General features: G+C 44.1%; 1 protein-coding gene across 1 annotated transcript; it reads right to left on the bottom strand.

Moving 5' to 3' along the window:
* Positions 1-152520: 152520 nt before the first annotated feature.
* On the bottom strand, positions 152521-537771 carry LOC126263511 (lachesin-like). Its single transcript, XM_049960604.1, has 10 exons — positions 537648-537771; positions 240633-240729; positions 206845-206960; positions 195381-195566; positions 185580-185766; positions 178041-178172; positions 172521-172640; positions 158145-158321; positions 152733-152966; positions 152521-152630 (listed from the first exon to the last, which is right to left on the bottom strand). The coding sequence occupies exons 2-10, from the start codon at positions 240679-240681 to the stop codon at positions 152521-152523; spliced, it is 1311 nt and encodes a 436-aa protein (XP_049816561.1). The 5' UTR covers positions 240682-240729; positions 537648-537771.
* Positions 537772-576716: the final 38945 nt, after the last annotated feature.

Here is a 576716-nt window from a genome sequence, read left to right as displayed (position 1 = left end):
TGATGTTATGTAAATATAAGTTCTTCTTTTTTTAAAGGGTGACTTCGTTCGATTGACTTGATCTAATGGACAGCTTGCACTACTTGGATAAATATATTTTGTTCCTTTTTCTTTTACGCTTCGTAATTCACATGTTGCAAAGATTCTGCTACTGGGAAGGAACAGTGACCAAGTAAGACTGACCTTGGGGTTTTACTAAAATCTAAGAGTGATGAAATAATGTTTATCTTATGCGGAGAAGTATTCCAAATTTGTGACGCACTATTTCTAATGGCGCTTTTATAAGCCTGTGTCCTTATTGATTGGACATAGTACTTTCCTTTTCGTGGAGGATGAAGGAAATGTGCGTTTTAATAGAGCCAACGTGGGAATTTTACGCGCGTCCGTTGAGTAAACAGTGTGATTTACGAACTAGAAACATCCCGCAACTGCCGCTGGAGTGCGTTGCGATCGCGTATACCACGTTGGGGCCCACGTACCGTATGCACAAGTCGCATCGTTCCTGAGCTTTCAGCAGCACGTTGAACTTGGCACGCTCAACGTTAACGTTCGACAGCACGGTCCGTGTGCGGAGGGCTTAAGGGTGGAAAGTGAAGCGTGCCCACTGAGCTTCGGGTCGATTTGGCACGAGCCAGGGGGTGGGGACTCCTCGGCGACGTGATTTTGACGTGTATATAAGGGACAGGAGTGACGGCGGCAGTTGAGTGTGGTACCGGCCGCTGTGGCCGAGCGGTTCTAGGCGCTTCAGTCCGGAACCGCGCTGATGCTACGGTCGTAGGTTCGAATCCTGCCTCGGGCATGGATGTTTGTGATATCCTTAGGTTAGTTAGGTTTAAGTAGTTCTAAGTCTAGGGGCCTGATGACCTCAGATGTTAAGTCCCATACTGCTTAGAGCCATTTTAAGTTGATTGTGGTAATCTGCAGGAAATCGGAGACCACGTGAAAGAGCGCGGAGCCGTCGACGTGGAGGCAGTGAGTAGCGGAGAGAACGGACAACAGGGTTGAAGTGAGCTGTGCGGGCAGCTGTTTGTTTGTGTGAGAGGGTTTGGCGGCTAGGTGGGCAACTTGAGACGGGATTCGCGTCTGTGGTTTAATTCCAAAGACTTTTAAAGAGAAAAATATGGTGAGATGTTCTGACTATTTATTCATCATTGTTTTAATGTTTGAATCTTGAGGTATCCTCGAGTTTGTAAAATTGTCACAATTCTGTGTGTCATTATGGAGAGCGTAAGGCACATAGTCGAGTAATTATTTCTAGGCCTGTTTTGGTTACTGAGCTTTATGATGAGAAATTGTGCAGCATGCTTAGTGACAAAATATACCTGTTAACAAATGTTTTGTTTTAACAAGGTAGCTAATCATATGTTCTAAGTATGTTGTACACAAGGACTAAAGTGCTTCCTGGCAATGTGGTGTGTGTGGGGCCAGTGCAATTCCTATCTGTCGACTGGGCAGGCAAACAGTTCGCTACTAGTACTGTAAGAACGACAGCGTTTGATAACAGTATTTTGTAAACGTGATTTAGCATTTTGCTTTATCATGAGTGTTGCCGATCACGCAAGACATCCTACAAACACAGTGTGATCAAAATTATCCGGACACCTGGCTGAAATTGACTTAAAAGTTTGTGGCACCCTCCATCGGTAACGCTGGAATTCAATATGGTGTTGACCCATCCTTAGCCTTGATGACAGCCTCCACTCTCGCAGGCATACTTTCAGTCAGGTGCTGCAAGGTTTCTTGGGGAATGGCACCCCATGCTTCACGGAGTGCTGCACTGAGGAAAGGTATCGATGTCTGTCGGTGAGGCCCGGCACGAAGTCGGCGTTGCAAAACATCCCAAAGGTGCTCTATAGGATTTAGGTCATGGCTCTGTGCGGGCCAGTCCATTGTAGGAATGTTATTGTCTTGTAACCACTCCGCCACAGGCCTTGCATTATGAACAGGTACTCGGTCGTTTGAAAGATGCAATCGCCATCCCCGGATTGCTCTTCATCAGTGGGAAGCAAGAAGGTGCTTAAGTCATCAATGTTGGCCTGTGCTGTGATAGTGCCACGCAAAATAACAAGGAGTGCAAGTACCCTCCATGAGAAACACTAACACACCATAACACCACCGCCTCCGAATTTTACTGTTGGCATTACACACGCTTGCAGATGAAGTTCACCGGGCATTCGCCATACCCACATCCTGCCATCGGATCGCCACATTGCGTTCCGTGATTCGTCACTCCACACAACGTTTTTCCACTGTTCAGTCGTCTAATGTTCACTCCCCTTACACCAAACAGGGCGACATTTGTCATTTACCGGCGTGACGTGTGGCTTTTGAGCAGTCACTCGACCATGAAATCCAAATTTTCTCACCTACAGCTAAACTGTCCTAGTACTTGCAGTGGATCCTGATGCAGTTTGGAATTCTTGAAAACTTAAGTTAGTAATAAGTCGTCAGAAACCACAGCTGTCACACATGATGAACGTAATGAACTTCATGATGTTTTGTCCAAGAACATGCAAGTATTTAGCAAACGACCATCTGCGATCAACACATATGTGTATAAAACAGAAGTTAAGCCTCACCAGATTTGCTTCCACAAGATGTATAATGTTTCACTATCCCAACGACCTGCTGTGTGGCACGAGCTGAAACGAATCTTAGAGTGGAAAATCATTGAATCTTCCACGTCACCTTACTGCAGCCCCTTATTCTTGTAAAGAAACCCAACGCGAATATCAGAGTTGTTTTGGATGCTCGTTCAGTTGATGAGATTATTTTACCTGTTCGCATGAATCCTGAGAATTTAGAGGAGCATGTCCATAAGTTTCTAGATTCTAAATATTTTTCTACGATAGATCTGACCAGTTCGTTCTGGCAAGTCGCAATCACGCCAGATTCTATAAAGTATACTGCATTTATATTTGGGGGGCGAACCTATCATTTTCGTGTCCTCCCCTTCGGTCTGAACGACAGTTCAGGCGAGTGTATCACCGCATTGGATACTGTACTTGGTGATGAATTGCTTGAATCAGTTACTCGCCACATTGATGGCCTCCTCATAGCTAGTAAGACTTGGTCTGAACACATTGATACTTTGAAAAAGATTCTGCATAAATTCGCACAAGCTGGAGTGACAGCTAATCTCAAAAATTTGAAATTTGCTTGCAGTGAAATTATCTTGGACGTATTATTAATGCTTAAAGTATACGATCTGACCCAGGTAAGATAGACGCATTCAGGAATTTTCCTAGCCCACAGACTAGAAAAAACTGAAATCTTTCCTTGGAATTTGTTCTTCCTTTAGACGATTTTTACCACACCAACTTTTGAACGGCAAACATCTATGGAACCTACTGAGAAAGAACCAGATATGGATATGGTCTGACCAGTGACAGAAAGTCTTTGATAGTATTAATCATGCTTTGATTAACGGAAACATTTTGGTTCACCGTGATTTTAATTTAGACTTTTGTATGACATGTGACGCCTCATCCTATGGCTTAGGCTGTTGTTTGTTTGAAGTTGTAAAGAATGGAGAACAAGAACATGTGAACATTTTTGGTTTTGCGAGCCACACACGAGTGAATGTGAACGCACTTACTCTACCACAGAACTTGAAACACTCTAAGTTGTAGGGCCTTTAAGAAATTCATTTATTATTTGTGTGGTAAGCACACTAAAATTTTTACTGACCACTAAGCTCTCACATTTCTGATAACTTGTAAGCTTGTACATCTCAGATTATCATGCTGGCTATCTTTGCAAAACTACTCCTTTGAAATTGTATATATTAAGGGTAAAGACAACATCATTGCAGACGCTTTGTTTCGTCTGCCTCAAGGCTTGAATGAGTGTAACTCTGACCTGGAGAATGTGAATGATTACCGAATACGTCTAATGCAGGATAAGCTATATCACCAGTATTATATCTACTAATGTAGAAATATGTCAACGTTGCAGAAATCTGACCCTCACTGGAATAAGGTTAGAGTTTTACTCGCAAATCAACCTGACCATCCTCTGTCTAACCGATATTTTATACATAGTGGTGTGTTATTCTATCGCCGTCATCCTGAAGCCACTACTTGGTGTGTTTGTATTCCCACGGATTCTGAACGCAACCTAATTTGGCACACACATTTTTTTGGGGTCATTATTGTACCAAGAAGTACCTAGCAAAACTTATCACCTACTGTTACTTTAGCAATATGAGGCGTAAGATCCACAGTGTATTCAAAATATGTGCGATTTATCAAAAATCTAAACCGCTGAGCTTGTCTACGAAGACTGATCTGCATTCTATTCTACCCAGTGAACCTCTAGAAGTAAGTTCTGACATAAGTTGTCCACATCCCACAAGCAGTGGCGGCGTGAAATATATTCTTGGATTTAACGATTTATTCTCCAGGCATGTTAAACTGCATGCTATAAGATCTGCTACTGCCACTACCATCATTTGTCGTTTCTCATGTGACTGTATCCCTCGTTTGCAAAAACCAAAAGCTAATTTATCCGACAATGCTGCATACTGTAATGGGTACAACTGGCGTAAATTTCTCAAAGACAATAGTATTAAGAGTATCTTTATCTCAAGGTTTAGTGCCCAATGTAATCCCACTGAACGTGCACTCCGTGAACAAACAGCTTTATGAGAACCTCCGTTTCTACCAAACATACCCATTGGGTAACATATTTGTCTTTGTTTGAAGAGGTACACAACAACCTCGATGTTTATGAAACTCCGTACACTCCTAATGAGGTCATGTTCGATCGCAAAGAAGACAACGAATGGACAACGCCGTTACAAAAACTTTCTTTTCAGCAAACAACACACTACAAAAAGATAAGGGAAGTCTGTGCGACGCTGTCCGTGGAAGCAAACATTAGGAACAAAACTTACGCGCGCACTGCCAAGAGGAAGCACGAATTTAAAGTTGGTATGCTAGTGCTTCTGCTTTCTCACCTGTAGTTGTCTGCTCTTCAGCAGTATTCCGCATCCTGGTGCATATCTGCTACAGCATCCTAAAACAAACAGAATTACTGGACTATATGCCCACCGTGACCTTAGAGTATACCATGCTCAACAATAAACACATCTATGGATCATGCTTAAATTATACACAACTATTAAATGCACGTACCTCACAGTACTTCTACAGAGAAGCTACAGAGTATAAGAGTTTTATTTCAGCTGTTCCTGGCAGCAGCCGAATACTTACAGTAGCAACTTAAAATTTCAGAAGAAATTTTATATTAACTTTTATACAGGTATGAAGAAGATATATTTTCAAAAAAATGGTTCAAATGGCTCTGAGCACTGCGGGACTTAACTTCTGAGGTCATCAGTCCCCTAGAACTTAGAACTACCTAAACCTAACTAACCTACGGACATCACACACATCTATGCCCGAGGCAGGATTCGAACCTGCGACCGTAACGGTCGCGCGGTTCCTGACTGTAGCGCCTAGGACCGCTCGGCCACTCCGGCCGGCCCTTCTATATATTTTCAGCCTACAAGATTGACTATCTGCACCGTTAGTCTTCGACTACTAACGACTGACTGACGTGATCACTTAATCATTTTATACCCTTACACTTTCATCTTGAAATTGACTGGATACGCATCTCACCAGTGAACACACACACTTACGAGTAAATAACACCATGCTTACGCTGCACACTTACACTCGTGTCGCGAGTATTTTTTGTGTTTAACGTTAGTTCATTGCTTTTGTTATTTGCTTATTTGTAGTTCTGCACTTGGTATTATTGCTGGTGTGGGATGTCGTGTCTAATCCTCCTCTATTTCAGGTGACATCATTTGCAAAAACAAAACATGTATCTAAACTTGTAATTATGGTAAATACTGTAAATATTGTAATCTTATGTAAAGCCATATGAAAAATATTTCTATGTGACCAATTATACTTGTGTGAAGACAAGAGGAATATGTTTTTATGTTTACGTAAAGCCAACATGTAATATATTTCTATGAATTTGTACCTATGTAAAAACCTGTATGTAACATGTATCTACGTATTTATCTGTATTTAGGTAAAGCTAAATGATATATACTCACTTGTGTATGTTATCAGTACTTGTTACATGTGCCCATATGGGGAAAGTTATGAGACTTGCATTACTTGAAACTATTTGTGGTCATTGTAACTGAAGTTGTAACTACGAGAAAACTGGTGTGCAAAACCGCATAATTGAGAAGGACTATTCATGATATATTGCATGTGTAAAGACGTGATGAACTGTTTATGTTTAAAATTTGTTTACAAATTGTTAATGTAAAGTCATGTTACGAATTGTTTGCGTAAAGACTTGTCAACGACATTTGTTCTACATCACAACTATTAGTGTACGAATGTTTGTATATCGCCTGACAAACTGAGTACGTGAAAAAACTATCGTAGTGAAGTGCACAGACACTTCTGAGTGCATTACAATCTGACATTTACTGCGCTTCATCTGTATATCTGCATCTCTGCAACTCCTAATACCGAGAACTGGTTCAATACTAAACCTATTGTCGCTTTGCTCCAAAACGATGAAGACCACTCGACGGGTGGAGGAAATTTGGATGGGGCCTCAGGGAGCAAATACTCTCGGAAATGACGGACACTCTCACCTGGTCTAAACGAGGATCGTGCCGTCCGAGGTCCTGCTTCCATGCCTTCACGAACGTATGCTGTAGAATGGGAATCCACCAGTCTTCTATCAGGCGATGTATGACCTAGGGGGAAAAAACCAGTGACAGTCTAAATAAACAGTGTAACGAATGAAAAAATATAAACTGTGCTACGAGTGATCACGCACACGCACCTGTGTCAAAACTGTGAACTGTGACAACATAATTCCAACAGCGTTTACGTAACATTTAACTGCCATAAAGAATGCTCATCGTTATAATGTTATCGTATGTTTTCGGTTCATGGAACTGTGGACGACGACACGTCGTGAAAAGACGTTATATCTGAAACAAAAAGACATTTCAAGCGCAATACTGTGCGAAAGAGATTATCAACAACAAGCATTTGTAATTTCATGTTAACGAATGTAGTAACTTTAGGATTTGGTACCTGTTTCAAATGTTAATCCACATTTGTGAAATCCATGATGATAAATCTTATCTCTGAGACGTCTAGTGCACGTGAACACACGGACTGGGTATAAACTATGTATCACTGTGTCGTGTGATGAACTCGCTTCGCAATGGCCGTGCTAGTACTGAACTTGACGAGACTGCGCATACGCGGTAGGCGCAATACCAACATAAAACGCGCCACATTCAAACATTAAAAATCAGTTTTGGGTAAATATCATGTTATGATATGTATGTTATATACGATATTTATGTGTATTTGCAGACTTATGGAAGCAATGTGTTTTAGAGTGAATTGCTCACTGCTGGTGTGTCCTTTCGCCTCGCAACTCATGGGGAAGTTTAAAGGCACTCTTGCCCGCATCTCGTGGTCGTGCGGTAGCGTTCTCGCTTCCCACGCCCGGTTTCCCGGGTTCGATTCCCGGCGGGGTCAGGGATTTTCTCTGCCTCGTGATGGCTGGGTGTTGTGTGCTGTCATTAGGTTAGTTAGGTTTAAGTAGTTCTAAGTTCTAGGGGACTTATGACCCCAGCAGTTGAGTCCCATAGTGCTCAGAGCCATTTGAACCATTTTCGAAAGGCACTCTTGCATGCGGAGCTTTTATTAGGATAAAGCGTAATTATAAGTAATGAAATAAAGAAATAATCTGATCCATAGATATAGTCCACGGCTGTATAAATATTGTATGCAGCCGCTGGAAACATTTGAAGATTGTTGATCGTCAAATTATTGGCGGGATAAGAGGCACCTTTCGTTTTCTACGTCTTGTCCAGATCGGATGTATTTTGGCACATCGCTATTAGTACTACACTATTTTATTAATACATTCACGAGTTGCAACCAAACGGCACTCGTAATGGCATAATGCAAGTCTCAATGTAAGTGTCGTAATTTAACTGTTTTATTTCAGAATACACTGTTATTACTGATCTATGTATGTTTTATTTTGTATTGTATTTTTAGTCATTGTAAGATTGTTAGGTGACTTGGCATTTCAAAAGGTTCCGTACTTCTAAGCAAAAAGTCGTCCAGGTCGATCCATCGTCGTCTTCGGCTGCTGTCTTATTACGAAGTCAGATTTTAATGAAAACACAGAGAGAAGAAACACGATTAAAAATACATGAACGGAACTTTAACAAGAAAAAGCCATGCTCAAGTGGCAAGCGTTTGTACGGAACGTATTTTACCAATCTGTTAACTTAACTGATTTCTACTTAATATTCATTACTATAATTGATTGTATTGTCTCGATCCAGAAGCGAACGAGCTAAAAATTAAACACTGTGCCCTAGTTTGCACCATATTTTAAATATTTACGAGGGTGCTAAGCTGATTTTTTTTTGTATTTTTTTGTGGCATTGCTGTCCAAAACCGGTAGTCTAAGGACCAAAAATTGACTGAAATAAAAGAAATTTATTTTATATTTCCCGGATCATTGTTATATTATGTGACCATGTCACAACTTGTGAGAATAACAGATTTTCTATAGTCGCACATGTTATGCCACTGTCAGTTGCAACAGATTTCAGTGCGGTTGAATGAAGCGTATGGAGACTGTACACATCACTGCAAATTCGTTGGTTACGTCAGGGGACATGTCTGGAACGATTTTTTTAAAATTGAAAACCCTCTAATCTTGAATTTATGAAGGAGAAAGAACAGCAGAATCGAAAATTAGAACATCCACCATGGATTGCAGACTTCGCGTTGAAAGTGTACTAGACTGCCCACTGTTTACAAAATGGTTCAAATGGCTCTGAGCACTATGGGACTTAAGATCTGAGGTCATCAGTTCCCTAGAGCTTAGAACTACTTAAACCTAACTAACCTAAGGACAAAAAACATTGTCAATTTCCAGAAACTCATTGGAGTTAAAAAAAAGGCGCGGTGTGAAGAATTCATTGTTGCTCTGAAAGAATTACAAGGATATTTTTCTGCACGTTTTGAGGACACCGCCAATATGATACTCGTTTTCGAGTTGCTTTATAGACCGTTGCCCCTTCAACTGAAAATGTCGCTGGGAATAAACATCTGTAACTGATTACTCTGCAGTGTAATTCCAGTTCAAAAGGCAAAGTGTTTTACGTCAAGACTTTTCCAGGACATCTACGTTATTCTGCTCTGGAAGAGTTTCTACTTATCCACAATGAGGTTACAAACATGACAAAATATTTCGATCAATATACACTCCTGGAAATTGAAATAAGGACACCGTGAATTCATTGTCCCAGGAAGGGGAAACTTTATTGACACATTCCTGGGGTCAGATACATCACATGATCACACTGACAGAACCACAGGCACATAGACACAGGCAACAGAGCATGCACAATGTCGGCACTAGTACAGTGTATATCCACCTTTCGCAGCAATGCAGGCTGCTATTCTCCCATGGAGACGATCGTAGAGATGCTGGATGTAGCCCTGTGGAACGGCTTGCCATGCCATTTCCACCTGGCGCCTCAGTTGGACCAGCGTTCGTGCTGGACGTGCAGACCGCGTGAGACGACGCTTCATCCAGTCCCAAACATGCTCAATGGGGGACAGATCCGGAGATCTTGCTGGCCAGGGTAGTTGACTTACACCTTCTAGAGCACGTTGGGTGGCACGGGATACATGCGGACGTGCATTGTCCTGTTGGAACAGCAAGTTCCCTTGCCGGTCTAGGAATGATAGAACGATGGGTTCGATGACGGTTTGGATGTACCGTGCACTATTCAGTGTCCCCTCGACGATCACCAGTGGTGTACGGCCACTGTAGGAGATCGCTCCCCACACCATGATGCCGGGTGTTGGCCCTGTGTGCCTCGGTCGTATGCAGTCCTGATTGTGGCGCTCACCTGCACGGCGCCAAACACGCATACGACCATCATTGGCACCAAGGCAGAAGCGACTCTCATCGCTGAAGACGACACGTCTCCATTCGTCCCTCCATTCACGCCTGTCGCGACACCACTGGAGGCGGGCTGCACGATGTTGGGCCGTGAGCGGAAGACGGCCTAACGGTGTGCGGGACCGTAGCCCAGCTTCATGGAGACGGTTGCGAATGGTCCTCGCCGATACCCCAGGAGCAACAGTGTCCCTAATTTGCTGGGAAGTGGCGGTGCGGTCCCCTATGGCACTGCGTAGGATCTTACGGTCTTGGCGTGCATCCGTGCGTCACTGCGGTCCGGTCCCAGGTCGACGGGCACGTGCACCTTCCGCCGCCCACTGGCGACAACATCACAACATCGATGTATTGTGGAGACCTCACGCCCCACGTGTTGAGCAATTCGGCGGTACGTCCACCCGGCCTCCCGCATGCCCACTATACGCCCTCGCTCAAAGTCCGTCAACTGCACATACGGTTCACGTCCACGGTGTCGCGGCATGCTACCAGTGTTAAAGACTGCGATGGAGCTCCGTATGCCACGGCAAACTGGCTGACACTGACAGCGGCGGTACACAAATGCTGCGCAGCTAGCGCCATTCGACGGCCAACACCGCGGTTCCTGGTGTGTCCGCTGTGCCGTGCGTGTGATCATTGCTTGTACAGCCCTCTCACAGTGTCCGGAGCAAGTATGGTGGGTCTGACACACCGGTGTCAATGTGTTCTTTTTTCCATTTCCAGGAGTGTATGTTTGTGAAAGGCTATGTCGATTTTGAAACAAAATAAGTCACGATTACGTGGCAACCTGAGCGCATAACTCTGTGAAACTATCTGCGTCTGTCCGTATGCCGACAGTTTGTAGCACATAACAATTATATTACGTCTTCATCACGACAGAAACAGTTAAACAATACTGAAAATTTGTTTTGCGATTTGTGTTGTTGGGATACATGAAATCAAGTCGAGCGCAGTGCCACTGCGGCTCTTTCTCCCTCTTCCTTCTCCTTACGATCAGGCAGCGTCGTGTGATGGTGGAGCTATGGTACGTGAGCCAGAGCACTGCTTGCGTAGCGAATTTTTGGCCGTCCCTGCTCCGGCCGCTGTGGCCGAGCGGTTCTGGGCGCTTAAGTCCGTAACCGCGCTGCTGCTACGGTCGCAGGTTCTAAGTCTAGGTGACTGATGACCTCAGATGTTAAGTTCCACAGTGCTTGCAGCCATTTGAACCATTTGGCCGTCCCTGCTCTCTTCTCTAAACTAGGTCAGGATACCACGGGCAACATAGCGTGTTGCGCCATATTGTTGACAAACATCATCAGGAAGACCTGACATATAGGGCAGAGCTACCTTCCTCATCATGTAAGCAGTGTAACGGCTGCACTTCAAATCACCGGCTGTGCGAACGGTAGTGATCATATGGCGTACCCCATGACTCACTCTACCATCACAACAGGTGCTTGTCCCACATGAATAGTACAAATGTTGTCTAGGTACAGTCTTTCGCCTAGGAGCTTCCACGCATCGATATAACCATCGTGATGCCCTACAAAGAACCGGAATTCGTGTGAAAAGACGATGTGATGTTATATGTGTGTGCTGTAGCATCGTTGGCCGCAATAAATTCGGCGTATCTCTACCTGCAGTCACGTCGAGACAGACCACCAAAACAGTCTCCGCGCTGACAGCAAGTAGTGCTCTGCCGCCTGTCTTGCTGCAGACAAGTCCATTTCCTGACTCGTACGGGGCGACGTGGCTATATGGTCTTGCACGTCCGAGCAAACGATGTGCCTGTCGTCTCGGGCGATAGCGGCGTGGGGCTGTGACATTATGGCACTCCTAAATACACCGATTCAGTATCCACGTGATAGAACTGCTCGCCCAGGTTGGTAACCTATGAACGTCATGGAATCGCTCTCGGAAATTGCCGATTTAGCAAGAAGCGGATTACAGTGCATATCCAGGAGAAAACGTTCGCTAGGACAGCTAGCTACATACACAGTATACTCGTATGTCCAATATTAAAAATGAAAATTGTGTTCAAATGTGTGAAATCTTATGGGACTTAACTGCTAAGGTCATTAGTCCCTAAGCTTACACACTGCTTAACCTAAATTATCCTAAGGACAACACACACACATCCATGCCCTAGGGAGGATTCGAACCTCCGCCGGGATGAGCCGCACAGTCCATGACTGCAGCGCCTCAGACCGCTCGGAGAATCCCGGGCGGCTCTCCAATATCCTCAGCGTGTCTAACATAGCAGGAGCATTGACATATTGTAACAAGTCCCAACTGCTCGAGTCAGCTCAAGCGAGGCAGTGAACAATGGTTCATGTATCTACAGAGAACACAGATATACAGGCCCGACACCCGGTTTGGAACCACGCTTCCGTGTTCGACCACCACCGTACCGTCTTTTCGCCTCAAGGTCGCTTTTCCCTCCTTGTTGTCCATGAGCGCCGCCAGATAAACACTAACTCAGACAGATCCTACACACAAGGAAACATAGAAACCGTAATTAACGAAAAGTGTGAGTTCATCCACATGAGTGCTAAAAGGAGTCCGCAAAATTTCGGTTACACGATAAATCAATCAAATCCAAAGAAAGCAAATATAACTTCTTACCCAGGAATTACAATTACGGAAAACTTAAACTGGAAAGAAGACACAGAAAATGGTATTATGTGTGTGTGTGTGTGTGTGTGTGTGTGTGCGTGTGCGGGGGGGGGGGGGAGAGAGAGAGCACCCTAAGACTGCGTTTTATTGTAAGAACACACTTAGAAGATGCAACAGATCTACTAAAATACTAATTACATTATGCTTGCCGGTTGTCTTTTGTCTTTTGGAGCACTACTGAATGGTTTAGGATTCTTACCAGACAGGATTAACAGAATGCATAGAGTAAGTTCAAAAACGGCATATCTTTTAGGCAGTGGTGAGGACGTGTTGGAGGACCGTTGTGTACACAACTTTGTTCAGTCTATCGGAAAGGCGCCCGGCGTGCCGACCAGTCTGTGGATAGTTTTTAGTGCGTTTTTCCATCTGCCTGGGCGAATGCGGAATAGTTTCCCTTATTCCGTTTCAGTTACACTATGTCGGCGATTGCTGCGCTTTCTCCACGTATGCGTACACCATCATTTCTCTACCACGCAAACATTGGGGCTACACTCGTCTGGTATGAGACGTTCCCCGGAGGGTCCACTGGGGGCCTAACCGCACAATAACCTTGGGTTCGGAGTGGGGCGGCGGTAGAGTGAGTTGTGGGGTTGTGTACCGCTGCGGGCTACGACGGGGACGAAGCCTCTCCGTCGTTTCTATGGCCCCAATTCCATACAATACAATACAAGTTCAAGAAAGGGCAGGAGTTTTACACTATCGAGAAATAGGGGAGGGAGTGCCGGCCGGGGTGGCCGAGCGGTTCTAGGCACTACAGTCTGGAACCGCGCGACCGCTACGGTCGCAGGTTCGAATCCTGCCTCGGGCATGGATGTGTGTGATGTCCTTAGGTTAGTTAGGTTTAAGTAGTTCTAAGTTCTAGGGGACTGATGACCTTAGAAGTTAAGTCGCATAGTGCTCAGAGCCATTTGAACCAAGGGGAGGGAGTGCCACAGACATGATACAGGCTTTGTTGTGGACATCATTAAAACAAAAGCGTTTCTCGTAGCATTGGGACTTCTCACGAAATTTCAATCACTAACTTTCTCCACCGAATGCGAAAATATTTTGTTGATGCCGATCTACTTAATAAAATAATGGAAATCGGATCTCGCATGGAAGATACAGGTGTTCGTTTTTTCCGCTCTCTGTTCGAGAGTGGAAAAACAGAGAATTATTGTGAAGGTGGTTCGACAACCATCTGCCACGTACTTAAGTGTGATTTTCAGAGTAGCCCTGTAGATGGAAAAACTGGTACCAGCCGACCTCGGGGAAGATCAGTTTCGATTCCGTAGAAATGTTGGAACACGTGAGGCAAGACTGACCCCACGACTTATCTTAGAAAATAGGTTAAGGAAAGGCAAACCTACATTTCTAGCATTTGTAGACTTAGAGAAAGCTTTTGACAATGTTGACTGGAATACTCTCTTCCAAATTCTGAAGGTGTCAGGGGTAAAATACAGGGAGCGAAAGCCTATTTACAATTTGTACAAAATCCAGAAGGCAGTTATAAGAGTCGAGGGACATGAAAGGGAAGCAGTGGTTGGGAAGGGAATGAGACAGGGTTGTAGCCTATCCCCGATGTTATTCAATCCGTATATTGGGCAAGCAGTAAAGGAAACAAAGGAAAGTTCAGGGAAGGAATTTAAATCCATGGAGAAGAAATGAAAACTTTGAGGTTCGTTGATGACATTGTAATTCTGTCAGAGACAGCAAAGGACCTAGAAGAGCAGCTGAACGGAATGGACAGGAGGATATAAGATGAACATCAACAAAAGTAAAACGAGGATAATGGAATGTAGTCAAATTAAGTCGAGTGATGCTGCGGGAATTAGATTAAGAAATGAGACGCTTAAAGTAGTAAATGAGTTTTGCTATTTGGGGAGAAAAATAACTGATGATGGTCGAAGTAGAGAGGGTAAAAAATGTAGACTGGCAATGGCAAGGAAAGCGTTTCAGAAGAAGAGGAATTTGTTAACATCGAGTATAGATTTAAGTGTCAGGAAGTCATTTCTGAAAGTAATTGTATAGAGTGCCTTGACTCGTGGACGGAAGATAAATTAAATTTAGGCTACTCAGGAGTCCGGTAATTTCTGAAAAGTATGTCCCTTGTAGGAAAGAGGGGTCTAGACTATAGCTTTTCTCTATCTTTTACTTTGGTTGATCTGGTGTATTAGCTTGCACAGCTCTTTTAACCTTTCGTGAATATCAATTTTTCCTGAAAACTTCCTCCAAATGTACCATTATATTCACTATGCAATCACCGTCAGGCACTAATGACCATTGTGGACTAAAATGTTCAGTTCTTTCATATTTTACAGTACCACACTGCCCTGGCACAGACCCAGGACACTGCTGTCACAATGCCTGGCTTGACCGACGCAAATGCATGTCGCTCCTGTCATAATTCCTCGCAATGTAGTCAGTGCCCCAAGTCGGTTGTGTAACTGTGTATTGCTCCTCTGTCGTTGACCTGGATAACTTGTATAACGTTCCTCTTGAGCGTACCTGAATCACAAACGCTCCCGTATCCACGAGGATTGACGTCTCTATCACCCCCTCACGTCGCCCCGGAAACAGTTCCTTACTCCACCGTCGCAACCACAGGTTTCCCCTATTATTATGCCTCACTCCACTGTCACTAACAAATGTAGCAGGTGTCACAATGCCTGTCACCAACGTCTACACCATAGGTGGCACAAGTCACGATTCCATGCCCTAATGACAATGGCCTTGGCGGCGTCTCTCACACATGTACACTGAGGCGACAACAGTCAAGCGATATGCACATATACGGATGGTGGTAGGATCGCGTACTCGAGGTTTAAAAGGCAGTAGATTGGTGGAGCTGTCACTACTACACATGTGATTCATGTGAAAACGTTTCCGACTAGATCAGGGCTTCACAACATACGTGCTCGCGGAGCAAGCTGTGAGCAGCAAGGCGCGAGCACGGAGCATCGCGAGCACACTACCCCCACTACCGGACCAGAGCGGAGAGTGGGGAGAGTCACGTGGGGTACACAACAACTGCCGCCAGTCGATGTAAATCCGCGGCCACCTGCAGGGATATCACTCACGAATTATTACTGCGACAAATGAAACAAATAAAGGAGAATGTACACATGCCACATAATTTTATTAGCTTAGTGTATGCCTCTACCATCTGTAGACACTGAAACTAAAGAATTCCACGACAATCCTATATTTTCAACACTTTCTTCAACACTACTTAAAATATCACCCCCGGTTGTAGTGTTCTTCATGGCTACTACATCGAGGAGCTCCTCCCTCACCTGAAGATCTCTGTTAACACCTCTAATAAATATGGCAAGCTGCGCTGTTCCAGTGATATCAACACTTTCGTCCAGAGCTAGAGAATATGCCATAAAATCTTAACAGATATTTGCAAGCTGGCTCTGGACGTCGTCTGCCACGTCCTGTATGCGACGCATAATGGTCATGTTAGATAATGGCACAATCCGAAACTGTTCAACTTGAGATGGACACAAATGTTCCGCTGCAACTACCAAACATTCTTTTATTAAATCGCCATCAGTTAAGGGGCGCAGGGATTTTGCTAAAAGCAAAGCAGTTTTGTAACCCACTCTGAGAGCTGCCTCAGTTGATTTTTCTTCGTCGTCCAGATCTTCTTCGGATAGCTTCCTTTTATGTTTAATAACTTCCTGTGCACGACCTGGTCAATCACATTTTCCACGTCCGTAGTCTTTCGCGTGGTACGACATATAATGTCGCTGCAAATTAAATTTCGTAAAAGAATTCAGCGTTTTGTGACATACTAAACATTTTGCAACACCATCTTTTTCAGTAAACAGATACAATTCCTCCCAATGGGGGTTGAACTGCGAAAGCATGGTTGGGGTTACACAACGGCGACTTCACATGATTCTTAACCAGCGAAGTGACTGTTAAGAGCTGATCGTAGTACTTTAAACGTTACACAGTCGGCGCGAATTCAATAGGCACGCTGCGGCCCTATGCAAACGTGCGCGCGCATTTCCCCTCCCTCCCCTCCCTCTGTACTCCACGACCTTGCAGCTGCTCGCGAGCACGTGCCTGAGCAGACGCGAGTACTCGCGCTCAAAACCGGCCAGTTGTTAAGCCCTGGACTAGATTATGGTGGCGCGAGGTGAGTTAACAGACTTTCAAATTCAAATGGCTCTGAGCACTAAGGGACTTAACGTCTGAGATCATCAGTCCTCTAGACTTAGAACTACTTAAACCTAACTAACCTAACGACATCACACACATCCATGCCCAAGGCAGGATTCGAACCTGCGACCGTAGCAGCAGCGCGGTACCGGACTGAAGCGCCTAGAACGACTCGGCCAAGGTGGCCAGCTAACAAGCTTTGAACACTGAATGGTAATTGGAGTAGACGCATGGGATATTCCATCTCGGATATCGTTAGGTAGTTAAGTATTCCGAGATTCACAGAATACAAAATTTCAGGCATTACCTCTCACCATGGACAACGCAGTAGCCAAGAGCAGTGGTGTTTGCGTAGAACTGTCAGTGTTAATAGACAACCGACACTGCGTGAAATAACCGCAGAAACCAATGTGAGACGTACGACGAACGCATCCGTTAAGGCAGGGCGGCGAAATTTTACATTAATGGGCTATGGTAGCAGACGACCGACGCGAGTGCCTTTGCTAAGAGCACCTCTCCTGGACTCGTGACCGTATCGGTCGGACCCTAGACGACTGCAAAACCGTGGACTGGTCAGATGAGTCATGATTTCAGTTTGTAAGAGCTGATAATAAGGTTCGATTTTAGCGCAGATCCCAGGAAACCAAGGACCCAAGGCACTGCGTAAGCTGGTGGTCGCTCCATTATAATGTGGGCTACGTTTACATGGAAAGTAATGGATCCTCTGGTCCAAATGAACCCATCATTGACTGGAAATGGTTATGTTCGGCTGCTAGGAGAGCATTTGCAGCCATTTATGGACTTCCATGTTCCCAATAACAATGGAATTTTAAAACTGACAACGCGCCATGTCACCGTGCCACAATTGTTCGCTACTGGCTTCAAGAACCATCTGAACAATTCAAGCGAATAATTTGGCGACCCAGATCACTCGACGTGAATCCCATCGAACATTTGCGACACGCAATGGATAGGTCAGTTCGTTCACAAACTTCCTCACCATCAACACTTCCGAAATCATAGATGCCTACAGTATTTCTGCATGGGACTTCCAACGACTTCGAGACTCCATGTCACGTAGAGTTGCTGCACTACCCCGGGCAAGAGGAGGTCCTGCACGTTGTTGGGAGGTATCCCATAACTTGTGTCATGGCGGCAGGAAGGGCATTCGGCCACCCTATGCAACTAACACCGCCAAATCTATAGTAACATAGCCGACCCCGCGTTGCAGTGGGACGAAAGCCCCAAGGAAATGATGATGATCCCATGACTTGTGTCACATCAGTGCATGCCTTATTAGCACTCTTTTCCTATATGGCACGCTATAAATACTGACACGTTACTTAAGTCCGTTCTCATCCAGTCTCATTCAGTGACCCGGCCCTGGACTGACAGGTAAACCTTACTAACAATCAATGCATTGCCTCCACTTGTTGTCCCTAACATCAAATATCGACAATCTCCACAAAGACGAAAGAGTAAAAAATTCGAAATCAATAGCTATCCAATTAGAACCACCACACTTGGCATGCCCTCTGAATAAACCCATAACATGTGTCAAGTAACATCTCCTACTTGGAAGATAATGTCTTCACGTTCTGATATATGGCCTTGTCCTACCGAGAACTTGTCTGGAAGTGGCTAGGCGGAATTCCACGCCTGTACAGGGGAACTCAGTGGAGTTCTTGTAACTTTTCGTTGTAGGAAAAATTCCTTAGCTGAGAGCTTTCTTTTCTTTATGGAGATAGATGGGAGCAGTTGTCTATCTTCTGACAACTTCGATGTGACCCATGACTAATTTCTCTCTTGCTCCATCCTCTTTATCTCAGGATAGCACTTGCAGGCTGTGTCCTCAATTATTTGCTGGATATACTCGAGTCCCTGGCGTCTCCTACAGTGTTTACTCTCTAAAACTGCCTCTACTATCATGGAAGTTATACCCAGTTGTCTTTGCACATGTCTTATGATCGCGGCCCTTCTTATCGTCAGTGTTTTCCATATGTTAGTTTCTTCACCGATTCTGGAGAGAAGCTTCTCATTCCTTATCAGTTCACCTTATTTTCAGCGTCCTTCTGCTGCACCTCATTGCAAACGCTTCGATTCTGTTCCTTTGTCCTTGCCTCACAGGCCATGCTCTACTACCATATAACGATGTGCTCCGAAATCTACGTTTTCTGAATTTCCTTTCTCAGATGAAGACCAATCTTTGATACCAGCAGCCTTCTCTTGGCCATAAATGCCTTCTCCACCTGTGCTATTGTGGTTTATATGTCTTCCTTGCTGCATCGTGTGTTATTTTGCTTCCAAGGTATCAGAATTCCTTAAAGTATTCCATTTCATTTTGATCTAAAGTTTATCACTACTCTCGTTTCTGCTCCTCCTCATTCTCTTTCTTCCGTTTACAATACTGTTCATTTCATTCAGCATTGTGACTTACCACTTTCACCGAGGATATCAATGTCTTCAGTGAACCTTTTCATTGACATCCTTTCACCCTGAATGTTAATCCTACTCTTGAATCATTGTTTTTTATCATCATTGCTGCTTCGGCGTATAAATTTAATAGTGTGGACGAAAGATCCATTCCTTACCCCCTTTATAAGGTGAGCACTTTATTCTTGGTCTTCCATTCTTAATGTTCACGCTTCTTTCTTGTACATATCGAACCTTTTCACTCTTTCCCTTTAGCTTACTCGCTGAAGATCCCCAATTCCTGGAATATTAATCACAAATTTCTCCGTCCGAAAGTGCACGTGACTACCCTTGTACATCTTCTGGCAGAGATGCTAGCTGGTTCCCTGGCATTGTGAGCCCTAAGCAGCTCCAGGAAACAGTTTTACCTGATTAGCCTTTCAGCTAATCAGGATGAAGAGCACAATGCAGACTGCCAATGGCCACTCTCTGCTCGCTCTAGTAACGTGCCTTTAGAATGGGCAACGTCTGTGAATTTTTCAGAATTTTATTTTCAATAGTTCATCGAAATCATCTGCCTTCATGAGAAAGTCACTATCCCTTGCATTAGTAGGCTACGTCCACAAAGTACTTTAGATGGATTATGGAAAGCCTACCCCATAAGATCCTGTCTAGACAGAGCCACTTATCACCATGTTGCAAAAAACTACTGAGGGGCCCGCGACAGCACAAAAGACTACTCAACGGAGCAGCCAGGAATGTTGCGTAACAGTGCTTCAGGATAATTTTTAATATAATCATTGCTGGTAAAAACCCTACCTATATTCCTTAAGCCAACTTCCTTAAGTATCCGTTCAGAGGTATTCTGCCACCTATCAGCGGAGAGTAATACGTGGTTCGCCCACCCTTCCCCTTTATGACGATTTGAACTATGCTGGTGACACCTTCAACTAGGTGTCTGATTGTCTGTGGAGAAATGGCAGGTAACTTTCTCCAGGTGTTCAACAGACACAAACCGATCCATCGAATTACCGGAGGGAATGATTTGATTCAGCACTCCAGATCAATTGTTTGCTGTGATCCTCAGATCAGCGACATTTCTCTTTATACCACCTGAAGCGTCGCTCAGCACTGACTACTGTAATACGTAATGGTAATTGAATCAAGGCCCTAAGCCTTATCCATCTGAGCCACCTAGGGCACAGAGGATAGAGCGACTGCAGATGTTCGAAAGAACAGATACCATCTTCATATAGTTAAGGCTAAACGGCCATTGACCTTCTTCTTCTGTGCTGGATGCACACGCATTGCCCGAACTCTTACGGGATTCGGTAAGATTGTCTCCGCGAGTAGTGAGTGTAATGGGCAGGAGAACTACGAATGTAGTGCGCGGACATTAGGTTGGGAATGTGGGTCTCATGGGGAGCGTGCAAGGCATAAATCCCTGCAGTCCCAATATCCTCTGTGCCCTCGGTGGGTCAGATGGATAGAGCGTCTGCCATATAAGCAGGAGATCCCGGGTTCGAGTCCCGGTCAGGTCACACATTTTCAACTGCCCCCGTTGATGTATATCAACGTCTGTCGACAGCTTAGGGTCTTGATTTCACTATTATTTGATGTCCGAAAGAACGGATACCAACTCCATGCTGTAATATGTGGTTTATGGGAAGATACTCGACCATTGCACCACTTCATTTTTAACTCACAGTCGTTGTGCTAACGCGCCTGTGGGCAGCACAATGTAACTAACGAATTTTTCCTTGCACTGATTTTATGCGATTTTTGACAACTACCCTCGACATTCTTCGATGTCCCCTGCTCGTCAGTACAGGAGTTCTGCTTGGTCTTCGATCAGCTATGGCTGTTACTCCGCGTTTCCACTTCATTGTCACGTCATTAACAGTTGACACGGACTCCTTTAGAAAGGATGAAATTTGCGTAATCTATTTATTACGCAGGTGCCATTGAATGACTAGTTCTCATTCGAAATAACTGAGCTCTCGTGGCCAACGTATTCCTTAGTTACTTAGCTACATGTTCGAAAGACCATCTGAACGATTCTTTTACTAAAAAGCTGTGGAACAAGTCTGTTAACAGAATACGTGGACAAGTGGACTTGATTAGTGTCAACATTACTGAGCGTACAACTTTTTAGTCCTATCATCAAACTACACTTAAAATAGATGATTTTCTTCCTCTTACCACTTTTTAAATAAAAATTCGTTCATAGAATAGAAGTGTCCCAGGAGAAATGATTTCGCATTGGGTTTGTACGCCCCCTGTAGCTGCGTGGTCAGCGCGACAGAATGTCAATCTAAGGGCCAGGGTTCGATTCCCGGCTGGGTCGGAGATTTTCTTCGCTCATTATCATCATTTCATCCCAACCTACGCGCAAGTCGCCGAAGTGGGGTCAAATCGAAAGACTTGCACCCGGTAAACTGTCTACCCTACGGGAGGCCATAGTCACACGACATTGCATTTTTACATTAGGTTTAAAACGTGCTTTATAATATGTCAGATATTTTATGTTGTTTGGAATATGATAAAAGCATTTTGTTGCTGTTTAAATCCTTTCTGTGCCACTGACAGATTTAATAATGGATAATCAATGTCATTTTTCCTGCATTGTTGTAGGTGTGGCTAACACTATTTTCTTCAAATTGTGATGGATTATTTATGACGAACTACATTAGTTAATATAGGCATTGTGCGGCGCGGTTAAAATGCCTAACTCCGTGAAGAGGTACCTACAAGACGATCGCGGTGCTGCTTCTCAACTTACTGTACGGTACTCACCGTCTCCTTTTACATGGGTGTGCTGTTCGTGACATCTAGTGGGAAACTCAGCATTACATAGGGGTCTCCATATAAGTTGTTGATCAGATAGTGTTTGTAGGTGACAACACTTCTATTTTCTTATTATTGTGACCGAGGAAAACAAAATCATCAATAAATGATGCGAGTTACCCAGCAAAATTTTCTGCTGTAGTCTCTGGATCCATGGAATCACTTAACCCCTTTCAGAAACATGCGTCACATTGTCTGCGACGCTTTCTGGAGCGCCTGGTATACCTTCTTCAGCGACCTCTGAGCAGGAGGAAGGACGAGCGCTCCTCTGACGTCCGTTCGTAAAGCAGCGGAGACACGGAGCACTAGAAGCAGGCCGTAAAGCACAATAAAGTGTGTGGCACTTCGCGGGGGATGTGAATCAAGATTTAAGTGAGGGACACCACAGCGCCGTAAGCACGTACCCTGTGCTAGCAGGGCCATAACGGCGCGAGGCGGGCTTTATGCCGTTCTGCTACCTGTGTTGCAGCCAGTATCATCTCAGTTACTTCCCTTACTATGCAGATAACCTTAGTAAGACGTGTAGAACAAAGCGTCGAAGAAAGGAAAACTTTTGCCAGTCTCTGTTCGTCTTCATAACTGCAGTTCCCATTTAACGGGCAGAAAGGAAACTGCGACATCTTTTCGACGTCAGTGTGTGAAGCGAGCATCCACAGTGAGAGTTTCATTTCTGTTCACTAGTTTTTGGATTAATTAGGTCTTCCGTTCCTTTTTACTTTGAGCCCTTCTTCTCTGTCCGCAGCTCGTGGTCGTGCGGTAGCGTTCTCGTTTCCCGCGCCCGGGTTCCCGGGCTCGATTCCCGGCGGGGTTAAAACACAGTCTCGTGACGACTGGGTGTTGTGTGATGTCCTTAGGTTAGTTAGGTTAAAGTAGTTCTAAGTTATAGGGGACTGATGACCTTAGATGTTGTCCCATAGTGCTCAGAGCCAGAGCCATCTTGTCTTTTCTGTTTCCCCACTACACCACTGGGCGGTACAATTATATTGCTCTCGCTGTCCTTTTCATAAATCAGACACCAGTTTTTACCAACTGACATATTCTACATCGAATTCTTCAGCTGGAATCTACTTTGTGAAGTACAATCCAAAATTCCGTTCAAAAAAAGTTAGTTTTGATGCATCATAACATACGTTTCGATCACTACAAAAATTGCTTGAAGTTATCTGTCCGTCTCCATATCGATTTTATACTTATAATTACTCTGTTTTATTCGTGTGGATAAAATTTTCATATTCGGATTGGCTTTTAAAAATTATTTACAGTATTACTAGGAAGAACTGATAATGAGAACCACCTCTTCATCACAGTGGATGACGAATAACGTCAACTGATCTTTCGAAGCCTGATATGAGAACTCTATTATACATTTTTTTACTTTTTTAAAGTCTTTTGAAGCATCCGATGTATGCCAGTCGAAACTAGAGATCAAAATATTTTGATTCTGCCGAATAGTTGTCGAAAAAAGACTGTGTTTTAACTGCTCTTAATTAATTAAAGTACCATCAAATATACATCTTTAACCATTTTGTGGTCGAAGTGCTTTCCTTGTCCGCGTTTACTGCCCAACAGGTAATAAAGAAACGCGGTTCTGCATTGAGCAAGCACTTTTTTTTGTTTTACTGCCCACACACATTTCGGAGAAGTTTCTCCGTCTTCAGTGGGTTTCATTTATTATATGTTGAAAAATGTACAAAAAAAATTTTCCATTATCATATTTTCCAGTTTTTGAGATCATACTGTTTGCATTACTATACGCATTAACAGAAGCATTAACACGAAGAATAAATATATACCTTATTATTACATATTGGTGTTTACAAGTCTGTTTGTATTAGCAGCACAGCTATAGTTACTGTCTTGCAGGAACTTTAATTTTGTGTTCTGCCTCATGGCAGGTCTTGTCATGCGGCAGGCTCGTCTGAGAGATACACCGCATGAGCGTCTTGGGAAGTGATTGCAGTGGTGGCTTCTCGCTGCCTTCCACTGATGATAATGAAATGATAATGAGGACAACACAACACCCAATTCCTGAGCGGAGAAAATCTCCGCCCCAGCCGGGAATCGAACCCAGGCCCCTTGGAGTTACAAGCAGCCGCGCTGACCACTCAGCTATGGAGGCGGACTTCTTGCAGTATGTCATCTACAATTACTAAGCAGTTACCGATTTTCAGTTACGTAATTCCTCTAATTTTCGGCCTAATATGATATTACTCATTTTTTTCTATAGCACCGCTGTGATTATCTACATCTACATCTACATCTATACTCCGCGAGCCACCTTACGGTGTGTGGCGGAGGGTACTTATTGTACCACTATCTGATCCCCCCTTCCCTGTTCCATTCACGAATTGCGCGTGGGAAGAACGACTGCTTGTAAGTCTCCGTATTTGCTCTAATTTCTCGGATCTTTTCGTTGTGATCATTACGCGAGATATATGTGGGCGGTAGTAATATGTTGCCCATCTCTTCCCGGAATGTGCTCTCTCGTAATTTCGATAATAAACCTCTCCGTATTGCGTAACGCCTTTCTTGAAGTGTCCGCCACTGGAGCTTGTTCAGCATCTCCGTAACGCTCTCGCGCTGACTAAATGTCCCCATGACGAATCGCGCTGCTTTTCACTGGATCATGTCTATCTCTTCTATTAATCCAACCTGGTAAGGGTCCCATACTGATGAGCAATACTCAAGAATCGGACGAACAAGCGTTTTGTAAGCTACTTCTTTCGTCGATGAGTCACATTTTCTTAGAATTCTTCCTATGAATCTCAACCTGGCGCCTGCTTTTCCCACTATTTGTTTTATGTGATCATTCCACTTCAGATCGCTCCGGATAGTAACTCCTAAGTATTTTACGGTCGTTACCGCTTCCAATGATTTACCACCTATGGCATAATCGTACTGGAATGGATTTCTGCCCCTATGTATGCGCATTATATTACATTTATCTACGTTTAGGGAAAGCTGCCAGCTGTCGCACCATTCATTAATCCTCTGCAGGTCTTCCTGGAGTACGTACGAGTCTTCTGATGTTGCTACTTTCTTGTAGACAACCGTGTCATCTGCAAATAGCCTCACGGAGCTACCGATGTTGTCAACTAAGTCATTTATGTATATTGTAAACAATAAAGGTCCTATCACGCTTCCTTGCGGTACTCCCGAAATTACCTCTACATCTGCAGATTTTGAACCGTTAAGAATGACATGTTGTGTTCTTTCTTCTAGGAAATCCTGAATCCAATCACAAACCTGGTCCGATATTCCGTAAGCTCGTATTTTTTTCACTAAACGTAAGTGCGGAACCGTATCAAATGCCTTCCTGAAGTCCAGGAATACGGCATCAATCTGCTCGCCAGTGTCTACGGCACTGTGAATTTCTTGGACAAATAGGGCGAGCTGAGTTTCACATGATCTCTGTTTGCGGAATCCATGTTGGTTATGATGAAGGAGATTTGTATTATCTAAGAACGTCATAATACGAGAACATAAAACATGTTCCATTATTCTACAACAGATTGACGTAAGCGAAATAGGCCTATAATTATTCGCATCTGATTTATGACCCTTCTTGAAAATGGGAACGACCTGCGCTTTCTTCCAGTCGCTAGGTACTTTACGTTCTTCCAGAGATCTACGATAAATTGCTGATAGAAAGGGGGCAAGTTCTTTAGCATAATCACTGTAGAATCTTACGGGTATCTCGTCTGGTCCGGATGCTTTTCCGCTACTAAGTGATAGCAGTTGTTTTTCAATTCCGATATCGTTTATTTCAATATTTTCCATTTTGGCGTCCGTGCGACGGCTGAAGTCAGGGACCGTGTTACGATTTTCCGCAGTGAAACAGTTTCGGAACACTGAATTCAGTATTTCTGCCTTTCTTCGGTCGTCCTCTGTTTCGGTGCCATCGTGGTCAACGAGTGACTGAATAGGGGATTTAGATCCGCTTACCGATTTTACATATGACCAAAACTTTTTAGGGTTCTTGTTTGGATTGTTTGCCAATGTTTTATGTTCGAATTCGTTGAATGCTTCTCTCATTGCTCTCTTTACGCTCTTTTTCGTTTCGTTCAGCTTTTCCTTATCAGCTATGATTCGACTACTCTTAAACCTATGATGAAGCTTTCTTTGTTTCCGTAGTACCTTTCGTACATGATTGTTATACCACGGTGGATCTTTCCCCTCGCTTTGGACCTTAGTCGGTACGAACTTATCTAAGGCGTACTGGACGATGTTTCTGAATTTTTTCCATTTTTGTTCCACATCCTCTTCCTCAGAAATGAACGTTTGATGGTGGTCACTCAGATATTCTGTGATTTGTGCCCTATCACTCTTGTTAAGCAAATATATTTTCCTTCCTTTCTTGGCATTTCTTATTACACTTGTAGTCATTGATGCAACCACTGACTTATGATCACTGATACCCTCTTCTACATTCACGGAGTCGAAAAGTTCCGGTCTATTTGTTGCTATGAGGTCTAAAACGTTAGCTTCACGAGTTGGTTCTCTAACTATCTGCTCGAAGTAATTCTCGGACAAGGCAGTCAGGATAATGTCACAAGAGTCTCTGTCCCTGGCTCCAGTTCTGATTGTGTGACTATCCCATTCTATACCTGGTAGATTGAAGTCTCCCCCTATTACAATAGTATGATCACGAAACTTCTTCACGACGTTCTGCAGGTTCTCTCTGAGGCGCTCAACTACTACGGTTGCTGATGCAGGTGGTCTATAGAAGCATCCGACTATCATATCTGACCCACCTTTGATACTTAACTTAACCCAGATTATTTCACATTCGCATTCGCTAATAACTTCACTGGATATTATTGAATTCTTTACTGCTATAAATACTCCTCCATACTCCTCCACCATTGGCGTTTATCCTATCCTTGCGGTATATATTCCATTCTGTGCCTAGGATTTCGTTACTGTTCACTTCCGGTTTTAACCAACTTTCCGTTCCTAATACTATATGCGCACTATTTCCTTCAATAAGCGATACTAATTCAGGAACCTTGCCCTGGATACTCCTGCAGTTTACCCTATTACGTTAACTTTTCCTGTTTTTGGTCTCTGAGGACGGACGTTCTTTATCAACGATTATGATGTTCTCTCTGGTAAGCCGTCAGGTATTTTATCGTTTCGCCCAAGGGGGGGGGGGGTCCCTCTAACCTAAAAAACCCCCGTGTGCACGCCACACGTACTCTGCTACCCTAGTAGCTGCTTCCGGTGTGTAGTGCACGCCTGACCTGTCTAGGGGGGCCCTACAGTTCTCCACCCAATAACGGAGGTCGATGAATTTGCAACCATTATAGTCGCAGAGTCGTCTGAGCCTCTGGTTTAGACCCTCCACACGGCTCCAAACCAGAGGACCGCGATCGACTCTGGGCACTATGCTGCAGATATTCAGCTCAGCTTGCACTCCGCGTGCGATGCTGGTTGTCTTCACCAAATCAGCCAGCCGCCGGAAGGAACCAAGGATGGCCTCAGAACCCAAGCGGCAGGCGTCATTCGTTCCGACATGTGCTACTATCTGCAGCCGGTCACACCCAGTGCGTTCAATAGCTGCCGGAAGGGCCTCCTCCACATTACGGACGAGACCCCCCGGCAAGCACACCGAGTGCACACTGGCATTCTTCCCCGACCTACCCGCTATTTTCCTGAGGGGCTCCATAACCAGCCTAACGTTGGAGCTCCCTATAACTAATAGGCCCGCCCTCTGTGACTGTCGGTACCTTGCCGGAGAATCGGCCACTGGCCCAACAGGCGAGGCATCCTGTGGTGGCTCGGAAACGATGTCATCACCACTAGGAAGCACCCCGTACCTGTTGGAAAGGGGTAAGGCAGCTGCCACGCGGCCAGATCCCACCTTCGCCTTTCGGCCAGGCACGCGCGAGCCCACCACTGTCCGCCATTCACCCTGGAGTGATGGCTGACCGGTAAGATGCTCACTGCCGGAAGACGCAGCGACATCAGGGGTTCCATGTGATTCCAAGGCCACCGAAGTAGGCATAGGTCTCACCACAGTTGCCCCAACGCCACTACGAGCCGACGCCTGCGCCTCGAGCTCGATGAGCCTAACAGACAAAGCCTCCACCTGCCCCCGAAGAGTGGCCAATTCTCCTTGCGTCCGCTCACAACAACCACAGTCCCTACACATGACTATGTTTACCCTACTCTATACGGTGACAAATTCCCAAGATAATCTTCTGATGAGCTACTCTGATAATCAAGAAACACTCACTGAAATACGAGACGCGAAAACTACGCTAGGTTTTCCCAGAAAAACTATTTAAAAGCTAAGCGCAGCAAATAAGTACAAAATAAATTTCTCTCCTAACGATCAAGAACTGTTAGTTTCTATGCAGAGCAGATAAACACAAATAGAATCCCTTCCTTAGTGGAAGGTCGTAAACAAAATGCAAAATAAACGCTTTATTAACAGTACTCGCTGCTGCTGGTGCTCTCGCTCTGGCTGTCACAAGACAACTGCTGATACAAGTGACTAGTGGCTAACGGCCGCGAAACAAACAAAAGACGGTTTTAGGGCGCTTTCTGTTCTAAACGATCAAGAAAACACTTTCTTTTCTTTTTGTAAACAAAGACACGCTATTTTTCTGTTTGACGAGTTTTTCTTAGATTACAGTACTATTTTTCGAAAAGATGTGTTGAAATGTATGCTGATTATGATTAGGTTTTGTGAAATATTGATTGCGAAGGGGGAACAAACTGTGTACGTAAATGTGTATACTTACGTTTTGTAGATCTCACGTTTTCATGCCTCTGCAGGGTGTTTCAGTGAAGATTCGTAACAAACACTGTTTGTATCATGATCACTTGTTCCGCAATCTTGTTGTGGATGTTTCTAACGGGAATTTTGAATTTTTCAGTGGCATTAAGCTGTGGGGGTGTGTCTCTTTGTTTATGTGCGTGTGTGTATGTGAGTGTGTGTGAGTGGGTGTTTATGATGTGTCCTGGTCCTTTGATAATTTCTTTAGAGTGCGAGCAGACTTCCACTGCATAGTGATGTGTATTCGTTCATCACTTCTTTTCCTCCCATTATGGCTTTTTGCGTATGGTAATTTTCTCCAACTATACGTTTCTGCGGAGGACTGTTGCTGTTGTTCTAAATATAATAAATAAAAAATCATTCGAGAAAGAAAAACTTCACTGAGACATGTGTGGGTAGTAAAACAGGAAAAGTTGTGTTTGCTCAAGGCAGAATCTCATATACACACCTCTTTTACTTTAATAATACTTTGTCTCAGCAAAATACAATTTCAGCTTCGTAATGCCGCAACGAAACGAAATCGTTTGATATACTTTACGATAGTATTGCGTTTGATTTATTATTTTGGCTAACTAAACTTGAAACCATTGGTTATTGGTGGTTTGCAGCGAACGTTGAATAATGAAATTTATAGAAGGACAGCTGTAGTTTATTGGAGATCTTCATTTAGACTGTAACATAGGCATGCATGATCCATTACACGCAGAGTCATATAGGTACAGCCATGTCAATGTATAAACATGTAACAACTGACACTACCATTTCCACGGAAGAAACAGAAAACAATATTGTAACCTAGCAACGAGTGGTAGCAAGTCGCGGTAGAGTCCACAGTAAGCTTTGCTTATCAGATTTAAGAGTGCTGTGTCCGCTGTATCAATTCAGTGCGCGTTCCTCTCTTTGGGGCTTTAAGTGTAGCTAGTCGCAAAACTGTTAGTAACCATGATTTAGGTGCTTCGATGGAGACACTTCAATGCTTCCCTTTGTGTGTTATGTGAAGCCTGATATCGCTGCCTGCGGTCTGCCAACGTGAGGCACTCGGGTTCAGTGCTTCCAGTTTCTGGCCAATTGGAGGAGACACTCTCGGCATACTGCTTCTTAGGAGAGCTCGGCCTGATCAAGCTGTAGTCTGAAGGGCCGGGATAGTGGCAGACCGATGGCAGCTGCACGTAAAACATTTGTCTGCTTAGATCACTGCACCATGACTAAACCCCCGAAGAAAATTTAATCTGGTGAGAAACATTTTAAAATAAAAGGATTTCCGCTTTCCTGTCTAAAACAGCGGAGTGATTTAAGCGTTTCCGTGGATGATCGTTGCCGAACTGATTTCATATATTTTTTTTATTTAACTTGTCAGGCATCATTTGCTCTTTCAATGTCGTTGCAGCTCTGTCGGGCTCTGCTTGAGCTGTCCATTTCAATGGTTATAGCTCCCCTGCCAGAATGTTGAAAAATTTTCTGACTGATTTAGCGGGGATTAGCTGTACAAGTTATTGTAACCCATAGTTCCATCATTGGTTACTGCATCGGCTTTAAAAATGTTATACTTTTAGCCATGTACATTCACGCTAGGTTATGCGCTCTTGTGACTGTGCTTTTGATGTCGGCATTAATAAATAAAAGTGCCTCTTCTATGGTCCATGATCTAAAGTTAATCCCTTCTGTGATCATGTTTTTGCAAGTTGGAGGTCTATAATATTAATTCGTACTTTTACTTAATATTATACGGCTTTATAAATTTTATTCGAGAGTCTGAAAGATTTTCTTGTTTTTACGGCTAAGATCTACTAAACAGGCTCTATGTGTTTACAGTTTAGAGGAAAAGAGAGTAGAAGCTTTCGAAATGTGGTGCTACAGAAGAATGCTGAAGATTAGATGGGTCGATCACGTAACTAATGAGGAAGTACTGTACAGAACTGGGCAGACTAGAAATTTGTGTCACGACTTAACCAAAAGAGGGGATTGGTTCATAGGACACATTCTGAGACATCAAGGGATTACCAGTTTCGTACTGGAGGGAAATGTGGGAGTTAAAAACGTAGAGGGAGACCAAGAGATGAGTATAGTAAGCAGATTCAGTAGGATGTAGGTTGCAATAGTTAATCGGACATGAAGCGGCCAGCACAAGATAGACTACCATGGAGAGCTGCTTCAAACCATTCTTCGGATTAAAGACCCCAACAACAACATAAGATCGCTCTCCATTTACGGGCAGCAGCATTTCCTCTCGGGTTCTAAACCGCCCCTATGTAGCGATGAAACGTTCCCTAGCGTCAATGAACGGTCTTGCCGAAAAACCGCGGGTTTGTAGAGGGGGTAAGATAATGTTCAAATGTGTGTGAAATCTTATGGGACTTAACTGCTAAGGTTATCAGTCCCTAAGCTTACACACTACATAACCTAAATCATCCTAAGGACAAACACACACACCCATGCCCGAGGGAGGACTCGAACCTCCGCCGGGACCAGCCTGGTAAGATAATGCAATATTAATTGTTTTGTTTGTGTCCAGTTTCACTTTTAAGGGATAAAACATACCCGAAAAAGCAATTTGGCGCATTAAGTGTAGAGGGAATAGCTTCGAAAAAATAAAATATAAAAATGTGCTCTTTGAGTATGTACAACATACCTGATTAAAATATCTAAACGTTCATTGTTAATATTATTATTATTGTTATTATTTGTTTTACCTGCTATGGTTTATGATTTAAACAGTTTAAATTAATGTTTTTTCGCTTTATAGTTTACTGCTTCACATAACACGGATTCTTCGTCGGACTGTGTGGTGTCACAGCCAGACACCACACGTGCTAGGTGGTAGCTTAAATCGGCCGCGGTCCTGTAGTACATGTCGGACCCGCGTGTCGCCACTGTGTGATCGCAAACCTAGCGCCACCACAAGGCAGGTCTCGAGAGACTGACTCGAACTCAGCCCAGTTGTACGGACGACAGAGCTAGCGACTAGACGTACGAAGCCTTTCTCTCTCATTAGCCGAGAGACAGAATAGCCTTCAGCTAAGTTAATGGCTACGAACTAGCAAGGCGCCATTAGCCTTGCAGTGATTGTAATTAGAGTCTCACTTGTGTTCACCATAGAGATGTACAAGAAGACATTAAAGATAAGTATATGAGAAGCTCCGTTCTTTTCTTCATAGCATTAATTACGTATCCTGTTCCAGTACTTCGCGCCCGTCTGCGTTAGTCTCGCGTGCCCTTTAAGCCACCTCTATTTACAAGGTGTTGGCCCAGCTGCCGACACATCAGACTGACTGTACTTATCAGTATTCACTGAACCTGTTTTTGTATCCCGCCTGGATGGGCGGCGCGTGGGTCTGCTCCTGTCAACTGCTTCTGTAATATAGGCCGAGAGTGAAGGAAGCGAGTAGGAGCAGGAGAGGTGAAGCACTTCGGTACTGCAGATAACTTTAGCACTTTTTTACTAGAGTAAAAAAACACAAGTAAGTAACAAGGCTAGGATGACCACTTAGGTGTGAAGCCGTAGTCCATGTCGAATCAAAGTCTCAATAGCAAGGTAGCCCACTCGGTAGTCGAAGCGATGTTTCCAGGCCGCCTGCTCTTGATGAAATGGGAAGAAATCAAGGCGGCACTCCCTGAGCTCCACAGCGTCGGTCAGAGGGCGCAGTTAGTCTTCTGTCGTAGCGCCAACTTACGAGAGCGTGCACCTACGCTGTGGCATCGTAACTGTCGACGCCACACCTGTGGTGTTGAACAAACTCGTTACCGAACTGACATAAGACTTCGTATTGTGTACAAAGTACGTTTCCAGAATGAGATTTTCACTCTGCAGCGGAGTGTGCGCTGATATGAAACTTCCTGGCAGATTAAAACTGTGTGCCCGACCGAGACTCGGGAGGTAGCAGACGAGGTACTGGCAGAAGTAAAGCTGTGAGTACCGGGCGTGAGTCGTGCTTCGGTAGCTCAGTTGGTAGAGCACTTGCCCGCGAAAGGCAAAGGTCCCGAGTTCGATTCTCGGTCGGGCACACAGTTTTAATCTGCCAGGAAGTTTCAAAGTACGTTTATTTACAAATAGGGAAGATGGTAACTGTTACCCCAGTTAATATTTGCCGAATTCTAAGTGATCATTTCAGCATTGTGGAATTCGCTGAGAGTTCTATCAATTCGCAGAAAGTGGAACTGAAACACGTCATTCTAGCCTTGGTTTGTGGCAGCATAGATGGGCATTCGACTATTATGGACCAAGATAATGGACTGTGGTTACGTGGATCGGAGCTCCAGGGTATAGTAATGATTGACGATGATTGTGTATCTTCAGAAAGCGAATTAAATTTCGAATATAAGAAATCTGTGGTTTAATTTTGTAGAAACGGAAAGAAATTAAAACGGTGGCTTCCATATTTGCAGCATAGATATCGCAAAGTTACGTCAGTGAAACAGCTGTATAACTGGGAAAAGTGTGTTCTTCATGACGGATCTAAACGTATAAGATGAAGGTGATATACTGCTGGACCTTAAAAAATGTACTGGAGGCTATGGATCATCGATTGCTTATCCATGATAGTGACCTTCAAAAGTGGGCCTTGCAGTTGACAATGGTAGTTACATATTTCCATGGCAAGTTCCAAATGGATACTGAATTTTAAAAAGGCACACGGAATTGTATCTCTTAAAATAACAAAGTTTGTAACTAGACACTGTATAAAAGGTAAAATTTATCTCAATGAGATCGTTTCAAGATTTGTAGTGCAAATTAAGAACCACAACAGCGTTTTGGCGTCTGAAAAAGTGTACAGCTCTGATCAGAGCAGATTCGACCTGCAGCTGCACTCTGGCCGTACTACGTTCCAAAAGGGGACAACAAAAGTTGAATCCATGGCGTAGTCATTGTCGTCAGAGACAGTTACAAGAGTCAGCTACAGTCTCTGCTGCTGGAAAACTTCTTATCCTCTCTTGGACCGAGAATTAGAGAATCTCTTTGTGAAGTTCCAAATGTTCTTGTGACAGCATCAAAGACTGTAAACTAACGTCTAACCACGTCACGTCGAAAGGTATTTGACAGAACTTTCCTCTCCCAGTGCGAGGGGAAGATCTGTATTTTACATAGATTCCCGGGGAGGTAATTGCGGAAGAACCGTTTTGAGAGCTGTACCTGAGGACAAAGAACTTGTTCATCTGGTTATCCCAAAAGGCTCGGTGGCACAAGTGCAGCCGTGGAACGTATACAGCTTTCGATGTTGGAGTAACTTCATAGAAAAATTTTCAGATGTTTTGCTGCATGATTTTGATGTCAGTCTCCACTTGAGAAACAATACAATCAAGCTGCAGTCACTAGAACATCGTCAGCTCTGCTCGCCGAAGTTTTCCAATGTTCTGAAGCAAGCCTGGTACAAATCAAGGTAGTTAGAGGTTCGCCCACCACAATTTGATACGCCAGCTGAGTTTTGTTCTTTATTGTCTTGTTATCGTGTGTATTAAGAGAAGAAATGTTGTACATTCTGCATGCATCGAGCTAAAAAAGGTTATGTTTTAAGTATCTCTTTACCCATTGTCATTACTGAAACGATTCTGTATCATAATAATCATTTCTTTCTTACTCTGAATTAACAGAATAAAAATACGTGAAAAAATTAACTTAAAAGAACGTCAAAACGTGAAATAACAATTTACATAATACAACAAAACTATGTACAACAAATAAGTGGAATAGTAATGAAAGTTTATATATTTTCATTAGGTATATTACAAATATTCTGACACCACGTTTTGTTCAAGTTATTTTCCAAAAATAGTCTCACAGAAGCCACCTTTATTACACGTGGGTTTATGTGGAATGAAAGCTTTTCTAATTTATGTTATAAATTCATTAATGATGACGGGGTAATCAATAAATTTTCTTTATTTTTCAAAAAGTTGATTATACAGTTTTCAAGAAAGATAGTTACATTTCAACTTTTAAATGAAAAACATTTTTTTATATTTCACGATTTCTGGACATCTCGCGGCAATATCGTCTACAGCGTAGTCACGGGCGCGTCTAAATACGCTAACCCCTTTCTTCCGTTCGGTCACGCGCCCACGTCACTGATTGCTGATTCCGTAAAACCGACTGGAGAATTCGTACTACCACACTGTTGCGATTTACGTGATTTTTGCACATCAGATGGATGATTTGACATCATTGCTACGTCATTCGCAACGCTCCAGATCGCTCTATTGAAGGGGTAACAGACAGTTTGTCCGGTGAGGTTATTACGTACTACGTTAACTAAATTTACTACATCATCAATCAATTATTGAACTATGTATGTTCTCTTTTCATGGTTTTGTTACTATAATCAACGTCTCTTAAACTGAATAACATTATATCCTTCTATCCCAACTGAGACGGACTCTGCCGTATCGTAAATTCCCATACATTCAAGAATTTTTGCTTCTATGTATTCCTTTTATAAGTGACTAGCTCAGGCTCAGATTGTACCAGAGAATGGGAGAAAATCGACAACAGCTAAAAAGTATGTTCAGATTATTATTATCTCTCTTGTTCTGAAAATAATTTATCGTCTGCGCAAGTCACACTAATTTCACACGGTAAGGCCAATTTCGTGCGGTAACACCATCTCGGACACGCACAAGGTAAATAAGCTTAAAAATTAGAATTTACGCAGAATACGTCAAAACTAAAATACAGTAATATAAAGTGATGCCATACAATAAAATACACGCCGTGGTTGAATTCCGCCATTGCGGAAACCACATTGTCAGTGAATTCACGTGAATCTAGTATATAAAAGCTAATCCCCGGCCAGCTACGCCTAACTATTCATTTCCTTTTGACATTTACAGTAACTTCTCTTTTAATTTTTAAACATGCTTGTGTAGGAGATTTTAAATTGGCAGACTTCGTTTCAAATTAGTCATTATTTGTCTCCAGCTGATTGAAACGTCGTTCTTTCTTTTTCTTTTCCAGTCTCTGATGTAAGAGATTGGGAGGTATGTGAGGAGTTACTTGTGCCAAGGTGTGTAAGTAGATATACCTGAGGCAAGGATAGCCACTGTTGAAGCTCATAAGCAAACGAATATTTTTGTCATGTTCCCGATGTCTCGCTGTATCGGCACTCTCCGTATAGATTCCTCTCTACTCCCATCATACTGATAAGAGGGTTCTTTGAATCACAACAGCTGTACTACTTAAGAAAACATAGCTAACACTAATTTGTCGACGATCCTTAGAGAGAAGAATAGCTGTCGCTTTCTTGAGTAACTCCATCTGATGTGCAAAAATTGTGTTTCATCTACGAAGCCGAAAATTCTACATCTACATCTACATCTATACTCCGCGAGCCACCTTACGGTGTGTGGCGGAGGGTACTTATTGTACCACTATCTGATCCCCCCTTCCCTGTTCCATTCACGAATTGTGCGTGGGAAGAACGACTGCTTGTAAGTCTCCGTATTTGCTCTAATTTCTCGGATCTTTTCGTTGTGATCATTACGCGAGATATATGTGGGCGGTAGTAATATGTTGCCCATCTCTTCCCGGAATGTGCTCTCTCGTAATTTCGATAATAAACCTCTCCGTATTGCGTAACGCCTTTCTTGAAGTGTCCGCCACTGGAGCTTGTTCAGCATCTCCGTAACGCTCTCGCGCTGACTAAATGTCCCCATGACGAATCGCGCTGCTTTTCGCTGGATCATGTCTATCTCTTCTATTAATCCAACCTGGTAAGGGTCCCATACTGATGAGCAATACTCAAGAATCGGACGAACAAGCGTTTTGTAAGCTACTTCTTTCGTCGATGAGTCACATTTTCTTAGAATTCTTCCTATGAATCTCAACCTGGCGCCTGCTTTTCCCACTATTTGTTTTATGTGATCATTCCACTTCAGATCGCTCCGGATAGTAACTCCTAAGTATTTTACGGTCGTTACCGCTTCCAATGATTTACCACCTATGGCATAATCGTACTGGAATGGATTTCTGCCCCTATGTATGCGCATTATATTACATTTATCTACGTTTAGGGAAAGCTGCCAGCTGTCGCACCATTCATTAATCCTCTGCAGGTCTTCCTGGAGTACGTACGAGTCTTCTGATGTTGCTACTTTCTTGTAGACAACCGTGTCATCTGCAAATAGCCTCACGGAGCTAGCGATGTTGTCAACTAAGTCATTTATGTATATTGTAAACAATAAAGGTCCTATCACGCTTCCTTGCGGTACTCCCGAGATTACCTCTACATCTGCAGATTTTGAACCGTTAAGAATGACATGTTGTGTTCTTTCTTCTAGGAAATCCTGAATCCAATCACAAACCTGGTCCGATATTCCGTAAGCTCGTATTTTTTTCACTAAACATAAGTGCGGAACCGTATCAAATGCCTTCCTGAAGTCCAGGAATACGGCATCAATCTGCTCGCCAGTGTCTACGGCACTGTGAATTTCTTGGGCAAATTGGGCGAGCTGAGTTTCACATGATCTCTGTTTGCGGAATCCATGTTGGTTATGATGAAGGAGATTTGTATTATCTAAGAACGTCATAATACGAGAACACAAAACATGTTCCATTATTCTACAACAGATTGACGTAAGCGAAATAGGCCTATAATTATTCGCATCTGATTTATGACCCTTCTTGAAAATGGGTACGAGCTGCGCTTTCTTCCAGTCCTTAGGTACTTTACGTTCTTCCAGAGATCTACGATAAATTGCTGATAGAAAGGGGGCAAGTTCTTTAGCATAATCACTGTAGAATCTTAAGGGTATCTCGTCTGGTCCGGATGCTTTTCCGCTACTAAGTGATAGCAGTTGTTTTTCAATTCCGATATTGTTTATTTCCATTTTGGCGTCCGTGCGACGGCTGAAGTCAGGGACCGTGTTACGATTTTCCGCAGTGAAACAGTTTCGGAACACTGAATTCAGTATTTCTGCCTTTCTTCGGTCGTCCTCTGTTTCGGTGCCATCGTGGTCAACGAGTGACTGAATAGGGGATTTAGATCCGCTTATCGATTTTACATGTGACCAAAACTTTTTAGGGTTCTTGTTTAGATTGTTTGCCAATGTTTTATGTTCGAATTCGTTGAATGCTTCTCTCATTGCTCTCTTTACGCTCTTTTTCGCTTCGTTCAGCTTTTCCTTATCAGCTATGATTCGACTACTCTTAAACCTATGATGAAGCTTTCTTTGTTTCCGTAGTACCTTTCGTACATGATTGTTATACCACGGTGGATCTTTCCCCTCGCTTTGGACTTTAGTCGGTACGAACTTATCTAAGGCGTACTGGACGATGTTTCTGAATTTTTTCCATTTTTGTTCCACATCCTCTTCCTCAGAAATGAACGTTTGATGGTGGTCACTCAGATATTCTGCGATTTGTGCCCTATCACTCTTGTTAAGCAAATATATTTTCCTTCCTTTCTTGGCATTTCTTATTACACTTGTAGTCATTGATGCAACCACTGACTTATGATCACTGATACCCTCTTCTACATTCACGGAGTCGAAAAGTTCCGGTCTATTTCTTGCTATGAGGTCTAAAACGTTAGCTTCACGAGTTGGTTCTCTAACTATCTGCTCGAAGTAATTCTCGGACAAGGCAGTCAGGATAATGTCACAAGAGTCTCTGTCCCTGGCTCCAGTTCTGATTGTGTGACTATCCCATTCTATACCTGGTAGATTGAAGTCTCCCCCTATTACAATAGTATGATCACGAAACTTCTTCACGACGTTCTGCAGGTTCTCTCTGAGGCGCTCAACTACTACGGTTGCTGATGCAGGTGGTCTATAGAAGCATCCGACTATCATATCTGACCCACCTTTGATACTTAACCCAGATTATTTCACATTCGCATTCGCTAATAACTTCACTGGATATTATTGAATTCTTTACTGCTATAAATACTCCTCCACCATTGGCGTTTATCCTATCCTTGCGGTATATATTCCATTCTGTGTCTAGGATTTCGTTACTGTTCACTTCCGGTTTTAACCAACTTTCCGTTCCTAATACTATATGCGCACTATTTCCTTCAATAAGAGATACTAATTCAGGAACCTTGCCCTGGATACTCCTGCAGTTTACCAATATTACGTTAACTTTTCCTGTTTTTGGTCTCTGAGGACGGACGTTCTTTATCAACGATGATAATGTTCTCTCTGGTAAGCCGTCAGGTATTTTATCGTTTCGCCCAAGGGGGGGGGGGGGGTCCCTCTAACCTAAAAAAACCCCGTGTGCACGCCACACGTACTCTGCTACCCTAGTAGCTGCTTCCGGTGTGTAGTGCACGCCTGACCTGTCTAGGGGGGCCCTACAGTTCTCCACCCAATAACGGAGGTCGATGAATTTGCAACCATTATAGTCGCAGAGTCGTCTGAGCCTCTGGTTTAGACCCTCCACACGGCTCCAAACCAGAGGACCGCGATCGACTCTGGGCACTATGCTGCAGATATTCAGCTCAGCTTGCACTCCGCGTGCGATGCTGGTTGTCTTCACCAAATCAGCCAGCCGCCGGAAGGAACCAAGGATGGCCTCAGAACCCAAGCGGCAGGCGTCATTCGTTCCGACATGTGCTACTATCTGCAGCCGGTCACACCCAGTGCGTTCAATAGCTGCCGGAAGGGCCTCCTCCACATTACGGACGAGACCCCCCGGCAAGCACACCGAGTGCACACTGGCATTCTTCCCCGACCTACCCGCTATTTTCCTGAGGGGCTCCATAACCAGCCTAACGTTGGAGCTCCCTATAACTAATAGGCCCGCCCTCTGTGACTGTCGGTACCTTGCCGGAGAATCGGCCACTGGCCCAACAGGCGAGGCATCCTGTGGTGGCTCGGAAACGATGTCATCACCACTAGGAAGCACCCCGTACCTGTTGGAAAGGGGTAAGGCAGCTGCCACGCGGCCAGATCCCACCTTCGCCTTTCGGCCAGGCACGCGCGAGCCCACCACTGTCCGCCATTCACCCTGGAGTGATGGCTGACCGGTAAGATGCTCACTGCCGGAAGACGCAGCGACATCAGGGGTTCCATGTGATTCCAAGGCCACCGAAGTAGGCATAGGTCTCACCACAGTTGCCCCAACGCCACTACGAGCCGACGCCTGCGCCTCGAGCTCGATGAGCCTAACAGACAAAGCCTCCACCTGCCCCCGAAGAGTGGCCAATTCTCCTTGCGTCCGCTCACAACAACCACAGTCCCTACACATGACTATGTTTACCCTACTCTATACGGTGACAAATTCCCAAGATAATCTTCTGATGAGCTACTCTGATAATCAAGAAACACTCACTGAAATACGAGACGCGAAAACTACGCTAGGTTTTCCCAGAAAAACTATTTAAAGGCTAAGCGCAGCAAATAAGTACAAAAACGCTTTATACAAACAGTACTCGCTGCTGCTGGTGCTCTCGCTCTGGCTGTCACAAGACAACTGCTGATTCAAGTGACTAGTGGCTAACGGCCGCGAAGCAAACAAAAGACTGTTTTAGGGCGCTTTCTGTTCTAAACGATCAAGAAAACACTAAGAAATCTAACACGAGAACTACGTAAAGTTTTATCAAGAACTGTTAGTTACTATGCAGAGCAGATAAACACAAATAGAATCCCTTCCTTAGTGGAAGGTCGTAAACAAAATGCAAAATAAACGCTTTATACAAACAGTACTCGCTGCTGCTGGTGCTCTCGCTCTGGCTGTCACAAGACAGCTGTCACACAACAAATTGTGTGCTGTTGTGTCGATATCAAAATAAAGTGCTTGAGAAACAATTGTTTTGGTATGTATGCTTAAAATACAGCGTTCTCACTGGCTACGTACATCAAAAATCGTTGCAAAATAAGGTTTCTTTTTGACGGAAGCTTCTTGAACAGTGTTTACATGTGACAGGAACAGCCAAATGTGTCCCACTCCAGAGAGACATGAACATCTGTATACAAGTTGCACCACATTTTATAAATGCGCTGCTCATATCCAGATCACTAGCGCTGAGCACTCATTTTTTATATAGCCATCGCACAGATATGCAGAGGAAAATGAAATGCGAGCAGTGATAAAGTACCCCCACCTCGAAGAATTTCAGCTACGTAAGATGATAAATCTCTATGCTAATGTTGTGTACTAGTGAGATGCTGCCACTTCACATTACAGCGCGAGGGAATGGATCTGTGAATTTACATGTAGGTAACTCAGAGACGATATCAGGTGTTCTTCTATATCTGTCAATGAGGAAAACATACGATGTCTGCAAAACCAGACTGACATTGACAGGTAGTATATATCAAGTTCACTACCAAAAACTAATAATATCACATTGTAGAATCCGTTACCTTGTAACAGGGAAGATGGCTCACAAGCAACTCAATATATAACTTGCACCAGGAACGATAATGGAGGCGTTAAAATAGTCTCCTGAAAGAACTCATCTTGGTGGTTTAACTATTCCGCATCAAGACCTTACAGTTTATCATACGCCTGTTATTATTACGAGTAGAACTCTCGTTTTATCTGATTAAATATCACTACAAGATATGGTAGCGTCCATCCTACTTCCATTAGAAAAAAAATGAGTACAACACAGGAAGATATAGAGTTCAACATTTTAGCAGTCAAAAGAGTGATGGCTTCCTTGGAATCACTGGGAGAGACATGAAGTGAGTCTGGTGAGTTGATGTTTCTGTCTACAGATTTCTTTAAATTTTGGATCGTGCTTATTGTTAACGTAACATATCTGTCGACGAAAACTGTTTTCCAAACCATGAAATATGTTCATTTTTATAATGCTTGTTGTTGTGGTCTTCAGTCCGAAGACTGGTTTGCTGCAGCTATCTGTGCTACTGTGTTCTGTGGAAGACTCATCATCTCTGAATAATTACTTCCTATATTAATTATAATAATTACTTCCTACATTAATCTCTTGCTCTCCTTCTACGACTTTTGTCTCCCATAGTTCGCTCCAGTACTAAATTGGTGATCCTTTGAAGTCTCAGAGTGTGTCCTATCAACCGATCCCTACTTTTGGTCAAGTTGTCGCCTCATTTCTCTTCGGTACATCCTCATTAGTTATGTGATCCATCCATCTAATCTTCAGCATTCTTCTGTAGCATTACATTTCGAAAAATTCTATTCTCTTTTGGTCTAAAGTGATTATATCTATGTTTCACTTCCATACATGGCTAAACTCCAGACAAATACTTTCAGAATAGACTTCCCAACACTTATATCTGTATTCGATGTTAACAAATTTCTCTTCTTCAGAAATGCTTTTCCAGCCATTGCCAGCCTACATTTTATAGTCTCTGTACTTCAGCCATCATCAGTTATTCTGCTGCCCAAATAGCCAAATTCACCTAGTACTTTAAGTATCTCGTTTCCTAATCTAATTCCCTTAGCGTCACCTGATTTAATTCTACTGCATCCCACTCTTGTTGTTTTGCTTTATCTCATGTTCATCTCATATCCTGCTTTCAAGACACTGTGCATTTCGTTTAACTGCATTTCCAAGTCTTTTACTGTCCCTTATAGATTTACAATGTCATCGTAAAAACCTCAAAGTTTTTATTTTTTCTCCTTGAACTTAAATTCCTACTTCAAATTTTTCTTTCATTTCCTTTACTGTTTGTTCAGTGTATACATTGAGAAAGGGATAGGCTACCACCCCGTCTCACTCCCTTCTCAACCACTGCTCCCCTTCCTTGCCTCTCAAATCTTATAATGCAGTCTGGTTTCTGTAGGAGTTGTAAATAGCCTTTCAAATGTTCAAATGTGTATGAATTCCTAAGGGACCAAACTGCTTAGGTCATCGGTCCCTAAACTTACGCACTACTTAAACTAACTTATACTAAGAACAGCCCACTCATCCATGCTCAAGGGAGGACTCGAACCTCCGGTGGGAATAGCCTTTCGATCGCTGTGTTTTACACCTACTATCTCAGAATTTCAAAGACTATTCCAGTCAGTACTGTCTAAAGCTTTCTGTAAGTCTACAAATATTACAACGTAGGTTTGTCTTTCCTTAATCTATCATCTAAGATAAGCCGTAGCATCAGCATTGCTTCGCGTGTACATACATTTGTCCGCAATCCAAATTGATCTTTCCCAAGGTCGGCTTCTACCAGTTCTTTCCATTCTTCTGTAAGGAATTTTTGTTAGTATTTTGCAACCATGGCTTATTAAACTGAAATTTCGGTAATTTTCACACCTGTCAGCAACTGCATTCTTTGGAACTGGGATTATTACATTCTCCTTGAAGTCTGAGGGTATCTCGCCTGTCGCATACATCTTGCGCACCAAATGGAAGAGTTCTCTCATGGCTGGATCTCCCGAAGCTATTAGTACTTTTGACGGAATATCATCAACTCCCGGGGCCTTGTTTCGACTTAGATATTTCAAATTCTTCTATTAGTATCATATCTCTCCTCTCATTTTCATCTACGTCTACTTCCCTTTCTGTAATATTGCCTTCAATCCTTTCTCCCTTGTATGGACGCTCTATATACTCCTCCTAGCTTTCAGCTTTCCCTTCTTTGCTTAGGACTAGTTTTCCATAAGGCTTCCTGATATTCATGCAGCTGCTTCTCTTTACCCCAAAGTCGTCTTTAATTTACCGGTAAGCGGTATCTATCTTTGCCTTGTTGAAATATGCTTCTAAATCCTTGCATTTGTGGGCTAGCCATTTCCGATTACCCGTTTTGCACTTCCTGTCAATCTGATATTTTATACGATTGTATTCCCTTTCCCCTGTTTCATTTGTTGCATTTTTATATTTTCTGATTACATCAATATAATTCAATACCTCTTGCGTTATCCAAGGATTTCTATTCGGCCTTGTTTTTTACCTGTTTGATCTCTTGAAGCCTTGACTATTTCATCTCTTAAAGATGCTCATTCCTCTTCTATATATTTCTTTCTCCTGCTCTGGTCAACCATTGCCTAGTGCTCTCTCCGAAACTCTCGGCAACCTCTGGTTCTTTTAGCTTATCCAGACCCCATCTTCTTAATTTCCTAACTTCTTCCATTTTCTTCAGTTTCGATCTGCAGGTTATAACCAACAATTGTGGCCAGAGTCCACATTTGCCCCTGAAAAGACTTACAATTTAAAATCTTGTTCCTAAATCTCTGTCTTACCATTATATAATCAATTGCAAACCTTCAGGTGTCTCCAGGTCTCTTCAACATATACATTCTCCTTTTATGATTCTTAAAAAAAACTGATGATTAAATTACGCTCTGTGCAAAATTCTACCAGGCGGCCTCCACTTTCATTTCTCTACCGCAGTCCATATTCACCTGCTATTTTTCCTTCTCTGTCTTTTCATATCATCGAATTCCAGTCCCTCACCTCTGCTAAATTTTCGTCTCCCTTAACTATCTGAATAATTTCTTTTATCTCGTCATACATATCTTCAATCTCTTCATTTTCGGAGGTAGTTGGCGTTTAATCTTGCACTTAACAAAGTAATTACCTATTCGTAACACGGACTACATTATTATTTATTTTATTTAGTGAGTTCTCCTTCTCCCACCGCTGCAACTTTTCCCTACGTTCGTCGCCGTTATCACCTCCTGCGGCATTACTCAAAACTGAAGGAATATTCTTCTGTAGAAGTAGTTCTCAATGGCCAATTACTAATAAAACCCCATTGTGCTAAGGATTTCTTTAGCGGCTAACATTTGAAAAACGATTTTTTTCTTGTGGAACAGAAATATTTCGGGAAAAATGTTTGGAGAATTACGATCATGTTGTAGTGCAATGATGAAAGAAACGCAAATACAAAATTCGTTAATAATGGTCAAAGTTGTATGATGTTTGTACCTTAAAACAGTACACATCAAATTCCACATACTAGTGCCCCAGTGAAAGATGCCCACCTCACTTTGTGAATACTGACCGAAAAAATTATGTGATCAGATTGCCTTTCTGCGATAATTTGATAGAGGCCTCAAACTAAGCGCAACGCATATATTCTAACATTTGAAACAATATACAACTGCTTAGTGACCAAATTTCTTAGTACTTAATCTAGCATTTAAATCTATGAACATTTCATAGTTTACGCATTATTGGGAGAACATGTACTGTTATTAGGGTGTCAACTGTAATACAGAATACTGTGTTACAAAGAACTGTTAATGCAGTGTTTCCATAGAAAATTGTATGAACACATGGCGTAACAACTGCTGGTCCTAAACCTTCGCCGCAAATTTGCCTTCTGGGATCTGAAAACTATCACTCTGATCAGCCAGAACATTATGACTACCGACCCACTATCGATATAAACCCCTACAGGTGACAGCAGCGCCACCTGGCGAGAAATGATTGTTAGTGAGACACCCGCAAGATGCATGTAGTATCAGTGAGCTCACTATACATTTGTCCAGATAGTTAAGAGAGACGAAAATTTAGCAGAGATGGGGTACTGAAATTCGATAATAGGAAAAGGAAGACAAGAAAGAAGAGTAGTTGAACATCGACTGGGGTAACGTAACGAAAAAGGAAGCCGCTAACAGTTGGTTTTAAGAATGGGGAAGGTGCGCAATGTATCTGAGTTTGACGAAGGCCAGATTGTGTTGGACCAGAGGTTCGGCACAAGCATTTCGGAAACTGCACGGCTTTTCGGGTGTTCGAGGAATGCTGTGGCGAGTGTATTCAACAAGTGGCGAAACCAAGGTGAAACCACGTCCAGACGTTGTGGCGTTGGGCGGCCGCTCCTCATTACAGATGTCTGATCTCGTAGGACGGGCAGACTGGGAAAACAGGACAGATGCTGAACTGTGGCGGGACTAACATCATACTTTAATGTAGGCCAGAGTACAAGTGCGTCTGAACACACAGTGCACCGAAGACTCCTAGCAATGGGTCTTCGCAGCGCACGATCCATGCATGTGCCAATGTTAACACCACGACATCGGGCACTACGACTGAAATGGGTGCGTCACCACCGGCATCGGACGTTGGTGGAGTGGGAGAGCACTGCATGGTCAGATGAATCGCGGTACTTTCTTCATCATGCCGGTGGAAGCGCTCCTTGACACCTACACTGCTGGACGGAGACAAGCTGTGGGCGGCTCCACTGTGTTCTGCAGAACATTCACGTGGGAATCCATGGGTACAGTGGAGATCGTGCAAGGCTCCATGACGGTCAAGGACTGGCTGCAGACCACGTACAACCCTTCATGATTATCACGTTTCCCAACGGCGGTGGCATTTTTCATCAACATAATGCGTATGGTCAAAAGGCCAGGGTTGTGATGAAGTGCTTCGAGGAACACAGTGGCGAGTTCCAGTTGATGTGCTGTTCCCTCAACTGATCTGAACCCGATCGAACATACACTCCTGGAAATTGAAATAAGAACACCGTGAATTCATTGTCCCAGGAAGGGGAAACTTTATTGACACTCTCCTGGGGTCAGATACATCACATGATCACACAGACAGAACCACAGGCACATAGACACAGGCAACAGAGCATGCACAATGTCGGCACTAGTACAGTGTATATCCACCTTTCGCAGCAATGCAGGCTGCTATTCTCCCATGGAGACGATCGTAGAGATGCTGGATGTAGTCCTGTGGAACGGCTTGCCATGCCATTTCCACCTGGCGCCTCAGTTGGACCAGCGTTCGTGCTGGACGTGCAGACCGCGTGAGACGACGCTTCATCCAGTCCCAAACATGCTCAATGGGGGACAGATCCGGAGATCTTGCTGGCCAGGGTAGTTGACTTACACCTTCTAGAGCACGTTGGGTGGCACGGGATACATGCGGACGTGCATTGTCCTGTTGGAACAGCAAGTTCCCTTGCCGGCCTAGGAATGGTAGAACGATGGGTTCGATGACGGTTTGGATGTACCGTGCACTATTCAGTGTCCCCTCGACGATCACCAGTGGTGTACGGCCAGTGTAGGAGATCGCTCCCCACACCACGATGCCGGGTGTTGGCCCTGTGTGCCTCGGTCGTATGCAGTCCTGATTGTGGCGCTCACCTGCACGGCGCCAAACACGCATACGACCATCATTGGCACCAAGGCAGAAGCGACTCTCATCGCTGAAGACGACACGTCTCCATTCGTCCCTCCATTCACGCCTGTCGCGACACCACTGGAGGCGGGCTGCACGATGTTGGGGCGTGAGCGGAAGACGGCCTAACGGTGTGCGGGACCGTAGCCCAGCTTCATGGAGACGGTTGCGAATGGTCCTCGCCGATACCCCAGGAGCAACAGTGTCCCTAATTTGCTGGGAAGTGGCGGTGCGGTCCCCTACGGCACTGCGTAGGATCCTACGGTCTTGGCGTGCATCCGTGCGTCGCTGCGGTCCGGTCCCAGGTCGACGGGCACGTGCACCTTCCGCCGACCACTGGCGACAACATCGATGTACTGTGGAGACCTCACGCCCCACGTGTTGAGCAATTCGGCGGTACGTCCACCCGGCCTCCCGCATGCCCACTATACGCCCTCGCTCAAAGTCCGTCAACTGCACATACGGTTCACGTCCACGCTGTCGCGGCATGCTACCAGTGTTAAAGACTGCGATGGAGCTCCGTATGCCACGGCAAACTGGCTGACACTGACGGCGGCGGTGCACAAATGCTGCGCAGCTAGCGCCATTCGACGGCCAACACCGCGGTTCCTGGTGTGTCCGCTGTGCCGTGCGTGTGATCATTGCTTGTACAGCCCTCTCGCAGTGTCCGGAGCAAGTATGGTGGGTCTGACACACCGGTGTCAATGTGTTCTTTTTTCCATTTCCAGGAGTGTATCTGGATGTGATTGAACTTGGTATCAGAGATAATTAGCCCCCTCCCCGGAATTTACGGGAATTAGGTGTATTGCGTGTGCAGACCTGGTGCAAAGTTCCTCCAGTAACTTACCAGCGCCTCATTGCTTCCATACCAAGACGCATCGCTTCTGTTATCCGTGCCAAAGGTGGACATACAGGCAGTTAGGTGGGTGCTCATAGTATTCTGAATGATCAGTGTATCTGAATACTGTGTAGCTCTTCGTACAACACGAGAAATGGCATTCATCTAAAAAGCTGTCTTTCTGGATGCATAAGCCTATGTTTCTTTATCATTGCTACACTAGTCATCAATGATGACAGTATTTCATTTAATTTGGTTAATGAAGTGTAAATAAAGGCTAAAGATTTGATCTTAATATCTGGTTCTGCAAGTCCAAAGTATACAGTTGGTTTACGTGCAACTTCAGAAACATATGAAACACGTGTTACTTATTACACTAATATCAGACAAAGACTTCCCTTACAAATTATTCTGTAAACCATCAAAAAGCAGAAAAATTATGGATGAGTGAGGACTTTTCCACTCATTTCAGTTACTGTTCAATACACCATATAGAAAACACGAAACTGGCCAACGTGAATCGAAAACTGCCAGTCCCACATTATAAGTCATCATGGCTCGATCCGAACAAGGGCAGTACATTTCAGATATGGCTCGCCAAGCTCGCAAAACCGCTACACTGTTACATAGTTTACTCCATTCGTATGTAGCGAATTCGTGATTCACAATTCTCTCAGTGTTGGCACTGATACATTGTAAGCTGCAGCTATATATCACTCTATTTCCTTCTCAATTTATGTCATGGGTACGCCATTTCCTTATCATAGCACAGAACAGAACCATCAAGAACGAACAAGAAGTATTGTGTATTTCTAACTTGCAGGCCACGCTGTCTCTACAGCTGCCCTGCAGTTTCATTGGCTGAGCCCCACTTGCTTCAAAGACCCTAGTTAAGGTAAACCAGTGTATTACAGTGGTAGTTACTTCACAATATTCGAATAATGGGCACAGGTATTACACTAGAAGATTGCACACAAATACACAGGCATGAAATTTGATACATGGAAGTTGACAATAATAAGAGACAACTTTCAATGTATCAGAATGAGTAACAAATATGCCCGCGAAAGGCAAAGGTCCCGAGTTCGAGTCTCGGTCCGGCGCACGGTTTTAATCTGCGAGGAAGTTTCAAATATGACAAAGTTTAGCACAACAACCCCTCTGGTTTATACATAGCCAAAATAGAATAAAAAGCAAATACTTATTGCTTTCCTTTGTTAATTACAGTACAATGCCCCCCTCCCCCCCACCAGTAATACCCACTGTAGATCCTTTCCAAATTAGGGCTAAGGGGCACCACTGATGACCCACCCTTACACAATCATCACTTCTGTTGGTACCTCCTTCCCACTTCCCAAACTTCACAGCAGCCTTCCTGCATATCTTGTTGGACCACTCCTGGATGAAAGGAAAGTAGGAGAGAGAAGCAGACAATAATGTACATGTGGAGGCGGATCTGGAGTCGTGCCTGTGTCGTCTCAGTCGGTAACGCGACGTACGGGGTTCCAGTTTCGAATCTGCTTCACAGTGAAAAATTTGTTCTGAAAGTAGCAAGTAGATTGAAACCATCGATGACTCACGTGAATGCTATACGGAGTCGAAATATGAGCATTCTAGGTACGTAATAAAGCGATCTGCTTAGTTTCGGCACTTTTCTGCACTCTAGTAAGGAAGTACACTAACTCAGGCATTCGATAGTTTTGACTATGTTTTGCTAGTAATGGATACTGCTAATCATGTCCTGGTTACGATACAGACTGCTGACGTTGTTTTGTTGTTGTGGTTTTCAGTCTAAACTCTGATATGATGCAAACCTCTACGCTAATCTATCCCATACAATCTCTTCACCTGTGCTCCACTAGTGCAATCTACATTCGTCGAACAGTCTTACTGTAGTCAGGTCTGGGTCTCTCTCTACAATTTTTGTCCACCACTCATCCTTCCATTAACAGACGATTCCCTCATGCGTCAGTATGTGGCCTATCAACAAAACTCTCTTTCAGTCAACTTTTGAACAACAAATTTCTTTCTGCTCCAGTACAATTCGGTATCTGTTCATTAGTTACTTGATCTACCAAATATTCAGCATTCTTCTCTAGCATTATGTTTCAAAAGCTTCCAATCCCTTCTTTTCTGAACTGTGTGTCATCTAAGTTTCGCTTCACAATTACAAGGCTACACTTCACAAATACCTTCAGAAAAAGCTTCCAAACATTTAAAATTGTTTTTAATGTCAGAAAATATCACTTTTCTGAAATGCATGCCTCCCTATTGTCAGTATATATGTTATATCCTGTGTTCTTTGCTCAACATTAGTTACTTTGTTGCCTAAACAGCAAACCTCTACGTTCCTAATCGAATTCGCTCAACATCCCCAGGTGTAATTCGACTACGTTGCATTGTCCTTGCTTCACTTTTGTCTCCCTGTAGTGGAATAGGCACTGTCATAGCCGTTGACAATGCGCTGGGAGCCACGAATTGACCACCACTGGTCGACGCAAGTCCTAATTGAGCAACTCAACAGCAGCTTCTGCATCATCAGATTTCTCCATGGCAGTGCGCTGAGATGCCAAGATGATTTTGCAGCTAGACCCACTGTTGGTTGACATCAGATTCATGTCTTCAAATGACCCTGTTCTAGATATTTCCGCGGTGGCACAGAAATGAAGTCCCTTCTGTCAACTCATCACCAAGAACCTTAATTTAAATCCCAGTACGTCCTGATCGGCACAGCAGTGCACTTGGCGTATGTCGATCTACTGACGCATCCCCGGAGTTTCTGCAGTAATTATGTCACCGGCAACACTGCCGTCCTCAGGATGGGATTGAAGGACAACTGCCTTACTGCCAAAGCATTGCCGCCGACACTCTGCCACCTGAGTCAACCTGCTACCCTCCATTGCTCTTTAGCCTTGACTCGGGAGTTTGACTCTGGGCAATACTACAACCTGTCGCAAGTGACAAGTCAGAAGACACTGCTGCCTGCCCCATGCCGTAGCGGAGATGGGTCCAGTGCTGGGCCATCACTGACGACTCAGCTCCTGGTGTGCCAACTATGCCAGTCCAGTACGTCCCCTCAGCATCGTGTGGGCACCACATACTGTGCTGCCTTGCTCACCATTCCGAGTGGAAATATTACAAGCAAACACCAAACCTCACTGGAGACGAGGATGCAAAAGAATGCCTGTCCAAGGCTAATGACCTAACAGATGTTTCTATTCATCGTCTGATTCTGTGTAGCTGCCCATAACGTTACACACATCTCCCAAGCCATCAAAAACAACTCAGACGCCCAACTGGGGAACGAGCCCTTCCTGATAAACAAGAATACAGCTACTGCCAGTCAGTAGTGGTCATTAGTATTGGGTCAATGTTCGTTCTGGGACAATCTTAATTTATTCATCCCTGTCCCTGGTGCACATGTGCCGAAATCACACTAATGGCATCCCTGGATCATGTCATGAGATTTTTCCCATCCCCCTCCCACAGATTCCCCTCTCGCACACTTTCCTCTAGCACTTCCCCACCTACCTCCCCCCACCCCTCCCAGAAAATAATTTGACGGCTTTGTAGACATTCTATACTGAATTGATGGTGGGGCATGGTTATTTTTTCTTAATTTTGGGTGTTAGTATGTTGGAAATTTGTAAGAAAAGCTAAGTCAGCGCTGTTGGACTGGAATTATGTAGGATAGTTTTTCTCTATTTTGAGATGTCATCCTGCTGGAAAATGCTTCTAGAAATTTTTACTTGTACATGTGCTCACCTTGACATGTGCAGACTGACTGGCTAGTTCACATTGTTGCCACCACTGGGCCCTGGGGGAGCAACTTCCCCTTCCCCACTCCGCTGCAGAGTGAAAATCTCATTATGGAAACATCCCCCAGGCTGTGGCTAAGCCATGTCTCCGCAGTATCCTTTCTTTCAGGAGTGCTAGTTCTGCATGGTTCGCAGGAGAGCTTATGTAAAGTTTGGAAGGTAGGAGACGAGATACTGGCAGAAGTAAAGCTGTGAGGACGGGGCGTGAGTCGTGCTTGGGTAGCTCAGATGGTCAGTCTGCGTTCGGCAGGGCAGCAGTGCGCACCGCGCTCGGCCGTCCACGCCGCTGCGCGCGCGGAGTGTTTTATTTACTTCCTCGTCCCAGCGCTTCTCAGACGAACAAGCTGTAATGGCCAACTCTTACAGGAAGAACACTCTTAAGTTCACCTTCTCAAACGAATACGCACGACCCAAAGCACTGGCCGTCGAACGCTTCCTACGCGAAGACGTGAAGATCCCGCATGACGAACTTATCGGCATACACCTATCGATCATTAGCAGCGTCGTTTATGTTAAGATGACTTCCGACGCTGCCTGCAACGAGATCATTCAAAGGACGCGACGTGGACTAAAATTTCGGCACTCCGACGGAAACGTTGGGCCTGTGGATGTCGACCATGCAAGACTTGGTCTTCGGACGATCCATGTATTCGAACTGCCTTTCGAGGTGAATGAAGATGAAGTCATCGCGGCGCTAGGCCCGTTCGGAAAAGTCCAGAGCCACGTAGCCGAGACATGGGCACAGTTTACGACGTATCCGGTGCTTAATGGTGTGAGACAAGTCCGAATCGATCTCAAACGGCACATTCCATCGTACATTTCTATCAGCGGCTGCCGTGCGGTGGTCATTTACGACGGACAACCTCGAACATGTTCCGGTTGTGGCAAAGAAGGCCACGTCCGTAATGAATGCCTGCAACGCCGCATCACACAACTAAGGCCCGACGATACGAACACCGACAGAACCACGACCACCCTTCCAGTCACCTATGCGGCGACACTGCACGTCCAGCCCTCACAAGGCGCCGTTCATGAGCGTCTCTCTGGTCCGATACACTCGGAGGCGTCCCAGCACCTTGACACCGGTGATGCCGCCCGTGAACATGTCCAACAGCCGGACACACCCACGCTAGAAGATCACAAGGATACCAATGAGAGTGTTCTGGAGAATGAAGATCGCATCATAGCACCCGCGGCTTTTGTACCGGAACGACGTGAATCTCTTCCTTCCTCAGACACCGAAACTCATTGCCGAAAGCAGAAGTCGCCCAAACGACGAAAAAAACGCCGCAAGACATCAGACTCGACCATTGAGCCCCCTCCGCAGGACGAAGAGATGCCACATCACTCCGACGGAGAACACGATAACACTTTCTCCTCTGCCACGGAGACGCGTCATCCACAAGACGGTTAACCGTCCAACAGAGATCGTGCGCAAGCCCCGCGCCCAGAAGCCATGGAACATAGCACGCCTGCTGTCACCGACGCCATTGAGCCGACTCGGCCAGCGCTGCCACCTCTCGCCGATGTCAAACCTGTCGGAGACCTTTCATGGGCGGATGACACGGATTTCCCACCTCCATCTGATGCGGAAATGAGATCTGTTTCTCCGTTAGACCAAAACTAAAATGGGGGAAGTTTCTACGGCGAATCCTGCGACTTCTATGGACTTCCAGCATCCACCACAACAATCTTCACCAGCTACGTACCTATCGGCAGCACGGATCTCCCATCAGGCGTACCGAATAGCTACTATCAATACCAATAATATCGGCTCCCACGCTAACCTTCAACTGCTCCGTGACACGCTAAGAGCAGCGGACATCGACATCACCCTGTTACAAGAACTGAGGACAGCGACTTGGACTGGGTGTTATGGATATGAGACGTACGCCGCCCCTGCAGCTATGGAACACACAGGCGCAGCCATCCTCCTCCGAGAAGGAATTGCAGTTTCCGATGTCGCATACCTCCCAACAGCGCGAGGGGTGGCCATAACAGTTGAAAGACTCAAAATCGTAAATCTCTACGCCCCATCGGGCACTGATAAACGGAGGGATCGCTCCCAGTTCTACGCAGAAGATATCACGCCTTTATTCCTCGGTCGATACGATCATCTCATCGTAGGTGGAGATTTCAACTGTGTTCTCGAGCGCACAGACCAATACCCCCATTTCACCACATGTCCAGAACTTCGCTTCCTCGTCCGCCGCCTTCGTCTCCTCGACACTTGGCGAGTGGTACACGGCGACCGCCCGGGGTATACACACATTACGAGCCACTCCGCCAGCCGACTTGATAGAATATACATCTCTAACGCTCTAAAATCAGTTCTCCTCGACGCGGAACGTTGGCCGTCTGCCTTTTCGGATCATGACATCTATATCTGTACCATGAACCTACGTCGACAATCTATATGGCGCAGTGCAGGACCTTGGAAACTCAAGGTCGCGCTACTGCGGGACCCTGAATGTCGCAAACAGGTCACCGACACGTGACACACCTGTGTTCAACGCATTATGCGTTACGAGACCACACTGCAGTGGTGGTTGCTGTGCGCCAAACCGGCCATCCGACGCACATTGACACACTATGGCAGAGCCAAAGGCAGGTGGAATCACCATACAACTGATTTCTACTATAGTGCTCTACGTGAACTCATGGATCATCCTCCATCCCCGGATCGCCTCAAAGAAGCTCAACGCATCAAGGCAAAGATTTTATCCTTGACCAGATGCCGTCTAGAGGGAGCCATTGTACGAGCCCGCAGCCAAGACAGGATTAATGGTGAAGAACCTTCTATGCATCATATTGTTCAAAATGTTCGTCGACGCCGACAGGCTTTAATGACAACTTTAGACTTACCTGATGGACGACGGCTGACTTCGCAAGCTACCATTGCGGATGCATTCACAACGCACTATAGACTTTTCTATCAAGAAGTACCTGCCAGTGCAGAGGCCATTGCTGAGGTTGCCCATGAGACACTTGGTACTCTAAACGCAGCAGCTGCAACCCTCCTGACTGCTGAAGTGACCACCGACGACGTCCAAGGCGCTGTGGCCAAGGGGTCTCTGAATCGATCTCCCGGCCCGGATGGTTTACCTCTCGAATTTTACAGAATCTTCCAAGATTTGATGATGCCACGATGGAGGGACATGTACTGGGAACTTTTGTCCGGCGCGGCGAACCCGCCACCAATGTTCATGGAAGGCTTACTTGTACCAGTCCCGAAACCCGCAGGAGGAACACGACTCGACAGTTATCGGCCGATCACGTTACTCAATTCGGACTTCAAGATTTTCACACGCCTTCTAGCAGTGCGACTCAAACTTGTCTTACGGGACATTGTTTCCCACGAACAAGCATCCTTAGGCGGCGATCGTAATATACAGACGGCCCTCAGTGAATATCGAGATGTGATCGCTGTGGCAACACACTCACGACTGCCAGGCGCTTTAATCTCCATCGACTTCAAACAAGCGTTTGACCGCGTCAATCATGCATTCCTCAACGCAGTGATGGACCGAATGGCAATCCCTCGACGTTCACGCAAGTGATTATGCGGCTCCTTCGTGGAGCAACGTCCAGACTTCTCGTCAACGACAGACTTACAGAACCTATACGGACTGAACGCTCAGTACGGCAGGGTTGCCCTTTGTCGACGGTGCTTTATGCCATTGCGATGGAACCACTCATTTGCGGCTTACGGCGACGTTTGACAGGTATTCCACTCCGGGATCATATGTTCCGCTGCCGAGCTTACGCGGACGACTTGGCCCTCGTCGTACGTTCAGCGGCTGACGTACAAGCTGCGATGCAGTGGATTACCCGTTACAGTGCAGGGGCAGGGAGCGCTATGAACGTGGCAAAATCATGCGCCATGAAGATCGGCCGCGGCCTTCCCGCAGACAGCGTAGTTCCATTTCAACTGGTGGACACCCTTCGTTGTCACGGATTGGTGTACACGCGAGACATTCGCCGCACCTCGGCGATCAATTTTCGGGCGCTGCTGCAACACATCCGGGCCAACATACAAAATCACATACTACGCCCGCTGAATATGTGCCAGAGAGTCACCTTCGTCAATACCCATCTGGCAGCTCGGATACCCCATATAGCGCACATTCTGCCCATCACTGCGACAATGGCGGCCAGGTTACAGGCGGCATTCGGCTATTTCATTTGTTCTGGACACATCTTCAAAGTCCAGTATGAAGCTCTCACCTTACCGAAGCGGGATGGTGGCCTCTATCAGGTTAATATTAGAGCCAGGACTACGGCACTTTACACCAATACTATGCTCCGGTTATGGAAAAGCCAAAATGCTAGTTTTACTGGAATGTTGACCACCGAGCTCGCACCTGTTTCGAGACGCCCACCGACGTCTTTGGCACACATCCCACCTCCGATGTCACATATCGGCCGTTTCTTTTTGGAGTAGCTACATATGCACCGAGCTCCCCAGGACCAGGAAGACGACCACCCGCGTCATCTACCGCCTCCTCCGAAAGTCTCCACCCCGCAACCCCGTCGAAACACGTCACCCCCAGGTTTCATGGCCTACAGTTTGGAAAACGATCCACCTACCATATCACACCACTGACACCACCTCTATGTGGTACGTTCTCGTCAACGGCAAGTATACTACAAGACAGAAACTGCATCGCATCGCACTGGTGGACTCACCCCTGTGCCTCAAGTGCAATGTCGAAGATACAGATTTACATCGTTTTGAGTGTGGGCCAGCAGCAGCTGTCTGGACCCTCGTACAGAAGATTGTGGCTTTCTACCTCCGGGTACCACCACATCACGTTTCTCCCACTATGATGATATATCCCGACACGACCTACTTTCCATCGGCTAAGTGGCACGCCATCACATGGATCAGTGGCATGGCTGTCAACTACCTCTTCCGGGACGACATCATCGATCCGGCGGACTTTTGGACACGCCTCCAAGTACATCACCACACCCTTCGCCGGCATCGACGCTATCGGGCCACTTTCGCGAACTATTTACAGAGCATTTTCACCAACCCGCCTCAAAGCTGGAATCTCAACGAACCGTGCCAGCCAAGACTGGACGATCCCACGTTCCCCTTCAATGGTCAATGATAGAATGCATTTTGTTCTGCTGGCGCGCCAAAGTGGAGCATGGCGCGGAAAGTATTCCTATTTTATTTCACTTCTCTTTTCTCCTCCTCTTCTAAGTTTTTTTCTCCTTACACATGTTTATCCTTTTCACACATAGCTCTCTATCTGCAGCCTATTTGTTTTCTTTCTCTTGTGCTCCCAAAGAAAAAAAAAAATATGCTGCTGATGGTGAGACTGTATACTCATTTATGTTAACAAAAAACATACAAATACAAAAGAAGGCCGTTGCGGAAATATAGCTACCTTTTATGTTTTACGTTTTCAAAGGATATTGTGTTATTTTATGAAGAACGTCGTCTTTTATTATCATACCTAAGAGGTTTCTATTTGTTTTTCAAAAAAAAGAAAAAAAAAGATGGTAGAGCACTTGCCCGTTAAAGCAAAGGCCCCGAGTTCGAGTCTCGGTCGGGCACACAGTTTTAATCTGCCAGGAAGTTTCATATCAGCGCACACTCCGCTGTAGAGTGAAAATCTCATTCTGGATATTTATGTCCACTGCGTGTTGACCAGATTTTCCTGGAAGGATGAGCAGTCTTTGTTCCATCCACTATAGGTTTCTACAAGATAAAGGCTGCCACTCATTTTGTTCTGGGAAATATACTTACTGGCTTTTGTGAGAGAGACCAAACATGCTTTATTCTTTGTTTGTGTTTCAAGTGGCCAGTGGCACTTACGTATGAAAGTGTCCCTTGACTTTTGGGTGTAGAGAGGATGTTTTGGCTAGTAGTGTAGCACTACGTGGGAAGAATAGGTAATAATAACAGAATGACAAACTCTCACTGAAGTGCAGAGGCTTAAATTCCTGCCGATCTACAAGTAAATAGCTGCTGGGAGGGGCCTGACGGAGTGGACGAGTGGTTCTAGGCACTTCAGTCTGGAACCGTGCGACCGCTACGGTTTCAGGTGCGTAGAGCCATTTGAACCATTTTTAACCTGTTCTACTAATGCCGAGAGTAAAGAAATTTAGACCCAAACGAAAGTTTCGCGGCAACTAGTTCCAAACACAACAAAATTATATACATGAGCTGCTTCACAAGTCGCCCGCAGGAAATCGTGTTTAAAGGCAGTGCTTCAAGACGTAAACTTTCACTTTCTGAATGTAATAAGAACAAGCCTAGTAGTATTGTGAGCAGCGATAATGACGGAAATGTTATTGTGAACCTAAATATGCTGACAAGAATTTTGAAGAGTGCTATGAAATGTGAGTACTTCAATTGTGAAGATAGTATTGACGTTTCTGAGGACATTTTAGCAAGGAAGGGTCTTTCAGGTCGGTCAGTGATTGCCTGTAACTCGTGTAAGATGCACAGTGATACTGTGACATCATCAGTATCTGGTAGTCGACATTACAGTGTAAATATTCAGCGTGCTTTTGCAATGCGATGTATTGGACGGGAGAGGAGAGCTGCCGAGATATTTTGTGCAGTTATGGATTTGCCTCCACCTCCACTGAGATTTGACAGATACAATAAATTAATACATAATGCCTTATGTAGTGAAAGTGAACATTCAATGAAAAGAGCAGCAAATGAAGCAAAAGCTTGTCTGAGAATACAGACATTGTAGCAGCATTTGATGGGTCTTGGCAGAAGAGGGGTCATACTTCTCTGAATGGGGGTTGTGAGTGCCACATTTATTGAAACTGGTAAGATACTAGTTTATGAATGTCTAACAAAGAACTTCCAGGGTTGTTCAAGTAAATTTATTGGCACCCATGTTTGTGCAAAAAACTTTGATGGCCCTAGTGGAAACAAGGAAACAAAGGAGTTCTAAACATGTTGGAAGATCAGAGGTCAGTCGTGGTGTGAGGTATGTACGCTACCTTTGGGATGGAGACTGTAAAGGACACACTACTGTTGTTAGACCATACGGGGACACTCTGATAGAAAAGCTTGAATGTGTTGGGCAAGTAGAAAAAAGAATGGGAGCTTGGCTGAGAAAATTATATAAGGATTTCAGTGGAAGTGGTCCAGGTCGTCTTAAAAAAAATGAAATTGATTCTTTGACTCAGTATTATGGACCAGCAATAATGAGAAATGTAGGAGATTTGGAGAACATGACACGAACTGTCTGGGCAACATGGTTTCACAGGATGTCAACAGATGAAAGCCCACAGCATGGTTTGTGTCCAAAAGGGGAAGATTCATGGTGCAAATACTGGTTCAGCAATGCTGCAGGCATACAGTATACCGACAAGCATTCCTTACCACTTTCTGTAATGGAGGCAATTAGGCCCACATATAGAGATCTGGCAAATAAAAATCTGCTTAGGATATGAATGCATGGTCTCTCCCAGAATGCAAATGAAAGCTTCAACAGCTGTATATGAGAGGGAATACCCAGAACTGTATTTGTTGGGCTGACAGTGCTGAAGATTAGTGTAATCGGTGCAATAGTAACATTCAATGATGGTGCAATTTCAAGGATCAATGTTATGAAGGAACTGAACATCCAGACGGGAAGGAATATGGCTTCAGCTCTAACTGCTCTTGATAAGCGGTGGGCAACCGAACCAGAGAGAGCAGCAGAAGGAGTCAAGGTTAAAGAAAATAATGAAGAGACAGAGTATGGAGGATAAGGAAACAGGAGGGCAACTAGATTATGGAGCTGGATTGTTCTAAACGAGCATAGTGGTAAATTATTAAATATGTAAATCTTCTTTTGTGATTTACCGAAAAGTTGAATTTTTGTCATTCAGGTACAGTTTTCTCCTAAATCACTGAAGTTAAACTCACAAAAATTGGTAAAAATATTTAGAATGACCCCCTCTACATCCCTTGCCTACTATTTCTTGAAAAAGTTAAAATATGATGATGATGTCGGTGATATATGAGCTACATTTTTAAATATTTTTGTTGTAGTGAAATGAATTACTTGTCTTTTTCACAGATCAGCATCAGGCAAGGAAATTGGAGCCATAAATCACTTATGTGAACGTTGTCTGTACTCTGACCCTTTTTCCAAGCTGTGCTGTCAGTGGTTCCAAAGAAAATGGCACCACAGTGAAATAGTGTTCAATTTTTTAAAACTATTGTAAATATTGTTGTCAGTACCAAAATACAATAAATATCTCAATGATTTTTTTGGGAAATGCTTTTACTAATGACCCTAATTGTGTGTAAGTATTTTGAGCTGTCTCTCATTTATAGATCAGTTGCACTATGAGGGTGAAGACAATGTTAAAAATGCAGCCCGTTCAGGGGTGTGTCCCCTTAATATGATAGCTGTTACTGCACTGTGATCATGACACCTCCGGGTCTGTGTTGAACAATCATGAGCCCATAGTACAAAGCATGGAACTAACATACAATATCACCATTCTGTCAACACATGCAGTCTTCCATGGGGTTAAAAATTATAACTCCATCCCCCAGCAGAATACTATTGTGCTCTGCAAGATCTAAACCTCACTAAGCTAGTAGCGACTTGATTCTGTATTGGGGTGTATTGCACAGAGAAAAAATCTGAGTGCTATGTACTGCCATGAAACATATTACTTTAGTTTAAAGCATTACACCTCAGATATGATGGGAACAGGAGGCGGAAGGTTCTTGGTTTCTTAATGTATGAACTATAAGCTGGATGGAAGGGTGATATCATGTATCAGTACTTTAATAGGAAGAAGTCTGTGCACTATAGACACATTGTACCATATTCCATAGTCAGGAGCATGGTGTACATTAGGAGTAATTGGTGTAGATTCAATGGACACATAAAATATCCATCTAAAGTGGAAATGCTTGACATTGAAATAGGTTATCAGCATGTACTATTGCCATGGCCTTCTCTAGATGACTACTAGCTTATGAATTCGGATAATCATAATAGATAATTGCGACTACATAACGTTTGGGAGAGATGGTTATATCTTCCGTCGCTAAAAAGAACGTGATTTTTAAACTCTGATTTATAACTGTGGAGAGGGGGTGATTGAGTTTCATCCTGTCTAAATGATAGCAATACGGTAGTACAATTCAAAAATCAGTACTTCAATATCCCTGATCGTCGTTTGGGACCTATGCTACACGCATCTGATTCCATTGAACCACCAGACTACTGTTTTCTCTTCTTCCTAAGCAAGCTACATTTCGAAACTAGGAGGGGTTCTATACAGATGTATATGGCATTGTAGACTATATAGTTTAAATGGAACATTTGTTAATGATTGGAGGGACTACCACACACAGCATGGCTGTACTTAAATAGCGTTGAATTAAGTTTGGAGACAAGCGATAGTATTTCGTAAATAGTTGTTTTTGTACGCTTTTAATTCTACACGTATCGCCCGCCTCCTAAACCTGCAGGGCTAGGTATACCACCTTGCATTGAACTTTTGTTGATCTTAGAATGGTTAAGTGACTGAAATCACATGCAGCACATCCTCATCTTCCATCTCAATGCTTCCGCTATCTGAAGGAAGACAGTGCCACAGATCTGTTCTCGCAACAGTTCAGTACATACTGCTTCCTGCAGACCACATATGTGTATTTCATTTGATTCATTAGGTATATGACCCTGCGATGAGACTCGAGCTTAATTTTAACATAGCGACACGAAGCAGAGTGAGTAACGATGCACTAACACTGCTTCTGTTGGAGACAGGAATGCTGTGACAGAATGTGTCATACTTAACTATCATCTGCCCCTCAGTGTATAAATCAGTTTGCTAAACAGCTCCTAGCACTCAAGTCTTAACTTTCAATATAACTTTCAGAACATTGGCTGCTGGTATCCTGGCATTACCCCATTTTTGGTTAAATGATATGTACTGGTGAACAGTAACATCGATTCGACAGCTGAACACTACATAGTCACTGTCCATCAATCGTGTGTGCCCACGTTATTTCGTGTTACATGGCTGATCTGCGAAGCAAAATCATCATGTGGATACTATTAGGATAAGTTGGCATACTCTACTTGAATATATAACGAAAAAGAATCACTGGGAAAGACGACCTATTTCTTCCATGGTGGATTACTGTATTATGGAATCATTATTTTACTTGATCAGTGCATGAGATTGGGATGGAAGGGTATGCGACAATACTGGTGCAGCTATCCTCAACCGTGCACTTGCAGCAGCTTGTGGTTTATTTGTTTTATACATAACGTGTTATAGGACGTAAGACTTTATGGTGAGGCTGGTAGTTGACCTGAATGTAACTAAATCTGTTGCATATTATTAGGACTAGAAATCTCGTAAACTGTCATAGGAAGCTTTACCTCAGTAAAATACATAGCAATATGCATCTGGAGCGAGATGAAGAAGAATACAAATGTCGGCAGCAGATTCAAAATGGTTCAAATGGCTCTGAGCACTATGGGACTTAACAGCTGAGGTCATCAGTCCCCCAGAACTTAGAACTACTTAAACGTAACTAACCTAAGGACATCACACACACCCAGGCCCGAGGCAGGATTCCAACCTGCTACCGTAACGGTCACGCGGTTCCAGACTGAAGCGCCTAGAACAGCTTGACGACTCCGGCCGGCGACAGCAGATTCATTTGGTGAAATCTTAAGGGAAGCAACCAAAACACTGATGTGCGACAGATCGGTGAGCTAAAGAAGAGGAATATGCCAGGCTGAAATTCAGTTCCATGAATTTTTGAGAAAGTGTAATCCACCCACTAAGAAGTGACAGTGTAAGAGGCGAGTGGCCGCAGTTTCCGTTGGCATGTCACCTGGACACTGTAGCACTACAATTTGGATTGAGGTGTAAGAGGCTCTACGATGACTGTTGTTGCTGGAGGAAACATCGATATTGCTTTGGTCTGTCTTGTACTTGTTGATTAATTGGCACTCCCACCGGAGGTTCGAGTCCTTCCTCGGGCCTGGGCATGTGTGTTGTTCTTAGAATAATTTAGTTTAAGTTACTTTAACTAGTGTGTAAGTCTAGGGACCGATGATCTAAGCAGTTTGGGACCTCAGGAATTCACACACATCTGAACATTTGCACTCAATGCACGATAGTTAGATATACGTGCAGGTACTCGTTTGTTTGTAAATAAATAACTACATACGCATACTACGATGGATATACTTTGTTCTAGATGGAATATGATATAATGGTCGGACCTCTCCCGGAGAACACTGCTTTGGTCAAATCCCAAGTCTTCCTCTACGCTTGCAGTACCTCTGACCTGTCTGTGGAGGTGTGAGACGGTTGCACTAATATAAATATTTCTCTGGATGGCGTGTATGTTGGAAGCTCTGTGACACTGTTGGAACTGTGTTATGGAAGTATATGCCAACTGAAAAACTGGTGATGTATTTCTCATGAAACACTATGCTGTCAACGAAGATTCTAATACCATTATGCCATCACTTACCTGGTGTAGTTATCACTGAAATACGGTAAAGGAGATCAGGACACCTACAGGGGTATGTTTATAGACAATCATTCGATATAGATAAACTGCAGATCACCAGATTTTCTTTGTGCAGTCCTTGTATAGTAAAGGTGCACCAGTAAGGTTTCCTTATCCATTGGAGAACATTTATCTGGCATAGCAATCATGGAGGAGATTAAGATATACACACAGGCATACAGACATTCATTTTTCATTTATCATTATGCATGTGGCTAGAAAACGAAATCGGTAATACTGCTACGAAACAGTACACATAGTACAGTGGTTTGCAGATTATATATATCTAGATTTAGGCTCCTGTCTATAGCAGGATTGCTATACCGGTAAGCTACATCGATTTGCAGAGGGATGAGGACTGGTGAGCGTTGGAGCTGCATGTATGTAAATGTAACTATTGAATTTGAAACAGCGAAAGAGACCTGGTACTGTTCTGTTACGTCTTTGGCTAGAAATCACTAGAAACAGTACCAGCAGTAAAAAACATCTGGAAGCAGAGCACCTGCATGGTGGTGAATTTCTCCCTGGATGTTAATATACTATTTTTTCTCGTTGTGATAGCTCTCTTCATAGCCAGTGACAGGTGGAGGGCTAGACAGTCCATTAACTGATGGGACAGTGCTGTCACAACGTGATGGCATTTCGGGAGAATAACCATGGGTCTGTGACATGGCTCTAACTATGTACATATCGCTATATATCAAACAATGGAATATTCATGCTAATATGGATGGTAAGCGATACACTGACAAAAGGGAGGCTTAGAGGCGATCTCTTTACCATTTTTTTCTAATTACTGCGAGCAAATGTATTACTGCCTCCCACATACGCTTCGTGACCGGACTGAAGTGAGAAAATCAGAGGCTAACACAAAGGATTTTTACTGAGAAACAATCAGCAGCAGAAGTTCTGTCTTTTGTTTTCTCAGTAAATGAGAGACAACATTCTTCCGTGAGATTCGTGTGTCTGTAAATAGATGGACTAAACTCTTAATAGGTAGACTAAATTTACATCTACATCTATAGACGTAGTTCGCAAGTTATCATATGGCGTGTGTTGTAGGGTACCCTGCATCTCTACTAGTCATTTCCGGTCCAACTCCACTCGCAAACAGAGTGAGGGAAAACTTGGCTGTCTAGATGCCACCATATGAGCGCTAATTTCTCGTTTCTTATCTTCGTGGTCCCTATGAAATGTATGCTGCAGCAGTAGAATCCTTCTGCAGTCAGCCTCAAATGGTGATTCTTTAAATTTTCTTAATGGTATTGCAGGGATTCCCATTTGAGTTACGTGCCGAGTGTAACCCGACTACAGGAAAATACTACTCACCCTCCTAACGGACACTTATGGTCACTTTAATTAATTAGTTTATTATCAATGACATGATACAGGACGGTTGGAAGCGAGGGTGAGAGTACCACAGATATGATTCGCGAGTTGGAGTGGTAATGATGCGTTTTTACGTTGCAGTGAGACCTTTTAACGAAGTTTCAATTTCCCACCGACAAAGGGAGAAATGGTCATCGTAATACCTACATTGTCGCAGTTATAAAGCAATATGTAGTGTTAACCTGATATTTACAACTCCTCTGTGCTGCTATCTTGAGAGATTTTGGAGGTGACAAGGCATTTGGTTAATTTAAGAGAGGTCTAAAGTGAGGAGGCACCTTGTGACAGAGTTGGACCATGCTTTCAGCACTCTGTCAACAGCCAAAAATTAGTTCACTATTCTAGCCCTATGATGCAGGACGTAACAGATATTAATCTGATAAGACATTTTTTAATCACATGCAAGAATACGCGAAGAGGAAGTACAGCCTATGTGATACTGCTGTACAGGATTTTTAAACGAAGAAACAACAAGTAACGATACTTTAGCGAGGTGAAAACTCTTGTACACTCCCATTTCATCTGTCTTCGAAAATAACACGCATAACTGAGAGGAATCGACATCTCGTGTGAGAGATACGATATATATGGACAACAACATCCACATTTTGGATTCGGTAAAGTCGATTTTTGAAACTGGAGAGTCTATGTTAGCGTTGAGACTACGTTGAAACTAAGTCCTAGGTAACCCTGTTTGTTCCACAGTGTGCTAGGAGTTAGCGGCGCCAGTCCACTGCTAGCGCTAGGCCTGGTCGCGGGGGCTTGCTTAACAGCGTCTTGCGACAGGGTAAGTACAAAGAAACGCTCTACTTGCTTAGCTCTAAAGGTACACAATACACTCAGTAAATGGCAGTGACTGGCAGCTTTATAGCAGCGCTGGGACAATTGGTCGTTTTCCTAATATTATTATCCATCCTTGTGTCTGTCCCAGCAACTATTTGCTTGTACATCGGCAAGTGATAGTTTGACATCCTATTATTACTATTACCCATCCCACCTAAATAAGGCTGGAACAACTCTCTAGTGTTAAACTAATAGTGAAAACATCCTGTGTTTATCCGAGAGTCCTGTTTTTTTTCCTTTATTGTAATTTTTATACCTGTACATAGGTAGGCTGGCAGCAGCACCCTACACTGCTCTTCAGCCTTCGAGTCCACAATGAGAAAAACATGAAGAAGATACATAATAGATAAATTGATGGGCAGAAAAACAGTAGAAACAGAAATACAAAACACGGAGCCATTCACACTCGACGAAAACTACACTGAAACACGTTGGCACGGCGCACAAACACTGATGATTCAACAGCACAGGTAAACGTTGGAGTGTGACGGTGAACACTAACCACAAACACGAAGGCACACACACGAGAAAACGGATGGCGATGATCTCCGACGCGCGAATGTCCACGTAACGTGTGCGAGTCCAGGGACCAGCAAAGAGGGGAAGGGGGAGCGGGAGAGGGGAGAGCAATGATGCCAATGGCAGAGGGATAGGAGGAGGAATGGGGGTACGGGGGTGGGGGAAGGCTGGGGGAGGAGTGGGGAGAAAGGGAGGAGGGGAGGATGGAGGGAAGTGGGAGAGAAGGGAGTGAGGGTGCCCAAAGGAAAAAACTGAGTAAGAGGGAGGGAGGATCAAAGTTGGTAAGAGGGGTAGATGGGAGGAGGGCATCATCAGGGAGGGGGAGCTGGCGGAAGCCACCTTGGGTGAGGGTATGGAGAGTGGAGAGATGGAGAGCAGGTGGGACATTGAAGTACAGGCGCAGCAGCAGACGGGGCGGGAGAGGATGGGAGAGACCAGCTGGTGAGGAGGATCGAGTTTACGGGAGGTGTAGAGGATCCGTATCCGTTCGAGGAAAAGGAAGTGGTGGGGGAAGGGAATTAGGTCGTACAGGATCCGTGTGGGGGAAGGGAGACGGATGCGATAAACGAGACGAAGAGCGTGGTGTTCTAGGATCTGAAGGGATTTGTAAAAGGTAGGGGGAGCGGAGTTCCAGGCATGGTGGGCGTAGCAAAAGATAGGGCGACTGAGGGATTTATAGGTATGGAGGATGGTCGAGGGGTCCAGACCCCAAGTACGGCCAGAAAGGAGCTTGAGGAGACAGAGTCGGGAGCGTGCCTTGGCTTGGATCGTCCGGAGGTGGGGGGTCCAGGAGAGGCTATGGTCGAAGGTGACACCAAGGATCTTAAGGGCGGGAGTGAGGGCGATAGGACGGCCATAGATGGTGATGTAGAAATCGAGCAGACGGAAGGAAGGGGTGGTTTTGCCTACAATGTTCGACAAGGTTTTGGAAGGATTTACTTTAAGCAACCACTGGTTGCACCAAGCGGTGAACCGGTCAAGATGCGATTGGAGAAGGTGTTGGGAGCGCTGCAGGGTGGGGGCAAGGGCAAGGAAGGCGGTGTCATCGGCGTACTGGAGATGGTGGATGGGGGGGTGAAGGCGGCGGCATGTCTGCCATATACAAGAGGTACAGAAGAGGACGGCACCGTGGGGCACACCGGCGGAGGGGAAAAAGGTGTAGGAATCCGTGTTGTGGATGGTGACGTAGGAAGGACGTTGGGAAAGAAAGGAGCCGATCAGATGAATGTAGTTAATAGGAAGGGCGAAGGTTTGGAGTTTGAAGAGAAGATCGGAATGCCACATGTGGTCATAGGCTCTTTCAGGGTCAAGGGAGAGGAAGATAGCGGAACGACGGGAATTAAGCTGTTTGGAGAGGAGATGAGTGACGTGAAGGAGAAGGTCAGCAGATGAGAAGGACGACTGAAAGCCACACTGGGTAACGGGAAGCAGGCGGTGCTGGCGGCGATGCTGGTGGATGTGTTGGGTGAGAATGGATTCCAGGACCTTGCTGAAGACCGAGGTAAGGCTGATGGGAGAGTAGGCGGAGACAGCGGATGGTGGTTTACCAGGTTTAAGGAACATCAGGATACGGGAGGTTTTCCACAGGTCGGGGTAGTACCTGGTGGACAGGACTACATTGTAGAGCCTGGCCAGGGTGGAGAGGAAAGTGGCAGGAGCTTCACGAAGGTGGCGATAGTTAACATGATCGTGACCAGGAGCGGTGTTGCATTTCGTGCGGCGTGTAGCGATGAGATCTTGTGTAGTGATTGGGGCATTTAGTTCTGTGGTGCAATGTTGTCCAAGTACTGGAAACCAGGTGCCAGGGGAGGGACAGAGGTATCAGTTCGATAGCAGACATCTGGGAAGAGGGAGTAATCGAACTGGGGATCGTCAGGGACGGTAAAGACATTGGAGAGGTAGGAGGCAAAGTGATTGGCCTTACTAGTGTTGTCAGGGAAGGATTGGTTGTCATGAAGGAGAGGATAGTAGGGGGAGGGTTTAGATCCAGTAAATCGGCGGAAGGCTAACCAGTACTTGGATGAGTTGATAGGAAGGGTAGCATTTAAACGGGTGCATGTCTGTCGCCGGTCCCAGCATTTCTTAGCTGCAAGCAAGTTACGGATGTGTCTCTGGAGTTGCCGGTGGCCTTGTAGTGTGTCCTGGTCACGCATGTCGACGAATGCACGGTATAGACGGCGGGATTCACGGAGGAGGAGGACGGCCTGTGGGGGTAAGGTAGGACAGTAGGGGTGGATGGCGACAGAAGGGACATAGGCCTCCACGGCCTCAGACAAGGTCTGCTGGAGAAAGGAGGCGGCATGGGTAATATCATCAGGGTGGCGCTAGGTGAAGGGCTGGCCATCGACCTGGGTGGAGAGGGTACCCCGGTAGGTGTTACAGGAGGGAGGGGACTGAAGGTTAGGGCACTGCCAGAGGAAGTGCGCTTGCCTACAGTGCCTCGCGGCACTCTGCTGTTGTGTGCACGTTGTAGTGCAAACACCTCTGACAGCGGAGGGATTGAGGAGAGGAACAGGAGGGGTCGACCTTGTATCTAAGGTTGAAGAGGAGGGCACCCTCCTTCAGGAGGCGGTCGATGGAAGGGGCGTCCTCTGAGAAAATCCGCATAAGACGGGTGGGGCCAGCGGAGTTAAAAATGCGGTGGATCGCCAGAACCTCCAGCGAGGGATGCACGTTGAGCTCCGCCAACACCTTCTCCTCCGTGATCGTCGGACTAAGCCAAGTGATCACGGCGGTGAGGGTTGCTGGGTGACGTGGGGGTTGTGTTGGTGGGTAGGAGACAGGGAAGGAGCAGGAGTAAGGGAGACGTTGGGGCCAAGCTGGGTGATGGGAATGCGGGAGAGGATGTCAGTATGGAGGGTGGAGCTGGGGCAGGAGATGAGATCTGAGTCTCATCTAGGAGTGAGGAAGGAGATGGGGGCTCTGGGAAAGTTTAAACGTCCCCATAGAAATATTAATGAGTTATTGTGCTGTTAAACGTCATACATCATTTGCTTTCCAAACAGCTGAGCAAAAGTGAACATACTCAGGTTCAAATGGTTCAAATGGCTCTGAGCACTATGGGACTCAACTGCTGAGGTCATTAGTCCCCTAGAACTTAGAACTAGTTAAACCTAACTAACCTAAGGACATCACACACATCCATGCCCGAGGCAGGATTCGAACCTGCCACCGTAGCGGTCTCACGGTTCCAGACTGCAGCGCCAGAACCGCGCGGCCACTCCGGCCGGCGAACATACTCAGACATTACTCTTTTTACTTTTTCTGATCAACACTAAACTAACACACAATATTTTTTAGCACAACGCAATCTGACTTTCACTAATTCCTACAAGAGAATGGCCCTGACTAAATTAACCTATACGTTTCACAAATCACTTACCTCACAAAAATCTTCGTTACTCGAATTACTGCAATACAGCGAGCGCCAATACTGCCAGCTAGATAAAAGATTCAAACTACTGAAGGCACTAACTGCTGACAGGCATAGTTAGCAAAAGAAAGATTTTGATAGAGAACAAACAATGTATTGACCTTAATAGTGTTCAAAAGTCATAATATATATATCAGTCATGATATCCAATCTTACAAATTTAATGTCTCTGATGGACACACGTCCAGATCATCTGCTCTCAAAACTCCGCCATCTCACTCCCCACATCCACCACTGCTGGCGGCTCACCTCCAAATGCGAAACGCTACGCACTGTTGACATCCAGCTGCGCAACACTACAATAGCCAACAACAATGCAAACCAGCCACAGACTGCACACAGCACAGCCAGTGATTTTCATACAGAGCGCTACGTGGAGTTACCAATATAAAAACCTAAACAGCCTACTTACATAGCCCACAGGCTCCCCAAAAAAATTTTACAAATTGTTTTGGGCCATGGCCAATACAGATTTGTAAGATTTTTCCTAATTACAATAACAAAGATATCAAATGCACACACTTATTGGTACAATGTTGGTCAAAAGCTAAAATTTTCTCACAGTCCACAAAGACAGTCCTAAATTAACAAAGCAAATGCAACATTACAACTAATATAAGGCAATGTGGAGCAAATAAGAAAAATAAATCAGTAGTAAAAGTGGCTTAACAGGGTAATACAAAGTGAAATTCAGTAGCGCTATGCCTGGCAAACAGCAGCAGCAAATGCAATAACTTATATCTAATCATGACAAAGCCACAAGCAGAAAAAATAGTACACTAAAGACAACAATGCAGATAAGGAAATGTCTATTCACATCTTAATTTCTATGTCATTAAAGTGGTGCACAACAACTTATTCTACCATAAAAATTACCAACTACTTGAAAAGAAAATTATGTATGCAGTTACTGTTACTAGTCTCTTGTTATTGTTCTTTCCTTTCCAAGGGCTCCTTTTTCTGAAGAATGTGGATCATAAAATTATTATGTAACAGACGTGTTGACAGAAAGTGTTCACATTAGCAAATGCATTTAATTTTATTTTATAAAACCAATGATGCAACACATCTGGAAAACAGATATTAAATAAAATAAGCAACTATGTACAAAGCAAAGCATAAAAATATCATTCAATAGTCATGTGGCATTTCATAAGTTAGTAGAAATTCTCTCAACTCTCGTAGAAAGATGCTTATCATAATCAGGTGTGCAGATGGAAGTATCTTTCCAAGTAATGAGCGTGTCGTATTTGCGATGATTTCTAGAAGGGAATGTCAATAGCGATGTTAATGGCCTCTCCTTTTTTTGTTGTGCCTCTGAAAGGCATGGCTTTTTTTTCCCAAGTGACTGTCGCATAGCTTGGCGCCTACAGCGCATTACGTCAAGGTCACTTAGCTTTCTTACCAAAATATTTACGACACCAGTTTGGACTACAGTGACAGTCTCATATAAAAATTTCACAGGTCGTGAATTTGCGTTGCAAATGTGTAGAAACACAATCCTATAAATATAACAGTGTCCAAAAAATATTCGTCTGCATTGTGATACATTCATGCATTACACACATTTCATAACTCTTAAAGTACGATTCTTGGTTTCCAACATCCTTTTTCACAAATCAGAGTCCCTAACCACTGCTCATTACTCCTTACCTTATTACACATATACATATTTCTCGACACTTCTTCAATATTTCATCATAATAAATACGTAGCATAATCAGATTCCTCATATAACATCAGCTTATGGATCATAAACATACCTCAACAGCATAATACACATCGTCGCCGTAATAATATCATAACACCTCAGTCAAATCTCAAAATTATCATAGCTTTCTGCAATAATTTCAAAACCTTAAAAAATTCTCTGCTCATTTCAGTTGTGTCATCTACCTCAAACGTACTTTAAAAATCATGATCCCATACCAAATACATCATTCAAAGCTCTTATAATATCACAATGGTTCAAAAAAAATATGAACAGTTCACAAAGTACAGATAAAATACAATTTCATAAGTGTGAAGTTATCCAACTGTGTACGTGTGTAAACATCTGTCACCGATGTAGTAAAAAATATTTGTCTCTCTCAGTTAAATATTCAGATAGCTGTGTAATTATGCGTTAGAGAAATATGGTACCGATGAGTAAAGTTGTATAAGCAAATACAATATTAGCTAGGGCTCCTTGTGCTTGCCAGACACATGGTACACAAAGTAAGCGTGTATCCCCCTGCGGATTAAAGCAATTATACCCTCAGGTGTTACAGATTACACCAATGGAATGAGATGTATCACGGAAAACCTTTGTACATTTGTAATTCAAAAATCTTTAAAAATAAACCTTGTAAGTACAAAATTAATCACTCAAATGCGTGTCCTGTAGCGCTAAATGTGCTTCTTGCTGTATGATAATTCTGTGGAAGTGTCCTAGTTATCGTCCACTATAAGCAAAGTTCTGCTGAAGTCAATGTACTCACCTCATCATAAACAAAAGTGAAATGCTTTGCGTATAGATATCTTAGTTATTATGCTTATTGCCATGATAAAGAAAGTACTGTGCCGTAACGTATTGTTGTGCTATGGAAAAGACTGTCTCATTGTAGCTATACCACAAGAGTTACTACTAAAACATATTTTACTTTCCAGAATAATACAGAAAAACTGTACAGATATAAAACAGATACAGTGCAAAAGCAATAATATACATTGTGTGACTCATTAGTAGCATCGTGATATGATCGTATAGCTGTCAAATAAACTAACCACTGTGTCATCTGGTATCTCTCAGAAAGTACTTTAAATCCAGAATGTATTTTCAAGTAAACCAAAATGTTGCATTAAAATCTCATTAGCAGTAGCAGTATATGTTCTAAGTATGTAAGCCTTATAGTCGTTACGTAATCGTGCAACTAACAAGCAAGGATGTACACACACAACAACACTGTGTCGTCTGTTCACTATAACAATGCACTAGTAAATACTGTCTAAATATGTTCCCTAGGTTCTAGACTGGATCGTTAACTTCAAAACATTGTTGCGTGTTAACAGTTTGTCAGTGTGACAAATTGCACTAGTAGCGTGAAGTGAAAAATTTTATGGCAAAGACTAAGTTAAAAAGCAGATTATCTTTCAATAAACGGTTTTACATATGAAATTTGGTGCAATCCTTTACTCTTCCTAGTACTCAGAGTTTCAACTTCAATGCAATTATCATGTGGTATAGGTCGGAATCTGTAAGGTCCATTGTAAATCAGAAAGAATTTGCGACTCAAGTGTTTCTTCCTATGTGACAATGAATAAGCTTTAATGAGAACTTTCTGACCAATATATAATTTCTTTGCATTTGCTTTACCGTGTACTTTTCCCTTTTTGTCTGCTGCAGATTTTATATTTTTAATAGCCAAATCAGTTATGTCTTTGTGTCGAAGTTTACATGTATTCGGGGAAGGTACAAGCTCTCTGATTCTGTTCGGTGGTAAAGCAGTGGAGTCATGAGGCATTTCATTCAGCACGGGTTGAAATAAGTGCAAATATCTGTCCCAATGCTGATGCTTTCTGTGACAATAAAGTCTGCAAAGCTTATTGATTTCTTTCATAATCCTTTCAGACGGGTTACAATGTGGTGAGTACAATGAAATAAAAACAGGTTTGATTTTATGATTCCGAAGAATGCGTGACCAAACAGCTGACCGGAATTGCGGTCCGTTATCTGAAATGATTTTATTAATGTGTCCAACTTCACATAAGAAATTTTTAACAAAGGCGTTGGATACAGACCGTCCAGTGGCTTTACGTAACGGTGTGAAAGAAACAAATTTTGAAGTAAGTTCAACAGCGAGTAGAATGTACGAAAATCCATTAGATGTTCTGACAAGGGGTACCAAGAGATCAACAGCAGCAAATTCTTTTAATTTGTAAGGAATGATAGGAAACAACGGAGCACGATGTGAGACAGTAGATGGTTCACCCTTTTGACAAAGTTTTCAAATAGACAAGACTCTTCGAATTCTCTTTTCCATATTGATAAAGTAACAAGTCGTCCGAAGAATATGGTAACATTTTCGTGGACCAAAATGTGCGTAGCTGAAACGAATGTACCAAATGAGCTCGTTAACAAAATCGTCTGGAATGCAAAGTGCCCATAGCTTGTCATCAACAGTGCAGCGTTTGAAGAGTATGTTGTTCCTAACCAGATAATAATGCCGAATCTGAGTGTATGTCTTTTCATGCTATTTACTTTTGATGTCTTTCCAAATCGGGTCTTTATCTTGTTCATGAGCAATATCCTTTAAAGATGTGGTGATGAAGTTTTCAAAGGCGACTTTCTGAATGTAAAGAATACTGAAATTTTTCTCGAGGTTGCCTTCTGTGTTACTTTTCTCAAGCCCAACCGGTGCGCGTGACAGTGCGTCCGCAACAATGTTCTCCTTGCCGGGAATGTAGACTATTGTGAAGTGGAATTGTTGCAGAAACAATGCCCAACTTTTTAACCTGTTATGATTTAATTTTGAAGACATAAGAAATTGTAATACACGATGCTCACTGTATACTTTTACGTGCTTACCGGAAAGAAAGAAACGGAATTTTTTAAATGCCCAAACGATAGCTAAAGCTTCTAATTCAGTAACGGAATAATTTTTTTCAGATTTTGTTAGCACTCGGCTAGCAAAAGCAATGGTTTTCTGAACAGTAGTGTCATTTTCTATGGCTTCTTGAAATAAATGGGCACCAAGACCGACTTTAGAAGAATCCATGCTAAGGCAGAAATCTTGTGACAGATCTGGATGAGTTAGTATTGGCGCGTTAAGTAGCGATTCTTTCAAAGAATTGAATTCCAACTGTGCTTGTTCGTCCCAGTTCCAAATACTATTTTTTCCAGTGAGAGAACAAAGTTTTGGTGTAACTAGAATTTGCATATTCAGAAAACGACGGTAAAAATTTACGAGACCTAGAAAACTGCAGACTTGAATTTTTGTCGATGGAACTGGAATGGCTCTAATTGCTCTAACTTTTCAGGATCCGGCTGAATGCCTTCAGAAGAAATAATATGTCCCAAAAACCTCACCTTTGACCTACAGAATTCAGACTTTTCCAAGTTAACTGTAATTCCAGATTCTGCAAAAATACGTACCAAACTGTTGAGGATGCGATTATGTTGTTCCCATGAGGCTTCTGCTATTAGAATATCGTCCACATATAAGGTGATGTGACGTTTTAAGAAATCAGGTAATATGGAATTTAGCCCGCAAATGAATGCTGCCGAACAAATGTTCAAACCAAAAGGAAGTTTCCGAAACTGATAACAAACGCAGAAACAAAGAGAAGCTGTGTATTTTCTACATTCTGGATGAAGTTCGATCTGATAAAAGCTGGATCTGAGATCAATAGAAGACAACACTTTTACACCATTAAAATTTTGAAGAAGTTCTTCCATCGTTTGCGGCCTGTCTGTTTCAGGAATGATGATAGTATTGATGTGTCTCGAATCTAAGACAAGCCTGATCGATCCATTTTTCTTCTCAACAACATGTAATGGATTGTTGTATGAGCTAACTGCAGACTCAATAATGCCCTTTACAACCATTGATTGTATTTCTGTTCTAACACGGTCCCTATAATGTGCCGGAATTACGTATGGTCTAACACAAAATTTATTATGCTCACGAACACGAAATTGGTATTGAAATCCCTTGATTGTTCCTGTTTTGTGAGTAAAAACTGTGGAATGTGCTTGTAAAATCTCAAAAAGGTCCTGCCTATCAATGTCATTACAGTTCTCAATTGTTTGAATTTTATTCTGATTTAACTCATTAGTATCAAATGCGCCGACGATATCATGCCTGTCAGTACTGGCAGAGTGATTGTTAGTGTCAAGTTCCGTCGAAAATTCCGAACTGTTGTCTAAGAGGAGGTAAAGCCGATTAATTTCGTCGTCATGGTTTGAGAGCCAATCTTCAAATTTCAAAGCTATTGACTTACCTTCTTTCTCTAAACTTATTTCAACATCGTGAAAGTTTAAGACTGCTTCGTATTCATTCAAAAAGTTTACTCCCAATATAATTTCCGTCGACAATAATCGAACAATAAGAAAGTTCATAGAGAAGTTGTGGCTTTGACAAAAGAATTCTAAGTTGTTTTGTTGGCATACATCTACACTTTTTCCAACGATTGCACCTTGTAATTTAATCTTACGTAACGGAAGTGTGGGGCAATCGTTCGATTTGTTGCATTTGCTAAAGGCTGTTTCACTAATTACTGAAATGGGACTGCCAGAGTCAAGTACTGCAGTAAATTTTACGTCATTTACTGTAATGTGAATCACAGGATATGCAATGTTGTTATGTTTTACGTTGTGTTCCTGGAGTAAGATGTCCCTAGTGTCTTCCATTTTTACGTAATTATTAGCCACGGCAGCTACGTCGTCAGCTTCACAAGTACATATTGTGGCTGCCAGCGGTGTGAGTCACTGCCTATTGTCTCTTTGTTGGCGCGCGTCGTTACTGGGATTTGGAGGTCTAACTTCTACAAATTCACCTTGTCGTGAGGGCCCTGCCCTGTTTGAATCCCGCCAGTTCTGATGAAATTGAGGTCTGTCGTTTTGTCGGTAGCTTACATAGTTTCTTTTTGGTCGGTAATGTGGTGGAGAATTTTTCCTGAATCATAACTGCGCGGTCGACCGTTGCGACTGACGTTATTATGTCTCTCTTGATAATAATTATTTTCGTTTCCATATAGTCTGTTTCTGTGATTGTCTCTGTGATAGTCATTACCGTGGAGAAATGATCTTTCCCTGTCATTATTACAACTCTGCCAACGGTTGTCATATGGGTGGTGTCTGTTTTGGTCACGATTTACGTTATAAGAATAGCCTTGTCGTGTCCAGTTATTATTTCTTTCATCGCGGAATTGTGACGGATGTGACCTGTAATTGTTGTGTTCCTGTTTTCGCGTCCCGCGACTGTCAGTGTCAATTTCCAATTCTTGTAACAGTCCCTGAAAAGCTTCAATGTCGTCTTTGCAACGTCCTGCCAAAATAATGTGTCGTAAATGGTCAGACAATTTGATTAAGCAAACGCGGATGAGTTCTGAGGGGCTGTATGGGTTTGACAGGTACTGATTTTTATGTAACATGTCTTCGAAATATTTGACAAGAATGGAAAATTCAGATTGTTTGAATGTTTCATCATTATGATGCTATGTTTTACTCGGTCTTGTGTAGCTTGAGACCAATATGCTGAGAGGAAGGCATGATAAAATTCTCCTTCTCTGTGACAATCGTGAATGACCGATCGCATTCTTACAGCTGGTTCATTCTCTAAATAGCCACACATAAATTCTAATCTGTCCTCTAATGACCAGTTGGGAGGGAAACAATGAGAGAATTGATGAAGCCACGCTTGTGGATGAATGTCGTTGCCGGAATTCTTAAATGTATTGAATTTGCGTGTAGTAATGAACAGCTTATAGTCAAAATCATCGTGTCAGCGAGTCGCATATCGGTCATTGTTGCGTCGTGTCGGCGGTTCCATCTCAAAATTCGGTGCACCTTGCCAATTTCTTTCATAATTTCCGAAGTGGCCCGTGTTATTATTTTGTGGCTGTTCTGTATTTCTATGTCCCTCTTCCCGCATTGGAGCGCGAGTGTCCTCTGAAATACGTAATTCTTGTATTACCTGTGTCAAATGCTCTTGTACTTCCCGGATTTCTCTTTGGTGTTGCGTATTAATTTGATTCCGAATTTGTTTGAATTTCCTAATTTGTTCGTACTCTTCTGTGTCATTAATGACTACCGGTCTTGTGTCATTCAGATTATCATCTACCTTCGTAGATTAATAATTTAGCTGATCCGAAAGTTCGACTACTTTCTCTGATAATGAACTAATTTCCTTCATGTGTCTTTCTGAACCAATTTTCAGAGTATCTACTGTGTCCTTTAAGTTTTCCTGAGTTTTTGCAAGTTGCGTAACCGAATCGGTAGATGCAACTGAGCCAGTTTTAGCGCGCAAGGTCTCATGATTTTCATGAACAATAGTTTGCAGTTCTTTTATGGCTGCTTCGTGATTCTGTAATGCATTTTCATGCCGCGAAGAAATACGTTGAACATGCTCCCAAATTTGTGTTTCTTACGTCATTACAGACTTTCTGACATTTCGATTCAATGTTATGTAACTCAGTAGTTAAATCTTCACGTGTTTGTTGAAGGATGATGTCTAACTTTTGAAGATTTTGTTCCATTGTGTCTAACTTCCGAAGATTTTGTTCTATTGTGTCTAACTTTTGAAGATTTTGTCCCATTTGTTTCTGATTTTGTTCAAGCGTGGTGTCTCACTTTTGTAGCCTTTGTCCCATTTGTTGCATTAACTGTAATAACAATGAACTGGTGTCTGAAACATGTTCCTCAGTGCTATTCGCCAGTGAATATGAACCGGCAATATTCGCATATTGATAAGCAGAAAATGTGTCTTGACTTATTTGAGAAAACGGTTAGGACACAAAACCTGAATCTACAGTATTTGCAAGATTGTGTCCTGTCATTTCGGATTCCTGAGGCGAGGTGTTGCCGACCGATAGATCGATAATTCTTCCCTGTTCACTAATTGTTTCACTGTCTACACAATTATTGGCAGCCCGCTCCAGTTCACTATGCACAATTACCAAATTACTACTTTGAACATTAGTTAATTCATTACACGGTGGCGCTAACACACTGCGTTCGTCTTCACTGTCATTTCTTAGTTTACTTTGGAGCCTAGTATTGCGTTTTTCACACGCCATTATTGTCACAATTTTCACACGATAACACAGAAAAGCACAATTTGAAGAGCGCCACTGGTGTTGTTGTGGTCTTCAGTCCTGAGACTGGTTTGATGCAACTCTCCATGCTACTCTATCCTGTGCAAGCTTCTTCGTCTCCCAGTACTTACTGCAACCTACATCCTTCTGAATCTGCTTAGTGTATTCATCTCTTGGTCTCCCTCTGCGATTTTTACCCTCCACGCTGCCCTCCAATACTAAATTTGTAATCCCTTGGTGCCTCAAAACATGTCCTACCAACCGATCCCTTCTTCTAGTCAAGTTGTGCCACAAACATCTCTTCTCCCCAATCCTATTCAACACCTCCTCATTAGTTATGTGATCTACCCATCTAATCTTCAGCATTCTTCTGTAGCACCACATTTAGAAAGCTTCTATTCTCTTCTTGTCCAAACTATTTATCGTCCATGTTTCACTTCCATACATGGCTACACTCCATACAAATACTTTCAGAAACGACTTCCTGACACTTAAGTCTATACTCGACGTTAACAAATTTCTCTTCTTCAGAAACGATTTCCTTGCCATTGCCAGTCTACATTTTATATCCTCTCTACTTCGACCATCATCAGTTATTTTACTCCCTAAATAGCAAAACTCCTTTACTACTTTAAGTGTCTCATTTCCTAATCTAATTCCCTCAGCATCACCCGATTTAATTTGACTACATTCCATTATCCATTGCTTTCGTTGATGTTCATCTTATATCCTCCTTTCAAGACACTGTCCATTCCGTTCAACTGCTCTTCCAAGTCCTTTTCTGTCTCTGACAGAATTACAATGTCATCGGCGAACCTCAAAGTTTTTACTTCTTCTCCATGAATTTTAATACCTACTCCGAATTTTTCTTTTGCTTCCTTTACTGCTTGCTCAATATACAGATTGAATAACATCGGGGAGAGGCTACAACCCTGTCTTACTCCCTTCCCAACCACTGCTTGCCTTTCATGCCCCTCGACACTTATAACTGCCATCTGGTTTCTGTACAAATTGTAAATAGCATTTCTCTCCCTGTATTTTACCCCTGCCACCATTAGAATTTGAAAGAGAGTATTCCAGTCAACATTGTCAAAAGCTTTCACTAAGTCTACAAATGCTAGAAATGTAGGTTTTCCTTTCCTTAATCTATTTTCTAAGATAAGTCGTAGGGTCAGAATTGCCTCACGTGTTCCAACATTTCTACGGAATCCAAACTGAACTTCGCCGAGGTCGGCTTCTACGAGTTTTTCCATTCGCCTGTAAAGAATTCGCGTTGGTATTTTGCTGCTGTGACTTATTATACTGATAGTTCGGTAATTGTCACATCTGTCAACACCTGCTTTCTTTTGGATTGGAATTATTATATTCTTCTTGAAGTCTGTGGGTATTTCGCCTGTCTCATACATCATGCTCACCAGATGGTAGAGTTTTGTGAAGACTGGCTCTCCCAAGGCCGTCAGTAGTTCCAATTGAATGTTGTCTACTCCCGGGTCCTTGTTTCGACTCAGGTCTTTCAGTGCTCTGTCAAACTCCTCACGCAGTATCATATCTCCCATTTCATCTTCATCTACATCCTCTTCCATTTCCATAATATTGTCCTCAAGTACATCACCCTTGTATAGACCCTCTATATACTCCTTCCACCTTTCTGCTTTCCCTTCTTTCCTAAGAACTGGGTTTCCATCTGAGCTCTTGATATTCATACAAGTGGCTCTCTTTTCTCCAAAGGTCTCTTTAATTTTCCTGTAGGCAGTGTCTATCTTACCCCTAGTGAGATAAGCCTCTACATCCTTACATTTGTCCTCTAGCCATCCCTGCTTAGCCATTTGCACTTCCTGTCGATCTCATTTTTGAGACGTTTTTATTCCTTTCTGCCTGCTTCATTTAGTGCATTTTTATATTTTCTCCTTTCATCAATTAAATTCAATATTTCAGGATTTCTACTAGCCCTTGTCTTTTTACCTACTTGATCCTCTGCTGCCTTCACTACTTCATCCCTCAGAGCTACCCATTCTTCTTCTACTGTATTCTTTCCCCCATTCCTGCTCTCCCTGAAACTCTGTACAACCTCTGGTTTAGTCAGGTTATCCAGGTCCCATCTCCTTAAATTCCCACCTTTTTGTGGTTTCTTCAGTTTTAATCTATAGTTCATAACCAATAGATTGTGGTCAGAGTCCACATCTGCCCCTGGAAATGTCTTACAATTTAAAACCTGGTTCCTAAATCTCTGTCTTACCATTATATAATCTATCTGATACCATCTAATATCTCCAGGATTCTTCCATGTATACAACCTTCTTTCATGATTCTTGAACCAAGTGTTAGCTATGATTAAGTTATGCTCTGTGCAAAATTCTACCAGGCGGATTCCTCTTTCATTTCTCTCCCCCAATAGATATTCACCCACTACGTTTCCTTCTCTCCCTTTTCCTACTCTCGAATTCCAGTCACCCATGACTATTAAATTTTCATCTCCCTTCACTACCTGAATAATTTCTTTTATCTCATCATACATTTCATCAATTTCTACATCATCTGCAGAGCTAGTTGGCATATAAACTTGTACTACTGTAGTAGGCATGGGCTTTGTGTCTGTCTTGGCCACAATAATGCGTTCACTATGCTGTTTGTAGTAGCTTACTCGCACTCCTATTTTTTTTTATTCATTATTAAACCTACTCCTGCATTACCCCTATTTGATTTTGTATTTATAACCCTGTATTCACCTGACCAAAAGTCTTGTTGCTCCTGCCACCGAACTTCACTAATTCCCACTATATCTAACTTCAACCTATCAATTTCCCTTTTTAAATTTTCTAACCTTCCTGCCCGATTAAGGGATCTGACATTCCACGCTCCGATCCGTAGAACGCCAGTTTTCTTTCTCCTGATAATGACGTCCTCTTGAGTAGTCCCCGCTCGGAGATACGAATGGGGGACTATTTTACCTCCGGAATATTTTACCCAAGAGGACGCCATCATCATTTAACCATACAGTAAAGCTGCATGCCCTCGGGAAAAATTACGACTGTAGTTTCCCCTTGCTTTCACCCATTCGCAGTACCAGCACAGCAAGGCCGTTTTGGTGATCCGTCAATCATCCAGATTGTTGCCCCTGCAACTACTGAAAAGGCTGCTGCCCCTCTTCAGGAACCACACGTTTGTCTGGCCTCTCAACAGATACCCCTCCGTTGTGGTTGCACCTACAGTACGGCCATCTGTATCGCTGAGACACGCAAGCCTCCCCACCAATGGCAAGGTCCATGGTTCATGGGGGTAGGTCACTACTGCCAGTTAAATAAAAGATTCAAACTGCTGAAGGCACTAACTACTGATAGCAAATGAAAGATTTTGATAGAGAACAATGTATTTACCTTAATAGTGTTGAAAAGTCATTATATATATATTCCGTTGGAAGGACAACACTACTTCTTCAAGACTGCATGGAAATCCACTACTTCCGTGTGCATTTTCTTCTACTGCTAAGACTTTGAGAAAAACACTGCAGTTTTATTGTGATGAACGATCGGGACTGTCTTTATGGACTGTGAGAAAATTTTAGCTTTTGACCAACATTGTATCAATAAGTGTGTGCATTTGATTTCTTTGTTATTGTAATTGTGAAAAACTTTTAACAAATATGTATTGGCCATGGCCCAAAACAATTTGTAAAATTTTTTGTGGGGAGCATTTTCTTCTATATGTAAGTAGGCTGTTTAGGTTTTTTTATTGGTAACGCCACGTAGCGCTCTGTATGAAAATCACTGGCTGTGCTGTGTGCAGTCTGTGGCTGGTTTGCATTGTTGTTGGCTATTGTAGTGTTGGGCAGCTGGATGTTAACAGTGCGTAGCGTTTCGCAGTTGGAGGTGAGCCGCCAGCAGTGGTGGATGTGGGGAGTGAGATGGCGGAGTTTTGAGAGCGGATGATCTGGACGTGTGTCCATCAGAGACATTAAATTTGTAAGATTGGATATCATGACTGATATATATATTATGACTTTTGAACACTATTAAGGTAAATACATTGTTTGTTCTCTATCAAAATCTTTCATTTGCTAACTATGCCTATCAGTAGTTAGTGTCTTCAGTAGTTTGAATCTTTTATTTAGCTGGCAGTAGTGGCGCTCGCTGTATTGCAGTAGCTTGAGTAACGAAGATTTTTGTGAGGTAAGTAATTCATGAAAGGTATAGGTTATTGTTAGTCAGGGCCATTCTTTTGTAGGGATTATTGAAAGTCAGATTGCGTTGTGCTAAGAAATATTGTGTTCAGTTTTGCTCAGCTGTTTGAAAAGCAAATAATGTATGAGGTTTATCAGCACAGCAATTCATTAATTTTTCTAATGGGACTTTTCAAAGTGTCGGCGGAGAAGGAGTGAGAGGTTCCGAGCCTCGAGGATGGAAGGATCGGGACGAGAGAGGAGGTATTTGTACGAAGAGGGAGGGGAGGAGGAGGAGGAGCCGGAGGGAGCAGGGCCACGCGGGGAGACATCCATGGCATCCTGGGGGGGGGGGGAGGAGGAGGACGTGGCGGGGTCTTTTTGGAAGGTGAAGAGGTGGTGGTGCCTCTAGAGCGTTTGGGGGCAACGGAACGGTGAGTGGAGACGTGTGGGACAGGAGCAACAGGGAGGTGACGGGAAGTGGCAGGTCGCGGCGTGGACGCAGTAGACGGCGCCGGAGAGGGCGATGGTGAAGGCGACGGCGAAGGCGATAACAGGGCTGGTGACGGTGATCGCGAAGGCGAGGGGTGGGGGGGGGGCTGGGCATGGGCAGTGGCGTGTCGGGCCACCACCCTAGCTAGTGCTGCAGTGACAGCCTGGGGGAGTGGGGGGAAAGAATCAGAGGTGGAGGTGCGGGAGGAAGAAGCTGGGTAGGGGACGACGAAGAGCATGGGCGAAGGGAGAGGTAGAAGAGGAGGAATGGAAAGAGGGGGGGGGGCCACTGGCCACACCATGTAATGGCGGTGGTGGCGGCAGCGGGCGAAGTATAAACTATGGCAGTGGTGGTGGTAGTGGCATTGGTGGTGGGGGCTGACATAACGACAGGTAGGAACTAAGACAGTACAGGACAAAAACGGGAGAGGAAAACCAGGGACTGACGAAGACGGACGCCGAGGTCCCACGCTGCTGGCGCTGGCGACTGCTGGCAGGAACGCCACAGCTGCTGCTGCCACGGACGGGGATGCCGCTGCTGCTGCTGCTGAAGCTGTGGGCTGGACCGCTGCTGGCTGGTCGGACAACTGCTGCTGCTGGCTGCCTGGACTGCTGCTGGCTGGCCGGATCGCTGCTGCTTCTGCTGGCTGGACTGCTGCTGGCTGACTGGACCGCTGCTGGCTGACTGGACCGCTGCTGGCTGGCTGGACCACTGCTGGCTGGCTGGCTGGTTGGCTGGCTGGCACCTGCAACCCTAACGCTTCGATTAGTGAACGAAATCACGAATCGAAGGGCGGTACTCGTAGCGAGGTATCCCCGGAGATGGACAGTCCTGTGGCACCTACTCACTTAAGTACCACAGACTTCTTGAAACACTAACGAAGTACAAAACACTTCTGGTCCCTCTCACAAATGCCACTAACTGTATTTCCCAGAACAAAACAGATGGCAGCGTCCAGTTGGTGGAAACCTGTAGCAGGTGGTACAAAGACATTCCATTCTTCCAGGATGGACTGGTGAACACTTTGGGGAACTTAAACGTCACCGAGTACCTGAAACATCGGCAAAAGGGTGGTGCTTTCCTGCCAATTTCTAGGTGGTAGAGGGGAGGTTGCTTTTCTCAATACCCTCTAGCGGCGGTAATTTGAACAAAGCCAATAAATCTCCAGCTGCCAAGTTGTAGCAGAAAAATTTTCAGGGAGCATTTTCCAACAGTATAAAACCCCAAAATAAAGAAAAAACACATCACGTCTTTCAAGTCAACAACTCAGCACTGACTGAACTTCTCCAGCCAGTTCTGAACAGGATAGCACCAGAAATAAAGACAAAAATAAAGAGATCCTTCCTCATCGACAGTTCAGCACAGACTAAGCGAGTTTTCCCATCAATTTTGTTCTGAAAGGGAGAGCGGAGATGCAAGGGTTCTGAAATAGGGGAGGGGTGGTGCAGTGAGGGTGGTGGGAAAACACTTGATGTCATCCACTGACGTAATCAGTGCAACACTGCTACATCTACACCATATGGCAGGGGTTGGGGAGTGGTCGGCCATCTTGAATAAATCATAACTGTGCTAGAATGAGAACTGTCCCAGTACTGCCACTCTCACCCCTGATTCGCTGCATTACAATATGTTTTCAAGACACTGTTATTTGTGCCTCACTGCTCTTCGAAGTCCTTTGTCATCGCTGGTAGAATTACAGTTTCTCCTTACTTCCTGCCCTTAATTTCTCCTCGTTTTTCTTTACTGCTTTCACAGTGTACAGATTTAATAATCTCTGGCTGGTGGTACAATACTGTCTCACATAATTCTCTACACTTGCTTCCCTTTCATGTCCTTTGACTTCTTCAATTGTAATATGATTTCTGCACATAGTCGTGTGTAAATTTTCGTTCTCTATATTTTATCCCTGTTACATCTAAAATTCCAAAGAGTGTATTCCAGTCAATTTAAAAAATATTTCTCTAAACCTAAAGAGGCAAGAAATGTGTTTTTGCCTTTCTTTAACCTATGTTCTAACGTCAGCTTTTCGGTTAGTATTGCCTCACATGTTCCTGCATTTCTCTGGATTTCAAACTGATCATCACTGAGGGCGTATTCTGCCACTATTCCCATTCTTCTGTAAATCATTTATGCCAATGTTTTGTAACAATGGCTTATAATACTAATGGTTCTGAAATGCACATTGTTATCGCTTCCTTCCTTTAGAAAACGGATTATACATTCTTGAAGGCTGAGAGTGTGTGTTGTGTATTGTGTAATGAACTGGAGGCCTAAAAACGACTCAGAAGCTTCGTCCCCACCGTTCACAACCCCACAACAGGCTACAGCAGTCCACTCACCCCACCGCCGCACCATACCGAACCCAGGGTTATTGTGCGGTTTGGCCCCCAATGGATCTCCCGAGAACGTCTCATACCAGACGGGTGTAACCCCAAATGTTTGCGAGATAGAGTAATGATAGTGTATGTGTATGTGGAGACAGTATTTGTGCAGCAATCACCAACATAGTGTAACTGAGACGGAATAAGGGGAACCAGCGCGCATTCTACGAGGCAGATGGAAAACCGCTTTAAAAACCATCCACAGGCTGGTCGCCATACCGGTCCTTGACAATAATCCGCCCGGCGGATTAGTGCCAGGGACTGGCACGCCTTCCCGCTCGGGAAGCAATGCGTTAGACCGCACGGCGAGCCTGGCGGGCAGGCTGCGGGTACTGTGCTGGTCTCATATACCTTGCATACCAAGTGGAATAACTTAGTCGTCGCTGGCTATCTCAAGAATCTTAATAATTCTAAAAAACTCATCAACTTCAGCGACCTTGTTTCAGTTCTGAGCTCTGTCATATCTCCCATATCTCTCGGATCTCATTTTCATCTAATTTATCTTCTCTTCCTATAACATTGCCTTGAAGTTAATTTACCATATACTCTTTCACTATATGTATCTTCCACCTTCCAACATTCAATTCTTTCCTTATTGTGGGTTTGCATTTAAGTTCTTAATATTTATACAGGAGCTTGTCTTTTCTCCAGTAGCATGGTTGTGTGTAAGTAATGTTTAAATTTATGAAGTGATAAAATTTTTGAGGTAGGTACAGCGGTTGTATTTTTGCAAAGATTGTTTGAAGACACAACTGGTCTCAAAATGCTATATTACTAAGCACCTGAGACCAGAGTGAGAAAAAATGTTTCCAACAGTAACAGTTTTCTATAAGACCTGTGTCATGCCTCTGTATGTGCTAGGAAGGCGTATCATGTTTAACCGTGTGGGTTGTTTTTAGTTTGCACCTGACACAACAATTAGGAAAATTGTTTTACGTATGAGACGCATGATTGTTAGATGCTAATGCGAATCAGAAATAGATTTCATTTACATGGGTGGGCGTCAACAAAATTTTTGCAACCACGGCAAAAGAGGTCTGTAGAGAAGTGAGCTTCAAGCCAGTGAACCAGTCTGGCAGATAAAAATGATTCTAACTTTGCCCCTCAGTCGTGCTTATGGCGTCAGCAAGAAAAACGAGAGCCACAGAGATAAATTTAGGTGGATTAAAGTTAAGTATTACATCAACTACGTACTTTATTTGCTACTATTAATTCCCTTAACTGTTCCAGACCTCACGCCAGTCTGCGTGAGCTAAACGCGTGCCTTTCGGCTACCTCCGAGTGGCTTGGCTGTCTTGCCCAGTCACTACGTACGACTTATCTAATTAATTTAAAACAACCAAAGAGGTTTTCTGTGATACTCTCTTGAAGACCACTTGAACTCTGCACTGCTTGCCAGGGTTCACCGCCACTCTCGCTGCAAGAGTCCAGCCTGCCGCCACCGCAGTCACACGGATACACCCACCTGCTGCTACTGTTACTTCGCATCTGACGGGTGCAGCCAGCAGCCTGCACCTCAGAGATGAGGTGTGTAGAGATTTAGTAGAGCGGAGAGAATGGGGAACAACCGAGCCTATCACCAGACGCACGTACATAAACAAGCAGCAGGAGAAAAGGACAGCCTTTTTACCAGTCCTCCAAACTGGCTACCAAAGGCACTAGCTCAAACCAATTGTCTTAGATTAAATCTGATATCCTGAAAACTATATACAATGCCAAGAGAAAAAGCAACATCCACGATGACAAGCCCATTGTCTTGACAAGTGAGATGACAGGTGGTTCAAAATTTTGTGAGTATATCATATCAAATTCAGAATAAGTGGATCTCACATATGACAGTAAAGGGTGCTCAAAGAGTCGCATCAATACACAGTGTCGTCGTCGTCGTCGTGGTACCCCTCCCCCCCCCCCCCTCCCGCCCACCGTTCGTACTGGTGATAACGCAGGCATGTATTCTCGCTGCACATGCCCATAAAGGTGGAAAAGGGCATCCTGCAATACTTGGTCCCAAGTGTTTTGCACCTTTTGTTGCTATTTGACTACAGGTCTTGCAGGCCCTGGAGGACGAGTGAGGTTTCTCTCCGTCATGTCAAATATGTGTTCAGTTGGCTGGATATGTCTTATTATTGCTGGCCTGAGCAGTTTCTGTACACGACGAAGGGCACATTATGTCACTTCTGTACTATGTGGGCGCTCACTGTCCTGCTGAAAAAGAACATCACTTTCCTGACGACGAAATGGCATTATCTTGGGGATATGTGAAATGTAGCGGACACAGCTTACTTTGCACTGCAGAAACACCAAATGTGACTGCAAGTCGTAACTGATGCTACCCCCCCCCCCATCCCCCCATCCACCCTCCACACACACAGAGCATGAAGCCTGGCATGGGTCCTGTGTGTTATGGGCAGATGCACTCTGGATCAGGTAGCTCACCAGGTCTATGCTGTTATACAGGCATCCTTCACATACAGACCGAATTTCTCCCAGCACTTAAGATGACAGAGCGCCATTCCATTCTCTACTCTTTTACAACACCTCTCTATCTGTGCTTGGCTGTGTCACGGATCTTCGTCCTGTTGCAAGCAGAGGATTCTAAATGGTTTCTGATGATACATCACGTGCAACATGTACCCTGGATGATGTTTGATTGACCAACGCAGCTAGCCCAGTCCATCGATATCGACATGCGTCTGTACTATACAGGCGTCCGAAACCCGGCCAGCATGTGTGGGGAAGTTCCAGAGATCACTGTTGAATGCAATGAGACGCAACCAGTATATGGTGCCCAACATGTACAGCAGTCTGTCAGTATGTCCAACCAGCTTCCTACAGGCCCACAATGTGACCCCATTCAAAAGGCTGAAGCTGTCAAACAGGAGTTTCTCAGTATCGAAGCTCTTAGCTCTTAAGATACACACTTTAGAGCCCAGTTTACTACATATTTTTTTGTATTTTATTTATTTATTTTTGTCCAGGCTACCACCTTCGAAAGTTGTCACTGGAGTCTTGACTCATCCTTCATATGTAATATAATTGGTATGTTTATATGTTTATGTATGCACATGAAAGTCTGTTCATATCTGTATGTATGTATATGTACGTAAATATATGTAATTTTGTGTACATGTGAATGGATGTATATATTTTATATTTATTTGTATATATATATATGTAAACAATATATATATATATATATATATATATATATATATATATATGTGTGTGTGTGTGTGTGTGTGTGTGTGTGTGTGTGTGTGTGTGTGTGTGTGTGTGTGTGTGTGCGTGTGTGTGTGTGTGTGTGTGTGTGTGTGTGTATATGTACATGTATGTTTGTACATATGCATCACAAAATTTCAAAGATAGCAGTAAATTTATTATTATTATTATTATTACACTGAACAATCTTCGTATGTTTTCCGTTTGAAGTATGGATTATAGCATTGAGCTATTTCCAGACTTCACTTTTCTTCTTCTGGAGGACATCTGCAGCGGTACATACAAACTGCATCACTTAATTTTCGCCTTAAATCTTCCTCAGTTCCGCAAAACAGCTTCACCAGAAGCTATCTCACCTCCACAGTCGTTCAATATTTACATCAGTACATCAGTACTGACTGAAGCTATTTGCTCGTCCGTCACGCTCGTTCGGCGACTTCTGAACTGTTCAGTACACTGGTAAACACTTGGCAGTGACAAAGTATTGTCTCCATATTGTGCTGAAAGTCTTCTAAGTATTGCCATACCGTGTACACCTTCAGACTACAAAAAACAGGTTAAAGATCTATATCTACATCTGAACATGCCATTAGGTAGAATACTTGATTGCAAATGAGGATATCAAAAGTGCAAAAATCATCTTGTGCCTGGGGCAGTGACTGATCTCTGCTGCTTCGTCCTATCGAATGTTGCTGTACAACAGCGAGATCGTGCACTCAGCTTCCACGCTACCTCATGGCTTTACACTACTGCACTGTTTAGTCAGCAGCAGCGAGTCGACGGTAGGAAACTACTGGAGCATCATCGTGCTCAGATTTGCCATACTTGAAGAGCTACGGCAGATTTGAAGGATGCCAGCAAACAATGCCACGATTTTTAAAGTGTGCTACCTTTAAGAAGGGGCTCGTCCTGACTCCGTTTCTGGACCCTTTTAGGCATTTAACAGGGAGCCACAAGAATAACTGCATGTCCCGTCGCCAATCCAGATCTTTCTCTCTCTGTCTGTGTCTCTATCTATCTGACAGTGCAGCATCACATCCGCTGGACAGTCACGAAGCACTTGTGTCGTTCACGACGTCTGTGATACGTCCCGTGAATCATCAGCTAGGTCTGTGTCCCGACAGACGTTTCGGAACGTCAGTTCTCTCAGCACGGTCCCCGCGGAACGACACCCACCAGCCGTGCTCGGGCGAGCGCGGCTCTCCTGTACTTCATAATCCCAAGTCCGCACTCCACCGCACGAGTCGTGTCTTATCTTGGCGGCCTGTTGCCTGTCCGCCACACGTCCACAAACACGAACCCGCCAGCGCAGGGGCTCATAGACAGCCAAGTTTCGACAGATTTGTCAGATTCGATCTATAACTTCCCTGTGCCGAGAGCCAAGCCGCTACAGTGCCAGAGCTAAGCCGTATCTCTTGTTTCCGAAGGTGCCCCTTGTAACATCTGCCTTTAATCAAAGTGGAATGTCAGTCATTATAAGAAAATTTTCTCACCATGTTATCTTTTCACACGATGAGACAGATTCGTATTGAACATTTCTGTTTTCCGTCTACTTAATTTCACCACTTATATCGATTTTTGCAGTAAAATGTGAGGCTAAACTTTGAGAAATATTATGTCTGTGTACCTGTACGACGATAAATATTCAGTTACGATTATAAATGCTAAGAAAACTTGCTTTTCCTCCTCTAACAACTGTAAAATATTACCTTTCATTACACTGATCATTGGCAAGGACGTACAATTTATTACGACAATAATACTCAGTTTGCAGCGATAACATTTTTCAGCATAAGTCACTCTGCTTTTCAGCACACTTGTTCGACTGTTGCACAAGATCTCCGAGACCCTCGCAAAAAAAGACTTTTGGTCTCGCAGCAAGTCTTGTATGCACCACTTGTTTGACCTGTTGAGCGGAGCTACTCTCTGGATCGAAGTGAAGAATCCGCGTTCTATCTCCAGTCATGGCACTTTTCAGAAACTTTTCGATTCAGTTAGCATGACGGTAGAATATGTAGTGAAAGATTTTCTCTCCGTTACACTTACGTCCTTCATCGTGCTGTTTTGGAAGCTATCTTGCACAGACTTTGTGTAAGATGAACCTGTTATGCATGATTTCATACGCAAAGCCATGATTAATGTGCATATGGTTTCTCAGAGCATCAACGCTCAGACGCATGTAATTTATAATCCAGGCACAGACTCGTTCAATATTTACATCAGTACTGACTGAAGCTATTTGCTCGTCCGTCACGCTCGTTCGACGACTTTTGAATTGTTCAGTCCACTGGTAAACACTTGGCAGTGACAAAATATTGTCCCCATATTGTGCTGAAAGTCTTCTAAGAATTGCCATACCGTGTACCTTCAGACTACAAAAAACAGGTTAAAGATCTACATCTACATCTATACTCTGCAAACCACCGTGAGATGCATGGCATAGGATACGCCCATTCTACCAGTATTAGGCTTTCTTCCTGTTCCATTGACGTATGGAGCGCGGGAAGAACGATTGTCTCAATGCCTCTGTGCATGCAGTAGTTATTCTAACCTTATCCTCATGACCCCTATATGAGGGATACGTAGGGAGTTGTAGTATATTCCTAGAGTAATCATTTAAAGTCAGTTCTTGAAACTCTGTTAATGGACTCTATTGACACAGTTTACGTCTACCAGTTCAGTTAGTTCAGAGTCTCTGTGACACTCTCCCACGGATTAAAGAAACCTGTGACCATTCGTGCTGCCGTTCTCTCTGTATCTTCAGTATCCCATTAGTGCTATTTGGTAAGGGTCCCACACACTAGAGCAATATTCTAAAACTAATAGAATTAGTGATTTGGAAGCAGCCTCCTTTGTATACTGAGACTGAACCTGTGTGATCTTTCCAATTCACTGCCCTGCAAAGTGTTATAGCCAGGTATTTGTATGTGTTGCCCGATTCCAACAGTGACTCACTGATATTATAGTAATAGGATACTCTGTTTTTTTTTCATTTTGAGAAGCGCAAAATTTTAAATTTCTGAACATTTAGAGCAAGTTGCCAATCTGTGCACTACTTTGAAATCTTATCAAGATCTGACTCAATATTTATGCAACTTCTGTCAAATAGTATGTAACGTACCCTCTGTTATATTATTGTTGTGTTATTGTAGTTACAGAGATACGAAATTATTGTAGCGGTTTGATTACTCAGCCGTACTTCGGAATTTTTGAGATTAAATGGAGCCTGAAACTTGCGCAATAAATACTTCGCGTGAAGTGCGATTTGCGGAACAAACAAAAATTAATTGCGGAGATGCAATCTACTGAATATTAACAGAAAAGCTTTAGAACAAATCGCACGACTGACTAGACACATTCAGAGGGTACGTACATTCGCGTGCGAGTGGTTGCGATCTGATGAGAAAGATCTATCTTAATTTTTTTTCGTAACACACTCGGAGATTGCGAACGTACAATCAGGGTAGAGGCAAGTACGTTCTATCATTCCCCGTGGTCTGGGTAAAAGAATTGCAATTTCTTAAATTTAAGAATATTTCGTTTTCTCTCGGACTCCTATTTTTATACGAAAAGGAAGATTGCAGGTTCTGAATGTCTCGGCAAAAACACATCGGAATTTATCTTAGCGGCCACCAAAGGAAAGTAGTGAGCACAATCACGTACCTCTATTGTTGAGCAGCGCCGTCGTAAAGATCGTCGCCTCCATCTAAAATTCGACTTCTCGAATTAACTGAATAATTTGTACTCCATCGGTATGGGATTTAGGCTTGTTGTAAGTAGCGTGAATAAAAGGACGCTATGTGCAAGAAGCATGAAGCGCCCTTTGAATGTATCCTGATTGCTAAAAGAGCCACGCGCACTTTGAATAAGAGAATGCTATTAGACACTGAAATCAATATAAAAGATAGGGTCGCCACCAACTCTAGCCACACGACAAAGAAGAGGTAGCACTGAGTCGGAAAGTTACTTAATTTATTAATAAGAAAAACTCACAAAAGAACATTCATTGTAAAGTCATTGATAAAGAATGGGATGTAGTTATTAATATGATCCAGGCATTCTTCCCGTGAATCAAATATTGAGTAAAGTAAATAGGGCGTGAGCACCATGCGTAAGTGCAGCCTGCAGCAAGATTCGTGAAAACACGATCTATTCCAGAGCATTTGTTTCAGATAAAAAAAAGGGACACTAATCACTACACCTGTGCACATGGAAACGCTATAGGTGGGCCAACAAGGAAAACTACAAGGTAAAACGGCGAAGGTAACGGCGACGTAACATCGGTACACAAGATAAGATTGAAGGCAAAATTATTTATTCCTTAAAACATTGATGTAGTGCATCTATAGACTGCTGTTGTATGCTATGTACAATTGCTTGTGAAATACTATACGTTTCATAACAGACTCGCGTGCCCACTCGGTCCGCGGAGACAATTTCTATGGACCGTGGCCAAATTTTAATCACATGGGACAAAGAAAATTCACAAATACACAAAAATTACCAAGATCCGGAAAAGATTAGAAGCATACACACACAGTTGTAGGCACATAAACATTCACACTGAACCGAGGGCACTTCAACATATGCAACTCCTTTGTGCTGCGTTCCTCTCACGGATCAAAGTCAAGACTGCATTGGGAATCAAACTGAAAGTCTACAAAAGCCTTGCATTCCCTGCTGCAACCCAGCAAGTAAATCTTTATAAGACGAAATTCGAGACCAAAAGCTAAAAGCTCCCCTCTCTATGTGACAACGCGCCACGCGGTCAGTCCAACTCACCCTTCTTCGACTGGATCACAGCTGTGTACGCTTCCCGTACCGGCGGCAGACTGCCTCCCGCTTCTCCAGCCTCTTCCACGCTCCGCGTGGACCGGAAAACCCCAGGATGCCATTTCCGCCACCAACCTAACGCAGGTGGATTTCTCACAAGTAGCGGAAACCTCTTTGCCGACTTGACCACTACGAGAGTTGGCAATGAAAGGTGGCTACAGGACCCTTTCATTGTTCTTGACAGAAATTATAAAACACATCCCACGGATTAAAGAAACCTGTGACCATTCGTGCTGCCCTTCTCTCTATATCTTCAATATCCCATTAGTACTATTTGGTAAGGGTCCCACACACTAGAGCAATATTCTAAAACTAATAGAATTAGTGATTTGGAAGCAGCCTCCTTTGTATACTGAGACTGAACCTGTGTGATCTTTCCATTTCACTACCCTGTAAAGTGTTATAGCCAGGTATTTGTATGTGTTGCCCGATTCCAACGGTGACTCACTGATATTACAGTCATAGGATACTCTGTTTTTTCGTTTTGTGAAGCGCAAAATTTTAAATTTCTAAACATTTAGAGCAAGTTGCCAATCAGTGCACTACTATGAAATCTTATCAAGATGTGACTCAATATTTATGCAACTCCTGTCAAATAGTAGTTCACTATAGGTAACTGCAACATCTGAAAATGTCTGATTTTACAATTAATATAGTCTGCAAGGTCATTAACATACAACATGAACAATAAGGGCCCAAAACACTTCTCTGGGGCACATCTGATGTTACTTCTACATCTGGCGGTTACTCTCCATCCAGATAACATGCTGTGTCCTCCCTAGGTATTTTTGTATTTCTGTTGACTCATTTTCGTTTCGTGCCCATTCAGCCGTTCAGTAAGGGGAATACGACACGACAGCGTAAGAGCGATGATTTGTTTCTCACAAGAGAAACTCTCCTCCCACCTCCCTCAGATTCAGTACTAAGATGTCCCAGTGAATAGCCCGTCAGAAACTGAACACAGGTCAAGCATGGAAACAGGAAGAATGTGAAAAAAAAAACCCAGGATGTGTAACATTGGTATTGTTTGAACAGCTGCGGTGTCGTGGATCGCTGTATTCAAATTTGTGTCTGTGTCGTGGTGTAACGTCCGTTCGCAACAGCGAGTTGCTAGCAAAGGACCTTCAGACGGACATACCCGCTATTTGTTCTACACAAGTATCACATGTTATCACTCTTGCGTACCATCTGGAAAGTTTTGACTCTTGAATTCCTTAGTTGCAACACAGTTCACACCCGTTTATTTGTTGTTTACATTTCTGTGAAACCTTTAAGCAGCATCTCGGCTCTTCTCATTATACATCACATTTACTTGCGACGGTAATATGTTCTTACTACGAAACTCATGTTCTATAACCAATGTATACTATGCAGATTCCCAAGACTACAGAAGGAGAACAGGCACGTCAACGACGGGATGGAAAGTTCATAATTTTGTGAAAAAAATCGGCAGAGGGGAGGTTTGAACACGGATCTCCGGCTTCGCAGACAACACCGTGGCCACAGAAACGCAACGCCACGCTTCTTGCAATGACCTCGATGTTCATATTGTTCAAATGTCTCTAATCACTATGGGACTTAACGTCTGAGCCATCAGTCCCCTAGACGTAGAACTACTTAAACCTAATTAACCTAAGGACATCACACACATCCATGCCCGAGGCAGGATTCGAACCTGCGAACGTAGCAGCAGCTTGGTTCCGCACTGAAGCGCCTAGAACCACTCGGCCACAGCAACCGGCACTTAGACAGGCAGGCACACTATCAGCAGATAGTTGGACTGAGAAAGAGACTTGGCAATAGGACTTTAACGATAATTGTCTCATAAAATACTTTATCCCCATCAAACATTTTTTTCCAGTGATTGTCTGTCCAGCCCAATGTGTCTTGTCAACAGGTCACGAGGATGGGCCACTTCATCCTCCTCGAACGCGTCGCCTCATGCGTTAACTACTGCGAGACAAAATGACGTAGACATTTAGATACGTCTGTAGTGGCATGGAGCTGCACTCAAGTGCCGCATTTTGAATAAATGGATTAGGAGCAAGAACGTAAAGAGATTGCCGGCCGGAGTGGCCGAGCGGTTCTAGGTGCTACAGTCTGGAACCGCGCGACCGCTACGGTCGAAGGTTCGAGTCCTGCCTCGGGCATGGATATGTGATGTCCTTAGGTTAATTAAGTTTAAGTAGTCTAACTTCTAGGGGAGTGATGACGTCAGAAGTTAAGTCTCATAGTGCTCAGAGCCATTTTTTAAAGATATTTTTAACAGGTATTTAGATTTAGAAACAAACGTATTTTGGATCACGACTATTCAAATGCAGTTAACAGATTACCGTCACTAGAGAAAAAATTAGTAATTTGCCCATTATCAATTGTATGATTCACAATTTCGTCACCAGAGTTTTAGTAAAATTGCAAGGAGGCAAAGGAAACTGATGGTGCGATGGCCTGGCTGCTGACGAAAAAGTTAAAGGCACACTGGTAACGAATGCCCTTTCCCGGCGGTGACGTGGTATTGGCGTGGTTATGCGCGACCGTTTTCATCAGAGCTGCCACATATCACAAACAAAGGTCGTCGTATTGATAAACCCACCAAATCTAAATTAATTCCCACGGAGAAGTGATAGTAGAAATATTAATAAAGTTAGCATCAGTGAGTGCCATAGCCAACCACTAAAGTGACACTTAATTTTTTCTTCTGAAAGATTACTTAAATTGAGTGTGGGAGGGAGACTGCTGGCTTTTTGGAAGGTATCTGATCGGTCGAAGCAAGCCTCATAAATACAAGGAAACAATAAGCATTCACTTCTTAGACGGAGCTATCGGTAGACTACACTTTCATCTGCAACTTGACAGTATACACTTTATCCAAGAGACGGACTTCAACTTCGGGCTCTGAGGGAAGGCTGCTTTTAGTGCAGGCCAGTTGACTTAATCTTTCAGCAGCCACTTCATGGCACAGGGAACGCTATGTATGGTGAGAAACAGCAACGTTCGCTAACCGAGCAGTAGGAGGCATGCGAAGAGGCATTAGGAATTTCAAATTTGTATTTGAAATATGCTTATTAAGAATCAAGGGCTCAACGTGCTTTCAGTGCATGATTCATGTCTGATTCTTTCTGTTGTTCTTCCCTTCGTCCTCGATTACTAACTGGAAATGAGATTCGGCTTCAATGAATTTCGTTGCTTCCTCAAATGCATGCTGATTCTAACTTGTTCATTCCAGATCCATTGTCTGAGCTTTGGTTGTTGTTGTTGTTTTTGGGGAAGGAGACCAGGCAGCGAGGTCATCGGTCTCAACGGATTAGGGAAGGATGGGGAAGGAAGTCGGCCGTGCCCTTTCAGACGAACCATCCCGGCATTTGCCTGGAGTGATTTAGGTTCAAATGGCTCTGAGCACTATGGGACTCAACTGCTGTGGTCATAAGTCCCCTAGAACTTAGAACTACTTAAACCTAACTAACCTAAGGACAGCACACAACACCCAGCCATCACGAGGCAGAGAAAATCCCTGACCCCGCCGGGAATCGAACCCGGGAACCCGGGCGCGGGAAGCGAGAACGCTACCGCACGACCACGAGATGCGGGCAGTGATTTAGGGAAATCACGGAAAACCTAAATCAGGATGGCCGGACGTGGGACTGAACCGTCGTCCTCCCGAATGCGAGTCCAGTGTCTAACGACTGCACCACCACGCTCGGTGAGCTTTGGTAAGATATCAGTTGTAACCTATGTTAATATTTCATGAATGTAACTGTCCTCTATCATCTGCGTACTTTGTGTTTAATATGAAGTCTGCAGGGACCTATAATGGTGAACATTGTTTCATTCAGTAGCTTGACGATTTCCTTATCTGTATCTACTTTGATAGTTGCAGCACCCTTGTTTCACATATGTTAGGGCCACCCCTATTTAATTAATTCAATTCATTACGTTATCTGTTGTTCAGCGAATATAATTAAATTCACGAGATCATATTGGGAGTCATATTTTTCTCGGTAAGGAGTCCCTATACAGGTCAGTCTGACGTCCACAGGGCCATGTCTATAGCTCAGCCGTAGCTTCACATACAGAACTGACGATGCCTGGCCAGTATTACGATCACCTACGATCTTCTGATTTTATAGCCAGAATTTTCTGTCAAAATGTGGCCTTCTTCAACACTTCGTGCAGCAAAGAAATAATTTTTGCTACAGTATAATATTTGAAATAACGGACATTAAATATCAGTGAGTAGCTGGCACATAATTAACTCACGTATTTTCTTTCAGTAAGAAGAGATGGTTAGTATCAGTCGTTGTCCAGCGTGAAAATCTTCTTTTCGTTGACCTTTTATTTGTGTGTGTGTGTGTGTGTGTGTAATTGTGTGTGTGTGTGTGTGTGTGTGTGTGTGTGTGTGTGTGTGTGTGTGTGTGTGTCCTGTACCCTTGAAGGCTTTTACTGTGTTTCTGTGTATGTGGGGTTAGAGAACTGAATAACGTCCACATTATATCTACTGGGGGTTATATTTTATTAGTGTGTGCCGAAATTAAAGTGGTCGCAAGCTAGAAGCCTGAAAAACACGAGGGAAGTCGAGAGAGAATTTTCCGGTAATTTGGAAACATAAGATACTTGGTTCAGATTCACCAGTAGCTACTCTGCAGGTTGGTTTTAGCAAACCACGTGATGAAACCTCGCATTGTGGAGTACATCTAGAAAATGACCAGATTAATATCCAGAACAAATATTTTAGAACCAGGAGAAGGATGGAATCATAATTTCACAGGTGATGAAGCAACCCGATGCCATCGACCATGAAACAGTGGCACAAGGTGTTACAAATCGTGAGTCGAGTCCTCAGTCTCCATTTGATTACCAAGCCTTTTCAGTACAGCCGTTGGACAAGAATGATAAACGATTCCGATGATTTGAAAGAAAGGGTGACAAGCTATTCCGAAAATCAGGCGAAAGAGTGACGAGCAACTCCAAAATTAGAAGAAATGAGTTTCAAGCAGTTCCAAATAGACAGGGAGATGGAAAAAGAATCAAAGAGGAAGTGAAAGAAGATCAGACAACAGGTTAAATAAGATAATGGAAGAGTTAACACAGAAAACAGAGGGACATCTATGAGGTTTTGGTACTATGTTAGAGATGCTGATGAAGAATGTTAAGGGAACTACCGATAAAATAACAAAAGATATTAATGTTAATGTGAAGAATACTGAAATAACCAGTTCCCGAAATAACAGATACCATCTTCATACAGTTAAAGGCTTCTAGGCCATTGACCTTCTTCTGTGCGAATGCGCACACTTTTCCCGAACTCTTACGGGACTCGTCAGCTTAGTTTGGCAAGAGTAAAGAGTGAATGGGCAAATATCTATTAGGAACACAACGAATGTAGATTGTGGACAGTTGGGAATGTGGGTCTCACGGGAAGCGGGCAAGGGATAAGTCTCTGCAGTCGCACTATCCTCTGTGCCTTCGGTGGCTCAGATGGTATATTATTCTAGTAAATGTGCACTTTTTGCGCTAAAACATTGGCTCTTTTTTCAGCCAGCGCAAGTTTCAAACAATTCAACAATGAAGCATAATATGATCCAGTTATGGTTCTGCCTTCTTCCGAGTAATATATGTGGATTATTTCTTGGGAATCCCAAAAAGCAGTGACCATCACATTTCTAGCTGAGAAAATGTTCTTCGCCTTCTTCAGTGAGCTTTCATCAGCCTTTGTCCAATGTTTTGACTGCCTTTTGTCTCCGGTGTGTAATGAGGGACCCAGGTTTCATCAACAGTCTCAAAGACTCTTCAAGATTGCGATTAAACATCGACAGACATTGTGTTGAGATGTTGTGCCGGACGCGCTTTTAGTAGAAAGTATGCAATCGCGGCGTCCTCTCGCGCACAGCTTCTTCATAACCGATTTTCCGTGCAGGTTAATATGCACCCATTCAGTTGACATGCTTCCAATCTCAGAAACTTCAAGAATTTTTATTCGGTGGTCTTGCATTACCATCTGATGGGTCTGTCAGTTGTTTCGTTTCTGGTGCTTCTCCGATCCCTTTTAAGTTCATTAATCCAAAAGTAAATGTTCTTCAGTGGTAGTACAGGGTCAGCATGAACTGCATACAATTCATTTTTGATCTGTGCGGCAGTGAAACCCTTCAAATTAAAAATGTTTGATAGCGGAACGAAACTAGGTTTTCTCCATTTTCAATCGCAGTCGACCACCGACCAGTTCAGACGATTGCCAACAATGCATTGTTACCAGATGCGACAGTCTCGAAATCAGGATAGAAACTCGAAAAAGAAGGAAATAGCAGTGGTACTAGCATTAGCTAAGAAATATAATATATATCTACAAACATCGCACTATTCAGGAAACAACTACTACTGTGGTTTCACAAAAAATGTAGCTCTGTACCTCTTCTATGCAGGTATTGTCATTATTTATACAATAAAACATAAGTTCACACAAAAGCAATACAATGTAATGTGTTGGCATTATATCTGCATAGGTGATAAGAATCACTAACCATTTACATGCATCATCATATTTTCCCACCTAAGATTGAAAACTGTGTTTATTGTTCCTCACTGTCGGCATACACAGCACTGTTACGTATCCTTATCACTGAGTCGGTAATTTCAAACGACAACACCCGGAATTTTTCACCAGTCACTGTGAATTGAATATCACACATCATGTTTTCGTAGATAACTTATTTCTGCTTTTGGTCTTCATTAGCGCAAATGCAGAAAATACTCTACTGAAGCAGCACTATAATCCGTTCAGCAAAAGAATAAACCTGATGTAAATATCGCATTATGTATTCTTGCGCTTTGGCTGAAACCTCATTGGCTTTTCGTTTCACGTGGGACTGCAGCCGAGCTGTCTCGAGTACTGTCAAGTACGGTAATAAGGTTACGTTTTGTGCTCTGATTTACTCGCACATCGATTTAGCGATGACACGGAACAACAGCTTTACTGGCGCATTTAACATAGACAGCACTGGCCTTTCAGTTGGTACAGCTAGCCTGCAGCGACGTGGCCAGCAGCAGTTAAAAAGTAAAAAGAGACGAGCAGAGGAGCAATACAGTTTCGAATGTCATTTAATTTTTAAGCAGAATGAAATAATACACTGCAAATCTCCCACAATACGTTCCTTAGACTAGACGAAAACCGCAACACGTTATCGTTTTTAGCTTGCATACTATCGTAATTGCAAACAAGAATGATGAAAATTCCTGACTTAACGACAGCGTAATTTTTCTGCATAAGCTGTGTGTAACGTAAGAGAGTATTGAAGGATTTCGCCGTATAGTTAATTATTGAAACCAATGAAGGTTACAGTCAGTCGTCTGGTAATCTCTTAGCTCCTTCCTTATCCGAATTCGAGACATACATTTCAGTTCTGGAAGTGTCACCTGCTACGTTGATAGCCGGCCGGTGTGGCCGAGCGATTCTAGGCGCTTCAGTCTGGAACCGCGTGACTGCTACGGTCGCAGGTTCGAATCCTGTTTCGGGCATGGATGTGTGTGATGTCCTTAGGTTAGTTAGGTTTAAGTAGCTCTAAGTTCTAGGGGACTGATGACCACAGATGTAGAGTCCCATAGTGCTCAGAGCAATTTGAACCATTTATTTGCTACGTTGATAGCGAGCCTATCAACAACAGAATCCTCGAAGCCAAGCAGGCACCGATTTTCTCTCCTTCCCTTATGACGAGCCGTTCTACATCCCGCCAGCGTTCGGCAGTGACGTGTGAAAAACCAGCATGCGTTAGTTCCAGTACGTCTGGCAGCTTAACAGTCTTGTTACTTCTCGGGCCAAATCCCGCAGCTTGGCTCCACATCAGTTCTGTTGGGTTCCTACTGTAATGCTACAGTAGCAAATGTAAAAATGCAGCCTTTGTACGTGCTTGATGCTGTGAAAATGATTGTTTTTTACGTTTCTACGATACGTATCTACCTCTGTAATATAAAACGATGGGCATAGTCCAAATAACGAGCTTTTGGTTTTTCATTTCTACTTCAAAAATTAAATTGTTACCTTTTCTTAATTTCAACAATATTTATCGATAGTCTTTCATAAAAAATCGATAATTAAGAGTTTGAATTTGAAATGGAAACAGCAATTTTGCGTCCAATGTATAATTAGAACAAGAATCGTGCGTTTTTCATAAAAATGTTTAAGAGTTTTATAAGTGCGAGGTGTACACTACTGGCCATTAAAATTGCTACACCAGGAAGAAATGCAGATGATAAATGGGTATTCATTGGACAAATATATTATACCAGGACTGACATGTGATTACATTTTCACGCAATTTGGGTGCATAGATCCTGAGAAATCAGTACCCAGACCAACCACCTCTAGCCGTTCAAAAATGGCTCCGAGCACTATGGGACTTAACATCTGAGGTCATCATTCCCTAGAACTTAGAACTACTTAAACCTAACTAACCTGAGGACATGACACACATACATGCCCGAGGCAGGATTCGAACCTACGACCGTAGCAGTCGCGTGGTTCCAGACTGAAGCGTCTAGAACCGCTCGGTCACTCCGGCAGGTCCACCACTGTCCATAATAACGGCCTTTATATGCCTGGGCATTGAGCCAAACGGAGCGTGGATGGCGGGTACAGGTACAGCTGCCCATGCAGCTTCAATAGGATACCACGGTTCATCAAGAGTAGGGACTGGTGTATTGTGACGAGCCAGTTGCTCGGCCAACATTGACCAGACGTTTTCAATTGGTGAGAGATCTGGAGAACGTGCTGGCCAGGGCAGAAGTCGAACATTTTCTGTATCCAGAAAGGCCCATATAGGACCTGCAACATGCGGTCACGCATTAGCCTGCTGAGATGTAGGGTTTCGCAGGGATCTAATGAGGGGTAGAGCCACGAGCCGTAACACATCTGAAATGTAACGTCCACTGTTCAAAGTGCCGTCAACGCGAACAAGAGGTGAATGGCGGTGACGAATACACGCTTCCAATGTGCGGCAACCGCCGGCCGGAGTGGCCGAGCGGTTCTAGGCTCTACAGTCTGGAACCGCGCCACCGCTACGGTCGCAGGTTCGAATCCTGCCTCGGGCATGGATGTGTGTGATGTCCTTAGGTTAGTTAGGTTTAAGTAGTTCTAGGGGACTGATGACCCATAGTGCTCAAAGCCATTTGAACCAGTGTGCGTTCACCGCGATGACGCCATAACGGATGCGACCATCATGATGCTGTAAACAGAACCTGGATTCATCCGAAAAAATGACGTTTTGCCATTCGTGCACCCAGGTTCGTCGTCGAGTACACCATCGCAGGCGCTCCTGTCTTTGATGCAGCGTCAAGGGTAACCGCAGCCATGGTCTCCGAGCTGATAGTCCATGCTGCTGCAAACGTCGTCGAATTGTTCGTGCGGATGGTTGTTGTCCTGCAAACGTCCACATCTGCTGCAAACGTCCCCATCTGGTGACTCGGGGATCGAGACGTGGCTGCTCGATCCGTTACAGCCATGCGGATAAGATGCCTGTTATCTCGACTGCTAGTGATACGAGGGCGTTGGGATCCAGTACTGTGTTCCTTATTAGCCTCCTGAACCCACCGATTCCATATTCTGCTAACAGTCATTGGATCACGACCAACGTGAGCAGCAATGTCGTGATACGATAAACCGCAATCGCGATAGGCTACAATCCGACATTTATCAATGTCGGAAACGTGATGGTACGCTTTTCTCCTCCTTACACGAGGCATCACAGCAACGTTTCACCAGGCAACGTCGGTCAACTGCTGTTTGTGGATGAGAAATCGGTTGGAATCTTTCCTCATGTCAGCACGTTGTAGGTGTAGCCACCGGCGCCAACCTTGTGTGAATGCTCTGAAAAGATAATCATTTGCATATCACAGCATCTTCTTCCCGTTGGTTAAATTTCGTGTCTGTAGCACGTCATCTTCGTGGTGTAGCAATGTTAATGGCCAGTAGTGTAGGTACTTCAAATTGAACGAGAAAAAATATTACACGGTGGAGTTTTGAACCACAGCACGATCAACCGCATTTGGTTCTCACTCCATTACGCTACCGACTACACTTCTGGTATGAGTTCGTATATCAGCTGCACTATATACAACACTGGGAAAACTTCAAAGCCGGTTGTCTTCGTAAATTGATAAAAAGCTTTAAGAACAGCCTATTTCTCGGCACTTTTTAACCGTGTCTACGCGCGTATTTCACTACGGAACAGAAATCAGCCTCAGCGATTTTCATACTGCGCATCGACAGCGCGACAATCAGAGCACAACGCTGCAGAGGCTGTGACTGTACACGATTTTTTAATTGAAAACTACGTAGCTAAAGCGTGATTAAGAAAAACGTTGATGGCCGTTAATTCATTTGAACATCTTAAAGTTTCCAGAACGAGATTTTCACTCTGCAGTGCAGTGTGCGCTGATTTCAAACTTCCTGGAAGATTAAAACTGTCTGCCGGATCGAGACTCTAACTCGGGACCTCTGCTTTTCGCGGGCAAGTGCTATACCAACTGAGCCACCCAAGCACGTCTGACTCCCGGTCCTCACACCTGTACTTCTGGCAGTATCTCGTCTCCTACCTTCCAAACTTGCAGAGCAGTGTTTGTTTACATCAGGTTTATTTTTATGCTGAATGGATTATAGTGTGGGAAGAGTTAACACGCACCAAACAAATTTGATAAGTAAAATAAACAGTTTCAAGCCTTCGTGTAGTATCTGTAAGGCTAGAAATACACCACGTGCAACTAACAGCGTACTTCAGCGCAGTCAGCTGGTAATTGTTAACGGTATGCACCACGATAACAGATTACATTATTTACGTCTTCAGTCCATTCACTCATACCATTCCAATAACTCAAGATACCTGACAGCAAGTAGTACGTCTTACTATGTTTTAAACAATACCCATGTGAGGAATAAATTTAGGGCAACTTGACTCCAAACTTGGAGCTGGTAAGTGAAAAGTCTCTGGGGTAAGGAATTCACAGAAGGAATGTCCAAAACTTAAATAGTATCTCTAAAAGTAAGTAGTTAATCAAGTCGCGTACCAGCATTGTCTAAAACCAAAATTACTTTGAACGAGCAGACATGAATGTGATAAAAAACAGCAGGAGATATGTCCTTTCATTTGCTTTTTAGCAGTAGAGCAGCAGATTTTTTTAAAAAGACAGTAACTCCCCAGCAAAAACAGTAGATCTGACAACACAGAAAAAAATGAAGTGTGTGCTGTATATTATTCAAATTATTTAACCATTGTTGATATAATCAATCTTACGAACCATGAAAAGAAAAATGTTCCATTCTGTCGCGGAAATTTATAAGACTTACCGAAGTATATTATTAAATTCCATCTCGGCATTGAGGTGCAGTAACCTTCTATTGCTATTATTAAAAAATAAAATAAAAAAAGGTCATAGGTTGCACAATGAGCTTAATTAACGTAAGAATAACGCGTTTCGCCCACATAGGACATCATCGAGTTATGTTAACAAATCAACAACTTTTAACATAACCTGGTGATGACCTATGTGGGCGAAACGCATTGTTTTTAAATTAATCAAGAATACTGACGTGCCCTTAGCGCTAGGATTTCACCCGGAACAAGTCCCGCCCATTCACCCCCCTCCACGTCTATCCATAGCCTAAGGCCTTCCCATAAACAGCCGCCAGTTCCGCAAACTGGAAGCTACATCAAAATTGTTATCGTCACAGTCCAACACATGTTACACTGTTATGAAATTCAGTAATGATGAGAAATTTAAGTTTTTCTGGATAGTAATATAACATGCCCCCCATGAACCATGGACCTTCCCGTTGGTGGGAGGCTTGCGTGCCTCAGCGATACAGATGGCCGTACCGTAGGTGCAACCACAACGGAGGGGTATCTGTTGAGAGGCCAGACAAACATGTGGTTCCTGAAGAGGGGCAGCAGCCTTTTCAGTAGTTGCAGGGGCAACAGTCTGGATGATGGACTGATCTGGCCTTGTAACATTAACCAAAACGGCCTTGCTGTGCTGGTACTGCGAACGGCTGAAAGCAAGGGGAAACTACAGCCGTAATTTTTCCCGAGGAAATGCAGCTTTACTGTATGATTAAATGATGATGGCGTCCTCTTGGGTAAAATATTCCGGAGGTAAAAGAGTCCCCCATTCGGATCGCCGGGCGGGGACTACTCAAGAGCACGTCGTTATCAGGAGAAAGAAAACTGGCGTTCTACGGATCGGAGCGAGGAATGTCAGATCCCTTAATCGGGCAGGTAGGTTAGAAAATTTAAAAAGGGAAATGGATAGGTTAAAGTTAGATATAGTGAGAATTAGTGAAGTTCGGTGGCAGGAGGAACAAGACTTTTGGTCAGGTGAATACAGGGTTATAAATACAAAATGAAATAGGGGTAATGCAGGAGTAGGTTTAATAATGAATAAAAAAAAAGGAGTGCGGGTAAGCTACTACAAACAGCATAGTGAACGCATTATTGTGGCCAAGATAGACACAAAGCCCATGCCTACTACAGTAGTACAAGTTTATATGCCAACTAGCTCTGCAGATGATGAAGAAATAGATGAAATGTATGACGAGATAAAACCAATTATTCAGGTAGTGAAGGGAGACGAAAATTTAATAGTCATGGGTGACTGGAATTCGAGAGTAGGAAAAGGGAGAGAAGGAAACATAGTAGGAGAATATGGATTGGGGGGGAAGAAATGAAAGAGGAAGCCGCGTTGTAGAATTTTACACAGAGCATGACTTAATCATAGCTAACACTTGGTTCAAGAATCATAAAAGAAGGTTGTATACCTGGAAGAATCCTGGAGATACTAAAAGGTATCAGATAGATTATATAATGGTAAGACAGAGATTTAGGAACCAGGTTTTAAATTGTAAGACATTTCCAGGGGCAGATGTGGATTCTGACCACAATGTATTGGTTATGAACTGCAGATTGAAACTGAAGAAACTGCGAAGAGGTGGGAATTTAAGGAGTTGGGACCTGGATAAACTGAAAGAACCAGAGGTTGTAGAGAGTTTCAGGGAGAGCATAAGGGAACAATTGACAGGAATGGGGGAAAGAAATACAATAGAAGAAGAATGGGTAGCTCTGAGGGATGAAGTAGTGAAGGAGCAGAGGATCAAGTAGGTAAAAAGACGAGGGCTAATAGAAATCCTTGCGTAAAAGAAGAAATATTGAATTTAATTGATGAAAGGAGAAAATATAAAAACGCAGTAAATGAAGCAAGCAAAAAGGAATACAAACGTCTCAAAAATGAGATCGACAGGAAGTGCAAAATGGTCAAGCAGGGATGGCTAGAGGACAAATGTAAGGATGTAGAGGCTTGTCTCACTAGGGGTATGATAGATACTGCCTACAGGAAAATTAAAAAGACCTTTGGAGAGAAGAGAACCACTTGTATGAATATCAAGAACTCACATGGAAACCCAGTTCTAAGCAAAGAAGGGAAGGCAGAAAGGTGGAAGGAGTATATAGAGGGTTTATACAAGGGCGATGTGCTTGAGGACAATATTATGGAAATGGAAGAGGATGTAGATGAAGACGAAATGGGAGATAAGATACTGCGTGAAGAGTTTGACAGAGCACTGAAAGACCTGAGTCGAAACACGGCCCCGGGAGTAGACAACGTTCCATTAGAACTACTGACGGCCTTGGGAGAGCCAGTCATCACAAAACTCAGCCATCTGGTGAGCAAGATGTATGAGACAGGCGAAATACCCTCAGACTTCAAGAAGAATATAGTAATTCCAATCCCAAAGAAAGCAGGTGTTGACAGATGTGAAAATTACCGAACTATCAGTTTAATAAGTCACAGCTGCAAAATACTAACGCGAATTCTTTACAGACGAATGGAAAAACTGGCAGAAGCGGACGTCGGGGAAGATCAGTTTGGATTCCGTGGAAATGTTGGAACACGTGAGGCAATACTAACCTTACGACTTATCTTAGAAGAAAGATTAAGAAAAGGCAAACCTACGTTTCTAGCATTTGTAGACTTAGAGAAAGCTTTTGACAATTTTAACTGTAGTACTCTCTTTCAAATTCTGAAGGTGGTGGGGGTAAAATACAGGGAGCGAAAGGCTATTTACAATTTGTACAGAAACCTGATGGCAGTTATAAGAGTCGAGGGGCATGAAAGGGAAGCAGTGGTTGGGAAAGGAGTGAGACAGGGTTGTAGCCTGTCCCCGATGTTATTCAATCTGTATATTGAGCAAGCAGTAAAGAAAGCAAAAGAAAAATTCGGAGTAGGTATTAAAATTCATGGAGAAGAAGTAAAAACTTTGAGGTTCGCCGATGACATTGTAATTCTGTCAGAGACAGCAAAGGACTTGGAAGAGCAGTTGAACGGAATGGATGGTGTCTTGAAAGGAGGACATAAGATGAACATCAACAAAAGCAAAACGTGGATAATGGAATGTCGTCAAATTAAATCGGGTGATGCTGAGGGAATTAGATTAGGAAATGAGACACTTAAAGTAGTAAAGGAGTTTTGCTATTTAGAGAGTAAAATAACTGATGATGGTCGAAGTAGAGAGGATATAAAATGTAGACTGGCAATGGCAAGGAAATCGTTTCTGAAGAAGAGAAATTTGTTAACGTCGAGTATAGACTTAAGTGTCAGGAAGTCGTTTCTGAAAGTATTTGTATGGAGTGTAGCCATGTATGGAAGTGAAACATGGACGATAAATAGTTTGGACAAGAAGAGAATAGAAGCTTTCTAAATGTGGTGCTACAGAAGAATGCTGAAGATTAGATGGGTAGATCACATAACTAATGAGGAGGTGTTGAATAGGATTGGGGAGAAGAGATGATTGTGGCACAACTTGACTAGAAGAAGGGATCGGTTGGTAGGACATGTTTTGAGGCATCAAGGGATCACAAATTTAGCATTGGAGGACAGCGTGGAGGGTAAAAATCGTAGAGGGAGACCAAGAGATCAATACACTAAGCAGATTCAGAAGGATGTAGGCTGCAGTAGGTACTGGGAGATGAAGAAGCTTGCACAGGATAGAGTAGCATGGAGAGCTGCATCAAACCAGTCTCAGGACTGAAGACCACAACAACAACAATAACAATGTAACATGAATTTGCATTATTAAAGAAATAAAAATATTAATAGAGAATTGAAAGCATCGCCAGCAATAGAAAACAAAAAATAACGTGATGTTATTTGAGGGCAATAAGGACAAATTTTCTTAACTAATTCACTTATTAAAATACGTTTATTTGAGGGAAACAGCACAGCAAACATACAATGCGAAAACAATGGTCTCGAATCTGTCATGTCGGTAGTAAAGCCACGGAAGCAGTCGACTAACTCCGTTGTCTAAAATCAACGTTATATAGAAATAAGTGAAAGTCGTTTTGTTTATGTAGGCCCTCTTAGTAAGTCACGAAAATTAAAGAATATAAGACTGGCATAAAGTGGAAATGCCTAATGAAAGCAGTAAGATATTTGCTTATATGACATATTTCGTTAGTATTTGCATGGGTAATGGGTGAATTTTGACTTGTAAATTCCTCCAATGCCATACCTGCGCATTATAAACGATGTTATAAAGAATTGTGGCTCTTTCCGTGTGATTAATGTCCTATATGCTGTTGCAAACGTATCAGGAAAATAATCTGTCGTTATTCTTTGTCATGTCTATTTTTAACCAAAAGGTTTATTAATTTCATAAATGTTATTCAAGCCATTTGTTAAAAATAATAATGATGACGTGTATGTTTGTCACAGAGCAGTTATGGAGGAAATAAATGCTGCAGTGTTTCACGGCTTTAAAACGTCCTTCATGCTGTGCTGGCTCTTCTTCCACCCCTAAAACTTTTCAGCAAAACTATTCAGTAAAGAACACGCAAAAACAGCCTGGATCGATCTAGCAAGAACAAAGTAATTTTGATGCCCTCTGGAATTATAGTGAACACTGGTGCTTGTTTCGCGTATACTGTCTGAGTTCTGAAACTCGAGTGTCAAGTATACCGTGGTTCCTCTTTCTCCGAGCAAATTATTCTTTGAGGGTAGGTTTTTCCTGTTTTATCTTTGGGTGCTTTTTCTCATACAGAAGTATGTTTCTTCATAGGCTATTCATCTGAATACTGAGTTCTCGTATTTAAAACATTCTGTGCTAAATTTTTTTCTCTTATGTTTGCTGTGGAAGTACCTGCCACAGCTGAGGCCAACTGTGCACGTTTGTTGTAACGTGTCTTTTAACTATCTGGCAAAATTTAAGACCTAGCAAGATATTAATTTAACATTCACTCCGAGCGAGTGCAGCCGAACGCGGTAAACCACGTAGATCAACTGAAACGGTGCCCAGGCGCCGAACAAAGACCGGGAAAACCGGGCGCGAGTGGGCGGGACTTGTTCCGGGTGAAATCCTGGCGCTAACGATTCCTAGAATACTGTGCAAACTGCGACTGTGGTTTTCAAAATAGATGACTTATCAAACTACACTCGTATAATAGGGATGTGGTCCGTGAGAGAAGGTGACGAGTTGCAGTGTTTAGCGCTGGCACGGGACGTGACCGGCCGGCCGCTGATCGGCTTTCAGTTAGCGGCCGCGCTCGGGTCACCCCCGCATGCACCCCTGCCAGAAATAGCGGCAGAGTGCAGCGGGGGCTGGGGGCGCTCGTTTGCTATTGACAGCCGGCGCGCCGCTGCTGACGTACGGCCGCCGGTGGCCACCCCCGGCGCAGCGCAGCACCGCAGCACACAGCAGCCGTCAGCAGGAACCGCGGCGCTGCCCCCGGCACGGGGGCGGAAGCGCCAGACGTGGGGGCGCGGACCCACTCAGGCTCACAGCCGGGCCGGGGGGCGGCAGACTGCAGAGCGATAGAAGAACGGCGCCCCTTGACACACTCGTACTTCTTGTATCGAGATGAAATAAAACCCTAAAGGCCTTTGTTTGGGGGGAAAATCCCTTTTAAGGACACTGCCATTGATTTAATGTTGAGTTTTTTTCTTTATGACATACTCATTTTTTATTTAAATACGGTTGAAGCAGAAGTTCGTAGGATTTTTGTTTTGCGTCTTGATATTCCCGGTTACCGTGGGTTTATTTATCGATTGTCATTTTCTATTTCTAGTTTTCTATTGCTACTTGAGTCTACATAGTGTCATTTTGTCATCTGGAGATAGTGAGGGGAGCTTTGGACTCTAGAAAATGCAGTGCCAAGTGCAGAGAACGAGAATTTTCTTCTGTTGAGTTCAATAGAAGGGCGACAGCAGCAGAGGCAAACAGAAACATTTGCACCGTGTATGGGGATAATGCTATTCAACAGAGCGCGGAAACAAAATGGTTTTCGGATGAATGGTGGCTCCATGTGGTCCCCAAGTTGTGGAGTGACCGTACACCATAAAACTACCAAGTAAGCAGCAACCAGTCGCAAAATCATGGCTTCTTTATTTACTTTTTCAAATCGATTTCAACTGATTAACAGCCATCATCGGTGCTTTCAACGAATATGTGCCCAGAGTAGTAACACTGTCTTAAGCAGAGGTCAAACATAAAGTGATCCACATATCTGGGCACATATTCGTTGAAAGCACCGATGATGGCTGTTAATCAGTTGAAATCTATTTGCAATAGTAAAGAAAGAAAACAAGATTTTGCGGCTGGTTGCAGCTTATTTGGTAATAAAATGGTTTTCTCGTTTTAGGGGGGACCGTGTTGACATTAGTGGCTCTCCGCGTTCAGGAAGAGCTTTGAAGCTTGATGAAGATCGTTTGAATGCATTAATCCTCAATTAACCAAATCAGCGTACTTGAGAACTAGAAAATGTGATAAACTGTGATCATTCCACCATCGTGCGACTTTTGAATGTAGTGGGGAAGGTTAAAAAATCGTGTGTATGGGTATCAAAGGCTATAAGCCAAAATTACAAATATCAGCCAATGGCCACAGGCGCATCTCCGCTTGTTCCTCATCAATTGGCTCATAGACACCACCACCATTTCCTTTCCTGTTACTCTTGACAATAAATGGTGCCTTTATGCTAACATAAGGAAAAGAAAGGAATGGTTGAGCCCAAAGAAAGCAGCAATTCCCCGTACAAAGACCTGCGTGCCTCCACAAAGGATAATGTCACGCATCTGGTGGACAAGCGACGGCGTGGTGCACTACGAACTGCTTCCGCGATGTGTAACCGTCACTGGTGACATTTATTGTCAACAACTGAGACGCATCGCAGCCGCAGTCCAAGAACAACGACCAGGAAAACTGCGTCAAGTGATGCTACTCCACGATAACGCCAGCCCGCATTCTGCTAGACTGTCAAGAAACACTATACAGAATTTGGTAAGTTATTCCACACCCATCTCATTCACTTGACCTCGCACCTTCAGATTTCCACCTTTTCCACTCTGTGTCAAATAACCTCCAAGGAAATTCCTTTCCGTATGGAAATGCGCTCCGAACATGGCTCCACGAGGTCTTCGTCTCAAAACAAGGTGGGTTCTACAGCCGGGGAATCGAAACGTTATCCCTACGTTGGCAGACTCTCGTAAATAGTGAAGGGAATATACTGTTGATGATTTAATTCTCTGTTATGTGTATCTGTTTTCTTTATTAAACCAATGGAAAAACGCTACGAACTTATACCCCAACCAAGTATATCACAATTATAACTGGTTCCGACCCTCAACAGCGATTTCCAGATGCAAATGGTGAACAAATGTATTGCTGGAGCTGTTGGTGACGGGATTCGAAGATTTTCGACAAGTCATGTGATCCTAGGTTACTGCAATAAGCAGTAACTATTTAATATTTTATAATTAATATGCAGATGTAACTGCAATGTTACATTCTCCACCAAAAATAACCTGAAAATTAATCTCCTTCATAATTTAAAATCAGTACGTTTCCCATTGTTACATTCAGGAGTCTATAAAATCATTTGTGACACATGTCCTTCATATTATATAGGACAAACAGTCTGAGCTTTTGCAGTCAGATATAAAGAGCATCTATTGGGGAAAAAGGCACTAACATTCATAATTCTTCTTTCGCTGATCATTTGCTGATCACAGGCCACAAACCTAAGGAAATTAATGAAATTAATATTCTGCACACAGAGAAAAAAGGTCGTACACTTGATGTTCTTGAAGAGAAGGAAATATGCAAACACTTCTCTCTCAATGATAAACTTATTCTTAATGAACAGTTACAGTTACGTAACAAGAATTTTTTCAGTGGCTTCAAACCTTTACTGAAGGATCCTTAAAAGATATTTTTCATCTGTGTCAACTTTTCCTCGTGTTTTTTCTGAAATGTTATTTTCCTCCCCATACTCTTATTGCAGTTTAATCACTGACTGTATTTTACTGTAACAAACTACTCAAAAAAATTTTCATAATTTCTTACTGCTTTTAAATCATGTCTTCATACTATAAAATGTTTAAAAGTTGTAGACACATATGCTATACAAACTGCTGTAACCTTTATATCATGTAGAGCAGATGTTACCAATTTTCATCACTAGACGTCGTGACACCTTATGTCCATATCGTAGTTTAGCCGGCGCACGCGCCACCCAGTCTGGTGCCACCTGTTTCAGTATACACAATCAGCCCTTAGCGGCAATCTTTAACTAGAAATAACAGTAAAATTTTTACGTAGGATGTTTTATTATGTGACGTGGCCTTTTTGGTGTTAAAATTGTATGACCAGAGCTGTAATGCTCAACTTTTTACGTATGTAAGTACATCTTTATATACGAATATTAATTATTACTGTCTTGTATTTTTCTTATTAATGACTAACTTCGTATCCCCCTTATTTAGGTAATATAAAGTCTGATGAAGGCTCCCTTAGTTTAGGAGTCGAAACCATAGTCAATTCGACAATAAAATCCTTTGCAGCCAATGGGCTGTCTCTACTACAAAAAAAAAAAAAAAAAAAATTGTTACAAAACTTTCTACATCCACAGTCCGTAGATTTATTTCTCCCTTTTGCCCCTATTTTTCGGCCTTTTCAACACATTTACTGGTTTGTTCATGTGACATAATAGTTTGTGCTACTATTCACTTGTACAGAGTTTTTGGCTTATACATTCCTTGTTTAATGTAAAGTAATATAGGATTTATTTGTACAGAGTTTCTTTATGAATTTAGTTGTCGATACAAAAACATAGTATAAGTGCAGATATTTCGACTGTTGACTGAGGATGTTTTACTGACAAATACTACATCAGCATTTATTCCATTTGCAGTTTAGTAATTAAAGCAGTTAGGAGCAGTATGTCTGTGGTTAGTATTACCAAGTACATGTGGTAAGAGCAAGCCATTAACGATTATTTTCCTCTGAGCAGCAGTCAGATACTGAAGTGTGGACACATGGGCGTAAATGGTTGGTCTATACTGATAGGTTTATTCCACTTAGTGGTGTAGTCACGACCACACAGAAAACACTATGTCGTGAAGTTTGTGATGCGTCTGTGTTACCACATACAAAAGTATCAGCACTTGCTCCCGTTACATCCTGTATAGTCGTGAAAGTCACATATCTTTGAGAAACAATCTTTGTACAGCTACTAACTCTCACTGATCTTGCGTGCACTACCTGTTACGTATTATCTTACGATGGTCCAGAAAGTCGAAAGCTGGTTCATAGCGAACTATTAAGTAGGTACCGTTGTGGAACGTCACCACTGTGTATTTAAGGTTTTAATTCATTTCTCAGTATATTCATTACTGTGCTCCAGCAAGGATTTTTTCTATTTTCCCATAGTATAAATTTGGTGCACAGACTGTATTACTCTCATTTAGACACTGTAAGTTCCCATAGGTTTTTCTTCAATTTTCAGCAGTCGATGTATGTTTCGAACAACTCATGACACTGAACTACATTACCTGGTGGTAAGTGATGGAAAGCTTCCGTTTCTGGATGTTCTGGTGTACAGAAAGGATGATGGGACACTGGGACACAGTGTTTATCGAAAGCCTACGCACACGGACCGTTACCTGCATGCTTCTAGCTGTCATCCATCGTTCCAGCGTACGGGGGTCCTGCGGACGTTGGCGAGAAGAGCTTATGCCATTTCAGATGGAGAAAGCTTGACACAAGAATTGGACCATCTTAAGGTTGTGTTCAAGCAGAATGGTTATACAGATAAACAGATCCGTCGTGCTTTCCAGTTTGGACCTTCGCCTGAACCACCAGAAGATACCTGCAAATCAGTGGCTTTTCTGCCTTTTGCTGGGAGCATTTCCTCGAAGATAGGAAGAATTCTGAAAAGATACCATATCAAAAGTATTTTTCGTCCGCCAGCCAAGATTAGAGCGCTCCTTGGCTCTGTAAAGGATGACTTGGGTTTGAGGAAGCCCGGTGTGTACAAGATCCCTTGCCACTGTGGGAAGGCTTATATTGGTCAGACGATCCGGACCATTCAGGACCGATGTGTTGAGCATCAGCGGCACACACGGCTGCTTCAACCTGAGAAATCTGCAGTGGCGGAGCACTGTCTCACCGAGGGACACAGAATGCTCTATGACGAGACATAAATGGTTGCCCCTGCACCTCGCTATTGGGACTGTGTTTTAAAAGAATCCATAGAGATTCGTTTATCTGACAATCTTATTAATAGAGACAAGGGTTATCTTTTAAGTAAGACTTGGGACCCGGTGTTATCTGACATTAAAAAACAACGGTCTGTGTTTCGATCGTCGAAATAAAATTTTTTTAATTTTTGACAGCGATATCTCGATTTCGCCTATTTCCACCACTGGCGGCGCGGTATGTTTACTGCGCTAGAGGGCAGTTACGGCACCTTCTCGCGCACGTGTTGTGGGTCTTCTGCGGCTTATATAGGGGCCGCCGCTTGCGCTAAGAAGTCAGTTCCGGCGAGATCTTGCACCAGCACTCTCACCTGAAGATGGCGGCCAGTTGGACCACGGAAATATTGTGTCATGAAGACGTTATGATCCGGCTGCATACCCGAGAAGAATATTATCGATACCATTTACTGTTGACTGATTCAAAGTCCTGCCGACATGTATTTTCGTTTAAACTACCTCATGAAACCTCACGTAAAGCCCTGCAAAAAAATTTGGAGTAGATTATTTTTCTTCAGCTACTGTATTTACTGATTTCAGTTTTTTTCCGAGAACTTCAATACACCAGACACAAAACAGCATGCTGAGCAGGAGCAAAGTTATTTTTCTCTCGAGGTTCAAATGGCTCTGAGCACTATGGGACTAAACATCTATGGTCATCAGTCCCCTAGAACTTAGAACTACTTAAACCTAACCTAAGGACATCACACAACACCCAGCCATCACGAGGCAGAGAAAATCTCTGACCCCGCCGGGAATCGAACCCGGGAACCCGAGCGTGGGAAGCGAGAACGCTACCGCACGACCACGACATGCGGGCTTCTCTCAAGGCAGATCTCACTTCGCATTCTTGTGAGCGAACATTACGTTTCCAGAAAATTCAGGCGTTGTCCTAAATATGCAGATTAACTGGCGATGAACAATGGAGATAGTATTAAGCAGTTATTTTCTGGCGTGTTCGTATTTCAAATCAGACATTGCACTTCATGTTATCAAACTTTTGTAATGCCACTTAAATACACTGAAGAGCCAAACAAACTGGTACATCTGCCTAATATCATGTAACACCCCCGCGAGCACGCAGAAGTGCAGCAACATGATGTGGCATGGACTCTACTAGTGTCTGAAGTAGTGCTGGAAGAAACTGAAACCGTGAATCGTGCACGACTGTTCACAAATCCATTAGAGTAGGAGAGGAGGAGATCTCTTCTGAAGATCACGTTGCAGGGCATCCCAGATATGCTCAATAATGTTCATGTCTGGGGAATTTGGTGGCCAGCGATAGTGTTTAAACTCGTAAGAGTGTTCCTGGAGCACTCTGTAGCAATTCTGGACGTGTGGGGTGTCAGACTGTCCTGCTGGAATTGCTCAAGTCCGTCGCAACGCACATTGGTCATGAATGGATGCAGCTGATCAGACAGGATGCTTATGTACATGTCACCTGTCAGTTTCGTATCTATTTTAAGAAAACTGACGAATAGTAAATGGGGAGCTAGTCCGATCGTATTACGAGCAACTGCTCCAGCACTTTGCTTCTCCACGGCAGAATATGCATGCCCTGTATGGTCTCGATCCACACATGCCAAAAAAGTCATTACAGTCCTTAATGAAACATGCAGGCTAACAACAGGATGCATGAAACCCACTCCACTTGGGAAAATATACAAAGCAGCTGGATTCTCATCTCCTGAATGCCGAAGAATTGCGCACGAACATACAGAAAAATTTAAACAGATTTTCGACGAGCGCCACCAGCTGCATGGTTCTTCATGTGGACGTAGCAGAGATTTCTCACTAGTGAATTGAACGAGCCTCCGAAGGACTACCCTGCCTCACGAGAAATACCCAGCGGCAGTACATCATGCTGGAAGATTTGGAGAACACTGAACCGCATCAGAACAGGCGTAGCACCAGTTAAAGCAAACCTAGTCAAATGGGGCTTTACGGACGAAGGAGACAACAAATGCGACTGTACTGAAGTTCAGGATATGGAACACCTTCTACAGTGTTCCATCTGCCCCACAAGCTATGGCTTGAGAAGAGAGAAACATTGGACTTGGCCCGACATTGGGCTGAAAGGCTTTGAAATAAATCTCCGTACACGAAAAAGTAAAGTAGAGTTCGTATCTAGACGTTTCAGGGGCCGTATATCACTTCAACTACACACGCCCCACGCCATTACAGAGCCTCCACCAGCTAGAACAGCCCGACCAGACATGTTTACAGTCATCAACAGTCAAATGATGGTGTTGACGGGCCCAGGCGAGGCGTAAAGCTTTGTGTCGTGCAGGCATCAAGGGTACACGTGTGGGCCTTCAGCTCCGAAAGCCCATATCGATGATGTTTCGTCGAATAGTTCGTACGGTGACACGTGTCCATGGCGTAGCATTGAAATTTGCATCAATTTACGGAAGGGTTACACATCTGTCACCTTAAACGATTCTGTTCAATCGTGTTGGTTCCGTTCTTGGAGTCTTTTTTTTCGGCCGCACTGATGTCGGAGATTTGATATTTTGCCAGATTCCTGCACTCGTGACATGGTCGTACGGGAAGATCCCCACTTCATCATCACTTTGGAGATGACGTGTCTCATCACTCGCTCGCTGACTATAACACCACGTTCAATCTAGCTTGAATCTTGATTACCTGTCATTGTAACAGCAGTAACCGACCTAACAACTACGCCCGACACTTGTCGTCTAATACAGACGTCGCCGACAGCAGCGCTGAATTCTGCCTGGTTTATATCCCTGTATTTGAATACGCGTGCCTATATTAGTTTCTTTGGGGCTTCAGGATACAATACAGCGTCGCTTAAATAGCTTTCACTGAGTACGCGATTAGTTTCATTTGGGACTTATTAGGATTCAAAAAAAAAATGGCTCTGAGCACTATGGGACTCAACATCTTAGGTCATAAGTCCCCTAGAACTTAGAACTACTTAAACCTAACTAACCTAAGGACATCACACACACCCATGCCCGAGGCAGGATTCGAACCTGCGACCGTAGCAGTCCCGCGGTTCCGGACTGCAGCGCCAGAACCGCTAGACCACCGCGGCCGGCTATTAGGATTCATTTTCATTATTCTAAAGCCAGAATTTCACAAAGATTTAAGTTTAGTTTCACGACAATGTTTACACGCGGAACACGAGGCCAACCATCAGTTAGTAATGCTCAGCAGCTGAATACGATATCCAAAGCACACGTTACACGATGAGAAAGTTTAAAGAAAATTCACTATTTCACATATAGATAAATCACATAGGAAGCCTGTTTATAGTTGGAGCAAGCTGGTTCAAAAATGGCTCTGAGTACTATGGGACTTAACATCTGAGGTCATCAGTCCCCTAGAACTTAGAACTACTTAAACCTAACTAACCTAAGGACATGACACACATCCATGCCCGAGGCAGATTCGTACCTGCGACCGCAGCGGTCGCGCGGTTCCAGACTGTAGCGCCTAGAACCGCTCGGCCACTCCGGCCGGCAGCAAGCTGGTCATCAGGCGGTTAGTAAGCTGCAGCAAGTGACCCCAGCACCATCTACTGGATACCTTTGCCGTTGCGCGGGAGCGGTGGAAGTCTCTCTCATGTCGCCTAAGACCATAGTGGCTTGGCAGCTGAGATGTCCTTCATGGTGGACTGCGCCTGAAGGTCTTGCATTAGCTAGTTGCTGCACGGATACGAACGAGCGAGATCCCATACGAGTTATGAGCGAGGGCCCCAAGAACCTGGTGTGGTACAGAACTGTCTGCCGGATATCACTACAGTGTGCGCGGGACGTGGCCGCGGAGTGCGCACAGTGGTCTGGTGGAGTGACTGGTGTTTCCCGCTCTGACGGGCAGCGATCACAGTCGAGGCGAAGAAAGGGGCTTCTGCATATCAAGAGGAGCCAGCCCCATTTGAGTGGTTCTGCAGCTGACGGTTGCTCGCTGGTGGCTTTATGGTAGGCGTAGTGTACTGTGACGCGTAAGAGCGTTACATTGGGTACATTTCCTAGCGACAACTGTGACTGACGTGTGACGTGTGACAAGTATGGTACTTTACTGATGTTACAGAGCAGTGCGCTGTTACCGAGAGCAATTCTGCTTGTTACCTACATGCAGCGATCGTGATTAATTGTATGAATATTAAAGTGTTTGTTTAAACTACGCCGTGTGCTTGCCTTGGAAGTTGACACATTTCTGCTGTGTATTATTCCTGTTATTCGTTCTACTATATGAATGAGAGGCTTAATATAGTAAATGAGTTTTGCTTTTTGGGGAGCAAAATAACTGATAATGGTCAAAGTAGAGAGGATATAAAATGTAGACTGGCAATGGCAAGGAAAGCGTTTCTGAAGAAGAGAAATTTGTTAACATCGAGTATCGATTTAAGTGTCAGGAAGTCGTTTCTGAAAGTATTTGTATGGAGTGTAACCATGTATGGAAGTGAAACGTGGATGATAAATAGTTTAGACAAGAATAGAAGCTTTCGAAATGTGGGGCTACAGAAGAATGCTGAAGGTTACATGTATAGACCACATAACTAATGAGGTGAGAAGAGAAATTTGTGGCACAACTTGACTAGAAGAAGGGATCGGTGGATACGGCATATTCTGAGGCATCAGGGGATCACCAATTTAGTATTGTAGGGCAGTGTGGAGGGTAAAACTCATAGAGGGAGATCAAGAGATGAATACACTAAACACATTCAGAAGGATGTCGATTGCAGTGGGTACTGGGAGATGAAGAAGCTTGCACAGGATAGAGTAGCATGGAGAGCTGCATCAAACCAGTCTCTGAACTGAAGGCCACAACAACAACATATGAATAACCATTTGCTTGAGTTATCATTTACGAATTTAATAAGATATTTGAGATTGGTAGAGTGTTGTGTGTATCTTGCTATGGCAGTGGTAACTCTATGGCGACGGTAGTTGTAGTAGACCTATGCAAAGCTGTGTGTTATGATCCTAATTAAATCTATAAATTGTCTTACCGCCGAAGTTTTCTCAGATATGACAATTGGTTACTGTCGAGGGGCAAGCATTGTAAATTTTTTATGTTCTTACACAGCTATGTATATGAAGGGAAAGGTTGCCTGTATTCTTATATCTAACAGAAAACATTTTTGTATTCATTATATAGAGACTTATTTAGGATCTTTCTGGGCTGCAGACATATTTCGCTTTAGTGAAACTGTATTTATATTCTGTTGACGTTGAAAAACGTTATTGTTGTATTGAGTCCCTCATCTGTACAACATCAGCCCGAAAACCACTGCACCTAAATCCTACGCAACAAACTTCCATGAGGACGTGGATCATAATCTTGTGAACGATTTTCAGAGATGCACTTACAACTTATAGGGAATTTGAAAATGGATGTGACGCCCAAACTCGTCACCCTTGACAGAACATTCTAGCAGTATTAGACGAGGTGGGATCATTATAGCAAACACACAGGTGTTCAAAATTTAAGGACGCAAGTAAGTTGTGCATATTGTGTCACTCCCAAGTAACAAAGATCGATGAAATTTGGACGATAAACCCACATAGGAAGAACTGCTTAAGCACAGTGCAGGGGTAATTGAAAGAAATACGCAACGATGTGGATAGAAGGGACACTTTCATTCAAAGACAATACTTTCACTGAAGTCAACGCTGTTGTGGATCCTCCCCGGGACATTACGAAAGACGGAGCATTGTTCTTGACAATGCATGCTGCGCCAAGTGCTCCCATTCTGACCACAAAGTCCATAACAAGGTTTTGTGCTAGGCCATTCCGTTCTTCCACCAGCACTGTAGACAATTGTTGGATGGTCACTGATGCATGTGGACGTGCTGAAATACATATCTTCCTAACGCATCCCGCCGGCCGAAGTGGCCGTGCGGTTAAAGGCGCTGCAGTCTGGAACCGCAAGACCGCTACGGTCGCAGGTTCGAATCCTGCCTCGGGCATGGATGTTTGTGATGTCCTTAGGTTAGTTAGGTTTAACTAGTTCTACGTTCTAGGGGACTAATGACCTCAGCAGTTGAGTCCCATAGTGCTCAGAGCCATTTGAACCATTTGAACCTAACGCATCCCACGCGCGAACGACAAGACTTAAGTCCGGAAAACGGCAGACCAGTCCTTTTCGCCGTGTATCCTCTAGTACGAAGAGCTTCTCCACCCTCACAATTCGATGCGGTCACGCACTGTCAACCGTAAAATGAAACTACGACTGCACCCCTTAAAAGACTCACACGGGGAAGGAGACTGTGTCACAATAAAGTTCACAACTGAGTGTACCGTATTCACAGATTTGGAAGTCAAACTTCCCGGCAGATTAAATCTGTGTGCCGGACCGAGACTCGAACTCGCGACCTTTGCTTTCGCGGGCATGTGCTCTACCATTTGAAAATAGTCGTGACGCCCGAAAAACGTGACCCTTGACAGAATATTCTCGCAGCATTAGTCGAAGTGGGATAATTACTGCAAACACACAGGCGTTGAAGATTTAAGTACGCAAGTACGTTGTGCATACTGTGTCACTCCCAAGTAACATAGATCGATGAAAATTGGACCAGTATGGTCCGCAGGAGAGCTTCTGTAAAGTTTGGAAGGTAGGAAACGAGGTACTGGCGGAAGTAAAGCTGTGAGGACGGGGCAGGAGTCGTGCTTGGGTAGCTCAGTTTGCAGTCTGCTTTCGGCCAATGAGCGGCGAGGACGTCTTGTTTACGTCCCGTCCGCAGAGTCGCGAGCGCGCGTAGTTTGTTTACTTCCTCGCCGCAGCTAATACTCGCGTCCGTTAACATTGAGTCGCCATGGCTCATTCGTACAGAAAAGCTACCATCAAGATCAGCTTCCAGCCCGACTACGCACGACCACGAGCCTTTGAAGTCGAACGATTCATCCGTGATGAAGTTCAAATACCAACACAGCACATCATCGGTATCCACTTATCCATCACAAGTAACGTCGTTTACGTCAAGATGGTCGATGACGAGTTATGTCACGCAGCTGTGAACAGATGCGCGAACACTCTCAAGTTCAAACACTCCGATGGTCACATCGGAGAGGTTACTGTTGACCATGCTGGACTAGGATTACGCACACTAAGAGTCTTCGAACTCCCTTTCGAAGTGCCACCGGACGTCGTTACCTCCGCTTACCGCCCTTATGGGACGGTAATTAGCCACGTGGCCGAAACATGGAACACCTTCGAGACGTACCAGGTCCTCAACGGCGTCCGACAAGTGAAAATTGAATTAAAAAAACATGTGCCATCCTACTTAGTCATAGGTGGCTGTCGAGCAATAGTAATGTACGACGGACAACCTCGTACTTGTTCTGGTTGCGGCCAGGAGGGTCATGTGCGCTCGGCGTGTATTCAACGTCGGGTTACACAACTTCCATTACGTGACACGACACCACCTCCTATGCTCACGGCCCTCCCCCTCAATTACGCAGAGGTGACACGATCGACCGTCACGACAGACGACAAACCCCTTGGAAGATAGGAAGCGTTAGAATGCACACCTGTCGCCAGTCCTGGATTGACCAACATCACTACGGTGTCTGCGGAGATTGAAGAACGCCGCCCATCAACTCCACATGAGGATTCGGACGAGAGAATGGAACTCGACGCTAGGGTTGTACCGACCTCTGCCTTTCTACCTGAGGGGGATGCGATACGGGAACCACAAACTCTTTCGGACACAGAAACCCACGTCCGCAAACAAAGGTCACCGAGAAAACATAAAAAGCGACGTCGCACACCCTCAGACGATCGCCTGCAGCGGACGTCTTCTCCAGTTGACGTCCGGACGGCCGACGAAACGACGAGGAAAATGGATGGCACAAGATCGCCCTCAGCTGTCACCTTGTCTGATTTTGACAAACCCGATTCCGCTCTCTCGGGCAAACAGATGGCCAGCACAGCGGCCGCCGTTGGTACACAACCGGAAACAACGGCGGATTCACCCTTAGTCACTCAGCCCACAAGTGAGAGGGGTCTCTCCTCCCGCACCTCGGCCCCTCCCGAGTAGCAACAGATGACGGCGCGGACGCGGCCAGCAGATCACAGGCCCCACCTTTTACGGCGACACTGACGGCGGCCCCCACCGCAGGAGACGATCTACAGACCTATCGCTTAACGACCATCAACATTAACATAATTCGGACACGTACGAAGTGGTCGCTGCTCCAAGACATGCTCAATGCAGCAGACGTTGACATTGTCTTTCTCCAAGAAGTGTTCGTCCCCAATTTCCCGGGTATGTATGGTTATACGGCTCATGTGTCCCACGCCTCGCCAACTAACAGTGGAGTCGCAGTTCTCCTCAGAGAGGGCCTCGAGGCGGACGAAGTCCGATATCACCCCGACGCTACAGGAATGGCCGTAACGGTGCAAGGCGTCCGGTTGATCAAAGTGTACGCCCCTTCCGGAACGAATCGCCGTCGTGACCGAGCGCTCTTCTTCGCAGAAGGAATAGCACCGCTTTTTCAGGGCAGGCACGATGACCTGATATTAGGGGACGATTTCAATTGCACCCAAGCACCTAAAGATCAACTGCCATGCCATTCACCGTGCCCCGAACTTGGGACACTTATCGGCGATCTCCAGCTGGTAGATACATGGGAACATGTCCGAGGAAATAGACCGGGATACACCCATTTCACGAGTCACTCGTCTAGTCGCATCGATAGGATTTACGTCTCCCGTTCTCTCGCGGCAACGGTGAGTGACGCGGAGGTGTGGCCAGTAGCCTTTTCATATCCGAGGCCTATATATGTGCCGTCACCCTTCGTCGCCAACGGGTGTGGCGCAGCCGACATCCCTGGAAATTAAACCTTGCTCATCTCGCTTCTCCGGATTGTCGACGCGTCATCGAAGACACGTGGAGTTTGTGCGTCCGCCGCCTCCCAACGTATCCTACGTAGATTAGTTGGTGGTTAACCTGCGCCAAGCCGGCCCTACGGAGAACCTTTATTACGTATGGTCGTGAGACTGCTGCTTGGAGGCGGCAGACGCTCGATTTTTATTTCACCGTCCTTCGCGAATGCTCCTCGTTGCCACCCACACCGGAACGAACAGTTGATAGTTCAGCGTGCTACAGATCGTAGCCCATATGCGCCGACACCTCGAAGGGACGATAGTCCGAGCGCGAACACAAGACAGACTCGCAACGGAACGACCCACCATGTACCACGTCATCCGAGAACGTACACTGCGAAGACGGGCGCTGATACATGCCATCACCACTGAGGACAGCCGTCATCACACCACACAACGCGATATTCCTGCGGCCTTCTTCGACCATTACGCACGACTTTATTCTGCTCAATGTTCCGACCCGACGACGGTGACAGCAGTCTCACAACTGGTTTACGGCATTGTCCCACAGGATTTACAAACTGAATTATTGAACGACATTACGGAAGACGAAGTTATCGACGCCATCGGTAAAGGAGCGGCGAATAAGTCTCCTGGCCCCGACGGGCTCCCTGTGGAGTTTTATAGAACTTTCCAGTATTTACTGGTTCCCAAGTTGACAGACATATGTCGGGAGCTTATGTCCCCCGCGGTGCCGCTCCCTGCGACCTTCGTAGAAGGAATAATTATACCGGTTCACAAATCTAAAGGTGGGGCTCGAATACAAGATTACCGCCTGTTAACACTCGTCAAGTGTGACATGAAGATATTCACCAGACTATTAGCAAACCGTCTACGACCGACCCTACCTTACATCATCTCACCCGATCAGACTTCCCTAGGGGGTATCAACAACATCCACACAGCACTGTGTCGATACCGTGACTTAATAGCCCTAGCTAGGGCACGCCGCATCCCGGGAGCGCTGGCATCACTAGATTTTAGCCAAGCTTTTGATCGAGTGGATCACGCGTACCTAACATCCGTTCTCCAGCACATGCAGTACCCAGAGCAATTCATAGACGTCGTGATGCGCCTCCACCGAGGGGCGACTTCCAAAGTGCTCGCTAACGGGCGTCTCTCGCATTCCGTCCCGATTTTCCGCTCCGTGCTTCAAGGCTGTCCCTTGTCGACGTTACTATATGCTCTGACACTGGAACCACTCCTCTGTGGCCTCCGTCAACGCCTCACCGGTCTTACCCTACGTGACATTTCGCTGTACAGCATATGCAGACGACCTGGTCCTCGTGTTCCGCAATCGCGACGATGTCATCAGAGCACTAGAATGGATTACCACGTACGGTGTGGCTGCCGGCAGCTGTCTCAACGTCGCCAAATCGGTCGCCATGGCCATAGGAGACGGGTTGACCCCAGCGTGGCACTATCAAATGTCTCGGAATAGAGTTTCACGACGACATACGGCGCACTGCGGCTCTTAACTACCGCCGCTTATTACAACAAATTCGGGTCCAGATCTTCAACCTTCGTCTGCGGACCCTCGACATTCTCCAAAGGACGCACTTTCTCAATGTTTACCTGGCATCGCGCCTTCCACACATAGCGCGTGTTCTTCCAATGCCATTACTGATGGCTCGACGTCTATTAGCGGCATTCGGAGCCTACGTCAGTACAGGCATGCTCTTCAAAGTCAGTTATGAATCGCTGACCCTTCCCCCCAGAAAAAGGAGGTCTTGGTCTCGTCCATGTCCACGACAGAGCTGTGGCCCTGTACGTCAGCTCACACATCAAGCTGTGGCGCCACCACCCGGAAAGTTTGACAGGTTTGCTGTTGGAGTCCTTAGCTCCGCCCTCCCTTATGCCCCCACTGAAGACGCAAGACATACCCCCACCCTTCTACTACTTCGGAAACTTTTACATTGAACACAGGTATGTCCGTATCGCAGTACCACCGACGAAACAGGCGTCGGCGAAGGATATATATCATATCCTACAGCAGAGGCGCCCACCAAACATCGTAGAGACCAAAAGCCCTCAGGCTAATTGGAAGGTGGTGTGGAAGACGATTCACACGGTTACATTGGACACAGCCGTCCGATCCACATGGTACATCACAGTCAATGGTAAACAGATCACCCTATCACGCCTCCACAAGATAAACATGGCGGAATCGCCTCTATGCGTAGACTGCGGGGTGCCAGACACGGACGAACACCGTCTCACATGTGGCGCAGCAGAAGACGTATGGCGCTTGGTGCGACAAATCGTGTCGTATTTTCTACGAGTGACTCCGGAACACATTACACCTCGGTTTCTACTATTTCCGGATCAACAGTATTTCCCGCGCGCCAAGACCAACGCTGTCACGTGGATCCGTGCACATGCGGTACACTACTTATTTCACGATGGACCTAAAGATGTATTAGACTTTTGGAACTACCTACCAGAACGTCATTGCAAGATCGTACGGAACCCAAAATACAGACAGTATTTTTCTAATTACTTAGGGAGTGCCCTACGCGACCTTCCACGCAGCTGGATCATCAACAGGTAGGAGAAGACACCCATTGAGTGAGCTGACAAGACTAAGTTCGATTCTCGGTGGAATAACATGACATACGTGAAGACGTACCTGGATGATGAAGCGTAAAGAGAGTAGCGACACACCCTTCTGCATCATGTATGCAGCACTTTTTTTTCATTTCCCCATATACATTCCCTCGGTGTAGGAACGTGCCGAGATATTGTTGTTTTTACTCAGAGCACGATGCGGTGCTAGATACATTTATTTTTGTTGTGGTATAAAGTAAAATCAAATTAAGAATGTATTAAAAACAGTAAATAAAAAAAGAGAAAAAAAGAGTTGGTAGGTCGCATGCCCGCGAAAGGCAAAGGTCCCGAGTTCGAGTCTCGGTCCGGCACATAGTTTTAATCTGCCAGGAAGTTTCAAATCAGCGCACACTCCCTGCAGAGTGAAAATCTCATTCTGGATTTGGAGGACAGTACGCCCATGCAATATTATGCCTCCTCAGATAATATCACTTGGACCATAAAAACAATCATGTTCGGCAATGATACTGTATGAATGACGTACCCTCATATGACGAAATGTACGAATACGTAACGCACCCAGGAACGTGCCGAACACTATTATTTTGGTATTCCAGGCCTTAAGGAGTGGGCAGGTATAATCTTTCATGAGCTTACTAACCCCAATTTCTTCAACACGGTACAATCACCGGTCAACATTATTGCGACAAGAAATTTGTCTTTTAATGGGATCCAAATTTATTTGCATGGAAACACTGACACGAGAGATAAACTTCCAGAGTTACTGTGACGCTGTACTCCCTCCCCGCGCGCGTCTTTTCAGGAGTACTCTCGGACCTAACTTCATTGTTATGGATGGCATTGCACGACTACATCGAAATGTGAAGGAGAATCAGCTCTTGGAACGAGAAAATATTCGATGCATGCTCAGACGACCCGGTTCCTCCGACTTAAATCGCATCTGACACGTGTGAGATGCGGTCGGAAGAGGTATTGCAACACTTCCGCATGCACCAACGGCCGTCCAGCAGATGTAAACAGCGCTGATGGAGTAACGGAACGGCCTACCACTAGAATCCCTCACCAACCTTTATGGCCAGCGTGGGAGCATGTTGCAGAGCGTGCTTTGCCGTCCAGGATGCTCACACACCGTTTTAAGAACCATGTCACGCCTTTTAACATGTCCAGTGACCATCATGTATTGCGGTGATTTCAGTGTTATAATTGCCTTTGAATAAAAGTGTCATTTCTATTCGTCACCCTGCGTATTTCTTATCCGGGCTGTTAAAAAAGACTCTCCGCAGCGCCGTATGATTGTCAGCCGCGCGTGCCGTATGCCGCAGTGAGTATACCGAAATGAAACTCAGTGAAATGCAAGTTATTAATTTATTGAATATTCACTTTCACTTACAAATTTTCACATTAAATTTCGAAAGTGTTCCCCTGTTGTTGAATACACAATTCAATTCGTCTAATCATGTTTCAAAACACAAGCTGACACATTCATTCTGTAACAGAAGTAGTGAAAGTGTATATTGCAGTTTTCAGTTCATCACTGGATTTTGGATGGTTTTCATACACAGTTGCTTTAGGTGCACCCCACAAGGAAACGTCAAGTGGTGTTAGGTGAGGCGATCGTGGGGGCCAAAGTCTCTGTGAAATTATGCGATCACCAAAAACATCAGCAAGCAGTGACATTGAAACGCGAGCTCTATGCGCAGTTGCACCATCTTGTTGAAAATAACCGTTCAGTATGTCACTTAACACAAGTTCTCCTATGAATGGGTTTAGAATATCACTGCAGTATCGTTGTGCGTTTATTGTTTCGTTCAAAAATATGGGACCCACAATCCGACGTCTAGAAATTCCAATGCAAACTCCTATTTTCACAGAATGAAGTGGTTTCTCATGAATACACAGTGGATTTGCAATAATCCACATACGAGAATTTTGTGAGTTCATGTACCCGGATATACGAAACCACGTCTTATCAGTGAAAAACGTTTCATTAAGAATATCCCTTGCATTTTGTTGAATGAAATTTTTGAACCATTGACAATAATAGAGTCTCTTGCCATGATCAGTATTTTTCAGTTCTTGTGTGACTGTCACTTTGTATGGGAAAAGTTCTAATTTCTTCCTTACAGCTGTGTGGGCCGTTCCGACAGTTAACATCGATTTGCTGGGCGAGTTTTCATACTGACGTGGTCGGACACGTGGACATTTTATCGGAAATATCGAGTAGTTTATCCTCAGACAAAACGCTCGGACGACCACTTCTCAGTGCATCTGTCACTGAACCCGTACTTCGAAATTTGTTAATCAAATCTCGCACAGTATCGCCATGTGGGAGTGTTGTCTCCGGGAAAACTGAATTAAATGTTTGACGAACTGAAACTGTGTATTTACCGCCAGCTCTGAATACATGTTCGACTAAAAACACACGTTCTTCAAGGGTTAGCAGTTTAACAGTGACAAAAACGAAACAAACGAACAAAGGAACTGAGCTTAAACGTTCACGTCAACACGTAACGACACACACCAAAGATACTACTGACGCTGGCTGAGATAAACGAAACAGTGGAAAGTTGGGAGAGTCCACTTGAGGGGTAGTAACCCAGGCAGGCTAACAATCATACGGCACGGTGGAGAGACTTTTTGAACACCCCATACTTACCCTTTGTACTATACTGTAGCAGTTCTTTCTAGGTATTATCCAAGTTTCATCGATCTATGTTACTTGGCAGAGAAACATCATGCGAAACCTACTTTCATCGTTAAGGTTTTGCTCATAGGTGTGTTATTCCCACAGCTGGGACAACACATGATGGAACCTTCAAAAAATTGGCTAGTGACACTAACTGACAAAACGAAAATATAGACTTGTACGATAATTACTGTAGTATCAGCGAATTATTGTTTCCGTAGGCAACAGTGGTGTTTAGAAACCAGGTCTTGAGTGCAATACACTTGCACAAGTAGATATAGGGGCGAAGCATTTATGCAAAGATATCTTGCACAGGACAGAGCAGCGCGAAGAGATGTATCAAACCAGTCTTAGAATTTAAAGCCATGACAAATACAACGTTTATCGATCCACAGGCACTGTAATTCTTTGTCGGAGTCAGTATTAATCAGTAGTAGTCACAATATTTTGGGCTGGTATAAATTTGCTTTGCGTGACTGGAACCGTCCGAGATCTAACAGAACCTATGTTGTGTGTAGTTTTGTAAATGCGTAAATGCCATTATATTTCACTCCTGGAAATTGAAATAAGAACACCGTGAATTCATTGTCCCAGGAAGGGGAAACTTTATTGACACATTCCTGGGGTCAGATACATCACATGATCACACTGACAGAACCACAGGCACATAGACACAGGCAACAGAGCATGCACAATGTCGGCACTAGTACAGTGTATATCCACCTTTCGCAGCAATGCAGGCTGCTATTCTGCCATGGAGACGATCGTAGAGATGCTGGATGTAGTCCTGTGGAACGGCTTGCCATGCCATTTCCACCTGGCGCCTCAGTTGGACCAGCGTTCGTGCTGGACGTGCAGACCGCGTGAGACGACGCTTCATCCAGTTCCAAACATGCTCAATGGGGACAGATCCGGAGATCTTGCTGGCCAGGGTAGTTGACTTACACCTTCTAGAGCACGTTGGGTGGCACGGGATACATGCGGACGTGCATTGTCCTGTTGGAACAGCAAGTTCCCTTGCCGGTCTAGGAATGGTAGAACGATGGGTTCGATGACGGTTTGGATGTACCGTGCACTATTCAGTGTCCCCTCGACGATCACCAGTGGTGTACGGCCAGTGTAGGAGATCGCTCCCCACACCATGATGCCGGGTGTTGGCCCTGTGTGCCTCGGTCGTATGCAGTCCTGATTGTGGCGCTCACCTGCAAGGCGCCAAACACGCATACGACCATCATTGGCACCAAGGCAGAAGCGACTCTCATCGCTGAAGACGACACGTCTCCATTCGTCCCTCCATTCACGCCTGTCGCGACACCACTGCAGGCGGGCTGCACGATGTTGGGGCGTGAGCGGAAGACGGCCTAACGGTGTGCGGGACCGTAGCCCAGCTTCATGGAGACGGTTGCGAATGGTCCTCGCCGATACCCCAGGAGCAACAGTGTCCCTAATTTGCTGGGAAGTGGCGGTGCGGTCCCCTACGGCACTGCCTAGGATCCTACGGTCTTGGCGTGCATCCGTGCGTCGCTGCGGTCCGGTCCCAGGTCGACGGGCACGTGCACCTTCCGCCGACCACTGGCGACAACATCGATGTACTGTGGAGACCTCACGCCCCACGTGTTGAGCAATTCGGCGGTACGTCCACCCGGCCTCCCGCATGCCCACTATACGCCCTCGCTCAAAGTCCGTCAACTGCACATACGGTTCACGTCCACGCTGTCGCGGCATGCTACCAGTGTTAAAGACTGCGATGGAGCTCTGTATGCCACGGCAAACTGGCTGACACTGACGGCGGCGGTGCACAAATGCTGCGCAGCTAGCGCCATTCGACGGCCAACACCGCGGTTCCTGGTGTGTCCGCTGTGCCGTGCGTGTGATCATTGCTTGTACAGCCCTCTCGCAGTGTCCGGAGCAAGTATGGTGGGTCTAACACACCGGTGTCAATGTGTTCTTTTTTCCATTTCCAGGAGTGTATATTGGAGCCTAAGTTTGTAGCCGTTTTGTTTTGCACGTTGTTATTCCGGTTGCGATGGGCTTATTCATTGATTGTTATTTTTTAATTCTTGTTTACTGTAGCTGTTTGACTTTACCTACTGTAATTTTGTCATTTGGAGATAGTGAGTAGAGTTATGGACACTAGAAAATGGAGTGTCAACAGGAGAAGTAGAAACATCTCCGATATATTCTTCTGTTTGATTTCAGTATAGGGATGACAGTAGCGGAGGCAGCCAGAAGCATATGTGCGGTGTATAGGGATAATGCCATTCAACAGAGCACAGCGAACTGATGGTTTTCTCGTTTTATGGAGTTTCGTTTTGACATTACTGACACTCCACGCTCAACTCTCCATGTTCAGGAAAAACTTCGAAGTTTGATGAAGATCGTAAACGTTTTAATCCAACGCTCCACGTCATTGTACTCGAGACGAGAAAAGGCAATTGTGATGAACTGTGATCATCCCACCATCGTGCGACACTTGATGCATTGGGGGAGGTTCGAAAATCAGGTGTATATGGACTGCATGCTATAAACCAAGATCACAGAAATCAGCTGGTGGTCACATGTCCATCTCTGCTTGCTCGTCATCAATTGTCTCGTGAACAACACGTACCATTTTTTCCTGTATTATTACTGCTGACGAGAAATGATGTCTTTATGCTAACAGAAAGTAAACATGTAACCTCCCCATATTTGTTTCTGTAATAAATGTAGCACAACTTTACAGCCCACTCTATAAAAATCTACGTATTACCAAATCTATATACCCAACTGATATCCAACTTATACTCGTATGCTAACAATTCAGAAAACAGAACCTAATGTAAATTGCACTGTAACTGGTCTGAATACATCTTATCTTCGTACTAAATGCGCAATTGAAGTAAAAAAAGTCTCTAGCCCTAATTAAAATTTCCACTTACCTCGCCTCTTGTATCAGCATCCCAGGGCGTGTAATAGCACGTAATCGACTTAGCTCACTGTTGCCGTAACAACAGTAACGTTAATTTCTTTGTCGTCCAAATGTCTGTGTAGCGCTGCTTGCTTGCAAGTCAGAGTGCCAGTATTCCACAAAGGCAGATTTATACAGGGTATTACAAAAAGGTAGGGCCAAACTTTCAGGAAACATTCCTCACACACAAAGAAAGAAAATATGTTATGTGGACATGTGTCCGGAAACGCTTACTTTCCATGTTAGAGCTCATTTTATTAATTCTCTTCAAATCCCATTAATCATGGAATGAAAACACACAGCAATAGAACGTACCAGCGTGACTTCAAACACTTTGTTACAGGAAATGTTCAAAATGTCCTCCGTTAGCGAGGATACATGCATCCACCCTCCGTCGCATGGAATCCGTGATGCGCTGATGCAGCCCTGGAAAATGGCGTATTGTATCACAACCGTTCACAATACGAGCACGAAGAGTCTCTACATTTGGTACCGGGGTTGCGTAGACAAGAGCTTTCAAATGCCCCCATAAATGAAAGTCAAGAGGGTTGAGGTCAGGAGAGCGTGGAGGCCATGGAATTGGTCCGCCTCTACCAATCCATCGGTCACCGAATCTGTTGTTGAGAAGCGTACGAATACTTCGACTGAAATGTGCAGGAGCTCCATCGTGCATGAACCACATGTTGTGTCGTACTTGTAAAGGCACGTGTTCTAGCAGCACAGGTAGAGTATCCCGTATGAAATCATGATAACGTGCTCCATTGAGCATTGGTGGAAGAACAAACTAAAATGAACTCTAACATGGAAATTAAGCGTTTCCGGACACATGTCCACATAACATATTTTCTTTATTTGTGGCTGAGGAATGCTTCCTGAAACTTTGGCCGTACCTTTTTGTAACACCCTATACATCGGAAATAAAATATGTGCCCATATTCGACACAGGCCTGTTACCATCGTATCTATCCTGTGTACATCTCTTTTGTAACTTGAGAGTGATATGGATTTGTCATGCCCTAGAATTCCTTTGCAGACCCACAACCTAGACTGTTGATTCCTTAGACATGATCAGTCACTCTCCACTTCTGCAGTTACGCCTGATCATCGATTTATAGCTGTAATCATAGGGTGGAACATTTGCTGCTTGCTAACATGCAGAGGCAAATTGCTACAGAATGTATTTAAATCTTTGCTTTTAACTTTTTTCTGTCGAAGGTGTTATTTATTGACCTACTTTTCTTGTGGAATGACATCTTACGCTAGGGGAGTAGCAGATGCAGTGTAATAAAGTTCCAACATACTTAGGTTTATTGAAATACTCCTCCATCTTGACAGTTCATAAATGTCATGTACATATAAATTTTCTGTGGTGGCAGAATATAAGTTTTCAGCTTGAGTCTCGGAATGCAGCAAACAGGTCCGATAGTCATTATCCCTTACGAATAGATTTCACTCTGCAACTACTAAATATGTTTATCAGAGAATCACAGCTGACTTCCAACGCGTCATTTCGTTCACTTGGAATTGTGCAAATAGTGACATATTGTTTGTATACTACTTGTACAACGCCAGGTGATTGTAATGGTTTGCATTCAAAATTGACCGATAATACTACGATACCGGGATGCAACATAAACATATCAATGATTTACACCATGACCGAACTGTAAATGAAGCTGTATTCGCACTCTAATGCAATGAAACACACAGAATCAACCAGTCTTCAACGAAATGCAATGACCATTTGTTTAATGTCTCAGCACGGCAGAAGACGTTTACTTGTTAAATATAACTATTAAAAATATTTTATGCGAACGCAATGAAGCATACGAAAAGTTCATACGGTTGTTAGAGCTTCCCCATAGGCCTCCCAAATCAATGTAACATATGAACATCTCTCCATGGATGAACTGTAGTTCCAGTAGGCATGTAATCGCAGCACAGACGTTGAGAACAAATACATACCTGACGGGTTCCCAAAAATCAAAGTTAGACGGTTTAATAATCTTCACCGAAAGGCACAGATCCGTCGCAGATTTGATCCAAATTTTTACATAGGACATCTTTGAAGGTATTGGCATGTATCAACGTACAGCGAAAACTTCAAGTAGTTTGCGTCCGTCCTAGACGACGAACAAGTAATCAATCGTCAAATCTCTCACAGGCTACAAAACTGAACAAGAATCTCCTGTGTTCCAAATTCTTATTGGTATGCACGCTCAGATGACATACTAACACTGCCAATCATCAGGCATGTCCCGTTCTAGTAAGATGTATATTTCTCTGTAAAAATTCTAAATTTTGGTTTCATAACCGTGGAGGTGCTTTTGGGAGCTACAGTCTTTGACTAGTAGAACAGGAAGTCTTTTCAGAATTCTCAACCATACCTTGGGATACTCATTAGCCCTGCTTTCTTGGAAGACTTCTTAACAGAACTCAAATACGCACCTATTTCTAGAGGCTCACTTATTCTACTAAATGGTGCTCAGAAGTTTTGAAGTACTCCGGTCAAAGTAATACAGTTCCCTGTTTCCAATTTTTCATGCGAATATTTTCACTTTAGAACAATCGCCTTTTTTCCGAAACTCTTTGCTCAAAATCCGTCTTTCTCTCCTCGTGGTCACTAAATTACTCGAATAGCTTGCCATGCCTTCAGTTTCATTCATCCAAACTACTTGTGCAAGCAGTCCGTGCTGCTTGCGTTTTACTGTTCTAATTCTCTCTGCACGCCTTTCAATTTCCATTAGCCCGTAACAAAGTAAAGTAAAGAACAAATTTGGATATTCATAGCTAATCCGTCATTTGTTACTTGGGACCACTACTAGACACACAGCACGTTGCGATTCTAAGAAGTGGCAAAACAGGGATGCTGTTACCCCTTGATTGTGAACATGAACAGCAAGTCCGCTTAGCTATAACGTTAGTTACCGAGAAAGGCCTGCTGGGGATTATCAACTACAAACTCTGTGTACTATTTACAAGCTTTAAAACAGTGTTACTGTTAATGTAAGTAAGATACTATTTATATGCTTTACTACAAACATTCACTGGTTATACTATTGGAGACCATGCAGCTCTCTTAGAATGAAATGATAATGAAGACCCTAAGCTGTCGACAGGGGTTGATATACATGAACGGGGACAGTTGAAAATGTGTGCCCCGACCGAGACTCGAACCGGGGATCTCCTGATTACGTGGCAGACGCTCTATCCATCTGATTTACCTTGAAAAAACATCGATCAAAAGAGTCGCTAGTGAAACAGATTCCGTTATTGAAACTGAAGAAGAATAACGTGGACTGTTGAACGAAGGGGACAGTATATTAAGCACAGAATATGGAAATAGAGTAAACTGATGAAAGAGAAAGGTAGAGAGGAAATGCAATACTTGGATTATCGACGAACTTAACATCAAAATTGTGCGCCACGGAGTAGCCGATGTGAAGCAATTCAAACCACCATAGAGGTATAATAATATGATGAACAAAAAATGGAAACACACTGATGTGCAAAACTTTAGGATGAAACCGACTTATACTTGCGCTTGATGTGTCACTGCCCAACAACACAGCTCGATAAAACTTGGATCGTACACTGAAACAACTGGTACAGTTTTGTACAGAAGGCAACGCAAAGAAATATGCAATGAAATGAACAGAAATTACATATTTATTCAAAGACAATAAATACACTGGAGTCACTGCGAATTATGATGGTCCCCTGGAAACTACAAAAGGTTGGACATGGTTCTTAATAGGATGCGTGATCACCACGGATGGCATTATACGCTCTACAACATGTTCCAGTGCTGGGCACAAGGTTGGTAAGGGGTTCTTGTGATAGGGCGTTCCATTCCCCACAAGCGCGATTAACAACTGCTGCTTATCCGCTGGTGCATGGACGTCCGGCAATACGTCTCCCAAAGCATTCCACACGTTCTTCATGGGATTTAAGTCGTGGAAACCGGCAGATCAAGTCAGTCGCTGAATATCCTTTCGTTCCAAGAGCTCTGTCAGCTGCTAAGTTCAATGGGGATAATACACTGTTGAGCAAAAGCTAAGGGAGAAAATAGTTTTCGCATTGTGTGTCACTGCAAATAACACAGTTCGATAAAACTTTGACCATATACAGGGTGGTCCGTTGATAGTGACTGGGACAAATATCTCACGAAATAAGCATCAAACGAAAAAACTACAAAGAACGAAACTTGTCTAGCTTGAAGGGAGAAACCAGTTGACGTTATGGTTGGCCCGCTAGCTGGCGCTGCCATAGGTCAAACGGATATCAACTGCGTTTTTTTTAAAATAGGAACCCCCATTTTTTATTACATATTCATGTAGTACGTAAAGAAACGTGACTGTTTTAGTTGGACCACTTTTTTCGCTCTGTGATAGATGGCGCTGTAATAGTACAAACTTATAAGTACGTGGTATCACGTAACATTCTGCCAGTGCGGACGGTATTTGCTTCGTGATACATTACCCGTCTTAAAATGGACCGTTTACGAATTGCGGAAAAGGTCGACATCGTGTTGATGTATGGCTATTGTGATCAAAATGCCCAACTGGCGTGTGCTATGTATGGTGCTCGGTATCCTGGACGACATCATCCAAGTGTCCGGATCGTTCGCTGGATAGTTACGTTATTTAAGGAAACAGGAAGTGTTCAGCCACATGTAAAACGTCTACCACGACCTACAACAAATGATGATGGCCAAGTAGGTGTTTTAGCTGCTGTCACGGCTAATCCGTACATCAGTAGCAGACAAATTGCGCGAGAATTGGGAATCTCAAAAACGTCGGTGTTGAGAATGCTACATCAACATCGCTTGCATCCGCATCATATGTGTATGCACCAGGAATTACGTGGCGACGAATTTGAACGTTGTGTACAGTTCCGCCACTTGGCACAAGAGAAATTACGGGACGATGACAGATTTCTTGCACGCGTTCTATTTAGCGACGTAGCGTCATTCACCAACAGCGGTAACGTAAACCGGCATAATATACACTACTGGACAACAGAAAATCCACGATGGCAAGTGGAATATCAGCGACCTTGGCGGGTTAATGTATGGTGCGGCATCATGGGAGGGAGGATAATTGGCCCCCATTTTATGGATGGCAATCTAAATGGTGCAATGTATGCTGATTTCCTACGTAATGTTCTACCGGTATTACTATAAGACGTTTCACTGCATGACAGAATGGCGATGTACTTCCAACATGGAGAGACGCGCTCCTGCCGTCGCAGCGGAAGGAGCTCTCGGCCGGTGATGGCCGGTGCAACGGTAGCTATTGGGGTTTAGGCCTCGCTGACCGCTCTGCTCTACAGAGAGTTCCGTTTCGAAGCGCTCGGTGGATCGGCGGAAGGTTGAGCTTGCTCCCTTTCGTCGAAAAGCCGCGTAGCTCGCGGAGAAGCTTAATAGTCGTAAGAGTCACTGACTCATAGTAACCCGTAACTTCGGTTACAAACTTAGCGAGACTATCTCGTTCTGTGTTAGGGTTGATCAGTGCCAGAGGCCCGTTCACGTCGGACCACCCCGCGTACTGTAGGCCACTTCTCTTCCTCCGCACCTCCTTTAGGTGCCGCGCCACTGCACCAACAGCGCACGCTAGGCCGTAGGGCATTCCCCCTCTTCTGTAGGACCTACTTGTTAGCCTTTTCTTTTCAGAAAAAGCATAATTGTCGTGCCCACCCACACCAAATAAAGCTCCTGTAAACACTAAGATGGCAGATTCCGCCGGTGTTTCCCCCGCCCTAACCCGCAGCAAGGATGCAGCTAAAGATGCGCGAGAGTCGGCTGTTCCCGTCGACGTCAGCGTCCCGCTTGCCGTCGTTGAGTAGGTGTTGGCCGGCAAGGACCGGCAGATCGCTGCGCAAGCGCAGGAACTGCTGAGCCAGCGTCGATTGATAACCGACCTCTGCGGCGCAAGTGAGTCCTAAACGCGGACAAGTACACTGCACATAACACTACATTCACCTGCATCAGGTGACTCCTGCACCACTGTCCCACTGCGGCAGCTGACTCCAACGGCGGAACCAGCAGCCGCAGATGCGGACACACAACAACACTACACTGGGCCCCGGCAGGTGGAGGGCCCACGACGCAAACAGAGAAACACCAAGCGAGCAACCACACTCGCAAGGTAGCCGAAAGGCGCTGCTACCTACACCAAAACACGCACTTCCGGTTAGGAACACCAACACAACAACAAACACGACCCGACCTGCGGTCAGCAGCACCACACAAGCACCAACCGCAGCTACGCCCGCACAACAGAAGACTGGTTTTCCCCCAGTCGTAATCCAGAACTACGGGGACCTCAGCGTCCTCAACACAACATTCGCGGAAAGCCACTCACCTTGCACGCTACACACGAAGTACTCTGGGGATAGGGCCTCACTGTACGTATCAACTAACAATGAATATAAAGATCTCCTTATCTTCCTCAAAGAAAAGGAGATCGAACACTATACGTACAGGACCGCCGAAGAACGGACACAGCAGTACGTGGTAAAGGGAGTGGACCCCAGTACCCCAAACAGCACAGTACAAGCGGCGCTCAACTTCCTTGGATTCGACTGTAAAAGTGCTTCCAGGATGACAGGCTTCCGCTCCCACCACCGTCTACCACACTACCTGGTCGAGATGGCCGACACGGCCGCCTCCCGCGGCCTTCTGCAGATAAAAAGCCTTCTGCGGATGGACGTAAGGGTAGAAATATACGAACCGCCACAGGTCCCACAACAATGTAACAACTGCCAGCGGTTCGGTCATTCGGCCCTCCGCTGCGGCCTGGCACCCCGTTGCCGCGGATGCGCTGGCAAACACGCATCCAACGCACGTACACTAATACACGAAAACATACGCCGTTGCGCCAACTGTGGCCAAGGCCGTGCGGCCAACTACAGGGGCTGCAACATATACAGAGAGGCGCAGAGGCGCAAAAATCAACAGTCGAAGCCACCCAACGTCATAACACGTCCAAGGCCCGCACCAAACCCTGTCAGTAACGGAGTGTCGTTCGCCATGGCTACACGCCCTGGAGGAGCGGAGCAGGCCGCGGAACCTCTGCGCCCAGCACACGCACCTAACACAACCGCTGCGACAACAACACAATCGTCTCAGCCAACGCACGACACTGCAACCACACCGGTACCAACACCAGCCCCCAAAAACAACACGACCCCGCCCCCTGAAGCCACTGCCTGCGAACCTACACACGACACACAGGAAAACATACTCACACAAGGAACCCCAGAACCAAAAACCCAGAGAAGGCGTAGGCGAACACGCGGAAACAGGAGCGGGAACACACGTGCACCACAACAAAGTACCCAGCGACAACAAAACACTGACACACAGACACACAGTCAGCAAGCCAGCGACACCAGCACACACACTACTCCACCCCCCACCACGTCTGACACACAGGCACCTCAAAATGTTCCACATAACAACATCACAAGCGCCAGCCCACACATAACGCCAACACCCGCACCAGCGGCCGCCAACACCACAACCGAGCCACAGGCCGACACACACAATACCAACACAACATCTGAGGGTTTATTGGAAACAATATTCCCCCGTCACACGACCGCTCAGATCTTTCACAAGATCATGGCGGTCGTCGCCACACTCTGCACACAGCTCATGACTGCTCACCCCGGGCAGTACTGGGCTGCCATACAAACAGCGCTCACCACACTGATTACACCCATACACGGATAACACGCCACACCCCGCCCCAATCGCAAACAACCAGACACTGACACAGATCCTGTTCTGGAATGCAGACGGGATCAACAACCAAAGGGCGGAATTTGCCGCGCTCATGGAGCGTAAGGGTATCCTTATCGCACTACTGAGCGAAACTAAGCTCAAACCACGCAACCAACTAAACTTCACCGGCTACTGCGTCTATCGTACCGGCCGACCGGACGGCTCCGGTCACGGCGGAACAGCCATCATCATACACAAAGACATAGAACACACAAACACAGTGCTCCCTGAACTTGAACAACTAGAGGCAACCGCCGTCAGGGTCATGTTCAACGGAGCCTACACTACACTGATCTCAGTATACAACAGCCCTGAAAACATTAAAACACGCGACATCAGCACAATACTCGACATATCACCGCGCGTAATAGCCGCTGGAGATCTTAACGCAAAACACCCGGACTGGAACTCACGAATACGAAACTCCAACGGCAAGAAACTATACGAACACGCACTAGGACGAAACTACATCACACTAGCGCCGACCGAACCGACGCACATTCCCTACCGGAGGGGACACAGGCCAGACGTGTTAGACATGGCCCTCATCAAGGGCATAACAACGACACTCAAAGTTGCCGTTGAAAACGATCTGCCCTCAAATCACCAACCCGTTATACTGTACATTGAAGAAACACTGCAGCACATGGAACAACGCAGGATGTTAGACTACAGGCGCGCGAATTGGACCCAGTTCAAGGAAACGCTTGACAGTCGCTTCCCACCCACCCACGCGATTAACGAGACAGCCCAAATTGACGAGGCAGTCGAAACCCTCACCGGCGCCGTCCAGGACGCAGTAGCCGACACCATACCAATCCGCACGCCACAACAACACAGTGCCGCCCTGCCCCAGGAAATCCTGGGCCTAATCTCAATGAGGAACCGCCTCACGAGACACTGGCAGCGTACCAGGCGCCAGCACTTCAAACGGCACATTAACAGGCTCCAGGGTATAATCCGGGAAAAAATACAAACATTCAAGACACAACAGTGGGACCAGAAACTCGAAGGGCTGGACACCACGCGTGCTGGCGTGTGGCAGCTAGCCCGACACTTCACCAGGGAGAAACTGTACACCCCCACGTTACAAGGGCCCGACGGACCAGCATATTCTACGGAAGAAAAAGCGGAACTGATGGCCCTCACACTCGCAGCGTCATTCACACCGAACCTGGATCCCTCAGACCCAGCGTTCACACTTGCTACGGACCAGGAGGTCACACGCATCTTGGCCCAACCAGCGCGCAACAACATCCGACAAGCTAGTACAGCAGAAGTCAAATGGGCCATCATGCATACCACCGGTAGGAAGGCCCCTGGTCACGATGGCATTCAAAACCGTGTCCTCCAGGAGTTCACGGACAAAGCTGTAGACTACCTAACACACATCACGAATGCCATACTCAAGCACCAACACTTCCCCGCCTTTTGGAAGACGGCCAAGGTCCTGATGTTCAGGAAGCCGGGGAAAGACCACTCCCTCCCACAAAATTACCGACCCATCAGTCTGCTGAGCGCGCTCAGCAAGATCGTTGAGAAGGTAATATTAAAACGACTCACCAGGCACTGCATCACAAACGACACCCTGAGACCGGAGCAATTCGGTTTCAGGAATCACCACTCAACAACACAACAACTCCTCCGCGTCGTTGAATACATAACACACGGATACAACACAAACAAGGCAACTGGGGCGGTGGTCCTGGACATCGAAAAGGCTTTAGATCGTCTATGGCACAACGGCCTAATACGCAAACTTAGCGACGCGGGGTTCCCCGACGGGCTCGTACGTCTCATACACTCATATCTCACGGACAGGAGTTTCAACTCCGACGTGCAGGGCAAACAATCGACACGACATGGTATACAGGCAGGAGTACCCCAAGGAAGTATCCTAGGGCCCTTACTGTTTAACCTCTACATTAACGACCTCCCAGCTACACATAACACGACGGTAGCAATCTACGCGGAAGACACTGCCATCCTTGCGCAAGATTGGAAGCCGTCTAACATTAACTCACGACTACAGCCTTCACTCAGAACGGCGGAGCCTTGGCTGGTGAAATAGCGTGTTAGAGTAAACGTCGACAAGTGCGAGGCCGTTCTGTTCACTAGAAGACCGAAGCAATTGCGCAAACATCAGCACTGCAACCCAATTACACTACACACATGCCCAATACGTTTCCGCGAGAAGGTCAAATACCTCGGTGTCTGGCTGGACAGGAAACTACTCTGGGGGGACCACATTCAACACGTGACCAACAAAGCTAACGCGAGGCTCAAACAACTCTACCCTATGCTTAACAGGCGTAGCACACTGAACAGGAGGGTGTCTAGGTCCATGTACATGACACTTATTAGACCCCTGATGACGTACGCAGCCCTTGTCTGGGGATACGCAGCGCCAACTCACCTGCGCCGTCTGCAGCTCATACAGAACAAAGTACTCAAAATCATAAGCAACGCTCCGCGCTACACACGCATCGCGAATCTTCACCGGGAATGCCGGCTAGATACTATCTTGCAGGTATTCCAAAAACTCTCCACACGACTGTACAATAACACGAGACACTCGCGCAACCCGTTTATCCTTTCTCTGGGTAACTACGACCACAACCATAGATGGAAGCATAACAGACCAAAGACATTACTGGCTAGGAACTGAACATCTATGGTCTATAGAACGCTAACACGACAGTGCTGGCGAGCCCCTGCAACACAGTTATTACTGGAAACCCAGATGTGCGACTAGCCAAAAAACAGGCAACCGCAGGGAAACCGTACTGTACGCAGCACGCAAACCAGCCACACACACCCCCTACACCGTCTGTGAGCCGATGTATGACCGATCGCCCACTAATCTACAACGACCTTGAACTGTTGCAGGGACGCAGCAACTGCAGCAAGCGCCGCAACAAGTTCCATCAACGACAAAGGTAACGATGCACGATACCTCGAACTAACACAACCACACCTTGCATGCACTGTCGCAGATAGCAAGCCGCTACTGCCCTTACTACCCGTCCTACTGTCGCAGAGGTTTTTTCCCCTTGGCTCTTGCCTTGGCACTTTTTTTCCTCTGCCCTTACAACCGCTACCCTTCAATCGTTTTCGACCACTTCTATCTCCTGATGGACCATGTTAATGAGTAATCTTACCCAGACGCATGGACAACATCACAGCCCGCATCCTGTGACGCCTGATTCAAAAACTAACATGTTTACGGAGGTGACAGTAGAACTTTTGGTTTGGTCACCACGTTGGTGTGGGCGTGGAGGGGCCCCATCCTTTGTTGTTCCAACATGATGGATGTCCGGCACATAGCTCACGTGCCGTTGAAGCGGTATTAAATAGAATATTTCATGACAGGTGGATTGGCCCGCACGTTCACCGGATCTCACGTCCGCGGATTTCTTTCTGTGGGGAAAGTTGAAGGATATTTGCTATCGTGATCCACCGACAACGCCAGGCAACATGCGTCAGCGCATTGTCAATGCATGTGTGAACATTACCGAAGGCCAACTACTCGCTGTTGAGAGGAATGTCGTTACACGTATTGCCATATGCATTGAGGTTGACGAACCTCATTTTCAGCATTTATTGCATAAATGTGGTATTTACATTTAATCACGCTGTAACAGCATGCATTTTCAGAAATGATAAGTTCACAAAGGTACATGTATCACATTGGAACAACCGAAATAAAATGTTCAAACGTACCTACGTTATGTACTGTAATTTAAAAAACCTACCTGTTACCAACTGTTCGTCTGAAATTGTGAGCCATATGTTTATGACTATTACAGCGCCATCTATCACAAAGCGAAAAAAGTGGTCCAACTAAAATATTCATATTTCTTTTCGTACTACTCGAATATATGGGGCTGCAATTTAAAAAAAAAAAAAAAACGCAGTCGATATTCGTTTGACCTATGGCATCGCAATCTAGCAGGCCAACCATAGCGCCATCTGGTTTCCCCCTTCAAGCCAGACGAGTTTCGTTCTTTGTAGGTTTTTCGTTTAACGCTTGTTTTGTGTGATATTCGGCCCGGTCACGATCAATGGACCACCCTGTATAGTAAAAGCTACAACTGCATAGCGTAGAACGTAACTGAAAGACATACGCTGTGTGATGAACAGAATTCAAACACAGTTGTAACAACGAAGTGTCCGCCGTTGATGATGGTCCCTGGACAATAAAAATGACGGGACACGGTTTTTAATATAGTGTGCCATCACCACGGACGACCTTGCATGCTCTGAAACGTGTTCCCATGCTGGGCATCAGGTTGATAAAGAGTTACTGTGGTAGGGCGTTCCATTCCTTCAGCGGTGCGGTTGACATCTGCTGGATGGTGGATGGTCGTTGGTGTATGTGAGCATGCTGCAGTGCGTCTTCCCAACGCATCCTACACCTATTCGATGGGATTTAAGTCGGGGAAAGTGGAAGGCCACTCCATTCGCCGAATATCCTCTCGTTGCAAGACCTCCCCCACTTGCGCAATTCGAAGTGGTCACGTAGTCGGCCATAAAAGCGAAATCAGAGTGGGAATAGAAGCACACGGATAAGGAGTGTAGCTTCGCAATAAAGTTGGTCGGTGTACATACCGTGTTCAAAGAACTGGAGGTCAGTACGCCAGTGCAAAATTATGCCTCCCCACAGCAAAATACTTGGCGAGAGGTGGAAACACGTTATGCATACATGAACATGGTCGAAAGTGATCGTTTTGGTGATCCATAATCTTAAATGGGCCTACTGACCTCCAGTTCTTTAAAAACAGTGCGATTACCAGTCAACGTTATTGGGAGATTGTAGTCCGCCCCCATGTGCACATCTTCAGCGGTGTATTTGGTCCTGACGTCGTTTTTATGGATGACGGCTACCGAATCGTATTGCGCATGAAGAGAAGATATTGGAACAAGAGGACATTCAGCGAATGGACTGGCCTGACCGTTCCACTGACTTAAATACCATCAAGAGCCTGTGTGTTGCGATGGGAAGACGTACCGTAGCACATTCACCTGCAACAATGACCGCTCAACAGTTGTCATCCGCGCTGTTGGAGGAATGGAACTCTTTACTAACCTTGTGTAAGCATGGATCAGGTTTCAGAGCAGTCACTACCGTCCTTGGTGTCAACGCACTCTACTAAATACCCTGTCACCCCTTTTGTAATGCCCAGGGAACCAGCACACATCACGGTGACAACAGAGAAATTTTTTTCCTTCAACAGAAACGTCATTTTCGTTGGTCTTATTACACATTTCTTTCAATTACCTTCTGTTCTACACTGCAGCAGTTGTTTCTATGTATGTTCCAAGGTTCATCGAGCTATGTTACTTGGCAGTGACGCATGATGCGATGGTTTCTTTCGTACTTAAGTGTATAACAGACAAATTTAAACGGGAAAAGATGATATTCTTCGATGAAAATGGTGCTAACATCAAACATGGTCCTCAGTTTGGAAAGAGACTGTTATAGTGTTACGTAAGGAAACTGAAAGTTAAGTCGACTGATTCGACAAAAGGTCCACAGCATATTCAGCAAGGAAAGCAGTATAAGGAAAACACTGAGAAGTAGATGTGGCAGTACGATACGATGTGGATTAAGGCATCAGTGGACAAGTGACGGAGTGCCAGAGTGAGTTGTTGAGGGTAAAAACTCCAAGAGAAAACAGAGATTGGAATACATCCAACAAATAATTGAGGTCTTTGCTTGTACTAATTTCAGATGTAGAGTTTGGCGCAGGAGACGATGTCGTTGCGGATCTTACTGCTGAATTCGAGTCACCAGTATACAAAAAAAAAAAAAAAAAAAAAAAAAAAAAATCTTCTTACAATGAGGAGTCATAGGATTATAGTCATCTGCTGAACAGCATGTTAGTCTCTCTCGGGAAAGCAACACAGCGTCGATTCCGCGTGGCAAGTATTCGACGAGCCTTTGGTTGGATTCAGGTGCCATCTACCTGGAGATGTCTTCACGTAGGTCATGCGATTCCAATAAATAACGAGCCGGTCGTTTGTAGGCGTGAATGTGAATCTGGCACCACGTAGCGTCAGATGAGTGTTTCACTGTGTTCATATCAATCTAATTTGTTGGTCAAAATATCAACGTGCGTTCACTAGCCTGATGCTCAAGTCACTGTAGTACTAGGGGCGCAGGTAACGGAATTCTTTAGAACAGTCATTGAGGATTTTTTGGCGGAAAATCAGAGCATCACACTTATTCATAGGCCCTTGCAGAATGTCTACGGAGACATCGCAGCGAACAAAAGCACGCTGAGTCGTTGAGTGAGGCATCCGTCATCATCGCAACAAGGTGGAGCAAACCTGTCCGATCTCCCGCATGTTAGCATGCCTCACACAGCTTTGACTCATTCAGTGATGGAAGATGCGGACGCTCTAATTCGAGGTGATCGAAAAATGGCCCATCTAGAATAGGAGAACTGGTCCAACTACATTTCAAATTCGGCACCTTTTCAGGGTCGTTAGGCGTTTTAAGGAATGACAATAAACTTTCTCTTCTTCCAGATGTTATAGGGCTGACCTCTCATTAGGCAACTGTTGAAAACTTATAAAGTTTAGTAAGAGCAGACTATGCCCGCAGGGGGCGCGACTATAAAAACAAAGATTTTGAAAACAGCCTCGAGTCGCACTTAGTGTTTCTTATTTACCGGTTTCGCTCTTCAGATGAAGAAGAGCACCCGAATATACAGTTTAAAGTTGACTGACAACACTAAAAACTGCGTTGTAAGTTGGCTGACAGAACTAAAGATTAAACTGGCTGTACTACAGCACTCGAAGTTACGTTTAAACTACGTTTAAAGTAACAAACGATGACATTGACAGCGGTGAAGTACAGGCAGTTTAATCCTTAATGCTGTGAGCTAACTTTAAAGTGTACATTCTGCTGTTGCTCTTATGCGTTTGAAGAGCGGAACCGGTAAATAGAAAATAGTAAGTGCGATGTGTGGCTGTTTTCAAAAACTTATTTCTAGAGTTGTTTCAGTTGTAACGTGCTTAATTTGTGCTACTAGGATATCGCCTAATGCTTCGGCCTTTATTACCTTGCTCTTCCGAGCTGAAGACTTCGTCTTCTTTCCAAGTTATATTATTGTTAAGTTTGGAGGCTTTCATCTCGGCTCTGCGTTTTCTACGAACTTCTGGCCGTTTGATTGGCTGTGGAAGGAATATTCCCTGAAGAGTTCAGTGGTTCGCAATTAAGTCATCTTAGAAGTCTCCAACTTACTTGGCAGTTTCTCCCCATAGCAACTTATGCGATTGTCTTCATCTGACTTTGTGTTTCGACAGCTCATATTGAATTTAATTATTGTTGGTCAGCTGTAATTCTATTCTCACTGAATGGTTTGGCTTCCAACAGTGATACATATCTTCTCAACTAGCGTTCCGTCTTGTGTTAGACTCTTGATACAATTGCGCTCGCAGCCTTTTGCATTATACTGTCTGTAACTTGTTGTCACTGCTTCGACAAGTTTATCGTGGAACTTTGGTGTTGGGATTACTTCACCTACTGCTTTATACAGAATTGGAAATTATTCTATTTTCACTTTTTGGATGTTATACCTACGCTGAAATTGGACTTATTATGGACGGACAGCATGCATTATATTGAAAACGATTGGTGCTCGTGTGGGGTGTTTGGTATGTGTAGGCTGGAATATTAAAGACGTATGTGTTTGCATCTTTGTTACCGTCTTCCACTATTGAATGACGCAGTAAGTTTTTTTGCATGGATCAGATGCATGTTTCTTGTTTCAGTCCAGCAGTTGCTAACGACCTTCCCATTGTTATCGCCAACAGAGCATTCCCATAAGATGCTGTTACTATTTATGTCTGCACTGATAAAGTCGTCGTTGTTTCTGTTAAAGTTGCTTTCGACGGTTTGTATCTTGAGGTATTCGAACAGCCAACACACCTGAGTCATATGCGTCTTGTATGTTTCTCGAGTGGGCCTATATGGTTGACTCGGCAATACTGTCGGTGTGGAATTTCTGTTTTTTCCGTGGGACTCTTGTAGGCAGATGACACCATAGCTGTATTTCTGCGATAAGTGTTGAATAGTTTTTTTGTACATCTATATATCATTGACATCCGAGTTGAGCATGTCCTTTTGTTAGTCGCCACACTGTTTTATGGCATGATTCGGCAATGAATTGACTAGTCGGTATAGACCGTTGCCCAGGTGAATGTCTTGCACTTTCAACTAAGACATATTCTCCTGAGAGGCATCTTTTCCTCTGCACAGACAAATTTTCTTAAGAATTACCAACTACACTCATTTTGTATTCTTATTGTTCATTCAGTTGTTAACAGTCTGCTCAACATCTCTTTTCCATTATTTCCATATCATTCATCTAAGTCTTTACTGCATTTATTTTCCTTGTAATTCTGTCCACATAATTTCATAAGTCTCTTCCTTGATTGGAAGCCCATATTCCATAGTGGTACGTTTATTTTTTCCAAAAGAAGCTGTTCTCATCCTAGTCAAATTGCTGCCATTGTCTTCTCTATTCTGAAAGTGTTATCACACTTTTCATATCATGTGAGTCAGTACGGCTTATTTTCATTAAAATGATTTCATTATCTGGGAACCAACTAAATAATGATTTCTAAGTAGAAACAGAAGTCTGTTCCGTGACTGCGGATTGTGACATGTAAGTGTATATCATGTGAACCAGTTCCTCAGGAGAATCTGTGGATTTCTAAATATTAACATGATATTGATAGGTATCGTTTATTTAAATAAAATATATTTAATATTAATACAACAAAGTGACACTTTCAAGTGTACATATATATCACTCTAGCAAATTATTTGGGAACGCACAATTTAACACCAGTTCCAAATCGTAAATACAAAACGCTACAAGCTTCAGTAAAAGTAAATACAACTTTATCCACTTAATAGTAATTAAAATTAATTTTATGGTATATATCAAAATAGGCAGTTGTGAAACATTTCCTCTATACTGTTTTGTAACACACATTTATAATTTCGTCTAATTTACTTGGAATTTTTTCAGAAAATGCTAACTATTATATATCAATAATATTGGAAGACATTTTTTATGAACTGTTTATGACGGTATACAACTTCCTAATGATGATAGCTTATGTTTTTGGAAACACCGAGTGGTATTACATTTACCTGTACACAGACACCACAAAATGTTTTCGTTACAAACATTTAATCGTTGGAAATCAGGTTGAATATTTGATGTAAACACTTAAGGGAAAAACAGTTTTAGTTTTCATTAAAAACAGCTATCGGAACACCAAATGCCTTGTTTTATCGTTTACTTCGCTGTTTGACCCAAGCTTAAAATAATAAGTCTTTGAGTCACCACCCTTCTATACTGTTCCATACAAATACACTGTCGCTGTTTTTTGGTTATTAGTCACCAACCACTAACGCAGGAAGACTCGTTCGTTTCACAACAATACCTTCTGTGCACAAAACACTGTTATTACATGTGTTGTAGTGACAATACGGCAGTAGAATAACTACTGGTCCTCTCAGTTATTTTGTAGGGCAGTAGGAAGATGAGTTACTGCTGTCGGTGTGATAATAATGGTAATTAATTAAATGACAGTTTTAAAGGTCATAATACATTATTAACATAACGTGTAATATCAAGAACATCATCTCACTTTCTTTTTAGTTTGGAGATTCAAATACGTGATAGGAGCTGGACAGTTAAAATTTCCACAAAAATGTTTACTATACTGCTGTTGGGTAAATGAAATGCAGTGAATGGGACTAATGAAAAGAAGTTATAGGACCTGTTTTTGCATTTTTCTGTATTCTTTAGAGTCTTCTCCCACAAGTAGCATAGAAAGTTCCATATCTGTATTTTACAGAACTTTCAAATTTGTTATTAAACACATGTTGTTACTGCAGTTATTAACAATCTCTATGATAGATAGTCAATTAATTCCAAACATGAAATTTAAATTAAAATTAGCGGTAAAAACTGCTGCAGTACTGGTTTTGTAGAATAATTCACAGAGCCCCAAAATATGTATCAAATGAATGTTGAAACTCCAGAAAGAATGTGGTTCACAATAAGCTATACAGTTTGGTCAACGCACAGTATAATGGTCATTAATAACATTACAAATGGGTATAATAACTCTATTTTATAGCATGAATGAATACATGAAGCAACGTTCTGACATAGTTTCAGAAGGTAATAATTATGATTCTGTTGTTGCTTTGATTTAGTCTTGAGCTTACTTGCAAGCGAAAGACGCATTTTTTTAACTCCGTTCACTAAAGATGCTTTCTGCAATAAAGACTGGTTGCCATGAGGGTTCATCTCACATAAGTTACCCACACTGACACAAGATCTTGGTTCTAGCCCCAACAACATTATCACACTTGTATATTTACTGTCGATGACTTAATTGTAGCGTGTGATATTAATTGCAACGTCTATGAGCGACATTAATGTAAGATAACAGATCAACTGTCCATAAAACAAAAGACTTCTACACATGAGGTATTCACTGACAAGCTGCTAAAAATATTGTGTAAGTCACTGATACTTCCGCTGGAAAATGTAGCATCCTGGCAGGATGTGGTATTTAAATGAAATAACACAATTAGCTTCTGTTATAAAGAGGGATCTGTGTAAAGCTAATGGAACGAAGAAATCTTCTGTTTGTAATTTTAAAATATCTGTTAGGCTTGAAGAGCACTTAGCATTCATCAGCACTCAGTTATTGAAATAGTGATTTTATTTTTTAACACAAAAACGGAAGCATACTAGTAGACTATTGCGGAGAATTGCTTAATGAGTTTCTTTCTCTCTTTGTTTCTTAACAGTTCTGTGTCTTCCCTCCCTATGTCTTTCTCCCCTCCCACACTACATTTCTTTCTCCTCACTGTCCTCCTTTTTCTCTTTTTTCCTTACCAGACTCTCTCTCTCTCTCTCTGCTCTCTTCTTTTAGTATGTTACCATTTTGTATCCACACCGTTCGGTCTTCTCCAACTCTTTACTCCTTCGTTCTATATTTTGTCTGTAAACCTCCAGTTGAGCTATAAACCCAAAGTTATTATTCAATAACTTTGAACAGCCCACCTTTTGATAATTTTCTCACTCACTGTTAACATGTACGTTTCACAGCTCATCTAGAACTGTAGACCTTAAACCGTCATTAACTAGGTTTTTGTGAATCTCAATAACTCCGAACTGCACCAATATTTTTGTTTTAACGTTGCGAGTTTGTTATAAAGATGTAGTCGCAGTGACACCATATTGGTACAATCCAGAAATTTGCGATTTGTACATAAATATTAATTACTTAAAAATTAGAAAAGTATATTTGGGTATTCCACGTCAGCCGTTATTGGTTATTTATATATTTATTTTCGCAGCCGTTTATGTAAGCTACACCATAGTATATTAGTATCAGGGTTGTGGGCGCTACCGTCAAAACGAAGTAGACACGAAGCTAGTTTCCAGGATAGAAATGACATTGATACAGTAGTTCACAAATAGGTCATAGGATTTTTTTAGGCTGTAACACCAATTGCATTAACGCAGGAAACATGGGACACAGTCATTGTTTTATCTTACTGTTCTGAAGGGGTTTCGATGAGGTATACTACTATAAAGTAGCATTAGCCACATGACACTGAATCATATACGTCGAAAATGTCATGTAAATGGCCTGATGACTAGGGTATGTCCTCGGAAGGAGTGAACCCGATCAGGAACGAAAATTAAAGACTCATCTACATTTGCACGACCGTATCATATGAACATTTCACACTGAGAAACTGATTTTTGCCAGCTAATAGTCAATGGTCGTCTTCCTGCTAAATGCACATGTTGTAAGCGGTTTTAGTTGGGTCGTCAACAATACTGAACTTTCAGTGTTGTTGACAGCACAACTGGAACCGCTTGTAGAAGGTGCCTTGAGTGGCAAGATTACCACTGTCCAGAGGAACTTTGCATGGTAATTCGAAACGACACAGGCATTGCACTATAGTATTTATCCGCCGACACCGGGAAAGCAAGTTTCAAGTAAAATGTCTTACCTGTGCGGGAATATACGTAACGGATGTACGAGTACAAGGCGTAGACGCGTGGTTGACGACAAATGGAAGTTTGGATCTGGCTGTCAGTCGTGCACGGATAGCCAAATGGTAAGGCGACCGCTCACCATAAGCGGGATATCAGGGTTCGAGTCCCGATCTGGCACAGATTTTCACTGTTGTCATTCTATTCTACAGCTGATGGTTGCCCATACTCGAAATTGAGAATATAGTTAATATCTAATGACAGTGTGAAATGCTCATCTGAGTGCGTCATAACCACAACAAGAAAATTTGTTTCACAGGACATCTGCAACTGGGCATCGTGGAAACTGATAATAAATTGCTTGAATTTTATTTGTTCATCGTATCTCGGCTTCACGTGCGGCTGTGACGTGCCTGCAGCCTGGTATCCAGTGGCGGCAGCCGCACGCCCATCGTCCTTGTTCGCCTGAAGATGTGCTTGTAATAGACCGAAACCGGTTTTGATCGAACAAGTAAACGGATTTACAACTGAAGCTGTTTATCATCTGTTTCCACAATAATAAAGAATAAAAGAGTTCAGTCCATTAATCGCCAAAGATAGTCCATCATTTTTCAAAACTAGTGACCGTCGGAGTGAAGTTGTCATAAAATACTTGTTGCATGCCTCCAGTGTCCATGGATACGATGGAACAGCTCAGACAGGGAAGAGTAGCTAGAATGCATCTATATTTCGAAACATACATAAGAGCTCCCTCAGCGCTGTATACGGGGATACATCTCAGCGCACATCTCTGTCTTGTCTTCAGAGTGATTTATTCGTCTTGCATCGAGTACGAGTCTATATGAAACGTATTCGTCACTCTTCAGCGCCCCAGAGCAGCCGAGACAGCAACATAACAAATGCTTCGAATGAAGCCGCACTCGGACCATCTCGGGTGTCCGATGGAGGAGCCTCGAGTGGCAGCCAGACCGTGGACGCGGTTCAGTGGCTGAAGAGTGCCGGTAAGGCGGCGACCAGGAGGGACGCCAGCAGTGTGGTGGAGCGGGGACAGCCGACGGCCGCGGCGCCGGCGTCCAGCGGGTTGGCCAGCCCTGGAGGCGCCGCCGTGGAGGCGCGCGCGGGCGCGGCGCGTTCCAGCAGCGGGTCGCGCATGCGGTCACGGTCGAGGTCGTGGTCGTGGCCCGCGGCGCCGCCCAGCGCGCCGTACAGGCCGAGCTCCTCGTCGTCCTCCGGGCCGAGGTCGTGGTGTCGGTACGGCAGCTGCTGCTGGCGGTTGCGCTTGCCCGCGTGGTGGTGCTTGTGGGTGCCGCGGCCGCCGCCTGCCGCCTCCGCCTTGGTGTGCGGCGGCGGAGCCTTGGGCCGCGACAGCCCTTTGCCGCCTGCCGCGTGCTGGTCCGGCCGCGACGTCGATCGCGGCAGGTACAGCTCTGGTGGTAAGAAAACCACAAACATTTCAACTATTACGTGAACACTAGTATGCTACCTACTTTAATGACTGAATCATGTAGGAATTGCCCACAAAAAAAGTTATAAGTGATCTTGGTAAGAATTTTAACGAGCCTGGGAACCCACATGGAAACATACTACGCTTCATGCTCTCGCCAGACCAATATGTGACCGAGAGCACTGAGAAACCACTGATTGGAAGTTGGGTGATTGCTAAATGCGGGCAAAAATTCGAAGCGGTCACGTACGACCTATAAGCAAACAGCCCAACCACCAAAGCTGGGAGAGGTATGTGTTGAGTCAATTGGCTATCGATCCCTAGGGCGTCACCTACAAGAATGTGAGGGGAAAAAACCCGGTCACCTATAGGGCTGCCCACCGTCAGGGACGGGAGCCGGATGATGGGATCCTGGCAGGATACTGCTGACGTCCTCCTCCGATACCTGCTCTGTGACGACAATGAGCATGATGACACAGAAGAGCAACGCCAAATTAGGCAGGTAGATCAGAGACAATATGCGAACGACGCCATGGTGTTCCCGTTCTTTTCAGAAGAGGTGGGTGCCCATATAAAATCTTTAAAGAGAGGCAAGGCCCCATGACCAGATGGCAGTGTAGCGGAGGTGGAACAATACGTCGCTCCCCAACTAGCAATACCTCTAACAAGTTGAATACATTATGGGAGAGGCAGTGATCAATGTCTTACAAATATTTACTATTAAAAACAGTCTTGATCACGATATATTTATCAAGGTGACCGGATTCGACCACTACTGTGGTCATCTTCAGACCATTGAGTAGGAAACTCTTTCTGTTGGAGAATCACTACTTATAACAGAAAGAGGTTCCTACTCAATGGTCTGAAGATGACCACAGTAGTGGTCGAAACCGGTCACCTTGATAAATAAATCGTGATCAAGACTGTTTTAATAGTAAATACCTCTAACAAGGATATGTAATGAGGCATTACGATTAAAGATGTTTCTCTCCATCTCAAAGCAGGCCAATGTAGTCATTATTAAGAAGAGACATAATCAAGATTACAGGCCGATTTGTCTCTTGGACCTGATGCGTAAATTGCTAGAGCTGTTGCTGGCTGACAGGCTGACAGCGCATCGAGTACTGTGTGGGATGAGCGACAGGCAGTTCGGTTTTCGATCGGGGCGATCGGCGTCTGACGCAAATGCCCTGGTGGCCGACGTCTGTGGGTCATCCCCACACAAGTACATAGTTGGCATTGTGGTAGACATCAGTGGCGCCTTTGACAACCTGTGGTGGCCTTCACTCTTCTCCTGCTTGCGGGAGAAAGAGTGTCTAGGGCCACTATGTGGCTTATATGCTACTGTATGAGACGGGGCATCTGGCTACCGTCCCCTAGCAGGAGTGTTGGTAAAGGGATCACGAAAGGGTGTCCACAGGGCTCGTTCCTGGTGCCACTCTGTTGGGACATAGACATGGAGCCTCTCCTGAACAGCTAGGAGAGCAGTGCAGGTGTGGTAGAGGTGACAGCCTACGCGGGCGACCTCCTCCTGCTGGTTGGTGGCTGCAGCCGCGAAGATCTAGAACCTAAGGTACAGAGGGCAATGACCATCTTGACACAATGGGACGAAAAAACCAAAATGAGGGTAGTACCTAACAAGTTAACCTAATTGTTATTAAAGAGTCAGCTAGCCAGGAATCCAACAGTTCGAATCGAGGGCTTAACAGTTATTCGGCGAAGAGAGGCCCGATAAGTGGGTGTTGTCATTGATGAAAAATTGAGTTTCGCTCAGCATATCGACACAGTGACCCAGAGGTCGTTAGAAGTATTAAATAATTGCTATTGGGTATAAAAGGTTTCACCTACCAGCGGAGTTAATAAAGTTGCATCACAACACCATTCTAACCTGCATAGAGGGTTACGGATCAGGAGTATGTGCACACCGGCTCACGAGGGTCATGCCCGCAACGGCCGTGAGGAGGGTGCAGCGAAATATGTTCTTGCGTTCAGTTGAGGCCCATAGGAAAAATCCTGGCGAGGCATTGCAGGTACTTAAGGGGCTTTACCCTTGGCCATAAAAATAAGGGAACAGTCAGCATGGTACTGGGTTAAGAAAGGTAGATTTGACAAGATTGAACAAATTTTGTGGGTTCACTTAGGGGACAAGTTTGCGATCAAAAGAAGGGGGGAAGAATTTTGGCGGGAATACTGGGATAACGAGGATACTGGACGAAGTTCTCACCAACTGCTACCTAATATCAGAGAACGATTACAACTTAAACATTTCAAGCCAAGTGAAGGGCTACTGCACTTCCTCAAGGGACATGTACCCTTCCCGACATATCTTCACCGGTTCGGGAAGCCAGCTAACCCCTCGTGTGACTGTGGCGCTGAAGAAGGCACTCCAGACCACGTGGTCTATGAGTGCCCCCTGTTCGTCTCTGTGGCGGCCAGATTAAGACAATAATTACCCAGTCATGACACATACCACCTGATCAGAGACAAGGAAACCTTTAGAATTATCCACGGTCTCGCCAGCGAGGTCTCATCAAAGGTCCTGCGAGAATATAGAAGGGAGTACCAGTAATTAGTAGAAGATAGCCTAAGATTCCCCGCACCTATCCCATTCCACCGGGGAGAGGAAGGTCGATCGCCGTGACGGTCGGGATCCGCCACGTCCAGGAATAGGGGGAAGGTGCGACACCAAACCGGACTTGACAATGCACACTTATTATGACTTGTAGTGTCTTTAGCTTTTTAAGTATGATGTAGTTTATTCTGCAATATCAGTAGTTGTACCTGCCGCGATTCTAGTTCATGGCTAGCCTGGTGCCAGGGACACGCCCACTGGGATTATCTCGGTGGGCATGGCCACACAAAAGCAGGTTTATATATCTTCTGGCACACCTGTAACGCTGCAGGAGTGCAGTTTGATATGGTAGTTTATAACAGTAAACCTACTTGTAAAAATACTGATGCCCATAGAGTAGCTTACATTTCCTGTAGCACTAGAGAAGCTAACACCTGTTGTAATAGTTAATACGCTGCTCACATTTGTATTATAAAAAGCACGACCCACTAATATATTAAGTGGTTGGTTTATGTAATATTGATACTGTTGCTGTTGAAGTAAAGATTGTAAAAAATCAGCCCAAACGCAGTATAAAGAGCCCACCAGTTGACGAACAGGGCGGAGGTCAACATTTCTAGAGTTCCTGGCAGCAGACATGCTTCGGGTGTCCGTCAGCCGACAGCAGAAAATTATGCGAGTGAAAGAATCCATTCAGTTAAACTTGTACACTAGGAGCGACTTGTAGTCTTGCCTGTACGTACCTGTGGACTATGGGTAGTTAGTCTGTCATGGTTTACTTGTAGCTATGACTAATCGTCACTTACAACGTGACGTAACGAATCTGAGGGTTCGATTCGAGCAATACGAAACGAACTGCTCTTCGTGATTCGACTCAAAGTGATAGGCCAGGCAGGCTATTTGTTCTAGTAATCTATGTAGTAAGCCTCAGCTATGTTCTATGTTCACTGAAACTATGACCCAATACCTGTGCTCTTCGACGTGTCCATGTAAACTCGGGAAGGAGCAACAAAATTAGACCAAGGTATCGACACTAATTTCGTCTCGTCATTTCTACGTTCCCAGCCTGATGCCCGAGTCTTTCTGTACTGTCTGCAACCTCAGAGGCCTGATAAACGTGATAAACATAGATCTGTCGCCGACTCATTTCCTTGCACGAAGCTGCTCGCCTGCTGAATAGTCGGTAGATCTGAAAAACCTCTCTTCGCTCCCTGTTGGACTGAGGGACTTACGTAAGTATGTTGTGACCCCCGTCGAGTTACGACACTATATTGCCGAAAACAAAATGCAACACCCTCAAGAACTGGGTTCAGTGGTACCAGCACATATACTGAGGTGATAAAAGTCATGGCATAGTGATATGCACATATACAGATGGCGGTGGTATAGCGCACACATTAACATATTTTGAACGCGGAATGGTAATTGGAGCTAGACACATAGGACATTCCATTTAGAATTACGGAATTCGATATTCCAAGATCCAAAGTGTCAAGAGTGCACCAAGAGTCCCGAATTTCAGGCATTACCTATCACTTAACGACCGAGAGCAGTGGTGTTTGTGTAGAGTTATAAGTCCTAAAAGACAAACACCGCGTGAAATACACTAGTGGAATTGTGCGCTTCATGGAGGGCGAAAACTTCGTCTACGTGTGTGAAAGAGTTTCACAACTATCGCAGCACGTCCAGCTTCTCCGAAAGGATCATCCCGCGACACGGAAAGCCACAATATGACCCCTTTCGAACTTGCTCAGTTGGTTGTAGGAAGCATGAGCGCATCTCCATGGTATGGTTGCCTGCTCGCTTCACACGTCTGCACTAGGCCAAGCCCTCTGGCTACAAGCATTCCCTATGAATGGGTAGACACACATGGCGCTCTGGTAGCTATGCTAGTACGCTATCTGCTGGCGGACGACGCTGAAACCGTTATCAGCAAATCATGGTGTTACTCTAGATTGCATCACTTTGCAGACAGAATAAAGCACTCATCCGCTTTTTCCGAGTAAAAGATTCTCGCTCCCAATCGCCCCCTACTCTCAGAGTGTCCCTACATATAGATACAAAAGGTTATTTATAAGTACATCCGCGATTTCCAAAGACGAATGTGTGAAAATTGCAAAACGTACAGAGAAATTCAACGTCTGTCATTCAGCTCGAAATCGCAAGGTTTTACAAATTTAAATGAAGATTTAAATATATTTCATTAATCTTGAAATTTGAATGAATAATAAATACCTCTCCCATTCCTTCAGCTGTGATTAAGCAATGCTTAATGTGCATATCAGGTGCTTGACAGGGTTTAGATTAGGAAGACTTGAGGTGAGGGTGGCAGGTGATGCAGTTGGTAACATGGAGAGGAGACGAAGGTGGATGATGTCACTGGGTACCAGACGAAGACAGAGAGGGGGCGCAGAGTTGAAAATTATTGAGAACCTGAGAGCCATTGGACCACTGCATTGTCTGAGACAGTTCACGGCATATGAGGAATTTCCATGAGACAGAAGTATAATTCGGATTATAGAAAACACTGATGCAGACTGCCGGTCACTGCTTGTGGCCTTCGCCTACAAGGAACCCGCCAGACAATACCTTGGAGACGCACACTGCCCTCGACGCGGCCGAGCGCGTTGACGGAGCTGCAGGTGTAGCTGCCGAAGTCCGCGGCGTGCACGTCGCGCACCGTCAGGTTCATCAGCACCGCGTACTCGTTCAGCTGCGTCTCGCGGATCACGTACTTGCCGCCCGTGTTCGCCATCAGCTTCTCACCTGCGGACACGCAGGACTAAAGGTGTCAGTGTCGAATGTGACGATCCTTCAGCAAAGCTGAAACGGAAGGAGGATATCTGTAAGGCGCGAATGAGGCTTGGAGATATTACCCACGTACGTGTGTTTGTACGTGTCGTGTATGTGTGTGTGTGTGTGTGTGTGTGTGTGTGTGTGTGTGTGTGTGTGTGTGTGTGTGTGTCTCTGTGTGTGTGTGTGTCTGTGTGTGTGTGTGTGTGTGTGTGTGCTTGTTTGGGAAATTCAACTGTAAGGTTGAGCTCTTGCTAAAATGGTAAGTGACAGCTAAGATTGTAACTTTCCTTTGTAAACTTTATTTCTTTACGATTACTTTGAATGAATGTCTGAACTTTTGAATGAGTACTGAATTCGAATTGTCGTGTTGCGTGTTGTAAGGGCAAGTGGTGTGCTTACTCTATGTTGTTGTTAGCAAAAATTTACACGAATTGTTTGGGCAATGCCACTCCCAATAACAATAAAGAAATGCAGTCACTGCAAAATACATTCAGCCCCTTAAGCACTGAATCATCTCGCCCTGTTCAAAACTGATAGATTTGGTCCCTGTGCACAAAACAAATAAATTAAATTGTGTTACCTCTAAAGCAGTAAAGGTGGAACGCGATATATTCTGGTCTCTCACAAAAAATATGAATGCTAGCTACAGGCTCATCAGTGTGCAATGCTGGCCATAATACTTGAAAAGCAACTGAAATTCGTTTGGATGATAAATTAGAACATTTAAGAAAATCCAACTTCTTTGAAAAATATATGACCTGGACAGGGAGGCGGTACAGATTGTGGTGACTTTTTAGCACTGAGCTTTTTGCAAAATTACATTGCAAGTTAAGTTTGTCTTTTCAAAAACAGCTGACAGTTAAAGTTGCATTACTCACAATTGATTCACAAACAATGAGATTTAAACAGCAAGTATTATCTAACTTCATTAATCCAACATAAATGCAAATCATCAAATTAAATACAGCTCTGTTAACAAATCTTAGAACTAGCCTTTTTATCAACGTGGTTTACGTACATTGCGGGGTTACTCAAAAATTAGTAATTATCAGCCAACTCATCTATACTAACACGCTGGCAAAAACAGAAATCTTTGCCTTGATTGCATGAAGACTTCTACTTCCATGTTCAACAACAATATTGCCATACCTACTTGGTGGTTGCACACAGCACACCACAAAGACTGCCTACTCCATTGTCTTTCCCTCACAGACAGCCTCCTACAACTGTGCGCCCAGCGCTATCTTACCCCAACAAAGCAATATCTTTGGCTCTGCGGCCGCGTACAGTCAGCGATCCGCATTATCGAGCCTATCAGAGACATTCATCGTTTATAGGATACTAGTTGAATTTCAATTTATCAATATTCTTATCTTATTCTGGTGCCACATACAAGTGTGCCCCAATATACTCCTTTCAAGATCTACGGAAAGCTTACTTGAAGTGACATTAATGCGAGCCCTCCACTGTAAGTCCGATTCAAGAACGATGGAGCTCGACGCAGGTTGAGCCACGGACGTAGACGGCATTGTCGCCGGTTCCAAATGACAATTGCAGTATGCGCATAGAGGAGCTTTGAGCTCGAAGGAAGAGGGTATCCTGCAAATTATCTCTAGCTTGCTTACGCAGAATTTGTCGCTTACCACCGTCATCCGCCATGATAACTCGCAAAAAATGGAATAAAAATTCATAGACAACTACCTACAGTTACACATAACACTCACAGTGGTTACGATGTTAATAACAAAGCGCACAGAACACTACAGGAAGCTCATTGGCTGTCGGAGACTGCTTGGCGTCAGGTGCGCAGAATGAGCCTAAACTCGACAGCTGTCGTTTGTGACTCCATGTGGAATCCTAAATCCACGAACCTTTGGAAGTACTTACCTTGTGTTGTTTTTAAATAAAGAAAATATTAAGCACCGAACAAAGTCTGAACTTAGAACCTTCCATTTAGCAGCCAAACACCTTTTTTTTCTTTTGTTCGCTTTTGTTCGTTGCATTTGCTTGGGGTGGATGTCGTAAGACATCCATTTATGTTCGTTGTTGATCGATTAACTCAGTTTTTTTATTACAGAGGGCAGCTAACCCTCTGACGGAACACGCTGAGCTAACGTGCCAGCAACACCTTAACCATTACGCTAACGCAGCTTCACAGTCAACAGAATTTCTGGAGGACTCTAAAATATCACACAAAATACCGACAAACACTGTTGGTATGACTATGAATTACTCACGTTTTGTCGAAGTACAATAGGAAATAAATAATTACCGCTGTTCTTTATTGCGAAAAAGCGGTTCGTGAGAATGATACGAACACCTTTCCTTGCTATCGCCGGAATTAGGAGGCTTATTGCTTGTTTGGTTTAATTAGTTAAAAGAATATGAAGCAATTGGTATGAATAATGGTTTTTCCAAACTTTCTATAAAAGAAACTCTGCTATCAAGACATTGGTTTTGTTCATTACTTTATTTATGACTGAACGTTTCTAAAACTGAAGACACTCGTCTGTGCTCTGCACTGCAGTCGAGCTCTGGCAACGTCGTTCTCTGTTCATTGGCTGACTGTGTTTTGTGACGTCAGATGCGCAGAACGAACCTAAACTCGGCCGCCGTCGTAAATGACGTGCACAATAGCAGTGATAGAGGGTACTCTCCTCCACACACCGTACGATGGGTTACAGTGTATGTATGTAGATGTAATATAGGTAAATAAGCCTTGCGCAAAAGAAGAAATACTTCATTTGATTGACGAAAAAAGTAGGTACAGAGATATTCAAGAAAAGACAGGAATACAGAATTGTTAGTCACTTAGAATGAAATAAATGGGAAGTGCAGGGAAGTTAAGGCGGAATGACTGCAGGAAAAATATGTAAAACCGTGGCCCAGCGGTTCTAGGTGCTTCAGTCTGGAACCGCGTGACCGCTACAGTCGCAGGTTCGAATCCTGCTCGGGCATGGATGTGTGTGATGTCCTTAGGTTAGTTAGGTTTAAGTAGTTCTGAGTTCTAGGGGACCGATGACCTCAGAAGTTAGGTCCCATAGTGCTCAGAGCCATTTTGAACCAAAAAAGAAATTTTTGTTGCAGGGCTGATTCAGCAACTTGGAAAATCAGGACAACCTCGGATGAAATTGAAGAAAAGATGTCAACATTAAGAACAGAAGAGGAATTCCATTGTCGAAAGCAGAGAACAGAGAAAATAGGCGGGAAGGGTACACTGAAGGCCTCTACCAGTGAGAAGAACTGTCTGATGACGTGATAAAATGAGAAATTGGCGTCGACATGGGAAACGTAGTGGATTCAGTATTACAGTTCTGAAAAACTTGACACAAAATAAGGCGGAGAGCATTGGTAAGCTATACCTGCGGAATTTCAAAAATCGTCCCTGGAAGAGACAGCTAAACAGCTTTGCAAGGTGGTTAGTACAATCTACAAGTACTGAGAAATACTATAAGATCTTAAAAATAATATCATCCAGACAATCACAAAGCTAGTAAGGCCAGATAAGAGCGAGAAATATCGCACAATAAGCTTAACAGGTCATGTATCCTACTTGGTGACAAGAATAATATACATAAGAATGGAAGAGATAGTTGAGGATTTTTTGCATGACGATCATGACCTTTTAGAAAAGGTAAAAGCACCAGTATGAAGTTCCGACATTGTGCTTCGTAAGGGAAGCTGAATTTAAGAAAAGTCGAGACCGGATCGTAGAAAAGCGTTGACAGTTTCGAATGGTGCAAGACGCTCGAAATTTTCAGGAATGTAGGTGTAAGATATGGAGAAAATGGGTAGTAGACAATATGTACAAGAAAGGATATTAGCCGCGCGGGGTAGGAACGCTGTGTGAGGCGCCTTGTCACGGTCCGTGCCTCTCCCCCCTCCTCCCTCCCCCCCCTACCCCAATCGGGTGGTTCAAGTCCTCCCTTTGGCATGGGTGTCCATAGCGTAAGTTAGTTTAAGTTAGATTAAGTAGTGTGTAGGCTTAGGGACCGATGACCTCAGCATTTTGGTCCCATAAGACCTTACCACAAATTTCCAAAAGGATATTAGACAGGGGATTAGAGAGGATATTAGGTAGGGAGTAAGGGATTTGCTTCTACTGTTCAATATAAACAGCGATGACGGAAGTAAACGAAATGTTCATGAATAGGATTAAGTTTTAGGGTGAAATGATATCAGATTAGCTGATGACACTGCTAGCCTCTGCAATAGCGAGGAAGAATGACAGGATCTGCTGAATGGAATGAACAGTCTACGACGGTTCAGACCCTTGTCCAACTATCTAGATTTAGATTTTCCGCAGTTTCTCTAAATACCTCCAGGCAAATGCAGGGATGATTCCTTTGAAACAGCACGGCCAATTTTCTTACGCGTCATTGACACAATCCGAGCTTGTGCTCCGTCTCTAATGACCTTGATGTCGACGGGACGTTAAACCCAATTTTCCTCCTTCGTTGAACAACCTAATGAGTACAGAACATGGACGGAGAGTAATCGAAGAAAGACGAAAGTAATGAGAAGTTACAGAAATGAGAAAAGCGATAAACTTAACATCAGGTCTGGTGATCACTAAGTACGTGAAATTAAGGAATTCCGCTACCTTAGAAGAAAAATAACACATCAAGGACGAAGCAAGGAGGACTAAAACACACCCTACTACCTTCCGAGGTGAACTTTCCCAGTCGCCGTACTATAAGAATGTGGCCTTGAGTCAGTGAATTTCATCAGTTGCAGCACATTTCATCGCATAGTGATTCCCAGTTCGTCTCTGCTGATGTAGATATGATGCGAGCCAAATTGCTTCACTAGGCATGAACATAGTATAGTCCTTATACTCCTAGGGCACGTGCATGATATGTGATTGGGCACCTGCAAATTTGTCACTTAGTGCACTAAGCTTATGGATTTACACTTCCAAAATTTCGAATTCGACCTCTGTATCCCGCTGTGAAAACAAATAATCAGTAACTCTGCTATAATAAATTGCACTTGACTTCTGCACGGGGAGGACAATAGTGTGACATGCAGAAGTCAAGTTTGATTTATATTCATTCATATGTAGGCGTATCGCATGGCAACTTACAGATTAATATAATTATGGGAAAAAAATCGGAACACCAAGGAGAAATTATGCAACATAAACGAACGTTGGTAAGCGTGTTTCTACATTGGAAGATGATCTCTATTCAAATTTCGCGCCAGACGCATAAGAGTGGCTATAGTAGCGCCGCTATAGGGTGCACGCATTAACTTTCATGGTCCTTAGTTACCTTTGAAATTGAGTTGATGTTGATGTTGGACAAGAATGTCATTATCAACACCTCACTGAGTTTGGACGAGATCGAGTAATAGGGCTACGAGAAGTTGGCTGTTCCTTCTGCGATAACGCAGAAAGACTTGGCAGGAATGTAGCCACTGTACATGACTGGTGGCAGCGCTGGACACGAGAATGCACGGTCTCAAGAAGACCAGGCCCACGATGGCCACGTGACACTACCGACAGGGGAGACCATCGTGTTCGGCGTAGGACAGATGTCTGTTGTGTTTTCTGATGGCAGCTTGTTCTGCCTCGTTGCCAGTGATGGCCCTAAGTTGGTTATTCCAGTTGAGTGCCTGCAACCACCCGTTCTGCGTGCTAGACACACTGCTACAACTGGAGTTACTGTTTGGGCTGCAGTAGCACTCTCGTGGTTATCCCACATAACCTGACTGAAAATTTGTACCCCCGTCTGGTTATTCGACTTGTTGTGGTGCCATTCATGAACAGGATTCCAGGCGGTGTGGCTAGTGCCCGCCCACTTACCGATGTTGCAACACAACATCCTCTGCAGAGTGTCGACATGTTGCCTTCCCCTGCTCGATCAACAGATCTGCCTCCAATCGAGACAACTCCAGCGTCATCTGTAACGCCGGAAATGCATAGCCTTCTATTTCCATCTATTGTACTATAATTTTTTTTCCTTATTTTGTTACCTGAATATATGACATTTCTGTGCCTGTATATATTGTAATTGTTTTACTATTTGTATATATATATATATATATATATATATATATATATATATATATATGCATTTATGTCGATGTATAATTGGTTTGTTTTGTAAATATTATTTATATTTTACGCTGGGTCTGCCCTAGGGAAAACTATACTATCGAACGAATACATCGATAGGCCGTGTGGAGAACCTAAGTGTTTATGATCTTTGGTAGTGAACTCTGCCTCGTGGAGCGCGGGCAGAGCAGAGCGGAGTCTGGCTGGGGTAGTGCGGTTGAGCAGGTGTGTATGTGTGACGCCCCCCTCGAGTTGCCGCACTTTCGGGGTTTGGCAGCATGTAATTGCGCTCGACTTGCGATGATAGTTTCTGACATGGTGTCACGGACGGGAAGCATTAGCTGGCGCACATCAAGAGCCCGTTTCGTCTGGTGACCGTGTCGAGAAGAAGGCGCGCCAGCATCCAGCTTCTGCAACAGCGACTGCCGACAATGAGTGACTGTCGCCACCTCCTCGATCGACGACTTCAAACCTTCAATCAACCAATAAGGAAGACTAAAAGCACGTAAAGTTTCAGAACTGTATGGCAGACCTCAGCTTTTCAAACTGTTCCATTTGCCTCGCCAAATTACAGCAACTTAGCATGAACCTTTGTTGCTCATTGTCCCAATTGCATTACCAAGCAGGGTCCCTTCCTTTTCCGAAATGAACCCGAGTGTCGTTGAAATTCAGACGCCAGCATTAAAGTACAATCATTCCATTTCACTGCTTTAATTTCAAAGTTCAGTTTAAGTATTCATAGCTGGCTACAATATTTAGATTACGCAAGCACAAATTAAGAGTGCGAGTTTTGTTACCGTATTTTAGCTTACCTGTGACTGCAGCTCAGCTTGGTATGTACTAAATTTTACTATTGTTAATTGTTCAGAATCATTTAATTCAAGTTCAAAGCTAAATCTCTTATTTCTAAATTGCGTAGATTCAAGTAGCTTTTGAAATGACTGTTGAGGTAGTCCAAGACTAACCGTATTTTACTGAATTTCGATGTGCTTGAGAAAGAAAGCTTCTTATTAATTTCAGTCACTAAATTAACTTTCAGTTTTCCGGTTTTATTAATTCTTTTGATAAATTAAGTCAGAGTGCAGCGAAATTTATTACTTCTGACAAACTTTCAGTTTTCACACTACACGTGTCAACCTTCAGTTGCCACGCTTCTACTGCTAATTATATGTGTAATTACCTTTCTTTTTCAGTTACTATAGTAATTGTCCTTAGGACTGGCGACCGTAATTTCCCCCAAATCTCAAATATCTAATTACCGCTAGTTAATTGTTAACGTAACGGCCGCACATTTACTTTCTTCATTAACTTTACCCCTTTTCAAAATTAATTTCCACCAGTTTCATTTGCATTTTTCCTTTCATTTAGATGTAACCCTTTCCTCCCTCTTTACCGACAGATTAACTTCGGTGACGATTGCTTTTCCCAAATTTCCATTAGGTACACGCGGTTTAATTTTTCGCTGTCATTAAGGTCGATAAATGAGGGGGAGGTTACACATCCACAGTGAGTATTAACCGACCCAGTACTGACCGGCTGGTTACACCGGTTACCAATGTAACAGCTTTTCATATTTGCAATGGCTTATCTAGCGCTTACATTAATCTGTGATCGTGCAATATTAATCACTTAAATATGTTACCTGGACACATGGATTCCTAAAATTTTGTTACTTATGTTAATTATTTCCTGGTGTTGCGATTTTTTGCCCGCCAGTGTAGTATCGTACAATTTAAGTTAAAACATACACTGCTGGCCACCGTAAATGCAACACCAAGAAAGACAAGAGGTAGCACAACAAAATTTATTTTGTAGATAACATGTTGACCAAGTATCAAATGATTACGTTTACAGACGTCTGTGACATGTGGTTCCTGCCAGAATCAGTAGTCAGTGTAGCCGCCATTGTTGGAGATCACCGCTGCCACACGTCTCGGCATTGAGTCAAAGAGACGTTGGATGTGTTCCTGGGGTACAGCAGCCCAAGCAGCTTCCACACGTTGCCAAAGATCATCTGGTGTGGCAGCTGGGGATGTAATCGGGGTCACTCGTTGAGCAACCATGGACCACATGTTTTCTATCGGCGAAAGATCCGGAGAGCGAGCCGGCCAGGGAAGCACTTCAATCTGGTTATCGACGAAGAACCTTTGGACAATACGTGCCACGTGTGGTCGCGCATTATCCTGTTGAAATATGGCTGTGGCCGAGCCCTGAAGGTAAGGAAGGACAACTGGCTCCAGCACCTCGGATATGTAGCGCCGGCTATTTAAAGTACCGGCAATGCGTACTAGAGGCGTGCGAGAGTAAATCCAATACAGCCCCATACCATAATACCCGGTGCAAGACCAGTGTGGCGGTGCATAATGCAGCTGTCCAGCATCCTCTCTCCACGGTGTCTCCACGCTCGAATCCGACCATCGTGGTGCTGCAGACAGAAGCGTGCCACGTCAGTAAAGACAACGTCATTCCATTCTGCCATCCACATCCGTCTGTCATCACACCATTGGCGACGGAGACGTCTGTGGTTCTGCGTCAATGGTAGACGAAGCAATGGACGTCTTGCGGACAGACCACTCTGCTGTAAACGGCGTCGAATGGTACGCGCAGACACTGGATGATGCGTTACAGACGCAATGTGCTGTGCTATGGTTCGGGATGTCACTGAGCGATCCGTCACTGCCATGCGCACAATTTGCCTATCAGCACGTGCAGTGGTGCACCGAGGTGAATGCGATCGACCACGTCGGTCCGTCGTACCCTCCTGCATCCAACGGTCACATATCCGCATTACAGTTGTTTGGTTTCGTCCAACACGACTAGCGATTTCTCTGTATGATAATCCACAATCTCGGTAAGCCACTATCCTTCCTCTGTCGAACTCGGATACTTGATCAAACGATGTTCGCTGTTGTCTACGAGACATAACTGATCGTCTTGTGAAACAACCACAAGGTAAACACACGTGCCGAACGTACACTCGTCGAAATCGCCAAGCCTTAAATGGCGCTATGAGGTGGCGCCACAGACGTGCGTGATGTGCGTCTGCGCTGAAATTCTAATCAGTTGCATATCTCATCGCTGCAAACCCATGGTGTAAATTTCACTTGATTCGGATGCTTCCTTCAGGGTGTTGCATTTACGGTGGCCAGCAGTGTATTATTCGGTCGTATACTATGGAAGTCAGTCGGATTACAATATAATAGCTAGTAAGTCGCAAATAATGGTAAATTGTATTAATTTCAGCGCGAAACTCACCGTTGGGGGTTCCGCACATTGCGTTTGTGTGATTCCTAAGAGAAAACAACGCTCCAACAGCAGCAGGAGGAATTCCGATCCGTAATATTGTGCGCAGAGTCTCCCCCTGTAGAAACGACAGCGGGGACAGCTGCCTTGGGGTGCTGGTCCAGGACGCTACAACGCAATTAGCTGCGTACCATATGTGTGGCGGATTCATATAGATACCAAGATAATAATGTCTGTCAGCGGAACGTGTACAGGTTCTCGTCGTGACAGCCATTTCTCATTACGTTTGGGCATGGACTTATTCGCAGTGAAGGGCAATAAGGAACTCTGTACGATCCTCATCGAGCAGTGTCAGTCTTGTTTACCACAAACCGAAATTTGTAATCTGTATATGAATTTGCATTAGTCCACGACCAGCGACATTTTTGAGTGTCATTTTTATGATATTGCGCTACGTATGAATAAGTCTCTCTACTGTATTTGTCCTTCGTAGTAATATCCGCATTTGATCTTATTTCGCTCGTCGCCACTTTTCCTTCTGGTGGACAATGTTATATTTAATGTCGCATTAACCAAGTTAGAGAAAGTTACGAGGGCTTCTTGATTCCTAATCGTGTAAGTTGCGTTTTGTGTGCGTCTGTCTCTAATTATTTTTGTGTTGTGTTTTTATGGCACAGAAGGACAACTAACTCGTGTATCTCATTTCAGGGGCGAAAACAAGCCTAAAAGTGAATCCTAGTCTGATTCAGGCCAACACTTATTAATTCCGTTTCTGGATTTAGTACCAACTCAGCTTTCCGTCTTCCCCCTACTGGTTAAAATATTCTGACGTTAAAGATCTATACAAGACAGCAGATAAGGAAATACCATGAAACAATCATTTTATCGCACTTTTGTAAAAATTCAAGAAAACGTTAGAAAATTAATGCACAAGCTTCTTCTTAGCCATCTGCCAACAAAACATATGTTGTCAAAGCCACAGTTTGGATTTGGTAAAAGTTTCCGATGATGAGGAGTCAGATATCACAAAAAGAATGTTCAAATGTGTGTGAAATCTTATGGGACTTAACTGCTACGGTCAACAGTCCCTAAGCTTACACACTACTTAACCTAAATTATCCTAAGGACAAACACACACAGCATGCCCGAGGGAGGACTCGAACCTCCGCCGGGACCAGCCGTACAGTCCATGACTGCAGCGCCTTGACCGCTCGGCTAATCCCGGGCGGCACAGATATCACAAAGCGAAGATACACTTCTTTATTAGAAAATAAATTACAGGCTATTAGTACCTTCTGTGCTCTGCCAAAGACGTTTGACCGCTATGACAATTGACTTTAAAGTAAATTGCAGTGTTGCGGTGTGAAAATGTTTCAGCTTCCATGTCTCTGACACGAAACAAAGGATGTAGTATGAAAAAGCCGTATATTACAATGACGTTACAGAAGTCACTGGATACCCACTAATATCCTGACGGACCTCCTTTTGCTCGGAATAGTGCAGCAACTCGAGGTGGCACGGGCTCAATAAATTATTGGAAGTCCTCTGCAGAAGTACTGAGCCATGGTGCCTCTACAGCCGTCCATAATTGCGGAAGTGTTGCCGGTGCAGGATTTTGTGCACGAACTGACCCCTCGACTATGTCCCAAGTCGGGCGATCTGGGTGATCAAGTCATTCACTCGAATTGCCCAGATTGTTCTTAAAACAAATTGCAACTAATTGCGGCCCGGTGACGGTGTGCATAACCTTTCATAAATATCGCATAGTTGTCTGTGAACATGAAGTCCATCAATGGCTGCAATGGTATCCAGGTGGCCGAAAATAAACATTTCCAGTCAATTATCGGTTTAGTCGGACAACAGGAAGCTGTCCATTTCATGCAAACACAGACAATACCATTATAGAGCCACCACGAGTTTGTATAGTGCCTTGTTGACAACATGACTCCATGGCTTCGTGGGTTCAAAAATGGCTCAGAGCACTATGGGACTTAGCATCTGCGGTCATCAGTCCCCTAGAACTTAGAACTACTTAAACCTAACGAACCTAGGGGCATCACACACATCCATGCCCGGGGCAGGATTCGAACCTGCGACCGTAGCGGTCGCGCTGTTCCAGACTGAAGCGACTAGAACCTCTCGGCCACTGCGGCCCATTGGCTTCGTAGGACTGCGCCACACTCGGACCCTACCATCAGTTCTCCCAACTGAAGTCGGAACACATCTGACCAGGTCAAGGTGGTTAAGTCATCTAGTGTCCAGCCAGTACGGTCTCAAGCTCAGGAGAGTTGCAGCAAGTGAAGTCGTATTGTTAGCAAGTGGCACTGGCGTCTGTCATACGCTGAGATAGCCCATTAACGCCAGATTTTACCGCACTGTCGTAAGGAATATGTTCGTCATACGTCTCTGCGTTGTCCGTGGTAAGAGGCAATGCCTGAAATTCGATATTCTCGGAACACTCTTAACAGTGTGGATATTGATTCCCTAACGATTTACGAAATAGAATGTACCATGCATCTAGCTCCAACTACCATTCCACGTTCAAAGTCCGTTAATTATCGTTGTGCGGCTATTATCACATGGGACGGTTCGCCCCAGGTAGCTGAGTCTTCAGTGCGACAAAATGTCAATCCTAAGTGCCCGGGTTCGATTCCCGGCTGGGTCGGAGATTTTCTCCGCTCAGGGACTGGGTGTTGTGGTGTCCTAGTCATCATCACTTCATCCCCATCGACGCGCAAGTTGCCGAAGTGGCGTCAAATCGAACGACTTGCACCAGGCGAACGGTCTGCCCGACGGGAGGCCGTAATCACACGACATTTTTTTTTTTTTAAATCACATGCGACATCTTTTCGCATGAATCGCCTGAGTACAAATGGGAGCTCCGGCAATGCACTGTTATCTTATACCTTGTGCACGTTATATACTGCCTTCTGTACACGTGTAAGTAAATCGCTAATCCTTGACTTTTAGCACCTCAGTGTAAAGTATCAGCAAACATTACCAGAAGGTACGGCTTTTTTTTTTTTTTTTTAAAGATGACAAAAATAGTACGATGCGTAGGCAACCACGTATATTCGTAGAAAGATTTGGACATTAACAAATAGTTTCTACCCATTTCCTTCGCACTGAACTCTGAATAGCTGTGACATACGCAATTCAGTGCTTGTAAGAAACTTCCGTTCATAATACACTCCTGGAAATGGATAAAAGAACACATTGACACCGGTGTGTCAGACCCACCATACTTGCTCCGGAGACTGCGAGAGGGCTGTACAAGCAATGAACACACGCACGGCACAGCGGACACACCAGGAACCGCGGTGTTGGCCGTCGAATGGCGCTAGCTGCGCAGCATTTGTGCACCGCCGCCGTCAGTGTCAGCCAGTTTGCCGTGGCATACGGAGCTCCATCGCAGTCTTTAACACGGGTAGCATGCCGCGACAGCGTGGACGTGAACCGTATGTGCAGTTGACGGACTTTGAGCGAGGGCGTATAGTGGGCATGCGGGAGGCCGGGTGGACGTACCGCCGAATTGCTCAACACGTGGGGCGTGAGGTCTCCACAGTACATCGATGTTGTCGCCAGTGGTCGGCGGAAGGTGCACGTGCCCGTCGACCTGGGACCGGACCGCAGCGACGCACGGATGCACGCCAAGACCGTAGGATCCTACGCAGTGCCGTAGGGGACCGCACCGCCACTTCCCAGCGAATTAGGGACACTGTTGCTCCTGGGGTATCGGCGAGGACCATTCGCAACCGTCTCCATGAAGCTGGGCTACGGTCCCGCACACCGTTAGGCCGTCTTCCGCTCACGCCCCAACATCGTGCAGCCCGCCTCCAGTGGTGTCGCGACAGGCGTGACTGGAGGGACGAATGGAGACGTGTCGTCTTCAGCGATGAGAGTCGCTTCTGCCTTGGTGCCAATGATGGTCGTATGCGTGTTTGGCGCCGTGCAGGTGAGCGCCACAATCAGGACTGCATACGACCGAGGCACACAGGGCCAACACCCGGCATCATAGTGTGGGGAGCGATCTCCTACACTGGCCGTACACCACTGGTGATCGTCGAGGGGACACTGAATAGTGCACGGTACATCCAAACCGTCATCGAACCCATCGTTCTACCATTCCTAGACCGGCAAGGGAACTTGCTGTTCCAACAGGACAATGCACGTCCGCATGTATCCCGTGCCACCCAACGTGCTCTAGAAGGTGTAAGTCAGCTACCCTGGCCAGCAAGATCTCCGGATCTGTCCCCCATTGAGCATGTTTGGGACTGGATGAAGCGTCGTCTCACGCGGTCTGCACGTCCAACACGAACGCTGGTCCAACTGAGGCGCCAGGTGGAAATGGCATGGCAAGCCGTTCCACAGGACTACATCCAGCATCTCTACGATCGTCTCCATGGGAGAATAGCAGCCTGCATTGCTGCGAAATGTGGATATACACTGTACTAGTGCCGACATTGTGCATGCTCTGTTGCCTGTGTCTATGTGCCTGTGGTTCTGTCAGTGTGATCATGTGATGTATCTGACCCCAGGAATGTGTCAATAAAGTTTCCCCTTCCTGGGACAATGAATTCACGGTGTTCTTATTTCAATTTCCAGGAGTGTATGTATAAAATAGAAGAGACTGACAGTGTTCACTTCTTAGTTACAACTCGGTATTTTACTAATGCCACTCCAACGTACCAATGATCAGACATTAAAAGTATGGCTAAAGGCGGCTACAAAAGGGGCTATAAAGTGAAACATGGGAGTATAAGCAAGCGCTCTGTAGATGGAGAGGGAGAGAAAGAGAGCGAGAGAGAGCGAGAGAGAGAGAGAGAGAGAGAGAGAGAGAGAGAGAGAGAGACAGCCCTGCACATTACCTGTTTCGCGGTGCCAGGAATTGAGCGCCCTGGGAGAGGCCTCCACGTAGCACTGGAGCACCACGTCGCTGCCCTGTGGCGCCAGCACCAGCTGGTTGGTCACTTTGATCAGTGGATGAACTGAAACACACACAAAAACCGCGTCACAGGCGTGGTTTCCAGATATTTGATAACGTAATCTAATAGCATTAGGACTTGAATTTTTCTCTGTTTTAAGCATTATATGTGTACTTTGTAAAAATGTGGCTAGTAGCTGGAATAAAGAGGAGGCAACACCGTCTACAGGAAGCATAGCAGAATTAATGAGCAACTATCCTGAAATCCATTTGTTTTAGTATGTTATAACATATTTTGAGCTGAAACTAGTGAGGTATTTCGAGCAAAATGTCCTCATCCGTGTCAGTTAGCAAGGATCCGAAAACACTGGTCGTGCGAAACGCAACTTTGGCTTTTTTCACATGTGATCCTGAGTGCTACGGATCAAAACAGTCAGGTAGTTTCTGTGTTTCTTGATTTCTCAAAAGCATTTGATTCAGCACCACTGCTACGGTGCTTTCGTGTGAGAAATTTGTGACTTAGCTGGGAATTTCTTGGTAACCAGGACGCAAGACGTTACCTCGGACTGAGAGTGATCGGCAGATGTAGAAGTAACTTGAGGTGTGTCGAGGAAAGTGCTTTGGGAACGTTGCTGTTCATATACTATGTCAGTCAGCTTGAGGAAAAAAGTGATAGTAACAGACTTTTAGCGAATGATGCAATTACCTGTAACAAACTGGTTACAAAATTGGACAAATATTCAGTTAAATCTTAATGAGATTTCAGGGCGATAAACAGTATGGCAAAGTTCTATAAATTTTCACAATAATAAAATCATAATCTTAACAAAAAGAAAAAACACTGGTAAATCCAAAATTTTCCTTTCTGAGAGGTCCGCAACGCGTATTAGGTCAAAGAACGACATTTTATAATTTCTTCCAAGTTTTTACTGACTTTTCGACGGCTATTCATTCGTTATATATCTATCACAACGAGCTCGTTTCGGCATTTTGCCATTTTCAAGTGATCCTGCAATGATGGCAATGACGGTACAATTTTTCGTAAGAAGTATATTGCTTACGGCTGTAGTACCATATAGAATTATATGGTTTACGTATATGTGAGTAGTTACTTGTTTTATGTCTCTGATGTTATGAGGTATACTGCATACTGGATCCTGGAGGTTATTTTTTATTGTCGCTCAGTCCTATTGGTCACCTTTATAATGGCATTTATATAGCACTTATGTGTTTAACAGCCTTATACAGTGATGCGTAGATGCTTACACTGAATCTTATTCCCAGAAAATCAGCGCTAATACGTACACCTGACTGGTAAAACAAGTAACTACTAAAGCATACATACGCCATGTAATTCTACATGTTTCTAAGACCTAATCAACATACTTTTGAAATTTCCTGGCAGATTAGAACTGTGTGCCGGACCGAGATTCTAACTCGGGACCTTTGCCTTTCACGGGCAAGCGCTCTACCAACTGAGCTACCCAAGCACGACTCACACCCCGTCCTCACAGCTTTACTTCTGCCAGTACCTCGTCTCCTACCTTCCAAACTTTACTGAAGCTCTCCTACGAACCACGCATATTACCTCTGACATATTACCATTACAGTAAAAGAAATACTTCAACAGAGTAGAAGATATTTTCAAGGAGAAACTTTCTCAGTTTGTTATCAAATTTTACTTTTCTATCTGTCAGACATTCTATATGTCAAAACGCTTTTGTGCAAAAGACAACCTTAATGTGGAGTAATGAATGCCATTTTTCCTTCCGTATTGTAATTATGTACCTTCTTGTTCCTTTTCAACTGTAGTGGATTATTTACAATAACATTCATGATAATAAATTCACTGTGAAGCTGTATTCAGAATGCATCAGTCCTTAAACAGATGTCTCCAAGATGATCGTTGGGGAGCATTACACATTATTCTTACAGCACCTTTTTACGCAATGCAGACTTTCTTTCTTAAATATGAACTACTTCAGAATATTATCCCACATGATATTATTGAATGAAAATATGCAAGGTACGTCAGCTTACTGATTTGTTTCTCTCTAAGATTTGCAATGATTCTAAGCGCAAATGTGGCCGAACCAAGTTCTTTTAGAAGTTACAAAACGTGTTTTTTTTTTCAATTTAAAGTGTCGTCAATATGGACCCCTACGAATTTAGAAGTTACACTACAGGTCATTAAAACTGCTACACCAACAACAAATGCAGATGGTAAACGGGTATTCATTGGTCAAATATATTACACTAGAACTGACATGTGATTACATTTTCACGCAATTTGGGTGCATAGATCCTGAGAAATCAGTACCCAGAACAACCACCACTGGCCGGAATAATGGCCTAGATACGCCTGGGCATTGAGTCAAACAGAGCTTGGATGGCGTGTACAGATACAGCCGCCCATGCAGCTTCAACACGATACCACAGTTCATCAGGTGTAGTGACTGGCGTATTGTGACGAGCCAGTTGCTCGGCCACCTTGACCAGACGTTTTCAGTTGGTGAGAGATATGGACAATGTGCTGGCCAGGGCAGAAGTCGAACATTTTCTGTATCCAGGAAGCCCTGTACAGGACCTGCAATATGCGGTCGTGCATTATCCTGCTGAAATGTAGGGTTTCGCAGGGATCGAATGAAGGGTAGAGCCATGGGTCGTAAAACATCTGAAATGTAACGTCCACTGTTCAAAGTACCGTCACTGCGAGCAAGAGGTGACCGAGACGTGTAATTAATGGCACCCCATACCATCACGCCGGGTGATACGAAAGTATGTCGATGACGAATACACACTTCCAATGTGCATTCACCGCGATGTCACCAAACACGGATGCGGGCATCATGATGCTGTCAACAGAAACTGTATTCATCCGAAAAAATGACGTTTTGCCATTCGTGCACCCAGGTTCGTCGTTGAGTACACCGTTGCTGGCGTTCCTGCCTATGATGCAGCGTCAAGGGTAACCACAGCCATGGTCTCCGAGCTGATAGTCTATGCTGCTGTAAACGTCGTCGAACTGTTCGTGCAGATGGTTGTTGTCTTGCAAACGTCCCCATCTGTTGACTCAGGGATCGAGACGTGGCTGCACGATCCGTTACAGCCATGCGGATAACATGCCTGTCATCTCGACTGCTAGTGGTACGAGGCCGTTGGGATCCAGCACGGCGTTCAGTATTATCCTCCTGAACCCACCGATTCCGTATTCTGCTAACAGTTATTGGATCACGATCAACGCGAGCAGTAATGTCACGATACGATAAACCGCAATCGCGATAGGCTACATTCCGACCTTTATCAAAGTCGGCAACGTGATGTTAGGCATTTCCCCTCCTTACACGAGGCATCACAAGAACGTTTCACCAGGCAACGCCGGTCAACTGCTGTTTGTGTATGAGAAATCGGTTGGAAACTTTCCTCATCTCACCACGTTGTAGGTGTCGCCACCGGGGCCAACTTTGTGTGAATGCTCTGAAAAGCTAATCATTTGCATATCACAGCATCTTCTTCCTGTCGGTTAAATTACGCGTCTGTAGCACGTCATCTTCGTGGTGTAGCAATTTTAATGGCCAGTAGTGTATCTCAGTACTTATTTTTTCTCATCATTTGTTACAGTTATCATTGCTGTAGTATCTCTAGACGTGCATAAATGAATGTGTTGTCTCTTTCTTAAAATTGAGCGTGAGACCATTCGCAGAAAACCAGTCAATGATACTTTTAAGAACTTTATTTACCATTTCTGCTGTTTCTGTATAAATGCTTGGATTGATCACAATACTAGTGCCATCTGTAAAAAGAACTAACTCTGCTTCTTGTATACGAAACGGAAGATCATTTAGTTATATTAGGAACAGTAGTGGACCTAAGACTGAACCTTGGGGAACCACATACGTAATTTGTCCAAAGTCATAATTTTGCCACTGGAATATATATACATTCGTGTCCAGAATTAAGGCAACAAATCGCTATTTCCCCATCCTGTGTCTAATTCAGAATATAAACATACACATGTCCTTACGATCATGTTCTGTACGGCAGATGGCATTCCGGTCAGTGGACAACAGGGCCAGCGATGATGTCAGGGCACATATCAACCGTGAAAATGTTTGCCTCGTATGCCCAATTCCACAGTCATTGCGTACAATCATAGCTGGTGCAGTTTGGTACGAAGAAGAAGGCTACCACTATCTCTGTGGTGGAAGGCCACGATAAGAATGGAAGCACGATAGTCGCAAACTGATGTGGCCCAATGGCTTAATGTGAATCGTTCTCTTCTTTCTCGGATGTGGTGACGGTTTATAGAGACCGAAACTGTATCCCTAAGACCAGGGCATGGCCGACCAGTGTGATGTTAGAGAGGGAGGGCTGTAATATGTCAGAATTTGTACAGAATATTCCGGCAGAGAGGCCTTTGATGTCGGAGAGCTGTTGATTTGTTGTGTGTGTACCTCTAAAACACAGAAGGGAACGTCCAGAGAGAAGTCGTCAACATATCATCTCGATGGTCGAATAGTGGGCCAATATTCTTTTCACAGATGAATCCTGAGAGTGATTCTTGACGGATTCGTATCTGGAGGGAACGAGGAACACGACTTCGGGATCCAAATATTGCGGAAAGAGACCAGTATCGAGAAGGATTCCTAATGGTGTGGGCAGGGATTATGTTGACCACTCGAACACCTCTTCATGAGATCGTACGTGTAAACTGGCATGGTTTAACTGCTGTGACGTATCGTAACGAGATCTTGGAATCTCACGTGCAGTTGTTGCGAGGTGCTGTGGGCCCAGGCTCCGTACTGATGGACGATAATGCTCGACCTCATAGAGCATGGGTGGCTTGGAAGCGGAAGATATTGCACGCATGCTGTGGGCTCCTCGCTCTCCCAGTTTAAAATCCATAGAGCTTATCAGGGGTGCTCTAGGAAGACGAGTTGCATCATGTCAGTATTCACCAACGGCACTCCAGAGCAGCTCTGGAGGAAGAATGGGCGTTATTGCCTCAACATGAGACTGACGACATCAGCTACAGCATGCCTGCACTGCTTCAGGAGGTGGTTGCATCCCATACACACAGTAACCAGTTTTCAGAATGAGTGTGCAAATCCCCTTAGTTCGTTACGCACGTTGCCATTGTTTACATTCTGTATTTTTTACATTGTTTCTATTTTACTATCACCTGCTTATACGGTTTTCTGGCAAAATAAACACAACCCTGCAAAAGTACCGTTTCTTGCTTTAATTTTGGACAACAGTGTTACATGTATGTATATTTATACTGTAACCAAAATTTCGAATTTTATGCTGCAATTTTAATGATCAGCCACATATTTCGGTAACGTTCCCGGTGGAAGATACCCGGTTGTAACAGCAATGGTTACGAGTAATAAAGTCGGCACCGGGCAGCACTGGAGACAGTGAATACAGAGCTAGGGACAGTACAGTAAGTGTCAGCACTCACAGTGGACGCTGACGGGGAATCGCTTGCTGACGGCCGGCGGGACGCCGTTGGAGGCGACGCACAGGTAGACGCCCATGTCGGCGCGCGTCACGCCGCTCAGCAGCAGCGTGTCGCCCTCCACCTGGTGCTGCGCTGCGAACATAGTACACAGAAAAACACTACCATCACTGCCAGGTCTTCACCTAGATCTGTGTCACAACACACAGACAGTAACGAATTACACTGAAGCGCCAAAGAAACTGGTACACCTGCCTAATATCGTATAGGGCCACCGCGAGCACGCAGAAGTGCCGCAACACTACGTGGCGTGGACTCGACTGATGTCTGAGATAGTGTAGGAGGTAGTGACACCATGAATCCTGCAGGGATGTCCATAAATCCCGTGAGAGTACGACGGGGTGGAATCTCTTCCGAACAGCACGTCGCAAGGCATCCCAGATATGCTCAATAATGTTCATGTTTGGGGTCTTTGGAAGCCAGCGGAAGCGTTCAAGCTCAAAAGAGTGTTACTGGAGCGGCTCTCTAACAATTCTGGACGTTTAGGGTGTCACATTGTCCTGCTGGTAATGGTCCAAGTCAGTTGGAATTCACAATGGAAATTAATGGATACAGGTGATCAGACAGGAGGTTTACGTACGTGTCACCTGTCAAAGTCGTATCTAGACGTATCAGGGGTCTCATATCACTCCAACTCCACACGCTCCACACCATTACAGAGCCTCCACGAGCTTGATCAGTCCCAGGCTGACATGGAGGACCCATGGATTCATGAGGCTGTCTCCGTACGTCCATCCGCTCGATTCAATTTGAAACAAGACTCGTCCGACCAGACAACATATTTCGAGTCATCCACAGTCCAATGTCGGTGTTGAAGGGCCCAGGGAGGCGTAAACCTTCGTGTCATGCAGTTATCAAGGGTACATGAGTGGGCTTTCGGCTCCAAAAGCCCATGTCGATGATGTTTCGTTGAACAGTTCCCACGCTGACACTTGTTGATGGCCCGGCATTGAAGCCTGCAGCAAGTTGTGGATGGGTTGCACTTCTGTCACGCTGAACGATTCTCTTCAGTCGTCGTTGGTCCCGTCCTTGCAGAATGTTCTTGCAGCCGCAGCAATGTTTTACCGGATTTCTGATATTCAGGGCACGTTCGTGAAATGGTCGCACGGGAGAATTCCCACTTCATCGGTACCTAGGAGTTGCTGTTTACCGTCGCTCGTGCTCCAACACCACGCTGAACTTTTTAAATCTTGATAACCTGCCATTGTAGCAATGTAGATTGTAGCAATCTAACAACTGCGACAGACACTTTTTGCCTTATATTGGCCCTTCCGACCGCTGTGCCGTATTCTGCCTGTTTATATATTTCTGTATTTGAATACGCATGCCTATACGAGTTTCTTTGGCTCTTCAGTGTATAACATAAGATATCCATCAACAACAGAATTCGTAATACTCTGCGTTCATCTTAGTTCACTGCCAACCACTGTGCCACGGTTGGTACAGCTCTTTCCTTCAGTGTACGAATATAAGCATCGTCGGGCGCTCCCAGTACTTCGACGGATGACCTGTGGACTGTATTCCCTTTGCCTTTGCAACAGAGAGGACAGAAGGGGTGGTAGCATGAAGTCCGTAATCACCTTTTTTTTGTCGGTGTCACGGATTAAATTGCAAACCTCTCCGCAGCTTCTCGTGAAATGAAGGAATGCGACGCTGTTGATGATGGTGATACATCCGTCGAATGGGGACGTAAATTTCGGCGACCCCGTTGGTGCTATTCGAGAGGAGTGGGCCATGTGCCGGCACCAGGTTTCATCCGTCATTCATATACAAGGTAATTCATTATCATGTGCCAACTTGCTGGAAGCACACTGCTTTGGAAAAACAAACAGGGAAATGTTCGCACGGTGAACAGGTACTCTAGCAACATAATGCCAGAAGAACAACAGTGTTATTTTCTGCTGCACATAGACCATTTATATACTATTAGCGAATACATAAATCTATGACACCCACAGTAAATAATGTACACTGTCCAGTCTCATTAATGTGACCACCTGTCAAAAGCCTTTTGCAGCGCAAACAGCTGCAAAGACTTGCAGAAAGAGAGACAGTGAGTCCTGGAAGGTACCGATATGGATGTGAAGACATGCCGATTCCAATGCTGCCGCCAGCTGCGATGGGCTTCTCGGTTGAGGATCCATGGCACGTACAGCCCGATAGAGGTGGTCCACAGATTTCTTCCGGTTTAGATCCGGGGAGTTTGGTTCAAATGGCTCCAAGCACTATGGGACTTAACATCTGAGGTCATCAGTCCCTTAGAACTACTTAAACCTAACCTAAGGACATCACACACATCCATGCCCGAGGCAGGATTGCAATCTGCGACCGTAGCAGCAGCGCGGTTCCGGATTGAAGCGCCTAGAACCGCCCGGCCACAGTGGCCGACGGGGAGTTTGGAGGCCGGGGGAATACAGGTTACGTATTGCGGTGCTCTTCGAACCAAGCACGTACACTGCTACCTGTGTGACAAGTTGCATTGTTTCGGTAAAGACACCATCATGCCAGGCAAAAAGAAACTGTATGTACGGGTGGAGAAGGTTCTCAAGGATAGATTGATCCATTGTGTCTTCAGGAATGACAAGATCATCCTTAACGCCTGGAGCGTTCCGACGATTGTTAGCAGAGTGTTCGTTTTCAGAAGTTTCACGCCGTACACGCCAACAACCATCTGTCCGATGCAGCATAAAAAGTTATTCATCTGTAACGGCCAACTGTCGGCAGTCACGTCCGTTTGTGGTATTGGCGTGCAAATTACAGCCTTCGTCGCCGATGAATAGCAGTCAGCATGGGTGCATGATCCAGGCGCGAGCTATGTAGACCCATACGCAGCTGAACTGTCGTTGAGGACACACTGTTTGTAGCTCCTTAGTTCCTCTGGATATTCAGTTGCTTAGCAGTTGCACCTCTGCAGCTGTCGTTCACCTCTGTCATACATCGCCCGTGGTGCACATCAGCTGCCTCGACGCCGATATTGGATAGCGCCATTTTGCCATGCACAGGATACTTTAACCACGGTGGCACGCGAACCGTTTACAAACTTAGTCGCTTCGTAAATGCTTCTACTCTTGCCTGGAACACTAATGAGCATGCCCTCTTGGACGACAGATAAATCGCTTCGTTTTCGCATTACGACAGCTTCTGTTATCCGTGTCGACCCGTCGCGCTTTACACGACCTACACCACAGTCTGTAGATGGTTATTGCCAGTTGAGGTCGACCACAGGCAGTGGTTGCGTTAATGTGACTGGAACGCGTATATCTTTGCTTTGTTGTGTTTGCGTAAGCTATCGGTGTGTGTAAACACATTAAGTTAATCAAAATCAGAATGATATTTGTAAAAGTGCTAATGATGATCCATCTTTCATTTTGTTTTTTCGTGATTGTGTGTGAAACACTGGGATACGTTTATCATGATGTTGCTGTGTGTTATACGGATACAACAAATAAAAACATAAGCCTTCAAAACTATCAATACACATTCACGTCAAGTACACACATCAAAAAAAGGTTCGCATCACCTCGGTTCCAGGAGTTTCAAAACGGGTACAGAAAAATCGAATAGAGATCAACATAACATCATTTCTGCCATTTTTATTGCTCATGAAAACCACACATTGCATGTTGTACCACCATACAGCGAGACCTTCACAGGTGGTAGACCAGATTGCTGACACTGGTATCTCTAATACCCAGTAGCACGTCCTCTTGCATTGATGAATGCCTGTATTCGTCGTGGCATTCTATCCAAAAGTTCATCAAGATACTGTTGGTCCAGATTGTCCCACTCCTCAACGGATATTCGGCGTAGATCCCTCAGAGTGGTTGATGCGTCGCGTCGTCTATAAACAGCCCTTTTCAATCTGTCCCAGGCATTTTCGATAGCGTCCATGTCTGGAGAACATACTGGCCACTCTAGTCGAGCGATGTCGTTATCCTAAAGGAAGCGATACACAAATGTGCACGATGGGAATCAGAATTATCATCCATGAAGAGGACTGCCTCGCCAAAATGCTGCCGATATGGTTGCACTATCAGTCGGAGGAAGGCATTCACGTATCGTACAGCCGTTATGGCGCTTTCCATGACCACCAGCGGCGTACGTTGGCCCCACATAATGCCGCCCGAAAACAGCACGAAAACTTCACCTTGCTGCAGACGCTGGACAGTGTGTCTAAGGCGTTGAGCCTGACTGGGTTGCCTCCAAACACGTCTCCGACGATTGTCTGGTTGAAGGCATATGCGACACCGATCGGTGAAGAAAACGTGATGCCAATCGTGAGCGGTCCATTGGGCATATAGTTGGGCCCATCTGTACCACGTTGCATTGTGTATTGGTTGCAAAGATGGACCTAGCCATGGACGTCGGGAGTGAAGTTGCGCATCATGCAGCCTATTGTGCACAGTTTGAGTCGTAACACGACCACCTGTGGCTGCACGGAAAGCATTATTCGACATGGTGCAATTGCTGTCAGGATTTCTCCGAGGCATAATCCGTAGATAGCGGCGATCCTGTTCAGTAGTAGCTCTTGGGCGGGCTGAGCGAGGCATGTCATCGACAGTTCCTACCTCCCTGTATCTCCTCCATGTCCGAACAACATCGCTTTGGTTCACTACAATACGCCTTGAAAATTTCCTTGTTGAGAGTCCTTCCTGGCACAAAATAACAATGCGGACGGTATTGACCGTCTAGGCATGGCCGAACTACAGAAAACACGAGCGGTGTACCTTCTTCCTGGTGGAATGACTGGAACTGACCGGCTGTTGGACCCCCTCCGTCTAATAGGCGCTGCTCATGTGTGGTTGTTTACATCTTTGGGCGGGTTTAGTGACACCTCTGAATAGTCAAAGGGATTGTGTCCACAGTCAACGACTATCTTCAGGAGTGCTGGGAACGTGGGTGACGCAAAACTTTTTTTGATGTGTGTAGTTGTTCTAAACAGTTATGATGCAATTTCCTTTACGAATATTTTCACAATGGGGAACCATGACACGCAAAACAAGCAACATCTGACTAACAGTTCATCCTGTTGCTTACCTATCTGGTTATGAAAGACAGTTCGAAATGTGTAATGGCAAGGAGCAACAAGATGCGTTAAAGGATAACAAGTTTAAGTTAGTTGTTAGTAGCTGTTTCTGTAACAAAACCTGCAATGACTTTTCGAAACAATAGTAGGCAGAATCGCTGTTGTATTGAGTTGTTTTAATGAGGAAAGTAGTCTTCGACTGTGTCTGTGTCAGTATTCATCTCTTTGCCTCATTAGTTTTATGTCCTGTGTAATTTTAAATGTGGGGCAGGGGAATTCTTTTACTTGCTCCATTATCTCACACAATTTTTGGGGTAAACAAGTCGCTAATCTTCTTCCTAGCACAGGAATACTTTTTTTTTTTTTTTTGTCATCAGTCTACTGACTGGTTTGATGCGGCCCGCCACGAATTCCTTTCCTGTGCTAACATCTTCATCTCAGAGCAGCACTTGCAGCCTACGTCCTCAATTATTTGCTTGACGTATTCCAATCTCTGTCTTCCTCTACAGTTTTTGCCCTCTACAGCTCCCTCTAGTACCATGGAAGTCATTCCCTCATGTCTTAGCAGATGTCCTATCATCCTGTCCCATCAGTGTTTTCCACATATTCCTTTCCTCTCCGATTCTGCGCAGAACCTCCTCATTCCTTACCTTATCAGTCCACCTAATTTTCAAAATTTGTCTATTGCACCACATCTCAAATGCTTCGATTCTCTTCTGTTCCGGTTTTCCCACAGTCCATGTTTCACTACCATACAATGCTGTACTCCAGACATACATCCTCAGAAATTTCTTCCTCAAATTAAGGCCGGTATTTGATATTAGTAGACTTCTCTTGGCCAGAAATGCCTTTTTTGCCATAGCGAGTCTGCTTTTGATGTCCTCCTTGCTCCGTCCGTCATTGGTTATTTTACTGCCTAGGTAGCAGAATTCCTTAACTTCATTGACTCCGTGACCATCAATCCTGATGTTAAGTTTCTCGCTGTTCTCATTTCTACTGCTTCTCATTACCTTCGTCTTTCTCCGATTTACTCTCAAACCATACTGTGTACTCATTAGACTGTTCATTCCGTTCAGCAGATCATTTAATTCTTCTTCACTTTCACTCAGGTTAACAATGTCATCAGCGAATCGTATCATTGATATCCTTTCATCTTGTATTTTAATTCCACTCCTGAACCTTTCTTTTATTTCCATCATTGATTCCTCGATGTACAGATTGAAGAGTAGGGGCGAAAGGCTACAGTCTTGTCTTACACCCTTCTTAATACGAGCACTTCGTTCTTGATCGTACACTCTTATTATTCCCTTTTGGTTGTTGCACATATTGTATATGACCCGTCTCTCCCTATAGCCTACCCCTACTTTTTTCAGAATCTCGAACAGCTTGCACCATTTTATATTGTCGAACGGTTTTTCAAGGTCGACAAATACTATGAAAGTGTCTTGATTTTTCTTTAGCCTTGCTTCCATTATTAGCTATAACGTCAGAATTGCCTCTCTCGTCACTTTACTTTTCCTAAAGCCAAACTAATCGTCACCTAGCGCATTCTCAATTTTCTTTTCCATTCTTCTGTATATTATTCTTGTAAGCAGCTTCCATGCATGAACTGTTAAGCTGATTGTGCGATAATTCTCGCACTTGTCAGCTCTTGCCGTCTTCGGAATTGTGTGGATGATGCTTTTCCGGAAGTCAGATGGTATGTCGCCAGACTCATATATTCTACACACCAACGTGAATAGTCGTTTTGTTGCCACTTCCCCCAATGATTTTAGAAATTCTGATGGAATGTTATCTATCCCTTCTGCCTTATTTGAGCGTAAGCCCTCCAAAGCTCTTTTAAATTCCGATTCTAATACTGGATCCCCTATCTCTTCTAAATAGACTCCTGTTTCTTCTTCTATCACATCAGATAAATCTTCACCCTCATAGAGGCTTTCGATGTATTCTTTCCACCTATCTGCTCTCTCCTCTGCATTTAACAGTGGAATTCCCGTTGCACTCTTAATGTTACCACTGTTGCTTTTAATGTCACCAAAGGTTGTTTTGACTTTCCTGTATGCTGAGTCTGTCCTTCCGACAATCATATCTTTTTCGATGTCTTCAAATTTTTCCTGCAGCCATTTCGTCTTAGCTTCCCTGCACTTCCTATTTATTTCATTCCTCAGCGACTTGTATTTCTGTATTCCTGATTTTCCCGGAACATGTTTGTACTTCCTCCTTTCATCAATCAACTGAAGTATTTCTTCTGTTACCCATGGTTTCTTCGTAGCTACCTTCTTTGTACCTATGTATTCCTTCCCAACTTCTGTGATGGCCCTTTTTAGAGATGTCCATTCCTCTTCAACTGTACTGCCTACTGCGCTGTTCCTTATTGCTGTATCTATAGCGGCTGAATACTAGTATTGCCCAAAACAAGCTTTCGAAGGGGACAGGACAGCGCGCAGCGAGCTCACCTTGCCGTCCGTCGGGCAGCCGGAGAACGATGTCGCGGCCGTCCTCGCGCTTCCAGATGACGGACGGCGGCGGGTCGCCGGTGGCCGTGCAGCGCATGCGCACAGAGCCGCCCTCGGGCGCCGCGGAGGCTGCGCTGGCGCCGTCGTCCACGATGTCCGGCGGCACCACCACCTCCAGGTGGCCCGTCTGCGCATCGCATCGAAACACTGCCTCAGCCCGAACACTACGACTTAGTCCAGTACAGTGGCAAGACACCGCATCTGATTCTGCTGCTCGTGATGTTTAATCTAGCAGAGGTACAGTCACATAATGTTAACATTTTTTTTCATGTTGCAAAGACGAGAATCTGAGGTTTCAGTTTCCACCACTAGCACGCTGATAGTTAAGAAAAAGACTAGTAGGGTGCTCGCACAAATAGACGGACACTTTCCGTCAGTTTTGAGTAAGATAGTTACCATGTAAGATCAGGTTTTTTGCGTTCTTGAGTTTGCAAAAAGTGAGTGAGAAATTTTAGTGCAGTGGTCAGACGTCTCCAATGCAGTGAACACCTAATTCTATTGTATTGTACAGTATGTTAACTGAGGCCATTGAAACAACGGAGAGGCTCCGTCCCCGCCGCAACCGCAGTGGTCCACAACCCCACGACGACTACCGCAGTCACCCCTCCGCAGCCCCACACCGAACCCAAGGTTATTGTGTGGTTCGGCCCCCGTTGGACCCCTCAAGGGAACGTCTCACACCAGACGAATGTAATCCCTATATTTTTGTGATAGAGTAATGGTGGTGTACGTGTACGTGTACGTGTACGTGTACGTGGAGAACTTGTTTGCGCAGCAATCGCCGACATAGTGGAACTGAGGCAGAATAAGGGGAACCTGCCACCATTCGCCGAGGCAGATGGAAAAACGCCTAAAAACTATTCACAAACTGGCCAGCTCACCGGACCTCGACCCATTCCGCCGGGCGGATTCGTGCTGGGGACCAGGCGCTCCTTCCCACTCCGGAAATCCGTGCGTTACACCGGACGGCTAACACCTAATTACTAAACGTGTAAGCCAACGATTGAAGAAAGTCAAAGAAAGTAGAAGCCCCTACAAAAGCTAAAGCACGAATTCACCTACAGCTTAGATGTTTGCCTCAACTGGAGAAGGGCACAATGAACATTTATTACCTTTTTCCATATGCATCTATATTACTGACATCCAGCTTATAATTCTCGAAATAAAAATTAATTAAACTTCTCAACTCTTTTGAATTCCCCTTATTGACACACAGTGAGAATTAAAAACTCGGATCAAGATTACCTGCTTGTAGTACAGCTGTTTTATTTTCAGGATAATGTCACACTATTACTGCATGAACATGAAAATGTTTCCAATACATGTTGTGAGCCGAGACACTAATGCCACTAATATTGGAAAACTTATGTATAATAATTGTTCTCTGGCCATAAATTTAACTGTGAACTGCGTGTCAAGAGCAGTAACCACATACAAGCACATGGTCCATTTCCTCCCAATAAACAGAAATCAAAGAGATTACAGCAGAAATGATTTCTTTTGCGGTATCGAAGACATAGTGCCCATAGCTCTTCAGGTAACTACTTTAGAGCTCATGTGTCGTTTTAGTTTACTGCGCTGGTTTTGAGAGCTACGCACTTCTCGTCAAAGATCTGTTGTAGACATTATAGCCTTCTCTGTTTCGATTGGGTGTGAAGGCATTAAAATTTTGCCAGAATCAGAACTCCAGACTACCCCATGAAGCGAGGACCATAATGCTGAGCCCCGCTTGCTTTCCTTAGTTTGGGCTACATTCATTTTTAATAATTTTGAGACCAACTTTATCATCATCACCATATCACTAAGATTTAAAAAAAAAAAAGAAGCTTATGACTCAGCCGCATTCTCATATGTAGTTTCAAAACATTCTACACCTTAAATCTATTGTCTTTTTCATTTCACGACAATGCTTTCCCAAGTGCATTCAAGTTCCAAGGCCTCCGATTCTTTTTCTCCGGACTGGAAAGAGATAGAAACATGCGCATTGTTTTAAAATGAGGCCGCGTTCATTGTCAATACGTCCCAGAGATGGCAGCACCGTACGGGAGGTGGAATTTTACCGCCAGCGGCGAGAATGAGAACTGTTTTAAATACTTAATGGTTCAAATGGCTCTGAGCACTATGGGACTCAACTGCTGAGGTCATTAGTCCCCTAGAACTTAGAACTAGTTAAACCTAACTAACCTAAGGACATCACAAACATCCATGCCCGAGGCAGGATTCGAACCTGCGACCGTAGCGGTCTTGCGGTTCCAGACTGCAGCGCCTTTAACCGCATGGCCACTTCGGCCGGCTTTAAATACTTAAAATGGCGACGTTTTCCTTACTTGAACAGCATGCAATCATTCGTTTTCTGAATTTGCGTGGTGTGAAACCAATTTAAATTCATCGACAGTTGAAGGAGACATGTGGTGATGGAGTTATGGATGTGTTGAAAGTGCGTTCTTGGGTGCAACAGTTTAATGAAGGCAGAACATCGTGTGACAACAAACCGAAACAACCTCGGGCTCGCACAAGCCGGTCTGACGACATGATCGAGAAAGTGGAGGGGGATCGCCGAATGACTGTTGAACAGATCGCCTCCAGAGTTGGCATTTCTGTGGGTTCTGTGCACACACCCCTGCATGACGACCTGAAAATGCGAAAAGTGTCATCCAGGTGGGTGCCACGAATGCTGACGGACGACCACATGGCTGCCCGTGTGGCATGTTGCCAAGCAATATTGACGCGCAACGACAGCATGAATGGGACTTTCTTTTCGTCGGTTGTGACAATGGATGAGACCTGGATGCCATTTTTCAACCCAGAAACAAAGCGCCAGTCAGCTCAATGGAAGCACACAGATTCACCGCCACCAAAGAGATTTCGGGTAACCGCCAGTGCTGAAAAAATGATGGTGTCCATGTTCTGGGACAGCGAGGGTGTAATCCTTACCCATTGCGTTCCAAAGGGCACTACGGTAACAGGTGCATCCTACGAAAATGTTTTGAAGAACAAATTCCTTCCTGCACTGCAACAAAAACGTCCAGGAAGGGCTGCGCGTGTGCTGTTTCACCAAGACAACGCACCCGCACATCGAGCTAACGTTACGCAACAGTTTCTTCGTGATAACAACTTTGAAGTGATTCCTCATGCTCCCTACTCACCTGACCTGGCTCCTAGTGACTTTTGGCTTTTTCCAACAATGAAAGACACTCTGCGTGGCCGCACATTCACCAGCCGTGCTGCTATTGCCTCAGCGATTTTCCAGCGGTCAAAACAGACTCCTAAAGAAGCCTTCGCCGCTGCCATGGAATCATGGCGTCAGCGTTGTGAAAAATGTGTACGTCTGCAGGGCGCTTACGTCGAGAAGTAACGCCAGTTTCATCGATTTCGGGTGAGTAGTTAGTTAGAAAAAAAATCAGAGGCCTTAGAACTTGAATGCACCTCGTATTTTATTCCATCAGATGAAGGTGTTGCAAGCTTGAATGTGAACTCTACATAATCACCAAAAACTCTTCCTTTTCAAAGTTGCTGAAGAGGTATTACTTTCACTACATTGCTTATGCAACTGCCAAATACCTGAACGAAACTGGTCTTCTTGGGAACTGCAAACCAAGACCAGTTATGCCGTAGCACCCATCCCAAGATGAGTTTTGATTCAGCTGGGCCTGGTCATTAGGCCCCATATCTTTCTTACCGTACCCCATATTTGAATTTCGTCCCTCTATACAAGGCACATGAAATAGCGTCTTGAACTTTTTTTCCCGTGTAGAAGACATTGTTTACATCTTGGAATTACATGACTCGAGATTTGTAATAGTGAGAACGTTTCCAGGATTAACTTAAACTTTCATTCTCAATCGTGCTTCCACCTATGATTTCCGAACATCACTGCCAATATTGAGGAAATGAACTACAGAAAGTTTTTCATACTAACTAAAACCTATATTTTACATTTTTACTTTGTGCCGTTAATTTACACTCCAGTCGCTCCTTCAATTTACTTTATTTATTTTTCTGTATCTGAAATCCAGTTGCCTTTCTAGCTACGAAAAAAAAAATGTTGCCTACACAGATTGTGGCTGTGCTCCTTTTTCTTTTCTTTCAGTAACCTGGAAACGGCAATTACTAACAAACGCAATTGTAATCACAATGTCCAATAAGTACATTTGTTGAAAAATAACGCAGAAAGGTTTTTGTCAACGACATAATATCTCGACTACTAAAATAAGAAAACTACGATGTTGTGAAACATGAGGCAAAATCTTTCAAATCTTATTTTTCTAACAGAAAAAAAAAAAACGTTTCGATAGTTGGCATACATAAACCGTCTAGGAAGCAGTTACGACAGCTGTCGCTCAGTGTTACATATCAGGGCACTTGTTCCACTTCTTGTCTATTAATGACCTTTTATCAGTAAAATTTCCAGATATTAAGCAGGTTTTTTGTTTCAAATGATAGAAATATTGCAATGAATATGAAATCATGATCATTTTTACAATACGTTGTTACACAAATTTCAGTGTAAAGTTCTAGGTGACTGATGACCATAGATGTTAAGTCCCATAGTGCTCAGAGCCATTTGAACCATTTTGAAGCCCGCATCTCGTGGTCGTGCGGTAGCGTTCTCGCTTCCCACGCCCGGGTTCCCGGGTTCGATTCCCGGCGGGGTCAGGGATTTTCTCTGCCTCGTGAAGGCTGGGTGTTGTGTGCTGTCCTTAGGTTAGTTAGGTTTAAGTAGTTCTAAGTTCTAGGGGACTTATGACCACAGCAGTTGAGTCCCATAGTGCTCAGAGCCATTTGAACCAACCATTTTGAACGTTAAATTTTTTATGATCACAACTTGACCATATCTTCAGAACTGCACAAACGCGCAAACGAACCTTTACGTTTTCAAATGTACATAAAATAAAATAAAAACCTCAGCACTTCATTTCATAACAGTCATGACAAATGACATGACATTTTGGCATTGCTGCCGTCCAGTGTGGCCGAGCGGTTCTCGGCGCCTCAGTCTGGAACCGCGCGACCGCTACGGTCGCAGGTTCGAATCCTGCCTCGGGCATGGATGTGTGTGATGTCCTTAGGTTAGTTAGGTTTAAGTAGTTCTAAGATCTAGGGGACTGATGACCTCAGAAGTTAAGTCCCATAGTGCTCAGAGCCATTTGAACCATTTTGGCATTGCTGCTCGATCCAAGCAAAATTTAAGCAAGACAAAAGGTATATAATGCGAAATAGTTCCGTTTTGAGAAAAAAGTTTTCAGCACAGTTGTTGTCGTGCTCTTCAGTCCTGAGACTGGTTTGATGCAACTCTGCATGCTACTCAATCCTGTGCAAGCCTCTTCATCTCCGAGTAACTACTGCAACCTACAGCCTTCTGAATCTGCTTCGTTTATTGATCTCTTGCTCTCCCTATATGGTTTTACCATCCACGCTACCCCCCAATATTAAAGTGGTGATCCCTTAATGCCACACAGAATGTCCTACCAACGGATCCCATTTTCTAGCCAAGTTGTGCCACGAATTTCTCTTCTCTCGAATTCTATTCAATACCTCCTCATTAGTTATGTGATCTACCCATCTAATCTTCAGCGTTCTTCTGTAGCACCACATTTCGAAAGCTTCTATTCTCTTTTTGTCTAAACTATTTATCGTTCGCGTTTTACTTCCATACAAGGCTACACTCCATACAAATACTTTCAGAAACGACTTCCTGACACTTAAATCTATATTCGATGTTAACAAATTTCTCTTCTTCAGAAACGATTTCCTTGCCATTGCCAGTCTACATTTTATATCCTCTCTACTTCGACCATCATTAGTTACTTTGCTCCCCAAATAGCAAAACTCATTTACTACTTTAAGTGTCTCATTTCCTAATCTAAATCCCTCAGCATCACCCGACTCAATTCGACTACATTCCATTATCTTCATTTTGCTTTTGTTGATTTTCAGCTTATATCCTCTTTTCAAGACACTGTACATTCCGTTGAACTCCATTCCGTCCAACTGCTCTTCCGGTTCCTTTGCTATCTCCATGGATTTCAATTCTTCCTCCAAACTTTTCTTTTCTTTCCTTTATTGCATGCGCAATATACAGGTTGAATAACATCGTCGATAGTCTACAACCGTACCTCACTCCCTTCTCAATCACTGCTCCCCTCGACTCTTATAACTGCCATCTGATTTCTGTACATATTGTAAATAGCGTTTCGCTCCATGTGTTTTACCCGTGCAACCTTCATAATTTGAAAGAGTATTCCAGTCAACACTGTCAAAAGCTTTCTCTAAGTCTACCAATGCTAGAAACGTAAGTTTGCCTTTGCTTAATATATCTTCTAAGATAAGCCGTAGGGTCAGCATTGCATTGCGTGTCCCAACATTTCTATGCAATCCAAACTGATCTTCCCCGAGGTCGGCTTCTACCAGTTTTTCCATTCGCCTGTAAGGAATTCGTGTTAGTATTTTGCAACCGTGACTTAATAAACTAATAGTCTTTTTACCCTCTTGATCCTCTGCTGCCTTCACTATTTCATCTCTCAGAGCTACCCATTCTTCTTCTACTGTATTTCTTTCCCTTGTTCTTGTCAATCTTTCCCTAACGCTCTCTCTGAAACTCTCTACAAAATCTGGTTCTTTCAGTTAACCTGAGTTCTATCTCATTTAAATCCTACATTTTTGCAGTCTCTTCAGTTTGAATATATAGTTCATAACCAATAAATTGTGGTCAGAATGCACATCTGCCTCTGGAAATGTCTTACAGTTTAAAACCTGGTTCCTAAATCTCTGCCTTACCATTACATAATCTACCTGAAACGATCTTTCTCTTACCATTATATAATGTATCTGAAAACATCTCTGTCTTACCATTATATACTTTATCTGAAACCTTCCGGAGTCTGCACGCCTCTTCTGCATATACAACCTGCTTTCATGATTCTTAAACCAAGTGTTAACGATGGTTAAGTTCAGCACAGTATAGTTCAAATAATTGGTGTTCCAGCTACTTCTTTCCTTGAAGATATTAGTGCAGGAGCAGCATATACCTTTTTTTTCACCCAACAGACAAATTAGAAAAATTAATTTTTGGAACAGGAATAACATAGTTAAGTGTTCATTGATATAAAACTGCTTTCGGTGTAGAATACAGCTGAAGATAAATACTAAATACTGTGCCTATTAGCTACTAATTCTGTCCTAACTACTGGTGAATTTCTCATGAGAACTAACTGATCCTGATATTGTCAATTATATCACATAATTTATGCTCAACGTAATGTTCGACTACAACACAATGTAAATGCAATGATATGTTACTTATTTCTTTATTTTATTTATCCATTCATTTTCCCATGAGATTTAGGGAATTGAGGCCCTCAGTTGCATCTAATCAAACATCCTATGCATTTTTAATTGCTGGAGTAGTCTAAACAGATATTTGTAGCATTCCAAGATTATACCTCTCCTTCACCCCTCAAGTTCACACCCTCTCAGTCCCCATCAAGGTCACCTGCTCGTTCTCAAGGTCACCCCATCCTCCTCTTTCCATTCCCTCTCAAATTCCTCTACACCCCCTGCGTCCCCCCCCCCCCCCTCCTGTCTGTCTGTTCACAGGTGTGTTGTTCAAATAGTTTTAGAGGGCTGACATCTCTCATACCGTACGCTGTATGGACAGATGCTATTCCATCGTTAATATGCTGCTCCTGCACTAAAAAAAATTGTTCAAATGAAACACTTGAGAACACATAGTCAGGGAGGGGAAATGAAGTGGGAGATAGGGTAATTATGAGAGGAAATGAAGTGGAAGATAGGGTAATTGTAAGAGAATGAGAGTAAAAGAAGGGTGTTACCTTGATGGGAAACAGGACGGGGGAAACCTTGAGGGGTGGGGATGGAACATTGAGGGAGAATGGGAGTTGTGACCTTGGTGGGTGATTAGTGGGAGGAGAGGGGAAGTGTCAGAGTTGATGACACTGAAGTAGACTGGAAACTGTTCTGGAAATCGAATTCAATCACTATTAACTGAGTACCATCTACAAGTATGAGACAAACTACTTGACGAAATTATTCTCTGGTCAGCTTTCGGTGTAAGAATTTGTTATGTCAGAAACACCTAATTATTGATAATTAAGAGACCCTCTTCCCATGTGACAACTTGATATAATTTAAGTACGCGTTTTGTACCATTTCTTGATGTTCGTAGTGCATAATTTGAATTTCTGTATATCTTGACGAAATTCTTAGTCGATTACATATCACATCTGAAGATATCAGTAAATGGGCGAAACTGGTATTGTAAATATTTCAGTAATCAGGCGATCTAGATGTAATAAATTATTATATGAAGATTTAAAAGGTCACATGCTTATCGTATGACAGTATCTCAAGTCATGAAAAGCTATCGGTATAATACTTAGATTAACTGTGTCTTCTTGTGGTTTTGATTGAGACGTACGTTTTGTACCCACTTTGATGCTAAATAAACGTAATCATTCGAGTCACAACGAGAGAAGCAGTAGTTGTAGGTCTGGCATTTTGATACAGTCCGATGTCATCTGAATATAACACAAGATTGTAACAATGGTTTGATGAGCAAACCTTCTATTCAGTGAAACATAAATATAGGTAGCTGTAACTATTCGCTTATAAAATATTAATTTCTTTTCATGAATTTTTTTTTTCGAGACATATTTAGACTCATATTCAGGTTCAATGCAGACGTTTACGTGTTCATAGTTGCAGCACGTTGCTGCTTCATGCAGCAGTGTGAGCGGTATTCGTGTCAACAAACAACTTACAGGTTCGATTGTCATTGTGTGTCAGCCACACTTTTAAGTACCATTTGCTATCATCTACTACCTGTTATCATATTGTGTAAGCTCTTGAGTGTCACAAGGAACCGATCTACAACAACAAAATTCAACAAAGGTGGAACTATAATGAAGAGTGCTTAACTCAATGGCTGTTGAGTAATGAAGATAAAAGCTTAGTGTCACGTAAAGTAACCTCCACCGCCTAGTACAATGCTACAGATAAGTAAAATTATGAAGATGAGCCTGAAAATGCTGGAGAATGAGTTCATGAACAAAAATAATATTTCATTCGTAACTGGTCAGAACTTTCTGTATTTATATTTCATTCTACATGTTATCACAAGATTGTACAGCTCCATAATGGATAAATTTATTTATTTTTTACCTTATTGTAGCTACAGCGCCATAGGGAGACTTGTACGCACAGTAGTGGGCAAAAGTTTATTTAAATTATAATATCAAGTTTTAACTAAGGTACAGTTAAGTTTGTTTGCACTTGTCTATGTCCTCGAAAAACACTTCACTCGGGAATTGTGGGTAGAGCAATAAATTTCGGCGTATTCATTTTAACCATCATCTGATGGATTTAATTTTAAGTAATTTAATTTGTGGTAAGGTCTTATGGGACCCAACTGCTGAGGCCATCGGTCACGTAGTTTACGCACTATTTAATCTAACTTAAACTAACTTACGCTAAGGACAACACACACACCTATGCCCGAGGGGGGACTCGAACCTACGATGGGGGGGGGGGGGGGAGCCGTGCGAACCGTGACAAGGCGTCTCGGACCGCTCGGCTACCCAGGGCGGCAGTTTTGTTTTACATTGTTGTTTACGTTTAAATATATAACACATGATGTAAAGCAGAGGGAAGTGCATCTGATGAAGGCAACAGAATTCTTAGGCAGACTACGTATTGCTTGCGAGTGACGGGAGCTGAACTGACCATGTACTTCATGGGGTCGGTGTTGACCTGGCACATGTAGGAGCCGGAGTCCGCGCGCTGCACGTTGCTCACGTGCAGCCTCCACGTGTTGTGGCCGTTGTGGGTGACGGCCAGCCGCGGGTTGTGCGCCACCATGTGCGTGTGGATCGCCAGGATCGCCTTCGAGTCAGACTTGATCCACGCCACCTGCCGCACAAAGCAACACAACACTAGCAACTTATACAGCTGAAACAGAGTGCACATCCTGAAAAAGATATCAGAACCATTATCTGGAATACTCTCTTTCAAATTCTGAAGGTGGCAGGGGTAAAATACAGGGAGCGAGAGGCTATTTACAATTTGTACAGAAACAAGACGGCAGTTATAAGAGTCGAGGGGCATGAAAGGGAAACAGTGGTTGCGAAGGGACTGAGACACGATTGTAGCCTATCCCCGATGTTATCCAATCTTTACGTTGAGCAAGCATTAAAGGAAACAAAAGAAAAATTAGGAGTAGGTATTAAAATCAATGGAGAAGAAATAAAAACTTTGAGGTTCACCGATGACATTGTAATTCTGTCAGAGACAGCAAAGGACCTGGAAGAGCAGCTGAATGGAATGGACAGTGTCTTGAAAGGAGGATATAAGATGAACATCAACAGAAGCAAAACGAGGATAATGGAATTTAGTCGAATTAAATCGGATGATGCTGCGGGAATGAGATTAGGAAATGAGATGCTTAAAGTAGTAAATGAGTTTTGCTATTTGGGGAGCAAAATAACTGATGATGGTCGAAGTAGAGAGGATAAAATGTAGACTGACAATGGCAAGGAAAGCGTTTCTGAAGAAGAGAAATTTGTTAACATCGAGTATAGATTTAAGTGTCAGGAAGTCGTTTCTGAAAGTATTTGTATGGAGGTAGTCATGTATGGAAGTGAAACGTGGACGATAAATAGTTTAGACAAGAAGAGAATAGAAGCTTTCGAAATGTGGTGCTACAGAAAAATGCTGAAGATTAGATGGGTAGATCACGTATCTAATGAGGAGGTACTGAATATAATTGGGGGGAAATATTTGAGGCACAACTCGACTATAAGATGGGATCGGTTGGTAGGACATGTTCTGAGGCATCAAGGGATCACCAATTTAGTATTGGAGGGCAGCGTGGAGGGGAAAAATCGTAGAGGGAGACGAAGAGATGAATACACTAATCAGATTCAGAAGGATGTAGGTTGAAGTAGGTACTGGGAGATGAATAAGCTTGCACAGGATAGAGTAGCATGGAGAGCTGCATCAAACCAGTCTCTGGACTCAAGACCACAACAACAACATACAACATATCTACGGTAAAAGCGACCCGGATCAATAACATTCACATTTAGTCACAAAAACATATTTTAAAATCTAAAGCTACTTAAGGTAGGTTCTCATTCAACATGGTCGCAAACTAATGTTTTTTGTTCCATTTTTCTAAAGGTATTTTTGTGTAGAATATTGGGGTGGAACGGTTTTTTATTCGTGTGTTACAAATGTGTCTACAGCACATTATTCGAAGCACCGTAACGACCACCGTGGGACGCTCTCAGATGGAGACGCCCAGCTGAGGCAGAAAATCTGTCGTGTCGTCAGCCGAGTTCGCAAAATGCATTGCAGTATGCTTGCAAAAATGTTCGTCGAAAAAGCTAACGAACATCCTGCGCAGACTGCTCCGCGACGTCGGCTTTTCTAGCCAAGAAGAACGAGGGAATTGCTCTCCAGGATCAATACGAGTTGGAGGAGGGGATGATATACCGTTCTGGAATTGCAGACTAAACGTAAGTAACGAAAATACTTCTTTCGGTCAAATTTTTGTCACAGTTGATAAAACATAATTTTTAGTTAACCATATTGGATTAGCCGTTTCGAATCTCGAAAATATAACTTCAGATTTGTGTTCAGAACAAGTAGTTTTTATGCGGATTGAACTAATAATACATACAGAAGCTCTCCCTAAACTTTAAACAAGTTTTATTCGAAAGATAATTTTTCAAAACTGCGTGAAGCTCAAAACGAAAACGGTTCGACCTATTAACTTCTACCTTTGAACCCTCAAGAGTAAAGGCGTTCCTTGAGAGCTTATACCTGTAATATATGAAATTTGTTAAAATTAACTATTTTTTGTAAAGCTTTAAACAGTGAAAAACCCAAACGACGAAATCAGACTTCAATTTAGCACCATTTCGTTAAATTTAAAAGTTATTTCATTCTGATTAGGTACAATCTCCTGTAAATTTAATGTAATATCGACTGATGTTATCCATGTTTGGTTTTCAGATTCTTTGTACGTGTTTTCATTGTCTCAACAAAAATTTCTAAACTTCGTATTTTTTTTACTTTTTTTTTTTTTTTTTTTTTTTGCTCATTTGAATGAGAATATCGCCTTAAGGAAAGAAAGTAAGCTTCGCATGATGTATCAGTCTCTAATGACAAATCTACAATAGACTGAAAGAACTGCTACTGTATAGTACAGCAATTATACTTTTACTCAAAGAGAATCATTAAACCAAACTTACTTTGATTCGTCATGGTCCCCTAAAAGGGCTGGACATGGTTGGTAACAGTGTGTGCCACCACCAAGGACAGAAGTCAATGCTTTGCAACGTGCTCCCATGCTGGCCACAATGCAGATAAGGAATGCCTGTGGAAGGGTGTTCTATTGATCTACTAGCGTGGTGAACAACTGCCAGATGGTCGTCGGTGCATGTGGATGTCCTCCAGTACGTCTTTCCAACACATCTCACACATGCTCGATGGGGTTTAGGTCGTCGGAATGGCAAGTCACTCTGTTCGGCTAATATCCTCTCGTTCCATGAGCTCCTCCAGCTACTCTGTACAATGTGGTCCCTCATTGTCACCCATGAAAATGTGGTCAGTATCGAACGCACCCCTGTAAAGACGCATGTGGGGAAGAAGTACAATGTCACAATAACTTTAACTGCTGAATGTACCGTGTTCAAAGATTTGTAGGTAGTAGACCTACGCCTATGCTGCATTATGCCTCCCAAATAATAACACCTGGATCACCAAAACGATCATGTTCAACAGTATTCAGTTTGCTTTACGTGCTCCCATGTCTCACCATATGAGGGTACGTCCAGCATTGTCGAACAGTGCTGGCTGCATCCCCCGCAGGTGCTGTTTTCTCTCATCAGGTGTGCTCCGATCCGCGAGATGTTCACTCGCTTGGTGACCGATAGAGAGGGAGAATAAGTTTTGCACAGAATGAGATTTTCACTCTGCAACGGAGTGTGCGCTGATATGAAACTTTCCTGGCAGATTAAAACTGTGTGCCCGACCGAGACTCGAACTCGGGACCTTTGCCTTTCGCGGGCAAGTGCTCTACCAACTGAGCTACCGAAGCACGACTCACGCCCGGTACTCACAGCTTTACTTCTGCCAGTACCTCGTCTCCTACCTTCCAAACTTTACAGAAGCTCTCCTGCGAAACCTGCAGAACTAAAGTTTGGAAGGTAGGAGACGAGGTACTGGCAGAAGTAAAGCTGTGAGTACCGGGCGTGAGTCGTGCTTCGGTAGCTCAGTTGGTAGAACACTTGCCCGCGAAAGGCAAAGGTCCCGAGTTCGAGTCTCGGTCGGGCACACAGTTTTAATCTGCCAGGAAAGTTTCAAGTTTTGCACAGCTTCCCAGGATGTGCTGGAGATTGCCAACACTATCTCGCCTAATGACATAGTCGTCTGTGCGGCTTGCGTGGCCATGCTAAACTTATGCAGATCGACATAGGGCCTGAAGTTGCAGTTTCCCCAGGCTCGATGCGCTTCCTCTGCACCTCGCCCTGTGAAGTGTCGGAGTGCACGCCCACACTAATGCAAGTGAGACCGAACTGCGTCAATAACGTGTGATAGGTAACGACTGCGGCTCAGTCCTTCGTCAGACAGACGTAGTTCTCTGATCTATGCCGTCTACCATCAGACCCAAGGTCCGAGTGTTGCACGATCGAATCCCATCCCCCCACTGCTAAATTGGGCAAGCCCTTCTGACGTCATTAGTCAATACACATACACTGAAAGACACAAATTTAGACTTAAGCAACACCTCTCTTATACGTTAATCTTCAGCTTGTAGATATCACAGGGTTTATTCTTATTTTCTTTCTCTGTCAAAGCTGCACTATTTTTGCCCATCCGAACTCAGCTGCAGTGGACAAACTTATTCTGTAGGCTAAGGGATATCTTCGCATGTATATGGTGTTTTAAATTTCTTGGTGATTGGATATCCATCTACGCTAACTGTAACATGGGGTGGTAGAGAATCCTTTTGACTTCAAAATTTTACTAGTGCTGATCACATCGAAGTCATAAAACTCCAGGAAGATAATTTATTATCGAGTCCACACTCCACTCTCGTTGTTCAGAAATCAGTGGTTGCATGCATTCGACTCCAGGTGCTGGCCGCCTTGAGCCAAGTACAGCTTTCCAGCCCATTAAGTTGGACGTAGGCCAGTTATCATATCTGTTGTAAAGCACCACCGAATTAACGCGGCACGAGTCACTGTCTCGAGTAGGTGTACAAGTGCATTGTAGCTGCCTGCTGGATGCTGCAAGCCAGATTGGAAATTTGGAAATTGCCATGTGATAAGAAGACGTCGCAATCCCGCCACCACTATCCTCCACCCCTCACTCAGTCGGTTTAACCCATTCTCATTAGCGAAATGGTATATCTAACAGCTCTGATTTATACGAAAAGGTTCTCTCCAATAGTATCTGTAGTGTAGAGGTTAAATTTAGCTTATATGCACTGATCAGCCAGAACATTATCACCACCGAGCAGTGGCAGGTGTGGAAGGCGCGCGATCTATCTGAGTTTGATCGAGGGCAGATTGTGATGGGCCGTAGGCTCGACAGGAGCATTTCGCAAACCGAACGACTTGTCGGGTGTTCGAGGAGTGTGTAACCTCCCCCTCACTTATCGACCTTAATGACAGTGAAAAATTAAACCGCGTGTACCTAATGGGAAATTTGGGAAAGCAATCGTCACCGAAGTTAATCTGTCGGTAAAGAGGGAGGAAAGGGTTACATCTAAATGAAAGGAAAAATGCAAATGAAACTCGTGGAAATTAATTTTGAAAAGGGGTAAAGTTAATAAAGAAAGTAAATGTGCGGCCGTTACGTCAACAATTAACTAGCGGTAATTAGATATTTGAGATTTGGGGGAAATCACGGTCGCCAGTCCTAAGGACAATTACTATAGTAACTGAAAAAGAAAGGTTATTACACATATAATTAGCACTAGAAGCGTGGCAACTGAAGGTTGACACGTGTAGTGTGAAAACTGAAAGTTTGTCAGAAGTAATAAATTTCGCTACACTCTGACTTAATTTAGCAAAAGAATTAATAAAACCGGAAAATCGAAAGTTAATTTAGTGACTGAAGTTAATAGTGAGCTTTCTTTCTGAAGCACATCGAAATCCAGCAGAATACGGTTAGTCTTGGACTACCTCAACAATCATTTCAAAAGCAACTTGACTCTACGCAATTTAGAAACAAGAGATTTAACTTTGAACTTGAATTAAATGATTCTGAATAATTAACAATAATAAAATTTAGTACGTACCAAGCTGAGCTGCAGTCACAGGTAAGCTAAAATATGCTAACAAAACTCGCACTCTTCATTTGTGCTTGTGTAATCTAACTATTGTAGCCAGCTATGCTTTAACTGCACTTGGAAACTAAAGTAATGAAATGCAATGATAGTACTTTAATGCTGGCGTCTGAATTTCAACGACACTCGGGTTCATTTCGGAAAAGGAAGGGACCCTGCTTGGTAATGCAATTGGGACAATGAGCAACAAAGGTTCATGCTGAGTTGCTGTAATTTTGCGAGGCAAATGGAACAATTTGAAAAGCTGAGGTCTGCCATACAGTTCTGAAACTTTACGTGCTTTTAGTCTTCCTTGTTAGTTGATTGAAGGTTTGAAGCCGTCGATCGAGGAGGTGGCGACGGTCACTCATTGTCGGCCGTCGCTGTTGCAGAAGCTGGATGTTGGCGCGCCTTCTTCTCGACACGGTCACCAAACGAAACGGGCTCTTGATGTGCGCCGGCTAATGCTTCCCGTCCGCGACACCGTGCCAGAAACTAACATAGCAAGTCGAGCGCAATTACATGCTGCTAAACCCCGAAAGCGCGGCAACTCGCGGGAGCGTCACACCACACACCTGCTCCACTCGCTACTCCAGCCAGACCCCAACTGCTCTGCCCGCGCTCCACGCGGCAGAGTTAACCCTACCAAAGATCCTACACACTTTGATTCTTCACACGACCTATCGATGTAATCGTTCGATAGCAGTTTTCCCTAGGCAAGACCCAGCGTAAAAATACAAATAATATTTACGAAACAAACCAATTATACATCGACATAAATGCATATATACACTCCTGGAAATTGAAATAAGAACACCGTGAATTCATTGTCCCAGGAAGGGGAAACTTTATTGACACATTCCTGGGGTCAGATACATCACATGATCACACTGACAGAACCACAGGCACATAGACACAGGCAACAGAGCATGCACAATGTCGGCACTAGTACAGTGTATATCCACCTTTCGCAGCAATGCAGGCTGCTATTCTCCCATGGAGACGATCGTAGAGATGCTGGATGTAGTCCTGTGGAACGGCTTGCCATGCCATTTCCACCTGGCGCCTCAGTTGGACCAGCGTTCGTGCTGGACGTGCAGACCGCGTGAGACGACGCTTCATCCAGTCCCAAACATGCTCAATGGGGGACAGATCCGGAGATCTTGCTGGCCAGGGTAGTTGACTTACACCTTCTAGAGCACGTTGGGTGGCACGGGATACATGCGGACGTCCATTGTCCTGTTGGAACAGCAAGTTCCCTTGCCGGTCTAGGAATGGTAGAACGATGGGTTCGATGACGGTTTGGATGTACCGTGCACTATTCAGTGTCCCCTCGACGATCACCAGTGGTGTACGGCCAGTGTAGGAGATCGCTCCCCACACCATGATGCCGGGTGTTGGCCCTGTGTGCCTCGGTCGTATGCAGTCCTGATTGTGGCGCTCACCTGCACGGCGCCAAACACGCATACGACCATCATTGGCACCAAGGCAGAAGCGACTCTCATCGCTGAAGACGACATGTCTCCATTCGTCCCTCCATTCACGCCTGTCGCGACACCACTGGAGGCGGGCTGCACGATGTTGGGGCGTGAGCGGAAGACGGCCTAACGGTGTGCGGGACCGTAGCCCAGCTTCATGGAGACGGTTGCGAATGGTCCTCGCCGATACCCCAGGAGCAACAGTGTCCCTAATTTGCTGGGAAGTGGCGGTGCGGTCCCCTACGGCACTGCGTAGGATCCTACGGTCTTGGCGTGCATCCGTGCGTCGCTGCGGTCCGGTCCCAGGTCGACGGGCACGTGCACCTTCCGCCGACCACTGGCGACAACATCGATGTACTGTGGAGACCTCACGCCCCACGTGTTGAGCAATTCGGCGGTACGTCCACCCAGCCCCCCGCATGCCCACTATACGCCCTCGCTCAAAGTCCGTCAACTGCACATACGGTTCACGTCCACGCTGTCGCGGCATGCTACCAGTGTTAAAGACTGCGATGGAGCTCCGTATGGCACGGCAAACTGGCTGACACTGACGGCGGCGGTGCACAAATGCTGCGCAGCTAGCGCCATTCGACGGCCAACACCGCGGGTCCTGGTGTGTCCGCTGTGCCGTGCGTGTGATCATTGCTTGTACAGCCCTCTCGCAGTGTCCGGAGCAAGTATGGTGGGTCTGACACACGGGTGTCAATGTGTTCTTTTTTCCATTTCCAGGAGTATATATATATATATATATATATATATATATATATATATATATATATATATATATATATATATATAGTAAACCAATTACAATATATAAAGGCACAGAAATGTCATATATTCAGGTAACAAATTAAGGAAAAAACTTACAGTACAATAGATGGAAATAGGAGGATATGCATATCCGGCGTTACAAGTGCTGTGGTGAGTGTGTTCAACACGTGGCGAAACCAGTGTCAAACCATGTCCAGGCGTCGTGGGATTAGGCGGCCACCCCTCATTACAGATGTCGGAAGTCGGAGGCTGGGCGGACTGATAAAACAGGACAGGCGACTAACTGCGACGAAACTATATCAGACTTTAATTCTGGGCAGTGTACAAGTGAGTCTGAACACACACTCCTAACGATGGGCCTCCGCAGACGATCCATGCATGTGCCAATGTTAACACCACGACATCGGCAACTACGACTGAAATGGGCTCTGACCATAGGCACCGGACGTTGGCACACTGGCAGAGCGTTGCATGTTCTGATGAATCCCAATACCTCCATCATGCCAATGGGAGGGCTCGAATCCGTGCTCGAATCCGTCGTCTTCAAGGGAAACAGCCTCTTGACACCTATACTGCGGGATGGAGACAAGCTAGTGGCGGCTCCATTATGCTCTGGGGATCATTCATGTGGGCATCAATGAGTGCAGTGGAGATCGTTCAAGGCACTATGACGACCAAGCAGTATCGTACACTGGTCGCAGACCACGTACACCCCTGCATGATGATCATGTTCCACGACAGCAGTGGTAATTTTCATTAAGACAATGTGCCATGTCGCACGGCCAGGAGTATGATGCAGTAGTTCGAGGAACACAGTAGCGGGTTCCAGTTGATGTGCTGGCCCTCCAACTGGCCAGATCTGAAGGTGATCGAACACATGTGGGATGTGATTGATCGTGGCGTCACAGCTCATCGCCCCCCACCCCAGAACTTACCGGAATTTGGTGACCTGTGTGTGCGGTTGTGATGCCAACTCCTCCAACGAACTACCAAGCTCTCATTCCTTCCATCCCACGATCTATCGCCGTTGTTATCCGGGCCAAACATGGATATACCGGCTATTAGATAAGTGGTCATAATGTTCACCCTGATCAATGTAGTAACAACACGTTGTCAATTACACTGTAACCACTACCTACTTAGTAATGTATCAGTAACGCTTTTTGCTTTTAAATGTGATGTTTGTGCTTGTGGTTGCCCGTAAGTAATTTTGTGAAGCCTGTTCTTGGCAACATGTTTTTTGTTTTAAGATGTGAGTATTTTATTGATAAATTTTTTCATTGCGTATTACAACCCATGTCTCCCTCCTCAGTTTCTTACTTATCCTGCATGTAGCACCGAAATTTATTTTCTTGCCCAGCAACGACAGGGACCGAAAATCTTTTTTAATTTCTCGAAGACTGGGTGAAAGGGGAGACACTCCCCTCTCATCATTCAAATGGAGTGATTCTTTATCAACTCCAGTTATAGAATGATCTAGAACACTCTTGGCGTACAATACAGCGTCTCCACATGGACAATCTGGTCCAACTCCGTCTTTTGGTCACACCCCTGCATAAATCCGCTGCCTTGAGGCCGGCGCCTGTTGCGTAATCCGTTCACACAGCGAAAACGAATGATTTTCCGTGCGTCCCTCTCCGCCATCGCGTTGGCGTCCTGTATTTAATTATCCTACATACTACTTACTTCATTTCTCACAAAATAATTATATTTTAGACCACCGAAAAATCACATGGTCGCGCGGAAAACTGGTGTAAAATGTAGGGTATTCTGAAAAGCATCGTCGGTATGAAGAGTTCCCATAAACACGACTTATAAACGCAAACGAGTTGCAACGTTTCAGGCCGCCTGCATGAGCTTTAAAAATTACCATCCTTTTTAAATTAGCGTTCTGAAGTTTTTGACAGTTTCCACACTTCCTACTTCTTATGTAAGTTGTACAGTTTATTTGAATAACTGAGAGAACGACGAAAAGACATTATAGCACTTTCAAGCATCAACTGTACCCGTGAAATTAATTGCACCCGTCACGCGATCGGAATACCTTGAACATTGAAAGCTAAATTTTTCGCTTACAGAGCACGGTTGCTTTTATCTCGGGCATACTGTAGAACAGAACAAACCCTACAAAATAATTCGTATACATCAGTGTCCAACACACATGCGTAATGAAAAAGTACTGAAATTAATGTCATGAGTAAGAGAAAACGTCATTTTGCACCGCCATGATAAAGATATAAAAGGTGTACTGAAGTAATGAAGCTTCCAATCTTTCTTTCTTATTCACATGTGTTGACAGCTGGTTAGTTTGGAAAAAAAGTCTTATACAAACCGAGAGGAACTAGATCTGCTAGTTCTTCACTGAGTGTACAGAACAACACACAAGAACAGCAGTGTTGTAAGCAGAAATGTATCCAGACAGACGTGTACGCCATGAATGAAAATACACTGAATGTCCACGATATCAGTGTTGGAAGGACAATGGAATACTACGCAAAGGATAGGGAGAAAGTCTGCAACGAGCGGAGCGAACGAAATAGATTTTCTGGCAGCTGAAATTGTACGTCATTCAGTGAGGATTTTTTCGCAATTCATTTGGGTAAAAACGGAAATACGATATCTTAAACGGTTAAAGTAATATCTAAAGTGGACAGCTTAGGTGAGTCACACTGTAACCTGTATCTGTTTGAAACTGCTTAACATATTCAAGCCTCTCTCTCCCTCTCACTCTCTCTCCCCTTCCCCCCTCCTACAATTTACCCTTCATATATCCAAATTAATTATCAGCCTATATTTGAGTATAGTTGTGCCGTACATGTCTTTTCTCCCGGTTCATTATTCCTTATAAGTTATCCAATTTACCTGTCTACTCTGCAACGCTATTCTGTTACAACGCATTTCAAAAGCTCCTATTTCTCTTCTTGTATCTACTATTCATCGTCCACTTTCCTATTCGATAAGAGGCTACATATTTTATACAGTGCTACACTGGAGACAGTTACCAGCAGAAAAGACTCACTACCACTTAAATGTATGTGATATTTTAACGTCTAACTCTTTTTCAGATAGGTTTTTCTTGCTATTACTAGTATGAGTTTTAATCCACTTTTACTGCCAAAATAGTAGTGCCCCACTTTCTAATATATTTCCCTCGCAATCACCAGACGTAATTCGATTACGCCCCACTACCCCTATATTACTTGGGCTGATGTTCGCCCTATTGCCTCTTTTCACGGCGGTACCCATTTTGTACAACTGACGGCAAATTCCTTTGCTGTCTCTGACAGGACTACAATGTTATCACCAAACTTCAAATGCTTTTATTTATTCTTCCTGAACTGTCATTCTTTTTCCTACAAATCTCCCGGTTTCATTTACACTTTGCTTATTGTACAGGTTGTCGCACTTCTTCCTCAACTTCTTTCCGTTTTTGATAACATTCAACTCTTCCAGTTTCTCTCTGGCTCACTCCCTTCGCAGTTACTACCCGCTGTCATGTCCTTCGACTCTCTTAACTACATTCTGGTTTGTGTACAAGGGTATTATGTATCCCTTACTCTGGTGACAGCATTCCTGAGACAACAGAGCGCGTACTTGCCTTGTACTCGCCCAGGTGGTCCACGACGCACGTGAAGCTGACGTCCCTCCCCTGCGTGGCCGTCACGTTGTCCAGTGGCGCCAGGAACACCGGGGCTGGCTCCTCCGCGACCTGCCCTGTAAACACAACGAAATCCGTGACCAAATCCACAACAAAGTCCATGCTAGTGGCGCGTTTGCTCCGTTCTCTGCCGTTTTCAGACCAGTATCTCAGTTACATCAAGCATAGTTATAAACTCATTGCTGTGTTGGCACCTGAAGGGCATAGATTCCTTGAACTGTTCTCGGATTTCTGGATGGCATCCTTTGTGGTCTAGATGATGGGACTGCTACATCAAGCCAATCGACTAACAGAACCATTGGGGGCTCTAGCTACTTACAAGGGAACCTCCCCATCGCACCCCCCTCAGATTTAGTTAAAAGTTGGCACAGTGGATAGGCCTTGAAAAACTGAACACAGATCAATCGAGAAAACAGGAAGAAGTTGTGTGGAACTATGAAAAAAATAAGCAAAATATACAAACTCAGTAGTCCATGCGCAAGATAGGCAACATCAAGGATAAAGTGAGCTCAGGAGCGCCGTGGTCCAGTGGTTAGCGTTGTTCGTTGCATCTGCTCAGGGCGGACGTCGTAAAACATCCGTCTAAGTTCGTTGTTGATCGATTAACTCAGTTTTTTTTTATTATTACAGAGGGCAGCTAATCCTCTGACCGAACACGCTGAGCTACCGTTCCGGCTGTGCGTGAGCAGCTGCGGGACGAGAGGTCCTTGGTTCAAGTCTTCCCTCGAGTAAAATGTTTAATTTTTTATTTTCAGACAATTATTGTCTGTCCGTCTGATGCGAGGTAACTGCGCCGTAGTATGGGGACGCTACACCTAAACAAACATCGAAACACGTCAGTCGACTAGAACGCACGGAAGAGAGAGTATTCCTGCTAAACGAGGCTCCCTGGCTGGCAGTTGACTGTTTGCTACGTCGTGTGTTTCGATGTTTGTTTAGGTGTAGCGTCCCCATACTACAGCGCAGTTACCTCGTAACGGACGGACAGATAATAATTGTCTGAAAATAAAAAATTAAACTTTTTACTCGAGAGAAGACTTGAACCAAGGACCTCTCGTCCCGCAGTTGCCCACGCTAACCACGGGACCACGGCCCTCCTGAGCTCACATTATCCTTGAAGTTGCTTATCTTGCGCATGGACTTCTGAGTTTGTATATTTTGCTTATTTTTTTCATAGTTCCACACAACTTCTTCCTGTTTTCTCGATTGATCTGTGTTTAGTTCTCCAAGGCCTATTCACTGTGCCAACTTGTAACTAAATCTGAGGGGGGTGCGATGGGGAGGTTCCCTTGTTAGTAGGCTGGTAAATGAAGCAGTTTACAGCTCATTTACGAGGGCGGGGATATGGAAAACGAAATTGTCGCAACGACAAATTCACCATATAAAAAAGACAAAACAATTTTAGAAAAAATCAGTAAAGCTGCAGAGGAATATCACTGTTAAATTCAGAAAAGACAGCTGATAGGTGCAACAAATTCACTGAAGTCCTCAATGAGAGGGAGGACTTGTCAATGTATGAGACATAGGGGATCAAGTTATAGAGCTACAATTTAATGAAACAAGTCTTGTTATCAAATAATCCGGATGGGATACATAACATTTCTTCGGAATTTGTAAAATTAATGGCTCAAGTGGCAATAAACCGAGAGCTGTTGGCAAGGGGGGTGCACTCAGCCCTTGTGAGACAAACGGAGGAAAAAAAAGGTTCAAATGGCTCTGACCACTATGGGACTTAACATCTGAGGTCATCAGTCCCCAAGAACTTAGAACTACTTAAACCTATCTAACCTAAGGACATCACACACATCCATGCCCGAGGCAGGATTCGAACCTGCGACCGCAACAGTCGCGCGGTTCTAGACTGAAGCGCCTAGAACCGCTCGGCCACCGAGGCTGGCGCAAACTGAGGAGCTACTTGGTGGAGAAATAGCGACCGGGAGAGCGGTGTGCTGACCACACGCCCCTACATATCCGCATCCAGTGATGCCTGTGGGCTCAGGATGACACGTAGGCCGGTCGGTACCGTTGAGCCTTCATGGCCTGTACGTGCGGAGTTACTTAGTTAAGCTGATCTGTAAGCACACTGAGCCTGCAAATGTACCACCAGACTTTGGGAACAGTTTTGCAAACACAGTGGCGAAGATATCCAGGGTGGTTGATAAGGGCGGGAAGTGTCTCACAATCAGCTTAACGTCTTGGGTACCCAAGTTGATGATAAAAAATATTGCACAGAAGAATGAAAAAGGATTTGATTGGAGTTCCTCATAATGAGAAACTAGAAGGAGCGATATGTAAGTTTTTTATCGACCACTTTCGAGAGGTAAGACTGCCGTCTCAAGATCTTTAAAAGTTTCTGGTTGTACGTCGTGTTCCATAGTGTGTTAATTACTCATGCCATGTTAATATTATCTTTGAGAGTATGTCACACATTCTACACAGGTTTGTGAAAAATGTAATTACAGTCTGGTTTGTCTCAAGTCAAAACATACCCAGCTAAATCGCACCTTGTGGAACTTGCAATGTCTACATATGTAGCACTCCTTCGATGCTTTCCAGTTGTTAAAATCCACGTTATATAGTTAAAGTGCACATTTAGGGTAATGTTTACATTTACAGTGCGAATGAAACAGATATTGGAACTTTCTCACTCGTAATATATTTTAGAACTCCAGTAAGAAAGATTCACTATGTGCTTCACCACAAGTATCAAAGGAGATCTACGCATACAGACACGCGAGGTTCCACAAGGTACAATTCAGCTGTGAATATTTTTAGTTTTGACAAACTTTTTCGTAATTTTTTTTAACAAACTTCCGTGGAATGTGAAACATACTCTCCATTAAAGTTTTTTGCAAGTTATGACTAATGAACGCACCGTGGAACATGACGTACAGGCAAAACAAGTTTGTAATGATCTGAAGATGACATCCTGCCTTTCGAAAGCTGTCAATAAAAACAGTGTTGAACGCGATCCCGGCTATAAAAATTTCCTTTAATGGAAGAGAAAATTGAGCGTCTGTTAGAAGACCACCAGTTTGACTTTGGGAAAGATAAAACGCACAAGAGAGACTGTTCTGACGAACGTTCGATAATAGAAGCAAGATACAAACAAGAAAACTGAAGACCACCAAAACTGAACACCAAGAGAAACTGTAAATGTAAAATAAGGTTTAGAAAATGGTTCAAATGGCTCTGAGCACTATGGGACTTAACTACTGAGGTCATCAGTCCCCTAGAACTTAGAACTACTTAAACCTAACTAGTCCCCTAGAACTTAGAACTACTTAAGCCTAACTAACCTAAGGACATCACACACATCCATGCCCGAGGCAGGATTCGAACTTGCGACCGTAGCGGTCGCGCGGTTCCAGACTGTAGCCCCTAGAACCGCTCGGCCACTCCGGCCGGTTGTAAAATAAGGAAAATTGTTTGAAATTCTCACGAAAACCAAAAGGAAAAAAATAAAAATGTAAAAGCAATATAAAAGTGCTTGGGCTAAAAAAGGTAAATGAGAAGGATGTTGCGTGTCGCCTCTACTATTCAATCTATATCCCGAAGAAGCGACGACAGAAACAAAAGGAATTACAACCCAGGGAGAAAAAAGTCAATGATACTCGTAAAATTTGCAGATATCGTTCGTAGCCTCAGAGGACGTGACGAAAATTTCAGGATCTTTTAAATGGATTAATCTAAATAGCGCCACAATGGATTGAGAGTAAAGCAAGGAGAAACGAAAGTGATGAGGAGTAGCAGAGGGCAAAAATTGTAGGGGCAGGTAGACATTGGCATATATCCAACTAATAACCGAGGGAGTGTGAACTCTGCCGTTCTGAGATGAAGAAGTTACCTCAGAAGGATGTATGATTTTAATCAGCATGGTTGGAAGTGTCAGCGATTGTACTTGTGATAATTACTTATGAAGAAACAGTCACGATCGCAAAATATCCTTTATTTAGAAGGACCAGTTTCGGCATATACAGTGGGTCATCTTCAGTTTGCTTGCACCATTTGCTGGAGCTGGTGACGTGCTCAGCAGCTGCGTGTCATTTCGGTGTCCGCAGCGTCTCCAGACATGTCTTCACTTGTCATTGGGGCTCATATCGAAGCGGGACTCGTCAAGGCAACTCTGCTCCAGCCAATGAGATTCCAGACCAAAGATGTGTCAGGAGACACCAGGACAGAGGTGGGATTCAACTTGACTGTCGCCCACCATACCGCTCGACAACCACGAGTGATGATAGTCTGGGATGCCATTACTTTTTTTTAGCAGGACCTCTTTACTTGTCAGCCGGAGCGCCTTTACGGTACTGCGATACGTCGACTATATTCTACGCCACGTTTTGCTTCCCATAATGTTAAGACGCCTCAGGCTTACACTTCAGCAAGATAATGCCCGCTTGCACACGGTGAAAGTTTCTACTGCTAATCTTTGTTCTTGCTAAACATACCTAGGCCAGTACGGTCTCTCCCCAGTAGCGAACATTTGGAGCGTTATGGCTAGCACCCTCCAACGATCTCGGGATTTTGACAATGTAACATGCCAATTAGATCGAATTTGGCACGATATTCCACAGGCGTAAATCAAACAACTCAATCAAGGTCAACCCGGTTACCTTCCTGATGAAGACCGATAGGTCGACCAAAGCGTTATTAACTTGCTGAATTTGTAATGCTCTTTGTTTTGAATAAATTGTACAATTTTTCTGAAATTTTAGTCATTTGTTTGCCTGCACTTGTGCATCATGTCTACCGATTTCCGTCCTATTCTGATAATTCCTTCTTGGTGCGTAGTTCCTTTTCTTAATATTAGAGTGTATTTAAAAAACTGGATATGCTTATTGCAACAAGTGAGTACATATATCAGTGTGTGGTGCATATGCGTATAAAGGAAAACATTAATGAATATTGCATAAACTGTTCTACTCATAACCATCGAACAAGAGCCGTTGGAATTACATTCACCCAGGAAAATCATACAAAAACTTAACACAGCACTTTAAATCATGGGATAAAATCGCATAATAAATTGACAAAGGGAATGAAGAAACACATTTGTTTCCATTGGCTTGGTTTTTCTTGTGAACAGTAGCACGTAGTTTAATATAAGAAAGGGGAAGTGAGACAAAGGGCACAGCAGCATCATCTCAGTCCAGGAGTCATCGGTGCGTGTCTTAGAGTGAGCGGCAGTGAAGAGCGGCACTATGTTTTGCATTGTAAGTGACCGGAAACAGTTCCGGATTCATCAGGGGTGTCCTCAGTGCATGGGAAGTTGTTGCGACACTGGTCTCGTATTCGGGAGGATGGATTTGCTCTGTCCAGCCATCCTGTTAAGGGTTGTCTGTGGTTTTCCTAGCTCGCTAAGACAAATATCACGATGGTTCTTCAACCAAGATCACGGCCGACAACCAGTGCTATTCTCGTACACTAACTGTCCTTCCCTCTAAAATCGTGTTATCTATTTTGTAATATTTTTACCTATTGATTGGTACTCTATAAACTTTATAAATACTCTATCATCGTGAGATGATACTTGGATGTATGAAGATATATAAATAAATAAAAGATGAGTTTCAGCTGGACATGCCACGCATGAGGGAACTTGCAGAGTGTCTCCCTCGCCGAATTGAGGCCATGTTGCCGTGTTGCTCAATATGAGCGCGATGACTACCTCTACATACATATTCCTCAAGCCACCGTACGATGCGTGGTGTAGAGAACCTAGTACCATTACAAGCAATTTACTTTTCTGTTCCACTCGTAAATAGATGAGGGAAAAACGATTGTCTATATGCCTCAGTATGAGCCTAATTTCTTTAATCCGACCTGGTACGGAACCCAAACACTCGACCAGTAGTCAAGCGTAAGTCGTCCTAACATCCTACATGGGGTCTCCTTTGCAGATGAACTACACTTTCCCAAAATTCTTCCAATAAACTGAGGTCGACCATTTGCTTTCCCTACAACAATTCTGACATGTTCATTCATTTCATGTCGATTTGCAACGATACGCCCAGGTATTTGAACGACGTGACTGTTTCCAGCAGGACACTACTAATGCTTTGTCCTAACATTACGGGTTTGTTTACACTACTAATCGACATTAACTTACATTTTTCTACATTCAGAGTCAGCTGCCATTCATCATACGAACTAGAAATTCTGCGTAAGATACCTTGTATGCTCCTGCAGTCACTCATATTCGATAACTTCCCGTACACCACAGCATCATCAGCAAACAATCACACATTACCATGTCCGCAAGATCAATCATGTAGACAGAAAATAACAGCTGCCGTGTCACACTTCCTTGTGACACACCTGACGACACCCTTGTCTCCTATGAAAACTCGCCGTCGAGGGCGACGTACTGGCAATGAAGCACCTGTCTAATGCTTTCCGGAAATCTAGAAATATGGAATCTGTCCGTTGTCCTTTACCCGTAGTTCGCAGTGTATCGTGTGAGGGGAGGGCGTGCGGAGTTTCGCACGAGCAATGCTTTCAAAAACCATGTAAATTCTTGGCCATAAGCTTCTCAGTCTCAAGAAAATGTATTGTATTCCAGCTGAGTATACGTTCAAGGATTATGCAGCAAACCGATGTTAGGAATAATGGTCTGTAATTTTGCGGGTCGGTTTTTTGGCCCTTCTCATACAGGGTGTTTCAAAACTGACCGGTATATTTGAAACGGCAATAAAAACTAAACGAGCAGCGATAGAAATACACCGTTGGTTGCAATATGCTTGGGACAACAGTACATTTTCAGGCAGACAAACTTTCCAAATTACAGTAGTTACAATTTTCAACAACAGATGGCGCTGCGGTCTGGGAAACTCTATAGTACGATGTTTTCCACATATCCACCATGCGTAGCAATAATATGGCGTAGTCTCTGAATGAAATTACCCGAAACCTTTGACAACGTGTCTGGCGGAATGGCTTCACATGCAGATGAGATGTACTGCTTCAGCTGTTCAATTGTTACTGATTCTGGCGGTACACCTGGTCTTTCAAGTGTCCCCACAGAAAGAAGTCACAGGGGTTCATGTCTGGCGAATAAGGAGGCCAATCCACGCCGCCTCCTGTATGTTTCGGATAGCCCAAAGCAATCACACGATCATCGAAATATTCATTCAGGAAATTAAAGACGTCGGCCGTGCGATGTGGCCGGGCACCATCTTGCATAAACCACGAGGTGTTCGCAGTGTCGTCTAAGGCAGTTAGTACCGCCACAAATTCACGAAGAATGTCCAGATAGCGTGATGCAGTAATCGTTTCGGATCTGAAAAATGGGCCAATGATTCCTTTGGAAGAAATGGCGGCCCAGACCAGTACTTTTTGAGGATGCAAGGACGATGGGACTGCAACATGGGGCTTTTCGGTTCCCCATATGCGCCAGTTCTGTTTATTGACGAAGCCGTCCAGGTAAAAATAAGCTCCGTCAGTAAACCAAATGCTTCCCACATGCATATCGCCGTCATCAATCCTGTGCACTATATCGTTATCGAATGTCTCTAGTGCAGCAATGGTAGCGGCGCTGAGGGGTTGCCGCGTTTGAATTTTGTATGGATAGAGGTGTAAACTCTGGCGCATGAGACGATACGTGGACGTTGGCGTCATTTGGACCGCAGCTGCAACACGGCGAACGGAAACCCGAGGCCGCTGTTGGATCACCTGCTGCTCTAGCTGCGCGTTGCCCTCTGTGGTTGCCGTACGCGGTCGCCCTACCTTTCCAGCACGTTCATCCGTCACGTTCCCAGTCCGTTGAAATTTTTCAAACAGATCCTTTATTGTATCGCTTTTCGGTCCTTTGGTAACATTAAACCTCCGTTGAAAACTTCGTCTTGTTGCAACAACACTGTGTTCTAGGCGGTGGAATTCCAACACCAGAAAAATCCTCTGTTCTAAGGAATAAACCATGTTGTCTACAGCACACTTGCACGTTGTGAACAGCACACGCTTACAGCAGAAAGACGACGTACAGAATGGCGCACCCACAGACTGCGTTGTCTTCTATATCTTTCACATCACTTGCAGCGCCATCTGTTGTTGAAAATTGTAACTACTGTAATTTCGAAAGTTTGTCCGCCTGAAAATGTACTGTTGTCCCAAGCATATTGCAACAAACGGTGTATTTCTATCGCTGCTCGTTTAGTTTTTATTGCCGTTTCAAATATACCGGTCATTTTTGAAACACCCTGTATGTAGGAGCGATATGCGTCTTTTTGCTGTCGTTTGAAACTTTGTGTTGGGAGAGGGATTTGCGATAAACGAAAGCTAAGTAGAGGGCCAGTGCCGTAGAGTGCTCTTTGTTAAACCAATTTGGGATACCATCCGGACCTGGCGACTTATTTGTTTTCAGCTGTTTATATTTATTGTTTCTCTACGTCAGGGATGCTTATTACTATGGCGTCTATGCGAGGGTCTGTTCGATGGTCAAACGAGGGTTGGTGTGTACACTTATTCTGCGTGAACGATTTCTTAAATGCGACATTTAACGCTTCGGTTTCGGTTTGCTGTCTTCAACTCCCACACCATATTCGTCAACAAGTGACTGATGGAAGTCTTAGGCCCGCTTAGCGATTTTGCATAGAACCAGAATTTTCTCGGGTTCTCTGCTATCTCTTTTGCTAACGTACTACGATAGTAGCAGTTCCATGCTTCGCGTATCGATCTTTTCACAGGCGCGTGAATCTCTACTAACATTTGCCTTCCGTCATTTGTGGGTTTCCTTTTGCACCGAGACTGCAGCAGGCTCTGCTTCCTCAACATCTTCAGAATTTCGTTGTTAAACTTAGGTCTTTCCTGTCCTTAATCCACTTACTAGACACATAGTTCTCCAGACCACGATTTTCAATCTTCTTAAACTTTGTCCACAATTCCTCTACGCCCATCTTCCTGGAACTAAGTGATGTCAGATCACTCTTTAAGTGAGATGATAACAACCATTTATCTACTATCGCTATCGGACACATTCTCCTAGCTGTGTTGTCTGATTTATTAACTTTCGTAAATAATAGTTGCTGTAATGACATCATAATCACTAATCACCGTCTTTATACTGATGCTGTTGAGACGGTCCCCCTGGGATAGTGCTTCTATGTCTATTGATAGGAACTAGTAAAGGGAAGAGTTTAACTGCATTTTGTTGGCCCCAGCCACATCCTCAAGATTCTTTGTGTACGATACTACCTTTCAGGCTCATACAAACTACAGTGTTTTCGCCTCAGTCTTTAATAGTGTCTCGTACCTAACGCTTATCTGATGCCTGCGATGACCTCAGGCTAAGACTTCATTGCAATACGCAAACGTGATCGTGCTGTTCCGAAGTTTATCCAATATCATTACCCGCAAGACAGTGCTCTCACAACTATTTCGAATATCCGATATCAGCGAACTACAGTCAAGGTAGAGGCATTACGAACAATAGCGTGTTCTTTTAAATCAACCTGTTAGTGAACTGCTTTCGGGGGATGAAGACACTCGCGTCCTCAGCACTCCTTAAGCTGCACGTATCACCTGGGTGGTGCTAAACGAGTATCAGAGCTGCCAGCCAGACTTATCTACTACAGGTCTCCTGGCTTAAACATGGACGCGAAGCCACTTCACAACGGTTCTTCTCACATCCAACCAACCAGTCACCTGAGCCACAACATTCGAATTTTACATATCAGTGTTGAAGGGCTCAGCCGATCTAAATCACAACATCTCTCTCGTATGCTACTCGAAAACAATGTCGATGTGGTACTCATTCAAGAAACTCATGTAGATAACGAGCGAAGACTGTATACAAGAGGACGTGTAGCTGGCTACGAAGTCCTGAGAGCTACATTCCACCAGACCTACGGCTGTGTTACCTGTATACGCAGTAGCACTGAAAATGCGGATCTGATAACCCCGTGAAAAATATTGAGGCTATCTCAATAAAAATTGAAGATGTTACTGTAACAAATGTCTACAGGCCTCCGTCAGATAACTGGCCAGCTAATGCTCTTCCCGTTTCCTCGCATCCAACTGTATATATTGGCGAATTCAACAGCCATCACAAGAATTGGAAATACAGCGATACTGACAAAAATGGCGAGAACCTAGCAAACTGGGCTGAACATAACAACCTTAGCCTAGTTTTTGACTCGAAGGACAAGGGAACATTTAAATCTGCAGCCTGGAACAAGGATTCCAACTTTGACCTATGTTTTGTAACGCAGGACTTCCTGGGGCAACCTCTACATACAGTCCTTGGAGGTTTCCCAAAAAGCCAACACTGGCCTGTAATTCTAGATGTAGGAATTCAAATTCCTGTAATCATATCAATATCGACTAAATTCTCCAAAGAACTTGATAAAGTGATGAGATGGATCCCCCACTAAGTGAAAATAATGAAAGATTCGTCAGGGCAGTTTCAACACAACAAAAAAATAAATGCCTATAGGATTCCGGAGATAATATATCCCACGCTGGGGCTATAACTGCGAAGAAATGTACTCGTATCAGTCCTATTTAACAACCAATGACAACGGAACTGCTACGGAACTCCTAAAACACTTTGATAAAGATCGTAAAGAGTGCTGGAAGCAAAAAACGGAGAGTCTGGATTTTAAGAGGTCAAGCAGAGAGGCGTGGAGCATCATGAGAAAACTAGGAGGAATTCGACTACCCACCCGAAAAGATACTGCAGTAACACAAGACCAGATTGCGAACAGAATAAGTTCTCTCTCCAAAGCACCCCCACACAAGCCACACACAAGAATGGTTAAGAAAGAGAAGCTTAGAAGCCTGAAGCAGAAGGCACCCAACAAATCAGTCTTCAATGTGGATAAGATCACTGCAGCAACCAAAGAAATGAAAAAAGCCAAAGCTCCAGGATTTGATGGGATACACCCAGAATCTATCATCAGTGTGTGAAACAGGACTCGTAGATGGCTTGCAAGTTTCTTCACCAATATCATGCTATTAGGGAACATTCCAAGAGCTTTAAAAAGAAAAAAATCATAGCTATGCTGAAGCCAGGTAAACCAGCGAACAAACCTGATAGCTGTCGCCCAATCGCCCTCCTGAGCTGCTCCTACAAGCTTTTGGAAAGAGTCATCGTCAACCGAATCGGTCCAAAGATTCATGAACTTATTCCCATCGAACAGTCAGGATTCAGCTGCGCAGACCAAGTGCTCAGCTTGACTACACAGATAGAAGCTAGATTCCAACGTCGCCTTAAAACATCAGTCGCTTTTATTGATCTTACAGCTGCCTACGATACAGTATGGAAACAAGAACTCTTGCACAAACTCGCCAGTGTTGTACACTGCCAAACCACAATCAGGCTCATAAACAACATGCTGTCTAAGAGATACTACCAAGTAATGCTTGGCAAGCTACTAAACAGACAGAAGAAAGGGCTCAATTTTGGCACCAATCCTTTTCAACTTGTATACATCTGACCTCCCTGAAACAGAGTCAAGGAAGTTCATCTATGCAGACGATCTGGCCTCGGCCACCCAACAGAGAGCTCTTGGTGAGTAGATCCTATTTGCAGATCTAAGCGCAATACTTCAAAAAGGGGAGACTGATAGCAAATCCAACGAAGACTGAAGTCAGCTGCCTTCACCTTAACAATAGACTGGCCAATGCGAAGTTGAATATCACCTTTAAGGGTCAGGTCCTCCACCACCAAGACTCTCAAAAATATTTAGGAGTGGCTCTTGACAGAACCCTATCTTACAGGAAGCACATAAAAAACACCGCAGCAAAGCAGAGATCACGCAATAACATCATACAGAAGCTGAGTGATACCTCATGGGGCGTCAGAGCTAGGACACTGGGATGCTCTACCAGGCAGCTACTTTCAATACACACAGAAAGTGGACAGAAATTTGGAAAACTATTGCCCATGAGGGCCGTCAGACCCTCCAAAGACCTGAGACAAGACCACCCAGTATGGAACTAACGCGACGTGCCTGGAAAACACCTTATTTGATCCGCACAGGCCACGGCATCGATGCTGAAAACCTCTACTGATGAGGAAGGGCTTCATCTTCTCTGTGTGACTGTGGAAATGAACACCAGACGATCTATTAAACAGGCTGTAGCAGAAGAGCCTACATGGGAACTTGGAAGATTTCTTTGAAGTGACAGAGGCAGCCCTTGAATGGATCAAAAATTAGACATTAATTTATAGACTTATTTTTTAAATTATAAATTACGGAAATAAAATATTTTTGTAAAATTATGTAACCCAAAATTGTTAGTTGTTGTTCTTATGTAATGCCATACGCTAAATAAATATAAATAAACAAATAATAGCTGCCTCTCTATCCAATATTTGCGATTCTGTGTACTCATGACGATCTATAATTGAAACTGTTTGTGAGTAAAACAATATTGATGTGGTATCTTTTGCGGCTTGCAGATATCGTTCCTGAATGCACCGAAACATGCGCCTTTCTTCTTGCGGGTAACGTAATTCCTGCGGATTATGATTCAAATACATATTACTCAAAATAATTGGATCGTTTACAAAAGACTCTGAAGCAAAAGCGACCAAGATTATCAAAAAAGTAAATTGCCTTTCTCCTGTAAATTTCGCCTGTTCACTCATTGTCTGTATCAGTGGTGGGATCAGCTCTTGAGCTACGAAACAGCTTCACATCAATCCGAAAACATCCATTTAGAATCACGAAACTTTTCTCTTTTTCATACCCCAAGGAATACGAACTATAAATACAGAGTATATCGGTGAATAATGAGGTTATCTATGATGTAAATGACTGTTACGACAAGTGGTCATTAATTTCCTGCGCTGAAGAAATAAGACTAGGTGGAAAGAGAGTTTCGGTAAAGAACGTCGTTATCTCTGCTGTAAACGAGTGAGGTTGGTCATTACAGTAACCACGATGTGCGCTAAGAGAGGCCTTTATGCTTTACTTTCGTAACAAGATGCTGGTTATGATGAAGACTCACTAGAGTAGAAACTTTAAATGTCACAAATCCACCAAATGTGATCAAGACATTCGTGAATAAAAGTGTATATCAAATACATCACGTGCTCCAGTTTGCCACTTCGACGTAATCTTAAGTAAAATGACTTTGTGGATATTGGAATGACCCTAATGTGCAAATGCAGAATGTATGATAGCCCATCAGGCCAGTATGCGAACAAGAACAAGGGATCGGGTGTGGAAGGGAGGAGGAAGTTCGCAGTTTGTTGCAATCCTTCATTCAGTATCCAACAGTGATCCACTTTACGCACCCAGATCGAGTATCGATATGGAGGAAAGGCCAGAGATATTCGGGGTTTATACTACTAAGTGATCTCTATACTACGTGGATGCAGAATTATGGTCTTAGAGTTTCCAAGCGCCATCCCCCACCTAGCAGTTGGCAAAAAGTTTCTATCGATCAGTACGTAATTGAGTATTTTCCAAACGGTGTTTTCTTATCCTGCAATCACTGAACGTATACGTGAAATTATGAAAGTGATTAACATTTCACAGACAATAAGACTATGTATGAAAAGAATCTTGCGCAAATTCTACGTGACTTCGTGTATTTGGCAATTCACTGTTGTGTTTGAGTAGATTCCCTCCCACAGAACCAAGAGATTTTAAAGAAACGGATTATTGCTGTGAAACGCAGCAGATTTAACCTTACTTCATGCAGTGTGCTTTTTGGAAACCATTTAATTATTAAGACCTGGAACTTCAATGAAACATCTCGAATGAGAAGCGATGCCAATACAGTACTTTATGATTTTATAGCATATTTTATGTCGACAAATAAAAATCACGGCGACATGTTTTTAGGATTTTGATTGAAAATAGTGCTGCATTAGATTGTGTGTGTGTGTGTGTGTGTGTATTTACTTACATAATGTTGAAATTTATCTGGGCTTATATTGATATGCTCTTCACTGGTGATGAATATTGTTTGCAATTTCACAGTATAAGAGCAATTCCTAATTTCTCTTAACTGTTGTTAGAGTATTTCCTAGAATGAACCTAATATTTTCGTCTTGTCTTTTATGTACGAGGGCGTGCTAAAAAGTAATGTTTACGATTTTCTTATGTGAAAACTCTTGAAGCTGTGTAAATAAACCAACCGTTATTAATATTGAACATCTCTTTGCTTCATATCTAAATATTTGCAGCCCTCTGCCGCTAGAGGACTACGAACTGTAATGTGTGACGTGGGGTTTTCTAACGTAACTATGTCGATGGTGAAAAACAGCGTGCTGTAATCGCTTTTCTAATTCGACGAGTTAGTCGACATATCGAGCACCTTCTTATTCACCGCAGCAATGTCAGACCACACACGAACGCTGCGACATTTGCAGCAATCCGACCCCTTTGATTCACTGTCAACGATTAGCCTGCATAAAGTACCAACATTGTCCCATCCGATTTTCATCTGTTTCCAAAACTTAGAGAGCACATTCGAGGACCTCACTTTGATAGTGACGAAGCGGGGCAAGCAGAGGTGCTCCGTCAACCAACTTCCTACAGTGACCGTGCCGACAGATTGGTCTATTGGTCCTTGAGAGAAATGTGTTCGTCGACAGGATAACTATGATGAGAAATAAAAGGGCAGACGTGAAGAATAAAGATGTAGGATACTAATAACATTTATTTAGAAAGCTTTAATAGTTTTGACATAAAAAATTCGTAGGCATTAATTTTTCAGCACGCTCTCATATTATCATTGATTAATGAATAGCAATATGAAAAGAATACCAGACCTCTGTGAAATGTACAAATAAATCAATCAGCCAATACAACTGAGAATTACCAAACACTTGATAAAATAACAGATGTGTTACTGCTCCTGACTGATATAGGACAGTGTGTTAAAAGCACTAAGAACTATTTTATTACGTTCAATATAAATAAGAATATGTAATACTAGCGTCCACATAAACAGGTAATTTGCACTAGTGACATATAATTTATTTGAATTTTTAATTTAGAAGTTAGAAACAGACAAGTATTACTTGTTCAGGTAGGATTACTTTTATTAGGTGTTCGTTTTGTGATCTGGTTTTGGGGTGGAGTATGAAATATGTGCTAGCAAACACACATCTACTGTGAAACGTAAACATTGCTGTTTGTTTGGAAATCTGTTTCATCACATGTTGTCTTAACCATAACTGTTGTTAATATTAACCATTACTATCATTAATGATTAACAGATTGGAAAAACTGCCAAAAATAATAGAATGTTTTCATGGTTCCCTTCATTATCAATGGCACTGCTCTCTCGGAAAAAAAAGAGAAGAACAAAGATGTCAGGCTACTGAAATTTGTATTCAGATCAGCAGAACGAGTGCAATATCTGTAACTGTTTATTTATTTCCGATTATAAACCTCTCATTGACTGAATGATAACGTGAGACAGGGAACTATCGAACTAACACAAGATAGTAGTACTTCTTTGAATGACCTCCATAAATCCAGAATGATTTCTGTTCCTCATAAGTTAAGAATTTTATAATCTGTCTCTGCTCCTGTAAATGGTAACAGGAAATCGACTAACTCAGTAATTATGAATGCGCAATTATTTCGTATATATAGTTTCATTTTAACTGAAGACATTAAATCACGTCGAAAACTACTCATAGGATCAAAAAAGTTATAATTACAGTTTGTTTGTCTCGGTGGCGGACATCCAGCGATACCATATTCGATCCGCCAATGCACACCGTGCGCAGGTGGTGGCGGAAACTTTGAAATCTTCAGTGGGAATCCCCGTTTTTTATTGCACATGGCGAATCTACGGAAAAATCTAAATGTGTTTTATCTGAAGTATTTTCTTCGTTTCGCCACAGATGGCGCTGGATTCGGATGAATGGAAATGGGTGCATAACGTAACTTACGACGTGGTGCTCAATGGCTCTTGAACATCTAATGGCATGTGGTAACTCGCCTCCATGCTGCGAGGGTAGGACAGGCCAGTATTTCCTAACTTATAATAGGAAACCTCATTCACAATGTTATATTACTCCAACATATCGAACAGGAGACTACTCGACGCGCCAGCGTGGCCATATACGGAACTACGACATATCATAACAGTATACTGTAACCTGAGCTCACGTATCGTGCAGACATGGAACAGACAGCGCCTCCAAACATTGCAATACTTACGCAGTGTTTATTGCCTGCACACCTACCTGTCATTTGGAGAACATACGTGCAAGTGGACGATGAATGTTGCAACCACAGAAGAGAAAACTGAAATGATCCTGATTTATGGAGAAATGGCTGACAAGACAGAGAAATTAGAGAAAGAAGGAAAATATGATTTGATGTACAAAGAAGCAATGGATTTGACATTTAGGGAAAAGAGAAACAACAATGGACTAAAGGAAGTAGAGGCAGCAGACGGTAAAATGGTGAGTGATCCCCAAGAAACAATGAGAAGATGGGAAGAATATATAGAATGGCTATACGCTGCAGACACGACACCAAATGAAGAAGACCTTGGGGTAGAAGAAGGAGGTAAAGTGGCAGATGATAACAAAGGAAATGCAATATTAACTAGTGAGATTAAGAATCTATGAAGGAGATGAAAAAATGGAAAGGCAATGGTAATAGATGATATTCCTGCGGAACTGTTAAAGTCATTGGAGATAGAAGGGAAAAGGGAGTTGATTAAATTATGTAATCAAATATACATGACAAGAAAATGGCCAAAGGACTTTACAGGAAGTATCTTAATACCTATAGCAAAGAAAAAGAACATAGGACAGTGAGCCTGATATCGCATGCAGCCAAAGTCTTGCTGAGGACGCTCAACAGAAGGCTATATGGAAAGCTGAATTGCGTAATAGGAGATGAACAACTTGGTTTCAGGAGAGGAGTGGGAATTAGAGAGAGATGCCATTGGGCTAATGGGACTGATAGGGGAGAGGTACATGGAGAGGAAAAGGAAGGTGTATAATGTGTTCATTGATCTTGAGAAGACTTTTGACTGTGACTGATGGAAATCCTAAGGAAACATGGAGTTGACTAGAGGGATAGACGGCTAATTAGAAATTTATATTTGAACCAGAGAGCAAGAGTAAGAATAGGTGGTGTGATGAGTGAAGAAACTGAACTGGGAAGAGGTGTAAGACAAGGTTGTTGTTTATCATCAACACTGTTCAATATATATCTGGAGGAAATTATTAGTGAAACTTCTGATGGAAGGAGAGGAGTTTGTATAGGGGGCAGGAGAGTGGAGTGTATAAGATTTCCAGACGACATGGTTGTGATGGCAGAGAGTGCAAGAGAGATAGAAAAAATGTTAGATGATCTAAACACAAAATTAGAAGAATATGAAATGACGATTAACAACAAGAAAGTTAAAAGCATGGTAATTGGAAGAAAGGGGAAAAAATGCTGTATGAAAATAGGGGAAGAGGAAATAGAGCAAGTGAATCACTTCAATTACTTCGGAAGTGAAATAATGGATGATACGTATTGCTCAACAGAAATTAGGAAAAGAATTGTAATAGCAAAAGAAGGATTCAAGAGGAAACAGAATCTACTTTGTGGACCACTAAACAAAGATCTGAGGAAAAGATTTGCCAAATGTTACATCTGGAGCGTTGCACTATATGGTGAGGAGACCTGGACATTGAGGAAGGAAGATGAAAGAAAATTGGAGACACAAGAGATGTGGATATGGAGAAGAATGGAAAAAGTTAAGATCGAGAAAGGAATGAAGAAGTATTAAGATGAGTTGGAGAAGAAAGAAACATGGTGAAAGTCATCAGAAAGAGAAAACGGAACTGGATTGGACATTGTTTGAGGAGGGACTGTTTAAGGAAGGAAAGAATAGAAAGATCGGTGTACGAAAAAAGGGGACGAGGGAAAAGAAGATATCAAATGCTGAACAATATCAAAGGAGACAAATATTCAGAAAAAACTAGCTATGGACAGACAAAAATGGAAGGGGCTTAACCCATGAAAGGACGTGCCGTAAGGCAGAATGTCATGCTACTACCACTATGGTGATTGTAGGAGAAATGTTGAGGCTGTTGTTTTGCGTCGTATGCCGAGCGTTTTCCAGAGAAAGCTCGCCTTCGATCTTTCGTTTAAAAGGTAGTGAACGCCTTTATGCGTGATGGCAGCATACAGACCGGCAAAAGGAAACGAAGGAAACGTATTACAGTAAAAGCGAATGAAATAGCTGTACTAGCTGCAGTGCACCACAACCCACGGGTAAGAGCCCGGAAATTACACCGTGATTCCGGTATCTCCGTAGGTTGCCTTGTCACAATACTGCATCGTCATACGCATCATCAATACCACGTGTCACTTCATCAAGAAATTCATAGCGGCGATTACAATGACTGGGTAGTGTTTTGTGAATGGGGATGTCGACAAATGCAGACGATCCTCACGTTCTTTGACGAGGAACTTTTTTCCCATGAGACTACATTCACAAACAAAGGTAGCGTTAACCGGAGTAACATGCATTACTGAAGTGTAAACAATCTTCACTGGTTACGACAAGTTGACCATTAACGTCTTGATTAGTTAACGTATGCTGTGACATCATGGGGAATAAACCCATTGGACCATATCTTATCGACGCACGTTAAATGAATGCAAATATTGAACGTTTTCAGAACAGGAACTACTGGTACTACTCCAGGATGTAGCCACGGACGTTCGACAATATATATGGTTTCAGCATGACGGTAGCCAGAGCACTACGTTACTGAAATACGGAAAGCATTAGCCCGCTAGATCGCTGGATTTGACGTCGCCTGTTTCTTTCTGTGGGGACATTAAAAAGATAAGGTGTACCATCAAGTGCCAACAGGCGGAGAAGACATGGTCGACCGCATCAGAAACACTTTTTCTGACATTCCCGCAGATATGCTTCTGTCCTGTGTGCGGTCATTTGAAAAGTGGATCACAAAGTATATTGAAGTTGGCAGTTGAAAAAAGAGACAGCATTGGTCGTATATTTTTTACTATTGCAAAATCGATTTTCTGTCACTGAGTGACCATCTTCAGTGGTAGAAGTTAAAAATTTTTTCACATTACGATCAGAGAGTACAACATAGAAAATGACAATTACATCTGCATATGAACATAACACTTGTTAGAAACAAACCTATATTGTATAACTTAAATTGGGATGCACTGTTGTCACTAAGCTTACGGCAATCACATAGACTGAGGTCGCTGTTTACCTGCACTTGTTCAGCAGACCTCGGTGTGACGGGACTTGACACGCCCTCTATGTGACATGTGTCACGTGAAGACATAGTGCTGGATATCGTGCATAGTCTATGTTTTATTTCTCTAAAGTACGATGTACATTTTGGTATAAGTGACACTATTACTTGTCCTTCCTCATGATGGTTTCTCGATGATTGATGTATACTACTTGTTCGCACCTTACATTTGCACGGCATTTTAATTATTAAGTAACGGCAGTTTCGTACTGTGATTATTTTTTAAATATTTGACTCCTTGGTATTAACGTTATTATTTTTTATATATTGACTCCTTGGTATTAACGTTTGTTACATAAATTACGAACGTTGTACTTTTGACTTCCCACGCCAGATGGTGGGTGTTACGTTTTTAAGAAAGACCTGTGTTGCGCCTCTTTTTATGTTGTTCATTTATTATTCTTTGGCATTATCTTTTGTTTTTTATATGTTCTGCACTCTAACAACTTATCATCGATCTATTTTATGTTTTATAGTTTATAAAAAACAATATGCCAATGTATTTTAGATATTCTCCTGCGTCTGCTATGTGTTGTATGTACATTTTAAATTTGAATTACTACACCATTCACACAAGTACAAGAGTTATTTAGTGTTAATAATTCGCAAAACCAATAATACTATGTCTTCACGTGACACATGTCACATAGAGGGCGTGTCAAGTCACGTCACACCGAGGTCTGCTGAACAAGTGCAGGTAAACAGCGACCTCAGTCTATGTGATTGCCGTAAGCTTAGTGACAACAGTGCATCCCAATTTAAGTTATACAATATAGGTTTGTTTCTAACAAGTGTTATGTTCATATGCAGATGTAATTGTCATTTTCTTTGTTGTACTCTCTGATCGTAATGTGAAAAAATTTTTAACTTCTAGCACTGAAGATGGTCACTCAGTGACAGAAAATCGACTTTGCAATAGTAAAAAATATACGACCAATGCTGTCTCTTTTTTCAAGTATACCTGTTATCTGGTCGTAGTGCACAAGACAACATGGAGTCGCCAATCAATAGAAGTTGGCAGTTCCACGTTTGAACTCTTACTCTAATTGGAAAAGTGGTGTAACGTTCGCTTCGAACCACGACCACAGTTCCGCGTCGCGTAGTACCCTGACCAGTATGTCGGAGGAACACAGCGTCGTGAACGGGGTTTCGCATTAGAAGTTATGAAATACCGGCCCTGTCCTACCCAAGCAGCTTGGAGGTGGGCTCCCACGTGACAGCGGATATTCAAGGCCCATTGAGTAGCATGTGGTAAATTACGATTGTGTAGCCCATTGCTGTTTGTCAGATTCCAGCGCCATCTGTGGCGGAACGAAGAAAATGCTTCAGACGAAACTTACTCAGATTTTGCCGCCGAATCGTAATCTGCAACACAAAACGGGGGTTCCAGTTGAAGGTTTCAAAGTTGCCCCCCGCCACCCACGCACTGGGTGGGGTGGCAGATCGAGTGCCGTATCTTTGATTGTTCCCCTCCAAGACAATCAAACTGGAATTATAACCTTTTCTGATCCGAAGTGTAGATTTCGTGATATTTCAATGTCTTTACTTGAAACGAACAACATGTATACAGTAGGAAATTGACAATGACTTGCAACAGTACATATTCCCAGAATCTACTATATCATTTTCTATGTACCCGAAATACAATATACCACATGTAATATGCAGAAGTGAACGTTTTCGTAATAAAAGCATGACATTAAATGATCTATTCAAAAAATGGCTCTGAGCACCATGCGACTTAACGTCTGAGGTCATCAGTCGCCTAGAACTTAGAACTAATTAAACCTAACTAACCTAAGGACATCACACACATCCATGCCCGAGGCAGGATTCGAACCTGCGACCGTAGCGGTCACGCGGTAGCAGACTGAAGCGCCTTTAACCGCACGGCCACACCGGCCGGCAAAATGATCTATTCGTAGAGATGCATACTCGAATTAGCATTACATATTGCACGTGTACTGTGAGTGTACATAAATGAAGATAGGCGATGCATAACTAAGAAGATATATAAAAAGGTACAGTATTTAACTTTAGACTGAGAAATAGGTGCTCATTCCTATTTCGATTTCCTCGTAAGCATTCCTTAAATATATCATTCCTAATTTTCTTCGTAGTAGTGCGCCTTAGCAGACGGTGTACAATAGGCATCTGGATTTTTTGTGACACTTGCCTTCACGAATTCCACTTACTTAAATGTTTGACTAATATAATAATATGACAATTTCTTTTACATTTTATATCGTTATTTTGAACAACAGTGGAATGAATAAGTAAAACATTGAGAAAATAAGTCCGAAGAAATTTTCTGACCAGCTTGTAAAACGCACAAATAATACTCGCGATATGTATCAAAACAACACAGTTTTTACTCTACTGCTCATAGCGTTCTTCTGCAGATATCTAGACTACACAGTGTTCAAAATCAAAAGGGCACGAGATACAAAAGTACTTTCTTTTGCATTATGACACTTCCTTTCTTGCGAAATTTCAATCTGGCGGCCTTCCAGCAAGACGATCTTTGGCCAGCACTCTCAAACAACTACAGTTCCACATCCAGGCAGTACAGAAATCATTGATACTACGGCAGAAGCTTGCTCCAGTGGATGGCGCCGCCGCAGCTGTGGGTATGTCACGTGGGAGAGTCAACCGACGCGAGAGTGCCCATAAATATTGAGGCTCCGCTCTTTTACGATGGTTGTCGCTATTCTTCAAAGCCTTCGAAGGAAAGAAGGAAGATTGGAATTTAACACCCCATCGACAATGAGCTCAATAGAGATAGAGTACTAGCCACGATTAGGAAAAGACGGGAAAGTAAATCGGCCCTATCCATTCAAAGGGACAACCCGCCATTTGTGTGATGCAATTTAAGGAAATCTTGAAAAACCTAAATTAGGTAGCCAGATGGGGATTTGAGCTGTCGTCCTCCCGAATGCGAGTCTAGTGTGCTGACCACTGCACTACCTCACTTGGTCTGAGTCTTAAATACGCACCATTCGTACTAGTCACTGACTTCGGCTGCGTCTATGCTTTTGGTTGGCATTGCTCCATTAACTGTGTGCCCACGCTTAAGACGACTTTTTGTGTGCTTTGGATTTTGCTTCTGGCTAGCCGTTCACTTCGTGAAATCCACCGTCGTTGACCACAGAACCACCTGGTTGCCCCTCTGGTCTCTGCGTCACCCTAATGCTGTTTTCTATGTATGCAGAGCATGACACAAATATGAGGATGAGAAATTTCTCCCATTGTAGCATGAATTCTGCGTTTCTAACGCTATCGGAGCATCAGTTGCAGCAACTACAGCTACAGCAAGAACAGAATGGGAATGCCAATAGCAACAGCAGAAATTACTTTTACCACTACAACAAAACCAGCAAAGGTTTAGAGCTGCGTCAGCATCATCTCAGCCTCCACCATTCGCTTACTTCGACGACGCAAAAGGTAGTTCTTAGGTCAGTCTATGTCATTTTGTTCTTCACAGAGGCAAGGTTAGTAATTGACCTCTGATGTCAGAATGCATTTTTACAGTATTCTTGAAACAAATTTTCCAAATGAAGCGAAAACTACACACGTTTACCTCTGCAGTTTAACTTTTTCTTATGTTTGTGGTTTGATGACTCTCAACCACGGTCACCAAACGAATACCCACAGATAGGGTCAAATTCAATCAGTGTGTTAACCAACAGAAGCAAACATACGTAGCGTAACCTGCTAACTTGCAGGACACATCAGCAGGTATCATTTATTTTGTAAACAGTATGGTGCATGGTACGCACAAACATTATCCGTCATGTTAATGTGCATCTTGCTGATAGAAAAGTTAGTGATAAGGATTTAGAGTCGTCTAATCCAGCACACACTTTGTTAGCAATTTCAACCTACGTTCTCAATTATTTGTTGGATGTGTCCCAATCTCTGTCTTCCTCTACAGTTTTACACTATACAGGGTGGTCCATTGATTGTGACCGGGCCAAATATCTCACGAAATAAGCGTCAAACGAAAGAATTACAAAGAACGAAACTTGTCTAGCTTCAAGGGGAAACCAGATGGCGCTATGGTTGGCCCGCTAGATGGCGCTGCCACAGGTCAAACGGATATCAACTGCTTTTTAAAAATGGGAACTCCCATTTTTATTACATATTCGTGTAGTACGTAAAGAAATATGAATGTTTTAGTTGGACCACATTTTTAGCTTTGTGATAGATGGCGCTGTAACAGTCACAAACGTATAAGTACGTGGTATCACGTAACATTCCGCCAGTGCGGACGGTATTTGCTTCGTTATACATTACCCGTGTTAAAATGGACCGTTTACCAACTGCGAGAAAGGTCGATATCGTGTTGATGTATGGCTATTCTGATGAAAATGCCCAACGGGCGTGTGCTATGTATGCTGTTCGGTATCCTGGACGACATCATCCAAGTGTCCGGACCGTTCGCCGAGTAGTTACGTTGTTTAAGGATACAGGAAATGTTCAACCACATGTGAAACGTCAATTACGACCTGCAACAAATTATGATGACCGAGTAGCTGTTTTAGCTGCTGTCGCGGCTAATCCGCACATCAGTGGCAGACAAATTGCGCGAGAATCGGGAATTTCAAAAACGTCGGTGTTGAGAATGCTACATCAACATCGATTGCACCCGTACCATATTTCTATGCACCAGGAATTTCATGGCGACGACTTTGAACGTCGTGTACATTTCTGCCACTGGGCACAAGAGAAATTAAGGGACGATGACAAATTTTTTGCACGGGTTCTATTTAGCGACGAAGCGTCATTCACCATAGCGGTAACGTAAACCGGCATAATATGCACTATTGGGCAACGGAAAATCCACGATGACTGCAACAAGTGGAACATCAACGACCTTTTCGGGTTAATGTATGGTGCGGCATTATGGGAGGAAGGATAATTGGCCTCCATTTTATCGATGGCAGTCTAAATGGTGCAATGTATGCTGATTTCCTACGTAATGTTCTACCGATGTTACTACAAGATGTTTCACTGCATGAAAGATTGGCGATGTACTTCCAACATAATGGATGTCCGGCACATAGCTCGCGTGCGGTTGAAGCGGTATTGAATAGCATATTTCATGACAGGTGTATTGGTCGTCGAAGCACCATACCATGGCCCTCATGTTGACCGGATCTAACGTCCCCGGATTTCTTTCTGTGGGGAAAGTTGAAGGATATTTGCTATCCTGATCGACCGACAACGCCTGACAAGATATGTCAGCGCCTTGTCAATGCATGTGCGAACATTACGGAAGGCGAACTACTCGCTGTTGAGAGGAATATCGTTTCACGTATTGCCAAATGCATTGAGGTTGACGGACATCATTTTGAGTATTTATTGCAGTAATCTGGTATTTACAGGTAATCACGCTGTAACAGCATGCGTTCTCAGAAATGACAAGTTCACAAAGGTACATGTATCACATTGGAACAACAGAAATAAAATGTTCAAACGTACCTACGTTCTGTATTTTAATTTAAAAAACCGACCTGTTACCAACTGTTCGTCTAAAATTGTGAGCCATTTGTTTGTGACTATTACAGCGCCATCTATCACCAAGCGAAAAAAGTGGTCCAACTAAAACATTCACCTTTCTTTACGTACTACACGAATATGCAATAAAAATGGGGTTTTCTATTTATAAAAAACGCAGTTGATATGCGTTTACTTATGGCAGCGCTATCTAGCGGGCCAACCATAGCGCCATCTGGTTTCCCCCTTCAAGCTAGACAAGTTTCGTTCTTTGCAGTTTTCCCGTTTGTCACTTATTTCGTGAGATATTTGGCCCGGTCACGATCAATGGACCACCCTGAATAGCGCCCACTAGTACCACAAGTAAGTTATTCAGTGATATCGTAACAGACGTCCTACGATCCTGTCCCTTCTTTTTGTCATTGTTTTCCATATCTTTCTATCCTCGTCGATTCTGCGGAGAACCTCCTCATTCCTTACCTTGTCAAATCACCTAATTTTCAACATCCTTCTGTAGCACCACCTCCCAAATGCTCCGATTCTCTCTTCTTCCAGTTTTCCCACAGTCCATATCTCACTGCAACCCAATCCTATGCTCAAAACGTACATCCCCAGAAATTTCTTCCTCAAATTAATACTCGCGTTTGATTCTGATGGACTTCTCTTGGCCAGGGGTGTTCATTTTGTCATTGTTAGTCTGCTTTTTATATCCTCCTTACCCGTCCTTCATGGGTTATTCTGCTGCATAGGTATCAGAATTCTTAAATTCATCTTCTTGGTGATCCCCTATTCTGATCAGTTTCTCGCTGTTCACATTTCTGCTACTTCTCATTACTTTCGCCTTTCTTCGATTTACTCTCAGTTCATATGCTACAGTCATTCCATTAGACATGTCCTGTAATTCTTCAGCACTTTCACTGAGCACAGCAATATCATCAGCGTCTCGTAACACTGATGTGCTAACAACTGTCAAAACTTACGAAGCAATGGCGTCACAGTACGTTATGTTTCACGATAATTCCGTGTCAACTTTTTCTTAGTAGTACTAGAACCGTCGTGTTCTACGATCAACTGATGACAGCCAGTCAGTATCTTCATCCAATTTATCGAGCACATAACTGTCCAATTGTCCGGCAAAACGGAATTCAGTAGTTAAAGCAGTAGTTTGCGATCAGCTGCCCCGCAACACTGATAGGCACGCACGAAAGAAGCGCTGAGTTCGCCGTTAGCGTGCTCCAAAGCGATCGGAAGCTCACACAAAAAAAAAAAAAAAAAATGGTTCAAATGGCTCTGAGCACTATGGGACTTAACATCTATGGTCATCAGTCCCCTAGAACTTAGAACTACTTAAACCTAACTAACCTAAGGACATCACACAACACCCAGCCATCACGAGGCAGAGAAAATCCCTGACCCCGCCGGGAATCGAACCCGGGAACCCGGGCGTGTGAAGCGAGAACGCTACCGCACGACCACGAGATGCGGGCGAAGCTCACGCAAAGTTTTACTCCCTGTCGTTGTCAAATATTCCGAGAAAAGTTAGTGAAACCAAATCATATGAAGACTGCAGCCCGACGTCGCTGTCCGTTCCGTGGCGTTACCTGTTTTGCTGCCGGAAATTGGGGCATCTCACAAGAGTGCCTTGGCGGCGGGAGACAACGACGAGCGCCGCCGGCACACCGCACGCTAATTTGCCGGTGCCAGTAGCAGCAGCAGCAGACGGGATGCAGAAACTCATGTTCCAGCTGGAAATTAATGGAGCGACGGCAGAATTCCATTTGGACACAGGCGCGTCCTTGTCTCTTATTAATGTTGACACGGACCGACCGGAGCGTCGGCTCCCCAGAGCTGCCGTATCCTCAGAGATAGTCGACCCCGTTGCGGGGTCAGCTCGTAGTCCAAGCTAAATATAATAACATAGATCACCAACCAGTCCTGCAGGTAGTAAATCCTTAGACAACTACCAACATTTTTAGCTTAAACGCTTTTGCTCTTTATGGCTTCCAAATTCAAGACGAAATAAATCTATTTTCACCTGCGACTCCATTCAAGACACTTAATACCATATATACGCATATGGTTGAATCTGCATTGGGTTTTTCAACACGGTTTCAAGCCCACGTATTCTTGAAGCACATCTAGTGTCTTTCGTCATACACGATCAAATTAAAGAGGAACTAGACAGTTTCCAAAGTATGGGACTGACGTCCCCTATATCTTCTAGCCATTGGGTCTCATGGTAGTAGTTAAGAAGCCAAGTGGATCACTTTATAGTAATTTTGAGTCTCACTTCAATGCTCAAGCTTATGCATTAATATTTCAGCATCATCTTCTTCGGACCCGCTAGCTGAGTGGTCAGCGAGAGAGAATGTCAATCCTAAGGGCTAGGGTCGATTCCCGGATGGGTCGGAGATTTTCTTCGCTCAGGGACTGGGTGTTGTGTTGTCCTAATCATCATCATTTAATCCCCATCGACGTGCAAGTCGCCGAAGTGGCGTCAAACCGACAGACTTGCACCCGACGAACGGTCTACCCGACGGGAGGCCCTAGTCACACCATCATTTACATCTTCCTTTCAAGGATTAGGCTAACTCACAAACAAAATGATCCCCAATCCATATGTGGCATACAGCAAACCAGTACTAAAATAATCCCCCATCTATTTCGAGTCTTTCCTCTTCTTTCATTCGAGCTGTAGTCCAGCAACTTCTGGCAAATTCTGCGATCTGGCATTTTCATGCGGCGTCTCTAATTTTCACGATATTTTTGAATTTTTCGTTTATCTTGAAAATATTTATTTGTGTTCTAAAATTTTCATTTCTAGTCATGTCTCGTCTTCAGTAATACTGCCTCCTCCATATACACTTCACCTCTGCTGCTTGACTTTTTTTTTCTCTAATGACACCACATACAGCTTCGACTTTGTGCATTTCATTTTCAATATGAGACTCAAAATCAAAAATTTATAGCACAGCATAAGTAAGAGATTTAGAGATTTGTTCTAAAACTGAAATATCCTAAACAATTTTTCATCTGATTGGGTATTTTCCTCGAAATGTCATTGTTTGACATTCATTAGTAGATACCTTTAAGTAATATTTCTTGCATATTTCGATCAGACGTTGTACCGATCTTCGGAGATCACCTTCATTCTTTTGAAAAAGAATCAGCAAGCACATTCAGGTATTTCTCATTCTGTACCTTAATTCTTTTGTTGGCGGGGGTGCTGAAAAGCAATGCCTCCGAATTTTGTATTTGAAATCTCTTAAATCTTTTCAAATAAAACAAATGGTATTAACATCCAACATCGTTATACTTCATGTGTACCTGTTTGCAGACCCCTGCCTCTATAGGGTTCCGAATTATAGCGTGTAACATGGCGGTGTGTAAGGTAACGAAGAGGGTGCATGACAACTGCATGTTGTAATCGAGTTTGGAATTGGAGAAGTTCGTCCACAAGTGAAGTACCCTCTTCTTCAGCACGACAATACCAGGTGACTCTCGAGCGCAGCGACTGTAAAACAATCCGATGCCTTGGCTTCACTGTCATCGATGATCTTCCGTACAGTACCGACGTGGCTACATCCGATTTTCTTCTGTTTACAGGTTTTAGAGGACTTCACTTTGATAGTGATGAAGCGGTGCAAGCAGAGGTGAGGTTGTAGATCCGCGAACAGAGTCAAGTATTTTACAGTGACAGTATCAACAAACTGGTCTCTCGTTCGGAGAAATGTTTTCGCCATCGCGGCGACTATGTTGATGAATAAATTTGTGTACATGAAGAACGTAAACATGTAGATTGTTAACAATGTTTTTTATTTAAAAAGCATTATCAGTTTTCACATACAAAATTCGGAGGAATTACTTTTCAGCACGCCCTCGAAGATGTGTATCCAATTCCTAGGCACAGGAATTATCAAAAATGGCTTGGGGCCACTGTTTTTCCAAGACAGAGCTCGCAGAGGCCCATTTTAAATTACATGTTAAGTATCAGACATAACTGTTTTTAATGACTAACAGCCTATTCTTGACGTATCATTAGACTGTCATTTTGAGTCGGCAGTGCTCCCACAGTATGTAAGTCATATGAGGTGTGTGAAAAAAGTAATGAGACTGATCTTCTAGCCTTAAAAGTTTTAATTTTTTTCAAACAACAATTTTGTCCCCTTCTAAGTAGTTCCCTTCGGCAGCTACAAACCGGCGGTGTCCTTGTTCCCAGTCTTGTTGCAGTGCTGGTACGGCCTTTAACACGTCGATCACACTCTCCGGAGTCCCAAAATTATATATTTTTAAGACCTTTTTTTCCATTTCGGGAATAGTGAAGATCAAAAGGACTCCGACCAGGTGAAGAGGGCGGCTGTGGAACAGTAGGAGTACCTTTTGAGTTGAAAAATTTCCTTTGTCATGGTGCAGCATTCACTTGTGTGCTACGTCGCGTCTCTGTTAATTCAAGCTCTTCCTCCGCCATTCAAGGATATCTTCGTAAAACACTTGGTTGACAGTTGGTCCTGTATGAATAAATTCATTATGAACGATAGCCCTATCGTCAAAGAAGCAAATCAGCTTCGTTTTGATCTTTGATTTGCACATTCGAGCTTTTTTCTGTCGAGATGTCTCACTTTGCCGTTTTGTCTCGTAATGGCACCTAGAAATCCAGTATTCATCACCTGCCATCACACGACTGAACTATTCATGGTCATTGGCAATCCTCTCAAGAAAATCGACCCACACGTTTCTTCGATTGTCCTTTCGCTCAGTTGTGAGGTTTTCTGGCACCAGTTTGGGACAAACCTTTTGCATGTGCAGAACTTCTGTCAAAATTTGATATACAGCGAAATTGTATAACAGGCCACTCATTATTCTTCTTGTTAAACGTCGGTCTGATCTCACAAGAACACGCTCACGTCAGACATTTTCGTTGTGTTTTGAAATGGAAGGTCTCCCTGAGTGATGTTCATCTTCAATGTATTCCCGGCCTTCCAAAAGTGATTTCTGCCAGGGAAAAACTTCTGCTCTTGATAAGGAATGTTCCCCATACACCTGTTTCACCTTTTCGAAGGTCAGAGTTAGTGATCCCCAAGTTTAACACAGAAACTGTTATACCGGAGCCTAGGTAGCCACAGAGGGCCAGCACCCCATATTACACCACAGAGGACGAGATTGTCTATGCCCAAGGCGTACCGAAAGCACCATGGTAAACACCGGCTATTTACAGGGTGTTTCAAAAATGACCGGTATATTTGAAACGGCAATAAAAACTAAACGAGCAGCGATAGAAATACACCGTTTGTTGCAATATGCTTGGGACAACAGTACATTTTGCAGACAAACTTTCGAAATTACAGTAGTTACAATTGTCAACAACAGATGGCGCTGCGGTCTGGGAAACTCTATAGTACGATATTTTCCACATATCCATCATGCGTAGCAATAATATGGCGTAGTCTCTGAATGAAATTACCCGAAACCTTTGACAACGTGTCTGGCGGAATGGCTTCACATGCAGATGAGATGTACTGCTTCAACTGTTCAATTGTTTCTGGATTCTGGCGGTACACCTGGTCTTTCAAGTGTCCCCACAGAAAGAAGTCACAGGGGTTCATGTCTGGCGAATAGGGAGGCCAATCCACGCCGCCTCCTGTATGTTTCGGATAGCCCAAAGCAATCACACGATCATCGAAATATTCATTCAGGAAATTAAAGACGTCGGCCGTGCGATGTGGCCGGGCACCATCTTGCATAAACCACGAGGTGTTCGCAGTGTCGTCTAAGGCAGTTTGTACCGCCACAAATTCACGAAGAATGTCCAGATAGCGTGATGCAGTAATCGTTTCGGATCTGAAAAATGGGCCAATGATTCCTTTGGAAGAAATGGCGGCCCAGACCAGTACTTTTTGAGGATGCAGGGACGATGGGACTGCAACATGGGGCTTTTCGGTTCCCCATATGCGCCAGTTCTGTTTATTGACGAAGCCGTCCAGGTAAAAATAAGCTTCGTCAGTAAACCAAATGCTGCCCACATGCATATCGCCGTCATCAATCCTGTGCACTATATCGTTAGCGAATGTCTCTCGTGCAGCAATGGTAGCGGCGCTGAGGGGTTGCCGCGTTTGAATTTTGTATGGATAGAGGTGTAAACTCTGGCGCATGAGACGATACGTGGACGTTGGCGTCATTTGGACCGCAGCTGCAACACGGCGAACGGAAACCCGAGGCCGCTGTTGGATCACCTTCTGCACTAGCTGCGCGTTGCCCTCTGTGGTTGCCGTACGCGGTCGCCCTACCTTTCCAGCACGTTCATCCGTCACGTTCCCAGTCCGTTGAAATTTTTCAAACAGATCCTTTATTGTATCGCTTTTCGGTCCTTTGGTTACATTAAACCTCAGTTGAAAACTTCGTCTTGTTGCAACAACACTGTGTTCTAGGCGGTGGAATTCCAACACCAGAAAAATCCTCTGTTCTAAGGAATAAACCATGTTGTCTACAGCACACTTGCACGTTGTGAACAGCACACGCTTACAGCAGAAAGACGACGTACAGAATGGCGCACCCACAGACTGCGTTGTCTTCTATATCTTTCACATCACTTGCAGCGCCATCTGTTGTTGAAAATTGTAACTACTGTAATTTCGAAAGTTTGTCCGCCTGAAAATGTACTGTTGTCCCAAGCATATTGCAACAAACGGTGTATGTCTATCGCTGCTCGTTTAGTTTTTATTGCCGTTTCAAATATACCGGTCATTTTTGAAACACCCTGTACATACAAGATAATGGGAACAAATATTCCGAGCACTACTTCCTGCAGAGAAAGCTCTAACCACGGCCTGCAGGAAGTATCACTACACCAACACCTGACTGGTTGGAGACAGCTATTTAGGGGCTAGAGCCAGCCCCGAAGTACTGATCGCGCCAGATGCCGACCTCGTGTACTGCGACCATTGAAGACTACGTCTTCGTCTCTGAATTGGACCGTTACTAGTGTGTGTGTGTGTGTGTGTGTGTGTGTGTGTGTGTGTTACCACGAACCTTTGTGGAAAATTAGAAGTGCACTTTAGTTTGCCTAAATTAGGAGACTTTTACTGGCATCGTTATTGTTACCTTTCGTTTGTTTTTCTGTCATCAACCTTGTGAAATTACATCAATAAAAGTTGTGTTTGTGAAAAATTGCGAAGTGTCAGTCACAACACAAACTTGATGGCATAACGTTCCTCTAAATTTCGCTGTATCATTTTCGCTGCATCATACTCTGACTGATTATCTGGAAGGGATGAATGCACCAGGTCTACACAAGTAGAATTACACAGCATTGCCAGATCGCTCGAAGTATTGTAAGTCTCATTACTTTTCTCACACACCTCGTACCTTGAACAACTCTTCCAAGCTATCCCCAGTTGGGTACATTTTTTGTATGACCTGATAATTACAATGATCACATTTGGGCTGCGTTCTCGTCTCGACAAATAGGGTTTCTTTAGTTAAGTGTAAAGTACCGACGATATACGAGGGTCACTCCAAAAGGAATGCACACTATTTTTTTAAATCCATTTTTTATTCTACATGTTTGAAAGTTTTACAGGGTGTTGATACATCCTTTAGGAATAATATTTTCATTTCTCCACATAATTTACATCCCTCTCAACTGCCTTACGCCATCTTGGAACCAGCGCCTGTATACCCGCACGGTAAAATTCTGGACCAACATGTTGGAGCCACTGTTTGGCAGCGTGCACAAGGGAGTCATCATCTTCAAACCTTGTTCCATGAAGAGAGTCTTTCAGTTTCCCAAAGAGATGATAGTTACATGGAGCCAGGTCATTACTATAAGGTGGGTGTTTCAGTGATGTCCATCCGAGTTTTGTGATCGCTTCCATGGTTTTTTTTGACTGACATGTGGCCATGCATTATCGTGCAACAGCAAAACATGCTGCTTTTGCCGATTTGGTCGAACACAACTCAGTCAAGCTTGAAGTTTCTTCAGAATTTACGATGGTTCCACTTGGCATGATGTCCACAAGCAACAGTCCTTCGGAATCGAAAAACACCGTAGCCATAACTTTTCCAGCAGAAGGTGTGATTTTGAATTTTTTTTTCTTCGGTGACTTTGCATGAGCCCACTCCGTTGATTGCCTCTTCGTCTCTGGTGAAAAATGATGGAGCCATGTTTCATCACCTGTCACAATTCTTCCAAGAAATTCATCTCCACGATTCCTGTACTGTTCCAAAATTTCGCTGCATACCGTTTTTCTTGTTTCTTTGTGAGCCACTGTCAACATCCTGGGAACCCACCTGGCACAAACTTTTTTTAACGCCAACACTTTCAGTATTCTGCAAACAATTCCTTCCCCTATCCCAACGTAGAGTGCCAATTCGTTAACTGTGTTGCTTCTGTCAGCAGTCACCAATTGGTTAACTCTTTGCACATTGTCTGGAGTGTGTGCAGTACTAAGACTGCCGCTGCGTGGACAATCCCCAATACTGCCGTGCCCGCTTTTATTACATAACCTGCTTTCCCACCCACTAACTGTACTGTGATCGACAGCAGCATCTCCGTACACCTTTTTCAACCTCTTGTGGATGTTTCCCACTGTCTCGTTTACACAGCACAGGAACTGTATGACAGCACGTTGCTTCTGACGAATTGCAAGTGTAGCAGCCAACTTGAAGACATGCTGTGACGGCGCCACTCACGGGAACAGGTTGAACTAAGTTTGAAAACAAGCGGGAAGGATGTATCTACACACTGTAAAACTTTCACACATGCAGAATGAAAACTGTATTTTTGCGAATATAGTGTGCATTTCTTTTGGAGTGACCCTCGTATGTTAGTTAATGAAGGGCATACGCCACATACATGGACGCAATCACTAATTTACTAGCTTATAAGAACGTGGACCTTGATAACAGAACTAATGCTATGAAAAAGAGATGCCCTGGATCACAAAAAGCCAGACACACCTCCTGCCTATATAGACTCGCTGCAATACAGTGTTAAGCAGTCGTGTGCACTCACCTGCTACTGTGGCGAGGGCAGCGGCCAGCAGGGAGAGCAGCGCCCACATCACGGCTCGCGGCCTCGCGGAGTGGCCACCAGAGGCGCGCCGGTCATGCTGCGAACACACCAGGCAAACGAACCAGTCAGCGCACCTGCTCCCTGCCTGAGAGACAGTCATAAGCATCGACATCATCTGGTCTGGTTACGACAGGACACAATTACACAGAGAATCACAGATTTGTGTAAATAAAAAGCGTCCAATATTTCTGTTACAGATAGTAGGGCTAAAAATTAGGGAAACTCTCCTATAAAGAGATAACGAGAACGTTTTACTTCCATACATTCGAACAACGCTTATGGGACCAAAAAGTAAGTTAATAGAAATAAAAACAAAAAAGTGTGAGTATGACGCACGTCTGAGGGTTTCATGCAAACTAAATTATGTATACTGTCGCAGAAGAAGCTGACAAGGGAACCTCCCCATCGCACCCACCTCAGATTCAGTTATAAGTTGGCACAGTGGATAGGTCTTGAAAAACTGAACACAGATCAATCGAGAAAACAGGAAGAAGTTTTGTGGAACTATGAAAAATAAGTAAAGTATACAATTTGAGTAGTCCATATGCAAGATACGCAACATCAAGAACGGCGCGATCTCAGGAGCGCAGTGGTCCCGTGGTTAGCGTGAGCAGCTGCGGAACGGGAGGTCCTTGGTTCGAGTCCTGCCTCCGGTGAAAAGTTTAATATTTTATTTTCAGTTGTGACAAACTCTTACGTTTTCATCACTTTTTTGGGAGTGATTATCACATCCACAAGAAAACCTAAATCGGGCAAGGTAGAAGAATCTTTTTACCCATTTGCCAAGTGTACAAAGTTAGGTGGGTCGAGAACATATTCCTGTCATGTGACGCACATGCCTTCACCAGTGTCGTATAGAATATATCAGACGTGTTTTCCTGTGGAGGAATCGGTTGACCTAAGACCTTGCGATCACATGTTTTCGGTTCCCATTGGAGAGGCACGTCCTTTCGTCTACTAATCGCACGGTTTTGCGGTGCGGTCGCAAAATACAGACACTAAACTTATTACAGTGAACAGAGACGTCAATGAACGAACGGACAGATCAGATTTGCGAAAATAAGAGATTAAAATTTTAACTCGAGGGCGGACTTGAACCGTTGACCTTTCGATCCGCAGCTGCTCACGCTAACCACGGTACCACGGCGGTTTTGAACTGAGAATATCCTAGATGTTGCCTATCTTGCACATAGACAATTCAGTCTGTATATTTTTCTTATTTTTTCATAGTTCCATACAACTTCTTCCTGTTTTCTCGATTGATTTGTGTTCAGTTTTTCAAGGCCTATCCACTGTGCCAACTTATAACTAAATCTGAGGGGGGTGCGATGGGGAGGTTCCCTTGTGAGTAGCAGCGTGGTGTAGTGGTTATGATACAAAACTGTTTCATAGAGAGTCGTGAGTTCGCAACTCAACTGAACTGTAAAATTTTAATATCTATATTCGGTTCGAGTACATTCTAGAAGTATCCACAAATGTTAAAGGATCATTGCTCTGGAATGTTCTGTAACTGTATACAGGGTGTTACGAAAAGTTACGGCCAAACTTTCAGGAAACATTCCTCACACACAAATAAAGAAAAGATGTTATGTGGACATGTGTCCGGAAACGCTTAATTTCCATGTTAGAGCTCATTTTAGTTTCGTCAGTATGTACTGTACTTCCTCGATTCACCGCCAGTTGGTCCAATTGAAGGAAGGTAATGTTGATTTCGGTGCTTGTGTTGACATGCGACTCATTGCTCTACAGTACTAGCATCAAGCACATCAGTACGTAGCTTCAACAGGTTAGTGTTCACCACGAACGTGGTTTTGTAGTCAGTGCAATGTTTACAAATGCGGAGTTGGCAGATGCCCATTTGATGTATGGATTAGCACGGGCAATAGCTGTGACGCGGTACGTTTGTATCGAGACAGATTTCCAGAACGAAGGTGTCCCGACAGGAAGACATTCGAAGCAATTCATCGGTGTCTTAGGGAGCACGGAACATTCCAGCCTATGACTCGCGACTGGGAAAGACCTAGAACGACGAGGACACCTGCAATGGACGAGGCAGTTCTTCGAACAGTTGACGATAACCCTAATGTCAGCGTCAGAGAAGTTGCTGCTGTACAAGGTAACGTTGACCACGTCACTGTATGGAGAGTGCTACGGGAGAACCAGTTGTTTCCGTACCATGTACAGCGTGTGCAGGCACTATCAGCAGCTGATTGGCCTCCACGGGTACATTTCTGCGAATGGTTCATCCACCAATGTGTCAATCCTCATTTCAGTGCAAATATTCTCTTTACGGATGAGGCTTCATTCCAACGTGATAAAATTGTAAATTTTCACAATCAACATGTGTGGGCTGACGAGAATCCGCACGAAATTGTGCAATCACGTCATCAACACAGATTTTCTGTAAACGTTTGGGCAGGCATTGTTGGCGATGTCTTGATTTGGCCCCATGTTCTTCCACCTACGCTCAATGGGGCACGTTATCATGATTTCATACGGGATACTCTACCTGTGCTGCTAGAACATGTGCCTTTACAAGTACGACACAACATGTGGTTCATGCACCATGGAGCTCCTGCACATTTCAGTCGAAGTGTTCGTACGCTTCTCAACAACAGATTCTGTGACCGATGGATTGGTAGAGGCAGACCAATTCCATGGCCTCCACGCTCTCCTGACCTCAACCCTCTTGACTTTCATTTATAGGGGCATTTGAAAGCTCTTGTGTACGCAACGCCGGTACCAAATGTAGAGACTCTTCGTGCCCGTACTGTGGACGGCTGTGATACAATACGCCATTCTCCAGGGCTGCATCAGCACACCAGGTATTCCATGCGACGGAGGGTGGATGCATGTATCCTCGCTAACGGAGGACATTTTGAACATTTCCTGTAACAAAGTGTTTGAAGTCACGCTGGTACGTTCTGTTGCTGTATGTTTCCATTCCATGATTAATGTGATTTGAAGAGAAGTAATAAAATGAGCTCTAACATGGAAAGTAAGCGTTTCCGGACACATGTCCACACAACATATTTTCTTTCTTTGTGTGTGAGGAATGTTTCCTGAAAGTTTGGCCGTACCTTTTTGTAACACCCTGTACTGACCAATCGAAAACCTCTTCATGAAATTGTACAGCTAAGTAGGCAAGGTTTAGCGACTGTCAGATATCGTGAAGAGATCTTGGGACCACAAGTGCGGTTGTTGCGAGGTGTTGTGGGCCAAGATTCCGTATTGCTGGACGATAGTGTTCTACCTAATAGAGCATGACTCGTTGATGCGTTCTTGGAAACGGAAGATATTGCACGCAAGGCGTTGTCTGCTCGCTCTCCCGATCTGAATCCCATAGAGCATATCTGGGATGCACTAGGGACACGGGTTGTATCACGTCGGCATCCACCAACCACACTCCAAGAGTTGCGAGGAGCGCTGCAGGAAGACTAGGTGTTCCTGCCGCAACATGGGATCGCTGACATCATTCTCAGCATGCTCCGTCATTCGTCAGGCCTGTATTGCTGTCAGAGGTGGCCACACCCCATACTGAGCGCACTAACCAGTTGTCGGAATGTGTCTGTAAATCCGTTAAGTTGGAAAAAACGAAGAACGTTTTACTCTACCGTTGTGCATGTTGTAATTGTTTACGTTCTGTATTGTTTGTATTGTTTCTACTTTACTATCACCTGATTAACTGATTTGTGGCAAGATAAACGCAGTCTTGCAAAATTTCGGACTGTTGCTTTAATTTTGGACACCAGTGTATTACCAATCCTTGAGACTTTTGTCTTGCGTTTGCAAGTCCTCTCCCAAACGAGTTATCCAGGCACGACTGACAAGTCATTCTCATCAGCCCCAGTCCCACTTCTGCCAGCACATTCTCTCCCACTTTCCAAACTTCTCAGACGTTCTCCTGCATACCTTGCGGGCAATCACTCCTGAAACGATATTGCGGAGAGCTGGCTTAGTCATATCTTAAATTGTTTCCAAATTGAATTTTCAGTCTGCTGCAGAGTGTGTGCTGATTTGAAACTTCCTGGCAGATAAAAGCTGTATAAGCTATTCCGTTTGGCGTTAAAAAAGATTTTCAGTGAAAACTGGTATTGAGAGACTCTAACATATGCCTTATAGTAGATATAAAAACCATAATAGAGAATGGAAACTCCTAATTATGCGTAAGCTACTCTGTCCATACTGCATGAAACGTCACAAATGAAGCAAAATTTGTGTACATTAAAAGCCATGTGAGCGTCATAGTCCAATAAACAGCCAACACTTCCGTAAAAGTACAATTACCAATTATTTCTGGAAGTGTACAAAAGAGTCTGGACCATATCCGATAAAAGCACAGGATGCTTATATGCTTGTGTACGGAGAACCTTCAGAGGTAAGCGTGATTTCGTGGACAAAATAAATAAAGGGACCAATGTTTCAGAGTACAAACGAGTGTAGAATGTGGCTGTTACCTCAGTCATCTACTCTTTTCTATGTGCGGGCATGGAAATAAAGAGGAAGTTGTTTTAAAGCGCTTAATATTTTGGCATATACTAAATGACAAAACAGCAACAATATTCATACCTGAAATTAAAAGTTTTATTACGCAAATTCATTGCAACTCTCTTAAGACCCAATTATATCAGGATCTGTGAGATCGTAGCAAACTACTTAAAAGATTTGTACTTCATGATACGAGCAAATTTTAGAATTTATTTTGCTTGTGTATTTAATTATAGACAATGAAAAAAAGAACAGCAATCAATCGCGGAATCCGCGTTTTATTACAGCAAATCTATTACATAGTTGTCTTCACTGCTAAAAATTACAAAAAAGGAAAATCATGAACATATATAAGATAGCCGAGAAAGTACAGTAGTATGAGAAGCATACAGTTACATACCATACAGCAGCTGACATTAGTCCAAAGTGTCACCTAATACACAATATTTGTTAGTGTAGAGCGTAGAGGAGTCCAACATAAACTGAAGTCGTCGCCTACATGGCTGAACAGTAAGAAAATGTGACATCAGAGCCGTGCGGTTCCCTCCACCGAGGTGCCGGTGAATATTTAAATAATAATAAAGCTATGCAATTTTTAAATTGTTTATAGAACTTTACTGAACAGATTACCACATTAATGGTTAAACCATGGTAAGCAAATGATATTGTGGAGGCATAAATATAGCCCGCTGAATGGCAGTAAGGACGCGACAGTATGTCTTCCATCGAAGATGATACACAAATGTTCAAATGTGTGTGAATTCCTGAGGAACCAAACTGCTGAGGTCATCGTTCCCTAGACTTACACACTACTTCAACTAACTCATGCTACGAACAACACACCCACCCACGAATGAGGGAGGACTCGAACCTCCGGCGTGAGGGCCGCGCAATCCGTGACAGAACGCTTCTAACCGCTCGGCCACTCCGCGAACCGAAGAAGATACATTAACAATTTTGTTATTTTGTAATTATCATCATGGAAAAACTGGTAGAAGCCGACCTCGGAGAAGATCAGTTTGGATTGCGTAGAAATATTGGAACACGTGAGGCAATACTGCCTTACGACCTATCTTAGAAGCTAGATTAAGGAAAGACAAATCTATGTTTCTAGCATTTGTAGACTTAGAGAAAGCTTTTGACAATGTTGACTGGAATACTCTCTTTCAAATTCTGAAGGTGGCAGGGGTAAAATACAGGGAGCGAAAGGCTATTTACAATTTGTAGAGAAACCAGATGGCAATTATAAGAGTCGAGGGGCATGATAGGGCAGCAGTGGTTGGGAAGGGAGTGAGACAGGGTTGTAACCTCTCCCCGATGTTGTTCAATCTGTATATTGAGCAAGCGGTGAAGGAAACAAAAGAAAATTCGGAGTAGGGGTTAAAATCCATGTAGAAGAAATAAAAACTTTGAGTTTTGCCGATGACATTGTAATTCTGTCAGAAACAGCAAAGGACTTGGAAGAGCAGTTGAACGGAATGGATAGTGTCTTGAAAGAAGGATATAAGATGAACACCAACAAAAGCAAAACGAGGATAATGGAATGTAGTCGAATTAAGTCGGGTGATGCTGAGGGAATTAGATTAGGAAATGAGACACTTAAAGTAGTAAAGGAGTTTTGCTATTTGGGGAGCAAAATAACTGATGATGGTCGAAGTAGAGAGGATATAAAATGTAGACTAGCAATGGCAAGGAAAGCGTTTCTGAAGAAGAGAGATTTGTTAACACCTAGTATAGATTTAAGTGTCAGGAAGTCGTTTCTGAAAGTATTTGTATGGAGTGTAGCCATGTATGGAAGTGAAACATGCACGATAAATAGTGTGGACAAGAAGAGAATAGATGCTTTTGAAATGTGGTGCTACAGAAGAATGCTGAAGATTAGATGGGTAGATCACATAACTAATGAGGAGGTATTGAATAGGATTGGGGAGAAGAGGAATTTGTGGCACAACTTGACTAGAAGGATGGATCGGTTGGTAGGACATGTTCTGAGGCATCAAGGGATCACCAATTTAGTATTGGAGGGCAGCGTGGAGGGGGACCAAGAGATGAATACACTAAGCAGATTCAGAAGAATGCAGGTTGCAGTAGTTACTTGGAGATGAAGAAGCTTGCACAGGATAGAGTAGCTTGGAGGGCTGCATCAAACCAGTCTCAGGACTGAAGACCACAACAACAACAACAACAACAACATTTTGTATATCTCTCTCAATTTTTGGATTTATAATTGAATTTATATTACATAATATGCAACATAATCGCTGTTATATTTAGATGAGCACACAAATGTTAACTGGGAAATAGTTGTTCTCACTAAAACCAAATAAAAACATTACTCGGCTCGAAAGTGACAATGTGGATAAGGTCCTGCTTACATATCACAGGGCTGTTTATTGCCGCCACTGCCTAAAGCATAGGAAAATACCACGTCTGTCCGCATCCTGCGTCGAATAGAAGGACTCCATCTCAATGTTTACATCGTCCACATTGCACGAAATCAATAATCTATATCTGCAGCACGACCACAAAACGATACGGTTAGTATAGCTGATGTAGGAGGTACCGGTAGCTGCTATGGCTAATATTAGCACCACAACCAGTGCAACAAAGGGAGGAACATACACATAAGGTTAAGAAACAATTTAAATAACTTCAATGGAAGAATTTTGCCGGCTCTGAGGTCTGAACGTACTCGGCCCAAGTGGAACGATGTGTAACTCTGATGCTATTTGTTTCTAGTAAACTTTCGGTAAAATATATATTATTGTTAAATAAGCCGTCTCATGGCACTGTCTCACTTCACGAAAATTTCTCCTTCGTATGAATGAAAATACATCCCAGGAAGATGACCTATGCAAATAGAAACGATCCTCCAAGATAAATACGGAACATTACTCGCAATCTTTGAACGGACAAGAGTTTCATAGCCTTACTCAGGTGCCACATACAACAGGTGCTAGGTCAAACGCATTTGCTAATTTTTCCCATTCCATTCAGACGTCTGATGTTAATCTTGAAGAAACGAACGAAATATCGGACCACTAAACGCATTTGCTAAGCTTTCCATTTACGTCCAAACGCCTAATGTTAATCTAGAAGAGAAGAACGAAATATAAGTTCACTACCTGAGCTCTCAGAAGAATTCATCGGTACCGATTTTCAAAAACACATCCATGCGCTTTAAGCACCATAAGAGAGTTCGTATTTTTACAGAATATTTGCATGTTTTAGACGGCCGGAGTGGCCGTGCGGTTGTAGGCGCTACAGTCTGGTACCGCGTGACCGCTACGGTCGCAGGTTCGAATCCTGCCCCGGGCATGGATGTGTGTGATGTCCTTAGGTTAGTTAGGTTTAAGTAGTTCTAAGTTCTAGGGGACTGATGACCATAGCAGTTAAGTCTCATAGTGCTCAGAGCCATTTGAACCATTTTTTACATGTTTTATTTTCAGAGGGTCCCCCATATTTCGGAGTCTACGATGTTTTTATGTATCAGGTTTCGTATTTTTCAAGAATTTGTTTTTGTAGAAAAGTGTAACAGCACAACATTATGATTCGACACTGTTTTTACGTTTTTGTTAGAGGAGTCAGTTGTTGCTGTCAGTGTTGGTGTATAGATTGTGAGTCTGGTGGTATACCATCTGACTTTCGAAAAAAAAAACATCGTTCACACACTTCCGAATAATGCAAGAGCCAACAAGTGCTATAATTACCGCACAATCAGCTTACCAGCTAGTGCAAGTTAAAAACAAGAATAATATGCAGCACAATGGTGAAGAAATTTGAAGAGGTGTTAATTTGGCCTTTGGTAAAGGACCCAGAGAGGCATTTCTGCCGTTGCGATTGATAATGGAAGTATGATTAAAGAAAAATCAAGAAACGTTCATAGCACTAGTCGAACCGCAAGTTCGACAGTGTGAACTTGAGCAAGATGTTCGAAATTCTGAGAAAAATAGCGGTAGGCTACAGGGAAAGACGGTTAACGCGTAATATGTAGAAGATCAAGAGGGAACAATAAGAGTGGAAGACCAAGAGCGACATTCTCTGATTAAAAAGGGTGCAAGGTAGAGATATAGTCTTTCACGCCTACTGTTCAATCTATACATCGAAAAGCAATGGCAGAAATAAGAGAAATGTTCAAGAGGGGAAATTAAATTCAAGGTGAAAGCATGTCAGTGTTAAGATTTGCTGACGACATTGCTATCCACAGCGAAAGTTCAGGAGGATTACAGAACCTGTTGGATCGGATGAACAGTCCAATGGGTGTAGGATGTGGATTGAGTGCAACTCGAATAAAGACGAAAGTAAAGAGGAGTAGTAGAAATGAGAATGAGAAACTTAACATTAGAATTGGTGATCAAGATGAAGTTAAGGAATTCTGCACCTAGGCAACAAAATAACCCATGACCGGTGGAGTACGGTTGGCATAAAAAACAGAGTAGCACTGGCAAAAAAGGGCCTTCCTGGTCAAGAGAAGTCTACTGGTATCTAACATAGACCTTAATTTGAGAAAGAAATTTTTGAGAATGTACATTTGTAGCACAGCATTATATGGTAGGGAAAAACAGACTATAAAAAATGAAAAAAAAAAACTGAACAGAAGAGAATCGATGCAATTGACATGTGGTACTACAGAAGAATGTTGAAAATTAGGTGGACTGAAGAGATAAAAATGAGGAGGTTCTCCAGAGAATCGGAGATGAAAGGAATACATGGAAAACACTGATAAGAAGACGGGACAGGATGGTGGGACATGTGTTAAGACATCGGGGACTGACTTCCATGGTACTAGAGGGAGCTGTAGAAGGCAAAAGCTGCAAAGGAAGACAGAGGTTGAAATACAGCCAGCAAATAATTGAGGACATAGGGTGCCAGCGCTACTCTGAGAAGAAGAGGATGGCACAAGAGAGGAATTCGTGGCGAGCTCCATCAAACCACTCAGAAAATTAAGGCAAAAAAAGCTTGAAAAAAAAGTCCGGTTTCTTCTTCGTGTAAAAAGAAGAAGCGTCTATCAACAAGTGCCAGAAATAAGAGGTGGCAGAATCACGGTCTTTATACGATGCAGTGAAAAACTAATGTGTCAGGCCGGCACACAGTTTTAATCTGTCAAAAAAGAGAAAATCATCATGAAAACCTAGGCAGAGTGATAATTCGTTCTCAATACAATTCCTCTGTAATAATCTCTATTTCGGATATGATAATGCTGCAATTTGTGCAGGAGAACTTGTGTGAAATTTGGAAGGTGCGAGAAGATGTACGAGGGTCGATCAATAAGTAATGCCCCACATTTTTTTCTCAGAAAATAGTTATTGTTAGGAGTCATAATTTGGTGATATTATACATCAACATGTCTTGTCCATGTCCGTCTTTTCTACGTAGTCTCCATCACGTTCTATGGCCGCACGCCAACGTGGCAGAGCATGTATTTCCTGCTGGTAAAAGCTCTTGTCCTATAGGCTTAGCCATGTTTTCAATGCATGACTGACACTCTCGTCATGTTCAAAGTGTGTTCCCCATACAGAATCTTTAAGCGGCCCAGTGAGATGGAAGACCGAGGGGGCAAAGTCTGGACTGTACGGTGGATGAGGCGATGATGTTCAACCCAATTTGGCAATCACGATGTGTTCTCGGGTTCTCAGACTTGTGTGTGGGGGGTGAATATCCGAGATTCTCGATCATTGCAGACGCACTTCCATTGGTAACCGACCACTGTAGAGCCAATTGTCGAGTTGTGTCGAGACGGTTGGTACGAATAATGGTATCAGCTCGATTCAGCATGTCTGGAGCAGTGGCTGTGACAGGATGTCCCGACCTTGCTGATCATGGAGATATGTTTCTGTGTTTCCTGTGGCTGTAACTTTATTTACCCATCGCTCAATTGTACTCCTATCAACTGCAGCGTCGCCATACACTGCACACAAACGTTTATGGATGTTCCCCACGATTTCTTTTTATGCACACAAGAGTTGAATAACAGCACGCTGCTTATAATGTGAGTCGTTTGTAGGTGCCATTTTGGCGCTGTATTACGGCTCTGCCATCCATCAGAACGGTTCGTAATTTCACCAGCCCACAGAATAAACATCAGATGTGAAGTATCAACAAGGTCACTTGTCTATGTATATTAATGGCTTTTTTAAGAAATGTAGGGCTTTACTTATTAGTAGCACGGGGTAGCCGCGCAGTCGAGAGCGCATTGACACGGTTCGCGCGGCTCCCACCTTCAGAGGTTCGAGTCCTCCCACGGGCATGTGTGTGTGTGTGTGTGTGTGTGTGTGTGTGTGTGTGTGTGTGTGTGTGTGTGTGTGTGTGTTTGTGTGTGTGTGTGATTGTGTGTTGTCCTTAGCGTAAGTTAGAAGTAGTTAAGTAGTGTGTAAGCCTAGGAACCGATTACCTCAGCAGTTTGGTTCCCTAGGAACTTACCATAAATTTCCAGATTACTTACGGAACGACCCTCGTATTTGTGGAAGTAAACCTGTGAGAGGTGAGATTGGGGAGGAGGGTCGTGAGAATTGCTTGGATACTTAAATCTCTTAGAGGTTTTGACCGTGAAAGCCAAAGGTCTCAGGTTCGAATTCCTGTCGGGTACATAGCTTTGACATCTGCCAGTAACTTTCAAAACAAAATACATTTTGTTGCAGAGTTAAAATTTATTCTGGTATTTATGTATAGTCCACGAAAGTCAGCCCTTAACATTGGCTATGTAAAATGAGCGTGAAGTACTTAAGAAAATGCCGCAGCAGCTTCTGCGTCAGGAGAAATATGAGAGGGTACACACACACGCACACACACACAGAAGAGTGATTACTATTTAGGTACACGGTTTGTATTGCTCGCAAACAAATACGCTTTCCAGTTAATTGCAGACTCCCATATAAAAGCTACAATGAAGAATGTTAATTCTAATAGCGTAGTTCAATCCTCCACCGAATATATATTCTCCTTATATCGCTCTACAGCAGCTTCGTTGGCTCGAAGTTATTGTTGGCGACGTGAGAATAGATTTATCACAACTCACCTGATCACCAAGCTTTGTCTTGCTTTATGAAAACATTGCGTAGTAGACGAAAAAATTTTATAGTCATAAGTAGTTAACGAAAATAGTAATTATAGATTTATACCAACCGAATTTAAAAGGTATAGTGCTTGAATAGCTTGCACAGGATAGAGTAAAATGTTTCAGACTGTAATGAGTCAACTATCTTCTGGCTTGCCTAGAGATCGGTGTGACAATGTAAAGTCACTGTGTTTAGTCTGTGGATCTTTCATGTCGATGTACGTTTCTAGGGCTGTTTACGGTAATGTTCATGACTTTTCGATTCTCAGTTAATTACTTCGTACTGTTATTTCATCGTATGACATTTTCCGACGATAGCGAACGCACTGAAAAGCGTAAACTGATGATGAATAAAATGATTGTGGCACAAAGACCTGTCTGAATTCCACCGCATATGTAAATAATAAGCAAGCTGTGAACCGTGGAAGTTCAGCTCTTCGTCTTAGAACCCATGGGCCAAATTGCAACCTTATTTGTCGACTTATGGCCCCAGAGCTTGCACTCGCTGTAAGGTAATGCAGCATTGACCACCCAAGAGCGGGGTCTGTTCACCGCACCCTTTTGTCAGGATCATCCGTTTGTTGCATCACTTGCAAGAACTCTGCCAGGACCGTGCGAGGTGGTGCAGTGGTTAGCACACTGGACTAGCATGCGGGAGGATGACAGTTCAATGCCGCGTCCGGATATCCTGATTTAGATTTTCCGTAGTTTCCCTAACTCGCTCCAGGCAAATGCTGGAATGGTTCCTTTGAAAGGGCACGGCCGACTTTCTTGCCCGTCCTTCTCTAATCCGATGAGACCGATGACCTCGCTGTCTGGTCTCCTCCCTCAAAACAACCCATTCCAACCCAACTCTGCCAGGCCTATGACTATTCATTGTCGTTGTTGCGTACACAATGGCTAATGTAGGACACAGCTGTCCTATGTCTGACAAGAGCATCATTGCCAGAGGACTAAGTACAGAGATAAAAACAAGCATACAAGAAATGAGCAATGAACGTCTGCACACAGTTACACCACACAGTAAACTGCGGCCGCTTAAGAGGAAATCCTTATTACATCGAAGGAAAAATTATTTCATGCTGTTTTATATTTAGAAGCTAACAATTGCACTATTTTTCTCACATAATTTCCTAAAACTATTTTTATGTGTAACTCAGAACTATGTGAAGTTACACTTTCTGACATTTTTGTACTCTCAATTAATATTGGCATTTTAAGATCTGTCACCACTCTTTTCATCAGCTCGAAGATTTGTAACGTTTATCCATTATTTAAGTATATGTATTCCGATGATCAAGTCAGCTAATGACAGGGCGACCTCCGTGTGGTTGCTTTTTAATCTAACAAACTAAGCTGCGTTTCTATGTAACAGGATTAACTTCATGTTTCACGATTTCTGAAATAACTTTATTTATATTTTCCTGTAATAGATCTGATGACTGCGGTAAAGCTGGAAGCGATTTTGCGTTTAAGTAGAATAAAATTTTTGCAATAATGTGAATCCTACGATTTAGAAATGTCATCAGCTATTTGGTACTGGACATACGTTTGAAGGACTTAGTTTCTACTTCTGATCGGTACTGCCTGCTGTAAGAATACGGGACTTTTGGGCATATCGTATTGCAAATATATTAATATACTAGATAAGATAAACATCAAGAGATGTGTTTCTGCTTGCAAATATAATACTTGCACACATAATTTAATCCATTTAATTTTTCTTTTATTATCGAAGCACGTTTCCATTCTTCTGAAGTCCTTCTCATTCATCAGAATCATTTTAGTGCGAAAGGACAGGACGAGAAATAACAATCCTACGAATTTCTTCAGAGTCTTTTTTGCGAGTTACTTTGATTCAGTTAGTTAATAACAATTACGCTGCACTACTGCTGTGGTGTCTCTTTAATATCTAAACACGATAGATTTACGAATTTCTCACTAAAAAGCGAAGTTTGCCGCTCCGAAGAGGAATTTGCTGCTCCAACTGTACATAGAAGCTTTACATACCATAGTGACTAGGACGGTGAAAGCATTTCTTTATGATACTATTACTTTGCGCGTTATCGGATTTTAAAAGTGTATATGAGGTTCCTCAGCAAAATATTTATAACAGTATGCAGAATCACAATAGGCATACTTCGTAAAAGCAGTATACGAACAGTCCTCAGAGTCACATTCTTGAACATCAAAATCTAATGCCATTGAATTACATTCTTGAATTCAGCAATATGTGCGGGGATATTGTAGCCAGCTGCTTGCCTGAAATACTGAAGCATAAGCTGATGCACTGGAGCAGACAGCTGGTTGTGAACAATATAATTTATTTTCATTTTGAAAATTGTGTTTTCTAATTTAATGTCGAAGTCACTGCAGAGAGTCCTTAGGACTGTTATACTTCTTGCATATATTTTATATTGTCAGAAGGAATGTATATCCACAGACTGTACGTATTTCATTTTTTTGGAGGAATGATCATCCATTCAATTTCTTTATCAGAAAATAGATCATTTAAAGTTGTTGCGTCCTTGTGAGGACTCCAAGAATCACTTAGTGGTATACACTTCTCGTTTATTGCGACTTTGTCATTAACGTCATTCACGAAATAGGATTTTAAATGGCCTTTTAACATTTTCAGACTTGTGGATAATTATAATTCTGTGATGAATATTTTTGATGATTTCTTTCTGGGCATCAACTTTAATGGTTAGCTTGGTCTGTGGAGCGTAAACAGCATGCCATGGTTAGTAAAATGATAATTCAAAGTGACTTCGAACGCAATTTCGATTTGTCGGTTGGTGTTGCCAAACAGCGATTGGGCATAACAAATGATGGTAATTCTGCTAGGCGTTTTTTTGACGATGTGCCCTTAACTGCACATATTTGAGGAATTATTGAAGAGTTGATGGTGAAGAGCAAAGTAATCTTGTTGACAATGTCAAGCAAGTGTGGCATTACTTTCGAGAAATTTAAATAGAATTCCTTGCTTGTGAACAGATGGTATGTAGCCTATGTAGGTTTATATTTATCGTACCCAATGCCGCCAATCCAGATAGTTTTGACGCATGGGTATGCTATAGCCGAATCTGATCCGTTGCTAATTGGTTGGCGATCTGAAGATCCGCAGAAAGCTCGGAAGAAAAATATCCGGCGTTAGTGAAAGGATTAATGCACAAATATTCTCGCGAGAAAGCATCTTCGGATCCACCCATATCGAGATCCGTAAAATGACACTTAAAGTCGATCAGCACATCGGAGGTAAAAGATATGCTTTCCGAACCATCCCAGTGGACAACCTGCCAACAACTTTTCTGGTAGCGATAACGAAGCAAGCGATAAATTTCGCTATGGTTTCGATTGAAAACTGTTGTATATTAGACAGCGATTTCAATAGGGCAATGCTGATCCATTATCAGTAACATCAGGATACATTATTCCCAAAATTCCACACGAATCCGCTAAATTTACAGTTTTTCTTCAGCTGTATTGGATATGCCACTTCGAATTTTCGAATTCCGATATCGAATCCGTAATCAGTGGCCCAAAAAATCTACAATGAACACAGTTTTGTAGGATTTTATATCAACTTTTTCTGTTATGTCGAGGTTTTGAAGCCAGTTGGACCACTGGGTGCCGTGCGGATGGGAGTAGTGAGGGAAGCACCGCCAAATTCTTCACGTAGTGCTGGCACCCTTACCCTTTTTTGTGCTTATACGAAAGCAATGGTGACTCACACGGAAATATTGGGAGTGCATGCAGGCAAATGAATATCTTCCAACTAACGCCACTGAGAATTTCATGGCAGAGGGTACTTCCGACTGTTATGGTTTCTTGTCATTCCATTCATTCATGGGCTGCATAAATTATTGCGTTAATGATTTCTGAGCGCTATGATTAGCCTTCGCAGTCCCTCACAGAACGATACGGATGTGGCTGTAGTACATTCCTAGACTGCTCTCCTGAACTGGTTCCTAAAACTTTCTAAAAGGTTTCGCGTGGTAGTTGGAAAGCGTCTGCCAATTCAGGTTTCTCAGCGTTTTCATAACCATCTCCCTTGAGTCAAAAAAATCCTGTGGGTATTCCTGCTACTGTTTTTATATAAATTCAAAGACCCTTGTATACCAGGATGGGCTGCACGAGTGATTTGTAGGCAATATCATGCCTACACTGATTGAAATTTAGCAGTTTACTATCAATGAACAAAAATCTACCATCATTTTACCAACGTTTGTGTGGAAGGCAATATCATTCCTAGACTGACTGAAATTTGGCAGTTTACTATCAATGAACAAAAATCTACCATCATTTTTACCAACGTTTGCGTGAATGTGATAATTCCATTTCATATCCCTACATATTGTTACATCCCGCTATTTACATGAATTGACTATTTCAGTTGTGGCCCATTGATAATGCAGTCATATGATGTTACTTTTTGTGCTCAGTGAAGTGCACAGTTTTCCATTCCTGAACATTTAGAGTAGGCTGCACTACGTTGAAAACGTATTGAGACCTACCTGAAAACCTGGACAGTAATTTCTAGGTAGTATTTCATTACAGATAACTAGTTTAGCTCCCGCTGCTTCACCTGCGTTTTCATAGTAATTTAAACAAAAACAATTCTGTAAACATACATTAGGCCTGCTGAAAAAATTTATGTATTAAAGATCGGTATCCTTTTTTACACAATTCTGATAACGCTGATTTGTTGTGGTGGTGACTCTTAAATAGCTTTTATTGACTTTGTTCACAAACAGCAACACCTTCTTAATTTTTGACGCTGATTAATGCCAAAGAAGCATGGTCATGTCCGAATGTGCTGCTGATAAACAAGCTATTCAGGTAACTGGAGTCCAAAGTTTTTGTTCATCCTGCTTTTTGAGCGCTTTTCGTGATATTTCCTTAGAAACTTTCATCCCCTAACGCGTATTTATTTCTAATCGACTTGTCAAAGACCAATTTTCACAGATTTGGCTTTAAAAAAGGTTTGAAATCAACGAAATATTTTCATAAAAGTTTTCATCTCCTGTCACTCCATTCGGGGTTGAAATTCTATAAACATGTACTTTTATTTCTAACCGACAAGCCAAATACAAAATTTCATGAATTTAGCTTTAAAAAACCTTTCATAATGAAATGCTTCCAAAAACACCTTTCATCTCATGTTTCACCCCCTTAGGGGTTGAATTTCCAAAAACACTTAAATACATATTCTTTTAAATTTCTAATCCAGAATCCAAATACAAATTTTCATATATGTAACTTTAAAAATGCTTTCATATTGAAATATTTTCATAAAACTATTCATTCCCTATTTCTTCCCATTAGGGGTTGAATTTCCGAAAACACTGAAACAAGTATTTATCACTTTTAAGTGAGACGTAATATACCAGTTTTCATAGATACAGCTTTCAAAATGCTTTAGTAGGTTTTTTAAATAATGAATTAGTTTCAAAAAAAAAGAAAAAGGAACTTTCAGTTACTGTTTCATCACCATTCAGGTTCCCAAAAATGCTGAAAAACTCTTTTTATATGTGACCAGAAACCAAATATCATTTTTCATACCTTTAGCTTCAAAACTGCGTTAATAACGACATATTTCCAAAAAAACTTTCATCTTCTGTTTCATCCCATTACAGTATAAGATCAACACCGTCTCCAAATTTCAAGTTTCTATCTTTAGTTGTTTGGGCTGGGCGAAGAAGTGTCAATAAATCAGTCAGGACATTTCCTTTTATATATATTGGTAGAGACTACATCACCCGTTAAAAGTGTAAGGTTCCTGTTAATATTGTGTAACAAGTCATTTGCCGCAACCAACTTTTCGATGCACGCTTTAAGTTACTTCCATGTCATTTGACTCCTCATCTCAAACAGTATGTTGCGTCCTCACAACCGAGATATCCTCAAACCATTTACAAATTGTATGTGGTACTTGGTCGTTCTTTCGTTAATTAAAGCTGATGTGGTACATAACAAGTATATATTTTCTCGTAAGTCTCATAGTAATGAGAGAGACTTTGCGGAAATTTGTGTTCGTTTTTGTAATACTGTGTGTTTGCTTTCTGAGCCTAGCGGATGGTAGACATATGAGTAATCAGTTCATTTAGGAACGTCAAAATATCCTTTATAGACTTATGAAAATGTTAACGAAAAGACGAGGAAATTTTATTGGAACTAGCAGCAAAGTCCGTAAACGGAATCCCACGGTCGTGAGTTGAGAGTCGAAGTTTTGAGACATTACGTGAAAGGCAAGGTTCCGGGTCTTAATCGCAGTGCTGGAACTCTTTCAACTTTTCAAAAGTGTTCATCACAGGAAATATTCCGCTGAGGAGGAATAAATATCGTCCAAGCTATTCAGTTTCAGTACATTTCGAAATACAATTCGTCGTAAGCACTTATTCAAAATATTCGTAATATTGTATAAGCTTTTTATCTTTCTTCCTAAAAACATTAATACTCACATGAAATATGCCGCTTGTAGTGCCCTTTGCTGAAGTGTCTGAACAAAATTCCAGTAGCATTTGATATAATATTCCGTAGTATGAACGAGTTCGTATTAATATCACAATTGTTACGTCGCTAATTAAGCGGCTTTAGATAGTTAATGTAAAGTGTTTATTATGAAGACTATACGACATGCATATAATGTGGCATACACATACAGTATTAACTGCACAGTTGCTGAGAAGTTGGAATATCTTCTGTAAATAGATATATTGAGCATTTAAACGATAAGAACTTCCTTTGCTCTTATGACGCATATCATAAAATATGTGACAGGGGTCAAAGCATATTTGAAGTGTAATCAGAAGTCATTTTCTTCGGAGAACTCGATCTATTCCGAAAACTAACAGTTAATTAAAAGTCTAATGAAATGTCTAGAAACCATGTTTAATTTCATGTTAAATCTGTGAAATTTCTCATTTCTAACACGAGAACTGACAGACAATAATATTTTCAGTTATTAAATTAAAGCCCGTTTTCTATTTAGTAGTGTATCAATGGATAGTGTGCGAAAGTGTACACAAACTGATCATATTATGCATATCTAACGAAAATTTGGAAATTTGTAGAAGTTCCTAGGCGACCAAACTGCTGAGGTCATCGGTCCAAAGGCTTACACAGTACTTAACTACTATTAACTTACGCTAATGACAACACACACAGGCACACAGACACACACACACACATGCCCGAGGGAGGACTCGAACCTCCGACATGGGCAGCCGCGACCGTGGCGAGACGGTTCACATCACGCGGCTCCTGTACCAGTAACTCGCTTTATACCATATCGGTAAAACTCATTCAAATGAAATAGTGAACTGGTAACTAACTTTTTAACTAACGTGATACCTGCAGTGTATTCAGCTGTACCCGTGGACGTCTTGGGCCATGTTTGGAAATAAATGCAGTAGTGACTCTACGTGCTACGGATTCGACAAACCTCTAGTATTTTTCCGGAGATAAATGGGCGCCAGATGTCAACGGACAGGTCACGCAATTTCTGCAAATTTTGGGCTGGTGTTCAGTGGGTGCAGGACTGGCACCCGATAGCAGCCCATAAGTGTTCCATTGGGTTCATATAGAGCGAATCCGGTGGCCAAGATGTCACCGTGAGTTTACTATCACGTTCCTCAAACCACTTCTGGCCTTATTATATGAACAGACTGGAAGATGCCACCGTCGTCGAGAACGACATTAAGCACGAATGTAGACAGATGGTTTTCAACAACGTTCACGTAGACGATGACTGTCATAATGGCTCTCTTGGAAACCACAGAGCATAATAATGCCCCAAATGGCCAGCTTCTGTGGCATCGTGCGTGTTTCGAGCTGCCATTCGGATGGATGACAACGCATCTACAGACGATCATCCAGTTGTTCTAACAAGAAACGTTTTTCATCTAACAAAGCGAAACATTTTCATTGATCCACGGTCCAATCTCGATATTCCGTGTCCGCGGAAATCGTAATTGACGGTGTCGTTGGATCAACATTGGAAGACGTAGATGTTATCTCCCGTGGAGCCTCATGATCAATAACGTGCGTTGAACGATGTATTCCGTAACAATTGTGGCTGCACCAGTATTGTCCTCTTTCGTCAGAGCTACCACAAAATATGAAACTTCCTGGCAGATTAAAACTGTGTGCCCCCGACCGAGACTCGAACTCGGGACCTTTGCCTTTCGCGGGCAAGTGCTCTACCATCTGAGCTACCGAAGCACGACTCACGCCCGGTACTCACAGCTTTACTTCTGCCAGTATCTCGTCTCCTACCTTCCAAACTTTACAGAAGCGCTCCTGCGAACCTTGCAGAACTAGCACTCCTGAAAGAAAGGACACTCCAGAGACATGGCTTAGCCACAGCCTGGGGGATGTTTCCCCCAGGCTGTGGCTAAGCCATGTCTCCGCTATATCCTTTCTTTCAGGAGTGCTAGTTCTGCAAGGTTCGCAGGAGAGCTTCTGTAAAGTTTGGAAGGTAGGAGACGAGATACTGGCAGAAGTAAAGCTGTGAATACGGGGAGTAAGTCGTGTTTCGGTAGCTCAGATGGTAGAGCACTTGCCCGCGAAAGGCAAAGGTCCCGAGTTCGAGTCTCGGTCGGGCACACAGTTATAATCTGCCAGGAAGTTTCATATCAGCGCACACTCCGCTGCAGAGTGAAAATCTCATTCTAGAGCTACCACAGATCGCCGCCTGCCCAGCTTTGCAGAGGGGACAGTCATCAGAACTCCACGTGGATGTTCAACATCTTGTCGCCTACCAGCGATTTCACCGCTTCCGAGCCACTCGTATTCAGTAACCGGGTCATAACACTCTGCCCTACGTCAGAGCATCTTACGTCAGTGGATCTCCCTGTTCGCTGTTTGTATCGTTCCTAGAACGATTTCCATTCGTCTCTGTTCTTCTTATATTCTTTCTTCACAGCATCATGTTCCCACAACGGCACCAAGAGACATTCTTCTCGTGGTGGGCAATGGTTGTAATGTTTCGGCACAGCAATGCATATATACCGAGAATGTTACGTACATAAGTACGTTGCTGTACAGGCAGGTGACAAAAGTCATGGGAAAGCGATATGCTCATGTACAGATGGCAGTAGCATCGAACACACAAGGTATAAAAGGGCAGTGCAATGGAGGAGTTTACACCTGTGCTCAGGTCGTTTAAGTGAATAGCTTTCCGAGATGACTATGTCTGCACGACTGGAATTAACAGACTTCGGAATGGTAGTTGCAGCTAAACGCATGGGATGTTACATTTCCGAAATCGTTAAGGAAATCCACAGTCCACAGGGCCAAGAGTGAGCCTAGAATACCAAATTTCAGGCATTACCTCTCACGACGGACAACGCAGTAGGCGACGGCCTTCTCTTAACGGCCGAGTGCAGCTGTGTTAGCGTAGAGGTGTCGGTGCTAGCAGACTGGCAACACAATGAAATAATCAGAGAAATTAATACTTGGGATCTTGGTTCACTACGGACAACAACATAAAAATGGACATCATGGAAAGAATAGCAGTGGGAACGAAATGCATGCATTCCCTCAGAGAGACGCTTGGGTCTAAATCGATCTCAGTGAACACAAAGATGAAGATCTACAACAGAGTGATATGCCCAGCAGTAATGTACGGTTCAGAAACATGGAGCATGACTAAGCGAGAAAGGGAAAACCTATTAATATTTGAAAGAAGAGCAATGAGGAAGATATGGGGACCAGTTTTAGATAACGGAGAATGGAGGAGGAGGAAACACGAGGAAATCTACCTTCGGATGCGACAACCAATTACCCTACAGAAGATATAGAGCTAAAAGAATACAATGGGTGGGCCATGTAGCCCGTATGCCAGATGGAAGACAGGCGAAGATGGCACTAGCGGCGAAACCAAACACCAAACGCCACATCGGACGACCAAGGCTGCGCTGGACGGACGACCTGGCGAAGGACCTACCAGCCTTGGGAATTGAAGACACCTGGACGATTTCTGCACAAAACAGGAAGGAATGGAGGCAGTTTATGGAAGCAGCGCGTGGTCTGCAGGGCCTCTGATCGCTGAATATATATATGTATCATTAATGTGGGACGTACGACGATCTTATCCGTTAGCACAGTGCGGCAAAATTTGGCGCTAATGGGCTAAAGCAGCGGACGAGCGACACGAGTCCCTTTGTTAACAGCACAGCATATCCTGTAGCCCCTCTCCTGGGCTGGTGACCATATCGACGGGGTACTAGACGACTGGAAAGCCGTGACCTTATCAGACGAGTCGCGATTCTATTTGGGAAGAGCTAATGGTAGTGTTCGAGAGTGGCGTAGAACCCGCGAAACCAGGGAACAAAAGCTGTCGATAATATATGGAGATAAAGTCGTTTCTGCAAAAAAAAAAAAAAAAAAAAAAAAAAAAAAGGTTCAAATGGCTCTGAGCACTATGGGACTCAACTGCTGAGGTGATAAGTCCTCTAGAACTTAGAACTACTTAAACCTAACTAACCTAAGGACATCACACACATCCATGCCCGAGGCAGGATTCGAACCTGCGACCGTAGCGGTAGGGCGGTTCCAGACTGTAGCGCCTAGAACCGCTCGACCCCTCCGGCCGGCGCGTTTCTGCACCGTTAAATATCTTACACATGTACCACTTGACAATGAGCCATGCTTGAAATTGATAACGAAAAATAAATGTAACTAAACTTGCCAGTTTTGTGGACCTTTCATGATATCATTCACACAATTAATTAAAGATGCGAATAAAGATAAATAAACTTTCATGGTATTAAGTCAACTAGATTGTTTCGCATTTTCTTATGTTCCCATAGCTTCGAATCACACTCATGTCAACCATCGGCAGTCTCGACAGTGCGAGACACAACGTCATTCCATTATTTAGGCCTTTCCCTTACTGAATGTTTCACTTTTCTCTGCAGCTCTGCCCTGTTTAAAAAGGACGTTTCCCGAAACAGTTTATTCGGCGCACTTGCCGACTTGTTTCGGAACATCTTGAAATAGGGAGGGACTGTTCATCTGAGGGAAGAGTAAATAAAATAACAGCGGACGCGAACGCGTGGGGGCGACCGCCGTGTTTACAATCAGTCGGCTTAATGTAAATCACGGCTGTTCGCTGCCTCTGACGCAAGAGACGCCCACTCCTGCGGAATCGAACCAGCTGCCTGCAGTGCACTTTGGGGAAGGTGCAGGAATCCTCTGCGCACATCCGAATGGACAAAACTAGGGTAATTTTTAATCCAAGGAGGTTTCCTGCATAATGTCAGTACTTAACCGAGGATAACTGAAAAAAGAGCCGTAATGGTTAAAGCGTTGGATATGGAGTCGGCAATGCTGATTTAGATTTCCCGTGTGCATTCACTGGAAAACAGCGATTTACTTCAATAATCCGAGCTTCCGCTGTGACTCTCATTACGTAACAGTCGACGGGATATCTGTTAATGGCGGGGGAATTGGACATGTCGGCAAATATGAAGCATCCCTTGCCTCTTTTGTAAACCCCTGAAGGATGCTGCACTGTAATGGTTGGTTGTACGGTTCCTTCCGTACATGGAGTCACCAGTTGCCCTTGAGTTAATAAAGTAAAATGATGCTTGTTTTGCAGGCTTCTGTAGTAATATTTCTCTTGTGGATATTATTACTATATGCATGTACACTATGTGATCAAAAGTATCCATACCCCCCCTCCCCCCCCCCCCCCCAAAAAAAATACATTTTTCATATTAGGTACATTGTGCTGCCGCCTACTCCCAGGTACTCCATATCAGCGACCTCAGTAGCCATTAGACATGTGAGAGAGCATAATGGGGCGCTCCGCAGAACTCACAGACTTCGAACGTGGTCAGCTGATTGGGTGTCACTTGTGTCATATGTCTGTACGCGAGATTTCCACACTCCTAAACATCTCTATGTCCACTGTTCCCGATGTCAAAGTGAAATGGAAACGTGAAGGGACACGTACAGCACAAAAGCGTACAGGGCAACCTCGTCTGTTGACTGACAGAGACCGCCGACAGATGAAGAGGGTCGTAATGTGCAATAGCCAGACATCTGTCCAGACAATGACACAGGAATTCCGAACTGCCTCAGGATCCACTGGAGGTACTATGACAGTTCGGCGGAAGGTGAGAAAACGTGGATTTTGTGGTCGAGCGGCTGCCCATAAGCCACACATCTCGCCGGTAAACGCCAAACGACGCCTCGCTTGGTGTAAGGAGCGTAAGCAGTGGACGATTGAACAGTGGAAAAACGTTGTGTGGAGTGTCGAATCACGGTAAAGAATGTGGCGATCCGATGGCAAGGTGTGGATATGGAGTATGGCCGGTGAACGTCATCTGCAAGCGTGTGTAGTGCCAACAGTAAAATATGGGGGCGGTGGTGTTATGTTGTGGTCGTGTTTTTTATGGGGGGGCTTGCACGCCTTGTTGCTTTGCGTGGCACTATGACAGCAGAGACCTACATTGATGGCTCAAATGGCTCTGAGCACTATGGGACTCAACTACTGTGGTCATAAGTCCCCTAGAACTTAGAACTAATTAAACCTAACTAACCTAAGGACATCACACACATCCATGCCCGAGGCAGGATTCGAACCTGCGACCGTAGCGGTCGTGCGGTTCCAGACTGTAGCGCCTTTAACCGCTCGGCCACTCCGGCCGGCCATACATTGATGTTTTAAGCAATTTCTTGCCGCCCTGTTGAAGAGAAATTCGAGGATGGCGACTGCATTTTTAAACAACATCGAGGAACTGTTCATAACGCACGGTCTATGGCGGAGTGGTTACACGACAATAACATCCCTAGGATGGACTTGCCTGCACAGAGTCCTGACCTGAATTCTATAGAAGACCTTTGGAATGTTTTGGAACGCCGACTTCGTACCAGGCCTCACCGACCGACATCGTTACCTCTTCTCAGTAAATCACTCCATGAAGACTGGTGTGCCATTCTCCAAGCAACCTTCCAGCTCCTGATTGAACGTACGCCTGCGAGATTGGAGGCTGTCCTCAAGGCTGAGGATGGGCCAACACCGTATTGAATTCCAGCATTACCGATGGAGGGCGCCGCGAACTTGTAAGCCATTTTAGTCAGGTGTCCGTATACTTCTGATCACATAGTGTATAACAGGAATTATCTTATATATGGTTTGTTCAAGGTGGTCAGAAACAGTCTGAGAAGCTTGTAAGGGTGTTGCTCGGCAGGGTGTGCTGAGAAATAATTGTTAATAAAAGAATCGTTGCATTGCGCCGTTTTCGAATCAATTAGCACCTAAATTAGCGAGTCAAGACGTTGCGCCCGCAAATTTAAGCGGCCCGACAGAGACAGTGTCGCCGAACCTGTATTTCGTTTCGTTTCCTAAAATCGGACAAGAGAGCGGTAAAAACAGTGGACGTGGGACGGTGTTAAGCATCGAACCCGAGCCAAAGGCTGAGCAGCGTCGTGCGCTATCATCAACGCTTTGAGAACAATTGACACTAATTATATCTGGCAGGCAGCTTGAATTTGCGGTCGTAACGGCCTGATAGGCTAACCTAGATTCTAATTAACTCGGAAACTTAGCAAATTCTTCTCCTAACAATTACTTCTCAGCACAGCCTACAGTGCAACACCCTTCAATTTTTTCAGACCATTTCTGACCACCCTATATATGGTGAACAAAAACTGGGTGCGCCATACAACCAAGTTTTTCAGGGCAGCCCCTAGTCGCACTCAGTACGTTTAATTGACAGATTTGGCTCCCGGAATCTCTGAAATTTACACTGTGAAATATACACCGAAATGTGACAGTATGGAATCGATTATTTACATTAATGAACATATTCTATTTACAATACGGGAACATACGTGTAAAGTACATTATTTGGCTGATTACACTGCCGCTACCAGAAATTTATTTGGCTGTACAACAGTGTTTGCAACGTTAACGGCAATGTGCACCCGAAGATAATGTAGTATTCTTACTGCCTTTTGTTGCGGAATGACATGGGTTTTTGAGGACGTGTAAACAGACATCCCATTTCTGCACTGGAGTAAACTTCGTTGCGCAGCAATATCTGTAAAAACACATTTTTAAAAAGCACATATTTAACAGTGTTGCACCTCTGGCGGAATAGCTCTAAAAATATACTCTGCCCTCGACCAGGCTGTATTAACATGGGAACAGGTCAATAACCTTTAGGTCAGGACCACTGCACGAAAGCATCGGATTTCTTCTTCTGCTTGCAAAGGGAATCACATCATTTCCAACTGTCAAATCACACTGAATATAATTATCGATAAGAACGTTAAAGGAGAGTCACACATTGAATAAAAAGAGGCATACGTTACAGTACTCAGAAGTTCAGAGAGTCAAATCACGCTGACTGAATTTAAGCAGCAGTGACAAGTGCCAAAGAGTGCATCAGGCACGAACGGAATGCTTTTTCTGAGAAATAAGTGAATAACACGAATTAACTGTCTAAGATGATAATGTCCTGAAACATCTCAGATATCACCTCACATTTTTGTTAAGAAACATATCATTTAACTGTAATATGTAAATTAATATCTGAGTTTGCCCCTGGACTTGACGCCCCTTTGATTTATTTTTTTGGTAACCAAAGCACCGCGAAAAACGAAAGCGTTCTGAAAATGTAAAAAGTATTGTGTTTGCAGACTATTGTGCGAGAAACGCGTATTTTGCTACTTGTATGGCGTTCACGTGATTAGAGTGTGACAGGCATGTGGAGACGTTGTGTGCTAGAGTGGTGCCAATGGGGCAGTCCGAGGCGAATTCCACAGAAGGACGGAAGAGAGAGAGAGGTTGGAGGAATAGTAGTGAATGAGGTGCGGTCATCACCATGTGTGTGTGTGTGTGTGTGTGTGTGTGTGTGTGTGTGTGTTCAAAATGGCTCTGAGCACTATGGGACTTAACATCTGAGGTCATCAGTCCCCTAGAACTTAGAACTACTTAAACCTAACTAACCTAAGGACATCACACACATCCATGCCCGAGGCAGGATTCGAACCTGCGTCCGTAGCGGTCGCGCGGTTCCCCACTGAAGCGCCTAGAACCGCTCGGCCACACTCGCCGGCTGTGTGTGTGTGCCTGTGTGTGTGTGTGTGTGTGTGTGTGTGTGTGTGTGTGTGTGTGTGTGTGCTGTCAGTGGCCTACTAAACATGAAAACTAAGTAAGATACATCAGTATTAGCACCTGTGTTAAACAGGTGTGTGGTGTCAATGTTAGACACCACGCTAGACGTTCCGATAATCGAAAGCGAACCAGCACTTGCAACCTCTCTGGACTCGCTGGCGCTTACAGCGCCGCCGTATGACACGGACACAGACTTGCAGATCGCCCCGGCCGAGTCAGCCACAGGTCGTGAGCGAAGTCAGATTAGAATAGCCTTCAGCTCGGTAGGTTCGCAGCCTCTAGTTCGCGCATCTATTACGCACGTAATAGCAGAATTGTGTTATTCTGCTTGTTGTATAATCCAGTTAATGTTTGTTAATGAGTTATTTGTATTCAAGAAAGCTATTTGTTATTCGTTATGTTCCTGGAGTGCAATTGCAAGACAAAGTTAAGTGAAAGTTATTTACTAAAGTATTCCAGTACTAATTATTATAGAGTGTTCCAGATTCCTACAGCCACCCCACTCGTGCTAGCCTCTATCATCCCACTGCAAATCCCAGGGGTACCGATCGAAAAGCATCCTGCATTTATGTGAGGTCATGACATGCTGTCACCGACCTTCACATTGAGGTGAATTTGTTTAAATCATACAACGCACAAGTGTTCGATGTTGTTAACAGATATTATCACCGTATTCCTCATAGTCGTTACGAAAAACACTATGACAAGATATCTAGACATGTGCTATACGTTTATTTGGGAGATAGAAGTGTCGAAATATGTAGCAGTAAAATAAACTTTTGGCAAAGCAATGCGACGGTTGAGGCATCTCCACATCGGCAGCCCTTGGACATCATACTTCTTCCTTTCTAGTAACAGAGGCAATGAACAACACTTTCAGCTGCTGACAGCAACAAATACGTTTAGACTGCAGGATACTTGCCTAAGAGCTATACTCCACAGCAGTGTTAGGAAACAAACGTGATGGCCTCTACAGACGATCATAAACTTCCCGAATTCAAAGTCTTATTTTTTCTCTGCACGCCTAGGAGACTTAAAAACATCCATGGTTATACACCGCAGTAAGCAAACGCAGTGTAATCCGATTAACCGTGAAGGTGATCCTCCTGCAGAAGATGCATCGTGTCTGGCCGCCATGCGAAGCGCAGTGTTCACGATCTCACTTGGCAAATTCATCAGCCTGACACAAAACAAGTTGCTATGGTAGTACTATAAGACACATTTCTGTTCTACACGTAGCCGCCTTACGTAATTGATTTAGATGATGATATTAATTCTTTAACATTAGTGAGCGGTCTTCAAAAGAACTACCAATAGAGTCACTATGCAAATTACACAATTTATTAACTTGATTCTCACATCCCATTTCTTTCTATGTTACTCGACTTTCCCTTAATTAACAAATGTACATTCTCAGCGCAGTTGACACAAAAGTGTTGTCCCGTAATGATAGTAGCTTCTGTTCTCTGACTACTCAAACTGTGACGCTTTGTTTGTTTTTAGCATGTCCTCTGACTGAACGATAATTATACGTTGCTGAGTATGCTTCTACGTTCTAGCACTTGCTTCATACACAGCTAAATATCTACTAACCCTAACAATAACAAAACAACAAAGTTTAATATTTACATTTCTTTTATGGATAAGTAGCGCTGTCCTGATTTTCGCTATACACTGGAGTACATCAGTAAATGCTAATCAAATGAGGGCCACAGCGGCTCCAGACAACAAGGAACTGGAAGCATCCGGAATCTTGTGATTTTAAATAATGTTAAATACCAATTAGTCAGATTATCTACAAAAGTACGAACTAAAAACTATAAATGACCAACGAAGAATGTGAAGACGTGGGGAGCATCTGCTGCAGTGCCTTTGAATAGTCCGTCATCTTGTCGCTGAAAGGACCGATAGGGAAGAAAAGTTTTAGGGTTAGACGAAGATTAGAATATTACAAACGCATTTCTCCCGTGGGGTACTTACGTACATATAAAAAGAGCAACAAAACTTAGTTTTCTCGGCGAAATTGATGGTTTAAAAGCTGTTTGATTTCCATGAAAGTTGTCATTTCCTCCTTATGCGATGTTTCGACAGCTTTCTGGATGTCTTTCTCATGTGTAAAGCGCAGATTTCGTGTTTTATGCTCGGATAACATTCAAAACTGCAACGGCTAACTCTGACCACAGTCGTGGCGATTAGTTACCGGTGTCATTACAAACAAAACAGTCACCAGAAATTCGAAATCAACAGAATTTTATGCAAAGACTTTTAGAAAAACAAAGTACAGAAACTGCCGCAAGACAACACATTTCGCCAAAACACATCGTTTCTATGAGCCCTGAGATGTTTTCCAACGCTCTTGCATCCAACTTAGTGCCCTGTACTACGCCTTACATTCAGCTAAAGCATCTGGCCCTATTGATTAGTTCATTAAATTATCCATCACTCTTATTTAGATTGGCTCTTTTATGGTACTGTGAAAGAAATTTGTCGTTTGCATCAACATGCTTCGTGTTCCATCTCATGATCACAAGTGAGGCAATGTTACGCAGCTGCTGATTTTGTTGGTTGCTTGAATCGAGAGTAATGCGTGTGTTCGCTACATTTTTCTTCAACAGTTCCTATAGTCCGTGCAACAAAAAACTATGTCACATTCACACGATAAATTATATATACACCGGACTATAATGTAAGTAGAAGGAGCATCACTGGACTTACTGTAAACAAAAACACAAAATATATGGCAATGTCAAAGCCTGGGGCTACGACCAGAAGACCTCTAATAAATCTTTTAAAGCAGTCAGCTGCTTCCAGTTTTAAGCGAGCTTTAAAACAGCGAAAATAAAATGAGGCAATATATTCCAGAAATGATACAAGCAGGAAACAAAGCCTTTTATGAGACTTTATAAGTATTTAAGAACTCTCTTACTACATGTACAAACAAGTTAAGAGTGTACTAATCCCTTGTACGACCAGTTGTTAATATGGATCAGAAAACTGGACAATGATAGAAGTTGATATGGACAGTCTAAGTGCAGTTGAAAGAAAAATTGTGAGAGAGGCAGAGGATTGAAGAGTAAGACACAACCATAGTACACAAGGGAAAATATAGTAAAAATTATTAAATTTCATAGAATACGCTGTTACGACATACGAAGAGGATGGAAGATGTCAGGATGCCGAAACGCATTATATCAAGCAGAATGAAATCCATCAGAAAGAATAGCTTACCAAGATGTAGATGGCTGGACGATGTGCTAGGTGACGGCACCAAGAACTTCAAGGATGGAAAAGAAAAGCAGAGAACATAGACGTAAGGCGATAGATTGTCGAGAAGACCAAGGTCAGTCAAATGCTGTAGTGGCGAAGAAGAAGAAGAAGAAGAAGAAGAAGAAGTGGTAAACACACTGTATTATCTTTCACGCAACATGAAGAATGAACTACGGGAAACGATCTTTCTTGATTGTTCAAATTTTGCCCAGATTTATAAAGCTTTTCAGAAATGGATGCAAACAGTCGCATTTTATGATTATAGACTTTTTTAAATCGGGATTCTGAACATGGCTGCGCTACAGCGACTGTGTGAGCAAGAGCATCAGTGTATTCTAAATAACAGCCAACCAGTTGCAAAATACTGGTTTGTTAAACCTTGACCATGGTTTCGACAGTTTTAAAACCGTCTCCTTCAGAAGACGTAGGACATGACATTATCTATAGCCAAAGTGGAAGTCGTTCACTTTGACCCGAACGTATCATCTATTTAATCACCATGTACATATATTATATGTATAAAAGCACTATCCGTCTACTATAGGGCTTCGTCTTCAAACTTTAAATTTCTTTTAAATATCACATAATTGACGCAGAATACAACAGTATATAGTATTCCACTTGGAAGATTTGTAAAAAACTGGTATCTTAACACAAAATGTGGCATCAGATCCTACAGACCGTCAATTTGTAACGTTGAGCGCTGACTGTTATATTATGTACTTACATCGTGATACATACTAGACAGAGTCAAGGACGCCTTTTAAAACCGTCGAAATCATGGTCCAGATTTAATAAAGTTGTGTTTATCAACTGATTGACTGTTATTTCGAATGCACTGTTTTCTTATTTTACGATTTCCGGTTTCAAGTGGTCTACAAGCTCATCATTAGATGGCATAAAACAGACGGGTGGGAGACCACCTTCGAGATTTCGCCAAGGGATGTTGGGCTGCGGACAAAGTTTCGCCTAAATTGTTCCTGCGGTTTTGGTGTATAGTCAGAATCGTTGGTTTCCGTACTCTCGTTGTCGTGTTGTTCAGTCACCCGCAACAGAAGCGTACTTGGCATGTGCATCTTTGCCAGGTTAAGGCGGCACATGTTAAGGACTAATGGCCATATTCTTCTGGCCATCAAGATGTGTTTTAGAAACTTGGGTACACAGTAGTTAGACTACTGGCCTATTCATGTAATATGCCACAGCCCCATAGGGCAGATAAAAGTTAGAAAATAATGAACAAAATTATACTTTGATCCGGAATTGGGCTTTCTAAATCGAGCGTTCTAATGCAAAACTGTAGCCACTACACTTGCAGCGCAGCGCCGTTACATACACTACTGGCCATTAAAATTGCTACATCACGAAGATGACGTGCTGCAGACGCGAAATTAAAAAAAAAAAAAAAAAAAAATGGTTCAAATGGCTCTGAGCACTATGGGACTCAACTGCTGAGGTCATTAGTCCCCTAGAACTTAGAACTAGTTAAACCTAACTAACCTAAGGACATGACAAACATCCATGCCCGAGGCAGGATTCGAACCTGCGACCGTAGCGGTCTTGCGGTTCCAGACTGCAGCGCCTTTAATCGCACGGCCACTTCGGTCGGCTGAAATTTAACCGACAGGAAGAAGATGCTGTGATATGCAAATGATTAGCTTTTCAGAGCATTCACACAAGGTTGGCGCCGGTGGCGACACCTACAACGTGCTGACATGAGGAAAGTTTCCAAACGATTTCTCATACACAAACAGCAGTTGACGGGCGTTGCCGGTGAACCGTTGTTGTGATGCCTCGTGTAAGGAGGAGAAATGCGCACCATCACGTTTTCGACTTTGATAAAGGTCGGATTGTAGCCTATCGCGATTGCGGTATATCGTATCGCGACATTACTGCTAGCCCAGGTCGAGATACAATGACTGTTAGCAGAATATGGAATTGGTGGGTTCAGGAGGGTAATACGGAACGCCGTGCTGGATCCCAACGGCCTCGTATCACTATCAGTCGAGATGACAGGCATCTTAACCGAATGGCTGTAACAGATCGTGCAGCCACGTACGTCTCGATCCCTGAGTCAACAGATGGGGACGTTTGCTAGACAACAACCATCTGCACGAACAGTTTTACGACGTTTGCAGCAGCATGGACTATCAGCTCGGGGACCATGGCTGCGGATACCCTCGACGCTGCATCACAGATAGGAGCGCCTACGATGGTGTATTCAACGACGAACCTGGGTGCACGAATGGCAAAACGTCATTTTTTCAGATGAATCCAGGTTCTGTTTACAGCATCATGATAGTCGCATCCGTGTTTGGCGACATCGCGGTGAACAAACATGGGAAGCGTGTATTCGTCATCGGCATACTGGCGTATCACCCGGCGTGATGGTATGGGGTGCCATTGGTTACACGTCTCGGTCACCTCTTATTCGAATTGACGGCACTTTGAACAGTGGACGTTACATTATCAAATGTGTTACAACCCGTGGCTCTACCCTTCATTCGATCCCTGCGAAACTCTACATTTCAGCAGGATAATGCATGACCGCATGTTGCAGGTCCTGTACGGGCCTTTCTGGATACAGAAAATGTTCGACTGCTGCCCTGGCTAGCACATTCTCCAGATCTCTCACAAACTGAAAACGTCTGGTCAATGGTGGCCGACCAACTGGCTCGTCACAATGCGCCAGGCACTACTCTTGATGAACTGTGGTATCGTGTTGAAGCTGCATGGGCAGCTGCACCTGTACACGCTATCCAACCTCTGTTTGACTCAATACCCAGGCGTATCAAGGCCGTTATTACGGCCAGAGGTAGTTGTTCTGGGTACTGATTTCTCAGGATGTATGGACCCAAATTGCGTGAAAATGTAATCTCATGTCAGTTCTAGTACAATATATTTGTCCAATGAATATCCGTTTATCATCTGCATTTCTTCTTGATGTAGTAATGTTAATGGCCAGTAGTCTAATTTTATTTATTGTACGTAGTCATGTCTTTATTATCGTTATACGGAATGACTTTATGATTTACAGAACTCAGTCGCAAGTGAACCTAGTGATCTGTAATAATCTGATAGACTGAGCAATAGTTTTATCCTATTCTGCACGTGTTCGGGTTCCGACAAGTACAAATATGCCAGGTCTTCCAACACATTTTAATTTACCACTTGGCGCTCAACCACTGCCCTGCCGTCGCTAGGTGTGGCACCGCCTAGTTACGATGACACAACTCAACCATCAGGACAGCCGAAGATGAGGGACTCCAGCAGCAGCGAGAACTATGTCACCAGGCTAAGGACGAGGGTTGAGCAGTAGTGCTTGAAGAAACTGAGATTTCTAAACTTATGGGTTATCACCAGACGATATATATAGAGTGTTTAAAAATTACGAGGACAAATTTCGATGGGATGTAGAAGTTGTCTCGAGGAACAAAATGAGGATAAGAACCCAAGTCTGGAAACGTTATCGAACGACACTACCAAGTGTCGAAGTTATAGGCAGCGGCGCTTGCAGCTAGTTCTCCCCTCCGGCAGCAAACATGACTCTATGCGAACACCCTGCGGGCAGATCGAGAGCTGTGATTTTTGATATTCGATGATCGCGAGTAGCCGGCCGCTGTGGCCGAGCGGTTCTAGGCGCTTCAGTCTGGATCCGCGCTGCTGCTACGGTCGCAGGTTCGAATCCTGCCTCGGGCATGGATGCGTATGATGTCCTTAGGTTAGTTAGGTTTAAGTAGTTCTAGGTCTAGGGGACTGATGACCTCAGATGTTAAGTCCCATAGTGCTTAGTGTTGTGTCATCGCCAGACACCACACTTGCTAGGTGGTAGCCTTTAAATCGGCCGCGGTCCGTTAGTATACGTCGGACCCGCGTGTCGCCACTATCAGTGATTGCAGACCGAGCGCCGCCACACGGCAGGTCTAGAGACACTTCCTAGCACTCGCCCAGTTAGACAGCCGACTTTGCTAGCGATGGATCACTGACAAATTACGCTCTCATTTGCCGAGACGATAGTTAGCATAGCCTTCAGCTACGTCATTTGCTACGACCTAGTAAGGCGCCATTACCAGTTACTATTGATGCTGTAAAACATGTACCGTCAAGAGCGATGTTCACCAATTATGGATTAAAGTTAAGTATTCCAGAAGATGCGTACGTTTTTTGCTAGTCTCAATTCCTTGTCCTGTTCCAGACCTCACGCCAGCCTGCGTGATTTTAAACGCGTGCCTTTCGGCTTCCTCATAGTGGGTTGGCTGTCTTGCCAATCCACAACACTTAGAGCCATTTGAACTATTTGATTGCGATTAATTGCCACGATCTTCAGTGGAGCACATGGAGCTAGTCGCTGGACAGACAGGGCTTGTCTACTATGAATGCGGTGCTGTGTTGCCTTGGTGGCTGATAGTGACAGAGACAGATACAGGCTTCTGTCCACATCTTATTGTCTCTCGGAAACCCATATACAATCATCGATGTTTTACATCTCCGGAAAAACAGAAACCGTCTTTATATATATACTGCGGGACAATAAGTTGGGAATTTGGGTCTCACGGGAGGCGTGCCAGAAATAAGGCCCTGCAGTCGCACAATCCTCTGTGTCCTCGGTGGGTCAGAGGGATAGAGCGTATGCCATGTAAGCAGGGGATCCTGGGTTCCAGTCCCGATCGGCGCACACATTTTCAACTGTCCCCGTTGACTTATATCAACTTCATATTTACCATCTAAATTACCGAGGTAAACGTTGGTCTCTGCAGGAGCCATCGCCTTCTACTCCGCAGGAGTGTGCGGCAGTAGGCTGCATTACACGAATAACGGCAGACATTCCGAGTCGTCAGCGCCTTTATTGAGGTTAAAGGACAGGAACCATGAATGCAAGGACGTGGGAAGGAACCATACGTGTAGGTACTGTGACGAGCATCACACAACAGAATTAGAGGAATATATATTACCATGAATTCTGTTGGTGCAGGAAAGTAAATACATTGGACAAAGGAAACAACAGTGAAACAAACGTTAGAAGCTAAATATTCCATTGCGACCGAAATTATATTCTTCACTTATTTAAATTAGTTTATCGGGTCTCTGGTACTTCAGCAACTAATAATTTATTTAATCGTATTGTTAGGGACCCCGTCGGGCACACCGTTCGCCGGTGCCGGTCTTTCAATTTGACGCCACTTCGGTGACCTGCAGTCGAAGAAGATGAAAGGATGATGATGATGACAGCACGACACCCAGTCCCTGGGCGGAGAAAATTCCCCGACACAGCGGGGAATCGAACCCGGGCCCAGAAGACTGACAATCCGTCACGCTGACCATTCAGCTACCGGGGGCGGACAACTAAGAAATAATTACATAGTAGGTGCCCGACTCCAGCGTCGCGACATGCCTGTCGTCTGCGTATCAGAGACTGCCACACTTACCCAACGATACTGGTACTGGGCGTGGTGCGAACTCCACACGCTGCGTGCTGGCTCGCTACTAGGTCTTCTGTTGACTCTATCGAGATTTCGTACACCGCAATCTTCAGATGAAGTCCAGTGGGTTGAGGTCAAGTGGCCGAGACGGCCACGTTTCAGGGCCGTCTCGGCCAACACAGCGAGCCCCAAACAACCGTCCGATCTTGGTTCTGGCAGCTCGACTAAAGTGTGTGGAACCACACACGTCGACGAGCTGCAAGTGGCACCATAATTCCCGCAGCACTTCCTGGATGAACGTTGTACAGCTGTCGCGTGTGAGTTGAGGGGAAGCATGTAGGGGCCAACAAAGTAATGGTGGACTAAGCCAGCCCATATATTGATGGTGAACTCTTCCTGATGGCCTCGTTCGTGGGTGACACGTGAGCTCGCCTCCACTCACATAAGACAGTTGTGGGCTTCGAATTCTCCCTCACGTGTTGAGGACACCTCATCCGTGAACAATACGTGTGCATCGTAATGAGCCTACCTGGCGCAACCCTACAGGAATCACTGCCCGAACACCACATGCGGAGCAAAATCGTGCAGTAACAGCACCATTGTCTTCCGATGATTGAATGTATGCCTTCCCTCCTCATGCAGGACGCGCCATGCAGCGTGTGCCACAGGGTGCCTGCGGATGGGTCTGTGGATATGCACTGAAGCTATATACACTCACGCGCAGAAATTAATGATAATGCTGATACATGGTGAAACAGCGCTCTGGTTGGCTGTTTGCGGGTTTAAATCGCCTCGGGGTACTACCATGCGGTGCATTTGACCTGCCGTCGTCGCACGGTGGCGCTGGCAGCAGTCCACATATGCAGAGGTGTGTTGGTGTATGTCAGAGTACGGTGCAGCTAATAAGTGTGCAGACGTTTTCAGACCGTCTAATGGTGACTGTGTGTTGAAAATGGCTCAAAGAACACATATTGATGACGTTATGAGGGGTAGAATACTAGGGCGACTGGATGCTAGTGAAACACAGCAGGTTGTGACACGGGCCTTCCGTGTGCCACAAAGTGTGATCTCAAGATTATTGCAACGATTCCAGGAGACAGGAAACGTATCCAGGCGCTACAGTATGGGACGTCCACAGTGTAAAACACCAAAAGAAGACCGATCCCTCACCATCAGTGTCCGCAGACGGCCACGGACTACTGCAGGTAGCCTTGCTTGGGACCTTACCTGGGACTCTGTAACAGTTGTTTCCAGACACAAAGTCTACGGACGACTGAACAGACAGGGCTTATTCACCTGGAGACCTGCAAGGTGCATTCCACTGACCCCTGGTCACAGGAGAGCCCGTAAAGCCTGCTGTCAAGAACACGGTCATTGGAATAGTGGTCCCAAGTTATGTTCACGGACGAGTCCGGGTATATAGTCTGAACAGTGATTCTCGCCGGGTTTCCATCTGGCGTGAATCAGGAACCAGATACCGACCCCTTAATGTCCCTGAAAGAGACTTGTATGGAGATTGTGGTTTGATGGTGTGGGGTGGGATTACGTTTGGTGCACGCACACCCCTGCATGTCTTTGACAGAGGAAGTGTAAGAGGTCAGGTGTATCGGGTCGTCATTTTGCACCAGTATGTCCGCCTTTTCAGGGGTGCCGTGGGTCCCACCCTCCTCCTGATGGATGATAGCGCACGGCCCCACCAAGCTGCCATCGTGGAGGAGTATCTTGAAACAGCCGCATGGAGTGGCCTACCTGTTCTCCAGATCTAAACCCCATCGAGCACGTCTGGGATGCTCTCGCTCGACGTATGGCTGCATGTCTTCAAACCCCTACCACACTTCAGGAGCTCCGACAGGCACTGGTGCAAAAATGGGAGGCTATATCCCAGCAGCTGCTCCACGACCTGATGTAGGGTATTCCAACCCGTTATGTGGCCTGTGTACGTGTGAATTCTGATCATATCCCATGTTGATGTCCGGGTACATGCGCAGGAAACAGTGGCGTTTTGTAGCACATGTGTTTCGCAAACGTTTTCTCATCTTATCAGCAATACGGTGGACTTACAGATCTGTGTCATGTGTGTTCCCTATGTTCCTAAGCTATTAGCGCCAGTTTTGTATAGTGCCACATTGTGTGGCATCACATTCTGCAATTATCCTTAATCTATGAGCATGAGTGTAGTACGTGCTTCACAAATGGCGGCATGTGAACCCTTAGCGTGCTACCTCTGCTGTGTTGGTGCCTTATGAGACCACCTGTTTCACCCGGATGCCGATGGGAGGCCACAGACGTGGAGTGGTGCGGCTGCCGCCTTCTGGATATCGTTGCCCATATATGCGTAACGCTACGTGCCCATTGCATCTTGCCCCGCCGTACACGAGACGCACAAATTGGGACTGAGCACTGTGTTTACCGCATTCATTTGTCGTTCCCTTCTGCCGCTAACACTGTTAGCGGTCTCTACAGTGTTGGTGTGACCGGCTGGCCGCGTTCAGCGCCATCTAACGTCCTGGCTGCTATCAGGTACATTGTGAGAATTTCTGCCTGCGCTGTGTCCGCATAAAGAGTCACACTGCTACCCGAGGGGAGACCCAGCTTCAGGCGCGGCGCCTGTAATTTCGACGCTCTGTAGGATCGCTGCACGATACTCCCAGACAAGGAGTCCTATCCTCAGTTTGTTTCTCAATTCATCTTCTACATTACGTCGACGTTTGTTGGTGTAATCTTGAAACTACCTGCATATTGATTTGCTTGTCACACAGCAAGCTTTCTTAAGTACGTGTAATGCTGTTGTCTCGTCGCCGATTGTAAGATCGATTGCAGTGACGTTTTTGATGATAAGTGGAACTTTAATCAATATTATTGAACATTGCTGTTCAGTTGGACTTCTTCACACGGCTGTTGCTTTGTTTGCAACTTACATTCTACTTTTTCTTAGGAAATTGGACTCTATTTCCACCTTCCAGGCAATGCCACATTATTTTTATTAATACACTACTGGCTATTAAAATTGCTACACCAACAAGAAATGCAGATGATAAACGTGTATTCATTGGACAAATATATTTTACTAGAACTGACATGTGATTACATTTTCACGCAATTTGGATCCATACATCCTGAAAAATCAGTACCCACAACAACAACCTCTGGCCGTAAGAACGGCCTTGATACGCATGGGCATTGAGTGAAACAGAGCTTGGATGGCGTGTACAGGTACAGCTGCCCATGCAGCTTCAACACGATACCACAGTTCATCAAGAGTAGTGACTGGCGTATTGTGACGAACCAGTTGCTCGGACACCATGGACCAGACGTTTTCATTTGGTGAGAGATCTGGAGAATATGCTGACCAGGGCAGCATTCGAACATTTTCTGTATCCAGAAAGACCCGTACAGGACCTGCAGCATCCGGTCTTGCATTATCCTGCTGAAATGTAGGGTTTCGTAGGGATCGAATGAAGGTTGGAGCCACAGGTCGTAACACATCTGAAATGCAACGTCCACTGTTCAAAGTGCCGTCAATGCGAACAAGAGGTGACCAAGACGTGTAATCAATGGCACCAGATACCATCACGCCGGGTAATACGCCAGTATGGCGATGACGAATACACGCTTCCAATGTGCGTTCACCGCGATGTCGCCAAACAGGGATGCGACCGTCATAATGCTGTATACAGAACTTGGATTCATCCGAAAAAAAGACGTTTGCCATTCGTGCACCCAGGTTCGTCTTTGAGTACACCATCGCAGGCGCTCCTGTCTGTGATGCAGCGTCGAGGGTAACCGCAGCCATGGTCTCCCAGCTGATAGTCCATGCTGCTGCAAACGTCGTCGAACTATTCGTGCAGATTGTTGTTGTCTTGCAAAAGTCCCCATCTGTTGACTCAGGGCTCGAGACGTGGCTGCACGATGCGTTACAGCCATGCGGATAATATGCCTGTCATCTCGACTGATAGTGATACGAAGCCGTTGGGATCCAGCACGGCGTTCCGTATTACCTTCCTGAACACACCGATTCCATATTCTGCTACCCGTCATTGGATCTCGACCAACGCGAGCAGCAATGTCGCGATACGATAAACCGCAATCGCTATAAGCTACAGTCCAACCTTCATCAAAGTCGGAAACGTGATGGTGCGCATTTCTCCTCCTTACACGAGCCATCACAACCACGTTTCACCAAGCAACGCCGGTCAACTGCTGTTTGTGTATGAGAAATCTTATACACATGGCTGTAATGGATCGTGCAGCCACGTCTCGATTCCTGAGGCAACTGATGGAGACATTTACAAGACAAAAACAATCTGCGATGGTGTACTCAACGACGAACCTGGGTGCACGAATGGCAAAACGTCATTTTTTCGGATGAATCCAGGTTCTGTTTACAGCATCATGATAGTCGCATCCGTGTTTGGCGACATCGCGGTGAACAAACATGGGAAGCGTGTATTCGTCATCGGCATACTGGCGTATCACCCGGCGTGATGGTATGGGGTGCCACTGGCTGCGCGTCTCGGTCACCTCTTGTTCGCATTGACGGCACTTTGAACAGTGGACGTTACATTTCAGATGTGTTTCGACCTGTGGCCCTATCCGTCATTCGATCCCTACGAAACCCTACATTTCAGCAGGATTATGCACGACCGCATGTTGCAGGTCCTGTACGGGCCTTTCTGGATTCAGAAAATGTTCGACTGCTGCCCTCGCCAGCGCATTCTCCATATCTCTCACCAATTGAAAACGTCTAGTCAATGGTGGCCGAGCAAACGGCTCGTCACAATAAGCCAGTTACTTCTCTTGATGAACTGTGGTATCGTGTTGAAACTGCATGGGCAGCTGTAACTGTACACGCTATCCAAGCTCTGTTTGACTTAATGCCCAAGAGTATCAAGTCCGTTCTTACGGCCAGAGGTGGTTGTTCTGCGTACCAATTTCTCAGGATCTATATACCTAAACTGCGTGAAAATGTAATCACATGTCAGTTCTAGTATAATATATTTGTCCAACGAATACCCGTTTATCATCTGCATTTCTTCTTGGTGTAGCAATTTTAATGGCCAGTTGTGTAGTTCTTAAAACTGGGCTTGTTTGTTACCATAACTAAACTAGTTATTTAAAACGCTTTATTATAATTTTTTAAAGTTTGTCAATTCAAAAATAATATTTATTTTTCCTTGTGAATAACTACTAGTATGTGATAATTATTTGTTGACAACGGTCCCCCAATTTAGTTGTTTACTGTAGGCAACCACACCATTGCTCCTTACAAGTAACTCTCCTTCCGGCGCGAATTATTGTATATGTTCCAGTCATTCAATTTACACTTATGCGTATCGAGTTGAGGTGCTGCAAGAATTCATGGTCGGTTGGCTGGTTGTTTGATTTCGGGTAGGGGCCCAGACAGCGATGTTATCCGTCCCATCGGGCTAGCGAAAGACGGGGCAGGAAGTCGGCCGTGGCCTTTCAAAGGAACCATCCCGGCATTTACCTGAAGCGATTTAGGGAAACCACGGAGAACCTAAACGTGGATGGCCGGACTGGGATTTGAACCGTCATCCTCACGATTGTGGGTCTAGTGTGCTAACCACCGTGCTATCTTGCTCGGTAAGAATTCATGAAGAGACACTGTACGAGAGAAATAACGGAAGTTCTTAAAGCGATAATGAATAGGAAATTCATGGGTTTATATGGAACTGTGGAAATGCGGAGGGTTGTTCCTACACCTAAGACTTCCTCATATTTTTAATTATTGTTGGAGAAATAAGCATGCACCAAAATAGTGGCCAAAAGCCATGACTGTTTTTATACTACAATCAGATACTACTAGGAGACGAGAAATGAACATGGAAGCCCATTTTGGTTTAATAGATTTTAGAAAGGCACTTGATTAATGTGAACAATGCATTGAAATACACTGGCTGAACGAGATTATCCAACGTGGAAGCCCATTTTGCTTTAATAGATTTTGGAAAGGCGTTTAATTAATGTGAACAGAGAGATGCAGTGGAATATAGTGGCTGAACGAGATTACCCATCTCATCTCATGAAGGATGTTCAAAGTCTATATACAGATACCGAAATTCCTATAGGAATGGGAAACATAATGACAAAATCAATGAACACAACGAAAGGATTAAGACCAGGATGAAATATTTTCCAGATGCTCTTCAAAATACATGTGGATAAAGTGATCAGTACATGGAAAATTGTGATTAAAAGACGGAGTGCTTTTAGATCGTGTGTGTCTATAACTTGCAGCAAGTAGCCTCAGAATACAACCTAGCATTGTCAGTAAATAAAACGAAAGTGATAGCATTTCAGGACGTACAATACCTTGATAATACAAACTTGGTGCAAGATACAAAGTTTTTAAACATCTAGTATTATGTATGAATAGAACCATGACGTGTACCAAAAAATAAGGAAATTTACTTCCGTACGTGGAATAATTGTAAAATATTAACAGAGTAAGACAAGAAAGGAAATTAAACGGAAGTTAACAAAAGCATAGCAGTACCAACCCTTAATTATGGAAATATAGCATGAGCGACCGCAAGACAACAAGAAATCAGAATACACGGTCAAGAAACGAAGTTTCTAAGAAGAGTGTAGAGGTTTACAAGAGAAGGTCGTTAAAGGAAGGGATACAATGACAGATTTCAAAATATATAATGTAAAAGAAAAGAAAGAATTTGGGGAAAATGGAAGAAACATAGAAAACGAAAGGGCCAAAAGAGACGTCCAGTAAAAGCTCTGAGTTGTAAATGTACTGGAAGGAGAAAATAGGAAAGCCATATAACAGATGGTTTATCGTAACAGGCAATTTGTGTAATTTATGAAGTAAAGAAGAAGAAAGAGAGATAATAAGCGAACAAGAAAGCTGCCAATGAAGCATTGTAAAGACTATATCTCTGGCCCCTCTTCAATTAGTTCCACGACTTTCAGAGAGACTTGGCTGAAGAGACGAATAACAAAAATGGTTCAAATGGCTCTGAGCACTATGGGACAAATATCTGAGGTCATCAGCCCCCTAGAACTTAGAACTACTTAAACCTAACTAAGGACATCACTGAACCGTGAATTTACTTTAAAAACCTTTTATTAAGGATTTACTTTATATACTAACGATTTCTCAAGAAGATTAACACATTTAATCACACTATGTGAGAGCTGAAATAGTTGCCAGTGGGTAACTGATGAAACCAAATCAAATTTCTTTCAACGAATGGAAATTTTATTCCTAAAAGCCCTTTTTTTAACAGATTTAAAATTATAATCAGAAAGTACCCTCTAAATATCAAGTTACACTTTATTCAGAGGCAGATAGAACAAATTTTGACAGTATGAGTTTTCGGGCTGAGAACCTTGCCGCTCCCTTTTGACACGGCCGTAGTCACGACCGCGCACAACAACCTCTGAAAGACTGCACTGGTGCAAATCTGCAACACACCAGATAGATTTAAACTAAAAATTTTAACAACTCACATAAGCACATAAACTGTGCACCCTGTAAGAGGGATGGAAATGGTACAAAACACTAACATTAAAAAAATTTACTTGCCACCGAAGGTGCAACTTGATTTAAAAAAAAAAAAAAAAAAGAAAATACTCTTACGGTGGAAGTGTGGCAACATTATATACTAAAATGACCGTTTAAATAAAAACCCATTAAATGCAGTCTTACATAAAATATACAAACATGCTCTACATTACACATATACCGCCTCTCAAAATGATAGGCAAGATAAAAACATATTTCAGGAATTCGGCCGTTGCACTTCAAGCAATAAATTCGTTAACACCGAATTCGACAAACATGACAGAGGCAGCTATTAACGTACGGCAGACCGACCGACAGACAGACAGTAACTGCCTAACAAATGCGGATGAGAGACAGGCGAGAAAGCTGGGGACGAGAGACTAACCAAGAAAACAAGTAGAATTTAACAAGTAAATGAAACAACATGTCACGAATCACTTAACTTATAGGAAAATGCGATGTCTTGGGAACACCTAGCGCAGCACCCCCAAAACGCTCTCCCGAACCGTCCGCTGCCAGCCGCTTCGACGAACGCAGTAAGGCGCGCCGATCTCCCGTCTCACCGCGTCGCAGCTCGCACCGGCCAGACCGATGTCGTGAGTTGCTCTCGAGTCGGCCGCGAAGCCACTGCCCCTCGCTATACGGCGCGGCCCACTGGACTGACGCGGCGACCTCACATGCGCCGACGCTCAAGACGGACAAGTCATATTGTGTCTGAGTGCGCGACCGACCAACCGATCGATCCAACCGCCCATGACCATTGCCAGAACAAAGTCGAGCAGACTGGTGGCCTAAAACATACTAGCAGCACTCCGGACGACAGAGAGACAAAAACTGTCCCGGCTGACCAACTGCCCAGACTCGCGAGCTCATAGCGCCCCTTAAATGCACGTGAACAGGCAACCTTTCCCCTTTCCTACCAGAGGGAGACACCAAAGCTGCGATTGCCACAACGGCGCCACCGCCAGAAACGGAGGGCGACTGCTTCACACTACGCGCTACGGCGCGCTCTTCAAAACAGCAATTTCTACCACGGCTCAATCAGGCACATCCATGCCCGAGGCAGGATTCGAACATGCGATCGTAGCGGTCGCGCGGTTCCAGACGGAAGCGCCTAGAACCGCTCGGCCACACCGGCCGGCGACGAAGAACATCAAAATCATGATATCCGGGTGCCACATCTTGCTGAAAAGATGCACGAAATTATCGGCGTCGTGAATGTATCAGTTATCGAAATGACATTACTTATTTCCTTATGGTTACGACGCTTGTAATTACGTTCTATTAATTCATTGCATGTTACTCTGAGTGCGCAGCTCTTGGTCGTGCGGCAGCGTTCTCGCTTCCCGCGCCCGGGTTCCCGGGTTCGATTTCCGGCGGGGTCAGGGATTTTCTCTGCCTCGTGATGACTGGATGTTGTGTGATGTCCTTAGGTTAGTTAGGTTTAGGTAGTTCTAAGTTCTAGGGGACTGATGACCATAGATATTAAGTCCCATAGTGCTTAGAGCCATGTTACTCTGAGTGACGCATTGAATTAAAGATTACAGAAATTTGCTGCGTAAATTTAAAATACAGGAGACAGTATTTTAATACATTATAGTTATGATATTACAGTGTACATTGCCTTATTTATGGGTACGCGCAGAGCCGGAAAATACGGTTGTGCGAATTTCTTAAACACGTCTGACACGTCAGTTCCACAGCTGCGGAGCGGCTCCGCAAAACACAGTGAGAGGGAGGAAACTGAGGGCGTTAAGAAGTGAGATATAAAAGATGTCTGCCTCGTAAGGAAATAAGGTCAGTTTTTCAGGAGGGTAATTTCCGGCCCTGCGCCCCGGTGAGGCCCTCGTTCCCGCGTATGGCGACCTCCACCCCCTCCACACAGGAATTTCCTCTCCCTCCCTTGTTTCTTTCTCCGCCATCTTTACACTGCACTGCCGCCTTCAGCCGTCGTCGTCATGCGGTCGTTCCACCCATCTACTGTCGTTTGTTTTCTGAGACGGTACCTGGCAACGTTGGAGCCACCTGATTGCAGATCGCCCAGCACGTTACCCGTACGTCGCATGGGTAAAGGTTGACGCATGCTGGGCGTCTTAGGCACGGAATGAAAGGGGGTGCATTCACACATGACAGAACGTCACCTCCCTTAACCTAGTACTGAGTGATAAAGGTGAGGTTATGAGATACCATCCGTGACAGATCCCATCCGTAACACCAACAGTCGGAATACAGCATAGGAATGAAAGAATTAGCAGTGACAGGGTTTATTAACGGACAAAGCAAAATTAATACCATTTTTTCAAGAGAGATAGGTTTTTAGCCTGTGCAAGAAGCATCAAGTTACAACAAATCCTACCCGAATTGATAGAGTGGGTCATTGGCCTTAGGTTACAGACACAAGGCAACCACGAAAAATGACAAATGTAAAAGATACACAGAATTCATCTACAGTAAGTGTAACTTCATCTGTGTGTAACAAGATAATGAAGAGCTTCCGAGTATTAGACATGTAAGGTTAGACTATGATTTATATAGTTATTTAAATCGTACGCCAGTAAATATTTTTCAGTTTTAATCAGTCAAATCGAATGAATGTGTCATCACAATGTTTAATAAATATTTTTCTAAATGGTTGTGAGTATTCAGTCTTTCAGACTTCTGTTGGCGTAAATATGAAGCACACTTACACATAACATACATTAGATTTGACTTTATATTCGTTACTGATCCCAAAAATACTTTTTTTTTTATTTCAGTTATGAAGAGATTAAAGAAAAGTTCCAATGAAATTTATTTCATCAACTTATTTTCTGATTTCTACATATTACATTTTTCTCATCAGGCGTTGTTAGTCTTAAATCATTTTTCTCTTTCGAAAATTTGGCCTTACATGTGAAATGTTTCTTTCCGCGATGCTCAGTTTGCATCGACCTTTAAGGCTCCCTTGTTTTTCAAGTATTGTTCAGAACTGGTTCTTCCCTCATTTGATGGTACAACATAATAGTAATGAATGAAATCTCAAATATTGTTCAGAACTTGTTCTTCCGTCGTTTGATGGTATAACATAATTGTAAGGAGTGAAAACTCACGTTTCTCTAGACAAGAACATCTACAAGTGTTGATTTGCAGATCAATTATGAAATCGTCTACGGTTGTAAAAATTATTTATTTCTAAAAAGGGAAGCAGAATCCAGTTTCAGGACATGTGTCCCATCTTCAGGTGCATATTAAAATGTGATTCCATAAAGGATGCATAACTGAGTTTCAGATATGTTAAAAGATGTCAAAATAGTATATCTCTGACACATGGCATTAAACAAAATATCTCCTTCAGCCCTAGGCCTGCCAGGAAGCCTCTCACAGAGTAGTAAAATGGCGTGGCTTAAGGGTGTGCCACACATGGATCCACATGAAGATGGATAGCCTCTCGCTCTTCAGACAGCCAGCCTATCTGTCTTCACGCGGGATCCAGCGGACCACATAGAACACACCCACTGAGCCGTATCTCCAGCAACTCTGTACCATGAGCATGCTCTGCCGCCGTGGTACTGAACGGCCAGCGGCAGCCAGGTAGACCACTAACACTCGAAGTCTCTTCGCAACGTGATACTATGCAGACGCTGCCTAGTCGCGGCTCCGACTCCTTCGTTTATGCTTTTATTCAGAGATCCTCATCTTTGCTGCTATTGTAGAAGCAGTACCTATTTCTTGCTGCTTGTTTGTTATGAGTCTTCGCATGTTTTGAGAAATACAAGTTAAGCAGATTTCCTGTTTATTGTGTTAACTTGTTCGCTAATCATATCTGCTCCTGACAGCTTTCCTACGAAAACAGTTGCTGCACCACTCCTTACCATTGTGCACGAAGTCGTACACAACGGGTGCGAAAGTCCTTCGTTGGGGAGCTATGAAAGGAAACCCGTTTAATGACTCATGCTTATGTAATTTAGTGCAAATGGGCGTCTTTACTTACTTGTTTACAGTTTTTCTTGGCTTTTGGTTACTTCAGCCTGATTGTCGCTTACTGTGTTTTAGAGTTACTATCATCGTAACGCATCACAACGTTGTATTCAGTGGTGGATATCCACTGCTCGTACAGCCTATCAGATGGGAGTGCGGACGCAGGATGCCAACATTTTGCTGAAAGGTGTCTTGGAAGGAAGTTTCCTTTGTGCAGGAAAGTTAATACGACTCCACGAACTATTAAGAGGGACTCATATGAGAACAGATTTGCAGATGGTGGGAAACCAAGTAACGTACGAAAACCTGAAATTGAGGGAGGGGTTCTTCGTAGCGTGGCTGAAACTCCATCGGCTACAAGCAGAACTGCGAGAGGGGAAGGCGTTAATCATATGACGATCTGGAAATTTCCTCATGAAAATCCTCTGTACTCAAACCACACTGAATGGGTCCGCAACTCGTGGTCCAGCGGCTAGCGCTGCTGTCTCTGGATCACGTGGTCCCGGGTTCGATTCCCAGCCGGGTTGGGCATTTTCTTTTACCGAGGACTGGGTGTTTGTGTTGTCTTCGCCATTTCATCATCATCATCATCATCATCATCATCATCATCTTTCGTGACAGTGGATAGATTGGATTGTGAACATATTGGACTACGTCAAAATTGGGACTTCGTACGGGCGCCGATGACCGCGTAGTCAAGCGCCCCACTAACCAAACATCATCACCTTCACTGGGCAGGAATTAAATGAGTCAGACTTTCAGCCAAGAGTAACTTTCTGTCAACTTACGTTAGGGCAGTGTGCTGTGTTTCTGCAGTTCTTATAATTTACCTTAATCACTGATAAGGCTGTCTTTTCACTTGACGAGTTCTTCAGTTAGCGTAACAGTCACTCTTCAGCTTGTGCAAACCAGCATGACAAGGACATCGACAGACATTCAGCCTAAAAGTGTGGAGTGGAATCTTTCAATATCATCTCAATGGCTCCTACTCCTTCCCGCGACGTCTTACTGAAGTTTCTCAGACATGAGTTTCTAAATTTACTTCATGATGTTTCTCTAGACGTCAACCAATAAATGTGGTTTACACTCAGATGACAAAAGTCATAGGACAGCGACATGCACATATACGGACGACGATAGTATGGTGTACACATAGTATAAAAGAACAGTGCGTTGGCGGAGCTTTCCGACGTGCTTATAGCAGCACGACACGAATTAACAGACTGTGAAGGCGGAATGGCAGGCCCTCTCGACCAATCCAACAGTTCGGAAACTGTTTATCGAGATACTGGCGAACTGTTCGCGCAAAGTGAGATGGAGAACCTAGAGCGTACACTCAGATAACCAAAGTCATGGTATACCTCCTAATACGGTGTCAGACGTCCTCTTGCCCGACGTAGCAAAATAATTTTACGTCGTTGTGATAAACATTGAGCCATGCTGCCCTTATAGCCGTCCATAATTGCGCAGGTGGTGCCGGTGTCCGATTTTGTACACGAATTGACCTCTCGATTATGCACTATGGTGTTCCATTTTACTTTACGAGAACAGTGCGCCAGTATCTCGATAAACAGTTTCCGAACAGTTGGATTGGTCGAGAGGTATCCATTGCACGGCCTGCCCGATCGACAGATATGAATCCAACGGTTATTTTTCTCTTCGGACATTTAAAATTCTTGATGTATTCAAATACCGTACCCAGTGTCTGTGCTCTGAATGAATGTATACAAAATGGATTTTACCAAATACGGAACACGTCAGGAGTTTCCCACAAAAAAAAAAAAAAAAAAATGTTCAAATGGCTCTGAGCACTTAGGTCATCAGTCCCCTAGAACTTAGAACTACTTAAACCTAACTAACCTAAGGACATCACACACATCCATGCCCGAGGCAGGATTCGAACCTGCGACCGTAGCAGTCCCGCGGTTCCGAACTGCAGCGCCTAGAACCGCACGGCCACCGCGGCCGGCGAGTTTCCCACAACTTACGGCGAAGAATGGAACGCGGGCTGCGGGGATGCAAGGAAGCAGGAGATTGAGACGTCCAGGAATTTCTTAAATTTAAAAGTGTTTTGCACTGTATCATTGTACCATGAACAATAAATTCTTTCATAAATGTAAAAATGTTTGATAAATGTATAATTTTGTGTAAAGATTAATAAATGCTTTCATACCTCCCTACCCCCCCCCCCCCCCATGAACCATGGACCTTGCCGTTGGTGGGGAGGCTTGCGTGCCTCAGCGATACAGATGGCCGTACCGTAGGTGCAACCACATCGGAGGGGTATCTGTTGAGAGGCCAGACAAACATGTGGTTCCTAAAGAGGGGCAGCAGCCTTTTCAGTAGTTGCAGGGGCAACAGTCTGGATGATTGACTGATCTGACCTTGTAAAATTAACCAAAAAGGCCTTGCTGTGCTGGTACTGCGAACGGCTGAAAGCAAGGGGAAACTACAGCCGTAATTTTTCCCGAGGATATGCAGCTTTACTGGAAGAAGGGATCGGTTGGTAGGACATGTTTTGAGGCATCAAGGGATCACAAATTTAGCATTGGAGGGCAGCGTGGAGGGTAAAAATCGTAGAGGGAGACCAAGAGATGAATACACCAAGCAGATTCAGAAGGATGTAGGTTGCAGTAGGTACTGGGAGATGAAGAAGCTTGCACATGATAGAGTAGCATGGAGAGCTGCATCAAACCAGTCTCAGGACTGAAGACCACAACAACAACAAACAACCTCCCTAGCGAAGCACACACATCAAAAAATGTTTTGCATCACCCCAGTTCCCAGAAGTCCTGAAAACAGACGTTGACTGTGGATGTTTTATCACAGACACGATCTCTTTGACTGTTTAGAGATGTCACTAAACACCCCCCCCCCCCCATAGATGTAAACAACCATGCATGAGCAGCGCCTATTAGACGGAGGGGGTCCAACAGCCGATCAGTTCCAGTCATTCCACCAAGAAAGAGGTACAAGGCTCGTGTTGTATGTAGCTCAACCATGCCTAGATGGTCAATGCTACGGTTCGATGGCGCCCGCATTGTTACTTTGTGCCAGGAAGGTCTGGCTCTGAGCACTATGGGACTCAACTGCTGAGGTCATTAGTCCCCTAGAACTTAGAACTAGTTAAACCTAACTAACCTAAGGACATCACACACATCCATGCCCATGGCAGGATTCGAACCTGCGACCGTAGCGGTCTCGCGGTTCCAGACTGCAGCGCCAGAACCGCGCGGCCACTTCGGCCGGCCAGGAAGGTCTCTCAACAAGAGAAGTGTCCAGGCGTCTCGGAGTGAACCGATGTTGTTCGGACATGGAGAACATACAGAGAGACAGGAAACGTCGATGACATGGCTCGCTCAGGCCGCCCAAGGGCTACTATTGCACTGGATGACTCCTATCTACGGATTATGGCTCGGAGGATCCCTGACAGAAACGCCACCACATTGAATAATGCTTTTCGTGCAGCCCCAGGACGTTGCGTTACGACTCAAACTGTGCGCAATAGGCTGCATGATGCGCAACTTCACTTCCGACATACATGGCGAGGTCAATCTTTGCAACCAAGACACCATGCAGCGTGGTACAGATGGGCCCAACAACATGCCGAATGGACCGCTCAGGATAAGTGTCGCATATGCCTTCAACCAGACAATCGTCGGAGGGGTGTTTGGAGGCAACCCGGTCTGGCTGAACGCCTTAGACACACTGCCCAGCGACTGCAGCAAGGTGGAGGTTCCCTGCTGTTTTGGGGTGGCTTTATGAGGGGCCACGTACGCCGCTGGTGGCCATGAAAGGCGCCGTTAACGGCTGTATGATACGTGAATGCCATCCTCCGACCGACAGTGCAACCATTTCGGCAGCATATTGGCGAGGCATTCTTCATGGACGACAATTTGCGCCCCCATCGTGCACATCTTGTGAATAACTTCCTAAAGTGACCAGTATATTCTCCAGACATGAAGCCTAGCGAATATGCCTGGGATAGACTGAAAGGGGCTGTTTATGAACGATGTAACCCACCAATCATTCTGAGGGATCTAAGCCGAATCGCCATTGAGGAGTGGGACAATCTGGACCAACAGTGCCTTTCTGAATTTGTGGGTAGTATGCTACGACGAATACAGGCATGCATCAATGCGAGAGGACGTGCTACTTGGTATTGGAGGTACTGTTGTGTACAGTAATCCGGACCACTGACCCTCAAGGTCTCGCTATGTGGAGGTACAACATACAAATGTGTGGTGTTCATTAGTAATAAAAAGGGAGGGAATGATTTTTATGTTGATCTCCATTCCAATTTTCTGTACAGCTTCCGTAATTCTCGGAACCGATGTGATGCAAAACTTTCTTTGATGTGTGTATTTTCGGTCACATTTTTATATGAAATATTTGTAATGTTTTTGATGTTAGGAAATTGAAGTTCGTGGCACGTCTTAGTACACCCTGTATGTTGTGACTGAAGGATGCCGGCACAGAAATAATGTAGGATGTTTCCAAGTCACTTTGACTAGGCCTTTGAGGAAGAGGAATGGAACTGAGGATACAATTAACGCAAACTCAAATAATCCTACGAAGGAATATTCAGGATAACAATATACAGAGGGCAAGATTCAGGAACGGTAAGTTGGTTTCAGGTTAAAATACTATCCAGGCTATAAAACTCGGTAGCATACTTAGTGTATGGTTGCAAAACTGGTAATTGCTTACGAGTCAAGTATCGCAAGTATATATCTCCCACGACAATATATATTTAAAAGAACAGGCGCGAATGACTAGTACAACACTCAGTTGAACTGTGCAATGGTGTATATTACTTCAAACGATACTAATTTTTATTATTTTTCCCAAGAAATCCGTCCGTTAGAATATTGTGGTAGAGAGAAGCTATTGGAATAAAGTGCGAAGTAGTTGCCGTGAAGAAATACTGTTGGCACAAAATGGTTGAAAAGGCTCTGAGCACTATGGGACTTAACTTCGGAGGTCATCAGTCCCCTAGAAGTTAGAACTACTTAAACCTAACTAACCTACGGACGTCACACACATCCATGCCCGAGGCAGGATTCGAACCTGTGACCGAAGCGGTCGTTCGGTTCCAGACTGTAGCGCCTAGAACCGCTCGGCCACTCAGGCCGGCTCTGTTGGCACACATAAACTTAATTTTTGGTTTCTGACATTACACGGACACCCAGCTGCTTAAGTAATTATGAAATAAGTTCCGCGTACGAGCTGCGATATCAATGTTTAGTTATTCCTGTGACCAAACTATGAGTCCTCAGTATATACGTTCCTTACAGCGTTTCCAGAGGAATACAACTCGAGTGAAAAATTTGCTATAATGGGAAAACGTTTCTATTAGTAACTTCAGAAATTATTAAAAATAATTTAGCTTTCCCATTACGCCTATTGTAGAACATGTGAATGTGTATTAATTGAATATAAACACAGATAACTGCGACGAGTTACATATGAATCATTTGCTTAATTCCATAATGTAGCGTGCCGTACAATACATGCTGAATGTTGCCGGGTTCGTAGGTGGATTCGGTATTTATGGCGAATAGTGGTTCATTTTGTGATGAACAAATGATGAAAATGGAAGCTACCAGATGGATATTAACCACAAACCATATGATGCAAACCAGTACTCAGCAGCACGCTAGGAAAATAAATATGTAAATTCTGAATGTCCCATCCGAAAATCAGCTTGAAAGGGACCTAAAACTAGTCTACGCAAAGAAACTAATAATTTTGCAAGAGACTGGTCGCAGATATCTGTATTTGCCTTCAATAAAAGATGTCTCAGTCAGAAAATAAAATAAGTTTTCTATTGGAGATCTCGACATAGCCATGTTACAGCAGTTCTGATTACACCAGACTCTGATGACCTCCTGCATTGACTTTATGGAATGATGAAGAACCTACTACACCGAGCCAATAAGTGTTAACATTACATTAATGTTTTCATTACATTAATCGATATGCGTGGATCCCATCGAGTACTTTAAACCGAAATAACTTCACATTATTCAACATTATCGAATTTCAGTAGTAATTTGCACATAAAGCCGTTGTGGTTGATCTGAGGAAAGTACACTACTGGCCATTAAAATTGCTACACCACGAAGATGAAGTGCTACAGACGCGAAATTTAACCGACAGGAAGAAGATGCTGTGATATGCAAACGACTAGCTTTTCAGAGCATTCACACAAGGTGGGCACCGGTGAGGACACCTGTAACGTGCTGACATGAGGAAAGATTCCAACCGATTTCTCATACACAAACAGCAGTAGACCGGCGTTGCCTGGTCAAACGTTGTTGTGATGCCTCGTGTAAGGATGAGAAATGTGTACCATCGCGTTTCAGACTTTGATAAAGGTCGGATTGTAGCCTATTGCGATTGCGGTTTATCGTATCGCGACATTGCTGCTCGCGTTGGTCGAGATCCAATGACTCTTAGCAGAATTTGGAATCGGTGGGTTCAGGAGGGTAATACGGAACGCCGTGCTGGATCCCAACGGCCTCGTATCACTAGCAGTAGAGATTGCAGGCATATTATACGCATGGCTGTAACGGATCGTGCAGCCACATCTCGAACCCTGAGTAAACAGATGGGGACGTTTGCAAGACAACAACAATCTGCACGAACAGTTCGACGACGTTCCCAGCAGCATGGACTATCAGCTAGGAGACCATGGCTGCGGTTACCCTTGACGCTGCAACACAGAAAGAAGCGCCTGCCATGTTGTTCTCAACGACGAACCTGGTTGCACGAATGGCAAAGCGTGATTCTTTCGGATGAATCCAGGTTCTGTTTACCGCATCATGATTGTCGCATCTGTGCTTGGCGACATCGCGGTGAACGCACATTGGAAGCGTGTATTCGTCATTGCCATACTTGCGTATCACCCGGCGTGATGGTATGGGGTGCCATTGGTTATACGTCTCGGTCACCTCTTGTTAGCATTGACGGCGTTTTGAACAGTGGACGTTACATTTCAGATGTGTTACAACCCGTGGCTCTACCCTACATTCGATCCCTGCGAAACCCTACATTTCAGCAGGATAATGCACGACCGCATGTTGCAGATCCTGTACGGGCCTTTCTGGATACAGAAAATATTCGACTGCTGCCCTGGCCAGCACATTCTCCAGATCTCTCACCTATTCAAAACGTCTGGTCAATGGTGGCCGAGCAACTGGCTCGTCACAATACGCCAGTCACTACTCTTGATGAACTGTGGTATAGTGTTGAAGCTGCATGGGCAGCTGTACCTGTACAACCCATCCAAGTACTGTTTGACTCAATGCCCAGGCGTATCGAGGCCGTTATTACGGCCGGAGGTGGTTGTTGTGGGTACTGATTTCTCAGGATTATGCACCCAAATTGCGTGAAAATGTAATCACATGTCATTTGTCATTTCTAGTATAATATATTTGGGCATGGACAGTAGTGTACAAAAAAGTGTTTCAGGTACGGAGGTAGTCCGGACCGAATGCCGATAATAAACAGAAAGGAGTACAGCATCAGGTTGGCGTAATACAGAAAACTATTGTGTCTGTGATCATGGTTCCCTGAGTAATTTTTATGTTACCAGCACTAAACAGTGCATGATGGAGGTTTCATGAGTATAATTAAGAATAATTTAATGAAATAAATACAGTGTAAGGAATGTTCTAAATGAGAGAAGGAGAAGGAGGAGGAAGAGCAAACCAGTTATCAAAATGTACTTTCAAGCCGCAGTAAGAAACCCATAACCTTCTGTCGAATTCATACTTTTCCATATTTGCCAGATACCAAATGAGTCTAAAATCATTGTCGATTAAGAATCAGCAGAACACTTTTTTTTCAGAAAGAGGGAACTGTCAAATATAGTTTAGGACTGTGCATTTCATCTTTTTGATGAATTTGCTAACTTTTTTCTTCGTAATATAGTAGCTCATGTACGTTTTCAAGCTCCATATTGCTGTTTCATAACCGCGTTGTAGTTCATCGTCGCAAATTAGTTTCCTTAACGGGCCTCTGCTCGTATCATTATTTTGATCGAATAAATTTTACAACTATTTCTGTTTTGTAATGCGAAATTACTCCTTCCAAATAAACCGAATACACGTGGTGTATTTCAGAAATTCTGTAGTGTGACAGTAAACCTGTTTACAATAACACGTTTCTACAGTTCTGGGAAACATCTTTGTTACCACTGTTGCACGTTGGACTCTGTCTGGAATTTAAACATTAGAAAATTCACGGAAAGATAACAGTGGTTTCTGCACAACGTTAAATCAGCCTCCCGCTAACTTTCAGCAAGCAAATAACAAGCTTCCCCTGATAAAATACACGCACAGCTGGAATATACGCTGCAAAACAAGAGTCCTACAACTTCCTCACACCTCCAAGCCGTGTTTACTCGCTCCACAGCGCGAGCAGCGAGGCAGCGGGTGTCTGATTGCGGTGCAAAGTAGCCTCGGCTTTTAAGCACTCTATTTCTGAATGTTTCGTCTGTAACGTCAATTCAGTTTATTACCCGTACGAATAACAAAAGGCACTGTTCCCTGAGACGCCGTATATCCTCTGAGGTAAACGAATAGCCGCACATCCATCAAGATACTCTTCGAATTTCTTATACTGCTACTTGTAACTTTACTTTACCTCACTATTTATTTTTTGTAGCTTAAAATAAGAATGGCTAAAAATAAGAATCAGGAAGTTCTTACTGATTCCCTGTGGTGGAATTCAAGGAGGTTTTCGTTACATGGCATATGTTCATATGTGCGTCATTTAAATGTAGAACTCAGAATGTTATTATTTGATTTTTACCCAAAAATGGTTAACTTGTTATCTCACCAGGTGATACATGTGTGGTCAACCAAAATCTGAGCACTCAGACGGACTGCGCAGTTCCTTGTGCAGTAACAGAATAAATGTCGCTTACAGGATTCTGTCATGTATATGTTTTTTATTGAAAAGTTGTCAGAAAAAAGGAAATGTGACAACCCTTTAATGACATGTAGGGCAAGTGTCTTGATTCAATACTACGTAATGGCGCTGCGCTGCAAGTGTAGTGGCTAGAGTTTTGCATTTGAATGCTCGATTTAGAAAGTCCAATTCCGGATCAAAGTATAATTTTACTCATTATTTTCTACTTTTTATCTGCCCAGTATTGCTGTGGCATATTTCATGGAAAGGTATAATCAGTTATAAATGAATTCCATGTTAATGTATAGAAATTAACGTAAAACTAAACAGTGTGGATATGTTACCGATACACACTGCATTAAGAAAGCGCGCCAGTTGCAAGATTTTAAATGCACTATCAGTGATAGCATGTCTTTCACAGAACATTCATAGTCTTCTGATCAGATGGACAAAAAGACCTCTCTGCATCTCCAAACCCTTAGCATGTCTCTGGATCTTGCTTCCCTGAACGCTTCGCAACTTCTATAGTTACAAAAATAAAAGTGCTGGAACATTCATCGGTATTGTAGAATAAATGTAACAGCCCTGGCAACTATGTGTGAAGCGGGTTGCTAGATCTATTGTTGACGTAACATCATACAGACATGTAATGAATATAAAAGTGGTGCCGGCCGATGTGGCCGAGCGGTTCTAGGCGCTTCAGTCTAGAACCGCGCGACCGCTACGGTCGCAGGTTCGAATCCTGCCTCGGGCATGGATGTGTGTGATGTCCTTAGGTCAGGTTTAAGTAGTTCGAAGTTCTAGGCGACTGATGACCTCAGATGTTAAGTCCCATAGTGCTCAGAGCCATTTGAACCATTTGAATATAAAAGTGGTAAGCATGATAGTTGGTACTAATCGATAGACCCAACGGCAGAGCGATATGCTGGAAACTAGGTTCCAGTTTAATGGAACAATGTCGTAACACAATGTGTATATGTGATTCCATGGTGGCTGTAGAGCTACGTGGGGTAAATGGAGCATAGACACACGAAGAAGGAGAGCGTAGGAGACATTTCTTAATTTATTTCTTCATTTAGAAAGAAGAATATAAATGAAGAAAATAGAAGAAAGAGTCACAATGGATCGGAATGCAGGGAGGGGAGTGGTGCGTGGAAGAGAACAGAGCAAACGTTTGAAGGCAAAATGCGTCCTTAAAAATGGCATGACGAAAACTATTTTACTCTTATTTCCGTCTTATTTTCAAATAGTTGCACATATCTTGTATAAGACTTGCTGCAGTTCCCCTATAACTATTAAGTACCATGAAAGTAGGAAAACAAAAATGTATACCTAGACGGTATCGAAATTTCGAACTCGAGTATTCTAATGCAGAACTACAGGGGTTGGACGAAAACATGGAATCAAAAAAATCAAAAGACATTATCATGTCCGTCTTCAGGCCACGAGTGGCCTACCGGGACCATCCGACCGCCGTGTCATCCTCAGTGGAGGATGCGGTTAGGAGGGGCGTGGGGTCAGCACACCGCTCTCCCAGTCGTTATGACGGTACTCTTGACCGAAGCCGCTACTATTCGATCGAGTAGCTCCTCAATTGGCATCACGAGGCTGAGTGCACCCCGAAAAATGGCAACAGCGCATGGCGGCCTGGATGATCACCAATTCAAGTGCCGACCAGGCCTGACACCGCTTAACTTCGGTGATCTCACTGGAACCGGTGTATCCACTGCGGCAAGGACGTTGCATGTGATGTCTAACACGGCGCGGGAAACCTGTTGGCATTCAAAACAGCTCCCAGCCGTCTCGGAATGGGTAAATACGGGTCCTGTGTGTTTCTCTTATATCATCCTTCCTGCAAGATAGAAACAAGGTCAGGTAATGATGATGGAGGTGGATAGCGATCATGCGCACTTCTCTACAAAGTAGACCACAAATGCTCAACAATATTGAGATCTGGTGACTGGTGGCGAGGGGAGATGCAACATTTCATCCTCGGGCTCCAAAAACAGTACTTGACGATGCGAGCAATGCGAAAAGGAGCCCTGGAACACAGCATCAAATTGAGGATCAAACATTATAACATGGTATATATGAAGATGGTATCGTTCTTTTTGTCATGTCCGAAAGAATAGATACCATCTTCATATATACAGGGTGGTCAGAAAATTTCTGAAACGCTTGTAGTGATGTTGCAGGGAAAGTTGTACTGAGACATAAGTGTTAAGAAAAAAATTCGATACGTTGCGCCATTTCCGAGTTATTTAGCATTGAAGTTAGCCAATCAGATCGTCGCGCACGTAAATTCAAGTTTCAGGTAACGAGACAAAGCACTCGTTGGGCAACACCGCCCCTGGCAGGCCTCTTGAATGTGAGTGCGCGACGCCCCGACGGGCTAAATTCTATGCTAAATTACTCGGAAACAGATCAACGTATCGAATTTGTTTCTTAACATTTATGTCTCAGTACAACCTGCCCTGTAACATACCTACAAGTATTTCACACATTTTCTGACCACCTTGTATATAGTTAAGGCTCACCGGGCATTTGACCATCTTCTTCTGTGCGGATGCGCATACAGTGCCCAAACTCTTACGGGAAATGGCAGTATAAAGCCTCGAGCAATGATTATAATGGGCAGGTGAATATAGTGCGGGACAATAAGTTGCGAATGTGGGTCTCACGGGAGGCGTGCCAGGGATACGTCCCTGCAGTCGCATTATCCTCTGTGTTTTCGGTGGCTCAGAAGGATAGAGCGTCTGCCATGTAAGCAGGAGATCCCGGGTTCGAGTCCCGGTCGGAGTACAAATTTTGAACTGTCCCCGTTGACTTATACCAACGCTTGGATGCAGCTAAGGGTATACATTTAATTGTAATTATAACATGGGATGGATTTGATCAGCCAAAATGGTCACATAACTGTTGGCTGTCATGCGTCCTTCCAGAGTAACCATCGGCCATGGGATACCGCGATATAGCTGCCCAAATAATCTGCGAACCCCCGCCTTGTTTCGCTCTTGGGACGCAAACTCGGCCACAAGTTGGATACCGTACGATACAAGACGCAACCGTCCAAATAATATTCAGCTCCTTAGTCCAGGTTTTCCTGCTATGGGCACCTGAGTGGTTTCGGAATTCCAGTTTGTTCTGCAAGTCCTTCAGTCTGCCTTCGGCAGTGACACAGTGCGGACCGTGTTGCCTGCCGGCCGCGCTGTGGTGCGCGCGCCTGTTTGTTTACGCCGGAGCAGCTTCGCGTGTGCGGTGTTGTGAGTCTAGAACGAGATGGCACACTCGTACAGAAAAACGACTCTGAAGTTCAGCTTTGCGAACGACTATACACGACCAAAGGCACACGAGATTGAACGTTTCTTCAGAGAAGAGGTAAAAATCGATCCACAGCAAATCGTTGGAATCAATTTATCGCTCGTTTCAAGCGTCGTCTATGTCAAGCTTGTTGACGAGGCTGCTTGCTAAAGACTTCTACAACGATCACCGAACGGGTATCGTTTCTGTCATGCCGACGGGAATGTTGGTGCGGTTACAGTCGATCACGCGGGACTGGGGATCCGCACTACACGAGTCTTCGAACTTCCGTTTGAGGTCCCGTCTGAACTTGTTACCGACGCCTTTCGACCATACGGTACACTTCTATCCCATGTGGCCGAAAAATGGACGAGTTCTACCACGTACCCCGTTTTAAATGGGGTGAGACAAATACGGATAGAACTGCGAAAGCACGCCCCCTCTTATTTGTACATAGGAGGTTGTCGAGCGATTATAATCTATGATGGGCAACCTCGCACTTGCTCGGGGTGCGGGAAAGAAGGTCACGTCCGCTCGGAATGCCATCAGCGACGTTTAGTGCGAACTCCACGGGATGACGTTCAGGCGCCACAACAGACGACTGTCTTACCGTTGACCTTTGTGGAAGCCCTGAGAGGCGACGTGAGGGAGATTTCCGATGGGCACCAGCAGCTGCCCCCTATAGAGAACATGGACGCCAACGGACTGGAACTCCGACCACCGGTTCCACCACAGCAGACACAGGACACCACACAAGAGATGCAGCTGACGGCCGCTCCAGGCTCATCCGTGGTGGCTGCCAGTGCTTCCACCGAGAGCGTGATAGGCCATGTCCAAGACGGAGGATACGCAGCCCAAACAGCCGATGCGAAAGCAAGGCAACGGAAACAGCGTTCGCCGAAGAGAAGAAAGAAGCGTCGACTGACTTCTGCTGACGATAGCCATAGTCCCGAGGGGACAGTGGACGACAACGACAGTATCGACCTGAGACCAGTGGATTCAACAGATACCGAGATGACGATGCAGGAACTACACAGCGACGATAACTTGAACTCTCCTTCTGGTGACCGGAAGGCGGAAGTGGAGATGACAACTGTCCAACATCAGAGCGATGACAACGTTGCCTCCCATCCTTCGACCAGTTCCGGAAATATGCTGGGGGACTGCGCGCAAGAAATGGATCAACAGGAACAGGATGAAAATACGAACGTGACGGTTGAGGATAGTCCTGGCCAGAGGCCGGGAGGGGTCGGGAAGTGTTGAACAACTTAGTGTGTTGGGGAGCGCCGGGGGTGCAGATAGACGCTTAATGACACCGCCCTACCACTGATGAACACAAGCCAGGCGTGCCGCATTGCCACGATAAACATTAATGACATACGGACACCGCTTAAAATTCAAATGCTGAAAGATATGTTACGCGCTGCGGACGTGGATATTGTACTCCTACAAGAAGTGCGTTTCACATCGCCGCCAGAGTTCTACGGTTACGAGGCACATTATTCAGTGCACGATGAAAGTGGATGCGCTGTGGCGATTCTCACCAGGCAAGGAATAGGAGTGGAGGACGTCAGGTCTCTCCCTTCGGCACGTGGCATAGCGATCATTGTCGACGGCGTTCGTTTCATCAATTTATACGCACCATCTGGCTCCACAAAACGAAGAGAAAGGGCGACTTTTTACACCGAAGAGATAGCACCGTTGTTCGCTGGACGCTATGATAACTACACTCCTGGAAATGGAAAAAAGAACACATTGACACCGGTGTGTCAGACCCACCATACTTGCTCCGGACACTGCGAGAGGGCTGTACAAGCAATGATCACACGCACGGCACAGCGGACACACCAGGAACCGCGGTGTTGGCCGTCGAATGGCGCTAGCTGCGCAGCATTTGTGCACCGCCGCCGTCAGTGTCAGCCAGTTTGCCGTGGCATACGGAGCTCCATCGCAGTCTTTAACACTGGTAGCATGCCGCGACAGCGTGGACGTGAACCGTATGTGCAGTTGACGGACTTTGAGCGAGGGCGTATAGTGGGCATGCGGGAGGCCGGGTGGACGTACCGCCGAATTGCTCAACACGTGGGGCGTGAGGTCTCCACAGTACATCGATGTTGTCGCAGTGGTCGGCGGAAGGTGCACGTGCCCGTCGACATGGGACCGGACCGCAGCGACGCACGGATGCACGCCAAGACCGTAGGATCCTACGCAGTGCCGTAGGGGACCGCACCGCCACTTCCCAGCAAATTAGGGACACTGTTGCTCCTGGGGTATCGGCGAGGACCATTCGCAACCGTCTCCATGAAGCTGGGCTACGGTCCCGCACACCGTTAGGCCGTCTTCCGCTCACGCCCCAACATCGTGCAGCCCGCCTCCAGTGGTGTCGCGACAGGCGTGAATGGAGGGACGAATGGAGACGTGTCGTCTTCAGCGATGAGAGTCGCTTCTGCCTTGGTGCCAATGATGGTCGTATGCGTGTTTGGCGCCGTGCAGGTGAGCGCCACAATCAGTACTGCATACGACCGAGGCACACAGGGCCAACACCCGGCATCGTGGTGTGGGGAGCGATCTCCTACACTGGCCGTACACCACTGGTGATCGTCGAGGGGACACTGAATAGTGCACGGTACATCCAAACCGTCATCGAACCCATCGTTCTACCATTCCTAGACCGGCAAGGGAACTTGCTGTTCCAACAGGACAATGCACGTCCGCATGTATCCCGTGCCACCCAACGTGCTCTAGAAGGTGTAAGTCAACTACCCTGGCCAGCAAGATCTCCGGATCTGTCCCCCATTGAGCATGTTTTGGACTGGATGAAGCGTCGTCTCACGCGGTCTGCACGTCCAGCACGAACGCTGGTCCAACTGAGGCGCCAGGTGGAAATGGCATGGCAAGCCGTTCCACAGGACTACATCCAGCATCTCTACGATCGTCTCCATGGGAGAATAGCAGCCTGCATTGCTGCGAAAGGTGGATATACACTGTACTAGTGCCGACATTGTGCATGCTCTGTTGCCTGTGTCTATGTGTCTGTGGTTCTGTCAGTGTGATCATGTGATGTATCTGACCCCAGGAATGTGTCAATAAAGTTTCCCCTTCCTGGGACAATGAATTCACGGTGTTCTTATTTCAATTTCCAGGAGTGTATATAGTGGGCGGCGACTTTAATTGTGTCGTCGACAAAAAGGACCAAGTACCTCATTATGTGCCATGCATGGAACTGCGTGCGTTGATTACCGAAATGGCGCTTCTGGATACCTGGGAACTGCAGCATGGTGACAGACCGGGTTATACGTTTGTCACGGGACACTCGGCGAGTAGACTTGATAGAGTGTATGTGGCACGAGCTCTACGGACGGCGATACTGGATGCCGAAATCTGGCCAGCGGCTTTTGCGGATCATATGGCGTACGTCTGTACGATTTCACTAACGCGTCAGAAGATATGGCGGAGTAAGGGTCACTGGAAAATGAATTGTACACTTTTACGTGACACTGAATGTCACCGGTCGATAGAGGCGGCCTGGGAGACCTGCGTTCGCCGCCAACGAGCATACACCTCGGTTCTCCAGTGGTGGATTAAATGCGCAAAACCAACGTAACGAAGAACGTTGATACGATACGGGCAGGACAAATCGCAGTGGAACCGCACGACGGCTGATTTTTACTTTACAGATCTGAGGGAGCTGATGACCCAACAACCATCGCCGGAAAGGCACACGACCATGCGCAGGATAAAAGCCAAGTTATTACAGCTGACGAGACTAAGAACGGAAGGTATAATGGTCCGGGCGAGATTGGCGGACACAGTTGCTGCCGAAACCCCCTCCATGCACCACGTAGTACGTGAACGCCAACGACGACGCAGGACATTGATCAGGGAACTAATCTCTGAAACTGGCCAGCAAGTTGTGCACCAGCGTGATATTGCGCATGTGTTTACCGACTATTTCCGCCAGTTATATGGACCTGTACATGTGAACCACGAGACACTACATGATGTCATCTCGGAAATGCCAGATAGAGGACCACAACTAGATGCAGAGACTTTCATCACAGCGATAACAGAGGACGAGCTGACAGACGCAATTGCCAGGGGGGCTCCGAAGAAGTGCTCAGGACAGGACGGCTTCCCAATTGAATTTTACCGCGCCTTTGCATACCTCATGGGACGGACCTGGATTCAGATGTACAACGAACTCCTGTTACCGCAGACTGAGGTACCTGCCGAATTCACGGAGGGTATCATCATCCCAATACCAAACCACGCGGTGGCAGAAATCCAGGAGATTATAGACCACTCACTCTCTTGAACTGCGACTATAAGATTTTCGCGCGCATCCTTGGGGCTCGCCTGCGGTCTTCACTTTCTGATAGACTCCTCATAGATCAAACTTGCCTCGGCGGTAAGAGTAACGTACATACGGCGCTCGGTGACTACCGAGATATCATCGCATTAGCAGCGGCATGCCAAGTGCGTGGGGCACTCGTCGCTATTGACTTCGATCATGCGTTCGACAGAGTGGATCATACCTTTTTGCATGCGGTGATGTGCAGATTGGGAATCCCACTGGCCTTCATTCTAGTGATCATGCGACTGTTACACGGCGTACGATCTAAGGTCTCGGTGAATGGGCGGGGCACTGACTACATTGTTATTTCAAGGTCAGTTCGTCAACGTTGCCCCCTTTCGATATTTTTGTATGCAATGGCTTTGGAACCCTGTCTATATGGTCTCCGAATACGGTTGGAGGGAGTGCCGTTGCCACAACTGACCTTTCATTGCCGCGCTTATGCTGACGATGTGATGCTGGTGGCACGGACAGGCGAAGAAGTACGTACAGCGTTGGCATGGATACAGCGATACGGGATGACGGCAGGAAGCGTGCTTAATCTACAAAAATCACGCTGCATGAATGTCGGTCGAGAATTACAACCGGGGGAGGAAGGCCCGCTCATCTTAGTTAAGACCATAAAATGCCTAGGTATTACGTTCCACACGGATGTGCAGCGGACAGCAGCGGAAAACTACCGACGCATATTGAAGCTGATGCGGACAGCAGCGGATAACTACCGACGCATATTGAAGCTGATGCGGACAATGGTGCTGTTACAGAAATTAAGAGCGGTGGATATGATTCAGAGGGTGACCTATGTTAACGTATACCTAGCACCGAGACTCACTCACGTAGCACATGTCCTGCCTTTAACGCGCACAATGGCATCACGGATACAAGCAACTTTCGGAACCTACGTGAGTGTGGGACACCTGTTTAAGATACGATACACAACGCTTACGCTACCACCTGGAGAGGGTGGACTCGGTCTAGTGAACGTATATGAAAAGGCACGGGCATTATTCGTCAGTACGATTTTCCGACAGTGGCGCGGTCAATTTCGCAATATCTCGGGTGCGTTGGCCGATGTACTAGCGCCCACTTCAATGCTGCCCCCAGTCAATGTGGGCCATATTTCACCGAAGCTGTCACATTTCAAGTCTTTTTTTTTTGGAGCTTAGCTATGTCAGAGATTCCTTCCCAACAACAGGACTACCGACGACGCGAGACGTATACCAACTCTTACTGCACCGGTGCCCCAGGAATACCCTGGAAAAGAAGTACCCAGACAAGAACTGGCGACAGATATGGCGCGTTATACGGAACGTTTACCTCCCAACGTCGGTACGCTCAACATGGTATGTGGTGGTAAATAGGAAGTTCGCAACTAACCGAAGGTGGCATGCGATTCATTTGACACACAATCCAATATGTTTAAGCTGTGCAACACCGGACACTGATGAACATCGTTTAGCATGTAATGGGCGGATCCGGTGTAGCACTTGGCACAACAGATCTTGGCGTTCCTGTTACGCTCCGCCCCTCACACAATTTCATCAGACACACGTTTTTTCCCCCAAGAATCTTATTTCCCGGTCCAAAAAACCAATGCAGTGACATGGGTGCGGGGAATGGTGGTGGGCTACGTGTACAACGAATCGGAAAAGGACAAAATTGATTTTTGGCATTTTCTCCTAGATGGACACACGAAGCTGCAACAGCATAAGAAATATAGGCAAGACTTCGCTAATTACTTGCGACTTGCATTTACCGACCCGCCGGCCAGATGGGGTGTGACGGGTGAGAGATGAGATAGACGAAGAAGCCGAGATAGACATCGAGCACACTTACGGACCCTTAGTTTAATTTAGAGAAGACGACCCAGTCTTACACCAACGTCTGGAGAACGAGTCGATAGATGGCTCTCTTGCTCTATCGAACGTTGGGTCGTGAGCAGGTGTCGCCCCCGACACGAATTTCATTTCATTGCTACAGGAGCATGTTTCTTTTGTATTTGTACTATCCGCAATGTCTTCATGTATTTCATTTGGGCATTTTCAGTTTTATTCATTTCCTTAATTAATTAATTTTCTAATTAGCCACTATTTGTCAACATATGGACTTTGTAGGCACTATTTATGCGATAGTACAACAAAATGTATGTCAGCAAAGGTGGTAAGCCTGACATTGGATAAAAAAAAAATTAAATTAAAAAAAAGAATAAAAAAAGGAAAAAGTGGCAAGCGAGCTAGACTCTCGTCTAGGCGACCCTGGTTCGAGACCCGTCTATCCTACTTTTGTTTCAGCGATGCTAGATCCATCGCAAAAAAAAGACGGTAAAAAGAAACGGATAAGGCGTCAGACTTCGGATCCGAAGATTGCAGGTTCGTGTCCTGTCACGGTCGATGAGATTTTTCTTTCACAATTTCGCTTAATTTTCTTCAGCTTCTCACATTCGTTCATATTTACCACTGTGTCATGATTCTATTCCCCATACAAAGAGGTGATATTTTATGTTCGACGCTTTAGATGATGAGACCTTTAGGTCTCTTAGAGGTATGAAACAAGACTACGCAATAAACAGTCACAATATAGTTTTCGTTCAGAAATGTGTTTCAGGTTAAAAAAAAAAAAAGGTGGCTAGCGCATCTGCCTAGTAGGCAGAAGACCCATGTTCGATTCCTGTCCTGGGTACATATTTTCACTCACTGCTTCAGTCTATATACATAAAATCATATCTGTATGAGGCGAATAAAGTCTCTGAAATTGTGGCATTTCAAAAAAATATATATATATATATGTTTTTCACTGTTTTGCGAGATTCAGAACCTAAAGGCTGAAACAGGGGTTCAAAAGTTTTACGAAAATATTTCACTATCAACAAAAAAACAAAAAAAATCAATAAAGAAAAAAAGGATAGAGCGTCTGCCATGTAAGCAGGAGATCCCGGGTTCGAGTCCCGGTCGGAGTACAAATTTTGAACTGTCCCCGTTGACTTATACCAACGCTTGGATGCAGCTAAGGGTATACATTTAATTGTAATTATAACATGGGATGGATTTGATCAGCCAAAATGGTCACATAACTGTTGGCTGTCATGCGTCCTTCCAGAGTAACCATCGGCCATGGGATACCACGATATAGCTGCCCAAATCATCTGCGAACCCCCGCCTTGTTTCGCTCTTGGGACGTAAACTCGGCCACAAGTTGGATACCGTACGATACAAGACTCAACCGTCCAAATAATATTCAGCTCCTTAATCCAGGTTTTCCTGCTATGGGCACCTGAGTGGCTTCGGAATTCCAGTTTGTTCTGCAAGTCCTTGCATATGGAATGCCCTTCGTGTTGTTTCGCTGCCCACAAAAATTATTCAAATGGCTATAAGTACATCTGAGGTCATCAGTACCCTAGACTTACAAGGGAACCTCCCCACCGCACCCCCCTCAGATTTAATAAGTACATCTGAGGTCATCAGTCCCCTAGACTTACAAGGGAACCTCCCCATCGCACCCCCCTCAGATTTAGTTATAAGTTGGCACACTGGATAGGCCTTGTAAAACTGAACACAGATCAATCGAGAAAACAGGAAGAAGTTGTGTGGAACTATGAAAAAATAAGCAAAATATAGAAACTGGGTAGTCCATGCGCAAGATAAGCAACAACAAGGGAAGAGTAAGCTCCGGAGTGCCGTGGTCCTGTGGTTAGCGTGAGCAGCTGCGGAACGAGAGGTCCTTGGTTCAAACCTTCCATATGATGAAAAGTTTAACTTTTTTTCAGTTTATGTGACGAACGCTCATGTTTTCATCACTTTTTTGGGAGTGATTATCACATCCACAAGAAAATCTAAATCGGGCAAGGTAGAAGAATCTTTTTACCCATTCGCCAAGTGTACAAGTTAGGTGGGTTGACAACATATTCCTGTCATGTGACGCACGTGCCGTCGCCAGTGTTGTATAGAATATATCAGACGTGTTTTCCTGTGGAGGAATCGGTTGACCTATGACCTTGCGATCAAATGTTTTCGGTTCCCATTGGAGAGGCACATGCTTTCGTCTACTAATCGCACAGTTTTGCGGTGCGGTCGCAAAACACACATCACACACATCCATGCCCGAGGCAGGATTCGAATCTGCGACCGTAGCAGCAGCGCGGTTCCGAGACTGAAGCGCCTAGAACCGGTCGGCCACAGCGGCCGGCGGTGCTCACAGATTTCGTCATTACGAAATTCAGTTCTGCAGTTCACAGTCCTCCTCAATAATGCACAAGTGCCGTTAGTGGTCAAATACCACCACGTAACCTGCAGAAATGGCTAGCATCTCCAATTGTGTTCAAGCGTGCTCTTCCCTCCGTGTTTCCGTTATTTTTCGTGCAGTCCCTGTATATATTACTGCACAATCTAGGCAACACAGTTACGGTGCATTGAGTCAAGACACAATATACCAAATTATCTTTCTTTGCCGTCTATTTTATACCAAAAATATGCATGAGATGAAATTTTGTTAGAGAAATTTTTGTACTCTTAGTGTGCAAGGAATATCGGTATGGTGTCCCGGTGAGATATCAGTTCTCAGCTCTGGAGCGAAGTAACAATTTTATTAGAGAACTGACAGGCTGTCACCAAGGAAGTTTCGACTTGTCACTGTTGCATGTTCTGGTACATTGCTCTCAGAACAGTGATACACAGATTGGTTAACACTGTAGCTGCGTTCTTCTTACATGGCACGAAATGACTGAAATACTTCGTTACTTTGTCGAGATTCCAAGCTACAGAAAGAATAAAGAGAGCTTGCACCATTAACTCACTTTTTAACTTTCATCTGTAATTCGTTAATCGTGCAGGTAAGTGTAACTCGAGCCTATTCGATTCTGGTCTGGGTATTATACTCAGACAAACATGCTTTCTGAAATATGATGCAATACGACAGCTAATTTTTCCACGTTATTTGCGAAACATGTTAATCAACAAGTGAAACACAAGTTGTGTTCCAGAATTGGAACAATTAATCTGTGAGTTTGAAAGAGCATTAATGTGAAACACGGACTTAATATGATGTAATTAGCGTCCTTGTTTCATTAAATTCTTTTTATGCCTACCTCATTATGTTTCTTTTTGTATCCAAAATACTTTCATTACTCTCTTTCACATATATCTACCGCTTCTAATCTGTTTCTTCCCTTCTCAAAAGTCAGTTCAATATGAAAACTTAGAACTCCCCTAATAAACAACTTCTCAATTTTTTCCCTTTTTATGTGCTAATGTTGATGTTCTTTAACAGATAACATGTATTTCAGAAAGCTGGCTTGGCCTCTGGGGTTCATAATTCCGTATCCGTTAGCCAAACAATAAAATTTCTTGCCGTCTTTCAGTTTTTTTCCCCTGCCTAGGAAATGGCTTTGAATTGTTTCCATAGTTTCTTCTATAGACAGTTTTTCTTTAACTTGCATGTATATCTAATGGTTGTTTGGAGCGGGGTTCCCCAAACTGTGTTCCACAGAACACAGGTGTCCATAGGAAATGAATAAGCGCTCCAGGAAGGAATATCAATAACATGGCGTTTTATTTTTCGTATCGACCTCTCTTTTGTTAGTTATGATTTAAAATAGAAGTAACCACTGAATAAAACATGTCTTTCTAATTTTGTAAAATAATATTAATTATATTAACCTTCAAAATAAACAAGATGTTCCATTAAAGTACCAGGATTCCCAAAGTATTCCGTCAGAGACGTTTAGGAAAGCATGGTCCAGAGTATCCGTCAAAACGTGTACAACAGGAAACAACGTTTGATATACACTGAAGAGCCAAAGAAAATGTTGCACCTGCCTCATGTCGTGTAGGGTCACGGCGGGCATACAAATGTGACGCATCACGACATGGCATGAACTCGACTAATGTCTGAAGTAGTGCTGGAGGGAACTGACACCATGAATCCTGCAGGGCTGTCAATCTGTAAGAGTACGAGAGGGTGGCGTTCTCTTCTGCACAGCACGCTACAAGACATCCAAGATATGCTGTATAAAGTTCCTTTCTGAAGATTTTGGTGGCCAGTGGAAGTGTTTAATCTCAGACGAGAGTTCCTGGAGCCACTGTTAGCAATTCCGAACGTAAAGGGTGTCGCATTGTCCTGCTGGATTTCCCGAACTTCGTCGGAATGCACAGTGGACATGAATGGATGCAGGTGATCAGACAGGATGCTATAGTACGTGTCACCTATCAGAGTCGTATCTAGATGTGTCAGGGGTGTCATGTAACTCCAACTGCACACACCCAACAAAAGTTCAGAGCGTCCACCAGCTTCAACAATCCCCTGCTGACTTGCAGGGTCCAAGGATTCATGGAGTTTTCTCCATACCCTTACAGTTCCCTGCTGACATGCTGGGTCCAAGGATTCATGAGGCTGACTCCATACCCGTATACATCCATCCCCTCGGTACAATTTGAAACTAATATCGTCCGACCAGGACCCATGTTTCCAGTCATCAACAGTTCAATGTCGGTGTTGACGGGCCCAGTCGAGGGGTAAATTTTTGAGTCATGTAGTCATCGAGGGTACACGAGTGGGTACTCACTTCCGAAAGCCCATATCGATGATGTTTCGTTGAATGATTCGCACGCTGACAGTTGTTGAAGGACCAGCATTGAAAGCTCCAGCAGTCTGCGGAAGGGTTGTACTTCTGTCACGTTGAAAGATTCTCTTCAGTATCATTTTCCGGCCGCAGCGATGTCGGAGATTTGATGTTTTACCGGATTTCTGATATTCACAGTACATTCGTGTAATGGTCGTACGGGAAAATCCCCACTTCATCGCTAGCTCGGAGATGCTGTGTTCCGTAGCTTGTGCGCCGACTATAACACCACGTTCAGACTCACTTAAATCTTGATATCCTGCCATTGTAGCAGCAGTAACCAATTTAACAACTGCGCCAGACTCTTGTTCTCTTATATAGGCGTTGCCGACCGCAGCGCCGTATTCAGTCTTTTTACATATCTCTTGTATTTGAGCCGGCCATGGTGACCGAGCGGCTCTATGCACTTCAGTCTGGAACCGCGCGTCCGCTACGGTCACAGGTTCGAATCCTGCCTCGGGCATGGATGTGTGTGATGTCCTTAGGTTAGTTAGGTTTAAGTAGTTCTAAGTTCTAGGGGACCGATGACCTCAGATGTTAAGTCCCGTAGTGCTCAGAGCCACTTGAAACCATCTTGTATTTGAATACGATGCCTATATGAGTTTCCTTGGCGCTTCGGTGTAATAGTGTATGTATCCACCGTAAAGAACATCTGAAAGACATGCCGATAATGCACTGACCTGTGTAGGTCGAATGAAAAGCAGAAAGGTAGAACAAACAAAACGAAGGTAAGGATAGGATCAAATATTATGGCAGTCACATAGTAAAACGAATTTCATATAGCAAACGGGAAATAGTCTGCTCTATGAGATTTTGCAGTGCGCTGTATCTAGTATAAAATGAAAGTAAAAAATTTGACGTTTGTTTCGGCAAAAATTATAAAACAGAAATTGAAACTTCATCATGTAACGAGGGTAACAAGGTGTCAAGAGGCGTTCCGCGGAATGCTAGTAATTACGGGTAAACGTCTGGCTTGCAGAATGCGTTGGCGTGTGGCGTACAGACGGCTCTCGCGGCGTATTCATTTGCTCTCTCGGCTGGCTGCGCCGTTGCGTATTGCCTCTCACGGGAGCAGACAACGGCGTTTGGCGTTTAATATCTCCGCTGCAGACATCACCGCAGCGCCCCACACGAGCGCTCCGCAAATACGCAACGCGCAGCGTCGCGAATTATTATTTTCCAATCTACAACATCAGCAGCTGCTGCTGCTGCTGTGTGAGTGAAAGGGGACTGGCGGGAGAGAAGGTCTGTGGGTGGCGGATGTAGATTGTATCTCCATCACTTGTGCTTTGTTCGTTCCGGAAGAACCATTCAGCCCTGAAAGGTTCCAAACTGTAACAGCGAGTAGTGTGGTGAAATAAAAATCTGAAAAGTGGTTCATCTCTGCAATCAGCTAATACGTCTCTGTGGCGGAGTTACTGAGCTATATAATAATCTAAATGTACTGTTCATTAGTCGAGAAATACGATCAGAGCAATTGCTCTGCGCATTATTTTTAGTGTTTACAATACTCGGCCGGCCGGCATTGCCGAGCGGTTCTAGGCGCTACAGTCTGTAACCGCGCGACCGCTTCGATCGCAGGTTCGAATCCTGCCTCGGGCATGGATGTGAGTGATGTCCTTAGGTTAGTTAGGTTTAAGTAGTTCTAAGTTTCACAAAATCTCAAACATTTTAATTATGAACGGAATTCAAATTTCTGCGTTGTAAATACTCTAGGTTCTGCTTCTCCTTAGCGAAAAGGATCTGCTGTTGGAGAGCTCGACTTAATAGGAGAATTAATTCTGTGAAGATTAATACTGGTTGGTTTTATTTGCTGTTGGACGATTGTGCTCCTGTGGCGCGGCGATACACGATCGCAGCACCAACTATATAAGAAATAAAAGGTCCGTATCCACTAAATAATGCGTCGTAGGAAGCCCGTAGTCGACATCACGAGCAAATCTGAACAGCACGTTTTGTGACTTCCGCCGCTAACAATAACAGTGTTACAGACCGCCACGTTTCGAAAGATGTTAAGAAACGCTTCACAACAAGTCATGCCATAAACCATTGTCTAAAAGGGAAGCTTAATGCAGGCAGAAGAAAATGAAAAGGGGAAATGTGTGCAATAGCAAAAAATAAGGAATTGCGTTCCAGCGAATAGATTCGTGATTCAAAAATAATAAAATCCAGTGTGAGAATACGGGTATTTCTGTCGTAAGGGACAGCAGTCTGTGACCGACAAGATTCTGTTCTAACCGTTGTTTATTAACTGTCGCAAATCACGTGAAACGTCACGAAATATTACCGATTATGGCCTTCATTGGCTGACTGATTTACAAGTGTTCGAAATACTCTTAACTACATTAAGCTCTTTGTAGTTCCGTTCTAACGTCACGCTACTGTTTTAAGAAACCTGATGAAAGCTTCTACAGGACTTATGAAAGTCATAATTGTATTTTCAATGTTAAAAGGATGTTGAAAATATGCAATACCTATTGATGGATATGGCGATGTTCTTGGCATGATGGTTGTTAGTTATATGCTACAGTTATCGTATTCACGCTAAACGATAGGTGTAATAATATTCCAGAGGATCCTACATGTCATTTAAGATTTGAAATTAATTACTCTTTCAAGAACTCCTCTAAGATATTGAATAAGATAATAAGGAGAAACGATTTCAATCTATCTAAGCAACTTGCGGGACTGGAGCTGTGTGATGTCTTCGAGAATCAGAGATTTTGGGACAGGTAAATAGTAATCACTATTGATAACTTACGACGTTCGTCATCGTCTGTCGTGTGGTAGCGTTGATGTTAACGGTGTGTGCGCGCGAGCGTGCGCTCATGTGTGTGTGTGTGTGTGTGTTGTATTTAGGCATATTCCCCGCATATCCTTGTGCAGCGCTCTTTCGTCGCTATTGTGCTTCGAAACTGAATGGCTGTGCAGTTGTCGACTGAGTTCCCATAAATTGTCTGGACATTTTATACAAAAATTCAATTTCCAAAACTTTAATCTACACTTGCAAACACTTATGCTCTCTGTCAGATATTTTATATCCCTCGGCAGATTATGGTTTCGAGTCATTACGTATGTTCTAAATGAGAATTGTCAGCAATGGTGTCCGAAGACTTGCGTTGTGAGAAGTAATCATCATTCTGCCAACGGCTTTATTAAAGAGGGCGGGGGTACAAGAACCAGGAGATAAGTGGATTATTTAAGTGGTAAGTGAAAGATGCAGTCCTTCTCCCCTACTTTCTTGGCATATTTACTATTGAAATAATGGCGGAAATAAAAGAGTGCTTCAGGAGTTGATTAGTGATTCAAGATGGGACAGTATCACTGATATGTTTCACTGACGACGTTGTTATTCTTAGTGAAAAGAGCCAGAATTAAAAGGTCTGATGAATGAAGTCAACAGTCAATTAAGCACAGAATGTTGATGGAGAGTAAACCAGAAAACGACGAAAGTAATTAGATAAGAAATAAACTTATTATAATAATTGGGGGCAATATAGTACACAAAGTGAAGGAATTGATCTGTCTTGGAGGCAAAATAACTCCTGATGGACTAATAAGAGAAAGATTTATGAAGAAGACTAACACATTCTATAAGACTATTCTTCGTTAAAACTACTGTTCTCAAACGCCGGCCGGAGCGGCCGAGTGGTTCTAGGACCTACAGTCTGGAAACGCGCGACCGCTACGGTTGCAGGTTAGAATCCTACCTCGGGCATGGAAGTGTGTGATGTCCTTAGGTTAATTAGGTTTAAGTAGTTCTAAGTTCTAGGGGACTGATGACCTCAGAAGTTAAGTCCCATAGTGCTCAGAGCCATTTGGACCATTTTTTTTTTTATCAAACACAGGCCTTTGTTTGAAAAAGAACGTTCTGAGAATGTATGTATGGAGCAGAATTTTATGGAAATGACTTATAGAGTGTGAAGAACCAGAAGAGGAGAGGATCAAAGATTATGAAGTCTGTTACAAAGATGTGCTGAAAATTTAAGAGGAATGATAAGAAATACGAGGAGATTGCCCGAAGAAACGGCAAAGTAAGGAGTGTACGCAAAAGATTAACTAGAATAAGTGACGGGAAGACATTCTGTGTGTTACGACATCAGAGAACACATTCCATGTTAGTGAACGGGATACAACTATTGGGTCGCAGGTTCGAATCCTGCCTCGGGCATGGATGTGTGTGATGTCCTTAGGTTAGTTAGGTTTAAGTAGTTCTAAGTTCTAGGGGACTTATGACCACAGATGTTGAGTCCCATAGTGCTCAGAGCCATTTGAACCATTTGAACCAACTATTGGGGTTGGTATACGAGCTTATCCGACAAGTGATTGTGGGCTATGAAGAGATTGGTACATGACAAAAAGCTGTGGGAAACTGTAATCCCTATTACCGTTCCTTGTTAATAGTTCTAATATATCGTCGGCTTTGGAGAGTTAGCAAGAGGGCTTGCTTGCGTTCGAAAGCTAGACTAAGGTATTTTAGTGTTTATTTAAGTGAGACACTCTGTTTCGTGTCTGATAAAATGGAGGTCTACCCGGCTGGCATTAAGCTATTTTTTCTTTCTAATGTTGTTTTTTCATCCGTCTCGCTCTACACGAACGGGGGCAGGTGTACTGCCAGCCGGTATATATAGACCCACAGTTCATCTGGGGAGTTTGAAAATAATTTTAAAGAGGTGTGCCATTCTGTAGCATTTATGTGTTAGACACGAGTAATTTCTTTTAAGTTTTTCGTAAATGTGAAATCGAGTGATCTGATAAGTACATAAATAAAAGTGATATCTTCCACTGGTGTGATGATGATAGTGGTTCACGGCTTGTGGCTGTTGGGAAGTAGAAACAGATGAATCTGGGATATGTAGCTTTCAGAGGGAAGTATGTAGTATGAGATGGCGTTTTCTTCTGTTCTGGAAGGACGAAGGATGGAAATCGTAGCATCGTACGGTTAGCGTCTGTGATCCAAATACCCGTCATACTCTCATGTGCTGCAAGTGGTCAAATTCCTTGCCTGACTGTTACACGGCCTCTGGTGAGCACAGGAAAACAATCCGCCATACATATAAGAATGCGAGATTGCTTTCCGTCCAGTTTCCAGTGCTCGCTACGGTTCCTTGTGTCAAGCACTGGCACTACGTCACTACTGCTGTGTCCAAGTGGTGGTGTCTGTACCCTTCTGAGACCCATCTGTACTGGCCGCCAGTTGTATATTGAGGTCGCGCGGAGTAGCCGACGGGTTTAAGGCGCCATGTCACGGATTGCGCGGCCCCTTCCGTCGGAGGTTCGAGTCCTCCCTCGGGCATGGGCGTGTGTGTTTTTATTAGCATAAGTTACTTCAAGTAGTGTGTAAGTATAGGGACTGATGACCTCAGCAGTATTGTCTCTTAGGAATTCACACGCATTTGAACATTTTTTTGCATATCGAGAGTCGCTTCGTGGCTAAGGGTCGACTGTCCGGTCCCTCAATATGGAGTTTCCCTCACCCTGCGCACCAGTCTCTCCAGATTGACGTTCACCCACAGCCTAAGTTTCCGAAGAACATCACTCGTTGCGTGTCAAACCACTGGACCAGCGCTGAAAGCAACCTCTGCACCACTTCGAGGGATGTCACTTCCGACATCGTCCCCGATCCATGGCACCGCTGGACACCATCTAATCAGGATTTTGCCGACAAGCGAAGATTGAGGATCGTCTTGCAGGCTGCATGTCAATCCACAGGGCCATCAGCTTGAGCAACGCTCTGTATATGTGTGTGGGGCTTCGCCTGCATCTTGATCCCCAAGCTCTCCGCTTTGCGAGACCTCATCCTACCATTGACTGTGGTCACCTACAACCATTACTAGGACATTCCAGTGTACAGAGGCAGACTCTAGGCTGACACCAATCCGCGCATCCAATGACTATCATGTTGCTCACCGTGCGTTCACTAATGCACCTGCACCAAGACATTACGTTTATTCATTATTCGGGCTTTTTTTTTTGTCATCAGTCTACTGACTGGTTTGATGCGGCCCGCCACGAATTCCTTTCCTGTGCTAACATCTTTATCTCAGAGTAGCACTTGCAACCTACGTCCTCAATTATTTGCTTGACGTATTCCGATCTCTGTCTTCCGCTACAGTTTTTGCGCTCTACAGCTCCCTCTAGTACCATGGAAGTCATTCCCTCATGTCTTAGCAGATGTCTTACCATCCTGTCCCTTCTCCTTATCAGTGTTTTCCACATATTCCTTTCCTCTCCGATTCTGCGTAGAACCTCCTCATTCCTTACCTTATCAGTCCACATAATTTTCAACATTCGTCTATAGCACCACATCTCAAATGCTTCGATTCTCTTCTGTTCCGGTTTTCCCACAGTCCATGTTTCACTACCAGACAATGCTGTACTCCAGACGTACATCCTCAGAAATTTCTTCCTCAAATTAAGGCCGGTATTTGATATTAGTAGACTTCTCTTGGCCAGAAATGCCTTTTTTGCCATAGCGAGTCTGCTTTTGATGTCCTCCTTGCTCCGTCCGTCATTGGTTATTTCACTGCCTAGGTAGCGGAATTCCTTAACTTCATTGACTTCGTGACCATCAATCCTGAGCCCGCATCTCGTGGTCGTGCGGTAGCGTTCTCGCTTCCCACGCCCGGGTTCCCGGGTTCGATTCCCGGCGGGGTCAGGGATTTTCTCTGCCTCGTGATGGCTGGGTGTTGTGTGATGTCCTTAGGTTAGTTAGGTTTAAGTAGTTCTAAGTTCTAGGGGACTGATGACCATAGATGTTAAGTCCCATGGTGCTCAGAGCCATTTGAACCAGCCATCAATCCTGATGTTAAGTTTCTCGCTGTTCTCATTTCTACTACTTCTCATTACCTTCGTCTTTCTCCGATTTACTCTCAAACCATACTGTGTACTCATTAGACTGTTCATTCCGTTCAGCAGATCATTTAATTCTACTTCACTTTCACTCAGGATAGCAATGTCATCAGCGAATCGTATCATTGATATCCTTTCACCTTGTATTTTAATTCCACTGCTGAACCTTTTATTTCCATCATTGCTTCCTCGATGTACAAATTGAAGAGTAGGGGCGAAAGGCTACAGCCTTGTCTTACACCCTTGTTAATACGAGCACTTCGTTCTTGATCGTCCACTCTTATTATTCCCTCTTGGTTGTTGTACATATTGTATATGACCCGTCTCTCCCTATAGCTTACCCCTACTTTTTTCAGAATCTCGAACAGCTTGCACCATTTTATTTTGTCGAACGCTTTTTCCAGGTCGACAAATCCTATGAAAGTGTCTTAATTTTTCTTTAGCCTTGCTTCCATTATTAGCCGTAACGTCAGAATTGCCTCTCTCGTCCCTTTACTTTTCCTAAAGTTTTCGTTCGTTGAATATGCTCGGGGCGGACGTCGTAAGACATCCGTTTAAGTTCGTTTTTGATCGATTAGCTCAGTTTTTTTATTACAGAGGGCTGCTAACCCTCTGACCGAACACGCTGAGCTACCGTGCCGGCACCCCTAGACCACGGGTACTTCACGGCTACCCAGGTTCATATCTGGTAGCGTTTCTTTCTCACTCGCTCACGAATACAGAAGTAACGATGGAGAAGTGGACAGCGAATCAAGTTATTTGAGACGTTGGAAGTAGGAGGGTGGAGAGGGGGGCACGCGGGATTAGCCGAGCGGTCTCAGGCGCTGCTGTCATGGACTGTGCGGCTGCTCCCGGCGGAGGTTCGAGCCCTCCCTCGGGCATAGGTGTGTCTCTTTGTCCTTAGGATAATTTAGGTTAAGTAGTGTGTAAGCTTAGGGACTGATGACTTTAGCAGTTAAGTCTCATAAGATTTCACACACATTTGAACATTTTATTTGGAGAGGGGGGAGGGGGGAGAGAAGGAAATAGCCATGACGTGGAATCTAGTAGGATGAATCGATCTCTCGGTGGATTCCGTAATCAGATGCATAGAGGTTGTTATTGTCTCATTGAGATGGCAGGGTGTGGGGTGCGTACCCAGTGGAGTATGAGTACAGTTATTAAAGAATGGGAGGGTTGCGTTTTTTGTTGGAAGTCTGTGATCAGTTTAGGCACTCCGGTGGAGTGTAATCCAGGAGAAGAGAGGGTAGATATTTTTGGTACAGCGGTCGAATGGGGTGGAATAGATGGCTTCACAAGTTACGATTGAATGTGAGGTCTTCAAGGACTTGAACGGAGGGATTTGGTCCAAATGGTTCGAAGTACTATGGGACATAACATCTGAGGTCATGTGAGGTTATCAGTCCGCTAGACTTAGAACTACTTCAACCTAACTAACCTAAGGATATCACACCTGCGAGCGTAGCAGCAGCGCTGTTCCGGACTGAAGCTCCTAGAATCGCTCGGCCACAGCTGCCGGCTGAGCGATTTGGTGGAATTGAAATCCAAGCGATACCAGTATAAGAGGAGATAAGTCATATTAAGGTCCTGTACAGGAGGGCTATGGTGGAGGGAAGCAATTACGTCGATCGTCCGGTTAATAGTTTTTATTGTCGGCTTCTTGTTGTATAGCTGTAAGGCAGAGCATTCATGTTAAGCGTTAAGCTACACGTGAAAGTCGTCATCTTGGCGAAACACGTTAAAGTGAAAGGGTAATGTAGGACGTTCTATGTGAAGGTTATAGAGTAGTATTACAAGCGTCTCCATTTTCGCAAATAGAGTTCCCTCACCATCAGTGAAGAACGTACCGCAAGATAAATGATGGCTCCACGCGTTCCGAAAGAGCGAGAGCCGCAGTTTCCGCCAGCGACACCTGCTGTACGTCAACGTCTCGAGCGCGTACCTCATTCCTTCGCTGGGGCGCGCAGAGCGGCAGTAGACATACGCACTGCGCTGGCGCTCCGTGTGACGCATGCTGGCTTGCTCGGCACCTGCTACCGTCAACAGCCATTACGCTAATGTTCTGGGCGTTACCGCCGCTCTTACTCGCACCCGCCCACCTACACAGGCGGGATCTGCGCACGTCTTCCCACCGGTACGGTTCCTCGTCGCTGCTTCTGCGTTTTCAAGTACGACTTGCGTGCCACGTACGCGCTGGCAATTTATGGAACTTCGTTGTTGGGAGCACTCATTTGTGCTATAGACGCCATTTGGCAGGTATTTTATCAGGCAATAGTCCTGTTTTTTCAATTAATCCTCGTTTTAAGTCTATGGCATGTTAAAATTGCGGTTAAGCGCAGTAAACGTGAAAGAATTGATGCCAACCTAATACGAGGTGTGGCTAGAAAAAAACCGGACTAGTACTGGTGAAACAATAAAACGAATGCAATAAGGCTGAAAGTCGCGTGGCCTGTCACGTGACTCTTGCTCAGCCTACTGCTCGAGTTTCATCTGCCTCCTGCACTCAGTCTGCCCGTGGCGTCTGTTTTAAGTAGTTGACGTTTTGTCTGTGCGTCGGAAAATGTTGAGTGTACAGAAAGAACAGCGTGTTAACATCAAATTTTGTTTCAAACTAGGAAAATCTGCAAGTGAAACGTTTGTAATGTTACAACAAGTGTACGGCGATGATTGTTTATCGCGAACACAAGTGTTTGAGTGGTTTAAACGATTTAAAGATGGCCGCGAAGACACCAGTGATGACACTCGCACTGGCAGACCATTGTCAGCAAAAACTGATGCAAACATTGAAAAAATCGGTAAACTTGTTCGACAAGATCGCCGTTTAACAATCAGAGCAGTGTCTGAGTTAACAGGAGTTGACAAAGAAAGTGTTAGGCAGATTCTTCATGAAAGTTTCAACATGAACAAAGTGTGTTCAAAAATGGTTCCAAAGTGTCTCACAATTGAACAGAAGGAACGCCGAAGAATGATTTGTTCTGGAAAACATTGAAAGTGATCCCACCTTCTTACAAAATGTTATTACTTGCGATGAATCGTGGTTTTTTACTTACGATCCCGAAACTAAACGCCAATCGATGCATTGGAAAACTCCTGGTTCTCCACGACAAAAAAAAACACGAATATCAAAATCGAAATTCAAGGCAATGATGATTGTTTTTTTTTTGACATCAAAGGGCTTGTGCACATTGATTGGGTACCAGAGGGACAAACAGTGAATCAGCATTACTACATTAGCGTCCTGGCTACCCTACGAGAGCGAGTACGGAGAAAACGGAACGATTTGTGGAGAAAAAAGTCATGGATCCTTCACCAAGACAATGCCCCAGCTCACAGTGCGTTGTCAGTGAAGACGTTTTTGGCAAAACACAACATTCCCATCTTAGATCATCCACCCTACTCACCTGATTTGGCCCCCTGTGACTTTTTTCTTTTCCCTAAAGTCAAGTCAGCTTTGAAAGGAAATAGATTTGAGACTGTTGAAGCAGTAAAAGAAAAAGCGACGGAAGTAATGTATGGACTTACCGAAAATGATCTGCAGCATTGCTATGAACAGTGGAAAATTCGTATGGAGCGGTGTAGAGACCGAGGAGGAGAGTACATTGAAGGAGATAACATGAAATTGTAAATAATTGTAAATAAATGTTTTTTCCAGCATCAGTCCGGTTTTTTTCTAGCAGCACCTCGTACATTCATGTTCAGAAAAAGCAGAACATCTTGAACGACTCGGGACAGGAAGTTCTTATTTACAGGACATGTACAGCAGTATGTTCTGCGGAAATGATTAACATTTCAGTCACCTCTGTTCAGCATTTGTCCTGTTGCCTAGTAGGCCCAGAGTCTGCGATGGGCTGTGATAACTTGTTCCATAAGTCTTGGCGTTGACACGTATAAGGCGCGAATGGCGTCCTGTAGTATAACCATCCATGCTGCTTTCACCTGCTTTCAAAGCTCATGTGTCGTGGTTGGCAATCGGTTTCGGCGCTGCACCCCTCGTTTCACCATATACCACACATTTTCGAGTGGGGGTAAGTCTGGTAATCTGGTGGGCCACAGCAAAAGGTTGGCATCAAATGCCTCTGAGGAATATGGGCTTTAACATTGGAGGTCTTCAGTCAACTTAGAACTACTTAAAGGTAACTAACCTAAGGACATCACACACATCCATGCCCGAGGTATGACTCGAACCTGCGACCGTAGCGGTCGCGCGGTTTCAGACTGAAGCACTTAGAACCACTCGGCCACAACGGCCGGGTAAGGTTGACATCCTGTAAGACCAAGAAGGCACGTGTTGTGCAGCACACGTGGTCGTGCATTGTCTTGCAGAAAAATGGAATCTGTGTTGTTGTGCAGAAATGGTATGTGCACGGGTAACAGAACGTCATTCCAGTAGGCCACACTCATCACAGTGCTCTTGACACGCACCATCTGTGATTTGTGGTTAAATGGCTCTGAGCACTATGGGACTTAACCTCTGAGGTCATCAGTCCCCTAGAACTCACAAATACTTAAACCTAACTAACCTAAGGACATCACACACATCCATGCCCGAGGCAGGATTCGAACCTGCCCCCGTAGCGGTCGCGCGGTTCCAGACTGTAGCGCCTAGAACTGCTTGGCTGTGTTTTTTGTGGTTGTTCCCAATAGCACACCACATAATAAGGCCTTGAGATGGCGCTGTATGTCTTGTGCGAATGCAGTCACTATGATGACACTCCCCCTGTCTGCGGCGAAGCAAATTGCGGCCGTTGTTTCAAACAAACAGAAATTGGATTCATCCGTAAATACTGTCTGTCCCCATTGCCGTCTAGCATGTTTCTACACATTCGTCAAAGATAGGCGCAGAAGTGGACGACGCGCACGTATCCCATTAAGTCGCCCTTGATAGTGTACGATGTGGTTCACTGTTCCACTGTTGTACCAGAGCCGAGGAGGACGCAGATCTGTCCTGCAATGCCATTTGGAAGGGTCTTCTCGGGGAGGGGGCGGGGCGGGGGTCGTGTTCTGCACGCACCCGTTGCACTACCGGAATACTTCGTCCCACACGAGCAGGAATTTCCAGGATGGATGCATCACATCGTCTCATACCAATAATGCGCCCTCTTTCAGCCTCAGTAGACTCACTGATCTGACGGTACGGTTCACGCATTCGTTTGTGAGGCATCCTGTACCTCTGATAAAGTTACACCTTCGGTTTATAGCGACAACGAGAACCGCCGACACATTTTACCGGTCGGCGTTGTCGTGCCGCGATGTCGATGTTAAACTTGAACCCGCAGGCCGAAGTGGGTAAAATGTTAATCATTTCTGCAGAAGATACTAATCTAAAAGTCCTGTGAATATGAAAATCCTATTTCTAGTCGTTCACAATGTTATTTTTTTTTTTTTTTTTTTTGGAACATTAATGTATATTACCTGTAACGAGGTCAGCAGTCCTAAAAAAATTTCTGAATGACAGCACAGACCTTTTAGCTTGTTAGTTTTACTGAAATAATGTCTTATTCTGCATTCTCCACTACTGTAAAATTCCACTGAGGAACCGTTTGAAGCCGGCCGCTTTGGCCAAGCGGGCCGCGATGGCCGAGAGGTTCTAGGCGCTTCAGTCCGGAACCGCGCGCCTGCTACGGTCGCAGGTTCGAATCCTGCCTCGGGCATGGATGTGTGTAATGTCCTTAGGTTAGTTAGGTTTAAGTAGTTCCAAGTTCTAGGGGAGTGATGACCTCAGATGTTAAATCCCATAGTGCTCAGAGCCATTTGAACCATTTTTTGGCCAAGCGGTACTAGGCGCTTCAGTCCGGAACTGCGCTGCTGCTACTGTCGCAGGTTCGAATCCTGCCTCGGGCATGGATGTGTGTGATGTCCTTAGGTTAGTTATGTTTAAGTAGATCTAAGTTCCAGGGGACTGATGACCTCAGAAGTTAAGTCCCATAGTGCATAGAGCCATTTGAACCATTTGAACAGTTTGAAAATGAGACTGATGTACGCTGACGCAAACAAAAATCACAGCACCAAAAAATAGTTGTTGTAGAGTAATAAACTGTAGAAAATACATTTGTCTAGGAAATACACTCCTGGAAATGGAAAAAAGAACACATTGACACCGGTGTGTCAGACCCACCATACTTGCTCCGGACACTGCGAGAGGGCTGTACAAGCAATGATCACACGCACGGCACAGCGGACACACCAGGAACCGCAGTGTTGGCCGTCGAATGGCGCTAGCTGCGCAGCATTTGTTCACCGCCGCCGTCAGTGTCAGCCAGTTTGCCGTGGCATACGGAGCTCCATCGCAGTCTTTAACACTGGTAGCATGCCGCGACAGCGTGGACGTGAACCGTATGTGCAGTTGACGGACTTTGAACGAGGGCGTATAGTGGGCATGCGGGAGGCCGGGTGGACGTACCGCCGAATTGCTCAACACGTGGGGCGTGAGGTCTCCACAGTACATCGATGTTGTCGCCAGTGGTCGGCGGAAGGTGCACGTGCCCGTCGACCTGGGACCGGACCGCAGCGACGCACGGATGCACGCCAAGACCGTAGGATCCTACGCAGTGCCGTAGGGGACCGCACCGCCACTTCCCAGCAAATTAGGGACACTGTTGCTCCTGGGGTATCGGCGAGGACCATTCGCAACCGTCTCCATGAAGCTGGGCTACGGTCCCGCACACCGTTAGGCCGTCTTCCGCTCACGCCCCAACATCGTGCAGCCCGCCTCCAGTGGTGTCGCGACAGGCGTGAATGGAGGGACGAATGGAGACGTGTCGTCTTCAGCGATGAGCGTCGCTTCTGCCTTGGTGCCAATGATGGTCGTATGCGTGTTTGGCGCCGTGCAGGTGAGCGCCACAATCAGGCCTGCATACGACCGAGGCACACAGGGCCAACACCCGGCATCATGGTGTGGGGAGCGATCTCCTACACTGGCCGTACACCACTGGTGATCGTCGAGGGGACACTGAATAGTGCACGGTACATCCAAACCGTCATCGAACCCATCGTTCTACCATTCCTAGACCGGCAAGGGAACTTGCTGTTCCAACAGGACAATGCACGTCCGCATGTATCCCGTGCCACCCAACGTGCTCTAGAAGGTGTAAGTCAACTACCCTGGCCAGCAAGATCTCCGGATCTGTCCCCCATTGAGCATGTTTGGGACTGGATGAAGCGTCGTCTCACGCGGTCTGCACGTCCAGCACGAACGCTGGTCCAACTGAGGCGCCAGGTGGAAATGGCATGGCAAGCCGTTCCACAGGACTACATCCAGCATGTCTACGATCGTCTCCATGGGAGAATAGCAGCCTGCATTGCTGCGAAAGGTGGATATACACTGTACTAGTGCCGACATTGTGCATGCTCTGTTGCCTGTGTCTATGTGCCTGTGGTTCTGTCAGTGTGATCATGTGATGTATCTGACCCCAGGAATGTGTCAATAAAGTTTCCCCTTCCTGGGACAATGAATTCACGGTGTTCTTATTTCAATTTCCAGGAGTGTAGTTTAAGTGATTAAGTCTGCCAGAACTTAGGTTAACGTAAGCGCTAGATACCCCATTGCAGATGTGAAATGCTGGTACATTAACGACCCGTGTAACCGCCAGAATGTCCGCGCCGGTAGCTGAGTGGTCAGCGCGACAGAATGTCTATCCTAAGGGCCCGGGTTCGATTGCCGGCTGGGTTGTAGATTTTCTCCGCTCAGGGACTGGGTGTTGTCCTAATCATCATGATTTCATCCCCATCGACGAACAAGTCGCCGAAGTGGCGTCAAATCGAAAGACTTGCACCCAGCGAACGGTCTACCCGACGGGAGGCCCTAGTCACACGCCTCTCACCGGAGGTTCGAGTTCTCCCTCAGGCATTGGTGTGCGTGTTGTTCTTAGCATAAGTTAGTTTAAGTAGTGTGTAAGTCTACGGAACGATGTCCTAAGCAGTTTGGTCCCTTAGAAATTCACACACATTTGAACTAGTCACATGACATTTTTATTTACCACCAGAACGTTAAAGGCAAGCGTGCAAGATGAATGTATTTTGTTGTACAAGTGCAGGATGTCAGTTTTTGGGCGGAGTTCCATGCCTCTTGCACTTGGCTCGTCAATACAGCGACGGTTAGTGCTATTTATGGATGATGCTGGAGCTGTCGCCCGATGACGTCCCATATGTGCTCGATTGAACACAGATCTAGTGATCGAGCAGGCCAAGGCACACGTCGACGCTCTGATGGGCATGTTGCGTTACAACAGCATTATCCTACAGGAAAAGACGCCCTGGAACGCTGGTCATGAATGGCAGCACAACCGCTCGAATCACCGGACTGACGTACAACTTTGCAGTCAGGGCGCTCGGGATAACCGCAGGAGTGCTCCCATTGTCATACGAAATAGTACCCCAGACCGTAACTCCAGGTGTAGGTTCAGAGTGTCTAGCACGCGGACAAGTTGGTTGCAGACCTTCAACTGGCCTCCTAAGCAACGCACGACCATCACTGGCACCAAGATAGCACCAGCTTTCGTCATCAAAAACAACGGACCTCCAACGTGCCCTCCTATAAACTCTAGCTTGACACCAGTCAAGTAGCAAATAGTGGTGGTTTTGGGTCAGTAGAATGGACGCTATAGGGCGTCTGGCTCGCAGCCGTCATTGAAGTAACCGACCTGTAATAGTTTGCTGTGTCACTGTGGTGCAAAGTGCTGCTCAAAGTGCTGCTGTAGATGCAATACGATGCGTCAGAGCTATACGCCGAACACGGTGGTCTTCCCTCTGGGTAGTGCTACGCGGCCGATAGGAGCCCTGTCTCCTTGCGACCGTACTTTCCCGTGACCACCCCGTCACCAGTCATGTACTGTGGCTACATTCCTGCAAAGTCTTTCTAGACTATCGCAGAAGGAACATCCAGTTTCGCATGGCCTTATTCCACGACATAGTCCAAACTCAGTGAGGCGGTGATAATGGCGTTTTTGTCGCCTCAAAAGCATTATTGACTAACATCAATTCACCACATCCAATCCTAAAGGTAACCAACGCTCACGACCGTTACAGCATGTATTTAAAGTAAACTTGATTACGACCGTCATAGTGGCGGTACTAGCGCCGCTGTTATGTGACTGGCTTGAAATTTGGGTAGACGTTATCTTTCAGTTTAATAAACACACCTACTAACTTACGTTTATGTTACACAACTCTTTCTTGGTGTTGCTATTTTTTCTGTCAGTGTACTTGCCAGGTGTAACCTAGTTAAAATACCAGAAATTACTTTTTGTTTAGTTAATTCAAATGGTTCAAATGACTCTGAGCACTATGGGACTTAACATCTCAAGTCATCAATCTCCTAGAACTTAGAACTACTTAAACCCAACTAAGCACATCACACACATCCATGCCCGAGGCAGGATACGGACCTGCGACCGTAGCAGTCGCGCAGTTCCAGACTGAAGCGCCCAGAACCGATCGGCCACACCGGCTGGCTTAGTTAATTATTGTCATCTAAATCTTCCACAGTTTACATCCCCTCGCTATGTCTGTTTGAAACATAAGCTTCCTCTTCTCCAACAACTTCACTCTCTCTCTCTCTCTCTCTCTCTCTCTCTGTCTCTCTTGTTCTCTCTCTCACCACTCTCTCCCAGTCATCTCCTCTCTTCATTACACATGGTTTCACAATGATCTTGTTCTACGACTCTTGTCTTCTGTTATGATTTCAGGCGCCTGTCTGGGTATCCTTTCAATCCCTTCCTTTTAACATGCCCATACCGTCTTAATCTCGCTGTTTCTACTATCTCTTCCAAGGAATTCTATTTTACTATTTCTCTCACAGTCTCATTCTTTACTCTATCCAATCTAGTAAGTCATATTCTGCTTCTTTGAAATTTCATCTTGCAAGCCTGTATCCTGTTAACCTCCCTTTTCTTCATTCTTCTTTTCATTTCCACAACTGATTATTGCATCGCAATACACTCGGTGTAACACTTAATAATTTCTCGTGGTACATCCTTCTTGCAGATCATGTTTCTCAGTCTCCACAGGAAACCGTGGGCTTCTCTTCTCCTTTCTCTAATCTCATTATCATTTCTCCGTCTTTTATTACGCTCTCAAGGTACTTCAGACTTCCAGCTTTCTTTAGTACTTGCCCTCTGAAACTTATATTCGTTGCTACTCTCCTCTTATTCCTCGTTGTCGCCTTAATTTTACACTTTTTGCACTATATTTCAACCAATATTGTCCCACCACTTCCACCCGTACGCTTAGCCTTCCTTGTACCTCTGCTTCTCCATCTTACTGCACCATTAAATCATCTGCAGCCAACTTTGCATTTATATTTCTGATTCCTATACGTGCTACCATTTTTGTCATCATCACACCCTCTACTTCAGCCATTTTTTTTCTGTTCAAAGCAGTCTGTCTCCTGTCCTACATCTACACAAACTACACTTCCTTGATATGATACATTCTTTTATTCTTCTCACAGTCACCCTTCCAGTAACGCTTTTCTGAAGGGTTTCTCTAGAATGAAAAAGAGAGCTTACATAGTGGAATCCGTCAGATGCAGGTGTGTTACAATCTAAACGTTTGTCATTCATACATTGTTACAGTTTAGTATGTTGGTCTAACATTCAGTAAAATTAAAGACACGTACAATTAAAAAGTAATTGACATACAGTTAAAAATTTTTCTTCGTTACTGTACTCTTACAGGGTGTTTCAAAAATGACCGGTATATTTGAAACGGCAATACAAACTAAACGAGCAGCGATAGAAATACACCGTTTGTTGCAATATGCTTGGGACGACAGTACATTTTCAGGCAGACAAACTTTCGAAATTACAGTAGTTACAATTGCCAACAACAGATGGCGCTGCGGTCTGGGAAACTCTATAGTACGATATTTTCCACATATCCACCATGCGTAGCAATAATATGGCGTAGTCTCTGAATGAAATTACCCGAAACCTTTGACAACGTGTCTGGCGGAATGGCTTCACATGCAGATGAGATGTACTGCTTCAGCTGTTCAATTGTTTCTGGATTCTAGCGGTACACCTGGTCTTTCAAGTGTCCCCACAGAAAGAAGTCACAGGGGTTCATGTCTGGCGAATAGGGAGGCCAATCCACCCCGCCTCTTGTATGTTTCGGATAGCCCAAAGCAATCACACGATCATCGAAATATTCATTCAGGAAATTAAAGACGTCGGCCGTGCGATGTGGCCGGGCACCATCTTGCATAAACCACGAGGTGTCCGCAGTGTCGTCTAAGGCAGTTTGTACCGCCACAAATTCACGAAGAATGTCCAGATAGCGTGATGCAGTAATCGTTTCGGATCTGAAAAATGGGCCAATGATTCCTTTGGAAGAAATGGCGGCCCAGACCAGTACTTTTTGAGGATGCAGGGACGATGGGACTGCAACATGGGGCTTTTCGGTTCCCCATATGCGCCAGTTCTGTTTATTGACGAAGCCGTCCAGGTAAAAATAAGCTTCGTCAGTAAACCAAATGCTGCCCACATGCATATCGCCGTCATCAATCCTGTGCACTATATCGTTAGCGAATGTCTCTCGTGCAGCAATGGTAGCGGCGCTGAGGGGTTGCCGCGTTTGAATTTTGTATGGATAGAGGTGTAAACTCTGGCGCATGAGACGATACGTGGACGTTGGCGTCATTTGGACCGCAGCTGCAACACGGCGAACGGAAACCCGAGGCCGCTGTTGGATCACCTGCTGCACTAGCTGCGCGTTGCCCTCTGTGGTTGCCGTACGCGGTCGCCCTACCTTTCCAGCACGTTCATCCGTCACGTTCCCGGTCCGGTGAAATTTTTCAAACAGATCCTTTATTGTATCGCTTTTCGGTCCTTTGGTTACATTAAACCTCCGTTGAAAACTTCGTCTTGTTGCAACAACACTGTGTTCTAGGCGGTGGAATTCCAACACCAGAAAAATCCTCTGTTCTAAGGAATAAACCATGTTGTCCACAGCACACTTGCACGTTGTGAACAGCACACGCTTACAGCAGAAAGACGACGTACAGAATGGCGCACCCACAGACTGCGTTGTCGTCTATATCTTTCACATCACTTGCAGCGCCATCTGTTGTTGAAAATTGTAACTACTGTAATTTCGAAAGTTTGTCCGCCTGAAAATGTACTGTTGTCCCAAGCATATTGCAACAAACGGTGTATTTCTATCGCTGTTCGTTTAGTTTTTATTGCCGTTTCAAATATACCGGTCATTTTTGAAACACCCTGTAAATTAACATCATTTTAGCTGTTTCCTGAACGGCAGTGACATAACATACGACTTGCAACTATAAGAGCATACTTGATTACCTACATGGATACTTCGTGATCAAATAGTCTGAATAAACACGAGTGGCAACATATGCTCTACACTTCCTACAAATAACATTACAGTACGTTTCAGTATGTTTTCTTTATTTGTTTTTTTGCATAATGTGTGCCACAGTCACAAATTTACTAAAGTAGCGCATTTTTCCACCTTGGTGGTTTATCACCACAGTCATCTGTGTCACACCATCAGGTGCTTTCGGCGAAGTGCGAGTTGCAAGAGTTTGGTAGTGTTACAGGGACAGAGGTAAGTACTTGACAACAGCTCATCTTGTGAAATGTGTTACTGTGATCGTAATACAGCCAAGGTGGATAGTAGAATTGTCTTTTATTCCGAGTGAAGGGTTCACAAGGAGGTAATTTCTGCATTTATAATAACACAGACGACTGCTATTGCCATAATTAGATGTTATTACTATACTAGTGAACTATGATACCTTTTTTGTGAACATTTTTGTTTACATAATACATTGATAAGAATTATATAAAAAGCCCATCAACTGTTTCGAATGTTCCTCTTTACGAGAGGCACCAGTGACAGAACATTCTGAAGAAATGAAGGATCACAGTAATTAAATGTAACTATATGTTTGTCTCTATAACTGTACTTGTTGTGGTTGGCAGGAGAGCCAACACCGTGTTACTAGAGGAAGCCGAAAGGCACGCGTTTTAGCCCACGCAGGCTGGCGTGAGGTCTGGAACAGGACAAGGAAATCAGAATTTAGAAAAAACGGACGTAGCTGGTGGAATACTTAACTTTAATCCATTAATGGTGAACGTCGCTCTTGACGGTACATGATTCATAGTATCAATACTAACTGATAATGGCGCCTTGCCAGGTCGTAGCAAATGACGTAGCTGAAGGCTAACTATCGTTTCGGCAAAAGAGAGCGTATTTTGTCAGTGAACCATCGCTAGCAAAGTCGGTTGTACAACTGGGCGAGTGCTAGGAAGTCTCTCTAGACCTGCCGTGTTGCGGCGCTCGGTCTGCAATCACTGATAGTGGCGACACGCGGGTCCGACGTATACTAACGGATCGCGGCCGATTTAAAGGCTATCACCTAGCAAGTGTGGTGTCTGGCGGTGACACCACAGTATTACCTGGTACGCTATAACGAATAGAGGACAAATCTAAGTGCAGTCTCGTATTTTTCTGTTGACTGACCGATGTTTAGAATGTACCTTGTTAACTGCCACGCACGGCACACGGCCGCAACCACAGAGGGTCGCACTAGCCATGCGTTTTCCAGTGTGGCTCCATACTTATGATCAGCCGCCATGTAGATGGCGTTCATGATGCAAACCTACCGATGTTTCTGCCACAAGACTGACAAAGAAGCTGCTCCATCCACTAATAGTTATGTCCGCCATCACAGAGGGTGCAAATCAGAGGCACTAATTGCTGCTATCGACAAAAACACTACTCAACAAGGTTGAAAGGGCTACTTGTTTCGAACCCCCTCATGTTCTCCCATCACGCGGTTTTTTATGTGCAGCAGAAGAAAATGCTTCGGCTACACCGCTGTTCAGAAAACGCCTCACGAGGTGTTATAAGAGAGTGAATGAATCCATTGCATTCCTTGGAACCGTAATATTCACACACTTTGCGGTCAAAGACGACAGGTTACATTGCATTGTGCTACAAGACAACGTTCTCAACAAGCTTTCACACCGCTGTCACCCTCCAGATGATTCAATCCTTCTCTAAGGACATCGTGGGGCTGCAGTCCCGCTGAACGTGGTCTCATCCCGTTAGAGCGTAGTGTGACCGCTGTTTCTGCTCTGTTACTCAGGGTGGAATCATTAAGGACTGTTCAAAACTATTCGAAGAAATCTGAATGTGATCCTAAGCAGAACAGTGTCCCTATGCTTTTTCATCCCTTCTTTTTCTTACCATCCTGCGGCGTGTGCACGAGGATTCATGACACTGACATGCGTGTGAATACAACGGCAAAGATTTCCTCTAAGACTCATCAGTCCGTCAACAACCTCGTTACCACCTGCATCACTTTGTTGGGCCCTACAGACATGCATTTACTACTGACTAGGCTCTGGCGGGATAGGCAACCCTTTCGACATTCCCCAAAGTCATGCAGCTAGCAGGCGATAATGCAACATTGTACCGTTACTTAGTTGATGGGTGTCGAAAGGGATAAGTTCACATTCAATTGGGCTGCAGCACCACCGAGCTCTTAGAAAATGGTTGAACAGTCTGGGGTGTGTCAGCAGAGTCAAAAACGTTGTTCTGTTGCACATTGCAATGTAAACCGTCGTTTTTACTGCGAAATGGATGAAAATCAACTCCCTCCCCCCAAGAAAAGGAGTTGTTTAATTCACACCCTTCACTACACTTCCTGAGTACTTTTAGCGTCGGTACGGAGCAGCGATGTGTCCTAACTGATTTTTTCGGCCAACCACTAGAAAGCTCCGTGGTTTCGATGCTGGGCGTCGCTCTTATGATCTGCTTTGCAGAGGCGTCAACAGAAGTAGTGAGACGAGGGAAAGGATAGGTGTGACGACCTTTCATGGTGGGAAAGGTCCACGGTGACGTTGAGCAGAATTGTGATAAAATATGGTACCAATATGACGTCATTAACAAATACCGCATATGAACTTCTGAGTTCTGGTTTTTTTTGGTTGTTGTTTGAAGCATCTCCGAGACCGAGAGGAATGTTGCAGAGCATCATGCTTTTCTACATCTACATCTACATTTATACCCCGCAAGCCAGCCAACGGTGTTTGGCGGAGGGCACTTTACGTGCCACTGTCATTACCTCCCTTTTCTGTTCCAGTCGCGTATGGTTCGCGGTAAGAACGACTGTCTGAAAGCCTCAGTGCGCGCTCGAATCTCTCTAATTTTACATTCGTGATCTCCTCGGGAGGTATAAGTAGGGGGAAGCAACATATTCGATACTTCATCCAGAAACGCACCCTCTCGAAACCTGGCGAGCAAGCTACACCGCGATACAGAGCGCCTCTCTTGCAGAGTCTGCCACTTGAGTTTATTAAACATCTCCGTAACGCTATCACGGTTACCAAATAACCCTGTGACGAAACGCGCCGCTCTTCTTTGGATCTTCTCTATCTCCTCCGTCAACCCGATCTGGTACGGATCCCACACTGATGAGCAATACTCAAGTATAGGTCGAAATGAGTGTTTTGTAAGCCACCTCCTTTGTTGATGGACTACATCTCAAGCTTGTACCCACCTTACCAACAATTAATTTTATATGATCATTCCACTTCAAATGGTTCCGCACTCATACTCCCAGATATTTTACAGATGTAACTGCTACCAGTGTTTGTTCCGCTATCATATAATCATACAATAAAGGATCCTTCTTTCTATGTATTCGCAATACATTACATTTGTCTATGTTAAGGGTCAGTTGCCACTCCCTGCACCAAGTGCCTATCCGCTGCAGATCTTCCTGCATTTCGCTACAATTTTCTAATGCTGCAACTTCTCTTTATACTACAGCATCATCCGTGAAAAGCCGCATGGAACTTCCGACACTATCTACTAGGTCATTTATATATATTGTGAAAAGCAATGGTCCCATAACACTCCCCTGTGGCACGCCAGAGGTTACTTTAACGTCTGTAGACGTCTCTCCATTGATAACAACATGCTGTGTTGTGTTTGCTAAAAACTCTTCAATCCAGCCACACAGCTGGTCTGATATTCCGTAGGCTCTTACTTTATTTATCAGGCGACAGTGCGGAACTGTATCGAACGCCTTCCGGAAGTCAAGGAAAATAGCATCTGCCATTACAGGGTGAGTTTTTAGGTACTTTCCAGCTAATTTTGAACTTCTGTAGATGTAAATAACGGGGTTTGAAAAAGTGGTCCTTTACTTTTGTCGTGAAGCGTAGTTCGCAAATGGATACCCTTCCATTGTTTGCGAATATATGTGGCAGGAAGGTTTCACTCAATTAGCTGTCACAGTTTCAGGTGTCTACAAGCGTCAGAGTTTCAGTTATAAGCTATCAGCGAGAGATTATCCAACAGTAAACACTGAGTGTTACAGCATTTAAGTTTCACAGAGCCTGAACGGACAGACTGTCAAACGGCAGTTATCCATGAGTGAACGTCTGTTAGTTTAGATAGTCATCAAACTCCAAGTTAGTAATTGTTGTTTCACTGCCCTGCAGTTTCATTAAACTAAGATGAATATTTATATGGTATACTGGGTGAGCACTCCCCATTGCCCAACTATCTGTTTTTCCAGTTCTGTTGGTATATCTCCTCTTCCCGCCTCCCTCAGTACCCAAGAATTTCGCCCTCTCCCCTTCTTCCTCTTCTCTATGTCCGTCTCCCCCTGCCCCCTCTCAATCCATCTGCTACTCCCCCTCTCTCTCAGCATCTGCTTCTCCCTCCTGTGTTCATCTGCTACTTCCACCTATGTCCCTATGTACATCACCTACATCACCTCCTACCCTCTCTCTGTCCAACCCCTCATCCCCCCCCCCCTCGCTGCCCATCTCCTTTTCCTCTCTGTCTGTCCATTTACTCGTCCCTGTCTCACTGTCCGTCTCCTTCTCTCCCATGTCCCATTTCATCTCCTCCTTCCGCCTCTTTCTGTCCATCTTCTCCTCTTTTCATCCTCAATCCATCTCCTCCTATCCCCTTTCTCTGTCCGGCTCTTCCTCTTCACATTCACATTCGCCCCTTACACTTTTCATCTCTTCCCCCAACGTATATGTGTCCACAGCCTTCTTTCCAAGCTCTGTCTGTCCATCTGTTTCTCCCAGCGTTCTCTCTCCACATTATTACCAAAACCCCAAAAGGAGTTTCCTGGTTCTTACCCCACAGTATTTCTCGCCAGATGGTAAGTGATTTCTGCACCAAGTTTGGTTAAAATCGATCCAGGGACTTAGGAGGAGTTTTTTATTCACGGCAGTTTCGTTTTCACGTAGCATAATATTTATGATATCATAACTCCTGAACGATGTACCATACTATGATATAATTTTGTAGTCACATTCAGTGAATATTGTCTGCAAAGTGTGTCGGGAATACAGATGGAAGTAAAGAAGTAAAGAGTTACAACATCATGCCTGATGCAGCAGTTTTAATACGTAAACAGCGAAAATGAAGTAAGCAAGTAGCTTCTATCCCTTCATCATATTGTGATGATGTTTCGTAAACGTTTGAAACTATGTGTAAAGTTCTTTGGAAGTCACAAAGTGCTATCATTCTCAAACACTGGATGAATAAAATGCGTGTATTTACGCATCGTGAGCTACATTCCTTCTTCATCTCCACCCTTTTAATAGAGCGGCGGTTATTGTCCACTTACCGATTCTTTCCATACAGTAAAATAAATGTGTACGAAGTTTGGTTGAAATCGCTCCAATGGTTTAGGAGAATATGTTGAACATTCGTACGTGCATTCATTTTTATAATATCATACCTGCCGACTTTCAACAAGAAAAATATCTAAAGCTCAATTTTAAAAATCAGGAGGAGCGAATGATTAAAAACCGCAGCTCATTTTCAGTACAATCCCGAGACAACTGATGTCTTTCCCTATGATGTCAAAAAGCTATATAACGGCCATGAAAGCACACATGAAAACATTAGTACCCAAAACGTTGATTAATTATACCTTATGTGTAGCTTTGTCAAGGTAATCAGTGTTAAATAAATATGATTGCCGTAAAGTAGTGTAGAAAAAAAAAAACGTTCCGTGAATCAGGTAAGAAAAGAACGCTCATAACTATCAACTCTAAGAATTTATACCGATTATAAAAACGTTCAATAACAAGGAGCTTCACCTAAACACAATGACAACGTACAAACACAAGTCCAAAACGAACACAACACTGAGCAGTACGAGTAGACATATTTTACAAAACAAGCGGGAAAAAGATTAAACAACAACATAGATGCATAATTCCTATAATAAGAGAAGGACTTCCGACCATTGATCAAACAAACAGAAATAATTAGTTTTAAAAACAAATGCCTTAGGTTTGATGATAATTAGCTAAAAATCGAGAGAAATAATGGAATATCAGGAGGCGGGAGAAACAGCGGAAAATCGGGAGTCTCCCACCTAAATCGAGAGAGTTGGCAGGTATGATATTATATGTACGGTTACTTTTAATAATTGATTGTCACTTGTTCTATATCGTATTTTTCACATTATATCTGCTGTAGTGTCAACCGCCCTTCGACCTGTGTAGGTATAAGCGTGTTAACACGACACCGGAATACAACCACTACTCTTCTGTCGTAGGGGGTTCATTCCTTGCTACATTTTATGTTAGGCGCTAATCTTGGTGAGCACAACAGACTGTAACCCAGATATGTCTGTATGACACGTTATACTGTGTATTACCAACCAATATTTTTCTTTAGCTGTTCGACAAAGTACTACTGATCGTTTTGTGTTTGTTTTAACTATTTTATACCTTATATGTATTTCAGACTCACTTGAAATGAATGAGCTACATAGCCGAAACTAAATTAGTTCAGAATCGATAACGAAAGGTTATTTTAATACAACTGACGACAACCTCTGCGGCAGATCGCTCTCAGTCAGCTATGTACCCAGTTAATCAATAACGTAACGACACTGTACGATATTGTTATTTTATAGCTCTATCTTCTCAAAATTTCGTTTTCTTCAAACATTAAAGGGTACAAGTGTTGTTCACTGTGCTGTTTTATTGTAGATTACTAAACGAGAGTTGTTATTCCAGGATGAGTGTTCCATTTACGGTGACAGTTTTACCGCTGTTACTTCCATTCCCATTAAGCTGATTAGTGACACAGTAAACAATCCAAGCAATACATTCTTCCAGCATTAATTTCAATTACGACTTACAGTGATCTCGATAATTTACAGTTGAAATAATTCAACACGAACAATTTGTTCTCGTAATGGAACATAATCTTGACGTTCGTTTACCTGGGCATCTGCCTTCAGCACCTGTCTCCGTGAACTTGGAGGCACTGGTCTTCCACGATTTCGCCCACATCTGCTAGATGCTCCAGAAGGTACCTTACTGTATCTGGCGGTGGGTACCTCGTACCAGTATTAGTCACTCCCTATCGAAATCCATTTTCGAATGGGGTCAAGGAAAACGAATGATGCCTACATGCACTCCCTAACCTCTCGTATCATATTCTCAGGACACTTAAGCGAAACATGCAACATACTCAGAATAATCGTTATACGACCCTCTTTGAATACCGACTGTCTAAATCCATCGCGTGGCGTGACTATCTCCAAAGATTCCCATGTAAGTTACCTGAACACACTATTGCTCAATGATACAGAGAGTATTGAACTGTTACAATCCTAGCAGCCCGTCTCTGAATCTACTTCCAGATACATTGCACTTACCCAGACTGAACAAATGTAAGTCTTCTGTTTGTAGGGGCCGACCAAAAGTCTCCGTTTGATGACGTTGCTGCAACGTACACTACTGGCCAGTAAAATTGCTACACCAAGAAGAAATGCAGATGATAAACGGGTATTCATTGGACAAATATATTATACTAGAACTGACATGTGATTACATTTTCACGCAAGTTTGGTGCATAGATCCTGAGAAATCAGTACCCAGAACAACCACCTCTGGGCGTAATAAAGGCCTTTATACGCCTGGGCATTGAGTCAAACAGACCTTGGATGGCGTGTACAGCTACAACTGCCCATGCAGCTTCAACACGATACCACAGTTCATCAAGAGTAGTGACTGGCGTATTGCGACGAGCCAGTTGCTCGCCCGCCATTGACCAGACGTTTTCAATTGGTGAGAGATCTTGAGAATGTGCTGGTCAGAGCAGCAGTCGAACATTTTCTGTATCCAGAAAGGCCCGTACAGGACCTGCAACATGCGGTCGTGCATTATCCTACTGAAATGTAGGTTTTCACGGGGATCGAATGAAGGGTAGAGCCACGAGCGTAACACATCTGAAATGTGACGTCCACTGCACAAAGTGCCGTCAATGTGAACAAGAGGTGATCGAGACGTGTAACCAATGGCACCCCATACCATCATGCCGGGTGATAACGCCAGTACGGCGATGACGAATACACGCTTCCTATGTGCGTTCACCGCGATGTCACCAAACACGGATGCGACCATCATGATGCGGTAAACAGAACCTGGATTCATCCGAAAAAATCACGCTTTGCCATTCGTGCAACCAGGTTCGTCGTTGAGTACAACATGGCAGGCGCTCCTATCTGTGATGCGGAGTCAAGGGTAACCGCAGCCATGGTGTCCGAGATGATAGTCCATGCTGCTGCAAACGTCGTCGAACTGTTCGTGTAGATGGTTGTTGTCTTGCAAACGGCCCCATCTGTTAACTCAGGGATCGAGACGTGGCTGCACGATCCGTTACAGCCATGCAGATAAGATGCCTGTCATCTGGACTGCTAGTGATACGATGCCGTTGGGATCCAGCACGGCGTTCCGTATTACCCTCCTGAACCCACCGACTCCATATTCTGCTAACAGTCATTGGATCTCGACCAACGCGAGCAGCAATGTCGCAATACGATAAACCGCAATCGCGATAGGCTACAATCCGACCTTTATAAAAGTCGGAAACGTGATGGTACGCATTTCGCCTCCTTACGCGTGGCATCACCACAACGTTTCACCAGGTAACGGCCGGCCGAAGTGGCCGTGCGGTTCTGGGCACTGCAGTCTGGAACCGCGAGACCGCTACGGTCGCAGGTTCGAAACCTGCCTCGGGCATGGATGTGTGCGATGTCCTTAGGTTGGTTAGTTTTAACTAGTTCTAAGTTCTAGGGGACTAATGACCTCAGAAGTTGAGTCCCATAGTGCTCAGAGCCATTTGAACCATATTGAACCAGGTAACGCCGGTCAACTGCTGTTTGTGTATGAGAAATCGGTTGGAAACTTTCCTCATTTCAGTACGTTGTAGGTGTCGCCACCGGCGCCAACCTTGTATGAATACTCTGAAATGCTAATCATTTGCATATCACAGCATCTTCTTCCTGTCGGTTAAATTTCGCGTCTGTAGCACGTCATCTTCGTGGTGTAGCAATTTTAATGGCCAGTAGTGTATATACAACCTCTCTCGCCTCTGACGTGAATATATAATCAGCGACGTATAGGCAAGGGGTTAATGTGGCCTCCCAACGGAAACTTTCTGATCTCCCCTTATACTTTATTTCATATTGCTTTGTAATATTTTCCCCACGTTCTTCAGCGAAATCACAGTCTCCAACAGCACGCCACTAACGCGGTAAGAGAGAACTATCAGTTTCTTTTTTCTAAACTTCTAGGCTTATTACTCGTGGTCTATGCACAAAGATATTCAACGTTTCGTCCCTATTGACATAGTATATTTTCAGACATGGAAATGGAAATGCTGTGGGGTTAGGGCCTCCCGTCGGGTAGATCGTTCTCTTGGTGCAAGTCTTTCCAGCTGACGCCACTTCTGCGAATTGGGTGTCGATGGGGATGAAATGATGATGATAAGGACAACACAACACTGAGTCCCTGAGCGGAGAAAATTTCCCACCCTGCCAGGAATCGAACCCGGGCCGTTAAGTATGACATTCCGTCACGCGGACCACTCAGCCACCAGGGGTGGACGTTTTCAGACATGGAAAACATTGATTCTGTCTCACCTGTGACACGTGCATAGGTATCGCGTTGAAACTTTATGTATTCACTAATGACTAACATTTTCAAATAACCACACAATTCCTTTTACAGTACTTCGGAAGCATTCAGTCGGGAGAAAGGGAGTACAGCCCAGTAAAACATATACCGCTCGTGATATCAGGGAAAATCAGACAAAGTCAGAAGACAATGTCCTGCAGCACATAAAGCAGGTACGTTACCGTGAGAAATATTACTACTTGCATAAGAGCTGAGAGTACCAGTCAGTTTTATTTCCCTTGTAACATGGAGACAGACCGTTCTGATATATACATATTCCCATTAAACTATATGTATACTCCCATTAAACTATAACTATCTTCCTTTACGCGACAGCTGAGGGCCAACAAACTACACTCCTGGAAATGGAAAAAAGAACACATTGACACCGGTGTGTCAGACCCACCATACTTGCTCCGGACACTGCGAGAGGGCTGTACAAGCAATGATCACACGCACGGCACAGCGGACACACCAGGAACCGCGGTGTTGGCCGTCGAATGGCGCTAGCTGCGCAGCATTTGTGCACCGCCGCCGTCAGTGTCAGCCAATTTGCCGTGGCATACGGAGCTCCATCGCAGTCTTTAACACTGGTAGCATGCCGCGACAGCGTGGACGTGAACCGTATGTGCAGTTGACAGACTTTGAGCGAGGGCGTATAGTGGGCATGCGGGAGGCCTGGTGGACGTACCGCCGAATTGCTCAACACGTGGGGCGTGAGGTCTCCACAGTACATCGATGTTGTCGCCAGTGGTCGGCGGAAGGTGCACGTGCCCGTCGACATGGGACGGGACCTCAGCGACGCACGGATGCACGCCAAGACCGTAGGATCCTACGCAGTGCCGTAGGGGACCGCACCGCCACTTCCCAGCAAATTAGGGACACTGTTGCTCCTGGGGTATCGGCGAGGACCATTCGCAACCGTCTCCATGAAGCTGGGCTACGGTCCCGCACACCGTTAGGCCGTCTTCCGCTCACGCCCCAACATCGTGCAGCCCGCCTCCAGTGGTGTCGCGACAGGCGTGAATGGAGGGACGAATGGAGACGTGTCGTCTTCAGCGATGAGAGTCGCTTCTGCCTTGGTGCCAATGATGGTCGTATGCGTGTTTGGCGCCGTGCAGGTGAGCGCCACAATCAGGACTGCATACGACCGAGGCACACAAGGCCAACACCCGGCATCATGGTGTGGGGAGCGATCTCCTACACTGGCCGTACACCACTGGTGATCGTCGAGGGGACACTGAATAGTGCACGGTACATCCAAACCGTCATCGAACCCATCGTTCTACCATTCCTAGACCGGCAAGGGAACTTGCTGTTCCAACAGGACAATGCACGTCCGCATGTATCCCGTGCCACCCAACGTGCTCTAGAAGGTGTAAGTCAACTACCCTGGCCAGCAAGATCTCCGGATCTGTCCCCCATTGAGCATGTTTGGGACTGGATGAAGCGTCGTCTCACGCGGTCTGCACGTCCAGCACGAACGCTGGTCCAGCTGAGGCGCCAGGTGGAAATGGCATGGCAAGCCGTTCCACAGGACTACATCCAGCATCTCTACGATCGTCTCCATGGGAGAATAGCAGCCTGCATTGCTGCGAAAGGTGGATATACACTGTACTAGCGCCGACATTATGCATGCTCTGTTGCCTGTGTCTATGTGCCTGTGGTTCTGTCAGTGTGATCATGTGATGTATCTGACCCCAGGAATGTGTCAATAAAGTTTCCCCTTCCTGGGACAATGAATTCACGGTGTTCTTATTTCAATTTCCAGGAGTGTATTTCTGAGAATTTGTGTATTTAATTAGTTGTTAGTCTCAAATGTTGTTCATAGCTGACAATTAGCAAGTGGCGTATTAATATTGAAGATAAGTCAAAAAATTTTAATCCTATTAGAAAATTCAAGAATCAGATGAAACACGAAACTGCATAAACCTTATGAATACTGTCTATCAGTAGCGTCTTAGGTAGGCACACGTATGTACCTCTTAATGTAAAATTATTAAACCCGTCTTCACTTAAGCTATTCAGAATGTTTCCACTGCTTATCTGCTTGTCGGGGTCACGTGCCAGCTCTGTTTCGATGACGCAGCGGCTTATCTGGAATTATCTTTGAAATTGTTTCTTATGTTCACATACCTCAAAGAATCATCCGTGTGCAACGATGAATATAGTCGTCCAATAAAATAGGGTTTTATATGGAACTGAAAAACGGACAAAAATAACCGTTCGGCAAATTAGAACAGGACCGTGTGGTGCAGGCTGTCTATTATCATCGATCGACACGCTAAAAAGTACATGGGCTCCATTAACTGAAAATCGACGCGACGTGTCTTTGGTAACTGTCGATCTATATTCTGAAACTATTAACATATAATAGCGCTAACACTGACAATATAATCAGAGCTAATAACTCGTAACATTCCTAACGGTACAGGATTTCGCCAGTACAGTTCAACCTTGACGCTACAAGATTTAATCCCTCTCCTAATATGTCCACTTTGCTCGAAGTCCAATCGTCACCATCGCAAAACTCATCTGTGTCCTTTTTTCTCCCCCCTCACGTACAGAGTAAACATCAGACCCACAGAGTCTCATGTTCTGTGAGTCGTAATTTTAACACTCTCCGTATAATTGCGGCGCGCTGCCTTCAAACACACTGCGGTCTCTTTGGTTCACTGCCCTCTGGTGCGATGTGATATCTGCCCTACAAACAAAAATACAATTCTTAGTAACACCCGTGATACGCTATACTGCGTAGAACCTGAGCTACTTCAAAAATGTGTAAAAGATATGGAAATTTCGGTGGTGCAGTTTAAAGTAACCGTACATAACACAGCATAAGTACAAGTAAACCACCCAGAATATCTAATGTACATTGCGTCTTTTTTCGCTTTTCATTCGTTATCTGAATCTATCCCCCTCCAACTGGCTCCGTGAAACACTCTCACTGTCATCTAACGTAACCAACACGAACTGCGTCGTGGCAAGCAGTGACCCTCCTCTAAACAGAAAATAAATCTAAAATTGATGAAGATTTCTAAGCTAGTTACAGCACGGTAAATTACACGTGTTTCTGTCTGTGAATAGATTTACTGCAAAAGGTCATCTTATAGCCACATTACACTTAGCGGTGAACCAGCGGAGAAAGAGCGACGTATAACAATACCAACATATAAACGTCATTTTAACGCTGTTACATCATTAGCAAAAGCAAGAAGCTTGAATTAATAAAGAATGTTTAATCCCTGAAAGGTACAATGCATGCAAGAAAAACTAATAGTAAAGACTGGTTACCAAAATGCCATACACTCTCTAAAACATGGCGAAGAGTGCCGCCTTGCGTGTATACTTTCTAACAGAACTGACCGGGGAAAGCGAGCGTATAGATAACTGGGCAGCCCGTATGTAGCTTCCACAGGTGCGTCTTGTAAGGTTCCAATGCAGACCCAATTGAACAATTTACCTACATAAAAACTGTCTTATACGTAATAGGAAAGTTAATACTGAACCAACGGCGTTGAATAAAGGGGTGTTCCTGAGGCCACGATGTTGGACGGCGAACTTATTCTGAAAGTTACTTAAATTTAAATTTCCTAGAATATGTCCATGACCATAGTCGTCCGCTGGGGGGTGAAGGGGACAGTTGTCCCATAATCTGAAGCAAATTCACTCAGATTTCCAACGCATTTCTACAAATGACTATGAAACGATAAATAGATGTTGCGCAGCTGAGTGCCAAGGGAATATTTTGACCTTAGCGATCACCATATTAATAGGGTGAATGAGGTTGTTACCCTCGTCACAGGAATTTGTGCCGTTTCCTTGGTGCGGATGCTGTATCGGCGCTGCCTAGTTGTGAAGAATGATGTGAAATTTTGTAACGTTTTGCCTGCCGTTTGCTCGTACCGCTCTTTTCGGTCTGCGGGAGAGGGCCAGTCTGACATCCGCTCGCAGTGTTGCATAAGTTAATCCCAACAGTACGAATAGTTACCTTTTGTCTGGAGACTAACAATACCCCTGACGGCTTTACGACACGACATTTTTATACGTCAGCGGAAGTTTAATATGCCCTGAAATATGTTGCTATTTTATACTGCACGTCTTTTCATCTATGCTTGATATGTGAACCTGAACACCACTGCTTAGGAGCGAAATGTTAAGGTAACAAAGATATCCTCTCCACATATGGCACCTTCTCTATCTTTACGGCGCCTAACAAAGCACTGCCTGCAGTCACAGAGTTAAAAATTCCGCTCCCTTGAAGCTTTGCTGTGTAATACAGGGTGTTTCAGAAAGAATATACATATTTCGAATGCACATACTTACTAAACTTTATGACATACGAATATGAAACTTAACACACATATTTACGAGCCTCTCAAGTTCAGATTACAGATGTTCAATATGTTCTCCATCAGTGACACGAACAATATCTCATCGACACTCAAAGTCCTCCCATTCTCGGGCAAGCATTTCCTTCGGCACTGATGTTATGGCAGTACGGATCCGTTTCTTCAACTCTTCCACGTTATGTGGGAACGGGAAGTGAGAGGGTGTCAAATCCGGTGATCGTGGAGCCCAGCTGAGACATGCTAAGTCGCCAACTCCTTGACGACCAATCCATCGGTTCGGTACTGTTTCATTCAGTTATTCACGCACTTGGCGACTACAGTGAGGGGGTTCCCCGTCTTGTTGAGAAATGAAGTTGCCTTCGTGCAGCTTCGAAAACAACCAGTTTTGTAACATAGCGAGATACTGCTGACTGTTAACCGTGTTTCCATCAAAGAAGAATGGGTCATAAACAGATAATCAGGATATCGCACAAAACACATTGACTTTGGGCGAATCTCGTACATGTTCAGTGGCTGCATGTAGACCCCAGATTGTGGCCGTGCGGTTCTAGGCGCTGCAGTCCGGAACCGCGGGACTGCTACGGTCGCAGGTTCGAATCCTGCCTCGGGCATGGATGTGTGTGGTGTCCTTGGGTTAGTTAGGTTTAAGTAGTACTAAGTTCTAAATGACTGATGACCTAAGATGTTAAGTCCCATAGTGCTCAGAGCCATTTGAACCATTTAGACCCCAGATTCGAACATTGTGTTTGTTTACCTGACCACTAACGAAAGTCGCTTAATCACTGAACACGATGCGTTGTGCGAAAGTGTTATCATTGTTAATAGCATCAAGAATCTCGTTACAAAATGCACACGTTTGCGTTTCTCAACAGGGCGCAGAGTTTGCAACAGCTGTAACTTGTACGGCTTCATAACCAACCGACGTCTCAAAACACGCCAAACTGTTGTTGTAGGCAGTTGTAACTCCCGACCGGCACGACGAATTGATTTTGAAGGGCTACGTTGGAAAGCAGTTTGAATTCGTGCAACGCTTTCTTCGGGAACACGAGGGCGGCCAGGACTGTTTCCTTTACACACACATCCTGTACCTAGAAATTGTCGATACCATCTGCGAATGTTCCACCCATTCGGAGGACCAGTTTGGCTCTTCAGCCTGAAACGTCTTTGCACTGTAATCACGGAATTGCACTTCGCAAACTCGTGAACACAAAATGATTTCTGCTGTGGACTAGCCATTTTAAACATATGACTGTTACCAAGCAAATCAGAAGACAACTGACATCTATGGGCTGTTAATGTAAACTAGACTATGTATTCATTTCTCCAATAGCCGACCTAAGGCGCAGCGATCGATAGTTTGGACAAAATAATACACAAACAAAAAACGCAACTTCCAAAACATGTTCCTACAAGCTTCAGTTATCTCAGTTCAGATAACAAAAAGGAGGGAGCACACGGAAATAATGCTGGACATCATTAACATGGTTATCTGTGAAAATTTGTATGTAGACACTCTTATAAATGGCATCAAACGTTTTTCGTTAAGTTTATTTCCTATATCTCCACTTTGAGAAGTATTGCTCAGAGACATGTTTTGTTAGTTATATTTGTTGAATTTCTCACATCAATGTTTGTCCTATTTCAGATTTTTAAATTCCAGTATCAATCTAGAATTACAGACACATAAATAACTTATTTTTAAGATTATTTTCTAGCTTTATTTCCTAGCCTGTAAGTTACAATGGACTGAATCATTTAGGATAATAATCTCAAATACAAAGGTTTTTTCTTTAATGATATTGAGAATGCACATAAATATATTTTGAATATCACGATGGAACATGTTATTAGGAGTCAAATTAATCTACCTTCAAAACAATAGGAGTGAACAGTCGTAACTACTTATGGATACAATGTTTTTTTTACATGGAATCTGATATTTTGTTCTTGAAGAACGACATCATCAAATCCTACTAATTGACTTATATCAATAATTCCAGGTTTATAATCTTGCCCCTAGTAGAAATTTCTAAGGACGCCCATGTCCATAAGTGGCCCCTTTTTTTCCTAAAAAATAGGAGAACGAAGACTAGACGCGATATCGGCTATGTGACGGAATTCAGTTGTTATGTGAATTGCGAAGGAAGATTTATTTGTCATGTATTTCCTTGTCTTCACCGTGTGCTCTTTCGACCTGTCTGTTTAATGTATTTAGTGCCACAGTTGGAACAATTAATTCATTTAAGCTCTTAAACATCTCTGCCCGCGAAAAAACAGCTAAGTGTCTCAATCTGAGGTGATATACCAATATAATATAGCCCCCTACACACAGCACAATATTTTATTGACATTCACTTACATAGTGAGAAATGATCATTGTAATAAAGTGAGAGAAATCAGAGCCTCTACGGAGAGATTTAAGTGTTCGTTTTTCCTGCGCACTCTTCGAGTGTGGAACGGTAGAAAAGCAGAGTAATAGGGGTTCGATGAATCCCGTGCCAGCCACTTCAGTGTGAATTGCAGAATAGTCATACAGATTTAGATGTAGACATGTGATCAGGATGAGTAGCGGTAGAATGGCGGAAGGACGACGGAACATAATGCGTAGGAAAAGAAGAAAGCAATCGGTGAGAGAATCGGGGGATGGGGAATATTATTGATCAGGTGTATTTAAATTTCAGCGCGGATCCTGTGAATCATTTCGTATTGTACAAACGAGAAGAAGTATTCTCACCCGTTTTAAAGAAAACGGGGGTCCTTGTAATAGGGACACGTTTGGTCAGCATTTAAGAAATGAGGGTTATCGGGTTGGTAATATAGATAACATAGAGAAGATTTTGTATTACGCATCGAAGGGTATGCAGTTGGATATTTTTGAGAAACTTGAGACTTTTAAGAGCAAAATAAAGGAGTCGTATAAAGTTTTGAACGACCAAGTCGATTTTCGGTTTAGGTGGTTATTTGTCCTGTTCTAAAATTCAGCACAATTCATACTTCTTCCCCTTCCACCCACCTCTTTTCCGCTTCCGCCAAACCCTCGATGATAAGCTCCTGTATAACCAGTTTCTTCTCGCCTCTCCCCCACTTCCTCTCTCCTCCCGTCCCCCACATCTCCTTTTCTAGTATTCTCGTAGTGACATTTTGTTGTCCGATTTGACTGTCATGTACCGCATTCAGTTCTCTGCCTTTTCATCCAACTGCCTACAGCCCGCAACTCGTCCAATCCTTCCTTCCAGCCTTTGTGTGTTGCCTCCCGTACTTGCCTCTTCCATTTTCCCTCACCCCCTTTTCTAACAATACGTTGCATATTTTACCGACTGTGGTTCGGTTCTAGCAATTACCAATGGTGTGTCATATGCTCCCCATAATGAATGTGTTCAAAATGGTTCAAATGGCTCTGAGCACTATGGGACTCAACTTCTGGGGTCATTAGTCCCCTAGAACTTAGAACTAGTTAAACCTAATTAACCTAAGGACATCACACACATCCATGCCCGCGGTCTCGCGGTTCCAGACTGCAGCGCCTAGAACCGCACTGCCACTGCCACTGCCACTTCGCTGATATACTGAGTAGTACAACTTTTGATTTCAGTATGCGCTACTGTCTGTGGTGCTTGTTGGTTGGTGGTGGTTGAATAATAAAGTTTCTGTTGTGTCTTTACGCCGCATATGTGTGTGGCAATTTTGAGTCTAGTTTTATTAGCTGATCATGAAGTCTTCATCACTAAATCATTTTAAACATTGTTTGGCTTCTTTTTCATTAATATATATTATCTGCAGGATTACACTTGAGCGATATATAAATGGTTTCTCTGTTGAATCCGTTAGCCGATGGTAGTTATTATTTAATCGATTTTAAAAATGGCAAGTATTCTTTCTGGTCAGTTTTAATAAATATTTTTTACTACTACTGATTATAAATTATTTACATTCCTGCCATGTTGTCCCACTTGAGTCCCACCCTTTTCCCAGACCTCCACCTCCACGTCCCTATCTCTCCCTCCTCCCCTCCCTCTACCTCTTCCAACCACACTCCATCCCCATATGCTTATAGGTGTGGTTATGCTATGCCTTACCCCGAGATGGCCGATACCATATGGCTACAACCTTTCACAAGCGTTGCGTATCTGGTACCCCTTTCATGTTGTTTGATTAAATGGATGCGTGTGATTCCAGTGCCCTTAGGGGCCCTAATCTTTGGTACTTTGTGCAAGGACAACGTCACAGATTAATGTCTCTTCTTACTAAGAAATGTCAAAAAAGTTGTTTTATCTTCACTTCTTCTGTAAGGTTTGCTGTAGTAAAATTTTTGGGCTTGAAAAGAGTTGAAAGTAATGAAGACTTTTTAAGGTCTTATTATTTGTTTAATTTTAATGCAAATGTTGTGTTTCACGTATAATGATTACGTACCAACAAGGGATACAAGTTTATCAAACGCGCCGTATGTGGCGCTGCTGTGCATTACTGTACAATGACTTTAAGTATTTAACTGTTTCTGGTAAAGGTTTTAAAGGTATTAATTTTATTTTTGACATGTACTTTTATTGTATTAATTGTTGTATTTTTGATGGCTGGAGAATATTGCAATAAATACAAAAGATATTTCCTACATCCTCATAGGGCGCCCCATCCCGAAGTTTCCTTATGGCACAGGGAGAATTTGACTGCAAGTTATCTGTATGCTCTGCAAATGCTCATTCGCACTTTCTTGTATGAATATGTCTGTTATTGTGACATAGTTCCTACATTTTGGGAAATACCATTTTGACTATCTGATACGTATATCATTAAAAGATACGTTCCGTATCCTTGACGTGCGCTTAGTAATTTGGTAACAGCTGTATTGTACATGATTATAATTTTGGTTTTACGTCTTGTAGGATGATTTCTAAATTGGTCTCAACCCGAAACAAGTCATGATGAAAATAAAAGTGAAATTTACAACTTTGGCTATTTCTCCGTTCTATTGAGCAAATGATAGATTGTGGAACACTACGACGACTGGCAGTGAAATAGCAAAGCGTGTGGAAGGAAACGAAAACTGCAGAAGCAGGGAAACGCAACCATATACGCCAGAGACCAACGACAGGAAAAGGTACGGGAAAACGATACAGAGTTGCCAGGGGAGCAGACAAGGCAAGATGATACTACAAATTTGGGAAGAAGATTCGTAGGGAGGAGGAGAATGGACGAAGAGGTTCTGACAGGAGATCAATATGCTTTCCATGAATAGGCTACCGGCAATCCCGCAGACGCCGTAACCGAGTAGGAGTAACAGATGCTGAATAAAGTTCGGGGTGAACTGCCAGATCTCAGTAACTTGCTGCCACGATATAAATTGTAGAACAATGAATCAAAGGAAATCTTAAAGGCGACAGCATACCTGCCATTCACTGAGGAGACATCTATGGCTGGCGAAGGTGTCGCATACACAACGTATAAAGGGACAGTGCACTGGTGGAACTTTCATTTCCACTCAGGTGATTCATATGGAAAGCTTTAGTTGTGATTATGGCCGCATGACATAAATAACAGACTTTCAACGCGGAATGGTAGTTGCAGCTAGACGCATGGGACATTCCATTTCGGAAATCGTTAGGCAGTTCAGTATTCGGAGATTCACTCTGTCAAGCGTGTGCCGAGAATAAGAAATTTCAGACGGTATCTCTAACCACGGACAATGCAGTGGCCGACGGTCTTCAGTGAACGACCGAGAACAGCGGCGTTTGTCTAGAATTATCCGTGGCAACAGATAAGTAACACTGCGAAAAACAACAGCAGAAATCAATGTTAGACGTACAGTTGGACCCAAGACGTCTGGAAAACCGTGGCCTGGTCGTATGAGTCCAAATTTCTGTTGGTAAGACCTGATGGTACGGTATGAGTGTGGCGCAGACCAAACGAAGCCATGGATACAAGTTCTGAACAAGCTGCTGGTGGCTCCATAATGGCGTGGGCTGTGTTTACGTGCAACAGACTGGGTCACTGACTGGAAATGGTGATTTTCGGCCACTTTGAGACCATTTGCAGCCATTCACGAACTTCACGTCCCAACCACGATGGAGTTTTTATGGCTGACAAAGCGCCATGTCACCGAGCCACAGCTGTTTACGATTGGATGATTCGAGCGAATGGTTCAAATGCCTATGAGCACTATGAGACTTAACATCTGAGGCCATCAGTCCCCTAGAACTTAGAACTACTTAAACTTAACTAACCTAAAGACATCAGACACATCCATGCCCGAGGCAGGATTCGAACCTGCGACAGTACCGGTCGCGCCGTTCCGGACTGAAGCGCCTAAACCGCTCTGTCACAACGGCCGGCCTCGAACGAATTATTTCGCCACCCAGGTCGCTGTACATGAAGACTGTTGAATACTTATAGGACATAATCAAGATATCAGTTCGTGCACAAAATGCTGAAACGGCTTCACTTTCGCGATGATGAACGCCTTTGGAGGCAGCATGGCTCAATATTTCTGCAGTGGACATGCAATGACTTGTTAAGTCTTTGCCACGCCGTGTGAAAAGAAGTTCGACACGATGTTAGGAGGTATGCCGTCACATGTTCCACATCAGTGTACATTAGAAATGTTTCCGCGATAACAGGCAGAGTGCTTCGAAAACGTAAGATTAAAGAGACCTTTCATCCTCTCACAAAAATCTCGGCGCTTCTGGGATCGGTCAATGAGACTTTAGATTGCGCAAGGCATGTGAGTTTGGGGCAATCATACACAGAGAAAATAAGCGCCACATTGTTCAGGAACGCATTGTTCGCCAACGGCACACTAGCCTCCTACAATCCGATAAATCTGCTGTCGCAGTTGTATTTCTGCCAGCCATTCGATGACATGCAATGCAGCAGCGCAACAAAAATTGTGGCCCATATATGAATCTTTTGGACCTCCATATTGAATTAATTAGTAGAAATAGAACAGTCAGAGGTTCTCATCAATAGGGATGGCGGTTTCCGGTTCGATTTCACATGGAAACCTGTCACAGAAAAACTTCATGCTCTACTTAGTCGGTGCCGTTCTGCAATTTTACCGTGTGAGGGCGATCGGTTTGACATCGACGAGGCGAATTTCCACGACGGAGAGCGCTTCGGTAGGAGCGACAACTGGATATATCACATAACCGCCATCGTGGTTTTAAATAGGGAAGCTCAGGATACTGTTATCAGTATATACAGTACGTACAGGTGGTAAGATAAGTGCGTCGAAATACTGCGGCAGCAAGTTACGGACATCCGCCGGTTTCTCTAGATATTTTGTAGAACAGCGTATATCCCTGAAAAGTTTAAATTTCGAAAGAAGATATGAGAAAGAAAATGGGTGGAAACATTCTGACTGTGGAATATTGGACTAGCGTTGACTAGTTAATGGAACAACATACACACTATCTGATACATCTATGCAATGAGAAATTGGCTACTCGATCTACATCTACATCCATACTCCACAACACACCTGACGGTGTGTGGTAGAGGGTACCTTGAGTACCTCTATCGGTTCTCCCTTCTATTCCAGTCTCCAATTGTTCGTGGAAAGAAAGATTGTCGGTATGCCTCTGTGTGGGCTCTAATCTCTCTGATTTTATCCTCGTGGTCTCTTCGAGAGATATACGTAGGAAGGAGCAATATACTGCTAGACTCCTCGGTGAAGGTATGGTTCAAATGGCTCAGAGCACTATGGGTCTTAACATCTGAGGTCATCAGTCCCCTAAAACTTAGAACTGCTTAAACTTTACTAACCTAAGGACATCACATACAGCCATGCCCGAGGCAGGATTCGAACCTGAGACCGTAGCGGTCGCGCGGTTCCACTCTGAAGCGCCTATAACCGCTCGGCCACACCCTCCGGCGGTGAAGGTATGTTCTTGAAACTTCAACAAAAGCCCGTACCGAGCTACTGAGCGTCTCTCTTGCAGAGTCTTCCACTGGAGTTTATCTATCACCTCCGTAACGCTTCCGCGATTACTAAATGATCCTGTAACAAAGGGCGCTGCTCTCCGTTGGATCTTCTCTATCTCTTCTATTAATCCTATCTGGTACGGATCCCATACCGGTGAGCAGTATTCAAACAGTGGGAAAAACAAGTTTAATGTAACATGCTTCCTTTGTTTTCGAACTGGATTTCCTTTGGATTCTTCCAATGAATCTCAGTCTGGCATCTGCTTTACCGACGATTAATTTTATATGGTCTTTCCATTTTAAATCACTCCTAATGCCTACTCCCAGATAATTTATGGAATTAACTGCTCCCAGTTGCTGACCTGCTATACAGGGTGATTCAAAAAGAATACCACAACTTTAAAAATGTGTATTTAATGAAAGAAACATAATATAACCTTCTGTTATACATTACAAAGAGTATTTAAAAGGGTTTTTTTTTTCACTCAAAAACAAGTTCAGAGATGTTCAATATGGCCCCCTCCAGACACACGAGCAATATCAACCCGATGCTCCAACTCGTTCCACACTGTCTGTAGCATATCAGGCGTAACAGTTTGGATAGCTGCTGTTATTTCTCGTTTCAAATCATCAATGGTGGCTGGGAGAGGTGGCCGAAACACCATATCCTTATCATACCCCCATAAGAAAAAATCGCAGGGGGTAAGATCAGGGCTTCTTGGAGGCCAGTGATGAAGTGCTCTGTCACGGGCTGACCTTCAGTAATTCAACGCCGACTTTTACGTTATAGCAACTCGAGCAACACTTGATTTCCCTGAGATTTCTGTAGGTGTAGTCTGAAAAGTGATGCCGCTCGGTTTTGTACCAGAAAACCTGCGTCATTAACAGAGCTGACAGCCATGAGCTCGTCAGTCTGGAGGTCAGAGCCAGCAGTCAACTCAGCGACCTCAGCGTTCGGGATGCCTAGTCAACAGCGCCTCAAGCGAACAAATGTACAACTAAATGAAACTTTATAGCTCCCTTAATTCGCCGACAGATAGTGCTTAGCTCTGCCTTTTGTCGTTGCAGAGTTTTAAATTCCTAAAGTTGTGGTATTCTTTTTGAATCACCCTGTATTATAGGTAAATGATAAAGGATCTTTCTTTCTATGTATTCGCAGCACATTACACTTGTCTACATTGAGATTCAGTTGCCATTCCCTGCACCATGCGTCAATTCGTTGCAGATCCTCCTGCATTTCAATACAATTTTCCAGCGTTACAACCTCTCGATATAATACAGCACCAACCGCAAAAAGCCTCAGTGAACTTCCGATGTTATCCACAAGGTCATTTATGTATATTGTGAATAGCAACGGTCCTACGACACTCCCCTGCGGCACATCTGAAATCACTCTTACTTCGGAAGACTTCTCTCCATTGAGAATGACATGCTGCGTTCTGTTATCTAGGAACTCTTCAATCCAATCACACAACTGGACTGATAGTCCATATGCTCTTACTTTGTTCATAAAACGACTGTGGGGAACTGTATCGAACGCCGTGCGGAAGTCAAGAAACACGGCGTCTACCTGGGAACCCGTGTCTACGGCGCTCTGAGTGTCGTGGACGAATAGCGCGAGCTGGGATTCACATGGTCGCATTTTACGAAACCCAAGCTGATTCCTACAGAGTAGATTTCTAGCCTTCAGAAAAGTCATTATACTCGAACATAATACGTGTTCCAAAATTCTACAACTGATCGACGTTAGAGATATAGGTCTATAGTTCTGCACATCTGTTTGACGTCCCTTCTTGAAAACAGGGATGACCTGTGCCCTTTTCCAATCTTTTGGATCGCTACGCTCTTCTAGAGACTTACGGTACCCCGCTGCAAGATGGGGGCAAGTTCCTTCGCGTACTCTGTGTAAAATCGAACTGGTATCCCATCAGATCCAGCGTCCTTTCCTCTTTTGAGCGATTCTAATTGTTTTTCTATCCCTCTGTCATCTATTTCAATATCTACCATTCTGTCATCTGTGCGACAATCTAGAGGAGGACCTACAGTGCAGTCTTCCTCTGTGAATCAGCTTCGGAAAAAGACATTTAGTATTTAGTAGATATCCCAATTGGCGGACACGCCAGTACAAAAGGAGGCAGGGAGTACTGTATTGTGACTAGAGTAACAACAGAACGGATCGGTCAAGACACCTCAGTATCTTTGAACGTGAACTAGTCACTGGATGTCACCTGAGTAACAGTTACGTCAGGAACGTTCCAGCCTTCTTAAAACTCCCCAAGTCGACTGTTGGCGACGTGGCTGTCAGTTGAAACGCGAAGGGACAACCATAAGCTGAATGGTGGGGTAGTTGTGAAATAAAACTTATGAAATCAGAGGCTGGAATCATTCACGATTTCCAGAGTGCTACCAGCAGTAGCGAGTTAAAATGAATGCAGGTACAATGGAGGAGCTAGTCTCCATAAACCACGCATTTTGTAAGGAATGCTAAGCGACGCTGTGTAAAGAGCTACGCCACGAGACCGTTTCCACTCGAAAACGAGTGTTTTGGAGTGCTGAATCACGCTATACCCTCTACATTCCGATGGAATCGTTTGAGTTTTGTCGAATGATTGGAGAACGTTAATACCTGCCCTTATGCGTAGTACCGACATTGAAATATGTTGGAGGTGGTGTTAGAGTAAGGTAGTGTTTCCTGTAGTTCCATGTGTGGTCCGTCTACTGCGCTTCAAGAAATAAAAATAAAAATAAAAATAAAAATAAAAATAAAAAAACCTAATGCGGAAACGTACGAACACATTTTACAGCATCGTATACTGCGTGCAGGGGAGGTGAACGGAGACACGATGATTGTATCGACATGTCAATTGACAATGTTATATAGGCAATAGTTCGTAGACAAAAGTATACTGAAATTGACTGGCCTCCCTGAAGTCCCTTTAGTATGAGTTAGAACGTCGACTTCCATATCCGAGCGTCCATGTTTCGGCTGTTGAGAAAGAATGGGCTGTCATTAGTCCACAGTGTTATGATTCTCGTCGTCAGTTGTTATGATGACACTTTTTTCTTTAAAGTCAGTACCGCCGTTAGACTGCTTTTTATTTGCAGTGTTACATTTACACGATCGTGATTTCGGTTTCAAAGTGCCATTATCAAGTGTTTTAAGTGTTATAGAGTGCCTAAGATGGCATACTGTCGTATTTAAAATACACTGTCATTTAGTCAAGATGGTATACTCAGTGATAAAACAAAGCAGTAGGTTTTACCAGAAATATCGACCCTTAGACGATGTGTCTAATAGTTTGTTTTAAATACGACAGTATGCCCTCGTAGGCACTGTATAACACTTTAAACACTTGATAATTTCACTTTGAAGCCGAAATCATGATCGTGTAAATGTAACACTGCAATTAGAAAACAGTCTAACGGCGGTACTGACTTTAAAGAAATATATTATGACTGTGGCCCCACATTATTAAAAAAGAAAAAGAATTGTTTTGATGACAGGTGGCCAGTACTAAATAGAAACATATATTGCAGGTTTGGCAGTGAAGTCGGTAAGGAGCTGGCTGCATAGTCGGTATCTGCAACAACTGAAATAGTTAGTAGTCGTGGGTAGAAAGTAATATATATTGCACTTGTATTACAGGCTTCTTCATATGCTGCATACATATAATTACAAACATATCTAGAGAGGCATTACTTATGCTATACTTGACTAAGCGCCTTTTTAGAGGTTGCTTCCTGTCAGTTGAAGGCTATGCTACATTCCTAGTTGACGTCCCGAGTAAGAGTGGACGAGAGCTCGCTAGATACTTGTCACAAGCCGCGGCGCGGCGCTAGTCGCTGCTCGCGGGTCCAGCGATATCTATTACGGGCCGCGGTCGATATCTGCAACCACTAACGAATGTGGGGTTGGGGTTGGGTTGTTTGAGGGAAGAGATCAAACAGCGAGGTCATCGGTCTCATCGCATTAGGGAAGGAGGGAGAAGGAAGTCGGCCATGCTCTTTCGAAGCAACCATCCCGGCATTTGCCTGGAGCGATTTAGGCAAATCACGAAAAACCTAAATCAGGATGGCCGGACGCGGGATTGAACCGTCGTCCTCCCGAAAGCTCGGTAAAACAAGTGCGGTATCGAACGTTGATACCACACACAGACATTCGGAAATCCTACTGAAAGTATCCTCAAAGAAATTGAAGCGATCATAAAGGAGAAAGTTTAACACACCTCAGATTAACGACCATAAACAGGTGTCAAGATACTTTTGTTCAGATGCTGTGTGTATTCAACAGAAAAAAAATTTGGTTTATTGTTTACCACAAAAATGTTCTCATTACTGGTATGGCTTGGTAGAACGGGTAAGTGAAATTCTTTTTAACAGTTGGCGATCCTGACTCTGATTTAACACTATGTGAGACGTAACACAGTCATTACACCCGAACAGAAGATACAGGGCGGAGTGCAAGTACAGCTGCTGCTGCAACTTCACCTTCAGCCCTCGATTGCTGCGACAGCCAGGAGTGGGAGAGGTCACATCGGGCTGCTTACTTAACGGCGACGACCACGCCAGTCCGCCCCCGCAGGCCGTGTGTGCCTTGGAGATGCAGGGAGTGGCGTCGGGCCGGGCGGCGCGCTGACGCCATCATTTGTTCGGCGCGCGGCCCACGCCCATATTGTTAAGTGCGGGAAGGCGGAGGCGCAGCCGCGTTCATCACAAGTGCGCGCGGAGAGGGTATCGCCGTTGGGGGGGAAGCGAGAGTAACTGCCGGCGGCACACGATACACGCACTCGCCTCCCACCTCTCAGGGATACAAACTGCACCAGTGTCAAAAAGTTTAACACAACTTCCTTCCAAAGAAACCATGTAGTCAACAACACCGTCCGTAACACTAGAACAAGTGGCAGATTATACTTTTTCGCGGTGAAAAGACCTACACTACTGGCGATTAAAATTGCTACACCACGAACATGACGTGCTACAGACGCGAAATTTAACCGACAGGAAGAAGATGCTGTGAGATGCAAATCATTTGCAGAGCATTCACACAATGTGCTGACATGAGGAAAGTTTCCAACCGATTTCTCATACACAAACAGCAGTTGGCCGGCGTTACCTGATGATACGTTGTTGTGATGCCTCGTGTAAGGAGGAGAAGTGCGTACCATCAAGTTTCCGACTTTGATAGAGGTCGGATCTAGCCTATCGCGATTGCGGTTTAGAGTATCGCGACATTGCTATTAGCGTTGGTCGAGATCCAATGACTGTTAGCAGAATATGGAATCGGTGGGTTCAGGAGGGTAATACGGAACACCGTGCTGGATCCCAACGACCTCGTATCACTAGCAGTCGAGATGACAGCCATCTTATCCGCATGGCTGTAACAGATCGTGCAGCCACGTCTAGATCCCTGAGCCAACAGATGGGGACGTTTGCAAGAAAACAACCATCTGCACGAACAGTTCGACGACGTTTGCAGCAGCATGGACTATCAGCTCGGAGACCATGGCTGCGGTTACCCTTGACGTTGCATCACAGACAGCAGCGCCTGTGATGGTGTACTCAACGACGAACCTGGGTGCACGAATGGCAAAACGTCATTTTTTCGGATCAATCCAGGTTCTGTTTACAGCATCATGATGGTCGCATCCGTGTTTGGCGACATCGCGGTGAATGCACATTGAAAGCGTGTATTCGTCATCGCCATACTGGCGTATCACCCGGCGTGATGGTATAGGATGCCACTGGTTACACGTCTCGGTCACCTCTTCTTCTTCGGATTGACGGCACTCTGAACAGTGGACGTTACATTTCAGATATGTTACGACCCGTGGCTCTGCCCTTCATTCGATCCCTGCGAAACCCTACATTTCAGCAGGATAATGCACGAAACACTACATCTCTTAATGCACATCTGCTTGTTGCAAGTCCTGTACGGGCCTTTCTGGATACAGAAAATTTTCGACTGCTGCCCTGGCCAGCACATTCTCCAGATCTCTCACCAATTGAAAACGTCTGGTCAAAGGTGGCCGAGCAACTGGGGCACGCCACAATAAGCCAGTCACTATTCTTGACGAACTGTGGTATCGTGTTGAAGCTGCATGGAGAGCTGTTCCTGTACACGCAATCCAAGCTGTTTGACTCAATGCCCAGGCGTATCAAGGGCGTACTACGGCCAGAGGTGGTTGTTCTGGGTACTGATTTCTCAGGATCTATGCACGCAAACTGCGTGAAAATGTTATCACATGTCAGTTCTAGTATAATATATTTGTCCAAGGAATACCCATTTGTCAGCTGCATTTCTTCTTGGTGTAGCAATTTTAATGGCCAGTACTGTATAAAGTCTGGTCGAAGAGCCACTGTGGCGGAAGAGAAACTGAAGTTCCTGACGCGTTTGGGAACTAGGCAGTGAACAATGCGACTAAAACTACGATCAGATTTTACACGCACACTAGCTGTCCAAAATTGTCCGGACACGCTGATGTAATGCTGAATTAACCACTAGATGTAATGTGAAGCGGAACCACCACTCCAAAAATAGGCAGCGACTACTGTGAATAAAGAAGTAGTAACAGCAGATTGAGTCGGTCAGGGGAGCTCATTGACTTCAAAATGGTTCAAATGGCTCTGAGCACTATGGGACCTAACATCTTCGGTCATCAGTCCCCTAGACTTAGAAATAATTAAACCTAACTAAGCTAAGGACATCGCACACATCCATGCCCGAGGCAAGATTAGAACCTGCGACCGTAGCAGCAGCGCGGTTCCGGACTTAAGCGCCCAGATCCGCTCGGCCACAGCGGCCGGCTCAGTGACTTCAAACGTGGACTAGTTATTCGCTATCACCTCAATAAAAAATCTCTCAGATGCATTTCTAAACGTAGCCAAGTCTGACGTTCCTGATATGATTGTGAGATGCAAAGGCGAAGGAACTACCACAGCTCCCACAGCCCAACCAAGAGCAGGCAGACTGAATGACAGAGACCACCGAGCATTGCCAGGGGTGGTCGTAGAAAATCACAAGAAATCAGCGAAGTGAGAAGTGCTACCAGCAAGCCAGCAATGACTTCATACGGAGTCAAAGGGAATGGGGTAGTATGGTCAGGCAGCTGCTCATAAGCCACACCCTTCTGTTCTAACAAGGGAACCTCCCCATCGCACCCCCTCAGATTTAGTTATAAGCTGGCACAGGGATAGGCCATGAAAAACTGAACACAGATCAATCGAGAAAACAGGAAGAAGTTGTATGGAACTATGAAAAAAATAAGCAAAATATAGAAACTGAGAGGTCCGTATCCAAGATAAGCCACATCAAGGTACATGTGCAATGATGAGCACCGTGGTTCCGTGGTTACCGCGAGCAGCTACAGAACAGAAGGTCCCTGGTTCAATCCTCCCTCGAGTGAAAAGTTTTAATTTTTTATTTTCAGACAATTATCAAAGTTCATGCACTCAGACATGATCAACTTCGCTCTCCAAAATTCCAGGACATGTTCAGATTTGCTTGGACACATGCAGGATTTGACGGTGTACACACGGAAAAACTTGAAAACGTTAAAAACGTATGTTTTGACAGAGCACAGGGAAAACTGTGCGACTGTGAAACTTGCATTCATTTGTTGCAGTTTATGAGACAAACTCTTATGTCTTCATCACTTTTTTGGGAGTGATTATCACATCCACAAGAAAACCTAAATCGGGCAAGGTAGAAGAAACTTTTTACCCATTCGCCAAGTGTGCAAGTTAGGTGGGTCGACAACATATTCCTGTAATGTGAAGCACATGCCGTCACCAGTGTCGTATAGAATATTTCAGACGTGTTTTCCTGTGGAGGAATCGGTTGACCTATGAATTTGCGATCAAATGTTTTCGGTTCCTATTGGAGAGGCACGTCCTTTCGTCTACTAATCGCACGGTTTTGCGGTGCGCTCGCAAAACACAGACACTAAACTTATTACAGTGAACAGATACGTCAATGAATGAACGGTCAGATCGTAACTTTGCGAAAATAAACTAAGTAAAAATTTCACTCGAGGGAGGACTCGAACCAAGGACCTCTCGTTCCGCAGTTGCTCACTCTAACCACGGGACCACGGCGCTCCTCAGCTTACACAGTCCTTGATGTTGCATATCTTACACTTGGACTACTCAGTTTGTGTAATTTGCTTATTTTTTCATAGTTACACACAACTTCTTCCTGTTTTCTCGATTGATCTGTGTTCAGTTTTTCAAGGCCTATCCACTGTGTCAATTTATAACTAAATCTGAGGGGGGTGCGATGGGGAGGTTCCCTTGTAAGTAGTAAGCGCTTATTAAGGTGCTGTGAACACCATCGGAGTTGACTAGAACGAGTCATATGGAGTGGTGAATCACCCTCTACCCTATAACAATACGACGGAATGTTTTTAGTTCCGCGAATGCCTGGGATACGCCATCATCTGTCATGTCAGCAGCAAAGTACGGCATGGGCGGTGTGACAGTATAGAGGTGGTTTTCGTGGCTGCGCTGTGGTCCACTTACTGCTGTTAAGGAAAGGGTAAATCCAGCCAGATATGAACACAGTTTTCAACACTTTACAGTACTTGAACTGCGTGAAGGCGAAGACTGTTTGTAGTAGCATGTCAATGCATGCTCTCATAAAACATCATCAGTGAGACAATACTAAGGCGCTGCAGTTATGGACTGTGCGGCTGGTCCCGGGGGAGGTTCGAGTCCTCCCTCGGGCATTGGTGTGTGTGTTTGTCCGTACGATAATTTAGGTTAAGTAGCGTGTAAACTTAGGGACTGATGACCTTAGCAGTTAAGTGCCATAAGATTTCACAAACATTTGACACTTTTTTTGAGGCAACGGCTTGTGGACAGTAACATTCCTGAAATTAACTACCCTAGGCTAAGTACCGCGTGAGTCCAATGGAGCACCTGTTGGATAAGACAGAACGTCAACTTCACTCCAGACACTAGCGTCCAAAATCGCTACCTTCTCTGTTCTTTAGGAAAAATGGGAATCCCTTCATCCACAGACAAGCTGCCACCGTACTGAAAAGGTCCCCAGCACAATTCAAGCCGTCATGAAGTCTAAGGGTGGACAGACTGCATATTAATGTCTACTAATAGGTGTCCGTATATCTTTGATGAGACAGTATCTTTTTTCGTGGTGGCAAAAACTTTGTGCTTGGAGTGAAAGGGCTCTGTGGCATAAGAGGAAATGAAGTTGCCGACACCTTTGCGAAGGAGGCACAGCGCGGTGCGACAAAGAAACATGACCAAATTCCAAACGTGTACCTTCTCCATATCGTGCAGGTGTAAAGTACAGCTGCTGAGAAAAAACTGCGTCCTTCATAACAAAAATTGGCCAGGTGCGATTAGGACCCACGCACTGAGGTTCCCGTACATACTTAATTACGTGTATAGACAGTTCACCCATTCCGGAAATCTTGAATCTCGACCATTTTTGCCTGTTATCGACATTCATACTAGCAAGATATCAGTCCCAGTGATTCCATGAGTTTCGAGAATGTTATAATTTCAATAATATGAATTATCAGTAGTTCTCCATTCAGGCTGATTGGGCCGCGATGGTAAAAGTCAAACATCAGGCAAGGAATGACTTCATTGGTCGTATAAAGCGTTTCGGAATTTAACCATCATCAGATATCCAGAAGCATTTACTGCACGTAGATACGGCGTTTCAAGTTGTATGTCAAACAGTCCGCGAATGTTTGACATATAGCTTGAAACACTATATCTACGTGCTGTAATGGCTCTTGGGTGTCTGATAATGGATAAATTCCGAAACGCGTCGTATAATCAATAAGATCATTCTTTGCCTGATGTTTGACTTTTACCATTGCAACAGCCAGACTGAATGCAGAACTACTGTCTGTTTTAACTTCAGGTTTGACGTAGGAGAAGCAACGACATAAGAAATAGTTTCTGTGTGGTATTATTACATATTACCAATTTCAGGATTTTTTTCTTTACTTTTACTGCTTACTTTTACTTGTTTCTTGCCAAACTTCAAGATTATACGTCAATGGGAAGTATCCTATACGTTTTGATAAGTGAGTTTGCAAGTTGCCGTATCTTTTGACTGTGTTGATTTAGAAGCCTCAATGTCTTACACACGCCAAGGGAACATAAACCGCAGTATGTGACATAAGTTTCAAATTGATACTTCTACCCATTCGTGAAGAAACGGTTTTTGAAAATCGAACAGACGGACAGACAACAAAGCGGTCCTATAAGGTTTCCATTTTTACTGACTGAGGTACAGAACTATAATGTAAGGCACAATTCTACGCGGGAATAATTGAGGAGGTTGGACGTCAGAGTTTCTCTGAAATAGAGAGGTTGCCTGAGGAGAGGAAGTCGTGGCGCATCTCTTCAAATCTGTCAGAAGACCCGCGGCTCAATGAAGTTAACAGCCATCGCTTACTCTTCTACGTAAGCTCCACACTCTGCGTTCTCAAAGTAATATAGACTGCGAAAGACCTCTTCTCGGAAATCGTGTAACATAGTGACATGTGGAAGACAACATTTCCTATTAACTGAGTTGTTAATGTGGTAGAGGAGCTCCAGATACTATACATCTAATTTATGCTGATGATATAATTTTCGACACTGTGATGAATTTTTCAATGATTTCTTGAAGCCTTCAGCTGTTATTTTCTTTATTTCCTCTACGATTGTACAGTTTCGGCCTTAGGTCATTTTCAAGTGTTTTATGGATGATTTTTTGGTATTAGATTATGTCATATACGTCGTTGCTCCTATGACATCGTGTTATGCTCATAAATTACACTCCTGGAAATTGAAATAAGAACACCGTGAATTCATTGTCCCAGGAAGGGGAAACTTTATTGACACATTCCTGGGGTCAGATACATCACATGATCACACTGACAGAACCACAGGCACATAGACACAGGCAACAGAGCATGCACAATGTCGGCACTAGTACAGTGTATATCCACCTTTCGCAGCAATGCAGGCTGCTATTCTCCCATGGAGACGATCGTACAGATGCTGGATGTAGTCCTGTGGAACGGCTTGCCATGCCATTTCCACCTGGCGCCTCAGTTGGACCAGCGTTCGTGCTGGACGTGCAGACCGCGTGAGACGACGCTTCATCCAGTCACAAACATGCTCAATGGGGGACAGATCCGGAGATCTTGCTGGCCAGGGTAGTTGACTTACACCTTCTAGAGTACGTTGGGTGGCACGGGATACATGCGGACGTGCATTGTCCTGTTGGAACAGCAAGTTCCCTTGCCGGTCTAGGAATGGTAGAACGATGGGTTCGATGACGGTTTGGATGTACCGTGCACTATTCAGTGTCCCCTCGACGATCACCAGTGGTGTACGGCCAGTGTAGGAGATCGCTCCCCACACCATGATGCCGGGTGTTGGCCCTGTGTGCCTCGGTCGTATGCAGTCCTGATTGTGGCGCTCACCTGCACGGCGCCAAACACGCATACGACCATCATTGGCACCAAGGCAGAAGCGACTCTTATCGCTGAAGACGACACGTCTCCATTCGTCCCTCCATTCACGCCTGTCGCGACACCACTGGAGGCGGGCTGCACGATGTTGGGGCGTGAGCGGAAGACGGCCTAACGGTGTGCGGGACCGTAGCCCAGCTTCATGGAGACGGTTGCGAATGGTCCTCGCCGATACCCCAGGAGCAACAGTGTCCCTAATTTGCTGGGAAGTGGCGGTGCGGTCCCCTACGGCACTGCGTAGGATCCTACGGTCTTGGCGTGCATCCGTGCGTCGCTGCGGTCCGGTCCCAGGTCGACGGGCACGTGCACCTTCCGCCGACCACTGGCGACAACATCGATGTACTGTGGAGACCTCACGCCCCACGTGTTGAGCAATTCGGCGGTACGTCCACCCGGCCTCCCGCATGCCCACTATACGCCCTCGCTCAAAGTCCGTCAACTGCACTTACGGTTCACGCCCACGCTGTCGCGGCATGCTACCAGTGTTAAAGACTGCGATGGAGCTCCGTATGCTACGGCAAACTAGCTGACACTGACGACGGCGGTGCACAAATGCTGCGCAGCTAGCGCCATTCGACGGCCATTCCTGGTGTGTCCGCTGTGCCGTGCGTGTGATCATTGCTTGTACAGCCCTCTCGCAGTGTCCGGAGCAAGTATGGTGGGTCTGACACACCGGTGTCAATGTGTTCTTTTTTCCATTTCCAGGAGTGTAGTTATAGGTGTTCACCTCGAGCTAATCGCAGCTCCTATGATATCATGTTGTGTTCACAAATTAGGTCGAGGTGAACATCTAGAACTAATTTATGAGCATAACATGATGTCATAGTCGCAACGACGTATATGACATAATCTGTTACCAAAAAATGATCCATAGAATACTTGAAAATGGCATAAGGCCGAAGTTGTACAATCATACTGGAAATAAAGAAAATGACAGCTGGAGGCTTCTAGATATCATTCAAAAAATTATGCTGATCAATTGGAAGGAGGTTACAGTGATGCTGCAGTGGACCGTAGAGAATAAAGATGTGTTACTTCCTAAAATGTATCTGAGCGATGGCCTCCATCTCGTCAGCCAGTGGCCTCAGGAAGCCTTCCGGAACTACAGGGAGCAAGAAGTCCAACTCCGAGAAGTTTTTCGTAAGCTTTAATTAAGATCAAATTTTTGATGGAAGTTTAAAGTTCTTTGGATCTGAATCCATCTTTCAGGGTCCTGGAAACAAAAACTCTGATTTTATCAACGTTGTCTTCCCAGAAGGAGTTTCTTGCAGCACTGACCTTAAACTGAGACTACTTGCCCTAAGGAGCATTCAGGTTAGTAACTGTGTGGAGTGACTTGCAGAGATGTTAGTTTTTTGTAACTCGTTCGAAGTCTTTGGAACTGCACCGAAAACTGTACGAAAGGTCAAGCCCAGCATCGTTGACCGCAACACGTGTGATAAACGTACTGTTTGGCTACTATTGCAGGGAACCTTGATCAGGACGACGAGTACTTATGGTTTGTAGTTGCTGCTTTATACAAGGTGTATAATTTATGTTGACCATTCTAAAAACATTCTGATCAAAATTTAAATTGAAAGAAATGTATGAATCAAACGTTTTTTTAGCTTCCAGGGGGCATTAAACAGAATGAGTGCCTACCTTGAAACCCCGTTCTTTACGAGGATACAAACAGAAGTTCATCTGTCTGAAGTGCTACACTATCCTGTAATCCACTTGCTCTCCTGCAGGCTTGTTCAAGAGCGTAGCAAGGTATACCATTTCCAAAAACATGATATTATCAAAAACGCTGAGGTTGGTTGATTCTGGGGAGGGGACCAAACAGCGAGGATTAGGGAAGGATGGGGAAAAAAGTCGGTCGTGCCCTTTCAAAGGAACCATTCCGGAAATTGCCTCAAGCGATTTAGGGAAATCACGGGAAAACTAAATCAGGATGACCGGACGCGGATTTGAACCGTCGTCCTTCCGAATGCGAGTCCAGGGTGCTAACCACTTCGCCACCTCGTTCGGCAAAACGTAACGCAAAACTGAATTTTACACTCCCGTACTAGCGCACAGTGCCGGAAAGGGGGGTAACAAAACTTGTACACTTGCTGGAGTTCTTAGTAAACAAATGAGAACACGAGGAAATTACACGCAGCTCATTACGTCAACCGAATTCATTTTAAGATTTGTGTGACTACAATCAAGGGCTGCCTTTACCATACACGACATATCGTTTAAACGTACTACGGAAACTGTACTATGAATACTCATAATGTTCATTAAAAACTTAATTGCTGTTACGTTTCTGCCATCTTACATTCTCCATGGATAAATAGCATTTGTACCGGCTCTTCGTTGGTGTACATTCTACTCACAGCGAACTTCGTGATTGTTGCTCGTCAGTCTGAATGGAGCACTTACCAGGTATAACGGATGTGATTCAAAGAAGGGAAGCACGTTACCTCACGGATAGTCTTTTTTGTAATTAAATGGATTTGGGGACGTGCCCATACAACCTTCTCAGCAGTGGAATGTGAATTATGACTGACAGCACAACACCTAAGCCACGAACGGAAAAAATCTCTAAACCAGCCGGGGGCCGAAAAGGGTATTGCGTGGCGCAGATGCTCGTTGAATGCCAACTGCAGATGCTGTAGAAAAGCTTTCTGCGTCGTTGCTTTGGTTTTTGTTAAAATTCCGAGGATGCACCTTCCGAAGAGAGTCAAGCAACGTACCTCTTCCGACAACGTATAAATCGTGAAACGGTGAAGATTAAAAAATTGAGGAACATCCAGTTCATCCAGAGGCTTCCAGACACAAGTTCGTCCGGCGTAGACATCGCGATCAGAACAGAATAAGTGGACTGGTTTGCGGGGTACATACATATATGTAGAAACATCGTCGTCATATCTACGTCACACATAAATGGTAAACTTGTTGTGGCTTAGTGGAACGGGGCACATTTACGCACCCGGCACGTTTACGCAGAGCACTTTTCTCGGGAACCATTCTTCCTAGAGTGCTGTCGACAATGGACGATTAGTAGTGCCATTTACTGAGGGCTCTCACAAACTTTACGGCACCAGCTGAGTGAACTCCTTGGGACAAAGGACTTATTTGTGTTTTTGTGCACGGTGAGTAAATTCTGTCACTCTGTTACCGAAGCTCCTATGGAGCATATTTAAATCTGACAATAGAAATGTGTTCGTATACAGGAGATATTCTAGTTTCGCAAGGTACGTCTCTACAATTTGTAAGCCTGACAGTTACTACAGTTGTTTCAAAACTAATCCAAATATGGCGATGCGACACGTTTACGCAGTTTGTTGTGGCGCGTTTACGCACTGTTTTGCATTGCCATTCTAACTTATACCCTAGTCAAGTAAATTTAAAGAATATAGCAGTTGGAAACGCAATCCAAAAAAGAAATGAAGGCACACGAGAATAAAGGGTCGAATTTGCTAAGGAAGCTATTTGAACCTAATGAATCTGAAGCAGAAAGAATTAATTGTGTGAGAGCGAGGACTGATAAGGGCAAGAAATTGCTAAAAGCAAGAACGAGGGAAAATGTGGCTAGACCTACTTCTGACTTTATTAATGTTCTGCCCTAAGGCAGGTTTTAACTTGGTACCTCTCCATGTTCTTCTGTCTTCTGCCATCCTGTTCAGATCCGTGTAATTTTCGCTTACCTTTAAGTCGGTTATCATCTTGTATATCCTCCTTCTTCCCGAACTCCTCTCACACGGCAGTTCTTCCAAAACGTCTGTTAGCAAGCACTCCCTTCACAACGAATCTTCTTCCTCCCTCTTGTAAACTGTAGCAATCAGATGAAGAGGATGAAAACTGCCTTTGTATTTACTGCTTGTAACCATACAACCAATCAAAAAGAAACCAAGAATGGGTCTAGTGTCTTAGATGTAAAAGGTGGGCTCAAGACGACTGCGCCACACGAAACACGTTATTTTGTGTGTTCATGAGTTTTATCTCAAACAGTGATGATGAAGAGACCTTAAATTAACGTTCAAACTTTTGTGTATGTTATATTATGCTGATACGTGCAAGTTCTCCGAAAAATGTGTTTGCTGCCAGTAAAATGGTTTAATTTCTACTCTTAAACGTAGTGTGCAGTCAGAAGTATATATGTCAAGTTATACTTTAAAAACCATGTTATAATACGAAACGACTTTAACCGTGATAAATTTACCCAAAAAAATATTAAAAATTCTGAAAAGGGATCAGCGTGAATGTGACCCTGTTTCCCCTACATATGCTGGTACTGGAACTCACCGAGGCGCACCAAGTTGCGGTGCTTGAACCGAGGAGAGTGTTTCGGGCTTCTCTTCACCGCGTACTCTTCCGAGAAAATATTTTTCTCCACATACACAGGCGTTGAAACTTTCCTATATACTTGATATTTATCGCTGGCGTTCCAGATGTTTGTGGAGCACAGCATTTATTAAAAACAGACACCAGTTATCGGAGTAGCTCGTATTTATCGAGAATCTCTTGAATAGAGGAATAACCGGGCGTGACTAAAAACAGATAAGGTCACTCCTGTTTACAAAAAGTTAAAATGCACTTACGTACAAATAATTACCTGAAGCTACCTTCTGGAACTTCCCAGAGCATATTCTAAAATAAAACATTAAGACGTTCCTGATAGAAAACAAATCTCTCTCAACTGGCGCGAATTCGGTTGAAGCCACTTGCATGTGGCACAGTTTGCTTTCTCCGTCCACAACAAATCGGAAACAATACATGCAAGTGAATAGGTGATTCCGTCCTGCAACATTTCCGAAAGGCGTTCGACCCACTGCCAGACTGTGCTACTACCAAACCAAGGAACGAAGGTAAGATCTCTACATACAGAAATTTGACTTGATGAATATGTGACTAATAGAATCTATTACCTTCCAATGAACAGCGAATATTCTTTTAAAAAAAAGCGAAACTTGAGTAGGGTATGCCTCACGGAAGCGTTGGTGGGCCTCTAATGTTTTCAGTATACAAAAACAATCTACTTTTACTTCTACATGGATACTATGCAAATCAGACTTAAGTGCATGGCAGAGGATTCATCGAACTTACTTCTCAATAATTTTCTATTATTCCAGTCTCGAACAGCGCGCGGAAAAAACGAACACGTGCGGGTTCTGATTTCCCTTATTTTATTATGATGATCGTTCCTCCCTGCGTATGTCGGCGTCAGCAAAATATTTTCGCATTCGGAGGAGACCGTTTAGTGATTGAAATATCGTCAGAAGACTCCGCCGCAATGAAAAACGCCTTTGTTTTAATGATGTCCACCCCAAATTCTGTATCATTTTCGCGATACTCTCTCCCTATTTCGGGATGATACAGAACGTGCTGGTCTTCTTTGAAATTTCTCAATGCGCTCCTTTAATCCTATCTGATAAGGATCCCAGACCGCGCAGCAGTACTCCAAAAGAGGACGGACAATCGTAGTGTAGGCAGTCTCCTTAGTAGAACTGTTACATTTTGTAAGTGTTCTGCTGATAAAACGTAGTCTTTTCTTGCCTTCCCCACAACATTTTCTATGGGTTCTTTTCAGTTTAAGTTGTTCGTGATTGCAATTCTTACGCATTAAATCTAATTTAAAGTCTTTAGATTTTTACTTATTTATCGAGTAACCGAAGTTTAACGGATTCCTTTTAGCACTGATGTGGATGACCTCACACTTTTCGTTATTTAGGGTCAATTGCCAATTTTCGATCCGTACAGATATCTTTTCTAAATAGTTTGGCAATTTGTTTTGATCTTCTGATGACTTTACTAGACAATAAACGAAAGCATCATCTGCAAACAACCTTTGACGGTTGCTCAGATTGTCTCCTAAATCGTTTATATAGATACGGAACAGCAAAGGGCGTGTAACACTACCTTGGGGAATACCAGAAATAACTTCTGTTTTACTCGATGACTTTTTTCTCAGTTACTACGAACTGTGACCCCTCTGTAAGGAAATTACGAATCCATTTACACAATTGAGACTATATTCCATAAACACGTGATTTCACTAAAAGCCGCTTCTGTAATACAGTGTCCAAAGACTTCTGTAAATCTAGAAATACGGAATCTTTTTTTTTTGTTTAATCCGAGTTGACTATGTGTCAATAAACCGTTCTCTTCAAGGTGTACATGTTCCAAAGTCCTGCTGCTTATCGGCGTTAACGATATGGGCCTGTAATTTAGCGAATTACTCCCACTACCTTTATTGAATATTTCTCTGACCTGTGCACCTCACCAGTCTTTGAGTACGGGTCTTTCGTTCAGCGAGCGTTTGTATATTATTGTTAAATATAGAGCTATCACTCTGAAAGGAGCCTAACTGTTATACAATCTGGACTGAATACTTGCTTTCATTAAGTGGTTTAAGTTGCTTCACTTCTCAGAGGATACCTACTTCTAAGTCACTCAAGGTGGCAGCCGTTGTTCATTCGAATTCTTGAATATCTGTTTCGTCTTCTTTGGCGGAGTGTTGGAAGACTGTTTAGCAACTCTGCTTTAGCAGTACTGTCTTAGATATGCCCGTTGCTATCGTGGTGGGAAGACATCGACTGTGTCTTGCCAATAGCATGCTTCACATGTAACCAGAATCTCTTTGGATTTTCTGCCAGGTTTCGAGACAAAGTTTCGTTGTGGAATCTATTATAAGCATCCAGCATTGATGTCCGTGCTAAATTTCGAGCTTCTGTAAAAGATCGCCCGCCTGGAAGATTATGCGTTCGTTTAAATTTGGTATATGATCATCAGCACTATATGGTAGATGGCAAACTACGTTCTTGTTTATAGGACACGGTTGCCGTCGGTCGATCTTAAGAAGGCCGGCCGGGGTGGTCGAGCGGTTCTAGGAGCTACAGTCTGGAGCCGCGCGACCGCTATGGTCGCAGGTTTGAATCCTGCCTCGGGCATGGATGTGTGTGATGTCCTTAGGTTAGTTATGTTTAAGTCTAGGGGACGGATGACCTCAGATGTTAAGTCCCATAGTGCTCAGAACCATTTGAACCATTTTTGATTTTAAGAAGACGCAGAAAAATTTGGACAGAATTTGCGCTTGGTGTAATAAATGGCAAATGTCTTTTAATATGGCAAGATGTGAGGTAATGACTATACCGAAAGGAAGGAACTACACAGTGTCCAGTTACATTGCCAGTCGCCGAGGCAGCCGTGCTTCTGGGGTAACACCTCGCACTTCTGATCTATCTACCAACGACCTTTTCAAATATGGAGGAACTGCCAGAGGTTCAAGGCCAGCAATGATCAACGGTAAGAGCGTGTTTAATGGAATGGAAACCGCTGCGTTAAAGACACATAATGTGCAGGACATGTGGCCTGTAATTGAAAAGCGTCAGGATGAGTTCTCCATTGGAAAAAGATTCTGGATTACACCCCTTTCGGATATCCGGGAGGGGCCTGCCAAGAGGGAGGTGACCATGGGAAAAGATTAAATAATCAACGACGCGATAACATGCTAAGGGTGGGAGTATGGTGTGTCAGAACTTACAACACTGTAGAAAATCTAGAAAACCTGAGAGTGGAAATTCGTTATGAATGTGAAGTTAGGACAGAGAGTGAGCTCCTGTGAATAGTACAATGATAGGGTTGTTCTCATCAGATTCGACAGGAAACCAACGTTGATTGATCGTCCAGTCATTTCGACATAGACTTTTCTACATGTACATAGTATTCTGTATATTCGGTGTCAGCTTCAGCATGACCGGACATAAGGGGCATTGCAGGTTGGGACAGGTAGAGAAATCGGTCGTGGTGGAACATGCTCGGTATGGGACTGATCATGTAGTAAAATTTACCGACATGAAAGTTCTTGCTGTAAAGTGCTATTATACTCGCTTGTTCGCGGAAGCTATAGAAATACAAAAAACATGACGATGGCTTCGACAAGTAAGAAAAAAGCCTCAACATGAACTGATCCTGGATTCCCCAGCTGCAGAGAACGACCACCGCAGGTAGTAAGCGGAGAACCGCAGTGGTAATGACCACGGTAAAGCCCTCGGACGATGGCGCGCCCGGTACATATAATCTGCGGCCGTGAGTTCGACTCCAGTCCACCACCACCAACTTTGGCAATGCCAGCCACTCTTGCTGACGAAACGTCCAAAAGATTACCAGACAAATGTCGGCCGATGACCCCGAGACAGAAGCCAACAACCAATTTGTCAACAAGGGGACACGAAAGGCTTAACAAGTTTTTAGCTCTGTTAGATCAAATAACCCGGAAGGTATAGATAACATTCCTTCGGAATTTCTAAAATCACTGGGGGAAGTGGCAAAAAAAAAACAACAACGACTATTCATATCGGTGGGCAGAATCTATGAGACTTACAAGCAGACGTTTGGAAAAATATCATCCGCACAATTTCGAAGATAGCAAGGGCACATAAGTGCGAAAACTACGACAAAATCAGTTTAAAGGCTTACGCATTCAAACTGCTGAAGAGAACAATATACAGAAGATTGGAAAAAACTGAGGCGCTGTCAAATGACAATCAGTTTGAATTTAGGAGAGGTAAAGGAACCTGACAGACAGTGCTCGCCTTATGCTTGATAATGGAAGCCACGTTGAAGATAAACCAAGACACGCTCATAGAATTCGTCGACTCAGAAAAATGGTTCAACAATTTAAAATGGTACAAGAGGTTTTAAATATTGCGAAAAATAGATGTACGCTATAGGGGAAGATGGGTAGTATACAATATATCCAAGAGCCAAGTGGGAAGATTAAGAATGGAAGCCCAAGAACGATGAGCTTTGGTTAAAAAGGGTTTTTAGACAGTGATGCAATCCTTCGCCCCTATTGTACAATCTATACATCGAAGAGGATGATAAGATTTGCTCATGGCATAGCTATCCTCACTACAGGCGAAGTAGAACTTCTGATCTGTTGAATGGAATGAACAGTCTGATAAATACAGAGTAAGGGTTCGGACAAAACTGATGAAGAAAGTAATGAGAAGTAGCAGATATGGGAAAAGCGAGAAACTCAGCATCAAAATTAGCCCAAGCACGAGAATCAGCTTACCCTCACGCCACGCTGCAGGATCAAATGCAGTATTCGACAAGTGAATCTGGAATCATCCTTGGATACGAATGTAAACTGGACTTCATCCACATCAAACGTATTGCTACGCTTTCTACAATGTTTTTGGGACTGACTGACCAGCCATAATCACGAAAATGAAAAATTCTAATTTAGGGGCCAACCCACAAATGTATATTTTGTTGTTATTTTAGCGACTTATTAGTTGATCCAGGATCAGAAAGAATTAAACGATTGTACCCTACCAAATGTGAAACCATACCACACGTAATGTGTAAGCTTAAAAACAACATACATATCCTTTTTTAGTATTTAGCTACAGTTGAACATAGTTAGAATTACCGTTTCATTTCTGTCCCTGCTTCTAAATGTCACGGACTTTAATTTTTGGATTTTTCTTACTTTTGTAAGATGTAGTATCTCTGTGCGCACCGGTGCGGAGTAGCCACGCGGTCTTGGGCGTCTTGCCACGGTCCGCGCGGCTGTTTCCGTCGGAGGTTCGAGTCCTCCCTCGGGCATGGGTGTGTGTGCTGTCCTTAGCGTAAGTTAGTTTAAGGTAGGTTAAGTCGTGTGTAAGCCTAGGGACGGATGACCTCAGCAGTTCGGTCCTAAAGGAAGTTACCACAAATTTAAAAAAAAAAAAAAATCTTTGTGCAGAGAATTAATGTACTGGAGAAAGGAAAGTGTTCCGGAAAGTTTTCCGTTTAGGACGTGTGCATTTTTGAATTTTTTTCGAGTCAACTATGGTGATGCGGGCTTGGGCATTCATTGTAGATTTAATGTAAGTATTATGTAAATAAACGTGGAAGTACCTAAACGATTATAAATATTCGGAGTGAGAGCATTAAAAATGTTAGAATTTGTATATAAAGGTTGTTATCTTTCAATCAAAGACAGAAATTAAAAAAAAAAAAAAAAACGTCAACCGTTGCAATAGATTTTTCAACCATCCTTACAGATTAGTTTCGCACGTATATGAATTACGATAGGAATTTGGAGAACTTCAGTAATCTGTGCGGCGTGTCGTAAGGTACTGATTTAAATCAACAGTGAACTGTGATGCCACGAGTGACAAACTTCGCTGCAGCTCTGTGCCAAGCGCCAGATTCGCATTGCAGTACGTACCGGGAGGTTATAATTAGAATGCAGCTACTCACAAAGGTCGAGTGTGGGCTGTAATTATCATATGGCAACGAAACTTGATAGACATTCTACTGCGTTAACGCGTAACCGATTTACGCAGGAAGGAAATTAGTTCCAGTTTTGGCCACCAGGTGCAAATCTGTTGGGTACAATAACTAGCATATCGATCGCTTCGACTACTGCCGCCAAAGACGCGAGTGGAGCCGATCTAACCACCCGTCCAGTTCACGCAGTCACAGCTCGAAGCGCCGCGATGGGAATGAAAATCGCGATGATCGTTGGAGACTTGACCAACACCGTGACCAGACTAGTCCTGCTACTAAGAAAAAATCCCTGGCAATACTTTGAGTCGAACGCTTGTCCTCGACTTGGCAGCTTATCACTGAGCTACAGAGGCGGGGTTACTCAGAATAATTAACCATCTGTATATTTTTGACCAAAAGGTTTTGGGGTACCCTCTATGGGCACAGATGTTTACGAACCTTAAATGGTTCAAGTGGCTCTGAGCACTATGGGACTTAACATCTGAGGTCATCAGTCCCCTAGAACTTAGAACTACTTAAACCTAACTAACCTAAGGACATCACACACATCCATGCCCGAGGCAGGATTCGAACCTGCGACCGTAGCGGTCGCACGGTTCCGGACTCAAGCGCCTAAAACCGCTCGGCCACACCGGCCGGCCACGAACCTAAAAGAAACACATAAAAATACTAACCACTCGAATCGAAACATTGTTGCAATGAATCCATCACTATAGATCGTAACCTGATGGAAGTCTTTTCCGGTGAGCTGCACTTAAATTTAAACTGTACTTGAAAAGACATATATGTCTTAGGAGGTGAACGGTATTTCCAAGAGATAAAATCCCGACAGTAAAACATTGGATCTCAGAGGCCTTGGTGTTTCATGCCGGTCAGCTCAATCGAGCAGTTCGTGAAATTTCAGGCAGTGTCTGCTCTCCAAAAAATTCCTGGAGTTACACTACAACAGGACTATGTTCGGCAGCATATTGCCTATCTGGTCAGTATATTTTCTACTCAAAACTTATTGTATCTTTTGTAACACAGCCCATTACAATACTTCGTCATCGTCATCTGTCGTTAGGAGAAATTACGGTTTGCATATGTCTCAGAGCCATGTCGATAAACTGGATTTTCTGGAAACTTTTTTCTGTTCCCTGGAATTCCTGTTGAAGACAGAACAATAGATATTTTTGTCCTCTTTATTATTATCGCCTCCCATGGCTGCACTTTATGTTATGCAATGTACGTTTTGCATGGTGAAATACGTCACGAAATATCATCCACACTGCACCCGAGATGAGGCCTCCAGAGTTTAATTGAGTTTAGAGATGAGAGTTCACCTCATGACCCCAGCACAATCAACCCGTGACATTCGAGTGCTCTCCGAGTCGTTCGATGCCCGAGAGCAGAAAGGATATGTACGTGACACACGTCACTCACTGCGAAAATACTCATGCTACGTGAAACGCAAAGGTGACATTTTAATCCGTACGTAAAAATTGCCTCGCCTGGAGGCTCACGACCTGTGTGAGTGATATGCTGGAAGCAGCCTGTCAATAACAAAAGGAGCGACCCAACGCTGATGTTGCACGAGCCGAAAGTAAGGTAAGGTAAGGCCTAAATTATTCTTCTTGGGTAGTAATAATCGCTTCAGCTGTATTTAGTCCTTTATTACCCGATCGCAACCGATTTCGTGGCATTAAAAGCCATCAGCGATCACTATGGTACGGGAACTATGGTGCGATCTGTTTTGGAATCTGGCAGTTTTTAATCGCTGACATACCGTCTTTTAGCGGTGTTTTGTTTTAATGAACAACGAATGTTGGATAAAACGATTCCGAGCTTTTCCGCTCTAGTGCTTTAGTCATATGCTCACCTGAAGATGTGGCTTTTAGTGCCACGAAACCGGTATTGAACCAGTAATATAGGACTAAATGCAGTTGAAGCGGTTATCAATACCCAAAATGAATACCCATAACTATGGTTGCCCCACCTACAAGGTTGGCTGCTAAATTATTCACTTTTCGTAAATCATTGTATCTTTATCGTCGGTATTAATTGCTCTTGAAGTTATATTTCTGGCAGACTGCATGAAGTACAGCTTACATCTTATTATAAGCAACTGATACGATGCTAAGAGTTTTTATATCGTCTATCTTAATGAACGAACTTAACAGATATAAAATAAGTGTTAGGTCCAGACTCGAATCCAGAAGTTATGTCAAACAAATTATCAGATATTAAGCTACAGACTGACATAACTCTTCTATCAGCTAATACCATATCCTACTTTCCACAGAACACGATGGCTCTTCTGTGTGCTTTAGTGTTTCAGTGCTCGTGGTGTAAAGGAGATAAGAAAGAAAGGCCTAGTCATAGCTAAATAAATGTTTACACTTTACTCTTATGTAAATTCAGATTCCTTCCTCGAGGAGGGGGGGAGGGGGAGCAAAGGGGTAAATTAATTTGATTTTGTATTCGTAGCAAAGTTAGTTCCAAATAAGAATAGTTGGTAACTGCTGACAATTTAAATGACAAGTTAATGAAGTACGATTTTTCTGTGGAAATGAGTGAGTCAGTTATTATGTCACTAAATCCTTGTCACATGATAAATGATTCTTCATTAAAACAGAAAATTAGTCAGGAACCGCAGTTATTTAAAAAAATATTTCAATTACTGGTTTTAGTACGTCACAGGCATTGGAAGACATTAGATCAGTACTCACAGAACGTTTCATCCAAAGATAAAAATAAAGTTTTTTCATGAATATTCATACAGAATCTGTCATGAGTACATTTAAAAAAAAATCACTAAGCTTAAGCGGATCGTATGAATTGCTGATGACGGTGTGAGTCATCATTCAAGTGTCATGCTACACGACTATTTTTACAGAATGCACTTTAAATCCGTTTATACGTCGAACCGGTAACCCCAACACTACGCCCGATAGTTTAAAGAGTCGAACTCCCATGTATGGAAAAGCATCAAACAACTGTTTACGTACGAGTGTATGTTAAATATTTGACGTTAGGCATGTGAAATCTATGTGGTTACAGATGCAAAGCCGTAATTCTCTTGGTTTTATTAGTTTCGGATTATTCAGCCAGAGACTAATGGAAAAGTAAACACCAAAACGGGTAAAGCAAAAGAGTAATAACACATCTGCACATTTATTTAAGACCTGCATAATGCATAGTTTCAAACCGTTTATTTTAGGCTTGACCGTAGCAAACATTTTCACGCATATCATTGTTTATGACGTTTTGTCTAGTGAACTGTGTGTTGAACAATAACATAATTTTACATAATTTTGCAGGTACAGTCAGTGCTACGTGTGGATACTGCTTGCAAAATGAGTTACAAAGGGAGGTAGTGGTAAACAACTAATAAATTAAAACGTCATGCCTGATGCTGATGTTTTACTGCATGAACAGCGGGAATGTGGTGAGTGATAAACTTTTTTTATTTCATTGCTTTGCGGGGATGCCACCGATAATAGTGAGCCGTGGTAAAATTTGCTGTTTTGAAGAGCGCGCCGCAGCGCGTAGTGTAAAGCAGTCGCCTTCCGTTTCTGGCGGTGGTGCCGCTGTGGCAATCGCAGCTTTGGTGTCTCCCTCTGGTGTGAAAGGGACAGGTTGCTTGTTCATGTGCATTTAAGAGGCACTATGAGGTCCGTAGTAATCCCCTCTCCTCTACCTCCCTTACACGGCAGATATGCCCCAACCCCCCGCCCCCCACCCCTCCGGTACACCTCTTGCAATATGCTGATGACACCGCATTGCCCGCCCTCGCTCCTACCCTCCAACGGTCCCAACGCCTTCTCCAGAATCACCTTGTCCTGGATTTCTCCCTTACTGTCTGCGCCCGTCCTGTCCACCTCACCCCCACCCTCACCTACCTTGGCCTCACCACTGACCGTCACCTCACCTGGATCCCTCATCTCCACTCCATCCAATCCAAAGCCCACACCCGCCTCTGACTCCTCAAACTCCTCTCTGGTCGGACATGGGGGTGGCACCCCTCTACCATCCTCCACACATACAAATCCTTAATCCGTCCCATCCTCTGTTATGCCAGTCGTGCCTGGATATCTGCCCCCCACCCGAAATTCTATAAGTCCCTCCAGATCCTTGAGCGTCATGCACTCCGCCTCGCCTTCCGTATACGCCTCCCGTCCCCCACGCGGATCCTCTATGATCTCATTCCTTTCCCCCATCTGCTCCTATTCCTCGAACACATCCACATCCTCTACACCTCCCGCCGTCTTGAACCCCCTCAGCCCCTGGTTGCTCCTCTCCTCTCCCATCTCCGCCCCCTGCCACATCTTCACCGTTGTGTCCCCCCTACCCCCCATCTCTACACCCTACATCTCCTTTCCCAAGGTGGCTTCCATCAACTCCCCCTCCCGGATGATGCCCTCTATCCCTCCATTTATCCCTCCTATCAACTCTGATCCTCACTCCCCCTCCTTTCCTCTGTCCTTTCCCTGGGCTCCCTCTTCCCCCCTTCCGTCCTGTTTTCTCCCCACTAAACCACTCCCTACCTCCCTTCTCCCCCCCCCCGAGTCCTATTGTATTCCCCTCCTCTGCCTACCCCACTCCCTGTCGCGTCTGCCCAGCGCCCCCCATCCCTCTTATGGGTCCTCATCCTCCATCAGCTCCTTTCCCGGCTCCCCCCCCTTTTTTTATTTTCCCATCATCTGTCCCATTTCCCCCCACCTGCTCTCGGCTGTGGTATGTCACATTTGCCAACTTTTTAGTGCAGTGTTCCAGTGACTGTTCAGTGTTGTTCGCCTTTCTCGTGTTGCGAACAGAAACCATGCTGTCGCTGGGTGTGTATTTTATGTCTTTTGCGAACAGAAACCAGACTGTCGCCGTGTTTTTTAATTGTCTGTCTATTGTTTTACCTGTCTGCTTCGTATGTATTTTCTTAGCGTCATCATCCCTCTGTTCTTTAAGTTCCACGATTTCTTTTCGCCATGTTCCTCTTTAAGTCTCCGATTTTATCGCCTGTTTTTATTATTTATTCTCTTCATCTTTCTAACAAAGTCTGTAGGCTGAAGAGCGGCATACTAAGCTGCTGCCAGCCCGCCCCCTTCGGGGGGAATTGAAATTCAATAAAGGAAAAAAAAACTCCGTAGTAAGTCAGTCGGTCGGAGGCAGTTAGTCAGTCTGTCAGTCTCGGCGAGTCTAGTCGGTTGGTCAGTCAGAGTCAGGCTAGGTCACTCTCGCGTCACCAGTTGCTGGTCTGTCTCTCGTTTGCATTTGTGCGGCAGTTAGTGTCTGTCGTCCGGAGTGCTAGTAAGTGTTAGACCGCCAGTCTGCTAGAGTTGTTCAGGCAATGGACATTGACGGTTGGATCGATCGGTAGGTCGGTCTCTTCCCGTGCCAGAGATGTCGGGTAGCCTGAGGGCATGTTTCCTCTGCAGGGGTGGGTCCGCTTAGTCAATGTCGGTCTGCCGTCCGGAGTGCCAGGAAGTCTGTCGTTCGGATCGACCTTAAGGCCGGTTGGATCGATCTGTTGGTCAGTCGTGCACTGAGACACAAGATGCCTTGTCCATCTTGAGCGTCGGCGCATGCGAAGTCGCCACGTGGCAGCCAGTGAACCGCGCCGTATAGCGAGGGGTAGTAGCTTCGCGGCCGACACGAGAGCAACAGGAGTCAACCCACGACATCGGTTGGTCTCGCCGGCGCGAGCTGCGACGCCGTGAGACGGGAGATCGGCGCGCCTTCCTGCGTCCGTTGAAGCGGCTGGCAGCGGACGGATCGGGAGAGCGTTTTGGGGGTGCTGCGCCAGGTCTTCGCCAGACATCGCCGTTTATTAGAAGTGATTGCTGGTATGTTGTTTCATGTACTTGCTAAATTCTGCTTGTTACTTGGTCAGTCTCTCGTCCCCATCTAGCTCGTCTGTCTCTCGTCCGCATTTGTTAGGCAGTTAGTGTCTGTCTGTCTGTCGGTCGTCGGTTTGCCGTATGTTAATAGCTGCTTATTCATGTTTGTCGGATTCGGTTAACGAATTTATAGAATTAAGGTAAAGTCCAAATTACTGAAATATGTTTTTATCCTGCCTATCATCTAGCGAGGCGGTATATGTGTGTAGTGTAGAGCATGTTGTACACTTTATGTAAGTCTGAATTTCATGGGTTTTATTTGGTCATTTTTATAAAGTTTCCACCGTAAGAGCCCTTTTAAAAACAAATTGCACTTTTGGTGTGTGAGTGTTTGTACCATTTCCATCCCTCTTATGCGATGCATAGTTAATGTGTTTGTGTGAGTTGTTAAAAATTTTAGTTTAAAGTAATCTGGAGTGTTGCAGATTTGCACCAGTGTAGTTTTTCAGAGGTCGTTGTGAACGGTAGTGACCACGGCCGTGTTGTAAGGGAGCAGAAGTTTATCAGCCCGAAGGCTGAAATTTAATTGGTTTCCATCAGTTACTCTTTGGCAACTACTTCCACGCTCACAAAGAGTGTTAATGTTCTTGATGAATCGCTAGTAAATAAAGTAAATTCTTTAAGAAAAGATTTTCAAGGTAAATTTTCACAGTTCAAACAGGTCTCTCAAATGTTTGAAATTGTATGTCAAGTCTGTTGGAACTAAGTGCTCTCATTCATAAATACTGGATGAAAGTAGTTTGGTTAATTTGTTCATGAGTTCCTTTCCCTCATAACATATAAACAGTTTCTTCTTGTTAAGCCTTTAACATGGCATTATATCTCTTAACAAGTAGATTACGACAGCATTTTACAATTTTAAGTTCGGTCAGTAATTATATGAAACAGGTCCCACAGAAAATCAGACTTTTGGTGTCCGTGGAAACCGTCAGATTTGCAACTTAAAACTGTAGCTGAATAACGTTTAAGTTGCTTAGTAATATACACTGAGAAGCCAAAACACTACTGACCACTGACCACCGCGACTTTGGATGCCTCTGGTGGCGCTGCAGGCAGATGAAGCGGTAACAAAGGTATGTAAGCGGAGCAGACACGGACGGGGAATCACCCTAGCGAAGATATCCGCTGCAAATGGGGAAATTTAATGAGATAAGTGGCTTTGACAAAGGACAGATAGTTATTACGCAGAATCTGAACGAGTACCTCGAAAACAGTGAAGTTCGTCGAATGTTCAGTGTAACTACCACTAGGCGCTAAATGATTGGACGTCCATAGCTCTTCACAGTATGGTTTGAGAGTAAATCGGAGAAAGACGAAGGTAATGAGAAGTAGTAGAAATGAGAACAGCGAGAAACTTAACATCAGGATTGATGGTCACGAAGTCAATGAAGTTAAGGAATTCTGCTACCTAGGCAGTAAAATAACCAATGACGGACGGAGCAAGGAGGACATCAAAAGCAGACTCGCTATGGGAAGAAAGGCATTTCTGGCCAAGAGAAGTCTACTAATATCAAATACCGGCCTTAATTTGAGGAAGAAATTACTGAGGATGTACGTCTGGAGTACAGCATTGTCTGGTAGTGAAACATGGACTGTGGGAAAACCGGAACAGAAGGGAATCGAAGCATTTGAGATGTGGTGCTATAGACGAATGTTGAAAATTAGGTGGACTGATAAGGTAAGGAATGAGGAGGTTCTACGCAGAATCGGAGAGGAAAGGAATATGTGGAAAACACTGATAAGGAGAAGGGACAGGATGATAGGACATCTGCTAAGACATGAGGGAATGACTTCCATGGTACTAGAGGGAGCTGTAGAGGGCAAAAACTGTAGAGGAAGACAGAGATTGGAATACGTCAAGCAAATAATTGAGGACGTAGGTTGCAAGTGCTACTCTGAGATAAAGAGGTTAGCACAGGAAAGGAATTCGTGGCGGGCCGCATCAAACCAGTCAGTAGACTGATGAAAAAAAAAAAAGAAAGAGCCCTTCACAGAACGTGGGGTTTGGTGTCTTGTGTACTCTGTAAAGTAGGATAGGTGCTGATCTGCCCCACCTCTGCCGGAAGAGCACAGTGCTGGTGCACGCTTAAATGTTCCGGAGCACACCGTTCATCGCACATTGTTCGTCATGGAGCGCCACAGCAGATCACCTCTACGTGTTCACATGCTGACCCGACGGCATCGTCAGTTACGATTGCAGAGGGCACGGGACCATCGAGGTTCGACCGTCGATCAGTGGAAACGTGTCGGCTCTTCGGGTGAATCACGTTTCTGCTACACTTGGTCGATGGTCGTCTTTACAGACGTCGCCATCGACATGAAAGGCGTCTCGAAACGTGCAGCGTGCCACGGACGCAGGCTGGTGATAGCAGCATTATGCTACGGGAGAGACATTCTCCTGCGCTTGCATGGGACATATGGTAGTAATCGAAGACACGCTGACAGTTGCGAACCACCTGCATCCATTCGTGGTTCATGTCTTCCCCGACGGCGATGTCATCTTACAGCAACATGGTTGTCCATGTGTCTGAACTAGGATCACGTTACATGGGTTTGAGGAGCATTGTAGTGAGTTCACGTTGATGTCTCGGCGACCAAATTCGCCTGGTATAAATACTATAGCACCCATTAGTGTCGCTATTGGGCGCCATCACCGCGTACTCGAATTAGCGGCCCGTTATTTACGCGAATTACATGACCTCTGCGTAGACGTCTAACGCCACATACCTCCACAAATCTATCAAAAAATTGTCGGATCCCTGATACGCAGAATCAGTAATACAGGGTGACTCAAAAAGAATACCACAACTTTAGGAATTTAAAACTCTGCAACGACAAAAGGCAGAGCTAAGCACTATCTGTCGGCGAATTAAGGGAGCTATAAAGTTTCATTTAGTTGTACATTTGTTCGCTTGAGGCGCTGTTGACTAGGCGTCAGCGTCAGTTGATGCTAAGATGGCGACCGCTCAACACAAAGCTTTTTGTGTTATTGAGTACGGCAGAAGTGAATCGACGACAGTTGTTCAGCGTGCATTTCGAACGAAGTATGGTGTTAAACCTCCTGATAGGTGGTGTATTAAACGTTGGTATAAACAGTTTACAGAGAATGGGTGTTTGTGCAAAGGAAAAAGTTCTGGACGGCCGAGAACGAGTGATGAAAATGTAGCACGCATCCAGCAAGCATTTGTTCGCAGCCCAGGAAAATCGACTCGCAGAGCTAGCAGAGAGCTGCAAATTCCACAATCAACTGTATGGAGAGTCCTACGAAAAAGGTTAGTTATGAAACCTTATCGTCTGAAATTGGTTCAAGCACTGTCTGCAGCCCATGACAGAGCACTTCATCACTGGCCTCCAAGAAACCCTGATCTTACCCCCTGCGATTTTTTCTTATGGGGATATGTTAAGGATATGGTGTTTCGGCCACCTCTCCCAGCCACCATTGATGATTTGAAACGAGAAATAACAGCAGCTATCCAAACTGTTACGCCTGATATGCTACAGAGAGTGTGGAACGAGTTGGAGTATCGGGTTGATATTGCTCGTGTGTCTGGAGGGGGCCATATTGAACATCCCTGAACTTGTTTTTGAGTGAAAAAAAACCTTTTTAAATACTCTTTTTAATGATGTATAACAGAAGGTTATATTATGTTTCTTTCATTAAATACACATTTTTAAAGTTGTGGTATTCTTTTTGAATCACCCTGTATATTTCGTTCCAAACACGGACAAAGAAGCTATTAAACAGGTGGTCATAATGTTTTGGCTCATCAGTGCAAATGTTGAATAGATTTACAAAAGCTTTTTCACTCCGAAATTTGCTCTTGAATAACTCCTAGTAGGAATAGTAGATACGAAGGGCGCATTGTGTAACAGAGTACGATGATAACTTGACATGCCGCACTTACTTATCATCCTGTGCTGACAATCCAACCCAGGTTGTACCAACGAATTTATACTGTGTACATTTGCTGCTTTTAACAAGTATCCACAGTATAACTGCGACACTTATGAGAGTGCGATCACAGTAATCACAATAGGATTATCTCTTGGAAAATCTGTATCATCTGTCCTCAGATATTTAAAGTTGAGCGATTATTTAATTTCACTTCATTTAATTTTACACCTTGTCACAAAAAACAAGTCAAATCCAGTATTTTGGATCCTTCAAAAGTGACGCGATATTGAAAACTTCTACTAAAGTTGACAGATTTTGTCACTTGTTCAGCAACGAAAAATATATTAAGAGGCATAAAATGTTACCCGTTTGAATTTTTTAGAGTCGGTTTCTCTAGACACGGATACTATCTGACAGTTCATCGTGGGCATATTGCAGGTGCAGCTGTTTCTAAACATGTCTGAAATACGCTGAAGTATCAGCGTCTGGTTATAAATTGCTAGTACGGAGAACAAAGGAAGGCTGGGGAAGGAAATCTGGATGTTCTATGCGAACACATCATCCCGTCTCTGTCATAAGTTATTTAGGGAACTCCTTGAAAATGTAAATTTGTATGGTTGGTCTGTGGTCTGAATCCTGATCCTTTTTGATGAAGTCCAGTATGTTACCACTGTGCCACCTTGCTCGATTGATAGCAGAAGTGAGATACGTACATTGCCTTAGGTGAACATAGTACACAAGATTTCAACTCTGCAGAAAATAGTAATTATGTATCGATTCACTGTAACGAGACATGCAGAACATGGAGAATCTATCCCTTGCTCTTGCTAAGAACGAGGGGCAGTCAATAAATAATGCAAGGCTTTATTCTGAAAGCAGGTTGGTTTTATTGAGAATTCCAGTAAACCACATTATTCCCCAATCTTTTGGCTACAAAACCCAATTTTTCAATATGGTCTCCGTTCAATGCGACGGTCTTATGCCACTGTAGTGGGGTGGGGGGGCCTGCGTACCCGCATGTTGCCATTCTACAGGTGTATGTCGCAGCCGACGTCTTGCTGCATGAATAGCTACCCCATTATTCACATACTGTTGCTCACAGAGTGATCCTTCACTGAGTCGAGCAGCTCTGAGTGGGAAGGCGCGAGATCCAGACTGTAGTGTGGATAATGGAGAAAAGTACAATGAAGTTTTGGGAGTCTTGCGTTGTTATTGGAGAAGGAGAAGTTCGTTTGCTTTTTTGTGGGGACGAGTACGCTGGGGCCAAACATTGAAGGAGTCGAATTTTTATGCGATCAGCCTGCACTCGGTAAATCGGACAGGTTTGCGCGACCTTGTTGGTGTGATGACAGACGTGCACCGAATGGCTCACCGTGCTTTTGTTCACTGCTGGGTCTCCGAAGACATTCTACAAGTGTCTATAAACATGTGCGATGCTCTGGTTTTTCACCAGTGGAAACTCAATGACAGCTCTCTGCTGGGAATGCACCTCTGTTACAGACGCCATTTTGAAAGCTACGTACAGCGCCACAACCAAACGGAGCTTCATGAAAGTATAGTGACTGAAGCGGGAATATTCCAGTTTTTCCCACAACAACTTTCGGATCTTTTCAAGGGAAAGTGTTGCATTACTTGTTGAACGCTCCTAATACACTTGTGTACAAAACTTAAGGACGAAAGAAAATTCTTCGCATCGTGTGCTACTGCCAAGTAACATAGCTCTATGAAACTTGGAGCATACGTAGAAATAACAGTTACAGTATAGTACAGAAGGTAAATCGAATAAATACGGAATGAGACGAACAGAAATGTCAGTTTTATTCAAAGACAACATTAAAATCACCGCGATTAATGACCGACCCCTGGGCACTCCAACAGGTGGAACGCAGTTCTTAATAGGGTGTATGATCACCATGAACGGCGGTAAATGCTGTGCAATGTGCTATCATGCTGCCCGCAAGGTTGGGAAGGAGTTCTTTCTCAGGGCGTTCCATCCCTCTCTCAGCGCGTTTGACATACACTGGTTGGTAGTTGGTGCACTTGAACGTATTGAAATACTCTCTCAAACGCACCCCACACGTGCTCGATGGGATTTAACACGCTCATCGCCACGAAGCCACCGCCGGACATAGGAGAGCCACATGGCTGATGCTTCGCGCCAGGCCTTTCCTATCCTGGCGGTGGAACATCCTCTACCAAGCATGCGGCAGACAGCGTGTTAAGTCAGTTCATTCGCCGAATATCCTTTCGCGGCAAGGGCGACTTCAATTGCAGTCGCGCATTGAACTCGATAAAACTGAAGTCAGAGCCGATAGAACCCTTGAAAAGACACACATGAGGAAGAACAATAGTTCCACAATAACGTTGATCGGAGAGGTTTCCATGTTCAAACATGGGTGGGACCCCCATGCAACATTACACTCTCCAACACCATAATACCTGGACCACCGAAGCGAATTTTCGACACTGTTACTGGGTACCTTACTTGTTCCCACCTGCCGCCTTATGAGGTTACGTCCAGAAACGATACTCAGACAGAATCTACTCTCATCCGAGAACAGCACGCAAGCCCACACCTTCTTCATCCGCTCATTATGCTCTTGAGGCCATCGCAGACAGGCCGCAGATGTCGGGTACCAACGGCAGACAAAGTACCGATCGTCGCGAAGAGGGACCAGCCTCACGCAGTCGCCATGCCACTCTGGAGAGATTATTGCGCGCCTTGCAGTCCTGCTAAATGTGGTTGCAATTGCAACTGCTAACTGAGGTGACTCCCTTCTTGACTGCTCCAGAACGTAGTGGTCATCCGCTGCTATAGTCGCCTGTGTCGACCACCCCCTCACCTTCGGAAAGCAGTACCTGGGCTTCGGAACGCTCCCCATGCACGTTAAACGATGCTGAGAGGAATACCAAACTCCTGTGCTACATTTATCGCACATCGTCCTTCTTAAAGCTGCCCGGTAATTCTTCCCCCTGTTAAGTCATCTTAATGTGGGTTCCGGGCCATGTTGTAATGAAGTACACCACCACAGCTGCTCACTGATTAGCCGGCCGCGGTGGTCTAGCGGTTCTAGGCGCTCAGTCCGGAACCGCGCGACTGCTACGGTCGCAGGTTTGAATCCTGCCTTGGGCATGGATGTTTGTGCTGTCCTTAGGTTAGTTAGGTTTAAGTAGTTCTAGGGGACTGATGACCACAGATGTTAAGTCCCATAGTGCTCAGAGCCATTTGAGCCATTTTTTTTTGCTCACTGATTGACACACACTGTCTTATCCCGTTCCTTCTACTGCTTCGCGTTGTGGGTCCAACCCCATTTGGAGCTATAGCCGTGTTGACCTCACTCCATGTGGAGTTCAGCATTCGGTACGCGGCTGAGGGGACCTCTGGCAACATTCTCCCGCAATTTCATTCGTTTCCACCTAGTAGGTAATATGTTACGTCACGTTATCTAACAGTTCATCAGTTTACCGCCTCTGGTACTGCGCACCGCGGGATTTGAATCCGCGCCAGACGTCATGGACGTCGAAGACCCATAGAGGTTGCTGCACCATAAGCTGTGGTGGCGCGCGCCTCCTGGCCAGCTTCTAGTGTGGGGGCACCACAGTAGAACACGTGGTCCCAGCGGCCAATAGCGGCGCCCCCGAGAGCGTACTTAAGCGTCGGCCACTCGCTCATCCAGTACCTTGGCGTCACCCTCGACCGTCGCCTCTCCTGGACTCCGCATCTCCGGACACTCCAAGCCAAGGCACGCTCCCGACTCCGTCTCCTCAAGCTCCTTTCCGGCCGTACGTGGGGTCTGGACCCCTCTACCATCCTCCACACCTATAAATCCCTCATCCGCCCTATCCTTTGTTACGTCCATCCAGCCTGGATCTCCGCCCCCTCCCCTACCTTTTATAAATCCCACCAAATACTTGAACGCCATGCTCTCTGCCTCGCCTATCGCATCCGTCTCCCCTCCCCCACGCGGATCCTGTATGATCTCATCCCCTTCCCCCACCTCCTCATTTTCCTTGAAAGGATACGGATCCTTTACACCTCCCGCAAACTCGAACCTCCTCATCCGCTTCGCCCGGGTTCCCGGGTTCGATTCCCGGCGGGGTGAGGGATTTTCTCTGCCTCGTGATGGCTGGGTGTTGTGTGCTGTCCTTAGGTTACTTAGGTTTAAGTAGTTCTAAGTTCTAGGGGACTTATGACCACAGCAGTTGAGTCCCATAGTGCTCAGAGCCATTTGAACCATTTTTTTTCATCCGCTTGTCTCACCCATCCTCTCCCAACCCCACCCGCTGCCGCACCTGTATTCCCACGACCCACCCGGTCTCCATCTCTCCACCCTCCTTACCCCTCCCAAGGTGGCTTCCGCCAGGTCCCCCTCCCTGATGATGTCCTCCTCCCCTCCATCTACCCCTCCTATCAACTTTGATCTCCCCCCGCCACTTCCTGTGTCCTTTCCTTTAGGCACCCTCCCTCCCTTCCTTTTCCTTTTCCCCCGTCCCCTCCCTCCACCCCTCTCCCCCAGGCTTCCCCTTCCTCCCTTCCCCCTGTCTCCCCTGCGCATGGCATCTGCTCTCCCCTCTCCTTCTCCCACCCCCCCTCCTCCTCCCTTGGCAGGTCCCCGGACTCGTACACGGTTAGTGAACTTTCGCGCGCCGGAGATCAACGCCTCGTGTTCTGTGTGTGCCGTCGTTTTGTGCTTAAGTGGTTCAGTGTTATTCGTTTTGTGCATCTACGTTTACGTGTGACAATTTTCGTTTCTGTCTGTGTCCAAGTGTCTGAACAATTTTATCTTGGACTCTACGCCAGTGAACGGCACCTTGTATTTTAAAAAGTGTTCGTCTCCGTTTATATGTCCACCATCTTTTTTCTCTAATTGTCTTCATTGTATCTTTGTGTTTCTCTGCGGCCAAAGAGCGGCGTATTATGCTGCTGCAGGCCTGCCTGTATACAGGTTTCAAATTGACAATAAAGCTCATCCAGTCAGTATAATCTCGCTTACGTCGGTTTACACCCCGCTTGCGCTAGACTGCTTTCTTCCTGGTTCGTGTACGAGTTTGTTGCCTTGTGACTCTGTTGTTCGGTCTTGTCGTATTCGTTCTGTCCTACGTTGGTCGTGTCTGTCCTTTTCCGTTGTGTTGTTGTTCGCGGGACTCTCCGCGGATCCCGCCGCGCCTTCCGTCAGTGCTACCCCGCGACCGTCTTGGTTGCAGTTACAACACCGCCTTCCCGGCCCAGTGCGGTTCCTTCAGTTACCACGTAAAAATTATAGAATTCTTCGTGACTGACGAAAATTTCGAACCAAACCTTGAGTCGAACAATAATCATAGCCCTTCGTTCACGACGCTGCGACATACCATACGTTAGAAGTCCGAATGCCCGCAATCCACATACATTTTCTCTGTCATGAAAGACGCTCATAGCACACTCTCCGCTGCAACCTGATAATTTCATCGACGTAAATGTGCTAAGGTGGACTCTCTCTTGTCGATTCACGATGTTCAATATCAAAAGAAGAAACTGGAAGTTGAAGTTCTGGCGTCATTTTACCCTATACAAGCCACATCAGAAACAGTTCCAAAGAACACAGAAATCCACTCGCACTCAGTAACAACATTGGACGCTGAACACACACTTTTAAATAGCAAGACGGAAACAAGTCAATGCACTGGTGTTTGTCCAAATGCTGTTTCAGTTTAGTAACTGCAGGCGACTTTTATATGTTACCTGCACCATACTCGAGCTTCCTCAGTGAATCTGACCACAGCGAACGCAAAAGAAGTTCCGACTGCCCTTGGCCAGATCGACTTCTTCCCAAGTAATAACTCATCCCCACTCCGACAGTGATTAATTAAAGCCGAAATGCACTGCGCACATTCTTCCTTAATGTACCCAGCGGTCTGAGTTAATTACGGTTCCCCAAAATATCACAAATCATGCTACCGTGCTGAGACATTCGACGTGCAACAGAAAAGCGGTTTTTTTACTCCCCCACCTATACCGACATCGGTGCTTCCGAAAAATATACAAAAATGTGATTGGTATTGATTTAATTTTTTTTGAGTCATCTGTCTTTTGAGTCATCAGTCTTTTGAGTCATCAGTCTTTTGAGTCATCAGTCTTTTGAGTCATCAGTCTTTTGAGTCATCAGTCTTTTGAGTCATCAGTCTTTTGAGTCATCAGTCTTTTCACTGGTTTCTTACAAACTTTTCATCTTAGAGTAGCACCTACAACCAATGTCCTCAATAATCTGCTGGATGTATTCCAATCTCTGTCTTTACAGTTTTTACCCTTTACTGCTCCCTCTAGTACATGGAAGTAATTCTGTGACGTCTTAAAAGATGTATGGCCCAGTCCCTTCTCCTTTCCATCTTCCATTCTGCGGAGGACCTCCTCATTCCTTACCTTATCAGTCCACCTAACTTTCAACGTTGTTCTGTAGAACCTCACCTCAAATGTTTCTATTCTCTTGTGTTCCAGTTTCCTCACAGTCATGCCAAATACAAAGATGTGCTCCAAAGGTACAATCGTACATTTTCAGAAATTTCTTCCTCAGATTAAGATCGATGTTTGACGCTAGTAAACTTCTCTCAGCCAGGAATTCCCTTTTTGACAGGGCTAGTCCGCTTTTTGAGTCCTCCTTGCTCCGTCCGTCATTGGTTATTTTACTGTCTAAGTAGCAGAATTCCTTAACTTCATCTACTTCACGATCACCAATAATGATGTTAAGTTTCTCCCGTTTTCCATTTCTCATACTTCTCAGTACTTTCGTCATTTTTCGATTTACCCTCAGTCCATATTCTGAGACTGTTTATCCCATCCAGCAGATCCTATAATCCTTCTTTACTTTCATTCAGGATAGCAATGTCATCAGCGAATGATATCACTGATATCTTTTCACGTTGAATTTTAATTCTTCTCCTGAACCCTTCTCTTATATCCTTCACTGCTTCTTCGATGTACAGATTGAACAATAGGGGCGAGAGACTACATCCCTGTCTTATACTGTTTTTCATCCGAGCGCTTCGTTCTTGGTCCACATTTATTATTCCTCCTTGGTACTTGTACATATTACCCGTGTCTCCCTACAGCTTACCTATATTTTGCTCAAAATTTCGAACATCTTGCACCATTTTCCTTTGTCGAACGTTTTTTCCCGGTCGACAATCCTACGAACGTGTCTTGATTTCTCTTTACTCTTGTTTCCATTATCAACCACAACGTCAGAATTGCTTCTTTGGTGCCTTTATCTTTTCTAAAACCAAACTGATCGTCATCTAGCACATCCTCAATTTTCTTTTCTATTCTTCTCTATATTATTCTCGTCAGCAACTTGGATGCATGAGCTGTTAAGCTGACTGCGATTGTTCCCGGACTTGTCGGTTCTTGCTGTCTTCGGAATTTTATGGATGATGTTTTCTCGGAAAGTCTCATGGTGTACTGCCAGTCTCATACATTCTAGCACCAACGCGAATAATTGTTTTGGTGCCAGTTCCCCCAATGATTTTAAAAATTTCGATGGCATGTTATCTATCCCTTCTGCCTTGTTTGATTTCAAGCCTTCCAAAACTCCTGTAAATTCTGATTCTAATACTTGGTCTCCTCTCTCTTCCCTATCGACTCCTGTTTCTTCTTCTATAACGGCCTCATAGAAGTCCTCCCTCTCATAGAAACCCTCAACGTACTCCTTCCACCTATCCTCCATGCCCTCTGCAGTTAACAGTGGAATTCCCACTGCACTCTTAATGTTACCGCCCTTGTTTTTAATTTTATCGAAGTTTGCTTTGACTTTTATGTATGCTGGGTCAATCATTCAGACACTCATTTTTTTCTCTTTCTTCTCGTGATCGTGTAGCCATTTCGCATTAGCTTCCCTGCACTTCCTATTTATTTCGTTACTAAGTGACTTACATTTATGTAATCCTGAATTTCGTTAAAAATATTTTTACTTACTTGATTGGCAGATCAATTGAAGTATTTCTTCTGTTATCCATGGTTTCTTCACATTTAACTTCTTTGTACTGATGGTTTTCTTTCCCACTTCTCTGATGGCCGTTTTAGAGATGCCGAGTGCTCTTCAACTGAACTGCCTACTGAGCTATTCCTTATCGCAGTATCGATAGCCTTACAAAACTTCAAGCGTATCTCTTCATTCCTTAGTACTCCCGTATCCCACTTCTTTGCTTATTGATTTTTCCTCACTAGTCCCTAAACCTGAGCCTGCTCTTCATCATTACCAAATTCTGATCTGAGTCCATATCTGCTCCTGGATCAAACATTTTTGATCGAGAGCCAACAATTACAGTGTGGAACGACACCTGTGTGCTATATATGTACCCATCTTATTATTAATCGGTAACCTAGATAAAGGAGTATCATGTTCGATTGTACCCTACAACCATGAATCCAGGACAGAAAGAATGTCAGCATCGGTCGTGTCGTCATCTGTCTTATTTATTATAGATGTAGATTTCGATTGACAGTGCAGTTGTCATCAGCGCATCATAGTAGTTTCGTAGATTCAACGTAATTATAACGACAAACATTCCAATCTCACCTAAGCATGTACGCACAGCAGCCCCTAATGCCTGTAAAGGCCTAATTTAGACTGGAATATGTGTCGTCATAATTACGTTGAGTCTATAAGATTGGTTATAATGCACTGATGACTGCTCCAGTGTCAGCTGAAATCTAGATCTGCAGTGAGAATGATAGATGACGCTACGGTGACGCTGACTTTTCTGCCCTAAATTAGTATGTTACAAGCACCCAATACACTAGCTGTACAAATGTCGCGGTAAGTTGGCCGGCGGCTCCATAGTACCGATCGTTAAAAGCCGGCACAATTCGGAGCACTTCGTGTCTACTCTTCCCTGTTTCAGATTGCTGTCACCCTCAGCGAGTCAGTGATGTGACGCTGTAATTGCCTGACGCATTGCTGTTGCAGTCAGTGTGAGCCGATGATTTTTCGATTTAAAGCAGTACTTGTACTTATATGAGACACGATCCGAAAAGTTTAGTAATTGTTTTGAATGTCATTTTTCTTTTACTCATTGTTCTGCATTACAAAAGCCTTAATTTAGGATCACGGCATTCGTAATGCACGTTCACGAGTCCATGTTACTTGCGTGATAAAATTTATACCATAGCAGCTGATCTTTATTTGCGGCTCGCGCTCGTGAGTTATCAGTGCTAGAATGGCAAACAAAGTCCTCCCCCGACATCCTCCAACCTTCAGTGACCATTCTACGAGGGCAGTTCAATAAGTAATGCAACACATTTTTCTTTCTCGGCCAATTTTGGTTGAAAAAACCGGAAATTTCTTGTGGAATATTTTCAAACATTCCCGCTTCGTCTCGTATAGTTTCATTGACTTCCGACAGGTGGCAGCGCTGTACGGAGCTGTTAAAATGGCGTCTGTAACGGATGTGCGTTGCAAACAACGGGCAGTGATCGAGTTTCTTTTGGCGGAAAACCAGGGCATCTCAGATATTCATAGGCGCTTGCAGAATGTCTACGGTGATCTGGCAGTGGACAAAAGCACGGTGAGTCGTTGGGCAAAGCGTGTGTCATCATCGCCGCAAGGTCAAGCAAGACTGATCTCCCGCGTGCCGGCCGGCCGTGCACAGCTGTGACTCCTGCAATGGTGGAGCGTGCGAACACACTCGTTCGAGATGATCGACGGATCACCATCAAACAACTCAGTGCTCAACTTGACATCTCTGTTGGTAGTGCTGTCACAATTGTTCACCAGTTGGGATATTCAAAGGTTTGTTCCCGCTGGGTCCCTCGTTGTCTAACCGAACACCATAAAGAGCAAAGGAGAACCATCTGTGCGGAATTGCTTGCTCGTCATGTGGCTGAGGGTGACAATTTCTTGTCAAAGATTGTTACAGGCGATGAAACATGGGTTCATCACTTCGAACCTGAAACAAAACGGCAATCAATGGAGTGGCGCCGCACTCACTCCCCTACCAAGAAAAAGTTTAAAGCCATACCCTCAGCCGGTAAAGTCATGGTTACAGTCTCCTGGGACGCTGAAGGGGTTATTCTGTTCGATGTCCTTCCCCATGGTCAAACGATCAACTCTGAAGTGTATTGCGCTACTCTTCAGAAATTGAAGAAACGACTTCAGCGTGTTCGTAGGCACAGAAATCTGAACGAACTTCTCCTTCTTCATGACAACGCAAGACCTCGCACAAGTCTTCGCACCCGAGAGGAGTTCACAAAACTTCAGTGGACTGTTCTTCCTCATGCACCCTACAGCCCCGATCTCGCACCGTCGGATTTCCATATGTTTGGCCCAATGAAGGACGCAATCCGTGGGAGGCACTACGCGGATGATGAAGAAGTTATTGATGCAGTACGACGTTGGCTCCGACATCGACCAGTGGAATGGTACCGTGCAGGCATACAGGCCCTCATTTCAAGGTGGCGTAAGGCCGTAGCATTGAATGGAGATTACGTTGAAAAATAGTGTTGTGTAGCTAAAAGATTGGGGAATAACCTGGTGTATTTCAATGCTGAATAAAACAACCCCTGTTTCAGAAAAAAATGTGTTGCATTACCTATTGAACTGCCCTCGTACTTACCCCTCCGACCATTAGGTAAGCGGACAACTTGGCTCATGGCCGAATTCACCAAACAATTAAGCACAAGTGAAACTGTTACTGTCTCTGTAAGTATTTTTGTTTTTTACTGAAAACGAAAACTGCACTGTTATGAAGCTCTGGACGTTAGTTGACGTTTTTAGATTCGGCTGTTACTTGCTCTGTGCATATTGTTGTAAAATACGGCTGAGAACAGCGGGGAGGCACGAATACTCGATCTGAGCCGAGTGTGGCCTGCGGGCCGCAGTTTGACGTTCAGACCGCTGGACGATTTAAAGCCACACACCGGGAAACGAGGTTGGCTTCATTGTTCACAACACTGTAACAGTCGAGTAGTAACATTACTATCTATCCCCTTGCATTTCGATACGACATGGTATCGCCTCTACAGTACTCGACATTCCAAACCGGCACTTCAGTTAGCAATGTGAGCATAAATATGAGAACATTGTGAAAATTACCAAGCACACGAGTGAAAATTTTATTTCTTGTGTATATTTTTGTATCTACATTCCACGAGCCACATTCTGTTGCGTAGTGGATGGTGCTATGTGTACCGCGGTCGTTTACTCCCACCTTGCTCTACTGCGGGACGAGCGGTTGTTGGTAATCTACCGTGTGAGTTGGAATCTCTAACAATTTAATTTTCTGGTCTGCTCGCGAGATACACGTGTGAGGAAGCAATACAATGGTTGGCTGCCATAGGAAAGTATGCCCTCGTAAGTTAAACAGACAAGTACGCCGTAATGCAGTATGCCCCTCTTGTAGCGCCTGCCGCTGAATGAGCAAATCCGTGCGGTTTTCGCGCTTACTGAATGAACCTGTAACGAAAAGTGATGCTCGTTTTTCCATTATCTCTGTTTTCTCCCTTAATCGCATCTGGTACGGATTCCAGACTGTTCAGCAATAATGAAGCACAATACTGTCGAACGAGGTTTTTGTAAGCGATATACTTTGTAGGTCGACTACACTTCCTGAGGACTCTTTCGATGAATCTCAGTCTGGTATCCACTTTACGTGTGACTCGTTTTATGTGGTCGTTCTGATTTAATCAGCTCCGTCCACCTACCCCGAGATATTTAATGGAAGTGTCTGCTCCCAGTAATTATTCTGCAGTTGTCTAATCATACAATAATGGGTTTTCTAGTCATTTATGCGAAATAAGTTTGCTTATGCTGATTGTCAACTGCAAATTCATATATCAAGCCTTAATCCTCTACTGCTCCTTCTGCGTTTCTATAAAATTTTCTAGCGTTGCGACTTCTTTGTACGGGGTGGGACGAATAAAAGTGTCCCAGAGAACAGGGTTCCGGAGTACAAAGGAACGCAGCACAGGAAAGGAAATACAGTACTAACGTGATGATAGCAGATGTTGAATGTGACCACTATTAATCTCTGGCCACTTTTGGGCTCTGATCAGCAAGTTGCTGAAGGCGGATCAAAGCTGGACTGTTGGAATTGCAGCAGTCTCATTCAAAATGTTCTGCCGCCGTTCTTGAAGACGGTTGTTGCGATACACCTTAGACAAGAGGGCTCCCACACAAAGTTATCGCACATTGACAGGCCAGGTCACTTGGGTGGCCGTCTAGGAGCGCAAGCAAACTGACCTCTGCTAACAACTCCGTCAGGCGTGAAGTCGTGAAAACGTGTCCAAAGTTCGGCCTGTTGTATGGTCAGTTGGAAGTAACTGTAGGTCACGGAGTGTGGTTGTAAGCACACATTCGCGTCTAATCGTGTCCTCTCGTCCGAGTCACATTTATTTGTTCAAAAATCAAATGTGTGTCAAATCTGATGGGACTTAACTGCTAAGGTCATCAGTCCCTAAGCTTACACACTACTTAACCTAAATTATCCTAAGGACAAACAGACACACCCATGCCCGAGGGAGGACTCGAACCTAAACCGGGACTAGCCGCACAGTCCGTGACTGCAGCGCCTTTGACCGCTCGGCTAATCCTGCGCGGCACATTTACAGGGTGTTTCAAAAATGACCGGTATATTTGAAACGGCAATAAAAACTAAACGAGCAGCGATAGAAATACACCGTTTGTTGCAATATGCTTGGGACAACAGTACATTTTCAGGCAGACAAACTTTCGAAATTACAGTAGTTACAATTTTCAACAACAGATGGCGCTGCGGTCTGGGAAACTCTATAGTACGATAGTTTCCACATATCCACCATGCGTAGCAATAATTTGGCGTAGTCTCTGAATGAAATTACCCGAAACCTTTGACAACGTGTCTGGCGGAATGGCTTCACATGCAGATGAGATGTACTGCTTCAACTGGTCAATTGTTTCTGGATTCTGGCGGTACACCTGGTCTTTCAAGTGTCCCCACAGAAAGAAGTCGCAGGGGTTCATGTCTGGCGAATAGGGAGGCCAATCCACGCCGCCTCCTGTATGTTTCGGATAGCCCAAAGCAATCACACGATCATCGAAATATTCATTCAGGAAATTAAAGACGTCGGCCGTGCGATGTGGCCGGGCACCATCTTGCATAAGACACGAGGTGTTCGCAGTGTCGTCTAAGGCAGTTTGAACCGCCACAAATTCACGAAGAATGTCCAGATAGCGTGATGCAGTAATCGTTTCGGATCTGAAAAATGGGCCAATGATTCCTTTGGAAGAAATGGCGGCCCAGACCAGTACTTTTTGAGGATGCAAGGACGATGGGACTGCAACATGGGGCTTTTCGGTTCCCCATATGCGCCAGTTCTGTTTATTGACGAACCCGGCCAGGTAAAAATAAGCTTCGTCAGTAAACCAAATGCTGCCCACATGCATATCGCCGTCATCAATCCTGTGCACTATATCGTTAGCGAATGTCTCTCGTGCAGCAATGGTAGCGGCGCTGAGGGGTTGCCGCGTTTGAATTTTGTATGGATAGAGGTGTAAACTCTGGCGCATGAGACGATACGTGGACGTTTGCGTCATTTGGACCGCAGCTGCAACACGGCGAACGGAAAGCCGAGGCCACTGTTGGATCATCTGCTGCACTAGCTGCGCGTTGCCCTCTGTGGTTGCCGTACGCGGTCGCCCTACCTTTCCAGCACGTTCATCCGTCACGTTCCCAGTCCGTTGAAATTTTTCAAACAGATCCTTTATTGTATCGCTTTTCGGTCCTTTGGTTACATTAAACCTCCGTTGAAAACTTCGTCTTGTTGCAACAACACTGTGTTCTAGGCGGTGGAATTCCAACACCAGAAAAATCCTCTGTTCTAAGGAATAAACCATGTTGTCTACAGCACACTTGCACGTTGTGAACAGCACACGCTTACAGCAGAAAGACGACGTACAGAATGGCGCACCCACAGACTGCGTTGTCTTCTATATCTTTCACATCACTTGCAGCGCCATCTGTTGTTGAAAATTGTAACTACTGTAATTTCGAAAGTTTGTCTGCCTGAAAATGTACTGTTGTCCCAAGCATATTGCAACAAACGGTGTATTTCTATCGCTGCTCGTTTAGTTTTTTATTGCCGTTTCAAATATACCGGTCATTTTTGAAACACCCTGTATTTGCCCCGCCATGTATATAAGAAAGTCATCCGCGTAAAGTCTCTTGGAACTTCCGACGTTGCACTCCAATAGGTCATTTATACAGGGTGGAGGAAAATTGTGTCACGAAATTTTAATCCTGGATAGCTGATGGCAGTAGGAACCAGAATTACTAATGTTGCGCAGGTCGACAATGCACCATTTTTAAACTCCGATTGGCCGCGGGATTTCCCTGTTGCTGGATGCTGTGTACATCGCATTTCCACGAATGCTTTGCCTGCTGAAGATCGGGGCGAGGGACGTTTGTATGTGTGAAACAAAAACCATAGTGATGCCCGTCAACTGATGAACGGCAGCGGGGCAATCCCATGGACAGTCGGAGCGGGTGGCGCCAAGTTTCCGTAGTTTAAAAATACTACGTTGTCGACTAACACAGCGTCAGTAATATTGGTTCCTGCTAGCATGAGCTATCCAAGGTTAAAATTTCGAGACATAATTTTTCTCCACCCTGTATACCGAATGGTCCGAAACAGTGTGAAAACCTTGTAAGGCTGCTGCGTGGTATGTGGAGCTGAGAAGTAACTGTTAACAGAAAATTCGAAGCTTTGCGCCGTTTCCGAGTTAATGGGCATTGGAGTTAGCCAATCAAGCCATTGCTCAATAAAGGATTCACTCCGCAACAAAGCAGTGCCTGGGTGTTGGGGAGGTTACTGATGCAGCAAGGCGTTGTCTCCAACGTTGACCAAGAGTGGTACCTCGCGGCCGTAGAGGGCATCCCAGCAAGATCAAAGCCGGTCGCTGTGGACGAGCGTTCTACGCGCTACAGTTTGGTCGCTACAGTCGCAGGTTCGAATCCTTCGGTTAGTTAGGTTTAAGTAGTTCTAAGTTCTAGGGGACTGATGACCTCAGATGTTAAGTCACATAGTGCTCAGAGCCATTTGAACCATTTTTGAAGATCAAGTAACGCTGTCGCATTGAACGGAGATTATGTTGAAAAATAAGGTTTTCTACTATAAAGTGTAGGGAATAATGTGTCGTATTTTAATAAAAGCAACCTGTTCGTGTTGCATTACTTACTGGACACCCCTCTGTGGGGCGGCGGTTAATGGTAAATATTGTTGTTGCTGTATAAATGTTTGAATGTTGAATCAGTTTCTGGCTTTTAGAATGTTGTTAATGCTGTCTTTCGCCGTTCTCAACACTGGCTCTCGATTTACTTTTTAGCACCGAGAAAGTGATTTAACAAAACGTGAAGCCTGTAATTAGAGTTCCTAGTGCCCACTTCATCTGAGAATACAATTATAGCTGCAGCTTATAGCCCTGAGGAATTAGGAGATTGTACGGGATTTCTAATCAAAAACGATTTTCCAAAATAGTTGAGTATATTCTCAAAGTCACAGATAAAAAAAACACAAGTATCCCTACAACCTAACTATCAGAGCAGTTCAGAGTCTAATGCGCTAATGCAACTATAAATGCCCGAATTAAATGTTGAAATGAATGCTCGCCATAATTTGATGAGAATATTTCATCAAACGCCACGCTAAATAATTGGTAGAATGTCTGTCCCGCGACGGCACGTGAAAATGCGACAATATGCAAACTGAAGATAGATAATGAAAATCATCCCAGAATTAACACTTCACTTGAAATGATTTCATGGTTCCACGTATCTCTAGTAACTTAATATGGCACCCGAGGCTGTTTGTAGCAGTGATACCGATGCGACGCGACTCCCGACACAGATGGCGTGTTATTCAGCGTCTGGAGAGAACCGGGGCCTTGCTCCTCGCGCAGCGTTCTTATATATAAAGCCGCGGTGCGGACGGCTAAGGGAACGCCTGATCAAATCGGCTCTCCCGACTAGCCGCTGGGCTAGTAACGCACCACTTCAAGTTACATAATAAATTATAGCTTCTCTTGCTGATGGCCGAAGAAGCTCTTAATTTAAATGTGCATTCAGCACGCAGGTAAGTATTGATAATGAAATTTTGACGTGGCTAACTTAAATATTTTGGGCGAGAGAATTTATTAAATTACATTGCACGCAGTAGATGAGCTCTGAACTGGCCCTTTTGAGATCCGCTATCGCTATAATTTTATAGGTATTCAAAAGAAACTTTTCACATCTTCATAGTCATAGCGGATCTCCAACCTATTTAAATCTAAACATCCTAGCCTTATTTATTAGCCTACTTAATCTATCTTGCTTCCTTAAGATTTGAAACGAAAACTAGAAAATCATGAATTTCCACTACAATCTTAATTTGTGAAATCCAAAGTACTGTTTTTATTAAATTATTATGAAAGATGAATCTAAATATAAATTTTGAAGTCTCTAGCTCTTTTCTGTTGCGCCAATGATTTTTTCAGAAAAACGTCCAAATTTCGAAAATGGCTGAAGTTATCGAACTGATATTCAACACACATTAATTTAGTATTACTCCTGACATGCTAGAAAAGTTTTAGCTTATTTGCTTGATTTTTAAAGTATTGCGCAACATTTATGACGTCAGAGCTAGTTACAGCAGACTGGCTGGCACACAATGGACAGACTGATTTGAATTTACTACGGCATGAGTAGGCTGCTTCCCTACACCTCGTACAATATATCGAGCACTATTTCGATTTATTTGGAGTGTCACGTAAAAGTTGAAAAGTAAAAAAGTTTCCGCATTGGGTCTCGATCCGATGACCCTTGGATTACCATTCTGTACTATTTACGTCGCGCCAGCCGCTACCAGAAAACAACGGCGCGTGCCTTGGCCGACTAGCGACAAAACTATTTTTTTTTCTGAATGCTTGGCATCTGGAGCACCCACTTCTGTTATCGTCATTTCCGGCGAAGCACTGCATATTCCATAAATTTGGACTAAATAGGTGATTACGAGTAGACGTGGGCTCATTGAGAGACTCCTTTTCGCGTGAGCTACTGGCCATAAAATACAGCGCTCACGTGTAAGAAGCTTTCTCACTGTTAACTCTGTGTCTTGATACGCCTGTGCCGGCCGCTGTGGCCGATCGGTTCTAGGCGCTTCAGCCCAGAACCGCTCTGCTGCTACGGCCGCAGGTTCGAATCGTGCCTTGGGCATCGATGTGTGTTATGTCCTTACGTAAGTTAGGTTTAAGTAGTTCTAAGTCTAGGGGACTCACGACCTCAGATGTTAAGTCCCATAGTGCTCACAGCCATTTAAACCATTTTTGATACGCCTGTGGTGACAGCAGTTCTATACACATTTCACTGCCAATCTTCCGCTTCCGTACTGGGCACCTTCACGAGTTTTTCACATGTGGCTGAAATTTGGAGATCTTCCTTATGAAAAGAAACCTTTGTAACTGGGTACTTAGAAATACTCTAAGAAAAAAAAACCACGCAATATGAAACAGTTAGCGGAACGGGACGTAAATCAGTAGATGTGACGTACATGTATAGGCGAAAAATTGATTACAATTTCAGAAAAACTGGATGATTTATTCAAGAGGAAGAGCTCCACAAATTGGGCAAATCGATAACATGTTGGTCCGCCTCTGGCCCTTGTGCAGTCATTCGGCTTGGCCTTAATTCATGGAGTTGTTGGATGCCCTCCTAAAGGATATCGTGCCAAATGCAGTCCAGTAGTCGAACCAGATAGTCAAAATCCAGAGATGGTTGGAGGGCCCTGTCCATAATGTTCCAAACGTTCTCAACTGGAGAAAGATCTGGCGACCATGCTGACCAAAGCAGGGTTAAGCGGGAACGGAGACAAGCAGCAGAAATACTCATCTCATGTGGGAGAGCATCATCCTGCTGTAACGTATGCCCAGGATGGCTTGCCATCAAGGACAACAAAACGGTGCGTAGAATATCGTCGACGTACCGCTGTTTTTGCTACCATCTGGTGAGCAAGATGTATGAAACAGGCGAAATACCCTCAGACTTCAAGAAGAATATAATAATTCCAATCCCAAAGAAAGCAGGTGTTGACAGATGTGAAAATTACCGAACAATCAGTTTAATAAGCCACAGCTGCAAAATACTAACTCGAATTCTTTACAGACGAATGGAAAAACTAGTAGAAGCCGACCTCGGGGAAGATCAGTTTGGATTCCGTAGAAATAGTGGAACACGTGAGGCAATACTGACCTTACGACTTATCTTAGAAGAAAGAATAAGGAAAGGCAAACCTACGTTTCTAGCATTTGTAGACTTAGAGAAAGCTTTTGACAATGTTGACTGGAATACTCTCTTTCAAACTCTAAAGGTGGCAGGGGTAAAATACTGGGACCGGCAGGCTATTTACAATTTGTACAGAAACCAGATGGCAGTTATAAGAGTCGAGGGACATGAAAGGGAGGCTGTGGTTGGGAAGGGAGTAAGACAGTGTTGTAGCCTCTCCCCGATGTTATTCAATCTATATATTGAGCAAGCAGTAAAGGAAACAAAAGAAAAATTCGGAGTAGGTATTAAAATCCATGGAGAAGAAATAAAAATAACAGAAGGTTCGCCGATGACATTGTGATTATGTCAGAGACAGCAAATGACTTGGAAGAGCAGTTGAATGGAATGGACAGTGTCTTGAAAGGAGGATATAAGATGAACATCAACAAAAGCAAAACGAGGATAATGGAATGTAGTCGAATTAAGTCGGGTGATGCTGAGGGAATTAGATTAGGAAATGAAACACTTAAAGTAGTAAAGGAGTTTTTCTATTTGGGGAGCAAAATAACTGATGATGGTCGAAGTAGAGAGGATATAAAATGTAGACTGGCAATGGCAAGGAAAGTGTTTCTGAAGAAGAGAAATTTGTTAACATCGAGTATAGATTTAAGTATCAGGAAGTCATTTCTGAAAGTATTTGTATGGAGTGTAGCCATGTATGGAATTGAAACATGGACGATAAATAGTTTGGACAAGAAGAGAATAGAAGCTTTCGAAATGTGGTGCTATAGAAGAATGGTGAAGATTAGATGGGTAGACCACATAACTAATGAGGAAGTATTGAATAGGATTGGGGAGAAGAGAAGTTTGTGGCACAACTTGACCAGAAGAAGGGATCGGTTGGTAGGACATGTTCTGAGGCATCAAGGGATCACCAATTTAGTACTGGAGGGCAGCGTGGATGGTAAAAATCGTAGAGGGAGACCAAGAGATGAATACACTAAGCAGATTCAGAAGGATGTAGGTTGCAGTAGGTACTGGGGGATGAAGAGGCTTGCACAGGATAGAGTAGCATGGAGAGCTGCATCAAACCAGTCTCAGGACTGAAGACCACAACAACAACAACAACCGCTGTGCTGTGGAGTTGCCGCGGATGGCAACCAAAGTGTTGTTCCTGCTGTGAAATGAAATGGCATCCTGACCATCTTCCTCGTTGATGGGCTATATGGCTAGCGACAGTCATGTCGGTATCCCACTACTCTTCGCAGCGTCTCCAGACACTTCTTCGGCTGGAATTTCATTGGCTGGAGTAGAATTATCTTCAGTGATCAGTCACGCTTCGAATTGAGCCCCTAACTTGGCTAGCAAGATCGCCAGTCATCAAAACCAAAAGGATACTTACCGTTGACCTATAATCATGAAATTTACCAAGAAGCAAGTTTTCGTAGTACAACCAAATGGGAAAATAGGTAAATTATTAATTTTTAGTTATATCACACGAAAAAAACTGGTCATTTGTTATCATGCTGGCTGGCTGTCCGCGTGTTAAGATGAATTTTTCTCATGAATGGGTATTTACATTGAGTTGAAATTTATGTCATATACTAAGATCTTCAGTCCCTTACTTTATAATGAACTTCAGCTTCTATGTTAACACAATCAAAGGATATAGCCATTTTGTCACATATTTTGACAGCCGCTAACGTGTTCATTAAAACCTTTAGGGTACTTCCCCTTGACATAAAATTATGATATATGGCAAGAAGAAAGTTTTCAAAACACAAGTAAAGAAAAAAGGATCAGAAACTTAATAATCTCTAGGGGAGAGTCTGATAAAACAGGGTAGTCTGATGAAACAAGGTATCGTACTTTTCACGTCTGATATGTGCTGCCATCTCCCAGTAAATACAGTAACATATTTCCCACTCGATGTCGTTCATTCTAAAAGTACTTGCAGTCCGTTGAAAGCAGCCATGAGTTCTCTTGGCGGAGAAATATATTTTTACAGTGTTGTAATATTCGACTGAAAATTTTGCGTTTATATTTGCAAGACACCATTTTTAGACTGTAAAGTAAGTATAAGTTAAACGTTGTCTGCACTACACATCGTTGAGTGTATGTACCGCTCAAGGGCTCTTGAAATCAACTTGTTCTTAACAGGCGTTGTCGGATATGACAGGGTGCCATTAACTTTGATAAAACAGGGTAGTACCCTATTTTATCGAACTGATTTAAAAATCTCACATTGTTTAGTTTGTTCAGTTAGAAAATTTATTGTTATTATTATTATTTCTTTCTTTTCTCAGACGTTATGTCTGGTCAAAAATGGAAAGTGACGCGGACCTTGATCAAGCATGACTTCCTTTTAACTGTACGGTATATATTATATTGCATTTAGGAACTTTCGGGTAATTGAACATGTATCAATAATGACGGATTTCTGTAGTTGTATATATAAGTTTGGATGTAGCTGTATTGCATTGATGTACTGATGGATATTGTGTGGTATGACTCCTGTAGTTGATAGTATAATTGGTATAATGTCAACTTTATCCTGATGCCACATGTCCTTGACTTCCTCAGCCAGTTGGATGTATTTTTCAATTTTTTCTCCTGTTTTCTTTTGTATATTTCTTGTATTGGGTATGGATATTTCGATTAGTTGTGTTAATTTCTTCTTTTTATTGGTGAGTATGATGTCAGGTTTGTTATGTGGTGTTGTTTTATCTGTTATAATGGTACTGTTCCAGTATAATTTGTATTCATCATTCTCCAGTACTTTTTGTGGTGCATACTTGCATGTGGGAACGTGTTGTTTTATAAGTTTATTTTCTAAGGCAAGCTGTTGTATTATTTTTGCTACATTGTCATGTCTTCTGGGGCATTCTGTATTTGCTAGTATTGTACATCCACTTGTGATGAGATCTACTGTTTCTATTTGTTGTTTGCAAAGTCTGCATTTTTCTGTTATGGTATTGGGATCTTTAATAATATGCTTGCTGTAATATCTGGTGTTTATTGTTTGATCCTGTATTGCAATCATGAATCCTTCCGTCTCACTGTATATATTGCCTTTTCTTAGCCATGTGTTGGATGTGTCTTGATCGATGTGTGGCTTTGTTAGATGATATGGGTGCTTGCCATCTAGTGTTTTCTTTTTCCAATTTACTTTCTTCGTATTTTTTGATGTTATGTGATCTAAAGGGTTGTATAAGTGGTTATGAAATTGCAGTGGTGTAGCCGATGTATTTATATGAGTGATTGCTTTGTGTATTTTGCTAGTTTCTGCTCGTTCTAGAAAGAATTTTCTTAAATTGTCTACCTGTCCGTAATGTAGGTTTTTTATATCGATAAATCCCCTTCCTCCTTCCTTTCTGCTTAATGTGAATCTTTTTGTTGCTGAATGTATGTGATGTATTCTATATTTGTGGCATTGTGATCGTGTCAGTGTATTGAGTGCTTCTAGGTCTGTGTTACTCCATTTCACTAGTCCAAATGAGTAGGTCAATATTGGTATAGCATAAGTATTTATAGCTTTTGTCTTGTTTCTTCCTGTCAATTCTGTTTTCAGTATTTTTGTTAGTCTTTGCCTATATTTTTCTTTTAGTTCTTCTTTAATATTTGTATTATCTATTCCTGTTTTTTGTCTGTATCCTAGATATTTATAGGCATCTGTTTTTTCCATCGCTTCTATGCAGTCACTGTGGTTATCCAATATGTAATCTTCTTGTTTAGTGTGTTTTCCCTTGACAATGCTATTTTTCTTACATTTGTCTGTTCCAAAAGCCATATTTATATCATTGCTGAATACTTCTGTTATCTTTAGTAATTGGTTGAGTTATTGATTTGTTGCTGCCAGTAGTTTTAGATCATCCATGTATAGCAAATGTGTGATTTTGTGTGGGTATGTTCCAGTAATATTGTATCCATAATTTGTATTATTTAGCATGTTGGATAGTGGGTTCAGAGCAAGGCACAACCAGAAAGGCCTTAATGAGTCTCCACGCTTAATCTGTATTGGCTGTGATGTGATATTATTTGAATTTGTTTGGATATTAAGTGTGGTTTTCCAATTTTTCATTACTATGTTTAGGAACTGTATCAATTTAGGATCTACTTTGTATATTTCCAATATTTGTAGTAAGCATGAGTGGGGTACACTATCAAAAGCTTTTAGGTAATCAATGTATGCGTAGTGTAGCGACCTTTGTTTAGTTTTAGCTTGATATGTCACCTCTGCATCTATTATCACTTGCTCCTTACATCCTCATGCTCCTTTGCAACAACTTTTTGTCCTTCATTTACAATTTTGTTCTGTGTTGTATGTGTCATTAATTTCTCTCTAACGACTGAAGTTAATATTTTGTATATTGTTGATAGGCATGTTATGGGGCGATATTTAGCTGGGTTTGGTGTGTCTGCTTGATGTTTAGGTTTCAGATAAGTTATTCCATGTGTAAGTGTATCAGGGAATGTGTATGGGTCTGCAATGTAACTGTTAAATAATTTAGTTAGATGTGAATGTGTTGAGGTGAACTTCTTTAGCCAGAAATTTGCTATTTTATCTTTTCTAGGGGCTTTCCAATTGTGAGTAGATTTAATTGCTTGGGTGACTTCATGTTGCAAAATTATCACTTCAGGCATTTGTGGTATCATCTTGTATGTGTCTGTTTCTGCTTGTATCCACCGTGCATGCCTGTTATGTTGTACCGGGTTTGACCATATGTTGCTCCAGAAGTGTTCCATGTCTGTTATGTTTGGTGGATTGTCTATTTTAATGTGTGTGTTATCTATTGTCTGGTAAAATTTCTTTCGGTTTGTGTTGAATGTTTGGTTTTGTTTCCTTCTATTTTCACTTTTTTTGTATCTTCTAAGTCGTTTGCCCAATGCTTGTAATTGCTGCTTCTTTTCATCTATTTGCTCTATCGCTTCTTGTTGTGAGATTTAACCTAACCTTTTTCGTTTTTTTTTTCTCGCATTTCATTTCTTATAAATTGTGTTAGCTGTCCAATGGCTTTTCTCAGTTTTTCTATTCTGATCTGTAGCCTGTGTTGCCATGCTGGTTTTGTAGGTTTCTTCTGTGTGTTGGTTGGTTCTGATCTCTGCCTAGTGTGTATATTTAGTGTAGTGAGTGCTCCTATATAAACCAGTAGTTGTAACACTTCCATAGTTGTGTTTTCATTTATTTTGTTGTGTATGATTGTGTTGATAGTTTTTATTGTTGTTTCGACATGTGGGTTATTTGGCGGTCTATGCAAGAATGGTCTGATGTCTGTATTTGTGTCTTTGTTTTCTATATATGTCAGCTGAAAGTTTTCTTCTACATCTAACATGTGTGTCACTTCTTGTTCTATTTGTGCTAGTTCTGGTGGCTGTCTTAAGATTTCGTTTTCCTCTGATTGTTTAATTGATGCGTGTTGTCGTTTGTTTGTTTGCTCTGGGATGTTTGAGTCCATTACTGTATTTTCTTCTCCTTCTCATTGCACATTATTTTGTTCCAGTATTTGTTGTACTTGTTGTTTGATGTTTTCTAATTCTGACTGGGGTATCCTGTTATTTTTTATTATTACACGGATCTGATCAGCTAGTCGTTGTTCTGTTAAAAATTTTAATTCTGGGTATCTGGTACTAAATGTTGTGTATACTTGTGATCTGTATCCGGTTGTGTTGGTTCCTAGGTTTCTTGCTTGGTAATAACAGAACATGAGGTGTCGGTTAACTTCATCTGACCATCTCATCCTCTGTCTTTGTTTTCCTTCTAGGGTGGTTGCAGGAAGCATATCCTGCAAAACACCTCTGTTTGGATTTAAATCATTTTCCAGTTGGCTAGCAGTGTCGTTACCATTGTGTACGGGCATAGGGTTCAAGCGTCGTCCCCGACCATAACGACGCTTGTCCGAGGCTTCTTTAGTTCTGTCCTGAACCAACTAATCACACTAAAAGGGCGGTTAGCCCTATTAGTGGTTTGTTCTTTTCGTCGCCTTTTATGACTGGCAGAACATACCGGAGGCCTATTCTTTTCCCGGGCCTCCACGGGATTTATTATTATTATTACTACACTCCTGGAAATGGAAAAAAGAACACATTGACACCGGTATGTCAGACCCACCATACTTGCTCCGGACACTGCGAGAGGGCTGTACAAGCAATGATCACACGCACGGCACAGCGGACACACCAGGAACCGCGGTGTTGGCCGTCGAATGGCGCTAGCTGCGCAGCATTTGTGCACCGCCGCCGTCAGTGTCAGCCAGTTTGCCGTGGCATACGGAGCTCCATCGCAGTCTTTAACACTGGTAGCATGCCGCGACAGCGTGGACGTGAACCGTATGTGCAGTTGACGGACTTTGAGCGAGGGCGTATAGTGGGCATGCGGGAGGCCGGGTGGACGTACCGCCGAATTGCTCAACACGTGGGGCGTGAGGTCTCCACAGTACATCGATGTTGTCGCCAGTGGTCGGCGGAAGGTGCACGTGCCCGTCGACCTGGGACCGGACCGCAGCGACGCACGGATGCACGCCAAGACCGTAGGATCCTACGCAGTGCCGTAGGGGACCGCACCGCCACTTCCCAGCAAATTAGGGACACTGTTGCTCCTGGGGTATCGGCGAGGACCATTCGCAACCGTCTCCATGAAGCTGGGCTACGGTCCCGCACACTGTTAGGCCGTCTTCCGCTCACGCCCCAACATCGTGCAGCCCGCCTCCAGTGGTGTCGCGACAGGCGTGAATGGAGGGACGAATGGAGACGTGTCGTCTTCAGCGATGAGAGTCGCTTCTGCCTTGGTGCCAATGATGGTCGTATGCGTGTTTGGCGCCGTGCAGGTGAGCGCCACAATCAGGACTGCATACGACCGAGGCACACAGGGCCAACACCCGGCATCATGGTGTGGGGAGCGATCTCCTACACTGGCCGTACACCACTGGTGATCGTCGAGGGGACACTGAATAGTGCACGGTACATCCAGTCATCGAACCCATCGTTCTACCATTCCTAGACCGGCAAGGGAACTTGCTGTTCCAACAGGACAATGCACGTCCGCATGTATCGCGTGCCACCCAACGTGCTCTAGAATGTGTAAGTCAACTACCCTGGCCAGCAAGATCTCCGGATCTGTCCCCCATTGAGCATGTTTGGGACTGGATGAAGCGTCGTCTCACGCGGTCTGCACGTCCAACACGAACGCTGGTCCAACTGAGGCGCCAGGTGGAAATGGCATGGCAAGCCGTTCCACAGGACTACATCCAGCATCTCTACGATCGTCTCCATGGGAGAATAGCAGCCTGCATTGCTGCGAAAGGTGGATATACACTGTACTAGTGCCGACATTGTGCATGCTCTGTTGCCTGTGTCTATGTGCCTGTGGTTCTGTCAGTGTGATCATGTGATGTATCTGACCCCAGGAATGTGTCAATAAAGTTTCCCCTTCCTGGGACAATGAATTCACGGTGTTCTTATTTCAATTTCCAGGAGTGTATTATTATTATTATTATTATTATTATTATTATTATTATTATTCACAGGATCAAACTTTAATTATGCCACAATTATGGCGCTTATAAAAGAAAAACTTGAAAGAAGATTACGGTTAATGAAGTAAAAGATCCACCCAGTGGACACCAAATGAAAAAGCTACTCCTTATGTTTCTGTTCTAGACTGCCATAAAAACGTGAAGGAACTGTTAATTAGAACTCAGGGAGAAGTTTTAGTTTAATTCACAATCGATTTATTGATCTTAAACAAGACAAGATAACAAAATTATTAAAGAAACATCATACAAAAAATATTTATTTAACAAAAGCCTTACTAAGACGGGATCTATGGTGGAGAAAGTGATCTGCTGGGGATCGACACATGGCACTAACCAGAACACTACTCGCTCTATCTCACTTCATACAGGTGAATCCAGGTTATGGCATCAAACTACGCCACTACCAAGCATCTATATTCTACCATACAAAAAAAAAAAAAGGAAAAATATGGTACGAAAGAACAGGGTGCTGAAAAATAGATATTGTAGCCCTACGTCGCAGCAGCGAATACTTTACCATCCTACTGGTCAAGGCGGCACACTACAATGCGTTCGGCGACGGAAGTCATGGACAGCGGCAATCTGTTATTAAATGCGCGTTCCCGAAAAATGCAAGTACGCGGTCTTGCGTTTGGTTAATTCAGAACGCAGGTACTTCCCTAAGAGCCTCTGAAACCCAGACAGATTCCAGTCTGCAGGTGGATGTGTTTGCTGGTCTGCCAAACCAATTTGACTCTATGCCACGACTGTGCATGTCGAAATACGTCAAATGTTTAGACTGCCGACGCAAGACAAATAAGTACACCCACGCATCACTCGTTGTGACCATGACGATATACGCAGTACCTCTGACGGTTCAGAAGGTGACTGGCACAGGCTCTAAGTCGCACCCTAGCAAAGGACGCAAGTCTCACCGTTTAGGTAGAGACCTGCAGTTCTTTACTAGAGAAGCGTCAGTACAAGAGACTTGTAGAAGAGTGACGAGCTCCCTTTCTCTGTGTTGCCTCCTCAGCTCGCTTCCAAACGCACGTTTCTCTTTTTTGACTTCCCCCAATTTCGCACAAGCCAATCACGAGCTGGAGCCTGGTATTCTAAGCTCGGTGAATGGTCTTTGCACTGCAAACCGATTTGACCAATCAGAGACTTAAAGTTAATTGGCAGAAAACGGAAAAATATTCAGCTCTGCGACCTCTTTCCCACATGTTTGCCTTGTCTTTTGCTAACACAATACAGGGTGGAAGCACAGCCCTCCAGAAACAGCTTCTTATCTCTCCCATTGCGTCCATTTCAAATTTTGCAAGGAACGGCCATAAACTCGCATTGACAAAAGATATTTTGAAACAGAGACTGCACATCTGGGCGCCAGTTTTCATGTCCCACGGACATTTGCAGGCCGTTTACATTTCTTTTGGCGGCTTGCTCGCTAACAAGGCCTAAAATGCGCTGTCGGCGAGTTTTCGGCGCTAGGCCGTACATGTGGACGTCTGGCGCCAAAGCTTAATGTGTTTCTGCACAATGCGAGCACGGCACGGCCCGTCTGGAAAGTATTCGCTGCTGCGACGTAGGGCTATAATATCTATTTCTCAGCACCCTGTTCTTTCGAACCATATTTCTTCTCCAGAAAAAACTCGCTTTTCGCCCCACCAATGCTGTGGTTTTACTGCTGTTGTTTAAGTCGGCACCCTGTTCCTTTGAACCCAGGTAAAGCTTACCGTATTTATTTCCATTGAGCATGCAAACAAGACCATAAACTGCTGCACACCATTTCATCACAATGTATGAAGTCAAATCGCCATAGATCGTATTCCCTATACCGAATCAGAAGTGAGAGTGCCCTGCAATCTCTCAAACTGACAGACAGTCATGGAGTCAAGAGAATATGAAAGAAGCTGTAGCGGCTGTTTGGGCCGAAACAATGGGCTATTTGAAAGCATCAAAGTCCTTCGGGTTCCTCAGAGCACTCTAGAAGCACGTGTAAAGAAGGCCAGGAGTGGAATGTGTTTAGAGGATGCTACAAACAAAGGTAGGCCTAGAATGAGATTTTCACTCTGCAGCGGAGTGTGCGCTGATATGAAACTTCCTGGCAGATTAAAACTGTGTGCCCGACCGAGACCCGAACTCGGGACCTTTGCCTTTCGCGAGCAAGTGCTCTACCAACTGAGCTACCGAAGCACGACTCACGCGCGCTACTCACAGCTTTACTTCTGCCAGTACCTCGTCTCCTACCTTCCAAACTTTACAGAAGCTCTCCTGCGAACCTTGCAGAACTAGCACTCCTGAAAGAAAGGATAATGCGGAGACATGGCTTAGCCACAGCCTGGGGGATGTTTCCAGAATGAGATTTTCACTCTGCAGCGGAGTGTGCGCTGATATGACACTTCCTGGCAGATTAAAACTGTGTGCCCGACCGAGACCCGAACTCGGGACCTTTGCCTTTCGCGGGCAAGTGCTCTACCAACTGAGCTACCGAAGCACGACTCACGCCCGGTACTCCTTTCTTTCAGGAGTGCTAGTTCTGCAAGGTTCGCAGGAGAGCTTCTGTAAAGTTTGGAAGGTAGGAAACGAGGTACTGGCAGAAGTAAAGCTGTGAGTACCGGGCGTGAGTCGTGCTTCGGTAGCTCAGTTGGTAGAGCACTTGCCCGCGAAAGGCAAAGGTCCCGAGTTCGGGTCTCGGTCGGGCACACAGTTTTAATCTGCCAGGAAGTTTCAAAGGTAGGCCTATTTACTATTTTAGAAGAAATTAGTTAAACTATTGCACTTAGTATTATTATTATTGTTGTTGTTGTTTTAGGTCTAGGCTGCTACAAATCTGTATTTAATCACGACCAGGAAAATGAACTGGCTGAATATATCCTGTAAATGGAAAGCAGATTGTTTGAATTGACCATCGATGAGGTGCGAAGTCTTGCTTTCGAACAGGTAGAGAAAAATTACTTGCCGCATAACTTCAGCAAGACTAAGAATATGGCACGTAAATGCTGTTTCTACTCCTTTTTAAAGAGGAATCCAGAAATAAGCCTGCACTCTGCCGAGCCAACATCTCTTGTCAGAGCAATGGGCTTTAACTGTGCAGTGGTGAAGCAGTTCTTTGGTTTGCTGTTAGAACTTTGTTATAGGTACAACTTCACTGCCGATAGAGTCTATAATGTGGATGAGACAGGAATAGCAGCAGCCCCAATAAGCAGTCAAAGGTGATTGCCTTGAGGGGAAAACGTCAAGCTGGCGGTTTGGTTTCTGCGGAGAGAGACGCATCTTAGTGACTGCTGTAGCCTGTATGAGCGCTTCTGGAATTTATATGCCCACAATGTTTGTGTTCCCTAGACAAAGAGCCAACCCTGAGCTGCTGGATAATGCTCGGCCATGATCTACTGCGGAGTATCACCCCTAGCGGATGGATGCAGAAAAAAATTTTCCTGAAGTGGTTTCAACGATTTGTTGAATTTTCTAAACCAACTGCACAGAAACCCGTTCTTCTGCTCTTGGATGGTCACTCAACACACACAAAGAGTATTGAACTTATTGATATGGCTAGAGAATACTATGGTCATCTCTTATGCTTTCCTCCACACTGCATCCACCGAATGCAGCCCCTGGATGCTGCATTCATGGACCCACTGAGTAATTATTACTGTAAAGAGGTTCGCAAGTGGCTTCAGTGTCGTCCTGGACGAGTGATAACCATCAGTCAACTTGCAGGGCTGTATACGACAGCATTCGTGAAAGCTGCATCTATTGAGACTGCTGTAAATGCATTCCGTAAAACTGGAATCTTCCCACTGGATACATATATTTTCCCTGTTTGGATGTATCAGCCTGCTGAAACAACAGACACTGACTCACCGTTGGAGAAAGGTGATGTCCCGCCTTCGGAACCTACTTCAGAGTCGTTAAACAGAGAAACATCTTTTCCAAGCCCACCAGGGTCTTCCCAGTCGGATAGGTCTAAGCCTTCAACTTCCGCTTTCCACATCTCTCCGAAAGACATAAAAGCAGTGCCGATAGCTAAAAGAAAGGAACGAAAATCTGATAGAAGAAGAGGAAAGCCAGCTGTTATTACAAGGTCACCTTATAAAGAAGAATTAAAGTCTTCTATGAAAAAGGGGAAGACTCCCAGAACGAAACTCGAAATGCGGCCACATTCTAACAGTTCTAGGCCTACTGAAGTCCGAAATGTTGGACAGAAGAAAGCAAAGAAAGTTGGAAAAGTACGGGAGTATAGCACATCGTCAGAAGAGGAAGGAGAAGACAATTATATAGCTTGCATTTATTGTAATGAACTTTTCTCCAATTCCAAGTCTGAAGAAGGCAGGTTGAAGTGTTATAAGTGTAGTGAATGTGCTCGTGAACAGTGCGCCGGCATTAATGATGACGTTGATGATGAACCATATAAATTTGATTTTTGTACATGAAGTGATTGTCAGGGTTTGTAAGTGGAGTTGTTATATTTTTTTAATTTTCTTTATAATGTAGTACCCTGTTTTATCCAACGAGTCTGATTAAAAGGGGTAGTTGACACAAGGGTAAAAAATTATTTTCTGTAATGAGGAATCTTTTTTAAATGTATGTTTTTCATGCCCTATTGTAAGTAGACAAATTGGACAATTCGTCATTAAAAACTCAACAGATTGGTACACATATGTTTATTAAGTACCCTGTTTAAACCGACTCTCCCCTAGTTATTTAACACGAAAAAAATATTTCTTTTGCATTTGTTAACCGAGTTTGGGCCTGAAATTAAAGCTGTCTCGAAAGTCTTGGAATTGGAATGGATGAACTGTATGTATACATAACTAAGTTTGTGCGAAACCCATAGGGCTCGAGTCCTGCTCGTACCTGGCCATTTATTTTATTTTAAATGTCAGCGACCATGACGTTTATCGATTGAGTCATCCCATTCAGAAATACTCTGTAATTAATAACACGCACGGAATATTCTGTTAATGATTTTAACTACAATTCCTGCAAGACAGTTAATGTAGATATTCAGGCGCTGATGACGTTCGCTGGAATGGCGGCCATCTACTTGGAGAAGCAACTACTGCGGATAGCAGCCGTAAGCAATTACAGAGATGCAATCCACAGAAATTAAATGCGCTCCACCTCGTCGAGGATGGGAAGATGGCGATTTTCAGGAAGAGTTTTGCTCGGGATTCTGTATCGACTTTCCATTAATAGCCAGGCCGTCCGCGGAAATAAATTACCCAGAATTTTAAATAAGACACTTATCTTTTATTCAGTATTGCTGCATGATTCCTAACAGACTTCGGAAATTTCAACGTTCTAAAATGACCTTCTAAATAGTATTTCTTGATATAGTCGGTAACGAGTTACAGGTAACGGCAATTGTATGTTTCCTAAGATGTTATCAACAGCAGTTACAGTCTATTATGAAACTGGTTTATTGATATCATGATTTTCATCTGATATCAAATGTGCAGGAGCCGATTTGCTGTTACTCGGCACATTCATTCTAAGGTAATCGTTCGTTTACAACTAAATCAATCGATTCGTATATGCAAATGTGGACTCTGGCATAATGTTACACATGCCAATGTTACAGCCGTTTTACACTCCAGACTCGTTATGAGAATTTCCCGCCTGAGAGAATTAATATTGCTCAATTTTGCGGGAAATCTAACGAACTGAGGTATTTAATCATTCATTACATCTGTATTGTCATCGCCCATTTTCAGTGATAGTTTCATTTCCGTCTGGCTTCATTCAATATTCAATGTCTTTGGGCTCGTGTACTAATGGAGAATATCTTGCTTTGCAGAGTAACATTTCCTCTCACCAGCAGCAATGAAACTCGCTGACAGACTGGAACTGTATGTTGGTTAGAAAATCGAACTTCAGTTGGACCTCGAGATGCTTTAGTTAAGCTAAGCTGATACACTGGTTCAATCTATGAGAAAACGTCTACAATGCAATATTTTTTTCATACAGAAAGGGTGACCAATTTCATTTAGACGAACAACGTTAATGTAATCAGAGCTTTTGCAGACTGTACTATCGAACAAATTCAATTTTATAACTACTCTACTTATCACGATTCTTTTGTTATACAATGGTGTCCATCCTAAGAGTAGCCAGCCACATATTCTCTGATTATTTTTTGCGATGTGTAGCTACCATCAGCCCAAAAGAATACTGACAACACGTCTTTCATGCGGCGCACAGTGTCGGCGAAAACAGTCGGTTTGTGTCCTGTTACAAACAAAATAGTTTTTGAAGCGGAGTTACACGTACCCATTCGACACAGCGGTCCCAGATTAGTCGATACCGTGTTGGTTTTGTCGATAAGTATTAACAGGGACAGCAAAACACGAAGGATAACCAGTATCGCGACCGTGACAGCACCATGCTGGCCTGCGCTGATTGCTAGTACCATGCATCAGCGCTCAGCCGCTGCTCAAGTACTGATTCTTCTTCATTTTTTACTATCCTTGTTAATACATTTTGATAAAGTAAATAATTCAATAGACTAATTTGGAACCGCTCTGTTGAATGAGAACGGAGAATACTGGTTTAAAAACCATTCTGTTTTTTACAGAAAACAAACCGGCGTTTTCCGTTGACATTGTACGTCTCGTGAAAGGCGTGATGATCAGTATTCCTTTCCGCTGACTCAAGCTATAAATTTCAAAAACTAAGTAGCAAATATTTTCCGGAATACCAGAGAAAATGCGCCAAGAAGATTCTTGGGAGGAGCACCCAGTATATGGAAACAAATGATAGTATTTAGAAATTGAACAGAAAATAAATTGTCGATTTTCTGTGCTAATGAGGTACACGCAAGATATATTTTAAAAGTAATGCTCATTTTTTGTTTCCAGTGCTGCGCATCACTTCACAGATACATCTTGTGGAGCTACTGATCGCCGAGCGGTCTAAGGGGCTGCAGTCATGGACTGTGCGGCTGATCCCGGCGGAGGTTCGAATCCTCCCTCGGGCATGGGTTTGTGTGTTTGTCCTTAGGATAATTTAGGTTAAGTAGTGTGTAAGCTTACGGACTGATGACCTTAGCAGTTAAGTCTCATAAGATTTCACACACATTTGAACATTTTGAAGCTACTGATCAACAAAATTTACTTTCTTGCTTTTGTGCAAAACGCCATCTATGGTAGCAGTCATTGCTTCAAGACAAAGACTTACGATTAAGTTCTCACTGAGTTTGGTACGTTATTGAACTCTGTAAATTGTAACACTCTCTTCCACAGGTAGATTCAAATAAGTAAGTGAAATACATGGTATCAGGTCAGTGTGAAGCCTCCTGTGTTTCTCCCTCCTAAATCCTTGCATGTCATGACAAAGTCAGTTACTCTGAATTGTTACGAGTAATGGTTTCTTCAGTCCTACTACGAATCCGTAACTCAATCGCGCTTTTCACGCTGGTATGAACCTTACAGACAGACTGCAACTGGGATACGTACCGAGAATGTAAACCATTTCGTTTGCTCTTCATGCGAAACATTTGTACCTTTTGAGAACTAAGCAATGTTCTGCGACGCCAAGAGTATTCGTAAATGCGTGTGGTATGTATTCTATAAATATATCTCCCCATAGAGGAATTTTTAAATAGTTGTAAATTTTTTTAACGTGAACAGTGAATTGTTCAATATCTTCTTCACGACATAGTAAAAATTTTATGTAGGGAAGGACAAAAGGACGCGAAAAGGCGTAGGATGCCATATGACGTTTGATAACGTAGGCGTAGTTCACATTTTTTGTGTTTTATTTTTGTGACATTTGTTCTCGTAAAGGAATTCCGTGTTGGGCTTACATATTACGAGCTTTCTCTCTTTAGTAGTTAGGACAGGTTAATTTGAGGTCAGCGAGTAATTCAAATGGGTTTCGCGTCTTACTAGTGGGATACGACAGCTGTCAATTGTACAGGAGGAAATCACGTCTGCAGAGGCTCTGTTTGGTTCGTCGTAAAAGTATTACCGTATGTCTGAACCAGTTCGTTATGAGATATCATTGGTTCTGGAAGGACATGAAACGGTAGAGACGTAGCTGTAAGACCTGTGGTATTTATGGAATGAATGTATACAGGAGAAAAGTGAGTTTTGGCAGAGTCCTGAAGGAAGTGATTGTGATGTTCAAATGTGTGTGAAATTTTATGGGACTTAACTCAAAAAATGGTTCAAAAGGCTCTGAACACTATGGGACTTAACATCTATGGTCATCAGTCCCCTAGAACTTAGAACTACTTAAACCTAACTAACCTAAGGACATCCCACAACACCCAGTCATCACGAGGCAGAGAAAATCCCTGACCCCGCCGGGAATCGAACCCGGGAACCCGGGCGTGGAAAGCGAGAACGCTACCGCACGACCACGAGCTGCGGACGGGACTTAACTGCTAAGGTCATCAGTCCCTAAGCTTACACACTACTTAACCTAAATTATCCTAAGGACAAACACACACACCCATGCCCAAGGGGGGACTCGAACCTACGCCGGGACCAGCCGCACAGTCCACGACTGCAGCGCCTCAAACCGCTCAGCTAATCCCGCGCGGCGAAGTGATTGTGATGTGTAGTCTTACGCGTACCTGATGTGTGGAGAGAGTACATCAGCGAGGAACAGATGGAACCACACTGAGGGGAACGAAAGTACGAGGGCGTGCTCAGAAGTGATGTCTCCGAATTTTCAGTGTGAAAACACTTAAGCTTTTTAAATAAAACAATCGGTATTAACATTCTATATCTTTATTCTTCCTGTCGACATATTTATTTCTCAACATAGTCACCCTGGCGAGGAACACATTTCTCCCAAGGAGAGACCAGTTCATTGATACCGTCAATGTAGAACGTATGATTTCGTTGATAGAGCCACAACCCCACCTCTGCTTGCACCACTTCATCATTATGAAAGTGAAGCCCTTGAAGGTGTTCTTGAAGGCAGGTAGGAAGTCAAACGGGCCGACTTGGAGCAGGAAAGGCACCACAGGATATCTTAATTTCCACTGTCTATACTTTTACAAATATATTTACAAAACTTTGTCAGCGTGACCAGGAAGGATTCAGTATTCATACTCATAGCCGAGGAAGTTAAAAAAACATAACAAAATAATTTGTTACATGTGAAATTTCATCATTTTTTTCACTTTCTATTGGCTGCATTTGTTGCTATAGGTACACTTTTCTTCCTAAGTAAGAGAGAATCTTAGATGAATTTTGCACATAATACAAACGATACTTACAGGGGTATGAAACTCTCGAATTTCCAAAATTTATTAAAATCTTTGGTAAAAACTGAAATAAGTAACTGTAAAATTTGAGTTTTCCTAAACATGAAGTTTAAAATGTAACAGCTCATAAATTCAATGGATTCTGGGGTTTCATACAACCGTAAGTAAGAATCTTTCTCTAACTAATGACGAAAAGTGTACCTATAGCAAAAAAATGCAGCCAATAGTAAGTGAAAAATGATGCATTTTGACATATAAAAATTTTTTTTGTTATGTTTTATAACTTTCCCTGCTATGAGAGTGAATCCTGAATCCTTCCTGGTCATGCTGACAAAGTTTTACGAATTTCTTTGAAAACTAGAGACAGTGGGAATTAAAATGTCCTCTGGTGCCTCTATTGCCCCATGTCGGCCCGTTTGACGTCCTACCCCCCGATTCGGAAACGAATGAAAATCGGATGTGACCAAGTAGGGTCTGGACGGAGACGTCAGACTGTTGCATAAATCGTAGCGCTCGTGTGTGGTGTGGCATTGTCATGCTGAAGTAGATGGTACTTCATATGTGAACGAACTCTTTGGTGTTCTGAGGGTCTCGCAATACATTGCAGATTTTACTGTGGTGCCTTTAGGCATTAATTCCAAATTTATCACATCCTGAATATCCCAGAACACTGTGAGCATGAGTTTCTCTGCTGATGGCATGGTCTTGAACATTGTTGCCGTCGGTTATGCTTTGTGGCGGAACTCCACTGACGCTCTTGACAAAATGGTGAACCCAGCTCTCATTATCTGTCACAATGTTCTAAAGGAATCCATCATCCTCACGTTGCAAACACTAAAGAGTTGACAGATATCCAATCTCCTGTTTCATGTCAGAGTGATCATTCGACGCACCCACAGTGCACCCAGATTTCTGCACTTCAGCTCTGCAACGATGAACTGTAGACGGTCTTGTGATACGCCACACTTACCCGAGAACTCTGTCTGTGTTATCTGATGAATTTCTCTGATGCACGTTTTCCGTGATTAGAAACTCGTTTACAGCAAACTGTTTCACTGGCACCGACATAGTATCATAGCTTATCGATACTGTAGTACCCGATACCTTGAAGATTCCTGCAAATCCAGTAAGCGGCGCTCTGAACATCGACAATGAGGAACCTCTATGCCTCCGACCAATGAAGACCGCGAGGATGGTATTATAAGCGTTGGCCACCTAGGCACCAGTCTTCTCGTTAAAGATTACGAGTACATCCAGTCGCTTGTTGGTGCCGAAAAATTCAGCGTACGTAGACGCACACCCGTGTCGGGTCTCTGTTTATAGCTAGCCACGGCTGCCACAAATTGACTACAGTATAGCATTTCTCCATCCACAAGTTGAGTACAATATATTTATTTAAAGTGGACTTGCGTCAACTAAATATTTGCTTGGATGTCCAGATTGCTACGGCGATAGTGCTTTGACAGACTTCCACTCATTAGTAAAAAAAACTTTAGGCTCCTCGAACATAACGGTTACGACTTTGGCTCATAACAGTTACGTTACACAGCGCAACGTTACACAAAACAACCCGGAGTCCTCTAGCGGCAGAGGATTGCACGTTGCGTCACCGAAGCAGGAAAGTCGACTGAATAATATGCGTAACATGTAATACAACAACGGATATTGAGAACAGAATAAACAATTGGGAGTCATTACCTTGCAGCACGCCCTCCTACTCCGGACCTCAGTTATCCTGAGGAGATATCAATATAATATCGTAATGCCCTCAACAGATGAGGAGGAGGAATCAAAAGATTTGTTCAGGTATGCCACATCAATCTAAAGCCAGTCATTGGTGATTAGGCCGCAAAGACGTACCGAACAGCGTGGATTTTGATTGATGAAGTTCGCCCACAATGCCAGGCATTTTCTGGAAAATTAAGAACAGGTAGTTTAATTAGCCTGTCCAAGGAGATATGGTACCTCAGTGTTCCTCACACCAGCAAAGTAAGCATGCAAGTTGTGGACACGGCTGCTGTTACCCTGGAATTAGCGATAGTATACTCATTACGAAAATGTAAACAAGAGGACAATACACTATCAACTATAATGCTGAAATAAACACCCTAGTTAATGTTCAGAAAGGAGAAACTGCGATCTCTGTCGCATTCGGTCAGTGAAAGAATTCACTGGCGACAAATGAAAAATTGTACCAAGGCTGGGATTCTAACCTGGGTCTCTCGCTTTCGAGGCAGATGTGTTAACCGTCTATGCCTTTGAGCGCAGTCTATTAGCCGCACACTACCAGAAGATTAGCGTCCTCTAGCCGTATTACCTCTTGTCTGCTCGTCGCATCGCGTGAAGTTCCGCACGAGGTCGGGCAAACAGTGCTCTGCACTGAATGATAGTACACTACTGGCCATTAAAAAATGCTACACTACGAAGATGACGTGCTACAGACGCGAAATTTGACCGACGGGAAGAAGATGCTGTGATATGCAAATCAATAGCTTTCAGAGCATTCACACAATGTTGGTGCCGGTGGTGATACCTACAACGTGCTAACATTAGGAAAGTTTTTAACCGATTTTTCATACACAAACAGCAGCTGACCGGCGTTTCCTGGTGAAACATTGTTGTGATGCCTCGTGTAAGGAGGAGAAATGCGTACCATCATGTTTCCGACTTAGATAAAGGTCGGATTATAGCCTACCGCGATTCCGGTTTATCGTATCGCGACATTGCTACCCGCGTTGGTCGAGATCCAATGACTGTTAGCAGAATATGGAATCGGTGGGTTCAGGAGGGTAATACGGAACGCCGTGCTGGATCCCAACGGCCTCGTATCACTAGCAGTCCAGATGACAGGCATCTTATCGGCATGGCTGTAACGGATCGTGTTGTCACGTCTCGATCCCTGAGTCAACAGCTGGGGACGTTTGCAAGAAAACAAGCATCTGCACGAGCAGTTCGGCGGCGTTTGCAGCAGCATGGACTGTCAGCTCGGAGACCATGGCTGCGGTTACCCTTGACGCTGCATCACAGACAGGAGCGCATGCGATGGTGTACTCAACGACGAACCTGGGTGCACAAATGGCAAAACGTCATTTTTCGGATGAATCCAGGTTCTGTTTACAGCATCATGATGATCACATCCGTGTTTGGTGACATCGCGGTGAATGCACATTGGAAGCGCGTATTCGTCATCGCCATACTGGCGTATCACCCGGCGTGATGGTATGGGGTGCCATTAGCTACACGTCTCAGTCACCTCTTATTAGCTTTGACGGCTGTTTGAACAGTGGACGTTACATTTCAGATGTGTTACGACCTGTGGCTCTACTCTTCATTCGATCCCTGCGAAACCCTACATTTCAGCAGGATAATGTTTGACCGCATGTTGCAGACCCTGTACGGGCCTTTCTGGCTACAGAAAATGTTCGACTGCTGCCCCGACCAGCACATTCTCCAGATCTCTCACCAACTGAAAACGTCTTTTCAGTGGTGGCCGAGCAACTGGCTCGTCACAATATGTCAGTCTCTACTCTTGATGAACTGTGGTATCGTGTTGAAGTTGCATGGGCAGCTGTACCTGTACACGCCATCCAAGCTCTGTTTGACTCAATGCCCAGGCGTATCAAGGCCATTATTACGGCCAGAGGTGGTTCTTCTGGATAGTGATTTCTCAGGATTTATGCACTCAAATTGCCTGAAAATGTAATCGCGTCAGTTCTAGTATAATATATTTGTCCAATGAATACCTGTTTACCATCTGCATTTCATCTTGGTGTAGCAATTTTAGTCGCCAGTAGTGTATTAGCGTTCACGGTGCATATGTATCTATATGTGAGTGGCGTCTGTCCTTTCGGACTGTCCTAAAGAAAAGACACTACTTATATAGATATACCATAGTCAATGTTCATGGTAACTCGAATGAGGCATTGTGTGGAAAAGTCCCCAACCCGTCACAGAAACATCAACGGTCTAAACTACATGCTCCTCTCTCAGCGAGATAAATTCATTGGACGCTCGTTGAACACATTTGAAAACAGATAAAATCGCGATCCGTTGAACCATATTACAGCCTCCAGTCAGCTGGGGTTTCTATATTGTCTTACTGAAGTCGTGCCCCCTTATAAATTGCTGGGCGTAGTGGCTTTTTGCCAGGTGATCGATTCCAAATGCCTACTGAATGCTGTCCCCTTCGCAATGTTCGCTCGCAAATAAATTGAGATGTGTCTGCCCTCATTGACAGCTAAAATTTCTGTCGCTTCTTAAATCTATTGTCACTGAAAAGGCGTCTCATTGGTCTATGGGCTCTATCGGTTAAGATCTGTTTGCAAAGACTGTTCGTAGATTCACGAACAAACTGATCCACGTCCAAACACGATAATCCTCGTCGAACCGTCTGACTCAATGAAACCGACAGACTCCAGTTCAGTGCCATGACTGACAACAGTTTGGAAGGACACAAGGTAACACACTTCGGGGACTACATTATCGAAACCCAATAATTGTCGCCCGTTGCCAGTAGAGCTCCGAAATTTGGGTCAAAGACGCCTACAATCTTCTTATGTAACAGCAAAAAAGCGTCGCAAAGAAAAGTGTAGCCACGTGCGGAAAAAAGGGCCAGAGTTCAAAAGTTCATGTGAAATCCAAGGGGATAGATTATATCACATAGGCACCAAATTTCACTGCAATTCTGCCCAATGCCATGCGATGGTAAGGTCGTCGCACCCCCTCTTATCTTACTCGCAATTCTCCCCTTCTTTTGACGCCTCTGTGACGGAGCTAAGAACGACAACGCCCTACGTTGAAACAAAACGCTTTTTAATGGGATGCCGAGGATAAGACAAACTCGGCTCAGAATCGACGAAAAGGCCTCAGGGGGTGGTATAAATGGCTTCAATGGGACCACCCCTTCCTTCGGGCGTTGATTCCCGCACGTTACGCAGTCGAAAAGGACAGTTCGTAGTGTGATGACCAGCAGGATGACGTTCTTAACAACTTTCGACCCGTGACACTCGGACCATTCAACCCTTCTCCAAGGACAGCGTGGACTGCAACACTACAGAACGTGATCTGACCCTTCTCGAGTGCAGTGCGACCGCAATTTTTCATCTTGTATAATGGATGGAACCACTAGCAACGGTCCAAAACCATTCGACGAAATTTTAACGTGATCCGAACCATTAAAGGGTGCTTACACTTTTTCAGTCATCCCGTTTCACATTTACGCATGCGTGAATAAAACAGCGAAAGGTTCCTCCAAGACCACCCAGTTCGGCAACTCCCTCAGTGCCACCCACGCATCTTTGTCGGTCAATTGCTTCTAACGAGAGTCCTGGGAGCATGCAGGCAGGCAAACCCCTAACCCTTTCCCAATTCTGTATGCCCTCTAGCAAGGGATACAGTTGCACTGTAGCCTGCTGGAGTTGCGTGGAACCGCATTGTAAGGTAGCAGATTTTAGTACCTTACATGAGATTGATTCAGAAAGTTGCACCATTACGATATGTTTCTGTGCAGGTACATTTTTAAAGCGCTCATTAATGCACGTTTTGCTGCTTCGAATCACGATCACATTTCGTCAACTGCTTTTGAACCCTCCATTATGGTAGCACCCTTTACACCAGAGCAAACATTGAGGTCGCGCTACCCTCCAAACTCATGCGATCACATTCAGTGGGGTTGAAGGATCACGATGTCCTTAGAGAAGGGCTAAATTGCTTGGAGGGGAGAGGGGCAGGGAAGTTGGATGCTACCCGTGAATGTCGTCCTGTTGCTCACTGCACTGCGAACTGTCCATTTTGACGGCAAAAGGAGTGGGAATCAACAGCTGAAGGAAAGTGGTGATTTCACCTGAGGTCTTTTCCACTCGATTTTGAGTGGCGGTGTACATGAAATGTTTTCCTTGTCCACCCACAGGAAAAGCGCTTGGTTTTAGTGGCGGGAGTCGCGGTTCTGACCTCCACCGCAGAGACGTCGAAAGAAGGAGTGAAATGTGCCAACCTTTTCATATCAGAGTAGCACTTGCAACCAACGTCCTTAATTAATTGCTGGATATATCCCAATCTCTGTCTTTCTCTATAGCTTTTACCCTCTAGAGCTCCATCTGTTACTGTGGAACTTAGTCTCCCATGTCTTAACAGATGTCCACCTAATTTTCAACATTCTTCTGTTGCACATCTCAAATGCTTCGATTCTCTTCTCCTCAGGTTCTTCCACCGTCCATGTCTCACTTCCATACAATTCTGTGTTCCAAATGAACATTCTTGGAGATATCGTCCTCAGATTAAGACCTTCGCTTGGCCAGGGATACCTTTTTTGCCGGTGTCCGCCTTGCTCTGTCTGTCATACAACAGAATTCGTTGACTTTATCTACCCTGTGATCATCAATCGTAGTGTCTGTCGCTATCCATTTTCTGAACTCATTTCACACATCCTGTAATTCTTCTTCTCTTTCACTGAGGACAGCAGGGTTATCAGTGAATCTTAACAGTGTCACCATCTCACCTACAATTTTAATCCCAATCTTGAACCTTCTTTTTATTTACGTCAATGCTTCTCCGACGCGTAGATTGAACAGCAGGGGGAAAAGGCTGCATCCCTGTATTACGCCCTTTTTAATGTGTGCACTTCGTTCTTGGTCTTCCACACTTAGCATTCCTCCTGAGTTGCAGTACATATTGTATATTACCTGTCTTTCCCTATAGCTTACTCCTAACTTTCTTTGGATTTCGAACATTCTGCAGCACTTAAAATTGTCGAACGCTTTTTTCCAGGTCGACAAATCCTATGAACGTATCTTGATTTTTCTTCAGTCTTGCTTCCGTTATCAACCGCAACGTCAGAACTTCCTCTCTGTTGCGTTTACCTTCTGTAAAGTCAAACTGATCGTCATCTAATAGTTCCTCAATTTTCTCTTCCATTCTCTATGCAAAATGGATGCAGCTGACTATGCGATATTTCTCGCACTTTTCAGCTCTTGCTGTCTTGTGAATTGTGTGGAAGATGTTTTTCCGACAGTTTGATGTTGTATGGTCAGTCTCATATATTCTACATATCGACCTGTACATCATCAACTGACACTGAACTGTTCATGTGGAACATGTGAGCTCCGGCCCATTTTTCCCGCATATATCGATGATTTGCTGTTTGAATCGTCGCCAAGCCTTAGGGTGGCGCCACATAGCGCCACGTTATCCATCGTTATTGAGGTTGGTTGTACACACCGTTCAGCCAAATTTCAGACTTCTGTACCGTAATAGGAGAGAATAATGGTGTTCTAAACAGTTATCCTTTCGCGCCAAAGCGACCAGTCTGCTCTTGCAACGCTTTCCCTCCATTTTTTTCGGAGTGATACCCATTAACGTTCTGTTACATTAACTGATGTCGTAGGGAGATATAATAACGTGAAAAAACATTTGAAACTCTTTCGTTTCTCAACACTGGTAGCGGTTGGATATACGTTGTTATTTTGAAGGTCTCCAAGGTTTAACAAGATGACTGTACAATAACTACAAGACAGTCATGAAACAGACCTACAGCAGTGGGTAGATCTTCTCTCCAAGTTTGAAATTCACATTACAGAAGCTAAATAAGGGCACTGTTTTGGGGGCGGCACACGTCAGTACGTACGTGCAGTTCTCTGATATAGATTGTCTAGGATGACGTGACAGCCGCCCACTTCCCAAATACTTTCATTGGGTTGCCCACCTTCACGCGATAATAATTCGATGTGACAATATGGAGCAGAGGTTTAACACCGAAATTTGAAGACAGAACCACCTACAGGCCAACCTCCAGTTACGAGATTTCTGCAAGCCATTAGCAGGGTTCAGCCTATCAGGGGGTCACTGACACATAGACGTAGAGCTGCAAGTTCCCACTGCTCCTCTGGTAAGTTATTATGGAAAACATTCTCTGATCAGACAGAAAATTATGACCACCGACCTACCACTACCATCGATGTAAACCCTTCCAGGCGATGGCAGCGTCATCTGGCGAGGAATGAGTGCTAGTCAGACACATGCACAGTGCTTGTATTATCAGTGAGCACGCTGTCCGTGTGTAGAATGGGGAATGTGCGCGATCTGACTGAGTCTGACCGAGGGCAGATTGTGATGGCCCGGAGGCTCAGCACGAGCATTTTGGGAACTACACGACTTGTAAGATGTTCAAGGAGTGCTGTGGTAAGTGTCTTCATCACGTGTCGAAACCAATGTGAAACGACGTCCAGATGTCGAGCAGTTGGACGAGCAGCCCTTATTACAGATGTTGGACGTCATAGGCTGGGCACGTTGGTAAAACAGGACAGGCGGAAGACTGTGTCGGAACTAACATCAGACTTTAATACTAGGCAGAGTAAAAGTGCTTCTGAACACTAAGCCCACTGAACACTTCCAAAAGTGGGTCTCCACAGCCAACGACCCATGTACGTGTCAATGTTAACACAACCACATCGACAACTATGACTGAAATAGGCACGTGACCATGGGCACTGGACGTCGCTACAGTGGCAGAGAGTTGCATGGCGCGAATACGTCATCTTCCAGGAGAACAGCTCCTTGGCACTAGTGCTTTGGGACGGAGACAAGCTGGTGGCGGCTCGATTATGCTCTGGGGGGCATTCATGTGGACATCCACAGCTCAAGTGGAATTCTTACAAGGCACCATGACAGCCAAGGAATACCAAGTAAACCCCTTCGTGATAATGACATTTCCCAATGGCAACGGAGTGGCCGAGCGGTTCTTGGCGCTTCAGTCTGGAACCACGTGACCGCTACAGTCGCAGGTTCGAATCCTGCCTCGGGTGTGGATATTTATGATGTCCTTAGTTTAGTTAGGTTTAAGTAGTTCTTAGTTCTAGGGGACTGATGACCTGAGATGTTAAGTCCCATAGTGCTCAGAGCCATTTGAACCAACCCAAGGGCAGTGACATTTTTCAACAAGATAATGTGCCATGTCACAAGCCGAGGAGTTTGATGGAGTGGTTCGAGGAACACAGTGGTGAGTTGAAACTGATGTCCTGGCGCCCCATCTAGCCAGATCTGAACCCGTTTGAACGCATCTGGAATTTATAGGAATTGGGTGACTTGTGTGTGCAGATGTGGTGCCAACTCCCTCCAGCAACCTACCAACACCTTCCATGGCTATACATTTCGCTATTGTTATCTGAGCCAAATGTGGACATACAGCTATTAGATAGGTGGTCATAATGTTCTGGCTGACCAGTGTGCATCTCAGTGGTAGTAAAAGGGTTAAGAAGATTCCTAACGTACTTTCTGATGAGGTTATGTATCTCATTGACAGTGTTATAAGAGGATATTTTAGTAAGGGTACTAGCCATTTCCACAGACTTTTTGCCTGTGTACATGTTTATCACATATAATGCATACAATGTTTGGTCCACCTGCTTCTCCCCACTGTCTGCTGATCACTTCCTTGTCTCTCTAGCTGTCCATCTCCCTCTCCGACCTGTCATCCAATCTCCTCTTCTCTCACCTCTTTCTGTCCATCTCCTCTTCCCCCTCTCTCTCTTTCCATCTCCTCCTTCCCTTCCCTTTCTGTACATCCCTTCCTGCCCCCTCTCTCCCAGCTCGACTCCTCCTGCCCTTCACTCTCAGTCTATCACCTCCTCATCTCCTCTCTCTCCATGTCTTTCTCTATCCATCTCAACATTCCCTCTCACAACCCATCCACTCATGTAACCAGAGCAAAATAAATAAGTAAAGCATGCATGTACTAGTCCCACATTACAGATCTCATATTGCACAGCCTGTAAGTCAGGGGCTAGGAAACCCTTTATTTCCTATGATATGTAGACTGCCAGTTAAATCAGTGAGTTAAGCGGGCCAAAAGTACTTCAACGCAACACATTTGTTATGCTGGGCAGCCTACACTTTGAGGGCTGGAAAGCCATTCCTTAACCTTGCTATGTAGGCTGCCCTGCAAAGCAGGTCGATAAGGCAGGACGATGCTAGTCCTACACAACACAACTGACATCCAGGACAGCCTATATGGCAGGGGATTAAAAGCACACATGTCTGTACCTCTGTAAATGTTAGAGAGCATTTATAAACGACCTTATGTTCATCCCTTAGGGCAGGGAGTCCTGTGTGTCAAATTTGGACCACTTCCGTCCAGGGCCCGGCAGGAGATGTTACACATACAAACATACACTCAAATTCATGTACATGGGTATTGAGGCAAACATAGTTTTTGCAAATGCTCATTTTAAAAAATTCTAATTTCGGCTGTGTTTTCCCTAGTGCTTTGCGTAATTTCGTGCAGGGTTCGTCACTCGCCTTTCTTCAGCCTATACACGTAATGGATGGCCGCGGCAGTTCCTGTTGTGGCGCATATATTCAGCCAGCAGACGCGAATGGCGCCTCACCTGCGGTTGCCAGCTGTTAATTATTGTACCGGCGCCTCCTAGCAGCGCGCCTGCGCCTGCGGCTGGCGCCCTGATGGATGTCGCCGCGAAACAAAGCGGGGGCGAGCGCTGCCGCTGTCAGGCGCGCCGCGCGGATTTACAGGCCGAAAAACCACCTGCCTGCCTGCCCGCGCGCTACTTGTCATCGCGCCGGCCCGTCTGCAGGCCGTGCGGCTGTCGCTGTCCCCCAGCTTCCTTCCTGTCCGTCGCTTCGCTGCTTCTCTCGGCCCTGCACCCACTCAACTGCTCGTTGCCATCGCAGGAAACGCACAGAATTAGACCGCCATTGCATTCGATGACACATGCATCCTAAATTTGTACAACGTCCCTTAGCCACAACATCTCTATTCCGTATAAAAAGTATCAGTAACGGTTTTTGAAAAGTATATGTGTGTGAGTTATTGCTACAGTGCCTCAAAATTCTTAGAAGTACAGCCCTTAAGCGTCGACATACTTTTGCCAGTGGCTTTTCCATGGCTCGAAGATTCCCTGATAGGCGGATTCTAAAAGGTCCTTAACTCTTTCAAACATTAAAAATTAAATCCTTTGAATTTCCTTGCTTTTTTGTGGATTAATAGACATACAGTAAGACAGAACAATGTGAAAAACAATTGATACATACATTAAGTGAATACATACGGGATGATTTCAAATGGAGACACACAGCACGTAATGTCGGTACTTTTGCTGGTAGCGTAAAATCTAGTTAGCCTCTGCATTTACTCATAAGGCTACTTCCCAGACAGTACACTTTCATCTACGTCTGTGATGAAACTTCCTGGCAGATTAAAACTTTTTGTCGGACCAAGACTCGAACTCAGGGCCTTTGCCTTTCGCGGGCAAGTGCTCTGCCACTGAGCTACCCATGTACGACTCATGACCTGGCCTCACATCTGTACTTCTGCCAGTATCTCGTCTCCTACTGCTGTGTTGGCAGAAGAGCCAACACCGTGTTGCTAGAGGAGGCCGAAATGCACGCGTTTAATTACACGCAGACTGGCGTGAGGTCTGGAACATTACAAGGAAATGAGAACTTAGAAAAACGGACGCAGTTGCTGTAATACTTAACTTTAATCCACAATTGGTGAACATCTCTCTTGACTGTACATCATTTCCATCTTAATATAAACTGGTAATGGCGCCTTGCTAGGTCGTAGCAAATGACGTAGCTGAAGGCTATGCTAACTATCGTCTCGCCAAATGAGAGCGTAGTTTGTCAGTGTAGCATCGCTAGCAAAGTCGGCTGTACAACTGGGGCGAGTGCTCGGAAGTCTCTCTAGACCTGCCGTGTGGTGGCGCTCGGTCTGCAATCACTGACAGTGGCGACACGCGGGTCCGACGTATACTAACGGACCGCGGCCGATTTAAAGGCTACCACCTAGCAAATGTGGTGTCTGGCGGTGACACCACACCTACCTTCCAGAATTTACAGAAGCTCATCTGCGAATCTCGTTCTGGATACGTCTGTGATGTCCCTTTTTTGTGCTACAGTGCCTTTTGGTGACGTGTATTGATGTGTCCTTTGCTTCTGTTGCGTTTTCTTCAACGGGAACAACCGTTTTACATTTTATTGCTTAGTGTGTTTGGTCTTACTGTCTTAAATAATGCAAGACCACAACGATTTTATCGTTCGAAAATCGAGATCACTGTCTACAGCTAACACATCGTCTCCATCTTCACTGCCGCCATCAATATGAATCGGCATCAAAAGAAATCCCTTCCTTTATTTTGCGAGGATACATCTTATGAAACTGGAAATACAAAAACCTGTCACAGCAACTCACGTTCCCCTTACAGGCGCATTGGTTTCAAAGGGAACCACAAGAATAATTATGAAAATAAATACATTAGTTTAATTGTTATGGCAAAATAAAGTGTATAAATTCAAACAGGACAGTTTTCTGTACCTAATAGATGGGCAAAACATGCCTTATAGAGACAAATTCAGTCACAATTTGAAAACAAAAGACAATCGTGCACTGCATATAAAAGTGGCTTCTACATATGCTCGGCTAAATGCCAAGATTCGAAACATATGAAGTTGTCCAAGCTACAGCCACTATAGGGCACCATCTACACGAGACATTAAGGATGGCTACATATGTACTGTAGCTACTGTGCATATGCCACTAAATGACAAAATCTTAGGTGGCTTCAAAGGGAACTAATTCATCTGAAAAAGTTATGGGTACATGTGCAAGATTCTTTGACAGCAGTTAGGATCCCATGGTGGTGTCCTTTGATGGGGGATTTCACTTCTAGCAATAGGAACTAGTCTGCTGTCGCCAAGTGACGTTTGGATGGTAGGATGTGAGGTACTGGCGGAAGTAAAGCGGTGAGGGCGGGACCTGACTCGTGCTTCAGCAGTTTGCTGCTGGCCACCACCGCCGCTGGATGTGTACACCCTTGGATCGTGATACAGTAAACGGTGCCCAGCCTGCGTTCAGCATGGCTTATCGATTATCTTCTTTTTGCTCCAAACGCATATCTAAGAATCTTTAGAAGCAGCGGTATTTCTGGATGGAGATTTCAATTTTGTGAAATTGTAGCAATGTTTCCCTACCTAAGTAACGAGACTGACTACGAAACAGTGAAATAATGCATGGTGGGCGCGCACAAAGAACACAATCAAGACGTAGTTAAGAAACAGCTAATTTATTTAACAGCTACCTACTACCACAAAAAAAGAAAAAAGATACATGGGACAAACTCGCTGCCTTAGCAGTTGGCTGTAGCGAGCTAAGAACGTACCGGCCTGTTAAGACAGTGTGGCGAAAGACCGCCACAAATGATCAAAAACCAGATTACAACAATTTGGAGCAAAATTATACATTAGCAGTGGAAATGGCCTTTGAAGGTGTTTAGCAGCTATTGAAAATGAAAACAGCCACCTACACATATGCCACGTCGTCTTCAGCCAGCCACCATGACAGATTCTAAGCACAAAGAGAACACCTGCCATGCATCGTTGACTGTGAGGTGCGGCCCATCAGTTTTGCAGATTATACTGATTTCCATATATCGGCACAACACGTGCGCCATGGAGTGTTCAGGAGCCGTAGGCTACAGCATCACATCAATTGTAGCCTTCTAGTGCATAAAGACTTGAAAACCCAGCCTTGGCTGCGCGACTAAAATTAGAGTCAGGCACGCTTTAGTTGACTAGACACACTAAAGCGAAACTGAGAAACGGCTTAACAAGCTAATCAGTTAATCGCACCAGACGGTATAAGACGAATAAAATTATTAAATAATTTTCTGGCGCTGCGGCAACAATATTCTGAAACCTTATGTTCTGTCCAAAACATAGCCGCAGTCAAATGTATTAAAGCAAAGAGCATTATTGTAGTACGGCAGACTTCCGCGGGCTTCAGAGTTCATCCCAGGACTGTGCTAACCGTATGTATAGCCCATCATCCACACACCACGCCAGTCAAGAGTCGAGGTGGACCTAACCCACTTAATCACCACGATACGCAATGACATGGGCACCCAATACTCTAGACATGCTGATGTAAAAGCTTTCATTACCGACCGCTACACTACTTTCTATTCTAAAGAAATTGCACGCCTCACACATGTCGAGGCATGGCTAGGAACAGATCACCAGTTCACAAAAATCACCAACGCAAAAGGTAAAACCTTAACCGCAACATTCACAACAGAGGAACTGCACTCAACGTTAAAAACGAAACCACGGTGCAAATCTGTGGATTACCGATACTTTTACGTGCGGTATTGGCATCTCTTCGGTCTCTCCTAACAGAAGTCGTTAGCGAATTGCTTCATGGTGTGACCATACCGCGGATATAACTCAGGGAATCACAGAACTCAATCCCAAAACAACGAAGGGAGTGATCATAAAAGCTCTACGGCCGATTACGTTGTTAAAGTTGATTCCAAATTGCTGGCGCGTGCTCTTAACAGCAGACTGAAAACTTTTATCGCGTGTCCTGGGATCGCACCAACACAACGCCTTTGAGTGCAGATCAATGATGAATATTCTAGTCCCGCGTTTCTCAACCCTTTTATACCCTTTCGGGCACACGGATTCTTTCGCCACACCCCTACAGTGTGATTTTTTTCCCAGATGCAAAGAAGCAAACACAGAAAGTAATTAAACAAAACTTTTAACTGTGGAACGAATGTGAAATAAAAGTTTGACAAATTTGTTATGTAAGACTCCTGAAAAAGGACATTTTAATATAAACATAAGGCGTGAATTACTCTTACGTGGGAACGCAAAAAGCTCGCAACACATCTGACATCCATTCGTGACACACCGATGTGCCGCGACACGGCGATTAAGAAGGACTGTTCTAACACATTATAGGCATCTCGCCATCACGTTTTATTTTTCTAGAGCGTATAACCATATGGTTAACTATTGCACACAATGTCAGCCCTCGGTTTTCACTCCAACTTGTCTGATCTCATTTACAAGTGTAATTTCCTCGAGATTAGAAATAAATGAATCGCTGTCGGAACCAGTCACTTTCCATAGACGAATTCGTCAGGGGCGCTTTTTGTCTGATAATTTGTTAGCGGTCATTATGGGATACTGGCTACCACATCTTCACCACACTCTATCTGGCATCAATATACACGGACTCAGAACAGCGATCGAGCCTAAGCATATGGTGTCACCTTGACACTCCAAGATGACAGAAACAAACAGCTGTCCCAACAGATTCTAGATAACTATCAACAGTACAGCATGGCACCCTTAAACATCAACATCGAAAGGGTGCAAAAAAGGGCAGTTCGTTTTGTATTATCACGTAATAGGGGACAGAGTGTGGCAGATATAATACGCGAGTTTGGATGGAAGTCATTAAAGCAAAGACGTTTTTCGTCGCGGCGAGATCTATTTACTAAATTTCAGTCACCAACTTTCTCTTCCGAATGCGAAAATCTTTTGTTGAGCCCAACCTACATAGGTATTAATGATCATCAAAATAAAATAAGAGAAATCAGAGCTCGAACAGAAAGATATGGTGTTTGTTTTTCCCGGGCGCTGTTCGGGAGTGGAATGGTAGAGAGATAGTATGATTGTGGTTCGATGAACCCTCTGCCAAGCACTTAAATGTGAATTGCAGAGTAATCATGTAGATGTAGATGTAGAAACGTACATGAATCTGCAGTCTTACCTGTGCGTCAGCTTCCGCACGAGCTACAACACAGCTGAGTGCAATGAGTACACATCCGGAAACATCTGGGGATGTTCTTTATTGTTTGCCCAGCAGTACAGGCGTATTAAGGTGCAAAATATGCACTCATGCTCATAAATTACGGATAATTGCAGAATGTGGTAGCAAATAACGTGGCACTGCACAAAACTGGCACTAATGGCATAGGCACGTAGAGAATACACACGATAGGATCTGTAAGTCCAAGGTATTGGTGATAAGTTGAGAAAACCGTCCCGAAACAAATGTGCTACAAAACGCCACTGTTTCCTGCGCATGTAGCCCGACATCAATATGGGATATAATCACCATTCACATGTACACAGGCCGCACAACGGGTTGGCATACTCTGGATCAGGTGTTCGAGCTGCTGCTGCGGTATAGTCTCCCATTCTTGCACCAGTGCCTTTCGGAGCTCCTGAAGTGTCCTAGGGATTTCAAGATGTGCAGCGATACGTTGATCGAGAGCATCCCAGACGGGCTCGGTGGGGTTTAGGTCTGGAGAACAGGCAGGCCACTCTATTCGCCTGATATCTTCTGTTTCAAGGTACTCCTCCACGATGTCAGCTCAGTGGGGCCGTGCGTTATCATCCATAAGGAGAAAGGTGGGACCCACGCACCCTTGGAAACGCGGACACACTGGTGAAAAATGACGTCCCGATACCCCTGACCTGTTACAGTTCCTCTGTCAAAGACATGCAGGGGTGTACGTGCACCAATCATAATCTCACCCCACACCATCAAACCACGACCTCCATACAGGTCGCTTTCAAGAACATTAAGGGGTTGGTATCTAGTTCCTGGTTCACGCCAGATGAAAACACGGTGAGAATCACTGTTCAGACTATACCTGGACTCGTCCGTGAACATAACCTGGGACCACTGTTGCAACGAGCATGTACTGTGTTCTTGACAACAGGCTTTACAGGCTCTCCTGTAACCAGGGGCCAGTGGAATGCACATTGCAAGTCTCCGGGCGAATAAACCATGGCTGTTCAGTCGGTTCAGTCGTCTGTAGACTGTGTGTCTGGAGACAACTTTTCCAGTGGCTGGGATTTGGTCCCGAGCAAGGCTACCTGCAGTACTCCGTGGCCGTCTGCATGCATTGATGGTGAGATATCGGTCTTCCTGTGGTGTTGTACACTGTGGACGTCCCGTACTGTAGCGCGTGGACACGTTTCCTGTCTGCTGGAATCGTTGCCATGATCTTGAGATCACACTTTGTGGCACACGGGCACACGGAGGGCCCGTCCTACAATCTGCTGTGTTTGACCAGCCTCCAGTCGCTCTAGTAGAATCTACTCCTCATAGCGTCATCAATATGTATTCTTTGAGCCATTTTCAACACAGTCACCATTAGCACGACCGAAAATGTCTGCACACTTACTCGCTGCACCGTACTCTGACATGCACCAACAACCCTCTGCGTATGTGGACTGCTGCCAGCGTCACCGTGGAACGACCGCAGGTCAAATGCAGCGCGTGGTCATACCCTGAGGCGATTTAAACCCCCAACCCGCCACTAGAGCGTTGTTTCACCATGTATCATCATTATCTTTAATTGATGAGCATGAGTGTAGAAGTCATCTTACTTAGGCAAAAAGTATGTTGTCTTGGCCGCCAAGTCTTCTTAGCCAAGCATTACAGTCTTACGCGACGTCACCATACACTCGAGAGGAGTAGCTGCAGCTAACGATATCGGCAAAAAGTATGTTGTCTTGGCCGCCAAGTCTTCTTAGCCAAGCATTACAGTCTTACGCGACGTCACCATACACTCGAGAGGAGTAGCTGCAGCTAACGATATCGGACTGTAAGTCCTGGTCTCATGTGGTGCACCTGGCAATACAATGTGTTCACATTACCTTTCAATGTCATAGCCACACCCAGAAAGTTACGGAGACTTGCGAGTTAACATCCAGGACTCAGCTACACTGCGATTGTCCTAATAAGGGCGTGCAAAATCATCAGTAATAATTACGACAGCCTTACTAACTATACATCTTTCCGCCAGGAAGTCTATCTGCCACTGCTTCCAGGCGTCGCTGTTAATTTTGTACCAGAATATTTTGACATCTACTATGAAGCCCTGAGTCAATTGGGCGAGACAGAGCTATGAAGCTAAACCTCATTCACGTACAGCACTTAATTTATCGCTCTTACTCCGTACCTCCTAACAACCAAGATCCTAGAATTCAGTTTCTCCAGGGTTCTTGCATCGAATAATTCCTACCTTTGCAGAGGCCACGTGCTATGAGGCTGACACGAATAAAGTGCCTACGCTTGTGAAGTACTATTGAACATCGATCCTTGTGTCGAGACAAAAACATCATTTGTAACTGGATGTGAAAGAAACTGGCTCTTACTGCTAGGGCGGAGTCTAACATAATTACGACATTACGTCTATTATAACCAGACTGGAGTTTTTCCCACCTGCCAAACATTACAGCTACACGCGGCAGGCTAGGCTCTTCGTGTACTGTTGTCCTATAACAAGCACGTCCCAATCTTGAATGCTTCAAGACCCACCTGGAAGAATGGTATCCAACGATGCCCTGCAAACTAGATAAAAACCTACTTTTCATAGCCGGCCGAAGTGGCCGTGCGGTTAAAGGCGCTGCAGTCTGGAACCGCAAGACCGCTACGGTCGCAGGTTCGAATCCTGCCTCGGGCATGGATGTTTGTGATGTCCTTAGGTTAGTTAGGTTTAACTAGTTCTAAGTTCTAGGGGACTAATGACCTCAGCAGTTGAGTCCCATAGTGCTCAGAGCCATTTGAACCATTTTGAACCTACTTTTCATAACTTAATCCGCATTACAGTATACACACCCTAAGTCATGACCAAACCCGCCGCTTCGCTATCCGCTTCCCCACACCCAGGTCCCCTATCCAGGGTCCACAAATTTCAGCAGTGAATGGGCGATCTTAACGTTCCGTGTTATAATTCGCTCCATTACAATATACGTCTAGTCAGTGGGAGAGTCCACTGACGTAACCTTCCCGTGGGCGCGCCTGTGAAACTCGCACGAGCGGCCTGCAGCACCGACTGCTGTCTCCAGAAAATCGGCTTTTCCGATCAGCTAGCAGCCGTGTTTTCTATGTAAAGGTAGGTAAAATCATTAGAAACAAATCGCGATATCGAACTGAATTATATATTTGGTTCTTGAGCACATTACAGCCTTTCAATATGATGTATTGTTGTAAATGTAAACTAGAAATCTAAACTCAATACACTATAAAATATCAAACGCAAGAAACTAAAGCGAAAATATATTTCTCTATCGGTGGTGACACAACCTTTTGAAAGAAAAAATCTACTCCTTTTGAATACAGTCAACTTCACAAGACTACAAATAAAAACCTTTAATAAAATATAAGCAGAATTTTACAGGCAAAATAGTAGGTAGCTACTTACAATGAGAACATAATCAGAATAAACAACATTGAACAAGAGTACAGTAACTGAACATAATTTGTAGTTTCGTAAGTTTCTCTCTTAATAACCGAGATAAATAGAAAACACTTGAATGCAGGATTTTCAAACGTATCACAAGATTTACATGTTGCAATATGTCGTGAGTGTTTCTTACAAACAAATTGTTTACAATAATTACATAAGATAGTTGTACGATCGCACTGTTTTCCTCCACATAGATGACATGGTCCATTTCTTTTTGCAGCGTGTGGGACTGCAATTGGTTGGTGTGGCTCGCGGTATTTTACAAGAAACAGTCGGATATCTTTCGGAAGTGTGCACATCCGTGCCCTTATTTTCAAATGAGCCTCTAAAAGTTCAAGTGCTTATTCACTGAGAAAGTGGCGACGGCGTATCGTGGATTCGAGGTTATTTTCGAGAAACGCCACTTGTGAATTCGTGCGAGCCAGGTCCGAAAAAACTGAAATAATTCTTAAAGGCCATCTCCTTGTTTGCCATGCTGCTGAGTAAGCAACGCACATTTTATCGACTGTATCGACACCTCCCTTGGAGGAATTATAATCGGTGTTGATTAGTGGTTTACCCGTCATTTCATCGGTGACTCTGCGGTCATGCATAGTCGATAGGAGTACACATTTCCTTCGCTTGGTCCGGACTGAAACAAGTGTTTTATCATACTTGAAATCCATGAAGACATGAACAGATCTCCAGTTATTTTGAGATAAATTCAGGAGGGATTTCTCTTTTGTTGGCTTCGAGGGTACCAGTGACATTCAGTCCTTTTTCAAGAAGTATATCAGCTAATGGCACACTAGTGTAGTAGCTGTCCATTGTAATGTTCCTGTTGGAACGTTGAGTTTCTTGAGAAAGTCTTTGAACTACATCGTAGGATTTTTTGATACGTCAGTAGAGTCTGGCCTCTGCTTTCTACAACACGTCTGGAAATTTGATGTATAACAAGTTTTACTGTCACATATTGCACAAAATTTCTGTCCAAATTTGGTCGGATTTCTAAGCATATTTTGGACAAAACCACATTTACCTCTAAATGCGAACAGCATCCCATCAGTTGTTGTGAATTCACCATAAATGTAATTATTCCTACAGTTGGCCAAAAACCTGTCGTAAATATTGCGGACGGCTACGAGCCTGTCAGTCTTTTTCCTCTCCACTATCGTACACAGATAATCAAACCCCATTGATCGAAATAGGAACAGCGAGCGCTTGTAACTGCATGTCGCCCTTGTGATCATCATACCTATCTCATCATCTTTCCATTGCTCTCTGCAGTTCCCACGATTCCCACGCTTCAATCCAACTAGGAATAAAAGACCAAAAATACCCATAATCTCATACCGTGTAGTGTCCTTACAGTCCCGATCTCTGGAGTATTTTACTTCGTCCCTTTTGTTCGCAGTAAAAGCGTCGGTACTGTCTACAATTGTATCAATAATTTCAAGGCCTATAAATCTGAAAAATGCATCAATCCACTTTGGGCTGGGAAAAATTTTTATGATATTCTTCGCTGGTAGTCTTGAAGCAGCTTACACTGGGTGTTTGCTATACCAAATAGTTTTCTTGTCTTTTCCGATGCAAAAAAAAGAAATCCTAACCAGTATCATCAATCTCCAATTCATCTGCTTCCTCTTCAGAAACCTCTGAACCACTGTCATGCTCATGTACTTCGACGACTCTTTTTCGTCCTCATTATCTGAGCCGCCTGTGTCTTCTTCACTATTCTGTGTCCCGTGTTGAACCGCCTCTTCTCGTGAGCGTCCAACTGCTCAATAAATCGTCTGATCTCTTCATCGGAAGTGCCACGTTTTGCCCTAGATACAACATACGACGGTGAAGACTAATAGACATAGATAGATAAATATAAATAGTAGGTGCAATCATCATGAGACAGGTAGGTAGTAAATATACGTATTTGAATTATACTGCTGATATGAATGTAACAGTATATGGATAGGTTAATTAGCTAACCCATCATATTGTATGTTGATTGCATGAAAAACGTTGATCTACATCAGGGCTTAACAACTGGCCGGTTTTGAGCGCGAGTACTCGCGTCTGCTCACGCATGTGCTCGCGAGCAGGTGCAAGGTCGCTGGGAGGGGAGGGAGGGGAAATGCGCGCGCACGTTTGAATGTGATCTCGCGTTCTTTGCAGATTTAACTAGCCATCTGAATGCTTTGAACATTTTACTACAAGGTAAAGATCTGCTAATTACTCATTTCATAGATCGAATACGAGATTTTAAAATGAAATTGACACGTTGGGTGAGTCAGCTGTAAACAGGAAACCTAGCTCATTTTCCTAAATTATCATCCATGCAAGATGTTCACAAAGATTGTGAACGTTATTCACATAGTTTAGTTGATCAGCGCTTTCAAGATCTGACAGCACTAGACAGTGATTTTGATCTGTTCTGTCCATATTCAGCGAATATTTAAGAGATTCGTCCTGAGCTGCAGCAAGAAATTATTGACCTGCAGTGGGACAGAGAATACAGAGACAAATTTCAGAACGAGAAAAACATTTTGGAATTCTACAGACACTTCCCTCAGGATAGATTTCCTCGTTTGCACAAACTGGCGGCTACAATAATATCAATGTTCGGTTCCACGTATGTTTGTGAACAACTGTTCTCTGCAATGAAATGTAACAAGACGCGCCTGAGAAACGCGTTGTCTGATCGAAATTTAAACTGCACGCTGCGCCTAAAATGCACAAGAACAATTACTCCGAACATAGACGCAATTGTAAAGGGCAAAAAGTACAAGATAACTGAGAATCCCACACTTCAGTGACACCTTTTATTGTGTAACAGTTCACAAATTAATGCGAATGTAGAGGCATACACTAAGCTAATAAAATTATGTGGCACGTGTACATTCTCCTTCATTTGTTTCATTTGTCGCAGTAATAATTTGTGAGTGATATCCCTGCAGGTGGCCGCGGATTTACATTGACTGGCGGCAGCTGTTGTGTGCCCCACGTGACTCTCCCCACTCTCCGCTCTGGTCCGATATTGGGGGTAGCGTGCTCGCGCTGCTCCGTGCTCGCGCCTTGCTGCTCACAGCTTGCTCCGCCAGCACGTATGTTGTGAAGCCCTGATCTACATACATACTTCTATTAAATATTTCAAGGTAAAAATGTTGTACAACAATAAAAAACAGTGAGAGCCAAAGCTTCTCACAAAACAATAACCCCTCACCAATATTCGAAGGGCAAATTTACGTACATGAGCGGGAGCATGCAGCACGGAGTGCTGCCAAAGTAGAGTACTCGCGTTCGACCTTGACTGGTGACTGTTACGAGGAAGAAAAAAAAACATCTGGCGCATGGATTGTGTTGACAGTATAGCCGCATGCAGGTATTGTATGTCCCTAGATGATTCAAACACCCTCACTACCACTTATCACATTTACATCAACGTGTCAGCACTCCGTGCTGCCATGCCCCCACCGGAAGGTCAAACAGCAACAGGAGTTCTATGATAATTCAAGAATTCAACTTATTAAGATATGTAAGTGTTGGTCTGTTTCGTTTTAAGAGACGATTCCTTTAATTATAATAAGCTCAAAACAAGTCGGGAAGAACTCCCATCGACACTGGTGATCAACCTATCCATGTGGAATGACGGATGTACTTCTATATGGAAAAAAATGAAAAGTCTAGCAAGGCAGAAGAAGCCGATGAGAAGAAAGATATTCGGCGGAGCACTTGCCTACGAAAGAAGAAGGTTACAGGTTCGAGTCCCCGTCCGACACGAAGTTTTCATTGCCAGGAGCTTTTGGAATGGACAGTGTCTTCAAAAGCGGTTATACTCGTAAGATGAACATCAACAAGAATAAAACACGGATAACGCGATGTGCTCGAAACAAATTAGGCGTCCTATGAAATGAGGCACTCAAAGCAGCAGACGAGTTTTGCTATTTGGGCGGCAAGATGATGATGACAGAAGTAAAGAAGGCACGAAATAAGTTACTGGCAATAGCAAGAAAAGCATTTCAGGAAAAGAGAAGTTTGGTAAGATCAAATACAGATTTAAATGTATGGTAATCTTTTCGACGGGTTTTGGAGTATACCCTTATCAGCAACTGAAACACATCCAGTAAACAGTTCAGGCAAGAAGAGACGAGGAGATTTTGAAACGTGGTCTTACAGAAGAATGTTGAAGACTGGAAGTATAGATAGAATAAATAATGAGATACTGAATCGAACTGCAGAAAAAAAAGAATCTAGTAGCAGAACTTGACTAAAGCAACAGCTCGGATTAGAGGACATACTATGAGGCATCAAGAATCGTCAGTTTGGTAGTGGAGGGATATTTGAGAAAGGAGATTAAAATTATACAGCAAGATCAAAGCTTGAATACAAATAAACTTGTTCGAATGGATGTAGGTTGCGGTAGTTATGCAGGGATGAAAATGCTTTCACAGGATAGACTAGCTTAGAGACCTGCATCAAACCAGTCTTCTAACTGACGAACACAACAACAACTTTTTACGAGGTATCCCTCGTAATATTCTCGCTCTGGGAAGAGTCGGGATACCTCAGCCACATGCTGACTGCAAACATGACGACTGGAAATGGCGGCGCTCACGAAGCGAGCTGGTGATACGGAGCGGTGCGCAGGCCATGTCTACAGTTGGCGAAAGACCTCCTGTAGCAGCTACGTATTCAATGATTCTGAATCATTTCATTCTTTAAAGAATCTGACAATAGGACTTGCTTTCTTCCCCTACGTAACGAAGACTACATCACTACTATCAGTGATGTAATGTTGTTTAAAGAGGGTTATTCGAGTTGGAAAAAATGTGCGAATGACATCTGGCGAAGGGGAGTGACATTACTTGACTGACGAAGCAGTGAACCGATAGCGTACCTCTATGGCGAAAGTGAATCGCCAGCGAAGTACTGGTATCAATGTGAATTGTACTTTTCTAGAGTGAGGAGCTCCAGACGCCATAGAGGTCAGAGGTGGGCTCTGAATACTCCAAAGTATGAAGAACAACCAGCATGATTCAGAGGAACAGTTTACCGTTTAAATAAAGCGGTTGGAATTCTGTTTCGTATCTATTAAAATCGTTGACCGAACCCAGTAACAGGAGGCAGAGGATGTTCGCCGGAGCACCGACGACCGAGAATCTAATTGGCACTATAGTACTAAGAATTAAACGACTTCATAGGATCAGTAATACGAGGTAGACACAGTTGACCGACTGGATTATTCACTGAAGTGCCAAAGAAAGTAGTATAGGCATGCGTATCCAAATACAGAGATATGTAAACAGGCAGCATAGAGCGCTCCGATGGGCAACGCCTATATACTCATAAGAGAACAAGTGTCTGGCGTAGTTGTTAGGTCGGTTACTGCTGTTATAATGCCAGGTTATCAAGATTTAAGTGAATCTGAATTTGTTGTTATAGCGGCGCACGAGCGATGGGAAACATCATCTCCGAGGTCGGGAAGAAGTGGGAACTTTGCCGAGTGACCATTTCACGAGTGTACCATGAATATCAGGAATCCGACATAACATCAGATCTCCGACGTCATTGCGGCCATAAAAAGATCCTCCAAGAACGGGACCAACGACGACTGAAGAGAATCGTTCAACGTGATAGAAGTGTAACCCTTCCGCAAATTGCTGCAGATTTCAACGCTGAGCCATCTACGAGGGCAGTTCAATAAGTAATGCAACACATTTTTTTTCTGAAACAGGGGTTGTTTTATTCAGCATTGAAATACACCAGGTTATTCCCCAATCTTTTAGCTACACAACACTATTTTTCAACGTAATCTCCATTCAATGCTACGGCCTTACGCTACCTTGAAATGAGGGCCTGTATGCCTGCACGGTACCATTCCACTGGTCGATGTCGGAGCCAACGTCGTACTGCATCAATAACTTCTTCATCATCCGCGTAGTGCCTCCCACGGATTGCGTCCTTCATTGGGCCAAACATATGGAAATCCGACGGTGCGAGATCGGGGCTGTAGGTTGCATGAGGAAGAACAGTCCACTGAAGTTTTGTGAGCTCCTCTCTGGTGCGAAGACTTGTGTGAGGTCTTGCGTTGTCATGAAGAAGGAGAAGTTCGTTCTGATTTTTGTGCCTACGAACACGCTGAAGTCGTTTCTTCAATTTCTGAAGAGTAGCACAATACACTTCTGAGTTGATCGTTTGACCATGGGGAAGGCCATCGAACAGAATAACCCCTTCAGCGTCCCAGAAGACTGTAACCATGACTTTACCGGCTGAGGGTATGGCTTTAAACTTTTTCTTGGTAGGGGAGTGGGTGTGGCGCCACTCCATTGATTGCCGTTTTGTTTCAGGTTCGAAGTGATGAATCCATGTTTCATCGCCTGTAACAATCTTTGACAAGAAATTGTCACCCTCAGCCACATGACGAGCAAGCAATTCCGCACAGATGGTTCTCCTTTGCTCTTTATGGTGTTCGGTTAGACAACGAGGGACCCAGCGGGAACAAACCTTTGAATATCCCAACTGGTGAACAATTGTGACAGCACTACCAACAGATATGTCAAGTTGAGCACTGAGTTGTTTGATGGTGGTCCGTCGATCATCTCGAACGAGTGTGTTCGCACGCTCCGCCATTGCAGGAGTCACAGCTGTGCACGGCCGGCCCGCACACGGGAGATCAGACAGTCTTGCTTGACCTTGCGGCGATGATGACACATGCTTTGCCCAACGACTCACCGTGCTTTTGTCCACTGCCAGATCACCGTAGACATTCTGCAAGCGCCTATGAATATCTGAGATGCCCTGGTTTTCCGCCAAAAGAAACTCGATCACTGCCCGTTGTTTGCAACGCACATCCGTTACAGACGCCATTTTAACAGCTCCGTACAGCGCTGCCACCTGTCGGAAGTCAATGAAACTATACGAGACGAAGCGGGAATGTTTGAAAATATTCCATAAGAAATTTCCGGTTTTTTCAACCAAAATTGGCCGAGAAAAAAAATGTGTTGCATTACTTATTGAACTGCCCTCGTACAAGTGTCCGTGTGGGAACCATTCAACGAAACATCATCGATATGGCCTTTCGGAGCCGAAGGCCAAATCGTGTATCTTTGATGACTGCAAGACACAAAGCTTTAAGCCTCGCTGGGCTCTTCAACGCCGACATTTAACTCCTGGTGACTGGAAACATGTTGCCTGGTCGGACTAGTTTCAGATTGTATCGAGTGGATGGACGTGTACGTTTACAGAGAGAACCACCTCAATCCATGAACCCTGCACGTCTGGAGGGGATTGTTCAAGCTGTTGGAGGCTATGTAATGGTGTGGGACGTGTGCAGTTGGTGTGATATGGGACCCCCGACTCGTCTATATACGACTCAGACAGGTGACTCGTACGTAAGCATCCTGTCTGATCAACTGCATCCATTTATATCCATTGTGCATTCCGACGGACTTGGGAAATTCCAGCAGGACAATGTGACACCCCATACGTCCAGAATTGCTAGAGAGTGGCTTCAGAAACACTCTTCTGAGCTTAAAGACTTCAGATGGCCACCAGACTCCCCAGATATGAACATTATTGTGCATATGTGGGATGCCTTGCAACGTGCTGTTCAGAAGAGATCTCCACCCCCTCGTACGCTTAAGGATTTATGGACAACCCTGCAGGATTTATGGTGTCAGTTCGCTGTAGCACCAATTTAGACATTAGTGGAGTCCATGCCACGTCGTGTTGCGGCACTTCTGCGTGCTCGCAGAGGTCCTACACGATATTAGGCAGGCGTGCCAGTATCTTTGGCTCTTCAATGTACGTTCATGTTTGAAACTGACATACAGCATTATGTTTGGAACAATAATTTAACCAACGTAATGTTTTAGCACAATAATAAAGTCATAACACAGGCGACTCTGCATGTAGTCAAAAGAGCAAACATTAAAGCTACGTAGCACTTTTGGACAAATGTGTGGCTGTAGATCGATGTAGAACTAGGGGAAAGAAAGATACCGCCGTAGCATAATTAAAGAGACTTTTGGTGTAACAGAAGTAGCAGTATGAATATCAATTGCTCAGTTGGAAGCAATTACTACGAGAAGAAGGGACAGTTGAAACCTGAAAGAAATATATAGAGGAGCTATATCTTAGAAGGAATATGTTTTCGAAGCAGTATTATGGAATGAGAAGAAATAGATGAGGTGGCAGATTTGATACTGACAGAATAATCCGACAGGTCATTGAAAGACGTAAATCGAAACAAGGCCCTGTAGTAGACCAGAATCCCTTAGAGCTATTGATATCCTTGGTTGAACCAGCCATGGCGCAACTATCCTACCTGATGTGGTTGATTCATGAGACAGGCGAGACACCGACCCATTTCAAGAAGAATGAAACAATTCCAGCTTCAATAAAAAAAAAGGCTGCTCACTGGTTTAAATATTACCGAACTATTCACTGTTTCATTCATAAAATGGTTCAAATCGCTCTGAGCACTATGCGACTTAACTTCTGAGGTCATCAGTCGCCTAGAACTTGAACTAATTAAACCTAACTAACCTAAGGACATCACACACATCCATGCCCGAGGCAGGATTTGAACCTGCGACCGTAGCGGTCGCATGGTTCCAGACTGAAGCGCCTAGAACCGCTCGGCCACTCCGGCCGGTCACTGTTTCATTCATTGTCATTGTTGCAGAATACTGACATGAATTAATTAAGGAAGAATGGAGAAACTGGTAAGATAAGTTTGGATTCCGGAGAAATGTAGCAACATGTGAGGCAATACTGACCCTCCAACTTATTTTAGAAGGCAGGTTAAGAAAGGCGAACCTACGTTTATGTCCGCCCTCGTAGCTGGGTGGGCAAAGGAGATGTTTGTAACGCGGAGAACTTTGTTTCGATTCCAGGTACTGTAAAGGATTTCTCATTGGTGAGAGGATTGGTATTGGGTGCATTAAATCTCGTGATGCTAGCTGAGAAGCTATTTGAATGAGACTTCCTGGCAGATTAAAACTGTGTGCCCGACCCGAGTTCGAGTCTCGGTCGGGCACACAGTTTTAATCTGCCAGGAAGTTTCATATCAGCGCACACTCCGCTGCAGAGTGAAAATCTCATTCTGGTATTTGAATGAGGATTCGCGCCTTCGTAGCCTGGGAAGTCGGCAAAACGGCTGGAGTGCAGTCTGCAGACCACCTCCATACTGTATCTACAAGGCGTTGCAAGGCAGAAGATGACAAGACTCCCGAGCACCATCCCATGGGACTTCAAGTCTTGGACGTGGAGCTCGTTTTAAACCTACATTTACGGTGTTTGTAGACGCAGACAAAACTTTTGAAACTCTGAAATCAGGAACGGCATGAGTAAAACACAGGGAGCGAAAGGTTACTTTAAATTTTTACAGAAACAAGTTATAAGAGTCGACGGGCACGAAAGGTAAGCAGTAATTGAGAAGGAAACGAGAGAGGGCCGCAGTGTATTCCCCATGGTATTCAATCTGTACACCTAGCAAGCAGAAAACAAAACAAAAGAAAAATTTGGAGAAGGTATCAGTGTTCAGGGAGAAGGAGCTTTGCCGACTCTGTAATTCTGTCAGAGGCAGCAAAGGGCATGGAATACCAGTTGAACGGTGTTTATAGTGGGATATACGATGAACATCAATAAAGTAAGGAAATTTTAATGGGATATCGTCGAATTAAAGTAGGCGGTGCTGTGATAATTAGATTAGGACAGGAGCCATAAAACGTAAGAGATGCACTGTGTAATTTTGGCAGCAGAAAAACTGATGACTGTCGAAGCCTAAAGAACATAAAATGTAGATTACCAGACGTAGAAGTATGAAACCGGAATTTCCCTATAGAAGGTGCTAGCCGTCAGTGTAGGGCCCGTGAGACCGCTTCTGCAGCGCCATCTTCTTCCTGTAACGGCTGGCGACGAATGTCAACACACAGTAACCGAAGTTCCATACATCGGTATCTGTTACAAACCGGTAAACATGTCGAGTTTTGGGCCTACGAACTACGATTTCCAGACAGCATTGGTTTTCTGTTATCATTTGAAGAAAACTGTTGCAGAATCTCATCGAACGCTTGTCGAAGCTTTCGACGAATGTGCTCTGACCGCTACCAGTGTTTCAGGTGGTTCAAAAAAATTCAAAAGTGATGATTTTGACGTGAAAAATGACGAGCGCGGGAAACCACCGAAAAAGTTCGAAGACAATGAATTGCAGGCGTTATTGGATGTGACGCAAAGAGCCGTTGCTCTTTGCGTGAAACCTATGGGAAAGGTGCAGAAAGAGGGAAAATGGGTTGCACATGAACTGAATGAAAGACAGCAAGCAAATCGAAAGAGCACATGTGAAATTCTGCTCGTCGGATACAAAAGGAAATCGTTTCTCCATCGAATAGAAACAGGTGACGAAAATTGGATATATTTTGACGATCCTAAGCGTCGTAAGACATGGGTGAATCCAGCCAAACCATCGACATCCACTGCAAGACCAAATCGCTTTGGGAAGGAAAAAATGCTCTGTGTTGTAGGGATCAGAAGAGTGTCATCTACTATGAGGTGTTGAAACTTTGTGAAACCGTTAACGCTGATCGCCACCAACGGCAAAAGGTCGATTTAAATCGAGCATTACGTGAAAAACGACCGGAATATGGAGATAGGTAACACAAAGTCATAATGCTCCATGATAATGCCCAGTCATACACAGCAAAACGGGACAGGGCAACGATCGAGGCGTTCAGTAGCGAAATACCTTGACACGCGGCTTATTCTTCAGACTTGTCTCCGCCCGATTATCATCTACTTGCATCCCTGCGGCACGCTCTCGCTGAACAGCGCTACAGTTCGTATATGAAAATGAACAAAAATGTCTCTCTGACTGGTTGGCTTCAAAAGAAGAACTGATTTTTTCGCGTGATATTCATAGCCTGCAGAAGGTGTGGCAGAAATGTTTAAATAGCAACAGAGATTATTTTGAATAAAATATCGTTTATCAATTTCAAACAACAGACGTTTCATTATTGCAACAAAATTCCAGTTTCGTACTTCTACTGCTGGTAACAATAGCAAGGAAACCATTTCTGAAAAGATGGATTTGCTAACATTTAAAACAAATTCAAAAGTTAGGAATTTTTTCTGAAGGTGATTTTCAGAAACGTAGCTTTTTTCTTTCTTTCTTTCTAAATGACGTGACCAGTTACGAATTCCTCACCTCTGCCAAACTTCATCATCTCAGGGTGGCAGATGCACCCTACTTCGAAATTTATTTGTTGGATGGACAACAATTTCTGTCTTCCTCTACAGTGTTTAACGTCCACAGTTCCCTCTAGAACCATGGAAGTTATTCTCTGATGTCCTAACACATGTTCCATCATCCTGCCCCTTCTTCCATACGAGCCGTTCTTCGCCGACCCTGAGGAGTACCTCCTCATTCCTTACCTTATCAGTCAATCTAATTATCAATTTTATTCTGTAGCACCACCTCTCATACGCTTCGATTTTCTTCTGCTCCCGCTTTCCTACAGTCCATGATTCGCTACCATTCAGTGCTCTTTTCTGCACGCACATTCTCAGAAATTTCTCCGTAAAATCAAGGCTAATGTTTGATACTAGTAGATTTATTTTGGTCGGAAATGCCCTCTTTGGTGTGCTAGTCTACTATTTATGTCCTCCTTTCCTCCTTGTTTTGTCCGTCATGGGTTATTTTGCTCCCAAGGTCGTACAACTCCTTAACATCGTCTACTTTATGATCGCCAAATTTGATGTTAAGTTTTTCGCTATTCTCATTTCTGCTACTTCGCATTGTTTCTCTGTACACAATAGTCTGTTCATTCCATTCAATAGACTGTTCATCGTAGTCACTTCGGATAGCAATGTCATCAGCGAATCTTTTCACCTGAATTTTAACCCCACTTTTGAAACCTTCTTTTATTTCCATCTTTGCTTCTTCTATGTATAGATTAAACAGAAGAGAGGAAAGACTAAAAGCCTGTCATACCCCGCTTTTAGTTCGAGCACTTCATTCTTGGTCTTCCAATTTTAATGGGCTCTCTTGGCTCTTGTACATATCGTATATTACCCTTCTTTCCTTGTAGCTCCCCACAATTTTTCTCAAAATTCCAATCATGTAGTAACATCTTACGTTGTTGAAAAATCGTATGAAAGTGTCTCGATTTTTCTTCAGTTTTGCTTCCATTGTCAAGCTCAACGTCAAGACTGCCTCTGTCGAGCCTTCCTCCTTCCTAACGTCAAACTGATCGTCATGTAACAGATCTTCAATATTCTTCTCCATTCTTCTGTGCGTTATTGTCACTAACTTGGATACATGAGCAGTTAAGCTCATTCTGCTTTAGCTCTCGTGCTTATTTGTCTTTGTTATCTCCAGAATGGTATGGATGATATTTTTCTGAAAATCTGTTGGTATGTTACCAGTCTCACACACACATCAACTACTACAGTCGTTTGTTTTCCACTACCCGTAATGATCTAAGAAATTCCAATGGATGCATTTTTTTAGCTGTAAATGGGATCCAGCCATCGTAAAACGCCGACCCTGTGGTGATACGGGATAAAGCCAAGGAAATAGAAAACGAACCTGAGTACCTGCTGTTGCCCGCATGTGTATTTATCCCAGTCTTCTATTCGTCTACCTCCTCCTTCCCTCTGTCTTTTTCCCTCTGCCGGCCGGAGTGGCCGTGTGGTTCTAGGCGCTACAGTCTGGAGCCGAGCGACCGCTACGGTCGCAGGTTCGAATCCTGCCTCGGGCATGGATGTGTGTGATGTGCTTAGGTTAGTTAGGTTTAATTAGTTCTAAGTTCTAGACGACTGATGACCTCCGAAGTTAAGTCGCATAGTGCTCAGAGCCATTTGAACCATTTTTTTTTTCCCTCTATACCTGCCCCTCTCGTTCTGTGTATTTACTCCTACATCTCGCTGAGCCCATCTACTCCTCTCCTCATGCTCCGTCTATCTGCTCCTCTCCTCTCTGTCCATTTATTCCATCCACCTCCCCCCCCCTAATTACATCTTCTCCTCCCTCCTCTCTTTTAATCCATCTCCTCTTCACACTCACCCTGTCCATTTCCTCTCTCTTTCCATCATCTTCTTCTTCTCCCACTGTTCATTGTCTCTCTGCCCATATAATCCTTTCTCTGTCCATCTCTTGCTTCCCCTTTCCCACGTTTCCCTCCCCCCTCTAATTCCGTTCCATCATCCCCCTGTCTCCTCCTCCCCATCTCACCATCCATTTTCTCCTTCCCCTCTCTCTGTCTTTTTCCTCCCTCCTCCTCTCTCTGTTCATCTGCTCCTCACCCCTCCGTCCATTTGTTTCCTCCCTCTCTTCCATCTCCACCAGCCCCTTCCAGCTCCATCACATCCTCCTCCTCTCTCCATCCATCCCCTCCTTCCCCTTGCCCTATCCATCTCCTTCGCATTGTTTTTCACCACCCCTGTGTTTCTTTCCATATTGTAATTCATATGCTATATGTACTAAAATTTGACTGAAGTCGTATCAGTGGTAGAGACTGAGCTTTTTACCCGTGACTTTGCCCGTGTATACACACGTCATACGTATTTTTCATATATTTAACATATTTCACTCGTATTTGCACACATATTCCACCTGTATCTCTTGCGAATTTCACCCTGCAGCTTCATTTTCACATATCTCATTTTTAATGCCGTCGCATCTCCTTAACTATATGTCATACAACGATATAATTTTTCAGGTACTTCCAGTGCGAAATGTATTGCGAATAGCGTTAATAGAAACGAAGTAATAAATCAAAACGTGATGCGTGATGCATGAAGCGACAATTTTTCACGCATCTCAGTATTTGACGACATATTTCCTAAACTGTGTGTCGTACAATGATAATTTTGTATAGGTACACCCAGCAACATACATGTATGCTTTCTGTGAAGTGTGTTGTGTTACGGCGTAAAGTCAAGCGCCCACGCCAGTCGGGAACGAGAGAATAGAGAGGGCTGTGAAGAAGACGTCAGCCAATTACACGCTGACCGAGCCCTCTCCAGAACGACAACGCGACAGCAGCGGCCTCTATTCAAAGAGGACATAAGCGAGTACTGCAGCAGCTTCAAGACTAGTAAAAAAAAAAGGGCTCTGATCACTATGGGACTTAACATCTATGGTCATCAGTCCCCTAGAACTTAGAACTACTTAAACCTAACTAACTTAAGGACATCACACAACACCCAGTCATCACGAGGCAGAGAAAATCCCTGACCCCGCCGGGAATCGAACCCGGGAACGCGGGCGTGGGAAGCGAGAACGTTACCGCACGACCACGAGCTGCGGACGATCGAGACTAGTCATTTCGCTAGTGCTATATAGCATTGTCTATACTGAAGCAACTCGTTTATTTCGTAGGCCGCCCTTAACTTGCGACACTTCTGTCTTATTGTCCAAGTTAAGTACTGTCATTGATCATTTCGTAATAAAACTCATTAATACGATTTGCTTGAACTGTTGTCTAGCGATCCGAGAAATCAGGTTTCCTGGATACCCCATATTCGACGACTTGGCAGGATTCAACATGTTGCAACCACAGTTAGTAGTAAAGAAGTAATACATTTAAACGTCATGCATGATGCGTCAGTTTTCCACGCATCTCTGCGTTTATGACGTCATACCTCTTCAACTATGTCGTACAACGATATAATTTTGTTGGTACATTCAGTGGCACATCGGAATATTGTCTGCAAAATGTGTTACGAATAAAGTTAACAGTGAAGACGTGATAAACTAAAAGTCTGCATGAAAAGCGAAAATATAGTACTGCTCGACTTTTTGGGTTCTGCATCAGGTCGGATTAAACGAAGACATCGAAGCAATTTAGAGGCGGGCTGCTAGATTTCCTACTGGAGTTTGAACAACACGCGAGTGTTACAGCCATGGTTCGGGAACTCAGATGGGAATCACTGGAGCGAAGGGGACGTTCCTTTTGGCGAACTTTGTTTAGAAAATTTGGAGAACCTGCAATTGAAGCTCACCGCAAATCGACCCTACTGCCGCCAGCATACATTTTGCTTAGGGACCACGAAGATAAGACACAAGAAATTAGGGCTCATACGGAGGCATATAGATAGTCGTTTTTCTCTTGCTCTATCTGAGTGTGGAACAGGAAAGTGATACAGTATGCCCTCCACCATGCACTACGGTGGGTTGCGGAGTATGTATGTTCGTAGATATAGACGTATGTAGAAGGGTTGGAACTTAAATAGTGGCAACCATTTACTCACAACCGATACAAAAGAGTTACATGTTTTCAGCTGTTACTGTCCTTCACAGTAGTCACCAGCGTTGTGTAGAACCAGTTGCCAGCGATGTGGAAGGCGTAGTATACCTGTAGCAGAGCCTGTTTTGTTGATGGTGTGAATGGAGCTGCCTACTGCCTGTCGAATCTCTGGAACAGTTCTGAAGCATGCCACGAAGTGGTTCCTTCATCTTGCGAATCAAATCAAAGTCACAACGACTTAAGTCCTGGGAGTATGGTGGATGGCAGTACTTCTCAGTCCCATCGACCCTACAAAGTAGTCACAGCTTGCGCTGTATGCGCCCGCGCACTGTCGTGCAAAATGATGGGCGAGTTGCGCAGAAAGTGTCGCTGCTTCTTTCGCAAAGCTGGTCGCAGGTGGTGCTCCAAAAATCACAGTCGTACACGAGAATCACCATAACTTTCACCATACTGGGGCTCTGACGCACTTTGACTTTAGCGGCGACCGATAATGACGCCATTCGTTGGATTGGCGTTTCAGTTTTGGCTAATACGACGTGGCGCATGTCTCATCCAGTGTTACGATACGGCGTAAGAAAGCCAGCCTCTCCTTCGCGCTCATAGCTCTCCAAGTGCGTCTGAGCAGCGTCGTAATGCATCCATTTCTGCATTTCCGTCAATTCATGCGGAACACATCGTGATGCAATTTTGCGCACGCCCATGCGTTCCCTCAGCCTGCGAAGCACAGTCGTATGCGCTAATCCAGATTCTTGGGCGAGCTCACGAACCGTATGGCGTCGATTATTGTCCACTAACGCGGCAACAGCACGCATTTCTTCTTCAGAGACGCCAGGACGACCTGCCCGATGCATGTCTGCCGCAATTTGCCGATCTTCGTTGAAGGCTTTTACCAAACGTGCCACTGTTCTGTACGGCAATGCCAATTCCCAGCACGCCTCTTGAAGACCTTGATGACACTGTCGTGCTCTACGACTTCTGACACATTCAATCATGACCCAACTCAGTTTTTCCTGTTTCGAAAACATAGCGACACCGTTACGTTAGACCACTGTCTCACAAGTTACTGTGTTTTCTTCGATTGTGCGCACGCCGGTGACGTGGGACGGGCGAGTCCATTTGCTCGGAGTTAAGGTAAGTATGTGAACAACGTGTGCTATCAGCGACAACAGTAGATTCCACTCCATAGTTTCTCCACAGTAGTGTTGCCACTGTTTAAGTTCCAAACTACGTAATTATCAAGAGACCGTGGGGGCTCCTGGGGTGGATTCCTGTTGTAGCAGCCACGTGCGAGCCAGTCACTGAATCTGAATCAACTGGTAACGACCCGTCCGTAATTCCCTAAGGAATCGAATTCTTGTGTACAAAACAACTGCAAATGCTCCGCTTTTAAGATAATCTACTTTTTCACGCAACTCAACGATTATGACATGTCTCCTGAACTGTGTGTCGTACAATCACGTAATTTTGCAAGTACATACAGAGTACATGTGGATAGTGTGGTGTCACTGCCAGACACCACACTTGCTAGGTGGTAGCTTAAATCGGCCGCGGTCCATTAGTACATGTCGAACCCGCGTGTCGCCACTGTGTGATCGTAGACCTAGCGCCATCACACGGCAGGTCTCGAGAGACGTACGAGAACTCGCCCAGTTGTACGACGACGTTACTAGCGACTATACGGACGACGCCTTTGCTCTCATTTGCCGAGAGACAGTTAGAATAGCCTTCAGCTAAGTTAATGTCTACGACCTAGCAAGGCGCCATTAGCCTTATATAGCTTGTATCAAAAGAGTCTCACTTGTATCGCCACAATCTCCAGATGTCTCATCAAGAACGATGTATACAAAGGATGGATTAAAAGATAAGTACCAAAGGAGCTACGTACTTTTCTTATTAGAATTCACTACTTATCCTGTTCCAGAAATTCACGCCCGTCTGCGTTAGATAGCGTGCATTTCGGCCTCCTCTGTCTACAAGGTGTTGGCACATTCACCAACACATCAGATAGTGTCTACAAAATGTATTGGGAATTCAATTAGCAGTAAATAAGTAATAAAGTAAAACATTACGCATGACGCTGAAGTTCTACTGCATGAACAGCGAAAATGTAGTAAGGGATAAACTTTTTTCCTTTCGTCGTTTTGCAGGGGTTTTCAGCGAGAAAAAGTTTCGTAAAGATTTGAAATTACGTGCAAAGTTTGTTGCAAGTCAGTAAGTTCTCTCATTCTCAAGTAGTGGATGAATAACGTTGGTTCTTACCCCCTACAGCGATTCTTCCCACATAATAAGTGATGTGTGTGCCAAGTTTTGCTGAAATCTGTCCAGCGGTTTAGGAAGAGATGTGGAACATACATTTATTTCAATGCATTTCAGCTTTACTAATTTGGCAAGAAATAGTTCCTTTCGTTCTAACAAAATATACTGATCTCATATGGAAGTACACTCCTGCAAATGGAAAAAAGAACACATTGACACCGGTGTGTCAGACCCACCATACTTGCTCCGGACACTGCGAGAGGGCTGTACAAGCAATGATCACACGCACGGCACAGCGGACACACCAGGAACCGCGGTGTTGGCCGTCGAATGGCGCTAGCTGCGCAGCATTTGTGCACCGCCGCCGTCAGTGTCAGCCAGTTTGCCGTGGCATACGGAGCTCCATCGCAGTCTTTAACACTGGTAGCATGCCGCGACAGCGTGGACGTGAACCGTATGTGCAGTTGACGGACTTTGAGCGAGGGCGTATAGTGGGCATGCGGGAGGCCGGGTGGACGTACCGCCGAATTGCTCAACACGTGGGGCGTGAGGTCTCCACAGTACATCGATGTTGTCGCCAGTGGTCGGCGGAAGGTGCACGTGCCCGTCGACCTGGGACCGGACCGCAGCGACGCACGGATGCACGCCAAGACCGTAGGATCCTACGCAGTGCCGTAGGGGACCGCACCGCCACTTCCCAGCAAATTAGGGACACTGTTGCTCCTGGGGTATCGGCGAGGACCATTCGCAACCGTCTCCATGAAGCTGGGCTACGGTCCCGCACACCGTTAGGCCGTCTTCCGCTCACGCCCCAACATCGTGCAGCCCGCCTCCAGTGGTGTCGCGACAGGCGCGAATGGAGGGACGAATGGAGACGTGTCGTCTTCAGCGATGAGAGTCGCTTCTGCCTTGGTGCCAATGATGGTCGTATGCGTGTTTGGCGCCGTGCAGGTGAGCGCCACAATCAGGACTGCATACGACCGAGGCACACAGGGCCAACACCCGGCATCATGGTGTGGGGAGCGATCTCCTACACTGGCCGTACACCACTGGTGATCGTCGAGGGGACACTGAATAGTGCACGGCACATCCAAACCGTCATCGAACCCATGGTTCTACCATTCCTAGACCGGCAAGGGAACTTGCTGTTCCAACAGGACAATGCACGTCCGCATGTATCCCGTGCCACCCAACGTGCTCTAGAAGGTGTAAGTCAACTACCCTGGCCAGCAAGATCTCCGGATCTGTCCCCCATTGAGCATGTTTGGGACTGGATGAAGCGTCGTCTCACGCGGTCTGCACGTCCAGCACGAACGCTGGTCCAACTGAGGCGCCAGGTGGAAATGGCATGGCAAGCCGTTCCACAGGACTACATCCAGCATCTCTACGATCGTCTCCATGGGAGAATAGCAGCCTGCATTGCTGCGAAAGGTGGATATACAGTGTACTAGTGCCGACATTGTGCATGCTCTGTTGCCTGTGTCTATGTGCCGGTGGTTCTGTCAGTGTGATCATGTGATGTATCTGACCCCAGGAATGTGTCAATAAAGTTTCCCCTTCCTGGGACAATGAATTCACGGTGTTCTTAATTCAATTTCCAGGAGTGTATTTTACACGTGTGATGCTAAACCTGGTGCAGAATTTCTAACATGTAACCCAAGTTTAATCTCTTTAACAACGTAGTGTAGGGCGCAGAATGCCCTCACGATTACTGTAGAAGAGTGCCCTATTCAGCAACGGGGGTAGCCACGCGACCTGGCCTCACGGGGTACGGCATCGTCCGTGCGAGCGAGCTACGGTGTACTGGTAAATAATGCATCAGCGAACGGACGCATGACACCGAGGCTGGAAGCGACGAAACTGAGGACATATTCCCCGTCTTTCTTTTGGACTAAGTTACAAGTTTGTATTTCTATTCATTGTTACGTTTTAACTTATAAATTATTGTACATTATTGCTTTTTACGTAAAATACAGGACTAATTTTACGTAAAATAGGTGAGTACAAGTTACATCTCCGTTCTGAAAAGGAACATCCAAAAGTTCTCATCAGAGACAAAGATGCTTACCCATATTAAGTGGTGAATGAGTGGTTCACTATTCTTCGCATTGTTACTGGTATATGAAACAAAATGAAATAAATATGTCAGTACGATCTATTGTAGGTACAATTTCATGACGTCATTTGATTATCAAGAGGAAATCTATACACAAAAGAAACATTAACAGAAATGTGGACGCAATTAATAATTTCAGTGAAAGGAAGGAAGATTGGAGTTTAACATCCCTTCGACAGCGAGGTCATTGGAGGCGGAGCACAGTATCAGATTAGGGAAGGAAATCGGCTGTTTTTCCCGTTGAAAGGAACGGTGTCGGTATCTGCCTGGAGTGGTTTAGGGAAATCACGGGAAACCTAAGTCTGGATGACCCGACGGGGCTTTGAACCTTCCTCCTCCCGAATGCAAGTCAACTGTGCTAATCGCTTCATCACCACCGTCGGTATTTTAAGTAATGATATCTTTATATATTTCTTTAGTCAGTACAGGTTTGTAATACTGAACTGCTTAAAAAGTGTGGTGTGCGTACTGTAAGACCTTCGGTACACACACCATCAGATTATTTGACTTGTCGCTCTAACAAAGTAGGCGTGTGTCAGCAATATGTCTCGTGGTCTTATCGTGGCGTGTTTATCTTCTGCCCTTAGGTCAGATGATAGATATGCCACTTGCATGCTTAGAGTAGCAGATTGACGGTGACCAACTTTAAACAGAACTTGGTTCATTTTCACACACATTTATTAAAATAATAAAAAGCATAGACATTACGTAACTTGATTCTGGATGTTGTTTACAGTTTGAAGTTCCTTTGCTCTTGGTACGTTAATCTTATTCTCACATATCTCTGACATTTGACAAAGTGTCTATTCATTTATCTTCATGGCAATGTACAGGAATATGGTAATCTTATTAGGCTCAGACTGAAACTTGACTATAGATTGGTACAGACTAATGCAGACAAATGCAGACTGACTAATCGGCAGTCTGTACACTCGTTATAATACCTCACGCGTTCAGGTATCACTGCACGAGTGTGATCCACTAGGAGAAAAGGTTCTACGTTAGCAGGAATCTCATTGGCTGCGTTACATATTAATATGCGGATCAGCGGAAGCAGAATTTGGTCCGTCTCTAAGGCAGCGCCATCTCGTATTGCAGAGACGGACGAGTGCTACGCCTGCCCTTTTTGTTTAGCGGGGCGCGCTCTAGTGGGAAAGTTGTGTACGCGCTGACTACATGAACTATGTACACAACATAAAGGGTGTTTCGTCTCATAGTGAAATGTAGCAGCGAAGGGAGCGACGACGGATGACATCAGTGTGTATACAAACTACATGTTGATAAAATTACAATTTCCCACTGAATGTTGAGGGTGCAAGAAAGATACAAATATTACGGGACAAGTAAAGTAATGAAAAAAATACACAAGCTACGACCGCAGTTCTGTGATGTTTAACTGTTACTGCAATTTATGTATAGTTAATGAACTGCATCTCTACTGAACGTTTACTCTGCAGCATAAGAACAATCTTTAATGTTTAAGCTCTGTACATATTCTTTTCTACTTTTTTACCCCAGCAACAATTTTATTTTTCTTTGACCTACTCTGACTGCAAAAGGAAATAGTGAGAGAATCCGCGACGTGCAGTAGTTATTCCTGAACACTGAATCCCATAGTCTTTGAATTAAAAATGTGTTAAGAGATGATTTCCAGAGCATGTCCATAATGTATTCTGTTTTACGTGGAATATGGTGGATAGCCCTGATTGATGTTGTCGCTCATTTCATGGCGACTTTTGTGGGATGACTATGAAATTAAAGAAGAAACCCACAGTCGTTTTAACTTGTAAATTCTTATTTCGGCGCCAATTTTTAATACACAGAACTAGTACCAACTGCACAACTTTGATCTATCATGTTGCAAATTTTAAGAACCTCACACCTATACTTGGTTCATTATTTTACTTGTAATACTCGTGTCTTTCTCACAAGCTCGACAGCCTATCCCAAATGTCTCTTTTATCAGTACTTTGCGCGCACCTTTACGTCATTCACCGTCACTTCCTTTATCGCTGACTTGCGACTCACACATAGTGTATATTCCACAGGGTGCGTCCCTTGCTTCATTCGCCATAATCACATGAAGAGGAGTTGACAGCAACAAAACATGCACTTTTGTGCTTGATCGCCAGAGAAGTGCAATACACTTCTGGACAGATCCTTTTCTTTGTGGTACATTTATAATCGAAGAGCAATACTGAAAAAGCACTGAGTTCAATGGCAAATTTACTCATTTGCATTTAAAGCATTTTAATCATATGTACACTAAAAAAGTGTGAGGTTACATCTGAGATCTCCTAGGACAGAACATCTTGCAACAGCTTAAAAAGTTCATTTTGTGTCATAGTGATGGGCTAGTATTCACTGGTTCGTGATACAATGGGCATCGTAGTGAGGACACAGTCTCACTGGCCTGTCACATAAATGGACATGTACTGAAAGAGTTAAAGGGCGATGAAACATTGGTTTAGGTCTTTCCTCTGGTAATACACTTCTCCTCACCTGTGTATTTCCCTATATTGGGTATAGCCTAACAAGATGACACGAACATTCTACAATAATAGTTTTTGTTAGCTGCTGAGAATTTTTCCGAGTTTTTGTTAGGTTTTTTCCTTAATTTCTCAGCTGTTACATACATAAAACACTGGATTGGTCGCAACCAAATTTGGCACAGAAAGAGTAGGCCTCAGGAATGTCAGCACTGTGTGGTATAATCTCCTAGCTGCAATCGGACAAGAGATAAATGAAAAAAAAGTTTTTTTTTTAATCCCTGGTGTATAGGCTGCCTTGCCCAGTGGGCATGTTATGTAGGAATAGTATCAGTCCGCCAATTCAGCCTGCTTTCCACGGCTTCCCACACATCATGAAACGCTTTTTCCAGACCCTAATATGTAGGCTGCCCTACGTGGCATCCTGCTTGTCAAGGTCAATAAATGGTTTTCAAGCCCCTGATGTGTAGCATGCCCTGCATGCCAAGCGTATAGTGGAAGTAGTATTGGCTTGCTTCATTGAACTGTACTGCAGGGGCTGCACGTGTAGATGAGCATGTCAAGGGACATGATGACAGGAGGTGTTAGTCAGTGCTGGGGGTAGGGGGAGGTGGAGTGGGGAGGAAGATATTGTCAGTGAGAGGGAGTGGAGAAAATGGACAAAGTGAGGGATAGGAGGAAATAGATAGAGGTGGGAGGATGGACAGACAGAGGGACGAAGTAGTGAACATAGAGAGGGAGAGGAGTAGATGTGTTGTATACATGTGTCGAATCCAGAGGAGGGCAAAGCCGCAGGGGAAAGACTAGAAATTTACAAAGGAAGGAATCCCATTATTTTTGGAAGTTGTTACCATTGTACGTATCCAATATTTAGGTTCACATCGTGGGATTTTGTGTGAAGAAAAGTAAATGCCATATACACAGGATGAAAGTTACAACATTCACAATTAAATTGTCACCTTCAAATATAATCACCATATTTTCACAGGTTTTACTTCACCTGTGTGGTAAAAAGTATGGTCCTGATTCCTCAGTCACTGGCGCACTGAATGTTTCAAGTTCTCCCCATCTCAAAATCAAATGACTTTGAGAACTATAGGACTTAACTTCTGAGGTCATCAGTCCCATAGAACTTAGAACTACTTAAACCTAACTAACCTAAGGACATCACACACATCCATGCCCGAGGCAGGATTCGAACCTGTGACCGTAGCGGTCGCACGGTTCCAGACTGTAGCGCCTAGAACCGCTTGGCCACCCTGGCCGGTTCCCCATCTCAAAGTGATGCCCTCGATGTTGGAGTAGTCCAGTTTTTCAATATAGGTCATCACATTGCCTTTACCGATCGATAACCGGTGATAAATTTCACCCCCTGTTACCTGCGGTGGTTACATATGATTTGGTCGATACCCTGGATGTTAAGTGAAGACTGCAGCCACTGTCCGGTCGCTCTGTTCTGCGTTGCATCAGCCAACCGTGTTTGCCCTTCAGCTTCTCTGTAGCGAAGAGCCCATGGTCTAACAGTGCTGTAGTCCACCGTAGCATCTCCATAATCCTTCCTCAGCCCTTCTTCAATGCGGCTGGGCGTTTCATCTCCTCCAGTAAGGAATGTAACCACAGAACGCCATCTTGCACGTACATCAATGTCGGCCATTTTCTAAACATATACAATGCTGACATCTGTTGATGTAAGACGCTGTGGAGAAACTTTTGCGTATGTGCGCCAAGTTTATGATTACATTACAGACTTCACGACGGCGTAAAAATTATTTTACTCTCATTACCAGACGAAGAGCACCATCTCTTCTTGAGTATCCGTTTGGGAACTGGTTCGCGCAGACACACAACTTTTGGCAGTGTGATTCGGGCACGCAGGTCTATCACGTGCCCAGCCGTACAATCACGTGGGTCACCCGCCACTGTCGTCAGTTCGGCAGGTGTACCGCATGGCTAACGGACAGCATCTGGGACTCCAACACGTCCTCAATGTAACGAATGTTGTTGGTAGCTCTTAGTAAGTAAGTCGAAAGCTCGCATTTAGTATCCACAAGGTTGTAACAACTATCGATTGAGCATTGGGATGTGTACAACGACATCTGTCGTCAACACATACTATAATGAAAGTCACCCGGCGGTGGTACGATATTAGGTCTGCCCGTAAGCGCAGTGCACATTTTGATGGTAATTATACCGCTAGAATGATCAGTTCCCGATCAAAAGTATAGTGAAGATTGAATACGAGATTAGTAGGTCATTTTATTGGCAGTCGATATCTGCAATGAAATGGCTTGAGATTTTGAAGACAGAAACGCATGGGCGGTATTCTTGTTTGTTTCAGTAGTAAAATAAGGGACAGTCACCACTATTTTTTATGCTTCATAATGATTTTTACCATATTCTCAAAGCTCTGTTTTACCAAATTAGACTTTTGCGACACGGCCATATGGCTCTCCAGCCCGAAAACTATCGAATTTGGAAGTGTGACATGCAAAATGGTAACGATTGTTTTGCAATATTTGTAGGTACTAAATTCTTACGTTTTTGTTTCTGGGACATTTTTGAAATGTTTGCTCATCGGTAGGGAAAGAAAGATTAATCGTAAACAATCATTTTTCAAGCCACAAGTACTAGTAGTAGTTTCCTACAGTAACTACTTTATAATAAGCGTACTAGCTTGAATGTCTTAACAATCCGTAAACGATGACTTACACTGCCATATAAAAATTTCATCTGCAAGTGAATGTTTTCCAAAATGGACACACAGTAGACATACTGATCGACATCGCGCTTTCACGTGTCTAGTTTACGTAGTACTGACTTTGAAAATACAGAGGAGTCAGAAAAATGCGTACACTCATAGAACTATCATAGAAAATATATTTCCTGTTCTACAAGCTACAGTTTCTGGGAGAAAGTAATGTTATATTTTTTTCAACAGGTGGCAGCAAAATAGTCGCTCTCGCCACTCAAGCCACTTAGTGGCAAGGAAGTAACTTCAACAGCGCACGTACGTTTGAGCTTTGAAGCGCGGAAATAGGTGATTAAGTGAGACTGGACGTTTGGGGATGTTGCTACGGTTCAAAGATAGTGGAGAGGTGATTATGTTACAGAACTATCTTCAATGTTAACAAATGCACGTCTACGAGGTGGTGGTGGTGGTGGTTAGTGTTTAACGTCCCGTCGACAACGAGGTCATTAGAGACGGAGCGCAAGCTCGGGTTAGGGAAGGATTGGGAAGGAAATCGGCCGTGCTCTTTCAAAGGAACCATCCCGGCATTTGCCTGAAACGATTTAGGGAAATCACGGAAAACCTAAATCAGGATGGCTGGAGACGGGATTGAACCGTCGTCCTCCCGAATGCGAGTCCAGTGTGCTAACCACTGCGCCACCTCGCTCGGTACGTCGACGAGGTAAATTCGAAGTCAATGCAACAGTCCACGATGTAGATAAAGGTCGATCATGTGATTAATCCTCGCCTGCAGTCTTGGAACTGTTTCAGCGTTCACCTCAAAAATCTTCCAGGTAAGGGACACGTGAGTTTAATGTTAGTGGTAGCAGTGTGCTACGTATTCTGAAGAAATGAATGTTTCGTGCGTGCATCACAAGGCTGGTGCAACATTTAATGATGATGATCCAGATCGAATGCTAGAATTTTGTATATGGATTCAGGAGATATTGAAAGGTGAACGAGTATTTGTGGATAGGATAATCTGGTCGGATGAAGCCCAATTCGAGCTTTATTTGTGTGTACTGGGCTGAAGATAATCCTCACACTGCAGTTGAAAGGCCTTGTGTAAATGTGTGGTGTGGTTTGTCTAAAGGAGGACTCGTTGGGCCTTTCTGCTTGGAAGGTGATGTTATTGGAGAAAAGAACTTAATAATGCTTGTTGATTCCATACACCTTTCCATTCGTGCATTGTACGGTATCATAGGAACTATGATCTGCAACAAAATTTGCCAGGCCAGTGGCTAGGATGCAGGTGTCAAATCGAGTTTCCTCCACGCTCTCCAGATCCAACGCTGCTCGATTTCTTCTTATGGGGCACAGTAAAAGATAAGGTGTACAAACGTAAACCACGTGACCTGGACATTGAAGCGGTGTATGCAGAAATGCCATTGGACGCTTTGGTGTGATGCACAGAATCAATTGTGACTCGGTCCGCCCCCCGGTCAGCGCGACAGAATGTCAATCCTAAGGGCCCGGGTTCGATTCCCGGCTTGGGTCGGAGATTTTCTCCGCTCAGGGACTGGCTGTTGTGTTGTCCTAATCATCATCATTTCATCCCCATCGACGCGCAAGTCGCCGAAGTGGCGTCCAATCGAAAGACTTGCACCCAGCGAAAGGTCTACCCGACGAGAGGCCCTAGTCACACGACATTTATAATGGTAACTCGCACTCAGAAATGCATTGATGCAGAAGGCTACCATTTTCACCATCAAAAGAAGAAAGTACGTTCGCCTTTCAAATTGGACTTAAATATCTCCATTTCCATAAATGTAATATTGAAGAAGGAAAATAAATGTTCTATTACAGCTCATAGTGTGTGCACATTACATTAAATTGACGTGTGTAGATTACATTGACGCATGCTGCATATGGACCACACAGGCACATAAATTAGCTCTACAGTGCTAACTCTTCCGTACATTGTGTCTCGATACTTTCCTGTTACTCGTATGATAACCATAGTAAGATCTTGATGATAGTTATGAAAAGTGACTTTTTGTCCTTTGGCGTGTTTCAGTTGCATTCGTAAAAGCAACAGATATTTACCGTTGCTGTTAGTGTCTAATACAAGTGTAAAAATATAGACAAACAGAGCTGTACGAGGCCACGTAACAGTCTCAGTTTGATATTAGCGACACGCACAGTATATTACTCTCACTCCAGAAGTATTCCCACGCTACTGTTGTACCCATTGAAACCGAAAAAATTTTCATTTCACTTGTGTCCTCTATGACTGTCAACGACGCAGTTTGCCAGATTGCGGTGATCATCACAGCGTCTTACACCTTCATGTTTGGTGCTGATGTGCGAATTTTCCAAAAATAGTTATTTTTTCCACTCAGGAAGGTTGTAACAGCGCTGACGTGTTCGTTGAAGCGTAAGCAGTTTATAGTCTCACGTCATAGCCAGCTGACGTGACGACATGTGTGCGACATGCCTTGCGTTTATCGGTCAGCACTTTCAGGGCGTCCCCAGTTGCACTGCTCCTGTCTCGAGCCAGTCCCGTGGAGGGCGTACCGTCTTTTGTGAGCGTGTGGACAAGGAGACGACCGTCCTATTGTGTGACCACATTGCGCCGTCTAGTATCCACTTGTTGCTTCATCTATACGCTGGCTTCACACACGCGTTACTGTCGCACTGCCGTGTTTAAAGAAACACATTTCCCAGAGACCGATCATTTTGCCTCATTGCAAATCATGCATTTAAAATTAGACGAGATATAAGAGGAGAGAGTAGAATGTTTGACTGTATGGCCATATTCCGTAGCAGTTCAAAACCTTCAAATGTGTGTGAACTCCTAAGGGACCAAACTGCTGAGGTCATCGATCCCTAGAGTTACACACTACTTAAACTAATTTAAACTAACTTAACGCTAAGGACAACACACACATCTATGCCCGAGGGAGGACTCGAACTTCCACAGCAGTTGTTCCATCTTAGTTTTTATTATTAGTATAGTCCTCTGTCTTAAGGTTATTGCAGTACAGAATGTTTTTCATCACAAGCATTTCGCTCTGTTTACAATCTTCTTCGGTGTTCATTCTGTGTACGTGGTATACATAATATGTTTCTACATTTTGCTATTTTTAGATTTCAGTTTTTCTTCGTAAGTTTCCCTTATTGTTAGAGGGGTCGAAGACGAAAATATTTGGTTGCACATTTACCTTTCCGTTTTCTGCATTTAACTTTTGTACAGCTTCACAAAACTTGTCTTTATAGAAATATTACTGTAACTTCATCTCTTCTTCACTCGGCAAAATGTTTCTGTTCGTTGATTGTTTTCTTGTATATGTTGTGATTACTGACAAACCTATGACGCAAATATTTCTTTGTACACATTCTTACACACACACACACACACACACACACACACACACACACACATGAAAATGTAGAAATAAGGTGAACGTGCAGCCAAGGTTTTTCGACTTCAACCTCAGCTAACAACCAGAGAAAAACATTGGACTTTCGAGCATTTAAGAAAGTGGAATGAATTGCACACCAGTTTTATAAAGAAAAACCGTTTTTTATCGATGAACAGTAACGTGTAAAAACGTTTTATGTATATTATATTTAGAGAATAACCACTGAGGATGCTTCGTAAATAAAAGGGCTATGCCTCTGTTGAAAAACACTCAAACTGTGGAAACGTCAAGGCGGAAGAAAACAACAACAAAAATGAGAATAATAATTATATTAACAATTATTATTATTACCATTACTACTACTACTACTGCTGCTACTGAGGCACATTAGAGTTTTACGTCCAGCCCAGGAAGTCGCTAGAAACGGATACTATAGTAGGCACACTGACACTTCTTTTCACATTTCGATTCTCAACAGACGTCCATTTTCTGGGCTTGGTGTATCAACAAGAAATGGCACCACTGGAACTACATCTCTGATTCATTACTAATACACTGTTTCAAACGTCCTCAATAATTTAATGTTCGGGCTCTGATGATGGTTTCACAAAGATTGTCGTTATGTAATGTCTACGTAAATGGTCTATGAGCAGTTTTATTCGGCGAAATGAAACGCAGGTTTATGCAAATGTAATCCAAGGTGCGTCTGAAAAAATCGGTGAATGGTCGCAGAACAGTTACAAACAAAATGCCTTCAGTGGCCGTCAAAGTAATCAACCTTAGCTGCGACACGCTTCTGACAGTGAATGTAAATCTGCTGAAAACTGTCGGGAAGTGACTCTTGTGGAACCGCTCGAAGCTCCGTGGTCGCGCGTTGTTGGATATCCGCATCTTTAGCTAGAATGAGACAAATGAGAATACATTTAGTCTTAATCTTATCAGCTCATTGTGAGTACTGTGTGGCGAGAAACTCTTTGTTTAACCTCCAATCTATTGAACATTACACCATCAATGTCACATAAAAAGTAAAGATTAAAACACTTGTCAGCTTAGAGACGATCCAACGCTGACCGACTCCAACTTCTAGCGAGGTGTATCTTTGTAAGGAATTGTGAGGTATAACTAAGAAACTAAAAACCTTGTGCAACTGGCCATATCCATATATGTACCCCACACAGATGATCGTTACGTCACAATAACGCATTACGAAGTATAAGGTACAACTCCTTATACGCCGTCTAAGGTTCATTTCTCAATGTTTATCATGAACAGCACGTTGTAAATTACCATTTTGTACCCACTTCTATTCCTCCGATTACAGCGCCATTTGTGGTGAAACGAAGAACATTCTTCAGACAAAACGTATGTAGATTTTTCCGTAGCATCGTAATCTGCAATGAAAAACGGGGACTCCCAATGAAGATTTCAAAGTTACCCTCCGCCACCCACGCACGGGATGGCGGCTCGAGTGTGGTATCGTTGGACATCCAAGACAAGCTAATTGAAATTATAACTGTTTTTTTTATTTCAATATTTTCAGTTGAAATGAAGACCCTGTGAATCGATACGGCCATTTTCACAAAGTGCATTTTTTTTAAATATTTCAGTTATGACGATCCCTGTTCTTTATCATTTGACTTAAAATGAACATATTTCATAACGAAAAGAATTTTTAAGAGCTAAAGATGACAGCAAAGTCCGTCGAAACCGGTTGTTTTAAGTAAAGAAATATTTATGCGATCTTGGCTTTACAAAGTTTTCAGCAAGTAAAACATATCGCTTCTCTTGTCACAAAATGAGAATATTTAATAACTTAGAATATGTAAGCTTTGACTGGTACTGGCGAATAAGAGCTCTTGAAGGTATACTCCGCTTGAAAGCTTAGCACAGCCAGACAAAGCACACTGTTTCAGTTGCGATTCACTTTGCTGTTTCTTCTCGTGCTAAGAGGACGTAGTTTTCACGTTTATCTTGTGATTTCTAAATGGATACATTCAGCCGACAACTTCCAGGATTCCGGAAATTGCAGCCAGGACGTGTATTCGAGCTGGGTTTACATTGTCGGAAGTAATGGGTGCTTTATAGCTATCCATAAGTTTGTTCCCTTTCGTGTTACGTTTTGCATTCTTTCTGTGTAAAACATTATTCCTTCAATCAGTCTTTCGATCTCATCAGAACATCTGGTGGTTAGTGTCTGTTTCTAGTATAACCATCCATGGATTCAAGAGACTTATAAATTTTCTCTCCTAAGTTCACGTTTCATAAGCTTGTAACATTATTTTGAGCTCCACTCCTGGAAATGGAAAAAAGAACACATTGACACCGGTGTGTCAGACCCACCATACTTGCTCCGGACACTGCGAGAGGGCTGTACAAGCAATGATCACACGCACGGCACAGCGGACACACCAGGAACCGCGGTGTTGGCCGTCGAATGGCGCTAGCTGCGCAGCATTTGTGCACCGCCGCCGTCAGTGTCAGCCAGTTTGCCGTGGCATACGGAGCTCCATCGCAGTCTTTAACACTGGTAGCATGCCGCGACAGCGTGGACGTGAACCGTATGTGCAGTTGACGGACTTTGAGCGAGGGCGTATAGTGGGCATGCGGGAGGCCGGGTGGACGTACCGCCGAATTGCTCAACACGTGGGGCGTGAGGTCTCCACAGTACATCGATGTTGTCGCCAGTGGTCGGCGGAAGGTGCACGTGCCCGTCGACCTGGGACCGGACCGCAGCGACGCACGGATGCACGCCAAGACCGTAGGATCCTACGCAGTGCCGTAGGGGACCGCACCGCCACTTCCCAGCAAATTAGGGACACTGTTGCTCCTGGGGTATCGGCGAGGACCATTCGCAACCGTCTCCATGAAGCTGGGCTACGGTCCCGCACACCGTTAGGCCGTCTTCCGCTCACGCCCCAACATCGTGCAGCCCGCCTCCAGTGGTGTCGCGACAGGCGTGAATGGAGGGACGAATGGAGACGTGTCGTCTTCAGCGATGAGAGTCGCTTCTGCCTTGGTGCCAATGATGGTCGTACGCGTGTTTGGCGCCGTGCAGGTGAGCGCCACAATCAGGACTGCATACGACCGAGGCACACAGGGCCAACACCCGGCATCATGGTGTGGGGAGCGATCTCCTACACTGGCCGTACACCACTGGTGATCGTCGAGGGGACACTGAATAGTGCACGGTACATCCAAACCGTCATCGAACCCATCGTTCTACCATTCCTAGACCGGCAAGGGAACTTGCTGTTCCAACAGGACAATGCACGTCCGCATGTATCCCGTGCCACCCAACGTGCTCTAGAAGGTGTAAGTCAACTACCCTGGTCAGCAAGATTTCCGGATCTGTCCCCAATTGAGCATGTTTGGGACTGGATGAAGCGTCGTCTCACGCGGTCTGCACGTCCAGCACGAACGCTGGTCCAACTGAGGCGCCAGGTGGAAATGGCATGGCAAGCCGTTCCACAGGACTACATCCAGCATCTCTACGATCGTCTCCATGGGAGAATAGCAGCCTGCATTGCTGCGAAAGGTGGATTTACACTGTACTAGTGCCGACATTGTGCATGCTCTGTTGCCTGTGTCTATGTGCCTGTGGTTCTGTCAGTGTGATCATGTGATGTATCTGACCCCAGGAATGTGTCAATAAAGTTTCCCCTTCCTGGGACAATGAATTCACGGTGTTCTTATTTCAATTTCCAGGAGTGTACGATGTCCGGTGAGGATGCTGTTGCATTCCCCGGAGATCGCGGGGCCCCACGAAAGCCAGCAATGACAATCGATACCACAGACATTGGGGATGGGGTGGGGGGTCGCTCCAGTCCGCAAAAACGAATGAGTGGGGCTCCAGAAGACATGCCTCTCTCTCAACACAGCAACGTCCTCACACTGAGGTGTGAGTAGTGTCGGCCACGCAAGAGCTCAGTCCCAGTTCTGACCTCGTCTGAAAGAGTCAACATCATAGCGTAGGACCAACGAGTTGTTAAAGCTTGAGATGAAATTGTGCTACTGTAAATGTCAGACAGTGTACCTCGAGAGAACAATCTGTCACTTAGTGCATCAAGTGATGCATTCATAGTCAATGGCAGTTGCAAATTATCAAGTAATACTGTGGCAAAGAACTGTGACAAAGTTAAATAAATGTTTTACTCATTTATGTAATAAATACGAGGGGCGTTCAGAAAGTAAGCTCCGATCGGTCGCGAAATGGAAACGACTATGAAAATCCGATAAAGCTTTGCACAGATGTGTTGGGTAGTGTCTCTAGTATAACCACAGTTAGCATCACGTCGCTCTTCTCATTTCTGAGCTCGCAGTGAGTGCGTAAAGATGTCTAGAAAATAGTGTCTGCCGCCAAGTACGAGGGCCTGGTGAGAAATTTCGCCTGAAGCTATGCAGCTAACATTACATAACTGTCGTGCTGTTTCTTCTTCAAGACAGTTCTCAGCCGCATTCTGCAGGGGCAATGAAGATGCTCCTGCATCGTTTTCAAATGGAAATGTGAGATTACCCACAATACAGTCCGCAATTGTCTCCCCCTGAGTTTCATCTCTGGTCACATGAACCGCTGTCTTTGAAGACAACATTTTGACACAGACAACGAGGTGTAGGCCAGCGTGAAGAATTGGCGGAAAGCACTGGCGGCTGCCTTCTATGATGAGGCTATTGAAAAGTTGGTACAACGCTATAACAAAAGTCTAAGTCAGAACGGCGACTACGTAGAGAAGTAGCTGAAAGGTGTAGCTAATTGTTACAAGTAAAACATTTCTGATGTTCACTGTGGTTTCAATTTGGCAATCAATCGGAGCTTACTTTCTGAACAGGCCTCGTATGTTGTAAAGTCAATTTATATTTCATGTGTTCTAGTTTGGTGAGCCTTCTCCTAGAGAAATCAAAGAACCCACAGTTATGGCCGGATGAAAGCAGTTTCGTGTGGTCACAGCAGATGCTGAAAAGATTAGACTGATACCGTGTCAGCGTCCACGAAGGATAACTTCATCTGTCTTACCTTTTTTTAATATTATGTTAAATTTTTCATACATTTATCTTTCACAAATTTATTGCCTCGTGCATCTTACTATGTTGACTAGTGCCACCACTTGTTCCAAATTCCTGAATGTGGTTACTCACGATACGATTCATAAAAACGTGCCCCATTCACTTTTTTTGCATTTAATTCAGGCATATCGCAGCATAAACACACAGCTCTTGCAGTTGCCTATACGTAATAACTTTACAGCACCACAGGTAAGCCACATAACGCAGTTCTCCCCCAGCTAATTGGTTTACAGGTTATTAATAAGGGGTACAGGTCACAAGAGACAAACAAGCTGAGCGTGCAAGTCACAACTTAGTACAACATGAATCAATGTTTGGAATCTGTGTTCTAATCTAAATTTCGTTTTGTTACTTCTGAGTGATGCCGCTTTTCTGTGCTTCACCACCTACGTAACCTCATCGTTACAATCAAATCTCGTTAATAATGGTCATATTTAGTGTCTGGGGGTGTATTTCTGGCCAGAAGCCTGGTTCGTAATATTACATGAAAAAGAAAATTTAAATTCAAAAGGAGTGGCAGGCTTTCAAGGCGTCATCAACCCAAAGGATGGTTGAAACGTCACAATGCTTCACTAAACATGATCCTATCGGAAGAGGTATGCCATTGTCTTTGTCTGATTTCTAAACAAATATTGTCATAACTGAAAGTTTAGTGATAAGTGGCAGGTAAATGTCCTGGAACCTCCTGGGAATCGAACCCCAGACCTTTGGATAGAGAGTCTGGTGCTCAACCACTGCAGTGCTTGGTATCACCACTAACTATTTTAGTGTATTATAAGATCTCAATTAAATTCGAATTAACGATTATTTTCTTTGGTGGCTATAGATTCATTTTTCATATATGATGGAAGATACGACTAAGATTATTCTAACAGTAAACCTAGAAAATGGCTCTGTATTCAGAAATCCTGGACATGTAAATTAAGATATGGCTACCTTGTGTAATAACTATAATGATTCACCAAGAATTCAATGTCAAGAGATCATGAATAACAGGAATACATACAGAAGACATGAATAAGATGTTCGCTAGAATGAGATTTTCACTCTGCAGCGGAGTGTGCACTGATATGAAACTTCCTGGCAGATTAAAACCGTGTGCCGGACCGAGACTCGAACTCGGGACATTTGTCTTTCGCGGGCAAGTGCTCTACCATCTAAGCTACCCAAGCAGCTCCAGGCTGTGGCTAAGCCATGTCACCGCAATATCCTTTCTTTCAGGAGTGCCAGTTCTGCAAGGTTCGCAGGAGAGCTTCTGTAAAGTTTGGAAGGTATGAGACGAGGTACTGGCAGAAATACAGCTGTGAGGACGGGGCGTGAGTCGTGCTTGAGTAGCTCAGTGGTAGAGCACTTGCACGCGAAAGGCAAAAGTCCCGAGTTCGAGTCTCGGTCCGGCGCACAATTTCAATTTGCCAGGAAGGTTCAGATGTTCGCTGCATGTTGTTGTTGTTGTGTTCTTCAGTCCTGAGACTGGTTTGATGCAGCTCTCCATGCTACTCTATCCTGTGCAAGCTTCTTCATCTCCCAGTACCTACTGCAGCCTACATCCTTCTGAATCTGCTAAGTGTATTCATCTCTTGGTCTCCCTCTACGATTTTTACCCTCCACGCTGCCCTCCAATACTAAATTGGTGATCCCTTGATGCCTCAGAACATGTCCTACCAACCGATCCCTTCTTCTAGTCAATTTGTGCCACAAATTTTCTCTTCTCCCCAATCCTATTCAATACCTCCTCATTAGTTATGTGAACTACCCATCTACTCAGCAAGATTCTTCTGTAGCACCACGTTTCAAAAGCTTCTATTCTCTTCATGTCCAAACGGTTTTTCGTCCATGTTTCACTTCCATATATGGCTACACTCCATACAAATACTCTCAGAAACGACTTCCTGACACTTAAATCTATACTCGATTTTAACAAATGTCTCTTCTTCAGAAACGCTTTCCTTGCCATTGCCAGTCTACATTTTATATCCTCTCTACTTCGACCATCATCAGTTATTTTGCTCCCCAAATAGCAAAACTACTTTACTACTTTAAGTGTCTCATTTCCTAATATAATTCCCTCAGCATCACCCGACTTAATTAGACTACATTCCATTACCCTTGTTTTGCTTTTGTTGATGTTCATCTTATATCCTCCTTTAAAGACACTATCCATTACGTTCAACTGCTCTTCGAAGTCCTTTGCTGTCTCTGACAGAATTACAGTGTCATCGGCGAATCTCAAAGTTTTTATTTATTCTCCTTCACTTCTTGCTCAATATACAGATTGAATAAGATCGGGGAGAGGCTACAACCCTGTCTCACTCCCTTCCCAACCACTGCTTCCCTTTCGTGTCCTTCGACTCTTATAACTGCCATCTGGTATCTGCACAAATTGTAAATAGCCTTTCGTTCCCTGTATTTTACCCCTGCCACCTTCAGATCTTGAAAGAGAGTATTCCAGTCAACATTGTCAATAGCTTTCTCTAAGTCTACAAATGCTAGAAACGTAGGTTTGCCTTTCCTTAATCTAGCTTCTAAGATAAGTCGTAGGGTCAGTATTGCCTCACGTGTTCCAATATTTCTACGGAATCCAAATTGATCTTCGGCTTCTACCAGTTTTTCCATTCGTCTGTAAATAATTTGCGTTAGTATTTTACAGCCGCGACTTATTAAACCGATATTTCGGTAATTTTCGCATCTGCAACACCTGCTTTCTTTGGGATTAGATTTGCAATTTTGTAATAGAAAATAGACTTATAATACGAAATGTATGACAGTGCGTGTCCTTGTATAGTAATCACATGGTTTCAGTAAGAGTCCACCGTCATGTCTCATAAAATGGTATCATATTGATATGAATTTACTTTTTCATGAAACGAAAAAAACTTACGGAACCCTCTACAATACGCTGTTCCCCTGAAACTATTTGATGCGGAATAACCAGTACCAGATGCTAAAAGTAATCCTTCAGAATCAGCATAATGACGTACCGACGATTCCTCCTACGGGGGAAGGCAGAACGGTTCTCTCAGAGTGCAGGTTCAGAGGATGGGAGGCGCCGCCAGGTCCCTGGAAATTTACGCCCAGGTCGAAGCCAACGCGTCCGCAACAGCCAATTAGGGTCCTATAGCAGAGGCGATACTCCTGAGGCAGTCTGCGGTTCCTCTCCATTATCCAACACTTGTGGCTCAGCAGTTCTAGGAAATCTAGAGCTCCGTAAGGCGATTAGGTCTCGTGGTGTTCCCTTTTGGAACGAAGCACACTTTCTAGCGACGTGATTTCCATAAGCTTACCCTTGCCACTGGCCGTAGAATGCATTCCTGATGAAAGAAGTCTACATTTCCTGGTCGTACGTATTTTCACATCTTTACAATGACGTCATCATTACTCTGCTGTAGCTTAAGTATTACCACTCCTGCTGAAGAAATTTCACATTCGAGACTGACCTCACTCATCCAGGCTGGCTCAGCTGGAATGTTGCTTTAACGCATTTTGCGAAAATGACTGTTTTCTGAATCTGAATGCAATAAATGTGAACGACAAATATTTTTTATCCTTCGTTTTCTGATCAGATGGAAATGTATATAACGTCGAATTTTGCAGAATATATTTATGGCAAAGTCCGCAGCTCGTGGTCTTGCGGTACCGTTCTCGCTACCTGCGCACGGGGTCCCGGGTTCGATTCCCGACGGGGTCAGGGATTTTCTCTACCTCGTGATGATTGGGTGTTGTGTGTTCATCATCATCATTGACGTGCAAGTCGCCGAAGTGGCGTCAACTAAAAAGGACTTGCAATACGGCGGCCGAACTTCCCCGCAAGGGGCCTCCCGGCCAACAATGCCATACGATCATTTCATTTCATTTTCATTTATGGCAAAGTCCCAGAAAGTGTTGAAAACGCTAAGACAAAAGAAAATAGCATACAATAGGATGCGAGCCTACTTTCTTCGATTTTATAATCCACATCCTTATCCCATACGCTACGGTGAAATACCTATTTTTCGTCTTTAGTGTCAACTATTATTGTTCTCTTGAAAGATTGTGTCGTTAATGCGACATTAAGAGACACATAAGCACGACGTGTTAATAAATTGCCTTGAAATAGCTTACCAGTAGACGTTGGTGCCTTTGAACAGCATACTGTAACAACATACCAGTTCATATTGCATCTCCAAAGTTGTGGAAGATACAAGTACAGCAAAGACCTTCAGCGTAAGTACACTCATTTTTGTGAGACGTGTGCATCTAGAACCAACGTCTGCTCTTCCTTGTGTAGTCTGTATGTCCAGAAACAAAAATGATTCAAATGGCTCTGAGCACTGTGGGACTTAACATCTGAGGTCATCGGTCCCGTAGACTTAGAACTACTTAAACCTAACTAACCTGAGGACATCACACACATCCATGCCCTAGGCAGGATTCGAATCTGCGACCGTAGCAGCAGTGCGATTCCGGACTGAAGCGTCTAGAACTGCTGGCCACAGGGACCGTCCCGCCACAAACAGATCTCAGGAGGCCCAACGTTAGGTACGAATTTTTACGCACAGCACGAGCAAGACTCGGACGCTATCTGCATAAGTGCCAATGCTCGAATCCTACTCAGTCTCCATCCACAATGTGTTAAGCAAGTTCACATATTGAGAGCGCCAAAGAAACTGGTATAGGCGTCCGTATTCAAATACAGAGCTATGTAGACAGGCAGAATACGGTGCGGCGGTCAGCAACGCCTGTATAAGATAATTGTCTGGCGCAGTTGTTAGATCGGTTACTGCTGCTAAAATGGCAGGTTATCAAGACTGAAGTGAGTTTGGACGTGGTGTTATAGTCAGAGCACGAGCGATGGGACGTAACATTTCCGAGGTAGCGATGAAGTGGGGATTTTCCCGTACGACCATTTCAAGAGTGTACCGTAAATATCAGGAATCTAGTAAACCATCAAATCTCCGACATCGCTGTGGCCGGGAAAAGATCCTGCAACAACGGGACCAACGACGACTGAAGAGAACCGTTCAACGTGACACAAGTGCAACCCTTCCGCAAATTGCTGCAGATTTCAAAGCTGGGCCATCAACAAGTCTCATCATGCGAACCATTCAACGAAACATCATCGCTATGGGTTTTCGGAGCTGAAAGCCCACCCTTTGTAAGTAGGCTGTTTAGGTGTTTATGTTGGTAACGTCACGTAGCGCTCTGTATAAAAATCACTGGCTGTGTTATGTACAGTCTCTAGCTGATTTGCATTGTTGGAATATTTGCTATTGTAGTGTTGAGCAGTTGGATGTGAACAGCGCGTAGCGTTGCGCAGTTGGAGGTGAGCCGCCAGCAGTGGTGGATGTGGGGAGAGAGATGGCAGAATATTGAAAGCGGACGATCTGGACGTGTGTCCGTCAGAAAAACGAAATTTGTGAGACTAGATGTCATGAACTGATATATATATATATATATATATATATTAGGGTGATTCAAAAAGAATACCACAACTTTAAAAATGTGTATTTAATGAAAGAAACATAATATAACCTTCTGTTATACATCATTACAAAGAGTATTTAAAAAGGTTTTTTTTCACTCAAAGACAAGTTCAGAGATGTTCAATATGGCCTCCTCCAGACACTCGAGCAATATCAACCCGATACTCCAACTCGTTCCACACTCTCTGTAGCATATCAGGGGTAACAGTTTGGATAGCTGCTGTTATTTCTCGTTTCAAATCATCAATGGTGGCTGGGAGAGGTGGCCGAAACACCATATCCTTAACATATCCACATAAGAAAAAATCGCAGGGGGTAAGATCAGGGCTTCTTGCAGGCCAGTGATGAAGTGCTCTGTCACGGGCTGCCTGGCGGCCGATCCATCGCCTCGGGTAGTTGACGTTCAGGTAGTTACGGATAAGGTATCATAACTAACCTTTTTCGTAGGACTCTCCATACAGTTGATTGTGGAATTTGCAGCTCTCTGCTAGCTCTGCGAGTCGATTTTCCTGGGCTGCGAACAAATACTTGCTGGATGCGTGCCACATTTTCATCACTCGTTCTCGGCCGTCCAGAACTTTTCCCTTTGCACAAACACCCATTCTCTGTAAAATGTTTATACCAACGTTTAATACACCACCTATCAGGAGATTTAACACCATACTTCGTTCGAAATGCACGCTGAACAACTGTCGTCGATTCACTTCTGCCATACTCAGTAACACAAAAAGCTTTCTGTTGAGCGGTCGCCATCTTAGCATCAACTGACGCTGACGCCTAGTCAACAGCGCCTCAAGCGAACAAATGTACAACTAAATGAAACTTTATAGCTCCCTTTATTCGCCGACAGATAGTGCTTAGCTCTGCCTTTTGTCGTTGCAGAGTTTTAAATTCCTAAAGTTGTGGTATTCTTTTTGAATCACCCTGTATATATATATATATCAAAATCTTTCATTTGCTAACTATGCCTATCAGTAGTTAGTGCCTTTAGTAGTTAGAATCTTTTATTTAGCTGGCAGTATTGGGCGCTCGCTGTATTGCAGTAGTTCGAGTAACGAAGATTTTTGTGAGGTAAGTGATTCATGAAAGGTATAGGTTATTTTTAATCACGGTAATTTTTTGGTAGGGATTATTGAAAGTCAGACTGCGTTGCGCTAAAAATATTGTGTGTCAGTTTAGTGATGATCAGAATAAGTAAAGAGAGAAATGTCCGAGTACGTTCAGCTGTTTGAAAATCAAATAACGTAAGAGGTTCACCAGCACAGTAATTCATAAATTTTTCCAAGGGTATGTTTCACCTTGACTGCGCGGCACAAAGCTTTACACCTCGCCTTCGAGCGTCCACACCGACGGTGGACTGTTGGTGACTGATCGGACGAGTACCGTTTCAAATTGTATCGAGCGGATGGACGTGTATGCGTATGGAGGCAACCTCATCAGTCCATGGACCCTTCAAGTCAGCAGGAGACTGTTGAAGCTGGTGGAGTCTCTGTATTGGGGTAGGGCGGGTGCCGTTGGAGTGATATGGGAACCATGATACATCTAGATACGACTGTGACAGGTGGCAAATACGTAAGCTTCCTGTCTGATCACCTGCAGCCATTCTTGTCCATTGTGCATTCCGACGGACTTGGGCAATTCCAGCAGGACAATGCGACACTCCGCACGTCCAGCATTACTACAGAGTGGCTCCAGGAACACTCTGCTGAGTTTAAGCACTTCTGCTGGCCACCAAACTCTCCAGACATGAACATTATTGAGCATATCTGGGATGCCTTGCAACGTGCTGTTTAGATCAGCTCTCCATCCACTCGTACTCTTACGGGTTTGTGGACAGCCCTGCAGAATTCATGCTGTCAATTCCCTCCAGTTCTACTTCAGACATTAGTCGGGTCCATGCCATGTCGTGTTGCGGCACTTCTACGTACTCGCTGGGGCCCTACACGATATTAGGTAGGTGTACCAGTTTCTTTGGCTCTTCAGAGTATTTGGGAATAAAGATGTTCGAGTGCCAGTGGAACTTCCCAGTTTACGGTTGTATGGTTTCGTGACAAGTTGATACTTGAAACGTGGTTAAAAATAAGCACACCGAACAAAAAAAAATTGGTCATCGCCAGAAACCATAACGCTAACACCATGTAACACCAATTCTGCTGTTGACAGTGTCCACAATTCGTCGAAGAAGAATGTCCACAACCTTCTAGTGGTATCCCATAACCATCTGAAACAATTCATTGAAGATTAGATTCAGTAGGTCTACCAGAGTTTGGGGACGATGACTGTTACATGTCACAACCTGTACCAGATAATCTACTGGATTGTCCTCGGCTGATTTAGCGGGTCAGTGAAGTTCTGTACGGTGCCCAGTGTTGGTCATAATAGGAACACACGCCTGTTGCGCTGTGAACAGGGCTGTTGTCATCTTGGAAGTCTCCACAGCACACTCTTGATGAAGATGTGGAAGAAAGGAAATGAGTTGCTAAGAAATTTGGTGTTAAACATTAAACCCAGTCAGGCGATATTGCGATATTGATGCTCATACATATGCCTCATCTATTAACTAGCTGGATAGCATTATTCCAGTTATTTGGATCCGCATCACAAATTTTCTAGTTAGAAGGCAGATTAGGGATTAACGCAATGTCGACAGTCAGGCAGAGCAAAAAGCAAGCTCAATTCTCCTGCAGAAGTGATTTTTCTGCTAATTATTCAAACAAACTATCCCGGCTTTCGCCTAATGTGATTCTCAGAAACTAGATTTGAGTCCAGTGGCTTAACCGCTGTACCACCGAGACACTCGTAATATTAGGATATTACATCAAAATAAGCTCCTTTGTGAAGCAGGTACTGTGTGTTTCAAAAAAGGTACATGCGATTCCAAAAGACTGTTTCTACCTGGATGAAGATAGAAATTTTCTGTGAAATTTAACTTCCGTATATTCTCCAACGGACCATCCGAATTTATAAGCGTAGAGGAACGGCGGTTAGCTTACGTTGGCAGGAAGTAAAGGCCACCTGATGTTTCTCGGATTTGCCACAGGACAGTGAATCTGTACAGAGCTTGGAATAAATCCCATACAACCTTTCTTACTTTACGCCAATTGCAGTTTGTTTCGCCGGCCGCTGGGGCCGAGCGGTTCTAGGCGCTTCAGTTCGCAGCCGCGCGACTGCTACGGTCGCAGGTTCGAATCCTGCCTCGGGCATGGATGTATGTGATGTCCTTAGGTTAGTTAGGTTTAAGTATTTCTAAGTTCTAGGGGACTGATGACCACCGATGTTAAGTTCCACAGTGTTCAGAGCAATTTGAACCATTTTTTTGCAGTTAGTTTCACGAATTTATTTGCAGATTTCAGACTCTTTTTAATACGTTCAATACTAGGCACGATTTTTACGTTCCTGAAGATTAGTTGCTGCTTCTTCTTGTCCTTACTTCTATTTTCTCATAAACACATCCTATTAATCTATTCTTCTTCACAGGTTTCAGAACGTACATATTGCACCCCGGCAAGAAAAGTGACACCTAAAAAATGCAGTACTTGAGAAAGCTGGACTTGAAGATTTACGCCAAATCCAACTAAGGCTACTGTAATCTATGGCGCCAGGATGAACTCTGAAATAAGACCTCATGTACATTTGGAACGTTTTTTCCCACTCCACTTACACAGTACATGCAGTATGTTTATGCATACCAAGCGCTTGGAGGAGATGCTGTAGCGAAGTTACAGAAAAACTGTGAGAATTCGGAGTCTCATTATCTTGGAGCTGGTTATGCCAAGCCATATTCGAGGTGGACGGTGTAATGCAAGATCCGTACTCCCATTGCGATCGATACATTGTTGAGGCAAACAATTGTTACTAAATACTATTACAAGCAGATACCATTTCTTTGGCTTTACGTCCTGTTGAAAAACGAAATATTCGATATCTCCTAGAAACTGAAGGAAAAGTCATGACTCCATTATGTCCAGCGAGCAAGCAAATTGCTAATGCCAGCAAGACACTTACCACCCATCAGATGAACTGGCAACTTTCAACTGGCGACGCGGTAAACATTTTCTCTAAATCTGGAAGTGAAAATTTTTCTCTAAGTTTCTGTCTTCATACACGTAAAAGATAGAGTCCTATGAAACCAGGTGAATTTCTTTGAAACGCCCTATAGCATCTATGTAGAATAAATTTAGATTATTATTTAGTGGGTTAGAGTTACCAGAAGCATCTCATCTTTTTTATTTAGACACTATGTTGGATTGTTTATCGCCTGTCACTGAATAAAGTTCTCCGCTTCATCAACATTCTCGTCTGTATCACTCGAGAAGCGAACGTAAAACTCTCTGATTGAATGGTAAGTATTGTACAGAACATGTGGGCGGCCCTGAATGGCAATTGGACGGTGAACAATGACTGGCTTCTTTTGACCCCGTTAATTGCTTCGATTGAGAGCGCAGGATTTGACAGTGCGTAATTACTCCGAAAATTGAACTTTTCGCAGGGAACGTGGAACGAATTGATGTCGCTTTGTTCTACAAATCGGGTTAGTAAATACACCAGCGACTCTTACTACATTTTGACGGCGTATAAACTCTTGCTGCGCAGTTTCACAGCGAAAAATAAATTTGCAGCTCTAATGTTATTACGTGGCCCAAACATCGTTCGGGCTCCCGGGGTTGCACGTAGCTGAAACCTTTAATAAATGGTACCTCGTAACTGTGATTCTTAATGTGGAATATCGTTCTTAAGTACATCACATTTGAAAATTATGTATCTGATTTGATAGTACGCTGACTGAAGTGAACGTTTAAAAATGTTTCAAAATTGTCCGTCATGTTGCTTGTAGTGCATTAATAGTGTTTCCTAAAGAACGTGCTTTGTATTTTAGTATATTTCGTTGAGTAAATATGTAGTGGTCAAAATAAATGTTGTGTATTGCTTTATTATTAATATTGGACATAACAGGAAACAAAACAGATTTTGTTCTATCTAGTACAGTCATAAGAAAACAAAAATAAAGAAGCTAAACACATTTTCACATGTAAAGCACAAACGAAGAAACAAAAACAAAACATAGCAAAATATTCGCCTGGAAACACTACAGTTTATTCTCTCTGTCATCTTGAATAACACATTGTTCATGGACCAACTGGCGCTACTCGTAACTGGAAACACTTCTGAAAGCAGTTAGGCTCACTCATTAACAAACTGTCCAAATATTCCTGTGGGATGCTGTACCGTTCCTACACAGTGACCTCTGTGATGCCCTGTAAGGTCTTTGGTGGGACAGGACGATTGTAAAACTAGTCTTAGCACGGCCCAGTGCCGGGAACATGGAGACTATACTACTGATTCTATGCTCTACTAGGAAGGTGTTCACAAGATATGGGGGGGGGGGGGGGGGGGAAGATGTGTATGAGAGTTAGGCTCGCTCCGATATGTGCCGAAACTTTACTCCAGTCATGCTCCCATCTCCCATGTATAGGTGCAAGATGTGCCCTACGGTCGTACATGATTGCACCTCAAAAACGTGACTGAATCGCATCGCTTAGGGCAGGGCTTCACAACATACGTGCTCGCGGAGCAAGCTGTGAGCAGCAAGGCGCGAGCACGGAGCAGCGCGAGCACGCTACCCCCACTACCGGACCAGAGCGGTGAGTGGGGAGAGTCATGTGAGGCACACAACAGCTGCCGCCAGTCAATGTAAATCCGCGGCCACCTGCAGGGATATCACTCACGAATTATTACTGCGACAAATGAAACAATAAAGGAGAATGTACACGTGCCACATAATTTTATTAGCTTACTGTATGCCTCTACCATCTGTAGACACTGAAACTAATGAATTCCACGACAATCCTATATTTTCAACACTTTCTTCAACACTACTTGAAATATCACCTCTGGTTGTAGTGTTCTTCATGGCTACTACATCGAGGAGCTCCTCCCTCACCTGAAGATCTCTATTAACACCTCTAATAAATATGGCAAGCTGCGCTGTTCCAGTGATATGAACACTTTCGTCCAGAGCTAGAGAATACGCCATAAAATCTTTACAGATATTAGCAAGCTGGCTCTGGACGTCGTCTGCCATGTCCTGTATGCGACGCATAATGGTCATGTTAGATAATGGCACAATCCGAAACTGTTCAACTTGAGATGGACACAAATGTTCCGCTGTAACTACCAAACATTCGTTTATTAAACTTCCTGGCAGATTAAAACTGTGTGCCCGACCGAGACTCGAACTCGGGACCTTTGCCTTTCGCGGGCAAGTGCTCTACCATCTGAGCTACCGAAGTACGACTCACGCCCGGTCCTCACAGCTTTACTTCTGCCAGTATCTCGTCTCCTACATTCCAAACTTTACAGAAGCTCTCCTACGACCTTGCAGAACTAGCACTCCTGAAAGAAAGGATACTGCGGAGACATGGCTTAGCCACAGCCTGGGGGATGTTTCCAGAATGAGATTTTCACTCTGCAGCGGAGTGTGCGCTGATATGAAACTTCCTGGCCGATTAAAACTGTGTGCCCGACCGAGACTCGAACTCGGGACCTTTGCCTTCCGCGGGCAAGTGCTCTACCATCTTTATTTTTTTTTTTAATCTCATTTTTGTTCACTATTGTTCGTTGCATCTGTTCGGGGCGGACGTCGTAAGACATCTGTTTAAGTTCGTTGTTGATCGATTAGCTCAGTCTTTTTTTATTACAGAGGGCTGTTAACCCTCTGACCGAACACGCTGAGCTACCATGCCGGCACCATCTGAGCTACCGAAGCACGACTCACGCCCGGTCCTCACAGCTTTACTTCTGGCAGCATCTCGTCTCCTACATTCCAAACTTTATTAAATCGCCATCAGTTGAGGGGCGCAGGGATTTTGCTAAAAGCAAAGCAATTTTGTAACCCACTCTGAGAGCTGCCTCAGTTGATTTTTCTTCGTCGTCCAGATCTTCTTCGGATAGCTTCCTTTTAAGTTTAATAACTTCCTGTGCACGATCTAGTCAATCACTTTTCCCACGTCCGTAGTCTTTCGCGTGGTACGACATATAATGTCGCTGCAAATTAAATTTCGTAAAAGAATTCAGCGTTTTGTGACATAGTAAACATTTTGCAACACCATCTTTTTCAGTAAACATACAATTCCTCCCAATTGGGGTTGAACTGCGAAAGCATGGTTGGGGTTACACAACGGCGAATTCACATGATTCTTAACCAGCGAAGTGACTGTTAAGAGCTGATCGTAGTACTTTAAACGTTACACAGTCGGCGCGAATTCAATAGGTACGCTGCGGCCCTATTCAAACGTGAGCGCGCATTTCCCCTCCCTCCCCTCCCTCCCTGCTCCGGGACCTTGCAGCTGCTCGCGAGCACGTGCCTGAGCACACGCGAGTACTCGCGCTCAAAACCGGCCAGTTGTTAAGCCCTGGCTTACGGTTACAGTTTATGAAACATTCAGGATGTAAACTTTGTAATCGTTGCCTCTACACATGAATATCAGTATTTCAAGAGTAGTATGGGTCCATCAGTCCACAAAGAATGGTCTCATGCCCATGTGACGCGAGCATCTATCAGAACCTATTTTAGAGACAGAGCCATGAGAGGTCTTCCAGCACGTAATCCCTGTTCATGATGCCTATTGTGCTGGCACCTACACTCCTGTAGCTGTTTGAAACTGCCATCGAAGACGTGTAGTACTGTCTTGAAGGTTTCTGCTCCCTGTTATACGCAGATATCGGTCCTTTGTACCTGTTGACTGTCCGCCCCTGGTAGCTGAGTGGTCAGTGCGTCAGAATGTCAATTCTAAAGCCCAGGGTTCGATTCTCGGCTGGGTCGGAGATTTTCTCCGCTCAGCGACTGGGTGTTGTGTTGACCTACTCATTGAGGCCCTAGTCACACGACATTTATTATTCACCTGTTGACTTTCGGCAGTGGTCGCTCGAGAAGGAGGGCATTTGATGGATGTAATTTTTAAAAACTAACATTACTATTTTTTTGTTAATAAACTTCCATTGTAACTACACGTTTTGCACTTTATTTCAATCCAATACCTTTACAATTGACAGTTTGACAAGTATTTTAAAACCACCCGATCCATCTGCGCCACCCTGTATATATATATATATATATGGCTTAACAGTCCACATGATATATAAATAATTCGAAATAATATATATATATATATATATATATATATATATATATATATATATATTATTTCGAATTATTTATATATCATGTGGACTGTTAAGCCATACTTCGTCGATCGTGAACCATCTTGTACCATGAAATGGAACGTCTTTAACCATGGAACATCTGCTACTTGGAAATGATATAAATACTTTAATACCTAAACAGTTTTACTTCTCCTGAAAATGGAAATTTGTCTTAGTTTCTAATAGTTTCTATTTCAAAATGCACGTAACTTCTAATTCGTTTGGCAATATTTCTGCATAATTTGATTTTACTTATTTATTATTGATGTACAGTAGGATAATAATGTAACAGATAAACTAATAAACACAGTAGTGAGAAGATTTTGTAGTTTGCAACAATTTTAAATTTCAATCAAGTATCTGGTACTAGATACACGTCCATGTTTTACCTTAGAACACGCTTTCGAACCTGAAAAAAAGTTTCATTTTCCGAAGTAATTTTTTGCAATTTCAGAGAAAGACTGCAGCACGTAAAAAGTGAATGCCATCATTTAAAAATGGAATAAAATATAATGAATCTCCTATTACAGGACGAAACTGTGAATAGTGCACCCAAATAACACGCTCTCACCTACAATTAACAATAAAAAAAGTTCAAAAGTCTGTAAACACTGAAAGTTAGCGCAAAAGTGCTCCACAAATGAGAAATGATATACTGCAAAACGCCGAAAATTACTTATTAATATATAACATGTTTGACGGCCGGTGTGGCCGAGCGGTTCTAGGCGCTACAGTATGGAACCGCGCGACCGCAACGGTCGCAGGTTCGAACCCTACCTCGGGCATGGATGTGTGTGGTGTCCTGAGGTTAGTTAGGTTTAAGTAGTTCTAAGTTCTAGGGGGCTGATAACCTCAGAACTTAATTCCCATAGTGCTCAGAGCCATTTGAACCATTTTTATAACATATTTCGATCGGCGATCATCCTGTAGCACATATTATATCCCACAGGACAGGTTTATACTGATAGTCATACCCTCATTCGTGACCGTACAATCTCGTTGCATCAAATGGACCTCTATCATCCTGAAGTGCTTAGGTGGCTCGTATCCGCCATTTAATTAATGACTGGAAATCATGAGTGTTTACGTAATGACATGCGATCAGTGCCTATTAGTGTTTCTGTTTCTCCCCGCGCAGTGAGTTAAACTACTATTCTTCACTCTACAAGCGCACTGCATTACGCTTTCCATTGCAGTCATTGTAATTTACTAAGATTCAATAGATGAAGCCACACACAACGCAGAATTGAGTAGGCACTTATGGTTTGTATTTATTGGTGGGCGGAAGCTCATCAAGCACCTTAGAATACTCTGCAGTTAGATCTCCATGGGATGTATTGAGCTTGCCCTAATATGAATGTAATTGTCATATGAATGGTAAGATACGATGTCGGACACAAAGTGTTTCAAATAAAGTTCTCTCATTGAAGCTGGTCGCAACACATAAAATGCTCAAAAAATGTTTTGTACCACTTTCATATCGGTGTACATGCATGACCTTAGATTCAAGCGGAGCAAAGAGTGAAAGAAGTGTGTGAGACTAAAAAGATAACTTAACTGTGAAATATAACAAAATAGTAACGAATATAAAGACTTATGTTCAAAATTGCAGGTCTTTGCAGATACGTGAAATAGAAACCTACTGCCCTGTTTCTCCAGCCAGTGCACTGTAACATGCTTAAATCGCCCTTGCCTTGCTGTCCACAAGGTAGTCGACACATTGCTACTCAAGCCTACCACGCCCTTCAACAGCGGCTCTATTGAGATAACTCAGTATTTAAGCAGAGTTCCTGCGAGTTCCTACCACGCCCTTCAACAGCGGCTCTATTGAGATAACTCAGTATTCAAGCAGAGTTCCTGCGACGATGCGCTGCAGGTCTCAGTTGGTCCGAAGCACCCTCGTGTTCGTGTCATCGAGTACCCTAGACCATCTTATTTACATTGATTCCTGCCGCCCTCCTTCCCCTCCTGTCCAACAACTTGAGAGCAGTCTGCTCGCACATTATCGTCACTGACGTTGTTGAACACGACGCAACCAATAAGAACAAGAACTTCAATGTTTCTCTCCGGTCCGAAATTGACTTCTGCTTATCCATGTTATAAGCCAATGCAGCACTTCCAAACATAACGGATTAATCTGCAGACACCGGTTAAGTGCAATAAAGTATTTCAACAGCGCAGCTGAGGGTTGGTTTCTTTTTAGAAATTTTTTGACACGATAGAAGCTGAATGTTCTAATAACTATTCTATTGTTTACACCAATTAATCGGGCAGTTTCTCATGCTGATTATACTTCTAGCCATAAAGTCACAATGCACAGACTGGCTTAGATCGACATTTAGACGTATATACACTCCTGGAAATTGAAATAAGAACAATGTGAATTCATTGTCCCAGGAAGGGGAAACTTTATTGACACATTCCTGGGGTCAGATACATCACATGATCACACTGACAGAACCACAGGCACATAGACACAGGCAACAGAGCATGCACAATGTCGGCACTAGTACAGTGTATATCCACCTTTCGCAGCAATGCAGGCTGCTATTCTCCCATGGAGACGATCGTAGAGATGCTGGATGTAGTCCTGTGGAACGGCTTGCCATGCCATTTCCACCTGGCGCCTCAGTTGGACCAGCGTTCGTGCTGGACGTGCAGACCGCGTGAGACGACGCTTCATCCAGTCCCAAACATGCTCAATGGGGGACAGATCCGGAGATCTTGCTGGCCAGGGTAGTTGACTTACACCTTCTAGAGCACGTTGGGTGGCACGGGATACATGCGGACGTGCATTGTCCTGTTGGAACAGCAAGTTCCCTTGCCGGTCTAGGAATGGTAGAACGATGGGTTCGATGACGGTTTGGATGTACCGTGCACTATTCAGTGTCCCCTCGACGATCACCAGTGGTGTACGGCCAGTGTAGGAGATCGCTCCCCACACCATGATGCCGGGTGTTGGCCCTGTGTGCCTCGGTCGTATGCAGTCCTGATTGTGGCGCTCACCTGCACGGCGCCAAACACGCGTACGACCATCATTGGCACCAAGGCAGAAGCGACTCTCATCGCTGAAGACGACACGTCTCCATTCGTCCCTCCATTCACGCCTGTCGCGACACCACTGGAGGCGGGCTGCACGATGTTGGGGCGTGAGCGGAAGACGGCCTAACGGTGTGCGGGACCGTAGCCCAGCTTCATGGAGACGGTTGCGAATGGTCCTCGCCGATACCCCAGGAGCAACAGTGTCCCTAATTTGCTGGGAAGTGGCGGTGCGGTCCCCTACGGCACTGCGTAGGATCGTACGGTCTTGGCGTGCATCCGTGCGTCGCTGCGGTCCGGTCCCAGGTCGACGGGCACGTGCACCTTCCGCCGACCACTGGCGACAACATCGATGTACTGTGGAGACCTCACGCCCCACGTGTTGAGCAATTCGGCGGTACGTCCACCCGGCCTCCCGCATGCCCACTATGCGCCCTCGCTCAAAGTCCGTCAACTGCACATACGGTTCACGTCCACGCTGTCGCGGCATGCTACCAGTGTTAAAGACTGCGATGGAGCTCCGTATGCCACGGCAAACTGGCTGACACTGACGGCGGCGGTGCACAAATGCTGCGCAGCTAGCGCCATTCGACGGCCAACACCGCGGTTCCTGGTGTGTCCGCTGTGCCGTGCGTGTGATCATTGCTTGTACAGCCCTCTCGCAGTGTCCGGAGCAAGTATGGTGGGTCTGACACACCGGTGTCAATGTGTTCTTTTTTCCATTTCCAGGAGTGTACATGCAGGGCCACCGCCTCGTTCACAACCGGGCACAAAATGCGTTGTACTGAAATGTAATGAGAATGCTGCTTTACCTTTACCTCCATTACACGTCCGCAGTACGATTTTTTTCCTATGGCCAAAAGAGCATTGAGAAAGAAACCTCACAACCCCCCCCCTACCCCCCACAGACACACACACACATACCAACTATGCAATTCGTGGGGTGTTGTAAAGCGTGTTTTGAGAAGTTTATGTGTTAGCAGCAGCTTATGGTATACTACAGGTGACATTTCTGACTTACTGAAAAACTATTGAATACATACGATTAAGAAATACAGTGGTGTGCAAAGATTGAGGGCGAAAGTAACTTTCGCGTGTCGTGTCACTGCTAAAAAAGAAAGCTCGATGAAACTTCGGCTATGCATAGATAGAACTTTTACAGCATGGGACAGAAGGCAACTGGAAAAAATGCGCAAAGAGACGAATAGAAATGACATTTTTATTGAATGACTATAATTACTCTATAGCCAACGTGGTTTATGATCGTCCCACGAACATTTCAAAACGCTGGACATTGTTCTTAATAGAGTATGTGATTACCGCAGACGGCAATCCACCCACCGCCATGTGCTACCACACGGCCGCAAAGTTGGTAAGGATTTCTTGTTGATGTGTTGGCAGAAGAGCCAACACGGTGTTGCTAGAGGAGGCCGAAATGCACGCGTTTAAGCTCACGCAGACTGGCGTGAGGTCTGGAACAAGGTAAAGTAATTATAGTAGCCAAAAATAGTACATAGCTTCTGGAATACTTAACTTTAATCCATAATTGGAGAACATCGCTCTTGATCATACATAATTACAATCTCAATATAAACTGATAATGGCGCCTTGCTAGGTCGTAGCAAATGACGTAGCTGAAGGCTATGCTAACTATCGTCTCGGCAAATGAGAGCGTATTTGTCAGTATATCATCGCTAGCAAAGTCTGCTGTACAACTGGGGCGAGTGCTAGGAAGTCTCTCTAGACCTGGCGTGTGGTGGCGCTCGGTCTGCAATCACTGACAGTGGCGACACGCGGGTCCGACGTATACTACCGGACCGCGGCCGATTTAAAGGCTACCACCTAGGAAGTGTGGTGTCTGGCGGTGACACCACACTTGTGGACCGAGCGATGTGACACAGTGGTTAGCACACTGGACTCGCATTCGGGAGAACGACGGTTCAATCCCGCGTCTGGCCATCCTGATTTAGGTTTTCCGTGATTTCCCTAAATCGCTCCAGGCAAATGCTGGGATGGTTCCTTTGAAAGGGCACGGCCGACTTTCTTCCCCGTCCTTCCCTAATCCGATGAGACCGATGACCTCGCTGTCTGGTCTCCTCCCCCAAACAACCCAACCCAACCCCAATTTCTTGTGATAGAGCTTGGACAACTGATGGAGGATCAATGGTGCATGCGGACGTTCTACAATACGCCACTTCAACGCATCCGCAGCGAGCTTAATTGGATTCTCCGAATTTCATCTCGTTCGAAGAGCTCCTTCAACTGTGACATTCGATGAGGTCATACACTGTCATCCATAAAAATGAAGTCATGGCCAAGTTCATTCCTGACAAGACGTACATGGGAAAGGAGTACAGAGTCACGATAACTGTGATCAGTGAGTGTCCATGTTCATAGTTTTGGAGGTAAATACGCCCAGGCAACATTATACCTCCCAACGCCGTAAGACCTGGCCTTAAAAAATTGTCGTAAGTGGCATGTGTGTCACTGGAAACTATTAATATCACCATTGTTCGCCTTGATGTGGTAACCTGTATATGTCCTAAGGTATGTAACTAATTTTGTATGTATACATGTTATATATGTGGAAACCAGGCCCCCCCTGGATCCGATGATGGCGACTTTAGCTTCGCCGAAACCGGTAATCACGGAATAAAAAGAATTCCTGCTATTTTGGCTACCAGTTTATTGCTATACAAGCATATGGATCGCTCCCACATGAGCACAATGTGCTCCCTACAGAATCTGCAATTCTGAAATCCGTTGTGTGGCAGAAGGAGAGGGCTTCCTCCGCCTTTTGCCTTGTTCTAGATTATCTCAACCACATGTTCCCTAGATGTTGGATAGGTAGAGATTCACCCCCGACGTCACCTGACGCTACACACTTAAAATTGTTCGCGTAGCGTTACATCAAGGCCTTGTACACAGAGTGAAAATTGATACCCTGAAACAGCTATGTAATCAGATTTTGGAGGTGGTTAACAGCATCGCACCTGATCAGTTACGGAACATGTTACATACAACGGCGGAAATATAATATTTACGTGTTGACGTGCAGGGTGGCCACGTTGAATTTTAATGATTTTTAATGCCTCAACTGAGCCCTGATGTGGTAGACAAAATATGGAAACACCAAAAGCACAATACATTACCATACCTTACACGGTATAGGAGAGCCGTTCCATCAAAACAGCTTTAAGTCGTCTCACAATGGATAAATACTTCCTGCAAAATAGTGGCAATATCAGTTAACGATAATGGAGATGTATAGAAATCACGCCCCCATCTCTCCAAAGCAGACCACAAAGCCTCAATAATACTGAGATCTGGTGACCGTGTTGGCCAGAGCAAATGTAACATTTCATCCTCGTGCTCGCATACCAGCCCTGGACGATGCGAGCTGTGTGAACACAGGACTTTCGTCTTGGAACACAAGATCACCACTGGGGAACAAAAATTGCAAACATTGTACCATAGGACGGACACGGCAAGCCAACACAGTCACATACTACTTGGCAGTGATGGGATCTTGCAGCGTGACCATATGGGACATGGAATACCAAGGTATGGTTGCCCAAATAATCACCAAGCCCCTGCAATGTTTCACTCTTTGGACGTAAACTTGGCCAGAAGTCAGTGCGCCCTCAATTCCGTCCTTATGGGGCTTCTTTCGTGTTGCTTCGATGCTGACAGGGATCTCGAGTGCGACAGTCAGTTCTGCAGTGATTTTGTAGCTGTGGTCCTCTTATTTTTCGTCAAACTCTTGTTGAGTGACCGTTCGCCACGATCAATCACCTCACACTATCGTCCACGTTGGCCCTGTATGTGGTATAAATCTTCATTATGGTGCCCCTTAACTTCGGCTACTATGGTTACGGAGGCACCCACCATAAGAGCACCAAAAATTTTCCCATGTTGGAATCCACTTAGCTCTAAGATAATGCAATCACAATCAACATGGAACACAGTTCTGACCCCAACTGACAGTATCAACATATTGAGGGCACTGCACGGGTGCTGTTCTTGGTCAGATACAGAGCGCAACCTACAGCCTTGACTAGCATCTCCATTTAGAGGGCAACAATTATTGAGCTATGTGAAAAAAATGTAAATTAGTTACTAACTACGGCGTGCACACACTTTTTTTAACATGCAAACGTCACTACAGATATTCGTATTTAGGTTATGACATGTTCAATATGCCTGCCATCCTTGGCGATGAGACGGCGAAGGCGAATAACGAAATTCCGAATGAGTCGCTGAAGTGTCGGAACACGATACAAATAAGGTCTTTGGAAAAGTCATTAATTGGTTTTCTGCAAATGGGCTTGCTCTAAACTTTGAAAAAAAAACCACAGTACATCCAATTTTCTGCTGCAAAAAGTACAGTTCCTTCAATAAATATAACACATAAACAGAAGTCAGTAGACAGGGTAGAGCATTCTACGTTTTTGGGTGTACATATAGATGAGAATCTTAAATGGAAAATTCATATTTTGGATCTTCTAAAGTGACTAGGTTCAGCAACTTTTGCAATCAGAATAATTGTCAACTTTGAAGATATAGAAGTTAGTAAGCTAACATACTTTGCATACTTTCACTCTCTGATGTCATACGGAATAATATTTTGGGGTAACTCAACACTTACACAAAAAGTATTCACTGCTCAAAATAAAGTGGTTAGAATTATGTGTGGGGTTCATAGTCGCACGTTTTGTAGGCATCTTTTTAAAAGATTGGGAATTCTTACAACAGCCTCACGTTGCATTTACTCACTAAAGAAATTTTTCTCAACAACATGGACCAGTTTAAAAACAACAGTAACATTCATGATTATAGTGCCAGAAAATAGAAAGACTTACACTGTCCTTTACCCAACCTATCTTTGGCACAGAAAGGAGTAAAATATGCTGCTATAATTTTTTCTTTCCCAATTACCAGATGAAATAAAATGTCTGACAGACAGCAGTAATAGCTTCAAAAATAAATTGAAATCATACCTCCTTGACAATTCCTTCTACACCATAGATGAATTCTTGAATAGGAATAAATAAAACTATTAATATAGTGTATGTATGTAGTGCCATTTAAGGGAATTGGGTAAATAATAGAAATATTAATCTTTAACACTGTACTAATCTTCTATCATATGTGCATTTTTTGTGCACTTGACACGTTCCACATCATAACGGCTTCAGTGCCGTGCGATTGATCAATGGAACACGCAACCAACTAACTAACAAGCATCGATGCTGTCGATGACCTCGTGAATGGCTGCTTTCAGCTGTACACTGTGTCTTTAATGTAACCCCACAAAAAGGAGCCGCATGCGATCAGATCCGGAGAATACGGCGGCCAGTCGGGATCCATGCCAATGGCCTCTGGGTATCCCAGAGCCAGAACACGGTCCCCAAATTGTTCCTCCAGGACATCGAACACTCTTGATGGGATAGAGCTCCGTCTTGCATGAACCGCATTTTGTCGAAATCAAGGTCACTTTGGACAGTGGGGATGAAATCATCTTCCAAAACCTTCATGTACCGTTTGGTAGTCACAGTGCCATCAAGGAATATCGCACTGATTTTTGCATTACTGGACATCGCACATCACACAGTCACCCGTTGAAATGCGGATTCTCAGTCCCCCAAAATGGGAAAATTTTGCTTCTCGACGAACCCATTCAAGTGAAAGTGAGCTTCGCCGCTAAACCAAATCATGCATGCGGATACTAATTCCTGTCATGCCCCGCGGCCAACCGCGCATTTTGAACGTTCTAACGCAAATCGTTCAGAAGTTACTACGCTTTTATTTCATATAGTTCAACAATTGTCACTCTATATGTTCGGCCGTATATTTCTCACGGTGTTTTCATGTTTTTGTCCCACCCCTGTATATGTTTTGATTTTGCCCCCCCCCCCTGTATATGTTTTCTATATTAAGCATGTTTTTTCATGAAAATTAATCATTACCTTTGGACTACTGTATACTGTATAGGCGCAACATGTAAAATTTAAGTATTCCTGTGGTTACAATTTTAATGGCTTTCAGCGTATTCCTTAGGTCTTACGGACTTAAAGGCTTAACGTTTCAGCAGCAACGTCATTAGAGGTGGAGAACAAGCTGTAACTGGGCACTTATGAACAACAAAGTTACCGTGTCTTTTAAAAGAAATCATCTTAGCTCCCCCAAGAGCGCTTTAGGATAAGAACTTAGCTGTCTTTATGACAGGGCAGGGATTCGAACACAGTTCCGATCGAATGCACGTCCTGTGCCTTAACCACGCACGTCCTAGTCTCTCAACTGTTTCTCATTGTCCTCTTTGTTTGCCTGTACATAAAAGCTACAGACAATAGCATATAGTTAACTGCAATTAGTAATGAATGTCGGGAGCACACCCGTTTCAATGCACAAAAGAAGCAGTAGGCGTAACGGCGTGTCACGCGACCATGTGTTGGTCTGGAGTCTCGCTGTTCCCTTTCTCGAGCAGAATGCTTGCATTGCTGGTGCGGTTTTACCTAACGGTTTCTTGTATGATAGAAACTTCGCACTTCGGCAATTAGCGGGTCATTAGGGAAACTTTAAAGGGGTAAGTGCTAACACATTTGGGAAATTTTGCAGGTATAGCTGCTAACACATATGATTACCAACAGTATTTCCGCCTTACAACTTGACTTATTATGCTTCTGAAGAAGACTAGATTAATCTAGCCGGAACCTGATAAAGACCATAGAATTTGCGCAACTGAGGCTGATTCTTCAAAATATTAGTCTGTCACAGTTGCTGACGGGGCTGCAATAAGCTAAAAATTCTTACCAAAAAATGGTTCAAATGGCTCTGAGCACTATGGGACTCAACTGCTGAGGTCGTTAGTCCCCTAGAACTTAGAACTAGTTAAACCTAACTAACCTAAGGACATCACACACATTCATGCCCGAGGCAGGATTCGAACCTGCGACCGTAGCGGTCTCGCGGTTCCAGACCGCAGCGCCAGAACCGCGCGGCCACTTCGGCAGGCAAAATTCTTACCACTTTATACATTGTGTATGCGATACTACCAGCATCTACTCGTATATAATGTATGTGAATATCGCTATCCCATGAGTTGTCGCCTCCTCAGTTGCACAAATTTTATGATCTTTATCAGGTTTCGGCTAAATTAATCTAGTCTTCTTCAGTAGCATAAAATTACTATGACCTGCCAGAGTAAGGCGCAGACAACTTTAAAATTAAAACCTATACTACCGTGGTACCATGTCGAATTAATACAGCAATTACAGCAAATAAGATCAGATAAAATGCAACATCTCTCGAACATAAAAGGAAACGTTGTTCGTTGAAGGCTGTAAATTTATGTTTTATTTGTTATGATATTGACCAGTTTCGACTAACCCACTAAGGCATCATTATACAGCACCTAGAAAAACATATCAACTACAGAAGAGTGTAATTACAGTCCACATGACATAATGTTGTTCTGTAGCGAATGGATGTTAATTTGACTCTCAAGTTATACGTTGAGGCGACAACTTATGGGATAGCGATATTCGCATACAGTATACAGGGTGAGTCACCTAACGTTACCGCTGGATATATTTCGTATACCACATCAAATACTGACAAAACCGATTCCACAAACCGAACGTGAGGAGAGGGCATAGTGTAATTGGTTAATACAAAAATGCACGGAAGTATATTTTTTAACACAAACCTACGTTTTTTTAATGGAAACCCGTTAGTTTTGTTAGCACATCTGAACATATAAACAAATACGTAATCAGTGCCATTTGTTTCATTGTAAAATGTTAATTACATATGGAGATATTGTAACCTAAAGTTGACGCTTGAGTACCACTCCTCCGCTGTTCAATCGTGTGTATCGGAGAGCACCGAATTACGTAGGGATCCAAAGGGAACGGTGATGGACCTTAGGTACAGAAGAGACTGGAACAGCACATTACGTCCACATGCTAATACCTTTTTATTGGTCTTTTTCACTGACGCACATGTACATTACCATGAGGAATGAGGTACACGTACGCACGTGGTTTCCGTTTTCAATTACGGAGTGGAATAGAGTGTGTCCCTACATGTCAGGCCAATAGATGTTCAATGTGGTGGCCATCATGGTGGTGTAAGATCAGGAGAACGGGCTGGCCCCAGAGGATATGAAACAACGTATTGTGGCAGCCTGTGACGACATTACACCAGATGTATTGCGGCGTGTACGGCATTCACTAAGCCAGAGGTTGCAATTGTGTGCAGCAAATGATGGCCACCACATTGAACATCTATTGGCCTGACATGTAGGGACACACTCTATTCCGCTCCGTAATTGAAAACGGAAACCACGTGTGTAGGTGTACCTCACCCCTCATGGTAATGTACATGTGCGTCAGTGAAAAAGACCAATAAAAAGGTGTTAGCATGTGGACATAATGTGCTGTTCCAGTCTTTTCTGTACCTAAGGTCCATCACCGTTCCCTTTGGATACCTACGTAATTTGGTGCTCTCCGATGCACACGATCGAACAGCGGAGGAGTGGTACTCAAGCGTCAACTTTAGGTTACAATATCTCCAGATGTAATTAACATTTTACAATGCAACAAACGGCACTGATTACGTATTTGTTTATATGTTCAGATGTGCTAACAAAACTAACGGGGTTCCATTTAAAAAAAACGTAGGTTTGTGTTAAAGAACATACTTCTGTGCATTTTTGTATGGTTTGTATTAACCAATTACACTAGCCCCTCTCCTCATGTTCGGTCTGTGGAATCGATTCGTTAGTATTTGATGTGGTTTACGAAATATATCCAGCAGAAATGTTAGGTGACTCACCCTGTATACGAGTAGATGCTGGTAGTATCGCATACACAATGTATAAAGTGGTAAGAATTTTTAGCATATTGCAGCCCCGCCAGCAACTGTGACAGACTAATATTTTGAAGAATCAGCCTCAGTTGCGCAAATTTTATGGTCTTCATCAGGTTTCGGCTAAATTAATCTAGTCTTCTTCAGAAGCATAAAATTACTATGACATGCCAGAGTAAGGCACAGACAACTTTAAAATTAAAACCTATAGTACCGTGGTACCATGTCGAATTAAAACTACTTAACTGAAGTCCAGCACCGGCATCTCTCTACCATGCAGTTGGTTGGCAGCGGCGAAAACGTGCTGCCAGTGGGGATGTTGTGCACCAGCTGACCTCTCGATTAACACTCATAAAAGTTCGATGGGATTCGTATTGGGCAACCTGGGTGGCGAAATGAGTCGTTCGAATTATACAGAATGTTCTTCAAACCAAACGCGAACAGTTGTGATCCAGTGACATAATATCGTTCCTTGGAAAAATTGAGTCCATGAATGGCTGCAAAGATCTCCAAGTTGCCGAATACAACCCTTTCCAGCCAGTGACTGGTTCAGTTAACCATAGGATTCAATATATTCCGTGTGAATACAACCCACACCGTTATGGAGGCACCACCAACTCGCACAGTACTTTGTTAACAACATGGGTCAATTGCTTCGTGGGATCTGAGCCTCACTCGAACCCTACCATCAGCTCTTACCAACGGAAATCTGATCAGATCACGGCTTTCCTGTCGTCTAGGGTCCAACCGATGCTCTCACGAGCCCCGGAGAGGCATTGCAGGCGATGTCGTGCTGTTATCAAATGCACTTGGCGTCGGTTGTCTGCCACCACAGTCCAGTAACGCCAAATTTTGCCGCGGTGTCGTAAAGGATACATTCGGCGTACCGTCCCACATTGGCTTCTGAGGTTATTTCACGCAGTGTTGCTTGACTGTTGGCACTGACATCTCTACGCAGAGGCCGCTGTGCTCGGTCCGAGCTGAGAGGTAATGCCAAAATATGGTATTCTCGGTACACTTTGTTGGATCTCGGAATACTGAATTCCCCAGCGGTTTCTAGAATCAAATGTCCCGTACATCTAGCTTAAACATATATTTCGAGTTCGGAGTCTGTTAATTCCCCTCCGTGCGGCCATAATCACGCCGGAAACTTTACCAGATTACCTGATTACAAAAGACAGCTCATCTAATCCGCTGCCGCTTTATACCTTGTGTATGTGATGCTACCACCACTCGTATACGTGCATATCTTTATTCCATGACTCTTCCCACCTCACTGCAATTAATATACCACGTGGGTGCGAGCTAATATCCCAAAGATGTTCGGGCTCACATGTGGTTCCTCTTCATCGAAATGTCTTGGTTCAAATTCGTCTAAGGGTTCAACCGCACGTGTCGCATTACACGCCCTAAATTAGACACTTCTGGCCTTTTGGTTAAATTGTCTACCTGATGACAAGTTTGCGAAATTGCATGAAACATACAACGTTAATATAACATATAACAACAGTAATAATAGTGTCTGGAGCTAAATTAACGACCCATAAATGATATAGGTCACACAGTGGCGATTTGGTTAAAATAATGTTTATTCAGAAAGCAAACTAATAACGAAAATGATAGTATTTAGAATTACGATTACACTAGAGCACATATCCATTTGACACAGTTCGATCATTCACAGTCTGATCGCGAATTACCAGTCCAATACTCCAACTCTTTAACTCAAATGGTTCAAATGGCTCTAAGCACTATGGGACTTAACATCTGAGGTCGCCAGTCCCCTAGACTTAGAACTAGTTAAACCTAACGAACCTAAGGACATCACACACATAATGCCCGAGGCAAGATTCGAACCTGCGACCGTAGCAGCAGCGCGTTTCCGGACTGAAGCGCCTCGAACCTCTCGGCCACAGCGGCCGGCATCGTTAACTAGGCGAAAAGTTACAGTTCACATCAGGCGCGCGGCTGCTCACCGCTCAGAGACCAAGTCCTGCGATACCACACAACGCGAAATTTTCTGAGCCGTTTCACTTCCTAGCTACCTAAAGACCGACCGTCAGCTTTCGCGTCTCCACCAGCACTGTCTCACGGCCCGACCCGGCCGCATTTCAGCGCGCGCTGAACATCTTCCCTGTCCTGAAGCCGTCCATCTGATTGGCTACAGCTTATTTTACATTTTAACATATTTAAATAATCAAATCTTGTCCACTTTCACGTTCCAAATAAAGTAACAATAATATCCATTACATAATAAACACTAAATTCATATACATATAGCCAACACAATTTCCTTCTTAACTCTGAAGGTCACAACCAGTAGCGTTGCACGAATGTGCTTTCTGATAAATAAATAAAGAAAAAGTAACTATTATACACTAAACTTTACAACAAATATTCTATAACCTAATGATTGCCGGTCGCGGTGGTCTAGCGGTTCTAGGCGCTCAGTCCGGAGCCGCGCGACTGCTACGGTCGCAGGTTCGAATCCTGCCTCGGGCATGGATGTGTGTGATGTCCTTAGGTTAGTTAGGTTTAAGTAGTTCTAAGTTCTAGGGGACTGATGACCATAGATGTTAAGTCCCATAGTGCTCAGAGCCATTTGAACCATTTTTGAACCTAATGATTCAATAAGCTATCATGCTGTCATCCTTCAGTGTGTATTTTGTGGAGGAAATGATGGTCTGACGCTTAACGGATAATACTGATAGTTTAAATGTACTACATATTTTAAACAAATAAAGTTACAGAGTTGACATTTACAACATTTGTCATTTTAATGATGAGCGTCTACATGAAATGTCGATCGTTAAGATCGACCAAAGCGTTCAGATCTTAGCATTCAGGTCTTTGTTACAAAACTTGTTAATTTCACTTAAACAGTAAATCCTAAACTATTAAAGATATGATCAATTTTCAAGTTTTATTGGGATCATTATGAAAAATTTTTAAGGATGGTAGTTTTAAATTACTGTGGCTTCATTCCCTGAATTACTACAGAATTAAGTAGTTTTCATAAATGTTTCCCTTTATGGCCTATCTTAAGTCCGCCATATTTAATACTATGTCTCTCTGGCCACAGACTGCTTCTACGGGGTTTCCCTATGACGTAGGTTCTCGTCTGTCTCAATCACACACTACAGCGCTTAAGCCTCATTTAGCACAATAGACGCCTGTGAATTTCCCCATCTCGGGGGCGAATCTGCGCTCTTTGTGGCACACGGTCCTGGATGACAGGGCTCGTTTCGCAATTTCTGCGGGCTGACTCTTTCGGGCAAATACTTAAAAGAGAACGAAATGCTCGTTAACTCACATGGGTCAAATTCACTTCTATGATGAGCTGAATTCCGACATAGTAACATAATCTGGTTTGCACCACTAATATTATCGGTTTAGTTCATGGATTACATCTACACCCACATATAGAGTGACAATTACTGAACTATGTGAAATAAAATTGCCATAACTCCTGACTTGTTTACGTAAGGATATTCAAACTGCACGATTGGCCGCGGGGTATGATGGGAATTAGTATGCACATGCATGGTTCGCGTTAGCGACGAAGCCCAGTTTCATTTGGATTAATTCGTCAATAAGTAAAACTGGCGCATTTGGGGACTGAGAATCCGCTTTTTGCGATCGAGGAGTCTCTTAACCCGCAACGGGTGACTGTGTGGTGTGTAATGTCCAGTCACTGAATAATCGGTGCGATATTCCTTGATGCAGAGGATCAAGTAGGTAAAAAGACGGGGGCTAATAGAAATCCTTGGGTAACAGAAGATATATTGAATTTAATTGATGAAAGGAGAAAATATAAAAATGCAGTAAATGAAGCAGGCAAAAAGGAATACAAACGTCTCAAAAATGAGATCGACAGGAAGTGCAAAATGGCTAAGCAGGGATGGCTAGAGGATAAATGTAAGGATGTAGAGGCTTGTCTCACTAGGGGTAAGATAGATACTGCCTACAGGAAAATTAAAGAGACCTTTGGAGAGAAGAGAACCACTTGTATGAATATCAAGAGCTCAGATTGCAACCCAGTTCTAAGCAAAGAAGGGAAGGCAGAAAGGTGGAAGGAGTATATAGAGGGTTTATACAAGGGCGATGTACTTGAGGACAATATTATGGAAATGGAAGAGGATGTAGATGAAAATGAAATGGGAGATATGATACTGCGTGAAGAGTTTGACAGAGCACTGAAAGACCTGAGTCGAAACAAGGCGCCGGGAGTAGACAACATTCCATTAGAACTACTGATGGCCTTGGGAGAGCCAGTCATGACAAAACTCTACCATCTGGTGAGCAAGATGTATGAGACAGGCGAAATACCCACAGACTTCAAGAAGAATATAATAATTCCAATCCCAAAGAAAGCAGATGTTGACAGATGTGAAAATTACCGAACTATCAGTTTAATAAGTCACAGATGCAAAATACTAACGCGAATTCTTTACAGACGAATGGAAAAACTGGTAGAAGCGGACCTCGGGGAAGATCAGTTTGGATTCCGTAGAAATTTTGGAACACGTGAGGCAATACTAACCTTACGACTTATCTTAGAAGAAAGATTAAGAAAAGGCAAACCTACGTTTCTAGCATTTGTAGACTTAGAGAAAGCTTTTGACAATGTTGACTGGAATACTCTCTTTCACATTCTAAAGGTGGCAGGGGTAAAAATACAGGGAGCGAAAGGCTATTTACAATTTGTACAGAAACCAGATGGCAGTTATAAGAGTCGAGGGGCATGAAAGGGAAGCAGTGAAAAAACGGTTCAAATGGCCCTGAGCACTATGGGACTCAACTGCTGTGATCATAAGTCCCCTAGAACTTAGAACTACTTAAACCTAACAAACCTAAGGACAGCACACAACACCCAGCCATCACGAGGCAGAGAAAATCCCTGACCCCGCCGGGAATCGAACCCTGGAACCCGGGCGTGGGAAGCGAGAACGCTACCGCACGACCACGAGATGCGGGCGGGAAGCAGTGATTGGGAAAGGAGTGAGACAGGGTTGTAGCCTCTCCCCGATGTTATTCAATCTGTATATTGAGCAAGCAGTAAAGGAAACAAGCAGTAAAGGAAACAAAAGAAAAATTCGGAGTAGGTATAAAAATTCATGGAGAAGAAGTAAAAACTTTGAGGTTCGCCGATGACATTGTAATTCTGTCAGGGACAGCAAAGGACTTGGAAGAGCAGTTGAACGGTATGGACAGTGTCTTGAAAGGAGGATATAAGATGAACATCAACAAAAGCAAAACGAGGATAATGGAATGTAGTCAAATTAAATCGGGTGATGCTGAGGGGATTAGATTAGGAAATGAGACACTTAAAGTAGTAAAGGAGTTTTGCTATTTAGGGAGTAAAATAACTGATGATGGTCGAAGTAGAGAGGATATAAAATGTAGATTGGCAATGGCAATGAAATCGTTTCTGAAGAAGAGAAATTTGTTAACATCGAGTATAGATTTAAGTGTCAGGAAGTCGTTTCTGAAAGTATTTGTATGGAGTGTAGCCATGTATGGAAGTGAAACATGGACGATAACCAGTTTGGACAAGAAGAGAATAGAAGCTTTCGAAATGTGGTGCTACAGAAGAATGCTGAAGATAAGGTGGGTAGATCACGTAACTAATGAGGAGGTATTGAATAGGATTGGGGAGAAGAGAAGTTTGTGGCACAACTTGACTAGAAGAAGGGATCGGTTGGTAGGACATATTTTGAGTCATCAAGGGATAACAAATTTAGCATTGGAGGGCAGCGCGGAGGGTAAAAATCGTAGAGGGAGACCAAGAGATGAATATACTAAACAGATTCAGAAGGATGTAGGTTGCAGTAGGTACTGGGAGATGAAGAAGCTTGCACAGGATAGAGTAACATGGAGAGCTGCATCAAACCAGTCTCAGGACTGAAGACCACAACAACAACAACATTCCTTGATGGCACGGTTTTGGAAGATGATTTCATTCCCATTATCCAACGTGATCCCGATTTCGACAAGATGTGGTTCATGCAAGATCCCATCGAGAGTGTTTGACGTCCTGGAGGAGCACTATGGGGACCGCATTCTGGCGCTGGGACACCCAAAGGCGACTAGCCTCGATTGGCCGCCATATTCTCCGGACCTGAACACATGTGACTCCTTTTTGTGTGGATATATTAAAGACAAGGTGTACAGCAATAATCCCAAAACCATTTCTGAAATGAAAACAGCCATTCAGGAGGTCATCGACACCATCGATGTTCCGACACTTGAGTGGTATATGTAGAATTTACCTATTCGTCTGCGCCACATCATCGCCAATGGAGGCCGGCGTATCTAACACGTCATAACCTAAATCCGAATATCTGTAATGACGTTTACATGTTGAATAAGGTGTGTGCAAGCCATAGTTTGTAACTAATTTACGTTTTTTCCATATAGATTAATAATTATCACCCTGGCTATTATGACGAGAATAAATTTATTTGCTTTATTCAGTAGTCACACTACAGGTTTAGGTACCAAGTATCATCATTAGATAGAAATATTACAGTCTATAGTCAAAAATTCTTCAGGAAACATTTTGAAAATATTTTTCCCTACGATACATAACATACGATGCAAACCACAACCTTAAAATACAAGCAGCCCCTTGCTGCTGGTATGCAGAATGACCTGTTGATCGTACGTAGTACAGAAACCAGTAGTCATTAGGTAAGTGCGACTATAGATTAAAGCAATAATCTTTTTTTTATCGGACTATACTGGCCGCTGTTTCATCAAATGGTTCAAATGGCTCTGAGCACTATGGGACTTAACTGCTGTGGTCATCAGTCCCCTAGAACTTAGAACTACTTAAACTTAACTAACCTAAGGACATCACACACATCCATGCCCGAGGCAGGATTCGAACCTGCGACCGTAGCAGTCGCGCGGTTCCAGACTGTAGCGCCTAGAACCGCTCGGCCACTTCGGCCGGCGCTGTTTCATCCGACAGTACATTAGGCATATGTAAAGTACGGCTCAACAATTATTTGAATCTCACTTCTCGAATGCGCATGTACTGCAGTAACAACTGCAACACCCCCCTGATGGTAGTAAGGAAATCCGCCTGTGCTTGCATGCATTCAGTCGTTTACTGTCTCTCTCTCTCTCTCTCTCTCTCTCTCTCTCTCTTTCTCTCTTTCTCTCTATCTCTCCCTCTCTTACCTCTTTCCACATCCGATGACATCTGCGCTTGTTTATAAAATGTGTTGTCCGGTCTGCGTTTGCCACGTGCCTCTTTCGATGTGAACTTGGCAATCTATACAACAGTACGCTCCTGACACGTAGAGGAAGAAATCCAAATTTCAAACAGCGTCTAAATTTGAGCTAGCTAGATGTTTGCTACTTTGAGGTGCTGCAGCCTAACGTAAATACTATCAAACAGCGCTTCAGACTACGTTACTTATTCTGTAAAACAACCACGTCATCCCACTGTCGAATGCGAATAGTAGCCAGCATAAACTTAATTTCGACTGTTTTGCAACTTTTGGAAGTATGTGTCAATTATTTTTTATAGATTCTGTGATTATGAATAATTTTCTTTCTAGTTTGTCGCTGGTGGTAGTCATAGATTTTAGAATACCTTTAGTCCTAATAGCAGCTAGTTTTCGTTATTCAGTAATTAAACAAAAATTTCATGCTAGTAATGGTCTAAATTCGGGCTATCACGTATGGTAAAAATTTGAGCTATAGCCAGATTTCGGACCATTTTGTCAATGTAACTAACGTACCCTGGTAATCCCTACAAAACAGCGTTACAAGAAGGTGCTACTGACGAAAGAACTTCTACTAATCCTTCCGAAATAAACACTGCAAAGAAGAAGACGAAGTTTGAAAAGCGTGTGAAATTCCATCAGACAACGTGGAGATTGTGAAAAAAAAATAAAAGAAAAATTAAAAATTTCAAACGAAAATGGGCGGAGAAGATAATTCAGATAAGTCAGAGATAGGTGTACCGGGCAAGCCACTCTTTGATGGCGACTTGTTTGATTCGGACTCCATTGCTGGAAGTAAACAAGCCAGACACTTATGATGCAGAATACACTTTTTGCGAAGGAAACTTTTCTGATGACGTGTAACGAGACCCGTGGGTTATATGCAACATGTGTAATTCGTGTGGACACAACGAATATGCCGTTACTGATATAATATTTGTGAGTTCCGTGAAGAATGTAGAATATTTTATATTACGTGGCCGCATTTTTTGAACAACTACTGTGGTTTAAAAATAAAAATATGTCATATTATTTTTGAAATATTAATGAAATGTTTCTAGTCTCGTATACTTTAAATACATTGTTTTCCATCAGCTTACACAGTTTCTGAATAGTAGCTCAACATTTTAGGACTAGTCCATTTTATACCATACGTTGCCAATGTTTTTGAAATCCGAAATAAGAAAAAATAGTGTGTGTTACGTTTCACCATAGTGGATGAAAGCAGAACCCTTCAAATTATGATACTGGAGTATCTGTGTTGTTAAGAAGAACGACGCATTGTAGTATCGTATTTACCCGCCGAGCCAGGCAGCGACTTTCAATTAATATGTCCTCCTCTGTATGGTATTTACGTAATGTATGTACGAGTACAGGTTGTCACGCAGGAACGACGCCTGGCCGTGAGTCGTGCACGGATAGCCAAAGCGATTATGGCGACCGCTCGCGTAAAGTGGGAAATCCGGATTCGAATCCCGGTCCAGCAAAAATTTTCATTGGTGCTTTTCCTTACACAGCTGATGTTTATTCGCATACGCAACTGCCAATACATTTCATGTACTTCAAAGTATTGTTTACTGCAACATTCTTAAATTTATTTCAACTGAATTCGATTCCCGCCAGTTTCGAGGTTTGTCTCCGCTTGGGACTGGGTGTGCGTGTTGTCCTCATCGTCATTTCATTATCATTGACGCGCAGGTGGCAGAAGTGGCGTCGTATAAAATGACTTGCACCAGGCGGCCGAATTCTTCAGAAGGGTAATCCCGGCTATATCTACTTTTTTGCAACAAAACGTGAGTGATGTCTTAAAAGGTAAACGGTAAACCAAATTTAGACTACATTTGGAAACATCCCGGTTAAGAAGTTTCTAACGAATGTGCACTCCGGGCATCGTAGTGACGATCTACTGGATTCTTTACTGATGCTCGAGCTGTAGAATTAAGTTCCCTTTTGTCTCCCTGTGCGTGAATGTCCAGAAGTCGGCAGCAGTGGGGGGTCCGCCTGGACAAAGTCAGCAGGCAAAGAGCGGATAACAGATGGGTGCCGCGGCTATTCGTGTGCCACTGACTACACACGTTGGAGTGTGCTCAGCACTTGTCTGCCGCTTACGTCGCTCTGTGGCCTTCTCCAGGTACGCTCAGAGGATACTACTACTGGCCGAGGAAACAAACTAGTGGAAATAATACCACTCTGAGTGACGAAAAACACACCTCCTGTTCCTTCAACCAAACATCGAGAAAAATAAGCTAACGAGTGTAGCCTCAAATCGGATGGAATGGTTTCTAGCGGCATTAAAACTCACGTGTCTGCCGAAATTCACAGACAGTACTGACTGCGTTGTCGATTTATAGTCGGTGACTTTTCGATGTGTAAAGCCATCTCGTCTACAGAAAGTATGCCATAATTTCTCAACGAGATCGGCCTATTTACGATCTAATCAAGGGGACGATCCCGTTTCACTTCGTTCACTGTCAAAAGTATTCGTACATTTTGCAGCCAACCTCCTTGGTTTAGTCCAAGTATCTCCACGAAATCATTTTGTGAGTCAGTTTGTTACTTTGATGCTCTTTCAACTTACCGTTTACGAGCTGCAGAAAAGAAGTTAAAGCTCCGTAAATATGAGTCGTCTTTAACTTTTCGATCCCTTTAGAATTATTTGCGCTGTACGATATTTGATTTTTCGAATACATCTAGAGGTCACCACGTTACCTACCAAGTTCTAAATCAAATGTGATTGACGAAAGCAAAGAAAACCTTAGTGATGATGGCCAGATAGAAATCGGAACCCAGCTCCTCCCCAGTACGAATCCAGTGACTAACCACTATGCCTACCCGCCAGAAAATTAAGTTTGCAGTGACGATAAAACTGATAAATTGATAGTCTCAGACATACGTAATTTGTACACAGAGCTCGAAATTGAAGTTTGTAGAAGCTTGTCTTTCTGTAGAGTGTCAAAGCATAAAGGGTGAAAGATTTTTTTTTTAACAATAACCTAAGTTGTGGCTTGTCTTTTCTCTGTTATACCCTTTCTTCATTGAGTGGTATGATAACAACATATGCACAAGAGTTTCTGTGAAGTTTTAAAACTAGGAGAGAGGAATTGGCAGAGTTAAAAGCTATGATAGAAATCCTGAATCGTTGCTGGATAACTCAGTCGGTAAGACTACTAACCGCGAAAGGAAAGTATTAAGGTTCGAGTCACGGTTCGGTATACAGTTTTGAAGCGACACGAAGTCTCTGATAATATTACTGTCAGGTCTCAGACTCTCGTGGATGGCGGGATCACATTTTTCTCCAAAAAGTAGTGATTTGATAAGAATGGGTGTTGTGTAATTCAACTCCGATACTCTCCGAACAATTTCCGCACTACTTGATATGTAGGTGAGTTACCAATTTCTTTCTTTCTTTCTTTCTGTGGGTCTTGTCCCACACCATTGCGGGGTCGGCCTTGGTATTGCGGATTTGGCAGTGTTAGTTGCAGAGGGGGGCCGAATACACTTCCTGCCGCCACCCCCAACCCCCCCCCCCCCCGGGTCATAATTACTGTACCCCAGCTGTCTGCGTCTTGTGTAAGCTATGAATAAGTGCGCACGTGTTCAAATGTCTGTAAGTCGAGTGACTGACGCGAAACGTGGGGACCAGCCCGGTATTCACCTAGTGGGATGTGGAAAACCCCCTAAAAACCACATCCAGGCCCTCGTCGTTAATCCGCCAGACTGATTCGATCCGGGGCTGGCGCGCATACCCGAGTCCAGGAAGCAGAGAATTAGTGCTCTCGGCTACCCTGGCGGGTACGTGAGTTACACATTTTCCATTTTTTTAACTATAGTACGAGGACACTTCTGGCACACCCAGGTATGAGTACAATAGCAGGGAAGGCAAGGGAAAGGTATAACATGGAAGCCTAGGTCTGGGTATGTGGAAAAGTTTCAACCCAACTTATACTGTTAACTACCAAGCGAAAAGTATTGTCCTGGCAGCCTTACTTTAATATCTTTTTACAATCAATTTTCTTACAACCTGTACATGGCAGAGGGTTTGCCAGGTTTCTGGCTTATTTTTAGTATCCAGTGAAGGTGATATAAACTCTGTTCTTGTTCGGTGTATTATACTCCATATATATACACTGGATATTTTCGAACAGAAGTGTTTAACAGCCGATATGTTATGCCACGGAGGTTGTGAGTACAAGGAATATAGTGTTTGCTGGCAGTAGCATTGTCGCTGGCAGTGAACATTTCAAAGTATAAGGGGAGTTGGGTTTTTCTCACGCTACTGAGCAGTGTGTAAATATAGTAGCCAGCGTGGCACAGAGATACAAATGCAGAGGATGTTGAATTTTTGAAATATTATTTGATAGGGATTGCTTTGTGCAATGTGAAGATTTTCTAGTAATGTTGTCGTTGCACTGTTCGCTTGGGCATAATTTATGGTGCATTCAAAAACGTGAAGTTTTAGGTTTTTTTCTTTGTTGTTTCGGGCTAGTTAGTTCTATTGTCGAAACGTGCTTAAGCAAAATTATCTGTTCACATTGTTTCCAGTCAGAATTATAAATTTACCGCTCCTTTATCACTTCAGTAACTAATGTCACGGGAGAGTGATATTTTTGTTAATAAGAAGTAACTCTTGTAAAAATGATTTCAATTGCTAAGTGGTTCAGTATAGTTTTATATGTTAGGTTCTTCTATATCATTGAGTAAATACTATATCTTCCACCGTTTCCTCACGAAAGTTTCATTTTGCAGTTGGTGTCTCCCCTGTGCATTGAGAGTAACTCAGTCATTCAGAAAAGTATAATGTGCTTAGTGTAGTTGCTACGTCCTTGCATTGCACTGTGCAAGGTTTATCTTTCTTTAGTTGGTTTGCTGCTACGCGTTATTTTAATGCTCACCAGCTTAGAGCAGTACCGACTTTCCGTTGCCACCGGTAAGCCATGAAAATTTGTTAGGACCAGTTGAACGTTACAGTCACGACATATTCTGTTAATATTGTTTTGGAACTGCAAGTCCGTACTATGACGCCACACAATCTGGCACTGTTCACTGCACTGGGAAATTCAGAATTTCACGGGACGGTTTCTTTAGCTATCAAAAACCATTCAAAAGGCAAGCTCGCACAAAATATTGTTTTATTCAAGAAAACCGGTTTCAAAAGTCTTAGCGGCCATCTTCACGTTAAACTCTTTTTTTGTAGTCAAACATGTTCATTTTACACTGAACCACTTCCCCAAGATGTCAAGACTGTAGGAACCGGTCGTCTTGAATAAAAATATGTTGTGTGATTTTGCCTTTTGAAGGGTTTTTAACAAATAAAAAAGATCACCCTTCAGTACTCTCATAACAAGAAAATTCAATCAAGTTTCTTTAGCATACAGTTTTAGGTTTTCTGATTATTTCGGTAAAAGATAATTTAAATGTAGTTAGACAATATTAGGTAAATTTTGGTGCCTCATTGTATCAGATACTGTTTACGTAAGTATGCCACCTGCATTGTTCAGGTTTATAATACAGACACGCACGAAGGTAAAGAACAGGAAACCAGTTCAGTCCTATTCAGTTTACGATACACAACACCAAAATGAACAAGTCACAAGATGTTCTCTTAGGTACCTTGGACAGACCACGTTCATACACCAAGACCAATCACGGTGTGATCATGGTAGACAGATCCTTCCTGCCATTCTGCCACGTCCGCACTACGACCCACATTACTGCGTCGATTCGGTATCACAACCGGCACACCAACCTTTTGACTGGTTTTGATGTTGTCCGACCCGAATTCTTCTCCGAGTGACACTTGAACGCAATGTTCTTAATTATTTGATGAATATATTCCAATTCCTGTCTTCCCCTACAGTTTTTACCATCTGTACCTCCCTCTACTAAAATGCAAGTTATTCCCTGATGACGTATAACACGTCCTATCATCCTGTCCCTTCGTCTTGTCAGCGTTTTACAGAAGTTCTTTTCCTTCTACACTCCTGGAAATGGAAAAAAGAACACATTGACACCGGGGTGTCAGACCCACCATACTTGCTCCGGACACTGCGAGAGGGCTGTACAAGCAATGATCACACGCACGGCACAGCGGACACACCAGGAACCGCGGTGTTGGCCATCGAATGGCGCTAGCTGCGCAGCATTTGTGCACCGCCGCCGTCAGTGTCAGCCAGTTTGCCGTGGCATACGGAGCTCCATCGCAGTCTTTAACACTGGTAGCATGCCGCGACAGCGTGGACGTGAACCGTATGTGCAGTTGACGGACTTTGAGCGAGGGCGTATAGTGGGCATGCGGCAGGCCGGGTGGACGTACCGCCGAATTGCTCAACACGTGGGGCGTGAGGTCTCCACAGTACATCGATGTTGTCGCCAGTGGTCGGCGGAAGGTGCACGTGCCCGTCGACCTGGGACCGGACCGCAGCGACGCACGGATGCACGCCAAGACCGTACGATCCTACGCAGTGCCGTAGGGGACCGCACCGCCACTTCCCAGCAAATTAGGGACACTGTTGCTCCTGGGGTATCGGCGAGGACCATTCGCAACCGTCTCTATGAAGCTGGGCTACGGTCCCGCACACCGTTAGGCCGTCTTCCGCTCACGTCCCAACATCGTTTAGCCCGCCTCCAGTGGTGTCGCGACAGGCGTGAATGGAGGGACGAATGGAGACGTGTCGTCTTCAGCGATGAGAGTCGCTTCTGCCTTGGTGCCAATGATGGTCGTATGCGTGTTTGGCGCCGTGCAGGTGAGCGCCACAATCAGGACTGCATACGACCGAGGCACACAGGGCCAACACCCGGCATCATGGTGTGGGGAGCGATCTCCTACACTGGCCGTACACCACTGGTGATCGTCGAGGGGACACTGAATAGTGCACGGTACATCCAAACCGTCATCGAACCCATCGTTCTACCATTCCTAGACCGGCAAGAGAACTTGCTGTTCCAACAGGACAATGCACGTCCGCATGTATCCCGTGCCACCCAACGTGCTCTAGAAGGTGTAAGTCAACTACCCTGGCCAGCAAGATCTCCGGATCTGTCCCCCATTGAGCATGTTTGGGACTGGATGAAGCGTCGTCTCACGCGGTCTGCACGTCCAGCACGAACGCTGGTCCAACTGAGGCGCCAGGTGGAAATGGCATGGCAAGCCGTTCCACAGGACTACATCCAGCATCTCTACGATCGTCTCCATGGGAGAATAGCAGCCTGCATTGCTGCGAAAGGTGGATATACACTGTACTAGTGCCGACATTGTGCATGCTCTGTTGCCTGTGTCTATGTGCCTGTGGTTCTGTCAGTGTGATCATGTGATGTATCTGACCCCAGGAATGTGTCAATAAAGTTTCCCCTTCCTGGGACAATGAATTCACGGTGTTCTTATTTCAATTTCCAGGAGTGTATTTTGTCCTAATTTCCTATCAGTCCTCTTAATTTTAAACAGTCGTCAATAGCACAAACTAAACTCTTCGATTCTCTTCCTCCATGCAATGGAACGTTTTCCGATTTTTGTTCTTCAAATTAAGGCCCACGTTTGACACTAGTAAAGGTTTTTATGCTATGAATGCCCTTTTTACCTGTGCCAGTCTGCTCGTTATGTCCCCCTTGCCTCGTACGTCACATGTTATTTTGTCTCCAATTTATCTCGAGTTTCCAAAAAGCTAATCTTATTTCTTCAATTCGTCATTATTTTCTTTTTCTTTCAGTTTGCTCTCAGCCACTTTGTGTGCTCATTAGACCGTTCATTTCATTTGACAGGTCCTGTAATTTACTTTTGTTTGGCAGTGCAATGTCATTAGCGAATCTTATCATTGTTATTCTCTCACCCCGACCAGTAGGGGCTAAAGCCTGCGTCGTTGTCTTACACCGTTTTTAGTCGGAGCATTTTGTACTTGGTCTTCCATCCGTAGTTCTCCCACTTGCATATTGTAAACGTTGAGTATTACATGTCTTTCCCAACAGCTTGCTTTTATTTTTTATTTTCCTCAGAATTTCGAACATCTTGCACAGTTTTAGACTCTCGTCCGCTCTTTCTAGGTCGACAAATCCTGTTTCTTAAGTCTTGTTTACATTGTCAAGCGCAACGTCGGAATTGATTCTCTCGTCCCTCTATCTTTTTGGAAACCAAAATGCTCGTCATCGGCTCCTCAGTTTTCTTTTCCATTCTCCTATACATTATTCTCGTCAGCAGCTTGGATGGTGAGTTTATGAAAGACCTTAGAAACATTTCATTCCTGGCTTGTCGAATACAAGATTGCGATTAATGAGTAACAGGGAAGTGGTGGGTAATCCGACGACATACTGCAACTGTCTGCTTCCCTGGGACTCATACTAGCGTGAGTCCCTGAACTGCAAAATAGATGTCACTTTTCTTCTCTATCTCCATTCACGGAGGAAGGGTGGATATTTCGAGTAAATATGTATGGCTCTGCAAGTGGCGGGTTGGTGTCTACATAGTGTAGCGAGTTCAGTCTCAGAAATCTTCTTGCGCAGTTTGTAAGCAACTTTTTACCGTCCATTCGCGTTTTTCTTCGGTCGGTGGTTCAAATGACTCTGAGCACTATGGGACTTAACAGCTGAGGTCATCAGTGCCCTAGAACATAGAACTACTTAAACCTAACTAACCTAAGAACATCACAACATCCATGCCCGAGGCAGGATTCGAACCTGCGACCGTAGCGTCACGCGGTACCAGACTGAAGCGCCTAGAACAGTTCGGCCACTGCGTCCGGCTCGGTCGTCTTCCAGTTTAAAAAAAATGGTTCAAATGGCTCTGAGGACTATGAGACTTAACATCTATGGTCATCAGTCCCCTAAAACTTAGAACTACTGAAACCTAAGAACATCACACAACACCCAGTCATCACGAGGCAGCGTCTTCCAGTTTACAAAACACACTCCTTCTAAATCACTCTAAAATCTGCTGAACAGGACGTCGAAGTGTCGGTCCACGTCGCTATTCCCCCACTTCATTCTCGGATGGAAGGGGATATCCTGTGTCTGCCATTGCCTCGGAATCTTATTCTCATTAGCTTAGAAATGGCTTTCGGTGTTACAATTACAGCTGTAGATGGAAAACTAAGAATAGACAGCGCACTGAAGAGTAGCAGAATTTTATACACTAGTTAGCTTGATAATAGTGTTTCATTTTTCAATCATTAGGCTTACCCAGCAAGACATACAAAAAAGGATAAGGTTGTGGAAACCAGACGATATTCTTACGTATGATCATTTGTCTTGGGGAAAGTATGTCTCTTACCCTGATACATTTCCCTGTCACTAAATGCGTGTACATTACGAACTATAACAGTTGCACTGCATTCCCTACTTCACAGTCATTACGGTCTTTATCAACTCTCCGTAGATGAGAAATAACCGCCCGCTTATTTTCCAGAAATCCAAAAATTTAAAGACCTGTCAAAAACTTTCGTCTGAATTTTCCCCACTACACAATATGTTAAATAGATGAACGTTTCTTCCAAAAGTTGAGGCTCTCGTAAGTACAGCAAAATCGCGACCCAAAGCTGCTTCTGCAGCATTTGTAGAGACCACCAAATACGCCCTCATAATCATTCAAAACCTAACAAAAATTATAAAATACTATATATGTCTGCTGTTGTAAAAGAACCCAGAGTTTGTTCAGCAGAAATTATTATTAATATTTTGTGTTCACACAAGCAGACATTAACGTGCTATTTGCATTAAATCCTTTTGGGAATGTGGCTGCACTATTTTTCGAACTAAAAACCAATAACGAACTCGATTTTTCGGCCGTCTTTTCAGCGGTCCCCTTCAGTCTGCAGCGGTCCTCTTCAGTCGCATACTAGTACCCAAAAGGATTTTATTCAAACTGACGTGAAAGCCGACGCACTGATACAACACTATTCCTTTCTTGCACGTTGATTCTCTACTGTGCCATTAATGACTATGCGAAGCCGATACAATTCCCTAAATTCGTAGCCTCGAGTGTGATTCTATCGAGTTCCTTCACAGATAACCGTAGCATCTCATTAAAGTACAAGTAAATGAAGCTCTTGCATTGCCACTACACATTTTTAAAGCGATATTGTTTATTTTAGGCTCGATTCATGAAAGTAAATGCAAGACACCGCTGGAATCGGCGCCTGACTCGCTTTACCGATGCCTGAATTCCCATCCCCCGCCTCCCCATCCATGTCCGTCTTTTAGATGCAGATTCCTTATAGATTCGATCCATAAGTATGTATTTTGAATTTTGTTAACGGAAGCTAATTTCACAGATTTCTTTCAGCATTATAAGAGGAAGTGGTAGTGTGCAGTTCGTGAAACTACGCGCCAAACACGTCGCAATGTCTCAGAAAGTGAGGCCATCTAACACACCGTACTTCAGCCGGACGCAGGCCTTTAGTTCGACAGTCTTCTTGAAGCTATCCAGGAGGTGTAGGCTATGGTTAAAATGGTTCAAATGGCTCTGAGCACTATGGGACTCAACTGCTGAGGTCATTAGTCCCCTAGAACTTAGAACTAGTTAAACCTAACTAACCTAAGGACATCACAAACATCCATGCCCGAGGCAGGATTCGAACCTGCGACCGTAGCGGTCTTGCGGTTCCAGACTGCAGCGCCTTTAACCACACGGCCACTTCGGCCGGCTGTAGGCTATGGGCCGGCACCGATTTTCTACCTGTCTGTTGGCGCTGGGTTTCAGTATTTCCCTTCTTTCATTTTATGTTCATCTATAACAGCGCAAAGAGGCACGTCATTGTGGAACAACTTTGTTATCCACGTCATAATGCTATACATGTGGCACACTGCACAGTGTCCATATCTTGACGGCATTATTGCATAGTGACGCCATCTCACGTTCCATCAAGGTCAGCAGTGAGAACTGGAATTCGGTTCACCAGTCATGTAAGTTTCATGCCACGACCTCCTGAGCTAAACCATATCCGTAGTTGAAGCTATATTTTTTCTGCATGATAAACTTGTAAACGTGTATGCAGAGTGTGGTGTCACCGCCAGACACCACACTTGCTAGGTGGTAGCTTAAATCGGCCGCGGTCCATTAGTACATGTCGGACCCGCGTGTCGCCACTGTCAGGATCGCAGACCGAGCGCCACCACAAGGCAGGTCTCGAGAGACTGACTAGCACTCGCCCCAGTTGTACGGACGACATTGCTAGCGACTACACGTACGAAGCCTTTCTCTCAATTGCCGAGAGAGTTATAATAGCCTTCAGCTAAGTCCATGGCTACGACCTAGCAAGGCGCAGTTAACCATATCTGGAGAGAGTCTCACTTGTGTTATCAAGAGCAATGTACAACAAGAAATTAAAGTTAAGTATACGAGAAGCTCCGTTCTTTTCTTTATAGCTTTCATCACGTATCCTGTTTCAGACTTAACGCCAGTCGGCGTGTGTGTACGCGTGCCTTTCGGCTACTTCAGTGTGGCGTAGCTAGCTTGTTACGCCACAACACAGAGAATTATAAACGGCGTCGTTCGGCCTTTCCTACGGTAGGCGCTGTTTCGGTTACGCGTAATTGACGTAAGTATTAATGGCCTATTATAAACGATTTATAAGATAGCCGCATTTAGTGAGGCAAAAGGTCGCTTTCTGACGTATTTTACATGATTATGACGTCTTACGATGATTTAGTACGGAAGGTTATTGCTCATAGATGAATATTTCCAACAAATGCCGCTGTACAGCTTTCGTATACTGATAAACGACATTTTACAGAATAGCAGCTATAAATAAAGTACAAATTTCACATGTTGCTGGGAGCGATCTGAAATTTCGTAAATAAGAATATTTGGCAGCCAATATCGCGTGTTGTGATATTTTATTTTTATTTAATTTCCCCAATGACCGTCTTTGACAGAGTCTAAATGTCGTCTTCCGATCTTCAGGGAATCACAGTAATATTATTTCTAGAATACGACAGCTTGACTCTGTCGAATCCGATCATAGGGGAAATAAAATATTACAATACGCGGTCTTGCTGCCAAATATTCTTGACGTACAAATTATTTATTATTCGACGTGTGTTCGGGACTAGCACATCATCAAGAATCTTACATTGCCCATAATCACATCCAAGTTGACATCGCATGTGTTTCCTAGCAACATTCGGTGCTACTTTTGTCAGAGAGCAAACTTGAAAAATAGAACCATGTAAATATATAGCAGCTCGTTACAGTTACGAAGTAAAATCAACACCACGGCTAAGTAGAAGCATGAAGTTACCATAAACTTTGGGTCTGTCTCGTAATTTCAAGTAAGCTACCACGTAGTTACTTAATTATATTATTCAAAAATGGTTCAAATGGCTCTGAGCACTATGGGACTCAACTGCTGAGGTCATAAGTCCCCTAGAACTTAGAACTACTTAAACCAAACTAACCTAAGGACAACACACACATCCATGCCCGAGGCAGGATTCGAACCTGCGACCGTAGCGGTCGCGCGGTTCCAGACTGAAGCGCCAGAACCGCTCGGCCACCAGCGGCCGGCAATTATATTATTCGACTTCACTCCTTGATAAAAGTAACATGAACAGTTGTTAGACATCATATGTGTGTCAACTTGAATTTGATTATGTCCAATGTGAGATTCCTGATGGTGCGTTAGACAACGACATCAGCGGATAAGTAAGTAATCTATATGCAGTTTAAAGACGTTGTTTTGGAAAAGGTCCTTTACCTGATTATAGAAAGCACTTCGAATTATATTTCGTCGTTATACAAATGACTGAAACGCTTCTGATAACGTACTACATAGTTAAAATCTGTCCACTTACACCTGAAGGAAGATTGAAGCAGGTCGTACTGTTGAATTTTATATGTTGGTCATGGGAAAATAAATATCTATTACTTATTACATTATGTTTCCAAATTTCCAGGTGATTAATTAGTGGACAACTTGACAAGAAATATCAGTTCTCACTGAAGAATTTGTCTCAAAAGACAGCAGATTTCTGAGCACTGCATAGTTGTCCCACTTTAAATCATTCTTTATTTCACTGAATGATTACGTGGAATGAACAAATTTTACCGCCTGATTTTGTATCCCGTCCTCTCGGTAAATGTCATCAATAAATCGACAGCACCAAGAAATTAATAGTCATTAGAAGTACTCAAGGATGTGGTTATAACCCACACCGCTGGCAGAGACCACAAAACTCTTATACGGCTGCGCTAATGGACTAGACGGACGAATCCCTGCCTCATTAAAACCATTACCCCTCAACGAGATCAGATGTCAGCCAATTTCCCCAACAGACTTTACTACCCTAACTAAACTTCGGGCAAAAAAGTGACTTTTCAAATGCCAGTATCGAAATTCCTTAGGCTCTTTGTTTTCATTGCTACCATACTCGGAACATTAATTTCACAAATGTAAATCGTGGAGAATAGAATTGGTATTCTTGAGTCATTCTCATAATAATCAATGGTAGCGCTGGTTTTTCACCCAGATAATGCAAGTTGTGCTTTATCCAAATTTATTTTCAATATTTTGTCATTTTAGACTCCTAAAAATTGCGCTCTGGACAGCCTTCACTATCTGGAAATATTCCTTCATTCGCTGAGAATGGTCTTGAAACCTAGCTATTTGCTATCATATTTTCAAATGAAAAGATGAGTGACTACTGGAATTTGTTACAGCTGAAGTGATGACTACTATAGCAGTACAGATACCAAAAGAAAGAACTGAAAGTGGAAAAATCACACTTTCCGATGCTTCTGAATCTGAAAATTTATAATGCGTGTGCATTAACAGTTTTTACTGACGACTGTGAGACGTGGCATTTAACGTGAAAACTGCACTGAGGTGACAAAAGTCATGGGCTAGCGATATGCACCCATACAAATGGTGGTAGTATCGCGTACACAAGGTATAAATGGGCGGTGAATCTGCAGACTTGTCAGTTTAACTCACACGATTCATGTGGAAAAGTTTCCAACGCGATTATGGCCGCAGGACGACAATTAGCAGACACTGAACGCAGAACGGTCGTTGGAGCTAGAAGCTTTGGACACTCCATTACGAAAATTCTTAGGTTATTCAATATTTTGAGATCCACAATGTCAAGAATGTGCCGAGAATACCAAATTTCAGGCATCGCCTCATACCACGGATAAAGCAGTGGCCGACCGGGAGCAGCGATGTTTGCAAAGATATGTCAATGCTAACAGACAAACAACATTGCGCGAAATAACCGCTGAAATCAATGTGGGACGTTCGGCGAACGTATCCATTAGGACAGTGCGGCGAAATCAGGCGTTAATGTGCTATGGCAGCAGACGAGCGACGTGAGTGCCTTTGCTAACGGCTCGATATCGCCTGCAGCGCCTCTCCTGGGCTGGTGACCATAGACGACTGGAAAACCGTGACCTGGTCAGATGAGTCCCGATTTCATTTGGTGAGGACTGATGGTAGGGTTAAACTATGAAGAGAGTCACGAAGCCACAGACCCAGGATCACAACAAAGCACTATGCAAGCTGGTGATGACTCCGTAATGGCGTGGGCTGTGTTTACATGGAACTGAATCGATAACTAACTGGAAATTTCTTTAGCTACGTGGAGACGATTTGCAGCCACTGATAGACTCCAGGTCCCGAACAACCATAGAGTTTTTCTTGATGGCAGTGTGCAGTGTCACAGGGCCACAATGGTTCGCAATTGGTTTGAAGAAGATTCTGTACAGTTCGAGTGAATGATTTGGCCACTCACATCGTCCGATATGAATCCCATCGAACATTTATGGGTGATAATCGAGAGGTCAGTTCGCGTACAACAAATCCTACAACAGTAACATTTTCGCAATTACGGACAACTAAAGGCAGCAAGGCTCGGTATTTCTGCAGGGGCTTCCAACGACTTGTAGAGTCCATGCTACGTCGATTTGTTACACAACGCTGGGCGAAATAAGGTCCGACATGATATTAGGAGGTATCCCATGACTTTTGTCATCTCAGTGTATTTAAAATCAATGACTCTATCTTGTTGAGTTGAAGATGTACAGGTCTTAGAAGTTGTAACCATGTTATCCTTACAGAATGTTTCGACAATGGACCTAGTTTTCTTCGTCAGGTAAATAAAATAAATGTCGTGTGACTAGGGCCTCCCGTCGGGTAGACCATTCGCCGGGTGCAAGTCTTTCGATTTGACGCCACTTCGGCGACTTGCGCGTCGATGGGGATGAAATGATGATCATTAGGACAACAAAACACCCAGTCCCTGAGCGGAGAAAATCTCCGACCCAGCCGGGAATCGAACACGGGCCTTTAGGGTTGACATTCTGTCGCGCTGACCACTTTTTTTTTTTCTTACTCGAACTCGGGACCTTTGCCTTACGAGGGCAAGTGCTCTACCAACTTTTTTTTTCTTTTTTTTTAAATTTCCGACACAGCCGGGAATCGAACCCGGGCCCTTAGGATTGACAGTCTGTCACGCTGACCACATTTTTTTTCTTTGCAAGTGCTCTACCATTTTTTTTACTTTTTTTTGCAGACGCTCTATCCATTTTTTTTTTTTTGCAGACGCTCTATCCATCTTTTTTTTTTTTTTAATCGGATGTCAGGCTTACCACCTTTGCTGACATACATTTTGTGGTACTATCGCAAAAATAGTGTCTACAAAGTCCCTATGTTGACAAATAGTGGCTAATGAGAAAATTAATTAATCAACGAAATGAATAAAACTGAAAATGTCCAAATGAAAGACATGAAGACATTGCGGATAGTACAAATAAAAGAAACATGCTCCTGTAGCAATGAAATGAAATTCGTGTCGGGGGCGACATCTGCTCACGACCCGACGTTCGATAAAGCAAGAGAGCCATCTATCGACTCGTTCTCCAGACGTTGATGTAAGACTGGGTCGTCTTCTCGAAGTTAACTAAGGGTCCGTAAGTGTGATCGATGTCTATCTCGGCTTCTTCGTCTATCTCATCTCTCACCCGTCACACCCCATCTGGCCGGCGGGTCGGTAAATGTAAGTCGCAAGTAATTAGCGAAATCTTGCCTATATTTCGTATGCTGTTGCAGCTTCGTGTGTCCATCCAGGAGAAAATGCCAAAAATCAATTTTGTCCTTTTCCGCTTCGTTATATACGTAGCCCACCACCATTCCCCGCACCCATGTCACCGCATTGGTTTTTTGGACCGGGAAATAAGATTCTTGGGGGAAAAAAAGTGTGTCTGATGAAATTGTGTGAGGGGCGGAGCGTAACAGGAACGCCAATATCTGTTGTGCCAAGTGCCTCACTGGAGCCGTCCCACTACATACTAAACGATGTTCATCAGTGTCCACTGTTGCGCAGCCTAAACATAGTGGAGTGTCTGCCAAATGAATCGCGTGCCGCCGTTGATTCGTTGCGTACTTCCTATTTATCACCACATACCATGTTGAGCGTACCGACGTTGGGAGGTAAACGTTCCGTATAACGCGCCATATCTGTCGCCAGTTCTTGTCTGGGTACTTCTTTTCCAGGGTATTCCTGGGGCACCGGCGCAGTAAGAGTTGGTATACGTCTCGCGTCGTCGGTAGTCGTGTTGTTGGGAAGGAATCTCTGTCATAGCTAAGCTCCAAAAAAAAGACTTGAAATGTGACAGCTTCGGTGAAATATGGCCCACATTGACTGGGGGCAGCATTGAAGTGGGCGCTAGTACATCGGCCAACGCACCCGAGATATTGCGAAATTGACCGCGCCACTGTCGGAAAATCGTACTTACGAATAACGCCCGTGCCTTTTCATACACGTTCACTAGACCAAGTCCACCCTCTCCAGGTGGTAGCGTAAGCGTTGTGTATCGGATCTTAAACAGGTGTCCCACACTCACGTAGGTTCCGAAAGTTGCTTGTATCCGTGATGCCATTGTGCGCGTTAAAGGCAGGACATGCGCTACGTGAGTGAGTCTCGGTGCTAGGTATACGTTAACATAGGTCACCCTCTGAATCATATCCAACGCTCTTAATTTCTGTAACAGCACCATTGTCCGCATCAGCTTCAATATGCGTCGGTAGTTATCCGCTGCTGTCCGCTGCACATCCGTGTGGAACGTCGCATTTAATGGTCGGAACTAAGATGAGCGGGCCTTCCTCCCCCGGTTGTAATCCTCGACCGACGTTCATGCAGCGTGATTTTTGTAGATTAAGCACGCTTCCTGCCGCCATCCCACCACTCAGCTACCGGGGGCGGATTCTTCGTCAGGCGTGCAGCGCACAGTTCATTACTCGCTGTCTGCACTCCAATCAAACTGTGAACGGTACACGGTGAGCGCAACTCTATCGGTTGTGTTCTGGCGCCGTTAGACAATAAGACACTCTACAAAAAAATCAAAACCAACAGAAAGTCTATGCCAAAACGCAAAAAAAAAGATATTAGGAAAATGGCGTTAGACAATGACTTTCCAATCGAAGTGTCTTAATAGGAACCTGACGATGATCAGACCATAAAGAGAAAAAGAACCAAGCTCCCTACGTTTTGTTCATTTTCATAGTTTGAGCCTTAATCCACCCTTTTCGTCACAGATCCTTAGAAATGTATCTAGTGTAAGTATTCTTTTTCAGATGCTGTTTGCGCGTAAGAGTTTACGCCACCAGACTTTCAACAAAGAGGGTTGTTTCAACGCTGAACAATCGCTTAGAAACTTGTGTATCGGTTGTGTGTAAAAGTAGTAATAATTACATTTTAACTTTCAGTGAGTGTCGAAAGAAATGCGCTTGTACGAAAGACAACGCAGACGAAAAAGTTTAAATCGCCATGATACAGGGTCTCTCAGGGTGAATAGACGATATTCAGCGATATAACAGGAGCTCTCGTTTGGAACCCACGCTCTACCCTGAATGGTTACCGAGACAGAAAATACCTAACTTACATTTGTTTAGGGGCTAGGCATATCTCAGCCGCACTTACTACATCAGCTGGATTGATCGTGGTAGTACAATCAACTGACAACCAAGATCAAGAGACATTGTGCCATCAGATTTTTGTTCATAGGATCAGATGAAATATGAGGTGAACAAACGAAAGGTAAATACGCGAGATGAACTGCTTTGTCGTATCATGGACCCGGCTGCCGTCATTTGGGAACGTGCAGAGCCACTCAGACAAGAAACACAACATGTTCTTCCCAAAAATAAACAAATGCATTGAAATTGACGTTGGAATATTGGAACATTTATTGTAAATCGTACAGCAGCTGTAATGCGACGTGTATGAACACTCTTAGAGGTGAATATTTTAAAAATACTTCAATGGGTGCTTTTTAAAACGCACGTCGTAACGTTTACTACCTGTTGTACACGCGGAAACTTGACATCGTATTGAATAATACAAATAATAAGTAATCATGTACATTCAATGTGTTCTATCTCGAGAAAAGATCGGAGTAGGGAATAGGTCTATATGAAGATTTATGCTTCAAATGATCGTTTCTATCGTATCAAGAAACCCTAACCATTCCTCCTGACACATCTATACTCCGCAAGCCAGCTTACGACAAGTGGTGGATGCGTATTTTGGGTAAATCGTCACTTTTCCATTTCCTGTTGCCTTGTTGGACGATGTAAGGTAAAGCCGTCTTCGGTAAGCCTCCGTAAAAACTTAGCTTTCTCTTTTTTATCGTCGTGGTCAACGTGGTGAAACATCTATTTTCGGCTAATCTCCGTGTCTTCTGTTGATTATATCTGGTAAAGTTGCCAGACTAACGAAAAGTATTCAAGACTCGGATGGAAAAGAAATTCGTAGGTTATATGCCGTATTTTCTGTGTTTTACTTTTCCTGTCGACAGCTGCATGCAGTTCACAAGGTGTACTTTGCATTCCTTTGCAACCACTATATGCTCTGCGAGGAATTTTCTTAGGCAACAATTTAAAGCATTTACTTGAAGCACAACGTCTTTTTTTTAGATGTGTACAGTAGTTTCCACGGGAAGTTTCACAAACTCTTCTCCTAACAACAAAGGTGGTTTTTTTCCCTACGCATTAGCACCTGTACCTTTCGTAGATCGTAGTCAGCTGGACTGGAGTTTGGCGCCGCCGACCATTTAGACTTGGACCTGTACGCTCGACTGCTTTTGTTTCACTGATGTACCGCCATTAGAGGTTTATTAATTTGGTCTGACAACATATGGTGGCTTCCACATTCCAAGCTACTTAACTCTTACGGATTAGTTACTCGTCACGAGGAAGTAGTTTCGATGCCACGAAACCGCTTGTGATCTGATAACACAACGATTAAATACAGCTGAACCGGCTTCTATATCACCAAGAATATCTTATAGGTCTCGATTGCTATGGGGGTGAGAGGATGTGCTTTCCGAAACGTCGCCATCGCTCTGTAAAACAACATTATTAATAACTCCAGAACACTTCTTAATCGTCATCTTCATTCTACGGTTTGACGAATCAGCCTGTACTAATACTCATCGTTTCCTGCACCGGAGTCAGTTAGGTAACGTATGCGATGAACTGGCTTCTAATGTTTATATTATCCGCGTACTGTGTTTATTAAACTATTTAATTATTTTCACACGTCATCGTTATTTATTTTCCAGCGCTACAATATATACCTACATTGCACCGTCGGTGCACCGGGCTCTTATGTTTTCTCCAATCGCATATTTCTCGTAACAAATGAAACTGAAGTCAAATGCTACCCAGTTATATAACTAGCAGGAGTGGAGTCCTCGTAGTGTTTTGCATTTACCGGTGATGTAATATCTGAGTCACAACCACCTGAGGCTATGTTTGTCACTATAAAACATTTCACTGTCGCTCACACCATTATCATAATTATGTCTATGAAACTGCTTGTTCAGCGGGGATGTAATAAAAAAGCACGAATAACAGTAATTGTGTACGACAGATGAAAGACCGTCGTAAATTGGGTAACAGTGGTGTAAATTTAACGTTTTCCATGTGACGGATTTGCGTTAATTTGATAATGGAGTGAAGCGTTGGTGTCAGAATTGTAGAGGGGGTAGAGTCTGACTACGGCAAGTAGGTTCAAGTGGACGTAGGTTAAAGTAATTGTACAAACGTGAAAAGACTTACACAGGATAAAGTAGGGTAAAATGTTGCGTCGAGCCAGTCGTCAGACAATAACAGCACGCAAAAGCCAACGATGAAAGTAACAGAATTAGAATAAATCGGAGGAAATATGACAAGTTTCTAAACACTGTATGCTGCAAAGCGGTAAATAAAACCGAAATGAGAGTCTAAGGGCTATGGCTGTTCATATTAGATATTACGCCCATCAGGGGAAAAACAGAATCGAGTTGTTTGAGATGTAGTGTTACAGAAGAATGCTGTAAATTAAGTGGAGAGATAAGATAAGAAGTGAGGAGATTCTCCGCAGCGGTGAGGAGATAGTTGTGTGGACAACACTGGCTAGAAGAAATGGTGCGATGGCTGATCACGATACATCAGGAAGTAACTCCCATGGTACTAGGGGACAAAAAATTGGGGAAATATAGATGTTAGAGTACATCATACAAATAAACGAAATGTTGCGTATACGTGATACTCTCATTACTGTGAGTGCAGATGCTGGTACGGAATGGAAGCGCTGTATCTACACGCAGGGATTTTTCATCCCAAACTACTCTGATGGGCAAAACTTCAAGACGAAAACAAATGTCGCATGATATGTCACTGCCGAGCAACTCGATAAGATTTGAACCGTACATATGAAGAACTGCTACATTATTGCACAGAATATAACTGAAAGCAATACTCAAAGAGACGAACAGAAACGATAGTCGGTCCAAACACAGTACGTACAGTGAAGGCACCGTGATTTGTGATGGTTCCCTCGGCATAAAAGACGTCGGGACATGGTTATTAAGAGGCCTCGCCTCAAGGTTGGTATGGAAAATGGAAATGAGCGTTGGCATCATTGGCAGGGAGCCTCCTTGCGGGGCAGGTCCGGCCGCCTTGGGCGATTTTTGCGCCGGATGGGGATGAAATGATGATGAAGGCAGCACAACACCGAATTCCTGAGCCAAGAAAATCCCCGACCCAGCCGGGAATCGAACCCGGGCCCCTAGGACGGCAATCCGTCACGCTGACCACTCAGCTATCAGGGCGGGCGGTTGGTATGGAGATCTTGTGGTAGGCCTTTTCACTTCTCCACCAGAGCGGTTCACAACTGCTGGTTGGTAGTCGGTGCATCTGGACGTGCTGCAATACTCTTTCCCAGGCGTCCTACTTGTGATCAATGGGGTTTAAGTCGAAGGAATGGCCAGGCCACTCCATTCGTCGAATATCCTCTCGTTTCAAAAGCTTCTTCACATGGGCATTCGAAGTGCTCGTGCGTTGTCATCCACAATAATGAAGCCAGGTTTGAATGTACCTCTGCAAAGACGCACATGCGGAAGGAGCACAGTTTCACAATGATATTGATTTGTGAGTGTACCGTGTTCAAAGATTCGGTGTCCAATACAATCATGATATATTTTCCCTCCCCGGACCATAACACTTGGACCATCAGAATGATCACCTTCGACAGAGTTTCTGGTTGCATTACGTACCATCATTTGTCGAGAGGTGGAAATATGTATTGCACTCTGGTACACTGCCGAACGTGATCTTATTGGTAGCCCAGGTGTCATGGTGTGGGAAGGCACAATACTAACCTCCATATCTTTGAAAAGGGTACACCCAACAGTCAACGTTATTGTGACCCCATACTCCTTCCCCAAGTGCGTCTTTTCAGGGGTGTGTTCGATCCTGACTTCATTCGTATGGATGACAATGCGAGACCTCGTCGAATTGAGCAGGTGGAGGAATTCTTGGATGGAGAGTATATTCGATGAATGGAGTGTCCTACCATTCCCCAGACTTAAATCCTACCGAGCACGAGTGAGATGCGTTGGAGAGACGGACTGCAGCACATCCACACACACCAACGGTCATCCAACACTTGTCAAATGGTTCAAATGGCTCTGAGCTCTATGGTACTTAACATCTGAGGTCATCAGTCCCCTAGAACTTATAACTACTTAAACCTAACTAACCTGAGGACATCACACACATCCGTGCCCGAGGCAGGATTCGAACCTGCGACCGTAGCAGAAATGCGGTTCCGGACTGAAGCGCCTAGGACCGCTCGGCCACAGCGGCCGGCCAGCAGTTGTCATCCACGCTGGTGAACAAATGGAACGCACTACGACAATAACTGCTTACCAATCTTGTGGCGAGCATGCGTTGCTGTCCTGGTAATCACACACCCTTCTTAAGAGCCATGTCCCGCCTTTTACGAGACATTAATGTTACTTGCGGAGTGCCACATTATGCACAAGTTACTTTCGTCCTTAAGTTTTGCACGCCAGGCATTTGGTCTAGAAGAGGAGCGGTGATGCTGTACCGTAAACTTTCTGATCATTATACTGTGGGCAAGTCCCTGGATGAAATTATCAACCTGTCCTCGATGACTCATAGAGTGTGGTATTGCGACTAAGCTAATGGTGATCCTTCCATCGGATGGCAACACTAGACTCTGCAGATTGTATGGTACAATTCGCACTGGGTGTTATTGTGTCCCTTTCTACTATCACCGTAATGAAAACACAAACACGATGTAACAATTCACAAATGACATCGGAGTTACTTACATTAAACAATTACGCTTGTGACTTACGACGCAAGAGAGGCCAAAATGATGTCAGTAAAACTGGTATTACGTGGGGAACGAATGCCGGCCACAGTGGCCGAGCGGTTCTAGGCGCTTCAGTTTGGAACCGCGCGACCGGTACGGTCGTAGGTTCGAATCGTGCCTCGGGCATGGATGTGTGTGATGTCCTTAGATTAGTTATGTTTAAGTAGTTCTAAGTTCTTGGGGACTGATGACCTCAGATGTTAAGTCCCATAGTGATCAGAGCCATTTGAACCATTTTTTTTGGGGTACAAATAACTGCCGCGAATGCAAAGAGTATAATTAATTGGAAGAAAAGTTCTGCGAATGCTGCACATTGGGGTTCATAAGGATATTACGCCTTAAGAATATAGAATGAGATGGCCGAGAATGAGATAATGAAATAAAGGAGACTAGAAAATGTAAACTAATAACAGTGATATTTTTGCGGATGGCGCAGCTAAAGACCACGTGCCAATTGCAGTTCCCTATTCGTTATTCTCTTCTTTTCTTCAGTATTCGTTTATCTGTTTAAAAAAAATGTTCAGATGTGTGTGAAATCTTATGGGACTTAACTGCTAAGGTCATCAGTCCCTAAGCTTACACACTACTTAACCTATATTATCCTAAGGGCAAACACACACACCCATGCCCGAGGGAGGACTCGAACCTCCGCCTGGACCAGCCGCACGTTTATCTGTTCATTATTTTTTTCTTTTTTTCTTTTTCTTTCTGACTACTTATTCTCAGATTTTTTTTCACTCTTCTACTTTGGAATCCTTCCGTATTCATTACTTTTTTCCCTAAACACCTGTCGGTAGTTTCTTCAGTATTTATCTTATTTTTTCCTACATACTTTTTTATTTCATGAAGCCAACATGTTGTTGAAACCAACATGCTGTCTCGGAATCGATATACTGCAGGGAGTCATCGTATTCGACCTCAACAGCTTTACACATTCCAGTTTTTCTGTTCCTCCAGATCATTAATTTAAACCACCAGAAATTACGTCTATTAATCACTCAGCTGACGCTGTATAACCTTAAAATACCTGTTGTACTACTGCATACTTAACTCCTGCTTCAAAGGTGCTTAAGCAGGAGCAACTTTCATTTTATCGTAATGATCTGGTCTTATCACATTTCCCCATAAATTCCCAACAGTGTCAATTTTTTTTCTTTTTGTCAAAGTCATACAGCTTCACGACATGCTATTGGAAGTGGCAAATTATTGTCTTACTTGGAAAGAATAATGTAGTCAGAAATTGTTACAGGTAAGAAATACAGTTCCTTAAGACCATCCTAGTGATTCATCTCAAATGGTCAGGTGTAAAATGAAACAGAATGTAAAGTATAAAGCTCTTGCGTATCTGTATTACGAATAAAGTAAACTTAACGAGACAGTAGTAAAAAGTATTAAACGAAGAGAGACGAAAAAATGCTCCGAATGAGGATCTTCAATATATTGCGTTGAAAATCAGCACGCTACCCATTACGATGAAAGCGATAATGTGTTCGTGTGAAGTGTTTACTTACATCAAAATGATCCTCACAGAAATAAACACGCATAGCGACCACTGTCTCATTTGGAAGTGTACGAGCAAGCTGCAACCGTATTTTACGCTTCTTCTCATTCTCTTAACACGTAAAAACAATTTTTCGGGAGTTTTTGTGACTGTATTTTTACAGTGTTGTACTACACGAGATTTGTAGCTCATTACCACGAAACATAAATTCTGAAACAGGATATCACTGTTAATGAGATTTATGAGAGTAGGAGGAGCATGTTAGCCAATGACGTAAGAGGCATCACAAGACTCAAATGGACCGGTTTAGCAGGATTTCAAATTATTTGATTTTCATATTGGTTTCTTTAAAAAATACTGAAATTCATGACGGAAAAAATGTTATGAGTATAAAATGACGTGACCGAACATAATCAGATTTATTATTGCCGGGCGAGCTGAAATTCCGAAACCATTGATTAGTCACGTAAAGGGCCGTAAGAGGAAAACGTGGTACCGAAACCATGAAACCTGTGCTACAATTAATGGAAGAGTCATCTAGTCGGATGATTCTTGTTGATATGTTTCCAACTTCTGATCAAGTTACCGTCGCAAGAGTGAAACATTGGGGCAACCATATCGTCGTATACTGTGGGTCGATTGGTTGCCCCGCAAGGTTGCTTTAATGCAAACAATTATGTGACTATTTTGGTTGATCAGGTCCATCTGACGGTACAATGTTGGTTCCCAAATTGTGATGCTGTGTTCCAAGGCGACAGAGCATGTGTTCCCATAGATCATATCGTCCAGGACTGGTTTTGTGAGCACGAGAATAGCATCGCATCCCACCTCTTACCACCCACCACCCCCCCACCCCCCACCCCCCACCCCCCACCACCAACCCATCGTAGTCACCAGGCCTCAACTTTACTGAGCCTTTGTGGTCTACCTTTGTGACCGCTATCCATTTTCATCTCCGTGAGCTGAACCTGCCACGATTTTGCAAAAAGAATATTACAAGATTTCCTTGAAAACGATAAAGGACCTGTATTTATCTACTCCGTGACGAGTAGAAGCTGTTTAGCACGCGGTCGCTTTGCACCGTATTTCGCATAGTAATATTTTTTGTTTCCATATTTTTGTCAACCCCCCGTAACGAGCAAGGAGGACGTCAGTGAAATAGTTTATCCCCTAAACATTTTAGTATTTACTTTAAAGAAAAGTAATGTCAGCTGTGCAAGACTATGAACGGGCTATTGGGCTGACTGCGGGTACAGCGCAGCCTATCCTCGCCACGGCCTTAGCATGGGGAGGGTATGGGCCGCTTTACACCCACGGGAAACGTCTCCTTTACTCTGGCGATAGCAGGCTGAATGGACGTGGGGCCGTGTTGAAGGAACTACACTCCTAGAAATGGAAAAAAAGAACACATTGACACCGGTGTGTCAGACCAACCATACTTGCTCCGGACACTGCGAGAGGGCTGTACAAGCAATGATCACACGCACGGCACAGCGGACACACCAGGAACCGCGGTGTTGGCCGTCGAATGGCGCTAGCTGCGCAGCATTTGTGCACCGCCGCCGTCAGTGTCAGCCAGTTTGCCGTGGCATACGGAGCTCCATCGCAGTCTTTAACACTGGTAGCATGCCGCGACAGCGTGGACGTGAACCGTATGTGCAGTTGACGGACTTTGAGCGAGGGCGTATAGTGGGCATGAGGGAGGCCGGGTGGACGTACCGCCGAATTGCTCAACACGTGGGGCGTGAGGTCTCCACAGTACATCGATGTTGTCGCCAGTGGTCGGCGGAAGGTGCACGTGCCCGTCGACCTGGGACCGGACCGCAGCGACGCACGGATGCACGCCAAGACCGTAGGATCCTACGCAGTGCCGTAGGGGACCGCACCGCCACTTCCCAGCAAATTAGGGACACTGTTGCTCCTGGGGTATCGGCGAGGACCATTCGCAACCGTCTCCATGAAGCTGCGCTACGGTCCCGCACACCGTTAGGCCGTCTTCCGCTCACGCCCCAACATCGTGCAGCCCGCCTCCAGTGGTGTCGCGACAGGCGTGAATGGAGGGACGAATGGAGACGTGTCGTCTTCAGCGATGAGAGTCGCTTCTGCCTTGGTGCCAATGATGGTCGTATGCGTGTTTGGCGTCGTGCAGGTGAGCGCCACAATCAGGACTGCATACGACCGAGGCACACAGGGCCAACACCCGGCATCATGGTGTGGGGAGCGATCTCCTACACTGGCCGTACACCACTGGTGATCGTCGAGGTGACACTGAATAGTGCACGGTACATCCAAACCGTCATCGAACCCATCGTTCTACCATTCCTAGACCGGCAAGGGAACTTGCTGTTCCAACAGGACAATGCACGTCCGCATGTATCCCGTGCCACCCAACGTGCTCTAGAAGGTGTAAGTCAACTACCCTGGCCAGCAAGATCTCCGGATCTGTCCCCCATTGAGCATGTTTGGGACTGGATGAAACGTCGTCTCACGCGGTCTGCACGTCCAGCACGAACGCTGGTCCAACTGAGGCGCCAGGTGGAAATGGCATGGCAAGCCGTTCCACAGGACTACATCCAGCATCTCTACGATCGTCTCCATGGGAGAATAGCAGCCTGCATTGCTGCGAAAGGTGGATATACACTGTACTAGTGCCGACATTGTGCATGCTCTGTTGCCTGTGTCTATGTGCCTGTGGTTCTGTCAGTGTGATCATGTGATGTATCTGACCCCAGGAATGTGTCAATAAAGTTTCCCCTTCCTGGGACAATGAATTCTCGGTGTTCTTATTTCAATTTCCAGGAGTGTAGAACGGGGAAACATCAGCGTCCCTACGCGGTATCGAACTCGATATAGAAGTTATCATTACTTAACGGAAGTTCAGACCATGACCGGGAATTAAATGAAAGAATTCTCTTTAATACAGCGTTGTTTGTTGATGTTGAGCGATTATCATCCAATAGAGGTGGCACTGACGGTCCGTAGTGGATTCCAGAGAGTGTTGCTTTCCAACCGCCATGTGCTGCTCGCCGATAGGTGACGGGTGTGGAGCTCACAAGCTTTAGGGAGGAAAAGACAGACTGGAAACTGTGGATTTCTAGCACGGGCTGCTGAATGTGACGGTTGACACACAGAGATTTGCTGTGCTACGCTCGAATTTCAGTTTACGGTAGGCACTAGTTGATGTGGTGCCGAAGTGTACTTTAGTAGTTGTGGTAGACAGCAATGGAGATCCAGCAATGTCTACACGTGCAGTTGTGTTGGAAATGTGATGCCTGGCAGCTGCATCAGTGGAAGAGTGCCTCCTCAGCGTCACGTGTTACCAGCTGGCGGTGCACAGGCTACCGTGGAGATACAGCGCCTGGTATGACCTGAAGCTCCACGTCGCAGTGAGCTGAGCGGCATTAGGCGGCGGCATTGAGCGACTAGCAAAAGTGGTATACGGTGGATGCTAAGAACCTTTACACTGAGGTGCGAAAAGTAAAAAAAAAATGGCTCTGAGCACTATGGGACTTAACATCTGTGGTCATCAGTCCCCTAGAACTTAGAACTACTTAAACCTCACTAACCTAAGGACATCACACACATCCATGCCCGAGGCAGGATTCGAACCTGCGAAAAGTCATGAGATGCCTTCCAATACCGTGGCGAAACTCCGTTTGCCCAGCGTAGTGCAGCAACTCGGCATGGGCTCAACAAGTCGCTGGAATTTTTGGACATGGTTGTGGAGATGAAGCAGCGATTAGTATGATTAATCAATTATTCAAAAACAGTCTTAATCGCATTTATTATTACTATACCGCCAACCGGTTTCAACCCGACGTAGGGGTCATCTTCTGGGCGTTTACACCAATGATCGACTGTTGGTGGTGTCACTCCTGTCTACAGATAGTTTCCTGCCGTTATGTAGACAGGAGTGACACCACCAGCAGTCGACCAATGGTGTAAACGCCCAGAAGATGACCCCTACGTCGGGTTGAAACCGGTTGGCGGTATAGTAATAATAAATGCGATTAAGACTGTTTTTGAATAATTGAAGTCGCTGGAAGTTCTCTGCAGAAATTCTGAGCCATACTGCCTCCACAGCCGTCCATAACAACGGAAGTGTTACAGGTGCTGGGTGTCCCATAATTGTTCGATGAGATGCGTGTCGGGCAATCCGGCTGGCCATTTCACTCCCTCGCACTGTCCAGTACGTTCTCCAGACCAGTCGCGAATAAATGTGTCCCGGTGACATGGCGCATTGTCATTCATAAAAATTCCATAGTTTGGGAACATGAACCCCACGAATGGCTGCAAATGGTCTCCAAGTAGCCGAACATAAGCATTTCCAGTCAATGAAACGTTCAGTTGGACAAGAAAACCCAGTCCATTCCATATAAACACCGCCCAGAGCATTGTGGAGCCACAACCAGCTTGCACAGTGCCTTGTTCACAACTTGGCTCTATGGCCTCGTGGGGTATGCGGCACACATTAACCCTACCATCAGCTCTTACCAAATGAAATCGGGACTCATCTGACCAGGTCAGTGTTTTCCAGTCGTATACGATCGAACCGATATGGTCACGAAATTAGAATTATATATTAATACCCTCAGCTGCTGACGGGCGTTGATATATGTCAACGTGAACAGGTGAAAATGTGTGCCCCGACCGGGACTCGAACGTGCGATCTCCCGCTTACATGGCAGAAGCTCTAATCCAACTGAGCCACCGAGGGCACAGACGATAGTGCGACTGCAGGGACTATCTTGGGCACGCCTCCCGTGAGACTCAAATTCTCACCTTACATGTCCACACACTACATTCGTAGTGTCCCTACCCAACACACTCATTACTCGTGGAAGACATTCTAACCAAGTCCCGTGAGAGTTCGGGTAATATGTGTGCTTCCGCACAGAAGAGGAGGGTCATGGCCGGTACTGTCAGAACTATATACGTATATGGATATGGTATCTGTTCTTTCGGACATGTCCACGAGTAATGAGTTCGTTTCTTGTTTTAGAAGTTATCTGTACCAAATGTAACCTGACTGTTCGTGATACTTCAGGCAGCCGCTGTCGGCATAGTTTGGGGCCAGGGGCTGCGTTGTGCCCGTTTGAAGCACATGGTTTTCACTTGCAGGTATTTAATTATCGTAAAGTTATGTAATAAAGTGTTGTGAATTTAAAATTCAGTTACCTCTTGGTTATTATTCTTATACTATCGAGTTTGCACGTAAATTTATCCTTCCCCTTGTGTTTATGACTGTTCTCTGGCTGTATTTTCGTTGCCTCAAGTTCAGAGTTAAATTAATGGAGACACACTTTGGTCTCAAAAGGAAGAAATCTTACATTTTAAAGTTCTTCTTTGCTGATGAAACGGGAGGGAGGGAGGGGGGGGGGGGGGTAGCAGTTTAGCTCTCAGAGATCGGAGCATTTCGTTAAACAGATCTGCTGGAGAGGTGCAAGAGGTTACAGCAAAATTTCTGCACAAAAGCGCAAGGCTTTTGGAGGCAAATATTCAGTCCGAACAAAAACAACCCTAGATCATAGAACTACTGAATAGAAAACTGAAATTTTAGAATGTGATGGGTGGTGCAAGTTTTGCTTTGCACTTCAGAGACCCGTCACATGATTTCTAAAAACCTCAGTAAGATCAGAAATGACGTTCCTGAAATAGATGGATAGCTTCGTGGGACTGGATGGATTTAAAAGCCACTATGTGTGGAGATAACTGAACATTTTCTAAAACAGATGGTAGAAACTAGGAACATAAATAAAGACGGCTCTCGCTCCTGAATGAAGCATAACTAAAGAATTTTTACCATACAGGCCGAATGGTAAAACAGACTTTGTAAGACCAATGAACCGATGGAAAGGGCTTCCTGTCGCCGGAAAAAGTGGCTCGCCTACTGCTTGAAATAAAGAGAAGAAGATATTAGTTTATATACCGATTTCAAAGGAAGCGGCCGCAAAATAACACATTACTTGACAGATCAGTAGTCAGCAGCAAAGGCCAGATATGTAGATAAGGAGACCACGGTAACATACTATCAGGCAAACAAGATGTCAGACTGGAACTTAATTTTAATACATTTAACTTAACAGCGAACGTATTGGCATACGAATCCTCCTCTCGCAACCCATTGTTGTGTGTTGTTCATTTCTCTAGAAGCTCTGCAACTGGGCACAAACAGAAAAAGGGACAGAGTGGTTTGTAAGCAGATCGTTATTATTTTACTGCGGTCTTGCCGCAACTGTAACACAGGTTCCCGTCAGTTCACCAATGTTAAGCGCTGTCGGGCTGGGCTAGTACTTGGACGGGTGACCATCCGGTCTGTCGAGTGTTGTTGGCAAGCGGGGTGCACTCAGTCCTTGTGAGGCAAACTGAGGAGCTACTTGGTTGAGAAGTTTCGGCTCCGGTCTCGGAAACTGACATACGACCAGGAGAGTGGTGTGCTGACCACATGCCCCTCCATATCCGCATCCAATGACGCTTACAGGCTTAGGATGAAACGGCGGCGGCCGGTACTGCTGGGGCTTCATGGCCTGATCGGGGGGAGTTTAGTTTTGTTTTGTTTCAACAACACCAAAGTATGAAAGAAGTGGCAGAAAATCCCCCCGGTGTCGAATTAGACAAAAAAAAATTCTAAATGTCTCATTTACTCATAGTTTAAGGGAAACAGGAAAACATGTCACTATCTTCCGTAGAGTGCGTCGTCAATGAAGCGGTAAAATAGAGAAATTCAAAGCGTTGAGACAGTCACTGCTGCCAGAGGTGAATCATGATTGGAAAACGAGAGGACAAAACATACAATGTTACACTGCCAATCCGCACAACACAGTTCAACTTCCGGCAGCAGGCACACTATACACAACTCAGGGTTAATGTTGCACTCTATAGCGCCTACTGACGTCCTATTACATTGTATTCTACGTAAGAAGTTATGAACCATGTTAATGGTAACAACCGTGTTGGGATTTCGCGCGGTGCCAGTTGTTCGGTACGTCTTCGATGAGTGGTTTTCAGTAATGCAATGAGTAGTGATTTAGGAAGTTATTTTTGACTGTCTGATACCTGTTATTGTGAATTGTTGTGCTCTGCTCTAATTAATAAGTGAGATGATCGAGGATATATATTATGCTAAAACCCTCTAATAATGAATAAGTAAACGGTTCTACATCTCCTTGTGGAAATGCCTTCGTACTATTTATAGGAAATTTGTTTAGATTGGGCAATAATGTATCGACGAGTAGTTTCTGAATAGCGACTCACAACCAACTGATAAGATGCAGAACTCTGTGTGAACAGCAATTGCTGTTGAGTATTTAGTTTCCTGTCGAGAACTGGAAACATCGACGTCGGGCATTTCACGTCTACTGCTGGCTAAAGATTGCATCTAGTCTTTTCGTATACGAATTAGTAATTTGTTGCAAATGCAAAATTAATGCGAGCCACAAAAGATGACATTTTGTCGAAACGTCCGTCGTAATAAAGATGTGATAAACAATAAACAAGGCCTAATTTATTTTCATTAACACTACAAGAATAAAACTTTACACTTTAGGATTTTGGTGCACTGCTTTGTTCGGTAAGTAGTTTCCGGTAAGGCGATAACAACGACTGTTTACAGGCAGTGGAAACGATCTAGCACGCCGTGAGGTAGAATACATTGTTATAAAAGCTAACATTGAGACCACTGTTACGAATTGTACCAAAGTTTTTGGAAATTTAAATTTTGGTGATTCGGAATACGTGAGTTTGAAGTTGAAACATATGTCGTAGACCAGAATCCTATGCAGAAAACTGAAAGCCTTTGTGTAAGAAATATTTTTGTAAGGTGGTGCTCCACACCTGCAAGACAGTTGCTGTGAGACATATTTTTATAATTACACCGTCAGCTGCTGTCATAAAATTTATTAAGTTGCTGCTAGTTTCTGTCTACACATAGAGCATCCTCGGGCATTGGTCAAAAAGAATATTAAGAATAACTTTGTATGATGCTATTTGACAGTTAGCAACGAAAAGTATGGGATTGTCCGGATAGCGAAAGTATTGGAGCACATGTTATGACACACTGAAACTTGCCTATGTAACTTGTTGTTAAGGATAATATAAGCAATACAGCAGAAAGTAAACGCTTTAACAAATATTTTGACCCAGCGCCAGAAGATGGTCCATATACTGACAGAAACTAGAAGTAACTTCTGCAACGTTTCTGACAGCAGTTGATGCTGTAGCTATATAAACACGTCTTTGATGAATCGCTTATATCATATCGATAGCAGGAAGATAAATATATTAAATGTTCGTCTTGAGGGAAGTCATTTTGGTGCGTGGGCTGTTTTTATTCTGAAAGAAGCACATTATTTCGTGATTTAGCTATCAGCTAAATTCTCAAGCTACCTCTGTTACTTGCGCCACAGCAAGAAACTGTAATGTTATAGCAACTTATATACCACACATCTACCTGTAGGAAGGAACAAATGATGGCGTTCTAAATAGAGGTTTCTTACAACCGTGGTAGTTAAGGGCGCACGTAGTCCACGTCAGAGATAGATTTTATTTCACTTTATTTTTTTACTCCCATTTGTTCCATAGGACCAAATTTGAATTTCAGTAACATCTGTGAGCATAACTAAATTGCTTGGCAAAACTGTTAAATATGTCATCAGAAGTTGCTTCCTTTACACAGATGTGTGGAGTTTAAGAAGCTTTAGGATACAATTTTTTACTGTGATTGAAGTAACAGGGGTAGTAATATCTGAATAGATACTTCAGAACCAAGATCGCCTTTAGATGTTTATTTTGAATTGATGAACAGCTTCAACTGTGCTTTACTGTCATCTTAGAAATTTCACCTTTTTCAATATTCCGTCATATACTTTGACAATGCTGAAAATTTAAACTGTTTGGAGATGCAAGTTTTCCCAGCATGTAGATTACTACCAATCAGTATCTCGTTAGTAAAAACAGTATTTACAATAATGATGCAATGCAGCTTTCGCCGATTACGCGCGGCATGACACACATGCTCGTCTTTCGCATACTCTCTCGGGCATGTGTGTGGTCGCACGTAATCGGCGAAAGCTGCGAGGCATCATTATTGTAAATACTGTTTTTATTAATGACAGCCGGCCGGTGAGGCCGAGCGTTTCTAGGCGCTTCAGTCTGGAACCGCGCGACCGCTACGGTCGCAGGTTCGAATCCTGCCGCGGGCATGGATGTGTCTGATATTCTTAGGTTAGTTAGGTTTAAGTAGGTCTAAGTTATAGAGAACTGATGACCTCATATGTTGAGTCTCATAGTGCTCAGAGCCATTTGAACCATTTTATTAATGACATGCTGACTCGTTGTGATCGACTGCTGATAGAGTTTCCATCTCCATACTATTTAAATTTTCAGTATTATCAAAATATATAGCATGATTTTGAAAAAGATAAGATCCGAAGATGCAGCAAAGTACTGCTGAATCTGTTCATCAATTCAAAATTAATACTGCAATGGGATCGTGGCTCTGAAGTATTTCTTCAAATACCACACTCTGCATATCGGCCCCTGATCAGAATGTCTGTATCTTGACAATGCCCAGGGGGAAATTGCTAACAGCTAAATCATGAAATGAAGTGATTATTTGACCATGATATACACAGAAGTTGTGGACCAGTTTATCCACGGTAGACAATGAAAACCTCGTAACTTCATCTGTCAGTGAAAACCTAGTAATTCCAGTGACCAGTAATTCCGTAATTAAAAAGAGATTTGAAATTGCAGGCTTGTACTATACAGCTACACAAGTAGGAAAATTATCTTTTATTACTTTAGATAATTTTTGAGAATCCATTTTTGCTTCTGTGAAATTTGACAAAATGGAATTTCAAGGTTTTCATTGCCTACCTTAGTTGTACGTATTATGTTGACGTGGAAAGTTTATTGCCATAAACCCTCGAAGAGTAACTACTTGGAGCCGAGAACGGCAACCGTCAGACGGTGAATAACCGCAGGGTGGATTTGTTTCTTATCCAGTCCGTCGCCGCAACACATTGTTATCGGTCGCCGGTGAGGACGCCGTGTGGCTGGCGGCAGGTTACCTCGTGGAGCAGGCGATGCCGGTAGGCCCCGGTGCCGGCGCGGGCCGTGTCGCCCCATGAGGCGGCGGCGTGGGCGGCGGTGGGCGGCGTGTCTGCGGCGCGGGCCAGCCTGTGCTGAGTGGGGGGCGAGGTGTGCACGCGCCGCTGCGAGCGGGCCAACTGCAGCCGGAGGCGCCGCCGCCGACGCCGACGCCGCCGTCGCGGACGCCGCCGCCCCGGCTCGGGACGCTGGCCGGCGGGAGCGCGCGTGCGCCGTGGCGGCCGCCGTGACGTAGCCGCCGCTGCGGCCCACTCGCCTAACTCTGGATCGCCCACTTGTCGAGAGGTCCGACCACTCAGCCCACTAATACACTACTGGCCATTAAAATTCCTACACTGCGTATTCATTGGACAAATATATTATACCAGAACTGACATGTAATTACATTTTCACGCAATTTGGGTGCATACATCCTGAGAAATCAGTACCCAGAACAGCCACCTCTGGCCGTAATAACGGCCTTGATACGCCTGGGCACTGAGTCAGACAGAGCTTGGATGGTGTGTACAGGTACAGCTACCCATGCACCTTCAACACGATACCACAGTTCGTCAAGACTAGTGACTGGCGTATTGTGACGAGCCAGTTGCTCGGCCACCATTGACCAGACGTTTTCAATAGCTGAGAGATCTGGAGAATGTGCTGGCCAAGGCAGCAGTCGAACATTTTCTGTATCCATAAAGGCCCGTACAGGACCTGCAACATGCGGTCGTGTATTATCCTGCCGAAATGTAGGGTATCGCAGGGATCGAATAAAGGGTAGAGCCACGGGTGGTAACACATCTGAAATGTAATGTCCACTATTCAAAGTACCGTCAATGCGAACCAGAGGTGACCGAGACGTGTAACCAGTGGCAACCTATACCATCACGTCGGGTGATACGCCAGTATGGCGATGACGAATACACGCTTCCAATGTGCGTTCACCGAGAAGTCGCCAAACACGGATGCGACCATCAGGATGCTGTAAACAAAACCTGGATTCATCCGAAAAAATGACGTTTTGCCATTTGTGCACCCAGGTTCGTCGTTGAGTACACCATCGCAGGCGCTCCTGTCTGTGATGCAGCGTCAATGGTAACCGCAGCCATGGTCTCCGAGCTGATAGTCCATGCTGCTGCAAACGTCGTCGAACTGTTCATGCAGATGGTTGTTGTCTTGCAAACGTCCCCATCTGTTCACTCAGGAATCGAGACGTGGCTGCATGATCCGTTACAGCCATGCGGATAAGATGCCTGTCATCTGGACTGCTAGTGATACGAGGCCGTTTGGATCCAGCACGGCGTTCCGTATTACCCTCCTGAACCCACCGATTCCATACTGTGCTAACAGTCATTCGATCTCGACCAACGCGAGCAGCAATGTCGTGATACGATAAACCGCAATCGCGATAGGCTACAATCCGACTTTATCAAAGTCGGAAACGTGATGGTACGCATTTCTCCTCCTTACGCCGGCCGGAGTGGCTGAGTGGTTCTAGGCGCTACAGTCTGACACCGCGCGACCGCTACGGTCGCAGGTTCGAATCCTGTTGGAAACTTTCCTCATGTTAGCTGGTTGTAGGTGTCGCCACCGGTGCCAACCGTGTGTGAATGCTCTGAAAAGCTAATCGTTTGCATATCACAGCATCTTCTTCCTGTCGGTTAAATTATTCCCGGCTGGGTCAGGGATTTTCTCTGCCTCGTGATGACTGGGTGTTGTGTGATGTCCTTAGGTTAGTTAGGTTTAATTAGTTCTAAGTTCTAGGGGACTGATGACCATAGCTGGTAAGTCCCATAGTGCTCAGAGCCATTTGAACCATTTGAATCGGTTAAATTTCGCGTCTGTAGCACGTCATCTTCGTGGTGTAGCAATTTTAATGGCCAGTAGTGTAATTGCGCGACCATGACAACAGCATACTTATCAGCACTGAGGGCAAAACCTTGCTGATGTAGCAAACCCTCTCCGTCTCTCGTCACCTTTACCATTTGTTTGAAGTTGCTATAGTTGGTTCCACTAGTAACTCTGTCCGAACAGGCCTCGGAAGAGCCAACGGTATCGGTGGCCGCCGTGTGATCTTCAGCCGATGGACGTCACTGGACTTGGTTATGGAGAGTCATGTGGTCAGAAGACCTTTCACGGTCGTTGTCACTTTTCGTCACCGGAGCCACTACTTTTTAGTCAAGTAGCTTCTCAATTGGCTTCGCTAGGGCTTAGTGCAATCCGATTGCCAACAGCACTCGCCAGAGCCGCAGTAATCAGCAAAACGATGGAGATATTTGGGAATTATATTATGGACTAAAGGAGGACTTACTGTGGAGAAGAAATGAACTGATTTTGACATTTGTACGATTATACTCTTTCTGAAGAATGGATTACAGGTACTGATTTGATAATGCAGCATTCTCGGTTCGTCAGATATCCAAATCATGAATCTTTTTGCTTTTCATTTTTTTGTTAGGATTTATCGATCATTGTGAGAGAAATAGGTTTAAGAATTAGATTTTGGAATTTTGTTCAAGAGAAGATTATACACGCGAAGTTTAATTTTTGTAATTCCTTCATTATAGTTACGTGATTTCACGGAAAGCTTAAATAATATTGAAGTTCAATAAACGTTATTAAGTCGAATGATTAAACTCAGAGACATTTTCCTAATCCCAAGAGTCATTTAATTTTAAGCTAGTTAAGCCCAACAGCGCTTTACTTCGGTAATTTGAAGGGAACCGGTTTTAACCCTGCGTCGAGGCCATTGGCATTCCACTGATAACACTTCGTAACACGACTGTTCTGGTCCTGCATTTTGATTTTATCCCAGGATTTTCTTTCCAATACGTTTTTTATGAAACTGTTATGTGGAATTAGGGGTCCAGTTCCGGAACGAAGTTTTCAGTCTGAAGAGGAGTGTACGTTGATACGAAAATTCTTGGCAGATTAGAACTGTATACCTGACCGGGACTCGAATTCGGGCCCTTTGCCTTCCGCGGGCAAGTGCTCTGCCGATTCAGCTACCAAAGCACAGCTATACTTCCGCCAGCACTTCGTCTCCTACGTTCTAAACTTCACTGCAAAATTTGCAAGGCTAGCACTCCTGGAAGAAGGGAAACTGCGGAAACATGGCTTAGCCACATACTTAGCCATATCAGTGCACGCTTCGCTGCAGCGTAAAAATTTCATTTTGGGAATATCTCCCAGGCTGTGACTAAGCCATGTCTCCGGAATTCCTTTCTTCTTGTAAGTTTCACAGGAGAGCTTCTGTGGATATAGGAAGAGAGCAGATGAGGTACTGGCGGAAGTAAAGCTGTGTGGCCGGTTTTTGAGTCGTGCTATGGTAGCGCAGTCGATGGAAAACTTGTTACCGAAAAGTAATGGTCGAGAGTTCGAGTCTCGGACCGGGGCACAGTTTTAATTTACCAGGAAGTTTTAGGTGTCTAATTATTATTTTTTCTTTTCTGTATCACATCAAGCAATGCCCATTTCTCTTTAATTTCTTTTTATATTTGTCCAGTTTCTTTCAGCCCAGTAAGGGATTCTGGCTCTTCTCCATATCCACATCACGTTTTCTTTTCTTGTTTCACCATGATCCAACATACACAACTATAGCTTAATCTGCTCCAAATTAAATGTTTTGATGAATTTCTTTCTACACTCTAAAACAAAACAAAAAAAAATGAAAGTACCATGCACCACGAAGGAATTATCTTAATGAGACGTATATCGGTAGACGTGATGTACGTGTACAGACAAACAAATGATTACCATTTCAGAAAGGTAGGATGATTTTTTCAAGAGAAAGAGCTTCAAAAATTGAGCAAGACAATAACGCGTTCTGCCACCTCTGGCCCTTGTGCAAGCTGTTATTCAAAACATGACTCCAAGCACTCAGGGAGTTAACATCTGAGGTCATCAGTCCCCTAGACTTAGAACTACTTAAACCTAACTAACCTGAGGACATCACACATCCATGCCCGAGGCAGGATTCGAACCTGTGACCGTAGAAGCAGTGCGGTTCCGGACTGAAGAACCTAGAAATGCTCGGCATTGACTGTTTGTTGGATGGCAACGTGATGGATATCGGCCCAAATTCTGCCTAACTGCCACGTTAGATCGCCAATGTCCCGAAATTGTTGGAGGGTGCTACCCGTAATACTTCAAACATTCTGAATTTGGGAGATATCAGGCGAACTTCATGGCCTAGGCACAGTTTGGCAAGCACGAAGACGAGCGGTAAAAGTTCTCGCCGTGAAGAGGGGGCTTTACCTACAGTACAGTATGGCTTGCCATGAAGGACAACGAAACTGGTCGTAGAATATCGTCGACGTACCGCTGTGCTGTAAGGGTGACGCGGATGACATCCAAAGGGGTCCTGCTATGAACAGAAACGCCACCCTAGAGCATCACTCATGGTTATGGGCCATACACGGGCTACATTCAGTTTGGGGATAGCACCACTATCCAGGGCGTCTGCAGACACGTCGCTGCTCATCGGGGCTCAGTTCGTTGTGGTACTCTTCACTCAAGACTATTCTCCTGCAGTGAATGATGTTGAAGCCTAAGACGTGTCTGGAGACGCCGCGTCAGCGGTGGGATACCAAGCTGACTGTTACCTCGCATACGGTCCGACAACGCGGAGAGACGGTCTGGAGTGCCATTTCTTTAAAAATAGGACACCTTTGGATTTAATCCGCTTACATACTACGGTACTGCAGCACTTCGACAACATTCTACGCCCATTTTGTTCCTCCTCCTGGCAGCCATGCAGGACTTCCATTTAGGCAAGATAATGTTCACCCCACACACGACGACAGCTTTTACTGTTTGTCTTCGTGCATGTCAAACCCTACCTCGGCCAACAAGGTCGCCAGATCTCTGCCCATTTGCAAACATTTTCATCACTGTGGGCAGGGCCCGCCAAACATCTTGGAATTCTGACGATCTAACTCGCCAACCGAACAGAATTTGGCACCGATATCCCTCAGAAGGAAATCCAATGACTATCAGTCAGTACCAAGACGAATTATTTCCTGCGTAAGGGTCAGAGATAGACTAATTTTTCAGTTAGTGAAATAAAAAAAGGGGTTCAAAAGGCTCTAAGCACTATGGGACTTAACATCTGAGGTCATCAACCCCTAGACTTGGAACTACTTAAACCTAACTAACCTAAGCACATCACACACATCCATGCCCGAGGCAGGATTCGAGCTTGCGACCGCAGCAGCCGCGTGATTCCGGACTAAAGCGCCTAGAACCGCTCGATCACAGCGGCCGGCTTTCTGTTGAATAACTCATCTACACTCATGCTCATAAATTAAGGATAATTGCAGAATGTGATGCCACACAACGTGGCACTACACAAAACTGGAGCTAATAGCATAGGCACATAGGGAACACACACGACAAAGATCTGTAAGTCCACGGTATTCGTGATAAACTGAGAAAACCGTCCCGAAACGTATGTGCTATAGAACGCCACTGTTTCCTGCGCATGTACCCCGACATCAGTATGGGATATGATCACCATGCACACGTACACAGGTCGCGCAACGGGTTGGAAAACTCTGGAACATGTGTTCGAGCAGCTGCTGGGGTGTAGCCTCCCATTCTTGCACCAGTGCCTGTCGGAGCTTCTGAAGTGTTGTGGGGGTTTGAAGATGTGCAGCGATATGTCGACAGAGAGCATCCCAGACGTGCTCGATGGGGTTTAAGTCTAGAAAACAGGCAGTTTCAAGGTACTCTTCCACGATAGCAGATCGGTGGGGCCGCGCGTTATCATCCATCAGGAGGAAGGTGGGACCCACTGCACCCCTGAAAAGGCGGACATACTGGTGCAAAATGACGTCCCGATACACCTGACCTGTTGCAGTTCCTCTGTCAAAGACATGCATGGGTGTACGTGCATCAATCATAATCCCACCCCATACCATCAAACCACGACTTCCATAAGGTCCCTTTCAAGGACATTAAGGGGTTGGTATCTGGTCCCTGGTTCACGCCAGATGAAAACCCGGCGAGAATCACTGTTCAGACTATACCTGGACTCGTCTGTGAACATAACCCGGGACCACTGTTCCAATGACCATGTACTGTGTTCTTGACACCAGGCTCTACGAGCTCTCCTGTGACTAGGGGTCAGTGGAATGCACGTTGCAGGTCTCCGGACAAATAAACCGTGTCTGTTCAGTCGTCTATATACTGTGTGTCTGGAGACAACTCTTCCAGTGGCCGCGGTAAGGTCCCTAGCAGTACTACCTGCAGTACTCCCTGGCCGTCTGCGGGCACTGATGGTCAGATATCGGTCTTCTTGTGGTATTGTACACTGTGGACTTCCCGTACTGTAGCGCCTGGACACGATTCCTGTCTGCTGGAATCGTTGCCACTATCGTGATATCACACTTTGTTGAGCACGGAGGGCCCGTGCTACGACCTGCTGTGTTTGACCAGCCTCCAGTCGCCCTAGTATTCAACCCCTCATAACGTCATCAATATGTGTTCTTCTAGCCATTTTCAACACACAGTCACCATTAGCACGTCTCAAAACGTCTGCACACTTACTCGCTGCACCGTTCTCTGACATGCACCAACACCTCTGCGTATGTGGACTGCTACCAGCGCCCCCGTGCGACGACCGCAGGTCAAATGCATCGCATGGTCATAACCCGAGGTGATTTAAACCCGTAAACCCCCCACCAGAGCGTTGTTTCACCATGTATCAGCATTATCCTTAATTTATGAACATGAGTATAGTTCTGACATTGTAAGCATTTGTTTGTTTGCTCACGTACATCACATCTACATCTACCAATTTCCGTCCAGTTCGGAAAACTCCTTATATATACGTAACTGGCCACTTGGTCGTTGTGGTTGACCACCAGTTAAAGCTCCTAAAAATGTGTTCATAGTAGAAGAGACACTGTTCATTGACTGTATGGTTGATACTACAGCAGTGTATTGATTAGTTTGATATTATAGAAGAGATGGTGTGGGGTGACTGTATGGTTGCTGCAGCAGTGTATGTGTTAGTCTGTTATTAGTAGCGTGATTATTTGCTGTCAGTGTTATTCTAGGTGTATGTACATGTTTACAGTAAATACACTGAAATAACTACACGCGTTAGAATGTCCTTTCCGAGATTCAGGGAGACGTGCCGTCGCCGGATCGAATCCACCCGCTGGTTTGACGCTGAGGGACGGTGGGCCAGCTATCCTGGTTAGCGATGGGAAAAATACCGACCGGTTAATACCAGTACCGCTTTTTAGTTCTGAATAACCGGTCATAACAAAATCTAAATATCGGTTAACCATAGCAACAGTGCTATAACTTTTCGTTTTCAATGAAACTAGTTTTGAAAAAGGAATCATTTTTTTCGTAAAATTTGCATTTCTTTGACATATTCCGGGCGCTCACTGCTATTTTGAAATGAAATGTCGTGTGGGTAATGCCTCCTGTCTGCTAGAAACGTCGCCTTGCGCCTTGCGCCACTTCGGCGATTTGCGTGTCGAGGGGGATGATATGATGATAATGAAGACAACACAACACCCAGTACCTGAGTGGATAAAATCTCCGACCCAGCCGGGAATCGGACCCGGGTCCCTCTGCATGAGCCGGCCGTTGTGGTCGAGCGGTTCTTGACGCTTCAGTTCGGAACCGCGCGACTGCTACGGTCGCAGGTTCTATTCCTGCCTCGGGCATGGATGTGTGTGATGTCCTTAGGTTAGTTAGGTTTACTTAGTTCTGAGTCTATGGGACTGATGACCTCAGATGTTAAGTGCCATAGTGCTCAGAGACATTTGAACCATTTCGAACCTTTGCATGGAATTCCGTCGCGCTGGCCACTCAGCTATCGAGGCGGTTAGTGCTATTTTTATAACACTGCCAGCAGAAACGAACGACAAACACTCGCCACAAAAATAGGTACAGCATTGCTGAGACCATAATGTTCCCGTTGCCACGTGTTGTGACTTAAGGCACTACTGTACGTTTAGGTGCGGGATATGGCCCCACCTGGGCTATACGGTGGTTTCTCGCTGTCGTCGCCGGACATCCATTACACTGCATAATGGCACCAACGCTAGTCTGGAAATATTTTTACCAAGTGACGTAACAGTGAAGTACAATGCTTCATTTGCTTTAAAAGATGAACGATTTGCCTGTCATTTCTGTGAAATGATGAAAGAGAATGGAACTTATGATAACAATAATAATTTCAAAAGTTGACAACTTTCATTCACAGTATACAATCAAAAACAGAAAGTAGGTGATATGCTGCCTGTGTCTACACAATATGCCTTTATCTGCTTGTAGCCCTTGAAATCGGACAAATTAACACGGAAAACAGGATTCTTCAACCTCTGTTTTCTCCTGCTAGTACTGACCATTCGTAATGCCCAAATAATGGTATTATTTTGGATTACAACTTGATTTTGGGTAAAGTTTCAAAAAGCTAGAATCAACAGGAGACCATTGGTGATGTTTTAGTAGTATTCAACCTCTTATCACTTATAGAGAAGAGCATCGAACGGTGGGCGAACTAAGTTTGCTTTTCCTTGCGTGTTTAATTTTATATTTTGAGTTATGTATCTTGAAACTGGGAGAGTTTAAATTTCTTAATGTTTGTTCGATTTCTACGTTTATTATTGAAAATAATAGAAATAAAAAACGGAAAATTATTTATTTCAGAAACCTGTTATTCTGAGCGGTTTCAACGGTCAGGTTCTACTGGCGTGCGAATAAACGGATATAACCTAAAACCGGTTGTTTGAGCAATAACCGCCATTTCTAGCCTGGATGTGGTTTTTATAGTCGAATCGACGTGAGATGATCCCTGACAGCTGGCAGCACTGTTGTTACATTTCAGTAGCAAGCTGCAGTCGAAACTATGGCTGACTATGCACTTCCGGTAACAATGAAGCGTTGGTATATACCGAGGTCACAAAAGGCATGGAACAGGCACGACTTGATTACGGCTGTACGACGGGATTTAACAGACTCTGTACGCTGACTGGTAAGTGGATCTAGGCACATAGGACATTCCACTTCGGAAATCGTTAAGAAATTCAATATTCCGAGATCCACAGTGTGAAGAGCGTGCTGCGAATACCAGATATCAGTAATTAGCTTTCATCACGGCTAACATAGTGGCGGTGGCCTTCACTTTACGACAGCGAACAGCACCGTTTGCGTAGGTTTGTCACTGCTAACAAATAAGTAACAATACGTGAATAGCCTCAGAAATCAGCATGGGACGTACGACGAATGTTTCACAAATTTGGCGTTAATAGGTTATGGCAGCAATCGAGCAACGCTAGTGCTTTTGCTAACTCTGTTATCGCGCGCCGCGAAATTTGAATCCGCGCCAGACGTCATGGACGTCGAAGACCCCTATAGGTCGCTGTACCATCGCGCTGTAAGCTGTGGCGGCGCGCGCCTCCTGGCCCGCTTTTAGTGTGAGCGCGCCACAGTGGAACACATGGTTCCAGCGACCAATAGCGGCGCCCCCGATAGAGTGCTTAAGCGCCTGCCTCCTGCTTAGCCAGTTACGTCCGTCTGATCGGCTCCTTTCCCTCCCAACGTCCTTCCTACGTCACCATCCATAACACGGATTCCTACACCTTTTTTCCCTCCGCCGGTGTGCCCCAAGGCTCCGTCCTCTCCCCCCCTTCTGTACCTTTTGTATACGGCGGACATGCCGCCGCCACCACCCCCCCGACCACCTTCTCCAGTTTGCCGATGACACCACCTTCCTTGCCCTTGCCCCCACCCTGCAGCGTTCCCAACACCTTCTCCAATCCCTTCTTGACCAGTTCACCACTTGGTGCAACCAGTGGTTGCTTAAGGTCAATCCCTCCAAAACTCAGGCGATCACTGTAGGCAAAACCACCCCTTCCTTCCTCCTCCTCGATTTCTATCTAACCATCTATGGCCGTCCTATCGCCATCACCCCCACCCTTAAGTACCTTGGCGTCACCCTCGACCGTCGCCTCTCCTTGACCCCCCATCTCCGGACAATCCAAGCCAAGGCACACTCCCGACTCTGTCTCCACAAGCTCCTTTCCGGCCGTATGTGGCGTCTGGACCCCTCCACCATCCTCCGTACCTATAAATCCCTCATCTGCCCTATCCTCTGTTACGCCCATCCTGCTTGGATATACGCCCCCCCCCCCTACATTTTACAAATCCCTTCAGATCCTTGAACGCCATGCTCTCCGCCTCGCCTATCGCATTCGTCTCCCCTCTCCCACGTGGATCCTGTATGACCTAATTCCGTTCCCCCACCTCCTCCTTTTCCTCGGATACGGATCCTCTATACCTCCCGTAAACTCGATCCTCCTCACCCACTTGTCTCACCCATCCTCTCCCACCCCCGCCCGCTGCCGCGCCGTTATTCCCACGTCCCACCTGCTCTCCATCTCTCCACCCTCCTTACCCTCTCCCAAGGTGGCTTCCGCCAGCTTCCCCACCCTGATGATGCCCTCCTACCAACTTTGATCCTCCCTCCCTCTTCCTGTGTTTGTTCCTTTGGGCACCCTCCCTCCCTTCTCTTCCCTTTCCCTCACTCCTCCCTTTCTCCCCAATCCTCCCCTGGGCTTCCCCTACCCCCGTCCCTCTACTCCTCCTCCCATCTCCTCTGCCGTTGGCATCTTTGCTCTCCCCTCTCCCTCCCCCTCACCCTTCTTCCCCTCTTGGCAGGTCCCCGGACTCGCACAAGTCACGTGGACATTCGCGCGCCGGAGGTCATCGCCATCCGTTTCTCGTGTGTGCCGTCGTGTTTTGTGTTTAGTGTTCACCGTCACGCTCCATCATTCACATGTGCCATCACTATCATCGGTGTTTGTGCGTCGTGTCAACAGTTTGTCGTGTGGATTATCATCGAGTGTGAACGGCTTCATGTTTTTTATGTTACTGTGTCTACTGTTTTTCTACTCGCCGATTGTTCAAACTCATGTGTCTTCTCTGTTTTATCGTTGTTAACTATTGGGCTGAAGAGCGGCGTAAATGTGCTGCTGCCAGCCTACCTGTTATTGTACAGGTATCAAAATCACAATAAAGAAAAAAAAAAAAGAGCTTAGCCAGCTAATCTCGCGTACGACTGTGAAAACATCGCCTCGAGTTAGATAGCTCACTTACCTGTTCTGTGTACGAGTGGACGTGTTTGTTAGTTTCCTGTGACTTCGTTGTTCGATCTTGTTGTTGTTCGTTCTGTCCTTCGTTGGTCATGTCCGTCCTCTCCCGTTGTGTTGTTATTCGCGGGCCTCTCCGCGGGTCCCGCCGCGCTTTCCGTCATTTCAACCCCACGACCGTCCCGGTCGCTGTTACAACACTAACAGTACGACATCGCTGCAGCACCCCTCCTGGGCTCTTTACCGTATTGGTTGCACCCTAGACGACTGGAAAATCGTGGCCTGGTCGGATGAGTCCCGATTTCAGTTGGTAAGAGCTGATCGTAGGGTTCGTGTGTGGTGCAGACCCCATGAAGCGGTGGACCCAAGCTGTCAACAGGGCACTGTGCAAGCAGGTGGTGGCTCCATAATTGTGTGGGCTGTGTTTTCATGGAATGTACTGCTTCATCTGGTCTAACTGAACAGATCATTGACTGGAAACGGTAATGTTCGGCTACTTGGGAAACCATTCATGGACATCGGGTTCCAAAACACCAATGGATATTTTGTGGACGACAATGCACCATGTCACTGGGCAACAACTGTTCGCAATGGGTTTGAAGAAGATTCTCCACATTATTTGGCCACTCAGATTGCCCGACATGAATCCCATCGAACATTTACGGGACATAATCGACGTGTCAATTTGTGCACAAAATCTTGCACCAGCAATACTTTCGCAGTTACGGACGCCTATAGAGGTAGCGGGGCTCAATATTTCTACAGTGGACTTCCAACGACTTGTTGAGTACGTGCCACGTCGAGTTGTTGCATTACGCCCAGCAAAAGGAAATTCGACAAGATTTTAAGAGGTATTCCATGACTTTCGACATCTCAGATTCGATACGTCTACAAAATCGCGTTACTTGACTTTTTATTAAATCCATTGGTAGTGTCGAATCCTCAAAGCACACACACACACACACACACACACACACACACACACACACACACACAAGCGCGTGTCACGGTCCGGCCACGGATTCTTCAGTCAGCCTTTAACGTAGCATTCACCTCTCAATGATGTAAAGGTTACACAGAAACATTACGTCGCTCTGAATCGTACAAATGCAATACGAATATGTATTCCATGAGTCTTGAGAAACATACTCAACGCCACGCACTATCACACCGACAGTTACGCGACTAGCGCCCGAAAGGGCACATTGCGCGTTCGTCCGTGCAGGACTGTACAGCCACGTCATGTGCCATGAGTCACCAAATTGGATAGTCTGCAGCTAGACAGGTACGCTACGGTACGGCGACGTCTCGAGCGCAACCAAAAAAAAAAAGCACTCCATCTTCAGGCCACAATTGGCCCATCGGGACCCTCCGACCGCCATGTCATCCTCATTGAGGATGCGGGTAGGAGGTGCGTGTGCAACCAAAAAGAAACGTGGTAAATCATTCATTGTAATTAGCTGATTCTTTTACTCTGCACGTAGTATGTGAGTCCACTGTTAAGAAATTGTTGCGTCATTAAGATAAAATTTTACTGAAGTGTCACATTTTTTCACACCATTACAAAAACTATATTGCTATTGTTGTAAGGTGTGTGTGTAAATTTTCGTAGGAATTTTTCTTCTTTTGGATGTCTGGAAAGGCGCTCGTTTAAATTTCAATTGCTTAGACATGCGCTCGGCGCCTCGGCAATAAAGCTGCGCTGCAAATAGATGAGTCAGAGATGATCTTTGCTCTGCGAAGACGCACCCCAGATTTATGCGTTGATCGCGAGGAATGGAAATGAGGTAGGCAGTTTGGCTTTGGTGTTATGTGTGAACAGTGTAGTTTTGTTTTAATAGCAGTAATCAGCAAAACGATGGAGAGTTGTGGGAATTATATTATGGACTAATGGAAGACTTACTGTGGAGAAGAAAAGAACTGATTTTGACATTGGTACGATTATACTCTTTCTGAAGAATGGATTTCAGGTACTGATTTGATAATGCAGCATTCTCGGTTCGTCAGGGATCCAAATCATGAATCCTTTTGCTTTTCATTTTTTTGTTGGGATTTATCGATCATTGTGAGAGAAATGGGTTTAAGAATGATATCTTGGAATTTTGTTCAAGAGAAGTTTATATATGTGAAGTTTAATTTTTGTAATTCCTTCATTGTAGTTACGTGATTTCAGGGAAAGCTTAAATATTATTGAAGTTTCATTAAACGTTATTAAGTCAAATGATTAAACCCAGAGACATTGGCCTCATCCCAAGAACCACTTAATTTTCACAAGAATTGGGAACAAAGAATGATAGCAATATTTTTGAAGAACGCATTGTATCTTTGCGTATCTAAGTAATTAGATTTTGCAGCTCTGTAGCTACGGGAACAGTTCGCACGGCGTTATTCCGTGCGACCCAGGTAAGCCAAATAGCATAGAAAGCGGAGTCTTTCCTTAATTAAATTTCACAGGCACCAAAGTTAGTTTCAAAGCAATCAGTTTTTCATCAAAGTTCATAGTCTGATTTTGTGATAAGAGTGAGTTTCAGACAGGGCGTTATTTTCTTACAATTCTCGATATTTTTCTACGCATTCTCGCAGATGAATTTTGTAGCCAACAGTTGGGACGTGACGTAGTCTATCAGTTTTAAGGTCTATTACGCGCACCATTCCAAACAGGAAGCCCAAAGTTTAGCATCTATCACACAATTAAACATTAAAAAGCACAATCAACACTACAGATCCATTTTTACTAAAATAAATTTAAACAGATAACTTTCACTGTCATGTATCTTGAGTCACCATACTGTATTGTCTCAAGTGAGACAAGTCTTAACACGGACAGCACGACTACGTATGAGGCACGACCATTTTTGTTTCTTCGATTGGCATGGCAGCTATGGCGCGTCCAACGCCAACACTAAACACGGGAGTTAAACGACGTTGTTTTGAAAGGAGTCCTGGTTGAACGTGCAGCATGACTATGGACATATCACAACACCATCCAGCAATGTAGCTGCGACTCTGCACGCTACGTTAATGGTACGTTAAAGGCGGTAGCTGCGCACGCCTTCTACGTCATTGGTTCCCAACCTTACTTAGAACGTTACCCCTGTGAGTAATCATACATAGGTAGTGTCCTCCGCCCCCTCCCCACCGCCGTCTGCTGCTCCCCATCCCCCCCCCCCACATCCACCCCTCCGTCCACCACATTATCACCAATTTCAACAACTAACTAAATTGTGAATGAAAGACTTGTTTTGGAACAATTTTGTTTAAAATGATGAAAGATGAATGATATTTAGTTTGTGTGTGTGTGTGTGTGTGTGTGTGTGTGTGTGTGTGTGTGTTTGAATGAGGAAAGAATTCGAGGTGCATCGTAAGTGCCACCCACAACTCCTTCTCAGATAAGAAAGCTAACTATACGCAGTGAGTGTAGGTAGACACTTGTTACAAGACATCCCCTTCATTACACCTCTCCATTGCGGCACTTGTTTGACCTGCAAACTCAAATTCCATTTAAAATCAACGGAGTTAAAAAGTGTACACTATACATAATGTTGGTAAATCACTCGATTGCTGCACACCTTACTTCTGAAATGGCCAGCCTGGAAGACTTCAGGCTGTTAATGTTTTGTGTCTGACCACAGCCACCGACGGTAACAGTAATAACAACAATAACACTATGTACAACACTATAGTAGGCCTTATGTAGTTACCGCTGTGTCGTGCTGTCAATTAATTCGTATATCTGTTTCGAAGCGAGTAATGAAGCAGTTTCTAAACTACTGCAGGTACTTTTGTTGAGATATTTGCCATTTGTTACGAATACGTCTATATTATATCATCAGTGGAAGATATGTGTAATGCCACTTCCTCGGACGAGAAATAAAAATCAAAAATTGGCTCCCAATACCCCAAAGATTTCCCCCCAAGTCCCAAATTCCCAGAAAAGTGAATAAGCGAACGAAGTTCCATTTATCACTATTATTAGGACAATGACAAGTAATTAAATCAGGAATCTAAGACTTGACAATTTAGCAATCTAGGAAAGAAAGATTAAATTTCAGTAAAATTAAAATCAAAATCATAATAAATCGCAAAATTACCATAAATTAACATTCGCAAAGTAGAACCAACGATCCCAAAGTATACTGCGTGTGAGTACTGTTATGGGAATCGTGAGTAATGGCTAAGTATAATTCAATGCATTGTCACTACGTTACGAGCGTTAGCCGAAGCAGGTCATATATTTGAACTCTCGTACATGTAGGCGCGCTTAGATTGTTTTTGAGATTAAATAATTGCGATCTATTATGACGCAGTAATACGATCTTCTGACTTCAAATATCACGGCATTAGAATTCGAACGGAGGACTTTTATCTACTAGAATAAAGTTAACTTTTAACTAGATAATTGAACTAAACATTACTTAGACAGTGATTTAGGCAACGAACACTGATAGACAATTTTCATTCATAATAGCCAGTGGTTTATGGAACTTCAGTGATAGGTCCGAAGCATATAATTTAAATGGCTCTGAGCACTATGCGACTTAACTTCTGAGGTCATCAGTCGCCTAGAACTTAGAACTAATTAAACCTAACTAACCTAAGAACATCACACACATCCATGCCTGAGGCAGGATTCGAACCTGCGACCGTAGCGGTCACGCGGTTCCAGACTAAAGCGCCTTTAACCGCACGGCCACACCGGCCGGCTATAATATAAATCCCCCCAACACCTGGGAAAGTTTTGTTCTAAAGGCTCGGTTAGGAAGTGACTGATATTGTGCAATAAAACACCCTCTCGTGCCCAGTCGTGCATTTGTGATTTAAAATTCTATCAAATTATTGACATGAAATTTCCGAGTTATAATTACGCGCAGCGATAATATTTGACTTGAGCGCTCGGCGCTTGTGTAGAATCTTTGACTCAAATAACAAGCCCACTGTTACGATTTCTTAGATACTTGAAATTACGACCAGCTTGTAGGGAATTTGTTGTGGATGTCACTGTATTGGTTTTATCATTAATATTTCATCATTAATCAGTTAAACATCGATTACGAACGATTAATTACGATTCTTGGTGAAGTAAATATCTCACGCACGTAGACATTTCGGTTCAGCACTGTTATTTTTTGTAACGTCCTCTTCGTAACTTGATAACGATCTCAACACTCTACCGACTGTCGCCGAGTTTTAGCCGAGGCCAAGTACAAATCAAACCAAATCGTCTCCGTTATAGATGGACAAGGAGAGGGGGGGAGGAGGAGATGGAGATAAGTCGGGGGGGGGGGGGGAGGGGGAGAGAGAGATTAGTGTGTACACGCATTTCGAATATGTATTTAGCAGTTGCGAAGCATTCTCGAGATCGCTAGTCTGAAAAAGTTGTTGTGCTATATATTACTTATACTGTCGTATCCATAGTATCTACTCAAAAACCTATGCACAAACACTGAAACGTTACAATTTACCAGCAGTGCATTATGACTGATCCGGTCAGGTGCTATTATATTCTGTGGGCGATGGAAGGGTTGAATTGAAAATAATTTTTAGCCCGATGGAGCATGGCTATGAACTCACAGATTAATCAACATTTTGGTTCAAATGGTTCAAATGGCTCTGAGCACTATGGGACTCAACTGCTGAGGTCATAAGTCCCCTAGAACTTAGAACTACTTAAACCTAACTAACCTAAGGACATCACACACACCCATGCCCGAGGCAGGATTCGAACCTGCGACCGTAGCAGTCCCGCGGTTTCGGACTGCAGCGCCAGAACCGCTAGACCACCGCGGCCGGCAATCAACATTTTGGTTCTGAAAATTCTGACAACTATATCAAGAATCTCTGTATCCATAATTGATTGACCATTACATGCAGTATAACAAATTTCTGTATGCAGTTATTGTAGACGTGTTTTTAGATTGATCTTTTCCCATCAAACCATAACTTCTGATACAAGTCTCAATAATGTACAGCAACAGTTTTTTTCGGAGAAAAGACGCGGCGCCCTTCATCGGTAATGCTGGAATTCAAAATGGTGTTGGCCTTCCTTTAGTCATGACGACAGCTTCCACTCTCGCAGGCATACCTTCAATTAGGTGCTGGAAGGTTTCTTGGGGAATGGCAGGCCATTCTTCAAGGAGTCCTGCACTGAGAAAAGGTATCGATGTCGGGCGGTGAGGCCTGGCACCAAGTCGGCGTTCCAAAACATCCCAAAGGTGTTCTATAGGATTCAGGTCAGGACTCAGAACAGGCCAGTTCATTACAAGGAAGAGGTGCACGATCGTGTTGCAAGATGCAGTCACCATCCCCATACTGCTCTTCTACAGTGGGAAGCTAGAAGGGGCTTAAAACATCAATGTAGGCCTGTGCTGTGATAGTGCCACGCAAAACAACAATGGACGCAAGCGCCTTCCATGACAAATACGACCACACCATAACACCACCGCCTCCGAATTTTACTGTTGGCGCTACACACGCTGGCAGATGACGTTCACCGGGCATTCGCCATACCCACACCCTACCATCGGATCCCCACATTGTGTACCGTGATTCGTCACTCCACACAATGTTTTTCCATTGTTCAATCGTCCAAGCGAGGCGTTGTTTGGCATTTACAGGCGTGATGTGTGGCTTATGAGCAGCTGCTCGACCATGAAATCCAAGATCTCTCACCTCCCGCCTAACTGTCATAGTACTTGCAAAGGATCCTAATACAGTTTGGAACTCCTGTGTGATGGTCTGGATAGATGTCTGCCTATGCACATTGCGGCACTCTTCAACTGTCGACGGTCTCTGTCAGTCAACAGACGAGGTCGGCCTGTACGCTTTTGTGCTATACATGTCCATTCATGTTTCCACTTCACTATAACATCGGAAACAGTGGACCTAGGGATGTTTAGGAGTGTGGAAGTCTCGCGTACAGACGTATGACAAGTGACACCCAGTCACCTGCTCTCTCACAATGTCTAATGACTGCTGAGGTCGATGATATGGATTACCTGGCAGTATGTGACAACAGTACAACGCGCCTAATATGGAAAATGTATGTTTTTTTGGGGTATCTGGATATTTTTGATCACATAGTGTATATATATATATATTTTTCTTTCTCTTTTCCCGCGAAAATCCAGTGTGCTACGCATTTTCGAAAACATGACTTCGGCAAACATCAAAGATGTTTTCAATAACTACAAACAAACAAAGATTCCGCAGGATCAGCACCTTTTCTTACCCTCAGCCATACCAGGATTGGGCGGGAAGGGGGGGGGGGGGGGAGACAATCCTCTGACGAATACTCACGGATTTTTTTTTTCCTTATTTTTGATCAGATTGGTCCACACATTGGCCATCCTCAGAATCTACAATAAAAAAGTACACACACAGATCTCAAATTTTTTTGCGATACTATGTGAGAGTAAGGGAGAGTAAAAGTAGGAATAGAAGCGATTCTCAACATTCTTAGCGTCTTAGCTTATGGTGAACAAAGCGTCCGTGGCATATACTGTCATACTAAACCACAGGATGAAATCCTGGGGACTGCGTAAGCAATCCAAATTCTTCATTTATATGTGCAGTAGGCCACTTTTGGTATTCATTCTCAGGTGTAAACAGTACATTGCACAATGTACAATAAGCGCATGGAAATGCTCTGTACAACAGACAAACTACGGAACACACGTAATGAAACATTCTGCTTACTGCGACAAAGCAATATTCACCCGATAATTCGTAACACCGCGAAAACGAACGGAATACGTTTCTGTTGAAACATTCTTTAGAGACATGGAATCCCATGTGACTAAAATACAGCGTGAGTAGCGAGAAATAATTACCCTTTATGGATCAGTTAAACTTGGCGCAGGTTGCGTGGACTACCCCTCCTCGTTACTGACCACTGATTGGTGGTTTGCGGTGATCCGTACCGAGTTCTCGTGAAAATTACAGGCCACGGAGACTGTCTGATTTGGTTTAACAACGGAACAATGGCGCTCGTTGCGTCAGAAGAGTTGGCTGGTGGAAACTGCTGTAGCTCCGGTTTTTCTCGGGTTTTGCTGCTACGGCACTTTGAATGGGTCTCAGAATTAAAATTTTCGATACTGGAACTTTATACGTTAAGGGCCGACAAGCTGGACCAAACTTTGTGTTAGGAAAGTATTTTGTTGACTTTGAATTTGTGAGCGAGTGTAGCTGCAACCCCGGACTTTCAATGTTTCTAGTATTTTTTCTGTTGGAAGCTAACTCTGCGCTATTAAAAGAAAATTCGGCACGTGATTTTATGAATGGTAAAAGTTGCTTGAAAGTCGCCGGTAAGGAGTGGTTTAATCATATTTAAAGGAAATGAAAAAAGCTTTAACATAGGAACTAACATTTTAGCATGCAACAAACCGAGCATATTTCACAACACTAATACTATGTTCATATTTTCCAACTAATAGCCAAAGAACAGCGGTGAGAAGATTATTTTTAACTATAAAGTTTATTTCAGTCAATGCTCACATGAATTGTTTAATGGATTTTGAGTAACTAGTCGTTGTCAGCAGCTCAATGAACGCATAGAAAATGATTGCGTCAAAGCATTTCATGAGTCAACATTTTTAATGAGGGCCCCAACTAGGGAGTATTACATAGTATAAACTCCTTAGGCAAATTTAATGGTTTCTTCCTTTCTAGGTTCAATAACGGATGTAGAAATTTCAACGCAAAAGAAGGCTCATCTTGAATGGTGTGAGAATAACCATTTTCAAGAAACGTAACTTGCATAGATTTGTCCCTATAAATTCAAAAAAATTCAGGTTTCTAAATCACTCAGTCGTTTGTAATTCTGATAAGAGGTTCGTTTACCTGAGAAGGCATTTCCGTTTGGATTGTCAAATGTAGACTGAAACGAAGATTCGATTCTGATTGTTCATTTCCATACTGCTCATGTATCTCTGTCGAATTTAGATAACGTTACACGGTCAACTGAAAGAGCGTTATGAGTACCATTTTCGTTGTTTTTTTATTATTTTTTTCAAGGGTAGAACCCCTCCACGCCCACACCGACATGGTGACCACTTGAAAAGATCTGCTATCGCCTCCGTATTTGTAAAGTACTAATCGAGGACTTCGCTGGATGTGGGGCCATGATGTTATCCGTAGGTCTGGGCAGGATTACCTACTAAGGTAGATAGTGGACGAAAAGCGAACGAAGGGTAGCGGTTTGGGGCAGAGGCGGAAAAAAGTGCCAAGGCAAGCGCCAACAGTAAAAAAAAAAAAAAAACAACTCTGCGATAATCTGGACGGGGTAGTAAGAGCAATAGCTGATTTCTTGCCGCCTGCGACAGAGCATGCTAGGGTAGTTTATGTTAGTAGTGCGTATCATGCATCGATACCGTGTCAGAGCTGAAGGTCCTTACTGTAAGAGCAGCCCAGTGCGGCAGCTCAGTGCGCTGCTGTGAGCCTTCTACCATGCAGTGTCAGTGATGACTTTGCGCAGGATTAGGCTGTTGTTGGTTAGCGGCAGATCGTTGATGATGTTCGGCGTATTCTGTTTACTGCACGGCGCAGTTCTGCTGCAGTTGTTCCTCGAACACGGCCGCCTTTTCTACGGTTTCTGCGGAGCTGTCTATGCCACACATTCGCTTCATAACCTATCGATTATACACTGAAACGCCACAGAAACTAGTATAGACATGCGTATTCATATACTGGGATATGTAAACAGGCATAATATGGCGCTGCGGTCGGCAACACCCATATAACAAAACAAGTGTCTGACACAGTTGTTAGATCAGTTACTGCTGCTACAATTGCAGGTTATCAAGATTTAAGTGAGTTCGAACGTGGTGCTATGGTCGGCGCACGAGCGATGGGACACGGCATCACCGAGGTAGCGATGATGTGGGGATTTTCCTGTACGACCACTTCACGAGTGTACCGTGAATAGCAGGAATCCGGTAAAACATCAAATCTCCAACATCGCTGCGACCGGAAACGTTCAATCGTTCAATGTGACAGAAGCGCAACCCTTCCGCAAATTGATGCAGATTTCAATACTGTCAGTTTGCGAACCATTCGATGAAACATGACCGGTACGGATTTTCAGAGCCGAAGGCCCACCCGTGTACCCTTGATGACTGCACAACCCAAAGCTTTACGCCTCTTACGCCTTTACTGGGCCCGTCAACACCGACAATGGATTCTTGATGAGTGGAAACATGTTGCCTGGTCGGACGAGTCTCGTTTCAAATTGTATCGGCATGATGGACGTGTACGGGTATGGAGAGAACCTCATGAGTCCATGGACTTCATGACAGCTGGGGACTGTTCAAGCTGTTGGAGGCTTTGTAATGGTGTGCGTTGTGTGCAGTTCGAGTTATATGGGACCCTTGATACGCCTAGATACGACTCTGACAGGTGACACGTACATAAGCATCCTGTCTGATCACCTACATCTATTCATGTCCAACGGACGTGGGCAATTCCAGCAGGACAATTCGACACCCTAGACGTCCAGAATTGCTACAGAGTGGCTCCAGGAACACTCTACTGCTTTTAAAAACTTCCGCTGGCCACCAAATTCCCCAGATGTGAACATTATTGAGCATATCTGGGATGCCCAGCAACGTGCTGTCCAGAAGAGATGTCCACCCAGTCGTACTCTTACAGATTTATGGACAGCCCTGCAGAATTCATGGTGTTAATTCCCTCCAGGATTACTTCAGACATTAGGCTAGTTCATGCCGCGCCGTGTTGCGGCACTTCTGCGTTTCGCTGAAACAACTAAGTACAAATATGTTCAGAAAAAGATAGGTACACAAGAAGTCACGTTACAACGTAATAAATAGGTTGTGCTGGGAAGTCAAGTGGAAATGGCTGCACGTATACAAATGTATAGCAAAGTATAAATAACTTCTGATATAATTTAATAAAAAAAGACATCAACACTAAGAGTGGAAGAGAAATTCCATTGTTCAATATGCAGGAGGGAGCAGACAGATGAAGAGTACATTGAAGGCTCTACGATCGGAATGAACTGTCTGCTGACACGGCACGAGAAGAAATGGGTAGTTATGGGGAAGACATGGGGAACAGGTGATTAGAATCAGAGATTAGTATAGCTCTGGATGAGTAGGGGTCGAGTAAGGCGGAAGGCGTTGATAAAATGCTTCGGAATTTATAGCGCAGCCTGATGTGGCAGCTGAAGATAGCAAAACGAAAGCTCAAGTTTTAAATTTCGTGTGTAAGAAATCGTTCTCGCCGTAGAATCATACAAACATGCCGTTGTTTGACCATGGAACGCGCTCCAGTTTGAACGACATAGTAATAATAGTCCTTGGCGTAGGAAGACAAGTAAAAGAGATGAAAACAAATGAGTCGCCATGTCCCGATAGAATGCCAGTTCGGTTTTACAAAGAGTGCTCTACGGCATTGGCCCCTTACTTAGCTTGCATTTATCGCAAATCTCTCACCCACCGCAAAGTCCCAGGAGACTAGAAAAAAGTACAGGTATGACTCCTGTTTATAAGAAGGATAAAAGAATTTACAGACTATTATCCCTAACATCGTTTTTCTGCAGAATCCTTGAACACTTCTCAGTTCGAATATAATTAATTCTCTTGAAGCCGAGAGGCTTATGTCGACGTATCAGCACATTTTATTCGTAGAAAGTATCGCTCATATGAAACTCAACTTACCCTTTTCTCAGATGATATACTGCGAACTACGGATGAAGGGCAACAGGGAGATTCCACATTTCTAGATTTCCGTAAAGCATTTGATAAGCTATCCCACTGCAGACATTCAACGAAGGTACGAGCATATGGAATAGGTTCTGAGGTACGTGGGTGTCCCGAAGACTTCTTAAGTAATGGAAGCCAGTACTTCGTCCTCGAAGGCGGATGTTGATCACCGACAAATCGTTTGGAGTGCCCCAGGGAACTGTGATAGGACCGCTATTATTTTCAGGTCACATAAATAATACGGCGGACACGGTGGATAGCAATTTGCGGTTTTTTGCTGATGATGTTGTGGTGCACGGTAAGGTCTCGAACCTGTAAGAGGGTACAAGATGACTTAGACAAAATTTCTAATTCGCCTGACGAATACACCTTAGTTATAAATGTAGAAAAATGTAAGCTAGTGAGCATTAGTAGGAAAACCAAACCTTTAATGTTACGACACAGCATTAGCAGCGTCCTGCTTGACTCATTCACGTCGTTTAACTATCTGGCCGTAACATTGCAAAGCGGTAGGGAATGGAACGAACATGTGAGGATTGCGGAAGGGAAGGCGAATGGTCAACTTCGGTTTATTGGGAGAATTTTGGGAAAGTGTGATTCGCCTGTAAAGCAGATCTCATATTAGACACTAGTGTGACCATTCCTTGAGTTAAGTGCTGCTCGAGTGTTTGGGATCCATACCAGGTCGGATTGAAGGAAGACATCTACATCTACATCTACATCCATACTCCGCAAGCCACCTGACGGTGTGTGGCGGAGGGTACCCTGAGTACCTCTATCGGTTCTCCCTTCTATTCCAGTCTCGTATTGTTCGTGGAAAGAAAGATTGTCGGTATGCTTCTGTGTGGGCTCTAATCTCTCTGATTTTATCCTCATGGTCTCTTTGCGAGATATACGTAGGAGGGAGCAATATACTGCTTGACTCTGCGGTGAAAGTATGTTCTCGAAACTTCAACAAAAGCCCGTACCGAGCTACTGAGCGTCTCTCCTGCAGAGTCTTCCACTGGAGTTTATCTATCAACTTCGTAACGCTTTCGCGATTACTAAATGATCCTGTAACGAAGCGCGCTGCTCTCCGTTGGATCTTCTCTATCTCTTCTATCAACCCTATCTGGTACGGATCCCACACTGCTGAGCAGTATTCAAGCAGCGGGCGAAAAAGCGTACTGTAACCTACTTCCTTTGTTTTCGGATTGCATTTACTTAGGATTCTTCCAAGGAATCTCAGTCTGGCATCTGCTTTACCGACGATCAACTTTATATGATCATTCCATTTTAAATCACTCCTAATGCGTACTCCCAGATAATTTATGGCATTAACTGCTTCCAGTTGCTGACCTGCTATATTGTAGCTAAATGATAAGGGATCTTTCTTTCTATGTATTCGCAGCACATTACACTTGTCTACATTGAGATTCAATTGCCATTCCGTGCACCATGCGTCAATTCGCTGCAGATCCTCTTGCATTTCAGTATAATTTTCCATTGTTACAACCTCTCGATATACCACAGCATCATCCGCAAAGAGCCTCAGTGAACTTCCGATGTCATCCAAAAGGTCATTTATGTATATTGTGAATAGCAACGGTCCTACGACACTCCCCTGCGGCACACCTGAAATCACTCTTACTTCTCCATTGAGAACGACATCGAAGACAGTTCAAAGGCGGGTTGCCAGATTTGTTACCGGTAGCTTCGAACAACAGACAATAGTTACAGAGATGCTTCGGGAACTCTAATGAGTATCATTGGAGGGAAGGCGACTTCTTTTCGAGGGGTGCTATTGAGAAAATTTAGAGAACCGGCACTGAAGTTGACTGCAGAACGGTTCTACTACCGCCAACATACATTTCGCATAAGGATCACGCTCACAAGATATAAGAACTTAGAGCTCATATGGAACTAAATATACTGTCATATTTCCTCCGCTCTATTTGCGAGTGGAACAGGAAAAAATATGACTAGTAATGGTACATGGCCCCTCCGCCTAGCACCATACGGTAGCTTGCGGAGTATGTATCTAGATGTAGATAAAATCGATGTGGGTAGTTGCAACCTAACAATTATGCAAGGTGGTTTGTAGAACCAAAGGTACTGGAAATACGACTATACTACCAGACTTTTGCAAAAATATCACCGATATAATCAAGACGAGAAGAAGAGAAAATAAGTGCGAGAACTATCGCACAATCAGCTAATGAATCCAAGTTGCCGACAAGTACGGAAAATGAATATGAAGATTGGTTATGACGATCAGTGTCGTTTTAGTGAAGGATTCCGGTGGTATGTGACATTAGATATCAACGCAAAGATCATGCAATTCCCATAAATTACGTGACCGATAGCGTCCCACACGAGTTCCACCGCGTTTCAATACGGCGACTTTCGTGGCCAAGTCAGCAAACGTGAGTTAACTAACATTCCCCTCGAAACACGGTAATACTTTCCTGGTCACGTGACACGGACTGTTAACCGGTTGGAAGATGCCATCACTGCCGAGGAAAACATAGGGCGGGAAGACATGCAGGAGGTCCGCAGTAATGTTCACATAGTCCACAGCTGTCACGGTGCCTTTAATTACAATTACTGGTCCCAGTCAAGCACAGGTGAATGTCCCTCACAATATAACCATCCGAAAAATACTACTATTGGAGCACAAAAAATGTGAATATGTTCCCATTTATTTAAAAGATTCTTACTTCAATGTGAGGTACCAGCTGCCTCATTCTACCTTCCTCAGCGCCTTTAAAAAATTTCCAAAAAATTTTCTTAATATTCAACTCACCTCAACCCACACTCCCCTAACTGTACCTCACTCCTACTCACCCATCCATCGCTATAAATAGCTCATACCCACCCATTCCCGGTTGCTCTTTCATTGTCATTATCTTTTTCTGTTCTCTGTCAGTGTCTCCTGTGTCACTGCTAAAGTCCCCTTCGTTCTGTCTTACCATTACAGTCTCCTCTCACTGTCATTGTGCCCCTCGTGCTTGTCTTACTGCTAATATCTCGGTCGTTCCTTCCTACTGCTGCTCTCTTACTACCTCTCTCTTCCTCGTTGTCATTATCATATACTCTGCCTCTCATCGTCACTGGCTCTCACCGACTTCCAATTTCTCTTTCTCTTTATTCCTCTCCCCTCTCCCCCCTCCCCCTCCCCCCTCCCCCCCCCCCTCCCCGTCTGTCAACTATGTTTCACTACTGCCACTGACCCTTTCGCTCTTTCTGTAACACAAGGACTGCTTACCACCTTCCACTATTGATTACTTTTCAGTCTCTTTACCGCTGGCAGTCTTCTACTCTCTCACCATAAAAAGCGCGAATATTTTCGCATCTCAAAAGTTTAGGGAAAATTTTGAAAAGTGTTGAGAAAGATAGATTAAGGTAGCTGGTATCCATTTTGCGGTCAGTCTTTTAAATAGTATCATACTCGCCTTTTTGTGCTCCGATAGGAGTATTTCTCCGCTGGTTCGCTCCTTTTTTGTCCGCTACTGCATGGCACACCACTCATTTGAAAATAACTTTATGGGTTAGTAAAATTTTGATACGTGAAACTGAAGTAATGCAAAACTAATTTTACACATCATACCGGACGTTACTAGAAAAAATTTTTGCACGTGCTTCAGTACTACAACATGTGGTTCCCAAATGATAACGGAGATTCTTTACGGTGCATTTCTCCTTGATGCGTCATTTTATATACTAAGTTTTTGCCTCACATGTTAGGTGTGCAAGTAGTTTAACTTTGAACCTCTGTATCACGGAAAGAAAACAGATTCCAAGAAAATTTTCAAGGCTGTTTGAGATCCGGATATTAGGAATACATCGTAAAAATTACAGCCATTTTCGGTGATTAGCAAATTCGGAATATGCCTTTCGGTTTTGGTATCCAAAGTAACAAGTTTTTATTGTGTTTCACGAAAACGGATAAAGATTTTTCAAAACGGGGAGATGACTCTTATAGATGAATGTCTACAGAACATATCTTTAATATTTGAGCCATTTGCTGCGTCTATTTATTATGCAGATTTTCCTCCTACCAGATTTTACTCTGAACCACTGTATCCTGCAACACAAAGATGTCAATAAAATATTCATGATATTCGACATCAGGTTCTTAGGAATGTATCGCACACATTTCATCAATTTGCTGTGCAGAGCCACCTTGGAATCCTCGGCTGGGAATTCGTCCGCTGGTAACCACGAAAACAGAGTAAAAAACCGTAAAACCGTTTTGTGGGCTTTTCGAGGAACCGCCCGTGAACTAATGGTGCCTCCATAAGGCCCGTCAGTCCCACCGTAGACTGATTCTCACATGTACCAGGTTCCTGGGATTATCGCACCAGCAGAAGTAGTAAGTCAAACTCTTCTTGTGCATGTGAGACAGCCGATAGCGCGTGACTGCATCCTGTCGTGATGACGGTCGTTCACATTTAGAACAGTATCTGTAAGGGAACAGTTCTCTACTTCTTACGTACTGCACAGAACACAGTGAACATTCTGTGATAGAAGTGAACAGGTTTCGCCTAAGGGTTATTACGTTATTCTGTGTTTTCTGTTGTAAGTTTTTTGGACTGCATATTACTAGTTTTCACAGTTATCAAGAAACTTTCTACATCTACATACCCGGCAAAGCACTGTGAAGTGCGTAGCATAGCATAGTGTACTGGCTCTGGGAGTCGAAGTATTCACTCCCAACCGGCACATCGTTATTGAGAAACTAAATGTTAGCTGCGGTACGACGAAAGACTGGAACGAGGTGCATACCGAATTTCATTATTGATATTTCTTTATATGTAATTGAGACAATGGCCTTACCGTAGTGGATCCACCGGTTCCCGTGAGGTCACCGAAGTTAAGGGCTGTCGGGCGTGGTCGGCACTTGGATGGGTGACCATCCATGCCGCCATGCGCTGTTGCCATTTTTCGGGGTGCGCTCAGCCTCGTGATGCCAGTTGAGGAGCTACTCGACCGAATAGTAGCGGCTCCGATCAAGAATACCATCATAACGACCGGTAGAGCGGTGTACTGAGCACAGGCCCCTCCTATTCGTATCCTCAACGAGGATGACACGGCGGTCGGATGGAACCGATGAGCCACTTGTGGCCTGAAGACTGAGTGAGTGCTTTATAAATAATTCAAGTAGTTTTTATAAGAGTTCTTCTTTAACAACTTTAGCATTAAGAGATGCAGACGAAGCAGTTTGTGTACTTTTGCCTCGCGCCAACAGTGCGCACCGAAAGAGATGTTTCGGGCTGATCAGTATAGTTCAGCAGTATATGCACTCTGATAGAGCTGTTGACGGTTGTAAGCCGGAAGCTGCACGTCAGCATCTTAGTTGCGCACCATATATGCAATTCTCTTTGACAAATAGCGTCTATGCGATCAATTGAGAATGGAATGTAAATAAGAAGTATATTTTCATTTCTCATTGCACCGTGCGCGGAACCCTCCCGTACGTTATTTTACGTTCGCACGACTTTGTGCCTCTCTGGTGGAGTCGGTAGTGGTATAGATTCTCTTTGAAAGAGAGTAACTTCTGTGAATAGGTTAGGTTAGTGAGGCGGTGCGGGCTTGGTACGCTGCGTTGTGCGATTTATTTAATGTCCTCCTACCTCAGTATAGTGTTCATTCACCACCCGTTGCTCTACATTCGTAGGTGCTATGCAGACGATGAGAAAAGCAGCGTTGAAGAAAACCACCGTCAATACTTACGATTACAAAGTCCGCGTAGCTCCAGTAACAATATAAACCTGTAAATCTCTATTAATAACAAGCAAAGTGGGTGCCTCCTCCTTTCATTGAAAATGTTTGTTTGTAGATACTGATGTTTTATTACGGTCCTTTTCATATGTGATATCACCCAGCCCACATTTACGTTGGTAGTACATCTACTACTAGTTAGCGCAGCTTATTTCACACGTAAGACAGTCATAAATTTGTTAAGTCCAATCCAAAATATTACGAGAGTCACTCAGGCAATACTCTGTTACAAAACGAGTTCACATTCGGTCCTTTTCAGTGGATTCCACGAAAAAAGATGCTCGCCAAAATGTTCTGTAGATGCATACGGAACACGCCACGTAGAATATTCACAAAGGCCCGTCGTTTCACACGCAGTTTATTCTGCAACCAACATTCCAAAACCTCTCAAAACTTCACCGTAATGTCCGTAAGTGCATCTGCTAGCACGACGATATAAACCGAGCGCGATATAACCCTCATTTCTTCATCTTACAGATAATTTGTTCGGACACATTTAACCTGACCTTCTCGTCCGACAGCGAGTCCACGACTGACAATGCCGTCGCTCACAGGGCATATAACTCATTCAGTTACGCAGGAAAGACTTTTTCTCTCATTGGTTGGCCAAAACGATCGTCAAGTCAGATTAACCTTTCATGATCAATTTCGCGCGCAAACCGCTTTACTCCAAACAGCTTTCGCAGATGCATCTACCTCATTTCATATTGCAAAAATTCACTAAATGTTCCACAAAACCAAACGAAACGAAAATATATAGAAAACTATGCTTGAAACATACTTTAGAACTAAGTATCCTATTACTATCTTTCTGGCTTCCTTATTACAAAAGCAAACGCTCCTATACATATGTCATCCACCAGTTATGGAGATTCACCGTATTCAGGACATCCTGGTACGTAAAACTTGCTAGTTACGGATGGTTAATACATTATAAAATTGAAATTTGACGTATGTGCCCACATAAACACTCACATTCGCTGTAATCTACTTCCACCCTAACACAAAATATAAATACTAACTTTTAAACTATTATTTCCATTACGAAAGCAAAATTATTAGAAGTTTAGAATCAAAATTCCTTAAAAATAACTTGTACGCACTGAGAGTGCTGTTATTGTTTTCAAATAACAAATAAACTTAAACTGTCATGATTCCTACCTGAATTTACATTACTAAGTGTCAGTTAAGTACTTTTTAATAGTTTTTTATATTTCCAGGACTATTAAAGTTATCCACATGAAAATTTTACGCACTGTTTTTCTAAATTATAAGAGTTCCTATACCAAATTTGGAAACGAACAGGTCATATTTATTACAGTTATTTAGTTTCTTAGGTGAGATGAATAAGTGATCTTAGTTCGCTCCACACAGCGCAGTTCTCATAAAACTTACTGCAAAACTCTACAGCCGTGTAAATAGTTGCGACGTTACAGCCGCTAGGCGCCGCGTGCGAGTCAGCGAAGAAAGCCAAGCGGACCGGTCCTGGAAACAAATCCATGTTTGCGTCGGAAAACATCTTGTCTGCACATGGAGTGGTAGTGAGGCCTCATTGGAGTTGCGGGCAGCTGTTGGAAAAAGAACCACCTCTTCTGGATTCAAGCGTTCCCTGTACGCAGTGCGTTGATGTTCGTAGACGTGTTGATAGTGAATGGTGTCTATGATTTCGGGTCCTGTGTCCGTTGTCCAGAAGAGACTGTCCGTCAAAGTAAAACTTGGCGGTCCGCACAGTCTTCACTACACCGCAGTTGCACCCTGGCTGTATTTATGGACGAGTACTTGTTCACTCCATGCAAATTTGAGTAGTTCTACTATTCAATAGCTGATGATCGTCCGCAGCTCGTGGTCGTGTGGTAGCGTTCTCGCTTCTCGCGCCCGGGTTCCCGGGTTCGATTCCCGGCAGGGCCAGGGATTTTCTCTGCCTCGTGATGACTGGGTGTTGTGTGATATCCTTAGGTTAGTTAGGTTTAAGTAGTTCTAAGTTCTAGGGGACTGATGACCATAGAAGTTAAGTCCCATAGTGCTCAGAGCCATTTGAACTGATGATCTGTATATCTTATCTGTTATTGTTGTAAACGTTGTCATTGAGTCTGCCCTAGCCGATACCGTTCATGTTTTGTGTATGTGTGGGATCGGTGGTAACTCATTTATGGTTCAGGTTTTAACATGCCAGTTTAATGATGTGTATAATGTATCGACATGAAGTGTAAGGAGGACTGAAGTGTGAAATGGATTATGATTGCGTGCTTACGGCACTGTAAACTCACTGAGGTATACATATATGAATTCTAATGCTGCTAATCAATCTTTGAATTAAGTAATGACCTATTCTAACTGAACAATTTGCGTCTCCTTATCTGGCATTCATCTGAAGGCGTTCTGCGCCTAAGCTTATTTTGAATTTATGTGACACTTCCGTGCAGTTATCGAGTAAATGCTAAATTGTGCCACGAGTGAAATTGGTGTGCCTAAAACATGTAAGTAGCGGTCCCGCTGTAATTGCAATTGTGTGTTTTAAGTTCTGTTGCTAAATTGATTTGGTTCAAATGGCTCTGAGCACTATGGGACTTAACTTCTGAGGTCATCAGTCCCCTAGAACTAATTAAACCTAAGGACATCACACACATCCATGCCCGAGGCAGAATTCAGACCTGCGACCGTAGCGGCAGCGCGGTTCCAGACTGTGGCGCCTAGAACCGCTCGGCCACTCAGGCCAGACTAAATTGATTTAATCTGAAGACTTTTGAAATTAGAATTTATGTCCATAAATCCTGATTAAGAGGGTGGGGATTTAAATTTTAATGTCAAGCAGTTACCTAGTTTCAGCTGAAACTTAATTCATGTTATATTTGACGTCATTGTATCACTGCTATTTTTGCTAATAAATTTGTTTTCAAAACATGTCTCAATTAATTTTAGCGCGGCTGCTTTCCACTTCCTGCTGCTCCGGCCATACCACTGGTATCGGAGCGCAATGAGAAGGTGGTGGGTTTGTGAAGCTGTCGCTTGGTAGGACTTTGTTTTCCATTTAAATGCTTGTGACCTATTTCCATACTCCCTTAATATACTCCTTCTTACGCTGCAGGCTGCCCCGGATGTACTATGGAAGCCAGGAATGTGCTGGGGATATCTTATCTAAACAAATCTCAGTTGGAATATGAGCTCGCACTTCGTCAAGAAAAAGTTGTTGGTACCGTGGCAGAATTAGCACAGAAGCTGTGCGGGGTGCTTTGACGCTGCTTTGTTCTCAAATCGGAAACAGTCGACCAGATGAGTGACACCTCTGTATGTTACACTACCTTCCTGGAATGTGTATAGGCTAGTATAGAGTTATTGCAGGATAAACTTCATACCCCGTGAGCAAGTGTTCCTAATACAAGCGCAAACGCTTCATTTGTTCAATCGTGTTCAAGATCTTGGAAATTTAGTTGCTGACTCTACACAGAAAGCCGTTATTCAGGACTTAGGTAACAAAATAATGAAAATACAGTTGCAAAGTAGTTTGCTAACATGGCAAGGGAGTGAAGGCACGAATGGTTCTGGTGGGGCGAGCGATATGGTCAGTGATGGTAATAGAGCAGGCCGTGGTACAGCGGGTTGTGAGCTGTATAGTAAACTGCTCAATCCTTTTTTTCGATCTGTCTGCAAATGCATCAGATTTTGTAGTTGATTCTAATAAATAAGTTATGCGATTTCTATGGTTCAAAGAACGGTTACAGGATTTTAGTGAAGCATTACAACTGCCTGGCAAAGTAAGGTTACAGGCATTCTGGCTTATGGCTTAAGATCTATGTGAGTAGCTCGAGGACTTCTCAAGTAATAAAACCCAGGATGTCTTCCTCGGCTGCGATTGTTCATCAGAGACGAGAATATCGTCAGACGTGCCCTAGGTGAGTGTGATAGGATATATATATATATATATATATATATATATATATATATATATATATATATATATATATATATATATATGTGTGTGTGTGTGTTAGTTAAGGAAACAGGAAGTGTTCAACCAAGTGTGAAACGTCAACCACGACCTGCAACAAATGATTATGCGCAAGTAGGTGTTTTAGCTGCTGTCGCAGCTAATCCGCACATCAGCAGCAGACAAATTGCGCGAGAATCGGGAATCTCAAAAACGTCGGTGTTGAGAATGCTACATCAACATCGACTGCACCCGTACCATATTTCTGTGTACCAGGAATTGCATGGCGGCGACGACTTTGAACGTCGTGCACAGTTCTGCCACTGGGTACAAGAGAAATTGTGGGACGATGGCAGATTTTTTGCACGCGTTCTATTTAGCGACAAAGCGTCATTTACCAACAGCGGTAACGCAAACCGGCATAATATGCACTATTGGGCAATGAAAAATCCACGATGGGTGCGACAAGTGGAACATCAGCGACCTTGGCAGGTTAATGTATGGTGCGGCATTATTTATCGATGGCAATCTAAATGGTGCAATGTATGCTGATTTCCTACGTAATGTTCTATCGATGTTATTACAAGATGTTTCACTGCTTGACAGAATGGCGATGTACTTCCAACATGATAGATGTCCGGCACATAGCTCGCGTGCGGTTGAAGCGGTATTGAATAGGATATTTCATGACAGGTGGATTGGTCGTCGAAGCACCATACAATGGCTCGCACGTTCACCGGATCTGACGTTCCCGGATTTCTTTCTGTGGGGAAGTTGAAGGATATTTGCTATTGTGATCCACCCACAACGCCTGACAACATGCGTCAGCGCATTGTCAATCCATGTGCGAACATTACGGAAGGCGAACTACTCGCTGTTGAGAGGAATGTCGTTACACGTACTGCCAAATGAATTGAGTTTGACGGACATCATTTTGAGCATTTATTGCATTAATGTGGTATTTACAGGTAATCACGCTGTAACAGCATGCGTTCTCCGAAATGATAATTTCAGAAAGGTACCTTTATCACATTGGAACAACCAAAATAAAATGTTCAAACGTACCTATGTTCTGTAGGTTAATTTAAAAAACCTACCTGTTACCAACTGTTCGTCTAAAATTGTGAGCCATATGTTTGTGACTATTAGAGCGCCGTCTATCACAAAGCGAAAAAAGGGATCAAACTAAAACATTCATATTTATTTACGTACTACACGAATATGTAATAAAAACGGGGGTTCCTATTAAAAGAACGCAGTTGATATCCGTTTGACATATGGCAGCGCCATCTAGCGGGCCAACCATAGCGCCATCTGGTTTCCGGCTTCAAGCTATAAAAGTTTCGTTCTTTTTAGTTTTTTGGTTTGACGCTTATTTCGTGAGATATTTGGTCCGGTCACGATCAATGGACCACCGTCAGAAAATGTCTGAAACGCTTGTAGTGATGTTGTAGGGAAAGTTGTACTGAGACATAAATGTTAAAAAACAAATTAGGTTTCAGCTAACGAGACAAAGCACTCGTTGGGCAACACCGCCCCTGGCAGGTCGCTTGAATGTGAGCGCGCGACGCCCAGACTGTCTAAATTCTATGCTAAATAACTCGGAAACGGCGCAACGTATCGCATTTTTTTCTGAACATTCATGTCTCAGTACAATCTACCCTACAACGTCACGACAAGCGTTTCAGACATTTTCTGACCACCCTATATATATATATATATATATATATATATATATATATATATATATATATATATATATATATATATATATATATAGGGTGAGTCACCTAACATTACCGCTGGATATATTTCGTAAACCACATCAAATACTGATGAATCGATTCCACAGACCGAACGTGAGGAGAGGGGCTAGTGAAATTTGTTAATACAAACCATAAAAAATGCACGGAAGTATGTTTTTAACACAAACCTACGTTTTTTTAAATGGAACCCCGTTAGTTTTGTTAGCACATCTGAACATATAAAAAAATACGTAATCAGTGCCGTTGGTTTCCTTGTAAAATGTTAATTACATGCGGAGATATTGTAACCTAAAGTTGACGCTTGAGTACCACTCCTCCGCTGTTCGATCGTGTGTATCGGAGAGCACCGAATTACGTAGGGGTCCAAAGGGAACGGTGATGGACCTTAGGTACAGAAGAGACTGGAACAGCACATTACGTCCACATGCTAACACCTTTTTATTGGTCTTTTTCACTGACGCACATGTACATTACCATGAGGGCTGAGGTACACGTACACACGTGGTTTCCGTTTTCAATTACGGAGTGGAATAGAGTGTGTCCCGATTTGTCTGGCCAATAGATGTTCAATGTGGTGGCCATCATTTGCTGCACACAATTGCAATCTCTGGCGTAATGAATGTCGTACACGCCGCAGTACATCTGGTGTAATGTCGCCGCAGGCTGCCACGATACGTTATTTCCACATTCTCCTTTAACGTACCCCACAGAAAGAAGTCCAGAGGTGTACAATCAGGAAAACGGGCTGGCCAATTTATGCGTCCTCCACGTCCTACTAAACGCCCGTCGAACATCCTGTCAAGGGTCAGCCTAGTGTTATTTGCGGAATGTGCAGGTGCACCATCATGCTGATACCACATACGTCGACGCGTTTCCAGTTGGACATTTTCGAGCAACGTTGGCAGATCATTCTGCAGAAACGCGATGTATGTTGCAGCTGTTTGGGCCCCTGCAATGAAGTGAGGACCAATGAGGTGGTCGGCAATGATTCCGCACCATACATTTACAGTCCACGGTCGCTGTCGCTCTACCTGTCTGAGCCAGTGAGGATTGTCCACGGACCAGTAATGCATGTTCCGTAGTTTCACTGCCCTGTGGTTTGTGAAACCCGCTTCATCGGTAAACAGGTAGAACTGCAACGCATTCTCAGGCTTCAGTTGCATTTCGTCGACACTCGCCATAGATGAGTATCATCTCCGCCTTTTCAGAGTTCGAATACACCATGGTCACAGTTCCTACAACACTACACTATCACAGACGTCTGGTAACACGGTGTACTTCAGTTGGTCTGCGTGCGGAGACGAATGCAGAATAACAATAGCAGCAAGCGCTACATGCGGACACTGCGACAGCTAGACCAAACCACAACAGTGCACTACAGCCATCATCGTAAACATGTCCCTGCAGATGCTGCTCGCCGAGCGTGGCCCGTGTTTGTTATAACACGCAACTGAACGTCGGAGGTTTCAAGCGTCAACTTTAGGTTACAATATCTCCATGTAAATAACATTTTACAATGCAATAAACGGCACTGATTACGTATTTGTTTATATGTTCAGATGTGCTAACAAAACTAACATGGTTCCATTTAAAAAAACGTAGGTTTGTGTTAAAAAACATACTTCCGTGCATTTTTGTATGGTTTGTATTAAGGTTACACTAGCCCCTCTCCTCACGTTCGGTCTGTGGAATCGGTTCGTCAGTATTTGATGTGGTTTACGAAATATATCCAGCGGTAATGTTAGGTGACTCACCCTGTATATACAGGGTGTCCCAGCTATCTTGTCCACCCAAAATATCTCTGGAACAATAACAGCTATTGGAAAACGACTTTCACCAGTATCAATGTAGGGCTGGGGCCCATGAATGTACATATTTGGAAACATTCTAAAACGAAAGCATATGTGTTTTTTAACACAAACTTATGTTTTTTTAAATGGACCTCCTATATTTTTTCTTCAGCAATCCATAGCATGACAAAGCACATACACAATGGCGTTGATTGCATCGCAATATTCCCATTACATCCCGAGATATTGAGACGCGAGGTTGACGCTTGAAACACCCAACATGCGCTGCTAGCGCACGTCCTGAGGCTCAGACGTGAACCCCATGCTGCCCGTAATTGCGATGTGATTGACATGTGGAATCACACCTCCATACTTATCAAGAGGTCCGAAACGAATAATACGGTCTGCTGCCATCAACTCTCATAAGCACATAATGGTTTCCCTCTTGCACGTTTTACGTATCTACGTACACAATATGAACCAGTACCGATCGGTGTACACCCGTCAGGTTGTCTTATTTATACTGCACACCCAAAATAAGGTTTATCTAACGCGTTATATGACCCATTGTGCCTGTCGCGCAGGGCCTGGCTCGACTTAGTCAAGTTGTAAGTAGGCTGTTTAGGTTCTTATATTGGTAACGCCTCCGCCACGTAGCGCTCTGTATGAAAATCACTGGCTGTGCTGTGTGCAGTCTGTGGCTGGTTGGCATTGTTGTAATACTCGCCATTGTAGCGTTGGGCAGATGGCTATTAACAGCGCGTAGCGTTGTGCAGTTGGAGGTGAGCCGCCGGCAGTGGTGGATGTGGGGAGAGAGATGGCGGAGTTTTGAGAGCGGATGAACTGGACGTGAGTCCATCAGAGACAGTACATTTGTAAGACTGGATGTCATGAACTGCTATATATATTATGACTTTTGAACACTGTTAAGGTAAATACATTGTTTGTTCTCTATCAAAATCTTTCATTTGCTAGCTATACCTATCAGTAGTTAGTGCCTTCAGTAGTTTGAATCTTTTATTTAGCTGGCAGTAGTGGCGCTCGCTGTATTGCAGTAGTTTGAGTAACGAAGATTTTTGTGAGGTAAGTGATTCATGAAAGCTATAGGTTATTGTTAGTCATGGCCATTCTTTTGTAGGGATTATTGAAAGTCAGATTGCGTTGCGCTAAATGTACTGTGTGTCAGTTTAAGCACAGTCATGTACAATTTTTCAATGGGGACGTTTCAAAGTGTCCAACGTAGTTCCCACTACTGCCACAGTTACCACTTCGCCTTGTTTATGATTTGCGACCCATGCAAACTCCTGTACTCCACCACCCTCCGAGCATCCCATTTGTTGCTGCTTTGGCGTGCAGTACACCGCTTGCCAGTGTAGTCGTGCATCAGAGTAATCTAGTGACGACACGGAGGTAGTACACATTGTCAATAAACGTTGCGTTGTGGAACTTATACTGTACAGTATAATGTACACACATGAAGATATGGTAGAAATGCTACTGATCTATGGAGAATGTACGTTGACGGGAAATACGTTATGAGATTCCTTGTTTGTTGACAGTGTAATATTGCTACATTAATTTTGGTATGATGAAAGGTACTGATTGACAATGAAACCGGGTTAAAAGCTGTGAGCTGTCTGGGGAGGTTAACCGTGCGTTTACTGGGCAACTGTTTTTTAGCAGGTAACTAGTCTAGGTTTACCACATTACCAATCAGATAAACATTGATTATAATCTTTTACAGTCATACAACAACCGGTAATATATCTATATAAAAGGAGAATTTAAATAAAAAGAAAGAAATCAGTTTATATTTGCCAATTTATTTTAAGATTGTTCATTGAAATTTCAGCATATTATACTTGAGTTATACTGAGCTGGTGCCTTATTTACGATTGTGAAAATGTGAGATTGGAATCTTACAGAACACATAAAATATGGAGCCAAGATTGGGAGACTGGATACAACACTGCATTCATAAAACAAACACACAAAGAACATTGAAACACATGCAAGAGAAAGTTAACCACAACCAACAGATTCAAATTTTCAGTCAAAGAAATTACGTTCGTAGCACAATCCTGTCAGTCATGTAATTACCACACACTGGTATACTAAATTCATATTAACTCTTTGTGAAATCTTCGCGAAAAGAATAGCTGAGGGCTACTTTGATGATTACACCACATGCTTCACGTGGTCAACTTGGTTTACACAAAGCGTATAACTCCACAATAATTCTGATAATTAAAATAAATTAGATCGAAAAGCAAATTACAAAAGAAAAACCTCGAACTGGTTATTAACGTCTTACTGTTAACCTGACGGGTCAAACAGTTATATAAGCACGTGGTACTGGTCTCGCAAAGTACACCCCACGTGGGTTGAACATAAAGAAAAGTTGCTATATTGCAAAATATTATCAAGACGAGACGTTATAATCACACAAGCATTCGCATTTAAGATTGATCTTAGTTAGAGTTACTGATCAACACGTGGTTCCACTTTACTCATAAAGTAGTGACAAAGCAACTATCGGAAATTAATATGAACTTCACACGAGAATTACACTACGCTGCAATTTAAGATAGCCTTAGATATTTTAGAGCTAACCCGAAATAAAAGTGATTAAATTCTCAGTTAGGCTGAACTTAACAAATCCATTGTCCTACGGACTTAGCAGACACGCGCTTAGCCGGAGATCTTACCATTTCAGACGCTCGCTACCGCCAGACTGCAACTGCCTACTACCAGACTGCAACTGCCACTACTGGACTGCAACTGCCCACCGCCAGACTGCAACTGAACTACCACTGAGCGTGCTTCCCTGAGGGTGGCTCACAAAGACAAAACGGAAGGGGCCAGAGGGGCAGCTTCCTATACCAACATGACAAGGGACGGACCGGACCCTCAAGCATGCAACTACAAACACATTTGATCATTCATCCTCTCACACAGAAGGGAAGGGGGAT

This window comes from Schistocerca nitens, chromosome 6 (genome assembly GCF_023898315.1).
Source record: "Schistocerca nitens isolate TAMUIC-IGC-003100 chromosome 6, iqSchNite1.1, whole genome shotgun sequence".
In the NCBI taxonomy this organism is placed as follows: Eukaryota; Metazoa; Arthropoda; class Insecta; order Orthoptera; family Acrididae; genus Schistocerca; species Schistocerca nitens.
This window is presented reverse-complemented; position numbering and strand designations above follow the sequence as displayed.

Excerpts from the sequence above, each read along its gene's own strand:
- LOC126263511 (XM_049960604.1), bottom strand. The coding sequence starts at position 240,681 with ATGTGGGCGCTGCTCTCCCTGCTGGCCGCTGCCCTCGCCACAGTAGCA. Across the intron at positions 206,961-240,632 it reads TGCCCTCGCCACAGTAGCAG|GGCAGGTCGCGGAGGAGCCA; the intron begins GTGAGTGCACAC and ends TTGTGTTTACAG. Across the intron at positions 195,567-206,844 it reads ACCACCTGGGCGAGTACAAG|GTGGCGTGGATCAAGTCTGA; the intron begins GCAAGTACGCGC and ends TTTGTGCGGCAG.